This window comes from Cololabis saira, chromosome 23 (assembly GCF_033807715.1).
Source record: "Cololabis saira isolate AMF1-May2022 chromosome 23, fColSai1.1, whole genome shotgun sequence".
In the NCBI taxonomy this organism is placed as follows: Eukaryota; Metazoa; Chordata; class Actinopteri; order Beloniformes; family Belonidae; genus Cololabis; species Cololabis saira.
In genome coordinates, this window is record NC_084609.1 from 14,990,333 (window position 1) to 15,567,048 (window position 576,716).

The following is a 576,716-nucleotide window of genomic DNA, read 5'->3' on the forward strand; positions in this document are numbered from 1 at the left end:
CCTAAAGTTTTGAATCCCTGCTTCTCTGACTATGACGTCCTACAAATCCCTCAGATGTGATTGGCTCAGTGTAAAAAGGACTTGGCTTGCGACTATTAGCTGCAGACATGGACCTCTTTTTTTGATACAAATTATGACGGCTGTAGTTGTTGCACAATTATTAATTAAATTGTGAATGTTCTGGACCGATATCTGCACTATTCTTGGAAGAAACGTGACTTTATTGTATTGTATAATTACATGGGAATGCAGTTCTTTCATAGCTGAGTTTTATGAATGTTTGAGAAGATTTGGTAAATCTTTCATGGGCGCAACCCACATACTCAGTCCTCTTGCTCATCCCACAAATGCATGTTCCTTACAAATGTGGCACCATTTAAAAGGGAAATAAACAGGCTTTCCAACGGTATAGAATGTATTGCCAAGAAGCGTTGTTACAACAAATAAATAATAATAATAGATTTCATTTATAAGGGGCCTTTTATACAACTCAAGGTCACTGTACAACATAACAAATTTATCACAGGATAAAATACAAAAAATACACTGAATCTTTAGAAAAACAGGTAAAAGAGCAGTGTCAGTGGTAAACAGTCTGGGAGAGGTGGAGGAACAACGATAAGACTCAGTAGGAACTGTCAGGTGAAGAGAAGAGGCGGATCTGAGGGAGCGGGATGGGATGGTATTAATCTAACACAAATGTCCTTCATTTTTGTACTAAGTTTACGTTATATACAAAAAATAAATCCCCTATGTTATCGACATGGCTCTAAAAACACAATGTTTTTTATAATCCTAATTTTGTCCTCCCAACTCGGTAAAAATTGTTTATTAACGTTTTTCATCCTGGTGAGCTTTTCCGAAGCCTCCTTTACTTGGTGAAAAGTGTCTTTTCTTTACTTTTGCCATACTTTAACACCTTATTCACACATTTGTGTTTTCCCGATCATTAAAAACCACTAAGCCCATTTTTGATTTTCCGTTAACTTCTGATCCTGACATATGTTTTTCTTTTTCCTTTACTTCATAAGGCTGAAATATGCTTCTGCGTCAAACCAACGCAGAGCACACCCCGCAGCCGTGACGCCGTGCTGAATCCTTCGGACTTCTCCGTCACTCCATTTGGTCGCGGTGCAGTACCCCCCGCGACCGCTAGTTAGCGATCTTTTTCTGAATGGTTTATCCAACTTTTTGCGGTCACAGTAAATCAAAGAAATAAGGACAACTATTGTGCAAAAAACCAAAACAAAAAAAATCACACATAAACGAAGAAAAGAGCCCTGGAAGTTCACTACTGCTTCAAACCGGAAACCGGAAATGCTTCGCTTTCAAACGAACCAATCACAGCCCTCTCGGTCTGCGTGTGGTCTACGTCTCCTCGACGCGTAGTTACAATTTTCGGGAGGTGCACGTCAGTGACGCCGCAGGTGACGGCGTGTCATCTGCGTCGACCCAAACCACACGCCGTAGGCACGGCGCCATTTTGACGCAGAAGCATAATTCAGCCTTTACCCACTAGCTGCACTACTGTAAAAATAAAGGAAGAACAAACAAGGGTGTTTAGGCTAGTGGAACTGACCAGTGCTTGTTGCAGTGTTACGGTCAACATAGGTTAATAGAGACATTCTGCTAATAGTCTCAGCAAATGTTGAAGTTTTGATGTTTTTCCACTAAGGTTAGTAAAAGTGAGTAAAAATAACTTTTACTATATCACATCAGTGAACTGCCTGCAAACCATCACTTTGAGGTAAAGTGACAAAAGTGAATGATTGCAGTAAGAAAGCAGACCATTTCCCATCTATTTTCTTACATTTGATCCTGCCAACATACAAAAGTAACATGCATGAGCTACAGCGTAACACTTCTTCACTGCAGCGCTTAACCTACACTTGCAATCTCAGGCTGTCCTGAAATTGTAGCAGGTACAAACTATAAAAGTCTGTGACTCCCCCCTCTGATCTGTACTTCAAAGTACAGACATTCACTGGTATTTCCTGACAAGAGGGAATGCATTGGTCACCATTATCTCGTTCCCAAAAGGCGATGCTTTCATCTTGACTCGGCATCCTCTCTTTATTTCAGCGTCTTTCTCGCTAATACACACATGCAGAAAACACCTACTGAAAGCTTTTCATCTTGTTCTGTCACACCTTCCTCTGCTCACTCTGACCCACATATATTTTACTCCCTGCCAAATTCTTTCACACTCAGCCCTTTTTCAGCATTTACCTCTTTTTGTATCAGCCCCTTAATCCTGTGTTACATTAATGCAAGGAGTCTCACTCATGAGGTTTTTAGTGAATTTTGTTTTTGGATTGCTGAAGTATAAATATGGCCATTTTAAAGGTGAATATTTAGATCTCAGATCGATTTCTTGTAAGAAAAACTAGCAAAGGTTGCACCAAGTGAATACTAATTACGTCAACATTATTTTAAATAATAAATTGTGGGACATTAGTTCAAAAGTTCATGCTTTGGCACAAAACTAAATGTTTGTATATAAACTATAAACTGACATTTTTCTGAATAAATAGCAGAAAGGTCAACTAGTGGAGACATTAGCTGTTAAGAATGCACTTTTTTGGGCATAATCCAAACAAGTTAGTTCTTATAGAACACATCATTTTTAATTTTATGGAGAAAATGAAAATGAACATTTTGTTCTCCACTTTTTTGGGGATTTTTTTGTCCACGTTTATAACATTTTTTTTAAACAACCAGAAAGTTCACTGAGGCTTCAATATCTTGGCAGGTAACCCATGAGATTGCAGAGAGCCCAGTTCAAAAGTTCTCAACAACTTAAAAACATCCCTAGGAAGTCAAATATGCTACAAAAATTTGCCAATTTAAAGTATCTGGCAGTAACAGAAGGAAGTTCCAGTCAAGACATCTGTGTTTCTCGTCCATCCAGAGCCTGCATCTGTTCAGGGTTTGGCATTTCTGCATCTCCATCCCTCTGCTTTTCATTCCACATTGCAATTTTGGTGAAGCACCCAGCATGCCGCAAAAAAACCTGGCAGATCTTTTCTGTGCTACTGTGCTACTGTAGTTTGATGGACATAGAAAATGATTTTCAACATATTGAATGTCCACTTGGTCATCCTTAGTACTTACCAGGTTACTGTGTCCATTTTAGGGTGAACTAGGTTACCTTTGTTATTCACATCCTGGTGGAAGACTTGAACTAAGGGTTTGTTCAACTGATCTCTGGTGGATCATTTGAAGATCATCAAATTAAGTTAAATTAAACTTTATTCATATAGAACGTTTCATAGGACAGTAGCACAGTGCTTTGCATAATAAAATCAACACCAAAATATAAATATATCATACAGATCGAAACATAATCATAAACGTCATAAACATCTTGTTTGACGCTGGGGTGAGGGACGATATCTTGGGGATCTATCCACACCAGGAGCCACCCCACCAATGACGAATGAGGGCGTCATCACGGGGAAACCGCCCAGATCAGGACTGGCCGGTTTCCACACCACAGCCAAGGCTGCAGGGCGGGACCCCCCTGCGACTCTGACCAGGGCCGGACCCCCCGGTGACTCTGACCAGGGCCGGACCCCCCGGTGACTCTGACCAGGGCCGGACCCCACAGCAACGACCCTAACGCCAAGTAGGCATAGTCCCCGGTTTGGAATATCCCCATGGGGAAAAGCACGGGTGTTAACACATTTAAAAGTGAAAACAACATTAAAGGAGCATGAGGCTCCTTTTAAGAAATGAGACTCATTAGCGCCACCCTTCGCCACGACGGCCGTCAGGGGTACTGCAGCCAACAGCGAAGGCGGCACGGGAGAACGGGGAGAACGTGCATGCAGCGTCATGTGACGTCACATCAGCAGGACAGCGCGGGAAATTCGGGACCCGAATTGCAGCACATTTTGCAGCACACAGCCTGTTCAAGGCAAAGGAGAGATACACTAGAGCAGGGGTTCTTAACCTTTCTGACCTTGGGGCCCAATTTTTTCAGTAGAGAGTGGCCCGGGGCCCGTTAAATATTAACACTGTATAGCAGGGGTATTCAACTTTAAGAGGTCCATTTAGAGAAAATTTACTCAAGCGAAGGTCCAGAACATCATAATAAATATATATATATATATATATATATATATATATATATATATATATATATATATATATCAATATAATTACACATGTTTTTTTCTCTTAAAAATAAAATAGATTTTATTTTATTTTTCAAATGCTATCTTATTTTATTTCTCTACCAGCAGTTTGAATTTCCCCTTTTCTTTGTTAATTGTCTCAACACATTTTTATAATAAATTAATATAAACACATCTTAACAATTGAACAGTTTTGCAGTTTCTCTTTCTTCCCCTTAATCTTATGCCCTCACTTTCTGTTGTTCAGTGAGAGAACTGAGCTCTAACTTTTCCTGCCAGGACTTTAAATCTGGGCTGGATGGTGTCAGGTTCTCATGCACATGTGAAGGTGCTCATTGGTGAACCTGGAACGATATTTAGTTTTAATTATGTTCATTGTGGAGAAAACTGCTTCACAGCTGTATGTGGACCCAAACATGTTTAAGATGGTCAGCTTATTTTCTGTGACTTCAGTTCAGACTTGAGTGGATATGTTTGATGAAAAACTTTGTGTTTTGTTTCAGTGGCGTTTTACTTTCGCACTTTGAACGCCACGGTCTCTGAACGTATGAGACACTGTTTTTGTCCCAGTGGGAAGACTGAACCAGGATGAATCTGTCCATTCTGGGTTGAACTTTCCTTTCCACCCGTTACGCTTCTCATCTCTGTAAGAGTCAAGCTAATTACATACTAAGTAACTTACTAAGTTGTTTTATTTACATTAATAAGTTGTCAGGACTGCGCGTGTCGGATTTCATCCGAGCCTGATCAGCTGAGACGGGCAAAGCCCGCAGCTCTCTGGCCGCTGCAGCAGAGTCACTTTCCGATGCTTTTGCGAGCCCAAACAACAGTCCAGTCCAGCAGACACATCTACATGTACAATCCTTCAGCAGTAACGACGGAGCCCGCAAGCCCGAGCGGCACCGACCTCCCCGGCCGCGGGGACGCGCCGGGATAAATGATCACGCCGCGCTCGCTTGCTCTGGGCGCAGACCCAATTAATCGATCCCTGATCCTGGCGGATCTAAACCTACTCTGTGCAAAATGAAGGATTTTCTCTATAAATACACACCATTTCTCTTACTATTACACGTACAGCTAGCTGAGGGTCTTCTTCTCCTCATTTGGTCGGGAGTTGCTATGCAGTCCCACTGCCCTCGCGGCCCACATGTACAAAACTGAATTTTTTTCACGGCCCACTAGATGGCGCTCGCGGCCCAAGTGTGGGCGGCGGCCCTATGGTTAAGAATCACTGCACTAGAGGGCTCATTCTTTTTGGTTTGGAACGCTTCATCTGACATTATTACTAGAAAACTTAAAACGTATATCAATTGTTTTCATAAATCCTGCCTCAATCCTTCCTCATGCTCCTTTAAAACATAAAAGAAGTACATACAATATGTACATAATCAAATAATTAAAAGATTAATATTTAAAATAAGGATAAATAACTAGATAACAATCGACTAAACCAAACTAACAAAATAAATGAATAAACTAAAAAAGAAACTCTTGACCCTCCTTTTAAAAATGTCAACAGTCTCTTCGGCCCTGAGGTTCCTCTGGGGCTGTTCCACAGCTGAGATTCTCTGGTAGCTGTTCCACAGGTGAGATTCTCTGGTGGGCTGTTCCACAGCTGAGATTCTCTGGTAGCTGTTCCACAGGTGAGATTCTCTGGTGGGCTGTTCCACAGGTGAGATTCTCTGGTAGCTGTTCCACAGGTGAGATTCTCTGGTGGGCTGTTCCACAGGTGAGATTCTCTGGTAGCTGTTCCACAGCTGAGATTCTCTGGTAGCTGTTCCACAGGTGAGATTCTCTGGTGGGCTGTTCCACAGGTGAGATTCTCTGGTAGGGCGTTCCACAGGTGAGATCCTCTGGTGGGCTGTTCCACAGGTGAGATTCTCTAGTGGGCTGTTCCACAGCTGAGGACGGTAGTGGTGGAAAGAGGTCTCAACAAAAGTTTTTGTTCTGACTTTATGAACAATTAAAAGCCCGGTACCAGAGGACTCAGGGTCCACGAGGGCTCATGATCTAAAAGCAGATCAGATAAATAAGAAGTCCCAAGACCATTAAGATGTTTATGAACTAATATAAGAACCTTAAAATCAATCCTGAAACGCACAGGGAGCCAACGCAGCAATTTTAAAACTGGTGTAATATGGTCCTGCCCTCTGGTCCTCGTCAGCACACGTGCGGCTTAATTCTGTAGTAGTTGGAAATTTGAAATACTCTTTTTAGGAAGACTAGAGAGCACGGCACTGCAGTAGTCTACTAGAAATAAAAGCATGCATCACCTCTCCGTGCTGACAAGAGAGAGAAATCAGGCAATGTATGATCCAAACAGACTTCCCCCACAAAAGGTAGATCTTTGTCACTTTCTGTTTTCAGCTGTTATTTAAAGAATGAACAGAGCATGAACTAAGGGCAATTGCACAATATTTGATTCTTAAGAGGAATTCTTGATTTGTCAATCATTAAAGTTTGAAATCGATGTTTTTTTTCAGTATAATTTCCTTTAAATGCGTAACTTCTATGCACATTCCAATCATGATGGTTATTTCCACTGTATTTTTTATTTTATTTTTTAGAAGACACTCTATATAGCAGGCAAAAATCTAAGATTTAGCTTTTAAATAAAGCATTGTTTTGCTCCACACACCAACATTTTCCTCACATCCATACAGAGCGTGGCCTCTGAGATATTTTTGTTTTATTCCTGGAATTGAATTTATCAAAAAGTATTGAAAAGTAGCTTCAGAATTTCTAAAATTTCAGGTTATGAAGTGAGATTGAGAATAGCAAGGACATCAGATTTTTGTAGGTGTATTTTTTATTTATTTATTCATTTTTCGCTCTCATGAGAGACTGCTCCTACCAGAATCCTCATGTGTTACACCAATCCTAATCATACATTTTTATAACGTAAATGGGACGACTCTCATTAGTATAAGGTCAGCCTGGTAAAATGGTAATCCCTCCCTATCAACTGCACTATCATAAATTATGGAGAACAGCCATGAAATGGCATTTATGGACGTGGCTATGGCTAAAGCAGCTTTTAGGCATGCTGGTTAGTGAATGAAGCTCTCACGTAGTCTTTAAATTCCCAGAAGAGATGACTCCTGGTTACTGAGAGAGAAGGGGGAGGAGGGATAATAGGCTGCAGGGTTAAAGATTATAACCTCTATTAAATCGTGACTGCATGTCTGTATGATATTGTATGAATACATGTGTGCGTTCCATTCCCATTTATGTCCTTGCGAGTATTAAAATGAACCAGAGCCTGCATTTTAATTGAAGGCTGTGGTTCTTTTTCTACAGATCCATGTATGCTTATTGGGTACAGTGACAGCCTTTGCTTTCACATGTGCAGTGCCAGCTTTAAATCCATAATGTAGCTAAAGACAATGGCGCATGAGGCACTTTTTGTTCAGCCACACCCACCAGGGTCTAATTGTGCTGCAAGGAATGTAAGGGAAAATCAGCAGCTGGGCATGGTTGGACTGTCAGGCCCTGGAAAACGCTGTGGATCTGACAACTTTAATTGGTAGTTGTCGTGTATATCCCTGTCTTCATTAGCAGCCCAAGAGTACCTGCTTCTCCTCCCACACACACGTGTACACTTAGAAGCACCGCTGCTGGTGAAAAGGTCATTAGATGTGCTAGGTTTAATAGCAGATTGTCATCCACATCTGCCTTTGTTCCAGAAACACTTTTGTGTAATAAAAAAAAAAGAGAGGATTGAGAGATATTCATTCACCAAACTGAAATTTTGTACCTATTCACAGCCATCGTAAGTCCATTTTCTCTCTTGCTATGAGCAAGCCATCTCAAATCTTCAGCGGAAGACGTTCAATGTCACTTGTTCATTCACCTCAGTCTGAAAGACCAGCAAAGCAAGCTGAAATTTGAGGTTTTTCATTCAGAAAATCCTAATCCTATTAATTTTTATTGTGCTTAAATTAAAGGTAGTTGGGTTGGATTGCAACATTTGGAAACAATCAGAGAACCACTGATGTATTTATTTCACTGCTAGGGTTGTTGTCCTAATACTTACCTGTACACAGATACAGTGGGGAGAACAAGTATTTGATACACTGCCGATTTTGCAGGTTTTCCCACTTGCAAAGCATGTAGAAGTCTGGAATTTTTTATCATAGGTCCTCTTCAACTGTGAGTGACAGAATCTAAAAAAAAATCCAGAAAATCACATTGTATGATTTTTAAGTAATTAATTTGCATTTTATTGAGTACCTATGATAAAAGTTACAGACTTCTACATGTTTTTCAAGTGGGAAAACCTGCAAAATCGGCAGTGTATCAAATACTTGTTCTCCCCACTGTACATATCAGATTTTGTATGATTTTTTTGTCTTCCATACTGTTGACTTTTTTTTGCTGGAATTCCTTGATTTTTCTGTTTTGTTACCAAGTTCTAGCCAACATACAGTACATATAAGAATAAAGACGCGTCTGGCATTGACAGTGTGAAGTTGAGCCCTGTAAGCTCTGTTTTTGTTGAAGGCAGCCTCTCTAGGTGGCCAGAGAGAAGCTATGCATTATTGAGGAAGGGCTTAGGGGGGTGAGACTGGATTAGTCTGATATTAACCTCCAGAGGAAGAGAGACAGGGAAGAGGATGACATGATGAGGATCACCCTTGGCCATTTAAACTGCTTTAATTAAATCCTCGATGGAGTGGCCACCACTCGAGCTCAGGACAACGAGAAGAGGCAGGTGAGCAAGAAAAAGAAAGGGATGAAAATGAGGGAAGAGAAAATGGACTTGAGAGAAGCTTGGTAAAGAAAGACGATTAAATGGAAGGAAGATGGTGTACATATCGGTGTCCGCCGGCTCGCCTGCGAAACCTCCCACTGTGATGAGGCAGACTAATGAGTTAGCCTTTTGCCATGCTGGTCACACGTGTGCGTGGCTGACAGGGACCGGGGCGAGCTGATAAATCAGCGGCAGAAATGAGATTTATAAAAACCTGATCTCCATCTCGACCTCCTGCCTCGATCCCTGGCCAACCTGTCACCCTGCTATCTTCATCTGCTGAACCCTGAGGGGCCGGCTCCAGATGAATGCTAAATGTTTAAATATGCAAAAGTGGGCTAACACATTACTACTTCTATTAAATTCAGTGATCTGCCTCTGATCTGTTGAAATAAGATAAAGGAAGGTAACGATATGATGAAAACCTGCAAAGAGCAGTGCTCAGTTGGCTCACATGGTGGGTGGGGGTATTCTACGCAACCGGTTGCTTGACTTTGTGGCCGTCATTGATAAGTCTGCTCCGCAGAAACTGGTGCTGCAAAGCTCATAAACTCATAAAGCTCATGAACAGATAACTGTTTTTTTTTTACATTGTCAAATTTGCATTATTACAGTAAGATGTGATGGGTTTCCCTCTCAGCTCTTGTGTATGCAAGAGTATTAGGGCCACTTAAAAAAAATAAAAAGAATTCTGAGAAAAAAGTCAGAATTCTGACTTTAATCTCAGAATTCTGAGAATTCTGACTTTAATCTCAGAATTCTGAGAAAAAAATCAGAATTCTGAGAAAAAAGTCAGAATTCTTTTTATTTTTTTTAAGTGGCCCTAATACTCTTCCGTACTTGTGAAATGTTACGTTGAAAAGAATTTAAGTGACAGCTGTCAAAACAAACTAGTCCCTGAGTTCTGCAGTTTCAGGGAGTGAACTTTGTTCCAGTTCAGACACCTGCTCCACAAAACATGAAATTATTTCAGGGCAACAGATTTGAATTAAATTGAATTTAAACGGTTAATTTGTTCTCCCCAGTAGCAACAGATTTCTTCATGAGCATCAGTCCACCTGGCAGTCTTTGAAAGAAACAGTACATTATAAATGCATTTGAACAAATGAATTGTTACTTGAATTTATGGTTCCTTTCTTTACGTTTTTTAAATCTAAATTGAAATGCACACAGTATGTATGTAGACAATTCAGTCTGAGCTCATATCAAGCACTTATGAAACTCTTCTGTGGGCTTAAATGTAATGTTTCTGTAGTGTGTACACATTGTCTTAGCATTATCAATCAGCAGTAAAGTGTAGCTCATTAAAAGTGCTATTACGGTATTCTAATAAGTGAAGCCACAGCCAAGTGTGAAGACACGCTGGTTTATTATCTCCACTCTGCCTCCCTGGCTCCACCCCTGCACATGAAGATCTGTTTTCTCTGATCCATCCACCAAGCAGTGTGGGTTTTTAATAGGTCTCTGTGTAATAACCAGGTAGAACAAAGCTCAGAAAATAGATGTGGACCTCAAAAAACAGGTGCTCACACTGACACGACACCAACAGAAGATGAACAAAGCCATTAAATGATGAAGCCAATTCAAACAGGCTTCAATTATGTGATGTGATATGAAGTAAATGATAAACTTACCTCAAACTGAACCTAATGTCAGGCAGTAAATGGTTCACAGTTCTAAAACACCTTACGATGATAGTTGTGGAGCAAAATCTATGTGGACTCTTGCAATTCAGGCAAATAAAATAAACAATCGGGAAGCCTTGTAATTTCTTGTTTTAAAAGGGTGACCAAGATGGACATGGTCTTGCAGCCTGAAAAAGATTATCCAGCCTCATGAAAGGCTCCTGGCACATCTGTGAAAGCAGGCTTGTTGTGCACATGGCTTCATTTAAATATCAGAAATCAGATCTATTTCCTTCAAACTGATTCAGAAACACTGCTGAAACACATTCAGTCAGGCTACAAATTTAAATATGACCCCTACTGCACGCACAAATCTATCAGACTTTGAGAGTAATTTACAGACGCTCGTAACATATTTGTGATGGCCTGTATAACATTGATGCAGCACATTTATACACACATTAAACTGCACTCTAACTGATGTCTATCAGTCCAGCAGTTAGCTTGTTTTACCAGTCCTGAAGGACTTTCAAGATGACGCTGAGGATAAATCCTTACAAGGAGGCCTGGAAGCAGCAGGACGCCATCTGTAAGCAGATGGACCGCTCCTTTCTTTTGGCGCAGCCTCTGGCCTCCCTGCTACAGCTGTCTGGCTCTTGTGCCGTATGTGCTGCTGCAGTCCTCGCACACGGGCCCGGGCGCCGCTTTGAGCAACAGGCGGCTGCACACTATTCAGAGCACTGACTAAACACTGACAAACACAAAAAGACTCAGACTCTCTAGATAACACGCGATGATGGATTTAGTGGAGTATACTGTACAGCTTTGTGGATGAGAGTGCCGGGATGTGACCCAGACTGCACATGACACTCTCAAACAGGGGAAATTATGCAAAATCTCCTGCACTCAAACTAAACTGCAGCATAAACAAACATTGTGGATGTCGAGCAGATGTAATGAACCGCAATAGCATTTGAGCTGTTTTCTTTTGTAGCCGAAAATGTTTAAAAGGTGAAGTCTTGGAGATGGTGGGACCAGGGATTTTACATGTTACAGGGTGAGTTGGAGGTGAGCCTATGGAAAGGAAAACAGGAAGAAACCTGTGGTACACCAAACTAAAGAAGCGCGACCGTCTGGCTCAACCAGTTGCCTAAGTGACAAGAACTTCTTGATGAGTCATTACACGTTGTGACTTGGACATTTACTTTGCGTATACATTACTAATGTAAAATGAGACAAATACATATAATAAACTATACTTTGGTGAAGCAGCACTGTCAGATGGTGGTAGATTGTTCGCATGTGGCGGCTTATATTTTGTGAATTATGCATTATTATTACTATTATAGTCACTTACTCAATTAGATCCTCTCAAAGTGGGGCATTTTTTCCTGTGTATTTTATCACACTCTGATGCGACCATGCAACAGGCTGGACCTGTTACGGAAGTACCCCTGCCTTTTGCTCGAAGGGAGCTGGGATAGGCTCCGGCAGAACCTCCGTGACCCTGAATTTGAATGAGCAGGTTCAGATAATTGATGGATTTATGGATGCGGGATGCATTATGGCTGAAAATGTATCAGGAATTTCTACCGTCAACTCTTATCCAATTGGGTATCATTCCATAGAGCAATCAGCAGTGTGTGTGTGAATATTTGTCCTCTCTGATCATAGATATTTGGCATATCGGATATGTCTGACTTGTTCTTCCAACCAGATTCTGTCACTCTTAACACACCTCAGATATAAAAGAATAATTTATTTTTGTCACTTTATCTTGAACCCAAATCAACCATTACCTTTTACAAAACGACCAGGGTGGGGGGACAAAAAATAATTCTGCTGTAATACGTGCTCCAGGCATTATAGCTTCCTTTTTAAGTAATATTATCTTCCACCCAATGTTGAATAAAATTGTGTTTTCATAGAATATTTTGCTGCTTCGAGTTAAACTAAACACGATTTTCAGATGACTAAATAAAACCTGGTCAATAGATGCTGCAGTCCTCTAAGATCTACTTCTGTGAGGCTTGCCTCCGTAAGATACTCTTTCTCATTGATCCCGCCAGTGCTGACACTACTACACTTGCATTTCCCAAGTATCCTGATAAATAAGATTAGAGAACCCTCTCTCTGCACGGCCTTCCCTCCAACTCTTGTTGTTCCAGGGACAGGAAGCCATTAGCACACAAGAGGCTGTGGTTTTCCCCCAAACATGTCTGCGCTCCATGTACTGCATTTACAATCTGCTCAAATTATTGATTTTATTTTCACTGTAGTCCCTAACACCATTTACAACACACTGAGACTGGAGCTGGATACAAGTAGTGAATTTACAAAAGAATCCCACCAGTCTGAAGATCAAATCGTCCACTTCCTGGGTGGAAACAGCAGGATGAAAAGGTCGAGAAGTTGCTTTTTAAATGCAATAGATAACAAAATGTAACAACATTTTGTGCATCTTTTTGGGAGCACACTTTCCTCCCCTTGTCTATACTTGTGACGATTTTTGGCATGTGGCAGCGGGGTGACGGACACTGCAGGGGTTGTGTTTGTAACAGTTAGGTAATGCAGTGCAATTCCAGCTTTTCCTTTCAGATGACTAAATCCCTTCAACTATCAGAAGGTGGCAGGACAGGTATTCGTGTTCCATGTGAGGAATGTAAATTAAGGAATAAGTTGTGCTTTTTCAAAGACCTGCACAGTCATACGTGTTTTCTGCACAGTTGGTATCCTTGTGAAATTTTGTGCAACCAGACGCCGGCATGGAGATGCACAATTCAAACTGGTTTTCGATGGATAGGGGCGGTACCCTCGAGGGCTTTTAATTTCAGTGTGGATCATCTTTCATATCATGGGAATTGCAAATGTCTTTGTTGTCGCTTACTGTATTTACAACACGCTTTTCTCTTGTTTTCTCATCTCAACCCAAGACCTGTATCTACTAAAACATGTGATCATGTCATGATCCATTTGGGTTGGATCTTTTTTTTATCTTCACCCATTAAAAATGTACAGCTTCGTCCCAGAAATATGAGATAACTGAATTCACTTCAGTAAATAAATATTTTGTTGCACAACCTTTTGAAGTAATCACAGCAGTCAAATTATCACTGTTAGTTTCAATGTGATTTCTTTACCTGCAGCCAGGTATTTCAGTCCACTCCTTATCAGGAAACTGCTCCAGCTGTCTCATGTTTGAAGCGTTTCTCCTCCAGACTGTATGTTTCAACTCTTTCCACAGATGTTCAGTAGGATTTAGAATTATTCAGTGTTTTGTTCTCAGCAGTTCTTGGATGTATTTAGTTGTATGTTTTTTGGTCATAATCCTGTTAGAGGACCCGTGACCTGCAACCGAGACCAAGTTTTCTGACAATAGACAGCACATTTTACTCCAGAATGCCTTGATAGTCTTGAGATTTCATTATGTCCTGCACATGTTCGAGAGACCTTATGTCAGACCGAGCTGCCGCCATGTTTTTACCACAGCTATGTTCCATTTTTGCGTCTGTGAATGTAGAGCTGTTGTGGTTTGCCAAAAAGCTGTAGTTTCATCTCATCTATCCAAAGAACATTCTCCCAGAAGCGTTGTCGTTTGTCCAATCTAATTAAGTCCTCTACAGTTGTCTTTTAGCAAGTCCACTTTGGTTCAAACTGTGACGGATAGTGTGATCTGACTTGAATCTACCTTGACTGTAGGATTCACTTTTGATCTCGTTTGAAGTTCTGAGCTCTTTGGTTACCATCCGTTTTATCCATCTATTCAATTTGTCATCAATTTTCCTCTTTCTGCCACATCCAGTGACTGACTACGTCAATAAATAAATATAAGGCTCTTTCATGTGTATTTTCATACTCTAATGAACACCTGTGTAATGTAAGCTTCCGCATTATGCATAAGGACGCATCCACATGTGAACTGTTTAAGCCAAGTATTTGACTCAACTCTTCCAGTTGGCAAATGACTCCTCTACCCCTGAGCCTCCGCGAGCGGAGTATGAGGAGATTTTGTTAGTTCAGTTATGTTCAGAAGCAGAAATTCACAACGAATGGGATCTCAAGGCTCTTTACACAGCAAACAAGTTCAAAACAGTCCAGTCAAAGACAACTGAATTCTGTCCAATTATTTTTTTCAATGCTGTCCATTTCATTGTAATTCTGTTCATCAACCTCATTCCAAAAGTCAGAATTCAAAATTCATATAAATCCCATTCATAAAAAGTAGCTAAGGAAACCAACAGATTGCATCAAATCTGCATCAAATCTTCCAAACGCTGTAATGCCCCAACCTCACCAAGCGTGAGGTGACAATGTAGAGGGAGAAAAAAAAAATCTAATTAACTGGGATATTTAACCCCCGGCAGAGTCACAATGGAGACTATGTTAATTGCAATAATAATGAGACATGCATACAAAAAGACTAAAGAGAACAGGGTGAGCTTCATGCATCATGGGGCATTTCCAAGCAGTCGAGGCAGAAGGCAGCATGACTTAAGGGACCGTTCAGGATGCCTACCCTAACTTTAAAAGCTTTATCAGAAGAGAACGTTTAAAGGTAGAGAGAGTGTCCAGAACGTCCTGATCACTCTCTGGTAGCTGGTTTCATAAGAACAAGCATGAAACATGTAAACTGTGGACTTCTAAAATACTTGAACATATTAAAAATCTGTTGAGAGATTCAAATATCCAGATATCGTTTTCAGCAACTTCAGAGAATGCATGATCGCAATAGCAATAATTTCTTCAAATACTTCAGCTTTTGTTAAAGTAAACAAAAATAATATTCTCAAAAGTGCTAGGGAAAAAAATGAAAAAAGACACTTTTGAGAGGTTTTAAAATTTATCTCTGCTTCATTACTCAAAAAATCCACACCATATTTATTTAAATGATTCCGGTTAACTACAATTCAAAAGCAATCTTTTATTTTTATTGGTCAATACAGAGTAAATTAAAATGTATTATTACTTTCATCGGTTTCAAGTTATTTCACCGACTATAGTGGGTTTTTTTTTAATGGAAGGGTTCCAACAAATTTGTATATGGGCTTTGAGCTAACATAATGAGGACAAGGCCCGATTGTGGTTGGATTTCGTTGCAATGTGGGGTTCAGTCCGTCAACCTTCCGCTGAACACTGAGCCACAGCTGCCCCCCCTTCATACCAAGTACATCAAATGTACAGAAGATGCAGCAACTTTTTTCATTGTCTTTGGAAGTGCAGGGAAATCTAAATGTTCTGGGAAGGGTGAAAAGTGATAATTAAGAAGATTCTTTCAAAGCATATTTCACTGGGGGGGTAGTAAATGTATACTTCTGGAGTTGACTCTTATGAATGCCTCTGTTATTTTTTCAACATTTAACTTCTGTCCTTCCCTCCATCATCAAGCAGAATGATGATCCATCTTCGGCGTCTTTTGTGCAAAACTGTGCAACACATTTATCCAAGAGCTGATACTATTTTCCATTTAGTAATGAATAGTGTGCCCCAGCGTGAGGGCTCTTTGTACCCAATCTGCAGTGACGAACCATATTTCATCAGAGAGGCAGAGAGGTTTTGAGTGTTAATTCCAAAGTCCTGTGTATTTCTCCAACAGTCCCATGTTTTGGAATAGTTCTCACGTATTTTCAGCACTCTGTCAATTATGACTTTGAGTCCTACAGTATGTACTAACTGCGATTACTCGAGTCAACTTTTTCTCTTTTTTTTTCTACATAACTATAACCTTCCAAAGACACTACTATTGTAAGTCCAAGAACCCCAACTAACAAACCACCTAAACCGTATTATCCGAGGCAGCCTCTGTCTGTCACATGACCATCATCCAGCTTGCAGTGACTGCATATGTATTTTCTTTTGAATGTCTTCATATTTTGGTATTTTCTCAGAAACTGAGAAAATACAAATTAATCCGCTTTCCAGGTAAAGGTTGTACAGCTTGACGATTATTGCTGTGGAGGTTGTGGTCACTTATAACCTATGCATGATTACCAACAAAAAAAGATGCTGAGGGTTCATTATTTTTTCCTTATTATCAAAACTGAAATTAAATACACCAGAATGAAATGTGACAATCTCATAGTTGTAACCATTAACAGATCTTTGGAAGTGATCTAATATCTTTTGGAATCAATAAACATGGTACAGTAAGAATATATTTGTAGCAAATGAAAATCCAATCGAATCAGACTGTTTTTATCTAAATTTATCTAATTCCGGCTTTTGTCTGTACCTAGAAAAAACGAGACGGTTATACGCGCCCCCATATATAGACCAACGGAGGGCGAGAGAGAAATTACCAAAGTACCCAGCTGCAGTTGCTGGTACTTTATGATAAACCATAATCAGAGCCAACCAAATCCCTGAGTCCTCCCCCTCCCCTTCTGACAAAACCATTTCTCCGCAACCGTTTGGACCAACTCTCTGAGAATAAAAAGCTCCCAAAGTTTCTAGTCTGAGAACTCAACGCAGTGTGAACACATTAGCTTGAGCTGCAGAGAAGACCACATTTGGCTGTTACCCAGACTGCCGGCCTTTGCTGATTTGGCATCTGCCTTCTGGCGGCTGGATTTTCTGGATTTGGTTTCCAAATTCTGCTGGAGGGAGCTGTTCTGCATATGCTCATGACGTACTCCATCTAACAATTTCTCTAGAGGATTTAAGGGATATCTAATTTTATCTTTTAACTACAAGTTCTTCCTCTTTCAGATATTAACTCTAACAAAATATTCAAGCTCAAAGGAGATTTTTACAGACACTAAAACTACACCCAAACCAAATACAGAAGAAAAAGAAAGCAACATACAACAAAGCACACAGAGAAAGATCGTCTTAGATGGATGAAATGAAGCATAAGTGTCAAATTTCTCCTCTGACTTCCCCAAATCAAAAAGTGGTTTCTGCAAATAAAACACACCATATAACATCTCTCTAGGGTTGAGACTCAGCAGCAATTCATTTATTTCTACTTAGCGTATTTGCAATCATTAGATGTTGATTGGCTCAGCTTACACATAAAAATAACCAAAGTTTGAAGACTGAACTCAAACTTCAGACAATTCTCTCACAATTCAACAGCTTAAAGTCAAGTGAAATCAGTTTGCATTTTCTATTGAACCCCTTCACAATTGCACTATTTATTTGTTTGTTTAATTGTCTAAATGTAACGATTGTTGATGGTTTGTTTTCATTGACATGCTTCTTTTGTACAATTTTGAGTTTTTAATGCTTAATTATAATTCCATCAGTGTGGATAGTGTGTTTGTTACTCAGTGCAGGTATTTCATAATGCGTATGGCATCATATGAAACTGAATGGATGAAAGTTTCCTTTTAGCGCCACAGCGTGTTCTCAAACACTCCTCAAAGCCCCCACCAACCACTAACCTGATTCCCGTCTTTGAAACCGAGAGAGGAACGCGATTGAACTCTTCCCTTTTATTTCCCCCCTCTGCTCGTTTCTCTGTGATTGAATGTGTTTTATCTACCCGTGTGGGGGTGAAGGGGTTTGAGGAAGAATGAGGAGGCAGCGACGGGAGGGTTCTGCTGCACAAGTCGTCGTGATGAAAGGGGTCTTTCACTCCTTTACTCTCCCTGTCTTCCTTCTTTTCAGCTGGTTGAGGCATCTCATCAAATGGCCCTGAATAGTAGACGTGACACTATCTGTCTCTCCTCCACCACCTCCCATCGTACTGGTATCTCACCCACGCATCCTCCTTCTCTCCCTATTTATCTTGATTTCATCCACTATCTACCTGTGTGTGCCGACATCCAGCCACCCTTTCACTTCCTCACAATGCTGCCCAGTGACCACAGACAGGAGACCACAGAAAAGAAAACCCAGTTCAAGTCCAAGGAGCATTGCCTTAAAGCACATTATTTTGAGATTTGTTATACTTGCTGTACAATATACCAGTGAGCGTATGGAGCTTTATGGTGGCTCTATTATTTGATTGCTTTATCCCTCTCTGGGCGGATTTACTGCAAGGCTGAAATACTCCTGTCTTATGCTGTGTTATGCTTTGTTAATAATTTATTTATCTCTCTGTCTGTTCATTTGTACTTTTACACACTTACACACACAACTTACAACCGTAAGTTGTGTGGTTTTTGGTGTTTGTGCTTGGAGTGTTTTTGAGGCCAAAAACAAAATCTTGTTTTGGGCTGCCAAAAATTCCTTGGACCAGCCCCTCCTTTGTGCAGCTGTTACAACAGTCTGTGTTAAACCCACTTGTCACTTAGGGCAGATAACAAAGTGAGAGTCAGCACTGGTACCTGGTTTTGGACTTAAAATGAATCACCACTATGGCCATTGTGGGTTAAAACGGTGAAAAAGATGAGGAGCCAGATTTGGACAAGGGTCACATCTGTCCCAATACTCATATCAAGTTTCACTCAAATTCTTTTTCTCTCTCTGAACCATAACATCTTTGGCTGTTGCTGCAATTGCATTTGAAAGACAGTACAATTGGGTTTGTCAGTAATAAATGACACAGAACTCAAAGAAAAAAATAAGATCCAGCTCTTGCAGAATGTCCACAGAGCACCTCCGTTAGGGTAAAGATTGGTTTGAAACTTTTCCTCATTTTATTACAATAAAGGTCTGATAGCTGTGTTGTCACTCTGATCTTCTTTTTTTAACATAATTCACTGGAACTGGTCTTTAAATATCATTTTTAAAATGTTATAGTTGAAACGAGGCACATTTTGAAGTTGGGTTTTGTTTCTGATCTTATTTTCTCCTTGGAGCTCAGGCAGGTGTAGACCATGCTCCACACACGAGTGTTTCTGCCCCACATGTTTTAGATGTTTACCCTGCTAGAACACACCTGATTCAAAACAATGGATCACATCCGCTTATAGTATCATCAAGGTTCGCATTCAAATTAATGACCCGTTCGTTTGAATCATGTTGGAGCAGGAAAAAATGTGACTAAACAATGACCAAGCCCTTGGTGATTCATTTATTGGTTTATATACTAAAGTTTTGTAACTTTAGGTGTGTTTTGAAACTTTCAAGTGTGACATTTTGATAATTTAATAATCTTTTTCTTTTTAAACCACTCGTGAGAACCAAAGTCAGGATCTGGCTATGATTCCAAGCTCACAATACTCGCATGGTGTCGATAGGCAGGTTACCATTATCAATGCCTCTTTTCCATTTTACAGTTTTCATGTTGACTTGACTCGCCTTGGTCTCAGTTTTCCATTACAGTTCAGTACCACCTCAATGTGGGTGGAGCATTGTTCTCATTCCTTGTTGCTCCATCAAGCACCGTCTGGATGTGGTGGTTGGCCACGAGGCACCGAAGCATGTGGACCTAATCTTTGCACCATGGAGTAGGTTTTCTTGCCATTTTTCACTATACCAAAGTTCAGTTGTAAAGTAAATATCATGGTTGCTGTTGCCAGGTTTTAAAAGTGGTGGGTGTGAAGTGGTTGCGTAACGTTACTTTCTGGCCAATCAGTGGTCTGCGGCCCGGTGATGTTTTATTTTCAGCCCCCTCAGCTCAGTTGTACGACGGAGTATTAGGGCCAAACTAAGACAAAAAAAAATGAAATTACAAGAATAAAGTCATAATATAATGAGAATAAAGTCGTAAAATTACGTGAATAAAGTCATAATGTTGCGAGAATAAAGTCGTAATATTACGAGAATAAAGTCGTAATATTACGAGAATAAAGTCGTAATATTACGAGAATAAAGTCGTAATAGCCTATTACAAGAATAAAGTCGTAATTTATGAGAATAAAGTCGTAATATTACAAGAATAAAGTGGTAATTTATGAGAATAAAGTGGTAATTTATGAGAACTGGAACAGGAAGAGCCTCTTCTCCCTGTGTTAAAATGAGGAATATTGAGCATCTTGTTGTCTTATATTTATATATTATATTATATATTACGACTTTATTCTCGTAATATTAAGACTTTATTATCATATTATTATGACTTTATTCTGGTAATTCTACGACTTTATTCTCATATTATTATGACTTTATTTTCGTAATTTCCATTTTTTTTTGTCTTAGTTTGGCCCTAATACTCCGTCGTACAGTTGGAACCCTGACTAATTAGGTGCGAAAAAAGGAGATGCTAACCAGTACTATCACCTTGTGGAAAACCCTTAAAACAGAGTAGAGTTGAGCGGAGCCGAGCTGAGCTGAGTTGACCCGGGCTAGTGGAAAAGCCCCACAAAGGTCCAAGGTAGTTTTGGCTTCCTTCATTTTGGCAAGTATCTCCATTTTCAGGTACGACCCTGAAGCAAGACTTTTCCGATATCTGTACGGAAATCAAAACAAACTAGGTGTTTCAGCGTCGCCCCAGACAGCTGCTAGATGGAGGTTGGTGTTTGTATTGTGCTTGTTGGCTATGCTGTAATGGCGTTAAGGGTTTTACCTTAGTGGATTTGTGGTTGGTTAACAGCAAAGTGGTGCATTACTTTGCCAGCAACTGGAATGAAGTGGTAGTTTACAGTCAGTGGATCCTGCCAGGACCATCACTGTAATGCAGACACAGTGGCTGAAAGGACAAAGGAGAGGTTCCTGTTACTACATGTAAATTGATTTGAATTATAATGTATTCATCCCCAAATTATAGAGTTGTAATATGGATTGAGAATAAATAAACAGAAAGACCAAACTCATTAAACTGTTGGAAAATTGGAAGTGTAACCCAGAGTTCCTGATAAATACACTAGAGCGTTGAGTTTGTAGCCTGGCAACAACTAACAGCACTTTTACACTAGTAACTACTCGGCTCTACTCATCTCAGCTCAGCTCGACTCAACTTGGCCAAGTTTCTTTTCCATAACAATTCAGCACCTGGAGCAGAAGTAGGCGGGTTGGAACGAAGCTGCTGTGACGTAGTTGATTGTGTATCTAAACGAAGAAGACGACAACACTAAAGATGTAGAGTCTGGAGGAGATGATATATGTGCTGCTGGGTCTGTGGCTTGTGTTCGACATCAAGTTAAAAAATGAGAATGAGAGAAGCTTCAAGCGGCAACGCTTTACATTTTTTTTGGTTCATCTCGGCTCTGCTGAAAAGTCCGTTGGTAGCCGCGAGCAGCTATGAAGTGACAGAACTCCTGGTAGATCTGGTCGTTCCTTATCGCCCGTCTAGATCCCCTTTTAATTCTCTCCTCAGCACCAGGTTTATGAACATCTGCACTTCAGAGTTGGATCACGAAACAAACTTCTGCGCCGCCATTGCCTGTCGAATAAAATGAACAAAAAGCTGCCGTCAGAGTCGCTCTTTCGCTGATGTCACATCCTGACTCAGATGTCTGACTCCAACCCCCCGACCAATCGGTGGCCTGTAGTGTGATGACGTCAGATCCAGCCCGACTTAGCCGCTTAGAACCTCGGCAGAATAGTTACAGAGAAGTATCTACTCGGCACATTAGACCCCTAGTGGGAAAGCGCCAAACCGAGTGGAGTCGAGCCGAGCCCGGATGAGTAAGTACTAGTGGAAAAGTGCCATAAGCTGATGTGTGACGTGCAGTGTTGGGAGGGGAACTATCTCAATAGACGATAAGGGCAGATCCCAACTAACAATTCTGTATCTAGGGTGTGAAATACTCCTTCGCAGTAAAATATTCAGGATGACCTATCCATTCTAAGCAAGGACACCAATTCCTTTTAACTTTAGTCGTGCTTATATCTCTGCTGATGCTTCCTCCCTGTATGAAAACTGGGAAGAAAATTGTTTTTGCAGCTATGTCTTGGTGAAACACACAGTACTTTATTGCTGTTTGTCTTCATCATGACTCCAAGCTCTTCCATTTCTGTACCAGTGATCTCTCATTCTCCATAACAACATAGTGAAGAAATGGTTTATATGTCCTTTGCTTTCCATGTTATTCCTGCTCAATTTAGTCCATGTCTCCTCTTCTGTTCATCTGGTTACCTTTCCCCATCTGTCTCCTTTATGACAACTGTATTTAGTTTTTGTTTGTTTTATTAATTAGTGACCCTTTTAATTCATATAAAAACTAGAAATGTGCATTTCTGTGAACAGAGTGTCTTTGAGAGAGAGGTGAGTTATATGGACTTTCATTGCACGGTCTGCTGTGATCTATCCTTTGCACATCTCTTCTGGCTGCAAAGTAACAAGATTCTGACAGTATAATTCTGAACTACGGTCAGGAGAAAAGTTAAAGCATCTTTACCACCAAGAATAACACTTAAATTATGATCTATTTTCTTGTTTCCTTGAAGAAAGACTTTAAAGCTTTGATATAACTGATTGCACCATAAACTGCCCCCTTGAGGAGCATCAGTCTTGACCATCCTAATGTCTAAAAACCAGCAACAGTTGCCAATAAAAATAGTGCTCGGTCATAAAGACATGTACCTCAGAGTTTGGCAAGATGTATTCTCAAGTTAGTTTTGCATATCTCAGAAAAATACATTTCAACTTGTGAGGGTAAACAGATTTGTCTTATAATTTGCAAACTTTGGCGTAGGACATATTTTGTAATTCTTTGTGTTTTGACAGCATCGTTATGTTTGGGTTATCCATCTTTTTAGATGGATCTAACCAACATCATTGTCTCACAGCAGCAAAAACTGAGGTTAAAGTATTTGTGAGGCAATAAGAATGATGCATTAAACAAAGATGTTCACAGAGACGGATAAAAGATAACCTTTATATCGGGAATAACAAAAACACTGATGATTCTTGCCGGAAATGTGTAGCACAGTAGCATGTTGGCAGCATGTGGAACATTGCTGGCTTCTTGTGTTCTTCGGGGTGAAATTAAGTGAAATCCCACAGATACACATGGTCATAAAAGGTGCAGCTGGACAGGTTGGCGGTGGAATGAAGGGAACCAGCGAAGGCGGGAACAGAAATTAGTGGGGAGTCAAGTTGCAAGGAAAGAAAAAGGTGTTAAAAGCTCTGTGGTAAAGAAAGGGAAAATGCTGTAAATCGGTGGGCAAGAAAAAAAAAGGCTTAGCAGATATGTTTAAAAGGGTGCGCAGGAGATGGATAAGGGGGGTGGTGGAATGAGAGGGTGAGAGATAATGAGAGCGAGAAGGAGAGAGCGAAGGGAATGAGAAGATAGAGACGATTTCCTATTCTGTCAGACGCACTGTGGCTCATTCATTATATTCCCCAGGCAATTACCCAGGCCACCTGCTTTGTCTCTCCCCTCATTGTTTCCATCTCTCTCTCTGTCTCTATCTTTCTTTCTGTCTTTCACTCGATCTCTGTCTGTCATTCTTTCCACTCCTGTGTGATCTTTCCTGTTTTGCCAACTCTTAGCCCGCGCTCTCCTCATTCTTCGGTTTCTCTCCCCACATTGTCTCTATCTTCCTGCTTCTTTGTGTGTCTGCTTGTTTAATGTGAAAAAAAGCTGACAGATTTGTGTGTGTGTGTGTGTGTGTGTGTGTGTGTGTGTGTGTGTGTGTGTGTGTGTGTGTGTGTGTGTGTGTGTGTGTGTGTGTGTGTGTGTGTGTGTGTGTGTGTGTGTGTGTGTGTGTGTGTGTGTGTGTGTGTGTGTGTGTGTGTGTGTGTGTGTGTGATGTTGGGCCAGTTCTAATGAGCTCAGCCTTGCATTTAGCAGGATGCCAGGTCTGGAGTAGCTGCTGCTTTACTCGTCTCAAATGCTTCAATTCCCTGGCTGACTTGTATGGGTTAAACCTCAGACCTGCACAATTTTCTACGCATTTCCTTTTCAGTTTCTTTGTTCTTGAACACAAAACCCCTCCAAAATAGTGTCATTTCAGGAGAAAAATGCATTCAGTTCCGTTGTCTTCAAACCTTTATCGTTCCTATCTTGCTATTGTTTCGAGCTGGGGCTTCTGCTTACACAATTAAACCAAAAAGAGATTTAAAGAAGGAAAAAAGAGCACCATGTACAGAAATTATAACCTTCTGTCTTAAATCTTAAGCTTAAACGTGCATTTTTAAGCTTAAGATTGCACAGCAGCTGTAGGAGCACTTTTATTCCCTTATGTACACAACTTCCTGTTATCACATTCAGATACTTAGGTGAAAAATATTATCAGAGGACTAATTTTACATTTCTTATATGACAAATTCTTAGAATTCAAGGGAACATTTTCTGTTTTTCTCATTTTTTTTTCTTTTATCCCCTAAGTCAGGGGTTCCCAACCTTTTTTGTGCCAAGGACCAGCAGAAGTATAAACAAAAAGCTCAGGGACCGGTTGACAATTTATGTCAATTTTAATAAACATTTTAGAAAAAAACAATGCATTTTAAAATGCAGGCTATCATCAGCGACGTTAGCTGAGGTTGTGGCCTTTAAAACTTGCTTCTGCAAATCTAACTCACGTTTTTTCCTTTCGAAAAAATCCACTGGTTTGTCTTTGAGAGAAGGATGTTTTGTATTTAAGTGTCTTTGAAGCTTGGATGGCTTCATTGCTTCGTTGGCGAGCGTTTCTCCACATAAAATACATAGTGGGTTTGGCGCCTCCAAATCCGTATTTTATATACATAATGTCGTACTTGCGATTAAAGCTTTTGCTTTTCTTTTTGGTAGGATTTTCCACTTGTTCATCACTATTTCTTTTACTCAAACAACCAGTAAAGAAACGGCTCATGGAGGTTTGCTGAGGTCCGCTCATCTCTGCAGCTGACTGAACCTAACCTGCATACAGCACCTGTGCATGGCGCTGTTCAGTCCGGTCAGGTACCAGAACTTATTGTCCGCCAAGCCATGACAGGGCTGCCACTCAAAGAAACACATTTCGACAAGTTTTGGATGAAATTATATGACAAAAAAATGCAAAAATTGTTTTCTTAAATTTAGTATGAGGTTGCTTTAATTATGTGGCAAATGATAATAAACACGAGAAAGATGGTACTTCAATGAAAAATAAATATTTTATTCAACTTTGCTGCTGTCATTCATGCAGGGAGACACCTAAAACATGCTGGATAGGTCTTTCCAGGACCGGAGTTGGAGACCCCTGTATTATGCTCTTATTTATTCATGTAATTATATACAGGTGGAGGTCGGAAAATTTGAATATATTGCAAAACTTCATTCGTAGTAAATTCATCTTAAGGTGAAACAAATATTATTTCCCACTACATGCAAAGTGAGATATTTCAAGCCTTTGTTATAATTTTGGTGATTATGGCTCACAGTTTATGAAACCCCAAATAAAAAATCTCAAAAAATTAGAATATATTATGAAATCATTAAACAATTCAATCATCAAAATTATAACAAATAAAGGATTAACACATATTGCTTTGCCTGTAATGAGACTATGTACTGTAATGTACATGTATTACGTGGTCTGATAACCATATCCCGACGAATATTTAATTCTCTGCGCATTAATTCTGCACCTTCATCAATTGCGTCTTCATCAAAAGGACATGCCGTGTTCGTGACAATGGACTTCTAATATATATACTGACTCTGTTTTTAATGACAGACGGCAGAACTTCGCCAAAACTCGCCTGCTGACTGAATGAATGAGGAAATCAAATGTGCGTGCGGCTCTGAAAGAGGCGGAGACGCAGAGAAACTCGAGGTTCATTGATATAAACCTGGTCCAGGTTAGGTTCAGAGAGTCTGTTACTGCAGTAACTGACCGAGAGCTTAAGGGCCAATCCCAATTCTCCTTCACTCGCCCTTCTTTTCTCCACTCGCACTTCTTTTCTTCCCTAAGCCCTAAAAAAGAAGGGGGAGATTTTAGGGCACTTGAAATCTAGGGCACTTGGCCCAGGTGCCTGTCCCAATTCTCCCCCTACCCCTCGTTTCCATCCCTACCCTGATCAGGAAGCTGAGAGCCAAAAGCTGTTTTAATTTCAGCTGTAGCGCTGTTAATATGCCACTTATATTCCATATAAAAAAATGTGCACAGAAATATTTACAAAAAATTTTCTCTAAAAGGTTTAGGAACCTGTCCATATGTTCTTCATATAGTTTTGTACTTGTGTGGTTTTACTCACTTGGAAATACTTTTAAATTGTCTAATAAAACTTGTTTCACAACAGTTTTCTTTTCTGGGGTTTCTCAAAGTAAGGTAATGTCTCAAATTATAAACTGTACAACAAAATCAATAGTAAAATAAGGATAGTGAGAGAATCCGCAGTAAAAAAGGCTTTATTTGCTATATTCAAATAACATTTTTAAAAAGAAAAAAAGTAAACATTGCACGCAGAACAAAGAAAGGTGCTGTTCCATATAAAAAAATTTGCACAGAAATATGTACAAAAAAAAAATTGCAGTGTATGTGCTGCTACTGCTGATGAGGTGTCTGGTCCACCATTTTCTCTAAAAGGTTCAGGAACCTGTCCATGTGTTCTTCATTCTTTTGACATCTTCTGTCTTCTTTGGCGGCCTCAGCTTGAAGGAAGTCCTGCATAGAGAGTTTCTTTTTTGGGGGGGATCGGGGGGAAAGTGGACCTGATGCCTGAAGCTTCCAGCTTCCTCTTCCAGCTGGTGAGGCAGAGCTTGAGGCCGATGTGCTGGCGTCTTCCAAAGTGTTCTGAGATAAAAAAAAGATGGATACACATGTTGATTACACACATGACTGGACTATCATACACACCCACAACATCATACCAGGTTCATTATCACTGTATAAATAAAAATTACCTCTGTGCTTTCCTCTGAATTTGTCAGAGAGGACACCGGTGAGGATGGAGGGTCGATTATGTTCTGAAAAGAAAATAACAGTTAGATCTTCAGGTACTGTAGTGTTTTATTACTCACAATCAGGAGAACCACCGGTGGTGGCACAAGCTAGCTATAGGAAGAAGGACTGGGGAATAAGATTGTGCTTTTTTTACTGCTAAACTTACCATGAGTATTTGCGAGGGATCTTCATAAGACGCCGACAAACATGGAGGCTGGATTGAAGGTCTGGACCCCAAAACCTCATGCATCTCTTTGTAGAAAGGCTATGAGGCTGCTGTGGCCTCCCCACTGTCTGTCCCGGAGCACACACACACACACACACACACACACACACACACACACACACACACACACACACACACACACACACACACACACACACACACACACACACACACACACACACACAATTTACAGAAGATTATTAATAAATACTTTACATGGATTTTTTTTTTGTTAAGCATCATCTCTTCAGCAGATAATATTACCATAACCATTGCTTACCTTATATTTTTTTTAAGATTTTCCCATTTTTTGCCAATTTGTGCTGTGGTCACCTTCCCCTCCAGTTCCAGCTCTTTGATGAGTTTCCTGTAACAGAAAACAGTGATGAATAGTAGTTATACCATGGTTAAGGACCCCATCACAGATATTCTGCAAGCAGATAGCTAGATCACTCACTCCCACAGTGGTTTAGCAGCATATTTCTTCTTAGTAAAATTCTCCTAGTTGGTAGTCCTAAAGCTTATTAGGTGTCGGACCTGATCCGGAGTCCCTGGAATGAAATGTGATTACTGCAATGCACAAACGTCCTCGTTAAAAAAACAAACAAACAACAAAAAAGTTTGAACTATGATAACAAGGCAGCAAGCGACGTTATTACTTCGTAACCCCCCCCAAATAACGTTGCTGCCTTATAGTAATGTGAAATATACAACAAATTTGTAGAAAATATGAGAGTTAACGAGTAGTTAACAGGACACGGCAATGTTATCTACCCGACTCATCATGAATAGCCACATATTATCTTACGTTAACTCAGAATCAGAATCAGCTTTATTGGCCAGGTTCTAACATTGTCCAACAAGTAATTTGACTCCGGTAATTTCACTCTTTGGTATTAAAAATAAACAATAAACAATGTGGTATTTCTGTGTAGCCTACTGTTAAAACATACAAAAGCACTGTGATTTTTTTAATTCCATGGGACATTATACTTACATTTGTGGGTTCAATATCCTCCTGCTCTTTGCAGTTCGCCATTTGACTCAAAAAAATGAAAAAATGCTTGCTTGCTCAAAATCGAGACGAGTCTGTAAAGCATGTTTTCCTCGGTCGGCGAGCTTTAAATAGACACAGCCTACGGCGTAGCTTACGGAACCTACGGCGTAGCTTACGTAGCTTACGTAACCATATTCCGGCGCGATCTTAGCGAACAACGGACAAAAAAGGGATGATGTACATTCACTGAGTGAATATTATGAAAGTAAAATATCGGTTTGCGCCGAGAAATGTAATCAAAATGCATTTTTATGCAGAAACTAACTCAAAATATTGATTTTACTCCCAAAAAAAACAGAAATGTCCTCCATGTTTTTTTTTTTTGATTCAGTCCGCAAATGACGACGAAAAGCATTCTGGGAAATCTTCATACCCCCTCGCTCGCCAAGTCAGCATCTGAAATCCCTCGATTTGAAGGGGCTATTCTCAGCCCCTAGCCCTCGTTATGCCCCCTCCCCCTAGGTGAAAAGAGGAATTGGGACACCACTACCTTCACGGGAACGCGCAAAAGTTAGGGTTAGGGAAGAAAAGGAGGGCGAGGGGGAGTATTGGGACGCACCCCTAAGTTACCTCTCTTTGTGAAACAGGCTAGAGTTACCTCTTTCTCTGGTTTGAGTTACCTCCCTTTGTGAAACGGAAAACTCAGAGTTTCCCTCATTTCAGGGTTAACAGACTCAGAGTTTTCACTAAACCTGCTTTGTGAAACGGACCCCTGCTCATCATTGATCAGCATCTGCAGTATTGATCAGTGAGCGCAGTCGTCTGGTGCGGGGAGACGCAAAAAAGAAAAAAAAAAAAAAAAAAGCTGCGCTGACACGCGGCTCTGGGCAGAGATTGTATGAGGTGAAGTGAAGTGAGATGCCTCACTCCATTGGGAAAAAACCGTCTGGTGACAATTGCCGACAATTTTGATTATCGCTTTTTGTCGACAACGTCGTTGCAGCCCTAATTATGATCGGAACACAAGCCATTCCACGGCCCGGTAGTAACGGCTCTACGGACCGGTACCGGTCCGGGGACCGGGGGTTGGGAATCACGGCTAAGTATCTATGTAACAGGAAGTTTCTGACTAGTTATTAAATGGAAAGTGCCATTAAATAGTAGAGTAAATGTGTTGCAGCCCACTTTTTTTGTTTTGTTTTAATGATGCTTTGATGATACATCTTTTCTGATTGTGGCAAGGATTGAGACTTCTCAAGAAACCTCAAAATGGGAAGATGCCAAGTAGAATTAAGAAGCAAGTTCATAAAAACAGCTGATTGTATATGTTTTCTATTTGATATCTTTGCATGCTTCTCTTTTTCTGTCTAAATGTGCACACGTAGATTAACCTGAACAATTTAGCACTTAAAAAAATAAAAAATAAACAGAAGAGCACCAGAAAGTGCAGCTGTTTGTTGCAAGGGTGAAGACAAGTGCAGTGCTGCTGCACACCGCAGCCTTTTGACTGCTGTAAGTCCAGCGGAATCTTTTACTTTAACTGCATTCTGTTAAATGATACCCTTGAATAGTCATTTTGGAAATTGAATGTACTATAGTTTAATGTATTTTAGACACATAAATGTTGAATATAATGTGTTACATTCCAAATAATATTCAGATCATTTTTGCTTTTGCTGTCATATCTGCTCGGCTCAAAACACCTTTAAAAAATGTTTTGTTTTGTTTTATTACTTTTTCTGAAAACCCTCAAAAACTCCTTGAATTAAGCACAGTCTTTCTTTCTTTTTTTTTTTCTAACGTAATGCAAAATAAGTTGCACAAATTCTTTCCAAAGAAAGGAATTGGCTTCCTTGGACGTGATGTAGCCAATGTAAAAAGGGGAATTCCTGCCTCACAAAGCTCTTCAATATTGTGCCAATAATCCTCCCCATTTTTTTTCTTTTACTCACTATTCTCCAGTGAAGTCTTGGACAGTGATCTCCCAGAGATTCAACAGATGTGGCCATCCCAGCAGATAACAGCCTTGCGACGGCAGGTAAAGACGTCAGCTTCTTTTTCAGTTAAAAAAATGACTCCTAATGTGGCTGTAGAAATGGACATTAACCTGCCAGAATTGAATGGGTTCTGGACATGTATCACCATCTGTCTTGTAAGACTAATCACAACAGGAATAATTCAATTTTGTCACTTAACATGAAGGAAACTCGTTATGGCTTTTTTTTTTCTGCAACTGGAACAAACTTGGAAATTCTTGATGGACGTAACAGACATTGCTGTCCTCGGTCCTTCAGCCAAACCTTGATCTTTTTCTCGGCCCAGTAAGCCTGTCTTACTGTGGCACCTTGCAAAATTGCACACTCTGTGCACACAACCAGCATGACCACCTCCCTCTGAGCCCACCTGTGCAGTTCTTAAGCATAACACATTAACGCTGTTGGGGACTATTATCCACATCATTCATTATTCTTTACCATGTAAGAAATGTACAGCCAATTTTTAAAGGAAATCAAAAATATCAATTGACGTAATCTAACTGTAACGCTTCTCCGTCATCAGCCCGTGGTGACATCTGTTGTGCTGCTATCCAGTTTATAAACTAGCGATTGTCCTGTTGGTGTGGATTGGGATGTGATGTAGTGGGCTGTCTCAATAAAGGTCAGATGTCGCGTCCCAGCTGCCCGAGGCCCGGCGGGGGTCTGCAGCTGGAACGAGCGGCTTTGGCGGTGGGACTGCCGAGGTGCCATTAGGACACAGTGGGCTCTAGCATTAGACCTCATTACTGCTCCGTGATGGATCGGCCCAGATTACATCCTGGCAAAAAGCACATTTGCCAGCAAAGACAGTAATAACCAGAGATTCTCATCTGCCCTCGCATTCATTCGGTCTCTCTGTGTTGAACAGGAATGTAAACCCACTATTAAATGTTGACAAAGATCACTTCAGCAGGGATATATCATATGAACCTTTTTGTTTGTTTTTAACCACGTATTTAACTCTCACTCTCTTTATATTACAATTTGACTTATTTTATTTTATTTTACAGCAGAAGGGACACACTGACATTAAACACGCTACATGAAGGAACCCTTCATGAATATTTCACTGTGAAATTAGGTGTTGCCTCATTCCAGTGCTCACTTATAAATAAATAAATGTATTTCAACTACAAAAAAAAGCATGAGGGGATATTTCTTTTCCTTCTCTTATCTCTTTCAAATTCTGCCGTTTTGCAGGTGTGTGGTCCAAAAAGATCTGGAAGCAGAAGGAAGGATGACTGCACTCACACTCCTTGGTATGGATTCCTACGTTCATATGTTTTTTCATTAAACTCAATTAATTCATAATACTCCATACTGATAATGCTGTTTGCTGTACATATTAATGCTAGAAATGCTTCTTTTTCCTCCCTTGTTTTGCTCACATTGTGATTCATCCTCAATACAGTTTGTGAATACACACTCAAACACTTGCAAACAGGCCTACAGGCATGCTGCAAACACCCACACACATCCCAGATTTCATAGAAGGGCAGGAATAACTCATTCTTCACATGTCCAATGGGACTGCGCCTGAATGTGTGTAGTGGTCATGTTGTGCATTTGCAGTGTGTTGCTGTGCTCACAGCAGGAACGTAGCGGATCCCAGTTACTCCCAAGCAGTGACCTATGCCGCATGTGTTTTCCTGGACTCAGCCGACTCAGTGGTTTTTTGACCCCGAGCATACAGTAGACTTTATGGGATCAAGGCCCCTGGCTTTGCCGGGCTGCAAGAGGTCCTGGTAGGTGTTCCCGTGCTCGGTGCAGGCAGTGCAAGGGTCAAACCGACAGAAATATAAGTTGTTGAAAAGCTGAGATAGGCTTATTCAAGTAAAATTTCAAATGAGTCTGTCTACAGTACATGGCTGAATAAAGCAGCCAAGTAGCATCTGAATGTATCAGATGCTATGTAGCATCTCTTTTTGCACCAATCTGCAGTGCATGATTCCTGTTATTTCCCAGTTCTGTGTGTCTCTTGTGCCAGTGTGAAAATAAGTGTGCATCTAATGAAGAAAGGCACAAAGTAGGTGTTTTGAAAGTCTTAAAGGCTGAGGTACATTAACTACAAGGACAATATATATGTGAACGTCAAGGATGTTAAACCTTTATGACATTTGAGATTGATTGTTTTTTGTTGGTAGTCATGTCAGATACCCAATTATGCAATCTGTCAGAATAAGGTGTGTTGGCAAACCAAAAAAAATCAGGGAGCTAAAGAAGGCATTTTTTTTTTTTTGTATAAAAGATCCAAACAGAAGCACTGCATGGGCAAGAAAGTTCAATAGAACACTAACAGGCCAGGGAGGAGACTGGCGTAACATGGTCAGAGAGACAGATGCACAGCATGGAGGTGAGCAAACAGGATAATACAACACTAAGACCCCGTCCACACGTAGCCGGATATCTGCTGATATCTGCTAAACCGGAGATATTTTCCTACGTTTTGACCTGTCATCCACACGAAAACGCAAATAAACGAAGGTTTAAAAAAACTCCGGGCAAAGTGAAGATTTTTGAAAACTCCGTTTATGTAGATGCGTGTAGACACACACAACCGGAGTTTTGCGTTTTCGAACGTCACATTATGCGCCAAAACAACAACAAATCTGCTCTGACGTGCGCCTTTTGTTTACTACAGAACTACAGATGATCCAGCATCTGTTTATTAAATAAATGGTCTCTGGTCTTGACCACCGCTTACTGCGTTACACCGACACAGAGGCTACACCGTAGGGTACGCGGCGACGCGCACCCTACGGTGCCCGTGGAGCCGCGGTGCCCTCGGTGCCCGCGGCTCCACGGGGCTCCGCAGGGCTGCAGGGAGCCGCAGATGATGTACAGGTTAGAATGCTTATGAATGTGGTCGAAAACGCAGATCTTCGGTTATGTGTGGATGCTAATTTTTTTATAAACGGAGGGGGGAAATATTCGTTTTTAAAAATACCCGGCTACGTGTGGACGGGGTCTAAGTGCAACAAATGGACTGGCAGGGGACAGAGGAAAGACGAGACAGTTGCAACATGTGCTGATGAGACAAGAAGAGAGACAACGAGGGAGGACCTGACACTATATACATTTTTAAAAACAATAACTCAGGTACTCTGGGACCAATAAGAGTTATGATCCCTGACCTCAGTATGACCTTGTGCCTTTTTACTGTAGAAACCAGAGAAAAACTAATCTGCAGATTCTCACACTGGATCTGACGGAGAAGTGGTCTATTTGAGAAAACTCTCATTTCAAGTGTTTTCTTATTCTCATTTCGCCTCTCCATCACAGTCAACTCGCATTTACCCAAGTTGTGCTGCAGGAATACTTGTTAAATTTAACACTCAAACTTAACACTCTATTCTCATTTCGTCGCGTACGAGAGAGCCAACTCGAGCTACAGTACAGCAGAAGAGGATGATGATAAAGACTAAGAAAGATCAGAGAAATAAATAAATAAAATCCTGAAAAATCAAACATTTGATCACTTTAAAGCAGTTAATTTCCAAATTAAAATCCTCATACAATTTGCACAAGCCTGTAAGAAGGTGCCACTCTACTAATCAGGGCACTGTACTGTAGCTGCTGGCTTACATTCTTCTTTTTATTGTTCTTTCTCTTCATACATTAGTTCAGACCAGCTCCTCGGACAGATGTCCAGCAGGAAATCGGCTGTGAGATGTACTTAATTATTATTCTTTTTTCTGGACTTTACACCTCAGTAGACCCACAAACTGTGGTTTGAAGGGGTCAAGGGGCTGTAGCGCTGGTTTCCTTGACTGGGAATTGCAGCACACTCTCACTTTTACCGGACGATTCTCTCTGCCATCAGAGTTTACTGTGATGGTGAAAGTTCAATTCCATCGCAAAGAGGGAACCAAAACTCTATCATTTGGTATGCTAGCGAGAGCTATCTCCCCAGAATCACAGTGTCAAAATTCAGAGTTGTCAGAAGGTTAATTATCAAATGAGATGAAAGAAAATGTTTTGGAAGTGAGATTGGCCACAACAAAAGTAAATTCTGGATAGGTTTTCCCTCGATACCTGGTCTGGTCTTACAAAACCAATGTTAGGGCGTTGTTTATCCTATTACACCAATAAATCCTAAATGCCTGACAAATTAAAGTTCAGTAGCAATTTCAACATCGTCTTTTGAGATAGCATGGTGATAAGGATTTTAAGGTAAAATTTGTACTTGATATCTTATGGTAGTTTCGTGCTTTAGCATGCTTACGCCTTGTTATAATGAACCAGGTTTTTATTATATCCTATCCCAGGAAAAACATGGACAAACATGATCTTTGCGATGGCTTAATAGCAGAAATGTTTGCTCCTTACTGTAAATTTTTCTTTCAAAATGATCATAATTTAAAGGAGCTTGAGGCAAGAATAAGAAATGAGACTCATTGGCGCCACGACGATCGTCGGGGTTACTGCAGCCAACAGCGAAGCCGGCACGGGAGAACGCGCATGCAGCATCATGTGACGTCACATCCGCAGGACAGTGCGGGAAATTCGGGCCCCGAATTGCAGCATATTTTGCAGCACACAGCCTGTTCAAGGCAATGGAGAGATACACTAGAGGGCTCATTCTTTTTGGTTTGGAACACTTCATCTGACATTATCACTAGAAAAGTTAAAACGTATACGCATTTTTTTTCATAAATCCTGCCTCAATCCTGCCTCATGCTCCTTTGAAACTAACTATTAAAAATAAAATCTAACTAAAAGTAACATTGTTTTTTCTATGTATATTTCTGATTAGGCTCTTTGGTGGACAGAATGCAGCAATAGAGAGCATAGTCTCAAATGTGATATCATTGTGTAATGTTCAGAAATTCAGTCCTGGTAATTTGAAGCCCCCTGCGGCTCTTTGTAGCAAAATGGCAGAATATTGCTTTTAATAGCACTCCCATGGTAACAGGAAATGACTTGATTCAGAGGTAATTATAGAACATAGAGGCTTTAAACATATATGTAAGACCGTCGGGTTTGCAAAATTGTGCCTCATGCAGTTTCACCTGTGATATGCTAAAAGGTCCATGTGGTTTTCAGACATTCAACAGAAAGGAATTGCAGGAAATAACCTGGAGGTGGATAAATATTTATTTGTATTATCCTAAAAATTGCAAAAATCTTTTTTAGCCATTAAACATTAGATTGTTTAAAAATGTGTACTTTCTGTAACCGCTGTGTTTGTTTAACACACCTGTTTAACAATGCCTGTGCATTTGTGAACGGTTTTTGCTCAATTATTAATGACACTTGTCTTCGCTTGTTCATCTGAGGTTACATTCACTTAAATGAGTTTGTTTTTACCAGCATGGTATTAACCATTAATATGTGTGCAGACAAGGTAAAAAAAGAAAAAGAAAAAAAAGAGTTTGTTTTTGAGCTATATTTAAACCATAGAAATTCAAGTTTGTACTTTCATCTACATGACAGAAATAGACTAAATGGGAATTTTTATCCTAAAATACATATAGTTGATTTCAGTGAAGAGTTGAGTACAACAGCTTACTTTCATCAATGTTTATACAATTATTTTTTGTTGTTGCTGTAATTGACAGGTTCCAGTGCTGTAACTGATCTTTACTTCCATCAAAATGAGAAAATGTATAAAAAAAATTGATTTCAACAAAAACATTTCTCCTCAGCAGAACTGATTGAGGATTAGTAACTTATTTCTTAAAGTAATTTAAATATCCGCTCATGGAAAAAAAAAAGCTGTTAATAGAAAGTGGGCTTGCCCGTTGGATGCAGCATCATTTGATGATTTGATTGGAGATCATAGATGGAAATGAAGATGATATTTGGAAACAGGCTCATCAAACAAAGGATTCAATTTAAGCTCAAATCAGACAGAATCAACAAAGATTTGTTGCACTCAAAATGTACTAAGTTATCATTAGTCTTGCAAGAATCTTAAAGGAGCATGAGGCTCCTTTTAAGAAATGACTCTCTAGCGCCACCCTTTGCCACGACGGCCGTCGGGGGTACTGCAGCCAACAGCAAAGCCGGCACGGGAGAACGGGGAGAACGTGCATGCGGCGTCATGTGACGTCACATCCGCAGCCCAGCGCGGGAAATTCGGAGTCCGAATCGCATCACATTTTACAGCACACAGCCTGTTCAAGGCAACGGAGAGATACACTAGAGGGCTCATTCTTTTGGTTTGGAACGCTTCATCTGACATTATTACTAGAAAACTTAAAACGTATACTAATTTTTTTCATCAATCCTGCCTCAATCCTGCCTCATGCTCCTTTAAGTCCCTCAATTTACCAACACATTCATTAGAAAGAATCATAATCAGTTGCTGCTGTTTATGGTACCAGTTAACTTACGTTGCCCAACATGGTGTGAGACACTAAATGTTGAAATCGCTGCTGAACTTTAATTTGTCAGGCATTTGCAGCTTTGCTTTCCGTTGGCTTGTAACTTCAGATCAAGCTGTTGGCTCTGGGCATCTGTAGATCTGGACCACTACCCGCCTGAAGCCTTTATTCATCGAGGCCACTGAAATGCTGCCGGTCCTTTTGGAACACTAACCCAAAGAGTGTGCCTCCTGTTCACAATTAAATTTTTATAGGCAATGATATGGAAAATATGGTGTTTTATGTAACGAGATCACATCTTTTTATAGGCTGTGTCATTAAATCGGTGCTCACATAAGGCCTTCCTCTGCTGGGTAGCTGATAAAGGCAGGACGTTTGCCAACGAAAGAAGAAAAAAAAAGGACCCCTACTCTACTCCCTCTCTGCACACTTACCACCTTCCATCCCAGCACCAACTGCACCACACATGCGCCATGGGTACTTGTTACCATGGTTACCGCTGGCAACTGCGCCGTTATAGGCCCCTGGTAACCCACCACCCACCATAACCACCACCGCCACTACCATCATCTCTCTCCCACTGTCTCTTTATCACATCTTTTTACTCTTTTCTTCCTTTCTAGCTCTTCCCTTTCACTATCTCACCCCCCCTCACTCCCACTGTCCCTCACAGAAGCTCCCCACGCTCCTCTCACTCTCTCTGAGGTGTTTTACTGTGGTTCATTTCAGGAGCTGTTTTCCCCTCAGTCTCATTGGACTCATTAGTGTCTTTTACTGTGGCTCCGTCTGTGCTGAGCACCCAGCAGAGCACCGCACACACACGGGCCTGCGTCCTCGCGTGCGCGTGTGCTTTTGAAACTGCACTTGTCTTGCAGTGTTAGAGCAGGTGCACGCGGATGTGTGTTTTTCCGACTGTTCTCCTCATGCAGGGGCCTGAGCAGCCCATAATTACAGGAGCTTCAGGCTGCTGCTGCCTGTGTTTGATTACAGTGATCAAGGGCCAAGTTATGGAGACTAAAAGTGCCATCGCTAGTGTCACCGCGCTTGTGTGTCTGTGAGTGTGTGGAGAAGCAGGGTAAACCCAGGGACCTTTCGTCAGGGGCTCACAGGAACTGAACTCTGATCTTTGGCGTTGCACCTTCCTTCCCACTGCCTTTGGAAGAGGTTGTTTTTTTGTGTCTGTGATCTAACGTGGTCATGCAAAAAAAAAAAAAAAATGTTTATTCTTTAGAGTGAGTCCATGTAGAAAAACACATTTATGTCAGAAGTTCACATGAAAAATCCGTCTCCATGAAAACTACAAGTATGGCCAGACTTTTGAGTTTTCTACCAGAGCCAGATAAAACCAAGATGACCATAAGTCTGAAATCTGTGCCGGGTTAAAGACAAGTAAGTGCTCAGGTGGCATGGAGACATGTGCGGGCTATTTAGTGAGCGTTATGTGTAAGGTCAGACATTGATTGGAGGTCATTCATAAATGATGCTGCATAATGTAGTACATCCCCTCTGATGGGAGTCACTAGCTCAATAAAACATAAGATCCCCACTTAGGAGATGAAATATTAAAAGAAAAGGAGGCAGAGGGTATAGGAGGCACTTCTCTCAGGGGACTGGCTTGTTTTTTTTTAACTACCAAATTTGTAAGACACTTGTCCTACTAATAAAAGTCAGATTGGCTTACTTTAAAGGAGCAAATGAGGAATGATGGGTAAAAAGCTGTTTCTTATGGAAACTGACTCAATAAACATGCCTACTCTTGTGTTTGGAGTCATTGGCTGACACTGAATGAGCACCAAGCAGTGGTATTGAGATGCAGCATTTTTCTCTGCCCATCCCGTCAAAGATGCCTCCTGAACAGCTGCAGATAGAGCGAGGAGTACACATCTCAGCTATGTTATCACTCCCCATTTTCTTTTGTCGCTGTGACAAAAATTCTAATACAAAAAAGAAAAACGGGGGATGAAAATGCTAAACGAGGGGACTTATTTGCCACCGTTGTCCTGTTGCCTGCTGAGCCGGTGAATGGAGAAAAGAAGCAGGAGAATAGGTTCTGTTCAGGGAGCGTTTCTACACTCCTCTGCTTGTCAGACCCGATACCTCTCTGCCTCTAATAGAGGCACAGGAGAGGACCGGCAGCATCTGCTGTCAAAACCAAATTATCTTCTGTCAACAGAGCAGGAGGGAGAACCGACACTTCATCCAGCCCTGTGGTCAAGCACACACACATTTCACGGGATGGCCATTATGGGTGACATAAGGGAAGGAGACTTGTAATACTTTCTTCACTAATGTGTGCAAGGCATCCATGGGGTCAAAAACGGAAAAAGTCTAAAGCATCTGACTTTAAGGCCTTCATAAGCCTCAAATGCATCTTCAAGAATGAGTAATGTTTCAGTTATTTTTGTTTCTAAAAAGACCAACCAAGTTTCCAGTTTTAAAGTTGTACAGTATATCTGTGGCTCAATTCCTGATGCCAGAATTTTGTTTTGAAATATTCTGATTTCTTTCAGTTTGATAAAAAAAAATAAAAAATCATGAGTATTTCTAGATTCATCTGACCTATGAAAAAGAGAAACAAGGGGTTGTGTTGTCATTGAAGTGTCTGTTTTCTGGTCAGCTTGGTAGAGAGCAGGCGAGAAGGCACTGACATTTGACTTGTTTCAGTTATGCTGGTAAAATTTGATTTAAGTTTTCCAAACATATTTTAAGCATTTATTGTATTAGCCCAGCGTACACTACAGGGCAGCTGGATATTGCTTTGGTACATAAGCTCACAATATGTTTGCGCTGTCCCATAATGCACTGCGATGTCAGCACACAAGCCTTGACAGCAGTTTCGGTTGAACGCAATCTTTTAAGACCACATATTAGAACAATACTATTACCAAGAAAGAGCTCTAGTCTGTCCAACTTTTTGTGTCATGTTCTCTGTAGGGTGACCATTTGGTCACAGAGAAATTCTTAAAAGTTATTTTTAAATGTGTCAGAACACATTTGGAGAAAACATCAGCATTACATCGTATGTTATACTTGTACATACCCACACAGCTCAGTCTCCCCAGGCCATTCAGTTTGTTTTCACAACTGTTTGGCCCCTTGTCCATCTCTCCCTGTAAGTGCATGTGTCACTTCATTCCTCCACTGCATCTATTTTTCATGGAGGTAAATTGCCTGGCACCGTTGTGCGCTGAACTCTGCCTCTGTAATCCACAGAGATGACCTCTAATAATACTGGCCCTCCACCTCTCAAACACATCAGCAGCTCAAAACCTCCACAGCAGCACCGCCTGATCCCATCATTCCAGATATCGCTTGCTTTTTACCTCCAAAGCTCTTTGCTCAGAGATTATTTTCCTTTCCTTTCTGTCGCCTCAAAGAAAAAAAATCTGGAACCCGATTTCCTCCATGATTTTATGGCCGAAGTCATAGTTTCAGCTTGTCCACCTGTCCGTCCATTCGGTTCATGTGACAGGTAGTACTATGGCCTATTTTATCTTATATCTTTATTATATCTTATAAGACATCAAAAACCGTAGATGTGGACAAATCAGCAGCTTGGTCCACATTCAAAAGATTACGAACACTCATGAGTTCAATATTATCAAAGACTCTGGAAGCGTAAGAGAAGAACGTCTACCATTGTTGATTGAAATCTACAATCAGGAGATGGATTCATGAATGGAAACACAGACTTTAAAACACGGTGCAAACCACTGGGAATATTCAACTACAGGTAAACCAGATCAGACTGCCAGAAACGCTCTTAGAAAAGGGTCCCATGTCCTTCGGTCAGATAAGACCGAGATAAGCAAGTATTAGAGTGATTCCTGGAGAAAAGTATGGAGAAGGAAAGAGCAGCTCATGATCTGAAGCATAGCACATCATGTGTGTGTCAAACACAGTCAGTTTTATGGTGTGGGCAGGTACACCTGCCCAAAGGAGAGGATTACTGGTGTTTACTGATGATGACAGAATTAACATGATCAATTCTGTGGTATGAAGCTAATTTCTACAAGACGGATACGGTGCTTCACAGTGCTTGTACATATTTTTTGAAAGCAACTTAAAGGAGCTTGAGGCTCCATTTAAGAAATGAGACTCTCTAGCGCCGCCCTTCACCACGACGGCTGTCAGGGGTACTGCAGCCAACAGCGAAGCCGGCACGGGAGAACGGGGAGAACGTGCATGCAGCGTCATGTGACGTCACATCCGCAGGACAGCGCGGGAAATTTGGGCCCGAATTGCAGCACATTTTGCAGCACACAGCCTGTTCAAGGCAAAGGAGAGATACGCTAGAGGGATAATTCTTTTGGTTTGGAATGCTTCATCTGACATTATTACTAGAAAACTTAAAATGTATACGAATTTTTTTCATAAATTCTGCCTCAATCCGGCCTTAAGCTCCTTTAAGACTAATTGATGTCAAATAAATGCAAAATTTTCTTCAAGGGTCAAGTCAGATGTCTGATCTCAATCCAGTGGAGCATACTGAAGGCAGGACTGACTCAGAACAGTCCACAAACACGCAGCAGGAGGCTGCAATGGAGGCCTGACAAAGAATCTCCTCAGAATTCGGTGATGTCCATGGGCTCCAGACTTCAGGCAGTTGTTGATTTCAAAGATTTTCAGACATATTTTAATGAAGGCTGAAAGTCCACACTTTGATCACATCATGATTGTTTGATTCCAATGCCATTGTGGTGGCGTTTAAAAGCACATCTATAAAAATCATTATCCAAATATCTCTGGACCCTACTATATTTAATGACTGTGTTGAAAGGTCAAAGAGCGACCAAAGTAAAGATTTGTGCTGATTTCACAAATATGTAAAGTATAATAGGATGACATGAAGTGATTGCATATCTTTATATCTGATCATGTTTATATTTTTATATTGCCCATTATTTAACACCGTTACTGGAAGAAAACATTCTCGTTCAGATGCCAATGTTAATATTTCCACCTTGAAGATCTGGTGGTTGTGTAGATCCTCTGTGCTGCTGAGTTGGAATTAAACATCCTCACTTTAGATTTGATCCTTTGTGTGGCAACACATTTTGAGTTAATTTCTTTTATCAAAGCGGTTTTATTGGCTGCAACGTTCCTTGTATGCGAATAAGTACAAGAAATTTAAAGATTTTTTCCCTCAATTAAGCTATGCATGAATACAGCAATACAGCGTGAACAGCACAGCTTAAGAATGTCAAATCAGTTATATTTATACACCCCAACATCACCAGTTAAACATCTGCTCACACCATCTGTACAACATCCACCATTTTCAGACCAACAACAGTGAGGAAGAATTACAGTTGAAGGCTGAAATGGAAATGTGGATGCAGCATCCACCACGAAGGGAGTTGCTCAACTTGGAGACACTACATCTGATTTCTACTTCATTTTTTGTGTTTCTGTTCATCTTTTTTTGTTCTTCTAACCTTGTTCAGTTTTCCCTCATCTGTTTCTCTCTTGTGTTCCCTACCGCTGATCTGTACTGTATTTACAACGTATGATCCTTCCCAGCTACTGCAGGGAGTTGTGCTTCCAGGCTTTCAGGGCTCTGCGTCTCCTGAAAGCCAGAGCTCTGCCGATCCTGGTCCTGTCCTACTTTTGTTTATTTTTAGGAAAGAGCTCTGAAACATCCTCTAGGTGAAGTTATATCCATGTGGTATTATAGCTACACTGTCAATTTACATCAGCAGTTTCTTTGAAGATTACAAACAACAAAAAACTTTACTAATGAGAATGCAAGAACGAATGGTCAAAACAAAACTGACAATTTCTGGATACAGTTATAAGAAATAAATGTTGTGCAAAGAGAAAATGTATAGCATTGTTCAAACAAGCAAAATTAACGGAACAAGTGATCTGGTTTGCTTGCCACTTAAGATCATTTGCTAATCTAAATGCTCTGTGATAATAATGACTTAGATTTCATGAAACTGGCATGAAATTACATGAAAAATGTTTTACTTTACAATGAAATGGATTTTATCCAAAGGTAGGTGGGCCTACTAGGCCAGAAGGAACAAACGCAATACATAACATTATTGTTGTTTCTTTTGGGCGAGTTTCATAGTTACCGATGATATTTAGGTAACATCTGACCCAAAGGATGGATGTCCAAACCAAAGTTAACCCATACCACTGTGAAATATGCCACAACCCCAGCCCAGCGAGTTGCCTTTCAAGAAATAATTATTGACACCATACACACCTCAGGACATGCAGAAAGTCCTCCAACATTTCCAAAGACAAAAACAAAACCACCAGTAACTTAATTCTACAATCCCTGTGGTGATATTTCTTTTTATCTTCTTGAGATTTTCTTCTGCACATTTTCCTGTTAAAACACTCATTTTGGAAATGTTTATTCATGCTGGTTTGAATGGTTTGCTGCCTGAGGGATGTCTGTTGGTGGTTGTGCAACTTTGTAACATCTGTCATGAGAAGTAATCATGCCAGAGAGGAAATTGTTCAAATGTTAGAGCACCTGATTAAGCTTTCCAAATACTAACTCCTGGAATGAGGTGGATTGAAGAGGAGGCATTAAAGATGTAGAGCAGAAGTAATATGTAAAGTAAGATCAATTTTAAGTCATTTCTACTCTTGATCATCATGGGGAATGTGAGACAACTACTACTTTAAAATAGACAAGCTTGCACACCTAATGAGGACACAGAGTCAACATCCAGAGGTTTGTCTTGTCTGTCATGTTGCCGGCTCCCAACATCTCTATTCAGAGTTCAGGGAATACAAACAGAGAGGTAACAGAAGAGGAAGGTCTCTAGTGCTTGATGACCATAGATAGTGTAATTTTAGATATGCTACTCTGAAAGAGCATCTCTCCACCCAGATATTTTACTGGGAGTTTATGTGTGTGATCTGCTGGTACTACACGTGTTGACAGTCGACAGACAACTCAGTTGTTGTTGTATCAGGACACCTTTAGAGTTAAACACATTTTGGAAATGTATTGAAACAAAGACTCTCAGTGTCATTATCCAATAAACTGGATTAAGATTCTTCTAAATGTAAACAAGCAGCTGTGATGCATAAATCTAACTAGGCAGCCTATAAAAATAGTCTCACCAAGTCTCACCAAGAACTGTTGTGTTGGGCCTCCCCATGCTCGCTCCCTGTGCATTTCTGACTCAATGAACAAATATATCTGCATTTTGATTTATTTTTTAATAACAGGTCTGTTGTTTTTGTGCCTTATCATGTTTTGGGTTCAATTTGATAAACTTATCCAGAGAATCCTGGCAAAGTTCTATCATGAAAAGCCACATTAATACCAACTGTTACTTATTTCATCGATGCAGGAAGAACGTACCAACTCTCGTTCTGATATTGCATAATGCAACAGGCCAATACAGCCGAAACCCTTAGTGCATAATCATTTTTACATTGGCATACTGCATACTAATGACAACCATCATACTAGTATGCAGATGTATAGTGCATTAAAGGTGCAGTATGTAGTTTCAAAATCGACTGTATAAAACATTCAGGGTCCAAGATGTAATTGAATCCTTGAAAACAAACCCATAACCTTTTGTTCCCTTTTAAACTGTAAAGTTCTGTTTAATTTCGTTTTACCTTCATCTTTGGGCTCCATCAGTGTTGCTGAATCCATCTAATTAATGGAAGCAGAGACAATTTACTACATTTGAATGCCCACAGCGATATATTCTGTCCAACAAGATTTGCATTGCAATCCTAATGCACCTGTCCCATCTGAAACAGGTTTTAAACTGGTTTGTGTTTTGTTGCTGTCCTCCAGCTCTCCAAGTGCCTTATATTCTCACTCTCCCTTTTTTCCTTCCTCCTTCTGTTAGGATGAAGGCTGTAATCTGAACTACAAAGGAACTTTCCTGTTTGCTGCAATAACATTTTCGAAGGACTTTTTGTACTTGGAGAGGAAACTCCTTCAGGATGAACAGCATGATCTGCCTGCCTCTTTATTTTTTTCTTGTTTGTTTGTTTTTATTTAATCTTTTTTGGTGTCTTCTTCGCTGTGTTCATCTTTGTTGTGTCCTTATTCGCCTCCCTCTTCTGATTTGTTTCCCTCTTCTTCTAAGTTAAAAGCCACTCAGTACCAACAGCACTTCTGACAGGAGCAGCGTATAACATGGTGCACTAGAGGGACAAAACATCAGCTGATAAATTGGCGGGTCACACACACCATCTTGTGACTCTGATGAAGGTGGAAGTAATCGCCTAAACATGTCAGGTATTTAAAAAAACCTAAATATTCTTGTCTGACGAAGAGAATCAACAAATTAAATTGTAAAGCCATGGACAAAATTAATTTTATTAAATCACTCTTAAAATTTGTCGCAAAACTCTAATAATACAGAAACCGATGGACTGGATTTGTCTGTCAGTTTCAAGTTGACATAGACAATAACAGATATGAGATTTTATTAGTGCTGCATTTGTCTGTATGAATCCTAAAAACAGATACATATTTTTTTTTAATGTAACAATCAGGATTATGCTTAAGGGATTTAAGAAAACCAAGCTTGTCATAGAAAACAATCAGCTCCAATTAAATGCTTCTCCCATGTCTCCTGCCCGAGGTTCAGAGTGCCGGAGACCTTTTAATAATGCACTGGCTTACCCACTTCAGTGTAATTTCCACAGATTTCATCACCATACACATCACTTATGAGGTGGTTGTAGAAGAGGAAAACAAAGTGATCAAAAAAGATTTTAAACAATCTCAACACCTAAAGGATATAGCTTTGTGCAAACATTTTTACTACAGAGGAAGCTAAAAGCTGTAAGACACTGACCATAGATCCCAAAATCCCAGCTCTTGCTCTAATGTAATCATTCTTTCTTCTTTAACTGTCATCTCCGTATCTTCAGAAATCATAATAATGAAGTGTGAGACATGATTTAAGGAAATTACTTTAAATAAATATTAATAATTGTTGCAGAGCTGTCTCCCATTTTAATTAACATTTTGGTTACATTCACCTTAAGCTGTTAAGTTTCTTTACCTACAACAAAGTCATGGTCATGAATACCAATATTTTTGACCATAACATCTCTTAAAATGCCATTATGGGTTAGAACATCAGTTAAGCACATATATAATTTAAGTGTGTAAACTTGAATTATTATGTCATGCAAAAAAAATGCAAGTCAGCACCAGTGACAATAAATATGATGAGAAAGGAAGGATGGATTGAGATCTTTGCTCTGTGGAACAGATAATCAGAATTGGGAATGCAGATCTTTAATGGCTGTCAATTAAAAACTAATTAGTGGGTGTAAGCTCAGCTAGATCGTCTATCAGTCCATTTATTATTGCACAGCTGTCTCAAATGCGCACACACTTTCCCACATGCACACACAAATTGTAGACATTGCACTTACTACTTCTTCCAACCAATAACCCCCCCCCCCCACACACACACACACAAACACACACACACACACACACAAACAGCACTTGTGGACATGATAAACACGCACACGCATACCTGCTCAGTCAAGCACACACAAACACAGACAGTAAATACATATGGAGCCCATTCAGCGCCAAACAGCTGTAATAGACACATTCGCTCCTCCATCTCTTTCATTTACAAGGACAGAATTGCCCCTGAATTGATGGCAAATAGTGGAATTTGACTGAAATGTATTTCTATAAATGGCTGTGAACAGATACGACAAATGAAAACACATGACCCGATGGAATTGCCAAAATTCTAATTCTGTGAATGACTTGTACCGTGACAACCAATTAATGGCAAATAGATGTGTACATCTCCGGGGGCATCAATCTAACTTCAAAGCTGTGTGGTTGGTTAAAGCAAGAGCACATGGGAGGTTGTGACTTTGCGGTTCTAACCTTCAATGTACTTGTAAGTTTTAAATTATTCAAAAAGAAAATTTATGTTAAGTAAATGATTTAAATGTACATATAGATGCCTGTGTCAGAAACTTGCAGTTGGACATTCTCTCTACAAGTGTTTTACCAATAAAGATCACACTCTGGTCCAAATTAGTCAATTTAGATAAAAAAAACAAAAGTTTTCATCACAACAATAAGGTGTAGATAGTAAAATATCTTTACAAAATTAACCAAAGATTGTTTGGTCCAAGCACGGTCCACATCTGCAGTTCTTTGGCCTTCACTGACATCATTCCCATGAGACAGCGGGGTCCTCATCAAAGCCAAATACCCACGTGTACCCCCAACTTTTTCTTTTTTCTGTAAGGCTTTGGGCTATCCCTGGCACTTACAACACTGATGCTACCCATGTTAAAGCCACCGTTTGACATTTGGGCAAGATCCAGCCCGCAGAACAAATGCCAAAACCAAAGTTAGGCCTTATTCCTGACCTTTTCGTGCCACTTTTGATCCACATAATGCTTGTCTGTAGTTGTAATTGGGTCATAAGTACCAAAAGAAGTCCAGCTTAGTCCCAAAGGTGTTCTTCAATCTCTGGTGTGCTACCTTTCCCCGTATTCTTTTCTTTTTCTTCCCCCTCCACAGCATGAAGGCACATCTTGTGAAATTGTGCTTCACTGCATGAGAAGATGGTTGCGTGGTGGGACTGTGGGTAAAAAAGTGTGAATTTTTGGGCCAAAACCTGAACAGTTTGAACAATGATTCCATATACTGTAGCTGGGATTGATGTGTCTCAGTCCTAGTCATCAGATACTGCTGTCCAGTGTGTTTTACAGTAGATGATTCCATGCTCCAACACACTTAAATGAATGATTGCATTCTGTCATTGAAGATACTGAGATATGAAGAATATCAAGAAATATTTGCTCCTGTTTTTCCCAAAAGATATGTCTGTAAGTGTAAAAGCCTAAAGGTCTGTCACATTTTTTGTTTCTCCATCTTTTCTCTGTTGAAGACAGGTGCGCTCTCCAAGCATGTCGGACCAGTACCTGTACCCTCTTCTTCTACATCCATAGCTCCGTAATGTGTGCAGAATGTGGTTATTGTCTTGCTGAAAAATGCATTGTTGTCCGGGAAAAGGAGTGGTCTTGAAGGCAGCATATGATGCTCTAAAACATACATGTGCTTTTCTGCATTAATACTTCCATCACAGAACATTTTTTGGGGCCTGAAACAACTTCATACCATCACAGAGCCTGGCATTTGGACTTTTTTGATTACTAATGTCTCTGATCTTTCACATCCAATTAAAAAAATATAAATAGAATGAAATAAATATGTAAACTGGACATGTTTATCAAATGGTTGCACTTTCCATTTCAGCAAATATTGACCCTTTTTTTATTTTTAGCTGGGGCCTCTATTAGCTCAAGGATGTAGTTTTTCTGTCTATCTGATATCTGGAATGTTTCCTTCAGATGAATGCTCAGGATTTCACTAAGACTTGCATGCACAGCCATGCATGGGTGAATGACACTCTCACCCGTAGTGCTGATTGGCTAATCGTTAGTGCTCCTGCTGCCCTTATTGGACTGACTGCCTTAAACTGCTCTTCCATCCTACAAAGCCACATGAAATGTGTCAACTGAAATAGACATATTCAAATGCCTGGTCTTTGGCAATGCTGATAGTAAAAGAGAAATGTCACATTTTGTTCATGTTTTACCATTTTGAAAGCTTGGATTATTGAGAAAGGTGTTTAAGAACAAATAAAAGAGCCATTCACTAGTCAAATAGGAACTCTAAAACACTTTGCTTCCACTCCAAATTGTTTTTCCAGCGACACTGCACTTTGTCATCCGCCTTGTCAACATTTGTCGCTATTGGTGTGTGTACATGTGTGTTCCTGTATGTGTGAGGTGTCTAGACAGAAGAAGCCTAATCTATTTTCCATGTTCCCATCCGGTGTGTTGGAGTCTTTGAATGGCAGATAAACAGAACAGGGCTAAGGCTGAGGCTTCATCAAGAGGATTAAGACTGCAAGTCTTATCTCCAGAGGAGCCTCTCTGCCTCCTTTTTCTCTGTCCTTACCCAACAGACTTTGAGGACTCTTGAGTTCACTCCCAGTTTGCACACTTTACAGTACAAACCGCTGCCATAAGCTCAAAAATCACATAATGCACATTGGGATTCATAAGACGTGTTGTGAGTGCATAACTTGATGCTGTATGAGGATTACAGATGCAGAAAGTCCATTTACAAGTTTATTTATTTATTTATTTTATTGTCAGGCAGGAATAAGCACAGACAACAAATGCAAACAGATTAATTATGAAAAAGGTAAGAAATGGAGCGCATTTGATAAAATAAAACAAAAAAAATACAGGAAGTGAAATGTGTTGTCTCTTGGTGATATAGGGACGCTGCTAGCAAGAGATGGCTACAGAACATTTCAAAAGACAGTATTTGAATCTTAAAGTTGAATATGAAATGTGTATTATCAATTTTAAATGACTAGCACTGGAGACTGTAAGGAGCAAAACAGGGACAAAGAAGGGAAACTTATTTGTTTGTGTTAAATTCAGAAACAGAAAATACTGGATTTAAAAAGGAAATGCATTTAAAAAGAAATTGCATACACAGTGCGTGTACATAAGAATACAGACAAGTTTCTGCTATTGTAAATGGGTTACTAATTTCAGTTGGAAGTTGACCTTGAATTGATGCAGGTACTGTGAAAGAAGACAGATACGTGTTTTTTTCCCCCAAAAGACACTACACCCGAAAGCGGCCGCTGGTACCTTATGCATATGATTATCACAACCCCTAACTTAAAATACCTAATGCCCTGTGCATAGCAAAATCAAAATGTTCACCATTATTTCTAGCCCAAAGGTGACAGGAAGCAATTCCTCGTAAAGCTGTGGATTACTAACTCCAGAGTTGCCCTTCCAAGTATAGGAGCTCAAGTTGGGACTATGGAATGTCATTTCAGCCATTATTGAATGCACTCATTTTATATCAGGGGAGTTGCATTATAAACGTATTTAGTATTGAATCGACAGGATACTTTATCATGATCTTTTGAGTGTTGTTAATCTGATGTTATGCTCTGAGGGAAAGGAAGGATTTTTGATGGATGGATGGATGGATGGATGGATGGATGGATGGATGGATGGATGGATGGATGAGCAAGGAAGCAAGCTTTGCAGAGAGAGAGAGAGATGTTTAGAGACAGCCATGAAGGGTTTGAGGTATTGTTTTTAGCAGCAGCTGAGTTGATGTTGCCACATGCAGCATTGCCTGATGACAAGTCGATTCCACAGATAAAAAATCAGAAAGTCATAGTTTAATATCCAGGTGCAGAGATGCTCCTTCACAGTAACAAATCTGGAGTTACACCGTCTGTTTTTAGCAAGCGCTGCAGTCGCTCCTCCTTTATTCGTACTGTTCTGTCTGTCGTCTCTGATGCCTCTTTAGCCTTTAAGTTATATGGTAAGAGTCAGAGAATATATTCCTTCAGCCATGTGCATTCCCAGTGTTTGACCTGTGTCCTCATCAGCACTAGTTTGCTCTTCCTTCTCTTTTCTTTTTGTTTTAAACCTGTCTTACACCCTGGACACCACCTCTTCATTTCACCTGGATTTGGTTTCTCATTTGGTGGATCATCTACCAATGGAAATGAAAAAAAAACATTTCTATTGCTGCAGGTGCTCTTTAGTGGAGAAGTACCTTTTGAGTAGAAGCGTCCCTGTATTGCATGAGAATGATGCACCTTTCTGGGAACACCTGACCGGGTCACGTGGCCTGACGCAGGTAAAGCTGAGGGTTATTGCTGAGGAGATAGACATTGAACCATCTCTATCGAAATGATTGCTGCAATTATCATAATCACAGCCCTCCTTGTCACTGTCGCCGTCATCCTTCTCCATGCCATCCTCCTCACTGTCAACAGCAGAAAAAGCTGCTGCCTCACTCCCATCAATATTCTCCTCGCATCATCATCATCATCATGATAATCACAACCACCGTCACCATTCCCATTCCTGTTCTCCCTCTTAAAGTCTTTGCCCTGTTGAGTTCCTTTTAAAAAAAAATACATTTTACAAATGAACCAATGCAAGCTCCCCAACCATTGATGTGGACTAGTTCAGTGAAACTCTCTGAGCAGTTTTCCCACGGGCAAACTCACCCCGGTCCAACCCCCCTCTACTGTCAAAATGGTTGAACATCTTCAAAGTTTTATTTTGAAACAGTCAAATAACTTGCCAGCTCAAACAAATATGCTAAATCGGATGTCCATCCATCCTAGGGTTGCCACCTTTCAGAAATAGAAATAAGGGACGTCCTGATTTCAGCAGCGCAGGAGCCAAAAAAAGCCCCTAAACTTCTAAACTGAATAAAAATTTGTTTATTTTATATGAAAAAACAAAATGCTTTGATTTAAAGTTTAAAGTGCTTTAATAGCATTGAACTTGCATGACTGTACAGACAGCCAACCATACTAGCAACTGAAATAGCCTCCTATGCTCTGTATGTCCACATCAGCCCAGATGTATAATATAGCCTACAGGTGAAGAATATGGTGTAAAAGTTAATTTATTTCAATAATTCAACTAGAATATGGTGTAAAAGTGAATTTATTTCAATAATTCAACTAGAATATGGTGTAAAGGTTAATTTATTTCAATAATTCAACTAGAATATGGTGTAAAAGTAAATTTATTTCAATAATTCAACCAGAATATGGTGTAAAAGTAAATTTATTTCAATAATTCAACTAGAATATGGTGTAAAAGTTACTTATTTCAATAATTCAACTAGAATTTGGTGTAAAGGTTAATTTATTTCCATAATTCAACTAGAATATGGTGTTAAAGTTAATGAAAATACGGTACAAATCGCGTCCCGTATTAGTTCAATATGGGACGCAACATTTTTTTCTCAAATAAAGGACAATTCCGTATTTTACGGGACGGGTGGCAACCCTAATCCATCCATTATCTATACCCGCTTTATCCTTTGCAGGGTCACGGGGGTCTGCTGGAGCCAATCCCAGCTATTTTCAGGCGAGAGGCAGGGGTTACACCCTGGACAGGTCGCCAGTCCGTCACAGGGCCACAAATAGAGACAAACAAACCAGACACACTCACACCTTACGGGCGATTTAGAATCATCAATTAACCTAGCATGCATGTTTTTTGGACTGTGGGAGGAAACCGGAGTAACTGGAGGAAACCCACGCAAGCACGGGGAAAACATGCAACTCCGCCTGGGAGTCGAACCGGGGACCTTCTTGCTGTGAGGCAACAGTGCTGTTTGCAGTTTACTTTTTAACCTTTCATACTGATCAGAATGAAAAGCTACATACACGCAGTCCAATTTAGTTCTGCCCGGGAACTCCTTCTCAAATTAAGCTTAATTCTCGTTTGTGTTAGTTGTGGGAGCTGTGTGTGGGAGCTGTTGCGTGTGCTTTGTAGCCGTAAAGCAGCAGCTCTGACGATAATCTCTCGGAGGGGTCGATGTCGTGGTTGTCACGGCGATCTTCCCGGGGTTGATGTTGGCTGACGGCTGGTGTCACCATTGCTTTCCATCACTGGCCCTGTGATGGCTCTCATTTCATTCTGCGCGGGAGTGTGTGTCAGAGTGTGTGCATACACGTGTCGCAGTGATTTGCAGTTGGTGCATAACTTGGCTCGCGTTGACGTGTTGGTTTTATTCCTTATTGGTTTCAAAATCAAAGAAGCCCAAGAAAGGATCTTTAATGCAATCAGCAGTATTATCCTCTCGTTTTATGCTGTTTTTGTCCGTGCAGGATAACATCATCTCATTTTGTTCCTCTTTATACTTGTTCACTGTAGAGCACTTTATCTAGGATCAATAAACATTCAACTTATCTCGTATGTGTTTAATCACAGGCCCTTGCAGCCAGTTCTTCAGTTTATCACAAAATGACAACAGTAGAGCTTATTTTTATTTCTGTTTAGTTAGAAAAAAAAATAATAATGTCCAGCTTCAGCAATGAATGAATGAATGAATGAATAATAAACAGGTTCATGAGTGCAATTTATTTTCTATGATGAGTTTTCTGATTAAATTAGACAAGTTTGTTTCACTCCCAGCGGGTTCATCTGCTTGTGTGTGAATATATATATATGTGTGTGTGTGTGTGTGTGTGTGTGTGTGTGTGTGTGTGTGTGTGTGTGTGTGTGTGTGTGTGTGTGTGTGTGTGCCTCCCCGCCTGTCGATTTGACTTGCCTGCAGATGGCAATGTGTTACATTTCTATAACAATCTCTCCCTCTGTGCAGGAAAAGTGCTGGTGTTTCTCTTCCCGCAGCTCAAGCTGGTGCGCAGCTTTGCCTATGATCGTCACCGCTGCATGGACGGAGGGAGGGAAATGCAAAATTATGCATCCTTTACATTTTAATCACCTGACTTTTTCCCCCCGGTCCCTCACTTAATTTCAATCCCTTTGAATCAATCCAGCGAAGACAGAATAAAATCAGAAGTGAAAAATGATATGTGCAGCTTGTAATAGATTTCAGTGAGGCTTTGTTAAAAGTGGCATGCCATAATGTGAGTGGGGAAAAAACAGAAAGGGAAAATAAACCCCTCAATAAACATCGCTGTCATCCTCGGAGACTGCCTCTCCCCCAGTGCCTTAATTTGTCCCAAGTTGAGTCTCAAAGCTGAAATCGGAGTCTAATTTCGAGCCTATGAGTGTTATGCGGGTTGTCAGCGTCGACAATGATCTGTCATCTCTTCCCCAAGATCATGTAACGTTGCAGAGAGAAACGATGAAAACTGAAGAGGAAGGGAAAGCTGATGGACAGTGACAGAGGGACCATATGGGGTTTATGGTTTTACGTTTCTCTCACAAACGCTTTTCTCAAACGGACTCATGTTGTTTTTATTACTCCTGACAGTGGTAAACAGCTGGTGTGTGTGGTGGTGGTGAGGCGGGGGGGAGGGGGGTAGTCTGGATATCTGTCTGTGGGCTTCTGCCAATGTGTGAGCGTGGAAGTGTCTTTAGATTATGCTTGGGTTTTTCATACCTTGAGTGTGTGTGTGTGTGAGTTTGTGTTAAATCTGAATACATTCCATCACTCTGTTTACAGGGCTGTGCGCCGTTAGATGTGTGTGTAAGAGCTGATGCTACACACTCAGCAGCCATGTCCAATTGAAATAGATTGGAGCCATGGAGGCAGGGTAAATCTGGGCGTGTGTGCAGTCCCACTGTAATCTTAGTACTACACTATCCTCCGTCTGCTTGCTTTCTCTTACTTTTTATACATAATGAGATTGATAGCGTTGTGAGCGCCTGCAGAAAAGTGAAGCACAGACTCAAAGAAAGCTCAAAATTCAGCTTGATTCAAGATATTTGCTCAGTTCGATTGATGTCAGCAAATATGATACAAAGAAGGGACAAAGGAGGGGCAAAGTTGGGCTCTCTCTTCAGGAAGCACATGTTTATCGCGCTGTTTCAGGGCATCTTACCATGTATCTAATCTGTTAGCTCATTGCCGCAATCTCAAGTGACTGCAACTGATTATTTGCAGCACTACAAAGGATATGAGTTCATGTAATGCTTCAATTAAGGAGCAAGGAACATCCCAAAATGAGAGACAGTTAATACTTAGGGAAAGGAAAAAAGTAATGTAAACAAAATTTATCCCAGTTATTGAGCTCAGACTTGAACTCAGCCTCCTTTAGAAAGCTGGAAATGATCCTTTGGTAAGTAAAACAATTTTTTTTTGCTTAACAAATCATCATTCATTTACAATTACTTAGTGGTTCACAACAGGTCCTAAACTGAGATGCTCTGCTGATGAAGATTGATGTTTTTATCTCTTCCAGTGACTGACAGCCTGAAGCTAACCGTCTCCCTCTGCTCCCACCCTTCATCTCTCACTCTTTCCATGTCTTTCTTTCTCTCCATCTGTTTACATCTAGGAGGACAGACATTTCAAGAATAGAAACAGAGCTGCATCTTGAGCGGGGGAAGAACACAGCTGATCTTTATTCATGGCATCATTTGACAACATTATGCAGCAACAGGTAATATCCTGTGACTCTGAACACAGCGTATTTGGGATTTAAATACAATAGAGACGCACAAACTTATTTTTACTGTTGATATTCAAACTGTTGAGGAGAACTCAAGTCATTTTTGATTATATACCACAGGATATTATTACATCTAATTATCGTAATAAAAGGAGTTTCTTCTTCTTCTTCTTTTTCTTCGTCTTCTTCTTCTTTCCTTTCCAAACGCATGACGCAGACTTCCATTTGTCTGTTTTGCGAAGGTAACACTGTCAACATTTGAGCTGCAGGTCCTTTCTTTATGAGTCCTGAGTGATTTAGCCCTGAGCAGCAGAGTGCTCTCTTGGAACAGTCGGAGCCACTCAGCACTCAGTGACATTTGAGTGATGCCTCTAAACCTGGTACATCCAAACATTTCTCTGGTATTCATTTTAACTCTTCACCCAAGAAATTCAACAAACCTTGAAATCCTAACAGACTCATGTTGGTTTTTGAAAACCTTTGATAATGAAAAAAAAAAAAGTAAAAAAAAAGCTTTGATCCAGGGTGCAAACCTTAAAAAAGTCAATATAGTTCAAATAATCTGGGTTAAAATAGGTGCTTGAAAGGGAAAATTAAATTAAATAAGTGACATAAAATATTATACTTATTTACATACATATTTAATTAGGTTTAGCATCTAATTTGAAGGTGCAAATGACTGTTTTCAGTCAATGGCACAACAATCAGGTGCCACGAAGAGCCCTGTTTGAAAGAACAGGAATCTCCCAAAGACGAGGACATTCAGGACCACCGTTATCCTTGACGAGGGCTGTCAACCAACATATGTCACTCAAAAAGCGAGGTGTTGAATTCTCTGTCAGGGGCAATTCTGAAACTAGAATGGTTTCTCCCACTAATGTTGGTGTTCTCCAGTCCACCATTAGAAGAACAGCATTGTCCATGGAGAGCTATTGAAATACATTACTGGCCACCTGCAGTTTGATGGATGTAAAAGGGGCATTTGAAGTTAAAAATGATTTGATAAAATACTGTAGAACCTATTGTAAAGCTTACTTTGATTTGAAATATTGTGTGTGAAATAGGGGTGTTACAATATATCGTGCCACGAAATTTCGCGATACAAAAACGTCACAATACGTGTCGTGGAGGTGACAAACTGTATCGCGATATTGGGTTATTAATATTAATCTATTGTGTTGGCTAGAAATGCGCATCCGACCGCGACCGCGGCCGCGGCCGCGACCGCACCTCGACCCGCGGACAGAAATGTTACTCCGCTCAGAAGAAACTAGTCCCATTTTTGTGGTCCCGTTTTGAGCTTTGAACTTTTACTTATGTAAGGCTGGTGTAGAGTTAAGCCTTACCTTATTAAATTAAACCTTTTTCGGGTCGTGAGTAGGATAAACACGCAGGCAACTTCTGCTGAGCTCCAGTGTACTGTAATGTCCCTCAACAGTGTAGGATTTTAGAACATCAACACAACACCTAGTGCTGTATCACTCCGCCCAATCTAAAACATATTAACAACTACAGATAAACTGACTAGTGTAATTATAGTCCCTGATTTACATCAGAATATAAAGAATATATTTATAAAATAATGAACCCTGAATTACCAAAATAACCTTCTTAACAAAAATTAATCTCCTCTTACACTTATAAGGTGAGCATGAATCAATCTTTTTTATGATGTAAAATTGTATGTATTTATTTACTTTTATTTATTTATTTAATTTTAGTTGTTAAATTAGAAAGAAAAAATTTAATCATACATGAGACAAACTATTCAGTTTGTGGCAAAATATTTATACTGAAGATGCATAATACAAACCTGACATTTACTTTTAGTTCAGTTTGTGGAAAATGGTTGGCCTGGCTTTCTCTTTAAAACTTAAACAGTTATAAAGCATTACAAACTGTAACAATAGGGCAAACACACAGCATTATTTTGCATTTTGTGTCTTTCAAATAAAAGACAATTTTTTCCAGTCATATGTTCCTCATTCAAGGTTGTTAAAAAAATACTATAATATTGTATCGTTATCGTGACCTCAATATGGTGTATCGTACCGTATCGTGAGATTAGTGTATCGTTACACCCCTAGTGTGAAAGGAAGATGAAACAAAAAACTGCATTCCAGCATTACAACATGGGGGTGGTAGTGTCATGGTTTAGTGGGGTTTCCTGCTATCAGGATAGTCGTGATTCTTGTTTTCAAGCTGCTATTAAACTTCATTTGTTAGGATTAAGAAAAGATTGTCATTAGGCCACATTAAGTATGACATTACCCAACTCTCTTTTATAGTGTTGTTCCAACACCTGAACTACAACCTTTACCCATCTCAAATATAGCTCCATATCAAGGTGAGTCCTGTAAAATGTTGGTATCAGATGTGGGTTAACTAACTGACACATTTTTCTCACTCACCACAGATTTTAACAGATTTAATTTTCCTTTACGTGAAACTTAGGGCTTACATTTTCAGCTGAATGGTTCTTGATTGGGGAGTCCTGTTTCTTTGGCTACGATTCTAGACCTAAAGTAGAAAGTGACTGCGTCTTCTCCAGTCATCTTTTATGCTGCGCTGTAGCAGGAAGACAGTATTTACCCATCAGCTAAGGACCCACAGGTCAAGGGTGACACACTCTCGCATCTCTACTGTCCCCTTTGTCTCCAACTTCGTCTCATGGTCATCCGGGTAATGCAAGGCGACCCCACTGGCATTAACCAGACGTGCAGTTCTGCCAGTCTCTCCACATACACAGATACTGAATTAAACAGTATGCATGCTGGCAGTCACACAGAGGAACACAAATGGCAGACGCATTTTTTTTGCACTTTCCAACCTCATGCCATATGAAACATTCATACACACGCCTTCGCATACACCCACACGCACAGAGCGGATGCGTTCTCTTCATATATGCATGATAGAGAGATAAAGCTGAAAGGTCAATACCATTAGACAATCACCTTTTAATGTCACCGAGCCTGGAAAGAGCAACTGGGACCTCCTCATGCTGCCATCAGATCACAGTGTAATCACACGACAGTAGTCCATCCCACAGTTTAGGAGCATTTACTCAATGGAATCCAGGAAGATCTGAAAATGTCTGATGGAAAAGCAAGAAATGTGTTATTGTTCTGTGGATGAAAATACATTTGGATGCACATTGTTGGATTTTATGCGATGAAGCAAGTGGGCTCATGCATAAACACTGAATCCCTCATGAATCTTGGATACATTTGGTTCATATATTGAAGCACAAAGAAATTTGGTTCACATTAAAATGTCAGTTTCAAAGCCTAGCAATCTAGACATACTGCTAGAAAATTTGAATTTATTTTGCAGATATGTATAGTTACCATCTGTTGAGCTCATTAAATTTACCCAAAAGTCTTGGGGAGCCATTTAAATCAGTCTAACCATGTAAAGAGAGTCTCGGGCCGGGTTTAACACAATAACGACAGCACTAAAATCGTTCCTTTGCAAGGAAGACATATTTGTTGTTTTGCTGACAGGCTACGGAAAAAGTTTAATTTACCAGTTAGCTCCACTTAATGCCAAATGGGACTAAGTGAAAACCCACTCGTGGTTGTTGTCTGCCCGTTGATCGCCCTGATAGAGGACCAAGTGAAAGAGGCAAATAAATTAGGACTTTCGGCTCTGCAACTTGAGATTCGAAATGCCTAAGCCAGATGCTGTTCAGCAGTCCAGAATCTTGGCTTTTTTTTTTAAAAAATGGCGAAACCTGTTGAAGTGAAACAGTGCTCAACAACAATAAAGTAAGCTATTCAAGAACATGATCATGTATATCCCACTCACGTTAGCTGTAGCCAGCTGCGTTACATACGGTTTCTCATGTATAATTATAATGTCATCAAACTGAAATTCAGGGTGTTTGTTATTTTTTGATGTTTTATTTTCAGTTATTAGTGATTGCTCCCAGTAATATTCCATCTTGTGATCAGGGGTGGAAAGTAACAAATTACATTTACTCACGTTACTGTAATTGAGTACTTTTTAGGAGTCATATGTATGTCATTTGTTTCTAAGTAGTTTTTGAAATATGTAATTTTTACTTTTACTCGAGTACATTTTGACCCAAGTATTTTACTTTGCTACATTTGAACCCCCTCACGTTACTGAGTACAAAATTTATGGTGAAAAAATTAAATGCGGGCAGAAACCAGCCACAAAAACAACAAAAACCCTTGGCCAAACTTGGAAGACTTATTCGCGTTCAAACGCACAAAAGGCAACAACATTATACTCGAACAAGTGTGGATGTGTACTTTAATATGCCTCGAAGTTGATTAATTTGATTCGTGACTCATCCTTTTTTTTGCATTAAATAACTGAAAGTAACTTTTACTCAAATTACATTTTAAATGAAGTACTTTTGTACTTCTACTCGAGTAAATTTTTAGATGAGTACTTTTACTTTTACTTTGAGTAGGATTTAAGCAAAGTAAAGATACTTTTACTCAATTACAATTTTTCAGTACTTTTTCCACCTCTGCTTGTGATGACAAAGTTATTGGACCATTTCGTCGGACTTCAATTATTTTTACATTGATTATGTTCTTACTGCCACACGGGAACATGCATAAATCTTTCGAAATTACTAGTAGGTTTCCTACATTGTCGAAGATATTTGTTGAATATTTGAACACACTGTAATTCACAAACTCTGCTTGCAAAAATAAAAAACAATCATTCAACTTAATTTGCATTACCGTAGCGTCTCACCACAACGCACTCTCCCGTTGACTTGTTTTCGTCACTCTGAATACATCATGTTGTCTGTTGCTCCGATTGGTTGTAGTGCTTACTCAAAGCAACTGTTGATGTCGCCCCTTGGCTTGGGTGGCCCTATGGATTGTTTTCAGACCCTACATCTTTCCACATATGTTCCTAATCTATCAGGCTATCAGATTCAAGTTAATTTGGAATATATACTTACGTTCAGGAAGCGTTTGTTTACTTTTCCCATCCTCACTATTGACAAAAATCTGCCAAAGTAATTTTAGACCACTGTCCCATTCATTACATCTCAACTATCGTTTTATGGCACTACGTCGCGCATTAACAACACAATGAAGCTAGCTCACAGAGCAGCAGTGGACATCATAGATGCAAGATCGTAATTACAAATGGGTAAATAAGAGTGATCAAACAAGAGAACAAACAAAAGTAAGTCTTTGACAGTCTCACCAAAGCCATTTAACTTCCTCACCTATAGGGGAACCTACTGGGCTAAAAACTGCAAAAAGTCATTTGAGCTGCCTTAATCTTTTCTTCTCTGCCAAGAGCAGGAGTGAATATTTTTGTTTGTTTGTTTTTCCTTTTTTTCTGAGATGCAAGAAGCCAAGAAAAATCATAATAGTAATTCATGCAGGAAAATAGATCTAATGTTTGTGGGTACATCTCACAAATATCACAGGTATGAAGTAAGTTAAATTTCCCCCCACTTTGTTGGTCTGAAGAATACAAATGTAGTGTTAAAATGGCTTTAGAAAACCATGTGAAATACATCCCTCATCCTGAGCAGTCTCCAACAGAGCTCAGTTACAGGCAGTATTATAAGATAAACACCTTTTATTTCTTAAAAAATAAAATAAGGAAATCAGAAAGATTGTAAAAAATGTAATGAGCCAAGCTAACACCTGACACCCTGATGCATTTTGATCAGGGAAAGTTGATAGGTTGATGAAAAACCAGCTTAAATTCCTGATTCACCTGCACACTTACTCTACACTTAAACTAGAATTTAAGCAATGCAGCACTTTCTTACATGAAGCAAATCTCGGGTGACTTAACAACATTTGTTAAAAAATATAGCATCATGCATACTTGGGTTAGTGTTGCTCATGTTAGGATTTGGAGCTGGTCCAATTTGAATCTGAGGTCAGTTCTTGGTTCGTCCAAACCAAATTAGTCTGTTTTCAGTGCTGTTCCAGTCAGTCAGAGGTTACTGAATACAATTACAGTTTAGGAGATTTCTTCATATTTCCTGAATCCTGAATATGAATAAATACTGCATGAATACAAAATGTGATATTTAAAAAAATAAAATAAAATCTATTTGAGATTTTAAAACAATCCTGTCAGGGCTGCGTTTGTCCACTTAACCGCTCCAGATAGTGTCGTTTGTTTCCCAATATCACTCTGTAGATGAAGCCCGTTTTAATGCCGTTTCCTGGCAGCCTGTGTGTTGTTGTGGATGATTGGCTAGCCCTCTGAATGGCCCTGATTGGCTGATGTCAAAATGAATTTTCTGAGGCTAATCCCTCTAAAGTGCACAAGCCAATACACAACCTTAGAAACATCCTCACACACACGCGTACAAACAGACACAGTCGCATCAGACACAAAACGCACTCGCAAACACAGGTGTTTTCTCTGTACGCCCGCCACATTGTCTGAATGTTAATTACATGCAGAAGGCATCTGGGCCCGTCCATTGCTAATCCTCTTTTAATTATATGTGTCCTCACAACGACACAAGGTTTACAATGGTGATTACATCCGTATTAGACATAGTGCAAAATAGGTACGGGACGTCAAGGGATGTGGCAATCATGGTAAAGCAAATAAGAGTTCTTGTTTGTCCGTTGCACAACACGGGCCGCGGGGCTATAGATGATGTTTTGTTCGTGTATACATGTATTTTCTTTATGTGCTTTTGTTTAAACCTTAATGAATACAGGTAGGTGCATTTAACTCATAAAATAATTTATATATTTTAATGAGTGGCATAAGTGATGACAGAAGTGCTGTTTCAATTTGTTTTTTTTAACCTCCCATTTACTACGCCTTAAAATACTGTGTCGTCTTTACAAACATTTCAGAGTGAGGAATGGCTTTGTGCTTTTCTTAGACCCGGGGTATTTAGCCCAGCGTTGTGGCTTAGTGGTTAGCACTAGTACCTCACAGCAATAAGGTTCCTGGTTCGCCTCCTGGGCCCAGTCTTTCCGTGTGGAGTTTGCATGTTCTGCTTGTGCTTGTGTGGGTTTTTTCCGGGTAGTTCCTCCTCCCAGAGTCTGAAAACATGTATGTTAGGTTGATTGATGATTATAAATTTCCTGTAGGTGTGTGTGTGGTTGTTTGTCTATGTATGTGGTCCTGCGATGGACTGGCGACCTGTCCAGGGTGTTCCCCTGCCTTTGCCTGTAATGAGCTGGGATAGGCTCCAGCAGACCCCCAGGACCCTGTACAGGATTAAGTGGGCATAGAAAATAGAATACATGGATGGGCGATATAACCTCCCTCAGCTTTAGTGATTCCCCTGTAATTGGACGCACCCCTCTTTTGCCCCTCTTTTTAAGAAAGGAGCACAAGGTTCCCATTACAGGGAAATCACACACCTCAGCCTCCCTGGTAGGTTCTGTGCTTGGGTGCTGGAGAAGAAAGTCTGGTGGTTAGATGAACTTCAAATTCAGGAAAATCATGGTTCACTAGACCTGGAATCTTGAAGTCATTTGGCTGGTTATATTACATTATTGATTGGTGAAAGAGACGCAAAAATTTACCGGATCTGACAGAGTCACACTACAACCACACTTCATTCAGACACATGAGAAATTACATAGCCATTCTCAAAACACAGTTGATTATTTAAAAATGGCACGAGAGAGGAAGCGCACAGTGTAAGCAATCTGTTACTGTTTGTTCCGAACACAGATAAATAAAGTAATAAAAAATAACATTGAAAAAGGACTAATTAGCATTACATCCTACCATGGACGTAGCATCATATCCTACCATGGAGGTAGCATGCCATCCTCCTGAGAGAGTTGAAGGTTACTAAAAAGGTTTTTTGCCATAAAAGAATAGCTCCCAGCTTGTATTTTGGTATAAAGCGTTGTCTGCTCTCTCCCTTGCTTCACGGATTTCCCCTTCAAGATATGCTTTCTCAAGGTAACCTCACCTGATATCTTGCTCTATAATTGGCTGGTAGCTTGAATAGGGATTCCCCCAGTGCCTTCAGATACTTGGGTTGTTTAATATGCAGCCATCAGGCAATGGCTTAGGGCCAGTCCCAATACACCCCCTACCCCTACTTTTCAGCCCTACCCCTAAATTTTGCACGTTCCCGTGAGGGTAGTGGTGTCCCAATTCCTCTTTGCATCTAGGGCTAGTGGGCATATCGAGGGCTAGGGAGTATGAATCTACCCCTTCACAGCTAGGGATTTCAGATGCTGACTCGCTGACCGAGGGCTAGAGAAATTTCCCAGAATGCTTTACGTCATCATTTGCAGACTGAATCAAACAAAAAAACATGGCGGACATTTCTTATTTTTTAGTGAATAAAATCAATATTTTGAGTTAGTTTCTGCATAAAAAATGCGTTTTGATTACATTTCTAGCGAGAAATATATATTTTACTTTCATAATATTCATGAATGTACATAATCACTCGCTTGCCCGTTGATGTGAAGTCTTTTCAGATTTCGCCAGAATAAAGGCTGATTTATGGTTCCGCGTTACACCAACGCATAGCCTACGGCGTAGGTTCCGCGGCGATGCGCGCCGTACGGTGTGTGTCACCGCGGAACCTACGCCGTAGGCTCTGCGTCGATTTAACGCGGAACCATAAATCGCCGGCGTTATTTGGATAAACTTCTTCTTAACGGTTACTTTTACGCCTGAAAAAATATTAAAACTTAATAAAGTGGCATATTAACAGCGCTACAGCGGAAATTAAAACAGCTTCTAGCTTGCTTTTAGCTCTCGGCTTCCTGATATGGTGTGACGTATGTGCAAACGTAACTACGCAGTCGCTTACGCACCCGAACATAAACCACGCAGTGACGTAGCAAGTGGTGTCCCAATCGCTAGGGAAGATTACAAAGGCCCTACGCCTGTGGCTTCATTTTTAGGGTGAAGTGGTAGTGGGTGAGGGCTAGTGGTAGAAAGTAGGGAGTGTATTGGGATTGGCCCTTAGTCTTTGACCAGTCTTTGAGTTGTTCCAACATAAGGATCTAGTGCGAACTCCCAAACACCTGCTGATTTGACACCAATGTGTCGGTGAGTTCTGCAACTGACAAACTGGGCTTAAAATCGATGAGTCTGAATCAGCCTCGACATCTTCACTTTTTTGTCACTCTAGTCAGTCAAACTGACTGTTGTATGTTTTGCTTCTGACATCACCATAGAACAAGCTGCAACAACTAAATTGTTTTCAGTGGCTATTTCTCTATGCAGCATCAGAAAACTTGTCACCATCCAGATAATGGGAAGCTAAACTGAAGAATAATATAGGCACATTGCACAGGTGATTTTGGCAATTTACCAAGGTCTACCCTAGTTGCTGTGTAAAAGGGTGAATTTGGTAATATTTGTATAACCTCTTGCATGAGGAGATTTGGGGTAAAAGGCTTCTTTTTTAGCGTGTGGTAATATGGAGAAAAATACAGGAATATGACCAAGAGTCTGCTCAGGCTCACATGCTGGATTTGTCACCAAACAGGCAACATCAGTTCAGATAACGCGCCTGTGACAGCAGCCGCGTGTACTCATTTGTTTAACAATTTTGCATTCATTCTGTTCTCGTCCTGACAGTGCACTGTATCAAGTATAGGAGTGTCAGCAGGTCATAAAAAAGCAATACTTTAAAGAACAGCATTATTCAGCAGGTTGCGGCATCTCCTTGTCGAGCAAGAATGAAAATGTACTGTATAAACGTATATGAATAAAACAACACATTACACAACTGTGCCATACACAGTTCCTGTAGCATACACTGAACAGCTGATATTGATCATTTGGGCGGGTTATGACATTTCTTTTAAGATGCTCTTTGACATACTTTACAATAAGGTTTTGACCGTGTGTGTGTGTTGTTAAGTTTTTGATTACTGGATTCCCCACCTCAACGATACTCTTAGTTTTAGCCTGAATAAATGTTCATTTACAGTCTAAACTTGGGTCCTCCATCAAACACGACAAGCAGACAAACTGTGGGTTTCTTCAGTCAGTTTTTTATTGTGAAAACAGTGTGTTTCGCGTGTAGACAATAGGCAGTGGACCCAGGCCATTTCCCTTTTCACTTCTTAAATGTGTTTCCAGAATTGCAGATAGTTTGGAACAAAGGAAGAGACAATAAAACTTAAGTCTGATTTTGACATCAGTAAGAGTGGTTGCAGTTCATTGTTGATGAGCTGAGAGATGCATAAAACTAACTTCATGCATCTAGAATCATGCAGTAGATCGGCGCATATTGTTTATGATCAACTTTACAGTATCCACTCAGGTCTAGATTCAGCAGGGCCACGTGTCGTCTATGCATATCTGGCTTTCAGTTACTACAACAACTCTCCAAATTCTCTGCTGTCCACCCACTCGTGGGCTGTGCAGCGTTCTGCTGGATTTCACAAATGTGCTGCACATGCTGAAAAAAGAGCTGAAGAAATTTCTCAGACTTCCGTCATTGCTATGCATCCCATCAAATATAGACTCAGTGTTGGCTCTGCTCAACAATGTGCAGTCAACGCTTTGCCAGTGTGAGCCATTGAGGAATGTTCCCAATGCTGGCAAGCTGCTGTGGACCGAACATCTGCTGCTCGCCTCCTTTTAATCAGAACAATGCTCAGAAAAGGAAAACAAATGAGGAAATGGCTAAGCATATAGCTGCTCTGTTAGACTTATGAGCTATTAAATATCTTGAGGCAGAAGAAATTACAGAACACAAAGAAATCCAGGAGACCCATACACATCCCAGGTCTTGTACTCTGTTTGCTACTTTCAGCAGGATAACGTCGATATTTGTGAACCGATATTTGTGAACACACACTTGCACACCTCCTCTGATTTAAAACATTCAAAGAGAGCTCCTCTCAATATGTAGGAGGACGCCATGAATAAAACACCCATTTGACCCTTGTTGCAATAAAGCCAGTCTTTGTTGGGCCTCACAGGACCCTCTTTATCCCTCCTCCGTCCGTCTTTTCCCTCTATTCCCTCTGTTCCCTGTCTTCCCTCTCTTTTAGATGAAATCTTGCCCTTTTGTTTTCTCCTCCATCTTGTCATGGCAGGGTTTTCATGTAATATTCATGAGGTTCAGTGGGTTTTTCTCCGGGAGACATGTAGTGGACAGCACAGTGGCACCCACGTTGCAGCATCGACCTTAGAACCCAAGCAAAATTGACCTCTGACCTCAGGCCGAGCCGTCCAGCATCTTCAGTGCTGCACGTTAATCACATGGACACACGTGTTCTCCAAAATAAAGGATTTGGAGGCCCAATTTAGTCATTATCTGGAAATGTGGAATGTAGCGGTGCAGTTATGCACAGGGTGGAGCTTGTGTGTGTGTGTCTGTGTGTGTGTGGGACAGACTGTTGAAGTCGACACTTTGCAGTAGATGCCTGTGAAGATTGCCTCTGGCCTCAGCATTTGTATTCCACCACAGGACAATGGCCTCCTTTTTAGTGTGGTATGTGTGCTGTTGAAGCGCAGTGTGTGTGTGTGTGTGTGTGTGTGTGTGTGTGTGTGTGTGTGTGTGTGTGTGTGTGTGTGTGTGTGTGTGTGTGTGTGTGTGTGTGTGTGTGTGTGTGTGTGTGATAGAATAGGCTGGTATGTGAGTATGTCTGTCTCTGAGAAGGCTGCACACAGATTCACTTCGCCTCTGCTGAATCTGTTCTCACACAAGGAAACAGTGGGATCATATGACTCTCAGCACACACGCAGTGTCAAACCAGGGTTACAGACTGATAACAAATCACATGACAGACATTCAGTATTTTTCACTTCTGATATAAAGATGTAGTTGTTTGTCAACTTTAAAGGGTAATAGCAATGTTTTGGCGTGGTATTTAAGCTCATTTACTGAATTTAACTAGACCTACAAATCAAAGCAATTGTTAGTTTTAGTTCAGTTTCATATATTTTACCTCCGTTTTCTCTACTCTAAGCCTGATTTATGATTCTACATGGCAGCTACATATGTAGTCTTTAATGGCGCTTTTAAACTAGTACCTATTCAGCGCGACTCGACTCGTCACGGCTCGTCTCGCCTCCACTCGCCTCATGCTTGTTGGTTTTTAAACACCCAGATGAGAAGTAGGCGGGTTGGAGCGAAGCTGCTGTGACGTATTTGATTGTGTGATCTAAACGGAGAAGACAACAACACTAAAGAAGTAGAACATGGAGGAGATGATATATATATGCTGCTTGGTCTGTGACTTGTGTTCGATATCAAGTTGAAAAATGAGAGTGAAAGAATCTTCAAGCGGCGACGCTTTTTTAAAAGTTTTGTTTGTGTCGGCACTGCTGAGAAATCAGCTGGGAGCCGCGAGTGACCGAGCGCCTGGTAGATCTTGTCGTTCCTTATCCCCCATCTAGATCCCTTTTTAATTCTCTCCTCCGCCACCAGGTTTATGAACATCTGCACCTCAGAGTTGGATCACCAAACAGACTTTTGCGCTCCCATTGCCTGTCGAATAAAATGAAGAGCCGCCGAGTCGCTCTTTCGCTGATTCCCGCTTCCTGATTCAGACGTCTGACGGCCCCGCCCCCCGACCAATCGGTGACGTGTAGTGTGATGACGTCAGATCCAGGGCCGACTCAGCCGCTTAGAACCTCGGCAGAATAGATACAGAAAAAGTATCTACTCTGCATGCCGCCACCCGCCTCCACCCGTAGTGTAAAAGCGCAAAACCGGGGGCGTGGCGAGTAGAGTCGCACTGAGTAGGTACTAGTGTAAAAGAGCCATAAGTGGGACTTGGGCTGTAGTTGAGTAGTTTCTTTTCTTTTCTTTTCTTTTTTTTAATTTTATTTAATTTTTATAGGTTATATATGATATGATATTGTGAGGAAGGGACAGGACTAAATAAGCGTTCTGCTTCCTCCTGTTCCCTCTCGAACACATTGTTTTGCTGTGTGTTTTATTTTTGAATGAAACTGTTAAATTGTTTTGCCTTTTTTATATTTTGATGCTTTTAACTTGATGGGGTTTTGTTGTGTTCCAGACAAAGCCAACAACAACAACAATAAACAAAAAAAAAACTTGTTCTTGTGTTGCGCTGTAATTACACCATCAAACACTAGGAGGCCGTGTGGGTTCCTCTCTTCAGCGCCGTAGCTTCCAGCGCTGAGATTACTTTAGTTTACTTCCTATATGTAGTTCAGATGTAGCAAATGAAGCATATCGCATGCGAGTTGTGGCTCATAATTGTTAAGCAACAGTGTTTTTTTTAACTGCATCAATCTTTTTGCGTAGCTTGAAAATGAAGTGGTAGCAGTGGAAAACGCGCAGACGGAATTGCAGTGCAAACAAGCGGACCAGTCACGCTTATCGTGGTCAACATCAACCTGACACATAGTTACATGTCTGAGGAAGGTTATGATGTAGGCTTCACAGCAGACATACGTTGTTGGTTTAACATAAAGCATAAATCATCAATTACTCATCCCCCTGATCTTTCCATCTGACAAAGCTGCAGGAGCTGTCTGCTTTCTCCATGTGCTTAAACTGTAACATTAACCTAAGACGTTAAATGTAATCGCCTGTAATTGCACCAGCCTCCATCATAATGCAGACACATTTAGTACACATTCAGTATTCAGCCTGCACTCACTATATATGTTTTCTTGTTTCCAGAGTTCTCCCAATTGAGGAATAGTCTCATATTCAAGTCCCGTGGTTGGTATTCACAAAGACACTCAACACAGGGGCTGAAAGAGGTCACTGCAAAATAGCATTTTGCGAGACTACCGACACAGCAATACACACATGCTGTCATAGTGGTCATGACACCATCAGTCACTTAGGTTTTCCCAAACCTAAGTGGGACTGGACTGGTTAACACCATCACCTCAGCACAAACAGGTTCCTGTCTTCACTGGAGGTGCTCACTTAACTGAAGGATCTCAGTTGAAAAAACAGACCCAAAATTAAAATTGGACTCATTCAAAGACTCATAGAACTTCCTATGAATGCAGTTAATAAAACTAGATCTAAACCCGCTCGTTAGAAGGAGGATATGGGACCTGATGTTGCATTCGACCACCAGCCAGTCTATTGTCCTCAAAGAGGGACTTGAAGCAATTGATGAAGTGAAATTTGGAAACATACTGTCTAATATTAATGTCAATATTGAATACATCACAATAAAAACTGCAATCCCCCCCCACCCCCACCCCCTCGATTGACAAATGTGCATTTCAATTAATGCGGTGCACTAATTTTGTTTAATTGACAAGAGGGTAGACAGATAATCACCATGGATTTGATAAAATAAACTAAAATGTAATGAGATGATAAAGTGTAAAGTGATAGATAGAATGTGGGTTTATTTGTTAGTTGAAGGCCACGCCAACTGGGAAAGGCTTATGTGTCAAAAGAAGGTGCACTGTATTTTATGATGTTTTATGATGATGAATCCACAGCAGGTACTGTAATTGAGATGTGCACTAGTATTGACATGAACATCTTTGTTTATTTTTTCTGATTTACTGAAGAACTACCACCACACAGTTTTTGGCTATACCTTTTTATTTATTCTGAGTGTGACGATAACCCTGCGACACAGTTACTGTAGTAAAAGCCAAAAACGAGTCATACGAATTCAGCAGAGGTAGATTTCACTGAGATCCTTCAAATAAATCTCCTCTGCTTTCAGTGCAAAAGTAAAGTTGAAGAAGTTGGTTCTCAAACTTTTTTTTTCTTATGTTGAAAGAGAATGGATATACAGTATAAAAGGTTGAGTAATTTAAAATTGGTCAAAACCATTCATTAAAGTGATGTACTTTGTACTACACTATGGCATTTGTGGACAACTTCTGGTTTTAGAAAGTGGAAATAAATAACTTTGTGACCGCTGGGGTTGCACATTGCATCATAGAATACAGAACGTGTGGTAGACAAACTGTGCATGTGGTTGTGCGCTGGAAAATTGCTGTGTAGACTTTTAATCTCAGTGGCACTAATGCCTCTGTATTTGATAATGAAATCTTTCTGTGCTCAGTAATACTTGACATGCAGCCTGCCTTAATCATACGTGAAGAGGCAGGTAGACCATCTTAATGAACATTATCTTTAGTTTGACTGGAATTTTACCGTCGACTATTGTTACAAATGCCATCTGTGATGATTTGTAGGGTTTTTCTGTGAAAGACATCCATATCCATAAAAGGGAAAGAAAAATCAAACTTATGTTAAATATTGTTGATTTGAAGCCTCGGGAAATACATTTGAAAAACAGCACAACTTAATTCTGACCTCAGGAACTGTTTATACATCAGCACCAATATTAAAATACACCCACATAGCTGTTAAACCACAGACCAAATCTGTACAACAAACACCAGACAATCAGACATTCTTCATCAAACCTCGCCTGAGGAGTAGCGTGGCCTCACCCTTCAGCTCATCAGCAGAGACGAGGAGGAAGGAGAGGATGTGACCAGTGCTTGTGTATATCTGTATCAGTGCTGCTGTCTCAGTCCATCTGTCTCCACCTATCTGTTTTTATTCTTCAGCCCACACTACCAGCTAAACTTGAACAATTTAAATTCTATCAGGGCGCCCATACATCTGTCACTGCCTTATCTGTGGATAATGGAAAGATTTAGTGGCATTGAGAATTTTATAGAGTTGACTCCCCTCTGATATACTCTATTGCCACTTTTACTCTGTTCCTCTGGCTCCCATATATCATCTCTCAACACCCACACAAAATGCATACCGCTCACACATTGAGGCACGTATAGCGCATATACATATGAGCGAACATGCATACCATCCCCCTCTGAATCCCTCTCTGCATTTTTTTCTGTCATGCAGGATTCTTGGCTCTCCGGAGGGTTTGTTTGGTGGCTTATATCAGGTCTCTCCAACCCATTTCACTCTCTTGCTTCACTTCTCTTCATCGTCTTAGTCCTCTCTCCTCTCTCCATTGCAATTGCCTGCACGTGCCACTAGCCGGGCACAGCAGGATTCCAGGCAGCCCTGGGTTTCGCCCGACTCACTTTTGCACTCTGGCGTGACACCGCAAGCCCAGCATGATGTATGCATTTATGCGTGTGTGTGTGTGTGTGTGTGTGTGTGTGTGTGTGTGTGTGTGTGTGTGTGTGTGTGTGTGTGTGTGTGTGTGTGTGTGTGTGTGTGTGTGTGTGTGTGTGTGTGTGTGTGTGTGTGTGTGTGTGTGTGTGTGTGTGTGTGTGTGTGTGTGTGTGTGTGTGTTCATGTGCATATACGCAAAGTTACTTTATGCTATTGCTTTTATGACTGATTCAAAGACTGCCCACGTTGGCACATTTTCATTTTAAAACATAATACTTTTGTTTTAACACTTAGTATCTGCAGAAGTCCAGTGTGGGTTCAACCTGCAGCAAGGTTATATCCAGCAGGTTCTCTTGACCTACACGGGCAGGAAGTGGCTTAAGGAGGCACATTAGTCACAGTCCTTTTCCCTTTGTCCTTTTTCCTCAATCTATGTCTGTTTCTGTCTCTGCCACTCTATCTCTCTCATAGACTATACAAGGAACAGGACAAATCCACTCATAGGTGACTTCACAGATGTTTTATACCATTTTTCAGAGCCCTGGCCGATGCCTTAATAAGTCAACCTGATTCAACCCAACCCCTTTCCCAAAATGGAAAAATTGAAAAATGGGGGGAACAAACAGACCTTGCAACTGGTTGAAGTCCACCTTAACTCAGTTACTGCAGGCTAACTATTTTTGGTTGATTTCGCTCGTACTACCCTATGGTGCTAATGTTGCTTTACATTCATTCTGACTGAACCTTTCCATCTGTCTTTGTTTCGGATATAGCTACCCAAATAACTTCTGAACAGTGATACAGTGTTCATTTGACCAGGAGCCTGACGGCAGAGGCTAGCTGCAGTTCAACTAGCTGCTGTCTGGCTAGAGAACTACATGGCACAACTGGCGGCAAAGGTGCCTCAAACAGTAGGTGTTCAAGCTGCTTGCAGAAGGGGCTACCAACTATCTGGCTGGCTGTTAACTAGCTTTTAGCCAGAGGATGGCTGTCTGCTCCAGCTCAGGCACATTTGCTTCCAGACCAGACCAGTAAATGTTAACTTTTGAAATAAAAGAAATTAAAAAAAAACAGAAACAGCCACCTACCTTAAACTTAAAGGGGGCCTATTATGGCATCTAATACCTATTTTAAACGGGCCTTGAATGTCTTAAAAACAAGCTTTTGATTTTTTTTGCTAAATAAATTAGAAATTCAGCCTCTGAGCCATGTCTTTATCTTCCCAGTCTCTAACCTCATTATCTATGCAGGATTCTGAGTGGGCGGGGAGGCTATGATAATGAGGCTCTGTGCTGATTGGCTGCCTGAATGACGCGATACACTGCTAGGAAAAAATGGCGGAAGCTCCGGCCGGCGGAGTTAGTTGTGGGCGTGGTTGCTTTCCTCCTTCTCTGAGTTGGCAGGCTGAGGGGAGACCACTTTATATATGTTAAAGCAAGAGAAAACGTGTTTTTCATAATAGATCCCCTTTAAGTAGCAGTTATTTTGCTATCTTCAACCAAATACTTTCCTTGGGCTCTATAGAACATGTAGAGCTTGGGGACTGATGCCAGAATGTGTTGAATTATGATGACTCTTGTTGTGAGGCCACAAACCAAAACGAAGCAAAAAGACCCTGCAGAACCGTATTGTCCAGATTTTCTGACCGGTTATGAAGTGACGATGGTGTGACTACAGCAAAAAGCCAACCCAGTCTTAATAGTTTAGTTTTGATATTGAACTGCTTAATTGAATTTGAGTTGCCAAGAAGTTGTACAAAAATTTCACCTCTGCACATGTATCTTTAAATAAACTGGAAGTAATGTATTGTTGGTGTAAAGTAAAGTTGAGGTTATGGCATATTTAGGGATATATGTTGGTGTTTTAGTGCTCACAAGGGCAGTGGACAAGAGTAAAACCTGAATACAAGACGAGTCACACATGCTATCCAACATAGAGAAGAGGTAGGATGGTGGAGAATAAGATAAATAACCCTGTTGTGTTCACTTCATTAACACGGATAGACAGCATGCTCTACTGGCGTCAGCAAAACAATAATTTCTAGAGAAATTGTGCTCATTTCGCTTGAAAGACCTATGGCAAGGAGTGCTGAGAGTGCTCTGGACCATAATGCATATGATGCCTCATCACCTGTGTGAGTTCATTAGACATACGCTGTTAAGTGCCAAGTACTTCAGTTGAAAGTTTTAAAACATTTTTTTTTTTGGTCATAAGCTTTAAATTCAATCTTTAGTCAAAGTGTCATAATTCTAAAGCCTTAGAAATATTTCAACCATTAAGAAGCACTTAAACTGTCTACTGAAACAAAGAACACCTACTCAGACCTTTTAACTGAAAAATTAACAAAAATGGGCCATAATAGTGAATGAGAAAGGAGTTTAGGCTCACATCTATACATCTATACTACACCAACATTGGTCTAAGTCATATGAATCCTAACATTTACCTGCTCTGCTTGTTGCAACTTTAACTATTCAAAGGCCTCATCTGTGTTTTTTGCCTCCACCCCACCCCCCAGTCTGCTATCCAGCTTTGCTCATCCCTGCCTGGAGAACCCTTAAACCCAGGTGAAGAGCACATTGTTTTCACCTGTCTCTCCTCCTACACACACTGACAGCACGGCGACCCAGGCAGCAGTTTGTTTACTCTGATAGAGCTCTGTTTTTCGGCTCATTATTCTCACCTCCTCTCTTCCCTCTCTCTATCGGACTCGACACAGACATGACAATGACGGTTGTATAACAGTTCATGTGCAAATTAATGCTCATCTCCAAAGCGAAAAGGTCTTTCTCTGTGTGTGTGTGTGTGTGTGTGTGTGTGTGTGCGCGTGTGTGTGTGTGTGCGCGTGTGCGTGTGCGTGTGCGTGTGCGCGCGCGTGTGTGTGTGTGTGTGTAAAAGTGAGGGAAAAGCAGAAAGGATTCAGTTTTTATGAGGCCATTGTTGTTGGATGGTACTGGAGTATACTGTATTGGGATTTAAAGGTCTACTCTAATACTCCTAATTAATCTGTAAATGTAAGATATTTAATGCACGATTAAAATGTAATAGTTTAAAAGGAACCTATTATGGCATCTAATACCTATTTGAAACAGGCCTTGAATGTCTTAAAAACAAGCGTTTGATTGTTTTTGCTAAATAAATTAGAAATTCAGCCTCTGAGCCATGTCTTTATCTTCCCATTCTCTAACCTCATTATATATGCGGGATTCTGAGTGGGCGGGGCTATGATAATGAGGCTCTGTGCTGATTGGCTGCCTGAATGACGCGAAACACCGCTACGAAAAAATGGCGGAAGCTCCGGCCGACGGAGTTGTTGTTGTTGTTCCGGCCAGAGTTATTTGTGGGCGTGGTTTCACACATTGGAGGCCAACCTATGCAAATTGCGTTTTGGTTACGTAACGAAAGGGAGCAGAATCTGAACGGCTCGTAGAAGCCACACTGGATGGATCATCGGCTGTACAGACACTTCAGAATTCGGTTGCTTTCCTCCTTCTCTGAGTTGGCAGGCTGAGGGGAGACCACTTTATAATATTTATAAAGAACCCAGCTTTTTTCAAACGTCACGATTTATTTTCATAAGATTACAGCTAATGATGTTCTTATATAAAAATACCAAGTAAATATGCCAGTCCGTCCCGTCATTTGTGTTGCCATGCTTTTATAAAAAAAAACATAGTTCAGTGGTTCAGTAGTTCAGTGGGTTGAGCGGGCGTACCATACACAGAAGCTGTTGTCCTCAGGTTTGAATCCTGGTCTGTCGCTCTTTACTGCGTGCCCCCTCCTCTCTCTTTTTTTAACTTCTTCTTTCTAATCCATTATGTGGCAGACGTGACCATGACGTACCGGATAGAATCTGTTGTCTTTCATTTGAAAGACAGAGAATCGATGCTGCGCCCTATCATGTCCCAAAGTGTCCCTGGGTATGGCATTGAACCCCCTTATTTCCCCAGCCACTCTGCTGGTCATAAGCCTGGATGGATGGGTAGAGCTGTATCAGGAAGAGTGTCCAGGAGAAAACCTGTGCCTAATCAATATGTGCACCGAATGATCTGCTACAACAAAAGGCAAAACAAAGGCAAAAGAACAGTCATGTCCCTCTACTTTAAACCAGGAATTCTGAATGAAATGTAACAAAAAACTTCACAAATGAAGAACGGTACCAGTAACAATAAAGGACATGTGAATGTATAACACCATGCAGATACAGTATTCTAAGTATAAGCCCCGAAGTCCAACTTACTTCCAGTCTCTGAGTGTGAGCGCACTTGAGCAATAATCTCTTTCTTGCCTGTGGCTTCAGTTTAATCTTTTAGTTTTTGTAATCTCAGGCCTTGCTAAGTATCTGTTTCCTCTGGCCTGCAGGGTCAATAGGCAGTCACACACGTACTCTTACACACAAAGATGGATACATATACATATGTGTTGGCATATGCAGTCATGTTAAAGACCTCCAGGATTGACTTAGTGTGTTAGAATCTGAACTCAACTGTGATTAAAAGTCTTATTCAGGAGGTGAGGATGTCATCAGAAAGTCTATCCCTTCCTTAAATGCCATCACATCTTAGTGGAGCTCTGTCTTGCCCTTTGCTTCACCAAGATGGCTTTAAAAGACAGATTTAAAAGCACTTGTATGGAACTGATTAACCATTAACGGAAAACAGACATGTCTTTCAGTTGAATTTATTCTTAAGAAGAAAAAAAGTCTCCTTTTTCACTCCGTAGGCTTGAAAGCATTTACCGTTTGTGCAGCAAGAGTATAAAGGTAGGGCTGGGCGATATGGCCTTTTATTAATATCTCGATATTTTTAGGCCACGATACACAATATATATCTCGATATTTTGCCTTAGCCTTGAATTAACACTTTGATGCCTACAATCACACCAGTATGATGATTCTATATGTCTACATTAAAACATTCTTGTTCATACTGCATTAATATATGCTCATTTAAACTTTCATGCAAAAAGGGGGAATAAGTCAAATTTACCAAAACTGTTTTATTTATTTATTAAACAGTTACTAAGCAGTGAGTGGCACAAACATAAAAAGTGTCATTTCAAAACAAAAAGTGCATGTTGCATCTCTCTGACTCCCCGTCTGAAGGACATCTGCTAAGAACATCTTCTGGTCCTGCTTTTACCTGCTTTTATCTGCTTTTACCTGCTTTTACCTGGATGAGCTGCTGTCGAGCAGGAGGGGCCCCTTAGAGCACCTTTATATTAAGACTAATTGTAGGTGTAGGGACTGCAATGTTTCATTCTCTCCTCCTTTAATTTGCATCACTTTCACTTACTTTTAGAAATATTACGTCATATAGTCTTTTTTGACTTTGTTTCAATGATAGTGAATAATTTCATGTGGCCACATTTAAGCTTAACACTAGGTGACGTTTCTCAGCTCTGGAAGAGAAAGGCTCGGCTCCGCGCGGACACGTGTCACACTGAGCGGCTCTTCGGCTCTCCGGAGAGCCGTGCGCATCGTTCGAGGAGAAAACATCCCCTCCCATCTGTACTGAAACGTCCCAGTTTGCTTTGAAAAGAGTCCGTAGCACGTAGCAACCGCGCGGATGAACTCACGGCGCAAACAGGCTGAGTTTGGGAAAGTTAGGTGGAACTGACCGATGGTCCCGGACAGCAGTGCCGACACCAGCAGCTGGTCGTATGACGATGCACGCACGACAGCACGTGACTGACGTATGTAACTAGGTGCGCTTGTTTATCTCTCTGAGAAGGAGAGACGAAACGAGAGAGTGAGAAAAGCCTGTAATTTAATGCCTGCAGCTAAAAGCAAATGCGTGACAATGTATACTTGAATATTCACGATATAGTCATTTTGTACATCGCACAGAGTAGAAGCCGAGATACATCGAGTATACTCAATATATCGCCCAGCCCTACATAAAGGTAATGGATGTAGCAACTGGGTTTGTGAAGCCAATATGAAAATACCTTAAAGGGCAAGGTGTCCGGCTCCACAATTTCTGACTCCTCTGTGACTTACGTTGGAGGACAAAAGGAAATGGAATGCAGACAAAAAAAAATACTACTCTAAAAGAATGCAACTTTTTCCTCCCTCACAGTTTGTTTTAATTATATTTGCTAAATTTACTTCCATTGATAATTGTTTTGTAATGAAAACATGGACGTTTGCAGGAGTGATTGGCCTGATTAACACGTGTGGGAGTCAAGTTATTTAAGGGAGATGAGCAAAGCGGTTTATTCACCAATGAACTCAAGTTGCACATTGTTCTGATTCATAACTTAGTTTTGATCATTTTTCATCAGTCTTGGCAGTATGTTTGTGCACACACTTTGGCTGCTTGTTAGCTTGTTTTAACCAGTTTTCTCTTTACTATGGTTTGTTCTTTAGTTAACTGAAGATAAAAACTGTGTATGGGTGTCAGATTTTTTAAGGTACATTAATGTTTAATTTCCTAATAAAAAAATTATGATTTAGTCCAAATTACTGCTTCTCTTCACACCAAGGTACTATTCGTATCATCAGATGATCATTTATTTCATAATTTCATCATTCTTGGCTCTGAAAATTCAAAATGATTGCAACTAAATATCATATTTGAGGCTTTAAAGTGAAAGTTTGAAGAACAAAAAGGCAGCACAGTGGCTGTGATGGCCTAGATGTCTAAAACCACAAAGACACAGTCAGAATAATGAAAAGAGGTAAAAGGAAAAGTGGAGCGTAGCTAAAAATATGTCATCTATTTAGAATAACAAAGTTTCTAGTTGTACTTCATTTTTTTTTTTAAAGCGTTAACTCATATAAAACTATGATCTATGTTGCTATTAGATAAAAATACAAAACTAATTAAAAACACTTTTCACAGCTTATGAATTGTAAAAGGTTTCCCCCAAATCCACTTTCACCTACCCTTTGGTTTATTGGTCTCATGATGATCAGGAGTGAAATAATATTTGAATAATCTTTGTTGTTCGTCTCAAAATGATAAATGATTGGACCTACCACATTTTAACACATTGTAAGTAGTCTTTGCAAAGTCAGACAATTTGAACAGGGGGTTTCATGAACAGTGTTTGTTGATTATTACAAATTCAGATGGGAAGCAGTGTCCGCGATAAACAGGACTCTTGTGGTGGGGAGAAAGTTGAGCCAAAAGGCAAGATGCTATTTTCACAAGTCCATCTACGTTCCATCCCTCACCTATGGTCACGAATTGTGGTTTGTTGCCAAAAGAACAAGATCAGAGATACAAGCAGCTGAAATAAATGTCCTCCTTCGTCATTTGGCTGGACTCTTCCTTAGAGATGGGGTGAGGAGTTCAGTCATCTTGTGTGAACTCAGAGTAGAGTCGCTGCTCCTCCACATCGAGAGAGAACCATTTAATTGAGGTTGTTCAGGCCTCTGGTGAGGATGCCTCCTGGACACCTCCCCAGGGAGGGGTTTTGGGCATTTCCAACCAGGATGAGGGCGCGGGAAGCCCCAAGACATGGTGGAGAGATCATTCCTCTGGTCTGGGAACACCTTGCTTTCCCTGGAGGACCTCATGGACATGGCTGTTGAGATGGATGGATGGATGGATGGATGGATGGATGGATGGATGGATGGATGGATGGATGGATGGATGGATGGATGGATGGATGGATGGATGGATGGATGGATGGATGGATGAATGGATGGATGGATGGAAATTCAACCTTTTTTACAAGTTTATTTTTGACAAGCACCAAAATGTGACTTTTATGAGCTAAATATAAAGATGACATTATGGTAGACAGGAAAATCTTTTGAGGTTTAAATCAAAGCCCCAAGACTATTAGCTCAATGGACTTTTTTAATTATAAAGTTGTACTGCTGACAGTATGTTACTATGAAATGCCTTCAAATTCACCTCTAAATTTATATAAACATGTTAAGTTTAATCATGACCTTCATTTGGTGCCTTTTTTCAAGCATAGGTTTATTATATGTTCAAAATAGCAAGAATGTAAAGCCTGTTTTTATTTTCTAGCATGTAATAAAATCCTAACCTAACTTTCCTGCACAGCATATTGGCTGCCTGCATCTGGAACCTTTCACCTGAACCGATTCTAATGTGACATTTTAATCAGATCCACACAAGTGTGCTTGAATGTGTTCATCATCATTATTAATATTGTAATGATGTATTTTAGCAATGAGTTTCTGTGTTTCATAATTGCTGCTTGGCAGAGGCCGTTCCACTCTGCCAAGAACATAATTCAGGACAAAACACTTTCCCTTTTTTTTTTTTTTTTTTTTTTGAAAATGGTACAATGTAAAAGGATGAATATTGGCACAGGAAATCAGCTATTGACAGGTTTACTCCTGAAACACTGGGAAAGGAAAATTGCTTTCAGACTAACTATTGATATTGGTTGAATGTAAGCTTCAGGCTTGCTTCCTGGACATGCGTGGTAATATCTGGAGTTTGAACACACTGTCGTGTGTTGGAGGGGCCTGGGGTCTTTAACAGGCACCGGCATGGCCATAAGTCATTTCTGTCAGACAAGAGGAAAATCAAAACCCTCTGTCACAGCGAGATAGTTGGCTCAATGAAAAGGTCTCTGCAGCACAGACGCTCTGACTCGCTGTCACACAGACATCCATGAACTTGCACAACTTCTTCCCTCCTTTATTGTCTCTCATTGTCAGTTGTGCCCGCTTTCCTGTGCATGTGAACCCGTGGCAGCATGTGTGCACCTTCACATTTGTTGACCGCGGGAGAGGTGTTTGTGCACTCGTGCAGCTTTCGGGTTTTGTGTTCGTCTCTCCCCTCCACCAGTTCAGCACTAATGAGGCAGGTGACAGTGTCTGTCTGAACGGTGGAACAGGACGTCAGCAGGCCTACAGACTACCGCCTGGCTCTGCATGACAACGTGGTGGGAAGGGCAATGGTGAGCGGAACAAAGAGGGGAAGGAATGTGGGAGAAAGAAAGGGATTTATGTTGCACAGAGAAAGTGTCGCTTCATAGTTTGACCAGCATGAGCTGCAGAACGCCACAATCAGATTTCTGGAGTTGACATACTCTTGCTGGCTTAGTTACATACAAGTTATTTCTTGCCAATGAATCCGGAGAAGGGTACTGGAAAGTTGGGAAATTCTTCCAGAGTAAAGTTTTGCATTCGGTCACATCACTTTTTCCTGAACACTCAAAACTTGAACACTGGTTTCTTCCCAGAAATTCAACTGCTCAAACCTGACGTTAATGTGGCATTTCAATAACTAGTGAACAACTTGAATGTCATGTTGCAGCTTGAATGAATATCCACATGTGTCTTTACTCGTGATCAAATCTCAATTCTCTGCTCTATATGGAAACACTTACTTCATATCTGTGTGCAACCACTAAATACCAAAAGGACGCATTTGTTCAGCCTTGCAAACCATCATTTGCCAACATTCAGATGGCTCATAACTGGTCTCAACCAATTGCAGGCAATAACAATTGCAGGCAATAACAATCACATACATGCCAAATATGCTGATTTTATGATGAAATCAACAACCAACTTCCAATCTGGGTTAAGGAGGCTGACACAACCTCCACCTTTAAAACTAAACTTAAAACTTTTCTGTCCTATAGTTAGTGTTTAGCAAATCTAGCTGGTGTTGGTAAATCTTTAGGTAGTGTAAACTGTAGTGCGTTAGAGTCAGTAGTCATAGCTGCAGCTATAGAACAAAACTATATTAGTTAGTCTCAAACATAGCTTCGCGGTAGATATGCTGCTATAGGCTTATGCTGCAGGGGGCACTGACATGATCCACTGGGCTGTGCCTCTCACCCTTCTTCTCTCCTCTTCCCTTCCTCTCTTCTCCATTTCCAGTTTTATTTATTATAAGTATCTCATAGCTATCATTTTTGTCCATCGCTCCTGTAGTTTCTTGTGCTGGACCCCCTTTTTTCTCTTCTTTCTCTTTTGTACATGGTGCAGCATCCTCTGCTGGTGGCGAACAGCATCTCTGAATGCACAACACCGGAACCTGCAGCGTGGGAGTGAGGGGGGCAGGGTAACGGCCCGGTCAGGCGGGGGAGAGATTTGTCCGTCAAGACTCCTCTCCCTGGCCCTGCCCCTTCTCAACCTTTCCCCGACCCTGCACCTAACCTGAGGGCTTGTTGATTGGGCCGGAGCTTCGGGAGCTGCGTGCTGGCCTGCGGTCCCCACCCCCGGTCATCCCGTTGCTGCTTCCACCTGCCTGCTGTGCTGTTGCCGTCCCCGACCCCCCAGTCTGGCCCTCGGCAGGAGGGCCCCCCCTTATGATCCAGGTCCTGCTCAAGGTTTCTTCCCTCCTAAAGGGGAGTTTTTCCTTGCCACTGTTCGGCTTAAGGCTTTTCTCCCACTATGGGAGTTTTTACCTGCCATTGTTTATGTAATAATTGCTCGGGGGTCATGTTCTGGGTCTCTGGAAAGCGTCTGGAGACATATTTTGTTGTATTAGACGCTATATAAATAAAATTGAATTGAATTGAATTGAATGGTTTTGTCATGAATTGAGGCTCATTTCCACCTTTTTAATATAATTTTTTTGTAATTCAAAATTGACCAAATCGTTATATCGATAATCTAAATATAATCAAATCACGATACCTAACGGTTCACAGCCTTGGAGTTAACCGGACAAAACACACTTTTTTACCGCCTTTTCGTGGCAACGTTGAAAGGGTTGCTAAATGCCTCTCTCTGTGTTTATTATGTTACCATGTGTACTGGGTCCCAAGCTAAAGCATGAAATATTAGTTAAAGTATGTGAGCAGAATGTTTTTATTAACTAAAAATGAAGGAGAAGCTTCCTCTGGCAGATGCTGAACATTTCTTTTGAGGAGCATTAACATTTTTGGTGGTAACTCAAAATTAGATCTCATTACGTGTTTAAAGAAATGTCAACTCAAAAATTAATTTGCTTTACTACGTTTTTTTTTTTTTTTTTGATAAGCTGTCAACCATTATGAATATACTTACTCTCCCCATGAGGGTGTAGGGGATATAGAGAACCTTTAAACAGCTTTTGGTTTATCATTAAGTGATAAGTCTTTCCTAAATCAGTGTTAACTGTATTTTGTTGGACAAAAATGTATTAATGTTATCTCAAAACTCATAAAGATGAACATCCAATAAATTGGACTTGGCTGGAGCTGGAAATGGGACGTAAAAAAGCAGAATAAAGGAATAACTGGATAGATTGGCCGTAGTTTGATATCGTGGGGTTGTACAGGGTGGATATTGATGATGTTCTGTCTTATCTGTAAAAAGACAGATTTTCGTGCTGGAATGTTTTCTGGCTGACATTTGGTGTGCGCACATATACACACAATTTATCCACAAGTCTGGTTGTTCACAATATGTGTTGGGTATCATCATTTTCCTCATATCTATAAATATCAAGTTGTTTTCTTCCTCCCAGCTTCCTTCCTCTCTTCTCTCCCTCCACCTCTGTTTACTCTTTTTCTGGGTCACCTGCTCAGCTCAGCCCCTGATTGAGATATCGGAGCTGAGTTTAATGGACAGGAGGCACATGTGCAAAGAAATACACACATAAACACATACTTTCTCAGATATTGTACTAGTGGATCCAATTCCTTGCTGAATGGATTGCTACACTGCGTAAAAGATGACTTAAATATTATAAGGGGTATGTTCACAGATTGCCACCTCTCTACGTCCAAATGACAGCTATCTGAGCACACTTAAACATAATTTTCCACTGTCAATCAAAGAATGGGGGTTCCTTGTTTACTGAAGAGTTTCAGGCGAGTTTGAAAGATAAGAGCATAAATGCTGCCAATTTTCACAAGCTTTAACATTTCCTTTTTTTCTCAGTTGTTTCTTATAGTTGGGGGTTTGTAGTTTGTGTTAAAGGCAGCAAGTAACACATATGAGATGTGCTGTATATTCAATGAAATTGCATTTATTGCAGATTTTCCTTCTGCATTTGTCCACTTTCATGCTTTTATTAGCACACATTAAAGGTATCTCCTGGTGGTTGTAAAAACACTCTGCAAAAGTGCATTCTTCAGTGCTTTTTCAGTTGAAGTATCGAGTTGTGGGTTTTGTCAGGAGATGATTAAACAAAACCTTTAATCATATGATTTAGAGCCTAATATATCTTTCCCTTTTGCATCAAATGAAGTCTCAGCAGTAGAGCCTTTGTTTCGCTTGCAGGCCGGATTCTAAAGGTCTTGTTGATCTGTGTTCTAGCTGCGATGTGGGAGCCGGGGTTGATCAAATACTCTCGCCTTTGTATTTCAGCCAGTTTTGGAAGTATCTCAGAAGACGGTCCCTGCTAAAATTACGTGCCCCATCTATTTTTGATTGAAATCGAGTCGAGCTCCAGAGACTCAATGAGCCAAGCAGGAAGTCGAACAAAGGACACGCCAAGAGAGTCTGTATTATTTCAAAATAAAGCAGCCAAAGCACGCCACTGATCGTAAAGTGGCTGGAAAAAGTATATAAACCCCTAAAATGTAACTAGTTTTCTGATTTAACTTGACAAACAATGTGATCTTATCCTCACGTAACAGTAGGTCACAAAAATAGACAAGCACTGTATTAATCATAGAATATAAATCTATTGCTTCTCTAGTCTTTACTGAACACTCACATTAAAAAACCATGTGGGAAGAAAAAGAAAGTAAACCTCTAGATGAATTACTTCAACAAAAACTAAGTTGATAATTTGCACGTTTTATCCAATTTAACCAATTTGGTCCGGCTGTGTAGTTTAAAACTACTTTGATAAGACAAACATAGATTTTTAGCTGTTTATAAGAACCATCTGCTGGTGTGAGCCATGCTTCGCAAAAATATCTCTGCAAAGGGGTACAAAGTCATTCAAAAATGTTTAGGCCTCCTGCCGTTCACAGTTTGACAGTTTAGTAATGTGGCAACTCTTCCTAAAAGTGGATGCACAGTCAAAATGACTGAAGGTTCAACGCAGAGTCTTCAGTGAAGAAGAGAAGAATGCGTGAAAGGCTTTAATATGTCACTGGAACCGGCTAGCATCTCTGTTTGAGTTTACCATTCATAAGCCCCTGCTTAGACAGGATGTCCATGACAGAACATTGCAGAGGAAACCACTGCTATCCAAAATAATAGCAGAATTAAAGCTGCAAGCAGCGATGAATGGGCCCTCGTGCGTGCAATTTGCACCAATTAAGGTCAAGGACTCAACACTAAGTCCGATGACACCACCCACGACTCTTTATGTCAAACCATTCAAAAGTTATGGCAGAAAATAGGAACTATCAAATATCGACCAATCAGAAAAAGGGGTGGGGCTAATTTTCACCAATTATGGTCAAGGACTCAAAACCGAGTCCGATGACACCACCCACAAGTCTTTATGTCAAACCATTCAAAAGTTATTGCAGAAAATAGGGACAACCAATCAGAAGAAGGGGCGGGGCTAATTCAGGCCAATGAAGGTCAAGGACTCAATACCGAGTCCGATGACACCACCCACGAGTCTTTATGTCAAACCATTCAAAAGTTATGGCAGAGAAAGGTTTTCTAGAGGGCGCTGTTGAGCCATTTTGCCACGCCCATTAATGCAAACCATTAAATATCAAATTTTTCGCCAGGCCTGGCGTGCATGCACAATTTGGTCGTCAGAAGAAAGAACAAAGAATAAAAATTCCTACAGATACAATAGGGCCTTCGCACTGTAAGTGCTCGGGCCCTAAAAATAATCCCTCTGCTCCTAAAGTTTTTTAAAGAGCCACTCGGAAAGCCACAAAAGTGTAAAACTGATAGAGAAGTTTAATTGTTTCAGAAGATTACTCTGCACTGTCTATGGTGAAACACAGGCATTACTTACCAAAGTCAAAACATCATCCCAGCATGGATACATGCTGGGGTGAGCACTGTGGTTCGCTGGGTCTTGGGTCATTGTCTCAGGGTTACCACCATTTGCCAACACTGAGGGAAAAATTAACCCCCTAATATCTACTAAGCTGGCTAAAGTTTAGAAAAAGTGAGGTGAAGCAGCCGGACAAATACCCAAACCAGTGAAGGAAATGTACCTGTAAATGTGTCTCAAGTGAGCAGTTATGTAAAGAGGAACGGTCATAAAGTCCTCTTAAACGTGGTGTAGATTTGATTCAGGGGTACATAAAGAACTGTCTTGGAGTCAGTGCTGGAATAGGAGGTTCAACCAGCTGTTGATTTAAAAGGTTCATCATTTTTTTCCCCCTCCAGCACTGTGAATACGTAATGGCTGTGTTCAGTAAAAACATAGGAAATAATAATTGCTCTTCATCATGACAACATTGTGTCTATTATTTGTTTTGGGTGAAGATTAGATCACATTTCATGGGAAATGTATCCAGATAACCAGTTAATTGCATTGAGTTCACACACTTTTTCTTGCTACTGCATTGCATATTATGGCATGAGCATGTCCAGCAGCACCAGGTTTCTATAAAAACCAACCAGTTAGAGGATTTTCACCATTCAGTCTCCCACTCATCACCTCTAGCACCAGAAAAACAGAGTTTTGGGTCCACTTTGGTTGGTCACTCCCTCTAATCATCTACGATCTGAAGACCCTATACATGACTAGAGCTGGGTATCATCACTGACCACCCGATACGATACGATTCCGATACACTAGGTCCCAAGTCGATGCGATTTCCGATACGATTCGATACAATTCGATATTGATATTCTAGTTACAATACCAATTTTGCTTTGCACGGTGGCGCAGCTGGTAGTGCAGCCATCTCACAGCAAGAAGGTCCTGGGTTAAATTCCCGCCGGAGATGCTGTGGGCGCTGACTGCATGTTAAAGTTCCCCCATGACTTCTGACTTCATGACCTTTCTGTGTGGAGTTTGCATGTTCTCCCCGTGTTCCCTTGGGTAGCTATAGTGAGCTACCCTCACAAAAACCTGCCACAGTCCTGGGCTATACATGCCCCCTCTGGCCAGCCGGATCGGGTGGGTAGGATCTGGCCGGAATAACGTGATCCTTCAACGCGCTACGTCCGGCCGGAGAAGCCCCACCCTGTCTGGTGAAAAGAAGCGGCCTGCTCACTCCTCAAGTAAGGAAGCTCAGTGCAGGGCCTCCCGGGGTTGGTAGAGGGGGCAATGCCCAGGACTGACTTAGGTAGGAGCACTGGGGGATAAAATGGGGGGAAAAAATCATGATTAAAAAATATATATATATATTTTTTTTTAAATCGATACTTGGATTAATGTATCGATAATCGTTCCTACACATGTATATCGATAAAATATCGATATATCGATATTTTTAACCCACCCCTATACATGACTACATTGGATTTTAAATAAAACAGTGAAGATGTGATCAAAATGTAGACTTCCAGTGTTGTGGATTCACAAAAATATTATCAACGAAGAATTAAGGACATGTTGAGCCTCCATTTTCAGGTTCTTAAAGATAAATTGAAAATTGAAAATAACGTAACTGATCAAATAACTTTGCCAGTTCCGTTTTTCCTTCAAGACAAATTAAGCAGATAAAAGGTCCAGAGTCCATAGGGGTAATTTGCTGGCATTTAGCATTTCTGATAGAGTGGGTTCCTAGCAAAGCATCTGCTGGGAAGAAACTCCGAATTGGGAGATGTCCATGGGCTCCAGAGCTCAAAGGATTTCCATCCAAATATTAAAAAAATTATGGACATATTTGCAATTCTGTTCCTTCATCCAAATAGTTGAAAATGGACATGCAGTATTTTGCTTAAAATGGCTGTAAATGGTAAATGCTGTATTTTTGGAAGCCTCTTAAAACTGAAAGTCTACCTTTTGATCATGTCATGATTATTTCATGTCAGATTTATCCTGTTGATGTATAAAGGTAAAAATGATAAAAATGCTGTTCCAGCTACATTTAGACCTAATTTTATACACCTAATTATCTCGGAAAACAATGCCTATGTCCAATATAAATATTTGTCATCATTTGTGCAACCATATATGAGGAAATGATGAATCAAATATAAGGTTCCTTCAAAATGTAAAAACATTGAAATTCCTTCTAGTAATTTTTTGACCCTCGCAGGGACTTGGGACCTGTCAAGGATGTACCCCACCGCTCACCTGGTGACAGCTGGGATCATTTCCAGCTCCCCTCATCCTCACCCCGACCCTTCATTTTTCCAATGCAAAACGGGATACAGCACATTTAAAAAAACAGAAGGATGGATTTACTGTTTTTGATACATAATGGAGCACTGTTTTTTTTGTTGTTTTTTGAAGTAGCTGAAAAACCTGGACAATGAAGTGGAAAGCTTTCACATAGGATTATTCCTGTCCCTCCAGAGGTGTGAAGTAAAAGGCTTGAAGGCTCTCTGATCACAAGATAAAGGCAGAACAACAGAATTAGCACTTCAAACAATAATGCACTGGTAAAAACAAGGGGAAAAAAACAAACAACCAACCAAAAAAATTGGAATACACACTTCATATCCATCTGGGTCAGTCTAAATGCTGCATGCAGAATTGGTGCCATTTTGATGGAAGATTAGCCTGGATGGGGGTAGAGATGGAGGACAAACAACCACTTGTGGTGCTGTGCATGTGTTTACCCACTTGATTGCTTGTCTTCTAGATGTAAAGGGTAAGACGTGTGAGATCAGTTTTTCCTATTTTTCCCCCCTCCACTTAAAATCTAATAGGAATTGAATTATGGTACTTTTCCACTAGTACCTACTCAGCGCGCCTCTACTCGCCACGCCCCCGTCTTGCGCTTTTCCACTAGGGGCCGAGGCGGGTGGAGGCGTGCAGAGTAGATACTTGTTCTGTATCTATTCTGCCGAGGTTCTGAGCGTGCTGAGTCGGCCCTGTATCTGACGTCATCACCATACACACCACCGATTGGTCGGGGGGCGGGGCCGTCAGACATTTGAATCAGGAAGCGGGAATCAGCACGAGAACGACTCACGGCTCAGGGTGATTTTATTCAACAAGCAATGGCAGTGCAAATGTCTGTTTGGTGATCCAACTCTGAGGTGCAGATGTTCATAAACCTGGTGGCTGAGGAGAGAATTAAAAAGGGATGTAGACTGGCGATAAGGAACGACCAGATCTACCAGGCGCTTGGTCACTTCTCAGCCGCTCGCAGCTCTCAGCTGATTTCTCATCAGTGCCGAGACAATCAAACAAAAAAAAAGCGTCGCCGCTTGAAGCTTCTTTTATTCTCATTTTTTAACTTGATATGGAACACAAGCCACAGACCCAGCAGCACATTTATCATCTCCTCCAGGTTCTACATCTTTAGTGTTGTTGTCTTCTCCGTTTAGATCACACAATCAAATACGTCACAGCAGCTTTGCTCCAACTCGCCTACTTACTTCCTCTTTTGTGTTGTGCAATCAAGTACGTCACAGCAGCTTCACCCTAACCCGCCCACTTCTCACCACTTGTCACCTGGGTGTTTAAAAACAAACGAGGACGAGGCGAGTGGAGGCGGGAGGAGGCGAGTCGAGTCAGGGCGCGCTGAGTAGGTACTAGTGGAAAAGTGCCATTAGAGGGCACCACCACCGAAGGTAACATTAGCTGTAGCTGCTGTAAAACCAGGCTCAGCCAGATTCAGTCACAGTCAGTGTTGTGCAAGTTCATACTTCTGATGAACTAGTTCAAAGTTCAGTTCACATAGTTTAAAAATGAACAGTTCACGTTCATAGTTCACTATTTTCATTTTGAACTACCGTATTTTCGCGACCATATGGCGCACTGTGTGGAAAGGCGCACCCTCAGTTTTGTGTGTCATTTTTGGTTTTAAAACACACATACGGCGCACCGACCCAAAAGGCGCCGTCTCTGTAGACGGAGCTGCACACACGCGCGCTGCAGAACACACACGCGCTAAAAACAGAGCAGAAGCAAAACTTAGTTTGATATTTTATTTCACTTTTCACATCAATCAAACCCTTCAAAGGTTCATATTCTGTTTCTGCATTAAAGAATTAAAAAAAAACACCGGGGCGCTGGACATAAACCTGTCTCAGCCACCCGATCATCTCCTCATCCATCCAGCCCTTTTCATTTCACTCTGGCTGGAAAAGTCTGTTTAGGCAACGCCTTTCTTTTAAAAATCACCATCGGCGGCAGTTTCTGTCCATCAGCGTGGCAGCCAAGCACAAGACTAAATAAACTTTTCATACCCCGTTGTGCTGCGGATCCCGACCGCGGGCGGTCCCGGGTCCCCGGTCCCGCTCCGCTCCGCTCCGTCCCCCCCCCCCGCGCTGGACCGGGTCCGCTCCCCGTCTGCTCCCTCGCGCTGGACCGGGTCCCGGTCCCGGTCCGCCCCCCCCGCCCCGCGCTGGTCCCGCGTGCCGGGACCGCCGCGCTGGTCCTCCTCCGCTCCGCCGCGCTGGACCCGCTCACACACGCGCTGTCGGGGAGCCGGTACCGGGGTTTGTATCCGACACGAGCTCCGCTGATTCAGCTGCGCCAGTCCGAATTTCCAGACCTGGAATCAGCTTCTTGATCATCATCCCTTCATCCAGCCCCCCCTTTTCATTCGTCCTTATAATGACTCCGGCTGGAAACGTCTTATGCAAAGTTTTTCTTTTAAAAATCCCCATAGGTTTCTGTCCATCAGCTGCGCCAGTCCAGCACCACATACATGAGAATCTGTGTGTGTCGCGCCGCGAATACACACCCGCGCATGTCGGGATCCGGTACCGGGTTTGTAACCGACAGATTTGGCTGCAAATCTCGGAGTGTGAAGCTGATCTGACCTGAGACAGACCCCAGAAATCTCTGCTCGCAAAGCGGGCAGGAACCAGGTCGATCGGACCGCTTTGGGAACCAGGAAGTCGGCTGCAGCAGCGCGCATCACGAGGCTTTAACCTTTAACGTGTGCTTATTTAAATAGAGCGGAGCAAAACTTAGTTTGATTGTATTTTATTTCACTTTACACATCAAGCAAATCCTTAAAAGTATTTATCATCTGTTTACGCATTAAACAGCTCAGTGGAGTCTCATTCACGTCGCAACTCACGGGGGCTTCACCCGCCCCCTTCTCCCTTTACCGTTCTCATGGTGGCCGGCCTCACATTACCGTAATTCAGGTAATAGACACGGCGCACCGTTTCTTAAGGCGCCCGGCACATTTAAAAAAAAAAAAAAAAAAAAATGTGCGCCTTATGGTCGCGAAAATACGGTAGTTCAAATTCAGTTCATTTCAATATTTTTAGGTGAGAAGTACGAATGAAACGCGCCCCCCACCGTATACCAGTGGTCTTCAGCCCTGGTCCTCAGGACCCCCTGTCCTGCATGTTTTAGATATTTCCCCTCAGAACCCTAATATAAATGACTGTCATTAACAGACTTGTGCAGACCTGGATGACAAGCTGATGATGATCATTAATTAGAATCAGGTGTGATGACGCAAGGAAACATGTAAAACATGCAGGGCAGGGTTGGAGACCCCTGCTGAATACAATCATGTATTGTCCTAGTGGCGTTTCAACTTTATTCAGAGGCTGTAAATCTCCAACATTGTAGTGCATTATCAATTTGTCTACCTGTTACTGGGAAATCAGACCTCTTGGTCTTTCTGGGAACTTTTTTGATCGTTAACGACTCGCAGATATTTTCTCCCACTGGGCGGATGACATGACGTTTCAAATTTGAAGTTGACGAGGCAGACGCTAGGACTTGTTTTCTCAGCGCAGGTGGACATAATTTGCACAGAAAGGTTAGTTTCCTACCGTCAGACTCTTTGGGAGACGATGTGTAAAATTCCCGCAGATAATGATAAGCGGATCATCATCTGACGGCTCGCTGACGCTGCGTCTGCAGCGTCTCTCTTCACCCGTCAAGGCTGATTTATGGTTCCGTGTTAAATCGACGGCGAAGACTACGGCGTAACGCCCGCGGCAACGCGAACCATACGGTCCGCACTCCGCGTACGTAGGTGTAACGCGGAACCATAAATCAGCCTACATTCGTAAAGACTGCACCGGGCTCGTCGAGCATTTTAAATGTGCGCGCCGCCCGCTGGTGAAATAAGAAGGATTATTCCGTAATAATTGGACCTAAACAATGAAGCTCACATAATCTGAACAGATCAAATTCCAGTTCATGATCTGCAGAATGAACAAGTTCACGTTCAAGTTCTTTATGTGTAAATATGTTGCGTTCAGTTCAACGTTCTCACAGAAATGAACGTGTTCAATGAACGCGTTCATGCACAACACTGGTCACAGTATAGTGAAGAGAATGTAGTGAAGGTTGTGTTATTGATTACCTCAAAAAAGACAATAAAATTGAAAGGTATACGTGAGATCTTTAAAGTTCAAAACTTCTCAAAACCTTTAAATGAATGGCTTTAGCCCAAGTGCCAACAATCTTACTTCCACATTTACACTAACCTGGAAGTGACAAAGATTCCAGTTCCTCAAATGACCATTAGAGCCTGGTACCAAAAAGTTGGTCTGTCTTCATTGGCTCCTATGTTAAAATGTACAGCTCGACAGCAAATAAAACATATTTACACCTTGGCTTAGCCATTATCACTTCCTCATCAATCACCATCACGCTACAAAGCAAAGCACTCAGAAATTCGTACTAAGCCAGCATCGGCTAAACGCAGGAGAAAATCCTAAAGAGATCCTGAAGAGTGATCCTTAAAGGATAATTCTTTCTTCAGACTTTTGTCGATCCCCTGATGCATCACCTGACAGTAGCAAGAAGCCACCAATTTGGTTTATAGTAGGGCTAAACATTTTGATTACAGTCTTAAACTTTAGTTTTTTCATTAGTCTGAATTTAAGCTCTTTCTCTTTTTGTTTTGATTCGTTGAAATAGCATATTTTCTGTGTATTTTATTCTGTGCTTAGTTCACGCAAGGTTTTACTTTGTTGATTGCCACAAACTAAGGTTTAGAGGATCCCCCTGTAAGTGTAGAGGTTAAGTTGCTTTTCTAACACTAAGTTTCACTATTGTTTGATATCTTATCCACTCAAACAACCACTCTATATCCACTTTAGCTCTGTAAGTTACTTTCATCATTGGTATGGAAGTACTCTCTTCGCTAATGATGCTCCCTAACTGTTTTAAGATAAAGTTTTGCTTGTTCCCACACACAGTGATCATACCACTACCTCTCAACTGCTGCAAGAACTGAACTATATAAGCTGCTGTTTTAATTCCCTTAATTAATCAACTGCTATTGTGGTTTTCCTGGTGAGCCTGAACTTCATTTGTTGCTTCAAGGGTCATAATTCCAGCCATTAAATGTGTTATTAACGATATGACTACACTTGCCATAGTTGTCACAGATATTGCAGAAGGCATCAATGGTCATAAAAATACTTCTCTTGGAAGTAGAGGAAATACTCGGGTTCTAGCTTGGTTTGGCCCTTACACAAACAACAACATGTTGGCGTTTGTAAATGGCAATCCATTGAGAGATGACATAGTCTTTTGGTGTTGCACAGACTCTTTTGTTGGGTGTGCTGCAAGAGTGGTATGACTGGGTGGGCTCTGAAGTACAAAGAGCATATGGATAAAAGGGAAAAAATACAAGAAACTGTTCAAGTTTTGTGGATGAAATATTCAATGCAGGCATTCTTTCCAGAGTCTTAAATATAACTGAAATGCTACTTCTAAAATGAGTGCCTAACAATGCATTTTAAAAGGTTATGCAAGTTCTGTCAAGTCATTGTCACATGTTTTTCTATCTCCCCTTAGGGCAAGTCTAGGAACGCACCTAACATTTGACATCCTCTCAGTGACACACTACACCTGTTCCAGCTTTTTCATTGTACTTAATTATCCCATATCATGATGACAGCTTGTCATCCTTCACTTTAGAAGGAATTGGCCATAAAAGGTACAGAGGGTGAGATGTGACTTCCAGCAATGGGCACATTTATTGCACAGTCACAGGCAAGAGTGGTTGCACGGACAGTCCCAGGTCCGACTGAAGTCAGGAAATCGTGATTAATGACCAGCCGCTGAGCCAACGCTCAGAACAACTGCCCTATCACAAATTTATACACACACAACTCAGAAAAAGTATCAGCCAGAGAAACAGAGATGATCAACAGCCATTCAAGGGCAGGAGGGTGGAGGTAGAGATGTGTAGATAGGGATGTATTTAGTTCTGTGGCTTTGATTTAGTTCAAACTAAAATGTCTCGCAGTTGACATGGAGCACCATTATACTTTGAATAGAAGATAAAATTGGGAGTACAGGGAAGACTACGAATTGCGCAATAACTTAAACTATATTATTTAGCTATTAGGTTTTAAAACTGGCCCAAATTATTTGACAACAAGAAAACATTGATAATAATTTCGTCAATTAAATATATGTGATTTATTTAACTTGTGTGATGAATAAACGTTGCTGCTTACAAGACTATAGAAAATAAACAAATTTAGGTCAGGTTAAAACCCCTACAGTATATGACCATCCTGTCGTTGCAGATAGGCTTTCACAGATTTTTGCTGATCAAAATTTTAAACAGATTTTGAAAGTAGAAAACAAGAGCTTTCTGAGGGTGTACCATATGCTAGTTATTACAGTGCAGCTTTGATTTGTGGTGAGTTTTGGAGGGCGATTTCTGAGATATTTTTGTCTCAGAAAAACATGTCAAGCATGTTTTTGGTCACAAATGTACATTTTTTGTCTGTCTCTATAACATACTGCAGAATTCTGCCCCAATGTGCTAACAAAGGCACGTGTCGACAAAAATATATTTTTAAACTTTTATATTGACTGATGTTTTAATAATGTGTTGATGCATGCATTTACTGTAAATATGGTGGAGACAGAGTGGACTTAAATCAATAACATATTTCTGCCTCTCCATCAGAAAGCGTCCCTCCTGAGCTTTTAGCTTAATTCTCAGCAAAGCCTTACTTGATTATAAGCTGATTCGTATAGTTATGGGGGGTGGGTGGGGTCGGGGATCAATAGAGTTGCCTTTGATTGGGTTGTAACTTAGGTGGAACTTCATTAAAAACAGCATACATGATACCTAAATCCACCCAAATCACGTTTGGGTCTTTAGTCCTGTTCAGTAAAGTGACTTCTGGTCCTGTAGTCTTTTCCATACATGTTATATGGTGAAGTAATACATGACATAATCGAATGTTATGCTTTTGGCACAGTCAATAACAAAGTACTAGTTTCGTTTTTTGTTTTGTTGATTTTTAGTGTCCAAACAGGCTGTTGAATGGTTTAAAATTATTTATCAGGCAGATCTCAGTGCGTTCAGGTAGAAAGCATCACTTCCAGCTACCACCGTGTCAGTAAAGGTGTTCCTCAGGGCTCTATGCTGGAAACATTTTGGTTCATTTTATATACTAACAACATAGACTGATAGGTATCTCGTCATGAATCTATTTTTTATGCTGATGACACTTAGATGATCGTGGTGCGGTGTGGTTTTTGCGAAGATATAGAGGGAGTTGTGTTGCAGTGGTCCAGGGAAAAGCTCCAGTTATCTCCATTTAGGTCACCAGGTCTTTTTATGGACTAGCAACTGTGACCAGAACAACATAGAAGGCTGCAACTGTCGCATGATTAACTGTAGTGGTGTAAAGTTTTGTGTATTGTGTGCTGCTGGAAAGGAACCCTTAGTAGCCAGAGTTCTGCTACAGTGATGCAATTTTTTTGTATCACATATTCAACAACTGATAAAATAAAACTTGAGTTGAAGTTGGGTTTTGTCTTTTTAATCAATTCTAGCCTTTCCTTTGAAGACAAAAAACAGACATGCCTCTGATAATTTTATATCTGTGATGGACTTTGGTGATGCGATTTATATTTATGACTCTTTACAATGTCTTCATATACTGAGCACAGTCTGCCATAGAGCTCTGAAGTACATTGCAAATCTTACAAGTCTTAATTACCACTGTACGTTGTATGCCCAGGTTAGATGGTCTGCTTTTTATCTTCCTCCACTGGCGTTATTCATTTGCAAAGCTATTCTTTGTGTTATCCTACTAACAGAACCACATTCTTCAAAAAGTTCTGGAAGTTACTGTCTTTGCTCCCAAGACTTATTATTTTAACTGTATATACAGCCTAGACTGAAACGCAGAGAAAAAAATCATTATAATATGCTGCTCCCTATTCTTGGCCATCAAACCTACTTGAACCTTGAAGATCTGGACTTACTGTACTAAACAAATTCAAGAGTTGTTTGTTGTTGTTTTTCCCTCCTTGGTTAAATAAAGGTCATTAAATAAAAAATTTTATTCTCGATCACTGGGCTTTTCTCAGGAATGTTGTGTGGTACCACCGTCCCTATTCGCAAGTCAGTCCTAGTCCAGACTGTTGAGTAGTTGTATGTTTCTTGCGACGTTGCACGTTAAGTGTGGCCATCCTCACCACAAAACTGTGCAACATTCGCTTCATCCCAATGTCACCAGAGCTGTTATTTTCAGTAACAAATCACTGTGTTTCTAAAAAGTTTATGGTGTTTTGTGGCTGATTAGGGGGTAACGCGAGAAAACACTTGTATTTATTATTTCAGAGGTCACAGAGCAGTGACGTTTGTTGTTGTGTGTCTGAGTGTGCACCGGTCAAAGCTGAAGTGGTGTGTGGAGATTGGGAGTGTGTTGGTTATGGCATCTTGTTACAGAGGTCTGCCGCAGTCACTCAAGTAGCATACACCAGTGTTAAGAGCCTCTTTACCGTTGTTCAATCGTCCAATCACACTGATGCTGTCCTCCTTAGCTTACTGATTTTGCCTAATCAGAAGTGTGCTTGCCTAATCACAAGTGTGTGTGTGTGTGTGTGTGTGTGTTTGTTTTTTAGTCTAACAAGTGTTTTGTTTTGCTGTTGCCATTCTTTTTCCTTTCATTTCTTTAATTACATTCATTGCAGCCCAGGAATCTTTCATAATGATCTCAGTTTTGCTGTCCCTTAACTTCTCTGTCGGGAAATATGATAGTTTTCCCCTATACAGTATACTCCCAAACTGAAGAAAACTACTTGTCTGAACGCACCACATGGGTGAACACCATGAATTCATCTCCAAGCTGGCAGAGTTTTGCCTCCGAGCCCCCAAACCTTTGTCACCAAGTTTGAAAATCCTCACGTCTGCGATAAAGGCAAATGAAAAGAGGTAATATAAAAAATCAACATAATGATGTGCATAATCACAACGCTGGCACTATGTTTCCAGCCCGGGTTCATAACGGCGATATGAGCTTGGAGTTTATTGCATTAATCATGTAAACGTTGCTCTTGTGATTAAAGCAGAACTGTTGTTTATTGCTTGTAATTGTATTCGGGTCGGGCTACGCTCCCAGGAATACCATGCGCAGCATTAATATTTGATGAACTGACTCTGGATCAGGCATTGGGAGCTGGTTCCCCTTTTATGTTGTTCTGGGCCTGTGGTATTGGAGCTGACCTTAGAGCATCCCTCATTTCGCTCCACAGCACTTCACCAGAGTGTATTTGAATATACACATGCCAAAATTGTTAGCTAACACTATTCTCTTCATTTTTTGCTCTATTTTTATCAGCAAATCCAATATGGGGCATGAAAGCATATGCGTGCATTTGAAAAAAGAAAAAGAAATACCAACCATGTGATTGCACAAGCAAATGTGGGGGTAGGATGTAAAGTGTTGAGAGAACAGAGGATGAGGCAGTTGTTTTTTTTCTTTTTTATTCTGAAAGCTCTTTCAACTAGGATTTTTATCATGTGATACTGCTGGGCATTAAAAGCTGAGTAGAGGATGGAAAGACAGAGCAGAGCCCTTCTTTGAAGGAAGAGACGCATGCTGTCTTTACGTCTTTCTCATGACCTCACTTACCAAAGAGGTGACAGGCCAGAACTTAAAACAATGTGGGGTTTTTCCCCTGTTCTTTATATCTCTCAGCCCCTCTCTCCTTTGGACTTTAAATGCAGTGCAAGCTTTTCTCTTTTCTTTTTTTTTCTCCCACTGTGTTAGAAATGCTGTTGAGGGAATATAAAAACCTCAGATAGATCCCTCTGAGTGTTTTGAGGAAATAAACTTAAAAAGGTTTGGATGGATCACTGCAGCAGAGGGTCTTCCTCCTTTTTCTTTGATGTAACATCAGATTTAGCCTGCACTGGAGTGGCAAAAGCTTTGTTGAGAAGATTTAAATGCTCGGTAAACACATGTAGAGGCTTAAGGAAAACTCCCTCCAGATGATTTGGCTGTGCACGCATCCGTGGAAATTTGACGGACCCCTATGAAATAAGTACACAAAAGCAGCCGGACAGAAACGAACTGCAGTGCCGCTGACTTATTCATATGCCACGTTGTTTACACAAGTCTCTGTTGACATGCACAGCATGCGAGTCAAGTCTGAAGAAAAAGCAGAAAAATGCTGCTTATGCAATCTGTCATTGTGGGGAGTATTGAAGGATTGGTGATGCAATTATGCAGCGCTTGCAGGACGTGAAAGCTGAGCTGGTGTTTTTTCTCCATGGAGTTCTGACCTGGAGGTTTGTAGCAGCTTAGCTTTGGACTCCGTCCTCCTCCTCCTCTCCCTCCAAGCCTCCCTTCTCTTGTTTTTCCTGATGTGTGCCACGCCTGAAGCTCCAGAAAGCCTCCCTCTCATCATTTTGTGTAGCCACATGACTGCTCCGGGAATCAGACCACTGATGACATGGACTAATTTATTTTATTTTTATTTTTTTCACACAGTTTCTATGGTTAATTCATTGTGATTATACAGATTATTTAATTATACATATAATATCACTTTAATTTATTTCAGTATTATTATTTAGAAAATGAAAGCTTTGTAAAATGTAGTTTGATATGTGCATTCACTAAATGTTTATACGCACTTGATTGCACATTTTTATACAGCTAAGTCTTTCCTTTTTTCTTTTTTTTGTTGAAAAAAAGAGGTTTCCACACTTCTGGCACAGGTGCCCCAGAGGGCACCATTCAAGTCTCAAAACAAGGGAAACAAAACCCCTGCACACTGCTCTTGTTCAGCATCACAGTTTATCGATCCCACTATAGTTCCAGCCTTCCTTGGCCTTCAAGAGCCCGTCATGTTTACTGTTAAAAGTGCTGTTAACAAAGGAAAGGGAAACGAGACTAATATGCTTTTTTGTGCATGCTTTTTGTGTGTTTTATCATTCTTTTGATTTTCTAATCTGTACCCACACACAGCTATTTAAGAGCCAAGAAAACCTCTTCTTTTTTTCTATCTCCTCATAATAGCGTTGCATTTATCTAAATGTGGGTTCCTTATGCTTTTCCAACTGTTAAACGTGTTTTGTAAGTACTGTACAAAGGACAGTTTATTGATTAGAAGGGCTCTTGAAGCTCTCCTCCAAGACCAATATCCTGTTTCAAAGTTTCATACAGTAATGCAGGCCCGCCACTAAATTTAATCTTCTTCTATTCTACAATAACTGGCTCTCCAACAAATGTAATCACAAACAGCCAAGTGGTTTTTGTGTAGACATGAAGATTAACTCAAACAAACCAGCAACACTGGCACATAATGTATCTCTACACCTGCTCTCTGTGTTATATCCACTGATATGAATTTATATTATTTTTTCATTATTAAAAAGCCAAAAAAAAAGTCAGTACTTTTTTTAACTGGTGTATCGGTCTTCATTCTATGTTGATCCAGGTCCGACATAAAAGGAGGCTTCTTCATTGTCGTAACCCATAACCTTTCACATCTTTCAAGTTTGTCACTCCAAGGTTGTCTGAGGCAAATAATCAAATAATCGATGCAGAAGAATATCAGCACCAGTCCTAATGGTGCATCTTTGATAAATATTGTATCTGTGTTTCATAAAAAATACTGTTGCAGGGCAGGAGGAGAAAAAGAGAGATTGAGAGCAGGCAGGGTTTACGCATGGAGCCTGCTCATAAAATTCCTTAACAATGAGAAACAGATGATTTTGTTATTTAAATTATAGCATCAGTGAGAGTGTGCATGTGTGTGTTTTCCCCAAAACTTTATTGCTTACACATTTGGATGAGCAAATCTGCCATCGGATGTTCTTTGACAGCGATGACGATACTCTGAGGTTTTCCTCGTCGCCCAAAGCCCTCCCTTGCACACTCCTTTCTCTAATCCATCTTCCTTCTCCTCAGGCCTGCAGCGGGTTGCACAGAGGTGAGTGTGTGTGGGACGGCGTTGGAGTGGGACCGACAGGGAGGAAACCATTCTCGCTGGCTAGTAAAACCAGCTCACAGTTGTCAAGAGTAGTGTCGGATGTTATGAAACTATATCTTGGCAGGCTGTTTTCTCTCCCGCCCACTGCCTAGAAGGAAGAAATCAGTCTACAAACTACACAACTAGAGATGATGATATCCCTGGCTCTGTTAAATGCCATTAGATTAGTTAAAAGTGTTTTTTTTTTTCAGCTCCATTCTTCTTCAATACTTCAGTACCAGCTGGCGATAGTTTTCTTCTCAAGTTATGATCATTTTTTCTGCAAGCTTATTAAAAAAAGAAGAAAATACTAAAAAGAATGCCAAGAGCCATCACATGATGATTATTAACCTTATTTATCATTTTCATAACATTTTTTTTATTGTACAACTTAGTAACTGAGGTCATACAGCTACAGGGAAAATACATCATCATGATCGAATTGGTTTATTTCTTTGATTTGGTACGAATGTGAATCACCACACTGAGTCAGTGAACAAGGATCATTTGCTGGGTTTGTTTGCACACAGAGAAAAAGGTGGGAAGGGGGAAGTTTTAGATTGGATTTTTCCTAATTTTGGACTTGAGGTCCACCGCCCTGCATGTTTTAGATGTTTCCCTAATTTATTATGATTTGATGGATTAGGTTTGTTGAAGCCCATGTAGACGAGGTTCAGGGAACACTGTTTTTTTTTCTGAACTAATTCTCATAATGTTACATTCAAGGCTCAGCTGGTGGAGTTGGATCTTCCAGGGCTGCATGTCAAAGGATGCTAGACCAAGACACATAAATCCATGTTAGCTCTGATATGCTCACTGTTGTGTGATTGTAGAGGAAAAACACTGCATACTGTATGAAGTGCATGAATATGCATGTTTGAGTGTGTGAGTGAGTAAATGGGTCAGTGGGAAAAGCATAATGTATAATATGCTTTCATCCAAAGCAGACAAATTCATCGTATCAAAGAGGTTTGGTGACAAAGTTTCATAGATTTGCTTTTATAGGATCTTTTGTTCTGGTCTCTGTACAGCTCTAGCAAAAAAGGGACCATGTAACACCCCTGTACAAGGACTGGCCAAAACAACATAACTGTAAGATGACTGTAGATGACAGTTATTGGTATTCATGGGCACATGAACTGACAGCCAATGACCAAAGTGCCTTGCTCAGCTGAACCACTTTTTCTTTTTTTTTCTTTTATGCTTTTCTTTTGGAGTTCTGTGAAATGAATACATTGTAAAAACAGAACATTAGAAGGGGTAGGACTAGAAAAGTTTTTTGAAACTTTATCCTACACCCTTTCAAACAGGAAATATTTATTTACATATAGATTTGTCTTTTTAATTTGCTTTGTTTTGCTTATGGTTTTCTTTGTTTTTCTTTTAGTTTTTTTTTCGGTATATACATTTTATGTATTCTGATTATTTTGTTTTTGAATATTTTTTTTTTTTGCTGTTTGAATAAATAATTAAATGAAATGAATGAAATGAAATGAAAATTGGTTGAATTTCTATCACGTTGGCTTGATAAAAAAGATGATCTTAATGCCTCTACAAACCTGAACTAAACATGGAAGAGTGCATCAGTTATAAAGCCCAGGATTTATTGAGCCAATGTGAAACAGCTGGCCCTTGTATCATTTAAGCATCCCTCTCTTCAATGCAAAGCAAACAGCAGAAAAAGCCCATACAGCCTTGTCCCCATAACCTTCAGAGAGACCTTCAAAGGGTCTGGTCCAAATGTGTCTGTTCACACTACCTGATCTCACTTTGAAATGGTGGCTGATTGGCGGTAAGTCGATGGCTTAGTGCATTTTCTTTTAACTTTAGGGTTTGTGATCTGATCCTGAACTCATCCTGTCAACATGTTAAAGCCTTTTTTTTAAAGTTAATATGTTGAATCCCACGTAATTGAACCTAGGCATATCAAACCCTCACATTGCAGCTGATGGAGAGCAGATAAATGACAGGCAAAAAATAATAATAAATTAAAGCACTTTGTTCAGTGAAGTGAGTTTAAGTGCAGTCAATTTATCATTTATATCATACGGCACGATGTCTGTTAATGCACTCTACAACCTCAGATCTTTGAGACTGTTGATGTCATTTAGTTAATTCTAGGGTGGCAGTACCTGAATTAATAGTGAGCATGTTTAGTCTGAGAGCAGACGGACATGAGAGCAGTTTCCACTTTCAACTTTAAGTATATATATATGTGTGTGTGTGTGTGTGTGTGTGTGTGTATGTGTGTGTGCCCATAAATATCATTCTATCACTCGCCTCCAGGATGATGTATGAGCCTTTATCTTGCGCCTGTACCATCTTGAACTAGAAATAACATAATTCACTCTCCTGCACACACACACACACACACACGCATATATATATATATATATATATATATATATATATATATATATATATATATATATATATATATATATATATATACATTCATCTCTGACCCCCCACCTCTCACACAAGTAACCTGCAGACTGAGGCAGACATGTTTCATCAAGCCAGTGAACAACATACCGACCTGGCCTTGGCCAGCCCCACGGCAGCCTGGGAAATGAAGTGTGCTGCCTCTCAGAGACCTTTGCACCAGCAGGAAACCGAGAACCAGTGTGCAATGCTGCTGTTTAAGAATGTAATATAAACCATTGGCTGGAACATAAACATTTGTATACGTTTAGAGGTAAAGATCGAAGAGTTGTAGTAATATAGTGGACGGGAGGCAGGTGCGGGTAGAGCCCACATTCACTTTAAAAAGAAGGGTAGTTATTGATGACATGGCCCCTGAGGCAAAGGTCCACAGATGGGGTTCGAGATTGTTTCTTCTTGGGTCAGATCTACAGGGCTTTAATTGACTGTTCTAGCCAACTTTCAACCTTTTTGTATAAATGACCGCAGCACCTGAGACAGAGATTCCCCCATCAGCTATTGTTTAGCAAAGGGATTCTCTGGACTGATTTATGTTGTTGGATCAATAAGAAGGCAACGAGGGGGAAAAATACATTTGTAGCCACAGACATGATATCTGTGTTGTTCTTTTGTATTTGTTTTATTCCATTTATAGCGTGTTGTGTGCTCTTTGTCAGGACAACTATGGGATTCTTTTTTTTAATAAACGGGCATTAGCCTTTGAATAACAATAGTTGGCTGGAAATATGGCAAGAAATATGTGAAAACTTTGGTCATGTGCTGTTGTTGGGTTTTCTTTTGTTGTTTTTTTTTTTTTGCTTTAATTTGCCATGAAATGTGATCTGATCTCATTGATCTCAATACTTCGCAAAAACAGTGTGGTTAAGCTGTATTGAAGAAACCCATTAAAGATTCACATAACTGTTGGAAAAGTATGTGAACCATAATTACTCCCACAAAAGCTAATTGGAGTCAGTAGTGTCGCTTGGAGCCCAATTAATGAAATTTGTTTGGAGATGTGGTTTAGAGTTGTTTTGATATGGCAAACATTTTAAATTAGCAATATATAGGAACCATACCTCCCAGACAGGAGATCTCTGAATACATACAGTCAAGAGTGGTTGATCTGTATAAGGCAGGAAAGGGATATGAAGTAAATTAAAAATGTTTAGCCATCTATCAGTTCACAGTAGGGCAAATTGTGTTTAATTGGAGACAGTTTAGTCCTGTAGATACTCTTTTTAGAAGTGTGCAGTCAGCCAAGATAACTTCAAAGGCACAGCGCAGGATCCTTACTGAGATGAAGAGGAACCCATGGGTATCAGCTAAAAGCTTGAAGACATTACTGGAACTGCGAAACATCTCTGTTCACGAGTCATTACACAGGCAGGCTGTCCAACCACAGAAGAAGAAACACCTGCTCTCCAAACGGCAAACAATGCACCAGGCCTGAAGTTTAAGCAAAAAGTACCTCTGTAGACTACTACGCAAAAAAGTCAAAAAATGAATTCCAAGAGTAAAAAATGGTGGAGGGAGCATCATGATATGGGCCAGTTTTATTGGCCTGGACCATCTGCCTTCATGATGTGGAAAATGTATCCCCAAGTTTATATAGGTGTATGGTATCAATGTTACATGATCCCTTTTTGCTTATGCACCCCCCCGTGAGTGAGGGATTTCCACAGCGGAGTTTTGTACCCCGCACACAGTTTTACCAGGATGCTTTATGCCGAGTTATTTTCCTGATGCAATCCCTGAAGCACAGGAGGAGCAAGCAAACCTTACACAGTCTGGAACTGAGGCAACACTGCCAACCACCAAGCCACATGAGCCGTCTCTTGAACCACTAACTGACTAGTGATCTGGCTGTGCAGCTACATTAATCAGGGACAAAGTACTCAAGAGTGTCAGTGACTGAAATTCAGAATTCCACTGCAAATCTGAGAAACTCAAGGAAAGGGAAAAAAAACCCTTCAAGTGGTGCCAGACAGAAGCAATATCTCACTAAAAAGGTGATACATAGGTCTGCTGGGAGTTTGTCAAAAGGTACCTGAATGACCTCGAGTATTTATCCTTCATTTTTATACAGGTGCTTCCACCGCAAAGTGGCGTGAAATCAGTAGCCAGACTCTTCTCCTCCATTGTTCCCCGATGTTGAAACGACCTACCAAACTCTGTCCAACCTAGCTTTGTTCATATATATATATATATATATATATATATATATATATATATATATATATATATATATATATATATACATATATGACCAGCACTAGAACTGTTGTTCTCTGAGATATAAGTCACTTTGGATAAAAGCGTCTGCTAAATGACAGTAGTAGTAGTAGTAGTAGGTCACACCAGACAGCTAAGTTGTCAGTCAAAGGGCCAGATACAGATGAAAATAACTACTGATAACTGATTAAAAACCAACATTCAAACTTTCACGCACGTCGTCAGAGAAAACCCATCCAAGCACTGGGAGAACAGGCAAACTCCACACAGAAAGGGCCCAGCTGGGACTTGTATTGGGAACTTTCTAGCTTTGAGGCACCAGTTGTGCCAAGTTTTAAAATATTACAAGATCATTTATGGGACCATGGAATGGTGACTCATATAGGATGTTAAGGAAAGCTATGGCCTCACTGATACATCCTTATACATAGTGAAGAAAGCATCATGCTGAGGGTATGTTTTACTGAAACAGCAGCTGGGAGACTATAGACAGAATAGATGGAAATATTCAGGCGATCCTGAGTAATAATAACATTTTCCAGAGTCCTCCGGATCTACACGCAGCTCGGTTTTCTAAAAGTACTGGCATTGGTATCTGTCTTGAAAATCCCTATGTTAAAGCTGATTTAGACGCTGTGTGGTTTATACTGTATTTTATTCATGATATGAGTGAAATCAGTGTGGTGGATAAAGCTTTTTAAGCAATTCAAACAGAGAAAAGAGATGGAGAGGAAATATCACAAACTGCATGCAACAGACATGCTGGGATAGAGAAGGGTTAGAAAAAGTGGGAGTGAGAGATAATAAATACAGAGGAGGAAATGAGAGGGAATAAATATACAGGATTTATACAGGAAGCAATAAGGTCACCTTTCTATGGTATAGACACCCAAGAATAACACTACTTCCTGGTAAGGTGCTCCCAAAACTTGAATAACCCCTTTGCAGATGTAAGAAAGTACATTATTTAGCATAGAAAGGAATGACATTTGATAAATAAAGCAACACTTAAAGCATTGGTTCTGATCTGTTTCTGTTATTTTCACAATGGATTTCAATAGCAGCCAAATCTTAGAAGTTTTGTGAACTGAATGTTGATGAAAGCACTTAAAAAGAGGAGAGAAGATGCCACAAGTGCAGTTTTTCACCTTTAAATAAAGACTTCAGTCAATTTGACAATCAATTATGCAGAGAAGTGCTGCAAATACAAAAGGCCATAAATCACAGTTCTTTTAGGTAGTGTAGAAATGCCAAGGCCAATGACTATGAAATGTGTAGAGATAAGGTGCAAAACTAATAACATCCTTAAAATGTTATGGCTTATGGGATTTGCTGTCCTGTCTTGTTGATTTATCTTAGTCTTACATTTCTTGTATTGTTGCGTTTTTTAAAGGAGACATATGATGCCCTTTTTCATATGTTGACCATTTCCTTTCTTTTTTTATCTTGTCTGCGCTCATATTAATGGTTAATACCATGCTGGTAAAAACCTACGGCATATATATATATATATATATATATATGTGCATTGTTACTATATTTAATATTTATACATATTAGTTTTTTATTTTATTTTTTATTTTTTATTTTTTTTTTGGGGGGGGGGGGTGACATCTGGTTTAGCAGCGGATGTCACCCCCCGCCCCACATGTCGAGCACTGGAGATCTGCATCAAAAAAACACAAACGAAACACGAAACCGACACAGAACCGACCAAAACACGAGCAGCAATTGACCCAAATCTCGACATCCAATCACAGTCTGAGCTAAGCTACCGCAACTAACTAACCCCAAAAACTACAGAGCAAGCATGCAGGTGAACAAGCCAATGTGTATGTCTATGTTGACCATTTCCTGAAGTCTCAAAAAATGTCCTAGACATGTTTTGGTCAAAATGTCTCTGTGATGCAGTCCAACAGCTCTCTTTTTATATATACTTAACACCTGCTTGTATAGCAGATAGTATCCTCCATATGCAGGTTTCATCTCTCCAGCAATAATTCTTGCAGGTTTTGCTGCTTTCTTCCATGGCAAATGCAGAATTTGATTTTGGATGGAGTTACATGGGGTAATCATTTTTCTGATCTGGGTCTGTGATATCACAGAACCCTGAGAAATTGAACAGCTCACAGCCATAAATGACCCTAAACAAAGTCACATAGGTGTTTTATGTCTGATTTTTTAAATTTGTGGTTGTTACAGATGCCCATAATATGATATCAGGTGCAGGAAATGTCCCCTTTAAGCACTGGTTTTATGTTGAGTATGTATTTACTTTCTATTCCATTTTATTTGCAAACTGTTTCTTGTGCATCTTGTCCTCTGGTAACAGATCTGGGTGCAGACAGACGAGATTAACACCCAGAGTTCACTACTAAAGCGCCATGCTGTTATAATACAAGCAGAATAGGATTTGTCATTGTGTTGCTGACATAAGGAAGATCTCCCACGAAAATGATGTCTGGATTACAGCACATGTCGCTCTAAAGCCTGGTTTTAATGCGGCCTGGTTTTAATGCAGTTACCCAGGCCACGTGCAGTCAGAGATGCAGAATTTTGGACCGCGTTGAAGAAAAGCTGCACAGTTTTCAAATCGGATTTGTCAGACTACAGGGGAGTTTTCCACTTCAGTCCAAGGCCGTTATTTGTAACAGTTCTACGGTCTCTCTTAGGGGTTCTGGACCAACTCAAAATTGGTGCTAGCGCTGGTTCTTGACCAATACTGAAGAAGAACTGGCCTGCTTTTCTACGTCGCCGAAGCAGAAAATCCATAAAACGATGCTGATCCTGGTTATGGAAATCTTGTTTGGAGTCTGGAATTGACTTATTGCAACTTTCCTCTATTAGCATCAACAGTGTTTACAGTTTAGGATGAAAGTAAGTAATTTTAGAGTCACATGTTTTCTGTAAAGTTGACGTATTTTGATTGCATTGTTGAATCAATAAGAATACATCCAGAATTTCCCTGTGATATATATATATATATATATATATATTTTAAATCTCGTATGTAGCGGTTGCATTGTTTTGATTGGTTACAATAATTACACGCCCCCCAGCCATGACGTTGTGGTTCTTGCATCCAGCCCAGCCAGGGGTCAACGTAGCACTAGTTTTCTTGAGTATGTGGTAAAGCTTCTACTTGGATTTGTGGCTGCAGTGATGAACTGTGTGACTCTGTGAACGAATGCGTTGTTATCCGGGTGATGGATTTTAGCTATAAAAACCTGGTTATCAGTCTTTTTGATGGAGATGTGATGGGACTTATAATATCTTAATAATATGATCAAAGTCAAATTCCTTGTAGTTTTGCTTTGGGAAACTTTGCTTTTAAATAGTTGATGGTACATCCTATTCCTTTTAAAAACTGACGTGTAGAAAATAAATCAAACTAGTTTGGATATTTTCAGTGTTTTTATTTCATTTTCATACTTCGCTCAACCTTTCTAGGCATTTAGTACACCTGTCTCACCTCTAAAATAAATAGGTTGCAAAAAATTAGAGAGTAAATATTTTTAGAAAGTTATTAGATTAAGCGATCTATGTCTTTGAACAATAGTTTGTTTTTAGTTCTCTAAGGGCCCGATTTACTAAAGGTTTGCGTGTGTAAAAACGTGTGCAAACTTGACAGCACCCGCAAACCAAAGTGCCAGCTGATCTACTAACAGCGTGCAAAGAGGACTGCGTCTCTCAAATGCGCAAAATAGCACACGCAATTCATTTAGTACTTTTGCCTTGATGAATAATCAATATGGGGCGTACCCGCCAGAAATCGCTAAATACTGGGAGGGGAAAATGCAAATTGGTCCATTTACCACGCGCAATGAGATTTACCAAGCCTGAAAGTTTTTGCGTGGATTGTGATTGCGTCTGTATTTAATACGTTCGAAAGGAAGGTGCTAATCTCCACATGCAAAAGGAGAAATATTTAATTTGAATGTTAAATCGAGTATTATTCAGCAAAAGGTTGCCACAGGAGGCACATTCATTTTTTTATTTGTCATAATAAATAAATCACGTGTTTTCATGGAGAAAAAAGTGTTTCTCATTGTGCGTCTATACTTGTTCTGCAGTCATACCCCGGTGTTGTGCCGTATTCAGCACCCCTGCCGTGAAAAGCACCCCCTCGTCTGACAAAAATGATATTCTCATTCCGTGTTCTGTTCATGTTCTGTTGTCCATGTTCTGTTTAGCGTCCAGTTTTGTGTTAATGATTCATGTTTAAATGCGCTCATGGATTCGGGTAAAAAAAAAAAATCGGGTGAATGGTTATTGATGTCATTAATTAATAGCCTGCTTACTGTGTTGTCTTCCATAATATTTGTAAATATATATAATATAAACTGTGTGTATATATATATATATAGAGTGTGTATATATAAATATATTGAAGTGTCAGTGTGTTGTTTTTTTTCTTGGTCTACTTATCATTGAATATACGAGGGGGTGCTTTTCACGGGGTACTGAATACAACAATTTGCCTCTTCCACTAATATCTCTATAACTCCAACTCGTCAAATTTCATTTTGCGCTTGCAACTATATCCTGCTTTCCATCCACTCTCCATGGCGCAAAGTTTGCGCCGCAAACCGTAAGACACGCAACACCTCATTTAAATACTGAGGTTTGCACCTGTTATCAATTGCGCACGCAATCTTAGTTGATCACCCGCAAAACACACAACAACAGCACGCGCAAACTTTTTCAGTGCACACGCAATTTAGTACTCTTTATTTAGGATCTTAGTAAATCGGGCCCTAAGAGTTATATTTTTAGCTAAACAGACTATAAGCCATGTGTGGGAAATATTCTTGTAGGGAAGTAACATTTTGAAATACTTTTTGCTCTCCGTCAAATCTGTCATGACCTTTACATCTCTTGTAACTTTTGTGAAATAAGTGACGTGACCCAACTCTCAAAAAAACTTTACATTTGTTTATTTAGTGGAGTTTTTCTACAACAGTCTATTTCTCCCTCCACTCCAACGCTCTTGTCTTTTTATTTTTTCAAATTCCTCCTCCTCCTACCATCCCCACAAGCTCACCCCTTGGCCCCTGCTCTCCCCTCCATAACCTGCCTTCTTTCCCTCTCAGGTGATGATTACCTATCGATCACCAGTTCACACAATCATTTGCTCAGTGTTCTAATTGCATTTTCTATCTGTGTGGGCTACACGGAGCAGGGATCGATCATCAGCTAATAAGAGATGTTGTTGGGGGGGGTAGATGAAGCCAGGAGCCGATGTTCTGAAATGAGGCTACTGTATCTGAGCTGTAACCCTCCTGCTCCATTAAATGTTCTCGCTACCTTCATTCCCGCATCTTGGGTTCATTTTGACCCACGCAGTATTGACCCTTAGTCAGATTTGTCAATATTCACAAACACGCACAAGGCAGACAATCTATCAAAGTTCCAGCATGCTTCTTTTTTTTGTATTAAATTGTGCTGCTAGCATCTTTAACAATTAGAAATGTTGTTTTTTTTGCATGTGTGTGGACACAAAAATGAGCACGATGATAAACTAAGATGTCACTGCACAAGCGCTGCCATTTTTCACTGAATTCAATATAGACAACAATAAGGAACACAATTGATACAATGAAGCGTAAATCAAGCTTTAGTCTTCCCACTCTAATCATTGAAGTGAGTTTTCTGGAGGTTTGTATGAAATTCTCCAGCTAATAGCTCTTACACGCCTAACTGACGAAAATTGGCGCCGCCAGTATAGACAGCAGCTACTCATCTACTCCCATAATTAGACGCTTGGAATATGAGTTTGTGCAAAAAGGGAAGTTAATGTGAGCAAGGGGATCCTGTCGGTGAAGAGTTTGCCAAGAATGAGACAATAGTGAACCGAACACCTCTGCTCACATAGTCGAATCCTCCATCAGAGAGAAACTGAGACATTTTGTGTTAATATTTGAAGATATGCACTTGATTTGCCTGACGAAGACAGCCTAATTTTCAGCTTCAATGTTTCTTCACAGCCAATTTAAACAATAAAAGTGACTCACCAACAGCTCTACTTTAGGTAACTGCAAACGTTTGCTAAACTCTTTTAAGTGTGCTAATTAAATTACAAAGCTATTATATTTAATAATGAAACAGAACTACTTCCACTTATTTGGTTTGCACTGTCTGCCTTATCCTGTCATTTTTTTCTCTTCTGCCCTTCACTCTCTTTTTCACTCTTTTTTCCTCTCTGACTGCTGCTCTCACTGAGCGAGTGGGCTGCATATTGATTTTTTTGTGTTGAACTTATGTGCGTGCCTCTCTCTCTCTCTCTCTCTCTCTCTCTCTCTCTCTCTCTCTCTCTCTCTCTCTCTCTATCTCTCTCTCTCTCTCTCCCTCTCCCCCTGTCTCTCTCTCTTTCACCCCCACAGACACAAACTGACGAAAGAAGTTGATTAGGAGCGGCTCTAAATATATCCTCCACCTCCACCTCCTCTTCTTCCTCTTCCTCTTTTTTTTCTCTCTAAAACCCACTCGCTCTCCACCAACCGTTTTCTTTCTTACGATCCGCTCGGACATTTCGGTGCCAAGCACTTTCTCTTCCTCTTGCCATTTCCTTTCCACTCGCTCTGAGCACATCATTTGTCAACCTTCCCAAAAAAAGAAAATCAAGACACAGGGATGTCTTCCAAGTTTGGCTGTAAATCAAAACAGTATTTGACAAATTCAGAAAGGATCTGTGAAATTCTTTGTGTGGAGCTGGGTCTATTTTCTGAATCTTTGGGGAACGAACTTGAAATGTTTTCTTTAGCGTGTTTGTATAGATAGAAGTCAATGGAACCACGTCTGCCAACACAAACTCTGCAGTTACATACATTCTCACTTGCTGCTATATTTCTTTTGTGCATGAGTCACTTCACCTGAATAAACCCAGCACACCTACGTGTACCAGCAAGAAAACACACAAGCTAACAATTGCAAAATATAGACGGAACATAACACTTATGTCGGACTCTTGAATTGTCAGAGCGTTCTCTGCAAATAAATGTCCATGAAATTTCAAGAGCAGCTGGTCTGTTTTTGTTCTGATTACATGTTTCAACAAAGAAAAAAAACATAACTTAGTTGAATTCTGCTATTTTTATTTCAACTTACAGCTATGATCAAGTAAATCATTTGCTGATGCTTAATAAATCTTTCCTGACAAACTTTTGAAATACTAAGAACTGAAAAAGAAAAACTTTTTGTTATTCTTCTTTTTAGTGTATGTGAACACATTTGCATGTTCAAAGTGTTGTTTGTTGACATACAATTATACTCAAAGTGAGTTTTCTACATAATAAATGTATTTATTAATTTGTTCATTATCAAAGGTGCAGTATGTGGGATTTAGTGACATCTAATGGCAAAGTTGCGGATTGCAAACACCTGAATCCACCCTATTAAAAAAAAGTGCAAATTAATGGCATCCTGTATGCTCATCGTAGTACAACAAAGTCTCAAAAACTAATACTCATGTTTTGCTGGTATGTCCACTGATGGACTCACAAACATGGCACAAACATTAAAAAAAAATCTGAGTATCTCCAAGACTCCAAAGTCCAAAGTGGGGGAAAAGACAAGAAAAAAACTTCCGAGTTGGGATGCAGCAGTCTCTCTGGTCTAAATGGAGATTAGCTGAGATGGTGTTTGAGATAGAAGCGATCCAGATGGGAGAAGGAGCTTCTGTTGATTCTGCATCTATGTCGGCTGTCCTGGAGGTAAACACAACACATGAAGGCCGTCTGCAATTTAGCCCACTGATTGCAGCGTGGGACAAACAAACAAACGAGCTCACTGGGCGGCTCTCCTGGGTGTGTGTGTGCCACTTTGCGTCCCGATTTAAATCTCATTTGCCTTTCCCTGATTTTCCTGAGCGCAGTGGCTGATGTGGAGCCGAGCAGCCAACCGCTCGGCACATTGTTTGAAAGGGGAGAGATTCTCATAAACGGAGCATTTTTCAGACAATGAGTATGTGGGCGTATGGCTTTAGGCATATTTGACAGGATCAAATGACTTACACAGAAAAGAAAATTCTGTCGTTTATGAAATAATCCCCCTATACTTATTTCATCCACATCCTCTTCTCTGCTTATTTTTTTCTTTTCCTCTCATCTCCAGCACCCCTTTTAAATGGATTGAGGTAAAATGGGAATCTGTATTCAGTGGGTGGTTTTAAGATACACTGACTTTGTTTAGATTTGAAATGCACATCACATATGCATGATGACATAAACCTCAAGGCCTGTCCTCAGATCTGCCTTATTTTGTCAAATAAAGAGGCTGGTGGAAATACAAGGTGTTTATCATGCTGATATTGTTTGGCTCCGTCTGTGTACGTGCGGTTTCGTAACACTGGATACAACAGTGTACATGTGAATGCCTTTATGTGTACTACTGCGTATCTGCCAATGAGAGACTGGGGCTTTTTAATTGTTAATAATGGGATCAGTTATTTTAAGCAAGCATGGGCAGTTCAAGGTATGAGTTAACACACAATCTGCGGAATTACATCATCTGCATAGATTGTTCACAAACCTAATGTAAATCAGTGTGTCCTCACATTTCTCACCCTTTCGCATTTCACCAATCTCCACATTTTTTTGTGTTTTCTGTATTCTGAAAGTGCCTTCCATTGATGGTAATAATCATGACAAGGGAACTTTCTCAGCTGCATATTTATTGTTGTGGCCAAGTTGCCGAAATCCTGATCTTAGAAATAAAAATTATTTTTGTATGCTCAGTGAGAAATAACAAGAAAAATTGAAAGCACCCGTCACAGGCCTCAAGAGCATCTTCAAAAAATGCCACAACTTGCCTGTAGGCACTTTTCAATATTTCTGTAACAAACAATTGTCAGTATTCATAAAGAAGTACACATTCATTCACCATAATATTCACTTTTGGGGTTGGTACCCACCAATACAAGTATAATATTTTTTCTCAGTTGAGCACACCAGTTTTGGGATATTTGTTCAAAAATTGTTCCAAAAAAGTTCTACTTCACTTTTTAAGTTAAAATGCTGATCTTTTACAAATGTAATGCTTGTTGATGTGGCATACTGCTTAAGGGATTTCTGCTTGTAATTTGACATTTAACAATGGGAAACTTAACTCACGGGAGCAGCTGTCTGAGTTTTCCAAACACCAAGTATTAACCAGAATAAAAATGAGTTTAAGGTTGTAGCTCCAGAGAAAAACCTTTTTAAATGGTGTATTTAAAGCATATGGTCCCTTGATTGGGATGAGGAACGTGTGATCTTGTCTCTAATAAAATGTACAAGCTTGGAGCACTCGTGAAGAGATGGCAGGACTATTGGGAGTCAGGTGTTACCGTCTGTGCTTCACCGGAGCTTACAGGTGGACATGTTTTAGTGCCGGAGGAGATGCAGAGACATTTTACATTACATTCAGTTAGGAAAACATTTGCACCTCCCATCTGCCTATGAAATCACATTACGTTGACGTTATCGTGCTTGTATCAGATGAACCAGACTTGGCAGACTTTATCTGGATAAGTTACATGTTTGAATAGAACAGCTGATTCGCTGGAGGTTTTCTTTTTATACTCTTTCACGACGAGTGTTTGCAGCTTCCCTCTGTCCAAACAAAACACAGCAATTTCTTAAAAACTCCTTTTTGCCGACCTCCCATCAGCTTTAACCAGATAAGTATTTCCCAGTCGTGTCCCACACTGTCAAGCTCTTGTTACTCTTACGTGTTTGGACAACTCATTTACACTTTGGTGGTACAATCTGCTTTCTTGTCAGGACTGTTTGACATCGCACTAGTCTTTGACACAATTTTTCTTTGTTCGCGATGCAGTATCGCGGCTGAATGTAACACTGTCCTGCGTGTGTGTAGTGAAAGAACCTCTACAATGCTTAATATATCCTCCCCTTTTTATTTATTATACATATTGAATCTTTCTGCTTGCATTTCTTTCTATTCATCTTCCTCTTTCATTCATCACGTACCATTCCAAAGAGTTGCACAAACCAGGTACTGGAAGTACGCCCGGCAAACATTTTTTATGACAACTGGATGGAAACGCAGTCGGTTTATATTTGTTGCCCAAATCTAACCACAGATGGAACGTGGTTTGGACGTAAACATCGCTCTCTGGAAGCAAACACTTCCAGGCTCTTCCAGAGAGCCCAGCATCTACTTCATCCAGAACCACCTGTGAAATACATAATTGCTGATTATGTTTGTGTCAGCAATCCATCATTGTCAAATTATGTTTAGATTCCCGGTTGTGTGGGGGATCACCACAAACGCAGGCTCCGCAAATAGTTGAAAAGGGCACGTTGTCTGTAATGATTTTAAACATCCTCACATTCTTGAAGATGACTTATATTTATAAACAGTGTCAGATCCATACCTCCAAACATCAGTAGAAGAACTATTAATTCAAGTTCATGGAACAGTTTATTTTGCTCTGAAAAGAATAGTTCTCCCATCTTTTTAAATCATTACATTTTTTCAAAGATTAGTTTTTTTGGGGGTCTTTTTTGTTGTTGACTGAATAGCCAAACCCTTTAATTTCAGTGGCAATGAATGCAATTCTAATTGGGGAATCGTGATAATCTGGAATCAGAGATTCAAATCAAGCTCAGCAGAAAAAAATCCGGGAAATAATGAATAATATCAATAAGAAAATTGGGATAACAGTTAAATGTGAGTACAGCAAGATGAGAGAATCCTTTTAAAAAGTAACTATCTGTAAAACTTTCATTTTCCACTGCACATTTTGTCAGGGGTATCAATACACATTCTATTGGGGCTCACAGTGCTAATGGCTAATGGTTGTGGCTCATCAGTACAAATCTGCTTTTCACTGCGCATCGTTTCACAGCGGAGCTGCAGGTTTATTTCTGGCAGTCAGTTCACGTTCAGTGTTGAGCTTAGATATGAGCTTTGTTTTCAGAGAAGGTTCCACAGAAATTCAATCTTCCACAATTAGGAGCTGGCGAAAGGAAGCGAAATACTGATGCCCCAAATGTGTCGTGAAAATAAAAAAATTCTAAATTTAGAGCGTAAAGTAAGTATATAAAAGAAAAGGTTGTAGCTTGAACTCGCAGTCCCCACTCAACTCCTCTGATCTAAGAAAGTGAAATATGGCAGCATTTACACTATTCCTCCTGATGACCACTTCTGATTTATGGCCTGAATCGGATTTTGTTATTTGGGGAGTTGCTTATCTTTTAAATTCAGCCCACAAGAACTTTGCTCTGGCAAGAGCAGCATGAAAGGTAGATCGTTTTGGGTCCTGACCTGGAAAAAGTTAGGAATCGGAGAAAAGATAACAATAACAGTTTATTTTTCTCAAAGAACGCATGTAAATTGAACAGCAGTAATAGTAGAAAATATTACCTAAGGCGTTGCTTTCCGAAGCGTTCTTGTTGGGTCGTCAAAGGATTAGGAATATTTGTAAGTGGATAATGAATAGGAGAAAAAAGCCTGTCTGCTTGTGTTTATGTCATTTGCTAGCATTGCATCTTCGAGGACGTACAAGTCGCATAAACAGCGAAAATTCCATATGTTTGTTTAATTTAAAACATCTGATTCATATTAAATTTCCACATATGAAAGAGTCCTAAAACCAATGTGACAATAATGTACATATGGACACGGGAAAAAGAGTCAGAAGTGCTTCACTTGTGATGCAGCGGTTCCTTTATAGTTATTTTGCTTGCCAGTAGCACGTAAAAATAAAATAGCAAAAACCACCCTTGTAGACACGAATCATCATGTTCAACAAATTCACATTTTGCCGTGAGGTAGAGTTTGATAATCACTGAATAGATTACAGCCATGCAAAGAGCCACACTGTTTCATGTGTCTGTGTGTTTGGTTGTGTGCACACACTTGTGCGAGCATTAGTTTCTATATGAGTACTGGAGACAGAAATAGAGACAGATGAAGAAGAGAGAGAGATGCTGTCACCGATCTTCATCCTCCGCCTCTTCCTCTCCTGTGAAGCAGATGTCCAATTGAGTCTATTTAAAGCCGGAGCAGTATTGCTGCTGATGCTGAGAGCGCTGGGCTGTAATACTGCATTACTCCTATGTCTTAGTCAACCACATGAACTTGCTTTTTCTGCTCTTGAAATTACCTCTGAGCTCATCATTACTGTAGAAAAACCTCGCAACCTCAATTTTTTAACATTTCTTTTTCTTCTTCTTGGTGCTTTAATTTTAAATTATAGATCTTGTGGTCTTCTGGGTATTGAAAATGATCAAACTGGATTATGTCTCATATTTGAAGCCCAAACAAACTATCCAAAATTGAACTGCAGCCGTTTCCTGTCAACAGGACTTATCAGAGTAATACTGTAACCCTGAAAATAACAAACTGCTGATATTGTAGCCACAGTGGCCATAACAAACACTTTCAGTTGCGCTCTGTTCTGCTATCCTAGACAATTATCTGAAACAGATGCAGCTCTGACACTTCTTCTTTTTTTTTTCCACTGGGCCCCATCATTTTTTTTTTCCTCTAAAAGAGCAAATAGATAAAAGCTCAGAAAAGGTGGGACTTGGCTATTGCCTTGTCATTCTTCGCCAGGGATGACGCATCTGCTGCCATGTCAAGGGGAGGGGAGGAGAAAAATGAAAAAAAAAAAAAAAAAAAAAAAAGCAGTTATCAACAGGATGTGGTGGTGTCAGACAGGAAGTCAGCACTGACAGGGGTTTGCTGGGAGAGATGTTCTGCAGGGCTGATGATGCCTCCAACTTAGTTGCGACACATTTCATAGACTAGATCTCTCAATTTCGACATGTGGAAGCACAAGGAAACTTTGCAATAGCACAAACCAACTCTATTTCAGTCTTTACAGTCATGTTAGTATGTTATTATATATTTTACTTTGATTTGCCCCATCAAAATACACTGAAACATATTATTTTTCAATGTAAAACCCGTCGTAAGACAGTTTTTTATCAAAACAAGCGTCTTTAATTGATACTTTTGTGCCTCTTGACGCGTGTCAGTACTAAAGGAAGGTATCAGAAGTATTTTTTCCGGTGTATTTTCAAACGGAGGACGGGTGGAAGGTGTGTGCATGTGGAGTTGATCCTCTCTACTGTAGTTGTGGCTGTGCTTGTGAAAGCGGAGCGGAGGCAGCGCGGAGACGCGTCTGCTGATCGCAGCTCTGTGCAGGAGGGCGGGGAGAGAGAGAGACCTCGGAACAGAGAGAGAGAGAGAGGGGGAGAGAAGTGTGACAGCGCTCATCACCCACTCAACAACCAGGACGGCTTGCATCCGAGCGATCGCTGTCATTCGCAGACGGAGTTTACAGCCTTTTGCGCCGCTTTTTCTTTCGAGCTTTTTTCCCCGCTGCGCCCCCTCCCTCTCCCGGTGCTGCCAGCCAGTCGACATGGTTTCTATAATTTCAGACCTGGACCCTCTGAAAAGCTGGAACGTGTTAAGGTAAGCTGCACGGGGGTGATAGCGGGGAGGGGGGTGATGTTTTGGTGGAGAGAGAGAGAGAGGGAGGGATAAAACTAGAGGAAAACTAGGGTGGGACCCGGCACGGAGCGGGAGGTCGCCGCGGTCGCGGCGCAAGGCGCTGCGCATTTTACGCACGCTTTGCGCCGTTTGGTTAGGACCCGCTGCGAGAGAAAAACAGCACTCTTTCCACTTTCTGAGCTCCTCTTCCTTTTTCTCGTTTGCTCTGCCGAGAGGTCTGGCGCTTGCACCCTCTCTCACTCAAGCCTAAATTATGGTTCCGCGTTAAATCGACGCAGAGCCTACGCCGTAGGGTTTCGGCGTAGGCTACGGCGTATGGTGTGCGTCGCCGCGTACCCTACGCCGTAGCTCTGCGTCGGTGTAACGCGGAACCATAAATCAGCCCTCATGTGCGCTGCCAGAGAGGAAAAAAAAGTCCGCCCCTCCAGGAATTTATCTTGAAACATTTACTCGTGGCTGATTGCCTGCTCCAGCGCGCACTTAGAGAACATTACATTTTATCATTGCAGCTCTGCTCCAGCAACACCAGCTTTTGTTTTTTTTTTACTTGGATCAGGACTCATCAAGATGAAACTGATAAAATTTGGATTCTCTAAGTCTCAAATGAGGTCAAAGATTAAACTTCCCAGGCTTTCTCGTCTCCTCTCCCATTTTTATTTATTCATTTTTTTTTCGACAAACAGCTTTTAGACTTATAGGCAGGACATCAGGGTCCACCTGCAAATCACTATGAATACATTCACTGTCATTAAGCATCTCCACTGAAAAAGCCTATGAATTTAAAAAGGTGGAATTTAAAAGGCCTTGTCCCTGAATATTTCAGCCATTTGATAAATAAGTCATTATTCCCTCGACAGACTTGTCAGGGATTATCGCAAATTCTATTTTAGAAAAGGAAGAGAGCAGACAGAACCCCGAAGACCCTCAAATTATTCTTTTAATGCTTCCTCTTCCCTCTTTTATCATCTCTATCCCCCCACTGCCCTCCATCCCACCATCATTATCCACAGATCCAAAATAGAAAATAAGTGGAGGAATGTCGAGCAGGCATATTTCAGTGCAGAAGTGATGGACACAAAAAAAGGGGGAGGCGGGGGGGCTTAAATTATGTCATTTCCAAACAGACAGTGATGACCATTCAGAGTGTGAAATAGGCCATGTTGCTGAGACACACACACACACACACACACACACACACACACACACACACACACACACACACACACACACACACACACACACACACACACAGCTAATACGCAGCCAACGTAGAGACTTTCTCAGTGGACACAATCTATTTGCCTAATGGGGACAGGTCTCTTGGTAGCATGAAGCATGTCACTTTTGGCTTATTTTAGCACAGATAACTGATTAATAATTCAAACATCTGCCTCAAAGCAGCCATGCTTGCTGCAACAGGTGAAGAGGCAAAAGGTCAGCGAGGGGCTGGTGGTTTAATTATAAAAATAGGAGTTTAATTCAGCTGTCAGCTTTCAAAAGCAGAGTGGGATAAGGAATGGAAGAAGGGTGAGAAAAAACGAAGTGAGGCACAAGAGCACGGGGATACAGAAGTATTAACTTCCCTTTCTGTTTCTTGTCTCTTTACTTTATCAAACCTTTGTTCTCTCTGATTAGACACGGGGGCCGCTGTCCCCTTCTAGAGACAGTGCTTCTTAATAAAGATGAATAAAGACCCGCTCAGCGCCGGCCCGCGACTCTCTTGGGGTCGCGGTCACACACTCAGACGAGCATTGTTTTCTCCCTAATGAGCCTCACCTCTATCGCACTCACACACACACACGCACGCTCTCTTGGAGACTCGGTAACATGGCTGTCACAATTCAGGGTTTTTTTTATTGTTATCACGTCTCATCTGAACAAAAGGAAGCCATAAGGAGCACCAACGCTTAATTTGTTACATGTAATAATGTGGCTTGAAGCTACATTTATTGTGCATGAGTGATAGCAGTGATAGATGCATGACATTAGAGTAGGTAAATGACAAGTTATCACACATTGTGCAATAAATGTGTTTTAGCACAATTAACTGATCAACTGATCTATGGAATTGGATTGCATTTAAATGCAATGCAGAGTGAAATATGATGCAAATCACAAATGTCTGCAGGCGCAGGTGTTGAAGCAAGTGCTGTCTGATCATCAGCAGGGTGTGTCTGTCTCTGTGCATTCACAATCTCTTCTGTTTCAGTCTGCAAACACACACATGTAAACACACACTCGCGTTCCAGACGGAGCTCTGCGCATCAGCGTTCAAAATCTGCCCGTGCCTCTTGCGGTGCAAAGCACATATCTGAAGTGCAGCTCAGTTATTCTGTAATGAGGAACAGCATGCATACAGCCTCCAGCTGGAGGATGAGGTTTGGATTCCACCGATTTGTTCTTTTACCGTCGTGGTAAAAAATGGGAACTTAATGATAAATATTTAGGAGAGAAATCGGCCAAACTAAAGGTCAAGTTTGGGGGCAGGGAGGCATTTTCAGCGTAAAAGCATCTAGGCCGTGTTGCTCCGCGGCTCCGTCTCCCTGCTCCGTCCCTTCAAGGTCCGTTTTCACCGTCACCCAGTCATCTGAATCCTTCCACTCGCTCCATCGTCCAGCTCAAGTGCTCTTGGAGCTCGGCGGGAGGACAGTGAAAAGGGGGCTTCACCTTTGACCGTGCGGTGTTGGTTTTAATTAATCCACTTAAAGAGTTTGTCTGCTTGCATTATGTGTCGTGTTATATCCCACCAGACCGCGAGGAGACTCGCAAATCCATCTGCCTAATTACCAAGACCACTGTTTGAATCTTTAAATCCCCTCTGATAGTGTGTGCAAGTGTGGCATAAGAGTGTGTGTGTGGCATTTAATCTGGAAGTCAGACCTTTCCACCATTCAGGATTACGCTGCGTTTAACTAAAGGGTACCAACGGAAACGTCTCCTAAAGGCAGCTACTGATATTTTCAGACTGAAGCGGCAGGTATTTGGAGATTTGTGTTGGCATCTAAGCGTTTAGCCCCGAGCTGGTCTTTTTATGATGAAGACGTGGTACAATGATGCTTTATTTTTTATTGAGGCACCATTCACCGTGGCTCACCTGGAGCTCCAATTAATACTTATAAATGTTGACAAACCCCTCTCATTTTTATTTCATAATTTTTTTGTAGGCAGCCTTAGGTGACATTTTTCCCTACGCTATTCTGCTCGCATTGGTTTCCTGCACGCTGTGATTATCGATTGGCGCTGAATCGGTCATGTTATGTCCTGATAAGGTAGTTTTACAGCTTTCGGATCGGCTCACGAAAACCTCAGATGGTAAAGTTGTGGCTCCTTATTACACCAGGTTGATGCTCGAAAGGGTAGACGCTTTCACGCAGAATGTAGTCGTCACCTTTGGCTCATAAGACAAAAAGTGGATTTTCAAAGTGGGGTTTAAATCAGTAGCCCCATCCAAGCGTCGCGTCGAGGACGAGAGGGCAGGCGCAGAATTTATTCTCCGCTTCACCAAGATGCCACTCAAACCTTTGTGGCGGCGGAGAACAATGCAGCTTTCAGCGTCTTGTGTGACGGAGGCGGACAAGGCGGGCAGAGGGAGACAGAAAGGGAGGGCTGAGTTCCTACAAACTCCCTGGAATCAGAAAGAGATAATTACATGGCTGAGATGAAAGTGCGTCATAAAGCACAAGAGACAGAGGGAAGAAGACGGAGGGAAGCAGGGAAGAGTCGCACTTTTAAGTAGAGAGGAGGAAAGAGGAAGAAGAGACTTCCTGGAAGAATTTAGTTTTTCTTCTTCCACGGTTGAATATCATGTATTTTATCTTCAAATATGAAGTCACAGAGAGAAATGTTGCAAAGTTGGTTCGATAATTTCTCCCGCTCCGCATCCGCCTTTACTTCTCATCTACTTGAAGCTTTTTGGGTAAAATATGAAAATCTTTTGATGAAATATGAGTGTGATGGTAGATTTAATTGTATACTGGTATAAAGAATGTAAGAAACATTACCTTTCATAAAGTTTGGCTGTGAGAAAATAAAAATGTAACTGTACTAAATGCCAAATAGCAGGAAGACTTGACATTTTAGAAGCTGTGTGTGTTATCTTTTACTTTCACTGAAGTGGTTTCTTCAGATCCAAAAAACCTTTGTGGTTCTTTTTTCCTTTTCTTTTCTTTTAATTTCAACAACAAAACTATAAAGGTAGAGCGAATAAAACAGACAAGTTTTAAAACGTTTATGTAAATGTTTTAAAGTTCCTTCAGTATCCCCTCTTCCCACCAAAATCCCAACACCTTACTGCTGCTCTGCTTTACCAGAATGTTTCGGTCGCAATGCTGAATTTCTCACAGTGTTTTTAGAAAAGTGTGCACAGGTTACAGTGTGTGTGCCCGTGTGTGTGTGCCCCCGTGTGTGTGTGTGTGTGTGTGTGTGTGTGTGTTTGTGTGTGTGTGTGTGTGTGTGTGTGTCTTTGTTCCTGTCCTGTCCTCTGCATTTGTAGATGTTTCTGTATTGTTTGATTCCTTCCAAAAGTAAGATTACCTCCCACAGGCTTCTGGATCAGAGGAGACACACACACACACACGCAGACACAGTGTCCTCTGTGAGTCTCTTTAATGTTATTTTTGAGTAAAACAAGTGTTTTCGCCTGTCATGGCACATGCTAGAGGTACTTTTTTTTTTTTTTACCCCTTTTATGCCCTCCCCCATCCCCACCCCCACCCCTCCCCGAACCAGCCTAGATCAGCTTAGTGAAGAGCAGCCGCAGGGATTCGTAACACAGCCGTAACACACACCTCAGCCTGCCATGCTCATGTTGTGAGGGCACAGATCTGCGCGGAGGCATGGAAATGCTTACATTCTGGGGTGAAAACCTGATTTAATGCTTATGAACAGGGATAGGATGATGAATGTAAATCAATATGATGTCCTCTGGAGGGAATGGGACGACGATTGTGAGCGCGCGCCTTTCCACAGACGCCGTGTAATCAGTGTGCACGAGTTAATGTGCATGTTCAAATCAAATATGTGAAATGAAAACCTCAGATGTTTTGCTTCTTGCATATTTTTGTTTTGTTTTTGACCTTGTTTTTTGTCGTGTTCAGTTCTTCATCCCATTTTATTGTCTATTTTGTGTTTTTGTGTGTGTGTTTTTTTTTATCGCCTTTGTTTTCTCTTTATTTGGATCCCTTGAACCTCGCTCTTCCTTTGACATCTCTCTTTCTATACTGTCATTCTTTCTGTTTGTTTTTAGATTATTTATTTTTTGTCTTTCCTTCCTTTTCGATCACAGCTGTAACTGATCACGGCAGCCTATACATTGGTGTCTGCACACACACTGACACACGCACACACGCACACGCACTTAACACCAGCGGCCCAAAGTGACAAATCTGTTTAATAATGCACCACCTGGAGCACGGCGTTCTCTCTTTCACCAGCCCCCCTCGCGCTCACATCCACACATAAACACACACGCTCGCTCTAATCATTCCCTCTGGCTGTACTTTAGTGCTGTACTTTGTTATAGTCTTATTCTCACAGGTACGGCTGCCGTGTGCACAGCGGCTGCCGGGCCCATAAAGAAGCTTTAAACCCGTGTGAGTGTTTCCCCCCAGTGACATACAACCGTCTTTGTGCCGCATGGCTTAAGAGACAGAGGAAGTGTGGAGCAGACTCTCTCCTCCACCCCTTTTTTTTCTGACATCCCTTCTTTTTTTCTTCAGCTTCACAATCCACTGCAGATTTCTCCTGCGTACTTCCACTTTGGGGTTGTCTGCTCCCGGAGTTTTTCCTTCCCTCGCGGTGATCGTCGACGTGCGTATTATTACTTGAGGGAGGAAGAGGATGGCAATGGGGAAAAAAGAGAGAGAATGACAAAGGAAGGCGGACTTGAGTTGCTTGAATAAGTGAACACTTTTTTTTTTTTTGTGTTTTTTCTTCCGATCAAAATGAGCTGGAGCTTTGAGCACGGAGGCTGGAGGATGGAGAAGTAGAGGGGTCAGCGGAGGAAAGACAAACATAGGCACTCTGCCCAGTGGAAATAAAAAGATTAATTGATTCGAAAAAAAGGAAACCTTTTGAGTGTTTGTATGACTGATAGACGCTCAGCGTGAAGCCAAAAGAGAGAAAAGGGTTGAAAAAAAAAAAGACTGACCAATCATAGTGAGAGCTTGCTTTCAAGTACTTGAGAGAACCTCCTTTTTTCCCCCCAATCATTGTAAAAAAAGTTAAGGATAGTTACACATAGACTAATAAATATACCGTATCAGCATCATGTGAGACGTCTGAACTAATAAAATGGTCGGATTATAGACCTCAAAAGAGAACTTCACATTCCACATCCTAAATTTAGCTTTTACTGAATGAGGTCTGATATGAAAAAGGTCGCCCTCAAAAGATGCTGAATGCCGTCGCAGAAAAAAAAAAGAAAAAGATTACTTGGAGCAGCTTCATCCCAGAAAATATCTGCTTTCACACAAGTGCTCGCACTGCGGGGAGAGAAAAAATACATAGAGGATGAGAGGGAGAGCTAATGAATTATGTGTGGCCTGTGAATGGGGAGAGGTGGGTCTATGCTCCGGCGCTCCCTTCTTCCTCCCTCCCTCCTTCTCTCCTTGGGTTATGGAAGTGTCATGCTGAAAGTGTTGCCATGCAGATGGTGACCCAGCAGTGTTGGAAAAAGGGAGGGAACAAAAGAGGGAATTGAAAACAGAGGAAGCCAAAAAGGAAAAAAAAAAAACAAAACAAATGAAAAACAAGTCATGATGGGTGTTTTTTCTTTTTATTTTTTTTATTTTTGAGGGACTGTCTGGACCGAACAGAGCAGGCAGTAAAGCTGATTGACTGCAGGAGCTTGACAGGCATCTTTAATCAACAGAAACGGTTTAGTTTATGAAGGAACACCAGCTGCCAAATTTGTCCGAACATATTGTTGAACAGTCATCCAATCATGATGGAGGCAGACGACCCTTTGTTCTCCTCTTTTATTGCAAAACATAATGGTTTCCACTTAAAGGTGAATTGTCGGAGGGTGATGGTGGTGGGAGGTCCGGGTGAAAATTACCTCAGGTATGAAACAGCAACCAGGAAGAGAGGAAAACCATGGGATGAATTAGATACTGGATTTACACAAGAATCACATGCAGCGTACTCCATTAAGTAGATGTCACTCTCTCACCCTCTCTTTCACACACACACACACACACACACACACACACACACACACACACACACACACACACACACACACACACACACACACACACACACACACACACACACACACACACACACACACACACACACACACACACAGTGTTGAAAATGGAGCAGTGCTGCAGGGTGGAGTCCTTATAGCAGGAATATGGCATGATGTAATAACCCAAGCGGATTCTCTCCAGACTCTGAGCTGTCATGTACGTGTGAAGTACAGGAAAACCCCCTTTACCACTACTGCTGCTAATATCCTGAAGATATATCCTTTTTTTGTTGAAATTGTGAAATATAATAGAATATCAAAGACACAAAAAAAATCATAAACAAAAGTAATGTATTACTTAATAAATAACTGTGTAGTTATTAACTTACTGTGTTGTTTCATCCTCATACAAACCGCTTTGCCTTATTTCCAAGCATGGACAAACCCAACTCAGGCTTCATAGTATAATTTTTTACTGCAATTTAGGTTCTTGTACTTAACTTTTAAGGAGACTGTATGGATTATTAATTTGGATGCAAACTACAGCTTCACCACTAGATGTCGCTTTATCCTACACATTGATTCTTCAAGGCCAGATATAGGATTTTTGTCTCCGAGTACCCACAGACCTCTGAATTAGTCTCAGTTATGTCTGCGCAGGGTTCCCCACGGATGCAGAGGTCTGTGTGTATCCCAATATTTCATTCTTTGTACAGCAGCCAAGGTAGACATCCTTAAAGGTGGCTACACACTGTGATCTTTTGCTCTGCCAGATGAAAGATGACCAACATGGAAGAGATGTGCTCTCATTTCTCTTTGGTTGCGTCTAAAAAAAATAAAATGAGAGTATACGCCAGCCACGGAGAGAAAAGTTCAAAGACTGCAGGATGATCCTCCTGCATTGTGACTGCTGCAAATACCTTTGTCCTTTCCAGAAAAAAAGTACCTTCTAAGTCCTAAAGAGTCCTTCCATACTGTCTGAGACCTGAACTGGGATGCTGCTTGATTGTTATCCTTCACTCAAGCATATGGTTGAAGTAGAACCATTGACTTGTCATAAAAGATTGATGCACTGTCGTCTATGGGTCTTCAACCTGCACTGTTGATAACATCCAGCAGGAGGCGACTCCTCCAGTCAGAGGCTTTGATCTATTGCCTCAGGAAACATTTAATTACTTTATGGTCATTCCTGAAGTTAATGTCACTTGTGGGCTAATCTAAAGAAAAATCAATAATAAATCAGATACTGTCATGGGGTAGGGGTAGTTGTTATAGCATGGCATTGTTTTACTGCACACTACATGCATGCTTTCATCCATTTATTTTGCACCAGATTCATCCCTTTCAGGACTGGAGCTTGCCATTCGGCAAGAGGTGGGACACACTCTGAACAGGTCACCTGTTACCATATGGCTTTAAGTGGCCCAAAATTCAATAGTTCAAACTAGGGCTGTTCGATTTTGCCCAAAAATAAAATCTCAATTTTTTTCTCTCAAAATCCGATTTTCGATTACGATTACGATTATTTTGTGAATTGACAAAAGGCAAAGAAATGATTTCAAATATGCTGTTTTTTTATTGAACATTTGCCCCATTGGGCTTTAAGTGCAAACTTTGCTCTTATTAAACCAAAAATGAATGAATAAAGTGCAAAACTCTGTAAAATAAGTTGAAAAAAAGTTTAAAAAAATTTAAAATATAAAGTTTTATCTCTGAAAAAAAAATCAGCAAATCAGCACTTGCAAACATACAGTAAGTTATATTTCCAATTAAATAAAACAAGACATTTTCTAATTAAACTAAACTGGGTCTTTGCATGCTAAATAATAATGCAACCCATGAAGGAGGTAGAGGTGTGTAATGTCAGTCATTACATTTGCTATTCACATTTGCAAGTTTTTTGCAAGGAACACGAGCCGGTCTATCTGGCTTGAGGGATGCCCGGTGGCATGTTACAACACCCCCTCCTACACTAAAGAGCCTCTCCCATGGGGCACTTGTCGCAGGTATTGAGAGGTATTTCCATCAATCATTAATATGGTATCAATCATTAATATGTGTGCAGACAAGGTTAAAAAAAAAAAATAATAAATAAAAAAAAGGGAAAAATCGATTTTACGATTTTCACGTTTTAACATCGTTCTAATTACATAATCGCGATTACGATTTAAAATCGATTAATCGAACAGCCCTAGTTCAAACCATAGACCACAAACCGGAGGGTGATGTCACAGTGACCACGTGCGTCTGTGTGTTATGACCCATATCACATCAAATATCTCACCTTTTGGACATGCTTCCTTTTGATGAGCCCTAATTCAGGGACTGCTCCTTCCTTTTGTTGTAGCTTCTTCATTCATGCATCACTGTTTTTTTTTGTGGCCTCCAGCCGTTGAGTACCATGCTCTCATGCTCATACAAACTTTCGTAATTTTTTACTTTGTTTATCGAAAAGTGCATAACTTCTGCCCGTAGAGTCCATGTAGTTGGTTCTTGCAGAGGTCCTGGAACATAAATGTATCAATCTCCTGCTGTGAAGGAGGCTAGAGTGCTTTGAATGTAACATTTCAAGTTGTACTAGCTGCTTAGAAGTTTTACTTCTCCATGCACTTTCATCACTGGAAATTTTAACTTTTCAAAACTTGCGGTTGGATTTCCAAGAAGTTGATGACCTCCAAAAGATTCCTTTCCAAAAAAGGAAGTGACAAAGCAACGTTCTGTTACAAAATGTTGCAGTGTTGCACATTTTGTTGGAGCTTTATTCTAACTGAATACTGTATTACATCACATCATTATTCCTGGCATTTGTGTCTAATGCACCTTAAAGATTAATTACAGTTTAGCCCCGTTGACTGTGTTTTTACAGACGTGGGGAGATAATAGAAATGCCTTACAGGTACAAACTGCAGGCTTCAAAATAACCCTAACCACAGAATTGAAGCTGAATGTCTCTGACAACCTCAATAAAGATATGCCCAAATGCTTCAGCTTTACTGTCAGGGCTGTATTAGATTACTTTATTTTACTATAACATGTTCTTATTTATTCCATCACTTGTATTTCTCAGTGAAAAAGCCCCTTTTTAAGCCAACAATGGCCAGGTTCGGAGGGACAGAACGGGGAATGAGGCTTAGAAATGTGCAGAAATAGAGAAGGCAGTGGACTTCGAAGAGACTGCTTTCTTAATGTTTTCCAAATTTTTTGAAGGGGGAGCTAGTTCAAACATCCAATTATATGCTATTTTATCATAATATGTTCCCTTTTTAGTCGTGTTGTTTTCATGGTGACTGGTGGACCCACAAAGAATTAGCCATTTTGTTGCATCAGAATTAATAGGAAAATGAGAACGAGACGAGACACCCGTTATTATCGCTGCGGTATCATCATTGCTGGATATTCTCTGGTTCATTTGAATGTTCAATGGGCTGCGCGTTATGAAGACCTCCATTGTGTTTTTAGAGTTAGAGTAGTTATGGACATTTAAATGCAAGCTCAGTATGCCAAAACCTTTTATTTCTTTATATTATTTATTTTGTTGGTTAGTGCCAGGGAGGTTGTATTAGTAAACATTAGTTCTCTTGAGGTTTACCTTATTTTTAACCATAAACATCCTCAAAACTAAGCACCAACACTTTTCTGCCTATTTCATTTGTCTTCAATTTATCTCTTCTTTTTTTTTTCCAATTGTAAGAATGCAATGCCACTAATTTAAACAAAGCCGTACGAATATTTTGTATGCTTCCATTTGACATAATCCCGGTGTCTGTTGCCGTGGTTACACTCTCTTAACGGGCCATTGATGTGACAGAAAGTATTAAAAGCACTGCTGACTCCCGGCAAAACTTTAAACATGTTTCTGTGTCTCTCCTCTCCTCCCTTTCTCCCGCGTCTGCTACAGTCGTGTTTTCTTTGTGTGTCAGAGAGCACTTGTCTGTGGCACTTTGTCCTTCAGAGGATTAAACTGACAGCGGCTTATTTTTGGATTCCAGCAGATACCGATGGACATTTTGAATTGCTGCTCTCTATCTTAAATTGAAATGGTTTTTCACGTGCATTCACGGTCCTTTTTTTAAAAAATGTCTACACCTAAACCTTTCATTGAAAGCAGTAGAAGTGATACACTTGTCTTAAAGGGGACCTATTATGAAAAACACGTTTTCTCTTGCTTTAACATGTATAAAGTGGTCTCCCCTCAGCCTGCCAACTCAGAGAATGAAAGCAACCAAATTCTGCAGTGTCTGTACAGCCGCCCGGATGATCCGTCCAGTGTCATGTGACTTCTACGAGCCGTTCAGGTTCTGCTCCCGTCGTTACGTAACGAAAATGCAATTTGCATCGGTTGGCCTCCGATGCGTGAAACAACGCCCACAACTAACTCTGGCCGGAACAACAACGATAACAACTCCGCCAGCCGGACCTTCCACCATTTTTTCGTAGCGGTGTATCGCGTCATTCAGGCAGCCAATCAGCACATGCCTCATTATCATAGCCCCGCCCACTCAGAATCCCGCATAGATAATGAGGTTAGAGACTGGGATGATAAAGACATGGCTCAGAGGCTGAATTTCTAATTTATTTAGCAAAAACAATTAAAAGCTTGTTTTTGAGACATTCAAGGCCTGTTTAAAATAGGTATTAGATGCCATAATAGGTCCCCTTTACGTGTTTGGTCAAAAGTAGAATTGGTCTCCGGTCAGCGTCTGTTAATCAAGTCAGGACTATTAGTCTTTCTGTTATATGTTCTTGTCATAAATGTTAAACTTCCTCGCAATTAGCTCCACCACAGCAACATCTTATCCTATTACCATGATGCAGTCCTTTAGAGGATGCTGCTTATTTGGATGAGATGTTTTTTAGGCCTTGGGTCCTTTCCCCTCGTTCGCTGACAGTCCCTGGTGCACCGCCACATTAAAGTGAGGCCGACGCACGAACGTATGGCCAGCTATTAAATGGCAATCACACACAGAGGAGCTGCTTTATAGATGAGCACATTTCTGCTTAATAGCTCTCGGAGAAGAGTCGTCCAAATATGACATTTCAAATGAGAGGCCTCTGAGCTCCAGCGTCTATTAAAATCTTTGCTGAAATCTTTCCATTTGTCAGTCTTTATGCGATGTGTGCCAGAATAAAATTTGGATTGTAACCTGAAATTCTCAGCATAGTTATGTGATCATGAGCTGAACTGAGCGTCAGGGGTGCTCGGCTTCCTCTAATAGTGTCACGCACAGTTAACTCGCTGGTACATCGCAGTGGCGGATGTCTGCAGCATCTTAACCCAACAGCAGAGCTGGAATCTGGGGAAACCTCGTCAGCGCTGTGTCCTACCTAGGGTTATTGGAACTTTTCGCCCCCTAACGGCGGCTTGAGGGAGGAGTTAACGCCATCAGTGGGTCACATGCTTGGCCCTGGGAGTCCCTCTCCACACAGAGCCATTAATTTCAAGTGTTACTCATATCCTTGGCCCCTTACTTTCCATCTTCCAGCTCCCTCACCTCCTTCCAACCTCACCTTTGCGCGCCCAGCCCAATCTCTGTGTTCCTCTGGCTCATTTTGAGCTGTAATTGGACAGGAGTCCCGGGGGATGTTCGTCAGCACGCCTCGGTGCCTGGTGTGCCGTCTCCTGAGTAGAAACGCACAGGGCCGTGGTCGATAAGCAGTGCTCACCGTCGGTCCAACAATCCCTACTCTGATAACTTTCAATGGGCAGAATGACCAGGTCCCATAAGAGTCCAAAACAGCCACACAGAACCACACTAACACTTAACCTGCCCTTTGCCTTTTACCAAAGGTACACGCATGCAAAAGACAAGCGCAAGAAACTGTTATATGATTGGCAGAGCTGACTTATTTTTATCTCCGTGTCCTACTAATCTGGAGAATTTTTCTTGAAATGAGCCTGCCACTTTAAACAAGATTAACGTCGTATAGTTCATGTGTGTGCAAACAAAGGATGTAATTGGAGGATAAATCTCTCGTAAATACTACTTTGTAGGATAGTTAAATTAAATAAGTTTAAATCCCCACCAAATGTCCAAAAATAACAGAAATGAATGCGCTCATCTGAAAAATGGCACCAGAGAATCGCCATTTCTCACTTTTGCTGTAGAATTTGACTTCCTGTTGAATCTTCTGAGATGCATTCCTCACTATATCACATGGGTGATGTACTTGAGCTGCTTTCGGGCTGATAATCTGTCACATGATCTGTCTCATCAGAGGCACAGGAGCATTTAGAGCTGAGAACACAGAGGCTGGATAACACCCTAAAAGCTTCCCGTTCTGGTCTTATTGCCTACAGCTCAATCCCAACTATCTCACATCTCTCCTTATCTCCTCTCCTTTATTACTCAAACTTAACGGGCACTTGACAGTTGAGAAAAATGCCCCAAATTGTATCTGGCGTGAGAGCTGTTGGCTGCCAGTGCACACCTGCAGCTCCCCCCAGAGGCTGTCCCGGATACGTTGGGAAAATGCTTCAGTGGGTGTGATTTTCCTGAGTTTTGGTGCAATTACCAAGTTCTTCCTTTTGTCTCTGATGGTCGTTCGATGCTTTCAAGCCGTGGGGCGGTCTCAAAACATTCAGTTTTATGTAATCGTGCTCACAGCTGACCTGTTCCCACGGTAGCTCTGCAACAATTACAGCTGAATGCCCAACGTGTGTGTATGTGTGTGTGTGTTTGAAGAGAAGGCCATCAGACAAAGTGAGTGTTGAAGCTGTGGCAGCCTTCACGCACCAAGAGGATGAAAGCGGCAGCTCCGTTAATAATTGAAACGGTACTTAACGACAGGAGCTCTGCCCCTCGCAAGACAGCTTTTAATAACCAGGAAGGCTTCGTATTTCCAGTTCTCCTCTTTTACAATTTCGTCCTCCCAATCGCAGTCATCACCACCGCCGCCACCTCCTGTCTTTTTCTCTAGAAGATTTTCGCAGATCTATTCAGCTGCAAAGGAACGCTGCTGAAGAATAATCTGTCTTCCTTTTAAAAACATAGCTGAGGAAAAGGTGTGTGTGTGTGTGTGTTAGGAATGGGTGATATTTTACCGTTCACGATAAACCGTCAAAAAAATTCCCCACGGTAAGAATTTGTCATCTCGTGGTAAAAACGATAAATTCCCGTTGATGACGTTTTTGTGTAAAGATGATTTATGGTTCTGCGTTAAATCCACGCACAACGTACGTGAAGGAAGGAAGGAAGGAAGGAAGGAAGGAAGGAAGGAAGGAAGGAAGGAAGGAAGGAAGGAAGGAAGGAAGGAAGGAAGGAAGGAAGGAAGGAAGGAAGGAAGGAAGGAAGGAAGGAAGGAAGGAAGGAAGGAAGGAAGGAAGGAAGGAAGGAAGGAAGGAGCCTGAAAGAAAGAAAGAAAGAAAGAAAGAAAGAAAGAAAGAAAGAAATGAGCCAGAAAGAAAGAAAGAAATGAGCCAGAAAGAAAGAAAGAAATGAGCCTGGAAGAAAGAAAGAAAGAAAGAAAGAAAGAAAGAAAGAAAGAAAGAAAGAAAGAAAGAAAGAAAGAAAGAAAGAAAGAAAGAAAGAAAGAAAGAAAGAAAGAAAGAAAGAAAGAAAGAAAGAAAGAAAGAAAGAAAGAAAGAGAAAAGGATAAATTCCCTTTGATGACGTTTTTGTGTAACAAACATGGTGGATCTGAGAGCGAGATAGATTTATAGTTACAAAGGTGGAGTTGAATTGGTATTTTTTTTATCGTCATTTTTATCCTTATCGGGATAAATGCCAGAAATTATCGTGATACATTTTTTAGTCCATACCGCCCATCCCTAGTGTGTGTGTGTGTGTGTATTTACAGCAAAACAGCAGGCAGCATTGTGATGGAATAGATAACATACCATCCCTGTTGGTAAAGAAGTCTATTTATTACATTTTCCTCAGTCTCCCAGCTATTCCTGCCATCTAGTTGAGAGATGTGTATTTGTTTATGGAAGTGCTTCATCTCTACTCTTAATGTGCTCACCGCTCACCCTCATTAATTCGCTTGATGGTCTTTGATTTGCCGGGCATCACTAAGTCGCATTAAGAAATGTATTTCTCAGCTCTTACTTAACGATGCTTCCAGAACCAACGCAATTAAATGCACATTTAAATGCTTGCGGTTTCCTTCTAAATTCATGAGCAGACACAGTTGCTTGATTAGTGCCTCACAGAAAATTAAGCAACTAGGGAAAGGTGAGCGCGAGTGTTTTTGGCAGAATGGAGGCATCTCTTTTTTTTCTTTTGAAAGCACAGTACTCCTCCGGTTAGGAAAAAGTATTTGAAGTTACATTTTATCTGGAAAACGAATCGTTCTCCAAATCGCTCATCACTTTTAAGACATCCCTAAAGATGCTTATGAGCAAACAAGATGATCAGCTAAGGCCACAAAAACATAATTTTAATCTTTTTTTTCGGCCCACCAAAAGTCGTTCTGTTTGAAAACATTATCAGGCCAGTCACTTTTCTGTTTTAGATCTGTGAGGAACTCAACCCGTTTGTCTTTGTTGTGTTGTCCAGACCAGGATACTTCAGCCGGTCACTGAAATCACTGAAATCAGTGTGTTTTTGTCCTTTAATTTTGATTTTCTTTTTAGTCTTCCTGTGAGTTACCTTTCTTCCTGGCATATGAAAAAAAAACAAACCGAAACTTTGTCCCAATCTACTTTTTATTATCGTGAAATGACTTTAAAAGTAGTGATGCACCGAAATGAAAATTTGTGGCGGAAACCGAAACCGAAAATAATAATAAACACTTGGCCGAATACCGAACAATACCGAACATGGTTCTTCAGCAGTTTTTCCATTTATTTTGCCAATTTTTTCACCATTGCATAAATCAAATACATTTGATTTAGGCATGCTTTTCAAAGAAAAAAATCTTTTACAAAATTACAAGGTAGAAAATATTTATTGAACATAAAAAAATGAAAATTTTTTAATTTCCCAGCATTATGTTGTTTTGGTTCCACCTCCTGGTGAATGTTAGGTAAAATTCTTATGGGGTTATTTTTTGGTTGGCCAACGATTTATGTAGTGCGCAACGTTACGGGACGGAGCGACCAGTCTATTTCCTTATTTTACAACGCCGTTATTAATTGTTCGTTTTTTTCCCCACTTATTCCACCAAACACCGAAAGTGTTTTTTTTGCTATTTTCGGCCAAACAATTTCGGTTACCGAACAATCGGTGCATCACTATTTAAAAGTAAGTAAAAATATCCTGTCCTGTAAAAATAATTCTCCTGTTGTATACATGTATGTAAATATTGTTAGACCAACTTATTCTGTTCACTTTGTCTCACGATGGCATTTTTCTCCCCTCAGTTTATCCTCACTCATCTCATTTGCATGTATCCATACCTCCTGAGCTCCGGAGCTGAATGAGCCTAATTGAATAGTTGATCACATATTAATCTAATTAGTCTGGTTCAGTCGTGGTCATTGTGCGGCTGAATTCATTTCTTCTGTCTTGTTATTGTGTTCTCTCAGGCCGGAGGCTGTCATTGGCCCCAGATGGTTTACCATAGCTCGCGCAGCTGATGTAACTGGGAGCTTCTCCTTTTGTTTCAGGATCAGACCTCCATATTGGTCTCTGATCACAGCTGTGGCAGAGACACACAAAGAGGGCAGAAACAAGGGGATCAAGAGGGTGTGTGGAGAAAAAAAAATGTTAGGTAGAAAAAGGAAGAAAGAATGAGGCAGTGAAAGATAGGGCCATTACTGTTGAGGGTGATCATCACCACAGCCGAGTTTTTCCATGAAAAGGCAACAAGTGGAGCCTAATGGGAAATATGCAGATTAATGCAAATGTATGTTAGATGGGTCGCCCAAAGGCCCACTGGGAGATTAAAGCTCTTCGGGATGGAGAGGGCTGTGGAGGAGACGAGTGTTATGAGCTTAATGCAGAAATATTACAGGGAGAAACCAGTCCTGGACCCGTTTTAGGCCTTGTTGGTCAAATTCACAGCCAGTGATCTCAGTCGTACATTCATACACTGGTCTGTCACCGCTTTGATAGCTGGTGAAGTGATCCACGATGGGCTTCTTTTTTTTACTTTGATCTCTGTGAAGATGGAATTCTAGTTTCTCCGCGTGTTTTCCTACAGTTTCAGATGGGGTTTCTCCACACAAGACCCCTCAAGGGCTTCCATCAGTACATGGATTTGATGGATGAGATCCCAGGGTCTCTATTTCACACCCTCGCAGGCTCCAAGTGACTCTGACAAAAAGAGAGAGCGAGACGGAGAGGAGAGGCAGATTCAGTCAGGACTTTACCCTCTAGCTCTTCACCATTCATGCTTCACTTCTGCGTTTGATCCTCGCCAGTCTTTCAACCTGCGTCTGCAGCTGCTCAGGCCGAACTGTTGCTGTGAGAGTTACAGCTGTTGAGCAAGAGAGTAGAATGAGAGGAGCTTACCCAGAGTTACATAAATAACCCTGCATGCTCTGGAAATCCAGAAACAAGCTCATTTTTATTGACCGTGCCATGACTTGACTGCAGAGTGGATCACTTCTTTGGCTGGACTCCTCAATGACCAGTCCAATGTAAAAGTCTTAGCACAATAGAAGTAAACTGTGACTGACTGGTCCTGCCAAGAATGATTTTTACATCCTACCTTCTTAATTCTACCCTTGACTTTATAAGCAGCCTTTAAACTAACACGTGGGGCAAGAAAATCATATTATAAACATTTCAAAGGACATAATGATTAATTCCTATCAAAGTGAAACAAAGGATGTTTTGCAATTTCTGTCTGTACCCATAGGTGTGGAGGTTAAGTTGTTTTTATAACTGACCAGAAAGTCCTCTCTTATATGGCCAGTGTCTCATTTTCTCTTGATCATCTTGGCCACTGTGGTTTATGTGAAAAGGCCGGATCCAATCTGGACGTGTTGGACGCGTTTGGAGTTTGATGGGCATCAAACACGACTTTAAATTGAATGAAAGTTGGCTGAGAGCCATGACATTATTCAGATCTGATGTATATGGCTGAACTCTTTCTCCTTTAAAAGGAGAAATATGCACGCATACCTGTGAAAGTGAGAGAATCCGTAGGTTTTCAGCAACGCGATTCATCCAACTGTCAGTCAACGTTACACAAACATGCTTGGACACTTAAAACAGACTTTTAATGAGAGAGCAACGTTTAAAAACCCAGAATCAAATGTAATCTGAACGAAATCAGATAAAGTCTAATTTAAATCTCTTGAGGTGCTAAACTGAAGAAGCATTTTCTGACCAATATGCAACAGCTGTCAATGCGCCCGACATGTGCTTTTTCAGTTTGCACTGAGCACTGCTTCATTTGTTCAAATGAATGACTCCCTCGTGATTCTCAAACCAGAGGAACGAATAACCAGTTTTTCATTTCTGACTGTGATTACAGCTTTGTTTTTTTAAGCCCTGGTGGTACGCACCAGCAGGATGATGTGGTTAGCTCGGACAGCCGGCGCAACAGGCAGTCGAGTTTTTATATTTGTTTCAAGTCGATAATGACTTGGTGTTCTCTAATTAAAAGGAACTTTGATGGCAGTATGACTCGCATAAGCATTTCTTTGATAATAACTGGGAGGTCATGTTTTACAGCGAAACCACACATGGACTCCAAATTGCAAATTATTGATTCTAGAAAGGATATTTTCTGATATGTTATGGCCCGGTGGGGGTTTCTGGTGTCCCGGCAGACCTGCATATAATTGAAAAGGAAACACTGGTCTAAATATAATAAATGTATAGAAATGTGCATTGTGAAAAAACGGATCGATTTCTTGACTCAGACATTCTTTGCACCACTAGAAACCATATTTCTGCCACCGTATTTTTAATGCTGAGTCTTAAAGTTTACACTTATGTCATACTTTGGCATCAAGAATAAAATAACTTGTACCGCTGGTCTTGCTTCACATAATCATCCCACCTAAAACTCCCTCCCAAGTCCACTTGGCTGAACCATTTTTGAACATCTGTGAGATTTCAACTGTCTGGCCGCCTGCCATTTTCAGATACAATGTTGTAACTAAAAGCACTGTATATGCCATCCATATACATGGCCTCACGGTGTAAAAACGGCCCTGCAGCGGCAGGTGTTGAGGCTCGAATGTTCACATCCGTCCACTCGTGTCTGGCTGCATCATAAATCTACAATTTACTGTTAAACATACCAGCCTTGCTCTAAGAACGCCTATAAATCAGCAGACTGATGTTTCCAACCTCGTGAAAGGCTCTCACATGCTCCGGTCAGACTTTCACTTTTTTTTTTTTTTTTAAACAACCATCGACTGTTTTGGTCTTCAGAGCTTAATCAAGTATATTTTCAATACAAGGGGCAAGAGCATGACGTGCTCGGGTTATCACGGGTCATTTGCAGCTTCTTTAGTATCTTTGTTTTGACCCCCATTAGAGCTGAGCCACAAATATGCTCTGTTTAATCCTTGTCTCAGGTTGTTTTTTTTTTAGCCTGACAGTTGCAAGCTAAATCATTTTCACTGGGAAAGTTATGCAGGTCTGTATTCATTGGTCTTCCTGTTGTTTGCATGGCCAACAGACACAGTGAGACAGTCAGCACAGCTGGACTGAAGTGTAAATTCCCTTTATGCCTCGCTGTAGATTACCAGTCTTTTCCGAGCTTTCTGAAAAGGCTTTAGGTTTGGGTCTGTGTTGTATTCTGGGACTTTATTGGATGTTCTTGAATTTAGGAAATGACTTTGTTGGAAATCTTGGCTTCGACATTCTCTACCTTTACTCTTTCTGTCACGCTCTGCTTTTCTTTCATTGCACAAAAGCTGCTCAGGGTTGAAGTGAAACAAGATACAGACAGACGTACATGAGACTAATGTGATTCTCGTGTATCATCAGGCTCTTGTTTTCAACTTGCATAACCGCAGTAATCCCCTCTGACATCACGGGATTTAATTTTTTACTACTTTTGAGGCATGTTGTCATCAATGTGAGTGTTTTGCGATGTGTCTGCTGTTTCCATGGAAGAAAAGCAAATAGTGCTGATAAAGCCAGAAGGCCAGGCTAATGGACATGATGAAGACTATTGCTTTATAACCAAGAACGGCTGTATTTTTAAGGAAAAGTCAGAGCATGACTTAAATAATAATTTGCAGAGCTGATGGTGAGAAGAATGATCAAGCAGACAAGAGGTTCTTCACGTTGAGTGTGTGTTTCTGCCTATATGTGGGTGTGATGAAGGCTGACATCCCCTGGGCTTCAGACCACTCTGTGCTCTTGCAGTGCAGCACTTTCTCACCACTTTTCTCCACTTCCCTCCCTCCATCCATCCTTTTATCCCCACACTCCTCCTTTTCTTCTTCTTCTTCTGCTCTGCCTTTAGTACATTTATTGCCTTGTTAGGTGACCAGCTGTAATCAATCCAGGAGTCTTAAGTGGTTTGGATGGAAGTGTAATTCTATCATGATTGAAATAAGGTTTTTAACCCTGTAATGCGTTTTGCTTCGGCCCTCTCCTCAGCCCATTTATCTGTTAACCTGCTGTGGATATAGCTGCCTTTTCTCATGAAGACTCGTCGCCGTTGAATTTAAATGTGCGATCGGAGAGCCTGAATGTTTTATAATAGTTTTTTTGTCATTGTACAAGAGAAGATGTTTCTGCTTAGGGTGGAGACAGTTTCATTCATTTATTCATTCATTTATTCTTTTTCAATAACACACTTACAAAAGTCTCTAAAATCTTTATTTTTACGGAGTACGTTATCATTTATAATCTTTCTTAAACATTCAGGTACTACATTACTTCTTACTTCTTACGGGGAATGGGGGGGTCAAGGGGGATTGTTTTTTTCTCTTTTTAATGTAAAACACTTTATGTTGCATTTTATCTGCATGAAAGGTGCTATATAAGTAAATAAAGTTTGTTTAAGTTCTTAAGTTTTCCACAATCATACCCAATTCATTAAGTTAACTAAAGACATATTTGAAAGGGCCAGTTTTAACTTTTGAGTGCATTAAATACACAATAACTTTCCTTCAGTCTTAACGTTGTCTAGATTGTTATGTTATATCATTTTCTTTACGTCTTTGCTGCAAGTATGTTGTCAAATTCAGGACACGGCTGTCTTCTTTTTAGTTTTTGGGAACACGACTTGATCTGGAAAGCATAACAAAGTCAAACTGCACCCAGACAGAAAAGATGAAAACACATTTATTGGAATAAATTGATAGCTTTTGTGCTTTTGTGCATTACTAGTTACAGCACAAATGGACATCTGTAAGAATGTCACTGGCTACGGTTAAATTATGGGTAATTCAAATGACATTTTTATGTCTTTATGTTTGCAATTATTCCCTCAGAAACTCATCTTTCCCTCTTAATTTAGCCAAGTTCAGTACCAGAAGATATCTGTGCTCTTTTATGAAAATGTGCACCTCTAACGCATTAAAGACCTCTGGATGGTTCGTATCAGCTCTAATGCTTTCATCTGGCAAATTCTTGTGTTTTGCCACTATTTCCCCTCCTTTGGTTCTGCCAGTTCTGTTTTTTTTTTCATCTGCAATTGCAAAATTCCCAAACCTATATCGTGTACTCTTCTTCTGGGTGTTTTTTTCGGTTTCAGTCGACTTTTCTCAGAGAAAACAGCGGTCAGATCAGAAAAAAAACGTCTGTCTTTGTTTTGAGGCAACTGCAAGCAACAGAAGAACGCTGGCATGGTAAAATAAGCTCTTACAAAGTAAGATTCCAGCATGGAAAATCCCACTTTAGCAAAATTAAGCCCTTCAAAATTAAAGTCCTAATGTAATTTAGTATAGGTCATTCCAGGATCATTGAGTGTTCTTTGAATTCCAGGCTCTGATTCATTAATGTCTCTATCATGTTAGTGAATCAGCTAAAACTAATTATATTTACTTTATATCCTTCTAGATGGCTTAATTTGTAATATAACCAAATGTATCTATTGGTTTATATTTAATTTTAATAGTCTTAATTGAGAAGAATAATTAAAAAGTTTGAAAATTAAATATAGTACAGTGCAAAGTATCTGTATGCAAAAGAAAAGTAGAAAAAGAAATTGCAATTCCACACCAATGCTCCAGTAAAATACAAAAGCTCCTTTCAGCTCGAATTTCTTTGAACTTCTTTCTTAAAATTCTGCAAGTCTTTGACACCTCACCAAATCTGCACACTGCCTTTACAACATCTGCACTTATAGTTCAATACAGACTATTAATCCACTCTCATTCTCCCTTATATTCAGATTTTGCTACGTTTCACCCACTGGGTTGCAGCCAGTGTGGTATCGATTCAATGATTTTGACTAGTACGTATAGGAGGGAGAGATGCTTAAGAAGAAAAGCTATGCAATTTTTCAAGTCATTAAACGGGTATAGCAACGACAGCCGCGGCCTGCCAAAAAGCAAATCACAAATACCAATATTTGCAGGTGACTTGACAGACAAACAAGCTCAAACTCGCTTATAATAAGCAGACCTGACAACTGCGCCCTCCACTCAGATCTCGTTATCTAACTCTACACTTTCTCCAACATGCGAAATTGAGCAAGCCCACTAGAGACACTCTCAGAAAGGCTGGAGAGGGACTTGTCCACCGAGTGGGGCTAATTATGCAAATCCCTCCCCCATCCTCACTGGACAGGGTCAGAGCTGTGATGATTAAGGAGCAACGGAGTGACAGCAGAAGGGGAGAGAGAGAGAGAGAATCTGGTGCGGGGGTGTGAGGTTTTTCAGAAAAAGTCCTCTTTTCACATAACGCATGCACAAATGGATATAACTGTGCTTTTTTTTGGCCCCTTCCTCAGTCGACTGGTGCTCTTGCCTTTCTGGGATGTGTTCAGCAGGGGGAAGAATCAAGCCCCTTATCTCTCAGCAGTCAACACTTCCCGTTTCCACAGCGACACGCTGCTGCATAGCTGCAGAATCTGGGCTGTATCCGTAGCGACCCTGGAACCCTGACAGGCCCTAATCTAAAGTCACTGGCCGCAGCAGGACAGATCCTGTTCTCTCTCTCTGCGCCTGTGATATTGTACTTCTGCCTTAATCTGGAACAAAAAGCCTCGACAGAGGAGGGAAAAAAGAGCAAATTCCATCAAAGTGGAGACATTCGCTGCATGTTCAGATGGAAAGTTAAGAACTCCAGTGATTTATACTGAAAACAAGATCAATGTGAACATTTCCTTATGAGTCACTAAACCATACAGAGACGGTTTTTAGGGAAAAGGTTTATTGCAAATGATGTCTGACAATAATAATAAGTCAAAATGACAAAGTGTGAGTTATTTTCTTCATGTGATCGAGAAACTGCATTGACCTCCTCTTTTTGAGGACAGCATTGTGTGCTTTCTGAACATGCGAGACATAATTTGAGAGGAATGAAATAAGCCACGTATGTAAGGCTCGAGCACTGCCCTTGCAAAGCTTACATGTACAGTGTTCCTTGTCTTTGAGATGTAGGTAAATAACCAGTCAGTGAATCAAATGATTCAAAGGAATGAAAGCTGAAACAAAAGTTTATAAGAGTGAGAGTCACGATCATTCAATTTGAACTAAAAAAGCCTTTCACATGAGAGACAAAAGGTATTCAGCAGCCAAGAACAGAAATGTTGTTGTCTTTTGTTCAAGCATTTGTTATTAAAATAACCTGGATGACTGAGAATGCTCCTTAGACATGTTGAGAAAACCTTGTGGCTGTTGTTGGCTGGAACTTAATTTAGAATTGGACATTAAAAGGTCTCTTCTCTTTGTTCAGGGTTTGCTCATAGTGGCGTAACAAGAGGTCTGGACGCTTGTACAAACATATCCTTCAAATACCACTTCATTGTGATGCTTTAAGCATATTACAAGGTAGGATTTCCTTAGGTTTCCGAGGGAAAAGATTCCTTCCTTGCAAATTACCCCAGCTGAGTCATGCCACTGTGCCAATTCACAACATTTTAAACACGAAGCAAGTCTTGACCTGCTCATCACTTTTGAATTGACTCCCCTGCGACTTCTCCTTCTTCCTCAAGATGAAATTCTGCTAGAAAGATTTATATTCAGTGAAGGAGACCCGGAATATGTTTTGAATGCTCATCTGCAAGTGGTCAGAACGGGACTCGCAGAGAGCGTCCCCGGCATGATAAGAGTGGAGGGGGTGGTGTAACACTTCATAACTTTGAAGGGTATGCAGGCCAGCTTCGAATCAGGGTCTTCATTTCACGGGTGAAGCGTCAGAACTTTCTGATTGCACCTCACAGAGTTGTTGTTTGCTAACAATCACACGTGGTGTTCCAGGCCTCGGGGCTAAAGAAGATCCATAGAAAGTCACTTTTTTAAAGTTACTTGTTGCAATAGTTACGGGATTGCTTGTCAAGTCTTTATAGAGCGCAAGCTCCCGGCTCAGAAATGGCATGTTCTCTTAAAGTGCCGCTAAAAAGTAATTTGAGTGGTAGCTGAAGGCAATAATTTGCCATAACCGCTAAGATAACTTTGGCCCCTGTGGTTACAAAAGTGCCAATCTCTCCCCCTAAACCTCATTATTCTTGTCATTCAGGGGATAAACGTAGCCTGTAAAGCTGCACAACTCCAAAGTTTTGAGAAGTTGAACCACAAGTTGTGGTTCAACATGTGTTAGCAGATGTGTGGAATTGTTCCTAATAACAGCTCCGTGATTCTTGAGGGCATTTGCGCCTCATTTAACCAGTGTGTAATGTGTTTTCCGTACAGCTAAGTCATGCAGCGCCTGAGTACATCAGTAAATGTTCTCTGAGTTAGCGTTGTTAGCTAGCAGCTGCTGAAACCAGACCTCCTCTCTGAAACCATCTGAGCCCGGAGAGAGCAGAAACTCTGCCAAAATGAAAGCAAGCCCAGTTCTTCTTTCTTCTCTCTCTCCATTTTCTTACTCTTCCCCCCCCCCCTCCCCATCCTGCTTTTTCCCCATCCCCATTCCCCAAGCATAAGCAATTCACAGTTAATTCAATTTTCCCTCAGCTCGGCTCACATGGGACAGCATTGGAATTCCGGTTTGTCGTGATAAAATGATTACACGGCATTGTGTTTCTCCGGGCGCCTCCCAGCGCATTTATTAGAATCTGTCAGTGTCGATGTAGATCGGCCAGCCAAAGTGCCCATCTCCACCGCTCCTCTTCACCACTTCACTTCCCCTTCCCTCCCCGAAACTGGTTATTCCTTATGAAATACGTCGCTCCTGGCAGACGCATAATCAGATTACATCCGCTAGATTAAAAATATATTGAATTCACCCACCCCTCCTCTCCTCTACTCTCCTCTCCTCTTCTCCTATTCTTAAACCTTCTTTCACCACTCTTCGCCTCTTGTTCTTCCTTTGATTTTTTTTTTTTTTAACTCCCATTTTCTTTGCTATCAACTGCCCTTCACAGGCGATCATTTCTTTTTCCACTTACTTTGTCATCGCGGGTTTGACTAATGTCAGTTCCGTCAGAATGAGAGAGGACAGTTGCATCGTCCTTCTCTGGGGAGACGGATGAAATCATCATGATTGATATATTTTATCATTACTATAAAAATATTCTAAGCTATCAAACATGTTGCACCATGGTCATAGTCCCAAAACCAGACGTGATTATAATCCTCAAATGGAGCATAGTGTTCTTGGTTTTACTAAACAAGACTGGTTTTGTGATTCATACGTATTTGCTAGTAAAAATAAGATATAATGCAACAAGACTGGATTTTAAGGATGCATGTAAATGTTGCAAATGTCAACATACCATCTAATAGTTATTTACGTATGCGTAACTTCTTTTTTTCAATATTTCTTATTGGCCAACATATGTGTTGATGCACTTATGACTAGGGCTGGGCGATTTTGGACAAAAATAAAATCCCGATTTTTTTTCTCTGAAAACCCGATTTTCGATTTCGATTTTTTTGGTAAAACTACAAAAGACAATGGAATAAATTGTTTCAAATATTTTATCTTTATTTTTAAAGAAAAATAGCAAACAAATTTCCCTATTGGGAATGAAGTGCAATTGAAAGATACTGTAAATCCTCCTTGAGTTTAGTAAAGTGACAACATTTACAATTTTCTTGACCAAACAAGCTCTGTCTGTAATGCAGCCAGCTGCAAAAAAGGAAAATCGATTTTCCGATTTTCCTTTTTTAACATCGATTTTGATTAATAAATCCGATTTAGATTTAAAATCGATTAATCGCACAGCCCTACTTATGACTCACTAACCAGGTCCCAAAGAACTTGAATATGATCGAGTGTAAAAGAGGAGGACGATATATTTTTGGAGGTGATAATTTCTCATGAGTGGGGTTGGAGATCATTTGGGATGCTGATGGCCTTCACTTCTTTGATTTCTCCCATCTGTGATTAATAAAGTATTTTTGAAGTTACTTGAATTGAGTTGATGGAGTATATCATTGTAGTCGCTCATTTTTCCATAAGTAGATATTTTAGGAGCCACCTGCGAAACAAACTGCAAACACCGGTCAGTCTAACGTGTCGGACGAATCCTGCAGGCAACTACAGAAGTAGGCGCTTTAGAAGTCATATTTTAAAAATCCTTTTTGCATTTTCACATTTACGTGTTGGTGGGTAAAGAAGATAAAGTTATATGTCAGTCCCTCATCTTAAATCATGCACACAAAGCAAAATGGAATAAGAATAAGGCTCCGTCCCAGCTTCAGTGCGTAGCTGAACCCCCCCCTCTGTCTCCTATCTGGATAATATTACAGCTTATTATTTTTCATATTTCCCCACCTCCCTTTGCCCATACCGACCTGTCACTCAAGCTGTCATGCGTGATTTGGAACTGTCACTCATTCCCAGGGTTTTCGGGTGCATGTGTGTGGATGAGTGTGACAGTGTGAGTGTGTGTGTTTAGGGGTGTCCGATGGCTTGTTTACTGAGATGTGGCTGGAGGTGTCTGAAGCCCCCAACCCCGTCACCGCTCTCTCTTTATTCTGACTGAAAGCCCTGCTCTGTGCCATCGGCAGACCCCCGTGGATGTGAGGGCTTTGGCCGGCTTGTGCCAGGTGGGATGTGGCTAATGACCATCTCAGGATGCCACTGTCAATTTTGGGTTTTGGGTTTAGCATATGTGTAGTGCGTGCGAGTGTTTACGTGTGTGTGTGTGTACTCTCTACATCCTCCCAGCCAACCAATTACTGTCCTGAGGAGTCGGCAGCTGTCGCCACCGTCGTCTTGTGTTTCACTGCCATCACTCTCCCTCCACCTCCTCCCGCGTCGTCCCTCCTCACAGTTGACAACGAGGAGTCAGAGGGGAGACTCAGCCCCGGGTCCCGCTCCCTTGGGGAGTCACCACATTGCTGTGGGACTCACACACACACACACACACACACACACACACTGAGCAGAACACACTTGTCTCCTCTGTCGCTTCCTATCTATCATTATGCCACTGCATCCTTCACTTCATCCCGCAGCTTTCACTTCGGGCATTTGATGCACATTCACATGAAGACACACACTCTCATCTAATCCTAATGTCCCTTCTATGTTTGTCATTTCCTGTTCCCCAGATGGGACCTGCTCCGTTGGGTTTAGCCTGTGTAGAAGTGCAGAAGTGACACTTGAGCCTTATAAATTTTTCCTAAAATCCTTTAGCTTTTCTGCCACGATCACGGTGGCATTTTCTGTGTGTGTGTGTGTGTGTGTGTGTGTGTGTGTGTGTGTGTGTTTGTGTGTGTTTGTGTGTGTGTGTGTTGCCACCTGCGTGCCATCCCTCCACTGTGCTCCACTATCTTTCTCCCGCCTATCTCTTCCTTTATCTGCGACTGTAACACAAACCAGCTTGGCCTTATCTTAGCTCACACACGCTCCTGCACACACTATTTCTCACTCTCCTGCTCGCTTCTACATATAAACGCCCATACACACACGTACCACGAGAGCTTACACATGCTATCAGTCTCAATCCGTGAGTGGATATGCCAGCTATTTCACTTAACCATGCAGGGCGAGGATGTTTGCGGTCGGGGGGGGGGAAACAGGAGTTTGGAAGAGGCTCGGAATATTTCACTTCAGCTGTGAATGCTGTGTATAGATAAGACCGCCTCACTCTGAGTGTGTAACCATTTGTATATATGTGCACATAAGTGTGTTTCAGTCTTGTTCTTGTAGAGATTTATCTCTGACACACTCGTTAATCACAGAATTCATTAGTCACCAAGTCTCTAATTGTTTACTTTCCCCTGCGGCGGTACTACACAAGGTTGTTGGCCCTCCCTGTTACAATTTTGGAAGAACATAATAGTAAATTAATTTTCCAGGTAGCTCCGATTCGATTAGTCATTTCTGAGTACACTCTATTAGCCAGGAAATTGTGCATTTGGAAGTTGGAAAGGAGAGTGTAGGTTTGATCTTGTGGCTTACCTGGGTAGGGGGAAAAAAGTCAAATTAGCAGAGATGGGAGCCTTTAAGAGACCTGGATGAGCCTCAGGGATGAGTCGAAGAAAAAATACTCTGTTCTGCTCTGAGTGGATTGAATGTAATCTGAAGCACATGAAAACATAATTGACAAAAAATAAATGTACTAATTGCTGAGTACACTTCAAGTTATTCAACTAAAACAATACAAATCAGACAAACAGAACTGTAGATATTAAACCCCAACAGTAGCTATAAAGGGACATTATAACAAATCAATGTTTTTATGTACAAAAGACGCTTTTTGGCTCAGCTGCTGCCTCATTTGCATGTCTTTATTATTACTGTTTCATTAACAAGCATAATTCTGCTACAAGTAACCTCTGTTGCTCATGAATCTAAAGGCTAAGGGCCAATCCCAATTCTCCTTCACTCGCCCTTCTTTTCTCCACTCGCCCTTCTTTTCTTCCCTAAGCCCTAAAAAAGAAGGGGGAGATTTTAGGGCACTTGAGATCTAGGGCACTTGGCCCAGGTGCCTGTCCCATTTCTCCCCCTACCCCTCGTTTCCATCCCTAGCCTGATCAGGAAGCTGAGAGCCAAAAGCTGTTTTAATTTCAGCTGTAGCTCTGTTAATATGGCACTTATATTCCATATAAAAAAATGTGCACAGAAATATTTACAAAAAAAAAAGTTTGCAGTGCATGTGCTGCTACTGCTGATGAGGTGTCCTGTCCACCATTTTCTCTAAAAGGTTTAGGAACCTGTCCATGTGTTCTTCATATAGTTTTGTACTTGTGTGGTTTTACTCACTTGGAAATACTTTTAAATTGTCTAATAAAACTTGTTACACAACAGTTTTCTCTTCTGGGGTTTCTCAAAGTAAGGTAATGTCTCAAATTATAAACTGTACAACAAGATCAATAGTAAAATAAGGATAGTGAGAGAATCTGCAGTAAAAAAGGCTTTATTTGCTATATTCAAATAACATTTTTAAAAGAAAAAAAGTAAAAATTGCACACAGAACAAAGAAAGGTGCTGTTCCATATAAAAAAATTTGCACAGAAATATGTACAAAAAAAATTTGCAGTGTATGTGCTGCTACTGCTGATGAGGTGTCTGGTCCACCATTTTCTCTAAAAGGTTCAGGATCCTGTCCATGTGTTCTTCATTCTTTTGACATCTTCTGTCTTCTTTGGCGGCCTCAGCTTGAAGGAATTCCTGCATAGAGAGTTTCTTTTTTTGGGGGGATCGGGGGGAAAGTGGACCTGATGCCTGAAGCTTCCAGCTTCCTCTTCCAGCTGGTGAGGCAGAGCTTGAGGCCGATGTGCTGGCGTCTTCCAAAGTGTTCTGAGATAAAAAAGATGGATACACATGTTGATTACACACATGACTGGACTATCATACACACCCACAACATCATACCAGGTTAATTATCACTGTATAAATAAAAATTACCTCTGTGCTTTCCTCTGAATTTGTCAGAGAGGACACCGGTGAGGATGGAGGGTCGATTATGTTCTGAAAAGAAAATAACAGTTAGAGAACCACCGGTCGTAGCACAAGCTAGCTATAGGAAGAAGGACTGGGGAATAAGATTGTGCTTTTTTACTGCTAAACTTACCATGAGTATTTGCGTGGGATCTTCATAAGACGCCAACAAACAGGGAGGCTGGATTGAAGGTCTGGACCCCAAAACCTCATGCATCTCTTTGTAGAAAGGCCATGAGGCTGCTGTGGCCTCCCCACTGTCTGTCCTGGAGCGCACGCACACACACACACACACACACACACACACACACACACACACACACACACACACACACACACACACACACACACACACACACACACACACACACACACACACACACACACACACACACAATTTACAGAAGATTATTAATAAATACTTTACATGGATTTTATTTTGTTTGTTTGTTGCTTACCTTATATTTTTTTTAAGATTTTCCCATTTTTTGCCAATTTGTGCTGTGGTCTCCTTCCCCTCCAGTTCCAGCTCTTTGATGAGTTTCCTGTAACAGAAAACAGTGATGAATAGTAGTTATACCATGGTTAAGGACCCCATCACAGATATTCTGCAAGCAGATAGCTAGATCACTCACTCCCACAGTGGTTTAGCAGCATATTTCTTCTTTGTAAAATTCTCCTCGTTGGTAGCCCTAAAGCTTATTAGGTGTCGGACCTGATCCGGAGTCCCTGGAATGAAATGTGATTACTGCAATGCACAAACGTCCTCATAAAAAAAAACAAACAAACAACAACAAAAAAAAGTTTGAACTATGATAACAAGGCAGCAAGCGACGTTATTACTTCATAACCCCCCCCCCCCCCCCCCCAAATAACGTTGCTGCCTTATAGTAATGTGAAATATACAACAAATTTGTAGAAAATATGAGAGTTAACGAGTAGTTAACAGGACACGGCAATGTTATCTACCCGACTCGTCATCAACAGCCACATATTATCTTACGTTAACTCAGAATCAGAATCAGCTTTATTGGCCAGGTTCGAACATTGTCCAACAAGTAATTTGACTCCGGTAATTTCACTCTTTGGTATTAAAAATAAACAATAAACAATGTGGTATTTCTGTGTACTGTTCAAACTGTTAAAACATACAAAAGCACTGTGATTTTTTTAATTCCATGGGACATTATTGTGGGTTCAATATCCTCCTGCTCTTTGCGGTTCGCCATTTGACTCAAAAAAATGAAAAAATGCTTGCTTGCTCAAAATCGAGACGAGTCTGTAAAGGATGTTTTCCTCGGTCGGCGAGCTTTAAATAGACGCAGCCTACGGCTTGGCTTACGGAACCTACGGCGTAGCTTACGTAGCTTACGTAACCATATTCCGGCGCGATCTTAGCGAACAACGGACAAAAAAGGGATGATGTACATTCACTGAGTGAATATTATGAAAGTAAAATATCGGTTTGCGCCGAGAAATGTAATCAAAATGCATTTTTATGCAGAAACTAACTCAAAATATTGATTTTACTCCCAAAAAAACCAGAAATGTCCTCCATGTTTTTTTTTTTTGATTCAGTCCGCAAATGACGACGAAAAGCATTCTGGGAAATCTTCATACCCCCTCGCTCGCCAAGTCAGCATCTGAAATCCCTCGATTTTAAGGGGCTATTCTCAGCCCCTAGCCCTCGTTATGCCCCCTCCCCCTTGGTGAAAAGAGGAATTGGGACACCACTACCTTCACGGGAACGCGCAAAAGTTAGGGTTAGGGAAGAAAAGGAGGGCGAGGGGGAGTATTGGGACGCACCCTTAGTCAGATATGTAGTGGCTGGTTTCAGTGTGCAGTTATCGATACGGTTGACCCGGGACACAATACGTGAGGGGGTTAGCACACTCAGGCATTTCCGGCCTCACGTCAACAACTGAGAAGAAGAGTTGAAATAAGTTTACAAGGCTTTCAGAAAATAAAGGAGAGATTTAGAGGACATTTGCGGTGCATGGGATTTTATCTTGTGGAGAGAAAAAAAACTGAATTTGACAGATTTAGTTGTTTCCGTTAAGAAGACCTGGAAGAGTGCAATGAGTCACCAAATACGTAAATACATCAGGGATGTCAATCAGTGGCATTTTTGAGAAACTCACATCTGTTCCATTGATCATCTTCCTGCTGACTTCCCTCACGATCCTGCGCTGCTCATTGTCGGATTGGGTTTCATCCCAATCGTCCAGGTCTTGATACCTCTGGTCTGCAGCTGCAGTGAAATCCAACAACTCTCGCCAAACCCCCCCCCAAGTCAATAAAGTCATGATTCTCCTCCTCAAATTTCGACATACTTTTCAAACAACATCAACTCAGTCTGGTTTTGATAAAGAAGTGCTCAAGAAGAAGTCAGCTGTTAACTGAATAGCAACACATCTAGCTGTTTATCTAATTTTAATGCACATAAAACAACAAAATTCACAGGAGAGGAAGGCAAAGCTGTGCCAGTGAAAGCTTAAATATTAAACTATCATTAAAGGAGCTGGCACAATTAAATAAACAAGGCTTTACATCATGTTAAATTATTCATGGTTTCCGTAATGCAGATTTTACTTATGTCAGAAGAGACTACAGTGGACATTTTTGGCCATAACAACCGTGATCTGCGCACCTTTCAGTCTCTGACTTGATCAGGACTTCCTACGTAAAGTAAAGTTTTCAAACAATGATCTCAAACACAGTCTACAAGAGATTGTCTGGACAAGGAAAAGCTTCAAGGTCCAAAAGCATAAAACCTTTGATTTTTTTTTTATCAGTCATGACCGTGCATGTACAGTCATGTAGAGTGTGGCCCTGTCGTGACAGGGGCTGAGCTACACATGGATGAGCTAACACATGGCAATCCGTGCTTCAAGGTGCACTAACACTAGCACACATGAGTGTGTCCACGTCTTTCAAAAAACTGAAATACAGATGCAATAGATCATATCACAAGTGAACTTACTGAAACTATGCATTATAGATCAACACAATCTCTCTCTCTCTCTCTCTCTCACTCTCACACACACTTCCTCCTCATTTGAATGAGTCTCCACGCACGCTCACGCGCCACATCGCAAATGATGGGATTTAAACATCAACAGTATGAAATATTCATGTGTCAGTGCCAGCCGCTCGAGCAGAACTAACACCAAGGGGGATTTGCCTTCAGATCTGAGGATACTACTGCATTCATCCCTCTCTTTCTCCAACTCTGTGCGACTCCTCCTCTTCTCTCCGTTGTGTTGCAGCCTTCTGAAATGTTGTCACAGTTTTTTTTTGTACCAGTATATACCAGTGTGTTGTTGGAGTTTCTGTGATATCACTTTTCCAAAATAAAATCCTTTCATGTCTTTGACGAGGGGCACGGCGAAGTACTGCACGTTTCTGTCCTCAGTGGGCCGGGAGGGTCAAGACGACGGACTGAGTCGGCAGCCCAATGTTTCCCTTTCCGCATGGCTCTGTCCCCTCTATTCAGCACAATTCCACTTCAGTGCTAAATGGTCCTCACTTAAATATCACTTTTTAACCTCGTCTCAGCTCTTCAAAGCCACTTTACCAGTTTACTGGCTGAGTAACAGCTGTTGCATCACAAAACGTACTCGTGCCCTGCAAAATCATTTACCAACAGAAAACAGAGCAAGTAGTATTTTGGCATGTTATTTTATTAATGAGAGGCAGCATCTTTGAGGCAGCTGGAGAGGAATTGGTGGAAAATTGTAACACATGGATGCATGAGAGAGTTTGAGACTAACAAGTTGAAGGAGAGACATTAAACTGTATCAATAAATGAATGAATGAATAAAGGAATACAAAACCAACAATAAAAAGAGAAATGATGCTCTCACAAACACAAGTAAGTAAAGTCGGGGTCATCGACAGGACTTAAAGCTTCTTCTAACAGACTGTTAAAGCAGAAAGTCATGCAAAATTAAATTTCCACTTCAGTTTACTTAATATCATCAGGGTGGTTTCTCCTCCTGTCCCCTGGGTTCTGGCTCCATTTCTTACAAGCAAACAATTAATTAAAAGCAAACATTAGCTGTGGCCTCCAGTGCTGAAACAATGCATTTTGGGAAAAACAAGTCGCCACAAACAGCAGTTTGAGCTATTGTGGGTATTTGGATATCTTATAATGGTTTTTTTGAAGTAATTTTAATCCGCTCAGCAGTCATGATACACGGGTCATTTATAAGAGACAGAGATAAATGCCAGATGGCCCGGTGAGTTTCTCAATGTAATGTTATTTCTGCAATTTTGGGATGATGTTCAACTAGTGAGCAACGATGCTTAAGAGTAAACCAATAAAGTATGAGTTAAAAAGAGGGAGGATACCACATTTGATAAAATGAGGGAAGGCTGTGATTGCTTAATTTTGGATGGTTTTTATTGCTTCTAAATTAGGTTTATAACCAACAGTCTAGAAAAACAGCACCATTAGGGCTTTAACTTTTTTTGTTTTTTTAAAATGAAGTTACAGTGCTAACTTCTTGGGTGGAAAATTACATCACAGGCACATACATTAGAAATGTTATTGAGCTTATGTAACCTGCGCCAGAATTTCATCAGTTCCCAGTTTGCCAAGTAGCATTTTATTCCTGCAGTGTGTTCCTTAAAATGCCAGTGAAAAAAAGTTTTATGCTAAATTCTATGTTATTGTTGATTCATTTGCGTAAAACTCTGCAGATGGATTATGTTGTTACGATACAGATAATGTGCCGATCTGATAAACTGACTGTATAAATGCTACTGAGAGAATAAATCTACAAGGGAATTTGAATTAAAAAGGAAAAAATGTGCACAGAAACTTGGGGTATAAAATTTCTGCAAGGTCTACGGTAGAAAAGTTTTGCAGGACTCCTAGATTGCTTAGTGAAAGCATGTGTGATTGAGTATACTGAAATACAAAGACTGCCGATCGGGAGGGGGGGACCCGGGAGTCAGATATGGGTCCAGTGGTCATCGTTTCTCCTGAGATTCATCCCCTTTTCCATTTAAAAGATGTGATTACACCGCAACAATGTACGCACACACTTTTACACACGCTCTGCTGGCAGTGGTGATCGAATTTAGGAGGTTAGAAGGGAAGGGAAAAAGAGATGGAGGGAACAAAGGAGGGAGCAAAAGGGTAAAAAGCAGCCATGTAAGATGCAAAGAAAGAAAGAGTGAGAACGCTCTCTCCCTCTCTCTCTCTATCTCTCTCTCTCTCTCTCTCTCTCTCTCTCTCTCTCTCTCTCTCTCTCTCTCTCTCTCTCGTTTGTCATTCTGTCTGTGCTATATGCAGATGAGGAGCTAATATGATATCTCTGCTGAGCGGATGGATGTTTAAAGTGATATGGCAACCCAGGGGAGGCTTGCTGTACGCCGCCTGCCAGAGCTGGAATGTGTGTTTGTGCATTTGGATGTGGTAGTTTGCATGTTTCAATATCAAAAACCTGTATCTAAATCATAGGGGCAACCAAACTTCTTTTCATTTGGTTGTGCATTGAGTTAGCTATTATCAGTCACCAATACATCTAATGCCAGTGCAAAGATAACTGGTAAAAAAAGATTTTCTTCCAAATGTGTTATATTTGCAAAACTTTATTGCAGGTTGCACATTTTTGTTTGTCCAAATCTTTTGTAAACTTTTATATAAAGTCATATTTTTAGCCACAAAAGTAGCCAACTCAATGATATATCATTTAGGATTTAAAAGGATTTCTTTGCAAGTTCAAGCTATCCACAGTGAGAAACCCATTCCAGTTGTTTGAATACAGACCAGACTTTGTTTACTGGGAAAGTCTGGTTTGTTTGGGGAGGTGTGAATGCGCAATCCAAGTCCGATTTGGGTCAAAGAAGTATTTTCTGTGGACTCCGATCTGCATACAAACGTTGGTCTTCGCCCAGTTCAAGTGAACAAAATGTAGGAAGTGGTCCTTGTGGGTAAACAAAACCTAAACAATTGTGTGTTTGTAGCATTATTTCCAGGTGAAATGTTTCGTAATCAGACGTAGAAGAAGGACAAGGTAAAGGCTCTGATAGAAGTATGGCACATTAATCAAAGGGTTTGGTTTACCGGACTTTTAAGAGCAAGCTAAAAACTCAGCTCTTTTAACAGCAAGCTAAAGACTCTTCAAGGAGCATTTCTGAATTTAGTTAACTTCTGCTCATCAGAATGCATTTGAAGATTTGTCCAGCTCTTTGTATAACTCAGTACTGAGAAAGCTGCATGCACTTATGCCAAAATGATATTATGATGGGGATTTTTAAGACCTAGTTTTTCTGAATAAAAGGTGTGTTATGTTTTGTGAGAAGGGAACAAAAATAAGTAAAAATGAAAGCTGCAAGCAGCGATGAACGGGCCCTCGCGTGTGCAATTTGTACCAATTAAGGTCAAGGACTCAAAACTAAGTCTGATGACACCACCCACGACTCTCTATGTCAAACCATTCAAAAGTTATAGCAGAAAACAGGGACAACCAATCAGAAGAAGGGGCGGGGCTAACTCAGGCCATTGAAGGTCAAGGACTCAATACCGAGTCTGATGACACCACCCACGACTCTCTATGTCAAACCATTCAAAAGTTATGGCAGATAAAAGTATTCTAGGGGGCGCTGTTGAGCCGTTAGGCCACGCCCATTAATGCAAACCATGAAATATCAAATTTATCGCCAGGCCTGGCTTGCGTGCAAAATTTGGTGACTTTTGGGGCACGTTTAGGGGGGCAAAAAGGCCCTCATTTCCTCGGAAAAAAAAAAAAAAAAACAAGAAAGGAAAAGGAAAAGAATTCCTACAGATACAATAGGGCCTTCGCACTGTAAGTGCCCGGGCCCTAAAAACAGCACTAGCATGGCAGAACCTGTGTCCAACTGGACTCAGTGCAGTCTGACCAACACTTATCCATGCTGGACCCTCCTATGTGATTTCTTGCTTGTGGTGTTCTCTTGTAAGTCGCTTTGGATAAAAGCGTCTGCTAAATGACAGTAGTAGTAGTAAAAAGTCCTTTGTTTCTATCTTATGAAAACCCACAGAAATCTGCAAAAAAGCTTCCAATCATTGATGTTTTTCATTAAATTATATAATGCTTATTTAGTAACTGGCTTGTTTATAACACACATTTCCCAAACTACTCCAGATGTCTGCAGATGGTTAGTGTTGTCCAACCCAAAAACAACTTCAAACTTAAAGTCAATATTCTCTGATTTGAAATAGAAAGATCAACATAATTTTGCACTTAAGATGCTATTACTAATGAATTTTAGGATGCATCTCCATTTTCATTCATGTTGACATTTCAAAAAGATCAACCCAATTTTCTGATTCCAAAGTAAATGTGCAGTTGGGGCCACCAGTCAGTTCGCTCGGGTTAGCACAAGTCTTTCCAAAAGTAATAAGCACAGTGATGTATTTTTAGTATTACCATTGGGTCGCCTGACAACCAGCGAAAGATGCTGCATCTAGGGCAGACTGTCTATGGCGGTGGACATAACCAATGAGGAGATGCTTTGGATTGCAATACCACTTTAAACCATAAAGAGCTGGTTCCAAAGATCTGGTTGTAACAGATTCCTTCTTATTAGCTACTAACCCTGTAAAGCCTGTAGTCGCTATGGTGCCACTAGGTAGAATCACTCCTTTTGAGCGGAGTGGTGGTGTTATTTTTGAAATAATAGTCCAATCAGGTTTCAAATATCGCCCTGCTACAGCTCTGTCAAAAAGTGATCATTACTGGCTCCAAAGCCCTCAAATCAACTAGCTCAAGTCATTTATTTTCTGCACTATTAATACTACAGCTTGTTTAGATGTTTTGAAGTCGACTCTGAAATGTATATCAATGGCTTGTTATGCTTTCACACAGTTTGTGGAGATCAATATTCAATCAAACTGCTTAATACGCACATGGAAGATCAATGAGGGTTGTCAGCTAGTATGAGATTTTTAAGATCATCTTGACAAATTATAGCTTAAAACACACATCAATAAGTGTGTTAGATTCTGCATATCTGGCTGTGCATTTGTTCATACTGTCATGGTTGTAATAAGGAATGGGACTGACAGGGAAGCGTACCGGGGAGAGGCCTGGACTGATCGGATTCTCTACAGACTTCATTAGTTAAAACAAAGCCAGTTGTCCATTCGGGCTCTTTCGCAGCCTAATTGATATTGATTTACTGATTTGCTCAAGGGTGATTTAAAAGTATGTTTGGTGTTATCGTCACAGTTACTTTTCCTCTTCTCATTTACTGGGTTTGTCTCTGAAGGCATAAGCCTCAGTAACAGAACAGCAAACAAACAGTATAATTTGAATTATTATAAGCAATGAAAAGTATGGTACTCTCCGCAAAATCTCCATTAACAATCATTTCCCCTACTTTCTTTTTTTCATCAGTATCGCATTATTTTTTGACATAATTGAGAGAAATTGAGCGAAATTATTCTTTTTTCTACCTAATTTCCCGCCGTGATTCGAGCTTGTCAGGGCAACAAATGAGCGAGGGTTATCTTTTCGTTGTGGGCTACGATAGATCGTCACCATCTTATAACTGCATAATCATAGTTATCATAAATGGTTAGTGGCTGACTAAGTGAAGCATTCAGATCAATGGCGCTGGGTTAGTGTTAGAATGAAGGAGGCCTTTTATCATTTTGATGGATGGCACGCCTGTCTTTAATGTGACATGTTGTGATCATATCAATTTGTCCTCAGCTCTCATCGACATCACTTTATTGCCTATCTGTCTCTCACAGTCCATCAACCTCCAACTGTAAATTCAGACCTGAAATGGCAGCGTGCCACAACGCTCCATAAACCAACCATTTCTCACCCTCTGTTTCTTTTCTTCCACCATTCCTCTTTCTCTGTCTGCTCTTTTCCCCCTTCCACTTAATTATCACTCCATTTTGATACCTCTCTCCTTCTCTATACCGTCTTTCTCCCTCAGATCCTTGACAGGCGTCAACACAGCCTTAACGAAAAGAGTGAAGGAATCAGACTGGGATTAAAATGTAATATCAGACTATTAAAGAGATTAGTGTTTGACATTTCACCGTCTGAGTCCCCACCCCCCAATCTGATGAACAGCCATTCATGATATTGATTTGTTCCAGGATTCTTTTATCGGTTCACATTCACATGGGGAGCAACAGATCTGATACCATGGCCTTTTATTAGACACCTTGTCACCGCAGCCTCGGTGCCAAATAACAGCAAAACAACAGGAATAATTGTACAAGAAACAAAGTTTATTTGAATCTTTAGTTTTTTAAGAGCAGTATGAAGTCACACCTGATTTCAGTCTTCAAGTGGACAAAAGTGAGGTCTTGTCATTGAACTTGCTAATGAAAGCCTCCAATCGAGTACAGTTGCCACAAGAGTCTCAATTATTTCCAATTATGGCAAACCATAATTTCAGCTCAGTTATGCTTCACTTATGCTGTCCGTCAAGGCTAACAGGGTAGCGGGACTTGATTGAGATTTCCCATTAGTCTCTGCAAACACCATAATGACCCAAGCACCACAGACTTGCAGTAAAACATTTCTTAAATACCTTTCTATTCAGACACTTTCCCATCCACTCCTTTTCTCTCTCTAACTCCCCTTAACTAATTATTAATCGGCCTAGGGCTGGGCGATTTTGGACAAAAATAAAATCCCGATTTTTTTCTCTGAAAACCCGATTTTCGATTTCGATTTTTTCGGTAAAACTACAAAAGACAATGGAATAAATTGTTTCAAATATTTTATCTTTATTTTTAAAGAAAAATAGCAAACAAATTTCCCCTATTGGGAATGAAGTGCAATTGAAAGATACTGTAAATCCTCCTTGAGTTTAGTAAAGTGACAACATTTACAATTTTCTTGACCAAACAAAGATGACGGGCTCTGTCTGTAATGCAGCCAGCTGCAAAAAAGGAAAATCGATTTTCTGATTTTCCTTTTTTTAACATCGATTGTGATTAATAAATCCGATTTAGATTTAAAATCGATTAATCGCACAGCCCTAAATCGGCCTTTTAATAACTCCACTGATGCATCATCACAAATCTGTGATCAACTGAATGCTGCAGCTAGTGACTCTGTACTGTACCTGGACCGGGGGTCGGTGGGTGGGAAGGAGCTCCGTGTGTTTTGTTGATGTTTTGCTTCAAACATCAACAGACATGACGTCATTTCATAATCCCTCACCGTGCCTTTGATAACGACTTATTAGTTCTTCAGAACTGGGGGGAGAATTAGCTCCAACTACCCCGAGTAATATATAAACTCCCCTGACGTTCACATGTTGGATTTGTTTGCACGGCTATGGGCTCGTTGGGGTTCTTAACCCTAATACAAGCAGGAGTTTAATAACTTGGAAGACGTTGAATTGGATTCGCAAAAATTGGATACTTTAAAGCAGTGGTCCCCAACCTTTTCTGCACCGCGGACCGGTTTAATGTCTGACAATATTTTCACGGCCCAATCTAACGGTGTAGTTGATCAAAACTAAATAAAATGACAAGATTGGCATTAAAAACTGTGGTACTTTCTCTATAGTAATCTCTATAGTAATAATAATAATGAGTAATAATAATAATAAAACATAATTTTCGAAAAAATAAAATAAAATAATGGAAATTGTAAATTACCTTTTAATATGAGTATTTCTATAAATGTGTTTTTATGTTTTTATGTCTCACTAACGTTATTTAAAGCCAGGCTTTTATTTTATTTATTAAGGAGACCGATATTTAGTGCTTTTATTTTGAAGGCGTCTCGCCGGGACCTTGTAAACATCCGGTGCTTCGGACTTTAATGGTAAAAGTTTAACAGCAAAAGAAAGTGTGTCTGCAAGACTAAACTAGTGTCGGGAATGCTAAAGTGGTGCCCAACTGACACAAAAAGCACCTGGCTGATAAGGATTTGTTTTCTTTGCTAATTTTATGCCGTATTTATGTCCAGCTTGAGTTTGGCTGCCATGGTTATTCATGTATTGTGGTTAACGGTAGGCCTGATTTATGGTTCCGAGTTAAATCGACGGCGCACCCTACGCCGTAGGCCCTGCGTAGTTGTAACGCGGAACCATAAATCAGCCTGTAGCTGTTATTACCGAGCGACGGAGCAGCTGCGTCAGTCTGTATTTAAGTTAGATGAAACTTATATGAATGTAGAAAGACTAACTCTATTTTATTTTATTCCTTTATAGCTCTTACTGTGCGTTTGCAGTGTATTTATTGTACATCCAAGGAATAAAAAAATCGTGAACCATCAGTTTGAGAGTCATCCATCATCAGGGGATGCTACAGAAATTATTTTTTCTCCTTGTACGGCCCGGTACCAGATGACCCACGGCCCGGTACCGGGCCGGGGCCCGGGTGTTGGGGACCACTGCTTTAAAGAACTTATTCTGCTAATATAAAATAATTGCATAAAACATTGATTGATAGATGGTTAATTCAACATTACCACACTGTTCTCACAGCCACAGCTTCATCATCCGTCTGCTGTGCCAGCTTTATCCCGTTCAGCATCACAGGGGGTTGGACCCCTTTGCAATGTTTGTTTCCAAAACTTAAAGCCCAAACAGAAATGTAATTTTTATTTTTATCTTCCCCTGCTGACTCCTAAGAAATATCTTCCCCTCATTGGTGGTAGAATATTGAAGCACCGCTTTGGTTTTTCTACTATAACAGAGGAAGTCATAAAAAGACTGGAATAAAGATATTAAAATTTCTTATTATGTGAAGTTCTGACAGGTCTGACAGACATGACTGGGTGTGACAGACTTGCATCTGACTCATTTCTTTTATAGATTCAAGCTGTCTTTACAGGTTTTATTTTATACACCAGATACAGATCAAGACACTGTCAATCCCACAGTTTAAAGCTAAAAGGTTTTAGAAGGGAACGCTGGCAGGAGACAGAACCTGCTGTCTGCTTCGAACCTCTTCTGAGAGTCATCGTTGTGGCTTCCTGGAGGTTTCTGCTATGAGCAGAACTTGTAAAGAAAAAGAAAAACTTTACCATTTGATCAACATATTAATGTTTGTGGTCTTCATCACAGTCATCCTCAAGTCAACACTTGCGGATCAAATATTAAAGTTGTTCTACATCTTCTGCTGGAGTTTTTACTTTTTTAAAGACTTAAATGGACAGACAAAAAAAAAAGCAGTATGTTATGTACTTGACTTGAAACCAATTGCTGTCCTCAGCTTTATCGTGTTCGATTGTGTCCGAATATCTTTGCAGAGACTCCTGTTCTTAACCTGCAGGACTACCGATCAGTGGGATTGTTCAACATCGGCTGTTAGGCTGCATTTTCTTCATCTGTCCCTACATCTCTAATCTAATTTCTGCTTCCATCCTTGAACCTTTGTCCTCCTATCATCTCCTCATTGCACCACCCTATCATCCGAGCATCCGCTTCTCCAATGAAAACCTTAATGCATCTTAATTTAACTGCTATTAAAACACACATGCACCCCCTCCCTTTTTTATTGTCTCTCCTTCCCCCTTCCTCTCACGGCACACACACTGAGACTCGTGCAGAGTTTATTCTGTTCTGAGCCGTGACAGGTCAGGGAGGCTTCCATTGGTAATGCGTGACGTGTGCCTCCATAACACCGGCTTCATTTGCATGTGTGAGGAAGTCTGTGCTAATGGAGCTGATCTCATGTGCTGTTATTAAACGGGGAAAGAGACAAGGAGGTTGAGGGTAGTGGTGTTATTAAAATAGGAGGGAGGGGGGGCTATAAAATCAGGGGAGGGCTTTTCTCCATCATGATGGATGATTCAGAAGTCCCTCCTTCCCTGACTTTAGGCTTTTGTACAATTTTCCGTGGCCTCATTGATGCAGCTACTGTACACGCACGCACACACACACACACACACACACACCGATCGTGTACTGCATGCGTGTGTGTGCTGAAGTGTGCAGCCTGTGTGCCTTTTGAATATCACGGAGTAAATGAGGCCTAACACACTAGTGCCACTTCTCCCTTTGTTCACCCTTTACCACACAGGTCGTTTCTCTCGCTGCATTTAAATGTCCTCAATATGTCACATGCATGCATGAACGCGTGCATCCCTACGAACACACACTCACACACACACACGCACTTATCCACAGTCACACACAACAAATGAAGTCCACTGGGACACTTGGTTCAGACCTTTTCTAATAGCACAGCTTCACTGCTTCGTCTTGCGCTGTAATGGCCGTTTCCCAGCATCCCTTTAGTCTGTCCGTTGCCCACGCCAAAAGCAGCAGTACAGTAGCGTTCGTTAACCAGTGGGAACATTTAGTTTCTTTGATTTGTACATTTATGGTTTATCCCGCCACCCTTCTAATAAATGCTGGAAGTACATGTATTGGACGCTGTATTTTTCACACATATTCTTTTTTTGTTACAGGCCGAAAGTTCAACCATGTTCAGAGGCAGAACTGATAGACTTAATGCAATAAAAGAGCCATTGATGCAATTTTACTCTAACGACCCTGAAAATGTGTGAGCATAGAGGTTCAGTGTGCAGGATGTTGTTACCACCGGTGACCAACCGAACAACCTTCCCATGACTCGAACCACGGTGGCCTTAAAGACCACAAAACATCTTCATCTTTTAGACATAAAAAGAAAGACAACTATTCTCATGATATACTAACAAAAAGAAATATGTTTATCATATCAGCTTCAAAGACTCTGTCCTCTGGTTCAACCTCAACACAGTTGTTTGCTTCAGTTGTCAAGGCCATCTTTGCAGACGCCATCTTCTGACACTGTCTGGAAAAAAAGTGAGACGTATTTAAACTGGAATTTTTTAAACAGACAAAAATGTCCTTAATTATAGAAGAAATACAGCATCCTCTCAGAAGTCACTGCACCTCTGAGTGTAGAAATCTGTATATATGTGCTTTGCATTGTAGCATCTATGTAAGTACATACTGAATGTCTCTTTATTTCTGCTGTGAACCCATATAATCCCTTTTAACTACAGTAATTTGACTTTGCTCAACGTGGAGAACACAAACCTATTTGAAGACATTATTTAAACCTACAATTTTATACGTCATATGCCTTTTACAAACCAGAAATCCTTTTGATCTTCCACGTTTTCACACACAAGCAGAGTCCGTGTCGTTATTAATGGCTGAGTCACTCTGAGTTGAGTCTGTCCGACGCCCCAGCGTACACCGTGAATGCAGCATCAGTCAGAGGATGATTAATGAAACGGCAGCTTGTTGGTGTCCCTTCTTCTCCCTTCAGCAGTTTGGCAGAACCCTCTACTAGGCTCATCTTCCAATGGGAGAGTATAGATCCATCTGGAGGTGGGCCAGCAGCCTGCGTCTGACATCATCCTAATACCTGGCACAGGCTGCCCAAGTGACACAGGCTGTTTTTCACACATATGTATTGTACACACACACACACACACACACGCACACGCACACGCACACGCACACGCACACGCACGCACACACACACACACACACACACATGCCCTCACACACCTGCGATGAAGATTGAGATGAAGAGGAAGCCTTGGGAAGTTGTGAAAGTGAAGTGTGGGAATGTATTTATCGATGCTTAAAGATGTGTGTTGGGGCGCATTGATTGGTCGGGGATTCTGGATGCAGTTTGTAAAGTGGGTTGTGTACATGTGAAACACACGGCGGCAGGTGAGAAGGAGAGAAGTGTTAAACCAGGAAGCGTTAGAACGTCACAGATGGGCTGCTAAGAGGAGGAGGAGGAGGAGGGGGATGCAGGGGAGAAGGAAAGCATCAGCTAGAAGCGCTCGTGGGAGTTTTACAATATTGAAATATTAAGTTTAGGCCTGAAGCAGTACATCAAACTACCAAACGGCAACAAAAATCAGAATGACATCTGATTAAATGATACATTGTTGCACAATTCCTTTTCTGTAAATGGACTAGTTTTAGACTGTTTGTCAGATCAAGCAAGTTAAAGGGTTCGTATCCCTGAAATAGTCCCAAATGTGCCCGTTTGTTTTATAAAATCCCCCTTGGTTATCTCAGGAAACCACTTCCACGCGTCCAGCTGCATGCAATAAACCAAACAAGTACATTTTGAAGATGAAAACATGACGTGAGCAGCGGGGCTCTGCTGGGAGAGAGCATGTGGCCCACGGCAGGCGGATGCGTGTCATGTAGTGTGAACAACACTTCAGTTTGTCAGCACGGAAGTGCAGACGGAGATGCTACCAGCATCACTGCTGATTCTGATTTTAGTCTTTAAAAACCTTCAATTGTGGCTTTTTTTTAATGTTAATTTCAGTCTCTTTTAAAGTTTGAATTGATGCAATCACGGACTGATGATTCGTACGTGTGAACCATCAAGCCGTCACCTTGTCAGAACATAGTCGTAGTCATATTCAAAAACTGTTACTGTATATATATTTTTTTTTATTTAGCCAAAACTGGCACAAAATAATATATTTCTATGTTATATACTGGAGCTGAGTCCCAGCTACTGAGTGGTGAATTCAGACGTGGTGTAAATCAGATAATCACCCTCTAAAAATGCGGCTGAGTGACGGTGAACTCTCTGATTTCCATCTGTAAACTAATTTCTCCTCACAACCTGGTTTCATCTGCGATGGATAATAGATTAACAGCAGGCCCATAAGGGTTTAACATGACATCTTGTGTGTTTCGTTACTTGATAGAAGCATCCATGTCACTTTCAATATTCCTTTGTGTGTCCTTATAAATAAGAGAGAAACAGAGGACAGAATCTCTTGAAACTCCCTAATTTGAGAGCTTGTAGTAGTTCAGCTCCTCCCTGGCAGTTGGTGTGTAGTCTCCCTTCACGTCGCACCGGTGGAGACAGTTTAAATGTGTGCGTGTGTGTTTGTGTCACATCTTCTGACGATAACGGTGTCTGGAGTACGCCTGCAGCACTTTGCGGGTCCTGCCACCTGCTCTTTCTTTGCGGCGGCCCTGGCACCATCGCCCACGGAGCCCCCGCCCCAACGCTTCAGCTTCGTTTTACATCTCTGCCAGGCGGCCAGTGGCTTGAGGCCTGCAGGAGTTTGTGCGTGGGTTCACACACGCCGCCAAAAATGTGTCTGTCACCAAGCATAAGTCTGGCTGGTTTCCACCTGGACGCAGTTGTCCCATCTGTTTCCGTCCCAGTGATCAATTCTGACTCGAATCTTGCCGGCTCGACTTTTGCAGACCATCAAGGGGGTCATTGATACTCCACAAATCCAACTTAAAAGGCTTGTAGTTTTCAACAAAACCACCCCCAGCTCTCAAAAGAGAGTTTTTCTCTGTTTTTTTTTCAATTTATTAAGCAGCTCTGTGGCAGAGCAGCTTACAAGATTCTTGCCCGAGTTAGTCAGAATAATGGAAAATGCCAAAGGGGTGAGACATTGAGGGGGACTAAAACGGTCACTTGTACAAGCATAAAGCGTCCACAGTAATTGAGACACTTAAAGGGCTTTTCATCTGACATTGTCCATTGTAAGAGTGCAAGTTTCTGAACTATCTTGTTTCTCATAACACGCAGATCTACAAGTCCATGATGTTATTAATTTATTTTTGCTGTTAATGAGAGGTTGAGACTTTTGGTTTTTGTAACATTATAGAACTATTACATGCTTGTAAACTCGAGTTGGACCTGAATAACGTCGCTGGACATTGGGTTTACAGGTTGGGTCTTCTTATTTTGCTTTCTCAATCAGCGAGTTGCAGCAGCGTTTTTCTCACTCGGCCATCTCCTGCAGCGACGCTTCAATTCATTTCAGCTGTTAAGGGGATGACGGCATGCTGGAGACCTCGGATGTGTCCAACACTTTTAAATTTGAATGTCAAGTTGGCAAATGAACTCCTTCCACTTCGCATTTATTCCAAGGAAAGTAATACATTCCACGCTCCTTAGTTTATCTCGAAAGGCTGATATATACTCCACAAGAACAAGGCAGCAAGATTGAGAAGAATAAAGTTTGTTTAGTCCAGGACATTTCATACTTGACGAGAAACTCAAGTGCAGAACTCCTGGAGGTCCTCACAGGCCCTCAAAGGAGACAATGAATGGCTGATATGTTATGCTGATATGCTGAAACAAGCCACATCTCTGAAAAACAAGTTTAAAAAACCCCAGAAACATGTGACTCCAGATATTTTAAAATAAGTTCTCAAAAAACAAACCCAAAGTCGCATAGAATGGGGATTGGCAATCCTGCACATGCGCTTTTTGGTGACAAAAACAGCGACCACACTATGATCATGACTAGGGTTGCAAAATTTCTAGAAAATTTCCGGTAAATTTTCGGAAACTTTCCGGAAACTTTCCATGGGAAGTTAAGCTGGGGAATGTTGGAAATATTCCAAATTGGAAACTTTCCATGGGAATTATGGGAATTATGGGAATTTATGGGAATTATTGGGAATTTATGGGAATTCATGGGAATTAACTGGAAATTGGGGGTAATTTAAACAAACTGTATCATATCCAAACATAAATGTAAATATTTATTTTGTCATAAGCAGATATCCATGCAAGATAATACAAAAACATGACATTTCAACAGATTTATTTGAGTAGAACTTTAGTTTTTATTCTTGTATGAACAATTATTTTAATTAACAACAAAAACATGAATGTTGAGTAAATACTAACTCACTCCACTCCCCCACCCAATCAAAAAGTAAAATGACCCCAATCCCCCCCCCCCAAAAAAAAGTCCAATTCAAAATGTTAAATGAAAGGAGCCCCACTCCCTCCAAAAAAGTCCCATTCAACATGTAAAACAAAAGCCTCTTCCCTCGAGCTTATATAGTCCGTGGGCTCAAATGTGTGGCTTCAATAGTCTTGTGCTTTGAGCTCAAATGTGTGGCCTCCAGGCTTCAAGAAATCACCTGTGCATGTGATGGAGGAATGCACAGTGCATGTAGGGGGTGTGGCCTCAATAGCCCTGCAGTAAGCAATGTGCTGTGTGCATGTGATTGAGGAGTGTACTTGCATTAAATCTGGTTGTTTTAGCCAAGACTATGCTACAATATATTTCCCCCAACTATATTTAAGTTCCCTGTTAAGGGCCAACCTTCAATTCTGTAAATTTCTTATTTATTCCCGTTAATTCCCGTTAATTCCCATATATTCCCGTTAATTCCCATGGAAAGTTTCCAACTTTGAAAATTCCCGGAATTTTGCAACCCTAATCATGACAGATTTTAACTGATGGAAGAGGAGGAGGAGGAGTTGTTGTGGTTGTTTTTGTTGTTGTTTGGTACCAGCGGACAGGCGATGATGACATCTGTTTCTCTGCATTAACCACGCCCACCTTACGTTTCCGACCATAACAGTTTTCGCACACCATATGAGAAAAAAGTTCTGCACAGATGATGTGTCGAGAACAAGCCGTAAGAACTCCGAAACCAGGGCTGTGAGTGAAAAACAAAAAGGCTTTTGTTCTTGCCCCCTCGAGAACGAGAACACATTTCTCAGTTCTTGTGCAGTTCGTATCAGCCTTACCTCTTTGCTCTTTCTGTCGAGAGATCAAGGTAACTGACTCCAAATTCCCTGTTTGAGTATGAAAACCAGGTGAATGAAGCTGATTCTGTTTCTGATCCGATCTAGACTGTGATCAAGGGCACGAGCCTCCCTCATTCGGTGATGTGAACTTTTATCACCTAGTCATACGACTCAAAGCCCAAAAACCTGATATGGGGGAAAAAAACGTTGCTGAAAACTTTTGTTTATAACAGTATTACCTGAGAGTCAGAATTAGTATCCGTCCCCAATAAGTTTGCCACTTAATCTCGGGACTTGTCTGTGGTGTTCCCACGGAGCCAGCAGGAACAACGGGGTTTGACTGACAGGTCAACCCTGGGAACAGCAGAGCAAAAACAAAGCCTGCTAATGAGCGCTGTGTACCAAATGCACTGTAGAGTTAAACTTTCAAAAGCAGATTTCACATTTTTGGGATGAAAAACAAAAACTTCTTTTAGACTTATTTTCGATACTTCTCTATTTTGTTTTAAATATGTACGTATGTGACCTAGGGCTGGGCGATATGGACCAAAAGTCATATCTCGATATTTTCTAGCTGAATGGCGATACTCGATATATATCGATATTTTTTCTGTGACATAGTTGGGGTTTCCCCCAAAGCATTATAGCATAGCATCTCTGTTAGCTTCATTTTTTCTGAGGCAAACCCTTAAAAAGTTTTTACATACAATGCCTCGTGCCAAATGTCACACAGGTACCTTTATTAACAGGTCTGCACAATATCAAAATGTATAAAACAAATGAAATAAAAATAAACTGCCTGCATATATAGAATAAAAATGCTTCTTGAAAAAAATAAAACAAATATCCCTTTCCTGCATAACAATTAAATTAAAATACACTGTGCAATTAATACAATGTAGACCGTAACAGGCAGACTTTTCCACTGAGGTTGACAGTTGTGCAAATAACAAAACATTTGTGCAAATCTCAAATAAAACATTCAAGTCAATTTGTCACAAAATAAGCTATATCAAAATCATAAAAAAAGAAAAAAAAAGCTATATAAACGTTATTGTCTCGTACCATATCGCGTTTGAAAATATATCGATATATATTAAAATCTCGATATATCGCCCAGCCCTAATGTGACCTCTGTGCTCTGTATTTATAAGATCTTTTAGTTGCTTGACTGTGCCTTTAGTGTCATCGTTCGCCAATTTATGTCACTGCACTTAAATTTTATTAGTCTTCTGAGCCGACGGAGTTCTTCTGGGATTCTTAAGCGTGTTTTAACATCCAGCTACAATATGTGAGTTCATAGTGAGTGAAAATGTTTTGAGTGTGTTGCATATATGTATGTTGAGATGAAATTGTGAGTTTTTCGTGTGTGTAGTAGCTTAGTTGTGTTGTATCTGCATGTTTTTGTGTGTCCGGTGTGTAAACCTCTAAGTGCAAGCGGAGTGTGTTTGATGTTCCATTTACCCTTTTTCATAATTCATGGCGTTGGGAAAATGGACTGAAGCGGGGGTGGCTATTGTGTGTGTGTGTGTGTGGCAGGGTAACAGGAAGATCGTTCTGTGGTTTCGTGGAGATGAAACAGACAAGAGTGAGTCTTTGAAATGCAAAAAGTAGCGATGGCAGTGATTGGCCACTGTGTTGAGGAGGAGCTAAGGGTTTTTTCGCAGCATTTCATCATAATACACACTTGCGCCTGCCACCCTTTTCACCCTCAATCCCACCTCCCATCCTAAACACAGACACACACACACACACACACACACACACACACACACACACACACACACACACACACACACACACACACACACACACACACACACACACACACTCATTTGTTGTTTTATTTACCTCTGTGAAATAAAACCCCAGCTAATTTGGTGCAGCTCTGAGCTCTGGAGACTTGTGTGTGCCTCTTTGTGTGTGTCTTCATCGCGCTGAGTGTAATGCTGGCTCGCACACTCACAGTGTCTAGTGACGGGGCCTGGGGACCAATTTATTTACATGCAGTGGAAGAGGAACAGAGAATTGGAGGAAGGGATAAAACAAAATGGGAAGTGGAAAGACAGAGGAAACAGTAGGTAATTATGGAGAAAACCCAGTGGAGCAAACAAGTTTCTCTAGTGTTCCCAAGGACAGACAGGACCGGTTTACTATTAAGATGACTCAATGTGTGTGTTTGTGTGTTTTGTTTGTCGGTTTCATATGTGATTTCAAGAAGTGCTGCCTTCATCTCAGCCCAACTGTTTCACTTTCAAAGTTAAAAAGTAGATTCAAATTAAAAATCTCTGCAGTGCTGTATACTCAGTTTGGAAACAGGCAGCAGTCAACGCTCCGGATACAAACGGTGCGATTACATTCATAGGAACCGTAAGGCACTCTGCAATGTTTTAGCAATCCTTTCAGAACCACACTGTGTAACATGAGCCTTAGAAACCTGGAGACAGCACTATCTTTCTAAGTAGATGGTAATATGCTCTGAATATCTGACAACAATGCACAGCTGCAATTTCTTCCATTTTTCTCTCTTACATTCTCCTCGGAGCGGTTCTGATTACAGCTAGTGCTATCGTGTAAACAAGGCCATTGCTGACAAATCTACTACATTTTCGTCCTCGCTGGAAAGCAAAATATGCTGTTTTGTACATTTTACCCTTATTTATTCCCGCTGAGCTTGTTTTCGTGTCGTTGCAAAAGTTTACATTTCATATGTCACTCAACCTGCACCTGCCTTTGGCCGTTTTAAAGACTTCAGCTGGAGTGTCAGGCTATCTTTGGCCACAGAAACAGTAACCCAACTTCAGTAGTCTTCTTTTCGCCTCTCTCCCATCGCTCTGCCTTGATGTCCTGTATCGGTCATGTCACATCTGGAGCAGTCCAAAATGGAGCAACATTAGATATTCTGCACTAGCCTTTACCCATGTTTTTGACACGTGAAAGAAAAAAACTAAGTTATTATAGTGAGTGGCTGGTCTCAAGATGCTACCAAAATGAAGGAACTAGGGGTGGGCAAAAGTATCGATATGGCAATATATCGCGATACTTTTCCAGCCGATTCAATATCGATATTCAAAATTTGAATATCGATTTTTTTTTTAATTTTTAATTTTTTTTTTTTTTTTTTTATTTTTTTTTTATCCCCGATCTTTTTCCCATTATATCACCCAGTGCTCCTACCTAAGTGACAGTCCTGGGCATTGCCACTCTCTACCAACCCTGGGAGGGCCCTGCACTGAGCTCAGGTTTTATTTCACGTTTTATTTCATTTTATAATTTATTTTTTATATAACACAATTGCCTGTACTTAAAAAATGAAAAATAATGGACAGAGGTTTATTTATTTATGGATTTATATCTATACTGACTGATCACTGTGCCTGTCCTTGGTTTTAGTACCCATCTTTCTTGTGTTTATTATCATTTGCCACATAATTAAAGCAACCTCATACTAAATTTAATGTTAATTTCATATGATGTAAATAATATGAAAAACATATACAAATATGTTGTAACTTTAGCTTGTATAGTTATAATAAAACATTGTTTTGACTCAGTTTGTCCCATGAATTGTCACTATAATCTGATGAACGTGCAACTCGGATTTTAAGATCCATCACTATCATCTGATGTACATATATACAACTTGGATTTTAAGATGTGTAATGCATTTTTAAATTTTTCGGTGAACTATGTAGAATATAATAATCGGGATATCGCATAATCGGGATATCGCAATGTGTATCGTATCGTGGCTCAAGTATCGTGATGCGTATCGTATCGTGAGGTCCTTCCCAATACCCACCCCTAGAAGGAACACCATTCTTTTTAAAGATATTTCTTCATTTCATCCTTTAATCACGTGAAGAACATTGCTTCAGTTCAAAAGAAAAAACAAACTTACACTGGTAACTGCAAGACGCTTGGCGTATGTTTTGCATTGTTTGCATACTCACCATTATCCTCATGGAAGGTGGCACCGCCATCACAGCAGGCGGATTTCCATTACACTTCTCCGCAACAGAAAAGCGAAACTCTGAATTTGCAATAAAGATACCCCTGCGGGGGGTCGGCGTTTCCATTAAACGGTGTTTTCCTCTTTTAGAGCATAAATCTCCTCATTCTCTCTCCACATCTCCGTAACTCTCCCTATCTCTTCCAGTGATACTTCTCTTGGAAACAAAGAGAAAGAAAATCTCGACTTTACAAAGATGGACAAAAACAGCTTTAGTTTTGGACAAATTATTGTGTGCGCCGCTGCCACTTTTGCCAAACTATGATGAACAGATGAAGAAGGCAGCAGACGATCATTCAAATGATTACTCTGAGGCAAAGTCCTTATGTAATGCTGTAAAGCATGATGATAAGTAGTGTTATATCACAACTACATTGTACTCATGAGGGCAAAAACAGCTGGAAACTAGATTGTGATGACTTTAGATTGACGGTCTATGTCATATCCAGCACTGCCAGAGACGAGCAACTGAGCAGAAAGCGTTTCCATGACACTTTTGCAATAAAATGGATAATCAGGTCGTCTGAAAAACCTTTTTTTTTTAAATTAGAGGCGTTTCCATTAAAGATCTTTCTTTTGCGATATTTACATTTTGCACAACTCCAGGGGGTAATGGCAACGTGACAAATAAGTATTCCAGATTAGCATTTAAAGGCGATCACTCAAGCAACTTTCATGATCATTTGCAGTGACCCTTTCAGTTCTCAAAGGCTTGAATCAAGGCACGTGGATTTCTTTTCTTGAATCTACCATCACTTAGATCTTTTCTTCTGAGCGCAAACGATGCAAAATGTGCTTTCATATCTTCTGTAGGCGCACTCAAATTGATTATTTTTATTCCTGTCCCTTAAGAAAATGTTTCTGTCTTCTTGTCTTGCAGGCAGGACGCTAGTGACCTCTCTGGAGCGATACAAAGGTACTGAAAGTCTTTATTATTATTTTGCTTTTATTTTCCTCTTTACTGTTAACTTATTTTCTTCCCTTTGTGCTAGAGCTTGGCAATAAGGCCTAAAACTATACCTCTTATTTTCAGACAGAACGCACTACATGCTACAGACCTCGGTGTCTTCTATGACTCTTTAGTGTTACAGTTCAATAATAGTACTGTTGAACACTAAGTATTGTATTCTTTATAATACATTCAAGTCCTATTATTTACTAAAAACAAATATTTAACACCACAATAAGTCAGAACGACACAAATAACGTTCCTATAAATTAAAGTCAAGGTAAGCAACAGTAGAAAGGTTCTAACATTGAGCATCTTCTCACCATCCGCTCATCATGTTGAGTTTTTTTATTGTTGTCATTATCCTTTTTTTTTTTTGTTTTTAAAAGCCACTTTCTGTTTGTGCACGTGTGCGGCTCACAGCCAGGCTGCTGCTGGCATTGACACTGAGGAGAAGTGGATACACAGACAGCACAGATTACACTACATATAAAGGGTCTAGTCTGGCTTCATGCCATGTTTGAAAAGAAAAACAGACATGAATTAAAAAGCCTGCTTACTGCCCAATCTTACTTTGGCCTCGTCTGCAATGTGTGGCATGTTGCCTCCAGACTTCAGGGCAAACACAACCCTGAGGTAGTGTTGCAGATTCTGGGGGTCGGGGTCGGGGGGGGGGGGTCTGTTAAGGACAGGACAATTGGAAACAGAAAACTAAAAGGAACTTAAAAAAAAGGAGGGGGAAATTGGAGAAGAGAGATGTGACGCGCCTCAGATCTATGGCCACCGAGGGTCATTAAACCCAGGCCTTCAGCGACAGAGCGACAGATCAAGCAAAGGGAGGGGAGGATAAGGTTTAAATGAGGGCCAATCTTAAAATAGCAGCACCTATTTCTCATCCGAGACATAGTGAACAGGAAAAGGATGAATATCCTGCACAGAAAACCATCAATGAGACGGGAACAGGACGGGAAATGAGTAGGAGCAACATTTCTTTGATTTGATCGCTCAATGTTTATGTTGAGCTTATAATACAGACTTTGTTTACTGTTGCAAGAATGTTATATACGATTACAAGCATAATTAATCAGCACACAAATGCTTTAATGATAAGATGCATCATTAAAGAAGGAATCCATAATGTATGTGCAGGTGGGGTTGTATAACTTTTACTAGAATGAGCAATGCCTCGTAAAAAAAAAAAAAAAGGGGGGGAAAAGGGATGTTTTAGGGATAATATGGGAGTGTGGTCATTTGAAATCAGTTTTTCTTCCTACAGTATGGGGGTAGGGGGAATGATGAGATGTTTCCCGTGATGGATTACCTATCTCCAGCCAGTTTTAAATCTGCGTGAGCTGTTTTTTATTCAGCGGTGAAATGAACTGAGTCGAATGCCTCCCTGGAAAGTAAGAAATCCATTTAAAAACTTGTGGTTTATTTGGAAAATGCTCAACAGTAATGTAAAGAATATGCAACTTTAATGGAGCGAATCATGCTTGGCCACTGATGTCGTCTTTTTAAGTAACTCAGCGGGCAGAAAGATTCTACACGTAACTCCCGCTTTCCATTTCTCAATGTGTTTTTTAATCAATTCAAGCTGTAAATATGTGTGTACTTTGGAAGAAACAAAAGGAATGGTCACTTCATAAAATGAGAAAAAGGTTGCGTAATGTTCCCCCAGCAGATCGGGATTATGCTGATTTATTAATAAACAGCGAATGGTATCAGTTAAAACCCAGAGCTGAGGGTATTCATAGACGAATCCAACACAGACGCTGGTGGATGAGGGGAAGAAAAAAAAACACGTGAGCAAAAGAAAGAGATGCAGACGGTGGCTTTGAGTAATTAGTCAAAACACTTTGCTTTTGTTTTTCTCTCTGATTGGAGAAAGTAGGCGAGGCTGCGACTGTCATGAGCTCACTCACACACACACACGGACGCCGTGAGTGACGCGCTAATCTGCCACGCAGCTGCATCGTTCCAGAGTGCGTGTTGACTTCCTCTCCGCCTTCATTGCCGCTGACCCCCCCCCCCCCCCCCCCCAAAAAAAAAAAAAAAATGCAATCCACAGCACACACAAAAGAAAAACCGGGTGTATAATTTGATCCTGTGCGCTCTTCTCCTCTAATGAAGCTCTCTGGTGGTTTGACTGACACCCGGCTCGTTATTTAAGTGCCTGTTTGGGGCTGGAAGGAAGAAGAGGAGTGAGGCGTGAGGGGGAGAAACAAAGGATGGGTAGGAAGAGAAGGGAGAAGTGCAAGCAAGGGAGCTGAAAGAGGGGTAGGAATTGTGAGGAAGGGGATAGATAAAAGCATGATGGGAAACAGCAAAAAATGAGGAGAGGGTCATGAGTGTCGCAGGGAGCGAGTGAATGAGGGGTGTAAAAACATCGGAGAAGAAGACAGTTGGGGAGGAGGAAGAGCTGATGCCGGAAACAGGGGTGAGGACGGGTGTGAAGGGAGTGCGTGGGTGAGTGTGTCTAATTGCAGGTCTTTGTCCTGATGATGTTCTTTGAAGGCGCACAGCTGATAATTACCAGCGTGACTCCTCAGATGCCTTTCAGATTCGGTCATTATGAGCTGCAAACCTGCTATTGGCTCTGACATGACCTCCTGAGCTGAGGAGGACAACACATGCACCCGTGCACACATGTGCACACACTGTACACATACTGTTGTAAACAAGCGTTGATTAGAGTGTGAATAGCTCCAGCTCACGAGTGGAAAACACACAGCAGCTCTCTGAAGGCCTCACGTTCCTCCTCGGTATGAAGGCTGCAGGTGTTTGTGCGTGTGTGTGTGCGTGTGTGTTTGTGTGTGTGTGTGTGTGTGTGTGTGTGTGTGTGTGTGTGTGTGTGTATACAGAACCAGAGCCACACAGATAGCAGAGACTGTAATTACAGGGATTCACACAATGTGGCGTCCCGGTACGCTGCATCCGTTATTGCCTCCCTGGTTGCCACATGACAACAGCGGTCCCTCGCTACAGTGGCTGCCTGATGCGGCTTCTCTGGCCCCGCCTCCCCTCGGTATTCCCATATCTGAATATTTATGAAGCCGGAACTGGCTCTTTTGCAGTCAGAAAACTGCAGCTTTGTCAATGGCGGTGACGGTTAAAGGGTCCTTCCAGGGCTTTAGTTTATCCCCCTGTGGGAAAACTGTCCGAGATGAACCGCGGCATATTTGAAAAACTGTTCTGGTCATTTGTTTATTTAATCTTTTGGTGCAAAAATATATACAGTAACAGAATTTGACAGAGTTCATTCATATTCCCAGTTGGGATAAGGATGCGGATTTTCATGCAGTATAAAAAAAGTGGTGTGATCTGACAGTTCTATGGATTGCTAAACCTTCTTGGTGTAAAAACTGCCGCCGGTGCAGCACGTCAAAAAACCCCGGAGCCCTGCTGAATGAAACTTCAAACATACATGCATTTCATCACGTTTCTGCAGTCGTATCTCGCCTTGCAGATGGTACCAATTGTACTTGGATCAGTTTTCTAAAACGTCAAGATTCCTTTTTTGATCCTGTGATCAGAACTTTGACAAAAGAAAAATCAGCTTGAGTTCCCTTTACTCACTTTTTCGTGTTTTAAGCAAACCAGATGTTGATGTTGTCGATAGGAGGCTAGAACCAGCTTTGAAGAGGGGGGCGGGTCAAACCAGAACCAGAGTCTGCATCTGCATAAAAAAAAGAGAGATTATTTATTATTTTATTATGCTGCTTTATTTCCTTCTCCGGTCTCACATTCAAAGTGTTCCAGACGTCCTGGATTTCTTTTGCACTGACGTCGTTAGAGCAGGACAAGCGGGATTGAAATTCTCCTCGGGTTTTAGATCGTGGGAGGCTGTGCCGGAGTCATGCTCACTCTTCATCCATTTTTCAACCAAACACATGAATTATGAAGAGGCGCTAATGACGGAGAGGCGCTGAGCGAGTGAGGGGGACGCAGCGTGTGAGAGACCAAGATGGACTTTTTTGTGTCTCTCCTTTCTTCCTTCACTTCCTCATAATTTATTTTCCTGTTCTAAAGACACTTTTTTCTTCTTTATGAGTGACAGGAGTTCGGTGTGTGTAACTATATCTTTCTCTCTCTCACACACACACACACACACACACACACACACACACACACACACACACACACACACACACACACACAATAGGTGGCAGGTGAACACGCGGCGGCCCAGGAGGGACTCACGTCTGTGCGTGCGATCCAGACCACTGACCTGGAACACATCGCGCACCGAGAGAATTAAAACTACACACACTTTATTACCACTGTGTTTTTCATTAGCACGTAATGAAAAATGAAAATCATTTTTGTAATACTGTCAGTTCAAGCTCGTCACTTTTTTTCTCCCAATTATAATTACTATTTTTATTTCTTATCATTATATGTTTTATCGCATCAAAGTAAACGCAAGATATTCAGGATAATGAATGTATTGTTTCTGCTTCAAACATATTTTCACATTATACGAATAATGCTTCAGTCTGGTTGTGTCTGAGGTTTGCAGGAGAGGGTATCTTTGTGCTGATTTTGTATTTTTTTTTAAATTATTGGACTGCGTTAATCGTTTAGTGTCTGTTATTGTTAGGGAATCGAGTTCTGATTGCGTGTTTGCCATCGTTATCAACTTTCTGCACGACAGAAAACGTTGCCGCCGCAGTAATGAACCATTTTGAGCCGTTTGCACGATGACCGTTCTGGTTTTCATGAAGAAACACTTGTTTTTGTTCCTTAAATCACTTCTCCAAGCAAAGTCGTTGGCTCATTAAAGTGATTGCGATGTTGGAGACGTCCTCCATATTTGCCATCGCCTTGTTTTGCAGTTGCATCAGCTCGTTTGCTCGGGCACATATGCACGCCTCTGTGTGTGTGTGTGTGCGTGTGTGTGCGTGTGTGTGTGTGTGTGTGTGAGAGATGTTGGGGGAACTCAGTGTGACGTTTCCTTTTTTTTTTTTCCCCCCTCGTCTTTTTTTGAGAGGCTCCAGATGGCTGAGAGACAGGTGAGCCAATTAGCAAGTCTCACCGCACGGCAACATCATCACACCGACGGAGCACGACAGCCAAACACACACCCACTGCACTCGGCGCCACTCCGCCGTAGTGTTAACATTACCGCCATGATGTCCTGATGTGTCTCTCACTTCCATCAATACAGCATCATGAGCTTGTTGATTTTTGCAGTACAAAACAATGATGAGAAATGTTCCTCTGATTTCATCCCATTATCGCGTCCCGTGACATACTGCACCGTGTCTATAGCGCGGCCCATAATGCATGTTTTATTCGACCCAGAAAACGGGCATAATAGGCAGACGTGAATTGATTTGCTATTCATTTATTTTTCAAGGGGCCAAAAATATTTCAGCGAGCCACGCTGATGTTCATTATAATTCTAATGAAGCCCAAATATCCGCCACAAAAGAGGAGAGAGCAGCGAGAAGATTGCGAGTCAAAACACAACAACAACCTTTATCTTGCTTTCCTTCTTTGTCCCCCCTCTTTCAATCCCTCTCCTTTTCCCCATGTCATCTGCTGTGCTCTCTTTCAGACGTAGAAAACTCAGTTTGCTGTTAATTAGCCGTCAGCTGCTGTGGAAAACAGTCACACTTGACACTGAGTACTCCTCCTCCACCAGCGTGCATGCGTGCATCATATGGACACACACGTGCAGGCCATGATGCAACACACACACACACACACACACACTTGCTTATTATATTGGTGGCTTCTGTGTATTCTAGTATTTTTTTCTTTTATTTAAGCAGTAATTGAGCAGCCATGACGGCTGCTTTCCCACCTAATGGAAGGGGACAAATTAATCCGCCTGTGCTAATGTTTGCAAATGGAAACAGGAACACTCCTGCCACCTCCATGTTCACCCAACACGTCTGCAGTGAGTCAAGGTGTCAGGTTGAGGGGGATTTCAAGTTTAGTCAGCTCTCATGCTGGATGGGATGCAGCTGTTTTTGATTTAGAAGATATTTTTCTAAGTAAGCGAGGATTTCACAACTTAAAAGGATCCAGTCTTGCGTTTTAAAGGTTTATCATCACTGATATGGAAAGGGTAAATATTCCAGTGATTCCCACACCTTGTATGTGGTTCTTAAGTTTGAAGAAAGCAGGAAATTGATTTGGTGTTAAATACCAGAAGTTTAATCAGGATCAGAACTGCGTGAGAAAATTAGTACTTCTTCATAGTCAGAGAAGATTTAGTCATTCTTCCTCTAAAGATCTTGAATATGAATAAATAATGCAAGTACAGTTATTTCACTGAGGTAATGCAACATCAATATGAGACAATTTGCCTTCAGAGATCAATACAAAAACAGAGCTGAGCTTATTCTTCATACACACCCAAAATAAACAACTCCACAAATATAATCTCATGAAACAATACGAACAACAAGTACAGATGAGTTAATTACTACTCTATCATAAAATAATAAAATTGCTTTAAATAAAACCTTTTAACTATTTTGTATGTGAATTAATTCAGTTCTTTTAATTTAGTACTTACTTTAACGAATATTTGCTCTTCATTATTTATTTGTGACTGTACTGATATAGAATAAAACAGGTTTGAACAGCTGTCCACTGTAGTGACCATGATGCATGATGCATCGCTCTGACCAACACCATCCTTTGCAGTGGACTCGGGTGGTAAAGGTCCGAAAGGGTACAAAAACTTTAACCCAAACGTTGTTTTTTCCAAAGCTGGAGGTCAGATTTTTGTGCAACTGAGAAATTGTCAGGTTTGAATGAATTAAGACTCGTCAAAACAAAATTTAATGTCTTACCCAATGTAACATTTGAGTCCCTCTCTGCTGTGCTGTAACATGAAACACATAATCTAGTATTGTCATTAAAGTTATTCAAAATAACCCAGATTTGACTCATTTTGTCATTTCTGCTTGTTGTCATGGTGGCAGATGAAAAATAACACTAGTTTTTCTCCATCAAGAACAATAAGGGTAGCTCTTTATGTTGTTAATTTGTGAGTCTGACCTGTTTTCTCCGCCCTTCACTCGCTCACAGAGACTCGATACCCCCTCGTGACTGTATGAGATCCACCTGGTAGTATTTTCTTTTGCACTGCACAGCAGAAACACAAAAACTCAATAAAATGAAATGCCTTAAGGCCCTGGTCTTCATGTTCAGGTGGACCCATAAAGACCGCTGTCAGTGAGTCTCAACCACACACTTTATTTGAAGTTCTTACTGTTGTGACTTTTGCTTTTATAGAGCGTTTCGAGACACAGCATTTGGGCATCAGTGTGACGTTTCAAAACGCCTACAGTGCCCGCTGATTGATGGAATGCATTCTTCTCCTGAAGGAAACAATAAAAGGAAAATAATAATAAGTATGGCCTGTGGCAAAAACTAAATTGTAGCATTGTACACACAAATATTTGCCCTTGATGTGAAAGCGTTCAATTACAGAGTAGTGGCTCGCAACAAAAATATAGTCAGATGAAAGAATTGTCTGCAAAGACACAGTCCCTACTTATTTAGGGTCAGTTAAAAGATGCCAATTTTATGTAAAAGTGTACATTAAACACAGATGTTATTCAGAATATGACTATGAAGGCGTGTGGAGCTGCTCCCTGCATAATTGGACTATCTGTTCGTGTTTATCGTCGTATATGATGCTTCTTAGACTAAAACGGGGTGAGAGGCTGGGTGAATGTCATCCTATTTTCCAATCTTAATAGCCCATGATCCTGCAGTGGCTCTGCCTCCTAAGCCTCTTCCTGTAGATGACCTCCAGGGAAGATTGTGTTGCCGCTGCCTGAGTACAGAGGAGTTGATTACGTGGCGGCGTCAGGGCTTTGTTCTAAGCATATGCCTGTCCTTGGCTTTGGAGAGAGTGAGAGGGAGGAAAAAAAAGAGAGAGATGAATAAGAAGCAGAAGAAAGGGAGTTTTATCTCTCCCACTGGGTGTTGCATCCTTTTATTCCAGATTGTCTTGGTGACCTTCTGGCCCCGCTGGGTTCATCCCGACCCTCCGCTGCATCGCTTGTTTACTGTCCCATAATGACATTGTCAATGGCGACAATACGTCCGCTTATCGCGAGGTGTCTGCCGTTACAATGGATGAATGGCAGCGTAATGGAAAGGCGAATTTGTCCCGTTGTCATCTGTGAGTCTTTGGAGGCACTCTCCTACTTGGGCGCGTGTGCCGGTGAAAGATAAGATTAATACTTCATATCGCAGGACTGATTGTGGAATCTTGTATCTAATGTAATTTTTATTTCTTAAACCTCCTTCTTTTCTTTTCTCTTCTCTTCATCCTTCAAAATGCAGAGTCAAGCATTTTTTTCTATCTCTCTTTGGGTGGGGGGGGGGTTGTCCTAAATAATTTATCTGTGTTTTTGGTGCATTCCCCCCGCCTGTACTTAGAGGAAGAGTGGAGAGAAGTGGGATGGAGACAAACAGGAGGAAATGCAGATGAGTGGGGTTTTTTTTTCTTGAAAAGGATGAACGTGAGCAGAATAGAGCAGAGAGTAAGAAAAAAGGAGCGAAGGATGTTGGGAAGGAGGCAGAGGGGTGGAGTGAGTGAACCCTCACCAGCTCTTGGCTGTTGGGGGACCTTAGAGGAGCCTGCAGACTTTGGTAATCCCTCTTTTATTAATGTGAAGCCAAGCTCAGCAGAATGGAGGCTCACAGACATAACAGAGCTGCTCACAACAGACTGTGTTTAGGCCTCACTGTCTGCCTCTTCCATGCAGATCTGCTTTTCTGGCTTGACCGGCCAAGTCCCACCCTTTCCATTTGCCAGGCTAGTAAACCATCAGCCAATTAAAACGCCGTTAATGCTGGCCTCAGTTCAACTCCAGTGCAGCGCACCTCCACTCGACGAGAGGAGCTCTCCAGTCTTTTGATCCCGCCCTGGTCCTGGCCTTGGTTTTCTTGGCACCAAATGCATCCTGTGTCCTTGCTGTTACCGTGCCCTGCATGTTACCATGACAACCACCCACCCCCCCCCCCCCCCCCGCATCACTCAGTGCCCCCCATGTAGCCAATGGGCATTGACCTTTTGCTGTCGGAGCGTATTAGGGAGCAGGAGACATAAAGTGAGGGAGAGAGATGGGAGAGGAGCGAGGGAGAGAGGAGCAGGCGCTCGGCAGAAACAACTAACACAAATAGGTCATTAAATTGTAAACACAATTTAAGAGAGACGGAGGCTGCTCGGTTTGAGCTGTGGCCTCAAGTTACTGCAGCGTCAGCGCCAGAGTGTGAGCTTCCTGTGAATGACAAAAACAAGATGCTCGTCTTCAGAAGGCATGTTGTCACAACTCAGGGGGGAGACGGAGGGGCTCGCAAGTAATAAAATGTAAAAGGACTGCTTTGAAATAGGATTGTCTGAGATATTGCGAGGTGGGACCCTGTGCAGGACACCACTTTCCTTCCTAGTAACCTCTGCAGCCTTAAAAAATGTAAACACATACAAGACGCCAGCGGACAGAGATGGACACAGGCCTTCAGAGAGGTTAAAGGTTAGAACTGGATGGAAATGTCCAATGTAGAATTAAGCCTGGTTTTAAACCTTTTGTTGTCAGTCACTGTGGAGGCTCTGTTTCCCTGCTATAAAAGTTCATACATATCTATATCTATTTTAGGGCTGTTCGATTAATCGATTTTAAATCGTAATCGCGATTATGTAATTAGAACGATGTTAAAACGTGAAAATCGTAAAATCGATTTTTCACTTTTTTTTTTTTTTTTTTTACCTTGTCTGCACACATATTAATGATTGATACCATATTAATGATTGATGGAAATACCTCTCAATACCTGCGACAAGTGCCCCATCGGAGAGGCTCTTTAGTGTAGGAGGGGGCGTTGTAACATGCCACCGGGTAGACCGGCTCGTGTTCCTTGCAAAAAACTTGCAAATGTGAATAGCAAATGTAATGACTGACATTACACACCTCTACCTCCTTCATGGGTTGCATTATTATTTAGCATGCAAAGACCCAGTTTAGTTTAATTAGAAAATGTCTTGTTTTATTTAATTGGAAATATAACTTACTGTATGTTTGCAAGTGCTGATTTGCTGATTTTTTTTCTTCCAGAGATAAAACTTTATATTTTATTATATTTTTTAAAACTTTTTTTCAACTTATTTTACAGAGTTTTGCACTTTATTCATTCATTTTTGGTTTAATAAGAGCAAAGTTTCCACTTAAAGCCCAATGGGGCAAATGTTCAATAAAAAAACAGTATATTTGAAATCATTTCTTTGCCTTTTGTCAATTCACAAAATAATCGTAATCGTAATCGAAAATCGGATTTTGAGAGAAAAAAAATCGAAATTTTATTTTTGGGCAAAATCGAACAGCCCTAATCTATTTATACATAGATAGATATAGATATACTGTGAGAGAGTGCCATATTCTTTTTCATACTAGTGAACACAGTTCGTCATCTATCCCTCTCCAACAGTAGCTGGATCATATAGACTCTTTTCATGTGCTGGGTAGCTCTTCAACAGCCATTTTCAACATACAAGGTTCTGATCAGCATCCGCCAGCCGACATTTTGTCAGGACTTTGAGGTTGGAGGGGTGATGGGTAAAGGGCGTGTTCACACTTGACAGGTTTGGTTCTATTAACAGACTGTAGTGAGGTATTTCTGTTGGCGTGGATCACTTGAAGGAGTGAACGCTTTCATCCGATCATTGGTGCACACCAAAGCAGTGGAGCGAGAACCCCCTGAACCCCTGAAAAGGGAGCCTTTTTTTTCCTTTTCTTTTTTTTTTTTTTTACTTTAAGCTTATCTTGAACTTCTAAACTTTGGGGTGATGTTGCTCATTAAAGTTTGGCACACAGGGCTCCAGACTGCGACCAAATGCTCGCATTTTGCGACCAAAATTTGAGTATGTGCGACTGAATTTCATGTCCACTCGCACACGTGCGACCATTAAATTTGCCAGTTTTTTTTTTTTTTTTTTTTTTTACACGTTAAACGTGGAAGGGGTGCGTCAATGAACCCGCATATTTGCAGGCTAATGAGTGTGAAAGGGAATGAGTCGGGGGATCTATTTATTTATTTTTTTTTTTTCGTTTAATTTCACCAGCTCAAAGCAGGTATTACGCCCGGACCACATTTAATGCGACACCGCCGCCGCGGCGCGCACATAGTTAGAAGAAAGAGGTGGCGGGTATGTTTGGTTTTAGTAACATCATGCTCAGGCAATGAGTCTGCAATGGCCCAGACGGGAGACACATGTAGCTCAGTGCTTAACTTTTATTTTTAATCCACTCTATATTCTTCTGGTTGTTCTCCGATACGTTCCCCGCCTGAATTATGGTTCCGCCTTAAATCGACGCGTAGGCTCTGCGTTGTTGTAACGCGGAACCATAAATCAGCCTTCACCCGGTAAAGAAAAAAAAAAAAAAAGAAAATGTGCTCCAATACAGCAGGTCTCATCATTTTATTTTGAACACTGCCAAAACTCTAACTTAAAACGTAACTAGAACTTAAAATTTGCTTGACACAAATGAAAGTTAAATTTTAACACGTGGGAAAAACACCTAACCTTTTAGTGATGTGTGTTATCAGGTGTAATGGCATTTTTAGGTTAGAAATAAGAATATTTCTTGGTAAGATCCTTAGTTATTTGAGTGAAGGCAGTGAATTTGGTCAACTGGTGTAAGTTCAGGGTTTTAGTAAAGACACAAGTAGGGAAATGTTATTGGCCAGTACCCCCAATATTTGTACATTTGTTAAGTACTGTGTTTAACAGTTAAATTCATGGCTGAAAGGTTACTAAGCACTTTGTTACCAAGCACTTTTTTATCATGTGAATGTATGTTTTTTTAATATATAATGACAGCAATGGTGCTGTCAGTTTACTTTATGTTGCGGCATCTTTAAAAGTGCACAATAAAATGTAACACTGCATGTGAAACAGCACATTGTGGTAATTCATGAATCTATTATGAAATACGTATTACTAATACACTGAAATGTAGTAGAAATAAAAAAATGTGGTTAGCGTGTCGATAAACGATGTGCGCTCCTAAAATTTCTGATTGTGCCCCTAAAAATTTTCAGTTAGGGGCTACTGTGCTCCTAGTGAAAAAAGTTAGTCTGGAGCCCTGGCACAGGTGTCAGTCACCTGTTTCTTCCTTTGTAAGTGCAGTAAGTAATATAATAAAAAAAAAATCTAATCCTACTGTTGCACTTCCAGCATCTAAATTTGTTAAGGTGTGGCCTTATTTATTTGCTTTAAATTAAACATATTTTATTATGAAGGGAGGGGAAAAAAACACATCTTCATGTATTGAGAAGTATTTGTTAGTGGGAAGTTTGGGGTCACCACAGCGGTGTATCACATCACGTTAAAGTCAACATTTGGGTTTGGTTTTGTGGTCTCTACAGCAACTTATGAATCCAAAGGTTTTTGGACTCTGAAGATAACTTGCTTCCAGTTTCTTTGTCTATTTTTCTTAGCTTTTAAATTGCCAGTATGTTACCTTATGTAACCTCACAGCCAGACAATGTTCAGATTTCAGACAAAACGTGTCCCTCTGTTGCGTCAAGGCTCAGTAAAGCCTTGACTTAAATTTTTCATCTATACATCCAAAGTTTTCGATTGTTTCCAGAAGTTATTTGCAGTCTTGGGTGTCATAACCGCAGTTATTTGTTTGAGCAATTGATGTACATTTGCTCTGTCTGATCTGAGGGTAAGAGCTGAATAAATGTCACTGCAAATGCAATTCTTTGATCTGCGATCATCCTCCATTCTTGTCTTCAGACACAACAAACACTGGCAAAGTTCCTGTTGTGTAAAAGCATCTTAGACCGCCCTCTGTGTTCAAAACTCACAGCAAGGGATGCCTACCAAACACCCTAGGTGTCGAGTTGTTCATGAGGTGGGTTTACGGGTGAGCGAATACATCAGAGATCACCGCATACGGCATGCTCACATGTGTTTGAAAAGATTTTTGTCATATGGCACAGTGGAGGTGTTGAAGTAATTGGAGTGCGTAAGCGATGGTTCACTTTAACATTCAAGATTCTATGATCAGTAGCTGCGGCAACTGCTGGAATTGTAGAAAACAAATGAGATTTTTTTTGTCTGTGTTCCCCACGTATCAGTGTTTGTCCCCATTGCCAGCCTGCCGTCGGTTTTGGCTGATAGAGAACGTGATGAAAGGCCAATCGGATTTGAATGAGGTGGAAATAGGTAATTAAGTTAAAACTTTTGCAAAAAAGGCTCTTCTGCATTTTAATGCCGATGGCCCGTCCACTTCAGATGATTTAGGTTTTCAATTGCTGTTGTTTTTCGGTGAAATGCAGGTGTTTTGTGAAGACAGACGATTTTGCCCTATATGCCAAACACTCTAATGAAACGCACGCACGATCCATAATTTTAACTATCCTCCACCTGCCAGCCAGTCACGCGCACAAACACAAAGAGGCATAGGCATGGTACCCACACACATACACACAATATGCACTAATGAAGCTGTTCTCCACTCCTCTCTTTTTCGTTCCTGGCTCAGTGAAACATGCATAAATCATAATAAACAGAGATGAATTTTTAATCAGCAGCTCTCTGCCTGCATCTTCAGCCCCCAGCCTCCTATGGGGAGGGAAGGCTGTGATGTGCCAGGTATATAGGAGTCTGATCCGGTAGCGGCTCCGTCGGGAGGTCTGCCCACTGAGGCGTGCCGGTCTGAGCTGACTCTTACAGGGTACGATCTCCCAGAGTGGGTCATTTCTCTGGAGATTAGACCGGCCCGGCAGAAACTTTCTGTGAGTAGCTGCAGTAGGGTTAGGACACCAGAGGAAGAGGAGGCTTGACTGACATTCAGGTATTATCTTCAAGCCTGCTATGTGTGTGTGCAGCACTCTCGTTTCCCAGAAAGAACGAATTCAGGCTTTTTCTCACACAAGCTTTTTTCTCTGGAGAATAAACAGCTTTGGCCCAGTCTGCCGCCCTACATTTCTTGGGCGTAAAAGAAACAGCATGGGTGCGTGACTAAAGATGCTACTTTTAATTGGCATCATCTGGTTTTACCAGGTATTTGCCAACAAAAATCTAATATATTTTGTCAAAAAGAGGCTCTGGGAGTACAAGAATTTATTATTTACTCAGGAGCCAAAGTGAGACATTTTCGAGAGGCTCAGATCGTCTGCAAAGTGTTAAGTACGTTTTCTCCTTGCCAACATGTTTTTCTGTGGAGAATATACAGACCTGCTTCCAACATCTGATTGATCTACGCGTAATAGAGGTAAGAATGAGACGCCAAGTTTGTCAGATGAAGCTAAAAGTCATTCAAAACACTCATCAGTTGAGTTTTCTGGCTTTACCTGAATTGTAAGTACCAATTTCGGGTATTTTATAAGCCATTTAATGACAAATGTACCTGCAGATTCTGCCCGAGTCCGGAGACGTGTGATTGTCTTGTATTGATGTTATTCATTCTCCATCTTAATGAACTGTGAACATCCAGAGCATCACCGACTTGATGTTGATCTTCCCACTGGCAGAGTACAACTTTAAACCAGATTTATTCACCTCATAAAAACTTCATGAAAAAACAGCTACACTGAGTAACGGTTGGGGTTTTTTTTTCTTCTGCTCCGCTGTGGCTGCATGTCTGCAGTCTGGGCCCACGATTACCGCACCAAAAGCACAGACATAATGTGCGATAAATGTGAATAGTAGGCATTGTTGGCACGGGTGAATGGGGCCATGCCCGGCGGCCATGCGGGGAGGCCAGAGCCGGACCAGGGCCGGGCTGCTCCAGAACTGTAGTATTAGTCTCAAACAGGCCCGCAACATAACAACACGGGGCTGAGCTGTCACAGGGGATTACTCCGGTAGAGCAAGCCAGCAGGGTCTCCACCGCTCTGCCGCTCTGACAGAGAGTGTGGAGGGCTGTGGGGTGCAGGGGGGGCTGGTGGTGTGGAGAGAGAGAGAGAGAGGGATGGGGAGAGGGGCAGCGCTCGTTTCTGCGTGAGAGAAAAGGGAACGACGGCAGACGCTGAGAGGAACAAGGCAGGAGACGGAGAAGCAAAGAGACACCGCCTGTTGTTGAAAACGACTTGTACAGGAGGAGAACAAAAAATAAATAAAAAGGAAGAAGCTAGAAGTGTAGAAGAGGAGACGGTGCAGCTCGCAGCACGATAAGGTGCATTTTTTAACATGTTGGAGCACTCGTCCGAGCTTGGCTTTGTGGGGAGAGTGTGTGTTGATGCCGTGTGCTGCCCTCCTCCTGCAGCAGCCGGTGCTGGATCCATGAGAGCCGAGGAGCTGCTGCTGAGGTACACACACACACACACACACACGCACACACGCACGCAAACACACACACACACGCACACGCACACACACACACACACACCTCTGAACACACACTCAAATGTCGCCTCCATGCATTGTTGCACTCCATACTAAAGGTGAGGCATACTGCTTGGTGACTTTAGTGTCTGCTAGTTTTTGATCATAATGGTGGGAAGAATCAACTAAACAAGGTGTGGATGCTGTCTTATTCTTATTCTTATTCATTTTCGGGGATTAGATGTCAACCAGGTCTAACTGCAACAGCGGCCACGAGGACACTCGGCCTCAGTGGTGCTGTGGGCAGGAGATCTCTCACTGCTGTCCTGCAACTGTTTGCTCAGCCAAGCGTAACGTGGAGTGCTCTCACTTCTGTTTTTATCTCTGTCTCTCTGTGTGTTCCCCCTTGACTCAGCCCTCCTTCTGCTGTGTTAGCAGCATTGTGTCCGGGACAAGCAGTTTCAGGCTGAATTATTAGGAAACAGAGACGGGCTGCCACGCAGCGCCATTACCAGCCGCTCAGTGTCATTCACCTTTGACTTCATTCACATTCCTGTTGTTTTTTTTTATGTACACTCTATATCATACGGTTATTGTGTTTGCCTTTCAACTAATTTACATTTTTTTGCATTTTTCCACCCACATAGTCATGAATATGTAGGAATTATAGTCCTTCTTTTTTTCCCCTTGATCTGCCAAGAGCTTTAGCATCTCGTCGTGTCTATGTTCATTCTCACGCTTCTGCTAAAAAATGTCTCATCATAAAGTTTAAAAATCTCCAAAGACACATTTTCAGCCATACCCTAACTGAATGGAATTTGCACAGTGACAATATTTATCACCAATGGGGCAGAAACCTTTACAAAAGGATTTGTGGTCTGGCCTTGCTTCTTATTGGGAAGAAAGATTTAAATGGGAATTGATGGGAGGGTCTGAGCATTAAGACCAAAGGAACCCACTCAGCCGAAGCAGGATTTGACATTTTCCAAGCCTGAATTTGTCTTTATTTCCTTCGTTATTTATTCAGGTCTGCGCATGTATTAAACACAAATGGGGGGGATGATGGCTGAGCAGGGGGTGATGGATAAATGCATGCTCTTCTTCATGTTTAACTGTTTGGGGGAAAATAAGGAGAAATGAGAAAGGGAGCAGTCCCAGAGGGGTGATGAGGAGCAGTGATGGGAAGGGGAGGGAAAATAAAAACAGCTAACAATACCCACCTAGCTGTTCTCTCTTTCTCCTTTATTCATAATGAGTTCCAGCATTTCATAATGCCTTTTTTTTTAAACATCCCATTACTGATAAATTTAACGGTGAAACCCACCAGTCACACCTCAGCCGAACCCCCCTCCTGTTGCATGAAAGATTAGAAACAAGCTTGTGCTGCGTACCTGATCATGGAAAACAGTCGTGCTGAGGTTGACTTGTTTTCCAACGAGTCAACATATTTCATTGATGTTTGCAGGTAGTAATTTATTGCACCATAATTTACTGACTGAATCAGTGAATGCTTCATTGGGTGACAAATGAAACCGCTTTTGAGGCATGCACTTCATTTGCAATTTTCCTGATGAAAAATGGGACTTTATGCATCAAGCGGGTTCTCGGAGCAAGAGGCAAGGCTGGAAACCCGACAGCCTCGGCCTGCAAAGCAGCTGGGCTTCAGGTCGGTGTGGGCATTGGAGGATAAATGTATTTTATCTGGAGAACAAATCTTCAAATTCAGGAAAATTTGGCCCCCAAGAACAGGGGATATGAAATGAAGAAATTAACTGCACAGCTGGAAGATATTACATCAGTACTGAGAAGGTTTCAGACATTTCTGCCGACTTTTACAATGTAGTTTGACAGTTTTAGAACGATTGACACTGAACATGCAGGCAAGGAAATCAATGGGTTACTAAATTGCTAAAATGTTCCCCAAAAAAGCCATGTTTTGGAGTGGCCAAGAAGCCACGGGACTCAAATCCAGTTAATCTGATATGAAGTACTACAATGCAATATAACACCATACCATATGATACGATAAAATAAAACAGCAGGAACTGTGGATATGCATAAACTCTCTCAAGACTTCCTCTTCTCATCTGCAGAAATACTCCAGTAACTCTGCAGCTGTGGGGTGTGTTAGTCGTGAACAGGAACCAAACACACTTATTTAACTGCTTTATACCATGGAGTAGGAACAGTCACCTCTGCTTAACAGTAAGGGGGTGACTCTTGGTGTTTAAAAGAACAAGGAAAAATCCACACTATCTCTTCATCCCTGGAAGAAGATGTAGAGGTTGTGGAGGACTACAGATGTTTATGGCACAGTTACAGGAGCGTTTAGTCTTATTTTCTTCAGTTCAGTTCAATGCTGAATGATTCGTAAACACTTATTGAGGAACATTCAAGGTATTGTAAAGCTATAAGACTCTTTACAAAGCTTGAAGTAAATTCCGTGGCTGAAATGACTTGTTAAACCACATTATGTTGTTTTAACCAAATCGCCTTGCACACACTGAATCTTATGGTCAATTTTACAATCCCATACAGGTGTAGATTGAAAATAAAGACATGCAAAAAAAAAAGGAAGGCATAAAAAAAGCTTCGGAGTCCAAACCAGGAAAGTCAACTTGGATGTGTTAACTTAGGTTTCCCCCCCTCTTTACTTCAGAAACAAAACCTTTGCTGTTTGATAAGACAGCAATACCCAGTTATTATAACCAGGCTCCTAATTTAATTGACATTTAATAAATCTCATCAGGATAAGGATTTAATAAAGCCTTAAGGTAGAGGCTTATGTAAGTGTAAAATGACAGCGTTTTACTGTGGTTAATTAGTTGGTTGAAGAGGAGACTGTTAAAAGCAAATGCTGCACTATCGCTGTCTCACAAAGACTTCAAATAAGATATTAAATCTAATGCCTTCATAATGTTTATTCATACTTTGAAGTCCTTTAAAATTGGCCTTGGTTTATGAAAAGCACTCTGTAATTAAAGCCAATGAAAATCAACACTGGTGTGTTACTGTCCCTCGATTTTCCTGTCTTTTTTTAAGTCTTTGAAACAATGTACAGATGGCTTCTAATATCTTGGACTTGGCTTCAAGTTTTTAAAGGTTTACAAACTTCTTCAGGGAGTTGTGAAACATGTGGATGCTGAATGTGGAGGGTCTATTGAGGAGATACTTCTGAGTTTTTCATCAAATTCAATGGATGCAGAGTTTCTTGAGCTTATAGGTCAGTTTCTAGGAGTCTGCTATAGTGATTTTGTCTCTAATACGCTTTCAAATGTAGTACTTCATAGTTAGGGCTCCATTTCACATCTTATTCCCAATTCAGGAATAAGATCGGAGCTGAAATGAGTTGTCACCTAGGGTGGCTCGACTCTCCTTGAGACACAGGTGATGAAGTTTGGTCATCTAAGGGACTTGTAGTATAACAGCTGCTCCTCCACATTGAGAAGAGCCAATTGATGTGGTTTGGGCATCTGCTTAGGAGGCCTCCTAGATGCTTCTCTGGGGAGGCATTTTGGTGTTATCCAACCACGAGGCAGCCTCGAGGCATACCCAGGACACGCTGGAGAAATTATATCACTGAGCTGGGATGGGAATACTTCAGTATCATCTTGGGAGGGCTAGAGTAGGGACAGGAAGGTCTGGGCCTCTCTGCTTAGGTTGCTGTCCTCACATCTCAAACCTATTTAAGTGAAGGTTAATGAGGGGATGTATGGGTACGTTTTTCTAAGTTGATATTAGCCTCTTCATGCCCCACCCCTCTCTTTCCCTGTTCCTTCTCCCTTTCTTTTGCATGTTGTAGTAGTTAAACCAACTGTTCCCTCCCTCTCTCCGCACACAGTGTGCCAATCTAATGGTGTGGAAGATATTAGATTGCTATTAGAGATATGGCCGTTGGTTTAGCCTCTCAGTCCAATTTCCCCACATGGGTAAAGGCAATGGGTATTAAACCACCCTCTGTCGCTTCCTTCCCTCTCTACCTGCTTCATCTTTCTAGCCTTCTTGAATCTGCTAAACCAACCGTTGAAGCCGGGGCACACCTCGTCTCCACTGCAAAAATTTAATCTGCCTTTGTACCTTTTTTCAGTCAAAGTGTCAGGCGGGGCTGCTCTCAACACGACTCTAATACAATGCATGGACAGACACGTACAGGAAGTGAGGACGTGACAGGGCGCCCCGGCAAATACTCCAGTGGGCGCACACGTGCGCCAAATGCGCCAGATCAATACTCGCAATCACATAGGTGACAATGGGTGCAGGGTTATTGGCCCCTGAATCACACCCTGCTATCATCACCTTCGTAAAATTGCACAATCAAGGCAAGGAGCAGGTGGGTGGGGAGTTTTGAAGAGCGGCATATGTGAAAGACTAGGGAGGGAACGGAGCACATGAAAAGTGTGAATATGCGGGAACGTGAAATGTGTGAATATGTGCGTGAAATGAATTGAAATGGGTGTGAAAGTGCATCCACTTGCAGCCGGGCGCGCACACACGCACCTTTGTGTCTTTGAACGTGCGTCTGCATGTGTGCACACAAGTGTATCCCCTCCGTGTGCAGCAGATGTGCTGTATTCATCCATTTCTCTAAGTGTGTGCTTGTGTGTAACAGCGCCGGGGAGGGTGCACGCCGTACTTCTGCACGGCGGTGTGTGTTAGGTGTGTATGTGTGTCAGTTGTTACCGGAGTGACACCACCCTCGTCTCCCTCCTGCAGCCCCAGAGGATCAGTGGAGCTGCACCAGTTTCAAATGAAAATAAATGAGAGGCAGTGACCGCTACTGCCTGGGTCCCACTTTAATGAGGAAAAGGAGCAGAGGGGGAGGGAGGGGGAGGACAGAGGTGGAGGAGGGTGGGGCAAAGGCAGGGTGAGAAATTGAAGAGAGGGGGAAAGATTGGTCCAAGTTGGCAACGTCTGGACCAAGAGAGATGAATGGAAAAGAGAAGGAGAGGGGGGATCGTGATGAATGGATGGCCTCTCTCTGTCACCAGCGCGATGGCCAATTACAGTTGGACCACGCTCTGCTGCACTGCAGGTGGAGCGGACACTGTTTTGAGTGACCCAAGAATATCTCTCCATTTTCCATTTGCATTGAGAGAGAGCACTGTTACAAGTCGGAGCATTATTATGGAACTCAGTAGGTCATTTAATGTCACACACCTTTATAGGTCTTGACTCAACTCCAGTTTTTTTTTTTTTCCCTTGTCTGGTGAAAATGCACATTTCTAAGGAATAAAGGCCTTCCATTATTCTCAGGATTCTTAAACAATTCAAAGAGTAATGAAATACAGCGCTTTAAGACTTTCACCGCTTCAAACACAGTTGCTGCTGCACATCAATCTGGAAAGTGTTAAAAGGTCATTTTCAAACAATTTGAGTCCATCATTTACAAGTGGAAAACATTTGAGACAGTTGTCAGGTTTGCGATGGCTAGATGTCCCACCGAGTTCACCCTGAGGCTGTGCCATGTTCAGAAAACTTACCAAAGAAAGAAAAAAGAGCTACATGTCCAACTCTGCAGGCCTCAGTTAGTGTAGTTGTAACAGTATGGCTAGGTGGAGGGGGGATGGTTGCCATCGACCTGGTATGGGTATGAAGAAAACAATCTTAAAGTGTAGGGGTGTAACAATATATCGTGCCACGAAATTTCGCGATACAAAAACGTCACAATACGTGTCGTGGAGGTGACAAAGTGTATCGCGATATTGGGTTATTAATATTAATCTATTGTGTTGACTAGAAACGCGCATCCGACCGCGAACGCGGCCGCGACCGCACCTCGACCCGCGGACCAAAATCTTACTCCGCTCAGAAGAAACTAGTCCCGTTTTGCGGTCCCGTTTTGAGCTCTGAACTTTTACTTATGTAAGTCTGGTGTAGAGTTAAGTCTTACCTTATTGAATTAAACCTTTTTGGGGTGGTGAGTAGGATAAACACCCGGGCAACTTCTGCTAAGTTCCAGTGTACTTTAATGTCCGCTCAACAGCGTAGGATTTTAGAACATCAACACAGCACCTAGTGCTGTATCACTCCGCCCAATCTAAAACATACTAAGCACTACTAACTGACTAGTGTCATTAAAGTCCCTGATTTACATCAGAATATAAAGAATATATTTATAAAATAATAAACCCTGATTTACCAAAATAAACTTCTTAACAAAAATAAATCTCCTCTTACACTTATAAGGTGAGCATGAATCAATATTTTTTATGATGTAAAATTGTATGTATTTATTTACTTTTATTTATTTATTTAATTTTAGTTGTTAAATTAGAAAGAAAAAAGTCAAATCATACATGAGAGAAACTATTCAGTTTGTGGCAAAATATTTTTACTGGTATGAAACTGAAGATGCATAATACAAACCTGACATTTACTTTTAGTTCAGTTTGTGGAAAATGGTTGGCCTGGCTTTCTCTTTAAAACTTAAACAGTTATAAAGCATTACAAACTGTGACAATAGGGCAAACACACAGCATTGTTTTGTATTTTGTGTCTTTCAAATAAAAGACAATTTTTTCCAGTCATATGTTCCTCATTCAAGGTTGTTAAAAAAATACTGCTTTAATATCGTATCGTTATCGTGACCTCAATATGGTGTATCGTACCGTATCGTGAGATTAGTGTATCGTTACACCCCTACTAAAGTGGTACCAAGTGCTTTATCAAAGCAGCTACTGCAGCTGTGTCTACAGTACACCCCTCTGCAACTCTTGTTATTGTCACAAGAGCAGATCTGCAGTTACTAACTCAGGACAGAACAATCTTTTTATAGTCTGCTTAAATCTGTTCTGTAATGATGCCACAGACTGTGAGTCACTTCACAGCTGTAGCTTTAGCAGGAGACAGATATTGACCATTATGCATTGCAGCGTGATGGTAAAACAGATGAATGCCACATAGTTGTCGACGAGTTTCCTCCGAACACTTGTGGCTTGGCTTTGCTTTGCAGAGTGGAGCAGGTTGAGGTCTTTTCCTGTTAATAACCGCTCAAATAAATAGCCAACAGCTAACCTGTTTTATGTTTGAATATCGCGTGACAGCGAGCGATGACAGGCTGAAAATAGTGAGGTTTGGAAATAGTAGCAGCCTAAAAAGATAAGTGCAGGTTTAGTGGAGATCTGAGGTCAGTCCAAAGAAAACTAGTGAGCTAACAGGAAGCAGTAAATCTGACTGAGATGATGCAAATAAAAGACTAACGTCAGTATGATTTAGTGATTCTGTTCACTGGGTTTGCCCCTGATCCAATGACAGTTACACAACATAGGATCGATAAATCATCATAACCTTTCATAACCATTCAGCTCTTACACTTAGTTTAACTGCCATGCCTTTGTTTTGGTTCAATAGAGAGCAGTATCGATGTTAGTAAAGAGTATTATTGGTGCCAACATGGTCCGCTCCAACAGTAGCTCTGCTGCATAAAACCTTAAACCTGAAAGATGGTGTACTTTCTTTTTCACAAGACTGTACTTCAAAGCTTCGCGCTGTTGAAACTCGACTCGATGAGATCTTTAGAAACATTAAAGGGTTTACCCAAAAGACCTCTGTGTTTGCTGAGAGCCGTGAGATGTGTTTCTACACCAGTGCCGCTGAGCGCCGTCCACTACGGTCTCGCACAGATGATTAAAACTAGCAGACAGGAGCGCAGCAGAGCCGGGAGGCCTCTTCAGGGACGGAGGACATCGAGTGATTGTGTGTGTGCATGTGAGTGTAAAGAGGGAGCGTTAGAATCAGACTGACCCGCACATGTCATGCCGGGACCGCCGGTGCAGGCGTTAGCATGTGAGGGTCACTGAGCAGGTCGGAAGGTATTTGCTCGACAGTGCTGGACTTGATCTCAGTGTCCTGTCATGCACCTTGGTGGGAGCGCAGGTCTGTGTGTGTCCCGATCTTTGTTCTCACTCGTCCCCGGGTCAAATTTGATGGTGAACACATCAGCTATGAACTGTTTGCTGCCATTATAATAACTCATATGTTCATCTTTCATCAATCTCAAGTTAAAAGCACCAGATCTTCTTTAATCACCTGATTTATGTCTGTTCACGTTGTCCCAAATAATCTCTCCTATTTATCCGCACAGCCATGTCATAAGAGGGAGATGTCTCTCATTTATGTCTCTATATTTAATTTCCTGAATCATATTCTACTCTGTTATTTTAGATAAGTGCCTTTGGGACATACTATTAAGGAATATTTATTTCCCGTAAGATATGCTATATATATATACTACTGTACAGTAACCTTGTTTACTCTGGAAATTACAATATGTACTAAAGCGAGTCTGACTAATTCAGATAATGTCACAGTTCTGTAAATAAAAGGCTTTTCATTTAAATGTGCTGCCGGACAGTTTGGTCAGAATTCAATTTGTTATTCGGGGAAAAGATCCAGTTAAATTAGTGGGAAGCACCCGGCTGATACATCAGTGCAGCCACAGAGCGTTTGACTTGCTGTGTTTTGTCAGATCATGTGCAAAACAGGTCAGTGAGCATTTCTGTTGGAGGCTGCAGCCCCACAGGTAGAGCCCTGTTAACTGGAACACAATGTCCTAACCAGAGTCCAGCAAGGGCCCGTTGCAAACTCAGGGAGAGACATGATGAGTGATGGAGGAGGCAGGCGAAAGCATGAAAATGGAGGAGAGGAGGGGAAAATATGGGAATGAGATGTGAAGATTGAACCGTGAGTGGCAGCGGGAGTGATGGAGGGAGTGTTAGAAAGAGATGTCAAGCAATATCCACCCACTCTGTCTCTATTTTTATTTGGTTCTGCAGTCTCACAGAACGGGAAAGGACTGGAGAGACTATAGATTGGGATGCCTCGGTCTTCCTTTGGTTTAAGAAGTGGTTCATCAGCAAACATGTATGGAGAGTAGAGGAGGTAGAGTGATCTGAGCGGCGAGGATGAACGGCAGCAGTCAGGGTCTGTCTGGTTCGGGCTCCTCACATGTCCACTTAGGCTCAAACACAGCTGCTTGCTTTTCTGAATTATTCATGAAGCCCTCATTAAATATTCACGTGTGAAAAGGCAGCAGCATCAGCTACCCACAATCCTCTCTTCTGTGATACAAGCAGGAAGCAAAAGCGGGCCGAGACAATAGTTTGTAAAACATAGTTCGGCCTTTTTTTCTAATTTACCATCGTTTTTGGCCCAGTCTCATGTTCGTCCCGGTAAACCTCATCTTCTCCTCTTCTCCTCCTCCTCACCTGCCCTCTTCTCTTCCCTTTTTCGATGTGATCGATTTATATTGTTCCAGCAGCTGAGTCCCCCCCCCCACTAGCCAACCCAGCCACCCAAACCCCAGCCTGAGGTGAAAGAGACGAAGCGGGGAGAAAAAAATGAAAGGAAGGACTAGACAGACAGAAGAGGCGGGAGAGGGAAAAAAAAAGCAACGGAGGTGGCAGAACCTTGCCATGAGCAGGATCTAGGAGAACATGGGGCCCGAGGGGGAGGAGATGTAGCGATAGCAGAGGCAAAGGGTTAACGCGGAACAAAGGAGAAATGGCTACAGAGGGGAAAAACGAGGGACAGGACTGTGTAAGCCGGCGAAATACAGGTCCAGGGAGGATTTTGAGATGTCAGCTGTGATATGTAGAAGAAAGTCTTGAGTTTATAGTATGCTTAATTGATTCTGTCTTTTTCTTACCTGTACAAGGGACAGAGGGCACAGATCTTCCACAACAGACCCAGTGCATAATAATTTATTTCAATCAGACTAACCAACATATAGGGCTGCACGATTAATCGTTAAAAAATTGCGATCTTTTTGGATGTTTATTGTTTTTATGTTCAATGTCAGCTGTTACAAAGTTGATGCCAGTCTTTTATCAGGCACCATCATATTTTTTGTAACGTTTACCTTTTGTATCGGCAGCTTCTTAATAGCAGCAAAAGGCAATGGGGGGTTCATCCCAGCCAGAGGAATAATTTGTTGCCTCAGAACTAAAGGATCTGTTACAAGTCCCCTTTCTGAAAGGGTGTTCAACTCAGGGAGGAACAAATATTGTTCAAAATTGTTATTATTGTTTAAATTATTCAAAGGTTTGTGTAAAGAAGACAAGAGATGTTTATTGTTATTATATTTTTGTTCAGCTGTTGCAAAGTTAAAGTAATAAGTGCAATAAATTTTATATTGGAAAAAAATCGTGAGAGAATCGTGATCTCAATTCTAAGCAAAAAAATCGTGATTCTCATTTTGTCCAGAATCATGCAGCCCTACCAACATACACATCAGTCAAAAACCAAGATTTGGCATCTGCAACACAACCTGCATGTTAAAAACAACAATAAACAGTCACCATTTCATCCCAGAAATGCTGTAGGTTTCACATGAGTACACTGAAAATGGATTGTGATCGTGTTTCATTACTCAGTGGAAGGAACAGCTTGTTGTTTGTTGAAGAGGATGGAAGGATTTGTTTAGAATTGGCAGCAAACGAGGAGATTTGATTGCGTGATTGTTTACCAGATGCAGACGTGAGCGTGTGCACCAGTCTACTCCCCTCAAACCTGATGCACTTTCACCGCAGCAGCTGAAACTCCTACACAAATGACACATGCGGTGTCATTCTATACCTCCCATAATCCCTGTGTTGGCATTAAAACCAGATTTGAATTTGTCCTATGGTCTTTGGGATAGCACAGCTAAAAAGTGGGTTTGTGTTTGAATGCTCAAATATCAGTCTGGGAGTCATTTCACTAAGCATTTGACAGTTGCTACCAATTTAAAGACTACTTTTTCAGGATGGAAACAAATTTTGCATTAAAAATTAAACATATACAGCTTTATCGATTTGTGGAAGCACACTTAGCAATGCTTTCCCAGGACTGAATTTATTTGCTTCATGAGCACAGTGTCAACAGTACTCATTTGAGTGTTTTTTTTTCTTCCTGGAGAATGATTTCAATGAAATGTATTGGGAGAGGGATTTGTGGACTATCCAACATAAGAGAGACACTGTTTTTTGACGGTTAAATGGCTGTTTTAGATTAAATTGGCTGTGAGCACCACAGAACGACCTCCTAGGTGGAACACTGTGAAGAAATAGAAGTACACATTCTGTTATTGTTGACAACTGCGATGCTTTTGTCGTCTGAAACAGCTTTCATGAGTACCAATTCAAGCCTGAACATGAAGGCCAGAGATTGTGATGCAGCAGTTGGTTATATAATGTCCTGTTCAGCCCTGTTCAGTGTTCTGGGAAGGGTCAAGTGCGGTGAAACAGGCAGCGTCGTCCGCACTCCTGGGAGCCTGCGAGCCCTAAGGCACTGATGTAGCATCAGCGTTTCCCATCCATACTCTGTCCTGGGTCCTTGCAAGTAAACATGCAAGCAGACCCCCCCCCCTCCCCCAGCAAGATGCGAGCCAAGTCCCGCCCACGCCATGCACTTACCCTACCGTACATGTTTCATACTGAACACTTTTTTTTTTTTTTTTTGCATTGACCCAGATACTCATATTCTTCCCAAGAGAGCCGCCTTTCTTGGTAAAAGAGAGGCTCATTATTCTATCATAGTGCTTCCCCTCTTTTTCTTATGGAGGAGGAAGGAAGTGGGGCAACCTGGTAGTCGTGCTGCACAGGGGTGCATTCATGCCCACTCTGCCTCTACGGGGAAGCACACTGGATCCACGCAATTATCACAGCGTAAAATAGTCAGCAAGTGCGCAGCACATTATGGGCAGGTTCATTATTACAAAGCTATCCCCTTGTGTAATTGCAGCGCTCCAGATTTGGTCAACTCATTTGAGTGTAAATCACCTGACTGGCCATGCTTTTATTAAGACACCACCGCTTTCATGCAGTGAATCTTGATAGCGCAATGAAGCATGAGTAACATTGCAACAGTCATAATTATCTTTTTAGAAGCTATTAAGCTAGCAATTGATTTGTTGACAGATTCTTATATTGTACATGCAGCTCAAGTGCTGCCATAATGTGTGTGCTCGATGAGCTTAAGCTACTGTCAAGAGGGTCAGGCTGGAAATAGCTGAGTTTAAAATAAAAACGCTGGCCAGCACTGGTGTGGGATCATTCTTCTATCTGTGAGAGAGCAAAATGGGATCTTAATGGCAGAGAAAAGTAGTATTCTAGTGAATTAAGATTCTTCTGTCTTTTTTCGCCCAGAAAAGTAGCTGCTGATTGAAAGAAATTGGATATTTTGCATTAATTTGAATAATGCTTCGCTTTACTGGGAGGTTTATTTTATATTTGCACATATCTGATGTTGTGAGAAGGTCTGTTTCAAGGCAGACTAAGGTGTGCCCTTAATCCTAACTAAATGAGGGGCCTGACCCTAACCAATAGTGAGTAAATGTTTGGTGGATCTCTGAGTCTAACCTGGCTGTGGGACTTGTTGTGAGTCTCCCTGAGACTAGAGGCACCTGTGACCCCTACTTGCTTCTCACGTGGTGACAACTGGGATGATCCCAGCATGACAAAGCAGATGTAAAAAAAAGATAAATACATGAAAGTATCCGACTGTCCTTGCAGAGGCAGTTTAAGAGTCTGCATTATCTTAATTAGCGGATTAAAGCAACACAGCATGGCTTTTTCACCTTAAAATTCACGGGCTGGCAGGTTCATCTGGGCAGAGAAACCAAAGAGGACCAGGTCAGATTAAAGGAGGAAACAAAAAGTGAAAGTGACCAGATGAAAGTAAAGGCTGAAATATGCTTCTGCGTCACACCAACGCAGAGCACACGCCGCAGCCGTGACGCCGTATTGAACCCTTCTGACTTCTCCGTCTCTCCGTTTGGTCGCGGTGCAGTACCCCCCGCGGCCACTAGTTAGCGATCTTTTTCTGAATGGTTTATCCGACTTTTTCCGGTCACAGTAAATCAAAGAGATAAGGACAACTATTGTGCAAAAAACAAAAACAAAAAAAAATCACATATAAACGAAGAAAAGAGCCCTGGAAGTTCACTACTGCTTCAAACCGGAAACCGGAAATGCTTCGCTTTCAAACGAACCAATCACAGCCCTCTCGGTCTGCGTGTGGACGGCGTCTCCTCGACGCGTAGTTACAATTTTCAGGAGGTGCACGTCAGAGACGGCGCAGGTGACGGCGTGTCCTCTGCGTCGATCCAAACCACACGCCGTAGGCACGGCGCCATTTTGACGCAGAAGCATAATTCAGCCTTAAGTCTTGGACTAATTTTTGTGGTTCTAGATTTTGTGAAGTAGATAGTTAGGAAGCTTTTTTTTTTTTTAGTGCTAATGGATGAAGTGCTTAGGTACTTATGCCTGGTAAGCAGGTATTTTGGTGGGTTTTTTTATTTTAGTTTTCATTGTTTCAGTGCTTGCACATACTTAAATCACAGTATGGCAACAAACTTTCAGAAGATGCGTGTTTATTTGTATAGATAGGGTATTTAGGCTTTATTGCAGCTCACTGTGTTTGTGTTGAAAGCTTGGATTTCACTTCCTGTTCTTTAAAAGGCTTCTTCTTAAGTCCTCTCTGTTGTTGATATATACACTTTGTTCTCTTACCAGTTATACTGGGCATCAACTGGTGAATAAATCTACATGTATTACGATCAGCAACTGGGGCTCAGCTCCACTTTTTTTGTTGTTTTATTTTTGCTTTTTGTTAATGAGATATCCATCTAGTACCTTTTCATCTCCTAAAATTGACAAAAGAAGACAAATGATAAAAAAAACAAATGTCAAAGGAAATGAATCAATAGATCTCATGATTTCCCTTAAGATAGAATAATAATAAAAAAAAGATAGGTACCTAATTCTTGCAACCATAAAACCCTGTTTTGTGATAGTTTATATATTGCAGACAGCTTGATGCTTGTTTCTAAAAGAAAAAAGATGAAAAAATACCTAACTGATCAACTTTTTTTAAAGTAAATATCTTTTTTTGAAGGCCAAGAGTCTGTCTTTCACCCTACAATTGTAATTGTTAACATCAAAGCTAAGCGATTTATAGTGTAACCTGGATATTTTAAATATAATATATAAAGTGGTCTCCCCTCAGCCTGCCAACTCAGAGAAGGAGGAAAGCAACCAAATTCTGCAGTGTCTGTACAGCCACCCGGATGAACCGTTCAGTCTGATGTGGATCTACGAGCCGTTCAGATTCTGCTGATTTTCGTTACGTAACCAAAATGCAAACCACGCCCACAACTAAACACCGTGTCCTAACTGCATGTGAGCGTCCCACTATCGCGTTGCACTGCGTGACATCGGACGCTCTCTGTCCATCTCCCTCCAGCCAGCTGCCACTTTATTGAGGTTTTTGTAGTGAAATGAGGAGGAATCATAGAGATAACTTCTCATTTCAACTAACTGGATCAGCCGTTCCTCATCCACGACCGTTTCCTACAGCGCTTTCAACCGGCTTTCAATGTGAGCGAGAGGAAGAAAATTAGAAGCAGGGCATCTGACAAATGTTCAGCTCAAAACGGCGCGCTGCGCTGCGTCGCTCGCGGCCAGTTAGGACAGTCCAATAGAAAATAAAGCAATGGAATTGATTTGGTCGCTGACGCTCGCTCGCATCGCATGCAGTTAGGACACGGTTTAATAGTGTACGCAGCCGGCTGCTCTTCTGCCCAGAGCGATGCTTTGTGCCCTCCCCTGCTACACGTCATTCAGGCAGCCAATCAGCACAGAGCCTCATTATCATAGCCCCGCCCACTCAGAATCTTGCATAGATAATGAGGTTAGAGAATGGGAAGATAAAGACATTCCTCAGTGGCTGAATTTCTAATTTATTTAGAAAAAAAACAATCAAAAGATGGTTTTTAAGACATTCAAGGCTTGTTTAAAATAGATATTAGGCTACATGCCATAATAGGTCCCCTTTAACGCTGGCGATGATGGATTTGGAGGCTTCTGATGAAGAAAAATCTTCACCAATGATATTCCAATCACGCGCTATTCTTATAAATATGCACAAGCTTAAGACATCAGTGTCGGAAGATGCAGTGAGAAGCCTGGTGTTGGGCTGAGGAGACCTAACAGTTAAAGATCAGCTGCAGCGCCTCCACCACCACCACGCCTCCTGCTCGGCACCTGGCTGTTCTCCCCGACAGTCCTCCAGTCACGCTGTTGCGGAGCGCATTTTCCGACTGGACGGGGAGGGGAGAGAAAAACCTGCGAAAAGAAAAGGCGCTTGAAAAAAGGGGAGCGAATGGGAGAGGGACGGAGCAGAATGTGACAGCTGCTGGAAGCGGACAGAGTGTGTGCGGCTGGCTACACTGCCTTCGGAGGAGGCCTCGGCTCTTTTTGCACCTGTCCCTCTCCGTCTCCGCGGCCAGCCGCAGTTTTAGGACGAGAGCGACGCTCCTTTATTTTATTAGGGAGGCGCGCAGCGGCGGAGGCGCACACACACTCCGACACACACACACACACACACACGCAGCACCGGCAGGCAGGCAGGCAGGCAACATGACTTCATCCTACAATCTGGATTTTCTGCCCGATATGATGGTGGAGAGCCGCCTGCTCGTTCCCGGAGACAGAATGTAAGTTGCAAGAGATGTGTGTTTTTTCTGGGCTTCTCACTGTCCTGAAAAGCAGCTGTCCGATGTGGAAACGTTGCTCCGCTGCTTCATGTGTGACTGGAATCGGGGTCAAAATCCCCCCAATAACAGCCGGGATGACTGTATCTCTGCGTGATTGTGTTAACTTGCGCTTTGTTTTTTGTTTAATATCCGTCGATAAATTGTGGCAGGAGCGCACGGAGCCTCTTATCAGCTCCACAGACAGGATGGTGATGAATGAAACGCCATTATGGGGGGAAATTAATGCCCCAGCCGTGAATATAAACATTGTCTTTATGAAGCTGTATCATTTGCTGCAGCTCGTAAAAATGTTCTCTTAAAAACATTTAGAGCATCGGCTTCCCTATCCGAGTCCGTGGAAAACAGGAGGGGAAGTTGCTGCCGCCCATCGGGGTTTGTGCGGGTCTGGAGCGGCGGTTCGGGACCAGATCAGAGCGCACAGACGCGCGCACAAAACACAGGCTGAAACCCCCCAGAATCCGTCTCTGTCTGTCTTTTCTAGGTTGTAAATGGAAGAATAAGCGCAGGGGGAGGAAAACAGGAGTGATCACATTGACAGAAGACCCATTTAACTCCACTAGAGGCGTGTTCGCGCCCATACCGCGCGTTATTCTTCTCACTTTAGAAACCGGGGTGCAACAGAAATGATCTGCAGAATAAACTGGCTGTTACAGAGGAGAAGCTGATGAAGAACGCCGCGGAATGCGTGCATGACTGCTATCCCGTGTGTTTCAATTATTGGGTTTGCTGTAATTCAGTTAAACTCTGGAATTCCTACAGCAGGGACAAAGGGAAGGTTTCATCCCAACATCTTCTCTTTTTTTTTTTTCTTCAGCTCATGTCCCACTTATGTCCTCTCTGCTCACAGCTCCCATTTGTTGATGGATCATGTTCCTTTATTCCCAGCAGAGAAAACGTCCACTGCTGCAGTTCTTCTTTTCATTTTCTCATGGTCTCTCCCTCGTCTTGTAGTCATCATATCCTATTTTCCAGGGTTACACCTAAGTTCAGGTGGCTCATCATGTGAGAGAATAAAATCTCAATGAAACTTGGTGTAGCATACGACTGGAATCTTGTAGTTTTAAATTGTAAATCCGACTCGATGTGGATGTAATGGAATTATGGAGGTATGAATAAGTAATGTCTAAGTCATTATATGTGTGATATAGTGGAGCTGCAGGAACCATGATTTTCATTTTTTAAATCAATTTTTATGGATTGTGCTTATGGTATAACAGTCAGCCAAAGACATGTGTTTGTGGTCTTTTGGACAGGTTAAGTAAATGAATTACAATAACTTATAATAGGGAACTGTAAGGGCATTTCTGATGACCTTTACTGTGGTGGATCCTCAGATCGGAAAAATCATCATATCATTGGTGGAACAATCAAGACATGAAATGTCATATCTTTATTCAGATTTATATATTAGACGATTTAATGCAATCTTAGCTCTCAAAATGTAACATTTGTAATAGAGGAAAGAACTTTTGGGGGATTACTTATGACAATTTGAAGTTTTAATGTCGTCACACAACAACAGCTATTGTTCTGTTTCACTCTACAAAGCCAACAATGTTAGAGAAGATTATAAAAAATGGTAGTGGGTTCATTTGTTTATAATGTTAGATTTCACCAAACTCTGCAAAATTCTCGAGTAACATCGGGTCAGGACTTTACCACTCACCACCCAACCCTTTGACTTTTCATGTAGTCTATTACCCTGATGCTCTTGTGACTAGATGGCTTTCTCATTAATCAGTGTCATTGGTTCTCACGGCAGGGGTGTATGAGGAAGCCATCACGCTTCCAGCCGCCCTTCTCTTCCTCCCTGCGATGTGTTTTGCATCACCAGTTGCGGCTGTATCTGCCCCGGAGTGAAGGCTCGGTGAATAATATGTGTCGCTGGAATTAGACAGGCCTATCTGTGCCCTCTTACCCAGCCGCCGAGGAGGCGGACAGGTTGAACCAGATAGCACTTATGGAGATGACACTTTGTATTTACGTGAACACGCCTCTCGAGCACGGCTGTTTAGCTTGAGAGAGGTGCTCGTGGTAATCTTTTGACTTTGTTGTTTGTGTCATTGTGTTTAACGGCCCTGTTTTCCTGAGTCAGAGATGTAAGAATTTGCATCCATGCAAGCTTCTTAAGTTATCGCCACCCATTGCGCTTCAGAAATCGCTTCTCTTCCCAATCCCTCACATGCCTCTCAGGTTTGGAATCGTCTCCATTCTTTCCTGGTCTTCCTCATTGGTATTGACTCCTCCTGACAACATCAGACTTGACAAATATTAGCGGAGATCATTCCCTATGGGGGGTAACAGTCGAACGTCTCTATTGAGCAATAGGCTTGGGCACATGAAAGGGGGTAAAGCTGGGAGCTTTATGGACCTAGACCTCTGACCTTCCACTCTTACTGCAATGAGCAGGGATCTTTGGGAAATATGTGACCCTCCCACCCACCCACTTACTTTGACTTTGTTTTTTCAAGCCCCTTCTGTTGTTCCGCTGTAAGGTTTGTCAGTAGGTTAAGTCTTTGAAAACAATCATATAGCTTTTATCTCAAATTTCCTCAATATGTGTTCTTGTTTGTATTCCTGTGGACAGTGAGGGCCAAACTGCTGTTCCAAGTCAAAGTCTGCATCCAGACAAGTACGCTCAGACTCCCCAGATGTGTTCTTGCTCCACATCTTTTATTAAGGATGTATCCAATTGAGACTTGTGTAGATTGCAAAGTGTCCCAGAATGCATTTTGTTTGAACAAGCGCAATAATGGCTGAGGAGAAAGCTGACATCAGTAAGTTGCAACTTCAGGATAGTACTACTGTTGCTGTGCAACAGAATGTAGGTGAAAGCTATTTTCATAAGGGAACGTAGGTCTTTTAGCTTCAAATTTGGAGTTCATGTATCAAGATGGTGCCAATTTGAACATTTTCTCCAAGGTTTCTGGAGATGTGTAGGCCTGTTAGCCGAACCGTGAAGTAAACTACTGTTTCCAATCAGTCAAAGATCAAACTGTATCCTCCTTCCTGACTTAAAATTCCCCAGTAAGAACTAACATGTACACAAGTCCAAACTTAACGTATGGTATTGACAAAGAGCTCAAAGCAACAGTATGAAAAACTAGGAGGGAGATAAATTGTTTTTGAGGTGGCACACTCTTGGAAAATGTATCCATTTCTACGGACAATACAAATGTATAGCTCACTCTAAATTTTCTTTACCCGCCCACTTATCCCTTCTCTTCCCCTTGCTGACCCCCTTTCCGAGCATGAAAGGACACAAATCATGAACCCAACAGCTGAAAGGGTCCTGTAACAGGCAACATAGGGTTCTCATGAGAAATGTTTGTGTATCTGTGCGTTGAGGGGGTGGGATGGAAAGCTCTCCGGCTTTAAATGGAAGGATCAGAGACGCCTTCTCTCGTCTAGCTGGGGAAAAAAAAAAAAAAATCATCACTTCTAATGCTTATTTTAATTAATTCCATCAAAATTTGACCATTGTTATGCAGACCTCAATCCAAATGTCACATTAAAGGGGAAAATGCATTAGGTTGATCATGAGAAATACACATTCTCTGGTGTGCATCAGGGAAAAAAGATCTCATTGGATGGATATTTGCACATTTTTCCAATCAGCATCACTGCAGAGCTTTAAGAAGTTTTATTCTCAATTTAAAAAAAATAGGAATTGCAAAAATGCTAATAATCAAAAGAGTTGTGCACAAGTATCTCAACAGTAAAATCAGTTTTTTCTAGTTTGAAAAACATGCATGCTTTTCTTGAAAGATGAATAAAAACATTCAAATTAAATCTATATGTTTCACAAAAAAGGCTCAAAAAATATATAAAGGGAATTAAAGACAGAAATCCTACTACGTTCTGGTGGGTCTGATTGGAATCTATAAAGCCTTAGCAAATATTCGATTCGGCGTGGATCGATTGCGGATTAAATGTCTAGCCAAACAAAAATTGCATCTCAACCATTATACAGAAGGTAGATAACGCCCTGTGGCGAATCGTGGCTCATTCAGATGATCAGACTGATACAGCAGACCCGTCTTAGACGTGAAAAAGAAGTGAAGAGAGATCGGGGAGGGACGCAGAGTGAAAACTGACATTGGAGCACTGGGAAGGGAGACATACGGGGACAAAGGCGTGAAAGAAGGGAGAGGAGTGATTGCTCGACAGCTTAAAACGCAGACTGGACAGATGTCTGGTTGGATGTGACTTGTGACTTATCTGATGTGGAGATTAAGGAAGAATTAGACGAAAGACGAGATTCTGTAGTGGGTTTTGTGGGTTTTTTTAAATAGAGAAACAATGAAAAAGTGCATAAGCACCAGAGGAAGGACCCTTGTGTTATTTTTCATGATGATTTTGTTCATAATGTTGTAATTTAGTTGGGAAACATACACTATGTGTGATATATGATGTGATTGAGTCGTCTTTACGCATCAGCAGCTGCAACATGGTTTTATGCTGCTTTTATTTCTTGGTGTGTGTGTGTATGTGGTGTGTTTATATGTGTGGTGTCATAATGATGAATGTCTTTTCTCTGCCGGGGCTCAGGAGCAGTTGTCTATGGCTGACACCACTGTGTGTAGGTGGTGATGTATCACAACGGCGTGCCTGAGGTCTCCGTGTTGATGTGTGTAAGGCAGGGGTGTGGTTGCGTATGATAGGGGCCCATGCAGAGGATTGATGGGGTCACCGAGCTTCCTTAGATGTCGTAATTGTGAGTGTATCAGCCTGGGATGTATTTTCGCCTCCCATGTCTTTGATTGTTCTCTCTTTGTAAACGAGCATCCAAAAGTGCACAGTTCAAAGATCAGATCACAAGGTCACAAAGGTTTTTTTGTTGTTGGTTTTTTACGTAAGCATTCTTCACCTAATTCACTTTATTTAAATAGCATCACTTTAAAGTCAAGGGATGAATAGTACAACTTGAAAGTTAACCTTTTATTAGTATATAGTTTTTGAATATTACTTTTTTTTTCTACTTTGCAAGCGTGTTTATTTGCAAGTGGAGATATTATCAGTTTTACTTAAAAATCCATAACAAGTGTTCAGTTACTTTCTTCGAGCCACTATTTAGCAAATGACTGCATATACAGACATAGCCTCTGAGTGAGGAAAGTGATTAAAATGTAAAAATAAAATAATGTGCACTCTTTCAAAAGACCAGCAGAGGAGCATTGTCTGCAAAACAGAATATGCATTTTAGCAAAGTTGTCCCAACACTGTTTTTAGTGTTTCGAAGCAAGAGAATATTCATTTTACAACAATAAAGGAGTACATAAAGAAAGGACTAATTACTGTATACAGTTCTCATCTTAATTAAACACAATGTTCTGCTACAAATTATTATATTTTATTTTGGCATTTGCTGAATTTGGCTTCCTAAAAGTGTATTTCAGACCAGTCATCCAATCCAACATTCAGTAGTGGGCCCCCTGGCAAGCTGTTTATGAATGGTTTAGTGAACATGGCAAAGAGCTGAAGGTGTTTATTTGGTCCCCCAAACTGTCCAGACAGCAATCTGATGGGACATGATGGTGTCTGTGGGAAGTCGTTCTGAACAACCCAGACCCCACCCCACAATGCACAGGGCCAAAAGCTTCTCAGCCTCACATCCAAGCCCCCCAGGACAGACTCTGATGTTCTGTCCCACCCTGGTTGGTCTGAGCAGGTGGCCATGATGTTGCAGCTGGAATAAAGTCGTTTTCAATCTGGTATTTTATAACATGAACAGTTCAAACTCACACTCAAGAGACCCTGAGCAGAGATGGCTATCTAAAAGTGATGCGACTGTTGATCTAAGCTGACCGATCATCTTTCTTCATCTCGTGTATGCAGCTTCTGCTAGCTGCTGAGCTGCTCATCATTGTTTCATTGCAGAACCATTAAAGGACTAAGTTTCCTCAACAAAACGCTGATCACTCTTGTCCATCACCAGCGTTGCATTGTCTCATGATGTCCTTCTTGTCTCTTTTATTGAATATTTTTTTCCACATCAGATCCCTTTTCTGATAAATTAGGTTTGCTCTGAATTGCTTAGATGCATTCGAGTTAGCTCGTCTCTGATTCGATTGCTGTACATTATGTGAGTGTGTATTACACACACACATCACACTCAGCTACACACTTTACTTTATGAATTGAGCTGTGCAAAAGAGTACTTTGTGTGTGTAATTGTATCTGTAAATAAGGCTGAGTTCAGTGTGTGTGTGTGTGTGTGTGTGTGTGTGTGTGTGTGTGTGTGTGTGTGTGTGTGTGTGTGTGTGTGTGATCTCTGAGTGGAGTGCTTCTTCGCTGGACCTTGAAAACGAATGAAGCATGGCTTTTCAGTGCTGCAACAACACATTTCCACCCACGTAAAAGGCGCATAATACACAACACATGACATGCACAGAGAAACGCAGGCAAACACGCAGTCACCATGTTGTTTACATCTTTTCATTTGGGCTGTAGAGCCATGTAGGGAAATTAAGAACTTGAGTGACTGAGAAAACACGATGATCTCTTCTTCTTCTTCGCTGGGTATATGTGAAGCTCTCCTTTGCACCATCTCCTCTCTCTATTTTCCTCAGTAATTTGCTCCCTTTCTTTGTCTCATTGTCAATAGTCAACCATTGCATTTGGACTGTGCAGCGGCATTACTCTCCTTGCCAGAGGGAAAGCTTACCTCATGCATGTCTCTGCGGATTTCTCTACCCCTTCTCTCCCCCCATCCCTTGCTTTATCCCTCTTTGGCCTGTATCTTCCTCTTTTTCTCCCTGCACTCCCACTCTCTCCTTCCCTCTCCATTCAAGCGTGCTAAATGCTTTACCTCTGTCAACTCTTGAGTCTGAGAGGAGCTCATTATTGTGGAGAAGGAGACGAATTTGGGATTAGGAGGAACATTCGTGGACTGAGGCTCTTGTTCAGCTAAAAGAGCCATCAGAATACAGAGAGGATAGACTTACCTGCATTAGTTGGCAATATTATTCATTAATCACTGGCAGTGAAGGTTTTTAACTGCATTCTTTCTTTTTTTAAATAATTTCTTTGCACATAACATTTATTGCAATGAACAGTTTGATTTTAAATGGAGAGACAGAGAGACTCAGTTTTTACATGACATATTTTCTGAAAGCAGTTACAGGAAGGGTAAAAAGCAATTTTGTCATTTTTTTGTGGGATCGGAAGCATTAATTGTAGGTAGTTGTAATTTTAAGGGGCCATTATGCTTCTAATAAGGTACTTATTGGAGTTTCAATCAGTATTTCAAATACCCTGAGACCTGCTGCTGCTGGCCAATTGGGGTTAATTGCATTAAAGAATTAAAAAACCTTTCTAAACCTAAAATTACAATCATTGTGGATCATTTGCGCCATGCTTTTTTATGTAACCACAAAAGAGTTTTTTCTTGTGTGCAAACAAGCAGCACTCTATGAATGCTCTGAGGACAAATAACAAAGCTATCATCTTGCGTCATTAAGAGAAACATGCAAAAGAAATCAGACACAGAGAAACATAAGCTGTGTGTTGCCACAAGGAAGCCCCAGAGGCAGGAATTTGGCCCCCTTTTCCAACCTTTTCTCATAGATATTTATAATTGTGACTTGTTAACTCAGCATTACAGGTGAAAAGACTTGAGGTACACATTGTACGATCATACCGAGGAAAGTAGCAAGCTTCTGCCTAAGACTCCAGACTTATATTTTCCTAACCCTAACATAATAGACTTTGTGCCTCAACCTAAACAAATTACAACTGAAAACCAAAGGCAGAATGCCCTCAAATCACAAAAAAACTGGTCAATGGAAAAATGTTTACACTTGGGGAAGAAAGTAGGCGTCATAAATAAAGTCTTGTTTTAGTTCCTTAATGCTGCTGAACCCGTTTTTGCCAAAGCGGGTAGTTTGATCTATGTGACACAGATCAAAGCCTGTAGTGTGAGCCCATGACCACAAGTATGGAAAAAAAAGCAACTTTCTAATGTGATGTGATTTCAGCACATAACATGCCAACACCACATGATGTTAAAGAGGTCGAGGGTATTTCTGTCAGACCTGCACTTGATGTAGAAATCTATTTCCTGCTCCCATTTAGAGATGTTCTGACCCATAAAGAGGACAGTCATTGGTAGAAGGCTGCTGCAGATGGAGCTGCCGGGCAGGAGATAAAAGGGAAGAGCAAAGTGGAGTTTTTTTGGATTTGATGAAAGAGGATATGCATTTGGTTGATGTGACAGAAGGAGATGCAGAAGACAGGCTGAGATGGCGACGACTGATTCACTGTGGTGACCTCTAAATGAAAAGCAGAGGGAAGACAATTAAGAGATGGACTCTTGAATGTTCAGACAAGCTACCGTCTATATAATAACTCAGAATACAGACAACGAGGCGGCACACTCTGGTTTCTTAATTCCTGCTGTTAAAGTGCCACCGATCACCTCTGGCGTTGAAGCATCTTTTCTTATGCAGTCTGCACACAGTGGCCTTTTACATACATTTGCTGGGCTGGTTAGCTTGCATGAGTGCAACTGTTGGACCACGTGAGAGCCAGCCCAGTGACATTAGACGGTACTGAAACTTCAAGGGCCTGATCACATGGCATTCAAAGCTCACGGAAAGGTCAGTACCACCTGCTCTCGGTGTGTAGATCATCTCCTGCAGTACAAACATGTCCTCATACCCAAACACTCCTTGCTTTTAAAAGAGAGCGTCCTCTTCTGATTTTGTTGAACTCTTTGATGCTTACTGGTTCTTAGCAGCAGGTAAGATGGACCAACCTCCATTGTGAAGGCTTTAAAAGTGTGAAATTTGAACAGAAAACAGGATAATCTTCAAGATCAGTGTGAATCATTGTTGTGCGTTGTGCCAAAACCTGACAAAAGGAAGGATTTGCCCTAAAAATGATTCAGTATTAACATATCTTCGAATGCTGGTAGGTAATTGCCATCACCTTGTAACTGGAGGAGAATTTGCAGACTCTTGGGCCTCACTTATTTATCCTTATGCTCATGTATGACAGGAACATCTTTAAGATGCCATATTTCCCATTAATGGCCCATTCCCACCAAACAATCTAGACATCCAACAGGAATCAACAGGGGCCATTTGTCACTGATTTGGCTATTCTGGTCCTCTAATGACTTCTTATTGTCGGCTCCGCTGTTTTTAAAGAACTCTTTTGAGTGCAGTGAAGCCTGTTTTAGTCTGTTTATAGTGAGCCGCCCATCCTCTCAGGAGGTGTTTGTTTAACCTGGATTAAGCGCAGTTGTGCATTCAGATGGTGTAGATTCTGTTTTTCTGGCTTTTTAGGTGTGGCAAACCAAAATTCAGGCACATTGTCTCTTTGCCTATGAAATATTCAAGAACAAGATGTAAAAAAAATACTATTAAGACAGTCCATTAGCCTGTGTGAACCTCTGGCCTGACCCTATAATTGAATCTAACAAACATCCAGCCATGCATGGGGGATTAATCAAAGTTTTCCGCCCCAAACTGTAAGGTACATCCCAGCCTCAACAACGGAGTGCAAACTGTGGTCCCTCCACATAAATCTATCTCATCTCCTCTTCTAGTCTGACTCTCTTCATTTCCATCTCCCCCATCTGTTTTGTATGGGCTCTGCAAAACATGCACGTGAGCACACATACGCACACTGAAAAGCACACGTATCCATTCACAGTTGCAGAGCTGTCAGGTCTAACCTTGACTCTGGCAGAGAATGAATTGTAATGCAAAGAGGAGGGCGGGGGGGGGGGCACAAACAGGATGTCAGAGAGCTGCTGCTCGTCTCAGCCCAACCTGTCTCTTTCTTCCCCCGTGGAGTCCAACTCTGCACAATCTCTCTTTTACAGGTCCTTTCTTTTCCCCTCCCCTCTCTTCTCCTGACTAGACCACAATAGTAACAGCCCCTCTCCTTTTTTCTCCCGTTACCAAGCAATTTCCAACAGTGTTAGAGCAAAATACAGTTTTGGGAAATTACTCACTTTCATTTAATAATATCAGCATAGACAGCAGAGGCATTGATATTTCCCTGGAAGATCTTGGGCTTTATGCCACTCCTAGCAGGTCATTTGAATGGCATCAAATGGGAATTGGCAACAGCAACATATTTTTGTAAGTGACAGGTAGTTTTCATGATGCATATGACTAACTGTTAGAGAATTCTTGGCCTCTTTCAGGCTAAAACAGGAATCCCCTAACTGTTATGTTTTTTTTATCTATTGCATGTTCCAGGGGTTTCATGCCCCAATGTTAAACCAACAGGGAGTGTTCACAGGCTTGTTGTGCCAAGCAGAACACCCAGATTATGAGTGATAAAGCTGATTTATGCTTCTCCATCAACACAAAGGAAATGCCATTACCCTGGTACTAGGGCTGTTCGATTTTGCCCAAAAATAAAATCTCGATTTTTTTCTCTCAAAATCCGATTTTCGATTACGATTACGATTATTTTGTGAATTGACAAAAGGCAAAGAAACGATTTCAAATATGCTGTTTTTTTATTGAACATTTGCCCCATTGGGCTTTAAGTGCAAACTTTGCTCTTATTAAACCAAAGATGAATGAATAAAGTGCAAAACTCTGTAAAATAAGTTGAAAAAAAGTTTTAAAAAATATAATTAAATATAAAGTTTTATCTCTGAAAAAAAAATCAGCAAATCAGCACTTGCAAACATACAGTAAGTTATATTTCCAATTAAATAAAAAGACATTTTCTAATTAAACTAAACTGGGTCTTTGCATGCTAAATAATAATGCAACCCATGAAGGAGGTAGAGGTGTGTAATGTCAGTCATTACATTTGCTATTCACATTTGCACATTTTTGCAAGGAACACGAGCCGGTTTAAAAAAAGTGAAACGATTTTCACGTTTTAACATCGTTCTAATTACATAATCGCGATTACGATTTAAAATCGATTAATCAAACAGCCCTACCTGGTACCATAATTTCCCTTTCAAAGTTCGGCTCAGTAGACAAAATAAAATATGACGAAGCACGTCAAGCTGGAGCTACCACCTACGAGCCAAGCATAGTACAGTTAACGCGACTCAGGTTGGTGCTGGCGGACTCAGGCAAAGCACTATTTTGGAGAGTGCTATTTGCCGACCTTGTGGATGAAACCAGATCCCCCAAAATTACTAAAGCTCTTGCAAAATGGGTGGCAACTAACTGCAGTCCTGTGAGCATCGTAGAAGACTGGGGTCTTAAAGACGTACCGTGCTACAGTTGGCATGTTCTGACCCGTCTTATACATTGCTGTCGAGAGGGACCATAGTTGCACGCATACACAGCCTGTACAACACGGAGAAAGCTGCCAAACTGGAACTGCTGCAAAGTGCAAACGCGGTCTCATTAACCAGCGATCACTGGACGTCAGTGAGTTATCAAAATTATTAGTTACTGCACACTATATTGACTCTGATTGGACTTTGCACTCATTTGCCTTAACGCTTCATGTTTTTTGACTGCTTTTGTCATTTGGGACATTGCCCACACCGCTTTTATGTTCAGGAGAATTGTTACATTCTTTATTACAACAATTTGAAAGATGGTTTTTGGACCATTTTGTATGTGTAAGCAAAGTGTTAGTGTTAATCTCACTTAATTACTGGGCTGTAAGGATAGGGGTTTTTAGTCAGGTACTAGGAGGAATTGTGTCATGATGACAGATCCACACTTTTTTCTGTTGTTTAAAGGAAATAATAAACAAATACAAATCTTAAAGTCAAGTTCATAGTAACTTTTTTTTGCAATAATTTGATTCCCAATCAAGATACACCGGTAAGAATTGTGTTACATTTTTAATATGAACTTTAAAACAGTTCTAAAGGCAAAATAATAGAATTGTAATCATGTGAAAACATAAGATTAATCGCGATTAACTATAGTAATTTAGCGATTAATCGCTCACTGTTCATCATTTTGGAGTCTGATGTGAAAAACAAATGCAGTCACCTACACAAAGAAATAGAAGAGTGGTAGCACACAGCAAGGTGATCAATGGGAGTATTATTGGGAGGGGTGATCAGAGTTACTGTTATTGTGTTTCAGAGAGCCAAAGGGAGACAGAGTTTGGGGGCTGAGGGGAGCTTGACGGGTTTATTGAGAAGCGTGATGTAGTGCACCGCCCTGGGACTATTAGATGTAGTTAGTGAGGGCAGGGAAAGAAAGGGGGAATGGAGTGAAATAGAGCAGGGTTAGTGATGGTGAATGGATGGGAGTGGAGGAAGTGTGCCTCAGAGGACAATGGAGAGGGAGGAGATGGAGGCAGGAAGTGATGATTGTGCAGAGGTGGGAATAAATGTGTAGGTTATCTGTTGATGTTTGTCTACAGTGTCCTGAGGGCATGTGCAGTCATAACAGTGATCTAATCTGTACCACTGGAAAGCACACACACACTCACACACTCGCACTCAGTGCCCATGCCACCAATCATCCATTTAAACCGTCATCTATCTGCCCTTCATCTATTCCCTCCATTCAGCCCACATTTCCACTTTTTAATTTATCCTCCCCTTTATAACACAGAATTCCTTCCATCCTTCAGTCCACGCTTCGACTCCTACACCTCGGTGCAATCCAATTGGCCTCATCTCCGTCCCCGCTTCACCCCCAGTCCCACACCCCACACCCCGCCCCTCCTGCCCATTTCACTTCAGCTGCCTTAGGGCTCAATGGACTTTTTTAGAGGCAGAAATTGTTGCCAAGCATTTCAGGTGGAATCTGCCGAGTGCTGATACTTTGTGCTGATATTCAATATCTTTCAAATTGGCCAATTTCATGGTTAAAAAAACATATTTAGAATATATCAAAGACTGTGCAGAGCAGGCCAGGTTTTTGCTTCGGTGTTTGGGGTTGGGCATGCAAGGCTGACGGTGCTATCCTTTTTAATTGCACTTCTAAGAGGCCTTTAAGTTTGGACTTCTTTTAAAAAAATCTAATTTATTACAATAGTTAAGCAGTACCTGAAAAGATCGCTGTTGTTGTCTTCAGGTTGTTTTAGTTTTTTTGTGTGTTTCACCAAGTACACATCAAATTGGGAGACTGAGTTTATGATTCATCTTTCCCTTTGTTTCAAAGTGGACTGCATGTAAAAAGGATGGATGTAAGCCACCACATCTGAGAAATAATGAATAAGTATGTGCTGTTAAGTGCAAGCCACTGGCCTAAATAAACTAAAAAAAAAAAAAAGTTGCAGCTTTTCTTATGAAATTCTAAGTGTTCTTCTCCTACAATTCCTGCTGTTGCATTAGTTAGTTTGATTCCTTTTGACAAGTGTGCTAGTGGTTCTTTCGAAAATAAAATCTATTATTAAGTAAGTACTTGTGCCCAACGAAGTTTCAAGCATCTCTGAAGCTGCATCCTGCTGCCAAACCTATAGCTTAAAAGCTGTTCACTAAGCAATGACAGATAAGTTTAATGGCGTTGCTGATTAGTATGCAAAAGGTGTTAGAGGCAACAATTAAACATAATGGGCAATGATGCACAGCCTCTCAGCTGTGAAAGGGTTTGGAGGAATGGTTACATCATTGGTGCGCACCCTCATATGCATCTGTGCACAGCTGTCACTCTGAACTAACTAGACGCGCAGTAATGTCTGGTTACTTTAGGCTTTGCTGTGAAAGAAAATGAGATTAACTCATAAGTAAAATGATTATAATAGTAATTCTATGTCAGTGTAGAAGAGAATACACCTGTGTCTTTTATATTCTTGCCAATTCAAATGATTGATTAACTCATCACTCGTTTGTTTTTAACCACATGAATGTGAACGCAGCATCGCAGACATTGATTTCAAACATGAATGTTACCTTAATCTGCTAAAAAATGTCATGATTTGTCTGTAATTGATGGATTTACCCATGTGGCTTTGCAGGCCTTGCTTGTTTGCCTCATGCGTGCATGCATGCATGGTCGTATGTATGTGATCGTTAACCGTGCTGGAGAAGGGCATAAGTGTATGGAGGAGTAACTGTACTGTATGTAATGAGACCATCCCTGCAGCCTGGAGAAATGATGTAGGCGTGAGTGGTAGAAAGATCATGCTGAATTTTATTCTGTTTATTTATATATTTATTGGGTTTTTTTTTATTTAGTTTTTTTTCACAGCTGTTTGCCTTTTTTTGCATACACCTCAGGGAGAATGTGGTCCACTTCCCATGTTTAGATAAATGTTTGAGTAAACAGGCAGGGACAAAAGAGCAGTGGAGCATGTAGAAACCAATACAGACTACTCTATTTACCTTTTCCCCCTCCTGTATTCAGAACAAGCATGGCTAAACTACGCTGGAGGATTGAGTTTAGCATTTTCAGCTCTTTTTTTTTAGCCTAGTCGTGTGTGTGTCCTGGCCACCGGTGGACATACATCAGTCATTTGTCACAATTCAGCGTCTGAAAGCGGTAAGGGCATCACTTGATGACGATAATGACCTGCTAAAATCGACAGGCACTTCTCACTCTGCTCCACAACCAAGTGAGTTTTATCCGAAGGGGCTCCGAAAACGGTGCTCCTCTTCCTTCAAAGACCACCACTTTAGGCGAGGGATCTGTAATTTGCCACTGAGAAGCTGAAACCTGAGGTGTCCATTGAGCCTATGGTTCCTCCTGGCCTGAGTCTTTTCAACAGCGAAAAGAGGACATGTCGGAGAATAAAAAAGCAACCCCATCCTACTGATAAAACACAAACATCTGGTGCACTTTATCTGCACTGTGATGGATGTTGTAATACATGCATGTGCATGGATGTGTGAGCTAAGCATGCCCATGAGCATCGTTGTTCATCCACGCGCGCAGGCACGTCCAACAGGGTCTCTCTGTATTCTGTAATAACTTGCCCTCAAGGCCTCTCAATCCCTACGGGAAGTGAAGAATGGAGGGAGGATGATACTGCTGTTAACGTGGCTTCATTCCCCCAAACTGCCGCTAATCAGACGGGCAGGATGGCTTTGGCAGAGGGGGAAAAAAAAACGAATGCACCACTGGAAAGACATTAACTCGAGCTGGAAAAGAACCTTAACGGAGCTTCGTGGCAATCTCCACTGCTTGGCTCATTTCCCTCAACACAGATCTATTTTACAGTGTCCCAGACCATTTCCCACTCGGGATGCTCGGCGTGTGTGATCTCTCTGCATGTTTGCATGCGCATGTGATCAAGTCCCCACTTCAGTGAGCCTAATTTGTATAATTGAAAACAGTCATCTGATGAGCAGTTCAGAGATACGACACACAGGAGCGTCACTAAGATGCCACGCAGTGATACATGAGTTAACACCTTGGCTAGTTTAGTGCCAGGGCTGCGGTGTTATGAAGCACTTCAAGTCCCTTCAGATGAATTATTTAGTTGTTTAATTATAAACTATTACAACCCCTAGATGGTTGTATTTGGCTATAAAATCTCATTTTTTTCTGATGAATTTTCATGCTTAGAAAGTTTTATAACTGTTGGAGTTTTGAAAGCCTTTAAAACTTGGATGGATATAAAATTAAAAAAACATAAAAGCTTCTTGCTGTAAAACAGCGCTGTCTAGTTTTCTTATTTGTCTCTGCTTTTGAAGTGCAGTTTTCACTCATCCGCAGAAAAACTATGTCCGATATCTCATTTTTGAACAAAAGTATTATTTGTTCTCTGTCAGCCGCAATGATTTAAGCCCGACTTATCATCCAACCCGCTCCCGGTTATCAAAGCTGCCGCCTGATAAGAGTGCCAAACCTATTTTTCGACTAAACGTGCAGACGTCGCTGTAATTCTCACACTTTTATTGCTGTGCTTTGACGGGGTAATCTGTCAGCGGAATCGCCGATTCAGAGGCAGCAATACTGTGGTCCTCAAGCTGAGCAATTGAGCAAAGCACTACATCCCACCAGAGCGGAGAGTTTGATTCCCCTCCTGGGCCACCTTGGATTAAAACATCTGAGCCTGCTGTTTTGGAAAGCTCTGCTGAAAGAAAAAAAAAAGAGCAGATGCACTGTAGCAGAGGTGATCATAACATGCAATCATTTCCATCATTTGCACTCTGCAGCAGACTGAAAGTTTGTGTTGTTGCAGGTAGTCATCTCCTAGCTGGTGTTCTCAGCTCCATCCTTAATGTTTAAAATGGTGTAGTTTTTTTCATCTTTTATCTCAAATGCTTTAAAGGTATCAGCAAATGTCCAATTTAAGATTTTACTTTTATTTTCTTTTAAAGATGTTGTGAGGTCTTTCTCATTGATTGAAGTGGCATGTATCTCCAATGTTTGTTGCACATTTTTTATCACTTGTTACTGTGTAGAGACAGTACAAGAGCATATTTATTTATACCGCAATGTCTCCACAATCCAATGCAATTATACACAATTACACATACTCAAATGATAATGATCCAGTGACTGAAGTGTCTGCTATTACAAGAGAAAAATCATCCAAGTACATTTGAAACTGTGTCTCTCAAGCAGCCATTACAGACAGATTACACATGAGTCACCATCTGGGAGGTTTATAAACCATAAATCCAAGGCTATTTGAAAAATGGCCAGGCCTTTGTATGTATACAGCGTGTTTTGTGTGGGAGTGTGCAGCCTCTGGGCACATTGTGATGCCGTTTTGGACGGCTGCCCTCATTCTGATGTCCCCATCGACTTCCTGGCCTACATGGCCGAACACAGGCCTGTTTTCCACTGCAGGTCGATGCAGACGCAGTGCTGAGGGGACAGCCTGAGGCTTTACACGCAAACACTTCCACACGCTCACACCCAGATGCTTGCACTTAAACACTTACAAGCATGGAAATACAATAGTTTCCCCATGGGCAGCGCTTGTTCCTAAAAAGACTTCCGGAGTAGACGAGGGACTGATTCCTCCAGGAGGTTGTGATGCTTTGAGTTTTAATGGCATATCTAATACGGTTGTATTTTTCGGGGGGTCGGGGGGTGTAGCTATTCAGGCCGAAGCTGATGTTATTCAATGATAATCCATCCAAAGACAATATTTAATGGATTTATTCAGCCTTGTAAGTTGGTAGTACAAATGCCTGCAAAGCAACATTAAAATGACAACACAACCTGTAGGGTTTGTTTGGGAAAGGGGTAACGAGCTGCTTTGCAGAGGACGGCAGGTGCAGATGCTACAATGGATTCAAGAAAAAAAAATTAAATAAAAAGAGCAGCGGCGCCACCCGCCTCTATTGTCGAGCCATATGTTCAGTACATTTCCAAAACAATCATTGCTTTGCAAATAATCACTGATGTTGCTACTTTCCAGGGAAGCTTTGGAGGTACGAGGAGGCAACACTACAACATGGAGCAAGAAATAAGAAACTGTTGCTTTGAAACTGTGAAATGATGTACTCGCCATGTGATGCCGTGTAATCCGATGCAGATTGCCCAGTCATGGTGGCATCACTGTTCCCTTTATGATCACAGTCCATTTATAACCGCTGTGATGGCTTGTGGGTGCTTAGCAAAGTTTCTGGAGCCACTATCATTGAAAAAGAGGGTGGAGCTAGCTGGAGAGAAACACCTATGGGAAATTATGGAGTTTCTGAAAGCTTCCCCTCGTGGTTTTCAGCGGTATTGCACGTTCAGACACCTCGATAGTTTTGTATCTCAGACCCAGTGGGTACATCTGTTTCTTATATAAGCCTGTCATCAACGCTGTCGGACCTCCCCTTGGTTGCACTAGCCTCAATAACTTCACTGTGACATAACAAGCTAGCTCGTGACTTGAAATTTTTCTTCTAGAGAAAATTGAAAAAATTGAAAACAGCTCACTCAGACTGGACAAAACACTCCTGTATTTATAAACTGAACTCGGTGTATAAAACGGGTGAATTGCCACTTCAAAAACACATACAGTGAACCAGAGGGTGATTACGTGCTACTCCGAAGATACATTTTTGAAGCATTAGTTCAGTAGTTGAATTATCGACGTCCACATCCCATTTTTTTTTTTAAAAGCTCTGCGGTCCAAGCCCCAGAGGAATAAAATGCAGACTGATGGAGATTAAAGAGCTACCTTTTCTTCCTCTTTCCTCCTGTGTTCGTTGCCTCTCCACACTCTCTTCTACCTCTTTCCGATCCCTCTTCACCCTAACAGCCAAAGTAGTTATTACTAAATAAAGTACCGCAGTTGCTCGCAGGGAGGTTCCTGGCTTTCTCTCTGTGTACTATAAAAGTGCTTGAGCATGCTGTTGGCGTGAAGGCTCCCATGTGTATTTCAGAAGCTGCTGTCGCTTCTCTAAAGTTCAAGCAATTACATTCTCCAAATGGTTGCCATTTGCCGCACAGTCTCTGGTTGTGTATGCGCCTGTTTGCCTCCACTGGCATCTGTGTTTGTTTATTGGATGCGTGTCTTTCTGTACCTTCTGCATAAAGATTCAAAGCCAAGTAAAAGCAAATAGAACTGCTGAATATTTAAGTGAAACTTGTTTTCTTTTACGGGTATCACATTGAATTAATATGCAAATTTACATCGGATAAGGTCAGACGACAGTGAGATTTTTAGTGAATGAGTGCAGCTTTGAAATGATTATACTATTAGGACTGTAACTTCTCATCATGTGTGTGTTGAGTAAATAATTCATGTTGACTCTGCATGTTTATTTGCGTACTTCCGCTACAGTTATCGCCCGAAATAGAAAAGCTGCAAATCCTGGTATTTTAGAGGAACCGGGGTAACATTAAACTGGGATCTGAAGTCAGGTTTTAAATGCAGTATTACAACTGTGGTCAGTGTTCTGTGGGCAGTCAGAGTGATGTGTTTGGCATGCTGCAGCAGATGTGTACATGACCGGAATGTGTCCGAGCAGCAGGTCTGTGTCAGGCGGGTGTAGAGTAACAGACCAGTGTTGCACCAATACGTGCTGTTAAAGGCCAGCACAGATAATTTTGGACTGAACCTGCCAATAGGCAGTATTTCAGTTTAATGTCCTGGCCACGGATATCTGAAAAAATGACATGTAAACGGTGTCAGAGATGGACAGATGGTTATGGGACGGTGCAGCGAGGAAGACTTGTGACAGTGAAACTCCGGTGGTGGTGACATAGCAGATTTAACTTGCATGAGTCAAGTGTTTTCCTTTCAGTAAATGGATTCAGTTTAAGGAGATATGCTGACTCCAAGGACAAAAATTGAACTTTATGTTGCTTTTTGCCGCTGCTGATCAAGATTAAAGCAGACTCATTGAAGCTGAGCTATTTTATTTTTTTTAAATGTAGATATTAATGCGTGTCAAGTGAAAGGACTGAGAACTGATAGGGTTTCTTTCATACTCTTTTTATCAGGAGCTTCCAGGAGCTACAGCCTAATTTCAACCAAGTTATTTGCGTTTCAACAGCCAGACTCTTGGCTGGGAAATCTGGGGCTCCTTTGCTGCTCTTGAACCAAGTCTTTTTATTTTAACATCAAAGGCATTAACTGAGTATGGTGGCCAAAAAAAGGGCAGCTAAAACTTTATGACTGCGATTTCAATCATTAGAATCAGAGCTGGTTAGGCATCCGGTCTGCCTTATCCAGAGAGGAACAAATGAAGTCTGAGCTTTCATAAAGCTGCAAAATCAAGTCAGTATTGTCAAGCCGGCGCAATATCTGTTTGACTCATTGTCACTGCTGTTCAGTGTCTTCATATCACCACTTCTAAATGCTGCTGTATTTTGGTTTTAAATACTGCGGTTTTGTGTAAAGCCTGCAATGTCTCTGAAATACTCAGAAGGCAATTTTTGGCATTAACGCATGCAGTTACACAGTATTATCGACAAGTATTCAATATAAGTTCCAGGGGCCTCATTTAAAATGGACTGCGTAGGATTCATACTAAAAGTGCACGTACGCTCAAAAGCCGAAAATGCCGGGCGCAAAAAAAAATCCGGATCAATTAAACCATGTGCACGCAGATTTGCACGCAACGTTCCTTTATGAATCACAGACCTGCGCAGCTGAATCCGCCTCTAATCCCGCCCCCTACACGCCCATAAATGCATATGGATCAACCTACTGAGCATGCGCAGTGGCTTCCTGCAGCCTGTTTGGCGTCAGAATCATGGATTAAAACGGTCAGAATGAATGAGAAGTAGCAGCCACCGTGACACTGAGTTTCACGGAGACAGAGATGTTGTAGATGATGTGGAGGACAGGAAAACCACATTATTTGGTGGTCACAGTAAAAGTTAGAATAACTATATAAATAGTATACAATAAAATAAAGCGAGTGAGTGGCAGCATGCCGTTGCTGCGCTAAACGCCGTGAGTTCCCCGGCGCAACAGGGGGACACACGTCCCCCCGCCTTTTCAAAATCATGTTTTTTTTCCCCTTACTTTTTACAGTTTAAAAACTAACGGTAGGCTCAGCCTTAAATTGCAAATTATCAAGACACTGTATGAAAGCGATACGAGAACGGCCCTGCAGCCCCGCTTCACCCCCCCCCCTCCTCCTCTCCCGTCTCCCCTCAGAGCTGCTCAGGGCGGGTTTATGGTTCTGCGTTACACCAACGCAGAGCCTACGGCGTAGCTGCGCGTCGACGCGTACCCTACGCCGTAGGCTCTGCGTCGTTTTAACGCGGGACCCTAATTTAGGCACCATACACCTGCACGTAAAGGTTTCACGCGCGCGTAAAACTCATATATGAAAAAAAAATCTGTGTCCCTTTAGGGGCTCCGTGGGGCTCCCTAAACGCAGCCCCTCATTTGTTCTGTCCTAAAGTGGGTGAAGAAGAGGCTGCAGCTCCAGCAGCACCAGAGTCCTGACTGACTGAGCTTCACACACAGAGGACACGATCAGCGCTATTTTATTATTTTATTATTTTATTATTTTAAGTCTGATATATGTTGTGATGTGTGATGACATTATTAAGAGTATGACATGAATCTGGCTTCATTTCACCACCTCAATCCCTGCGTCGCCAGTTCCCCGTGTCTTAAGTAAATTCTTACGGGAGGGTCGGGGTTGCCGTAAAGATACGCAGATTTTTCGGTTAGTTTTTTCTTTTTAGATCCGAGGATTTGCGTAGAAGGCGGCTTCCGCAACTTTCAGGCGCTTTTTCTGCGCAAGCAAGCTTTATAGATGAGGCCCCAGGTCTGTTTTTTAAGATGATGCAAGTAAAGATAATAGATGGAGATTTGGTTAAGGTTGGTAAGTGTATATTGTCAACTTATTTTGTATTTTTTTGTAATATTATTATTTTAATTCCAAGTTCACTTCAGTTGTGATTCTTGCTGTTTTTTATATAATGTACCAACCAGAGTTAAATTAGGTTTATATATTTTAGTGAGGATATTTTGTTGCATCTCACGACATTAATAATATTTCTTGTTGCGTGAAGTGTTGTATCACAAACCAGCCTGTAGGAGGAGCAATACATCCAGTCCTTTCTGTTTGCCAGAAAACCACTAAAAGACGAAGAACGACAGCCCGTACAACAGTCAACCAAGGTTTTTCTCCTTAGTGACTTTGTTGCTCTATTTAGCGAGCAGTAAGGCCCCCAAAGCACCTATTTTTTGCAAAAAAAGCTACTAGTTACTAGGGCTGGGCGATATGGACCAAAAGTCATATCTCGATATTTTCTAGCTGAATGGCGATACTCCATATATATCGATATTTTTTCTGTGACATAATTGGGGTTTCCCCCAAAGCATTATAGCATAGCATCTCTGTTAGCTTCATTTTTTCTGAGGCAAACCCTTAAAAAAAAACGTCAGTTTTAATACAAAGCCACGTGCCAAATGTCACACAGGTACCTTTGTTAACAGAGGTCTGCACAATATCAAAATGTATAAAACAAATGAAATAAAAATAAACTGCCTGCATATATAGAATAAAAATGCTTCTTGAATAAAATAAAACATATATCCCTTTCCTGCATAACAATTAAATTAAAATACACTGTGCAATTAATACAATGTAGACAGTAACAGGCAGACTTTTCCACTGAGGTTGACAGTTGTGCAAATAACAAAACATTTGTGCAAATCTCAAATAAAACATGTAAACAAATATTGCATCTCTTGAACGGGAGAAAATCGCAAATCTCGCAAATCTCAAATAATTACAACAAGCCAACTACTGTACATTTTACAGATTTTGTGCCAGGAAAACTAACCTGTCAACACTGTCTGGTTTCAGCACACAAAGGTACTTTTTTGCCAGCACGAGGGGTCAGCGTTGATGTACAGTCAATTTGTCACAAAATAAGCTATATCGATATAAACGATATTGTCTCGTACCATATCGCGTTTGAAAATATATCGATATATATATTAAAATCTCGATATATCACCCAGCCCTGCTAGTTACAAATCTAGCAACTTTTTTTTCAGTTTTCATTGAAGACTTTTGGAGAGTCTAACATGAAAGCACACATGGTTCTCACTCTTCTCAGTGAGCAGTGGGTGCTGCCGCTGGCACTTCCCATGTACCAGAGCCCCCTCGCGTGGCCTAGACCCCCGGCAGCTGCTCCCACTGCAGCCCGAGCTGGAGACCATCACCTCCTACCCACATCCAAGCTGCACATGAGTTGTACATCTTCAAAGCCTCACGATTTTATATATATATATATATATATATATATATATATATATATATATATATATATATATATTATTATATATATATTATATATATATTATTATAACTAACATAGATATTAAGATAATTATTTTGTAGTGCTGCATATTTTTAATTGTGACATTAAAAAAAAATCTTACAAAAAAAAGTTATTTTGTAGTTGTTAACATATTGTGTGTTTTTTGTGTTGTTTTTTTTTTATGTTTGTCATGACTTTATTTCTCTCTTCTACAACATCCATTACACTTGCATACTTATGTAAAATCATGCAAATGTGGTGATGCCGTCATTTAGCCACTTTAACGACTTTTAGGAGTTTGCAACGCTGCAGCCAGCACGGTGTCGGAGTCTGATTTCTTTGCATTCTGCATTGGGAGAGCTGTATATTGTTTTGTATTTTATACAATTGTTTTAACTTTGAACTTTTATTCAAGGTAATGGAAAAATATCATATCGTCTCTCCTGGATATAATATCGTGTATCATATCATCTATTGAGTGGAGTGTATTGTCACACCCCTAATATCTCTATATATATATATATATATATATATATATATATATATATATATATATATATATATATATACTTCAACAGGCATGATAACCCTTTAAATGTATTTGTGTATATCTTTTCTGCTGATAGAAAATGTATGACACCACTTTTACTGAGGTTTGAATCTCTCTGCCGGACACACAGAGATGGAAGTGATATTGATTTTTGTTTGACGGACTGTGTGCGTGGCAGCAAACAATTGAATTTCATAAAATGTCGTTTTTGTCAGATGCTGTTTCTGTCTGTTTGGAGAGTTTTCTAGTTAGCACTCAGGGTTGAGTTCAGCGTGGCCTGGGATGCTCTGGTTGAGCTGACATGGGCTTTGGAGGAAACAGAGATGGATATGCAGGGCCTGTTAAGTTCAAGGGTTTGTGTTACGTGTGTGTGCGTGGCTGTTTATGTGTGTGTGGTGTGTCAGTGAGCAGAATAGGCTGCCATAGCTGCCATAGGCCTGACAGGATGACAGCTGTCACCAAAGAAATGGGGAGAAGAGGAGGAGGGAAGGAAGGATGCTGCCTCAAGGGGACACACACTCTTTCACTCTCAGACAAGGCTTGGCCCGGTGTGTGTGTGTGTGTGTGTGTGTGTGTGTGTGTGTGTGTGTGTGTGTGTGTGTGTGTGTGTGTGTGTGTGTGTGTGTGTGTGTGTGGCCATGTTTGTTGGTGCGTCAGAGGATGGCTGCAGCCTGACTGTAATTGGTTTGTGTTTCAATAATGTACACACTTATCTTCACATCAGCAATTACAGAATGTGTATTGAAAAGCAACAATGGGGTAGCGATAGTATGCGTCTGCAAGTTGTGTGTGTGTGTGTGTGTGTGTGTGTATAAATGCCTCCCCAGTGTACGTGAGCATGTTCCATGTGCTGAGTTTACTGTGCTTCATTAGTTTATATTGTAAAATCAATGTTACCCATTGCGAACTGCTTGTGTTCTGGTACTCTGCAGAACGCTGGTGTGTTTGTATGTGTGTGTGTGTGTGTGTGTGTCCGGTAATAGTGACCCTGAGTGTCTGACATGTGGGGAGGAGCCCTTTAAGTGACCTGGAAGGCAGACCCATCCATCAGCTCTTTCTCCTCTCAATCCTTTCACTTTGCTGTTGTCTTTTTTCCCCACCTTTTCTCTCTCTCTACACTGTAGGGCTATTACAGCAATCACAGCTCTTAAAGCTGCAGCGAAGACCTCTCTGTTGGCGGGTGACCGTGTGTGTTTGTGAGCGTTGCTAGGATGCTTATTCCCCCCTTTGTAGCAGCATGAGGTTGTGTGTATTTAACCCAGACTGGCTGCACCCGCTAAGCTTCATGGTTGGAGAGGAGAGTGACCCGGAGTGAAAGAGGAGAGGACATAAAAGTGAAAGCAGAGAAAGCTGAATACAAAGGGAAGGTTGTTAAATACAAACTGGTCGAATGGGTACCTTATCTGGGCCTAGTTACTCATCTTTTTCTTTGCTCATTATTGCAGCGGCACAATATTTGCAGTCCAAAATTCTAATTAATTGATTAACACCTACATTATTTATTCATAGGGATATATATATTGACAAATCACTGATATAATGCCTTCTGTGTTGAAATCTGAGCATCTCACTGTATAAAACTGGTCATTTTACGATGTATAACTGAATACTGTAAAACTGCTTCTTGGAGAAGAACATAGAGCCAGGATGAAAAGCAACTTCTCACTGAAGAGTTCAAGTGTTGCACCCTCGAGCGAACTAATAGGTGTAGGGGATGTTGTCGGTGGCTGGCTCTGTTCACCTGCAGGTGCCCCCGACAGTAATGTGACTTCTTACTGACACGTACACTTTAACACCACTGCGGTAAGGTGTTAACCCACTGGAGCAAGAAAAAAAAACAACTTGTGAACGCAGAACCTGGTAACGTGGATAAAATCAACTTTTCTTTTCAGATTGTGGGAACCTCAGTTTGGTGAGCTAGTCATAGATGGAATAGACCATCTGTTTAATAAAATGGATTCTAATGTATTTTGCACAAAACTACAGTTCCTGGAAAGAAACATAGCCAGGAGAAGCCTGTAACAGGCCTCAATTACTGCCGCATCTGTTACCATGGTTACCAGCATGGATGTCAACCTCCTGTGGAAGAGGGAGTCTAGAGACAGGCTGAAGCACAGCAGAGAGGGAGGGAAGGGGTTTGTAAGTTCATTTTGAAAAGCAGTGGCCTCCTTAAAGGAGCTTTAGGCCGGATTGTGGCAAGATTTATGAAAAAAATCCGTATACATTTTAAGTTTTCTAGTAATAATGTCAGATGAAGCGTTCCAAACCCAAAAGAATGAGCCCTCTAGTGTATCTCTCCTTTGCCTTGAACAGGCTGTGTGCTGCAAAATGTGCTGCAATTCGGTCCCGAATTTCCTGCGCTGGGCTGCGGATGTGACGTCACATGACGCTGCATGCACGTTCTCCCCGTTCTCCCGTGCCGGCTTCACTGTTGGCTGCAGTACCCCCAACGGCCGTCGTGGTGAAGGGTGGCGCTAGAGAGTCTCATTTCTTAAATGGAGCCTCAAGCTCCTTTAAAGCAGCACAGAGGAACTTTTAGTGCCCATTTTAGCACTTTGGCCCCCCCTATAGGTGATAGAGGTTAAACCACTTTTACGTTTTCAGTGCTGATTTAAAAGGTATAATTTGTTCAAATTGTCTTTAAATGGTGTCTGTATTATTTTAATTGTGTACATATATTTGTACAAGTTTGTCCATAACCAAAAGATTACATGGCCAAAGTATAAAAAGGATTTTATTTGAAGACAAATCCTGAAGCTTTTATGTAGACGGTGAATAACGAAGCCACTCCCAGGACAGCAGCTGCAGGGGTTTTTCCAGGATATAAGGACAATTTCTCCTCTGCAGCTGGACATCTTACATTCAAATAAGACTTATTTAGATGCAATACCTGAAGCAAAACCGTTGGCACTCAAGTATTCAGCCACTAATTTAATATCAGAGGATCAGCCTCAAAAACCGGTCACGTCACGCTTCTTATTTATTCAGCTTGGATTTCCAGCTCAACTGTAGCTGCAGATATTAAACTTCGTGTCAAAATCTTTTGAAAAACACAGTGTAAATAACTTGTTAAAGTATTTTTAAAGGAAATGTGCGTTTGCACATTTTCAAGACACAGTCATGTTGACCTCTGATCATGTTAATGTTCAGACTGATCAAAGCAACAGTAATCATCAAGAAGTGGACATTTAATTACGTGAATTATCATGTTTTATTTGTGGGTGAGGAATGCCGGTATTCCTTTCTGAAATAACAAATGTCTGCAACCTCCAACCTTCTTGAAATTGGAAAAATTGTCAAGGAAGAGGATACGTATATGTCAATGAAGTATCTCTGTGTACCATTCTGCTGAGGAAAGAGGGTCTTATTTTAAACAGAACTGTATATTTAAGGTTAATATTGCCTTTCATATTCATTTTGGCTGCATATTTATTTATTTCCAACTTTGAAAATCCGTGAAAGTGCAATTCCATTTTGATAATTTGATCACAAAGACGGAGATTCTAGTTAGAAATGTTGATTATGCGTCTGACTTCAACATGAACCAGTGAGGTTTGGTCACATGACCTGAGATGTTTTTACCCAGCATCTGTTCCTGGAGGCACCAATCACAACCAGGGTCATGTTTCCCTCTCACACCGTGTTGCTTCCTGCAAAGAGGTGAGGCTCTTTAGAGGGAGAAGGGTTAAAAAGAGATGATTAAACAAGGCCTTGTATTGTGTGTCTGTCTATGCACAACTGTTTTTATGTGTGCACGTGTATCTGTGGGGTGAATGGGGGTCCGCATCCAGGCGGCAAGGTAATGAGTGAAGCCACAGTGTTGGTGGACCTCTAGCCTCTGCAGTGGAGGGGGAGGGGGGTTGCTTGAGTGGAATACAGAAAGGATGCTGTTTCTTCCGCTGATGGCCCTGTTGGTTATGGATGAAACGGCCGCAGCCTCTTTTAAAGGCATCCCAGCTACTCACTCTGGGAAGCTGGATGTATTTCTCTCATCAGCATACTGGTTGTGGTCTTGATTTCAGGTGCATCATCAAGAATTCACATACGCCTTCATTCCTAAAGGCGAAACGAAAATGTTAATGTTTTTGTTTATGGTTTAAAAACAGATGGTTTTAGAGCATCTGCAAACTTTCCCAATAAAATCAACTTTATATCCAGCACAGAGGAGTACAACCATTTCACTGTCGATAAGTGCAAATCTGCAGATGATTATCTCCAGAATCAGGACGTAACTTAGCATCAAACTTAAGGAACCCTTCCAGAGTTGCTCAATTTGCTGTTCAGAAATGTCTTGCGTGTTTTCTTTTAACCCTTTATGCTGCCCCTTAATTCAGCCTTCTTTTTGAGTTGCTCAAGTTTGCTTGAATTAAATTTAAAAATACATTGATATTGATCATCTTTTTATTATATATTTTGCATGACTTAAATGAATCATAATAAGATCACGTGAAGCCCATTCCGGGGCTTTGAATATTGGACAATACTGAATACTGATCTGATACCGATCTGATTTTTTAATGTTTCAGAATAGTATCAGAATATCTACTCAATAAAACAATCCAGGAATGAATCCACATATATGTACTGTACAATGAAAAATCATTGTTTTTTTTACATTTGAACATACTAGCGGTCCAAACGCTGACAGCCTGTACTTCCTTCAGCTGATTGGAAATACGATAATGACTCATACTGTTTGGAGAGAGCAGTTTCTGAGATGTATTTTCAACCTGAGAAATTGTACCAGCAACTTAAACCTTAAGTTATTTCCAATCAATCATTTCCAGCAGTATAACCTGCGGTCAACTTATTGTTGTCAACTTAAATGATGTGTCTTGATAACAGATTCTTAATGATTGAGAATTTACCACGTAATTAAGAACACACTTGAATTGGAGTTGCACAGTATCCACATGCAGAATATCAGTATCGCAAAAACAACAAGATCAGATGGTCATCTATATGGAGAGTGGTGGTGTTGCTGTTGTTGAGTGCAGTATCTTTTCTTTTATTTCTTTGTTTAATAAAACCACGTTTCTGGACGAGAAGAAGTACATTTAAAACGTTTTAGTTTTTGCAAAAACTTACTACTAACTTTACTATCGGGGTAAAATATTGGTTTATATATCGTCGTATCGTCATCGGCATATATATCCCCTATCGTGTGGTTTCCTAACACCGTGCAGCTCTGCTGTGTGTCACCACGGATCAGCCTGCAGAACAAAAACAAGCATTCATTCACTTTGTTGCCAGTAAGTCTGGAGTGTCACTTTCAGCATTAGTCCTGATAGCAGTGAAACTTCTCAACAGAGCAATCATCCTGTCTGCTGTTGTTCAGTCGTTCATTCGTGCAATAATAAAAGTCATCAGATGTGTTGCTCTAGATTTAAAGAAAAAAGAAAAAAGAAGTTCATGTAGACGTGTTGTTCATATTTATACACCTTCAGGAAAACAACACAGCTTTTAGAGGAAATTATTTGAATTTCAGGAAAATGTTACAAAGAAAATGCATCTTTTGCTACTTGTCCGTCCCACTCCAGGTCACTCAGTGTCATTATTCAGTATTTACGTCGACAAAGGTCCAACAGGAAATTTGCGTTTGCGTAAGTGGCGGAACCCAGGGGACCCCGTGTGAGGAGAGAAAGTGGTGCTATTTACTCCCTTGCCTGTTCTGATCTCTTTCCTCTTGACATTAGCAGGAGAAAATGACATGCTTTTAGTGATGGCTGCTCGTATAAGAGGGTTACCTCTGTCATTTAGACTTAAGAGCTGGTGGTAGCTGACAGGAGCCTTAGATCTCAAGAATAACCTGGTTTAGAAGATGAGCAGGAGGGGGGTGGGGGTGTTGGAGGTTCTGGCTTTGCTGCCTTCTCTTGAAAACGGAGAGGATATACCTCTGACTGTTTGGCATTTTAAGAAGAACAGAGCGACTTATTTTGGATTTCCTTTCCGGGTGCACGCATGAGTACATCCGTTTCTCTATATTGTTGAAGCCTAAGCAAAGGCTCACCAGTTTGTCATTGATTTGTATTTTTTTTAAATGTTCTTTTCGTGGCCCCAAAACTAACACTGATGGCCCATTAAAAACTCACTATCCAGAAATGTTTCATGGGTGATGTCAACAAACACCAAGGACTTTCTAAACTGTAATGGTCTTAAAAAACAACATGTTTTTCTTCACAAATTGATTCAAGACTTTCTTAGGGTGAGCTTTCGCACAATTCCTATAAACATACAGATGAGGATTGTTTTTGGTTTTTGATTCATCACATTCAGCAGCGTCTTAACTCAACCCTCGAATTCAACATCTCCATCCTCCTTTATCTCTCCTTTTGTTCCATGTGTCTGGGAGGAACACACCACTTCAATCAATCCCAGCCCTAATTAGGCCCTGCCTCCCCTCACCCAGCATAATGATGGCACAGCCACATAAAACGCTTCCTTTGGTTGTTTTCCTCCACTTCAAAAGCTGTCTCCCTGCAGAATACCCCACCATGATTTAGTGGCAGGTCTTTAGGTTTGTTTGTCCTCTGTTTTGTTTCGTCATTAAAGTTGTCAAACCCAGTTTGGATCAAAGCGGCTTCAGGAGCGGCACAAATTAACCTCCTAAATATTAGTGGTGACACCTTGTTAATGGGATCTATGGTTTCAAGGGGAGAGGAGCTAACAGGAGCTTTTCTGTCTTGGACATGGTCGTATATTTTGCAGGATGTGGGTCCCGTTTATATGTTATGCTGAGTTGTGGTTTCGGTCAGCAGAGGGATGTAAGGCACTTGGCAGCGACAGTCGTAATTAGGGGTGCTGGCTGGGCGCTGCAAGACGTTTTGCAGGTTGTCAGGCGGTGGGTGGGGTGTTGAAATGTGATTGACAATGAGTGGGTGCGGCGGTGGGCATTGTGGCGAGTGTGGCTGGCGGAGATTGGCAGTCGGCTCTGTGTAACCGCTTTACTGACTGGCAGACATTATAGCCTTTTGTGGTTCTCTGAGGTGCTTTCACACATCTATGGGCCGTTTGTGTGCGTGTGCATGTGCATGTGCGTGTGCGTGTGCACGCGCGTGTGTGTGTGTGTGTGTGAGATTCTGAGAGCCCCGAAAATCTTTAAGCAGACGCACAGATGTTCTGCAGCACTTGCTCTCTCACGGTTGTTTTTCCCCACTCACGAGTGTGTTTACTCAGAGACTGAACCAAAACCTCTCACGAGTCATTCTCCGGTGCGAGAGAGCAAACTCGCCATAGACATACACTCAAGACACAGCCTAATGAGAGAAGTGCTGGCCTTACAGGGGTTTTGTTTTAATGAGGAGGCCATGGCTCCGTCTCACCTCTGCCAGTAAACAGCAGTGATCACAACAACCGACTGAACTCTCGCTGTACCACGTGTGAAAGTAACTTTGCTAACTATGCTGAGAGGTTGTCTTGTATCCCACATTTGTCAGACTCAGGGAGCTTGTTAGTATTATTGTCAAATTTCATCATGAACACACATACCCGCAGGCACAGAAGCGCACACAGATGCTCACAGCTAAATCAAATCTCCGCTGGCCAGACTGATGTTGAAGGCTTTTAACGCAGCTGTCATTGGCTGGTCTTAACACCGTCATGAGCTCTCTTTTAAGACTTGTGCCTGGACACACGGAGCTTTGGGGAGTGTGTGTTTTTGTGAAAGGTAAGCAGGAGGGAGCAGTGACACTGCATTTAGCATTAGCCTCTTTTGCCATCACTACCACACGGCTGTCAGCCTGCGCTTAGCTTAGCGTCTTCATCTGCAGGGGATTAGCATGCAGCACTCGCCGGCACCACAAGCCGAGCCTCCCTCCCTGATTAGGAGTGATGCATTTGAAGCCTCCACAGAGAAAGAGGACGGCACACACTCCGCCGCTCGGCATATCAGCTCATTGTATTAAGCTGTGTGAGTGCAGGATGTTAAGCAGATGTTTGGTGAATGCAGCTTAGCCAAGAGTAGGCTTATTTTATGCCCCCACATAGAGAAAAGAAACGTTCAGGCTGCAGCGCTTGTTTAGTATTGTTTTGTTTAAGGTTCACGTAACTACGGAAACATACCTGAATTACATTACACCAGTTCAGTAGCTTTCAAATGAGACCACTTGTTTTATAGGAAAGCTGTCTCTAGCAATAAGATCAGCTCCTTGTGTTGGTGCTGGAGAAGTTTCGGCTCTTGCTGCACATAGTGTGGAAATAAGAACCCCCCCCCCAACCTCAACAACCATATGTTAATGCAGGTCTTATTTTGCTGCTAAAAACAGATATGATTTAATTTTTGGAAACCTTTTGTACAACCTCCATTTATCTAAGTCCTGCTTTACGTTTGTGTATATCCGTGTGTGTTGTTCCCGATGATATTTCGACACATGTCATAGCCCGGGTCAAACCACCAATCATGCCACTGGAAGACAACTACCGTTTTTTTTTAATAAAAGATGATCTTTTAATGTGAAGTCTAGCTTTTAATAACCCCCTAACAAAATTACAACTCTGCAAAGCTAACTAGTATTTTTCAATACCTAAGATCCCACAACAATTTATTCAGAAGGTGTAACGCTGACCCTCCCCTCTGTACAAGTTGATGTAAAATGTTAAACACTTCTCTTGGGGCTATATATCTTGAAATGTTGTATTTCTGTTAATCTGTTAATCATCCATCAGGAAAAAAAGGACTGAAATCAAAACTCTTTGATGGAGAAATAGATGAAAATAATAATCGACATTGATGTATACGCTTTAATCTCAAAAGCTTTATTACATGATTGGGTTCATTTAAACACTCATTCTTAAATGTCTTTTTATCTTGAATAAAAGGAAAGGTAGCTTGTTTTATAGGTAGTAAACACAAATCTTCCTTGTCGAAATGCGCTGTCAGTCTGGGCCTGATGTTTATCTAATTAAAGATCCCTCACATGAAAATGTCACCGCTTGCGTTCATCCTGCAGCGCTCTTGTTTCAGATTTAGCTCGTAGCCCTGCCCTTCATGGGTTTTAAAAACCCACGGGACAAACCCGATCATGCTGGTTCTGAGCATTCCGTTATGGAAATGGGTGTTTAGTCTGTCTCGGACCTCCAGGGAGCATCAGAGGTATCACAGAAATCTGTTCAGGCCTCGGTGAAGAGTGTGGTGCAACAAGTCCCCTGGGTGCTCATTATGGGAAATAGTGCGCTATGAAACAAGCCAAAACTCTGCTCACACATACCAACCAGATGTAGAATAAGTTTTCTCCATAGTTCAGCCACATAACTGATGACAGTACGAAGTCAAGAGGTCAGGTTTTCAACACACCTAAACTTAGGTACACTTGAGGCAGGGAACAAAGTTTGAAAGGGAATCAAGGGTTTGTGTCATGTCAAATTATGTTTGTCATTCCCTGTTTTCAACAGATTCAGTTTTTTTTTATTCAAACTTCTTAAGCTGTATTTCATTTGTATAACATAAAATCATAACTGCTGTATCATCACACCAAACACCATCAATTATCTGTTGATTGTGTCTCTACTCGAGTATAAATGTGTAAATTTTGTGACACGATGAGGTAAAAGTCTGCACTTAACCTGTCAAGTTCTATGTGAAATGAGGCACAAAAAAGGAGCGTGACAGGCCAAGTTTCAAATTGTGGTTTAAATAGAGGAGTCTGTGTATATAAGAGCCTTAAAAGCAGTCGTGAAAGAGGTCATTATATTATTGACTTTTTATGAGCGGACTGAAGAGCTACCTTTAAAAAAAAAAAAAAATCCTTTTATGAAATAAACCCTGTTAAATTATTCTTACCTTATTCCAGCGAGAAGAACAAGAAATTGTCATAAATTGGAATCACCTCCACTCACTGGAAACACATTAAAAAAGTACTGCCGGGCACATTTTTGACTGAATTCTTAAAAATGTTAACAAAACAGCCCATCATAACTGGTTTTTGGGAGTTTCTGCCGAATAGTAGGCAGTTAAATAAAGTTACAGACTTTAGCAGAGTAGTTTGCAGAGCGGAAATCCCACGAGGTGAAGCCACAGATCCGTTGCTAATGTAGAGTAGCACAACTACTTTAGTAATTGGCAAATGTTGGATATAAACCAAACTACTTTCACACACCACTAATGATTATCTGTTTGGAATAACTTCTCTGACCAATTATCACCAGCCATGCAGCAACCACAGTAAGATTTGGTCACTGACATTTTGATAAGAAACAAGTGTCCTTCGCTTTATCACGAGCAAAATTACCCCATGCTCTCTACTACACTTGCAGGTATTACATTTTAAATTCACATTGTAATTGCAGTTGGCCATATATCGCTTTGTGCACCGGATGCTTGTGTATGGGATAGCAGCTATATTTGTCTTACGCAAAAATAAAAGGCAGGAAGGAGAGTGCTGTTTAGAAGAAAAAAGAGAGGGGATTGGAGGCTTGAGGGTGCAACCCTGTGACTGCAAGTCACAAAATAAGAATTCACATTTATGTGACTTTTCTCAGGTGGAAATTGCTGCTGAAGAACAAATATTTTTTGCTTGTCTTCTTGGTCAGGTCATTTTGCCGACAGATAGCTGGCTGATTGCTGATTTTGACTTTTAGATGTCAGTAATTATGATACAATGCTACATTCAAATCCTTTCAGGAAGCGTTAAGGAGCAGCTCAGTTCTGATACACAATCCACACACCCAAAGAGACTGATTTTTCTCACATTGTCCTTCGTAATGGAGATGGTGAGCCCTTCTTTTCTCCATCAGCATGTCAACACTGCAGTGTTGTGTGGAAAAACAATTCACTTATAAAGGGACAGATACCTGTATGTATGCCAACAAGGCCTGATGTTAATCACTGACCTCTAATGTTTTTCCAAACAAGCTGCAGTTTGAGTAAAATTTGACATGAATGAGATGAATCTCCGGGAAAACCAGACTGAAGTCTAAGAGAAAGGCAAAAGACAGACGCACAGATGGAGAGTGGGATGAACATTTGCACGACAGAGAAAATGAAACAAGGTGAGAGAAAGAGAGGCGGGTGGCAGACGCCTCCTCCGGCACCTTAGGGTGGCGTTTTCAGTCTCCGTGTTCGCGTGTAGGTGTGTGCGTCGCCGATGAGTAATGGCCACTGACGTGCATGTCTCTCTTGTCTCGTCCTCCATCCGTTTCATCATTACATGCCATCAATCTCCCTCTCTCAGTCTCCCTGTCAGCTCCCTCTGCTCCCCTTCTCTTTCTCTGTCTGTCTCTTTTTCCACTAGCTTACACGGCAAAGTCCTCGGGGTGTTTAACTCCTTGCCGCCACTTCCTCTCCTCCGTCTTCACTCCGTGGCGAAGCGTCACTCTGTTTCTCACCTGAGCCCCAGTTTAATTTCACTGTGAGAGCAGCGCTCACGCACCCGCGCACACGCCCTCAATCATTCTCTCACCCGACATGTTCTCACACTCTCAACAAACAGGGATTTGCATGTGCACACTCACAAGGAGCTCTCAAGAGTAATGGTGTTTAGTGTAATTTACCTTACCGCCATTGTAGCCTCTGCTTTCTCAATAGGAATCATTACAGCGATTACATAATGGGGGTAATTTTTCTTCTGCAGTATACAGCGCTGTGATGGCAGTACAAAGTGTTTCAGAGGAAGGAAAAAACCCTGTTAGCTGTAGCTGAGAAGTAAATTGGTCCGGTGAAGTCTGGCTAAATCAGCACCTGTTAGCCTCTCTCTCAACTCTTCAAATCCATGCCTATTACTCTTAACAAACCAGAATGGATCCAGTGTATTGATCTGTTGGCAAGGGAATGCTCTCTTTGTTCACCCACACACAAGGAAAAGGCCATGCACACGTCGGCGCCGGTGCTGAAATTCTTACACAAGTGGAGGAAGTGGCCAAATAGGCCCGTCAGTACTAATACATTACAACTTATGTATCCTGCCTCGCAGATGAGGCGGCTTTGTATGAAGACGTAAGGCAGTAGTTGAGGCGTTTAAGGTTAAAGGAAAAAGGAGAAGGAAAAAAAACCTTTCTAAAAAAAATACTCATGTAGTTTTAAAGTTCCCAGGTTAAAAGAGTATTCAACCAAAGCATAAACATTTCTAAAAGATTCATTTTTTTTCCTGTTTTTTAAAATTTATTTTGGGCGATATATCGAGATTTTAATATATATCGATATATTTTCAAACGCGATATGGTACGAGACAATATCGTTTATATCGATTTAAATTTTTTTTTTTTTTTTTTTTGATTTTGATATAGCTTATTTTGTGACAAATTGACTTGAATATTTTATTTGAGATTTGCACAAATGTTTTGTTATTTGCACAACTGTCAACCTCAGTGGAAAAGTCTGCCTGTTACTGTCTACATTGTATTAATTGTACAGTGTATTTTAATTTAATTGTTATGTAGGAAAGGGATATTTGTTTTATTTTATTCAAGAAGCATTTTTATTCTATATATGCAGGCAGTTTATTTTTATTTCATTTGTTTTATACATTTTGATATTGTGCAGATCTCTGTTAATAAAGGTACCTGTGTGACATTTGGCACGAGGCTTTGTATTAAAACTGATAGTTTTTTTAAGGGTTTGCCTCAGAAAAAAATGAAGCTAACAGAGATGCTATGCTATAATGCTTTGGGGGAAACCCCAATTATGTCACAGAAAAAATATCGATATATATCGAGTATCGCCATTCAGCTAGAAAAATATCGAGATATGACTTTTGGTCCATATCGCCCAGCCCTAATTCAGGTTTTAAATTAAAAGTCTGCTACGTTCAAGTTATGTTACAAAAATGTTAGTGTTGTTCAGCTGTTTTGACCCAATATGAGTTGGGAGATGGATGGATGCTTGTGCAGCAGAAAGGCCCTCTCCCTCTCTGCTGTGCTTAACCTCCGCCTCCCAAGCCCCGCCCTCTCCTTGCACACGCTAGGCTGGTAACCTTGGCAACTGTAAAGCAGTAGAGATTGACAGCAGTTAGAAGCTCCTCATTGCTCTCATTGATTGTTTTTACTGAGAACCAGTGAATATTTGCAAATGACACTGGAAACACTGCGAAGAGCTGGAGGATGCAGAAGATCTTTTTTTGATTATTATGTTTTACTCTTTATGTAGAACTACTTTTAGTCCATTTATAGGGTTCAGCTATAAATGTCAACAGTATAAGTTCAGTTGCAACATGTGATACATTTTCCTGTATTTTTTTTTTCATGATGACTAAATGTCAAGACTCGGAAACCTTTCCCTTCATCAAAGAACAAAATGATTGTTTAAATACGAAAATGTCTGCTCTATGAAAGGAATCCAATTAGCTTGCTTCAAACGTGTGCAGAGAAAAAAGAAAAGCTATCCCCCAGATTTTTGTTTGTAGTTTCATAAGTGAATTAAACTTGCTAAAAATGCGTTATGAAATTTGAGTCTTTTCACGGTCACTTAAAACTCGGAAAGTCTTCCAACGGGCTCCTGATGTAAGCAAGAATTCAATTTGCAGATTTAAAAGGGCGCAACACAAAAGTAATTCAAGGATTATAACAAATTAATGTTACCACGGAGCACGGCAAAGTTATAATATCAGTTCTGAAATGAGTAATAAATAATGTTTAATACTGCCAGGTTTGGTTATGAGGGAGTAATTGACTCTCCTCTGTGGTGCTCGGAGGTCATTACCTCCCCAGTGATGATTCATGTGTTCTCTAATTGCTCTGACATCATCCATGTTGGATACTCACCGTATCTCTTTAACACACACACTCATGGCTTTCTGTCTTGGCTCAGCAGCAGACGAGGCTGCCAATATTGTATTTACATTAAGTGTGGATAACCTGATAGACCCTGGGAAGATGTTCCCTCCAGCATCGGTGCAGCTGCACAGGTGTCTGACCTTGACTCCTCACCCAGCATGCCTTTCCATAGGCCATTAATTAGAGCAGGATCCTGCTAATTAACACACAGCTATACACACACACACACACACACACATTCTTACACACTCCTCTTCCCCCTTGCACTCTGCTCTATTCACGTTTGAGTTCCATTTAATGTGCCCTGTTTGATTTGCCCTACTAAAGTAATGAGTTTGGAAAGCAGACAGAAATTCTGGAGTGTGTTTTGGAGGAGCCGCGGGATAATTTGAAGTCCTGGGGCTGCGAGTGGAACTCATCTCGCTTGCTTACACCCACATTTGAGCGTGCACAAGCGTGGAAACGCACACTTGTAAGCACAACTGTGCACAGACATCTGTCTCGTCGAGTTACGTGTGTGTTTTTTACAGCAGTGACAGGTTTCACGCATTTTAGAAGTTCTTCCGTGGAGCCAAGCGAAACAAAATCCTGAGAAATCTGAGAAAAAGACACATTTTCCTTCTAAAACCGTTCCTTTCAGTTTTGCTCTGACATGTAACACACATTTGTTAGTTTAGAGTGAATCATCGTGTCTCCTAGGAGGACTTTTGTTTTGAAAGGACTCCATTTTTCAGGGCAAGTACAAGTCATGCAGTATACACCTATGAAGTTTAAATAAACTCGACAGCCTTGTAGGATTTTTAAATCTGGTGCAAGGACATTCCTGTTTGAGTTTGGCCGGCGCTGGTTTTGCCGGGGATGAAGAGGAAAATTGTAGCTCAACCAGAAGAAGAATTTATTTTACTTCAAACATATAAAGGAGTTGTAGATTAAAAAAAACAACTAACAAATAAGTATACATGGAAATATAAAAATACATATGTCAAAAAGGTCAAATTCAAATCCATTCAAGATTAAACGAGAATACTACCAAATGAACGAATGAAAAGACTAATCTGTTGTGGTAGTGCTAAATGTGCGAACTGAAGGCAAGTCCAGGGAATGATGTCCATTTAAGCTCTGCACATTAAAATTAGAAGTGTGTGTGAAGTTTCCAATCACAGATCAGGTTTAAAATAAATCCAGTTAAGTTTAGCTCAAGTCAAAGGTTCTTTGAACTTGAGGTCAAACCTCTTCGCCGTTTCTCCCATCTCCTGAAACAAATCCCAGCGAGTCTGATTTAACATTCAAAACTATCACTCCCTTCAAAGGTAAGATTTAAGTCGTTACAAAGGTTATGAGGCTTCAGATTTCATGTATGATTAGTTTCAACACATCCAGTTTTAGTTTGACGAGCACAACACTTTCACATTTAACCCTCTACGGATAAAAGAGAAGTCAACTGCTAAACAACCCCAAAACACAGTATTTAGACAGGATTAACAAATAAAAACAGCTCAGCCATTGCTGTTTATCGTGTAAAAGCTGCTTATTCAGACCAGATAAACGATAAAGACAGTGTCTTCAGAATTAAGAGATAAAGAAGAGTGCACTAGATTAAACCTAATAAAACAGAGCAGCGTTTATACCACACAGCCAAATCCTGTTTTCTAAACAATAGCAGCTGTGACTATGAAGTTCACAAATTGCACCGCCGCATTTCCACGTCTCTTCCGTGCCAAAATAAAGTTGGCAGTTGCATTACGAGCACTTAGGAGCTGGATCGGCACTGATGCAGGCTTTCCTCATGTGGTTCACATCCACTCAGTCTGCGGGATACTTTCAACTCCAGGCTGCCCCGTTTAGATGCTGCGCAAAACGGCACGAACCTGAGCTTTAAGTGAAAAGTTAAGTGATAGCAAATGATTTATTTGACGACTCTGGATTCCAGCCAGAAGGAGGTGGAGTTTCAAAGGGGGAATAGAGTGCAGATGAGCATTCCTGCTCCTCCTCCTGGCCCTCCTATCAGCATTCAAATCTCATCCTGAACCAGCACAACTCGCCTGTGTCTGGTCGCCTGCAGGAAAAGAGAGATAGACAAACAAGGATGAAGTGAGGAAAAGTAGATGATGGGTGAGGGTGGAGTGGCGGGGTGAAGCGGCGGCGGCGGCGGCGGGATGGAAGGAGGGAGACAGTGAGAGATGGTTCATTAAACATTTAGAGGGATGGAGAGTAGACAGGCCTCTCCATTTCTCTTCTCTTGCTGTTCAGGAGATTGAATGTAGGTCTGGCTGTGCACCAAAATACACCACTGTTTGTCTATTTTTGTGTGTGTTCATTCTCTGTCACACTGCAGTCCCTGCTTGTCCCCACAGGTCTAAATAATGGCTTGGAAATGAAACAGCACAACCCTAAATATGGCAACCTCAGTCATGCTGTAACGCTGCGCTTAATCCCTGTATCGCAGCACTCACACACGTACGCCAGCTAAGACAAACAGCCAGAGTAATGCAGTTCCAGGTCTAGCCAAAGTAAACTTAGTCAGGCTTACCTGCTGTGTGTCTGCCTCACCATATGAACTGGAGTGTATTTATACTCGTACACACCTCTGTGTATTGTCCCATTTACCTCGGTTCCCACTCATGCATTCTAATGGCCCTAGAGAACCGGGGAGTCTTTACTGTCTGCTATTAGTGAACAGCACAGATCAATGGGCTTCAGGACTGCAGCGCTAGCCTGTTAGCGCGTCCCCATTCAGAGCCAGTGAGCCGTGGCTAACGCCGCAGCCGGGGTGTTTGTGGGTATGAAGTCTCCAAAGCAGGGGAGGCGCACCTGTATCCCCGCTCCGCTTGTGCAGATGTAAAGCTGAGCTCTAAGGCCAGAGAGGAGCAAGAGAAAGTTATACAAAGGAGGCTTTGATGTGCCAGACTGAGTCCAGCAAGAGGGCGTTAAAAGGCTGATGGGCTTGCATTTATTTGTCAGCTTATGAGATATTTGTTTCCGAGGTTGCAGCTGCCTCCGCTACAAAAACGATCAAAGAAAACTGACAGATTTGGTAGTTTCCCACCCGATAATTCAGAGACACCATTGAGAAACTATTAATTGGAGTTAATGAAAATGAAGTGGATCCGGGGATCAGTGCCAGATCTTCCCGAAGGCGGTACAGGCATTTGCCTAGAGGGCGCTGCTATAGCAAGTCAGAATCTCTGCAGCACCTCCAAGTAATTTCATTTGCATCAAAATGAAAAGAGAAAAGGTGTTAGATGCCCAGTATTTATTCTGGATAGACACTGAACAAATATGTCATGACCTAAACTGTGTTTCCGTACTGATAAAAGGAAAACTAGTATATAAAAAACATCATGATACACAAGATGACGCCACAAAGGCCACAACATTTTGAGGAACCTTCACATTTTCAATATCATAACTCATTGTACAAAGAAATTAAAAGAATTGATTTTTTTATGGTATTTTTCTTATTCTCTTAATGTCTTATGATGTTAATGCACATTTTCAGGGCCAGATCCTTCACAGATTTGCAGATAAATACTGGATTTGGGGGGTTTTAGCATGGGAACCTCTCTCAAGTTATGTATAAAGCTTCTTTTTAATGCCAGAGATTTGTCTTCATCTGTTAGGTAAATGTTGTTTACCTTCTAATTGTGGAAAATTGTAACACCTCATAACATGCTGGATATTGAAATGTCACATAGGCATCCATCTGATATAATTAGGTCTGTGTTATTGGTTGCTGTTGTTGTGGTTGTACAAGAAAGCAAATGATAAATTAATAGAAGATGGCATTATATTTGACTTCTCCTCCCATCGGCGCTGAAGATGCTTTATTGTCTTCTGATTTTACAGAAGCTTTTCGAGGCTGATGTGGATGCAGTTCTCAGGGAAACATCGGTGTGAAACCAAAAGCAGATTTATTGGATTCTAAACATCGTCGGTGTCAAGTTGCATTTAAAAAAAACTCTCACGTCTGGCCCCCAGAAAGTCGTATCAGTCAAACCTTTTGTGTTGATTTGACAGTGTTTGCATCAGGGATCTCGCAGATACGCCGAGCGGCACGCACGCACACACAGACGTGTGCACACATGTGAATAATTAGACCATCCCTCTCCCTTTCTCCCCTCCTTCAGCATATGTCAGCATATGGCTTCCTCCGCAGAGAGACTGTTGAACAGACTGATCAAGGTTTGATTTTGCCCTGGAGATGCTGACCAGGGATGGAGGGCATGAAGGAATGGAGACAAGGAAGGAAATCGGGGATGCAGCATCGGCAGGGCTCTCCTTCCAAACAGCTGTCAGCCTGAACTCACTCCTCCTGCAGACCGGCCCGCGCTGTGGCCTTGGTTGTTCCTGTCAGACTCCCGCACCCTCCGCCGCGCGCACACACACGTGTGCATGCGACCAAACATACGAGCATATTGAGCCATCTGTTCCGCGTTAATTGGTATGCTTGACAATGTTTTTCCAACCCATAAAACCTAATGAAAATGAACACCCCACCCATCCTAATATCCCTTAATGCCATCACCCGCTTTCTTCCCCACCCTCCTGCAGTCCAACCCACCAACATTATTATAGACGAAATTACACTAGTGGGCATTAACAGCACTCTTCAAGAGATATTTTCTGTCCAGGAGGCAGGTGCAGAGATTGGAGCAATCCTGCTGTTCTCGGTGGAAATCACACAGCCATATGTGACCTGGGGCTTCCCCCACCCTCCAAAAAGTCGCTTAAAAAGTGTGACTTGATTCATCTTGTGGAGTTTATGTATTGAGCATGCACATCTCCAACTTTCAAACGATTTCCTTGTTAATATTGACGACACGCCAATGGAAATGCACAATTAAAGGAGGTAGAGAATTTTGTCGAGCCCGTAGGTATCCTGGAATGTCTTTTGTAAGCGTGAACCATACTGAATGAAGATATTAGATCTGACGTTAATAAGACACTGACCTGAGAAACCTGACGTTTGGCTGCCGGAACAAAACTGTAAACTTGAAATGAATATCCCATTGTTTGTTTTGTTTGTGACTTTTTATAGCTGAGTCGATACTTCTTTGGAGAAGACATAAAAAGTCCTTGCAGAAGTTCCATCTGATTGAAGACGTAACTTGGAGGTTAAAGGGTCAAAAGTGAGGTCTGAATTATCCCTTTTGGCGCTTTACTTACTTGTCAATGTAAGTAAGGACTTTTGACGAGACCTGAGGCCTCTTTTCGCACGTATTCGACAACACATTTCCTAAATGGATTTTGACTTAAAACAACATTTTCACTACAAATTTTCATCAAATTCAAGGCTCAATTTGGACTTGTCCAGATGGCTTTAAAACAGAAGTTCTGCCCCGCGTTTTTGACATTCTGGAGTTGACAGTTTCTTTGGGTTCATTAACATGTTTTTGTTGTATTTCTTTGTTCAAAATACCACAGATAAACTACAAAAGCTCTGTTTTCAAACACGTCTTAAGCAGCTGCTTTCTGGGAAGCTATGACAGGCCCAGAATTCTGGTGTGGTTCTGTGATGTCACAGTGTCATACAATTCTGAACAGGCTATTTTCAGGAGTAGTCAACTCCAAAGTGATGGGGTAGTGTCTTGTTGTGGTTTGTGAAATACTCATCACCTCAGATATCCAAATATCTCTATGTGTACTGTATATCCGCAACATCCTGAATATTCTTATTTTAACCTAAAGGTCCTGTAAGGCCTGAAAGAGTCATGGAAAGCAAGAAAACAAGGAATAGGAGGTAAAATGAAATGGACCGAATATCAGTCTGCACCACTCAAAGCTGTTTGTGTGTATTTGTGTGAGGAGCTACACTCACAAGTGTGTTGTTCCTGGGGACGAAACAGCCATGCTGCGTTTTTGTGTTTTGATTTTAAAGAGAGCCCGTGGCCAAACACACTCGGTGTGAACCGCCATGAAATGATCTACCAGGCAAATTACAGTGCAAACAAGAGCTTACAGAAGTGCGCTTGCAGAGAAAGGTAACTTCTCAGCATCACTGGCCTTTTCTCCTGTTGGTCCACACACACACACACACACACACACACACACACACACGCACACACACTGAACACATTGCCCTCCCATGCAGCCACTAAATAGGTTACCTCTGGCTATCTGTCTCCACCGGGTTCAACTCTTCTTATTCGCTTTGGCTCCCAGCGTTCTCTCCATAACCGCCATCACAACAGTTATTCCTTCCCCTCTAAGTTTGAGTGGTATGTATGTGCTGAGAGCAGCAATGATTGGTGATTAAAGTGTCACAGGTAGATTCTACCAGCTTTCTCCACACAGGAGAGTACTAACAGGTGCATGGATGTTTTTGGTAGAATATTGTGCATATTTATATATATATTCATATTGTAATTGCAGCTTTTCCAAATGTTTATGAGGTAATATACCGGTTTGTGTGACCTTTGTACTGAAATCTGCGTAGTAGTTGGGCGCAATTGTGCTGAAGCCGGTTCAGCAAATGCACGTGTGTTGTTAAACCAGCCTATGTTTTGTCACTGCCAAAGTGTCTGCCTCCATTGCCCTTATCACACCACTTTTTTAATGTCTCCACCCTGTGGTTTTCTGCTCAGTTGTCCCCTTTAGAGATGTCACGACCAGTGTGCATGAGCACACCGCAGGGATTTATTGTTCAAGCCAAGAGCAGTAATGGAGGTGTGACATGTTGCACTGACACACACACAAAAAAGAACGCCTAGGTGACTTATTTTCACCTGGATCTTCAATCCAGATTTGTTGATTTTGAACTGGTAATAATCTGATGATACCCCCTTGCACGCCCCCAAACGGGCAGCTCTTTCTTATTGTATGATCAGCATTGTTGGCCGTTTTTTGTGGGGAAGCATTAGTTAAATGGGCCATCATCCCCATCGGCGAGTCAGATGATGACTTTTGGCAGAACGCAGCCACAACGCAATGCCAAACAATCACAGCCACTGCCATTTCATCACATGGCCGCGCACGCAGACTTACACCACAAACAAGCTGTTTCTCATTAAGACCGCAAACACGAGAGATCGAGAGAGAGGAGCGGAAGGTGACAAAGGGAGGAGAGGCATGGCGCTGAAAGGCTTTTTCCAAAGATAGATGAGAGCGTTGACAAAAAACAGACGGGTAACATCCCACGAATCCAACGAAGAGTCATGGGTGAGAGTGTGTGTGCCTTCACAGAGCTGTCATCTAAAGAATCACCCACCTACTCAACACCCAATGCCCCAAGCTACCCTCATCCCATGGCCCTTCGACACTGCTGTTCCCATAGCAACAAGACGAGGGGAGGAGGCGAGGGGGGTTGAAGAAGAGGGGAAGTGTGCTAAAGATTAGGGGGAAATTTTGCTGCTGCCTGGATTTGACCAATCTGGTGTTGAGGCTTTAAGAAGCCCTAATTCCTTTTCCCTTCTTTCCCTCTATCATGTGCACAAATGCGTGCGCGCACGCACACACACTCACACACACACAGAAACTCCTCGTCATGCTGATGTGAGCTAGAAAGCATAATTTGAGGGAGATAATTCCAGGAAATGCACAGTCAAGTTGAAGAGCAGGACCAAAAAAGAAGCAGGTTTTACAAACTACAGACATTAAAAACAGCAAAATATTACATTCAGGCCGCATTTTAATAATTAAATATATACTAATTTGAATTAGTGTCTGTGTAAATATAATCAATCAGATCAAATCAATTTTTGACTAAACATTCAACCATGAAAAATACAGCTATAAAAGCTTTATCTCCAGAACTAAAGATGTATGCAACTTCTCTGTCCCTCTTTACCTGGACGATTCCTAAACCTAAACAGCTGTTTTCCTGGACCGAGTTAGTCGTCAAAAAATGTGGAAAATAAATTGCAGTAGATTAGATTTGAAAAAAAAAAAGATAATAACGTTAATAATAATAGTCTCAAACCCTTGAAGTCCATCAGAAAACAAGAATAACTTGAAAACAAGTATTTTAGGTAATAAAAACTGTGCAGTCAGACTTAACATGGACATCAAACTCACATCAGACCTCCAGATGTTTTTGGTTTAGAAAAAGTATCAAATATCTTAAAGGAATTCCATGATTTTTCTCACAGTGACTTTTTCCCTGCTGATACCAATGAACAATAGCAGAGGCTGCAGGCCAAGTTCTCTGATTATTGTACACATTAGAGTACTTTGAAGTGTTAAATTAAGTTCTTTGTTCTAAATGTTATGCATCTTATATAATTAGGCACTAGTATCTATTTTTACTGCATTCATTATTGAGACCAAATGTTAACCAGGAAGAACAGAGCAATTAACCTTTTCAAAATAAAGGCATTAGCTTTAATCTTTGATAGGCTCAGAGCTCTGGTCCAGTATTTTTGCTGGCTCACCTCATCCCTCATACATTCTCTTGTGCTTGCCCGTTTCTTATGTAAGCTTGTGACTAACGTTTCTTTTGCATGCGTTTGTGCTGGAAAAACAATAAAACCAAAAACAATGGTTTTTATTTGCAGGTTTTCAGCTGCAAGGGTGACATGACAAACTTGCTGGCAGTTTTATAAAAGTTTGGTCCAGCTGGTCCTCGTCTTTTCTTCTTGCCGTGTCCAGAGCAGCACTGTTTGTCAAGGATCGCAAACTCATGGGTTGTTGTTGCACAGCTGGAATTCCTCTCACCATAAGACAAATAGAGATTTTCCAAGTATGAAATCAACAAGTCCCACTGATTGCAGAAAGCATTTTTCCTCCACAGTCATCAGTTTTAAGGAAGTCTGGCTCGGATTGTAAATAAACCAACATGTTCTGGACGAATATGACAGAAAGACTATGCCAGTGATTAGGTCATGCAGCAGAGTGCCATGGACTGAGGTGATCCAGGCTGTGTTGCATCGCTGCTTAGCATCATTCAAGTAGTAATGTCAGGCTCTCGGTGGCAAAACCAACACGTTTGCATGCGTGCAGATGGCATTTGAAGTGGCATTGTCACAAGATACTAACTCACTGCCAGAAAGAACATGTTTCCTTAATTAAAGCATATTTGAAAATAGATTTTCTTTTTCCATGTGAGAATATTTTCATTTCTATCTTCAGCAGAAGTTATTGGATTGAGTCGGGCAGTTTGTTCATGAGGAAAATTACAGTTGACTGAAATAAACCCATGTACTTGTACTTCAAGTTGTAAAAACTCAATATTTGTATTTAAGCTCTCCACAGATCCAGATTTATTGATTTTGCTGTCTAGATCAAACTGGCATATCTGCATTACCGAGGACACGTTTGTTTTTTCTTAAAGGGGACCTATTATGAAAAACACGTTTTTTTTTTTGCTTTAACATATATAAAGTGGTCTCCCCTCAGCCTGCCAACTCAGAGAAGAAGGAAAGCAACCAAATTCTGCAGTGTCTGTACAGCCGCCCGGATGAGCCATCCAGTGTGATGTGGCTTCTACGAGCCGTTCAGATTCTGCTCCCGTTGTTACGTAACGACGGGAGCGATTTACATCGGTTGGTCTCCGATGCGTGAAACCACGCCCACAACTAACTCTGGCCGGAACAACAACAATAACTCCGCCGGCCGGAGCTTCCGACATTTTTTCGTAGCGGTTTATCGCATCATTCAGGCAGCCAATCAGCACAGAGCCTCATTATCATAGCCTCCCCGCCCACTCAGAATCCTGCATAGAGAATGAGGTTAGAGAATGGGAAGATAAAGACATGGCTCAGAGGCTGAATTTCTAATTTATTTAGCAAAAACAATCAAAAGCTTGTTTTTAAGACATTCAAGGCCTGTTTAAAATAGGTATTAGATGCCATAATAGGTCCCCTTTAAAATGCCCATATCAAGCTCGTTTCAACATTCTTTAAAAGTTGTTTTTTTTGTTGTTGGTTACTACAATATGTGAAAAGCCTCTTCATCCTCTGACTGAAAAGGTCTGTTTTGGTTCCTGTCTCTTTAAGACAGCCCTCTGAAATGTCCCAGTCAGCTGAGGTTGGTCACCTTGATGGTTCAGAGAAGTCGATTTTCAGCCATCTATGAAATTTTTTGTGTGTGCCAAGCAAGCAGCTGGGAACGCCGGCTTATCCAAATGAGTTTCACGTTGATGTCATTAACTTTGAGAACAGAGGTCTTTACTGTTAACAGCCATTTTTAAAGCAGTCTCTCTTTTTTTAGAGGAACCCTTTCCTATTATGTACAACTTTGTAGAACTTTTATTGTGCAAGTGTATGACACATTGAAGAAACATGGCGTTCCAAAGGAGCAAAAGAAACATGAAAAAATATCCTGGAGTAGTACTTTCTTCTCTTAATCACGATTTAGATGTGCAAAATAAGGCACAAATAGAGTGAAGCGCAGTTTTATTTACACTTCTTTGCTCAGCTCCACTGTAAGTGAGACTCGCTGTAAATGGATCTCCTCCCCCACATGTGACGGCATTCTTCACCTTGTTGTATCTCACGGCTCCTGGGAAGACATGAAAGTCTGCATGCAGCATGCATGCCAGTAGGTGACATGAAGACTAATGCGTAGCTCAAGTGTCTTTTCACAACGTAAATAACTTGCACATACAGACAGAGAACAAACATTAAGATATGGAATAAACTTATTTTGAAAGGGTCTCATTCATCAGTAAGATGCTGTTGGAGGAAAAAAACTCCAGTTTCAACGGAGATGCAGAAAGGTTACCCACATACTTGTTTAACAGGTTTTTTTTTGGTTCTCAGCTGTGATATATTTAAACGTTGTTTAATTTTGTTAAATGTTTAAGTTTTTGCATGAAATTGGTTTGTAGTTTTCTTCTTTTTCTCAGCTGACACTGAAGAACTTGGGACATTTTTTCCACATTGATAAAAAGCTGAAAAGATTTCTTATATTAGGAAATGATGGTGAAGAACATAAACTATGACTCTACAAAGAGAAATCATGCCTTTTAATTCTAGACTGTTTTCTCGTTCTCTGCAAAGGTTTTCCATTGTTATTCCGCGTATATATAAGTCAAGTATCCATATCAAGACTGCTAGATTTTGCACATATCACACCACGCACAGGGCTGCCTGCTGCATCTAACAAGGCTTCGGTTCTTAGAGAACAGTCTGGGCTTTCTTCATTTTCTTTCTTTTTTTTTTGAGGAACATATGAGACACGCGAAACGAGCAAAATGAGACGCATCTCGCTGTGTGTGTGAGCGCCGGAGTGCGCGTGAGTCTCTCCTCTCATTAGCGGGCGGCAGCGTGCGGCAGCTCGTTAGCGCAGAGCTAGCTGAGCGTCGGGGCACCGGTGCAGCTTCATTAAGCAACTGTGACATTTATCTGATCGTTTCCCTGCGACGCATTTACTGCCACGTCTCCATGGCGACGGCAAATTCATACATACACACGCATAAAGGCAATCAAACTGCCTCGCACAGACCCAGGCCTTTCAGCCGGTCACAGTTATTCATGGATACTGGCTCCATCAAAGCTGCCCTCCCTCCACCCTGCAGCACAGGAATATTGATAATGAATGTATGAAATGTGCTTTATACTCTGTGCCAGAGCTGCACCTAATGTGGGTGGAATACTGTTTATTGGTAAGTTCAAGTGAATCACAGGCAATATCACACTCCCTCGTTTGGCTCGTACAGGGCCCCTGGGAGGCAGTTTACCTCGCTCTAAGTCAGTTAATGCAGTCACTACAGACCGCCACTCATTTAGTTTGAATCACTAATCTGCTCGCAATGTCGATGACAAAATCAGTTACACACAGGGATTCTGGGGGGGAAATAACATGCCCCCTGTGCTGTGTGTACTTTAGTGAAGTTGCTAATCTTGTTCATGGTTTGATACAGCAGCAGAAAACATTCAGGTCCGTGAAATGAATTGTGTACGAGTGTGTTTCTGGATGCCTGCTCGCGCATCTCATCGGTGCGTGTTGCGTGAGTGTGCAGTGGTGTGTAATAACCCTGTTCAGGACTGCCGTGTGCATTTCAGCTACCGTGTTGATCAGAAAAGCATGTTTTACTTCAATGTGTTCCTCGTGATTTATTGGTTTTCATGGCTGCATTTTAAAGAACTTGTTGTGTTAAAGTGTTTAAAGAATATGTTGTTGTTGTTTTTTTAGTCCTCCCTAACATTCACTGCTGAATACAAATGTTTTGTACATGAAAAAAAGTTTGCAACGTTATAAAGTCCAAAGTCCAAACCAAAGGGATTTTTTGTGTCTCTCCCACAGGAGACAATGAACATATGCCCCTGTTTTAGTTCAGAATTTCTTTCCAAAACTCATCTACATCACCACAAAACACATTTTCAGAATGCCAGTGGCTCAAGGAAACAATGAGCAGCTGAGTCCGAGTGCAGTTTTTGATGAATCAGTCAGACCGTCAGGAGGGAGTTTAAAAACTGCTTCAGAAATGCACAATTAGAAATAACTTATTTTTTATTTGTATGTTTCACAAGCAAGTAAAGGTCAACTGACTCTAAGAAAAGCTGCAATAATATTATGACTCTGTAAATAAGACTATAAATGAGCATAATAGGAGTAGTATATATATATATATATATATATATATATATATATATATATATATATATATATATATATATATATATATATATATATATATGTATATATATATATATATATAATGCTTTGGGTACTGCGTTAGAGGTCTTGTCATATTAAAAAGTGACCATTTCTAATTGTCCTAAGATGTAAAGCTACGTAAATGTAGAGTAAAATAGTTCAATACTGTACAAAAACAGTCTGAGAAGAAAAAAAGTCTGAACTCTCCTCCTGAATTCATTTCATGCTTGTTGTTGTTGTGCTTCCCAGTGTATTTGAAGCCTTTGATGTACATGCAATCTTTAAATTTCAAACATAAAGCCAGACCAAACATCTGCTTATAAAATATAAACCCCCTACAGAACCTTTACAGAGCTTTCACCCCCTAAATAAATGGTGAAAAACTGGGTTTCGAATCAAACAGATATATGGGTAAATAAATAACATCACTCTATGTTTATGAAATCATTCTACACCCCTGCCCAAAGTGTTTTTTTCAGTATCATGAAACTGTATAGTGATGTTGCTGTCCATGTTTGTGTGTGTGGTAGTATTTTAGCCTCAGTAAGTGTGTTACGGTGTGTGTTTGGCTGACCCTGGTCACTGCGCTCCCTTGGGTGGGAACTGATGTTTCTCACTCTGCTTGTCAACGAGATTAGTTCCCCTGTGGGACCGTTACACACCCCACGAACATCCTGCCAGCGAGAAAAATGGCGTGGCGGCTCGGCCCCTCTGCGAACTCAAGCGCGCGCGTGTCAGGGTGTGCATGTGAATGCAGGGTTTTCTGGTGCGTGTTTGCATGTGCAGCAACAGCGGGGTTAAAGGAGTCAGCGAGGATGTGTGTTTTAGAGCAGAAACAGAAGGGAGAAGCAGCAGGGGGATCAATGCAGCCATCCTGAACTGGAGCCCATGTGGGTATGAATGTATGATGTACGTACACGCGCGTGTGCCTGCTCTCTGAGGGAACACATGCTGAGATCTGAGCTGTGCTTACTCTTGGACCCGGCTCATCTGCATCCATCTCCCCTACACTTTTACCTGCTCGGCTTGTGCCCCCCCCTCCCGTCTCTCCCCCGCTGTCAGATGTTGATCATTCTTGGCTCGCCGCCTTTCGGACTCCAGCTGTGAGTGAGGCCATCAGAGGGGATAGCAGGCAGTAAATGTAGTCCTCGTGGCTTGTTCCTGCCAGGGCTTCGCTTCCATCATCCATCAAGGCGGAGTTGGTTTTTGGGATTACTTCCACCTTTAAAAATGCATTATTTTTTATTAATTTTATGTTTTTTTTGTATGGCAGTGATACAGCTGAGGACACTTTGAGATCGGTCTCATAATGTCTATAGATGGTCTTGATACAAATCATCGGGAAAACTGCAGCGGTTATTCCGGCGAGGAAGCGCACTTCTGTGAAGCCCCTTTGGCACATACACGCACTGACTATGATTATCATTAGCTTTTACAGGCTCCCTGCTGCCCTGCTTTGTAGGTGGTCACCATCAACCATTGGAAAACTCACATCTGTCACCTACGAGGGACAAATCAGCAAAAATACTTGGCTATGCAAAGGTTTACGCAGCAGAATATACCGTTCAGTAGCACAAGGAAGTAAGTTCTACAGGGAAGAACTGGTCATAGCAGTGAACAGATTGTGATAAAAAAGGAATAGTTGATAGTATAGACACTAGGGATGGGTGATATTTTACCGTTCACGATAAACCGTCAATAAAATTCCCCACGGTAAGAATTTGCCATCTCACGGTAAAAACGATAAATTGAGGAAATGAGAGAGAGAGAGAGAGAAAGAAAGAAAGAAAGAAAGAAAGAAAGAAAGAAAGAAAGAAAGAAAGAAAGAAAGAAAGAAAGAAAGAAAGAAAGAAAGAAAGAAAGAAAGAAAGAAAGAAAGAAAGAAAGAAAGAAAGAAAGAAAGATAGATAGATAGATAGATAGATAGATAGATAGATAGATAGATAGATAGATAGATAGATAGATAGATAGATAGATAGATAGATAGATAGATAGATAGATAGATAGATAGATAGATAGATAGATAGATAGATAGATAGATAGATAGATAGATACGACTATCGTTATTGGGATAAATGCCAGAAAGAAAGAAAGAAAGAAAGAAAGAAATAAAGAAAGAAAGAAAGAAAGAAAGGACTATCGTTATTGGGATAAATGCCAGAAAGAAAGAAAGAGAAAGAAAGATTCCCGTTGATGACACTTTTTGTATTGGTATTTTTTTTTATCGTTATTGGGATAAATGCCAGAAATTATCGTGATAAAATTTTTTGTCCATACCGCCCATCCCTAATAGACACCATATTCATACAAAGAGTGTTACTGGAAAGCGCCAAGAGACAGCTGTTGTAATAGACGCTATATAAATAAAATTGATTTGAATTGAAAATTGAATTGGAAGACGACATGACAACACAAAATACACCGACAGTATGTTCTTAAATGACAGGTTGTGCTGGGAAACTTGAAGAGAGACAGAATACTCGACTCCATAATCTGTCCTTTCAGTGTGGCTTCTTTTAAGGAAAAAAAAAGGACGATATTTGTCCAAAAGTAATGTGAATACAGCGAGGTTACCAGGTGGATGGATGATAGGTGGCTCATAAGGAACAGTTCTAGTGCAGAAATGGAGGTCCGACCATCTATTGGCCGTTCCCTCTTTATGCTGTAGAGTGGAGGCTGGAACCTTTCCCAGACGCGAGGCAGGAGATTTACAGTTCAGCTCAGGGATAAGAAAGAGCCGGGGAGCCACCCAACCGCTCACACTCTCAATTTAAAACTACCAACCTCCCATGCCTGTTTCTCAGAGAACCTACGTTAGGAAATGTCCTGCACGCTCAAACCATTCTTCATGTGAAGTGAAAACACTAACATTAGTGTAACCCTTAATTCTTGACTCATGTTTTACATATTAATTCAAATTATTCAAGATCCCTACAGTCGTTAAACTAAGCTAGACTGGCCGCATCCAGAAAGAAATGTTTTCATATTGATTTTTCTTACCTCCCTGCTAGAGATTATCATCGTAGCATTGTTCTTTCTTGCCATAATGTTGAATAATTACATTTTAAGAGACGAGGTGCATGATTGAAGGGTTACCTATCATAAAGTTTTATGGTCAGTAAGGAGCAGCTTTAGTTTGCTTGATCAAGCCTGCTGTCTAATGTGAACGTGAGGTCTGGGAATAAAAGCTCTCAGCAGCTGCTTTAAAGACATTTCCAGACACTTTTCTCACAGTGTGGTTGCACACACACTCACACACACACTCACACACACACACATACTTCCACACACACACTCTTGAGTGTTGATCAGCCTTCAGTCTCAGCCCTGTGCTGCAGGGAGACCAGAGTGATGGAAGCAATACTTAAGCCATTAAGGCAAACAATTGGCTCAAATTGAGAGGGAGAGAGAGAGGGGGGAAAAAGTAGGGGAAGAAGAGGAAAACGGGGAGGGTGATGGAGAGGCTGTGGCAGGAGTGGATCCACTCAATGACTTAATCCAAGCCACAGGCCACTCACCTGCTGAGCTTCATACACTTGTGCAAACATGTGTGCACACTGAAGCTCAGGCTGCCTCCGGCAACACCTCGTCAGTCTTGGCCACAAGGACGCTCATTCCTTTATAGTAAGGAGAGTCACCTACATCCAACCACCTCGGGAAAAGACAGCGCTTGCAATCTGCACAAGACACCTCTGTAAGCTCCGGTACGCCTTCCAGCCTCCAGCGTGAAGCTGCTCATTGTCTTAGCAGGGGGAGTGAATGGTGCAGGGAGCACAGGGCGGTCAGTGTCCCGGACGAGGAAGGCGATCCTCTGACACCAGCTATTGTATCGTCTCTCCGTGGACTTGCTCATTCCCCGCAAGCCTCACACAAACAGCCAACAATGAGGGATTGTCTCCATGTATTCCCCTTCTTTCTGCTCCTCTGTTGCCGCACATACACCAGCGAGAGGTGTGTGTGTCTCAGAGGGCGAAGGCATGGTGTGTTGTCGCCTGAGCCCAGCGACCACTGAGGCTCGTCCACTGTAGCCACCTTCGCTGTTTATTCCTTGGAACATCAGTCTGCGACTGAGGCAGCGACTTTTCACCGCCCTTCCCTCCCTACCTCCCTTGTTTCCTTTACCCCCCATCGACCACCGCCCTTGGGGGCTCCCTCGACGCCCAGGCCCATGTGATTTATCGGACAGCTCAGCGAGGAGTGGTTATTGCCCTGAGGACTGTTAGCACTGGTTTGCCTCGTTGACTCCTTCTGCAGATCTGGCGTTTCATTTGACATGTCCTTTAAGTCCTTTAAAGAATTGGGCGTTTCTGCTGAGCGCCTTGGCTCATTCTGCAAGAGATGGATGGCCCGCGTTCAAAGGTCTGGATGTTCTTACCCTCCCTCGCAGTTTTCCCCTTAACTGTCAACCCCCTCCCTCCATCCTTCCTTCCCTCGCTCTCTATTTTTCTCTTGCTGAGCTTTATAATGTTGTATTAGTGTTGTCAGCTAACCAAGCCTGGGATTTGGCTTTGTTTTTGCCTCTTAAGATAATGCTATTCCTCCCTCCTGCCGAGAATAACGAAAGAGAAAGTAGAGCAATAAAGTAGAACAGCCATTGACTTTGGTTTCATCAAATTGGTTCGGAGCCATTTCAAATAGACCACAGGCAAAGATATTCGTGTGTGTTTGTCCTCATAACATAGGCACGCCTTGCCTCGTGCATATTTGGGTCTCACATCCATCAGGCCTTACTTCCAAAACCCTTTTCGTCTTCTCTCAGCCATAAACGGAGTCAAGCTCGAGTTACTGCTCAAATTGAGTGGCCCAATCAGGAAGATGAGTGTTATTGCAGTAAAGAAGTGTAAAATGCTCCATTTCATATGTACTCCATATGTAGCAATATAAGCGGACTGATCGGCGTGTAAGCATCTGTGTCCTGTTAGAGTTTTGAGGTTTACAGTACTGGTTCTGCAACCTAATCCCTTTCACAAAAGCTCACATTAACATGCTCCACGCAGCTTATCCAGCACTCTGTCATGAATGCAAACCTGCGCCAACGTTCAGTCATGCTGCACGGCAGCCTGCGGCCGCGCATACGTTCGCGAGGCATCACCGCCTCTCGCCACTGTTAGGGTATTTTTTTTGGTTGTCACCTTTGTTGTTATGTAAATTAAAACAGCCTGGATAGAAAAACTGGTAAATAATAATAAAAACCACTATCAAGTATCCAGATTTAAGCTTTCTAAAGATATCCTTTTTCTCATCATTATTATTGAATATCCTGGTGATTTTGGTTATATGGTCCTACTTTGAGATACCAACAATGATCTCAGTCCACATCCAACTCCTGGGGCTTTTTCAGAACAAGTAAAGAAGCATCATAAATGTTCATATTTGAATTGTATATTTATAAATCGCTTTAATCCTGTGTGGTTGTAATTTAACCCCTGAAGAGGCACAAATTAAAGAAACGTCAGAGTTTGAAAGTTTGTAATGGTGTCATGTCCAGAGAAACATGATTCCGGTGTTCCCTGATATTAACAGACCGGGATCCTCCAGCTACATTTCTTTGTCGTAGGGGGGGTGTTGCTGTGCATGAACAGTGGGGGTTTTCCTTCAGTCCTTGACATTTCTCCTCCTGTTTTTCCAACAGCAACGGTACAGCTGGAAAAATGAATGGGGCACTGGAGCATTCGGACCAGCCAGATCCGGATGCCATCAAGATGTTCGTGGGGCAGATCCCGCGCTCTTGGTCAGAGAAGGAGCTGAAGGAGCTGTTTGAGCCGTACGGAGCCGTTTACCAGATCAACATCCTCCGAGACCGCAGCCAGAACCCTCCACAGAGCAAAGGTACTGTGGCGTACGCAGTCACTGGACGTCTGTCTGTCCTTTCATTTCTTTTTCCTTCTTTACTTTCCTACCTGCACAATTGTGATTCTTGTCCTTCATCCATCTAATCTTGTTTTCCTCTTACTTCCATCCTTTCCATAATTATACCTGCATATCTTCATGTGTGCATAAATATCTTAATATGTATTCTCTCCTTTATTTTTCATCCTGTCATTTCTTCCTTGCACTTTTATTTATTCCCTTTCTTCTTCTGTTCGGCCTGAAGCCAAAACGGTATGCATGGCAACACTGTTTTGTTGCTGTACTGTACATCAACATCCTCTTTCAGTTTCAAGCTTGAACCTATCTCAATATCATTTTAAGAAAAAAGAAGAAGTAAACCATCTGCTCTTTACCGGGTCTTAAAATTGAGCTGATACAACCTTAGATGAATCATCGCTACATCTTTACTTTTTGTATCAGCCTTTCTTTTGCAGAATTGCTGGTGATCTCCCTGAACCAGTTTCAGACAAGCTTCAGCTTTCAGACATATATTTTTGGACTCTTGAACAGTTTGGTGTCGCTGCAAAAGAGAAGTGAAGAGAAGAGAAAGTGAAACCTCACTTTTGTGTAGTCATCAGACTACTTTCCTACTTTTAAGAAATATGTTTTACCCTTTAGCTGTTTTTCGGTAATATTAGAGAATTTTAGTAGATTTAGGAACATCACGCTTATTTCCAAAGGGGATGTTTTTGCAGTTTTTACCAAGTTTAGATTTAGCATCAACTAATTACAGCATATCAGTATCCACAGATATGTTTGTTTTTTGGTTGTTTTTTTTACCAAACATGGCACAATGCATTATGGCCAAATATCTCAAGTTTAGTCCTGTCTGTACAAAAGTCTTGTGGTTTCCTCAGGTGTCACAAAGCAAAGCTAAGCCATCCCCTGGAGTTTTTCCCCTGGTAACCCTCTCAAACACGCCATACTTCTTCACCTTTTTGCATTACTGTTCAGCCATGAACTCTAACATATGACATTGTTAATTCGGTTATGCAGAGCGTGAGATGTACCTCTCGGGGTTTTGCGGCTTTTTTCTAAACGGTGAGCTGTCTGATCTCAGCGTGAACTTGCTGAGACAGAAATTCCTAGAAAGATTGGCAACTGTCCTGAATCTTTTCCACTCATGAAAGATGGTTCTCACTGCAGAATGTTGGACTCTGCAACATTAGTTTCTCGAAGAGAAATTTCCTTCTCGGCATTGTGTTAGTACATGCGTAGATGATCCAGACTAGGTACATAGATAGGAAAATAACACAAATTGATTCATCCAGATGCCCACAAAGAAAACACAACCCCACTTTTACCCTCGCAGGGATGTACAGCCGCTTAGCTGACTGTTCCACCTCAGCTAAGTAATCGCTGAACAACTGATATATGTGTAAAATTACACAAGCAAACATACATTTCATGCACCATTTGAAGACAAAGATTCACACTGCCAGACTTACACAGTCAATTGTGCGAGAGTGCGTGATTTACAGCTATTTTCTACAATTTGCCTTTTTTTTTCTTTTTTTTATCCTTTGATGAATTCATCAAGTGTGAAAGCAAACAATAGAGACAGCAGCAACCAACTGGCAGACAATAGTGTTGCCATATTAACAGGCATCAACCGGAGTGGGCGCTGATGACACTCCTGATGAGACATGGAGAGTGGGAGGAAAGTAAAGAGAGGGAACGAGAGGATGACAGGAAGGCAGACGTGATGCTTCCATCCCGCTATGAAGCACATTTTCAAGTTTGAAAGTGTCTCTTGAAACAAAATATGAATCAGGGAGGATGAAGTGTTGGAAAGACATTAAACACTTCTGGAACTGAATCAAGAAGCCCTTATTTGTGTGCAGGCTCATCTTATAATACTTCCTGGGGATGTTTTATTGTTGCAACAAATGCTAATGAATTCCAAAAGTCAATAAATTCTTTATAATAGATATACAATATCTAGAGATGCACCAGTTTCTGCTTTCTTAAAGGCGGATTTTGGCTGATTACAATTATCCTTTTTGACAATGAAACATAGCAAAGTCTGCAGGCTGATATGATACATTTTCATTTTGCTTTAAATCTTCTGCTGAAATGTCTTAATTTGCAGATGTTGTATTCAATGTTTTGAATTAGCAGAAATCGACAGAAGAAATGAAGCGCAGATATTTTAAAAGTCAATTTTGCAAAGGTGTTTTGAAGGAAAGAAATGTGGTAAATTTGCTACAGAATATCTGTTGTCAAGCACAGAGCTGTGTTGGTCGTGCTTTGGGCTAGTTTTACGTGGAATCAGGCGCGTTCTTAATTGCCTTTTAAATCTGGATCAATATGTAAAAGAGAAGATGACTTCTGTAACAATTAAATCTGGATCAATATGTAAAAGAGAAGATGACTTCTGTAACAAGGTCAAAGCTCTTATACTCATGTATTGGTGACCACAAAAAGTGAAAACTAAGGGTTCCCTGAACTTAACATGATGGAAAATCTTTAAATAGACTACAAAAGACCATCTCTCAGAACTAAGCTAAGTTGGCTGGTTGAGTCTTACAAATAAATGACCAAACAAGTAGTGAAAGCAGCTTGTTTGGCCAGAAAAAGTGTTTACGAGTTGTGATTCTTGCCAAAGCACTGACCATGCAGAGAGGTGCCTAAAATATTCATCCTCAATTTTCCGCCTTTTGGAAATCAGGTCATCTTTCCCTTGCTTAAGCCTTAAACATACTTTTCTCTTTCCTCTTCTGTTCTTTGGCATTACATGGAGCCAGCATTTCTCTGATATTTATTCCAGGATTTTATTCTTCCTCTGTTCTTCTGTTTGGATCTTGTTTATATTAAAGCTTTTCCCAGAGGAGAGCACAACCTAATTTTGATATGCAGAGTGATGAATTCAGAGCACTATGGCGTATTTCGAAACAGTATTTAATTTTCGGTACATAATAAATTTGACGATCACCTTTACGGCACCTTTACCTCGACGTTCCTCTGATTACGTTCAGATTTGGCCCTCTCTGTCTTCCTTCCGCCCTGATTGTGAGTTATATGAGCTCATGAAAACCCTGAGACCGTGCTCTTTCAAGATTCAAATCAACTCATCTCTGTACACCGACGCACTTGTCATGCACTTTGTGATTTTGTGTTCTTAGCCTTGAGACGACTCCCCTCTGCACCGGTCTCCGCTCCCTCTTCTTTTTTCCTCTGCGGTCTCCGAGGGCGGGGCTGCCTCCTCCGTTGCCTTCAGCTCCCTCACATCTTTACTCCATCTTCCCTTCTCCATGAAATGAGTTGTTTTTATGGTTGATGAGCCAAAAGTATCACTCATCGTTGGATAAAAGAAACACAGCTATCGGGCATGCCTTTCATTTTTCTACTTTAAAATGACAGTCCTCATCTTTTTTTTTAGTGCACGCGCCCCTTCGCTGCTGCAAGGTGGAGTGTTTTAAGAGGAAATTCAGCGTTTGATTGGGCTTTTTCTTCCCTTGTTATGCACTTTTGTTTTGCTCATAGTTAATAGTTAGCAAGGCTTCCTGGCCTCATGTGCACCCGCTCAGGTTCGATGGCCCCCTCGCTGGCTTCTTTGTAGAAATTTCCCCGACGTCAGGGAAACTGGCCTTCTCCTCCCTCGATGTGTTTATTTTAAATTAGCCCCAATGTTGTTTTGAAAGATCTTGGCCATTTGAGGCAAATGAGCCCATTCTGATGTCCCAGAAGTGACCCAGAAGCTTTTTCTTTTTTTTTTTTAAGTGGCTGCTTGGACTCGGAGAAGCTTGTTAGTCACACCAAGACAAAGTTTCACAGATACAGCTGAGAGCCAGGATGACTTCAGCAACTTTTTTTCCCACCCTGCTTTCGATTTTGTTTTTTTTAACCCTCTAGTTGATGCTTCAGCAAGTTGCATAAAAGCAAACAAGCAAAAAATCTAAATTAATACAAATTAATGATGAAACCATTATAAAAATTAACATACAACAGATGCATAATAACTCATAGTTGCTTTTGGGGTAAGAACATTGAAAAATAAATATGTGGTACGTCGGTCTGCTGTACAGGATGAGCATAAGACACTTCTCTTGTTTTATTGTCAAAAAAGTCATTATTTTGCTGATCAATGAAAGTCCAAAATCATAATTATTATTATCTTTACACTGATTAAACTCCGATATAACTCTGCACTGTTGCATCGTTTAATATTCACAGCCTGCTGCTCCAGCGAGGCACACATAATGCCGACCATCCGGGAAAGCTGCGAGTTTTCAAGCATTAGAGGAAACCCGAGGGCTCGGTTTGTAATTTAGGAGGTCCCGGAACACGGAGAGGGTCTGCTTCAGCCAATTAACCTTCGTCTGGTTCTGCTTTTCTTTCGCTCTCAATGCGACACACGAGACCTTTGCAGGGAAACACAGGCTGACCGGAGTTAACCAGCGCTGATCCTGCAGTTTGTACACAAAATACAAGATGAATGACGGGCAGCAGCTAAACTCCTCGTCCTCGGATGGAGTCAGAAACACACACTTGAGCCTCCCATGTGGTTTCTGTTCACAGCCACCAGTGTAACTGTGAACGCTGAGCTCCCACCTTCACGTTGACAGAATTGTTCGAGGGGTTTTTATGCATGAAACAGGAAGCTTGAATCGGTGATTTGGAGATTGTGTACAGATTCATAGTAAATGAATACAGTTATGTCTTAAGTGAGTACACTTTAAGTGTGTTGAACAGCTGATCAGAGCGGCGCTTTGCTGAGACGAGCGATCATTAAGGTGTAGGTGTGTCGGCAGGGAGAGGAAACCTTGCTGGTGTTCAGGCCTCATCTCTTCATGCTTATTTACATCTATTGACATAAAGGCATTTTATCGTGGTGACATTTGAAATGAATGAGTCTGTGGGCTAAATAAAGCGGTCTTTGATCATGTTTATGGGCGTGTTTTGGGAAGGGATTGATTCATCTGAGGTAGAAATGTTCAGCCAAGCCATATGTGTCGACTGTTTGATTTAAATGATCCCGTCAGACAGGTGCCGAACATTGTTATTTAAGATTAACTACATTGATTACCTCTGTGCGTTTTCCAGATCAATTTGCCAGCCTCTGCTGACTTGGCTAATCTTAACACTAAAAGTAATTTTCTAGCTATTAGTGTCATAAAACAAAATAAGCTTCCAAAAATACACATTGAAAAGACTTTAACTGTTCTTTCTAAGCCTGTTTAGATTAGTTTGAAGTCATAATTAAAAGTGAGCTTGGTTTCTGTCAGTAATTTACCAGTTTTGTGCTTCTTCATGACAAACATATACAACTTGTGTCCAGATTTGCAGAATCCCTTTTGCAGTTTGACCCAGGTGTGTGAATTTATGCTGCGTATGCATGTGTTTGTGCTGACTAAGGTGGTCTAGGGAATATCGCTGCACTACTGTTGGTTTAATGTGTTTGGAGTTAATGACCAGATGACTGCATGGGCAGGAGGGGGGGCAAGGGGGCAGACTGGGTGAGAAATAGAGCAATTTGCCATTTTGTGCTGAAAGACAGACAGAGATGGAGGGTGAGATAAAGAGAGAATGAAACAAGGAGAGCCAGAGGGGTAAACAGAAAATGGTCCTATTGCTGAAACACAACTGTAACACAACCGTGACGGGTTTGTGGCGCTGTGCGTCTGTGTTCTGGCCAGGGATGCGCTGTTTCTTTTATTTAATGAGACCACGTAGGCCACATGACCTGCAGAGACATGCAGAAGCACAATAACTTTAATGTCTTAATTACGTAAGTAACCTACAATAACTTATTTCAGCTTCAGAAGTATTTGGACAGTTACAGAGTTTTTACATTTACACACCAGCACCATGAATTTAAAATAAAACAGTCAAGATGTGAACAAAGTATAGACTCTCAGCTTTAAAATAAGAGGTTTTTTTAAAATATATCATTTACCATTTGAGGATTTTAGCCCTTTGTAGTGAAATATCTCATTTAAGAGTAAGGGGTGTAAATATATGGAATGCACTTGATGAAAAATTGAAGATGTGCCAGTCGATTCATGCATTCAAACGTTTGTTTAAGTTTAATGTGTTTGAAAAATATGGGGGATCGAGTAGATGATACTATTACGGAATTATGTTCGTGATTGTGTAAACAATATGATTTTTTTGTATGATGTTTTGTATGTTGCGATCTGAATAAGTTGATCATGTGAGAAGGGTAGGCGTAAATAAGCAATAGCTTCAGCCTATTCCTTTTTGGGTTAGGTCTCTTTATTATGTGAACTAATGTTTTCTGTTGGTGTCTACATTCTGAATGACCTGGCCGAAATAAATATATTTTCATTCATTCATTCATTCATTCATTCATTCATTCATTCATTCATTCATTAATTCATTCATTCATTCATTTATCAGGGTCCCAAAAGTATTTGGACAATTGACTGAATGGAAGTTAACTGGAGAAATATTTCTCATTCCTTTGTTTCTTAATAAAACAGATAAAAAGTCTGGAGTTGATATGAGGTGCTGAGTTGATGTAAAGGAGGATATCACGAGGCTGGGGAAAAATAAGGACATAAAGCTGGAGGAGAGGGGGCGAAGAGTTTAGGGGAGGTCAAATCTACAGTTGGAAACGTTGCCAAAAAGAAGAAAAGCACTGATACCATCGAAAAGTCTCGAAGACCACAGAAACAACTCTTTTGTTGGTGGAGAAAAGTCCCTTCAAATGTCAATAGAAGTCAAGAATACTCAGGAGAAGGTAGATGCATCAACAGTCGTGAGTGTAAATAGAGAGGGTTTACAAAGAAGTGAAGATAAACTTGTATTTTATCTGTATGTGGGTTTCTTGCTTTGAAATGCTGCTGGATCCAAGCGTATCCATTGGCAAAAATCCAAAAGTTGTAATTTTTGACGACTCAAAATGAAGCAGGAATCCTGACACGGTATTCCACAGTTCAGAGTTTTGATAGAAGCTTTATGAACTGGCCGTATTTCTGAATTATTTTCCGCATTTTTGACATTAGAATAAACTTTGTGATAGTGATATTTTACTGGCCTCAAATAAAAAACATTTTAAGATGAAGCAACTTTACAGCAGGCCACGTTTAAAAGAAAAGGCATCAACTCTGTTGACTCAGTTTTGGGTGGTTGCAGGAGCAGATTACGTGATTATATCGTCAATAAATGTGTTAACGCACAATCTTCTGCTGCTTTCGACACAGAGTTGGGATTCCTCCTGAACATTAAAAATCCCCATCCTTCTTTTTTTCCAGCCGCCGCTGCAGTTGACAGAGTTGTCTCCGTTTAGGAGCTCTTCCAAACAACCCAGTGAGATCACGTCTCTCTGCACCCACATCTCCGTTAAGATGATTATTCACAGAAAAGAAAGTCCGTAATTAGCTCCATCATGTAAACCTTCTTAAAGACAAAATGTCCAGTAAGTAAACAGAGAGGCAATTTCTTTTCCAGATATTTCAAATAGATCGTTTTATCTCCCCCATATCCTGAAATGTCATCTTGACAGTAAAAGGAAGATAACACACAAATCCGGTGAATACTTTGGGCATAATTTCAAGCCTGGAGATAAACACATGTGGGCAGATTACAGCCTCTGATTTTCGATCACTGCTCAAATCAAAATCTCCCTGCCTGCGCTTCTCTGATGCCGCATCCAGGGACTCACAGCCGTCCAATGGCAGACATCCGCTTCGCAAGCCAACTGTCTCTTCCCGCTCGGCTATGGCAACGCTGAGCGAACACTCTTCCGTCCAAGACAATTATCTGCTCTAATGGATTCAGTTGAGATGGGGCCGACCTGAGACGGGGGACTGATTTATTTCATTCTTTCCTAAAGCAGAGCGGGCAATTATATTGCCTTAACTAGACGTTAGCTTTTTCTTTTTTTTTTTTTAGTCGGCTACCCAGGCCCAATTAGAGAGCAGCTGCAGGTGGATTTTAATGGGAGATTTGTGTATGTGTGCGTGAATTCTCAGCTCATGTGTGTGTTTTCTTACCCGTTTATACTTTTGCATGCCTCAGCAACAGGGAGAGAAGCTGTGGCTATGAGCAAAGTTGCAGAGCTGGACTCTTTTTTTTTTTTTTTTTTTTTTCCTCCACCATCCCCTTCAAGCAACTCGGGGTCATCCAGAAAATGGCTTTGATTTTCAGAAAAGTGCACTTGTTTCTTCAACAAGAGAGGGAGTGAAGGAAGAGAATTTGGAAGGTGGGTAATGTTGGTGTTTTTCCACCAAAGGAACCACTGGATTGTTTAGATTTATGAACCGCTGCAAGCTGGACCGACTCCCACATTAACAGGATTAGAACGCCAGCCAAAAGCCCGTCAGTTAGGCAGCATTGTTTGAAGCCACCCAGTCATCCTTTCTGTTTTTGTTTTCTCATATTAATTCTGTAAATCCTTTCTTCTTTGGACTGTCAAATTCTAAATGTGCTCTCTGTCGTTTTCTGTCCATCTCTGCCGTCACTCAGCGGCTCTGTGACGCGCACAAATTACACACATTAAGGGGCATTTTTAAAGCTGCAGAGAGAGAGAGAGAGAGATGGCGGGTGACGGGAGGTGGAGGATGTATCCCATCGCTGCCAGAGGCTTGTGTGAGCAGTAATTGCTGTAGTTAATATGGGTCAGCGATTGAGTGGAACCCCAGGGGTCAAGAGGAATGTGGAAGTGAGCGAGAAGGAAGTGGAGTGATTGAGGAAGGAAAGAGTGAATCACTCTCTGTAAGCACCCGGCCTCGGGTGGAAGGGCTATGGGTGAAGCTCTGTGATAGACCCTCAGACTGCTTCTTTCTCCCCTTTTTAATAACCATACTCCCATTCTGCCGGACTATAGAAACGCTGCTTCTCTTCATTCACCCTGACCTCCATCGGCTCGTTTCCGTCATGCTTCCATCTGTACTGATTCAAGAGGTTGCATTTGTGCACCGTAAAGAGCCACAGCTGCAAATCTACAGGTTTGACACTGGTTTTGCTTCACTTGCTATTCAGATCACATCTAAAGCCCCATCAGTGACATCTGAAATGTGCAGGTACCGTATGTATGCAGGTGAATTTGAAGTCGGAGAAGATGATAAAGGTCTATTGTGGATGTTCTCAAAAAGCTCTTAAGGTCCATCCTCACATTTGACTAACTTACTTATCCTGACAAGGTGCCCAGGCTGCAAAACAAGCCCATATAATCACCCCACAATACCGTTCTTGGCATTAAGTATGAGGTGCTGTGTATTATGTGCCAAACGTTTCCACTTTGAACTTGTTTTTCTCCAAAACGAAGTTGCCTCAGAAGTCTTGCGGTTCAGATGTAACCTTGCAAATCTAAGATGAATCCAGGTTCTTTCTACAGGGGGGGTTTCTCCAGACAACCCTTCCAAACAACCCATACTTGTGTAGTCCTTTTCAATTGTGTTCAATTGTGCTGAAATTTAACCAAAAAAAAACATGCTTCCATTAAAAGAGCTACATGGCAGTCTGACATATACTCTAGATCAGGGGTCGGCAACCTGCGGCTCTAGAGCCACATGCGGCTCTTTAGCGCCGCCCTAGTGGCTCCTGGAGCTTTCAAAAAAATGTTTGACCTTTTTTTTTCCTTTTTTTCTTGTTTTTTTCTCTTTTTTTTCCTTTTTTTCTCTTTTTTTCTTCTTTTTTCCTTTCCTTTTTAATCTCGACATTTAGACTTTTTTCTCGACATTTCAACTTTTTTCTCGAAATTTTGACTTTTCTGAACATTTTGACTTTTTTCTCGAAATTTTGACTTTTTTCCCAACATTTTGACTTTTTTCTCAACATTTAGACTTTTTTCTCAAAATTCTACTTCAACATTAATCTCGACATTTCGACTTTTTTCTCGAAATTTTGACTTTTTCTCAACATTTCAAATTTTTTCTCGACATTTCACCTTTCGCCATTTGCCTTCATTCTAAGGCTGATACAAGACTTTTCCTTTTTTGCGGCTCCAGACATATTTGTTTTTTGTGTTTTTGGTCCAATATGGCTCTTTCAACATTTTGGGTTGCCGACCCCTGCTCTAGATCTTCTTTGCAATTTTTCTCAGCATTGCTCTGAACTTTGGGTGAGCTTGATAGCACATCCACCCCTGGGAAAAGTGGGGACCATCTTGAAAATGTTACACCTATGAATAATCTTTTCCACTGTTGAATGATGGATGGTAATGGCCTCATAACCCATCCCAGGCTGGTGTGCAGCAAAACCTGCGTCTCTTGCTGATGTCTTTCCTGCTTGTATCAACACAAACCGCAACTCTCCAAACCACAAAATTGATGAAACCTCTGCTTTAATAGAGGCTGTTCAGTTAAACGCTTTTGATTTGTAGCAATTGGGTGAGACATCCCTTCTTAATTCCTATGGAAGCAGGAACATCCATCTATGCCTACTTATTCCTATCCGGGGTCACAGGGGTCTGCTTGACCCTATCCCAGATCTCTTTGGGCAAAAGGCAAGGGGACACCCTGGAGAGGTCCTTTTGTATCATAAAGATAATGTGTCGCATTGTCTGCATGAAGCAAGAATAAAAAGTCTCAGTAAGGTACTATCCTTTCTCAGAGTCCAAAATCGGGAGCTGGGTTTCAGAATCATGGCGTTTTGAAGACTCATGCCAGGTCTTCTCAGCAATCGGCACACTACACAGTGGCACAGGGGCACACGGGGCTCTTTATCTGTTCCGCCACTGTAGAAGGTCACCCGGAGCCCGGGGCGGGGGGTCTTTGTTGAGCTTTTTTCAGAGGTGTAAAGGTGACTATGAGAGCACCTTATTGTGTCACACTGTTGACACATTATTTGGGATTCATGTCCATTCTTCCCCGCGCTTTCTGCTTCACTTGCGCACACAAGGCACTATTAGATTTCTTCCTCTCACTTGGAGTTTATGTGTGCCTTCAAGAGTCCCTCTTCAGCAACACAAGAAGAGTGGATTTCCTCGCTCTGAGCCCTCTCTGCCTCCAAGTAAATGTTTGTGCTTCAAGAAATTGATTGAAAAAGTATTCATGCCTGTCTGCAGCAGTCTTGCACACGTTAAAGGTTACCATGCAGGTACGTCTGCACGTAAATAAGAAGTAAACACACAGACACTCTTAAGGTATATATGTGCTCTCATAGGCTGGCTGTTGTTTTTATATGTGTGTGTTAGCTGCAAGTGTGGTGACTCTTAAATAGGTGGAACTGGAGCACTGCAGGGAATGTCTCTGTGTAGATGTGTGTGAGTGTGTGAGGTCCACTCCTCTGCTCTTTGATCCTCATCTTGACAGTCCACCACCTGGGACAATCCGCCACATGCCTCGAGGCTCCCAGACCTCGGCTACACCACGGGAATCACAACACACACATCAGCTAGTGCAGCCTCAGCAGCCAACGCTTCCCCCGCACGTTATATGCCGCGAGAATCGCTAATGCTAACACCAAACGCTAACCCTCCCGTATACATATATATGGAAAATGCCACCAGAATCCTAATACAGAGTGTGTGGCAACCAGCTAACCCTTATACACCGGAATTGGAATTGCAAATCCCACACAAGGGGCCAAAGCTTGAACACAGGTGCAATTGGAATTATAATGGAATTATAATGTACAATCCTGAGCCAATGCTAAAAAGCTCCCCCTTGAGAAGCATTCACTCTGTACCAAGCATGCAGGAAATAAACAATTAGAAGTTAACATGCTTCACATGGCAGTCATGATGCCAGCTGAAGTACACTTGCATGCTTTGTGCAGGTGGAGGTATATTTTAGGGCCAAACCTTGTTATTGTGGGGTTAAATTGCATGTTGCATGATGGGAGGGAATTTGCAGATTTTGTATTTCATGAAAAAAAAAGTCAATGAGAGGTGTAATTTGGAGCCCTAGTGGTCATCTCTGGGATTACTACTTAAGGTGCATCAACTTTGATTTTAAATATTTTGTGCAATTGTATTCATCAGGACTGGGATAGTAATACAACTGTTTAACTGCATTTTGCCCACTCATTCACTTATATAAATCGGTCCTAGATGTGTGTTATTCCACTTTTCTTTTGTAATAAAAGTGCAAAAACTGCAGAGAAAAATAAACATCTATATAATTCAATTATTCAAAGATGTAAACAAAGTGTTTCCTGTGAACGGAATGAATAAAGTAGAGCATGACGTTTTTTTGTTTTTTTAAATATCCCTTCAGAATGATGCCAGTAGTGTCCTGCGATACAGATGTTGGGTCAAATTGGTTTATACCTAAACACATGTGGACAAGGCATGTTGCTCCATCAGTTTTCACTTTTTTTTTGGTCTTTTATTTTGTTTTGTTAAAGGGTTAATCCTTCTTTTGATAATTAAACGCAAGACTTAGGAAGAGAGGTTTAATGATCAAAAGATCTTCTCTTTTGGCTTGAGGATTTATTTTTTCTCCCACAGAATTTAATTATAAAGACATCCACTTAAGTAATCTTTTGATTATGAATGCTGTACAATGGGCTTTGATTTGAACTCGAAAGCACCTTTCACTCCAAATATTTGATTCACTTTAATCTTAAACTAATGGAAATTCCTTATATGTCAACTGATTTGAGCATAAATCGGACATGTACCTCTTGTTCCTCCTCACCAAGTGGAGCTTTTATCATAACGATGCCAAATAAAAGTGAAAGCAAAGCCGATAAAGATCTGCAATACGTGGGAGCCATCATTTCAACTAAAAGTTTTGCCCCATCAGTTCCCACATGAACTAAATTGTATAATTTCTACCCAGCGATAGTCTGTCAGTCATGACTAATTTCCCCTCTTATCTCCCTACTTTCAACCAGTAAAAGCTGGTGCGCGTCTCTTGGTGGTAAATTGATACTGATGGTTGAAGCGGCGGGCTCAGGGTTTAGTGAAGTGACACGCCGAGCCTCTCACGCTGGGGGTCAGAGAAGAAAACACTAAGCTGAGTGTTATCCCTGCTAATACACAGGCACTGCACCATCCGAATCGCAACACCAATCACGTCGCCGGCGCTAGGCTAAGGGCCAACTATTCAACAGACCTGGCACCCAGAGGACATCGCAGGAATTCAGCTCCCAGCCTCATCAAAGGGACTCTGGGATTCAGTTGCTAAACCTGCTCCAGATGCTCACTGTTGGATTTCACTAAGATGCACTGCAGGGCAAGTGTCGGAGGGGCTGACGGCTGTGATACGGGCAACAAAAACCACCAACAGTCCACCTCGTTCGCGCTCATTTGATTTGTGTCATAAAGACAATGGGGAGGACAACAAAGCAGATGTAAACAATGGCGCTCTCTGCTCATCTCTGGACAAATAAAAGCACGGCTAAATTAACAGATGGGGAAACTGGAGGCAGCAGATCCAAACGTGTGAACATGCTGTAATTGGAGGAAAACGTGCAGGCCAGAGCCGGGGCTCACCTGTAGCTGGCCCATGCTAATCAAGCCGCCTCTTTCAACATGTTCAACATTTTCAAAACACGTGGTACAATATGACGCACATTTGAAAGCATTCTTCCCCCTGAAATAGTTTTTAGACGGATGTAAGAATCATGTCACAAGAACATGAACAAGAAACAAGAATCCCCACTAAGAAAAGCTTTCACAAAAACCCTGTGTTTGACCTAAATCGGGTAACAGCCGCTGCAGGCATGAGGTAAAGAGAAGCTTGTTGTCTGGCCTAAATATCCTCCTGCTGGTATTTTTATTTATTTATTTATTTAGGGTTTTTTTTTTATTGTGCAGGTCTGTTTCAGCCCCACTAGAGGCAAAGTCTCCGCTTGGACACACTTTCCCTCAGCTCAAGTCATCAAGCACTGAAAAAAAATAAATAAAAGAATCCAAAGGCGCTCGCCTCATCTCCACTTGGATGTTTTTGTCCTTAACATTCTCTCAGCGTCTGCCAGTGTCGACAGGTGATGCCAGGCAGATGAATAGAGAAAATGCTCTTTGTTGCTCCTCATGCTCATCCCTCCCCTGTCTGTTTCTCTCTTTCTCCCCAGGCTGCTGTTTTGTCACGTTTTACACAAGGAAAGCTGCCCTTGAAGCCCAGAATGCACTGCATAACATAAAGACCTTAACAGGGGTGAGTGCGTGTCCTCGATTCTCCACTTTCTCTTCTAATCACACACTCCCAGCAGCGCCCTGAGGCTGCCTCGCCTCAGCCTCGCCTCAGCCTGTGTGTGTCTGTGTGAGCGCGCTGCTGTGTTACCTTGGTGTGTTGCGCCGCTGCCACAGTGCATTTGCAAGCGCAAGTGACCGATAGTGTGAGCAGGTGAGCAACTGACTGTCAGAGTCAGTTTGTGCGAGAAACCATTGAATTGATGGGTAAAGGAGCACAAGTTGAAGCTAATTTGTGGCGTTTTTACTTCTTCTAAATAAATTGTTCAATCTTCAAACCAAAAATTAGTGTTGTTATTCCCAAACCCCCTTGAACCTCACAGAGGGGGTTTCCTACTTGACATTATCAAAGCTTGATTTGCAGAACAGACATGTTGTGTTGTATTTCAGGCGACAGGTGTGGCTAAAAACCCCGACCAAAGCTGGTTTTACTTTTGAGCCATGCAAAAGACTAGATTAACCCAACTGAAAAGCCATTGGAGCTGCACCGCTGCCCAGGCCAGAAACTGATCTGCTCTGTGCCTGATGAGCCAGGCATAAATAACAGGCTTGCTCCAGCAAATAACAAGCAAACAATAGTTGTTTGCTCGTTTTGTTTTCTTGAACTTCACTAATAAGTGTTGACACGTCAGTCATCTGGATTTATTGAGCTGTTTTACTGGACATTTACTGGACTACAAAAGCAGTAAGTCACAAGAAGCCTCTGAAAGTATCGTCCATCAACACGCTTCCCAGCTCCAGTCAAGAGCCCTTAAAACCAATTGAATGTGGTTAATTATGGCAACATGCTGCCACCAGCAGTTAAATACTGTACTTGCATAGTTAATTGTTCGCTTTCAGGGTGTGAAATTATACCTTCTTTGATTGTTTTCAGTGTATCAATCAGTTGTAATCACTCCCATAGAGTGGCACCCTTCTCCTAGAAAGGTTTGGGATGGAGATCTCTGCAAAGAGGCGCAAGCCTTTGATGCACCACACTACACTAGAGTGCACAGAGTTAAAGTATATGTGACACAAAAACAAGGATTTTATGGCCAGTAAAAAAGAAAAGAAAATGCTTGGCTGGTATATTTTTCCACTCACCAGTTCTCAACTTGGCCTCTGAGTTTATTTCAGATACTGCTCTCTTGGATCTATTTCTGCTTCCGTGATTATGTCTGACAATAAAGGAGTGTGTCGGCGCTTCATTCTTCAATATTGTTCCCTCCTGTGGCCCAGGAGAGCAATAGAGGAAGTGAGCTGGAGCTCGCGCGCACTCTCGCACGTGTAGCCCTGGGTGGATATTTAGAGGCCTTCAGATCGCTTCTACTCAAGTTATTGGCTGCGTCCCTGCCTCTCTCCTTGGCTGTGGCAGCTAACTGGAATCATCTCAGATGAGCACCTGCGCTGTCTCACTTCTGTCAGTTGGATCAGTGGATGGCCCTCCTGGGTAGGACGTGGTGCATGCTACGAATCCCTCATGAGCCGTACGCGGGAATTGGAGTCAAGCTGGTTGTTTTGCACAGAGTCGCAGTGTTAATTGCTGGTGGAATAAGCATGTTATATTTGGTCTGTTTTCCTGTGCTGTGAGAGTTAGTCATTTATCCCTCATTGGAGGTGTGAAGCAGCTCATATTGCAGGAGTTTTAGGATTACAGGAACATGAAATCGCCTTCATTTACACTGTAACATCCTTTTTCTCTCGATCCTGTCTGGTTCTCCCTCCTCCTCATGCTCGTCTCTCCTGCAGCATCGAGGCCTGTCATGTTTGAACATTTTTGATGTCACCTGCCAGTAAAGTGTGGTGTCAGTTTGCTTCTAGAGGTGGAAAAGCTTAGTCAGAAGTTGTCCCACTTTTCACATGAAACAAGATAAATGGACCTTAACAAATTCCTTTTTCCTCCCTGCATCCCCTAACATTCATATGAAACATTGTGAGGAAACTAACCTGGTTTAGTGTCATTTTTAAGATTTTGGAAGATGTATTACTACATTGCGCTATTTTATTTTCTATTGTATTGGTGTGCCATATTCAATATCAGCTAGAAAGCTGATCTTTGACTTTGAAATTAAAATAAAATAAAAAAATACCACCTTAGGTCTTAACTAAGGCTGCATGATTCTAGAAAATATGAGAATCACAATTTTTTTGCTTAGAATTGAGATTGCGATTCTCAGGGAGGTTTTTTTTTTTCACAGATTTAAATGTTTATTTTAATGTCACAATGCAAACCCTAGTCCTTTATCCCAATTATCGGCCGGTTGAGTGCCATTGAATGATGATTTTGTTAATTACATTCATTACAATAACATATATTTGAGATTTCCTGTTCTAATTTAATTTGTGCTTGTTTTTACTACCATAGTGATGATGTCTTTGTTACTTTTCATATTAGCCCTTTACAGGGCAAGTGATATTGTCACATTGGTAGAACTACAGTCTATGGTTATTACACAAAAAAAGTTAGAATGTTAATATTAGGTCCTTCAATATTCTCCAATAACCCCCCCAGAGTTTAATCTTGAAATTATTAGTATTTTATTGACTGCCGTATAAAGGGTTAAGGAACTTAAATGCATATTTCTTTACAATCAAATAATAAAAAAGGTTTTTACGTGTAAAACAGGTTACTATTAAAAAGGAGATCCTGTGTCTCAATGGGACACTTTTTAGTATGAATAAATAATTAATTATTATTCAATAGCACTGTGCCAGTACAGCTGGCTTCGCACATGTGCAATTTGCAGGACGTGGAGGGGTGAAAATCCCCAGCTCTGGCTCTGACTGAGCTTGAAGCGACTGCTGCGTGAGCTAAAGGCTGCCTTGAGAGGACTGGTAGAGCGTCCCACGGCAGCACCAGCTGCTCACTGAGAAACAAGTGAAAACGATTCATGCTTTGACACCAATCTTCCACGAGACCTGAAAAAGTGGGTAGATTTGTCGCCAGAGACGTCTGAAAACTCACTAAATCTAGCACCAAAGTTGCTAAGTTGACTGCTGCAGTAGCGGCAGCCGTGCCCCACTCATAGGTTGAGGGAAAAGGCAACAACTATGTAGTCCTCGGGTGCGTTGAAGAGAATGTGTTAATTATTGCCAAATAATTACCATTACGTGCCTTTAGAAATAGATTTACTTTTAAATTTACACAAACTTCTGTACCAGCAGGTCTAACACAAAAAGAGACTAAAGGAATTAGCTTGTTCAGCTAGTTCAATCTGAACCAACACCAAAGCTAGTTTTTTCTCAGCAATAATGATACATTTAGGTATTATTATAACCAATCGTCAGGGAACAGCAAACATCCCACAACAAACTACGGGACAGCATATGGACGTAAATCCTTAGTGATAAAGGTTGGGATGGATGATGAGATTCGTTTGAATCTTTCAGAGCTTTAGCAAAGTTACAATAACCTTCCTCGACTGTTGGCTAGTTAGCAGCAACAACCGGCGGGTTTTTCTCCTCCTCTATCCCGGGGTGGAAACAGGAGAGTTGCTGCTTGTAGCGTGACCACTGTATGTAATCCTGGTTTTACACGCCGTACCAATGGAGTAGGTTTTGTCAACGCCCTTTCCATCCACATATTCATAAAAGCCCAAATGCTTCCAAATGTTTGCTTTTCAACCTGATGAGTGATTCTCACACTCAGTAACCATATCCATGGAGTTAGCTGCCGCCATCCTGGTGCCTTTGTTGGTTTACTGTGTTCCCCTTGACATAGATCTCATGTAAAGTTTAGGGGTTTTATGAATTAATTTGGTGAAAATTAAGTTGAAATGTGGCGAGTTGCTATTTACTCATTATTATAACTTAAACAAATAAACTGTTTTTGACATGTAGGACAGTATGTCTGGAGCCTTGTGAGGGACCGGAGCGGCCTCCCCTCGTAAAAGGGGATAAGGCAAACTGAACCTGGGTGATGAGGTGGAAAGGAGAACACGCAGAGCGTGGAATGCCAAAATAAAGGCTTTTTATTTTATGTAAAAAAGCACAAAGACATAAAAATGGAGGGCAAAAAGCAAAGTTCAAAAATGGCACATTGAGCTTAGCCTCACATCAAGCTACCTCCACTCAGCAGACCTCTTTTCTGGTATGCAGCCGCTGTTTATGAATCCAGGCAGGGTGGAGAGGTTGATCGGGCACAGGTGTGCCACAATCAGCAGAACCAGGCCCACCTGTATGCTGCTCCCCTGCAGACCACGCCCAATCCTCCACCCTGCCACACACATATTAAAAAAGTCCGGTGACGGTGAGAAGGGGAGGGGTTGCTCACTTTCTCACAAGCCTGAAATACTAACCAGGACAAAACAAGGCCACGAAACACGTGTTGTGTGCCTATAGTGATTGTTGCTGATTGCAGCAAAACAGCAAACAAATTAAAACAAGAGCAAACTTCGATAAGCAAAGCTGTGAGGATGTGTGTAGTGCAGGAAATGTTAGTCTCAAGTGAACTTTGTTTGAATGTGGCAGGAAGGTACACTAAAACAACTGTCCGCTGAGGGACAGACACCACTGGTCAGCAGCACAGTGGCGCTACAAAAGTAATTAAAACTGTATGCCAGCGCTGATTTCCCCGTATTACCTGACTGATGCAGTTTTAAATGAAATATGGAAGCAGATGAAGAGGAGCAGTGAGCAGCAGGTCAATCTCAAACAAATACGATTAAAACAATGACTCATCGCTGCCGTAATGACAGGAAATGTAGTTGTTTGTGCAGGGGTTACTCATATTTTCTCTTTAAACTGGCGTAAAATAACACAAGGCCTATTAAGGTGCAGACTGATTTTTTTTTTTAAAGATGAGTATGGAGAATTAATTGCTTATTGAAATACATGAAGACAAAAGGAGAGCATGCAGGAAGAGGGGGGAATCGAGCCAGAGGTTAGCAAAGGTGAGATGGAGATGGACTGGGAAAAGGGAAAAGGTGGAGTAGAGCACTCTTGCACGCTCGAAGGCAAAGCAATAAATGGGCCGCCGTTAAAAACCAATACCTGCTTATTAACTTCCCTGCTCTCGTGGCTTGTAAAAGCCAGTGGAACAATGTTTGTATTGGCACTCTTCCCCTCACTCGCTCTACCTCTCCCTCCAAACCCAAGGCTTTAACAAGGAGAGATGCAATCGGAGTGGAAAGCTGGATGGGGGCCCAAACCGCAGAAAAGGACACTGGTGCTGGCGGTGCCGAGTCACTGCCACGTTGGTTTCAGGCAGAAACCTTTGAGTGACTGCAATATTTTTTTTCTTTTTCTGAGGACGGAGGTGTGCTGTTTACGTGAATACCCCCACCACCCCTCTCTCTTTCTCTCTGAACCACTCTCAGAGGGATATTGGGGGAGAACACAGCAAAGCCTTGAGGTTTAGGCTCTCATTCTGAGGTAAAACACAACAAAGAAGAAAGAAATCAGTAAACAGCATCTCTGCTTGTTGCTTTGGCTGCCAGCCCTCCATCTCTCCACGTAACTCGATCACCGTCCTACAGATTTGTCGGTCATCAGACAGAACATGTGCACCAAGTGTCCTAATATGGGACTTTAGGAGGTGGCTATTTATGTCAGCAGATCACGTGAGCTCAGATCCTACAATTCCCCTAAAAATCATCACAAGTAAGTAAGCGTGTTTAGGCTTCACAAACTAATAGCTTCATCTTAAGAGTATTTATATCTAAGACCATTTTGTCTGTTAGGATTTGGATGAAATGCTGTTTCAGTGGCAGTGCAGTCAATCCTCAGAACCTAGTATTTTCTGAAAATAATGCTACAAATGGGCTCCTTGCTCGTACAATACCTTCATCTTTTTAGACAATGTAATTGCAGGTCTTCATGAATCCAAACACTCTTGCTTTCAGAGTCAATAAAAGAGCCTTCAGTTTGACTCATCCACCTCTAATAGAAATGCAGCTAGGCAGCGGTGCACCTAAATCCGCAGATGAATGAATCTATAAAATGTAAAAGGCTGAAAAAATGAAAATAGTTTTCTTTGTGGCATACGCACACATGTCCTTTCAGCGAACAGATAAGACTAAACTGTTTCTTAACAGCAGCTTTGGTGAAGTTGTTTCTAATGAAGCTAATGAAGCTTGAGGTGGGTGGAAACAAAGTGTGTGTTCGTGTGTGTGTGTGCGTGCGTGTGTGTGTGTGTGCTTACATGTGCACGCGTTGCCTGGAGAGCCATGTGTTCATCTCTCCAACTCTAATAGCACTACTGAGGTCTAAATATGTTCTTTTTTTCTAATCCACACAGACACACACACACACGCAACTCCTAATATTACCCATCTATCGTTGGAAAACATGCCCTGCACCCCCGGAGCGACTTAAAGCCATAAGACCCAACCCCTGCTGCACAGACTGATTCAGCCTCCTGCATGGCTCTGACACGCACGCTACACTTTTATGTACACACTAGAATATTCCTCGGCTATGGCTGTGTTTATTGCATTGAACTTTTTTTTTCTCTCTCTCTCTCCTTTCACTTTTTCTTTTAATTCGCCCCCTCCTGATCCATTCTAATGCACACGCTGCGATGAACACACACTACAACAACACTCATCGAGTTTAAAGCCTGTCAGCCTGCCTGTCAGACAAGGCTGTTTCAGATTTTCCACTAAATTGAACTCTTTCATTAGCGGCTGACAGATGTCTAAATGCCCGTTGTCCCCCCTCCAGCCACCCACCCAACCCGGGACGCCCATTGAGAGAGGGCCCTCAGGCCGCTTGTTCTCTATCTGAAGCTGGGCTGGAGGGAGGAGAGAGGCAGGGAGGCAGAGATGGAAGAAAGGAAGGGAGGGGTTGGAGCTAATGTAGGACGTGTCCTCTAGAGCGCCCTCCAGTTTGGAGAAGTTCAGTCCTTTATCCTTGCTTTTCTTTCTTGTCTTACTCTCTTTCTGCCCTTTCTACGTCCCTTTCCTTCTTTTTTCCTGTTGAATCTCTCCTTCCAGTTTTTTTTTTCCGTCCCTGTCTCACTTTTGCTTTGTGAAAATGGATGAAAAGCCCTTTGATTTACAGTCTCTCTCAAGGATATTTTATTCTGACAGTAAGACAGAGGGAGGGGCGGATGGGTGGGTGGAAAACGATGCTGATTAAGGCATTGGGTGGGGTGATGATGAAGAGTGCGGGGGAGTGAGGGGGAGCAGGGTGGTCATGGGGGAGGAGTGACTTGATCCCTCAAGTCCCATCCTCCACGTGGGCTGATCAGAGCTTTTGTTGAGCGCCAAGCTTGATAAGAAGCGTGGGGCTCATTAAAAGCTGCCATCGCATCAAGACCCCCCACACGCACACACTCCCACACACACACACACACATACTCTCACACACACACACACACACACACATGGGTCCCCATTTCCCTTACCTTTCTGCTTGCAAGATAATTAGCAACACTCTGTTGCCAGAGTACTGGCCCAAGGTTGTGTGTGTTCGCACAACCCAAAAGGCGCATAAAAGACTTCATCAAAGTACTGTAAGCGTGATCTCGAGCAAGGTTACGGTTTAAAAGCAGCAATTTACTATTTAAGACATAAGCCATTTAATCAGTTGTTTATTTATTTTTTTCCAAGTTACTGGACAGAGCCGCAAATAGAAGCACAGACTGTAAGTGATAACGCGCATTATCATTTCCAGTGATGTGAGAAATCATATTCTTTCATGCAGAAGCCCCTGAGGTCTTGACACCCCAACTGCTCCAGTCTTTGAAGGCAACTCATGCTGGATTATAAATGATGGCAGACTCTGAGTGCTTTCACGCTGAATCTCTGAGTATTTACTCAGACTGTCACTTTTTCACGAAATTAAGTTCAAACCAATTTGAAATGACACGCAATTAGTCAAATTGAGCAATCTCAACCCCTCATCAACCCCCGTCTAACATCACTTCCAACAATTAAGTTTGTGTCTGTTTATGATCCAACACATAAAAGAACTTAAAAAAGAATCAACATTCGGTAAACTCACGATTGTTAACTTTAGCGTGTTTTTCATTATTATTTTACTTAGGAAAATATTGCCAAGATCTGGTGTCCTAAAGGGGAGAAGCCCAAGCAGCCAGTCATGCAGATAGGTTGTAAATGTGCCTCCTGTTTTACTAAACTTATTTGAAAGGCAAATACATTTAATGCCCAATCTGCCTGTATTAAATATTCATTAGACTCAATGATGCTCAAGTTTCCGCTGGCAGATTTTACATTTGATGATTTTCCAAAGAAGAAGATTTACATGATACGAATAAACGAAGGCAGGACCCTGTGTATGATCCACAGTGACAAACGTTTATAGAAACAGAACTGACCAGCAGGAGCTTGTTTTAGTTTTTTCCCCCTCTTCTTCAACCTTTATTAAAGGGGACCTATTATGAAATACACGTTTTTTCTTGCTTTAACATATATAAAGTGGTCTCCCCTCAGCCTGCCAACTCAGAGAAGGAGTAAAGCAACCAAAGTCTGCAGGGTCTGTACAGCCGTCCGGAGGATCCTTCCAGTGTCATGTGACTTTTACGAGCCGTTCAGATTTGCGCATTTTCATTACGTCACCAAAATGCAAACCACGCCTCGGTCTCCTCCGCTGCATGAAACCACGCCCACAACTAACTCCGCCAGCCAGAGCTTCCGCCATTGTTCCGAAGCGGTGGCTGTTTGAACAACGAAGGACAGTAAAAATTAGGTTTTGCATCGACACTTACCCTCATAAAAGGATCAGTACCAACAGTACGGACCCGGCAACTGCACACGAGTCAGCGGTAAGTGACGTTAATTTTTTATGTTTTTTATATTCGTCTACAAGTATGATCTTTGCAAGTATTTAGCTTAGCTCCGGTGTTACGGAGCTCTATTAGTACCGTAATACATTTTTCTTCTGTTTATGGTTTCAGATCTTCCAAGCAATGCACCTGGAGCTGTTCAACGACACCTTCAGAAGACGCACGGTCCTTCCTTGAGCCAGCAATAGTGCATAAATGTTATATATATACAACTTATGTTTTATTTTTTTTTACAATAAAGTTGCCATTTATGAAAATTCAGTGTTGTGATTTCTTTACAGTTAACATGATTCATTTGTCTTGTAACATAAGAAATGAAATGATGAGGAATCGGAGTAAATAACTGTGGTGAATTAGTGTGAAGACGAGGTGACCCGGTCAGGTAACTAAAGGCTGATTTATGGTTCCGCGTTACACCAACGCAGAGCCTACGGCGTAGGGTACACGTCGATTTAACGCAGAACCGTAATTCAGGCTTAAGATCCGTTTACACCGTGTAACTGCATGCGAACATCCGACTATCGCATCGAGCTGCGTGACATCGGACGCTCTCTGTCCACACTGAAACTGTTAAACTCGCGGCCAGTTAGGACAGTCCAATACAAAAAAAATAAAGCAAATGGAATTGATTTTGTCACTGAAGCTCGCTCGCATCGCATTGGACATGCTTTAATAGTGTGCGCAGCCGACTGCTCTTCAGCCCGGAGAGAGGCTTTGTGCCCTCCCCTGCTACACGTCATTCAGACAGCCAATCAGCACAGAGCCTCATTATCATAGCCTCCACTCCCCTCAGGATCCTGCATAGAGAAGGAGGTTAGAAGCGTTAAAAATAGAGACATGGCCCACAGGCTGAATTTCTGATTTATGTAGAAAAAACAAGCTTTAGATTGTTTTTAAGACATTCAAAGCCTGTTTAAAATATACATTAAAAGCCATAATAGGTCTCCTTTAAGTGACCAAAGTACCAAACACACCAAGGTCATGTTTTGAGACCTGTCTTATGACCCATTAGCTATTTGCGGTGTTGTATTTCTCTGTGATAATGTATCGCTCTGCTGACATTTTACTTTTCTTGGCATTCTTCTCTTGTTATTTATGGGCGTTTAAGCTTTTCGGGGGCGGGGTGGAAATCAGCAAACGACAGCATGCTGGTGTGACAACTAACAAAAGTAGCAATTAGTTCAAAATGAATGCACACACTAGGTGGACTGTAGCATAAGAATCAGCCAACACAGCAGCTTCTTGTCAAGTTAGGGTGATGTTAGTTTGTCTCTCAATGTAACTACCGTGAAATAAATGGTAAATTATGGAGCTGAGATGACTGATCGGGTGGTGATCACCAATCTCATCGGATTACTGAGAAGTCTGAATCTTTTACTGGCGCGTCTGACACAGTCAGCCGGTTTTTAATGTAGCTATTTTTCTCTGGGAGTGCAGAAAATCCCCAAATCAGCAATTTGTTACCCTTTAAGGTGAAAAATTAAATAATATAATTTTTGGGATAACAAAGTTAAGAGGGCATCAACATACTAATTATTCCCAATACAATGAAACTAACAAAGGCTAAAGAATATTAGCTAGTGGACACATCTAATGCTGTCCTTTACTTGTTAATTTGTTGATTATAGTTCTTAAAAGAAAATCTGAATCGTTTGGTCAAACATTTGAAATTTTGAAATTAGAATCGGACATTTCAAATCTTTGAATTTAGCATTCTGGGTGTTTACATAACACCTGGTGAAATGTGCATAAGAACCAATAGTGCACTAAGCATGTTTATTATAGGGACCATGGGTAGGTTGCCCAAAACTTTCAGTCTCTCCACTGGCTGAAGTGTCTTCTCCCAAAGTATTGAGCCGACACTGACACTTCATGTACACAGCTTGTAGGCTGGTGTGAGTTGTCTGTTCAGGTGCATGTTTATTACACATATCGCTGATCCATCGCAACATGCAGCCCCTTCTCACACTGACTGATACACCAGCTGATTCACAACGCAACCTAAGAAGACTTCGGTAGCTCGCGCAGATGAACTCTTGTAAAACCAGACCGCCGTAATCGCCCGAGGAGATGGGAAGCAGTTACTGGAGGTGTTAAGCCCAAAACAGTGGAAATACAGCGGTGTCGGATTTTACATTTATCATGTAGTAAGCCGTGTGTCATCAAACATTCATGTGTTATAGCCCGGAGGATATTATGCAACAAGCTGAAAGGTTAAACCTCGGACAAGTGGTTTATAAAAAGGCTGAGCGGAGACAGCTGACCAGTAAGCAGCTATTAGCGGGGCACACTCCAGTGCTTTAAATGTGTGCGAAAGTCCTCATCTGTAAATCCAGCTCGCCTCCTCACAGATCATTTAAGTCCAGAAAAAAACATCAGTGGCTCATTCATTGGAAACGCCTCACACACACACACACACACATGCACACACACGGCCATTCCCACAGCACTGTCATTATGGAGGCTCATTATCGAAATCAATTCAATTAAAGGCTGTAATTGCTGTAGTGAAACCCAAATGCTATCGCAAACAGAGCTGAAGCATGGCAAACCTCATCGATGCGCCCAACACCAATGCGCACGTGTGTGTGTGTGTGTGTGTGTGCATGTTCGTTATTTAACGAAAGAAATATTAATCGCTTGTTTCAAATTAACTTCCCTAACCCCCCTTTTCTCTGCAAGTTGGTGGCAGCGTTTAAGCATATTGATTTGTGGGGGGGAGGTGAGGGAGGCTGTAAATGTCGGCTAACTGTGTTAAACACTTAGAGTAGTTAGTGAGGAGCGGCGACACAGCATAGCTAATGCCAAATCCCTCAATCCCGCTCGCACACACGTGCTGGGTTAATTGTTTACCGAGCTAAATGAAGGGGGGGTAATGTAGGCTAACTGTACTGCTAGCATGAGGGATAATGTAAAGGACAATCTGATTTATACTTGTTTGTTGTGCAAAGAAGGAAATGAGCATGAAAGTCAGTCTTTGCCTGAGTGAAGGTGTCGGCAAGGCCACGTTTAGGTAGCTTTTATAGTTGTATATTCTTGACAGTGTTGTGGATAACATTGAAAAAAGGATGTAAATCAGTTGAACTGGCAGATTAAAAGTATATAAAAAGAAAGGAAATTCCCTGTAAAGCCTCTGGTTTTGGTTGGTGGTTATTAATCCATAACCAGGATCAGAAGGACCAAGCTGAATGGGGTCATCATAATGGTGTGAAAACTCCATGCAAGATGGTCAAAGTAGGCCATGCCTATCAAAATGCACCCCAATGTTAAGCTTACTATTCAGTCTGCAGCCTGCCTTTCTCTCGTCCTTCCAGCTGACACTCAATATTTCACACACAGATTAGAGTTTTTGACCCGGTGAAATGTTCCTCAGTATTGCAACAAACATCACAATGACGGCAGGTAACTTTATGAGCAGGTGAAAGAATGCAAGTGAACTGTAAAATGCGCTTAAACACTCCAAGAAAAATGCAGCTGTCTCCATCATAGCCAAGATAAAAATAAAAGCTAATCTTATATCGTAGTTGCACTCATACAGTCGTCTATCAAATCCTTCAGATTCCGCTGAAAAACCCTCACCTCGGTTTCCATCCCACATAAAGATCTCATCCATTTTTAATGTCTTTCTTTGTCACTGTTTTCTTATCTTCTGGAAGAATGTTGTTGCACAATTTTACTCTCATCTGTAATTACCCATCATTCCATGCATTTTCACTTTTGAACTTCAAATAATCTTCTAATCCTCATTAAACCTTAATTTGGAACAGCACATGTAACATGTATGGTTTAACGAATCACGTGCTTGCCTGTAAATGCTGTTATTTATTACAACACTATCAAGAGGCACCAGTTTTTAAAAGACTAAGGCCGTAAACATTAGAAGTTAAAGGCTAACAACAAAAATTGTTTGAGAATATTGATTAAATTGTGCTTATAGACACCATCACCTAACTCAACCCAAAAAGCCAAGAAAGCGTGGCAGCGAATCAAGTCTTTCTAAATGGATTTGGTTTAGTATCAACATCTGGGTCTCTTTGAAGCTTTGATGACTGCCAAAAACAGCCGCTCACTTCAATCCACAGACACATATGCAGCAGATATTGTTAATCTAATTTAAAATTAATCAAAATCGAAAAACCTTGATTTCTCATGGTGGAGGAGGAGAAATTGGTCCTTGGGGTGACTCACGAGCAACAGGACTGCGCACAATAATTGCCTTTTATGAGATGCGCCGCAAATGAAAAGCAGCAAAAACAACAGTCAAATCTGATAACCGATGGCTGTAACAGATGGATTCTTCTCTTCATGTCTGAAAATTAGGGAACACAAACTAAACGTTTGGGTTTCGGTCTGGTGGTATCCTGATGCACTCCAGATGACTTCACAACATCAACCGTCCTCATTTTTAATGTGTTAACTCAACGAAAAAGAGACTGAAACCAAATCTAAAATAATTCTATGTTATTAGACGTTTTTTCCTTGTTCAAGGTCCTATATTGTGCCATTTTGATCCGTGCTCTTATTGATGAAGCACCACAATAGACTCAAAAAGTCTGACCTGTTTCGTTTGCACCATAAATCTTCTATTTCTCTGTGAGCACCGTGTTTGGCCTCCCTGCCCGTCTGCTTCCCTTCACTCTGTTATCAGTTACCCTACTGAACCAACTGGAGATGTTACTGCCAGTCACGAACCACGGCAAGTCGGCAACAGAGACAGTTGGAGGATGTTTCTTTTTTAACTCAAAGGGGGGCAATGCTGACCCCCATATGAAGGTAGATGCTTGTTCTGTGTTGATCTTGGAGTTTAGAGGACCAGTCTGCTTGGGAAGAGAAAAAAAAAACATCACACAAGTTAAAGGAGCTTGAGGCCGGATTGTGGCAGAATTTATGAATTTAAGTTTTCTAGTAATAATGTCAGATGAAGCGTTCCAAACCCAAAAGAATGAGCCCTCTAGTGTATCTCTCCGTTGCCTTGAACAGGCTGTGTGCTGCAAAATGTGCTGCAATTCGGGCCCAAATTTCCTGCGCTGGGCTGCGGATCTGACGTCACATGACGCTGCATGCACGTTCTCCCCGTTCTCCCGTGCCGGCTTCGCTGTTGGCTGCAGTACCCCCAACGGCCGTCGTGGTGAAGGGTGGCGCTAGAGAGTCTCATTTCTTAAATGCGCCTTTAACAGTTTCCCTGTTCTTTCAAAGCTGTTATTTTGAACAGATAACCAGACAGGCTGAAAACGGGGTATATCACAGTATCATTCAAATGTGGCCATTTGGAAGTCAGGAAAAGCATAATATGGAACCTTTTGAATGTGTTGTGTCAAGAAAGAAAATCTTGAGAAAGATGGCCAGTACATTAAAAACAGATACGTATGTGTTTTGACATGAATTAGTAGATGAAGATCTCATGTCCATGCTGCATTTCCAAACCATTTGACCTTTCAGTTTGCAGGAGCTCAATTAAGAACATCATGATAAAAACAAACCTCTCTCTCGTCTTAACTAACTAAATCTGTTGATTGGATATTCATCAAAGCTCAGTTAACATCCTGAACAGCGGAGTTGAGAGTAAAATCAGTCCAGGATGTTTACAGCCAGCTGGACTGAAACCGTGTTCTGGCCGTGCCCCACAGTTTCTGACCCAGGTTTTGACCCAGAAGTGAGTAACGGCAGAGAATCATGCATCATCTCATTTGTACAGAATGACATGGTAGCCGTTTGCTGCCAACTGCTGTAAATTGTTTGTCAGTTGTTTAGGTTGGTGGCACAAGAGAGCTCAGTGTGAGAAGTCCAGCAGCAGAACACTGAAGGGAACAATTGTTGTAGCGGAGTTGGGATATTTGTGCTTGAGAGGAGGACAATAGTGAAACTAAATAACCCAGTCGAACTATAACCATATGTCAACTTTGCTGCTTGAAAGCGTACTATGTGTCACGTTTCCTGGAAATTAATATTATGAGAAATTATCTAGCTAAAGATATACAAATCTGTAGGAAGATAACCGTGATATTTTGATTTGTTGATTGTGTTTGTCACAGTTTATTTATACTACCAACAATTAGAAAAAAATAACTTTTTGCACATGTTGTTTTTGATACTCCAAAAAAATCAGGTTTTAAATGATGTAGAAGCAAATCTAACTGTAAGAACTTTAACCATGTAGTTAGGAATAAAACTGGATTTTTTGGACCAATATTTATTTAGTTTAGGTTTGTGCTCAGAATGCAAGATATGCAAAATAACATGTTTTTGGATCTAAAACCACAGTATGCAGGTAGAAAAGTAAATGTTTCTTAAATAAATTTCAACATGTGATGACTAAAAGATATTGATTATTCATCATATTTGCTGTACTTTAATGTGCTCATGCACACAAAATGTAGATGTAGAAATTTGAACATCTGAATGTGTATTTGGATTTTTTATTTTTTATTTTTTTTATTCCTGGAAAAAAATCATGACATAAAGAAGCAAATGTGTTTTGTTTTTTTTAGGTTTTTTTTTTTTTTTTTTACTGCAAACGAAAGTTTCAATTAGTGTTTTTCTAAAGATTTCTGTTGTTCAGTCATCGGTGATGATCACTGTCTGGAGGTCATGCGAGCGATTTTACGCCTTCGTGGGTGTTTTTTTTCTGCAACACACTTTGCCGTGTGTCTGTGTTTGTGTGTGTATGTGTGTGTGTCGGTGTGGATGTGAGTGTGCGTATGTTCTCGGTCACCGATATTGAATCCCGACTGTGAGGGCCATCTGTCTGACTTTGACCCAGCAGCTCACCGTCACACCTTCAGCTTGGAGGGAGGGGAAGGAGCGCGTGCTCGCCTCCTGCCTTAGCGAGATACGCTCTTCAGTCGAACGAGTTCAGAGCCTGTTACCATACGCGTAACCGTGCACTCCTCCATTTCTGGCAGACGGTCCCTGATCTTGTGAACTTGACTGTTGGGTTGAAGGTGCCAGCTGCTGGCAAAGGATGGACGCGTGCGCAGTAGCATAGTCTTCATGCACCCACGTCTCGCACGGCGCACACTCGTGCTATTCCCAGCCTGAACCTGCAGTTAGTCGTCTGGCTCCAGGACTAGTCGACCCCTAACCTTTTTAACCACCGGTGCATTGCTGGAAGACGTTGGCAAGTGAGAGGAGGTGGCGCGGGGATAGCGGTTACCCAGGAGCAGCAGTTAACATTTAGGAAGTGTCGAGTTTCCTGCACTTGCTGCACTCCCAGGGACTACTTAACAGTCAGCCTAGGGGTGGGACAAGGGCCATAAGAGCGCCTGAATGCAGACCAGGTCACTGGGACTCTCAGGCTGCTGGATGACATTTCATCAGCTAGTCCGCCAGATAGACACCTCGCCTCAGCCAGGAGGAGGGGAGTGATTAAAGAGCCTGTCCTCTAACTGAAAGGTCATAAAATCCATCCTGGCTGCCCACTGCACTCTGATCCCTCTGACGGGATGCAGACCTTATGTTTCACTCATCCGGTTTTCACTGACAGAAATATATTTAGGTAGCTGGATGAGTTAATCTCTCTTAACCACAAATTTGACTTGTAATGCCTCTTTGACAAATGAAACCCCAGTTGCTCAATATTTTCATGCTCTTGCAGGCAGTGACTGTCATCGAGCGAGCAACCCCGTCACGTGCCCGTCCGCCGGTGCTCTGTGCACTTACAACTTTCTTAGGAGGAGAATGTGGAACAAGCAGCTTTTAATGTACATAACCTGCAGGATGAGTTGGGATCACTTCAGCCACACAGCAGCTCCCGGAGGGAACCTCATGACAAATTTGTGACCCCTTCATCGTGTTTATGTGCCAACAAGTGAACAAACTACACCATTAAAGGATGATATATTTTTCTTTCTTTTTTAAAATACTCTGATAACTGACTTCAGTTCATCTGAACGCGTTCTTTCAGTTTTCTGTGCAGTTCAGTGAGATACGAGCACTGCCCGTAGGGATGATTTTCCTAAATGAAAGCTCATAGCCTAATTTGGTCCAATCATCCATCACTGTGAAATTTGGTGGTAGATTCTATCAACTGTAGCTAATTAACAATAATTAAAACTGAAGTCTCTTTTTAGTGATTTTTTCTCTCTGCAAGATGGTTTGTGAGTAAAGCTAATCTCCCCCACCAGTGATTGTGTTTGTGAGTCAGCATGGTGGCCGGCCTTGATTACGGCACCTTAAATATAGGACAGTGCCCGGTATACTTTTATCAAATCAATATCAGGTAATTGGAGAGAAATCAGGTGTGAAGGTTATTCTACAGCTGTTATTTCATTTTTGAGGGTCTGGAGAACAAGCACCCACCAGTGGGTTGTTTATTACAAAAATATTCAGGTACTTTTTCAAATCAATACCACTGTCCTTTGTTTTGTTAGTTGGTCAAAAACCTTAATGGTGGAAATTGTTGTTGTCCCGGATGCAAAGACAGCTCAGACTCACTGAGGACTGTGCCTCATTTGCAGGATCAGAGTTCTGAGTTTGGACGTCCGTGAATTGCTTGTTGGGACAGATGCTACTAAGTATTCACAGAGGAATTACTCGTCATAACTTGAAATATTCTCTGAGGTCTGAATAAAATGTCTGTGAATTGCTTCGGTTAAAATACTAGAGAGATGAAGTGCCTTTTTTAACTTCACAGTAAATTGTTTTAGGGGTGGAGCCTTTTTCTTGATCAGGGTTTTTATTTAAATTTTTTTATCATTTGGAGTGAGTTAACTTTGCTCGGGCTATACAAATGCATTTGGGTAGTACTAGTACTAATCTAAATAGTAGTAGTAGTACTGGTCCAGGTTGTTGAAACACCACAATGATCAGCTGTTGAAAAAACAAGCCTTAATTTCTCACATATATGTGCACATTTGTGTACCTGTGGCTTCTCTCTTTCCATTTCTTTTAGTTTTCAGAAGCCAATGTAAAAAACTGTTGCACATATAATAGTGATTAATAATCTTTATTGGTCGGTATATATCTTACAATATATCGTACAAAACGACATTATTCTCTGCTTTTAACCCATCATTAATAAGATTAAGCAATGAGTTGCCTTTTCTTTTTTTCCCGGCACCCAGGGAGCAATTAGGGTTAAGAGCTTTGCACATGAGCCCAAAGTGGTTCACCTTGGTTGAAAAAAAAAAAGTACATCTTAGGGTTATGAAGTGTTTCTGTGACGCAGACTATCCAAAACTCCTACTGCACGTTACAAACGTCCCTGGCTCACTAAGAGACAGAAGACTAAAATGTGGTGCGGTCATGGGAGAAAACTCCAGATGTAATACTTTAGACTCAACATCCTGCTGGCCTTTGGGGGGGGGGAAATGTGTAAGAAGTCAGTGTTCATTAATTATGAAGAACGTATGGATTTTAAATGTGGAATATGAAACTTCCAATGTGAGATTCATTCAGGTTTTTGAAATGATTTAATTCAGTTAGTACTGAAAACCACTACAGATTGTGTCCCCAAGTACAATAGCCTTGTCCAGGAACTACTAGTACTGCTAAGTGAAGCTATTTATGGCCTGCTAATAATAACATTGCTTTGCATTGAATCCAGAGCAGCTGCTATTCAGCCATGTGGTTTTAAAGGGGATGTTGGCTCAGCAGCTCATTATTACCAGTGGGAGTGGGGACTTTCAGGTTGCACATTAATATGGAAATTAAATCTTAATCGATTTTTAAAGGTATATGCATTAAAAATGTATTTTATAGCAGCAGATAGTATGACTTTGTCAGTCAAAAAATGCACTGCAAATTAAGTAATAAGGCAATGCAAGTGCTTAAAAATGACTGAACAAACAGTTGGTCACCCTCTACTTCCTGTGCGCCGCAGATGCATTAAAAGCAGATAAGCCCCCTGAAGCTCAGGCAAACTTTTACCCTGTTCTAATCAAACATTGGGAAATTCATATTCAGTTCAACTTTGTGCTAATAACTGTACAGCTGCCTAGTAAAGCAGTCAGCTCATTTTTCTTATTTTCTAAATCATGTTATTAATTTTCATGCGGTGGCTTAGCATGGCTTATGAAAACCACTTCAATTAAGGATTTCCCGGAGAAACATACTCACTTCTTGGCTGGGAAAGAGGCTGGAAAGACACGAGGAAGACCGGACGTAGGACGAGGCAGGTAAACAGGAAGCGGTCTTCCTGCCTACGGATGAGACGCATGCGTCCATAAACGCCAGCGCAGCATCAAGGTGGCACACATGGCCGTACGGCAGGAAGTTTTTGGTCTCCTTTTCGGTGTTTTTACGAGTCTGCGCGCAGCGAGGACTTAGTAGTTTTGTCTGACTCCTGCTGAGCGCATAATGAATGGCAGACTGCGGCTGCAGGCCTGCCAGGCATGAAGATGCAGCACTGTGGAATTGTGGGGTAGTGGAGGAGAGTTTTGCTTTGCTGGTCCCAGCGGGGGCTTGCCAAGATCAAACATGTCGACAGCGCCGCCACCCGCCGGGCGTTCTGGGCAGACAGACCTGAGGAGGAGACGCCTGAAAGCCAGACGGGCTTTTTTTTTTTTAATACGTATATACAGTACCTGTGCTGCAATCAAGCGCACTTGTGTTTCCGTATGCGCGGTGGGGTTTGTGCGTGTCTGCGTGGCAGCCTTTGGCAGGGTTTTTTTTGGGAGGGAATGACAGCGGCACGGTGGAAGCTGTCATACCTTTTGTTGTTTTGTTTTTTTGTTTTCTTGCCTTTAGAGGACAGACTTTGAAATGGATTAACGAAAACTGACTTGATGTGAGTTGGAGGTTTGCTTTGACACGACTCTGCTCCTTTTGATGTGAGTTCAACCCACACCGAGCGCACACACAGAAGCCCCTTCCATGTCCCTGCATCTGTCCTTGTGTTAGCGATACTGTACCCAGGCTCCAGCCTGAAGGGCTGCTAACTTTTCCTTTCTTTGCAGTGATTGCAACCCTTTTTTAACCCTCCTTTTTTCACCTACTTCCATTCTACTTTGTTCTCTTTAGGTAATGAAGCATCATGTCACTGTTTTCCCCCCTTTCTTTCTTCGGCTATGCTCCTTTGGCTTTTGCTCTGCTTCTATTTGAGGGTTACCATCTTACCGTCTTACACTTTATTCTGTCTTGCTGGGTTTTTTTTCTCCTTTTTTGGCTTTGTTCTTCCATTTTGTTCTTCCCTCATCAGGTTTTGGAACTAATCAATGGATTAAATGTGTCTGTGTATGAGCGTGCACATCACGGAAAGGCCTGCGAGGAAAGAAAAAAATAAAAAATCAGAGTGAGGATGATAAGGGAGAGAGCAAGGAGGGGGGGTTGGGATAAAGGTGTGTGATAGAATTGGAAGATCAAAGCCCTCTGTCACAGCGTGACTGAGCCCAGGGGCGTAATGGGTAAGACAGGGCACATACACACTCCTACGGACGCACACACACCCACAGATACACTCGTTCACGGCTGGTATTTGACTCTGAGTGTGATTGATACCAGGCTAGATTTGGAGAATCACTGTCATTCGTCTCTCAGCAGATCAAACAGCCACATAATCTCCCATAAAGGAAAGAGAGATGGAGGGAATAAAAAGGGACAGGGGAGGAGGGCGAGAGGTGACAAAGCCTTCTCATCTCTGAAGTGTTTTCTTGTTTTCTGTAAAAGAAGACTCCCCACCTTAAACACACATCTGTCATTCAGCTCCATTAAACTGCTTCTTCAGGCACAACAGGGAAATAAACAAGATCTATAAAAGCAAAGTCTAAATACCGCAATTATACCTGTTTATACATGATACAAATACAAAAACTGTATCTTAATATCATATGCTTGAATAAGAGAATAAAAACTCATACCTTGCTATTTTGCATCTGAAACAGCTAGGCTGCAGTAATGTAGTAGTAATGCAATATGAAGCTCTTAAATTGACCTTTTTTGTTGTTTTTTTAATATATGCTCTGAAAAAGAGTTTTGTACGTAAAGTTGGATGATTATATCCAAAATAACCCTTTAACTAACCAACACTGTGACGCGTGGCGGGAATCATTTGCTGGATTTTGTGTTGCATTCAGTCAAATCTCGTCCATAACTGCACCTGCACGAGTTGGAAGTCGTTCCTCCAGGTCCTTTTTGTTGCTTTGGAATTTTAATTAGCATCCAAGCAACAAAAGGTTGCTTGTTATCCCAAAGACAGGGATGCTAGGTCAGCTCCTGTGTTGAGATGGTCTGTGTGCCTCAAATGCAACACTTACGAGTGATTACACCCATCTTTTATATCCTGTGTACGTTTAGGACACATGTCGTTTAACTTGATCGACGTTGGCTTTCAACGAACACTATCACAAACGTTTTCAAACGCTTTGGCATCTTCCTGGTCTTTTAAGTGAGAAAAACCTCCAGGCGTCCACCTCCCCTGCAAAAGTGAGATCAGCAGAGTAGTTTTCCTTCACTGGGGTTAAAACATGTGTTGCTGTTTCACTCGAAACCCAACTTGAGAAGAATCAAAATATTGACAATTAAGAGCAGAGAAAAATATGCTTATACGGCAGCAGATTTATTCTGGCCAAATGTTTCAAAAATCATGAGTTTTTCTTTCCTGCCAGGCTTTCATCGTTTTGTTCTCCTGCTGGATTTCAAACTAAATCTGACTGGATTTTTCAGATTTTAACCAACTGAATAACAATTTAAAACCAACAGAGAAGAAAACTGCTACTCTATTCTGGTTAGTTTCCATCATCCATCGTGGGTCTTCACCTCCTTTGAGAGATGGAGTAATGTTTGTGCACTAATGTTTCAAATGCAGCAGCAACATCTTGAACATTTGTTTTGTATGATATTTTCATCTCAGGAAGTGTCATTGTTATCATTAAATTAAGTGAGTGGCTCTGCTTCACAGGAAACTGGTTTCCCTTCATGTTTTATGTTAGCTACTGTGCATTTTTAATTGTTTTAGCAAACCTCTTTGGCTGCTCTGCCACCATTGTCTGCACATGATTTGGTTTTAGAGCTCACAATCCATATGGAAAGCGCAAAGCAGTTGGTTGCAATCACATTTCTCATTAAAACATGTTCAGCCGAAGCTTTCTGGAGCGCTCGCAGGTCTGACTGTGTTTATGCGCGTGTAAAATCAATACTGAATGTTTTTTTTTTTCCCTTTTGTCTCTGCAGATGCACCACCCTATTCAGATGAAACCTGCAGACAGTGAGAAATCTAATGGTGAGTGGCTTGACACACAAGCACGGGGGCATCAATATCACGCACGCATGCATCAACAACCTTTATGAATTTGCTTGGTAATAGCTATCTCACCCGTGTGTTTGCTCACTGCTCGGCTCACTCAGGAGGAAGAGACTGAGCAGCAAATGTAGGCGGGAGAACAGAAAGTCTGATGTGGAGTGGGAAATGTTGATATTTATATATATATATTTTCCCCTTGTATGTGGGATGAATTATTAAAAGGCTTCTGAAGGAGGTCAGTCGGAGTTGAATCGTTTTACCCTTGTGCTGAACCAGTGTCTGTCCCCCTGTGGCTGCTCGCTCATGCAAACCCCCCGTATGCACTTTCCCTCACACAAACACAAGCACCCTGTCCTCACATCAGTCCACTTCCACACTACATATTGCAGATCCAGTTCTGAATTGATTTCCAATGCCGAGTGTCTTCCTCCATCCCCTTCACTCTAACAAGCCAGCTGCAGGACAGGACCCTCCACAGGAACTAGCAGGGGTTCTTTAAATCATGCATCTGTCCTTATTCTTACCTTGTTTTCATTGTGTTCATGCGTGATAAAAAATGTGTCAGGCTTTTACTACGACTTCATCGCTTTCCTTGCCACGTTCACACGAGCCTACCTCACATGCTGATTCTCACCACGGTGATCTGTACTGAGAGTGGGGAGCAGGTGGAAGGAAACCTGGAGGGGTGGAGATATGAACTACTAGACAGTGGAATGAAGGTCAGTCGCAGAAAGACAGATGCACGTCTGGAAAGGGAAGGGAAGAAATAGATGGGTGAGGATGCGAGGAGTCGAAGTGAATGGGGTGCAGGAGTTTAAATTGTTAGGCTCAGATGTGCAGAGCTCGGGGAGTGTGGAAACAAGGTGAGGAAGAGAGTGCAGCCGGGGTTGAATGGGTGGAGAGGAGGGAGAGGAAAGGGAAAGGTCGGGAGAAGCAGCCTTTCTTGAAGAAGTTCTGAAGATTTTCCTTGGCGAAGGAGAAAAAGGGAAGAGAAAAGAGATTTCTGGATGTGGTGGTGGTTGATGTGTTAGAAGGAGATGCAGAAGACAGCGCAAGGTGGAAACAGATGGAAGCCAAAGGGAAAAGCACAAATTAAAAATAAACTCAAAAATGTATAATTTCATTGAAGCTTAGAAGTTATGCACGAAACATGAGGAGAAAAGAATTTGCATTAAACTGAGAAAATCTCTTAATTAAAAGTTTGTAAAAGGGCCTTGGTAGAGATGGTGTCATTTACAGAGGCCACTACCCTCGTCCCCCTCTCTCTATACCCATTTCCTGACCACTTACCCTGAATAAAGGCCATTTGTGACAAAAAAAATCAAAATTACTTAAAAAAAACAAACATCTGAAGGTTTTATTCTGTCTTCAAACGCATTCATCTTTCTTCTTTCAGTCTCTTCTGTTTTTAATGGTTAAATTGCAATGTGACACCAAAAACATCCTTTTTTTTGTTCATCATGTAGTGACCCCCCCCCCCCAATTAAGATTATCTGATTAAATCATAGAGATGAAGACATGTCAGTATTTTTTTTTTTTTTTAAATCATAAAGAGTGAAAAGTGAATGAGCCTCGTTAACAGTTTGGGAGATGAGACCAGGTTTAGTTCTTTTTCTGAAGTTCGGGAGTTCAGAATTCTCTCAGACCTTGTGTCTCCCCAGACAGAGATTCAGTGGTTTGCAGGAGTTCTCACAGGACGTCAGCGAAAGGTGCGACTCTTGTTTCGAATAATCAGGAAGTTCATTTGACGACTCCAAATGAGTTTTGGGTTTAACATTTTAAAGCTGCGCTGCTGCCAAAAATGCAATTTTCACTATTATCACTATTATCATTTGTCTTTTTTAAACAGTGATCAAACACCTTCTGCATGCAGAACCGAAGGGATGCATGTGTCCCGCCCAACATGAAGCTCAGAGGGGTGTGGATCTCATGATTGAGGACACTCGTTATTCAGTGCGGAGTTAAACCAAACAACACTGGATCAAAAGTTCAAATCATGGTGAAAAGATAATGTGATCAAAGCTGTGATTCAGAGGGAAAGGTCCACAGCCACCGTGGGGAATCTGACGGTGTCTGTTTTAGGTTCCGCTCAGTTCCTCAGCCTTGGTGGTCACCCAAATGCTACAAAACTCAAAGTTCCCCAGTTGTTGCTGCAGGGTTTAGGTTTCCTCTGTTGTTGAGGGTCTGCGATGTCCAAACATATAAGTATGTCGGAACCAGAGGTTTTTTTTCATAGGATGCGTAGCAGGATGTCGGTATGAAACCTAAACTGAGGCCACATTCACTTCCTCACAGTAAATGCAACCTTTACCATTTTATTTTAAGTAAGGCTACAGCAAATGGGCTGTTAAGCTTTTTTATTACCTTGTATCTATCTTGGCTGTTCCATGGGCTTCATTGATGGCTATTGCCCTGCAAGATGCCCACTTCCTGCTCTGAGAAACACCCAGTTCAGCGCGCCGCACGAGAGCACTTAAACATTCAGAGCTGATGAGAATTTACCTCCTACCTCGTGAGCCACAGTCACTTCAGATGCAGCTCTGCCCGTCTCCTTGATAAGATCATCCAGGAGGTTTTTCCGCATCCTTTTACTGCCGAGCCTCCTGTTGCTAATCAGATACACCATAAATGATTTCATTTTAGGGGTTCAAAAGATTCAAAATGACATTTAATCAAGTTTAATGACTATCTTTACAGGAACAGATGTATGATTACCCTGGGTGGATAATCAAGACACTTCAATTTGGACTTTCTGAACCCATTGTGCAAAAGTAGGGAGATCATTGGCAGATAACTGAAAGTTTTGGCAAATTAAACTTGAATTATTTTCATGGCTGAGTGGCAAAATATGAGTTTCCGCAATTTGAACGAGCTGACCCTTAAAGCTGAGTAATTGAGCAGAATATGAAAATGGATAGTAGGAAACCAAGCCTGTGTGAGCCAGCCGCTTTAATCTAGTAGCAGGATTAGAGAGATTTAAGGCTCTTTTTTTTTCTTTTCTTTTTTCTAAAGACTTTTGCAACCACCCTGCAGGGGCTTGTCCATAACTCAACTTCACTGAGGTTCACTTCGGCATGCCCACTTGACGATTGTCATAATAAGCCGCCCGCTGACTAACTATATTCTGCAGGGTAGGACGATAAAATGACAGCAACCAGGAGAGCAGGGGAGGAATCCTTATAAAAAGCCATCATCCGCTCCACTGAAATATGGCAAAATGTGACTTTATAAGACATAACTGTCAGGGAGGAGATGGTGGAACTTAATAAAGCAGCCACTGCTCACAGCCAGAATGGTGAAATATAGAGCGGGCCACGCGATACATATCCATCCACTTAACAGTAATGACCTTTAATAAACCCAGCGTTAGATTTGCTTTAACAGTGACGAATGGCTGCTCAGAGGTTTATTAGTTTAGTCAGTGGAGGCGATGGAAGGAGAGGAAAAGACGGAGAGGTGTACTGTATAACAGAGAGATAATGTTTTTTTTACTTCTTCCTCCTCGCCCTTAAGCCTTTGTGATTCTTATTCTGGTGTCTCTTAATGTGTTCAAGCTCAGAATAAAGCCAGCTCTGCTCCAATTTATCCCAGAATGCAAAGCCGACTCCAGATCATCCCAGAGTCTTATCACACACTCTCCCGCCTGCCCAGAGAAAAAACACAGAAACAGTCCGTTGCAACGATATCTCCCCTCTTTCCTCTCTATCGACATAGAGTAAATTAATTACATTGCTGTTAGACTTGTGGTAATCATTCTCTGGAGTGATATACACACACATGCACGCACACACACACGCACACTGTGTACAAAGGAGTTAAAGCTGTTTGAAACAGCACTTATCTTGGCAGCATATCCCGACGGTTTGTTTTTTAAACACACAAACAATTCAAACAGCAAAATAAACAAGTGCACTATTGATTTCCCAGAGTGCAACCGACCGCTTATCTCTTTCGCCTCGTGGTAAGAGCTGACAGTTTCCTCATTAAAAATGAATTGGATTAGCATTACAGCGAATGTGGTGGGAACATGTAAACACACACACACACACTCACACACACACACACACGCACAGCCGAGCGTTTCTCGCCGGTACCTGCAGTCGGCTCTCATTCCTTCAGACTGCAGCGGACAGGCAAGGGATTGTGTCAGTGGAGAAAGAGCGGAACCCATGAGGGAGGAAGAAGAGGAGAGTAGAAGGGAGGAAGAGGGTGAGAGAAGACAAGCTGGAGAGTCTCAGCAAGCAGTCGGTGTTGAAGTGATAATGAGACATTGATCAGAGCCTCGCAGATGGCATGATGAAATCCATGAACTCTGTCTTCATATCTCTCCTTCTGTCTCTTTTCTTTCTTTCTGTCATTCTTTGATTTCTTTTTCTTTTGATTGCCACGCTCTTTCCTCTTACTTTTCCACATTTATTGGTGTTGTTTTCATTTTTTCACTCCGTAGTCAAACAAATCACTTTTTTCTCCCAATCTTTCACTTGCACGGGGTAGAAAAATGTGTTCAGATGCTTATTTAAGTATTTTAACGAATTTTATGACATAAAGTCTTCACCTTTTTGTCGTCTGGATGATAAATATACAGGACTGTCTCAGAAAATTAGAATATTGTGATAAAGTCCTTTATTTTCTGTAATGCAAAAATGTCATACATTCTGGATTCATTACAAATCAACTGAAATATTGCAAGCCTTTTATTATTTTAATATTGCTGATCATGGCTTACAACTTAAGAAAACTCAAATATCCTATCTCAAAAAATTTAAATATTCTGGGAATCTTAATCTTAAACTGTAAGCCATAATCAGCTATATTAAAATAATACAAAATAAAACATTTTTGTTTTTTTAATTGCATTACGGAAAATAAAGAGCTTTATTACAATATTCTAATTTTCTGAGACCGTCCTGTAAACCCTAGCAGGAGTTCAGTAAAGTAGAACTGCACATCTTGAGCTAATCAGCTCTGCAAACATGTAGTCAAACTTGTGATTTTACGGTTGTTGCATCAGGTCTTTGTTGTCATGTTTCTAAAATGCTTCTAAAGCCTCCAACCCGAAGCTGAAGGGACTCGGGGAGAAATACTGGACTGTATTTGAATACGCTGCACACAGCAGAGCTGTTAAAGTGTTTGTCTTCTTTTTGCAGCTGTTGAAGACAGGAAGTTGTTCATCGGCATGGTGTCGAAGAAATGCAACGAGAACGACATCCGGGTCATGTTCTCTGCTTTCGGACAGATCGAGGAGTGTCGGATCCTCCGGGGGCCCGACGGGCTCAGCAGAGGTACCAGTTGCTCTGAATCACTTCCATCCTGACTTAAACGCTCCTCGTGTGGATACTGCCTGCCTGAACGGCCTCAAGCAGCTGCAGTTCATTGTCGTGGAATGAACCAAACTCAAAATATTCAGCTTTGCGGCTGAAGTTGGCTGGTTGAAAAATGGACTCTGAGCCAATGTTTTGTTTCTAACTGATAATAATCAGATCGATTCGTCATTATTAAAACACACTGAAATACTTGAATAACTTTGACTGTTGTTCTGCTCGTCTAAAAGTATTTTACTCAGAAACAGAGGCTTACTTTGGATGTTTTCAGGCATTTGGGTTTTTAAAATAACCCTGCTTTTTTTGGGAATGCGTTTAATCTCGGCGCTTTGCAGCGGATCCCCGATGCCACCTTAACCCAGTCGCAACATGACACTTTGTAATGGATGTACAGGGTTTAGAAAAGAGTGTCATGTTTTTAGGTTCAAGCTCAATTTCCTCCGAAAACGTAAATTTCTTGTTTGCTGTAGGAAAAGAAGCGCTGCGCCTAAGGCAAGACTAAATGGAAAATTAAATAAACAAATAAAAAGCCAATTTGCACAAGCAGTACGTGGAAAAACTAAGTACAACCCATGTTTCAGTAGCAAGAACTTGTTTGAATGACTTGTTTATCTGTCTTTCACATTGCATCAATAATCCAGGCCAGGTTTAGACTTCAGCAGGGTTTCTTTTTCAGACATTTTGTTGTACATCTGCTGAAGTGTTTGGATACAGTTTAGCCCAGTTTTCAGCCTCACATTTGACTCTAGTGTCCAATATGCTCACTTTGGTTTTCTCCAAATGTGGTGTCATGCGGTGTAGCCACGGAGCTCCACTTTTGGTCTCATCTGTCAGAAGGACATTGTTCCACAAGTCTTGTGGTTTGTTGAAGGCTTTCTTCCAACAATCTCTCTGAATAAGGCATGCTTCAACAATCTTGTTCAGAAAGGGCACAAAACCAGTCCGGTGGAGGTCGGGATGACAGCACCAATTAAAACAATTCAATTGAATCTCAAGCATTCAGGTATTTACTGTTTCAAAAGCCTCGCTTGATTCATCAGATGAAGCATTGTTGTGTTTAACTATCTTGAGGGGCTGGATTATGTAGATGTATTTGTACTTTGAAAACAGCAAATAAAATCTTCAACAAACCTCCTTTGATATGCAACTCACTTTATCAGGAGGTGTATATACGGGAATCAAACTGAAGCTAAAAAAACAAGTAAATCGATGCATCTCTAGTCTTTTTCTAGTCGTACTCTCCTGGATAGTCTGGACTTGGGGTGTACTTGCAGGAACATTCAATCTGGCCACATTGGGAAATGTCTTGAAGGTTTTCCACTTGTAAATAATCTTTCTCAATTTAAAATGATGGACTCCAGATTGTTTGGAAATAGCCTTATAACTCTTCCCAGATTGATTCGGTAGCAGCAGCTGCAAGATCACTGCTGATGTCATTCCTTCCTGGCATTGCATTAACCCACATGATTGCTCCTGACCATCAGTTGCCAAAACTTGTGCTTTTATGGAGATGCTTGCACTTGCTGATAATCAGTTAGTCAATGGATGTGATTCGCAGCGCCTGGCTGGTACTTGCTGTCATAATTCTTAGGGAAGCAACAAGGGGGTACTTTGTTTTCCACACACAGCCTCTTTAGCATTTGGCTTAGTCTTTATCTTATGGGATAAGATCATATGTGTTGTTATATTAACCTTATTTAAGACCGGATAGTATTTTTTTTTATATGCCGATACATAAAACCTACAGCTGAGGGCCTGCGTTCAGTAGGATGAGTCAGGGATGTCACACGGTGGGCGTCAGGAACAAAAACAAAAACTCAAGGGTGAGCAACTTGTACGTCATATTTACTCATCAGAAATTGTATCAGATCCAGTTTCAACCAGCTGCTTCTTTGAAAACATTCAAGATATCCTTCAAAAGACCCATGGACAGAAGTAAATGCAAATGAACTGGAGCGACGACTCAAGGCTTTTGTGGCCACTGTGAATACATGCTTCTTCCTTTTCGCTCTACACACCCCCCCACCCACCCCCTTCTTTTTTTCTCCCCTACCTATTCTCTCAGATCACCCCTTACCCTATCCTCCTCTTTACCTCTTGTCCACCATTCACGGCCTTCACCTTCCCGTTTCACCTCTCTGTAAGCCACACGAAAGCTCTTTACTTCCATCTTCAGGCTGAGCACATTTTTAATCCCACTGTCTGTTTTGCTGCATTTTCTTTATGAAATTAGTGATGATATTTCACTTGTCAGAAGTCATTTATCCAGACCATATCATCTATTTTTTGTGATTTATTATTTTAAGAAAAAAAATTACGTCAGCATTCCCGAGTGTCCATAATAATAAAAATAATAATAATAATAATAATCTATAGAACCTATTTCATTTTCAAATGTGAAATCAAGCCGTGACAGATGTTTGATTTAAATAGAGGATTTAAATAGAGGCATTGAGTGCCAGGTTTTGTTACTCAGCGGCTTGTTAATTTAGCTCTTCAAAAACACATCAGTTTGTACTAAAACCTATTGAGGTTTGGAGCCCAGCCAACATTAGCAGAATTTCAAGCAAACTGCGGTCATTACTGAAATCTCTCCATAGCACCTTGTGATATCAGTTATTGTGTTCTCCTCTTGGAGGGAGAGAAACTTGAGCAGTGATTTGGCCATTCTGACACTTACCAGGAGGTTGTTCCAAAGTCACAGAGCCATAATAGCCAATCACTTGATCCTGACTCCATGTGTGGCGGCATCTCGAACTGTAAGCCGGGTAGGAAAAGAAAAAAATAAAGAGCGGGCTTGAATAAGCAGTCAAATGATTAAATTCTTGTAATTGGCACGCCTCCGAGACAGAGCTGGTTTTAAATCCAAGGATGGACCTACTAGCAAGCTGTCAAATAAATTCGATTTGGCACCACTCGGGTTTTAGCAGCATGCTCTCAGACATCCTGGGTTCAGGATCCAAAATTGAGGAGAAAGCCCTCTAAACATGCAAAAAGTCAAAGTTATTTGGTCTCATAAAATTGATGCTTTGAATCTGTCAAGTCTGGCTGTCCATGAACCAACCAACTCATCCATCAATCCAGCTTCAGCTGCTGTTCTTCTATAAATAGCTACTGTAATAACATACTGTATGGCCACCTTCCATCATCAGCCATTCCTTTTCACCAGCACCCATACACCGCTCATCTTCCCAACTGATTTCTACTATCTTCCCTATACTCCCTACCCTCCTCCCTTCTCCCCTTTGTGGTTTCAGTGTGCTGAGGAGATAGAGGAACTTTTGCAGATCCCTGTCTTCCTCTTCCTCCTCCTCCTGTCATACAAGCTGTTGCTGTCATTGTTACACCGGATCCGTGTTGATCTGTTGGTCACATCTCTTTCTTTACTGTGCTTGTCAGACGTTATGGATGTGTTATTGTTGACTTGAGTATTATTTTCTCAATGTGGCTTCTCTATTTTTCTATTCAAGGTTGTCTCTACCCAGAATCCAGTTTTTGCTTCGAAACCAAACTACTCAAACTCCCATGCTCCCCAGCTTTTACAAACAGCACCACCCTCCCTGGCTCTGAATTCACCCTGGCTGTCCTACAATCTTCTCTTGCATCAATTTGTCTTCCTTTTCTCAGACATCGTACATCGGTGTCCTTCCCTCCCTTCCCTGGTTCTGTCTCCCATCCCTTTTCCGCTCCTCTATTTTGTCCTCATGAATATTTCAGGCGTGATGGCCAACTCCTTCTTTCTGTAGAGCTCATAAAAAAACACTTAGCAGTTCATGCAGGGCATGGAGGAAATGCTTGTAGTCCAGCTTGGTCCTACCCGATAAACACCTCTAATCAGGATGGAATCGATGAGTCCTTTAAGGTTTTCAGCGGGGGAAGCAATTCCCAGAGGTCCTCAGTCCCACCTAACTTTGCTACAGAAGTTCTTTTAAACTAGAGTATCAATCAGTGGAGTTCTCTGGTATCCAGCTATTAATAAAATATGGATCACACCACCAGTGGATGGCTGGGCCTGGGGAGCTACCCTACTTTCATTAAAGGACTGTGTGGATCTCCACTGACGACAGAATGCCGCCCGTGAGGTATTTTTAGCGATCTAGCTACGTCCCAGCTCTGCAATGTGGGAAAACCAGAAATGCACCAAACAGCCAAAAAAGATTAAATTTATATATATATATATATATATATATATATATATATATATATATATATATATATATATATATATATATATATATATTCATTAATGAATCAGGAGCTGAGGAATCCTTAATTTAGAAGCTTTAGGGTCAAGGTGCCAGCCAGTGACATCATAGCGTACCAGTTTTATAAATAGACTCAGGACCTATCAGGATAAGTTTAGGGGAGTAACCCAAATGTATGATCCCTCCAGAACTGATCTAGTTCTGAGGAGAGACTTCTCTGCAGAAGATTGAGCAACTTGAATCGAAGCAGTTAAATGACAGATTGTCGCTTGTCTAAAATAGACAGTCCCTTGAATCAATTGAAAATGACCCCTTTTCAAACGTCCCCTCTGCAGCACTGCATTTAGCACAGCTGCTTGAAACTAAAAAGAACATGTCAAAGTGTTTACTCGTGCTGCAGGATCTGACAGCCCCCATTCGCTCTTTCTTACCTTTGTGCCTCTTTAATATTAAGTCAGCAAGACAGTTTAACATGAATCGTGATTAAACTCTGACATTCCAGTGGGCAAGGGCGTAAGGAGGGGGTGTTACAGGATCAAAGGCAAGTCTGAGCAACTAAAAGGAATAATAATTTCCAAATGTACGTGCCGCAGGTGTTGGTTTTAAAAACCAGACCACTCAAATATAATTCCTTTAACTGTAAAGTTGAGACAGAAACTTTTTTTTAAATGCAAAACTCCTAAAGTGTTTTGCAATAAATGCAAATACCCAAAAGAAGTAATATATTAAACTTAAAATAAACCTTCAGTATTGTGGTTTTGGCTTCCATATCATTTTTTTTTTAGCTGAAACAGCAAGTTCATATCAAAGGAAACTCCCTACTGAGTCTAAGACAGCTCAGCGAAGACAAAAACAAGTCTGCGGTGACTTTTCTGTGAGCTGCCTTTTTAACCTCAACAAGTTCTTTTAAAACATATATGTTTTGTGTTTTTGCCCTCTGTTGGCCACTATATCTTTTGATATTCTCAAAAGGCCTAAGTGATTTTGAAGTTATCAGTCTGTAGCCTGAAAGAAACACAATTGAACCAGTCATTGCTATATACTGGTCATAAAGGCAGGTTTTGATAGTCAACAATGGTTCTATTTGTGCACTAGGTCCACAGGTATCTGATTGGTTGAAAGTAAGAAAGAAAGTTCAGTAAAAACAAACATGGTTCCTGTGGCTATACCTGGAGCTGCTATCTGTCACTGGTCATGGTTTTTCTTTGACTACTTCTGAGTACTTGCCCGCCTCTTCTGCAGGGCGGGGCTCACGAGGCAGAGCTGAAGCACAGCAGAGAGGAAGGTTAATACAAGTCCACTTTCTTTCCAAGGAAATCTTCAATTACTTTGAAAAGAGGTCTTGACATCGGTTAGTGCTAATGTAGACATAATCATTAGCCTCAACTTTTTCCCTAAGAGGATTTAATAGAAGCAAATACTAGTTTTGCACAGTGAGGCAATATTTCATATTTTTCCTACGGGGATTAATAAAGAATTGACCTGAATAGGAGATGTTTTCTTCTAATCTAAAATATTAAGAATTGAAAAGCCATTTGCCACACTTTAAAGACCCAACGGCTGGGATTAGTGGCCCTCTAGTGTCTAAAACTGCAACCCACAGAAAATCCTCTCATACTTCCAAAAGTAGAGTGGCTGTGAAACATGCAAAAGTGTTTTCTTTTCAGGGCAATGGTAGTAACAGCAGAGCAACATGAGCTTGGGGATTTTAATTACTCATTCTAAGACGGATCAACCTCAATGTTAAATAGAAATGCATGATTGTGCCAGGGCTGTAGAGATAACTTGCCTCTAAAATATATATACATATATATATATATATATAAAACTTAGGTATAAAATATCTGTAGTTTATATAAGCAGAAATAAACCTTCCATTCATCACCTTCCGCCTCGTTCTATCACTGCAACAGCCAGCTTGTCATAGAGGTGGAAGAGGACAATGATTGCATCTATTCCTCGACACATCTGTTCTTCCTCTCCGCTGCATTATCCATCCTTACAATTTCCTTTCTTTCCCCCCTCTGCCCTTTCATCCCATCCACACAGCCAGGGAGAGTCTATCTGATGACCCAGGCGTTAAGTTGTTTCCTCCGTAGCCAAGTCAGCCAGCCGAACCTGAACATGTGTGTCTGTGTTTGTATGTACAAGCATGTTTTGTAATGGGTTCAGGCCTGGCTGCGCTAACATGGCTCGGTGAGTTTGTTAGCATATTATTAGCCTGGGGTGTTGATGAAGCACTTCTCACATTATCTCCTCTAATCACTCCCTAACCAGCCAGACAAATACAACCTTGCATCCCTTCTTAGCCACAAAACAACTAATAACAAACTCCACCAAAACGGCCTCTGGCTACGTCCAGTCTTGATCGTCTAAAATCACTGTCAGTCACGGAGGAGGTCGACTACACCTCCTCTCATCTCCTTTTGCTTCCTCATCTCACTGTGGATTGAATTAATATGATTTTCCATCTGATTCCTGTCTTCCTGGGCCCCTGCAGTTATATTGTCTGTCCCTACTGCTGCTACATCTCCTTCTGTTTGACAAGGAGAGAAAGAGGGCACCTATTCAACCCCACAATACAAAATGACTAGGCCAAATTAATTCAAATTGCTTTTGTGCAAATTTAAACTGCTTTACATTGTTGAATGGAAAGAGAGGAGAGAATTCAGGTAGGACTAATCTGGCCACCGTGAGGAAGAGGAGGAGATGTGGAGCGAGGAAGGCGTCTTTACGCCTGTGACGGTTATTGTGGTCGTCTCCGATGTCCTGTGGTGAATGTGGATGGGTCAGGCTGGCTGGACGGGGTCGGGCTGTGGTTGTCATGACACTGTGCTCATTTTCCAGCTGTTGTTTCCACAGCGACTGAGAACACTGTTGTCCGCCTGTGAGATGTTCTCTGTATCAATCTCTGTTTTGGGTTGTTTTTCTTTTCTTTTCTTTTTTTTTTTATAACAACGACATGTCCAACCCTTTTGTCTTGTTTTTGTTTTTTCTTGTCTTCCCCTCCTCCTCCTGCCCCTCTGCCTCCCCCCTTCCTCCCTTCCACTGTCCTTCCATCCCTGCCTTGTCTCCTCCTCCCTCTCTCCTTACAGGATGTGCGTTTGTTACGTTCTCCACCAGAGCCATGGCACAGAATGCAATCAAAGCCATGCACCAGTCTCAGACTATGGAGGTACGGTACCCTTACCCTTTATTCAACTGTTGATTCTGTGAATGTGCTTGCAAAGACACGCCTACCTTGTGACTTGCACCTTGTTCAGTTGGACTCATTTGCTTAAGCTCAACCAAACCGAAGTGCATACCTACACAGTTTCTTTGTTTTTGTAAAATTTCTAAAAAAGGGACAAAGATATGACCCATCCATGGAATTATAAATCAATTAGCTTGTCCAAACTGGACTGTAAAACATCAGCAAGTGTGTGGGTTTTACAAAACAAGGCATACTTAACAATATACATCCTGACCAAGTGAAGACTGGAACCTCTTTAGATGACATACAGTATGATAGTTGGTAATAAAGCTGCTGTATCGATTAACGCTATCAATGGTGTTTTCTCGTTCGTGGTTACATTTTGGGTTTGACCGAAGTTTGAATAGCATTTTAAACCATTTAAATTCCACTATATAGAATATTAAAGGTATAGTAAGTAGTTTCTGGAGGACGTTTGTAAACATTTGAAAAAATTGGGGAAATTGCTCCTCCTTTTAAGTATTTTCTGAGAAAACACGCTCCATCATAAATGCACATTTCTAAAGCAAATTAAACTGCACAGTACAAGCCCTCCCCCTATTGGTGATTCGTTGAATCAACGTTTGTTATGGTTTGGGGTTCCGGCTGCCCCACTCTGTTTGTTTCCATTTCTTTTACCACGTACTCGCAGGATGTGCGGCCAGCAGATGGTGAGGAGGTATTCACTAAATATTACAAACAGTGTTCTGAGTTACTCTGACTTTAATACAGCAACAATCAATCCCTTGCCTTGTATAGATATATGGAGGTGAGTTGCCAGGCTCTCTGTGTCTGTGCATCTTGTGTTTTTCCTGCTTTTGAACTCCTTGTTTTGAAATTCGTCTGGTTGTGTTTGGTCATGCACTGCTCTTTTGCGGTGAGAAAAATCCAAGGGTTTCCTCCACGGAATAACTGACCGTCTTTGTTGAAAATCTCCCACTAAGAGAGGGATCAGATGAGTCCATATAGATTGGGTTTCACTTTATGGGATCTTGGATGGGCTAGGTTTCACGCTTTTGCAACATCCAGTGGGGCTGTTAGGTTGCATAGTTCACATTTAGATGGAGAACAAAAGGCTGCAGTGATGACTCGCCTATATTGTCCTTTTTTTTCCCCCCTTTCTCACAGAAACCATCACGTTTGATCGCTGAGCTCCTTATTTCCTATAAATTATGGTTGCATTTCCATCCAGGAGTTTCTATTTCTTTTTTTAAATGTATAAACTACAAAACATTTGAAAACCACTGCACCTTTACACTTTGGAGGGGTGAAAAGCGTTATTGATTAGTGCAGTGGAAGCAATGAATAAATGATGGAACCGCATTAAAGCTTGTTCCCAGAGCTCTTACAAGAGCACAAAGTTGTAATTGTACTAGTTTGAACATCTCTATTTCCACTGTCCATAGCTTTTTCTATGTACCTTGTTTCCCCTCATATTTATTTATTCATTCTTTATTTACTTCTTGTAACATTTCTCATTTGTTTTTGTTAACATCATCTTGCCACGCCCTCTTCATCTGCAGTTCTGGTCAGAGACTTGGCTGCCATGTACCGTTAACCAAGCCTCTTTAATCACCTAACAGCAAGGTGTACTTATTATATTATAATTCTCTTAAAATCCAGTTAAAGTTAGTGATTCTTTTGGATGGAATTCCAGATATTGAGTTTCAGTGTTGATTGGTGAATGAATACAACAGTGAAGGTACATGATCAGTGACAGAAATTAAAAGCTAAAGCTGCACTAACACGATATGAATGCATGAAGTATGCAACTTCATATTTCTAAGAACACTGTAATAGCTTTGTCACTTAATTATCGTTTTTTTATGCACAAAGAGAGAGAAAGAAAACAAAAAAGCAACAATTCAGGAGCAGTCTGCCTTTAGTTTCAGCTAACAACTGGTTTGTGTGAATACCCAGCGAAATCCTTTTCATTCAAAATGAGCCGCATGGGCTTTAAACGTGCTTCATCCAAGCATTTGTCGTTTCTAAGAACGTGTAGGTCCTTTTAAAGCAAATCAAATCAATGATGGAATTGATGAGGCAGGTTAATTGGAGGATCAGATGCTAAAGATGTCAATTCAATTATGCAGTTTATCCTTAAATCGTGATTCAGGGAGTTTTTTTCAATCTTAGCAGGGTGGATTTAGAGGGAAATAGGAAAAGTCAATGGATATTAACTTCCAGTTTGTGTTTAGTCACCATGATTATTATCCTATTTTGACATGAACAAATAAAGTCTAGTATACAAACAAGTATATCCATGCCAAATACAAAAATGTTCTACTTTTATAGCGTAATCATGCTGTTTTTAAAATTGTGTTGCACTGTTATCAGCACTGTTCAGATAAGTGTTTTAGGTTACAACAGTGTAATTTAATTGATTCATTCTGGGCCACGTCTTACTGGTTTAGTCAAACATGCTCTTTAAAGTAGTGTATGCGTGCATCTTTCACAATAAAAGCCCCAAGTAAAATAAAATAACAATTAGATTAAATTTGATACGACACAGTGGAAATAATAAAAAGTAATACGCAGTTTGTTTGTAATTTGCTTTATCCAACTTCCTGGCACGCAGTGCAGCCCCTCGATGAAACCCACCCTCAAAATTAAAGATTATCAACATACTTGAGTCAAATAAAAGAATGCTGCATTTCTGTAATGTTTCTGGTTTCCGTCAGCACATCGGAGTTTAATGTTCCCATAGGAAGGAAATGACTTCACATCTTATTCTCATAACAACGAGAACAAGACATAAAAGTCTGCTTCTAATAAATGCCTGGTTTCCAAAAATCATTTGCAATGCCGAGTGGGCAGTGTTGTGAATTTGTACACTATTGCGTAATCAAGTTGAATTTAGAGAATACAACAAAAACTGAGCCTTTTTCTGGGTTTATCATTCAGATGGAGGTACAATACCTAATAAATGCAACAATTGTTCTATCTGATCTTAAAAATCTCCACATCCATCGAGTCTGAGCAGAAATTCTCGCTGGACTTCAGGTGAAATCTACTCCCTCGCCATCCCATTTTTTGTGCTCGCAATTTTTCAAGCCAGGCTAAACTTTGGCAAAGTATCAAAGCTGTCACAGTGAGCCCGCACCCTTGACACGTCAGCTGCAATTGGCAGGTGGTGTTGCAGACCTCATCAGCTGCACAGGGACCCCAGCGGTGACATAATGGGGACCTTGTCGCGGCTCCTTTGTGCTCCTCCGGTTTTGGGGTGCCCTCGTCAACACCGTCAGGTCGGTGACACAGCAAGATGACAGGGCTGTTATTGGGAGAGAATTACACAGTATAAGATGAGGGAGAATCAGAGTAAAGGGACAAAAAGTGGTAATAACAGACCGTGTTAGAGAGAAAGCAACGAGTGGTGTTCACCCCCATGGCCCCCTCATTAGAACTGATCATGATAATCATGGCGGCTATTGAAGAGCTGTGACCCTGACATGGATAGAGAACATGCTCCTCCATAGGAGGGGGTGGGGCGGGGGTTCTGGGGGTATTGTCACACCTCAAATATCATTGAAGTGTTGATTTATGTGGCCGAGCAGCAGCAGCAATCGCGTCTGTCTTTTCTGAGCAGAAGCAGTGACGCTCCACTGACAGCGTTCGTATTAGGCTAGAATTATACTCGCTCTGAGCAGTCGGGTGCCAGGATGGGCCTGGTGAACACTGCCAATGTCCCCTTTCTTTTATCCTGCACACAGGAACCTTAAACCATAACACAAAGATATTGCAGTGGACAATGGCAAAATACCTTCATTTCCATTTGAAAACAAGCTGTCTTGCCTTAGGCAGACCTAAATTGCCGCATCCGTTTGTTAATGCTCCTCAGTTTTGCAATTTAAAAGTAATTACTTTGGGTGCGAATGAGGGAATGAGGTCTGGTAAATAGACTTTGGTTATTGTCTTGGCTCTATTGCACCCCACAGTCTTAGATAGAGCAGTGTGTGTGTGTGTGTGTGTGTGTGTGTGTGTGTGTGTGTGTGTGTGTGTGTGTGTGTGTGTGTGTGTGTGTGTGTGTGTGTGTGTGTGTGTGTGTGTGTGTGTGTGTGTGTGTGTGTGTGCGTGCGTGTGCGTGCGTGTGCGTGTGCGTGATGTTTGTGTGTGCAGTGGTCGTCACGTACACATGTCACGAGGTAGAAGGGAGGCAGCCCCGCCGCTCCTTTCATTGATGGCCCTGTCACTGTCATATCCATTCTCATTACGCCCTGACATTCAGGTACACAGTGGCACGTCTGCACGTGGACACACACGCATATCTCACACGAACACACAAGCACGCTGAATGTCAGGCAGTAATGAAAGCGGATATGAGCAAGACAGGTAATCCACTCTCACACCTCTAAAGACACACAAAGAGGAAGAGGGTCCGCTTTATTGTGTTCAGTTTGTGTTCATTTGTGCTTTACATTATTCGCTCCACATATAACGATTCATTTAGTGCTCCGTTTCCACCCTTTGTTTTTTCTAATCCACATGACATAAGAGGTACACTTGCACATTATCCTGCCCTCAACATAAATACAGAAGCATCCAAGCACGTTTAGAGAAGAACTTGAGAAGAGAGGAAGCAAAGCCACGTCTGCTTAAATAGTAAACAAACACATCTGTCGGCTGCAGCCAAAGGAGGAGACTGACAGAGAAAAGTACTATAGGATTATTTTCAGTGTAGGGGGGCATATACAGCAGTTTTTGTTGGGGGGGGGGTTGCAAAATCAATCAATCAATCAATCATGCATTTGTTTGATCACGTCTGAAACTGTCATCAGCTATCTGCAAACAGTCCTGATTCAAATACATGTATCATTATAAATATTCATTTTCTGCGTAGTGTCACATCAATGATAATAGCAACATTTTTCCAAGGGGTGAAACATCCCTGCAGAGCTTCAGGGAACCTTTGTGGGGCAGAAAACATCCCGTAGCAGGAGAGGTACCTCGATGGGATGATAGGATCTGCCTGGCAGAGGGTCTCTGCTGATCTGGATCTCTGGATCTCTCACGTGAACAAAACTCATTTGAACCTTTTGGACCAGAAACATTTTCAACAAGTACATTTGATGAAGTTGCAGATTAAAGAAAAAATGATAGCGTCCTTGTTGGTGTATTACACTAATGAAAAGGTCCAGTGGGGGGGTTTCTTTTCATCATAATCGCTACCACCGCAGTGTATGTTAAAGACAGCAAACAAACCCAGGTTTACCTTACTTCTTTTTCCCTTTTTTCTTTTGCTGACTTCTTCTTTTTTCGTCTGCTTTCATGCCGTTGGACATTTGCAAACAGCAAAATATGCACATCATCGCCATCTGGTGGTCAGCAGTGTTATTTGTTGGTTCAAAGTTTCCTGCGATACGCTACAGCGTAATGAAGACGTGCTAGCTGAGGGAGCTGAGGAGGTTCCTGACTGGCAGTTTTACCCAGAACCCCCGCTAATGGAAGCACAGCTAATTAAACACACAGTTCAGTTATATATCTAAGTTAAGTAGAAACTGTGTTTAGATAATGCAAAAAAAAAAAAAAAAAAACAATACTACCATACCATACGGGACGTGCCACCATTTCATACCTTGCACATCCACTTGTCCATCCGTGTTGTTCTGCGTGATGTCAGTTGTGTCATATCAGTCCACGAACTACTGATTTGAAAAAAAAAAATCAAAAAATTGTTTCAGTTTGGCTCCATTACATACAAAGCTGGTTTCAAGAGATAAATTCTTTACTTCCCTTCAACTTTACCGAGGGACTCTGACCTAATTTGCTGGAAGATTTTAGGGCTGGACCCAGAAATGCAATTTATCAGATACCTTCATATGGGTTTAGGCGTCGGTTGAATATATTCCATCTCAGCTCCGCCTGACGTCTCTCAGTCACAGCATGGATCATCATGCTTGCGTCACCTCTTTAAAGTGACTTTGTCAGAGATTTGAGGGCTTTTCGGTTCCCTTAAATTACTTTTTTAAAGCACCCAGCCAGAAATCTGGCAATGTTTTGGAAAAACTTGGTATATACTAGAGAAATTATGGATATAAAAGGGGAAAGAGTTGATTGAAGTTGAAACAGTATTGAGAAGTAATAATGAGAACATAAAGAAAACTGATTGATGGACTTGTTAGTTGAAGGAACAATTGATAAAACTCAACTTAAAGATTTTAATTTGGTGATAAAAGCTTTCTGTTGGCCATGAGAGTCTGGATAGGGTCCCAACAGACAAACAGATGGAACTTTAACTGTGTGTGAGTGAAAAAAGAGCTGTTTGTGCAGCAATCTCCATCCTTGTAATACGTTTATACAAGTGCAATACTGATGTGACAGCAACTACTGAAAATAGAATAAAAACGAGGCGATTTCATGCTCCCTGCTTTCACAGAACTGGATCAGTACTTATATATTTATAATACGCTAGGCAAGTGTTGGAAGCAGACGCCGTAAAAACTCTTCGTTTTGAGTTAATTAACAGTAGTTTGGTCGAAACCAGTAGTCAATTCATACAGTTATGACAAGGTGGCATTGCTGGATAGAGATGCCTGTACAGACAGTCCTTTTCCTTGTTTTTGCTCTTAAAAGGTTAAAAATGACGCCAGCTTGTCTGTAAGGATCACTAACGTGGAATTACATTTTTGATTCTTGTCAGAGGCTTAAAATTCTGCCAAAATTTTCCATTTTCCTGTGAACACATATTCAATTCTATCGCAAAGCTGTTTGGGATAACATTGTTTTGATCCCTAAAGGAAGTTTAAACTCCTCTCAATCTAATAATGGGTTGTTTTAACTCTGGAACATGCAAATACAGCCCAGACTTAAAAACATGAAAACTCCTGAGCCTCCTGCATTCCCGCTAGCAGAGGAAGATAAGAAGGTTTGACATTTAACGGCTATGTGAGTAGTAAATAAATGAGATGGAGAAGGTTCAGAACTCACAAACGCTCTTGAAAGCAATGAGGGATCGATTTTTTGAGTAAACGGGCCGGAGCTTATGTGTTCAGTTTGCATAGCTTTTTGGGAAAGATGTGACGGGCCGGCTGATTCTCTCTTCACGGATGTCTCTGGGAGCTGACTTCAGGGCGTGGATATGGGTTTATTAGCAGAGTGAACTCACGGCTGAATTTGAAGATTCAGTCACAGACAAAAGTTCCACTTGGTCAGCAGAAGATCAAATAACAGTTTCGAGAGGCGATGTACATGTTGCAATTACTGAATTATACATTTGGATGCAACAATGACAGCAGGTGCTTCTTTCTGTAGCTGATGTATCATTTATAAACGACTGGCTGTCAAACCGTCGCCCCACGCAGACCTATGTGTCACTCACAGGTGTAGCGTGCTATCAGCCCATCAAACGTAAAACAAACGGGAAGTTTATATGTTTTGAAGACTTTCAAAAGAATCCATCAAGGTCACATAAACCCCACTCCACCTGTGAGATGACTAATGCACTGAAATCACATTTCAGCACCTTTGATGATCCAAACGATGGAATACGTTTTGTAAAGATGCGTTACTAAGAGTGACATATTTGTGCAGAGATATTAAAAATGACACAAAGCAAACACAAATAACATTTTTAAAAGCAATGTTTTTCCCTGTAAAAATAGCTCACGATGGGAATGTTTCCTAAAGACACAGTGCACTTTAGTATTTATTTTTAAGAGGTGAAAACTGTGAAACGTTGGAGGCTGACTGACTGCAGCTGAAACGTCTTTTCAGAAACAGTAGTAAAAGTAAATAAATACTCCACTACAATTATAATTGAAATATTAAACATATAGAAAAATTTAATTTGATGAAGTATTTATTTTACCTTAGAAAGCCACATCCAGCGCTTGAGGTCTCACATTCCTCCAGTCGGCCAAAACTTGCCAAAATAACTCCTTCTCCTGGTCATCTATTGTGACAACTACGTTTCGCTTTAGCTAATTATAACTACCTTTTTTTCATCAAAAATGATGCCTCGTTTGTTGCATTGCAAGAGCTGCTTACTTCTAATGAATTCAGTTGGATCGTGCTTGTTAATTATGTGTCGCCCCCTGCTGTTTATTTTCAAAGGTGTCCAATTTCGAACAATTCGGACAGCTTTCAAAGATGGTTTTACACAACATAAGCTGTGATTAGACCCAGCAGCCAGTTATTTATTTTTTTTCTGCTTCTTCTAATTTTTCCAAACTCCCTCCTACAGAAAATGTAAAAATGTGGATGATTTTTTATTTTTTTTTTGTATGAAGTCATGTTACATCTATTAAAGCAACAGAAAGAGACTGTTTTTAGTCATTTCCATGAATGGAGCAGATGAGCCGTCGCTACTGGCAATAATGTGAATGCTGTCAACAATATGGTTTGATTTCATGTAAAACCAAAAATAGAATTAATATATTAGTGTGAAAACTTCAGAATGATCTAACTGGGATCTTTCTGTTTTGACAGAGATGCGTTTTTCTCTTAACTAAGGCTCATTAACACAAAAGACACACCATGGTTTACATGAATGTTCAAGCAGTTTTTGATCTGTAATGAATTATTAGCAAATCCCCTGAGGTAAAAACCAAAACCCACCAATTCCCTCCACGTTCAAACTGATAACTTGAAAAGCTCCAGAGCACAGCCCAGTTTTCAGGGATAAGTAGCAGCGTCAAGCATAGAGACCTATGGCCCTCTTTCTTCTCCCAGAGCAGGGCTCTTATTCTGGGTTGCATTTCCCCCCACTCATTGGATGTCAGCTGGAGTGATGAGATATTTAGCAGACAAGGAATAGGGAGCTGGTGTCTCAAGGGGAATCGGCAGCACCGATGAGGCCGCAGCCTAACCCTCTCCCTTCAATTGCATTTCTCTCATCGTCTCTTCTTTATCTGGCGGCGGTCGGAATAAAGAGGGAAAATGACTGGTGGAAAGAGAGTAAATGTGGCCAAGTCGCTGTCAGACAGAAGACATGCTCATCCAGCTGATAGAGTCCAGCGCCGACACACAAAAGAGGACAGGCGCACTGTAAAAATGTGAGATGTTACCTCTTCTGACCAACAGGGCTGCTTTAAAATTGGACAGAAAGTGAGTTAGTAGCTGTTTCATTGCTTCTCTGGGTAATGTTTTCTTAGAAAAATGATCAGCACCAGAGTACCAGTACGTCACATTACCACATAGGGACGATCAGCTGTGCGCACTCGTACTGCTAGTGGTTGGTTCAGTATCGGCCCAGGAGTTTTACAAGATCACAATGCAGAGGGAAAACAAACTTCACACAGAAACGAGCCAGTCGAGACCTGAACTGTAAACTTTCCTGCTGTGAAGCAGCACTACTAACCACCGATGCTGGACACGCTGGGAGAAGCAAATAGAGCAGCGGTTCAAAGGTGTGACTGTAGTCCCTCCATGTGCCGGCAGAAAGTTGTCTCTGGATGACGATGTCCATTCTTGCACCAAACACTGAGCCCTTCTCATGACTTCTAATGAAGTTTATATATCCTCCTGTTATATAACACTGGATGTTTTATAATAAGCAGTACTCGAGTTGTAAAAGAAAATCAGGGGGATGGTGGATTTTATCATATGGGGACAGATAATTTGTGCTGATTACAAATAATATAATATATTACAAATAATAGCAGTGACCAAAACAGCTGCAGAAATACTGCAGGAATGACATAGCAGCAGTTAAATGCAGCCTTCTGTAAGCTTTAAATATCCACTGGGCTTACATCAAATACATCAAAACACAAAAATAAAAAACAGTTTTCTGAACTTATCAATATGACTCTGTCCTTCACAGGATAAGTAACATGGATCACTGCAAAAACTCAAAATCTGAACAAGAATATTTGTCTTATTTCTAGTTGAAATGTCTCGTTTTAGTAAAAAAAAAATCTCATTACACTTAAAACAAGACTCATCACTGGAAAAAACAACAATTTTCACCTGTTTCAAGTAGGTTTTCACTTAAAATAAGTAGAAAAATCTGCCAGTGGAACAAGATTTTTTTTGCTTGTAATGAGAAGATAAATCTTGTTCCACTGGCAGATTTTCCTACTTATTTCAAGTGAAAATTTACTTGAAACAGGTGAAAATTGTCAAATAAGTTATTTTTCTGGTGTTATTTTTCTGGTGATGACTCTAAATGTTGAAATAGCAGTAAAACCACATTCATTGATGAAATGACATAAGGCATGGAAAGGGGGGATGGCAGTTTTACAGGGGGGGTGATTTTGACCGTTTTTATTTCAGGGGGGATGCCATCCCCCCTCATCCCCCCTCAACTCGAGTACTGATAATAAGCTATAATTTTTCTTCTCCTTTGTATCTTGATTACGTTTTCTCCGAGCTATTTACTGTTAAAACTGATTTTTTTGGGAGGCTTGTCTGGTCTGGATGATGTTCTGCTTCAAGGTTTTCTCTGGACATTTGGGACATTTTTAACATTTGTTATGGGAAACCATGACAGCGGAAGGCCGTTTACGTGTGGGAGCAGCTGATTGAACTTTCCAAACACAAGTTGTTGACATAAATACGACCCCCCAAGCAGACGAGTTGAAGAGGGGAGCTTTTTTTGAACCACGTTTACACCGGCTCATCGTGAGGAGGGAGAGATAGATGATGCCGAAGCGCTGAGAGAGAAGATGGCTGAAACTTTGGCTGCAGGAGTGTTTTCTGGTCTCTGGGTCCTCTCTACGGGGATTCTGGGCGATGCAGGCAGAGGAAAGACTTCAGGCAGAGGGGTGGTTGCAGAACCTTTTAGCAACAGATGTTGTAACCCTGGATATGTTCCTGTGAAGGAGCAGCTCTGAACCCCGGATATCCAACTGTTTCCCTCCACAGTTTGAGCACAGTGGTTACCAGGCAACAAATGCTCCATTCATGATAACCTCTGGAGATTTCCACCAGAGACGTTCAATAAACGAGACAGCCCACTACGGTTCGGTTTCCTGTATCTGTGTCACGTGACTGCCACGCCCCTTTAGGAGACCGGAAGTAGGTCCTGAGTCTATTGAGTCGTATGGGAAAAGTGAACGTGAGCACAGCTTATTACCAATTCATTTGCCCCATAGTAACCTAAGTAAATATGGGACCCATTTTTCAAAAGCCACAAACCTTCTGAACATTCTGACACCAAAATGGAAATTTTCAGACCGACAGATTAGGAGAAAATGAACTTTGTTTGAGACCTGTCTCTGTCTGAACAACACACTCTCGCGAGATTTGGCTCTCATCGTTTTCCCATCGGATAAAATGAAGTTTAAAACTAAAATAAAACTTGCTTATTTGCTTAATAATACTGTTATTTTTATTATTTAAGTCTTTTTGGAAGAAAGTTGTACTGTATCTAGTGTTGTATGTTCCAAAACGATGTGGGGAGAGGGGTGGCCACGCCCACTTAGGAGACATGAAGTGTATACCATTTCATACCATTGCCAGTAACGGTAATGCGCTATCTTCTGTATAGAGGATCTTTGTTTCCACTAAGCATTTGTTCCGACGCTCCTGTTTGTAAGTTTGTTTGTATGTTTTTGTCCCCCCCCCTTACTTCAATCTAGGTGGGACCATTTATTAACGTGGCTCCTGATGTCAGCAACCTTTTGTTTTGATCTCACGTTGACAAGCAATTATAGCCAGGCCCGCCGCACTTTCCCGTAGTTTAATGACGAACTTTACATATTTGTCCGTTTTAAGACTGTTGTGTCAGTATTTGGATTTAAATTTAACAGTAGTTAGAGTTTATGTCTTATGACTTGACGTATTAGAAAACAGTTGGACAGATTCACATTCGTTCATGGTGCATCACCAAATCTTATTATAATTGCTTATTATAAAAGCTGAAATGAAAACTAATGCAGTTGTACGGATTTGAGAGCTGGGTTCATTAAAGGCACGTTCGGCTCCCGAACGGACATTTTCACCCACACTCCTGACTGCACGTCTCAACTCATAACGTGAGCCATCTGAAAAGTAGCCAAATCCCTTCTCTCCTTCACCGAGAGCGGATGCCGCCTCAAACTAAACGTTTCAATCAAAAGGTTTTTATCCTCCGGTGGCAGATTGCCTTTGTTTTCCGACGGATTTGCCCCTAGTTAAGCTTTGATTGCACAGCGCGAGTAATGGTGTGTTGCGATAGATTATCACTTTCAGCCTCACTGTAACTTTCATCAGGAGGGTTGTGTGTTTTTATCTGCTTTGATTTTGTGTGTGTGTGTGTGTGCACATAATGTCCAATACGTTAGTAACTTCACCTTTATTTGTTCATATCGCATCTCTCTCTCTCTCTCCCTCTCTCTCACTCACACAGACACACACACACAGCTCTCAAGCACAGAACATCAGAGAATCAGATACAATTCTTGTAATTGTCCACATCTCTAAATCTTCCTCTTGCCCTCATCTCCTGGTTATCCCAATCACTCTTTTTTTTTTCTCACTCATTTAGACCCTCGCACCAACTCAAACACGCACACTTACACGTACACACCAAGTCTCTTCGTATGAGCTGATGAAATAGTTGGAAAAGTCGGGAAATCTGTGTCTGGTGAAAGCGTTTTGGACTCAGAGATAACTGAGCCCTTTTGGGGGAAAGAAGAAAGCCCCACTGGCTTTAGAGTCAGGTTTCCTGTGTGACTGTGTGCGTGTCCTGTGTCCCTGAGTGTGCGTGCGTGCGTGTGTGTGTGTGTGTGTGTGTGTGTGTTAGTGAATGAGGGAGAATTTTACAGTAGTTTTTTTATTATTAAATGAGAAATTTTCAGAAGACAGAAGTGTTTTGATTTTTTTTGTAGGCGTGTTTTTGTAAACTCGTGTGTGTGTGTGTGTGTGTGTGTGTGTGTGTGTGTGTGTGTGTGTGTGTGTGTGTGTGTGTGTGTGTGTGTGTGTGTGTGTGTGTGTGTGTGTGTGTGTGTGTGTGTGTGTGTGTGTGTGTGTGCAGGTGTGTTGTCCTTTTTTCTTAAAAACCTTTGTCTGCTCATCTTTTTTATGCACCAAGCGCATTAATTACTCTCCTGTCTGGAAGCGTTTTCTACCTTTTCACCTTGCACTGCAATTATGACAAGTTTGTGTGTCCTTAATCCCATTTTTCTTCTCTTCCAATTTCTTTTCTTACCTTCACTTTTTCTTTCCGTCCTTTTTACCAATGTCTCATCTTCCTTTGCCATTTCCTCTTGATCTTGTATCCTCTCTATTTCATTCTTCTTATTTTCATCCCTTTTCTGCTATCGCCACATTATTTTTTACATTTTCTCTCTTCCTCTCTTCCCCTTCCTCACCTCTTTCTTTTCTGGTTTTCTCTTTGGTATTCCGTTCTCTTTCTATCCTTCACCTGCTTTGCTTTCTTGTTTTGTCCTTCTTTCTGGGATCACTCTCCTTTCTTCTATTCTTCCCTCTTCATTTATTCCCTCCCCTCATTTCTTCTCCTCTTGTATCTTTTTCTCCCCGACAGGGCTGCTCGTCTCCCATCGTGGTGAAGTTCGCCGACACGCAGAAGGACAAGGAGCAGCGGCGTCTGCAGCAGCAGCTGGCGCAGCAGATGCAGCAGCTCAACAGTGCGACCACCTGGGGGAGCCTCACGGGGCTGGGCGGCCTCACTCCACAGTATCTGGCTGTAAGGGCCGCCGCCGTGTCGCCCACCTCCACCATCACCTCCTGTTGCGCCCCTTACTGCAGCCCTGTGGCCAACGCAGCCACAGTCAGTGCCCCAGCCGAACAGAAAAGTCAAAACCTGCTCCTCTGGCTGGCCCTCAGCCTTCTCCTCCATTCCTCCTTATGTTCTGTAATTCCCTCTTTAACCCCACCATTGTTTCATCCTGTCATCTTCTGATTTTTGTACAGTGAAGCCTGGGAAGGAGCGAAGCCTGTTTTGGATTTAGGGCTGACAGGAGATTATTTTTCCTCCAAAATATAAAAAAAAAATTCCACATCACAGTGAATATAAACGGACCATTTGCTTTTGGAACTGTATAATATTCCAGTCAATGTAGATACAACTTTTATTCCTAATTCATCAGGGTTTTGGTGGTACTGTGACGTCCCAGTCAGAACAAAAAGTGAAATCAATTTACAGAAAGGACATCATGCTTTACTGATCAAGACTTTGAACTAGCAAAAGCGACCCCTAAGGTGGTTCAGAAAATGTTTACTGCAGCAATAAATGCATTTTTATAAGATGACATGGCAAAACCACTGGATTGCATCCAGATATCATCAAATATAACCAGGTTACAACTGTGTCTTGCTTGTTAATGATCAAGGACACAGAAATACTAGAGGAATGATAAAGTAACGTGTAAACACTAGTTGTGGGGATATATTTTTAGGGATTGGTGCTTGAACCTTAATGGATTTCTATAAGCTGCTACTTGTTGTCAGCGGTCCAATAATGGTCTGAAAAAGCAACAGTAAAACATGGAGCTCTGAGGAAAAAAGAATTAGACTTTGATTGCAATTTCCAAAATGCTTTTCTTCTCTTCATCCCTTGTTTTCATCTAACCCTTTGATCCTGACATTCTGTTTACATCCTGCGGTACAAATATACTACAGAACATCAAGTACTCTCTACAAAAAACCACAGCACTCAGTTATATTTCTATCCTGATGAGTCTGCACATCTGCAGATGTTTCAATGCATTAAATCCCTTCACATCATTCTACTGATTTACAGCACAAAGTATATATTAGATGATTAGAGACTTGACTATGACCAAAAAAGGTTATTTTGTTTTAGTTTTTTTTGTTTTTTAGATTGATAAGATGAGGAATGCAAACCACCAGCTTGTCTGTAGCGTGTAGCACCAGATCTTAGTTTCACAGAACATTAGGAAACACCATTCACACTCAGTTACACTGTTATCTTTGGACATGCAGGATTTACAATCGTTTTCATGAATATTTGTTTTAAAAAGCACCAGGAATACTTAGAAGCTCCTGCAAATGTTTCAAATGTCTCATTCTCCTCCCCTTCCTCTCACTCTCACATTTTTTTTACCGGATTTCTCCCTCTAGAAAGCTTTGGTTCTTCATACATGAATCATCTCTGTTTTGCTTCTAAACCCAAACATCCTCTTAAATGCACATCTCAAAGATCTCCGTTGGAAACTGTTGTCAAACTTCCTCCCCTAACTCTATATTGACTTACTTGGGGGAGGAAGTTTGAAAAAAAGTAAAAAGTATTTTTTTTATCTGTTTCTTAGATTTTTCTGCTCTTTCAGTTGTCTTTCTCAGTTGTTTGAAGAGATTAAGCTCTCTTCTAGAGGAAAAATAAATCTCAAACAATAGAAACAAGATGTTAATTTGCTGTTAATTCCAGTCTTTTATCGACTGAGTTTTTGACAGCATCAGTATTCCTCTTTTGTTTTGGAATCTAATTAGTCGGCTAGATTAGAGCTTTCATGCATATGATGTCTGGGTGAATCACAGCTGAATGCAACCAGATCGAACTTTATTAGAAGTTAATTTGCGTAATGCACAATGCTTAATAGAAAGCTTGACATGCTGCAGAATCCAGTATCCACCCAGCTCACCGTCTCTTCTCTCTCTTTTGTCTTTCTCCTCCTGTTTCCCCCTCCAGTTGCTCCAGCAGGCGACCTCCTCTGGTAACCTAGGAGCCTTCAGCGGGATCCAGCAGATGGCCGGTGAGTCAAAAATCAGCCGGTAGACCCGTTTTGAAACCACAATCTACCACGGCAGTGGTCTCTTTGTTGCGCCTCTTTTGTATTCTTTTTTTTCCGTTTTTTTCAACGGACTTCTAAAAGAGGACTAAAGAGCATAACAGATGAACTCGCGTGGTGAAGTAAAGAGAGCCCGTTGCCCTGAAGATTTATTAACTGCTGCTAAGATTTGTCTTGATCTTTTAATGAGGCCAGACAAGAGTTGTGCCCAGGGCATGTAACAGTAGCACCGAGGCTTTGTCAAGGATGGATGAATCACAAGAATGGAGGAAAGAAAAGGAAAATGGAGCGCAAAAAATGGTTAAAAGTGGTGCATGTCTTGCACTGCGGGCTGGTGCCATCTACTGCTGTTCTCCGCCATGTGTCATCCACACTCTGTGTTTCTCTTTTTTTCTTTTTTCTTTCTAAAGAGAATCTGCAGAATCAAAGCAAAATTAAGCTTTTTGTACTGATTTTAAAGCTGAAGGAGAGAAAATTCATAGAGGATATGCAAGCTGGTGGAGTTGACCTGTGGTGAAAGTTAATGTAAGGAGCGGAGACCGCTGCAGTGGAAATCCAGATTGTAATATCCCACTTCTGTATTAATCTCAGCCTTGAGCATGCCGAGTGGTTCTCCTATTAAATTTTGAACAAGATAAAATCTGTGTCTTTAAGAAATATAATTTTTAGAGCTTTAAATTGAGGTTACGTAAGACTTAAAGGGACTCGGAGATAGTCGCTCTCATCGTCTCTTTTCTTCTCCTCTCTTTTCATTTTACACCTCCGTTCCTCCCCATCACTCTCCTCCCTCTTTATTTTAAGCGTTTTTTCCTCAGTTACTCTCCCACCTTCCGCCCTCTTCCATCACACTTTCTTCACCCCACCTTTACACCTCCCTCCAGCCTCATTTGCTCTTCATCCTCAGCTTTTGTCTACGAGGTCTCAGTTTTTAACTGTACGCTGTTCAGTCACGCTGGAAACACGGGTAAAAGAAATCGCTGGAGCCTGATGGTAGTTTGTACCCTCCATTTTTTTTCAGTCATGTTCCTTCCTTTGAGCTGCAGTGCCACACAGTTTCGCTGTGGCTGTTTTCAATGTTTTGGCGTCTTCTCCGCTGAGCCAAAGCCCATATTTTCCTTCCGAATGTTCACTCGCTCTGACAAACGGGCTCTGGGGTTTGGAACCGAGGGAGAAGGAACGGTGTCTGAATCGAGAGATCTGTTGGTCGTCCATCTGCGCTCGTGAGAAAGAGGGAGTTAGCATTAGTGATTGGCAGGAGATGTGAGACAGCTGAATGACATCTGGTCCCAGTCTTTAACACGACGAGCTGCAGAGCTGAGAGGCTTCAATTACACCAATGAGCATTCAATTAGCTGCAGCCAACGCCAGCCTGGTGCAGCATGCAGTCCTCGCACACATGTATGTGCATCCTTGCACACATATGTGCGCATGGACGCTCACGTACCATCTGCACAACCCAGATACTCCAACTGTGATGTGGGAAATGGGATGTGTTTGTCTCACAGTATCGGTGTAGTTTGGTCTACACTTTATTCTTCTCTAACGGTTATTTTTCTCACGCTTTCTTCTTTTCTCCTTATAACAGTTTTTAAAATCATATATTCATCATGGGAGATGGCCTTTACAAATGCTACTAAAGAAAGGGTGTAGAGCTGCTCTGAGGAAGAGGTTGCACGAAAAGAAAGAGAGAAAGAACTGGTGGGGAGTTGTCTTTGTCAGTCGAGAAAAAAAATAGGCAAGAAAAGGGGTAGAATTGGAGAAATGAGGACAGAAGGGGTGGAGATTGGAAAGAAAGAAGAGAAGTGGAAAAACATGCGGGAAAGGAGGAATGGGAGAAAAAGGAGAGATAAGGCAGAGCATGCTGGGAAGGACGGATAAAAAGAAAAAGAAAAATGATGGACAACTAGCAAAGTAAGGAAAAAGAAAATGCTCAGCAGAAGTATGAACAGTTTTAACAAGTCAGATGAAACTAGAAGAGAGTATAAATGAGAGGAGTAAACTAGGAAAGGAGTAAAAGGGGGGATCATTTGGAGAAACAGGAGAGAAAAAACTATGGTGCATGTGAAAAATATAAAAGACTAGAAAATGAAATTGAGGAGGGAGATAAAAAGGCACAAACTGAAAATGGAGATGCAGCCAGGAACAGAGAGACTAGAAATGGGAAAGAGAAGGGACCAACAATGAGATGACAGATGAGAGGAAAAAGAAAAGACACCATAAGATACAGCGCGATGGCCCTACAATGAAAGTCTATTTTTATTGTTTACACAGAGCAATGCTGCCTCTGAGCCAGGCTCCAAACCTTTAGAGAGAGAAATGAATCTAATAACAATCTTACTATAAAGAGGTATGAATGACAGCCTTCTCTCAAGTCTACATACCCTGCTGCATTTTCTGCCTTTATACAGGCATATATATATATATATATATATATATATATATATATATATATATATATATATATATATATATATATGTACATATGTATAAAAGAAACTGTCTGAATTAGCGCAATCTTTAAGCATGTGTTAGCAGAATGTGATCGAGTGATGGCTGTTTTTATTCCCGCCTTGCGCAGAAATAGAAATCCATTTTAGCTTTTGATGAATGACAGAAAATTGGAGAAAATCGCTCTGAAAACAAGATTGGTTTTGGCTGCGGCGTGCTCCTGAGTAGCACAGACGAGTAAAGAAGGCACACACGAGCAGACACGAACGTGCATGCTCGTTTCTGCAAGCACATGCACACACACGGACACACGCATTGTTTTCCCACCCTGCAAGTCTTGTTCTGAACAGTCACATAGACTCTCTGGCTGCAGCGCCGCAAAAATCTCAGAACAACAGCAGCTTGTTCTGTCTTTTTTTTTTTTTCTTCTTCGTTTTTAATACATTAAATTTACCAATCAGAAGTGTGAATCCAAGTGAAGAATCCAGCCATCTGTTGTCAATGGCTGTATTCAGTTTGGTTGTCTGAGTGTGGAACCTCAAACCATTCACAGATGGGTCTTCTTCATGGTGTCTTGTTTGTGTCTTTTTGTATGTGTGTGTGAGAGAGTGTGTATTCCCATGGTACTGTATATACACTTAGACTGTATATACGACACATACACCTCACATCGACCACCCTTTCAACTTTAACAAGCTCATGAGTCAGAGGAAGCCTCTCTGTGGTAAGACCATTATATGTACACACTTATAAACACACACGTGTCCAGGAAGTGAGGTACGAGGTTGAATTGGACTAAGACAGTGTTTTATAGCCTCTGGTTCAGTATATTTGAGGTCTGGGCTGTTGGTCATTAGTTAGGCTGAAGTACCGGCCCGTACGCCGATGTCAGAGAGAAAATTAACAGCGAGAAGAGTTCGGCCTGCAGGAGTCATCAAATACAATGACGTCTCAATGGATCAGATGTAAAGTTTGGATTATTCAAAATCATGACTGGAGCCCAGCGTACATATACACACTGAAGGGTGTTCATATCTTAAAGCACTATCTCTTTCAAGCGGCAAGTGTTATATTTTTATTCATATAAAGGTTTAATTTAGAGCGCCCTTATCGTTTCAGTGTAATTTGTATAACAAAGTGATTTTGAAATAAACCTCCCTCCCGGGGAATGGGATCTGGTGGTTTTCTAGAAATGCGGTCAAATATTTATAACTATGTTTTAGTTATTGAAGATTTGTATAGAATTAAGACTATTATTTTACATACATTATATAATATATGTACTTATAATGAGCCGTTTATTTCAGCATATTCCCGATGGCAGACACATTTGATCTTTATCATTACGCTACCTTTGGAAAATATGATGTGGTGACAGCACATATGGAACAGATGTTACCCGAATGTGAGAAGTCAAATTTGACGTGAATTAGTGTTGTGAGGGTCAAGCGCATAGAAAATGTAAAAAAAAAAAAAAAAAAAAAAGAAAAGTAAACTGATAACTATCTGTCGCATGTGTGGTTAGTTTATACACCCACACTCACCGTCAGCCATGTCTGGGCTTAGTCCAGCATGGAGAAATCAGGCTGCCTCCATCTCAGTCGGTTGCAATCTGCAGATTTACAGGTAGATGGCAGCACATCATAAACACTGGAACTAAGTCATGTTTAAGGATTCATTCCTGACAGTCAAGTTCTTTTTAAATAAGCTGGTTGTGTCTCTTGAAATACTTAATTTTAAGGCAAAGTTGCACAATGCACTCACAGTAGATGGGTAAAATTGAATATGTGCTTCATGTTGATACGACAGGTTTATTCTACGGTATCAATAACACGCGGCTTAGAATTCCTCATTAATCTAATCAAATTAATGACTTTTACAATATTTTTTAGCAGTAGACCCATTTGACTGTTACACACTGCTACTTATATGCAAAAGATTAGTTGAACAATATTTTGAGTTCATTTTCACAATAGGGAACTATACATTCCTATAGTTTTTTATTCTTAGCCCAACAGTCATCTTCTAACTATTCATAAAAATCTTAAATGTCAGATCTTAAAATCTTAATCATCCTCAAAAATCTGATCTCTGAGTCTGGCTCCAGTTATGATCCAATAATGTCAAAATGAAGGTCTTCATAACCTTTAAGACTTTGATTTATAAAAGCCGAAATTAGACATGCAAAGAAGGAATTCATAGTTTAATTCAATATGCTTGGAAAGCCCACAGATCTAAGTGAGGTTAGTGTCGCCCTGTAGTTTCCAAGGCCTCTGCACTGTGCTGTTCAAACAGAGAATATATGAGTTGACCTAAATCACTTTAATTCTGCCTTCAGAGCAGCGCTGCCTTGGAGAAAAGCACCAAGCCTTAAGACCAGAACAGCTGCTTTCACTGATTTAGACACACTTGGGACTTATTAGCAAAATCAGTTGCTGTAATGTTTACCTTCACACTCTACAGATTCTTTCCTTTTGCTAATATTTTCTAGCTGTCTAAAAAAATAAGCAGGAAAACAGTGAATGGATTATTTCCAGGTATAAAAGTAAAGGGGAATCCAAGCGCTTCACTGGTACTCCTGTTTACCTCTGGACACCGAGCTTCAGTTCTGTCCTCTGGTGCACTGTCCCGGTCCAGCCAGGCCATCCAGCCGCTCCCCAGGTTTGACACCACCCTCTCTGGCTCCTCTCTCCAGGTATGAGTGCTCTGCAGTTGCAGAACCTGGCCACTTTAGCGGCAGCAGCGGCGGCGGCCCAAAACTCAGCCAGCCCCTCCTCCGCAAACCCCCTGTCCTCCAACGCCGCCTCCCTGGGAGCGTTGGCCAGCCCAGGTAACCCCGCAGCCACTCAGATTGGGGGGGGGTCCGACGCCGTGTGTTGGGGGTGCCCAGCGCCTGCCTCCGGTCTCCTCCACCATTACCATTACCAATGTCGTCACCCCATCAAACAGCCATGGTTGCCGAAACATCTTCATTACCCCGATCATCGGTGTCGTCGGCCTCCTCCCCGACACATTCCTCTGGTGTGTGAATCCACCGTCTCTTCACTCCTCCATCTCAATGGCAAGACCATGTTGTTGTCGATGTGCCGCCTCCCACTTCTTGAACACCTCACCATCTCATCGTGTGTCCCCATGCCCGCCCCGTGATCCACGCGCTGCAGATGTGTGTGCATGTATGTGCGACTTGTGCTTAAACGTTTCCCGCAGGTTCAAGTTGCGTGCACTTTTGTGTTGGATTTTTCCGTGGTTTTCTTTGTTCGTGCCTCAACTCAGCGGCTCTAGAGACCGTGTAGAGCAGCAGAGTCGTTGTTTCCCAGAGGACGGGGTCTGTCTGCGTGGTTATTTTTCTGTGCTTGTTGAAAACACGGGGTTGACTGAACCTGGCTCGGGTTAAATATCACCACCTTTTAGATTTCCTCTCTGCCATTCCTCCTCACGTTGCTCCATCCCATCTCCCTCGTCCTCCTCCTTTTCCTGTGTTCTTCCTCGTTGCCCTCATCTCCCGTTGCTGCCCTCCTTTTGACAAGCTCTCCTGTTTCTGCTCCATCATCCGCACCCCCCCCACCACCACCACCATGTCGACTCGTCCTCGCTCCAGCAGCACACTCCCAGCAGAGCATGAATATGAAAAACACCTTTCCCCTCCACACCCTCAGCCGCCACTCTTCCTCCTTTAACACTGTTCCATCCCACTTAGAATGCCCGTTCTTGTCTTGTCTCTCCTCCTTGCCTCGTTCGTTCTCTCCATATTCCCCCTCTCTTTTATCGCAGCCTCTTCCTCTCTTTCTGACTGTAAATGTCAGTCCAGCCTTGAATGGTACACACTCATCTGAGTGTGAATGAGTGGTGCTGTACTGCATGTGTCAGTGAAACTGAAAACGTCACGCCGGTCTGATAAACGTGGACGGCTCTGCATGGAGACAGGCCGGAGTCTTTGTTTTGCACCATGTGCTGACATAATGCTCCCTTTGCCAAACCATCTCTTAATATATTCAGCGGCAATCCTGCTTTGTTGGCAATGCTTTGATGAGATGAAGGGTAAATGAATAGATTCAATCTTTGTTGTGTTTTCATCTCTATATATATATATATTTCAATATTTTTTTTTATATTGACAGCTTCGTGCACTGCATTTCCCACCACCTCACTCATCACCACTGACACCATAGTTTGTTAGCTGCACATCCGTGTGTGTTCAAGTGTGTGTGTGAGAGAAAGAGAGTTCGTGTCCACTGTGTTGGATTCATTTGTTTGTTGTTTTCAGTGACAATATGTCTAAATTGTGTTTGAAGACAGGTGATTTAACCTTATTGTATGAAAGAAAGAAAAAGAAATGATTCAAAATGACAAAAAAAAAGCCCAGATGAGAATTTGTTTGCGCTTGTCACTGCATATGTCTCTTTTTTATTTAAAAAAATAGCTATTGTTGTTTATTTTTAATGAAACATGCAGAATTCTGCTTTCATCTTCATCTACTTTTGCTCAAAAGGGTTGTAAGGTCGAGGCACCACAGCTTGTTTATTAAAGGTGCTACTTGTAATATTTTTAAGCATCAACATACAATCAAATCAAGTGAGATGCAGCATCATAAATTCTATTTAGAGCGCTGGCAATGACGGGGGAATTGGTTTCCTCTGTATCTGTTTCCCTTGAACCCTGGGTGCCTTTTTGTCAAAGAAATGTCCAGCTTTCATCGGTCACACTGACTCAACTAAGAAGATAAACGTTCAAAAAACCTTTAACTGTGTTTGCATTGGAGGAACGGTGGTTATTTTCTGCATATCTCTCTGGGCAGAGAGAAGCATACAACTCAACTCTTGCAGCATTAAAAGACATGGCTGGGCTATCGCTCCATGACAGTCCACGCAGGACCAAAACGTCCATGTTACTCCTCCTCGCTCTAATTCGACCAGGCTTCATTACTGGACTGCTTTGTTTCAATGAAAAATCAAAATGTTTGACTATTTTTCAGGTGGCTGCTGTCAAGGACTGGCTAAAGGCTATAATCCATGAAGCACACTTTGATGCAGTTGTCCATTACAGAAACCAACCCACAGCCCCTCAAGTGAATTACTTAGCCGCCATGGCCACAATTGGTCATGGCCACTTGACCCAAGCAATTTCAGATAAGCTGTCAAAGCTTCACTTTAGCTTCAGCCTCAAAACACTTAAGTCATGTCTGATAGTGTATGCACAATACATAGTTCTCCTAACTAGATACAAATTTGGGATAATTGAAGACGTTTTTATTTTATTTATTATATATATAGTTTTATTTTACTTTCGTGTAGGCTGTCTACAGTTTAATGTTGAGAGTTTACTGATGCTAAATTGCTACATGTAGCACCTGTCAAGCTGGCCGAAAGCCTCCACCTCCTCTGCTAAATGTTTGTGTAACACATCCCATTTTATTGTCTCTTCTGCTTTTCTGCTTAACCTCCATCTTTACCTGTGTTTTTCTCCTTTTACCCTCTCCCTCCCTCCCTCCCTCCCTCCACCCCCCGCCCCGGTCCCCCAGCAGCAGGCACCACAGCCAACTCCAACGCCGGAGCAATGAATTCTCTGACCTCTCTGGGCACCCTGCAGGGCCTGGCAGGCGCAACTGTGGGCCTGAACAACATAAATGCACTAGCAGGTAGCATCAACAGTGAGTATTCACCCTGCCATCAGCCACTCCACCTCCACCAACGACCATCCACACCCAGCAGCAGCGTCGCCACCACCGCCTGTGAGTCTGAGCAGAGAGACACAGTCACAACTACCAGACAAGGCGCTCCATTTCAGTTTGACATCTCTAGGAAAGTTTGAGAAATGATTACTACATTTGTTCAACTTTGCCATCAGTAGATATTTTGAAACAATGTACAGTATATTACAGTAACACCAATCCAGTTTAAGCAGTGTTTGGTTCCTTCTGTTGTCTCTCTGCACCTCAGTTTGACTTGAAATTGTTAATAATAATAGACATTTCATCCATTTATCCATCCATCTATCCATACACCCATCTGCTTCCTGGTTGTGGGTTGTGCTTGCTGTAAGCGTGCTTGTGTGCTGTCGTGGCAGAGTTGGCGAGCCCCTCACCAACTCACACGACCGTCAATGTCTGACCTGGTTGTAGTTGCGTGGTTTGGTGTGCTTTTGTTGTTCTGTTATTTTATGACTGCTAAAGACTAAATATTCGTTTTTTTTAATCTAAAATTACTTCTTGGACCTTTATGTTTTTTTAAAATTCGATGATTTCAGCTTTCATTATACAATTGTTCTATTTTATTGCCAAATAATCACAAAACCTTTCAATTTCCTGACAAAACTAATGTATTATTAGGATGATGTTGGAATGGTGTCATTGTTGTGACTGTTTTTGGGGCCAAAATCAGGCAGAATATTACATTTTAATCAGTGAAAAATACAAGAGTAACATTTTGTGTCCAAAAATACCTAACAAAAAATCAGACAAAATTGTCAGAATCCTTTCTCCGGTGTTTCTGTATGACAGATAAGAGCAGATAAAATGACCAAAGCTCTGCTAGATTCATGATTACACAAAAAAATTTACAGGTCAGCTACAAGAAAAAAGTTTAACTCTTTACTTATTATCAGCCTTCCTGGAGCTTGTGGTCAGATCCGGAGCACATGTGTGTGTTCCTCGACACATGTGCACTGTATCGACTGCACCGTCTGTCCTGCGTGCTGGCATCTGTCAAGCTGTGTGTGTGTGTGTGTGTGTGTGTGTGTGTGTGTGTGTGTGTGTGTGTGTGTGTGTGTGTGTGTGTGTGTGTGTGTGTGTGTGTGTGTGTGTGTGTGTGTGTGTGTGTGTGTGTGTGTGTGTGTGTGTGTGTGTGTGTGTGTGTCCTGCCTCTGACCTCCGAGGAGACGGGGCTGGGATCTTAATCAGAGCTGTTATGACAGCAGAGATCTTGTACTGTCGGCCTCTTCCACCACATTATTCTCCTCTGACCTTTACCGCTCCTCTGCTGGAGAAGCTGTATCCGCCGTGTAAATCACACACGCGTTCACTCCGGCGCACACAGGTACAGAAACTCAGGACATGTGCGCACACATGTTCGTCATTTCAGACGAAACGGGTCGCTTATGCATCCCATTTTGTCCCTGCTCACCCTGCGCTCCTCTTAGTGCCCGCTCCCTGTCCTCCCACCCACCGCCACCGACCGCCCTCATTTAGACACATCTCGGCCTTAATTGAATTGCAAAGGTCACCGGTGCAATTATTCCGGAATAAATGAGTGACCTATAATCCAGAGCGCTGCAGTGATAATTTATTTCGCTGCGTCTGACGGTGAGACGACAGGACGCCTTCTCAGCCCCCTCCTCGGACAAGTCCCCCCCCCCCTCCTCCCCACTGTGATATTAAGGTGTTACAAGCAGCTAATGAGTGTTACCGCTGCGTTCACTTCACTTTTTAAAGTCAACCACCAAGCTTTTCACGAGTGTGAAAGAGAGGCGCTGCGGCCTGGAAACGCAGCGATAATCACGGCAGATAGCTAATTACCATCTGACTTGTCCGTCCGGAAAGCTAAAATGCAAAAATGACACTTTGTCTGCATCTTAACATGTTTGTGCTCGAGAGAAAATGTAGATTCTCGTGCAGTAAGCAAATCTCACGTTATGTCTTCAAGTAATTCCAGCTCTTAAATGTTCTAACCGTTTAATCATAACAAGTCTCAAGACCGGCATTTTAAATATTAATCTGTACAAGGATTGTATATTAAGAGTGGGCACGACAGATATCAAAGGCATCTACATGTAGAAATGCCTTAATCAACTATTATTAAATCAATAAACAGCTGCTGAAACAAAAACATTTGTGCAGTATTTCCTTAAATATAGAACATAATGAACAAATTAAGTGGATATTATTGTTATACTCTCATATTCAGTTCAGGGGTCTTTTTTTATTTCTTTGTAAGAGATTGAATAGAAAAGGATGCTGGTGAATGTGGCTTTAGAAGACAGAAGTCAGCCAAAACCAATAAATGCAGCATTTTTGTTTAACAAATATTGAACTACATGACTTCATTTCTCTCTTTTTAACCGACTTGATTTATTTTAGTATCCATTTTATAGCCATATTTACTCACATTGCCAGCAAGTTTATTTATGTTCTGTTGGACACAAATATCATTCCAGACTCTGCAAGTTTTAGTCATTACACTGCAAAAACAGCCCCTCAAAATAAGCATGATATTCAGTAAATCTAAATGTTCATATTTTACGCAAAACTTTGTCCATGGGGTGCGAAACCTTTTCTTGACTGGAACTCTAAAAACTACCAAAACAGTAAAAAAACAATTTGCAGTGTATTATAGCTTCACATCAACCCTATAATGAACATGATTCTCAGAGACCTTTGTAGCATCCTCTTAATCAAAAAGGGAAAAAAGTTTCATACAAACCAAAAAAACTATTTAAAAAAAAAGAAAGAAAGAAAGAAAAATACATACATTTAAGTTAGGTTCTTATGATGATAAGAAAATTATTATTAAAATTTGAAGTGTTTTTGATTCCAATATATAATTACCGGTAACACAATTTATATCTAATCTTATTAACACAAATGAGAAATTTTTGCCATTTGTCATTGACATTTTTTGATTGTTTGTGTTATTTCATATGTCAGGCTTTAAAGGGTAAAAAAAACGTGATGCATTTTAAGAACCAAAAATCAATTTTTGTCTTCAAATCAGCCATTTAAAGAGTAGCCTTTTAGTGAAAGCCAACAGTAAAGATAAAAGATTAAAGTCCTCCACGATTTTTGCCTGTCACACAGTGTGTTGTCCCACAAACTTTGTGGGTTTTGTTATTTATATGGCGTCCACTGTGTTTTCGTGTGTGTGCATGCAGCGCTGTGTGCTTTTTACTCTTAGATTCCTGCGCAGCTCTGGCTGTCATCAGCTACACTCATACGACTCTCTGATCTGTGTAAATTAAAATTTTGTGTGTCCTGTGATGTGTTGCCCGTGGTCTTTTGTTGACGTGGTATTGATGTGTCCTTTGTGGTGTTTGTCACGACATATGTACTGTCTCTGTTATTGTCGGAGTGTGTATTTGTGTGTGTATGTGTGGTTATAAACACAACCTTCAATGGGAGCGCTAATGAGTAAGTGCATTCTTCTTTCTTTATTGTTGGGTTTTATGTAAAGTTGCTCAAATGCTCTCAGGTATGGCGGCTCTAAACGGAGGCCTGGGCGGCGCAGGGCTCACCAACGGGACTGCAGGCACTATGGACGCGCTGACGCAGGCTTACTCAGGGATCCAGCAGTATGCCGCTGCAGCGCTGCCCACCCTCTACAGCCAGTCTCTGCTGCAGCAGCAAGGGGCTGCCGGCAGCCAGAAGGAGGGTCAGTAGCCTGGGCTTGTGTGTCTGCACATCAGTGCTGCTCAGCAAGAGATGGATTTTTTTCCTCCCCAAAAGAAACTTTTATCAGCCTCTCCTGCAGGATTCACATGTTAGACTAGAATTTAAGTTCAGAGTGAACGCTTAAAGCTAGCATCAAGGTTACAAAATGCATCCACAGTAGTGTAATATCTAGATAAAATGTTATGTTTCTGGCAATTGTTTAGAAAATGGATCTCGTAATAGGAAGTAGAAGCCACCGGCTGGTATGCAGTATGCAAAATGTATAAATAAACTCAAATTCAGGGAAACTTTAAAGATTCATTTAGATTTTTACAAAACATTGTAACATGGTGCCAGAAAAAATAGGTTTTAACAAATTCAAGTTTTTTCATTATTTAGATGCCAAATTGTTTAAATTAGACTGTTTTTCTTTGTTAGTTTTAAATATTATGAATAAATATGCTGGAGGGGTGGGGTGTTAACATATACAACCAAAAATTAAAAGCGTCTTTTATATTTCATATTCTATGGTCATTAAAATGTCCCTTTTGAAAAAGAAAAGGAAAGAAAAACGTTGCCAGCCTAGACAGAATGGTTAATTCAGTTTTAGTTTTAAGTTAAAATATTTTTTTAAATTTGCTGAATGGAAACTGTTACAATGGTCAATGCTGCGGAAAGAAATAATCCTGGAGTTAAATTTGCCCAAAAGCCACAGACGACAAAGCTCAATACAAACCAGATGATGAAATATCTAGTAAAACAAACAGAGCAGCGTGCTGTTTGTTTATGCACCTCTCATCTCTGTTTCCCGCCTAGATGAATTTGTAAAGAAACTGTCTTTCTTTGACAGTCCATCCAAGAGTTCAAAGCTCTGCAGAGAAACTGAGACTTGCCAAATATCGTGCTCCCTCGTAGCTCCATTTATCTGTAAAATTCATAGTAAATGATTCTCAGAGGTCTGACCTGTTACAAATATCGGGCTTCATTTCAATTATATGTACGCTGTGTGAAGGGAGGAGTGTGAATGTGCAACCTGTGGCCCCTCTTAAAAGAGACGACATGCGGCCGACGGCATGAATAAACAAAAAATAGTAAATCAGAATGGCGAACTTATTTTATTCATGCAGAGCCAAAATATCATCATTAAATACAACCGAAAGCTTTCATCTTTGTTGAATTTTCATTTTGTTTAAAAGGAGAAGCAGACCCAAGGTCACGGGACATTGTACTAAGCAGTCTGCTTGAGCGCCGTTCCTATGACGACAGCACTGCAGTGCCCGTCTCCACAGTGCAGTGCTCCCTCTCTTGCAGTTGTGCAAAAGAAAAGCCATTCTGACTTGATATCTGCTCTGCATTACCATCCCGCCAGGTCCTGAAGGCGCCAACCTCTTCATCTACCACCTGCCCCAGGAGTTTGGAGACCAGGACATACTGCAGATGTTCATGCCTTTCGGAAACGTCGTCTCAGCCAAAGTCTTCATCGACAAACAGACAAACCTTAGCAAGTGCTTCGGTATGGCGCCATTGCAGGCAGCGGCGTGAGCTTCCCGACTGGGAAACGCTCACAAAAGCTTGCATCTCTCTATTTGTCTTGACTGAATGTGTCTGAGAGGCTCTAGATTAAAAGATACCGTCCATGAAGGTGAAAGATCAATGGCGTTACCATAGTTCCTTTGATAAATACATACAGGGATCCACTTAAAAGATGAGACTTTTAAAATTGTTGACCGTGAAATCGACACAAACAAATAAACGCTGAGCTCTAAAACCAGCCAGGTGCTTGAATGCCATTATAACGTGCTCATTTGAAATTAAAAATGTAGATTTTTACCAGTTTTATTTAATCAGTTAAATGAAATAATCATGCTGTTTTAAATTATACAAAATTAAGCATTTGTCAGAGTGAGGGAATTTTATCCTGCAATTCATTTAGAACCTACGTATTAGTCAGGTCTGGTGTTGTATGTGGTATACGTGCACATCTTTCATAACAAAATGCCCTGATGAGAACAGGAGCATCTCTATCCGGGTGAATCCAGAAAGCATTTAAATTTTTCTATGATACGAGAACCAGTGACTGTGGAGTAACAGCTCAGTGTAATTACTCTGAGCACCTTGTTTCCACAAAGGCTCATTATTTTGCTTTACAATACAGATTATTCTTCCTAATGTTCAGCGCTGGGAAATGCATTTCTACTTTGATAGATGAAAACAAACTACAGCAATGATAAAAGCTAATTTCAGCAGTTTTCCATTCTGTTTATAGAACATGTGCATAATGACATAACAATGTTACAAATGCAAAGGGATTCACTAATTATTGAAATTCTAATGTATTCAAAGCACACTAGTTTTGTACATGTGTAGATAAAGAAATGCATGGATCAGCTTCATGCAAAAACACATGTAGTGTCTGGTGCAGACTTTCAAACCATTAAATTAAGACAGTAGAGAATAGTCAAATTATGCTACTAACAGAATTGAAAATAAGGGTAAAGGAAATGATCAAAGTAAACGAGCCAAATGTTCACCAAACACAACAAACAGGTTTGCATTAAGTTAAGAGTGAAACTTTATTGCAAGTGAAATGCAGTTTGCTTATTATTTTTTTTATATAAAGAGCTTTAATCTTTCCATCATGGCATGACTATTTTATTTGAGCGGTCTCTAAATAAATAAAAGCACTTCATCATTCATTTTCCTTGATTTTTATTTTCCTCTTTTATTGCCCTAGTTTTTTTTCCTTTTAAATGCATTTCTATCACATTCATATATTTTATACATTTTTCCAAATCTTTCCCCTCGTAGTTGCTTAAATTCTTGCCCCAATTCAGTCTTGCTGCCACATCTTTTTCCCCAAAAGATCAATAAAAACTTAAAGATTGAAATTTCAATCACATATGTACTTGCAATAAAATTACCTTCTTGAGTGCAATACCTGTCAAATCAAAAGAAAAAACTTTATTGCAAATTTATAATCCTACGCCGTGCTACGTGAGTACATACCAAGTACACAAAAGGAACTAGCAGAGCTAAATGCCATGTCCATGTTATTTATTAGTTATAGGAATTATTAGTTTTGGACTTCAGTCAACTCAACTTCACTCAATACTTGATCTTTGAAAAATAATTCAGTCAGATTCATTCAATAATTCAGTCAGAATTAGTAAAAGGCATATATGCCTCAAAGTATTTATGATACCTTAATATAAAGTTAATTTGTGAACACGAAAATGTTTATCTTGTGTTTATTTAATGTTTATCATTAATCTGGCAATAAATTAATCAGTAAAGGTTCTTCTAATTTACTCTGAAGTAAAAATATCTCTTCATATTTCTCCATCACAACTCTTTGACTCCATCTTCTTAATCTTCAATTACAAATATATATATATATATATATATATATATATATATATATATATATATATATATATATATCAAAATTACGGCTCTGTTCAGGTTTCTTTATTGTATTTTATGGCGATATAACAGAGCTGATATAAATGCTCCTACGGTAGTCACAAATAGGCCAGAACAGCAGGTGATTTGATGCACATCCCAGACATGTAGGAGCAGAGAGAAACTGAAACGAATCAAACCCTGTTCCTGAAAAGCAGAGCGCAAAAACATGACTATTGCTTGTCAGGATGACGAGTAGCAGACGGAATGTGAGGGTGGATGAGAAGCAGTGAGACAAGCGTTTACTGTCAGTTTAAATTGTAAATATTACATCGGGAAGTGAAGTGTGCGCAGGGAGGGCTTTTTGGAAGACGGCAGAAATCTTAAACACAACACACTCCATTAAAATGAGTCCGAGAGCCTTCGAAAATCAGACTGAGAGGCATCGACGGTGTGATGTGATGTACAGGTCCCTGTGCCGTATTCTAGCATCAGCTCAGCAAATGTTTCAGGAAATACAGGATATTTGAAACAAATACCAAATATGTTGGCTATGTTTCTTCTAAAGTCCTTTTCTACTCATTTATTTTCCCGTATGGTTATCCGATCGTTGAAGATGTACCAAGAAATATTTAACTGTGGGTAAAAGCTGTCTACATACAGCATGAAAACTTTTATTCTTGTATTTTTGTAATGATGCATACAAAGCTTTACACCCGTTTATCCATAACTTTGACGTGTCCGTGGTGTCGACTGTCCCTGCAGGCTTCGTCAGCTACGACAATCCAGTGTCGGCACAGGCAGCCATCCAGGCCATGAACGGCTTCCAGATCGGCATGAAGCGGCTGAAGGTGCAACTGAAGCGCTCCAAGAACGACAGCAAACCGTACTGATCTTAGCACTAGGGTCTATCTGCTCCCCCTGTTAGCACTGCTAGGGTAAGTCTCCCTCCCCACAAAAATAACAAAACTTGATTTAAAAAAGAAAAAGAAACCGAGCCACGACTTCTTTACACAGGGACTCGGGGAGGGTCGGGTTGAAGGGAGGGACGTGGGAAGGAGGGGAGACGACCTACAACCACCCTGAGGGAAACACGTCAATGTTTTGGTTTCTTTTGTTGGTTTTTTTAATATCTTTCTTGAAGATTTTTATGTTGGCTTTCAAGTATTATTTATTACGTTTTTTGACACACATAAACACTTCCATTACCACCATTATTTTGTGCAATTTTTTTCTTTTTTTCATTTTTTTAATGATGGAAGGTAGTAGCTATCATAGGTAGCGTTTTTTTTTTTTTTGGCAAGTTTTTTTTTTTCCTCTTTCTCAGTAATTATTTATACACTTTTGAGGACTCGTGACAGTCAGAACAAAGATGAAGTAAAAGGAGCCATGAATTTTTTTGAAATATTATGTTTCCTTTCCCCCTCTCTCTTTGTGAAGCCGAGGCCTGGCTGAGAGTTTGTTTCTTTTTCTTTTTTTTCTTTTTTTTTTCCTTTCCCAACACCGATATGCACACACGTCCTTTGACCTCCGCGGTGTTGGTTGCAGGCCGCCGCTGCTTCTCCAAAACTCCTCTACGCCTGCTGGCAACCCGGGAGCAAAGGCTACGAAACGTTAGTGGCCTCGTTACAGAAAAATCAGCCTGCGGTAGAGTGTATCTCCCATACAGTTACACACTACCTCCAGAAAAAGAAGACAACAAACACACATTCCAGCTACATCTTATAATTTGTGATTTTTTTTTTTTCTTTCCAGAACTAAAAAAAAAAAAACAAAAAAAAAACCTACTACTTTCGGGGTCAGATCACATTGGTCTCTGTTCTGAAAGAGATACAACAGCGTATAGAAAATTTTAAAACACCATCCAGAATTTGATGAAGGCTATAATGATACTACTAATAGAAGAGTTTATGGGTTGCGGGGGTTAACTGAAAATACTTGACGTTTGTTTGAAAGATTTAAAAAAAAATAATAATTCAAAGTGCAGAATGCCACAGGCCTGTAAATTTTATTTGTAAAAAAGCAGTTCTATTTTTATACAACATTTTTACTGCCTCAGAAGAAGAAAACAGGATTTTATTTATTGCCTATCATTAAGTTATTGGACTCCTTCTAAGTATACAGTATTATTAAAGTAGACCCTTGTGGAGAAGTCTTGTGGAGTGGGATTCTCCTGTGGTTGTTTTTTTTTTTTGTTGTTGTTGTTTTTTTTATTTTTTTCGAGTGCAAAAACACCTTCCGCCGCCATTGGAACCGTAACGCCCCTCCCTCATTGATTTAATCAAACACACTTCTATGTGTTGTTCATCTATTTACCCGTGCATCATCCATCCCTCCTCCCCGCTCTCCATCCGTAGTCAGACTACTTCTTCACTTGTCCAGGTCTAACTTTTTTCGTTGCATTTTTCACATTTTTTTCTTTCACGTGTTTCCGTTTTTTGTTTTTCCGTTTGTTTGTTCGTAACTCCCCTACCCCCACCCTTCCAAAGATGTATAAAGTTTTAAAACAAAACAAAACCTTAAGACTCCTCCCCTTTCCTTCCCTCCAAAAGAAAAAAAAAATGTCTCCCAAATGACCACATCCATCTGGGAGCGGATGGATAAGCTTTGGGTGCTCTTGTTTTCTGTGTACGTGTGATCGTGTGCTGTTGCCTGTTAGTGTAGACCTATAACATTGATATCATTTTATAGTATAAAAAGAAACACAAAATCAAAGCTAAAAAAAAATGCTATTAAAATCAGTGTGTGTGGTGTTCCTGTTTCCACTTTGCATTGTTGTTTGTTGTGTGTTGTTGTTCGTTGTTGTTTCTTCTGATATATTTTTTTATAAGAAAATGCTGTTGTGGTGTGGTGCTCAAGCTCTCCGTGTGTAACTCTCTCCTCTCCCCTGTTTTTTTCTTTCCCCCTTTTAGAACAACACATCTCCATGCCTGTTAGCTCATCGTTTGCCTAGCATGTCTCCGTGGCGTCCAAAAAAACAAAAAAAAACTTCAAACAAAACAAAAATCCAAACCCAAAAAAAAGTGTCATCGTCCTCCTCTTCCTCCCCCGTCATTATTTTTTCTGATGTCTTTTCCGAGCTCACCTGATCATAACCTGGTTCTTCTCCTCCGCCGCCTACTGACCTTTTGAACTTTTAGGTTTTTTTGGACTTTTATGACTTTTTCTTTCTTTTTTTGTGTTGTTTTGTTGATTTTTTTTGCATGTGACCTCATTTGAAACTGTTTTCTGGAAGGATTTCTGGGCACAGAGGGAGATGAATAGGGAGGCGTGGGTAAGAAAATTAATGTGAAAAAGATATAAAGCTGCATTCATAAGAAAAACAAAAAAAAGACTTGAGATTTTTATGGAAAAACAAGTGTTCTTTTTGGAGAAAAAAAACAACAACAATCTGTGGCAAAGTGATTTCCATTCAGTATGTTTTCTTGCATTTTTTTCCTCTTTTTTTGTCAGTTTTTTTTTTCTTTTTCATTTATAGTAAACTTGAAAGTTCACTACAGGAATTGGCGCGCCATCCTGCTTCTGGTTGTGGATAAAAAAAAATTTAAAGAACAGGGCCAGAAGCAGTCCGCGCCAGTTTCTCTGAGAAATAAGACTACTTCCGAACAGTTTTGAATAAAAAACTGATCAATATTAGACTCTCTCAGAGCTCTCTAATGGTTTTTACATTTTTCAGGCAGTGTAAAGTTTTTTGATAAGGCCATTTTAAGTGGCTCTGTTTCTCATTCAAAGTCTATATATAGAACCACTTTTTTCTAGAGTAGTTTAAAGGTAAAAATAAAAAAAGACATTTGCCCTATTTGGGGGGGAGAAATGCTACCTACTTGTGTCACCTTTTGCTGAACTGACTCACAGATAGACAATCCGTGGTTTAAATGCACATGATGAAATGACCTATATTTTCTACTGTTTAAATGTATAGAGGAAAAAAAAATACGAAGATACCTGTAACCCGCGTTAACGTCGGTGCTTCTCGTGAGTTTAGTTGTGGTTTCATCACAAGTCTAACGGTCTTAAATGTCTCATGTTTTTCAAGAGAAGACTAAAAAAATCAGTTTACTTGAACAATAGACAAAGCCTTTCATATTACTATAACAGTTACTTGTTTTTTTTTTTCCTTAGTTTTTTTAATTTTCTTTTTTTAAGGAGTCCCAATTTGCTAAATTTCTTGTTGGTTAATTAGCTATATAAAATTCCTAAATATATATATATATAAATATAAATATATCTATATATATAATGTCAGCTTGTGAAGCATCAATGTCATTATAATTTTATTTCTTTCGTGGGAAACAATATTTAGATGTGTTTTGTTGTTCAGCAAAATGTCTTATAAAGAAAAAAAAGACAAGATCAGTGGAGTTTAGTGCCAAATTCTGAAGGTACTTCCTGCCTAGCGCGTCAGTGTATTTCTTGTGAAATTATTTGATAACATGGGTATTTTATTATAAGTGTTTTGTATGGAACCCTCATATTTAAAATATAGATTTAAAAAAGAGTTTGTTAACTTGCTATTCTGTGGTCTTGTTGCCTGAAAATGTCATGTTTGCTTTTTTCTTTGTAAAGATGTAAAAAAAACAAAAAAAAGTGCCCATGTGTCATATATATAGTATATATATATAAATATATATCTATACACACACACGAACACGGACACACACATACACTCTCGTGCAGACCTCACAGTTTACTTTGTTATTGTGCATGAGAGCCCCTGAGTGTGAAAGTCTCTTCAGCAACCGCTACAACCCGCCGGCGTGCGTGCACACACACACACACACACACACACACACACACACACACACACACACGCACACAATTCACACTCGGATACTTTTAGCCATTGTACAGCCGTTTCATTCATCAAAGCCTTACCACTAATCTTTGCACTCTTGTTCTATTTCTATTAGTATCTCGCACGCACAAACACAAACGTCAGACTTCGGCATGTGTTGTTATTTGGGGGGGTTTTTGTTTTGTTTTTGTTTTTTTTTTCTCCATCCTGCTCCACAGCTGAAAGAGGAAAAATTAAAAAAATGGAGGTGAGAGTCCTACGCAAAGCCTTATTTCTCCAAATCCTCTCCTTATCCCTTTTTTGTTCGGTTTAAAACAGCTCAGCGTCGCTGCCGTTTGTTTCTGACTGCGAGGATCATTACTGTTGTGTACACGGGCGTTTGCTTTCATGATGTAAGCACAGGGCAAGACTAGCTCACTCAGCCTCGATCTTTTAAGGAAAAAGCACACGTCGTCGTCGTCGGACAGTCAGAGGACGCAGGCGGGACGGTCTGGATTTTTCGCAGCTGAACTTATCTCTTTTTCTCGTGTTTTTTGTTTCTCTTTTTTTTCTAAATGAGTGGTTGTCAGACTTCTCCGTGTGTAAGTCTTGTGTTGTAGTGGGCCAAAATCACGTGTAGATGCCAAAGTGTGTTTCCGACTCTCTCATAGTCGAGCCGTTTACATGGCACACTGTTGTCAAGTCTATCCAACTGCCCCCCGCTCCCACTCCCTGAAAGCCTAGTTTACGGTCTGCAAAAAAAAAATTATTAAAAAAAAAGAAGAAAAAAAAAAAGAGGCAGCATTATTTTCTACAGAAGCTCACCAGTCGCCTTAACCAGGGAGCATCGTACCAGTATTCCAAGACGAGAAGATGTTGTCAGTCAGTGATGTGTGCCAACTCTGGGTTCCCTTTTGTCTCCAGTGAACCTCCCTCTTGTCTGGGTTTCACTTTTCCATCAGCTCATCCACTCGGCCACACCAGAAAGACGGGGGGGAATGAAAGGTTTGAAGGATGCCGCTCTGCTTCTTGTTTCTCGGTTGTTGTCTCCCAGCTTAACGAGTGTTATCAGGAGCAGGGAGATGCCTTATTGGAATAGTGACAGGGGAAATAAAGCATCTCTGGGCTGGAGAGGATGAGGAGAGCACATCCGCTGGTCCTCACTGGCAAAATAACAGCCAGAGCTGAGCTGAAGGTAATACAGCTTTCGTGATATCCTCTCAAAGACCAAAACCCAAGCTTTATCTGATCTCATGGAGGGAGGCAAGCAGACTTTATTTGGGGTTTTTTGTACGCACATGAGCCAAAAACAGCCATAACTACCTGTGTGGCAGCTGGAGAGTCCCACTGACTGACCAGCGCGTGTGCAGGGGGTTTTGGATCGGAGAGCTACAGCTGCACATTTCACACCCTCACCTCACTCCAGCACATTTCTTTACGTTTGGAGGCGCAACACATTCTGTCGTTCAAATCAACGCGCACCGCCAGCTTGCCTGTGTTATCGCAAAACATTTCACCTGTCCCCAATATCACGTCGCCAATTGCCAAATTGCACCGACTTGCACACAGCCCGACGTTGCACAGTCTCACGTGAAGCATCTCGTCTTTGTGTTAATGTCGAAGCACAAGAGGGTCGTGGAGGCAGAGTTTCTGTGGAGCGGCTCACCTCAGGGGCTGTCATCGCCGATGCTCGTTGTAATCTTTCTATCTTGTCACTGTTCACTTCTCTGTTCTCCTTCTCTCTTAATTATCTAAGTGCTATTTATCAAAATAATGAAATTTGAAAGGAAAAAAAAAAATCTAACTTGTCGTTTCTTTGCATTATGGCTTTTGTCAAGTTTTTTGAGGAAAGAAACGTTTTGTGTGTTTTTCTCTTTCTGTGGCGTAAAAAAGAGCTTGTTGTCCGTAGAAATGATCCGATTTTTGTTGTTGCTGTTGTTGCTTTTGTTTCTTTTAACTCTCAGAAAGGTTTTCAGTAGTTTCAAAGTTATTGTCTTGAGAGAAGCCAAAGTCAATGCATTTCAGTGGATCCTGTAAGCGTGATGTATGTTTGTTTGACAACACTTCGAAATCTGTCACTGGATGGGATTTAAAAAGTACAAAAAATGCAGGCTTTCCTATTTCTACAACTGATTGTACTTATGCATTTTGTACCAGTGGAACTTTTTATACTGGAGATTAAAGGATACAACAAAAAAAAATCTTAGAAAAAACCCTGTCTGGCCTGGTGGTGTGGCCTGACCCTGACTGGTCCCCGAGTTTGATTTCTAGCTGGCATCAAGAAAGTTGGCTTTTGATATAAGATTTTCTAGAAGATCTTTGGCTTTATTTCTTTCACTTCTTTTTCCTCACTTGAGTGTTGTTGTTTCTTTCATTTTTTCGTTCTTTAGTTCTTTTATTTTTCCTTAAAAAACCAGAGAGTAGGTGAGTGTCAGACTTTTCCTCTTTTTTTTGCCTTATAAATAGTTCTAGTCAGTTTGTCTATACAACAGCGGTAAGTTTCATTTCACTTCTGTATTGTGCCGTCTACACGATAAGACAATTATAGAAAAAGAAGGAATAGAAATATTTAGTCACCTTCAGTGGATTAATGTATTAGTTTCATAAAGATATCAACTAATTAGAAACTTTTTGCTTTTAGCTGTTTAGATTTTTCCGGTTTCTCTGTCCTTCTCTGTGAACTAACTGTGTAGCTGAAGCAGTCAGAATTATTTTTGTAAACGTATGTTCTTGTGTGATGCAGTTTTTTGCTTCTGTCTCCTATATTAAACCATTTTTCCTAATACGCGTCTCTCTCTGTGTTGTTATGTTACAGTGGCTGTCTGATGTTGTACTGTTTCACGACCTCCTCCTGCCATTCTCTGGATTTTCTCTCTTTCTCTGCCTCTCTCTCTCTCCCCCTCTGCCTCTCTCTCTCTCTCTCTCTCTTATTCTATCTTTTCCTCTCGTGTTCATCTCTTTTTTTGTTTTGTTTTGTTTTGACCACATAGTAAAAGTTGATTCCATCCCCAATGACAACTCACTATGCTGTTCTCACTAAACATAGTAAATATACATCGAGGTGTTTGCATGTATATTACTGTGTAGCCCAAGTTGCTGCGCGACAGTCAATAAATTCAAGTCATCAACCAAAAGGGTCCTGTAATTCCAGATTTTACAGGAGATGAACAGTAAAAAGCACATAAGCTGGATGTTAAAAAAAAAAAAAATTGAAACCCCTTTTTCTTTTCTTTTTTTAAACTTGGAAAAATTTGACATTTTGGGAAATACGGATCTCAGTCTTGATTGTTTGACTTGTGGGATGTTTTTGTTGCATGATTGTTGAACGTAATAGGAAACTATGAAACAAAAAAAAACATCAACACGCATGTTCAAGTGAAACGGTAAAAAAATCTTTAGCTACGACGGTTGGCATACTCCATCGCAGCTACAGACTGTAACGGATGATGATGATGTCACTGTGACATCATCGATAGGTTTGAGCTGGGGCTTTAAGTAAAGTTTGCTGTTGTATGAGAAGTTGTTTCTTTTTGAAACGTACTGTAGTCAGTTGAAGCCTTTCAGATCTTTTTAGAGTCAGCCTCTAGTGGTTAATACTGTTACGGTTCTTTATTATTGCTTATGTGGTTTCATGTCTTTTAGTAAACCAGCCAAACCTCCTTGCAGACTCAGCGCCTGCTCCTTCATTCATTTTGTAATGGGAGGTTACTAAACTTTTTTAGATACAACTTTGCAACATTTTGCAGTTTTCACCAGGACTAGGCCTTCAGACAACATCCAAAACTCATTACAGCACATTTTATAATTAAAAAATGATACCTCCCTATATTGAGGACTCACTTAAGGCAAGAATCCCTTAAAGGTTTTCCTTTGTCAAGTTAAGGAATTTACTACATTGAAATATTACACAATTACACAATTTTCATGATTTCTGGTGAAACATTGTTACACATTGTTATAATTTTGGTGCAGAAAATGTGAAAATATACATTTAAGCCCCTCCCTCTCTGCTGTGCTTTGTCAGTGCTTTAAAAAAAACTGGATAAGTGAAACCCTGACGATTAAATCAGGCTAGTAACCATAGCAACTAAAAGTGGATATAATTGACACCGGTCGGAGACTCTTTCTGATTTTCATACAGGAACATCTGATTTTTGCAGTAGCATTCCTAGCAGTCCGAAGTCAGAAGAGCCAGACAAATATGAATAGAGTCTACTTTTATTCAAGTTCCAGATATCTGCTTGGAGCTGTTTTGTGTTTGCAGCCTGTGAAGTCTGAATGCAAGAGAAGAGGTTCAGAGATCAGAAAGCCACTGCTCTTGGCCCTATCCCACCATAAATGTGCAAAAACAAATGTGTAAATGTATGAGCATTACTGCTCAGGTCAGTGGCTTTTGTTCAACTCAGTCAAACTGGAGTTTTCATTTATGTTGCTCTCTATGCTTGAACAACTTATTTCCCAAAATGCTCGATAATACTCCAAGTGTGATCCTTTTTGCATTTATAAAACATCTTTACTCACTGTCATCCAGCTGAGGACTTTCCAAATGTGTACAGATGTGCTCTTGTGACGGGACTGGTCGTCGGTACGATGGCAGGCTCTGATCTAACCTTTTATTGGCTTCTGTGAACATTCTGTAACGAGGAATCGGCCCACGCTGTCCTCCTCCCCGTGCTGTGCGCTGTCCTGGGCGAGACCTGTCCACTGTATGTCCACTCTGTGTCCAGTCCACTCCCGTAATGTCTCACCGTCACAACTGCATCCCCAATAGAGAGAGAGAAAGAGAGAGAGGAAAGAGAAGTCAAAGGTCAAAGGTTTCACCTTACTTTCACAGATACTAAAGAGGTTGAATGAAATGTGTTTGGGATTTTTTGCTTTTGTTTTGTATTTACTCCACTTACTGAGAGGTGTTTAGCACTGAAGTTCTTGAGAAATTGGAGGAGCTGGCTGCTTGTGAAAATTTAAAAAATGGGAGTGCAAGATTTGTCCAATAAATCAATCTGCAGATCCCTTCAAAGCAGTTCTTTAAGCGAAGCTCTGCAGTTTTTATCTTTAAATCCTCACATTGCAAATATTCACCTTGCTCTTGTGTTACGTGCTCTTTGGCACATTATGGCAGCTAATCCTTTCATCACTGCACCAGTCCACCAAGAATGATATTAAATATTGATTGTGAGGTCCAGAAGTCATACAATAAACTAGGCTGAGTCTATGGATCCTCCCGTAGATGGATATCACACCTCTATTACTGGCAACATGAGGCCTGTAATTGTAAACCGGCTGCAGCTCAGAATTTTTATTTCCTCTACGACTTTAGCTTTTACTCTTCTGGGTTTTTACCCCATGTCATACCACCACTTTCAAATCCAGAAGATGGGAAGTGTTTTACTGTCACAGTTGGTGGGCCCGCTGCAGGAAAGGTGAGTCTCTGCAGAGGAAATGCTGCATCACCTGAGATCCCGGACGCATGAGGTTGCAGGTAGGATCGACACATTCAGGCCATCACCTAAATAAACACAACATGTGGATGTTTAAACGCCAACTTCTCCACATTTACTATTATTCAAGTCCCGACGATTTCTAGGATGGATCGTACTTTTTTTATTCATTTGAAAAAAAAAACATAAAAAGTGCTTTGGCCAGTATTTGAGTCGCTTAAGAACTCCAGACAATAATCGACAAAAGTGCACACGACGCATAAAGAAACAAATAGTTTCAGTGATAATAGATACAGATATCTATCTGAAAGGGAGCCTTTGTGTGAGGTTGTTGAGTAAATGCGTCCAGGTAACCCTCCCAGTCACCACAGACCTCCTACCTCCCCCTTTAATATGCTGCCATTTCTAAAAAATCTTTACAACACCCGTCATGAAGCCTTTTAGCTGCTCTGACTGAATAACGCATGAATAAACCCTGTGATCAATAGAAGGCTACATTTATATTGTGTAAAGGGAGCAGACAGATGTGATAACTGGATCAATGCGGAGAACATATTGTTTGCAAATGAAAACAGACGAGTCGCAGCTCGTGCACGGTGTGTGCGGTGTTGCTCTGCCTCGGCAAGAAACAGCAGGTGAACCAAGGCCCAGGATGAGCCCGGTGGCACCGCCGGCTACAGGAAATGTCCCCGAGCTGATATTTGATTTGATTAACTGCCAACGTTGCTCCAGAGCCAGCAGGTTGGGGAGTCTTGGTGTTTCTGATGGAGGGTCAGGGGTCAAAGGAGGTTTGCTGCAGATCTTCATGTTAAACACAGATTTCATCACTGAGCTCAACCAAGAAAGTTGGTTGGTTTTCTGTGATTCAAAATAAAAACGAGAGGGGGAGTAACTCACCATTTATTAACACAATCCAAAATAACAGCTTCAAATAGTGCAAATTAGTTCTCATTTTTCTGCACAAACACCCACAAGATGGGTTAAAAGAAGATCTGTTAACACCCTCTATTTTTTCCTGATCAGAATTAATTAAAACTAACTCCCTACTGTTGAATCGTCTGGTATTTATCGCTCCTATTTCTGTCCATCTGTTCCTTGGACATTCACTGGAGCAGCTTAGTCTATAATTATGAAAAGATATAAATGGGAAAAAAACTGAAACAAAGAAGTAGTTTGACTGAATAAATCCGTTCTAATTTGTGAGTTCAGGATTCAGACTCAGGTTGAACAATAATTTGGTTTTTATGATGTATTTATAGAAAGTCAAAGTTAACATCTGTCTCACCAAATGTTTTCTTGTTTTTTGTTGTTTTTTTTTAATATAAAAAAATGCTTGTTAAATGAAACAAATATCGAATGGTTTTGAGTGTCTCCCACAAACCACTTATGTGCAGAATGTTATATAAAAACTGGAGAAAATGAGAGGAAATTCAGCATAAGTACATCATCGTTTGTACTTTTTTTCAGGGAAGGAATTACGTCATCATTTATATCTATTTTGACTTTCAAAAAGCAACAGAAAATAGTTCTCTTAAATGTGAAACTTCCCTTTGAATCCCGTGTGCCGCGGTGAAAATAAGACTGACGTCCCAAATAAAGGCCCTCTTTGGTATGCAGGTAATTAAATTATAGTATTGATCAAAGGAAAGCCTGGAAGAGCGTTTCTTCTTTCTTTCACATATTTCCTCCTCCATTTCCTTTGCATTCCTTTGAAGAACCAAAGTGACTCACCTCCTTTGTTAGACAAAATATTCACTGATTGTTATGCTTATGCAATGCTTAAGCTTGTTGGCAGCGCGTTGAAGAAGCATAGAAATACGGAAAAACACGGTTACTGGAAGACGTGGATGAGCGGGAGGTGCGACCCTGAATAAATGATGCGATGCTGCCATCTGGTGGCCAAAGATATTATCTCAGGATAGATCCTCTCTGTTACTGTACTTACAATAGCACCTTTTAGTCTCTTAAAATACACCTTTTCTCCTGTGCACCAACACAGTTCCGTCTCCATGTGTCAATACTGGATTATGTTGAATACTTTATAGTTCAATGTTTTTATTAATATTGTTCTAACACAAATTAGAAGGTATATACATTTAAAAAATAAAAAAACAGGCCAGTTGAAGGTGTGGCAGAAAGAGAAATGTGGGTACAATCTCACGATCGACTGGAAATTGCTATCCATTAGTCAACAACCACACTAATGTCATAATACACACATCATAAGCAGGTAACATGGGTGAAGTAGTTTTCTTGATAGATGACATGGATGGAAATTCACGGATAACAGTTCAACGATGCTTCTACGCCTCTGTCTGTAGTCTCGTCCTGCGTGTAATCTGAAATCCACGTACAGATGGAATATGGAATATATTCCTGCAGCCATCTTTAGGTGGAACACTAACGCTACATTACTGATATTTCTTACATGCTTTTGTCAGCATTGCAAACACTTCCAATGTATTTGTCAGTGACCTCACATTCCCCAAGGGAAGAAATGCTTCAAACACTCCCATCCTTTAGGTCTGAAAGTGAGCGGGTCAGATTGGCAGGGTACTGTGACATCACAGACTCAGATCCCAGTTTTTTTCCACATCCTTCAACAACTCTGCATCATTAACCAGCTGTGATGAATAGAGATGTAGAGACATGGTTGAAAGGGGAGCGTTTGTACCATATCCCTGTTCGACCACAGTACCGGTACGTCAGACCTTTCATAAAAACCTCAGGAAATTACATCAGCTTTTGATAAATAAATAACATCCATCTGTTGCTCCCTTGTGTGCCATGATTGCTGTGCAAAATTTAATATTGCACTATTATACAGATTTTCCTTAAAGATAAAATCCTAAGTAAACATCACAAAGAATAAAAGTCACACCAACTTTGTGTATTGTGTTTTACTTTTTTGCGGGAACATCAACCAACTCCATGAGGGTTTTTGAATGAATGAATTAATACTTTATTACAGACTCAAAAGGTTCCAAATATAATACATAAAAATTACAGGTCACATATTAAAATACATGCAAACATCTGTTCCAATGTTTCCATATTCCAGATGTGTACCTTCTATCACTCCGTTTGATGTTAGTGAGTGCAGTTATTAGACAATTTTCTGACTCATGGAGTTGACACATAAATTTAAACATAAAATTCCTCAGCAGAGCATGGAAGGTGGGGACATAACAATTAACAAATAAAGTGCTTGCACTTGTCCATCTTGGAAGCTTAAGGAGGATCCTGAATGCATCATTATATGCTACCTGCAACTTCTTTAACTTGGCGGTGGTATAATTACACCAAAGGTGAGCTGTGTAAAGAGGTGTACAATAGGCTCTAAATAGATTTACTTTAACATCAGCTTTGCACATATTGAATCTACGGGCAAGTATATTGGCCTGAGCATAGAAATTACAGCACTGACTGATGTCACAAAGATCCTCATTTATGATGTGACCCAAATACCGTACTCTCTTAACAACATCTAAGGGGCGGTCAGACAGTAAGAATGGGGGAAACTTTTGTTTCTGATACTCCTTGGCTTTAACAATCACTCATCCAGAGGTGGACAGAGTACTCGACCCCAGTACTTGAGTAAGAGTACAAATACTAGTGGTCAAAATTTACTCCGTTACAAGTAAAAGTAGCTCAGTCAAAATATTACTCGAGTAAGAGTAGAAAAGTACTTGCTTTTAAAGGTACTTAAGTATCCAAAAGTAAATGCTTTTAAATTTACTTTAAGTAAGAGTAAGAGTAAGAGTAAATTTCTTATTTTCCACATCAGTAAATTACTATATTTTTTATAAATTAATTTAAGGATCTTTTAACTCTTGTTTCTGAGAATTCGATGTTGAGTTGTTGAAAGCAGAGAGGTAGTTATGCTTTGGCAGACACAATAAACATTTGAAAATAAATGTCTGTGGTTTGTCTGTGCCCTCGTTTTTTACTCGGTCGAACTCAAACATTGAGTTAAGATACGGCCAAGAATTTTGTGAAAGTCCCTGCTCCGAGTCCGGCTCATTATCAGACTCAGACGACTCAGCGGATTGTGTTTCTTCTCCTGACGCAGGCGTAGCCGTTGTTGCGGCTCTGTCTTGACTTGTTGCGGCTCTGTCTTGACAAATGCAGGCTACTTTGGCGGTATCGTTTTGAGGAGGCTTGACGTATTTCCACTTTACGTACATCCCAGTGTCATGTGCTGAGTATGCAATGTATAATGTTCTGGAGATGAAATGTGTCTTTATAAACATGCCGAAATAAACGAAAAAATAAAAATAAATAAATCCCAGTGGAGAGCGTGCACTGTGATAGGTCTCCTCCTTTGACAAAAACAGCTTGTGTCCAATAGGATTTTAGGGAAGAAGAAAAAATAGCAGACCTGAAAGTAACGAGTACTTTTCAACCTTCCTAGAAATTTACTCGAGTAAAAGTAAAAATATTTGTGTTGGAAATGTATTCAAGTAAGAGTAATAAGTACCAAAGAAATCTAATACTCAAGTAAAGTACAAATCCTCTAGATATGTACTTAAGTACACAATGTAATTTTTAATTAAAGATCTTTTTAGAAAAATCACACCTGTTCATCTATTAAATCGTCTTTCCACAGTCCATCCTGTCCAACCCCTGGACTTACTGTAGCCTAACGTTAAATCGACGCAGAGCCTACGGCGTAGGGTCTGCGTTGGTGTAACGCGGAACCATAAATCAGCCTTAACAAGGTAAGTGTTCCAGGGCTCCTTCTCTGCAGCTTGATAATACAATAAAGTATAAAGTATTGCTGCTGCTGCTTCCTCCCAGTAAGCCATGAAGTCGGATAAGACGGGTATTGATTGATCAGACCGCACATGCATTAAAACTGGCTCCCCGGGTTCTGTTGTCCTCGTTTAGCGTCTGATTCCCTGCGAGGTGAAGCGCGTCCCTGACAAATGACGGACGTGTCCAATAAGTGACCGCAGCAGAGGTAAATGAATGAATCAGTCCGGACTGGGATCGAATCAGACATCGTGGAGGAAATCAATACTGAGCCGGAGAATAACGTGTTTGAGTTGTTCGTCACTCTAGTTCAATTCTGCTTATTTTAATATGTCAGTGTTGTTCTTTTTAGGGTTTTATATATAATATAAAATGCTTTAAGGGGAAATTAATGGGAAAAAATTATCAAATGAACAGTTGTTTTAAAAAAAAGCCCACACACTGCAAAAACTCAAAATCTCATTAGAATTAAAACAAGAGACATTACCAGAAGAATAACTTGTTATTTGACAATTTTCACCTGTTTCAAGTAAATTTTCACTTGAAATAAGTAGAAAAATCTGCCAGTGTGACAATATTTACATTACAAACAAAACAATCTTGTTCCACTGGCAGATTTTTCTACTTATTTTAAGTGAAAATCTACTTGAAACAGGTGAAAATTGTTGTTTTTTCCAGTGATGAGTCTTGTTTTAAGTGTAATGAGATTTTTTTTTTTACTAAAAATGAGACATTTTAACTAGAAATAAGACAAATATTCTTGTTAAGATTTTGAGTTTTTGCAGTGCAATCAATTCATAATCATCAATTAACCTGACACACGTGTCATGGAGAACATGTAAAGTTCTGCGGGAGATGAGCCAGGAAACATGTTGCTATGAGGCAACCGTGCTAAACACAAGTTTGACTTTTTTTTTTTTTTAAAAGAGAAAGATTAAAAAGAAGAAAAAATTTGAGGAAAAGATGTATTTTTTTTTGCTGTCGTCTTGTTATTCCACTAGTGGCCAGTAGGTGGAGTTGACGCGCACCATTGTTTGTGAATAAAAAAGTCTAGAAAACCTAACTTTATATTAAAAATTCACAGGCAGCGATTAAATACATGGACCAGATAAAATAACATCATTTTGGGCAAATCTCTGAACTGTAACTATTCAGCTATACGTTATCAAATTTAATCTCCTTTAAATTGTGGAAAATACCATATTTTCCCGTATTTTTTTTTTTTTTTCCTTTAAAAATATCTAAAAAAAGCCACCTTTGGGTCTCAGGTTTAAAACAGCTGGACCGTTACGAAAACAAAAAAAGGAATGCGCAGTTCCAGTCACTCGAGGGAAATTTACTTTTTTGCTGTGCAAAGACAAAATACTTGTCAACATTCACAGAGACAGTCTGAGCCATCACTTGCCCTCAGACTTGAAATGAGAATGTTGAACAAAACATCAGCAGTTACTTCTCAGGATCCCCTCCAAAATAAGAAACAAATATGTGTTGGTTAGAGTAAATGTAGTTACTGATTTACTGGTGAAAACAGGTTGTAAAGAGGCCTCCTCTTCCTCCCCTACTACTCCCTGGGCGTGGGTTTGTTGATCCAGTTGGTCCCCTGCTGCCCCAGCACACCACAGCTCTGTAGTCCACACCACAGACGTGTGGGAGGTTTCAAACATCCCACCACACACATCCAAAGGTCTGAGCCTCCTCAGAAACGTCTTTGTCTTGTGAACAGCTTCAGTATTGTTGGTTCTTGTCCGACTGAAGTTGACCGTCTCGTTAGTCGTGGTGACAACTGGATGATTTCCGCTTCTACAACGACGTCTCAGGAGGTAAGAATGGAGACGAGGCAGTCCCCTGTGTGCTCCTGTGTCAATTGCCACATCAGGCTGAAAGCTGCTCCTGTCTGACAGGAAGTGAACAACCCAGGACACATCTTGACAGGTATCTTAAGAAGCTTCTCACTCAGGAAAAGAAATTAAAAGTTAAAAGCGTGCAGCACTGGGTAATGATGAAAGTTGCCTGTGATGAAGACCAAGAGGAATGTGATTTTAACTTACTGATCTATCAGGGCGATGCTTTAGGATTGCCACCTACTTCCTCTGTCTGGGGTTTGAACAACAGGACGCTGTTATGGGATGACTTTTAATTCAGAGTCAACATCAGCCAGAATCAGCACCAGCAGGCCAGACCTTTTAAGGAAATCAGAAAACTGAAATTGGTTCACCTCTAATTAAAATGGTCTCCAAATAGTTGCAAAGTCATGAGAAACAGGATGTCAGAGATGCTGGAGGCGTGTCCACCAGGGGTCCGGACTGATGGATGTAAAGATGCTGCGGGCCTGTACACACTTTACTCAGAAAACAAGTCTTTGAACAAGACTGCAATTATCCATTTTTGAGTCAAAGTCGTTTTCCTCACTTTGACAACTGAGAACCAAGCATAACTCCTTTTCTTACCTCAAAGACTCACGGAGCTCTGATTTCAGTCCTGCTGTAGCAATCCTGAACATTACACCTGATTTTCTCCAAATACGTTCCGTTCATACATGTAATGTTTCTAGATTGGTCATTTGAGGACCGGACTAAAGATCCCGGTTGACCCCGTCCTCTGTTAACTAAAGTGTCCCTGCGTGCCACATTTGAAAGTATCAGGTGTTGTACCAGTAGGCAGTCAGTCCTCTGCAGTCAATAATATGCTCTGCCAGGGGCGTTCGAGAGCTGCGCTCTATAAACAGTGTGCTCTCTAAAATAAATAGTGCAGCCCCTTATACCCAGCCCTCATTATACACTGTGGGTGTGTGGCGGGCTCCTCCGGAGCCTGGGAGCTGCTGCAACAGGAGTGAAACTAAAAAAAAAATAGAAATACAAAAAGCAGATTGAAACTAGCTCAACTTTCTCTTTTCTGTTCTGCTGTTCGGGCCCTTTAGGGATCATGATATTATTTTTTCTTCTTTATTTCATGTCCATCTTCAGTGAAATGCAACTTCTCAGACAGAAGAAAGACATTCCCTTTGCGTGCGAGTACTCAGTATGCTGAGAGCGTTCCATCACATGCTGCCAAATGTCACAGGTGATATTTTAGATAGAAATAATTAAACTGAATGTAGCGTAATCATGTAGATGTAACACATAACGGCATGTAGGATCTGTAATTTTATCTGCATTGTTGCCATGTAAACATCCGCACCTCAGCTCCTGCGAGGGTATAATGAGAAGAAAATGTTCCCAAACACACCTCGCTGACTGTGCACACACCTGAACGCACTCATCAGCGATGCTGAGAGGAGAATTAATACTCTATCAAGTTATACTTCCAAATTATGCACACTTGGGTAGGAAGTATGTGGATTTGGATAGTTGTATATACAGGTTGTCCTTTGTACGCAGTATTATTCATAGTGTTACGCTGTGTCATTTTAGCTTTTCATACATGCTGCTCTGACACCAGTAGGCATCAATAAAATAAATCTATTTGTCTATCTAATATGAAAGTGGAAGCTTAGAGAAATAAAGTGTGATGAGGAAATAGTTAACCCAAAGCTTTCACATAGGATTTGTTTTATGTTGATTTATCTGCGTTTCATAGATTATGCTTGAGCATTTTGTCAAAAGGTTTTACTGTCTAGTTAGTAAATGAACTGGTATGATTTTTCAAATTAAAACTCATTAAAAATGTAAAAAGAAATCATTTTTATTTAGCCATTTACTTAGTTTTTAGATGAACCACATGAGTGAAATTAAACAGACATGTTTTGGTTTTTAACATGATATGTTGTTGTAATTTATCATAAAAGTTGCATTTTGCTCAAGGCAAGGCAAGTTTATTTGTACAGCACAGGGGTAGACAACCCTGGTCATAGAGAGCTGCAACCCTGCATGTTTTAGATGTTTCTCTGCTTCATCACACCCTGATACAAAGGACTGTGTCATTAACAGCCTTGTGCAGAACTGGATGAGAAGCTGATGATGACCGTTAATTAGAATCAGGTGTGATGATGCAAGGAGACATCTAAAACATGCAGGGTTGCAGCTCTCTAGGACCATGGTTGCAGACTCCTGTTATAGCACAATTCAACAAGGTAATTCAAAGTGCTTTACATCAACATTAAAAGCGGCAAGACACAATTAAAAAGTAAATAACACTTGACACTTGAAGTGCCCTCTTCCTCCCACATTTTATGGTAAAAAAGGGAAATTTACTATGGTTATAAAGACCATAGATTTACATCAACGTAAGCAACCAACTAAGAGTACGGTAACACCACAGAGAGACATGAGTCTACAAACGTCATACAACACTGATGCTCCAATTAGAATCAGGATCACATGCCAATGTAACGCCACATGTTAGTTAACTATCATCATTTCCATCATACAGTATATGGCCTGTCTGAGGACTACATGCAAAACTAGTACAGCATATGACTAAACAATCAAACAGGCCTACTGAATGAGCTGATGTGAAGTTAGGGAACAGCACACTAATAAAATAGCAATGTATAGGCTGTTAGATGTAAGGTTGTTAAGTTGTTAAGGCACTCACTCAAATGCAATTCTTTTTATTTTATTTTATCATTATTTTCATGTATTTGTATTAGATCATTGGGTTCTGCTGTACCTGTTTGCTTCTCTTGCTCCAGCAAATATATAGAGAAAATAACAAAATATGACATATATGGTCCAGTAAGTCATTTGATTTGGTGCCCCCTCATTGGCTGGGGCCCCTGGGTGCTCGCCCGGTTCAGTATATGGATAATCCGGCCTAGCAGGTAAGTATTTAATTTAAGAGTACGCTTCAGTAAACAGTCGTGTTTTTAACCCTGATTCAAAGGAGCTGACAGTTTGAGCAGACCTCAGGTCTAAAGTGACACAATGAATTAATAAACACACGGAAATAAGTGAAATAAATTGAAGGGGGAAAAAAATATAAGATTTCAATATCACCATCACTAAATCTGCCAATTACCACCTAAAAAACATTGCTAAAATTAAGGGGATTCTGTCTAAACAAGACATGGAAAAACTTATTCATGCATTCATTTTCAGTAGGTTTGATCATTGCAATGGCATCTTTACAGGCCTTAACAAGAAATCTATCAGGCAGCTGCAGCTGATCCAGAACGCTGCCGCCAGAGTCCTTACAAACACCAGGAAACTGGACCACATTACACCGGTCATGAAATCACTACACTGGCTTCCAGTGAGTCAAAGGATAGAGTTTAAAATCTTACTGCTGGTCTACAAAGCACTGAATGGTCTTGGACCAAAATACATGGTTGATCTGTGAGTTCCTATGAAGCTCCCAGACCCCTGAGGTTCATCTGGATCTGGTTTGTTGTGGTTCCAGAACCAGAACCAAGCAAGGTGAGGCAGCGTTCAGTTATTCTGCTCCTCACCGGTGGAACAAACTTCCTGTAGACCTGAGGTCTGCTCCAACTGTAGATCCTTTAAAGGGGACCTATTATGGCATCTAATACCTATTTTAAACAGGCCTTGAATGTCTTAAAAACAAGCTTTTGATTGTTTTTTTACATAAATTAGAAATTCAGCCTCTGGGCCATGTCTTTATCTTTACCGCGATACACCGCTATGAAAAAATGGTGGAAGCTCCGGACGGCGGAGTTAAGGCTGATTTATGGTTCCGCGTTACATCAACGCAGAGCCTACGGGGCAGGGTACGCAGCGACGCGCCCCGTAGCCTACGCCGTAGGCTCTGCGTCGATTTAACACGGAACCATAATTCAGGCTTTATGCGATGCGAGCGTCAGCGACAAAATCAATTCTATTGCTTTATTATTTTTTGCTAAATAAATTAGAAATTCAGTCTCTGAGCCACGTCTTTATCTTCCCATTCTCTAACCTCATTATCTATGTGGGATTCTGAGTGGGCGGGGAGGCTATGATAATGAGGCTCTGTGCTGATTGGCTGCTTGAATGATGCGATACACCGCTACGAAAAAAATGGCGGAACCTCAGGGCTAAAAACATTACTGTTTACTGAAGTGTACTCTTAAATTAAATACTTACCAACTGTAGGCTACTCTACTGCCCTTACTTTTTAACAACTTGTGCTTTTTTATTTTACCTCTTTTCTTATAATTTTATTTCATTTATTTGGTATTTAAGCATACTCTTAAATTAAATACTCTCTGAAAACCGCAAATGAGATGTGTACCTGCGGTACTCTACTGCAGTGGTTCTCAAATGGGGGTATGTGGTACCCCTGGGGGTATGTGAAGGCACTACAGGGGGTACGTGAGATTTTAAAATATACATATATTCAAAAATTTGCATCCATGCAAAAATCCTTTAAAAATAAATATTTCATAAATAATTGAGGAAAATATAAGTCTAAATTCATAAAATGAACTTTATCTTCAGGAGTAGGCTATTCAACTTATTATCCTAAAACCGCAGAGTCTCCCTCACACCAGGATGGTTCCACCTAACCTGTCAAATGCCACCTGGCTTCACCTGTCAATCACTTGGACCAACGATGGAGTCGTGGTTGAAGCGTAGCAGCAATATTTTTATGTTTAATAAATCAGTTACTGATGGCACAGTGCTCTGTTTTAGGTCTTTTTTTTACAACCAAAAGTGCTTTGCACTGGTTAGGGGGTACTTGGCTGAAAAAATATCAGAATCAGAATCAGAAAGGGGGTTTATTGCCAAGTTTGTCAACACACACAAGGAATTTGTTGTGGTGATTGGTGCAATACAGTAAAAAAAAATAAAAAATAAAAAATAAAAATATCAAAGCAAACAAATATATATGGAGATAAACTAAGAGATAGAATAAAGTAAATGTATAACAGAAATAAACAGAAATGTACAATATGAGGATTAAAAAGTGCCGGATATGAATCTTTACAAAAAGTGACGTAGGATGACAGATAACAGATAAAATGTATAAACAAAAATGAACAGTATAGACAGAAATGTACAATATGGGGGTTTTAAAGTGTCGGATGTGAGTCTGTACAAATGTTACGGGGTTGGAATATTATTTTTTTATTTATATTTGGAATATTTCACAGGGGGTACATCACTGAAAAAAGGTTGAGGACCACTGCTCTACTGCCCTTAGTTTTCAGCAAGTTGTGATTTGTATTATTTTATCTTCTTTTCTCATCATTTTATCTCATTGTATTTGTTATTGACTGTTTAATTGTGTCTTGCCTCTTTTAATGCCGATGTAAAGCACTTTGAATCACCTTGTGTTGAATTGTGCTATACAAATAAACTTGCCGTGCCTCAATAGTTTAATGAGCACTGTTTAATGAGCCCCGGAGCGCAGGTGGAGCGGAAGGAGCTGTGCAGGGACCGGGCAGGTCAGCAGCGCTGCGGGGCAGCAGATACTGTACCTGCCCGCACTCTACCAGCTCCGGACTTCCTGCTCCGGGACCAGGACCTGCCCCTCCGGTGTGACCGCGGCTCTACCTGCCGCGGTGTGAAGCAGGGGGACCCGCCACCTCGGGATAAAAGGTGAGTTTGGGGAGTTGTTGGCTGGTACGGAGCACCGGGGAACCGGAGCTCCACCGGGGCGGAGGGAACTTGACAGCCGGCCGGACCGCGTCTCCGAGCGGGGAGGAGGCGGCGCCGCTGCGGGCTGGTGACGGCGGACCGGTGACCGTCAAAGTGGAGCGGAAACGGGGGACTTTGTCGAGCCTCTGTTTGAAGTTGTTTAGGGTGTTTTGTGTTTACAGAAAAACAAGACAAGGGGTTTAAATATCGAAACTTTGTGCTTATTTGTATTCATCGAGGCCTACCTAGCAAAACCCCCGCTGTAGAGCGGGCAGAGGTGTGGATAGGCGCTTCCGGTTTCACATTACAAAATAAAACTTCATCATTTGTCATATCTGCATGTATGAATGTATGTATATGTATATGTGTATATAATAATAATAATAATAATAATAATTCATTTTATTTAACGGCGCCTTTCATGTCACCCAAGGTCACCTTACAGAATAAAAACAAAACAATACAATAATGGAAATACAATAATAATAAAGTAGAAATTATAATACATACACACATACACAATACATACAATCAAGGAGCAACAGTACAGATACCAGAACAGTATGGTGGGAGGTAGTGTGTGGTGACCGGTCAAAGTGAATGGGCAAGTTTAAACAGGTGAGTCTTGAGTTGTGTTTTGAATGTGGTGATGGAGTCTATTTGTCTTATGTATGGGGGGAGGGAGTTCCAGAGTCTGGGTGCCGTACAACTGAAAGCTCGGGCACCCATGCTGCTAAGGTGTGAGGTGGGAGTGAAAAGAAGTCCAGCAGAGGTTGAGCGGAGGGTACGGGAGGGGGTGTATTCTTTCAGTAGGTCACAGAGGTAGGTGGGGGCTAGGTTATGAAGGGCTTTGTGGGTGAGGAGGAGGTTTTTATAAATGATACGGTATTGGACTGGGAGCCAGTGGAGTTGGATAAGAACGGGGGTGATGTGGTCAGATGACTTGATGCGGGTGATGATCCGGGCGGCCGAGTTCTGAATGAGTTGTAGTTTGTTGGTGAGTTTGGTTGGGAGGCCAGTGAGGAGAGCATTACAGTAATCGATACGGGATGTGACGAATGAGTGGACCAGAATTTCGGTGCTGGATTGGGACAGTGCTGGACGAAGTCTGGAGATGTTGCGGAGGTGGAAGAATGCAGTCCGGGTGATGTTGTGGATGTGAGGTGCAAATGAGAGTGTATTGTCCAGAATGACGCCGAGGCTCTTGACGTGGGGGGAAAAGGGTACCGGGAAGCCGTCGATGATGATGGGAGGGGCGGGAGAGGGTTGTGACTTGGTGAGGGTGGATTTGGAGCCGATGAGAAGAGCCTCAGTTTTATTGCCGTTGAGTTTTAGGAAGTTATTGCTCATCCAGGTATTAATGTCGTGTAGGCAGGTGGTGAGGGAAGCGGGAGGAATGGCAGCGGTGGGGTTGGAGGAGATATATATCTGAGTGTCATCGGCGTAAGTGTGAAAATGGACCCCATGGTGACGGAGAATTGAACCTAGGGGTAGGAGGTAGATGGTGAAGAGAAGTGGACCCAGTACTGACCCCTGGGGGACACCCATTGTGACACCCGTGCATCCGGATTTATGGTTCTGTAGTTGGACAAACTGTTGACGGTCAGTGAGGTAAGATGAAAGCCAGGAGAGTGCAACACCAGTGATCCCAATGCCAGCCAGGCGGTCCAGGAGTATTGGGTGAGAAATGGTGTCGAAGGCTGCGCTGAGGTCCAGGAGGATGAGGATGGTGAGTAGGCCGGAGTCAGCTGCACGGAGGAGGTCGTTAGTGATTTTAACCAGGGCTGTTTCAGTGCTATGATTGGGGCGGAAACCGGATTGGAAGGGTTCGTGGAGTTTATTTGAATTTAGGTGGGACTGTAATTGTGCTGCTACCACCTTTTCCAGAGTTTTGGAGATGAAGGGAAGGTTGGAGATGGGCCTGTAGTGATTGAGGTCAGATGGGTCTGCACCTGGTTTTTTTAGGGTGGGTGTGATGGCAGCTAGTTTGAGGATTGGGGGAACGGTTCCAGTGGTGAGGGAAGAATTAATTATTTTGGTAATCATGGGGGAAATGGATGGCAGACATACTTTGACAAGCAGGGTGGGGAGGGGATCGAGCTGACAGGTGGTGGTTTTGGCTTTACGAATTAGTTCTGAGATGGTGTGTTCTGATACCGGAGTGAAATTGGTGAGAGGACTGGAGAGGGGTTGGTTGGTGGTGGTTATCCATGGTGGGTCATTTGTGGAAGAGCGTGTTGAGGCCAGTTGATGGTGAATTATGTTGATTTTGGAGCTGAAGAAGTCCAGGAAGGCGGTGCACTGGTCAGTGGAGATGTCTGGAGGGAGGGTTTTTGGAGGCTGAAGTAAGCGGTTGACGGTTGAAAAAAGGACTCTATTGTTTCCTGTGACAGAATTAATGAGGTTGGAGTAATATGATGATTTGGCGGTATTAAGTGCATTTTTGTAGAGCTGAAGGTGATCGGAGTACATTTGGATGTGCACAGTGAGTCCGGTCCTTTTGCAGAGTCGCTCCAGTTGACGGCCTGTGGATTTGAGCTGGTGGAGGTCAGGGGTGAACCAGGGGGCAGAGTGGGTAAATGAAACTGAGCGGGTTTTAAGTGGAGCCAGGGCAGTGAGAGAGGAGGAGAGACAGTTATTGTAGTGTTGTACCAGATCGGCAGGGGAGGAGGATGAGGGGGGATTGGGGAAGGAGCTGATAAGGGTAGAGAGATCTGTGGGGTTGATGTGTTTGATGTTTCTGAAGGAGATGATCCGTTGTTCTTTGACTTTGTGCAAATGGGTGTGGATGTCATAAAGAATGGCTTTGTGGTCCGAGATGGGGAAGTCCATGATAGTGAGGTTGGCGAGAGTTATGTCTGTGCAGCAGATTAAATCGAGAATGTGACCTTTGCTATGTGTTGCGAGGTTGACGTGTTGTGTGATACCAAGGCAGTTTAGAAGTGATGTGAAGTCGTTTGCTAGGGTGCAGGATGGGTCGTCAATATGAATGTTGAAATCGCCATGGAGGATAACAGTAGGGGACATTGTGCATACAGATGTTAACAGTGACGAGAATTCAGTAAGGAAAACAGCGGAGGGTTTTGGTGGTCTGTAGATGGTAATGATGATGATGGGTTTGGGTCCAGAGAGTTTTACAGCTAGGCATTCAAAGGAGGAGTGTTGGGGGACAGTGAGAGCAGTGACTTTTATGTTTTTACGGTAGATGAGAGCCAGCCCCCCCCCCCTTCCAGTGGCGCGGGGTTTACTAAAAAAGGAAAAGCCAGGTGGGGTGGTTGCATTTAACTGAGTGAAATCATTCGGCTGTTGCCACGTCTCTGTGAGGCAGAAAATGTCCAGAGTTTTGTCGGTGATGAGATCAGAGATGAGAAGGGCCTTATTGGTTAGTGATCTGATATTAAGAAGACAGAGTTTGAGACAGGTGAGTGGTATATATGCAGCTGCTTTGGGCAGGGGAGAGAGTACACTGTGATTGACAGGATTGATATGGCGGTCTGTGCGGGGAGGGGGGCGTGGCTCCTTGAAGGTCACATGGAAACGGAGGGGTCTGACAGTTATAATGGTATCGATTGGGCGACCGACAGCAGGGGGTGTAATAACAGCAGGGGCCTGTAGGAGGAGCGATTCACAGATGGCAATGGATGTAGTGACAGCAGGGGCCTGTAGGAGGAGCGATTCAGAGATGGCAATGGATGTAGTGACAGCAGGGGCCTGTAGGGGGAGTGATTCACCGAGGGAGGGGGGAGAAGAAGAAGGCACTGGTGGCACGGGGGAGTGGGCGTGGCATGTAAATAGTCATGCATGAGTGTCCTGTATATATATGGACACACCTTCTCATTCAAACAAATGGGGAAGTGTGTCCAAACTTTTGGTCTGGACTGTGTGTGTGTGTGTGTGTGTGTGTGTGTGTGTGTATATATATATATATATATATATATATATATATATATATATATATATATTACATATACACACACACACACACACATAGTACAGAGCAAAAGTTTAGACACATTTCCCCATTTGTTTGAATGAGAAGGTGTGTGTGGTTGTGTGTGTATATGTATATATATAAATGGGGAAGTGTGTGTGTGTGTGTGTGTGTGTGTGTGTGTGTGTGTGTGTGTGTGTGTGTGTGTGTGTGTGTGTGTGTGTGTGTGTGTGTGTGTGTGTGTGTGTGTGTGTGTGTGTGTGTGTGTGTGTGTGTGTGTGTACAGTATATAGTATAGTACCCATGTAATAAAGTGACTGGTGTGAGTTTGTATTGTGTGTATGGACATACTCGGTGCCATGCTGTGGACAATTATACAATTTAACTGAAGAAGTCCAAGTAAAGTATTACTTGGTTACTTTGAATGATTTGTCATTGTGCATACGTCTCAATTTTAGTGACCTATTATGGCATTTATTGTATATTTTAAAAAGGCCTTGAATGTCTTAAAAATAGGCTTTTGATTGTTTTTTCTACATAAATTAGAAATTCAGCGTCTGGGCCATGTCTTTATTTTTACCGCTTCTAACCTCCTTCTCTATGAGGGATTCTGAGTGGGCGGGAAGGCTATGATAATGAGGCTCTGTGCTGATTGGCTGCCTGACACGATGACGCGAATGACGCGATACACCGCTATGAAAAAATGGTGGACGCTCCTGCCGGCGGAGTTAAGGCTGATTTATGGTTCCGCGTTACATCAACGCAGAGCCTACGGCGTAGGGTACGCAGCGACGCGCCCCGTAGCCTACGGCGTAGGCTCTGCGTCAATTTAACACGGAACCATAATTCAGGCTTTATGCGATGCAAGCGTCAATTCCATTGCTTTATTTTCTATTGGACTGTCCTAACTGGCCGCAGCGACGCAGCGCGATGTGGCGTGCCGTTTTGAGCTGAACATTTGTCGGACGCCCTGCTTCTATTTTCTTCCTGTCGCTCGCGTTGAAAGTCGGTTGAAAGCTCTGTAGGAAAAGGTCACAGATGGGGAACAGCTGATCCAGTTAGTTGAAATGAGAAGTTATCTCTATGATACCTCCTCATTTCACTACAAAAACCTCAATAAAGTGGCAGCTGGCTGGAAGGAGATGGACAGAAAGCGTCCGATGTCACGCAGTGCGATGCGATAGTCGGACGCTCGCATGCAGTTACACGGTTTTATAGTTGTGGGCGTTGTTTGCATTTTGGTTACGTAACGAAAATGCGCCGAATCTGAACGGCTCGTAGAAGTCACATGAAACTGGATGGCTTATCCGGGCGGCTGTACAGACACTAGAGTTGTCCCGATCCGATCACGTGATCGGAAATCGGGGCCGATCACGTGATTGCAGACTCGATCCGGACTCGGACGTTATGAGCCGATCAGGAATCGGATATATATATATCAGGGTTTCCGTTGTCCGGTAATTGCCGGACTTTGTCCGGTAAAATATGCCGAAGTCTGGTATTTTATAATCTCTCCGGTCAAAATGTCCGGTGAAAATACTTACTGGCGCCGACATCCACGTGTGCGTTGATTTATGGTTCCGCGTCGCACCGACGCAGAGCCTACAGCGGCAGCCATTGGTTAGTTTTTTCTTTTTAGATCCGAGGCTTTGCGTAGATGGTGGCTTCCGCAACCTTCAGGCGCTTTTTCTGCGCAAGCAAGCTTTATAGATGAGCCTAGGACTGAAGCGGAGCTGCGGCGCCGACATTATGGTTCCGCGTCGCGGTGACGCGGGACCATAAATCAACGTGGAGTAGTGGGCTCGGAGCGGCAGCCATACACCGCATGCGCGCAGAGCACGCCTGTTTGTTTTGAAGCTGAAGCAGCCCTATGCTAAAAAAAAAAAAAGAAAAAGAAAAGAATTTTTTTTTATACTGACGTAAGAATGTTCAAGCTGCCTACCTCCTATGCGCTCAGTTTACAGTACACATGTTAAAATATAATAAAAGGGTCATCCTGCATAATTTTCTTTTTCTCTTCTTCATTTTTTATTGTTTTATAAAAGTATCGGATCGGGACTCGGTATCGGCAAGTCCTCAAAATCAAAGGACTCGGACTCGGACTCGGGGGCAAAAAAACCTGATCGGGACATCCCTAACAGACACTGCAGAATTTGGTTGCTTTCCTCCTTCTCTGAGTTGGCAGGCTGAGGGGAGACCACTTTATATATGTTAAAGCAAGAGAAAACGTGTTTTTCATAATAGGTCCCCTTTAAAAGGCAAACTTGTCTTTCAGTAGGAATTAGGTGATGATGTTCGGTTGACTGGATTACACATTGTTTATAATTTGGCTCTGTTTTTTTGTTTATAGTTATCTATGTTCATTCATGGTTGTAGTGAAGGTAGAAATATATCAACAACCTCATTGGTGTTGACAAACTTCAAGCCTAATTGATGGTGGGCAAAAAAGGGTGTATTTGATATAAAATACAATTTATGGAAGAGTTCTTCAAAATTGTCGTGGTACTAGTTATAAAAGCTAATCCTCATAAATTGTTTTCTGGATGAATTCCTTTTAATTTTTTCAGTAGGTCTTTTCATTTACCCATCTAGTTCTTTTTTTTAATTTTATTTTGAAAGCGGTTCAGTCCGGGCTTAGTTCGGCTGATGGTTGTTGGCTTTACACGAGTGAAACCCCACCGGGCTGCCTCCCGCAACGGAATCGATGCGAGCGAAGGACCAATCACAGCCCTCCATTGTCTGAGGCAGCGGGCTCCAGGGCTTCTGATTGGCTGTAGCGATCTGCCAATCATTTTGATGAGCTCGCAACTGCTGCTGTGTTTCTACACCAGCGTTAAAATGAATCGAGGTCCGCAGTTGTTAACCCGGTAAAACGACAAGACCATTTGGACCTAAACGGCGTGCGCTTGGATGCAATTTTGTTCATGGGGATGTGTTTTGTAAAGTTGGACACTGAGTGATATTTCCTACCGTAGGAGAAAGGGATAGAGTTACCTTTTGCGGAGAGGTACGTAAAGTTCGTAAGTGTCGTATGAAAACCGGATATAAAGCAAACTTCTTATAAAATAAAAGCACCAGAACTGTTAATTACGCTGTTGTAGTCTGACAAAGTACTAGCCTTGTATATTATGTATCGGTGAAGATTAACTGTTTAAATTGTGGAAACAATCTTAAGCTTGCTGTAAAATGAAAACGAGGGAATAAACTGTTAAATCTCAAAAGCTTGTGCAACTTCACAGATGTTAAGAAGGCTTCAAATTTTATTTTGAAAGCTGTAATGAGAAAGTGTTGCGTCAATGCTGTCATCTTGACCGTGGTGTGACCCTATCCTTCCTATCCCACTTCAGGATAATGCGGCTTAAAGTAGTCAGGAGCTTTACAGTTTGAAAACACAAGGCATATATATGTTCAGCTGGGACTAAAATAGCCTTAAGACCTAAAATGTTATTAGAGGCTGTCTTCCCTGCTAGATGGCTGTGGTAATTCAAGTACAGGGTGACTAACTCCAAGTATGAAATAAAAACAACAGAAATGAGACAAAAATCAAATGAAGAAATACTGTTCTTCTCCAGGACATGTCTTTGGATTGTTTTAATCTTTAGGGAAAGTCTAAATCTATCTTTTGCTGTGCTTCCCCCCCAGTGATAACCTTTAGTGGATAGTGTCTGGCTCCGCTGATATGAACTGCATGTCTGGATGTGTCTGCGTCCAACTATTTGCTTTATCAGCTTTTATTTAGTCATTGTGCCACTGTTGTTTTCTTGGATGACCCCTTTCCCAACTCTGATGCAAAATACAGATAGAAAAGTGGGATCAACCTTCCTGTGAAAGGCAAGTCACACTATTACTACTACTACTACTACTACTAGAGGACCGTCAGTCCTGCAACTAATCCATGTAAACAACAACATAAAAGCAATAAATGCTGACACTGCTGAGCTTAAATGTCAGGAGAAAGATTAATTTGCAACAGACAAGAAGACCAGAACGTTTTACTTTACTTTTACTTTTACTTTTTACTTTTCTTCTTTGATTAACATCCTCTAAATGAATTAGACGGCTTCATTTTAAAGACTTACAGTTAATTAGGAAGTAGATTTCATCATGCTCATCAAGGTGTAATTTTTCTGTTTTAATTTGTTTATACACTGTGTCCAGTTTTGCAATTTTGAACCAAAAGTGTTTGAGATAATGGGATAAATGTGTGTGGTGTAGGGATGGGTGATATTTTACCGTTCACGATAAACCGTCAATAAAATTCCCCACGGTAAGAATTTGCCATCTCACGGTAAAAACGATAAATTGAGGAAATGAGAAAGAAAGAAAGAAAGAAAGAAAGAAAGAAAGAAAGAAAGAAAGAAAGAAAGAAAGAAAGAAAGAAAGAAAGAAAGAAAGAAAGAAAGAAAGAAAGAAAGAAAGAAAGAAAGCATTTATCCAAATAACGATAGTCTTTTCTTTCTTTCCTTCTTTCCTTCTATCTTTCTTTTTGGCATTTATCCCAATAACGATAGTCGTTTCTTTCTTTCTTTCTTTCTTTCTTTCTTTCTTTCTTTCTTTCTTTCTTTCTTTCTTTCTTTCTTTCTTTCTTTCTTTCTTTCGTTATTGGGATAAATGCCAGAAAGAAAGAAACGACTATCGTTATTTGGATAAATGCCAGAAAGAAGGAAAGAAACAAAGAAAGAAAGAAAGATTCCCGTTGATGACACTTTTTGTATTGGTATTTTTTTTATCGTTATTGGGATAAATGCCAGAAATTATCGTGATACATTTTTTTGTCCATACCACCCATCCCTAGTGTGGTGTGACTTTTATCGTAAACATAGCGATTAAACTTATGGAATGAGATTCCACAGACTGGGACACTATTCCTTGAACTCTGTCTCGTTTTTCTGGTCTGCTGATGCCTTGACACTCATAAAAAATTCACGGGGATCAGGAGTATGAGCGGCTGGGGGAGTATCACAGACACTCTGTAAAAGTCCAGCGTTGCTGCTTTTTTTAGGTTAAAGGTCTGATTGGTCTCATTGCCACTCTGTTTCCAGTGCACCATTATCAACACTTGACCTTTTCACACAGAACCTCCTGCTGACTTTTATACCGTGTGGCATTTTAGAGACCCATTGAGTGTGAAGGTCTCTACTAATAATAAACGGTCTTTTCAACTATTATTTGATATAATCAGAACTCGCAATGTAACACTTGGATACTCACAGCTGAAACATTAAAGGTCTATTGTGGTTTTAAATGATTTGGGATGGAACAATATTTAGTTTGATCGGTGGATTAAAATCCCCAAATACTCTAGTATGGCAGTGGTGTTAAAGATGACTATGAGCTATAAAATTATCTTTGTGTTTGACAAGCTGGGACCAGGAAAGACCTTGGTTGGTTTAACTAGTTCATAACTGTTGCAGAACTATTTTGTGATTTTTAACAAGTTAAATTGCATCAGCTTTTGGCTCTACTCAGAGTTTCATTTTTAATACCGTATTTTCTGGACTATAAGCCGCTACTTTTTTCATAGGTTTTCAACCGTGCAGCTTATACAAAGCTTCAATTCTGTGGACTTGTCTTCCACCGCTCGGGGCGCTCAAACAGATAAATAAATAAATACCGGTTATTTTCTCTTGGTTCTGTCCCGTTTTAATCAGCAAAGTTGCTGCCGTGTTAAAAGACACTGTTAGGAAAGGATCTATTTAGGTACAAACATGTACATCATTTACAGTTCAAAATCCTTCTGTAGATGTAGTAAATATCTAACAACATAAATATCTGGGGCTTGCATATCTTTTTTTTTTTTTTTTAAATAGAGCAGATGCGGCTTGTATATCTTTTTTTAATTTTTTAAAAAATAGAGCGGATGCGGCTTATATGCAGGTGCGGCTTATAGTCCAGAAAATACTGTATTTATATTATTTTGTTGTTGTACTTAAGAATCTGTTTATGACCGAATGAAACTGCTGGTGTCAGTCAGAGTTGGTTTCACTTCGGACCCTTGGTTGACTCCCGATCAAACACCAGCTGTTTGAAGCTCCCGCTAGTGCAGATCATTTCTCAGAGCCCCCAGATGGATGTGGAGCAAAAAAGAAAAATAGATGAACCCATTTCAAGCTGGGAATTGGTTTTATTCAGTGCTTTTTGTGACCATGGAAAGTGTGCATCCAAGATTGAGGACCAAGGCTCCAGCGCTCTGCAGTAGGAAGGCAGTTTTGTTGTTGTTTTGTCTTTTTTTTTAAACAGATTGCATCTCATTTCCCCTGTGTTGTCGTCAGTCTTGTATATCTTTTTCCATGCTGACAGAAACAATGATGACTTTTTTTTGGGGGGGTGGGTATTTTTGTTTTCCAGTTACTAAAACAACAACTGGATACGGAAGCTCCTAGTGGAAGCAAGAAATGAGAGAAATAATAACCTCAAGTACGCAGAGATACTTTGATTTCAAGTCTGTGTTGGTGCTTTTTCTTTTTTTAGACAGTAGACTTCGCAAAGCTTCTGATAATCGTGATATGATCATCATATTAGCTCCTGCATCTGATTATAAGCTAGGGTTACAACTTAAGCAGAATGTGAGTCCTGCGATTTAACTAGTTTTCCAGCAGCTCTTCTTGTGGCTGTTTAAAAATTAAATCAGCTGCCTTATCAGGTATCGTACTGGCTCAAAAGTGGAAAAAGAAAAAAAAGGAGTATTGAATTACCCTTTTAACCTTGAATAAATTAAAATTTTAACTATCAGTGTTTCTAACCAATACTGAAAGGATATTAATCTATTAGTTTCCTATTGCTTAAAGAAAAAGAAAAACATCCTAAAAGATGTCTTGACACTAGTTTTGGATCAGTGACAGGAAAAATATTGAAAAACCTCGGACCCGTGAGGTCAAAACCTCCACTAAGTTGTTCTCAGTCTTCTGTTCTCTCTCTCTCTGTGCTGCAGTGTTTACAGAGCCTCAGCAGAAACTATTTAATTACTCTGTCAGTGTGTTACTGTTAAAATCCTGGCGTGTTATTAGCTACATTGTCAGTTGGTTCCTCAAACTCGAGCAGGTTTCGGCTATCTGAGTGTCTCACATGGCGTCAGAGCTCAACTCGTTTTCTGTCTCTCAGCCACACGCTGAAGTCCTAGCTGTGTTCATCCTCTGCGTGGGAGTGATCCCAGCAGTCCTTGAACAAACAGATCCTGTCAATAGGTTATAAACAGATCAGCAGAAAACAAAAGAAGGATTGAGAGGAAAAAAGAAGAGAGCATTACAAATGAAAGGCAGTAAATGGAGATAAAGCAAAGGTAGGATGCAGGGGTCAGAAGTACAGGACAACAGGATCCAAAGAGACTTGCTTTACTACTGTAAATGTCTGAAGCTGCATGTCTGTTGTGTTTTTAAAATCTGGTTTTATTTGTTTAGTTTGTGCACAACACTTTTTCAAATTAGGTCTTGATCTCAAGATATACTGTAAATACAAGTTCGATCTCACAAGCGGCAAAATACAATTGGAACAAATTAAAAGAAATGACAGAAATCAGAATATTGGTTTGAATTTCATGAACGGGCCCAGGTTTTATGACCAAAAACAGTCCTGCGGTGGACTTTACTTTATTTCCAGGTGATGTCACATACAGTATTTATTCATGTTCTTCCTGGTAGTTTAGGAAGGTAAACTTCAACCTGCTGTCCTTGGTGGTTAATCCGACTGTGCACCAGGGTGATATAACCTGCAATAGAGTATCTTTAGTTTATTCATTAACATACCTGTACCACATCTCGCTTGTTTAAACGACACAGGTCTTCAAAACAAATATTACAGGGAAGTCAGTGTGTTAACAAAGTTTAAACTGTTCCTTTTGAATTATCACTTATTGGCTTATGCAAGTTCTGAGCTGGTGCAATTAAATTTTATATGGCTTTAAAGACACTTTTCATCAAAAGCCGGCTGATACGGTGAAGTAGGCAGCTCACCACATACCAGATGTAGTTAACACACATGGGATTTCTGCATTTCGTCACTGCTGTCGAGGCCTTGGCACAGATCTGTGGCTGCCGCCCGTCTTTGTTGGCTACTGGTCTCTATTGGCTCAGTCCACTGCTCTTTTAATACCCGACTTCAGAGCAGCAACACACCACCAGATGCTGACTCTACTGCTGGCCGGGGCTGGTGCATGTGTCGGAGAGAGAGAGGGAGAGACCACTGCATTGGCTCCTGACTCTGCATCAAATGTAACCAACCTGATGTCGGACGAACGTAGCCATGTGTGGCCAATATAGAGTTACTGAAAATTGTGCACTAAATCGGCAGCCAGCTGCTCGTTTTCTGTTGTGATGCTCAGATGTCAATTTGGCCTGTGTTCATGTCGGTGGGTGGTTGATTCGGTTCAGATAGGTTTAATCAGTACAAAGCTGCATTGGTTACTCTTTAACAGATCATAGCAGCAATCAGACGTCCCTTGCAGCTGCTGACTCCCCGAGTCTCGACACAACAAAAGAGCTCTTGTTTATCAAGGGGCATTGTGGTTTAACAAATGCAGATTTTTGAATAGATTTGCACTTTAAATCTCTAGTGTGGCTCCTTCTTTCATTTTCTAATCAATTTTACTCAAGAATTGACTAGTTAGTGATCCAATCCACATTGTAATGCATGGAGTAAAGCAGAATTGGATGGATCTAGTAGATTACTTTGTAGTAAAAGCTTTTTATGACTTATCTAGTGTGTTTCTATATTAGCTTTACACCAATCATACCTCCAAAGAGTTAATTGTAATTATTTTAGAACAATGAATAAGAATATCACGACCAACACAACTTCCTTAACAATGAAATGTTTCTGTCCGAAGTGTCTTCTGATTGGTCAAATTGATATAAGCTTTCCTTGAAGGATGGGGGCGGCTCATCAAGGTGTGCAACGTCTGTTGCCATCAGGATGGGACAAGACCTCAAAGGGGCAAATGAAACTAAAACAAGCAAAACTTTGACAGAGTTTGGAAATCCATCAGTAGATATTTGCACCCTGCGTATGAAAGTCGTCAACTGTAGGAACGGCACAGTAGGGTTTGCACATTGACATTTCTCTTTTGGACGCCTGTAACTGGAAACTGCTCATTGCATCCTTGCTACCAAATACACATTTCTTCCAAGCTATTGTGGAAACAAACAAAACACAGAAGCTGACAGATCCTTCCTTGGTGTTTCGATTGCGGAGTCCATATATGAGATCAATTTTACAGTATGTCAATTACATTCGGGTTTTCCCTTGGCTGGACAGGTGACATGAAGATCCATGTCTGAAAGCTGCCTTTAGTCCATGGTTCAATCTCACCAGTCAAGGCAATCATAGCATGGTTCATTAAAGTCTCAAATAAACTCCCACACCAGAGTTGGCAACACTTGGATACACTCTCTTGATTTTGTAAAGAAATGCATCTCTTTTACACCTCTTTGAGCTTAAGGTGATGTCATGCAAGTCAATATTGCAGTTCTACAGACCAGACCCATACCATGATGTTTCATTCATCTTCTGAGTCTTAAGGCTGAATTATGCTTCTGCGTCAAAATGACGCCGTGCCTACGGCGTGTGGTTTGGATCGACGCAGAGGACACGCCGTCACCTGCGCCGTCACTGACGTGCACCTCCTGAAAATTGTAACTATGCGTCGAGGAGACGCAGACCACACGCAGACCGAGAGGGCTGTGATTGGTTCGTTTGAAAGCGAAGCGTTTCCGGTTTGAATCAGTAGTGAACTTCCAGGGCTCTTTTCTTCGTTTATATGTGATTTTTTTTGTTTTTGTTTTTTGCACAATAGTTGTCCTTATCTCTTTGATTTACTGTGACCGGAAAAAGTCGGATAAACCATTCAGAAAAAGATCGCTAACTAGTGGCCGCGGGGGGTACTGCACCGCGACCAAATGAAGAGACGGAGAAGTCAGAAGGGTTCAGCACGGCGTCACGGCTGCGGCGTGTGCTCTGCGTTGGTGTGACGCAGAAGCATATTTCAGCCTTTAGTCTGGAAAGCTGTCTTCCTTTGTCTAAATAAAAAAAACTTCCTTAAAAGTGCTGAATTCTTAACATTGATGAAAACAAGCTTGCTTGCATCACAAAGAAGTTTCTCAGTATCATTTCTTCTCTTTTAAACTGATTTCCACCCTACTGAGATAGTTTGGATGTCATAAATAGATCAGCAGCATCCTGATTAAGACGCTGCTCCAGGAGGTGGAGCTCTGCCGAGGCGTTGATTGCCGAGACCTGTGACAGGTCACCTACATTCCCGCACCGTGGCAGACGTTCTGACCTCAGAGTTTGGTTCAGCTTCTCCCAACAGACCTCAGGTCTCCCGTGACAATGTGTTTGATTAGCTGCGTGTGCTGCAGCTTCGTTCAGAGCCCAGCTTCGCCCTCTGCTCGCTGGTGTTTCCGGTCAGGGGCAGATGTGAACATATGGTGCATCTAATCCCAGGTCACAACCTTAAAGCTAAGACTGTCAGCCTTTTGAGATCTCACTTCTTCTCCGTCACTCTGAAATGACAAATAGATTGGCTGTTAAGGAAAAGTGTTTTGAAGTTGGAGTACATTTTATAAACAAGGTTTTTGCACGTACAATTACCATTGGATGTTCAAAATGTTGTGAAATGAAGTGGTGGTTGGTATTTTGAAAAGACTGGAAACATGCTAGAAATGGGGTAAAAAAGAAACGCATCTTGCTGTTCTCAGAATTATTGCTGATAATTCAGTTGAAATGCATTTTGTTGCAATTATTTGTTACTTGTTGAAAACATCAAACTGGTGAACTGTTTCGTGACATTGTAAAGATGAAATGATGAATCCACTGTCTTAAAATGAAAAACCACTGGATTCTTATATCAAGATGTTTAATTTTTTCACTTGAAAGGCTATAGTTGCATCCCTCCTACACGTGAACCCTGCAGAATAGTTTTAGAAGCTAGATAGTAAATACAATTTTGATGGTGATGGACAGCTCGGGGCCCGTAGGGCAGCATCAGCTCTTTCCATCTTTTCTTTGCATAAATCTCAGCTTGGTCTGCGTGTTTGAGATTCCCTCTGCTGCTAAAGCGTTCTGCTGACCTGTGCTGATTTCCTCGCTGCCCTGGATGATATTAGATCCTCCACATCTGCAGTACTTTTGCTCATGGTGGATGGGAGGAGTGGGTGGCGGACTTAATTTCTACACCAGATGCATCATTTCTCTCTCCACAGCCTGCAGGCATCTAGAAGGTGATCAAATTACCCATTATTACTGCGTCCTATCATCAGATTACTGTAATTTTGCCAAGCGATCAGGTCGATATGGGTGGATAGATTCTCACAAACACAAAACTTGCCATTTCCATCACAGCAAAATGTTTGTGTCTAGACTCGTGCAATTAATTGACCACATTTGCATAAATACGACGCTTGGAAGCGCCGCCTTAGTAACACGACTTTGTCTCTTATCCATTCCTTTGGCATTGAACAGCTGAGGAGGATGATGAACAAAATGTCAAACTTTGTGATCTTAGATGTTTTTGTTTTTGTCTTCAGCACTAATCCTTTGATTGTCACAAGTTTGTGTTTTGACTGTGGTAACTTTTACCAAGGACTGTAAACTATTGGGAGTATGATGACTTATCCTCATTTCCTCCTACAATTAGCTCCCAGAGTACAGGGGGGATTCAACACGCCCCTGGGGGGAGGCTGCACTACTTTTGAGATGAGATGGAGCTTTTTGGGCGGGGCTTTCTCTTGTCAACTTCCTGTTTCTCTTACTTCCTTTTTTCTGTCTCAGTCAGAACCCCGTGTTTAAGGCTCAGGTGTTTCACAGAAGTATACATTAGTGTAAAACACGGTTTTACATGTGACTGCGCTCTGATAGCGGGCTAATCATTGAGTGCTTTTCTTTGGTGTCCTCTTCAGGTCATGAGTGCCTCTACGAAAGACACAGTGGAGAATAACCTCACCTGTCCAAAGCCCCGCCCGACCTGGGCTTCGTCCTGCCCCCCACTCCTGCACATCCACCATGAGTAAGTAAAAGTTTTACTAATTTATTGAAAGCTGGCTTTTCATGAGCATTTATAAACAGTTTGTGTTCGCTTGAACCGAGTCTAATATTGACATTAAAGTTTCATTGACGGTTTCATTGTAGACCATTGTAGTGTGTGTGTGTGGTGAAGAATAAATGTAGGGGCTTCTACAACCCCGCAATCTCTCAAATCATGCACATAGTACCTTGTGTGACCCCCGTCTACCATGATGACAGAAACATATGGCACAGAAGAGCTGCAGCCCTTGCTGTTTCATCCCTCATCAATCACACCGCAGAAGCGTGAAGCGTGATGGGGGGGCCAATGTTGCAGGATGAGCACTCCATCAGCTTCATCTACAAGTGTGTGCGTGTAAAATTATAAATACTCTGTGTGTGTTCTGCTATCAGCTCAGGCGTTGCGCTGCAGTGTATCAACGTGACTGTAATGTTCTTGGCACGTTGTCTTGTATGTATGATTTTTGTCTCGAACGAGGAGCTGAAATGTTGGTTCCTGTCTTCTGTTGTGGTCATGAGATGCTAGTGGGATGAATGCTGAAGAATCTTTGTGCCAACCCAAAGTAAATACACAGTAGTTTAATGTAGCATCTAATATTTATCTCAGCAAAACCAAAATTCCAGAAATTGCTTCTTTTTTATCAGTTTATCAGTCGGTATTCAGTGTGCTGGACGGTAGAAAAGAAAAGTCTGTTTTTGAATCCTTCAGATATTTATTTGCTCTTTGATATCGAGCCACTGCATTCTTCAGCTGTACTTTGCAGGTTTTCTGGTCTTCTTGGCCGATACCCCATTGAGCAGATAAGGACGGGGCCAGGATTGGGTGTGAGTTACCAGGGAAACCCTGCACTTATTAAGCGTTTACTTGAAGGCATTTGGATTAAGCAGATGCTGCTAAAGAGGGAGTGTTGAGAGGTATAACCCGATTACTGTTTTTCCTTTTGCACGCTCTGCCAACCAAATACAGGCACGTGTGTGTGTGTGTGTGTGTGTGTGTGTGTGTGTGTGTGTGTGTGTGTGTGTGTGTGTGTGTGTGTGTGTGTGTGTGTGTGTGTGTGTGTGTGTGTGTGTGTGTGTGTGTGTGTGTGTGTGTGTGTGTGTGTGTGTGTGTGTGTGTGTGTGTGTGTGTGTGTGTGTGTGTGTGTGTGTGTGTGTCCTAAAGGCATGCATGCTTAAATACAAACAATTTATGACCTTTGACTCTAAAAACTCTTAATCGTGTCAAAAAAATCCCCCATGAAACCGATTTTTCTAGTGGGTTACAAATGGATGCAGGAATCAAACTTGACCATGAAGTCATCAGACTTCCTTCAACTATTAACACAACTTTTATGATGACTAAACGGTCCCTGTCAGGTACGAATGAGGTCACTGGAGGGAAATGCAACAGAGGAACAAACTGGGTGTGTGTGGATTCTTTTCTGTTTTGTTTTTTTTTTTGTTGCCTTTACGGCACACGAACGTGGCGCTAAGCAGCGGGAGCTCTTTGGGAAAGGCTTCTGTGTGTTTCATTATTTATCTCAACCTTTTGATAGTGACTCTCTCCTGGAGATGGTTGACGATGTTGATATCCTGAACTAATTACCCTAATTACCCCCCCTACAACACGCACAACTGAGACAGTTAAAGAGCTGCTGGCCTGGCGCAGGGCGGGGTTACCTTCCTCTGAGTCTCCTAATAAGGATGGATGACTCACTTTGGATGCGCTTCCCCCCTTTTCTTTTTTTTTTTCATTGGAAAAAGACAAAAACAGGGTCAGGACATGAGGATCATCATGTCCACTGTTCAACTGCTGCAAATGCTCTCATTTGCGTCAGCCTCACTGCCGATAGAGCGCCCCCACATGGTGGGGTTCAGGACGTTCAGCTAACAAGTTTCTGACTGCATGAGACTGCACCTCAAAGTCTGTATGTTGTTGAGCAGAATTTCCACAAGATTTGGTGATATGTGATTTCCAGCATATCGTCTGCAACGCCACGTTGGAGCCGGTTGCAAACGTTCCACGTGCTGAGGCTGGCAGCTGTGGGGCAAACTATGTTCTTGTCAGGACTTGTCAGCAAAGCTGCTGTTAAGTCAAGTTTTCCTTGACCATGAAGGGAGTTGTACATTTAATATACGACCAGATTTTTTTATTCATTTTTCAGTGCTTTCACCAATTCCTCAACTGTTTCTGTGCATTTTGTTACTTTAAAGTTACACCAAGTAACATGTGTTCAGTAGAAGAGATGAGAGAGACACAACCATAGTGTATCCTGCAATTTAGTTTTTTTCTTTTTGCCTTTTTCCTGGTCCTCCTCCTCGTGATTGTCATCCACAAGAGTCTGAAACAAAACGCTGGCTATTTTGGTAGCAATCTTACCGTTTTGATTATTGGCATTGTAATAGGAGATCTTCAATCTTCTCTAGAAGTTTTTAAAGCTTGGTCAGTTGATTGTGGGGTATTGACTTTGTTCGTCTTTTTAAAAACTTGACTGAACAACGCACAGGACGCTGGTTATTCTTTTCACTGTCCAGATGTTTAGAAATCTTTTTCCCTTTTAAGATCTGCACCAAAAAGTTGTTCTCTGGAGAACAGTTTTTTTTGCCCCTGCTGTTTTTTTCAACTCCTCATGGAAACTCACCTGATCCCCACATGGTGAAAGGAGAAATACTTTTCCATCCTGAGAGAGAGGTTTCTAAAGGTTTACAATTTTCTGATTTTTAAAAAGCATTCTGATGTGATCATCTAGAGCTGGTCTATTGTTTACATGAAGACTTTTTACTTTGGACTAAACTTTGACTTAAAGTGCTTCATGTAAACTGTTGAGATCTGATCACTTTGACCACATGTGTACTGGCACACTGATGGATACATTCCTTTAAACAGCACATTTTTTATGAGCCACGTTTCTAGATCAGCTCTTGTGAGCTTTAGTGACAAGGTTTCTGCTAGGCTTTCTTTTCTAGCTGGTTCATTATCTTCTTTCTCTGCAGTGACTGCAGCAGAAAAGCTTTGGGTCCATCATGTAGCTCTCACAAGCTGGATTTCACACCTTTTTTAAACCTTGGTGTTTAAAGCTGAAGCGTTTAAACTTAAACTGCAGTTTAAAACAATAAAGTGGCATTTTACTTTCAAATAATGTTAAACGATGCTCAGAATGAAGTTAGTTCAAGCAGTGTATGGTTTACAGTGTCTGTTTAGAATTCAGCAGACTGGTTCAGAATGAAAATGGCAGCGTTAAAAAGCCTTAGTCTTTAGTCAGCCGTCGTCCACTCACACACAAGTGTAACAAATAAAATGTTGTGCATTTAACACTCTTCATCTCCCTCGTCTCACATTTGTGGCCCAATGTATGTTTGTCAAAATAGAGCTCTTTATGTGAGTTGGGAAGATCTGAAACATTTGAATGGCTCTTCAGGTTAATCAATGTACTTCAGGATTTTGCAGAATCATTCATTTGCCGACTGATGTACAACTTGTTTTTGTACTTGGTGTTACTAACCTAACTATTTGGATATAGACACACGTGATGACACGTTCAATAACCAGGCGTGATCTAATGAAGTGAGATGCACTATTTATTCGGCCAGTTGCAGCTTTTAAGTCTGACCCGCCAGTTCAGCTTTTCACCAATTCCGACTTTCCTGTAATCACCCGCATACAGTAGGATGATCAATCACTGGAAGATAATAGAGGCCACAGGCTGTGTGCAGGCTCTCTTGATTTGAGCCTTTTGCTAGTTTGTCATTATTGAGCATGCTCAGCAATGTGGTGCTCTTTGCAGAAATGGATTAAGTTTGTTGTCCCAAATATTGAATGAACGGGTTTTGTCAGTGGTATACATATGATGCATTTACCTACTAGGAAAATAAACTGTTCTTTGGTGTTTTGTTCAGTTGTGACCAGTGATCAGCCGATAGTTAATTGCGAGCGGTGAAAAGTTGAAGCAGCTCGTGTGGAAGGTCTAAAAGACTCAAAAGACCAGAAATCATTAACCAAAGTGCTGTTATTAGAAAATAACCTGTCACACAGAAAGAAAGGTAGGCTCTTAATTAAAAAACTTAATTAAATTCCGATGGAGACGTGGAGAGATTGTGTTTTGGTCAAACTGTTATGATCAGCAAGGGGCAAAATATTGTTTTGAAAGCACCAAAGGATCCTCTTTTATTACTTACTACTTCCACATTTGTGCTGCTACACAATTCAGTTAATTCTCTGGGTAAAACTTTATTAGATATCTGTGATCATCTGCTCTGCCCAGACAAGACAAGCACACGCACCTTCAGGCTGCTGTGATGCAACAATCAGTAATATTTATGAACGCCAGTAGCTGTTTGCCTCAGCAGCACGACAAAGTCGTCATATCAGGTAATAATAACACGCCGCGGTTCTGTCTGCAGTAAAAACACCTGCCAGTCCTTCCCCCACACACCAACACTGTTGTAGGAGAGGGACCCAGAGAGGAGGGATACCGCTGAAAGAAGAGGACATTAGGAGGCACACGAGCCTTGTAATGGTTTCATCAGCGCTGTACACACTCGCTTACGTTAAAAGGACGATAATGGCTCCACGAAGCATCAGACAGGCAAGGACTCTGACACCATTAGTCTAGTTTGTCATAAATTAACATAAACAAGCCTTGGTTAACCTAGTACACGTATTGTAGTAAAGTTTTTTTATTTTTTTTATTTAACCTTTATTTATCCAGGAATAATCCCATTGATATTAAAATCTCTTTTGCAAGGGGGTCCTGCCCAAGAAGGCAGCACAATAGGTCCACATCAGTTACACATTGAACAACATTGAACAACATCAACAAAAGAGACATAAAAAACAGCTAAAACAGTTTGGCAATCACATCACTACAGTATAATCACTCAATGTTTGATAAAAGAACATGTGCATTCAGTAGTCAGATAGACCTTGATCCTAGCTTTAAAATCTAGCAAACTTGGGAGATGATCCAATTTAAGATGACTCTGTAATTTATACCAGGACGAGGGTGCAAATGCTTTGAAGGCCCTTTCCCCAAAAACAGTCCGCGTACGAGGAATAGTATACATTATCAATCTATCGTGCCTGAGACTACAGCTTTTGGTGTTGACTTTGTGAACCAAGAGAGAACACAAATAAGGGGGCAAGTCACACAAGATGGCTTTATAAAAAAGACAATACCAGTGTTCCCATCTACGATTATACAAAGAAGACCAGCCAACCTTCTCGTAAAGACTACAGTGATGAATACGAAAACCTAAATCTGTTACACATCTTAATGCTGCATGATACACCGTTAAATCCGTTAAAGTTAAATCTTTCAATCTTTCAATCTTTATTTTGATGGTTTTACAGTAGAAAAGTCAAAATATTCAGTGGCACAGAATATACATTACATGCTTGTGCATAATTACGGTCTCCTCTGACCTCGCAAGTAGGTTTGTAGGACAGTAGGAGTATGTGGCACAGACGGTTGTCTCCGGCACCTACACACACACACACACTCGCCCACACACCTTCATGTCTCTCTATCAGAAGAAGACTGATGTCATTGGGAGGTGTGCAGAGCGCACAGCGTGTCTGGGCGTGGTGCTCTATAATTATCTTCTGAAAGCCTCATCTGGTCTCCATCTGCTGGACCTGGGCACAGTTGGCTCCACTTTACGCTGTAACGAACAGTCAAACCGGGTCTTTAACGCTCCAGCCTCCTGCCAAGCATGCAACCTTGATTAAAAGCTTGTCGAACATGCAGGTTCTTTTTATAACAGAAATGGGGTTTGGTTTATTGTAGGTTCACATGTCAACATCTGCAGGCTGCTCAGCAGATTTAGTTTGTCTTTGCACCCTTTTGGGAAGCCAGAGTGCTGCTTAACGTGGCCTGTCAGTTTTGTTGGGTAGGTGTCGGCTAACGGCACTGATGTGCCGCTGCAGCGGCGGTTGTTCTGCGGCTCAGACTCTGCTACTCCAAATAAGACATTGTGTCTTAAGAAAGCACTGGGTCCCCTGTGGCCGGTTGGCTCTGATAGCTAGTCGTGTATCTTGTTGCGCAACGAAAAGTACAGCAGCATTTGTTGTTGTATTGGTCGTGTCTCAATTTGGGATTGCTCCTTCCTGTTTACCAGAGCTCGTCCTCTGTTTGCATGCCTTCTGCTGATAACCCCGCATTTCTGACAGCACTTGAAGGCAGTGTTCGTTCTTATTTATTTATGTATAATTTCTGTGTTAAACTCTTAAGTCCTGACATTATGACATGTCTTGCTAGATCCAGATATTTGCAAGCCTCTCTGCCAAAAGAATAACAGAAAAGCTTGTTGCTAGAGAGGACGGTATGTGTTTGTTGGGAAAGCGCCGCAGGAAAGAGGGTTGTTTCAGTTTATTGCAGTTCCGCTGGTCCGACAGGTTTATCAGCCAACCGCACTTCCTGCACTTCAGCTTCTTGTCACCTGGATCATGCTGTGAATTTGAACTTGAACGGAGATTAGGTATTAAGTTAAATCAAGATTTTACGCCCAGGTGACAGGCTGTTTTCATTAATTGTGGCGTGTCAGATCCACATCTAAAGTCTCCTACAGAGAGGAAGTGAACATTACCACTGCAGGCATTTGAACACTGGATTCTCACGGTAGCAGGTTAATGCTCATCAAGCTTTTTATAAAATCCCAGCGCTACTTCTAGTGGGTTTTATAACGGCAGTTCTACACTTCTCTTTTCTTGTTCAAACAGAATCCAACTTTATTTTTCCAGCTGCTTTGTCAGCGTGACCCAGACCCCATTAAATCAGAATCTGACATGTACGACGGTTACCACTAAGCATCAAATTGATTAAATCTCTTTGAGAGGTGCCTCCCATTCTCCTCTGAAGCTACTTCGCTCAGCTTTTATGGTAGCTGCTGTGAACAGTAGAAATATGAGGATGGGGGGGTGGGACAACTACTTTTATGGTATTTCTTTCCAAATATTTCCGTCTTTATCTGAAAGCTGATTGTATTCAAAAAGAAAAGTCCTTTTGAAGTGCATCTGCTGATGGCAAAGCAGATTGATTTCCAATTTTCGTTCAGTCATTTAACAATCTAGGGACATGATCCAGAAATTCTAAGATCTTAGATCTATTTGACCAGAAATCTTAAAAAAAAAAAAAAAAAAAAGCCACAAAGTCAGTGTGTTGGGGTATTTTCTCTCCTCTTTTCCAGTGTGCTGATTTTCTGAGACCACGTGTGCTTCAAGTAAACGAACGGGTGCTTGATGTAACATGATAACTTGTGTACAAGCGACAATCCTTTTACATAAGAAATCAAGCATTCAAGCTCGATTGACACTGAAGTAAAGTGAGGAGATGGGGAGATGAGGGCAGGGCATGGTGTAGCTCGGCTGCTCTGGGCTTGGAAGGGAAACCTGAATTGGTCAGTTTTCTGTCACTTATAGCCTGCTTTCTTTATAAATATATATATTCTCGAAACCAAAACATGCTTTTTTCACTGACTCCATCTTTTATTTGCAGCCCCTACCAGTGGTTTTCTCTGTGACACTGAATGTCGGTGACTTTGTTGTTTTAACTGTGATGTGATTTCGTTTGCTTGTGGGAATGCCGCTCTTCCACCCTCCCTCTCTCTGTGCTTTCCTCTGGTTGGTGAGTGATACTCAGATGTCATGTGGTGACAAAGGTGCTTCATTTTTTTGAGGGGGGGGGGGGGGGGGGGGGGTTGGCAAAGGCAGGGGACTTACAGGAAGGAAGCTTTGATGAAATACGATTACATCTCTCAGTAAACAGGCGAGCAAGAGGAAATGGATCCACTGACCCTCTCCTTTGGGCATCGGCGTGTACTTGCTAAGGCCACGGAGAGAAATATGATGAGTAATAGTACTTCACAAAACATACTTTAGACCTGTGTTTGGTTTAGATGGTACCGTCTTTTAAGAATTGGCCTTTTCTTGTCTGGTGTTTATGAAACGGCTGGACAGATGGTCAACTAAACTGTATCAGTTGTGCTCAGGGCTGTTCTCCTCTTTATAACTTAATTTATTTTCTTTCCTTCTCAGTATTTGTGGCAGTAGTATGGCCTTTTTTACTTGGGTGCTTCACCTGCTTCTTCTTTGCCACGTCTGCAAAGGCAGACTAAGAAAATATTTGATTTTTCAAGGTGCTCAAAAAAGGAAATTAGTTTTGAAAGGCCAAAGCCTAGTCATGCTTGTGGAATCCCTTAAAATCACCAAAATCAAACCAAGTTTGATCTTGCATTTGTTGGTGTTTGCAAAAACAGAACTGATCATTTTCGGTTTTGTGTGTTTTAGATGAGAGCTATAGTTTGTTCTCATAAAGGGAAATGGATGTGACACCTTCCTGCAAAGGAAAGGACCTCCATAAGGGTGTTTTTTAACTTGTCATCTCACTCTTGTTTTATTTTTCTGAGCTTCCAAAAGTTAAACCTAAAAGTTTGGTCCATGAATAGTCAGGAAAACCATTTCCCGCTTCCTGGTTAGTTTTGTTAAAATCCGGCAGACACTAAGGGCCAGTCCCAATACACCCCCTAGCTCTACTTTTCAGCCCTACCCCAAAACTTTGCGCGTTCCCGTGAGGTTAGTAGTGTCCCAATTCCTCTTTGCATGTAGGGCTAGTGGGCATATCAAGGGCTAGGGGTATCAATCTAGCCCTACAGAGCGAGGGATTTCAGATGCTGACTTCGCGACCTAGGGCCAGAAAAATTTCCCAGAATGCTTTACGTCATTATTTGCAGACTGAATCAAACAAAAAAACATGGCAGACATTTCTAATTTTTAGTGAATAAAATCAATATTTTGAGTTAGTTTCTGCATAAAAATGTGTTTTGATTACATTTCAAGCGAGAAATATATATTTTACTTTCATAATATTCACTTAGTGAATGTACATAATCATTCGCCTGGTCATTGTTGCGTTGTATCTTCAGATCTCGCCAGAGTAAAGGCTGATTTATGGTTCCGCGTTACACCAATGCAGAGCCTACGGCGTAGGCTACGCCGTAGGCTCTGCATCGATTTAACGCGGAACCATAAATCGCCGACGGCTCTTCTCATCCCCGAAAACATCGGAGCAAATTTCTTAACAGGCGTTATTTGGATAAACTGAGCCCAGGTTGGGGATCTTAACGGTTACTTTTACGCCTGGAAAAAATCTTAAAACTTAATAAAGTGGCATATTAACAGCGTTACAGCGGAAATTAAAACAGCTTTTAGCTCTCGGCTTCCTGATATGGTGTGACGTATGTGCAAACGTAACTACGCAGTCGCTTACGTACCTGAACGTAAACCACACAGTGACGTAGCAAGTGGTGTCCCAATGGGACACCACTTGGAAGATTACAAGGGCCCTACGCCTGTGGCTTCATTTTTAGGGCTAGTGTTAGAAAGCAGGGTGAACATTGGGATTGGCCCTAAAACAAAGAAAGAAATCCTCCAAATATTCTGATTTTAATTAGCTGTAGTTCCCTTCAGTTGTTTTTCTTCAACAATTAAAAATAATCCTTTTTAATAGGCTCATTGTTTCAGGTCTTTCTCTTTATCTTTATGAATTACTAATTATATGTTTTATGGAGCATAGCATCAAGCAGTAATTCTGGCTCGTCCATGTTGCTGTCGATCTTTCTCCTTCTGCACACCTCTTCAGCATATAACTGTTAAATTCCAGATGATGCTGAAAGGCCTTCTCTGCTCGCACAGCAGTGAACATTTAACTGTCTGTCTGTCTTGGACGACTCGGTAGTCAGGTGGAGTTTGTTTCTTTGTTCATCTTCTTAAGCAAATCACAGCTGATAGCACTGACGACAACACCTAAAAGTACCAGTAATTTAATAAACCTTCTTGGGCAAATAATTCGTGAAGTAGATGCTAAAACTGAGCAGACTCCTGCAGTAGAAATTGTAAAATGTCTCAAAATCTCCATCCGTAATAGGTAAGTTTTTCTTTAATAAGACAAAATTGAATTTCATCTATTTTTTTGTAACCTTTTTTTAAAATATGCTTACTTTTTTTTCGTGATTTTTAGGTGAGTGTTTTAAGAAGTGGATTTAGGTTTTGTTGAATGGATTTTTGTACTAGTTTGCACACCTTTTTCATTTGTATTCCTACCACTGGCTGCAGCTTAGACGTGCTGCCAGAGGCGGTCCATATCATCTCATGGTTGTGGGAGAACCATTTCCATCTGTTTCTCTGCTGCCAGGCAGCTCCCCAGAAATATTAGGCCTTGGGATTTCAAATTGCAGTGCCCTGTAGTTGCTCTTTCTTGATGTTCTTGACAGATATTTTCTGAGGACCCTGGATGTAAGCCTCACTGGCCTAGCAGCAATAGATAAGGGATGGAAAGAGCGATGGAGGAAATTACATTATCAAGCCATAAGAGTAAAGGATTTGACTTTCATGAGGAATACAGAGACCCATGAATTGCTGCCACTTCAGAGAGAGATTCTTCCAAATATTCTGCTGAACCATCTAAGTGCCAGAATTTCCAGAAACTTCTTTTTGTTGAGCTTGCGAGCATTTAAAGATGACACAGAGGGACTTTTGAGATAATTGCTGCACATTTTAAACAAGATAATTGCACCAGATTACAACCCACTCTCTGTCTTTTGGCTCTCTCCTTCAGAGACGCTAAGAAAATGGGTTTTGTCTCCACAAGCTTCTCGTGGACTCACTATATTTAGTTGCCATGGTGAACCGGGGCCCTCCCGCTCAGGAAGTTTAGTCCATCAATACTTAATATGTGTACAGTGAAGAAAGCTTTTTGAACTTTTGACGTATGTTTCTGCTCTCTGGAGACGTGTTGAGAGTTGACCCAGATTTCACTCTTCTGCAGTTCACGTTGTTGTCCTCGAGCCATTTTGTTGAATTTGATTTTGATTGATTTCCTTGTTTTGAAAAAAACAGCGCACTTCCCGCTAGCGCTGTCTTAATAGTGTGTAAAATGATACAAATTCATTCAGTTAATCTTTGTTGTTTTGTCAGGGACATTTTTGGCATGCTTTTAGGAATGAAAATAATTCACTTCATTTTTTAAGATGTGCACTGTAAACAGAAGTTTATTGGCCACAGTTGTGAGCGCTAGGAATTACATGATTCCAATCCTGATTCTTGAGATCACAGTTTTATTTGAAGTCAGTTCAATCATCCAGTTTCACTGCTGTTTGTTGTTGAACCCAGCAGTAGGTATTCAGCCAGCGCATGAAGCTTTCGCCGAGGGCCAACAAGATTTCGGCTTTTCAGAGGACTGCATGCAAGCTTTTTTACCCCCAGAGTCTGTGCATTGATTGAAATCTCTAAATCCTTCACTCTGCCGGAGCCTGGAGCTCTACAGATGGAACAGAACATTCTGCTAAAAATCAGTTTCCCAGCACAATGGTATTGCCCCAAACAGTTGTAGTAATTTTTTAAAACAAACTTGAGTTCATGACTCCTCTTGATGTGGTTTGTTTCAACCACCGTGAACAATGTAGTCGCTCTCAGGTGTTGACAATGGGAGAGACCCCCAAATGGAGGTGGTCTCTTTTCAAATCATGTAACGAACTCTGGTGCTGTCCTCCCGGTGAGAAAGCACAAAGAACAGGAGCAAGAGCCTGTGATTATAATTTCTTCTTTATTGAACACTTTTATTTACTAATATCTAGTTTGGTAATCAGCGCATATTATTATATTTGTTCATTATTGTGACTTAGATGGAGATCCCTACGATACAACAACAAAAAACAGACCACGCTCGGTCACTCAACTGATTGTTCCGAGCATCTAGTAGTAAATAACAACAGGAAGTTTTAATTGCGGTAAGTATGTGTGGCACAGTACTAATCTAATTCAGCAAACAGAGCACCACATATATAATGTGATTCTGTGGCTAACACTGGATCATGTCTGAATATTGCATTTCAGGGCTTTGGTCCAGTAACAGAATACGTCTCTAGATGAGGAAACAACAGTTTGCTCGCCTCCACAGTTCATTATCCTGCAGGCTGCAGGTGGGAGGCACTTTCCAAATGATCTGGAAGGTCAGAATTTTCGAGCTTCCAGTGTTATATTTCTGCTGAAACATGCAAACACAACCTGTAGAAAAACATGCACACGCAACCTGTAGAAAAAGCCACCACACAAAACCATGAGACATGAAGTCATTGCAGTGTTTCCACATCAGCTGTCGATGACTGTAAGAGTATCTCATCAGCTTTCAAGAAACCACATTTGCAGCATAATTTTGACCATGTGACCATGACCACACTACACACAATCATTTACACTCATCAGCAGCACAACCGCTTTCTTCACTCAGAAACAAACATCTCACCGCCTGTCAAACCATGATAAATGACACACACCCTATCTACCAATGCCAAGCGTGATACACCCGAGCAGCTGCGTGATGTATGAATGAACACATGATTACAAGTGTGTATGTGGTGGCTGATGCGTCGTAAATCTTTGGCTGCCTCTCTTTACATACATCTAACCCCTGCTCTTTCCCACCTACAGTCCTCTGCAGTTTCACACTAAATTACACATAAATGAATGCATTTACACACATCTCCCAGATGTAGTTGCTCCATAGACTTGGAGGTGAACATCTCGGATGATCTGCAGATGGTTGGGTCCTGAAGATCTGGAAGAGGTGACGTCTTAGGGGGTATTGATTTTAGAGTCAAAGCCATTATTAAGCTGATTTATTGAGTTCTTTTGAGTGTTTTTCTTTAACTCGGTAGCATTTGTGCCTTTTGCATTTCACAGTACTTTGAGATCTTATGATCATTCAAGATGGTGCAGAACACATCTAGTACTACTTCCCTGTAACCTGGGTAACTATTTCTGAACAGATCTATTCTATTTTCTAATCAAAGGAGGATTTGTGGAGAAGTTGTCTTTAAACAAAATTGACTTTATGATATGGCAGTCAAGACACGGTGAGTGGGGGTTTTATGTCGACTTTCTCTCGAATGTGATTAGATGTCTGGGTTTTATGGATTTATTTTTCAATAATGACTTTCATAGGTTGTTGTAAGACAATATTGACATTGAATGGAATCCAGCCACTCTTGACAAGCACGCACTAATTAAATTATTTGACAAAAAGTTGCAGTTTGTGGAATCAAAATTCAACAAATGAGCATACATGCAATTGGGGAGGTTTGGTGCCTCACATTGCAATTTTCATTCATTAAAGAGGAGTTTCAAGAAGGAGCTGCAGAAAGCTGCATGAACTCAGAACTCCATTTTTGATGCGGTAGTAGTCAGACAATATTTGGTCCAACTAAAGTGAAGCTGCTGAGGTAGAATAAAAAGGTATAATAGCAATTACATCATTGGTCCAGGAGGTAAATGCATCTGACTTCTTAAAAGCATATCCCCTTTGAGTGAACTGACTGCTTACAAATCTTGGTTTGCTTTTTATGGAGCAACGAAAGCCGAACAAACCACACGGAAAAGTCTAGCAAATTAAACTGAACCGTTGTGGTTCAGCGTTGACAAGATGCACCATCGTCTGCCAAACTTTTTGGGAAATATGTTGTCGTCAACATGATTTTGATTTGCATGGATGCATGTAATAATAAACTTTGATTACCTGCAGTCAAATATTGATTTATACAAACGATAATTCTGTCTGTAAGAGAGCTTTCATTTATAATTTGAGGGTTAATTGAGATCTAGTTTCATTGCACATTTGTATGGACATATGAGGAACAATGGTATAAAAACAAGGTCAGGTGCTGCTGGAAAATGTAATGACACAGCATGTAACTAGCCATGAAGGACACTGGAACTCTGGCTGGAGTCTGATTGGTGAAAAAAGCTGCAGACTTAAAGCAGGAAACGACATAGGGCAAGCAAACAGGAAGTGTCCGAGGCGGAGCTGTGATGTTGTTCCAGTGTACTTTTTTCCCATCTGTTACCATTCACTCTCTCGCTGCAGCATGACGCCAAATCCGAGAGAGATGACTTGGGAAGGAAAGGAAGTAAGGAAGTCTGAGATAGGAGGGCATACGGGGTGATTTTACAGGGCATACAATAGGTGCCTATCGTTGATGGATAGTACATACTCAGTTTTTGTGTTGTCAGAGTAAAAATGCTGCTTGGAAACATTGCTTGACACTGGACTACTTTTGTCAAGTGGACAGAAACATGTCTCCAGTGGGACAATGCTGCTACATGTCTATTGGAGGAGTAAGTAGGCATTTATTTGTAGTTCAGTAATCTTACTCCATTCCTGCCACCCAACATCATTTAAAGCCCTTTCGAACATCTTAAAGGGAAAGTTCGGTTTTTTACAACCTGGACCTTATTTCTGGCATTTTTTATGGTTGTATACTCACCCAGAAAGGTTTGGTGTCATTTGGAGTCCTTCGGAAGATATTAGGAGTTTTTTGCGAGCCGCTTCTCCATATAACGGTAGCGCATGGGGCACCGCGGGACACAGACGATGCAGCGTCTAAATAACACATGATTGCCGCGAAACTCTTCATTTCTTTTATGAATCACTAGATCTGCTTCCAGGACCTGTTGTCTACATCCGGGGTTCTCTGTGTAACGAGGAAATCAGTTTGTAAACAAGACCTCTGAACTCATGACGTCATCTCTGTGCGCTCACTCTGTCCTCCGTTCAGTGAGCTCTTCAGCCGTATACTCTGGCTCAAAACGGTAAGGACGTCCATCATATTCAAAGTTGTCGTCCACAACCTCAGAATTTGACAAATATTCAGACATGTTTCAAATAACTAACAGTAAACTAACAGTAGCGAACTCCAGCTGTACACGGAGCTGTGTCTGTGATGCTCGCACAGAGATGACGTCATGAGTTCAGAGGTCTTGTTTACAAACTGATTTCCTCGTTACACAGAGAACCCCGGATGTAGACAACAGGTCCTGGAAGCAGATCTAGTGATTCATAAAAGAAATGAAGAGTTTCGCGGCAATCATGTGTTATTTAGACGCTGCATCGTCTGTGTCCCGCTGTGCCCTCATGCGCTACCGTTATATAGAGAAGCGGCTCGCAAAAAACTCCTAATATCTTCCGAAGGACTCCAAATGACACCAAACCTTTCTGGGTGAGTATACAACCATAAAAAATGCCAGAAATAAGGTCCAGGTTGTAAAAAACCGAACTTTCCCTTTAACAATAACTTGCTGGTACTTCCACCATCTACATCTGCTGGTCTATCCGTACAAACAAGTAACCATGGAGCTGAGTTTCAGTATGTACTAATTTATGTGAGTTAAGTGAGGAGTGGGTTCATACTGTCACTGACGGTATTGTCTCGTTGGTATTCAGCAGCAGGACTCTTAGGAGCCATGACGCACTGAAGTGCAGCAGGCAGTATTAATCAATGTGCCCAGCAATCATCACCCAGTGCAATTCAATCAGTCCTCCCAGAATGTTGCCATTAGGAAGGCAGAGGCAGGCATGTGTCGACATTGTTACGCCTGCATGATTTGTTTGCGCGGCGGCCCATTTGCTGGACGCGGCCGACCCAAAACAAAACCTTTTAGCGAGGCAGAGTGGGAAGGGCAGGCAGATAAGAGAGCCGTTTGAATGTGAGAAATGCCCAGAAACATTTCCGCCACGTTACTTCTGCGCATAAGAGAATTACAGTGGAGTTATCTTTGTCATTTTTCTGTGGAAGTAGCTGAAGAGGAGACAAAAGGTGGCATCACGTTGACAAACAGCCTTTCATTGCAGGCAGAAAAAAATGTCAATTCTCTTTACAAGTGTAGCCAGCTCTTTTTTGAGAAATGGTGACCTCAAAGCGTGTTTCTTAGTTTTCAGAAAAAGAAATGAATAAAACATGAATACATCTTATCACAAAATGTGGTTGTTCAATCTACCAAAGTTGCATGTCTATCTACGCTTTTTAGTCTTTTTATAAAACAGCTGGGAAGAAATATCTACAGATCTGCAGATAAATTGTACAGCACCACTTCACATCAACAGTCATCTCAGTCCACAGAGAACGTAAACAAGTTTACTTAAGCCCAGTTATACAATCATCACAGTCATTTCAATTAATTTATACTTAAAATAATTTTAATTAGGTTTTTATGTGGTCTACACTTAGGGGGACAATGGTAGCTAGTTCAGTTCACACAAGACGGCTATGAAACCCAACAGATGGCATCAAATCTTCACTTTGATCCGACCCTGTGATTGACAGCTTCTCAGTCCCCAGGTTGAATGAAAAGGCTGTTGAAAAGACAAGCTCTTATCTGGCCTCTCAAATAAATAGATCTTTCAAAAGGCGCTTTTCTATTACCCTGAGATTTTCGCAAAACCCAAATATATGGAAAAAGAAAACCTGTAATGGAAAAGGCTCCAAGGCTTCAAAATATCTCCCAAATGTCACAAAAACCTTTTTACACTTTCACAAGGTGGGTTTTTCAGGCATTTTGAGAATCCAGTTTATTGCAAAAGTGTAATGGAAATGCTTTTTGCATTTTTGTCAATCTTCTCCAAAGCAGAGATCTTCTTTTTCATTGTTTTGAAAAAGAATCCTTGAAGATACGGACAGAGAAAAAGAAGAGTTACACTACAGAGAAAAATCACAGTTCAATGGAAACACCGAAATGTAAGTACGTACAATATAAAGTAAGGCATTTCCAAATGCAGGACTCCAGTAGTGCAACACTAGCCTGTAGCGCACACTGGGTTTCATGTGCAGGAAGCCAATATTTGCTGAAATAAAGATTATAGATTTGGAGACATGATAAAAGGTAGGCCACTTGATTCAAATGAGCCACAAAGGTTGTAATGGACTGTAGTAGGGCTGATCGATTAATCGATTTTAAATCGTAATCGCGATTATGTAATTAGAACGATGTTAAAACGTGAAACTCGTAAAATCGATTTTTCACTTTTTTTGTTTTTTTTGTTTTTTTATTTATTTATTTTTTTACCTTGTCTGCACACATATAAAACTTTATATTTTATTATATTTTTTAAAACTTTTTTTCAACTTATTTTACAGAGTTTTGCACTTTATTCATTAATTTTTGGTTTAATAAGAGCAAAGTTTGCCCAATGGAGCAAATGTTCAATAAAAAAACAGCTTATTTGAAATCATTTCTTTGCCTTTTGTCAATTCACAAAATAATCGTAATCGAAAATCGGATTTTGAGAAAAAAAAATCGAGATTTTATTTTTGGGCAAAATCGAACAGCCCTAGACTGTAGTAATTGACAAGTGGCAACAGCAGAAAAAGCTTCATGTGCATGTACTGCTGCAGCCCCACAACAACCTGCTGCGATGGTAGCTGCAGGCTGTGAGTGACTTCACACGGTTGTTTTGATGCATGTAATGCATTTCCAGTCTCTTTTGTGTTGCTGATTTTCGTTGGATGTAGGCGTGGGTAAAAGCCTGCACACTCTAAAAGGTGGTCGCGGTTGATTCTGTAAAAGGCCAGACGTTCACCTCATTTTAGCGAGGTCACAGCCTAGCAACAGTGGGTCTGAGGCATAGCAACAGCAGCTGCAGAGTCAGTCAAGCTACGCAGTAATTAGACTTTCTGACTCAATGCCAGAGGGTACAAACACAGACACACTTCATCACACGAGCATCATGTAGCACATTGCACTTGTTTGTACTGCTGTGTATCAGAATGTGTGTCATTAGAGTAAAAATCGAAAAGGCGCGTGCTTTTTAGGACAGAAAGCATGTGGTTCATCTGAACTGAGTGTTTTATAGAGACTCCATTAGCGTAAAAGATGAAGCCATTTACCTGTGTTTTTTCTCTGCTGCCTCTCTTACCGGCATGCTGCACTGTCCTTCGATGGGAGCGCTGTGTGTGTGTGTGTGTGTGTGTGTGTGTGTTTGTGCGTACATCGCCCACGTGGCAGTTAGCAGCAGTGGTGTAGTCTGTTCTTTTACCTTGAAGTTGTGTGAAATATCACATGAGGTCACTTTTGGATGACTTGTCATCTTGTACAGATACAATAAAGATAAAGGAGGAAATGATCTATGGTTGGAGCTGCAGAGGAGGCTTATTTTATTGTATATTTTCAATTGTTGAGACATTTTTCGGTAGCATTATTTCCATTTTTTAGGTTGTTTTCTTTTTTTGTCACTTTGTGTTTATTAGATTTTCAGTTTTTTTTTTTTTTTTACAACTGCACATTTTTACCAGATCACAAAAATTATCTGTATATTCACCGTGCAACAAACAAACAAATAAAAAAAAAAAGTAGAAAAACAAACATAAACTTGTGGGTTAGGACATTAATAATCTATCCAAAAAAAAAGAAAAGAGGAAGAAAAAAAAAGAGGTCCGCATCCTTATGCTTTCTGTAGAAAAAATGTCCACTTTTGCCATCTCTTCTCAGATAGCCCTTCCCTCAGACTCAGGATATGGGTCAGTCTTTCCATCGTCCATATTTCTTTAATAATATCCAGCCACTGTTTAAAAGTAGGCTCTAGTGATGGTTTTCCTAGCAGCTGTAAGGAGCGTCTTAACCAACCAGTGATCCTCTGCCTGCACTACCGTTGCAATATTACACAAGTATAAGATAGTACATGTTAATGGAATCTCATATCCAAGTACCTTTGTCAAAACTGAATGTACATCTTTCCAGAAAAATTTCAATTTTTCACAGTTCTTTTAGGTTGTTTTCAAACATTTGTTACTAATTACGTTGTAAGATTTCTTTTTTCTCAGTTGTCTGTTAATAAATGTTTTCACTCAAGCCGTGTGACCAGGGTTGGTACTGTCATTGGCAAGATGAGATGGGCGGAGTATCACTTTTCCATGACAACCAGCCTGAACAACAACTGTTTTTTGACACTGGCGTGAACATTTTAATTTCTAAATTGTTTATTTGTGGCACTCAGGCAGATTATATGGTTTGTAAATGAAACACTACTGCGACTGGAAATCGTTTTGTCCATGACTGCTGGCGAGATGTTCTTTTGCCATGTTTATGTGCACCTTCACATCCCACAAAGCGCTGCCCAGCAGACGAGGGCAGCCTCTTTACATCAAACATGTGGAGTTCACCCCACTGTTGGGTTGGATTGAGGTTGTGAAGCTTTTACACCACAAACTAACGGCATTAGTTTTCTGATACCCATACAAGACTAGCCACCTCTGTGCTGCACAGAGTTAATCTTTGCTGGTAAACCAGACAATGGTAGAACTTGGCTACAAATATTCGCTGAACATCTGCTGAAGCTCTGGATCCTAGAAAATGGTATTTGTTGTAGCCCTACATAAATGTTCTTCCTCATCGCAAAAATCGGTCCATCACCACATTCCCACATGCAGGAGATAAAAGTGACTATGACCTGCCTTCGACGGATCTCTGATTTTCTGGGGTATAAACACAAGGGAGTATCCTGAATGTCAGGAACCCACATCTTCACAAGATGACCAGCTTTATTCACTTGATGACCGGAGCAAGCAGTCCTAAGATTTGGTGCTAAACTGGTGTGACAATAAACTGGTTGAACAAGTGTTGTAACAACACTTAGTTGGGGGAAATGGCTTTTACCCAAATCGTGGTGGGGATTGAATTACATCAAGAGGAGTGTACTTATTTTGAGAATATGATGCAGCTAGAGAAATAAAACTAGAGGACGTGGAGTGTTGGTGCTGATTAGAGATGCAGTAATGGCCAGATGGAAAGGAGAAGAGTGACAAAAACTGGAGAGATGACAGGAAGAAGAATGTATTTGGATCTAACGGGCCTAATTTTATTTGTGATTTACTGAAAACCTACTTGAACAACCTTTTTTGTGACATTAACGATCACATTGAGGGAATGATTACAAGGAGAATGGCGGTTTGAGTGTGTGACAGGGCGTAACCTCTGGATGGCAGCGTGACTGATGCTGGTGGGTGCAAATCATCACTGTTCATGAACACATGCCCTTTTTCCCTTTTACATTCTGCTCATGTTTCACACTTTCACAGTAGACATACAGGAGAGGGGGGGTGCTGATACGGAGAGGGATACAATGAGGAGGGGGAGAGTGGAGAGGAGTGCTGGGAAGCAGAGAAAGGGAGGGACAGAGATGCTGTGGGTGAGTGGAGGCGCTCATTAATTTGAATTTAGAGGATGGGAAGAGAGCAGTGCGAACGAAGCAGCCAGCTATTGCAGGACGAGTGATGACAGGGTGATGGTGAAGAAAGGGATGGTTGAGCGGACAAAAGAAAGGGGGATCTGAAAAGGAGGGAGTTGGGCAGTAGAGTGGCATCATCCCTGTGCATCTACTGATCTGCACCAACCAGGTGGTTTGTGTGGTGGAGCCGCAGGGGAAGAAACGGTCAGGGAAAAAAAGAGGAAAAAGGGAAAAAGAGAAGACTGCTTTTCCTACTGCCAGTGTGAGGACTGTGTGCTCCAGCTGAGCGACACAACACAGGCATCACACGCAGGATGAGCACATTCAATTGGAGCCTGTGCTGCCACCGAACATCCACTGCTACTTTCACTCACTGCCAGGAGTTAAGTTGAGGGCTCGGCTGTGTCATGTGGATCTGAGGGGAGCGCTGAAAGCAGGTGAAGCTTCATACCCTGTTTTTGTGTTTGCTGCCGCCGTACGTCCGTGTTCAGAGACTGGTGCTATCAGCTGGTCATCAGCCTGTTTTGAAATCTGGATGAAAAACTGTTACTGAAGTCCTGGAGCAGCAGACACCAAACCAGCAGCAAGGACCACATTCTGGGACAGAAACATCCTTCTTTGCTCTTTGCCTTTTTTTTTAATAACCCAAGATTCCCCGCCAACAAGCCTTGGAGTCATGCTGTGTGTCAGGAGACAAGTCCCCAGGTGGAGCTGAGGAGGTATGAGGTTGTGGGGGGTGAGAGCTGCCACGGCCATGTGGCACCTCCGACAGCCTCCTCTCACACCTCCCTTTGAGAATGCAGGTTTTCCAGATAGTTAAGGAGCTTGTGTCGCCGTCGAGACACAGGACAGCAGCCAGATTTGGAGGTGTGTATATTCTTTTATCCACTATTTTAACTGCAACAAAACTAGGGATGGGCGGTATGGACTAAAAAATGTATCACGATAATTTCTGGCATTTATCCCTATAACGATAAAAATGACGATAAAAAAAATACCAATTCAACTCCATCTTTTCAACTATAAATCTATCTCGCTCTCAGATCCACCATGTTTGTTACACAAAAACGTCAACGGGAATTTTTCTTTCTTTCTTTCTTTCTTTCTTTCTTTCTTTCTTTCTTTCTTTCTTTCTTTCTTTCTTTCTTTCTTTCTTTCTTTCTTTCTTTCTTTCTTTCTTTCTTTCTTTCTTTCTTTCTTTCTTTCTTTCTTTCTTTCTTTCTTTCTTTCAGGCTAATTTCCCTTCCTTCCTTCTTTCCTCCTGCTCTCTCCTTCCTTCCTTCCTTCCTTCCTTCCTTCCTTCCTTCCTTCCTTCCTTCCTTCCTTCCTTCCTTCCTTCCTTCCTTCCTTCTTTCCTCCTGCTCTCTCCTTCCTTCCTTCCTTCCTTCTTTTTTCCCTTCCTTCCTTCTTTCCTCCTGCTCTCTCCTTCCTTCCTTCCTTCCTTCTTTTTTCCCTTCCTTCCTTCTTTCCTCCTGCTCTCTCCTTCCTTCCTTCCTTCCTTCCTTCCTTCACGTACGTTGTGCGTGGATTTAACACAGAACCATAAATCAGCCTTACACAAAAACGTCATCAACGGGAATTTATCGTTTTTACCGCGAGATGACAAATTCTTATCGTGAGGAATTTTTTTGACGGTATATCGTGAACGGTAAAATATCGCCCATTCCTAAACACAACTATCAATGTATGTTTTTCTGTAGAGGGAGACAACCTACACTGCACATACTTGTCTCATAGCTGCTAAATCATTGATTCATAGATACAAAATCTACAAGTACTGTATGTCTGGGGGAAGGTGTGACGAGCTCCTTGGAAGGATAGACTAATATGAGGCGTGTATGAAAACTGAGGATCAGGTCATCATTTTACCCCATTTGAAACAAATAACTATAGGATCAACTCAATTTTACGGTGAATGTATCAGCCCCCGGTGGTAGCTGACCTGCAGTGTTCACGGTATCGATACACGTTGACTGAAGTTGCATACGTTATTATGGTTACAATCTGTCAGGATTCAGTTTTGTGAAGTTAATGCTTTTAGTGGTATGTTATAAAGAAAGTTAACATCTAAACAGATATTTATTGGGCCAATGTGCCAATGGTGGATTTTCCTACGTCCATTTCACAGCAAGAGATTCTGTGTTGGAGATGCTCCGCAACAGCTGGATGTGTGTCGGATCTGCATCTCCTGACATCATAGCTAAAACTATTTCCCTCTGCAGTAGTAAAATCAAGGTCTGAACAAGGCCCAATATTCCCAAACTGCTCATCTCCAATCAAAAGGGAACAGTCCGCCACTTTCCCATAGATGACCATGATGTCAGATTTTATAAGCACCGGCTGGACTCTTAAATTTTCAGGTCATGTTGCTCACTTTTTTTTTAAATATCTGGTTGTGCAAAGCAGTATAAACCAAATATTGGTTCAACTTTAATTCCTTTAGCTCTAAGAATATAGGCTGATCAGAATAAGGCCGATCAGTCCTGGAAAATACAAAGTTTTTAAATCAAGATTTGCTTCATATGTTGAAAGTGACGCTGCACAAGTTAATTGTTTTGGAGTGAATGCCGTTGTGGATAAGGTTAAACTTTTAGCTGTGTCATGTGTCATTTGTTAGAATGGGAGGGATGTTCCCCTGGAGCTATCCCTGTAATAGCTTTGTTGTTGTGGGACATGAGTGTACACTTGTGTGTGTCTTGCAAAGGCATTTCTCGGGTGTGCAATGAATAATGAAGTGTGCTGCTCGGGGAAATGGAATCGCTGTGATCTTTAACCCCTTGTCTTGTCTTCTGATTGGATCACTCTTTATGTGATCCACCATCTCCGCTATCGCCAGAAAAGAAGCGTTTATATTGTTGCAGCTGCACGTTTTTACTCACACAAGTAGGCATCAGCTTGCTGACTTCTTGCTTTAGTGCTCTTTAAATAAAAACAGAACCTCATTATTGCCACAGGGGGAATTAGCATAAATCTAATGAGGAGATGACAGGCAGGTCTCGCCTGAAATCTGTGGTAATTTTCAACATTGATGATTATTTATGATGACAATTTCTGAGCACTTGGATTTCATTAATTCATATTTCTATGTCTGCGTGCTAATTTGGCTTGAATGTCTCTGTGAAAATGGATTTTCAACTGCTACCTTTCATCCAGACTGATTTATCAGAAAATGCTTTATTCTCGTAGAAAAAACGAGGCGAGTCCCTTGGCTTCATAAAGCAGACCATTACCTCCAGTTCCGAATCCCAGCACTCTGAAGTGCTCTGCGGTACAGACCCACGTATATTACCTCCTTCGTAAATGAGAGGAATTCATTTTAATAGCTTTTACGCAGGTAGGGAAAGCCTCCTGCCATCTGGCTTTTATAGCAGCTTTAATTTATAAACTGCTGGCCTCGCCGTGGTACTACGTTTTGTGTGTGCGTTGGTGGTCCACACAGCTTTGCAGACGCTACCTGTTGCAGCCTTCTGTTGTTACTCATTGATCTGAAAGAACCTCTTTGTGACGGAGAGTGCAAAGACAATTACATTTTTTAAAGATGATTAAAGTTGTCAAGACCAGTCATTAGGATGCTTCCCACCCAGTTGTTCAGTAAATTTAGTCGTTTTAAATTTTTTTCCAATTTATTTTACATCTAAACTGTGTATCAACCCCTCTTTCGGTTAGAGTGTGTAAACAAGGCTGTGGAGTGTTGGCTGAAGTTGTTGTGATCTTGTGGCTCATCTGCTCTTGCTGATGCGCTTGTAAAAAGTAATTTAGCTGGATATTTTTAGCAGAAAATAGTTCCTGTGTCTGTAAATGCTGACTTGGATACCACTTTACGGCTGAAACATGTTGCAGACGTGTCCAGCTCCAGTGGATTTACGCTTCACAGCTTCACATAACATGACAATTATACTTGTGCAGTGTTGTGTTTGCACCACCCTGTTATCACATCGTCACACACTAGTTGGGGGTGTGGGTTCTTGTTTGCACCCTCCAGGTCGCAGTGCTGATCTTCCTTTTGTTTGTACCTTCATGAACCTCAGACACAACAACCGAAACAGTTAAACTCATGTCGGTGGAGCTGATAATCAGCAGTAAAGCAGAAAGGTAGTAGAAAAGGAGTACCAGGAATTGAAATGCTAACAGCTGGACCAGTTGTCGACCGGTTATATAGGCCCTGTTCAAACCCTGCGTTGAAATGCATCCTAAGAAATCAGATTCCAGGTGCCCAGCGCATGTGTTGATGTGTAGTATTAACATGTGTCTCTAATGCGTCTTGAATCATCGGATCTGACCATCTCAATATACATGCAAATGAAAACTGATGTTTTTTTCACTTGCAAACATCAACTAATTTGGTGCCAAGTTATTTTGGTGTACCTTTCAGAGGGAAAAAAAGCCAGAAACAACAAACAAAAAGGAGCAAGACAAAGAAAGACAAAGAAAGTCCACTCAAAAGTTTTTATTCCTCCCCAAAACTCACCACAAACATGAGGACTTTATTGCAGTCATTCATGCGCTAAATCAAATGAGTCATGGCCTAACCCTAGTGACATTGGTTTAGTAGGTGGTCTCTGAATCCATCCTAGGACACTATCATGTTCAAACTAAATGGAGAATGTGGACATATGCCTTCTTCAAATATGTCCTGAGTGACTGGAGTGGAATGTGTTCAGACCTCGCATTAGCATTGGGCGCCTGTGATTGGATTTCCTTGGACGCATTTTAATGCAAGGTCTGAAAAGAGTCCTTGTAAATTTCTCAGGAGTTGCTGGTGAGGCTGTGGTGTAGGGTTCCCAACCATGGTTTCAGTTCAACACAGTAGCATAAGCTAGCCATTAAGACTTAAAATGCATGGCAACAGTTCTTTAAATGCTGCAGTTTCATCATATCATTTTTAAATGACTGAAAATGTGTGGCTCTGTTCCTCTTCCGCTTTCCAGTTCAACTCTGCAACTATCATTTAGTGTTCAACTTCTGCAGAGGGCCGCAACAAGGAGTGCTATACTTTTGATGCACCCATCTTTGCTGCATCTGCATTGGAAAAATTCCCATAAGCCTTCACCTTGACATCAACAGGTACAAATGTGCTGCCATAAATCAAGTATAACCCAATGAGCACACTTAGAAAACAACCTTTTAAATCACACACAGTTAGGCTTGTAGCTTGGGTTCGTAAATCATTGTTGTGATTTTTGGCCAGAGGACAAAATCATATTAATCTTCAAGTGTTATGAGACTTCAGGAAAATAACATGTTAACTATTTTTGAACAGAAATGTTGTCAGTGCCATTGCTTCCTTTTTATTAAATTGGAAATTCCTCATCTGATTGTTTATGGGATTTAACTTTGGGGTCTATTTTGTCAATCCCAGGAAAATTTAGACTGGCTTTGAAAGCCAACAAATTTGTTATAGGAACATTTGGAACTATTCTCACTTGGCATTTGGCTCCCGTCTTTTATCTCCATCCATCTGCCCTGCTGATGAGTTGGAATGATGCAGGCATCCAACAGATACAAGACGAGCCCACGTGCATGAAATCACACGCTCGCTGCAGTGCCTTGAAGGTGTTGCGCCAATGGCTGGCTGCACGGTGCGAGCAGATGTTGTCGAGATCTCGCGCTGAGTAATGTGATAACATATTTGCTGGTATTTTAATCAGTTCACTTGCAGCTTTGCAGTGCATTTGCTGCAAATTGTGATTCAAATCACAACAATGAATCTCATTAAGTTATACCTTACCCAGTACAACATTACAACCAGAGAAGCCCCGTCTCATGTTGTACCCTTGTGACTGATTAAACGGAGCAGTTTGCGCTGCAATATACAGTCATCGTAATTAGAGTTCATCAGGCAGTCGGCGTTTCTATTGTTTGGGTTTTTTCTTCCCAGCAGTCATTTTAACAAATCGCTGCAGAAAAAAACCTGCATTAATCATGGCCAAATTCTCTCAACACAGGATGGCACAACATAACCCTAGTTGGTAGTTAAGATCACATCCTAGTCACATCTCAGTGATTATGGCACCGTTGTATTATAATTCACAAATTAAAACAAAGCAGCATGATGCGGCAAGTACACACTGGTGCCAACACGATGAAAAATAACAAATGAAACGAAACCAAATTCTGCTGAAAAGTTTTCCTATTTTGAAAACTTGAAAGCTGGATTTCTGTGTGTCTTACAGCTGAGATATAAGTAATAAATATTTTCATTTTCATAACGGATGCATGGATTCCTTTTTATCCCTCCCAAGACTGGAGGGACTGTTGAAGTGTCATGAATGTTGTGGGTGTGGATGACAGTAGATCTGATTGTGTGTGTAGGTGTAAAAATATGTTCAGAATCAGAGCTTGCATCTCAATTTGAACTTGTCCAAGGGCGTGTCTGATGATAATAAATGGTACAGCACATGACTATCGAGTGCAGTCTCGTTTCTGAACAGTCGCTGGGCTGGCTTACTGTGACCCTTGCTCTGGAGATGAACTGTCATTCTGTTCAACGGAAGCCCTCAATTACTTCTGTTTGTCGTTTCACTGTAGTAGAAGTATTCATTACCTCAATATGTTGGAATTTACCTCCTGTATCCACGTTTGTGTGATTCATTCACACAGAACCAAGTCATGTTTAGGCATAATTTTGCAGTTCTCTCAGGATATGAGTGAAGTCAGTAAAACACAAGCTGGTAAGCTTGGAGATACTGCAGAATGTTTTAAATAATGCTTTCAAAGCACATAGTTTTATTTTCTGCTGCAGCCTTTATTAATTTCAACTCCAGATAAACAAAAAAATTGGCATGAAACAAAAATGCTCCAAACCACTGAGGCGCCACTTCATGTAGGAAATGAGCCCATCGTTGTTTCAGTGTGGATGTAGCTCCCTCTTGTAGATAATGACAGAAGAAATTAAATTTCTCGTTAGTATTGAGTTAATATGCAGGGATGCAAACTTGTTGCTTTTTGGGGAATGTCTCTTTCTTCACATCAGTGTGGATGGATGCGGATGATGGATGGGTGGATGATGAATGTTCTTAATGAATCCTGCAGCACATTTTTGTCCCTCTCACTCAAGTGAGTTGTGAAACGCTGGAGTGAATACCAGCGATGTCAGTAGAACTGAGTGGGAACTTGCCACACATTTGCAGTTCACTTCAGACTTCACAGCGGGAGATTCTCCATGGCTGAAAATAGTCTGGATGGGTGTCTAGATGAAGCATCCAGGACGTGGAATGTAATGGAAAAGCAAACTGTAGATTTTTGTATCATTCAGATGGCACTGAAAAGATGATGCATTTACAGACTTGTGAAAGAAAAAATAATAATTTACTGAAAAAGGAACCCTGGAAAACACTTGGTGATGATTTTCTACTGTTGACAACACGGGTATTAAAAACATTGATGTACACCTGAGCTCAAAATACAAAAGGCCAAGCGGAAAACACTCCACGTCTGCATTATGAGATCTTTTTGTGATCCGTTTCATGACACTGGAAGACCTCCTGCAAGCCAAACCCACATTTGGACGTCTGATCTCGGCTTCATGTCCATGTCAAGTCTGACCGCTCAGTTTTCATTGCAATTATATATCTGTTTTTATTTTAAAAGTACAAGTGTGGATCTAAAAACTGTAGTAGCAAAAGTCCTGACCTGGTTACTCCACAAACTGTTTAGTTTTTTCTGCCTACGGTGCTATCATGTGTCCACATTGTGAGCTTCTAGGATGCCGCTGTGGGAAAACTTGTGGCTTCTGTTTCAGTGAAGCATAAAGGTAGCTGAGACTGTTCACCATCTTCACCGCATGAATTATTAACTACAGATTATTTTGCTTGTGTGCAGTTTTTGTTCTAACCTGCTCACAGTGAAACTTTAATCCTCCACCTCTTAAAGATATCAATGACTTAATATTGCAGGCTACACAACCCAATAAACATGGACTTGGATATGCACATACACACTTATTGTCTTGACACACAGCGGCCACCACCTCATCCTGAAGCCATGTGGCAAGTGTTTTGTATATATAAGATTTAGATATATTTATATTGTCACTTCCTGTGATCGGGTCAAGATCAAACCCTGCAGGGCCTTGCCTTCTGTGAATGTGACGTGTCTTCTGGGAGGTTCTGCGGTCTCACTGAACGTTGTCAGGATTTTCCTGCAGCAGCACTTATCTTCGCAGGAGGAGGGCAGTTTGGATTCCTAACAAACCTAAAGCAAAGCTCTGCTGCTGCTGCGTCGGCTGTACTGCAGCCTCTAGCTGGTCAGCACCATTCACACCTCAGTGTCTCGCTGCATTATTCAACCAGTCCGATAGTCTTTCTTTCCTTTTTCCATTCCATTTCTTTCCTGCTGGGAAGTGAGTCAGACGGGAAAATGCAGCAGTCACCTAATGAAATACCTTTTTGCATACTGACTTGTGAATCATCCATAGACATGGCAAGTGTGCATTAATGTTGGGACAGGATAGCAGCCGGCTAATTGCCTATCTGTCCTCCTTAAAGGGCAAAGCTTCTGCACCCCCTCATACGGCTACTGTCACCTTGCATGGCAGAACAGAGTTTATTCTTAAAAAGCTGTTTCCTCCTGTGGCCTTGTCTGAACATTTTCTGAGCTCGTTTTTACTGCTTGTGTCAGCTTTAGCAAACTGTATTGATTCCTGCTTGCTGCTTCACATCTCAACTCATTAAATTATGTATCAAATGACTGTGTAGCCCATTAAACATTACTGAGATTCAGTTGATGTTTTGGAAGTGTGCTAATATAATGGAGCTCTTCCACCGACTGCAGCTAGCTCTCTGCAAACAAAACCTCTGCAACAGAAGCACTTTCAGTCGACTTTAAAATCAGCACGTGAACAAGACTGTTTAAACCAATCAGCCGCAGCATTACAACTACCTTCCTCGTGTTCATTTTACGTCTGTACTGCCGATTATAAATCTTCCACACATTCTCTATGGGGTGCAGGTCAGTACTTGTTCTATCTTCGTTCTCCTCTTCTTGTCCAACAGCACCGACACAACTCCAGACTTGTTTTTTTATGAGTTGTTGCTGGTAAGGAAACCAATTAATCTGACCACAATGCACACCGTCATTGTGTTTTGATAAATTCCAGATGTTTTCCAAGCCCAGGGAGTACTTTTTTGTTCAAGCTTAATATGATGGTTCTTAATTGGGCAATGAAGTTTCCACCTTTGCCCTTTTATGGCCTGATTCAAGCAAATTTACTTGATTTGATGCGCTGCTGAAGGATGGACCTGCAAAACTCTCACATCCCTCAGAGTTGTCAGGGTGTGAAATTGTGAAAGTGTGAAAACGATTGAGACCAAATTGTTTTTGTTGAACCAGGCTTTAAGTTTGTTTATTTCTGCTCTAAAAGTTGGATATTCAAACATAGGAGATTGACTCGCTTTTTTTGAGCCGGCCTCTAGTGGACAGTCGAGGAGCTGCAATGAATCTTAGCTCCGCATAAGACTCAAATACTCCTTTTCCAACAAACCAGTTCCAAAGCTGGTTCTGGGCCAGTACTGGTGTTGGTTCACAACTCGCCAACTAGCCATTAAGATTAAAAGAAAACTCCCCATCAGGCCTCTACATTGGTGTAATACGCCAACAAGCCCGGAACCTACTCCTTGGTCCATCTATCGTTTTTATTTTGTAACCCCAGTACTTGAGTAAGAGTACAAATACTACTGGTCAAAATTTACTCCGTTACAAGTAAAAGTAGCTCAGTCAAAATATTACTCGAGTAAGAGTAGAAAAGTACTTGCTTTTAAAGGTACTTAAGTATCCAAAAGTAAATGCTTTTAAATTTACTTTAAGTAAAAGTAAGAGTAATAGTAAGAATACATTTCAAAGCAGAGAGGTAGTTCTGCTTCGGCAGACACAATAAACATTTGAAAATAAATGTCTGTGGTTTGTCTGTGCCCTCGTTTTTTACTCGGTCGAACTCAAACATTGAGTTAAGATACGGCCAAGGATTTTGTGAAAGTCCCTGCTCCGAGTCCGGCTCATTATCAGACTCAGACGACTCAGCGGATTGTCTTTCTTCTCCTAGCCATTTTTTGCGGCTCTGTCTTGACAAACGCAGGCTACTTTGGCGGTATCGTTTTGAGGAGGCTTGACGTATTTCCGCTTTACGTACATCCCAGTGGAGAGCGTGCACTGTGATAGGTCTCCTCCTTTGACAAAAACAGCTTGTGTCCAATAGGATTTTAGGGAAGAAGAAAAAAGAGCAGACCTGAAAGTAACGAGTACTTTTCAGCCTTCCTAGAAATTTACTTGAGTAAAAGTAAAAATATTTGTCTTGGAAATGTATTCAAGTAAGAGTAATAAGTACCAAAGAAATCGAATACTCAAGTAAAGTACAAATCCTCTGGATATGTACTTAAGTACAGTACTCAAGTAAATTTACTCCGTTACTGTCCACCACTGGTAATCTACAACTTCATCAAAAGTACTCGCAGCAAAATGTTTCTGGTCCAATAGTTTCAAATGATTTATCTTCAAGTGAGAGTGCTGAGATTACGAGGGTCTAATTAGGAGATTAGACCCTCCACCAGGGAGAAAAATCATGAGGAAAAATATGTTTAATGAGACATAGAGCTTAAGTTATTTAAAAATCCACAGGACATAAAACACACATTAGTTGAACTTGTATTCTTGTTAGTCCTCAGGTGTAATCGCTGCCTGTTTTTTAAAAGAGCTGTTAATGTGCAGAGTTGTTTTTCTGGTGCCATCCGCCCTGACTTGTCCCATCCTGTTAATGACAAACAGGTAACTGCCATGATGGCTGGCGTGGTTCCAGTAGGATGTGCAGATACCAGCTTTGTCGGATCAGGCTGGTCTCTGGGCTGAATTTAACAGATTTGTTTGCAGATTTTCAAAGTCAAGTGCACAGCTGTGTCATGTGTGCATGGGTGTTTGTGTCTGGCCGTGGCACCGAAAACCAAAGATGCTGGAGATTAAACACATTTACTGCCCGCATCCAGATCTTTTTCACAGCTATACAATTCGAGTCCTTTCTTTGTTCAGAAATGTGCGGTCAGGTTTCACTTCTCCTTCCCTGTTTGTGATCAGGGAACCACACGGCTTTGATTTCCAGAGGCTGTGTGAACACTTCAAACCACAGAAGCACATTTATCATCTGCACATGTTGACTGTGGGAGCAGGAAAGCTAATTAAGTCAGCTCGGTAGGATACAGGCTTTTAAATGGGCCCCAGTCTGCTGTTTATATGGGGTTTAAATATTGGGGTCAGTCATTCTGAGAGGATAATAATACCTGCTGTAGAAACCTCAGATATCGCTCCAAGTTTAGTACTGGTGTATGGCAGTAGCAGTGTGTGTAGGTGTGTGTGCAGGCTGTTTTCATGTCAGAGGAAAAAAAGGAACTGAGTTTAAACTCTCTAAACAGTGAGGAAGTTACACTTGGGGCCCCAGAGGAACAGTGACTGGATTCACTTTCTGTGACGTCTGTCAGACCTTCACACCTCCCAATCTACTAAAGAGAACATGTTTAACTCTTAAACCAAAAATGCATCTTAGTGTTTGAGGAGCAAATAATCTAGCTGTTGTAATGAAAATGTTCCTCTGTCAGCTGTGTTGTTTTGATAATGAAATGTGTTGTTGATGAGACGGTATCTGACAGCATTATGCTTTTTTTTGTGAACTTTTTAAAATTCCCTGTTGGCATCATGTTGGAGCAGCTGACTTTGTGGCATGAAACCATCCAAATGAAATCAGCCAGAGAAAATATGTGCGCCTTGGCACTCAAAGACGTCAGCCTTCACAATCACCTCCGAGAGATAGACTTCCAGAAAATGGAGATGACTGCTGAAAGCAGTAAACCCCCGCCCTGTTTCTCTTTTTGACGTGACCCTGCAGCTTCGGAGGCGATAACAGCACTTGAGCTTCTCCGCTCGTCCTTCGCTTACACAGATATTTCCTGTTGCGATGCAGCAGTGATAAAGACAACATGACGAGATTACTTTTTTTCCCTTCTTGTCAACTTTCTCCCCCTGTTGCTCATTCCCGTCCTCCCGACTCCACCCAGCCTCCCTCTTGTATTTGATAGACCACATCACAAGACGCTTCATCGCGTCCATTTCATAATGAAGTTTTAATGGAGGCTGTTTATCATGAAACTATCATCAACTCCCCCCTCTCTCTTTTCCTCCCATCATTCCTCCTCTTGAAAGAAGTTTGAGTGGAACACCACTCTTGCTGAAGATGAGCACTTCTTGAATGCATTTCTTTTTTCTTCTAGTGACATGACAGAAAGCATCTCTAAAACTCTTCTCTGTTGCCTGCAAACAGCCGTTCCCTCTGTCCCTTCTGTCTCCTCGTCTGGGATGTGCTGAATGGAGCTTGTTGTCATTTTGTATGGGAGGGGAATGTTGTGAGTGGGAATGACTCGCTCCTGAAGTCAGATTTCTTTCTCTCCGTCTGCACCGGGGCTCCTGCAACAAACGGGAGCATTGTGACAGCAGCTTCTCTGATCTCACTTCTCTCTCGCCGTGCTCATGTTTCCTCCCTTTGTGCCGCTGCGGAGCCGTGCGTCGTAGCAGTGACGGGATGAGGTAGCTCAGGTTGTCTTTTAATGTTACTGCCCTGGGCTGAACTGTGACCGATGCGGACCAAGGCTCGCCTGGAGGACCCAGTGGATGGCTGGAAAAGAGGTGAAAGCCGAGATGCTTCAGTCCCAGTGCAGATTTACTGTTTTACTTTTGCAAAACAAGTGATGCAGTTTGTTTGTTTACTTAATACTCTGGTATGTGATGGGAAGGTCTTGCTTGGCTTTAAATGGTTTGTATGTGCACTGCTTTTAAACTGGGTTTTTTGTGTATATTTCTGTTAGATCTGTTTCACATCTGCATTGATACTTTTTAAGGCATCGTGTGTAGATTCAAAATTAACTTTAAGGCTACGAAGATAAGTAAACTAAGCTTATCTGACCAGTACAGTAAGTGCATCATGATCACATAACGATAAGTCACTAGGAAGTATGTAGTCGCTGTGTCGGTCTCTGAGTGTTGAATACACAAAAATAGCAATTAGTGAAGCCTGTCAGCTAAACATAACCTGAAGTGGAGCAACAACCATATGTAATTTAGCTAAAAATGACAAGATACAAAAAAAAACGACAAAAAAGCAGGTGGAGGAGGCCCCATCTTTTGTGGGTTAATTGTTACTGTATTCAGTCGATTTATAATTTTTTGGAATCGAATCTGAATTTGACAAAATTCATAATTGGCAGGTCAAACCTTAGGAAAAAATGGAACTTGTACTTACTGACTCTCTGGAAGTCATTGGTTGGATTTTCACTTTTTTTTCATTACGACCATTTCATTACATAATATTTAATTTAAGTGTGGTCATGGATTCTCTATGGACCTGCTTTCACATGTTAAAATGTACAACATACATAGTAACATGATAGCATGTAATTTTGTGTTTTGTAGCTTTGTGCACAAACACTGAATGATGTCACCCACAGGACAATGTGCAAGTGCTGAAACCATTGCAGACACTTGACACCAAACTATTATGATGATGTAACGCTTTGCTACTAAATATGATGCTATGGTGTCAGGAATCGACTGTTTGCTAAGAATAGGTCATGCCACACTATAAAATGTATTTAAGACTCCCTTTGATAGACGTTTAGAAACATCTGTTGAAAACTTCAGCCTCCTGAAGCCTGAGTTTTTCTGAAAAGCCATTCCAGGCCTTTACACGTTCCTCTTTTTTTACATAACCTTGCCTCTCCGGTCTACATCAGCATTAAAAAGTAGAAGACAGAAACATGCTTTGGAAAATGTTGAACAGGTAAACTCTTTGTGTGTGAGTCGGTCTTGGCATCAGGGTGACGAGAGAGTGTGATTGTTGGAGACATGCAGCGGTTGTGGGTGAGTGCGGTTCACTTGGGAAACAGATTGGCAGGCGGCTGAAGGTTGGTTGTGAAGCACATTAATAAAACATGAGTTGCTGTAAAGTGTCTGCAGTTGCCTCTTTGGCTGTTTGCTGTGTAGACAGTAACATTTCTGGGTCTGTGTGTTGATGGTTGCACTGCTGTGTTAACGTCTTCTTCCTCACTTCTTATTTAAAGGTGCTACATGTTGCAGATCCATGTCAAAGAGAAGCGTGTAACGTTGCCTGAGGGTGGGGTTGCCACCAGTGTAGCATCATGTCATATTTATTTATAAATAAGATCTGCCAAGGGATATTTTATAGGTATGGAGGATGGCTCGTAAAAGTCACATGGATTATGAATATCTTGCAGGAGTTGAGGATGACGATGAACTGATGAAGGTGTTTAGTCTCAGAGTGCTCTTGTTCCCTTTTAAATATTTATTTACTTTTTTTGTTGTTTTACTTGAGAACATCGGTGTGATTATGTATGGTGAGCCACCTCAACCAAAAAAATAGACAACTAAACTATTATTCATGTTTTCCTGTATCCACAACATACTCTGTAAAAGCTAAAGCAGCAAATGTAACTTTTTTTTCACTAGTTGACATTGATAATACACACAAACATGTTTCATTTGCAACGTCTTTGCAACCAGGTTTCCTTTTTTTCTTTTTTCTCAGCTCTTTGATTAGAAATCACGTAATTTTGTATTATTTTTTTTTTAACAATATCTTTATTGTTTTTTCATTTACAAACAGAATATTATAATAAAGGACATTTCACATCTAGTTCTGACTTAACAGTTTTAACCCCCCCATCCCATCCCACATCCCTTCTCTCTTTACATATTTCTTGTTATACAATCCAAAGTTGGTACCTAATAACAGTACCAAATAACAACACAGTCCAGTGGTACTTCTAGGAAATTAAAGATATACATAACCTAAACAAAATAATCAAAAATTACCCTTTTCCTGTCATCCTTCAGATTCCTTCTTAGGTATCCTGCCCTGCATTGTCCTCCCGTAGAAGCGCCCCTATGTCTCCTTTTTTAATAAATTGATCAAATGGTTTCCAGATTTCTTCATACATCCCAAGTTTATTTTTTAGTGTATAAGTTATTTTCTCCATTGACCTACATTGTGCCATTGCCTTGAACCACGCACCAATTGTAGGAGCATCCGTTTTCTTCCAATTGAGAGCGATGATCTAATTTTTTTATTATTTACTTATGCCAAGACACCTAGCATGTGAGGGTACGTTGGCAAAGCTGTAATGTTGACCATATAACTATATGTTTCAGAAAGATTTTTAAAAGGTTAACATCTGACAGCCTCTCACAAATAGACGATAAGCAAGAGTTTTGAACAGATTTGGGATCTCGTGGGGTGGCTATTCACATGACTAGAAGCAGATTCCTTTGTTGATGGCAGTTTTAATGTGACTGAAACATGTGTATGCCATGTTGTAAGGAAGCTAAACAACTTTCTAAACTAGTAGCACTAAAATGGTTAAAAAAATATTAACATGTCCTTAACATGTCCTAAAATATAATTTTTGTTAACATCAGGTATATCTTTTAAGCACCTTCTTAAAACTTGAGTGGTTTCTGAAAACAAATGTATCACTGCTCACTAAAGACTTGACAACCTCTGAGGAAAATGTATGAAATAAGCATAAATTAGAGGTGTAAATGGAAGTATTACTAAAGATGACGTACATGTATGTTAAATAAACATTTACAACACTTGTACAAAACATATTGCCTAGATTTTTCAGAAAGCAGGACTTTTTCCTTTCAGACTGCTGTGGTTTTTTTCCCCCATTTCTTTCAGATTGCTTAGAAAAATCAATCCTCAAGTCCTACAAAAACCTCTTGGAAAGGGTCTGAAAAAATGAAGTGTGCTTTGAGTGCAGTGGCAATTGTGTCTGTTTTAAATGTCAGGTTGCTACATATTTTCAAAAGGCTGAGCTGTAAAAAAACTGAAAACATCTAGAGTTCATATGTCTACAGGTAAACGTCTACCTGCAGGGTTAAACTGTGTTAAACGGTTTAAGTGCATTTTTCAAATTCCACGTAATGTAAGATGTGAAAGTATCTAACATTTCCATCTAAACGTAACATCATAAGGCAGCTGTGTGTGGAGTTGAGTGTCTGGATGTGATTGTTTTGTCAAATGAGTTGTGACTGTATTGTGTCCAAAGCTGCAGAAACACCAGACCTCAATCAAGTGAAGTCTGGGAGCTGCAACAGAAGACGGGAAATAATTTCTTCTCCAGTCAGCCGCTGCGCTGCTATTACTGCTTCATAATTAGTTCTGTTTGTGTGCAGATGGAGTCTGTAAGAGGAGATGGTTGGGAGAAAAGACTTACAGTTGAGGAGCAATCGACAAAAAGAATAAAAGTTGGTAATTACAGCAGCTGGAAAAGGAAACGATGAGGACAAATTAATCCGGGCATGTCATCATTGTCGGTGTTCGTCAGCAACAGCAAGCTGTTAAAAAGCTGCAGCACTAAAAACTTGTTTTCATTTCATGTCCTTGTCATCATTGTTCCATTAACATGTCTGCGAATTCAGTGACGGATTTTGTTTAATTTGGTTCTCTGTTAACACGGAAATCGGGTGAGAATATGGAAATCCCAGTGAGATTTACGGTCTCTCAGATGGAAGAAAAAAGAAAGTAAAACGCAGCGTGAACTTCTTGGCCAAGAGCTGGAAAACCCTGGAGGGGAAATGACACCTGACATCACAAATTGTCCGTTTACCACCGTGTGTTCAGGTGACTGGTCTTGCCGTGTGATGTGAACGCAGCGTAAAGAGCAGGACTGAAGGGCAGAGGGGGGGCGGCCTCCGCACTGACGGACAGGGACATTTTAATCGCAGCAGGGCGGGGACGGGTGGCTGGAGCCGGCCTCGCCGCTGGGGACTGACTGGCAGCTCCGGGAGGAGTGCTGGAAGGTCAGCTCAGCGGGACGACGGCAGCAAGGTTACCTCGCAAAAGGAGAAATCAGCCGTAAGATCCTGCCAGGTTCTGACTGTCACAGCTTTGTTCAGCTCTGTTAATCACAGATAGATGCTGCCATTAGTGTGAGGTAAACATTTCGAGTATCATCTTTAAAAATAGATTCCAAATGTCAAAAGTCATGGTTTAAACTTAAAGGGGACCTATTATGAAAAATAAATTTTTTTCTTGCTTTAACATATATAAAGTGGTCTCCCCTCAGCCTGCCAACTCAGAGAAGGAGGAAAGCAACCAAATTCTGCAGTGTCTGTACAGCCGCCCGGATGAGCCGTCCAGTCTGATGTGACTTCTACGAGCCGCTCAGATTCTGCTCCTGTCGTGACGTCACGACAGGAGCAGAGGTTTGGCCTCCGATGCGTGAAACCACGTCCACAACTATAAAACCGTGTAACTGCATGCGAGCGTCCGACTATCGTATCGCACTGCGTGACATCGGACGCTCTCTGTCCATCTCCCTCCAGCCAGCTGCCACTTTATTGAGGTTTTTGTAGTGAAATGAGGAGGTATCATAGAGATAACTTCTCATTTCAACTAACTGGATCAGCCGTTCCTCATCCGTGACCGTTTCCTACAGCGCTTTTAACCGGCTTTCAACATGAGCAACAGGAAGAAAATAGAAGCAGGGCGTCCGACAAATGTTCAGCTCAAAACGGCGCGCTGCGTCGCTGCGTCGCTGCGTCGCTGTGGCCAGTTAGGACAGTCCAATAGAAAATAAAGCAATGGAATTGATTTTGTCGCTGACGCTCGCTCGCATCGCATGCATGACACGGTGTAAAGGCTGATTTATGGTTCCGCGTTACGTCGATTTAACACAGAACCATAATTCAGGCTTAACTCCGCCGGCTGGCGCTTCCACCATTTTTTTTCGTAGCGGTGTATCGCGTCATTCAGGCAGCCAATCAGCACAGAGCCTCATTATCATAGCCTCCTCACCCACTCAGAATCCCTCATAGATAATGAGGTTAGAGAATGTGAAGATAAAGACATGGCCCAGAGGCTGAATTTCTAATTTATATAGAAAAAAACAATCAAAAGCTTGTTTTTAAGACATTCAAGGCCTGTTTAAAATAAACATTAAATGCCATAATAGGTCCCCTTTAACTGTGGTATTGGATCTATTTACGTATTTAAGTTGTTGTGTTGTGACCGGTTCTACACTGGAAAAAGCTTTTGTGACTCTGACACAAGAACAGAAATAATAAGTATTAAAAAAAAAACACACATTTTAAAAGCTTAGATTTAATTTTGCCACCAAAGTTTATTTCTAATTTGAAGCGACTGCAGTCGATGCCAGTCACGGGTCACGAGGTGATGCCTATACGAAGAAGCTGATTGTTCTGAAACAGCCTCAGAGGATTATCGTCCATTATGATTGCCTTTTCACAGAGCTTTAGCGCCTCGTTTAGTTTATTGTGAAACTTTGCTGTCATATTTAATTTATGACAAATGAGTAACAACAAAATCCAAGAGGACAAACACAATATATTCCAATCACATAAACATTAGACCTGAAGACTGTAAATATGGGCTTAGAAGAAAAAAGCTTCAATGATTTCTCCAAGACAAAAGTCAAAGCTACAGTATTACGGTAAATGTTAAAATAAAATTGCCCGGTCAACAAGTCTCTAAATGGATGATGGATTGTAATTTGTGGTCCAGACCGTTTCCCCAGGACTCCCTTAAACAGTCAAGAAATAGTCATTTAATACAATTTAAACTACAGAAGCAAGGGTCCAATGTCTTGAATGTTTTGAAATACAATGGCGATTTGAGCACTCAAAAAACAATTAAAGAGTAAGTGAAAACATTCAAGACTCATGTCAGTTACTGTGCACGCTACAGGAGGTGTGATTGGTTCTTGAAGCAGATCTAGGTTCCAGTTTTGTTGTTCAGTATGTCCTGTTTGTTTACAGCTCTATGACGTTAAATATCTTGATTTGAGGACAAAACAAGACAGTTAATGATAGCATCATTGCCCTTTGGACAACAACGGTTGATAGTTTTGGACTAATGGAGGTTTCTGTGTAAGCCTGGCACTTTTAATTATTGCAAAAATATTTTGAATTCATCATTTAAATAGTGGCTGTAGATGTAGGTTGTTATGTCTTTTAAATGTAGACCCAGTTACAGAGGGAAAAATCTACCGAGGTTAAAAATGATAATGCTCGAGTAAACACAAAGTAGTAGTCACAGATCTTCAGGATCTTTCTGATTTAGTCTTTTTAAGTTATCCAATATCTTTGCTCCTCCTTTGCAACTCTTCAGCCACGTCTTCAAAGGAAAAGCAGATGAAACATGTTATTTTTCAGCCCTGTATTTATTCCCAACCACGACTAAGTGTTTGTCGTTTTCTCGCTGGACAGAAGCCTGAATTGCTGTAATGTCAGTAAAGGTTACGGTTGCTCAGCATGAAACTACTCATACTCCAAGAAGATGTCTGTCATTTACTCCCATTTACTCCAGCTACACAAACAGCGACGTACAAGTGTAAACGCCAACTACTTTATAGTCAAAACGCGTTTCTAGCAGGCACCAACCTCCTCTGTAGATAAAATCAGAGCACATGGAAAGCTGTGTCATAACAGAAAAATTAGCAAAAGATTTCATTCAATATCTGGTTACCTAACCGCAGTTAATCGAATTAAATTTCCTCTGCCATCCGGAAAAGTCTTCTTTTGTCAGCTGTTGATGTTTAATGTATTTCAAAGCCACTAAGAAGAACCCTGTAAATTCAAACTCTTCTGTAAAACTTCATGGAGCTGCCCAAGCTAACCAAGCGCTCCCAAACCAGCCACAAGTAAAACCAAGGCTTTGTCACGGCCATCAGTGTGATCCTCCAAGCATGAAAATGCCTCTAACTGCATTTAACTAAACTCTGGCCACTATGGAATACTAATATGGCGGTAAAGGACTCTGAATTGAGGCTGCACTTAGGTCCAAATAAAAGACTGAATCCCATTTCCTCCCCATTCTCTCACTATGGGAACCACAGGGCCTCCTGGCATGGAATTCCCTGGAGGAGGGAGAAAAAGGGAAAAAAGTTACTGTATTTGTTTATTTGTCCCCAGACGGTTTTCTCCTGCTGTGCGAGCTCTCGGCAGGCCACAGCAACATGGCTTTTACTGGAACTGGCTATCCTGTCATAAAAATGCTGGCCAGCTCAATGAGAAGCGTGTTTGTTCGGAGCGCTGCAGAGTTCAAGTTTAGCCTTTCCTCCCGCTGAACCCCGGAGACTCTCAGAGGAAGTCGGAGAATGACTGGAGTCAAATAAAAGGCTGAAAAAGTGACCAAAGGAAAGGAATCATAACTGTTACACAACAAGAGCTTCAGAAGTCTGAGATAAAAGCTGTTTGTAGTTGATCCTGCAGCTGATATCAGTGTTTCTAGAGAGGAAGAAATATGCTTTTTTTTTTCGTGCCAAAGGCAAAGGAAATTTTCTCCATTCGGGATACGTTTGCTCTTTTCTTGCTGACATTTTTTTGTGGAAATATACACAGACTTGCTTGTTTCTGCCTCACAGCAGCGACTGTGATGCTTTTTGATAACATTGTGACTTTGTCGCTAAATTATCGCTAAAGTATTCAGGATAAGCTCAGCTTGGTTTTTTTGCCGTTGCTGTAATCACTGCTACATCAAAGTCCTGCTCTGTGTGGCAGATACTGAACGTCTTTCAGCAAGAGGATTAGCTTTGGGCTGGAGTTGGCTTCTTGGTTCAGTACCAGTTTCACAAGACAGCTAAGCTTTGTTGTAGGAAAGCAAACACCCCCAAGCTAAGCGTTTGTATTACACATGACCATACTGAGCAGTTTTTAAACAACATAAAACGCCCCTTCAGATGGCGCGACGAGGTATGAAATCAGCTTATCAAATCACTCTGTAGTTCCTCCTTCTCATACCAGCTTATGAAATCCTGAGCTTCACAGATGTTGCTTTGGTGGGCTCGATTTTCATATTCACCTTCAGCCAATCACCTTACTCTGGCCTCATCTGGGCCGAACGGCTCAGGGTTCTTCAACAAATCCTTGTACAGCTGGATCACAGGTGGACGGATCCCCTCATGTGGAGAAGGGTCCTACTCTGAAAAAGGAGATAAAAGACACTATAAAAATAGTTGCAGTATATAAACTAGCACCTGTCAGTTTTGTCAAAGCTGGCATGTACACATGGAAACTTCTGTATAAGACCTAGGAAGAGATTCCAAAAGCACCTATGTACAATAAAACCTGATGCCGCATTGGAATTCAGTTTTCCTAAAAGCATTTAGTTGGAATTTTCTTTCCTCTGTAGGATCCATCCTTTAAGTTGCATTTAAAACTGTTCAAAGATAAGAAGTAAGATAATGATGATGTGAAGAAATCTTCTTGGTTTGTAGCAGGTGCAGCACTTTCATCCACAAACTGGTGGTTTAGCAGTAAATTTGGTTCATACTTCTCACATTACTTTCTGCCTGTTTCGCTGTTGGTTTGATTTATCACATTGGAATATTAGTGTGAGCTAAACTGGGAAAATGCTTTAATTGATTTGCATGCAATATAGTTAGTTAATATTTATTTCGGTCAATCACAAGCATAAAAATCAACAAGCAAAATAACAAACATCCACAGGTTTGTCCCTGGTCAACATTGTGATTATTTTGACCGAAAAGGTCTGGGCTTGAAGCATAAAGCTTATCTTCCCCACCTTTTAACATAATAGAATATGCAAAAATAACAAATGAAGTATGATGAGGTATGGTAATATATGAATATAATATGAACTCAATAGTGGTTGTTCAAAATAATCCATATGTAGGATCACTTGAAACATAAATTGAAGATATTTGTACGCTTCAGTTTAACTCACCTTATCTGTAAAACCATCTAGAAACATTGTAGAGCAGAAAGATATGGTTCACTTCCATCGAGCCACGGTCGTTATTCTCCAGTATGTTGTCTGAAAGATCTGATTGGTTTGTTTTGACAGAGTTGACCTGAACTGATATTACTGTACACTCGTCAGCTTTAAGGAGCATGTAAATATTTCCTCCCCTCAGGTGTTTTTATGGTCAAGGGTTGTCCTGCTGGCTCTCAGCCAGCTTCTCGCTGCTCCTCTCTGATTTATGATCTTCCTCCATTTCTACGTGCTGCAGATCAGATTCCACGTAAACACAACATGACCTCCACTTCATAACGCGGCTGAGCCAGGAAACGCGTGCATTAGCTGTGTATAAACTGTTGTTGGAAGTTCTGATTTACAGCCCCGAGGGACGTGGAGAAGTGAGAGGTGTTTTTGCGTGTTATCAGTGTGTGTAGCAGCGGCCGAGAACACACCGGCCCTCCAACACAGTGGCCAGCAAGTTCAGCAAACACTGACAACCTTTCAGAGCTCCAGTGACGTCCGTCTTCATGGCAACGCGCGCGTTGTTCTTGCAGGGTGAGGTCACGCCGGCTCGCTGCTGTTCCCCCACCGCTGGCAGGGTCGTGCGTTTCAGAAGTGTGCATGTGTGTGTTCTTGGCACGCTTAGTGAGAGCTGCAATAACACAAAGCACGTCGGTGATGTTAGAATAATCCGATGTGTGCACAGAGGCAGCAACAGCTGTAACGAGAGAGGAAACCGTTTCAGGAGTGGGGGGTTTCAGCCGGACCAGCTCACGTGTAAACATCCACAGAGGATTCTTCCTCTGCCTTCTTTGAATAAATGAATAGAAATAAAAGCTGAAACTTTCATTCTAAGTTGCTCTGTTGATCTTTTTGATCAAGTTTGTATTGCAACTTTCAAACCTGGTTTCATCTCGGCTCCTTTTCCCCTCCCTCTCTTTGCCCTCCAGCGTCTGATACCGAGCAGGATGCGGCAGCGAAACTGGACAGGGAGCGGGCCGACATCGTCGCCAAATATGACAAGGTAAGAGCCCTCTTTGTTCAGCAGCAAACGGACCGAAGCCACATTCCAGTCACTCACTCGGGCCGAGACTTTCCCAGACTTCACAACACCGTGGTCAGTCCCTCCATAAATCACTGCCTTATTGCCCGTGAAACACAATAATAACAGCATGCAGTAAACGGGATCTGCTGCGTTTCACAAGGCTGTGATTACCCTGTAAAAGCCACATTTCTGATGCTTTATTCTCAGCTAAACATCAGAAACGGCCCGCGTAAATGGAAAGATAAATAATGCATTAAAAGAAACCCACTTTGATGACTGTTGGCAGTGAACATGTCTTGTGTATCACACATTAACTTTGCAGAAAGGCCAGAAAACAAAAACAGTCCAGTGTGTAGGTTTAATCAACGAGGGAGGAGAAACACAGAACTGATTATTCATTAACATAAATTACCAGGTTAAAGTGGTAGCGTGTGCTGGGAGCGATTTTTAGTGATTAAATTGCAGAGTAGGCTGCCACAAAAACATTTTTACACTAGATTATGTCCCTTGAAAGTAAACTTTAATGTGACATTAGAGATTATTTGATTTGTTTTTCTTTAGCTTTTAAAAATTGGCAGTAATCCAAAGAAAATGAAACACTTTTCAAGGTTTTTATATACAGTACAGACCAAAAGTTTGGACAAATTTCCTACTTTGTTTGAATGAGAAGGTGTGTCCAGACTTTTGGTCTGTACTGTGTGTATATATATGTCTGTGTGTGTGTATATGTATATATATATATATATATATATATATCTATCCGATGAGAAGTATTTTACTACAAAAGCAGTTGTACGCCTGACTATTACACCGACAGGGACTGTAATAACGTTGTGTTCAACTAGATATCATTTAATATGGAGTTGGTCCAGTAGCTGCAGCTGTAACGTCTTCTGCTCTCCTTGAAAGGCTTTCCTCGTGATTTTATAGTGTTTCTGTGGAGATTGTGTGAAATCACTGTAATTTATCAGGTCAGGCACTGATGTTGGATGACCTGGGTCACAGTCTGCGGTCCAGTTTATCTCATGAATGTGCTTGACTGGGTTGAGATCGGGGCTCTGCGTGGGCCAATCAAATTCTTCCACACAGTCGTGTTGGAAGACAAGGACGGTTGACACAAAGCTGGATGGATAGCGTTGTCCTAGATGTCCTGGTGTGCCGAAGCATTAAGACTGCCCGTCACTGCAGATAAGGAGCCGAGTCCAAACCCTGAAAAGCAAATTTCCCTGTTGGCGCAGGGGGGTCAGGCAGGTAACACTCTCCAACCATCTCGCTTCCAAATGGAGAGGTGTGATTTGTCGCTCCACAGAGCACGTTTCCACTGCGCCGCTCACCAGCGTCTTTGTGCTGTACATCACTCAGCTCAACGCTTACCGTTGGACTTTGGTGATATGAGACTTGTAAGCTGATGTTCAGCCATGGAAACGAGTTCCATGAAGCTCCGCCGCACGATAAAGCCGTTGGACGTTTGAAATATGTCGCATTCTTATTTTGAATGTTTATTAAGAAATGCCAATACCATGTTGGAATACGCCTCAAGATGGTTTCTGACGAACAAGCTTTCCTTGAATATAAATAAATCAAATTATATTCTTTTTAGCAAATGTTTTTTATTGCAACATTGTTTGGGGCGCTTCTTATTCCTCGTACCTCAACCAATTATTTCTAGTTCAGAAAAGATTCTTGAGAATGATTTCATTTTCTTCTCATCAAGCACCTTCTGCACCCTTATTTAGCAAATTTAAATTATTATCAATTTTTTCTATTAACAAGTTTCAAACATGCCTGTTTATGTTTAAGTTCATTCATTTCAAACAAGACATTCCAGGCACTTTTCATATTTTTTTTCTGTTATCATCAGATATTCATTCTTATTCAGTTAGAGGTGGGAAGAACTTTCATTTACCTCTTTGTCGTACCTCCAGTCACCAATCCTTCAAATTCCATGGCCCTCAACTCTGGAACTGTTTAGATAGATCTCTTAAAGGTATTGTGACATCATTTTTAACATGCTTTTAACACTATTAAAAGTCTTGGCCAACATCCCTCAAATGTGTCTAAAAGAGTGTAACAAGAAAAACTTCACTCTAGTTCTCTTTTCCTGGCTTTTTATTACAGTGTTTTTTTGCGCCGTGAAAAATGCTTCCTTTCCCCCCTTTCCTGTCAATCATTGCTCCGCTCCTCCTCCAAACCTCCTCCTCCTCCAGCCATACGCTCACAGCGGCGTCGGAGCGACAGGCGAAGCATGCACGGAAAAGCAGGAGGGCGAACCACAGCAAACAATCATAAAAATAAAGGCATGCAAGCAGCACTGTCCCCTTATCTTAAGTCCAGTCAGTGGCCGCGGGTCTTCTTAGCAGTTTTCCTCCGGTGATTAGAACAAAAGAGGCTCTAAACAACTCTGTGTTAAGCCTCATTTATGGTTCCGCGTTAAATCGACGCAGAGCCTACGCCGTGGGTTCAGCGTATGGTGCGCGTCGCCGCGTAACCTTACGCCGTAGTCTCTGCGTCGGTGTAACGCGGAACCATAAATCAGCCTTTATGGTGCGCTGGAGAGGAGAGGAGGCAGGGAGCTGGGTGGAGGGGGCGGTGATTTAGCGGATCGTTACGTAACGATCCGCCACCAAACCACATGCGCCGTTTTTGCATAGTTATGCGGAAAATCCCAGAAAGCACACAATACACTGAATGTTAAAAGTTCGTTGTTTTTTGGGTGTAATTGATGTCAAGACACCCAACAAAACACAAAAAATCAAGAAAAATGTGTTTTTCATGTCACAATCCCTTTAAGTTAGCGTCATCCTTAAAAATGTTTAGGACCAACTTAATGGGGTATCTTTTATATAGACAAAATTAACAGGCTATTCGTACTAAAATGAAATTGCCATTTCATGGATATTTTGGTTTGGGTGTTTATTGTATTTTTCTTTGTTTCTTTTACCTTTTCTTTTCCTTTCTATTCTTTTTCTATTGATTGATTTGTTTTGGTGATTTTGTATTGAGGGGGAGGATTTTTTATAAGCCCTTCGGGCTTCTTTTCCTCTCCTGCACAAATTATTTGTCCTTGTATGATAAAAAAATTTACTGTTGTCATTGTGCAAATAAATAAATAAATAAAAAGAAGATACATCTTGAAAAAAAAAAAAAAAAAGCTTCCAGCTTTAAGAACACGTGCGGCTGAGTAGTTGCTGTCCCAAAAACCAAAGCAGTTATTTTTACCAAAAATTGTAGCTTATTTAATGTATGATGTTATTTTATTAAAAGACTGTGCAGTAACCCTCCATGATGTCTCCTGTGTGTGCGTGTGCACGTGTGTGTTACTGTGGGAATGCTGATGTCGGCTTCACAGCTGGGTTGGTTCAGCAGGACCAGCCCACTCTGGTCTGTTTGTAAATGAGTCTTTTTAATTTAGTCCGGCCGGCCACATCATCACCCCGCCTCATTAAGAGTGAAGAGGCCGTGGAGAGAGAACATGATGGAGGTGTGTGTGTGTGTGTGTGTGTGTGTGTGGTGTGTGGTGTGTGGTGTGTGTGTGTGTGTGTGTGTGTGTGTGTGTGTGTGTGTGTGTGTGTGTGTGTGTGTGTGTGTGTGTGTGTGTGTGTGTGTGTGTGTGTGTGTGTGTGTGTGTGTGTGTGTGTGTGTGTGTGTGTGTGTGTGTTTGACCAAGCAGAATCCCAATTGGAGGCAAATCGATGTTATTGTTGCTGTCGGTGATGGGAGGAGTTAAGTAGTTACCACGGTGACCACATACACACACTTCCCAGCTGTTAGTCTCGTTGATATGAAATTTGGTTTGAACATCCTTGAACGTGATCACGTTGAGATCTAATACTTTTTATAACCAAATAAGAGCTGTTTTTAGTCCTTAGCATAGACAAAAAAGAAAAGATGAACAAAGTCGCGGTGACATCACCTCGTTGGTTTGTGACCTGCTGCTTTGACGCCTCGAGCTCGTCTTGGAACCACAACACTTGCTCCTGAGCAATCCTGCATTCACTTGTGATCTAGATTACAATCCAATCTAAAACACATTTTAACCAGGCAGACACATGGCCACTGTGTGACCCTCACAGGGTGATGTTTGAAGCTGAAATAATTACCTCCTGGTGGGTCTGCTGGGGTGTGTGTGTTATTTATGCAAGGGGTGAGTTTCTGCTGAGGGAGGACCGACGACGCTGGGTGGGCTCAGAGGGAGGAGAAGCATTTTTAGAATTTCACCACAACATCTGGTCATCAGACCGACCTGGGAAGCCACAGCAGCCTTTTGTGAGATGTTCAGGATCATACACAGATACATGGACAAATCTGTGGGTACCCTCCATCTAAAACCACCCAAGGACGGCTAAGAACAAACATTAGGCTATTCTGAGCTGCTTTTACGAGCCATGATCTGAATCCTATTGAACATCTATGGAAAGAGCTGGAAAGGTGCAGTCTGGAGGAGAAAACCCTCTAACCAGACACATCTGGAGCAGTTAGCTCATGAATGGACCTAAATACCTGTCTAAGGTGCACAAGTCATCAGAGAGTCATCAGATTGCAGCAATTGCCACAAAAAGTTGTGAAGTTGAGAATACCAACTAATTTGTAAAGGACAGTTCCATTAGTATAGTTTTTAAAATGATTCCGTTGAACCACAATTGAAAAGAAATATCCTCCTTCGTCACTGTTCAGTAAATTATTGTTAATTATTTTTGTCAAGTTATTTCAGTGACCATTATGGGTTTCTCCTCTTCAGTAGATGGGTACCAACTAATTTGTTCCTGAGAAGTAGAAATGTCATTCCATCCCCACCAGTCATGTGTTCAAGTTGAAAGATGGTATTTAAATATACAGGACTGTCTCAGAAAATTAGAATATTGTGATTTTCTGTAATGCAATTACAAAAACAAAAATGTCATACATTCTGGATTCATTACAAATCAAATGAAATATTGCAAGCCTTTTATTATTTTAATATTGCTGATCATGGCTTACAGCTTAAGAAAACTCAAATATCCTATCTCCAAAAATTAGAATATTCTGGGAATCTTAATCTTAAACTGTAAGCCATAATCAGCAATATTAAAATAATAAAAGGCTTGCAATATTTCAGTTGATTTGTAAATAATCCAGAATGTATGACATTTTTGTTTTTTTAATTGCATTACAGAAAATAAAGAACTTTATCACAATATTCAAATTTTCCGAGTATTTTCTGAGTACTTTCTGTCCTGTATGTTGAATGTCAAAGTCCAGTTTATTCCTTATGCAAAGGACAGACCTACAAAACTCAGGCATCAGCTCAGTCGTCAGTTCTTTCCTTGCTAGCTGTTTTTTAACTTGGTAAACGGCATCCTTTCATCTCTACTCTCCCAGACAGAATTTCAGGCGGTGTTTGGTTTGGATCTTACCCTGCCGGGTAATCTTCCACTTTTTCTTGACTACTGCAGTGCTTTTCTAGTGTTTCTCCCTGCATGAACTGTGAAACTCTAATAAACAGACAGGGATGGGGCCCATCATCAACAGAAACAGGGCATGTGTCACTTCACTACTCGTTTACCTCCAGTGACTACCCGTAGCTGCTTAAATCCAATTTGAGTGACGGATGCTGCCTGCAGGGGGACTGCAGAGCCTGCACTCACATTCCTCATCACTTCAGGACCAAATACTCCTCTGAAAACAGCTTCTGCTACTGCCATCCCCACGCTCAAGTCTGTCTCCATCCAAACTGTTATCTGTGGTTCTACGTGGGCAAGAATCAGCCCTTTCTACCTTACAGAATCCAATAAAGTCTTCAGAACAACTCTGAACATTTCCAACGTTCTTCTCCTCCATCTTTTTGAATGGGTTTAGACACAGCATTCAAGCCTCATTTACAGAGCTCCACTGTTCTTCCTTACTTCTAAGTCGCCCATTTTGATCGAAAGCTATAAATAAACACTGCTGGTGCACATTTTAATGCTGCAATAGCTTCAAGAAGGAAATGGGGCATCAATTGCTGTTTTAAATGAATTGTGCTTGCAATTGCACTGGCATTATTAAATAAATAAGCAGCAAATGAAATTGTCAGCCAAATAATTTTATGGTCCAATGTTGATCCAGTTTCTTGATCGATGTCGTCATAAAACCTACTTGCTTCATTGGATTGTTGCTGGTGTCTTCAGATAAAGTGAGATTAACTCATGTGAGACCTCGTCAGTCATGTGAATGGGTTTTTAAATGTTTGACGCCTGTTATACGACTGTACAGAGCTGAGGTCTGTGTCCGGCTGATGTTTCATCTCCACGTGAACTCAGGACAGGCGTTCAGCTCCAAAGAGGTGGTAGAGAAGTAGACCGATAAAATGCTCAGCTTAAATCCTCCGCTTATACATTTGATATTTTGAATTACAGTCATCCCTCCCTATCCCCACAATTTGTCCTACTGTATTTATTGTATTTTTTTCATAATCATTTTTCATTTTCTCCTCATTCAAATCCAATTACTCGTGGGGCGGTGCCGATTTCCGCAATTTGAAAACTTGTATAATAATTGTAAAAAAAATAAAGGTTACTACTGTACTTCATCACGGGTTGTTTTTGGAACGTAACCCCCGCGAAAAACGAGACATCACTGACTCAAACAGATACGATACAAATGCAGCACCGGTACGTTTTTATACATTCAAAAGAAAGTACGGTCTCCAAAGTTTGAAAGATTAACTTCTCAGGATTTAATTAGAAAACGAAAGATAGAGGTCTTTTCCAAGTCTAAAAATCCGGTGAATAGAACCTCAGATTAACGGCGACACATATTATAATGTGGAATTATTTATTAACACAAACGAAGCCAAAATGTGAAAAGCTAGTCGCACACTTACCGCTTATAGTAAAGAGAGCATTAATTATGTGCCTTTAATCACATGTACACGATTGATTTATCATCAACAAGCATAACAGCTGAAATGTTGGTAGTTTGCTTGTCCGGAGCATTCAGACCTGCAGCTTCTTTCCAATATTACAACATGGAATGTTTTGTTTTTAAAAAAATAAAGAAAAAGAACAAAATTCCAGCAAGAAAAACAGTTTAAAAAGAACATGTCACCACAGCTTAGACTTGCACAGTTGCATGTAAACAAACCACAAGGTTTCTGCAATAATGTCCCTTAGACAGACGAGCCCGAGGCAGAGATGATGGGCACCTGAAAAAATGCCTTGTACCACCTGTCAATCATGGTGATTGCATGGTAATGATCTTGCTTTGCAACAGCAGGACTGGGGCACCGTGCCCTCATTTAGTGTGCATTTAGTGTGCGTACTGGAGTATTCTGGAGTCAACTGAAACATGGTGAAGATGTACGCAGTTCCCCTGAGGGGCAGCTGGGACAGGCGTGTAAAGCTATTTTGGGTGTTTTGCTGATGGTGGAGATGGGAGACTGAAAAAACGACTACAACTTCCTACAAATAATCAAATGTTCTTTGTCATGCAACTTAAACGGACACTTTAATATGAAAACCGTCCCTGGTGTTGCTTTTTAAGGGCTTGTTCATAAATAAATGGCTGCAAACATCAACCAGCTGAACCAATGTTGTGAAAAGGAGCGAGCCAGAACTCCCCCACAGCGCTGCGAAGAAAATCATAACACAAAACAGTGACTTCCTGAATTTCTTTCAGTTAAAATTGCTTCTACAAGCTATTGAATCATGGGTTGTATTTAATTTCTGCATTTGTGGCTTAGTTGTTCTTATAGGATAAATATCCACATGGTGTAGTATGTCATGTGTTGGTTATGTGGTATTGTAGTCACCTCCCGAGGACCAGGTGTGTCAATAAATGATTTGAAATGTATATTTTCCACATCACTGTATACTGTTGCTATTTTGTCCTTCATCCTTCCAGCATCTTTCTTTGATATTCTCCCTTTTCTTTGTCAAAACACCCACTCCCACATTTCATCTGGGGGTTTTCTATTACACTGGTATTCGAGGGGGAATTCATGGCCAGACATTTTTTTATTTTTTCTTTCCCGATGGCTGGAGGTCAGACGGTGACGCAGGTGATTGTCTGACTGTTCATTTCACACCTCATAATCGCTGCGTTTCCTGGTCGCTGAAAAAAGCCACGCCAACGGCAGCAAAGTCACAGCTCAACCTTGTAATCTCCCCGGCAATCAAAACACGGCTCTCCCCCTCCAAGGAACGTGGGTGGCATGTAATCGGGAGCCCAATTAGAGGCTCGTCATCAGATACACAATGAGATAAATTACATGTCTTCCTTGGTGGCATCATTAAATCATCAAACATTAGAGTTTAGTGTGTCTTTTTACCCTTACTCACCTAAAAGGAGACAGAAATGGCAGGACCACTTTGGATTTATCACATGACTGGTGTCTAAGCACTGCAACAGGGGATCCTTAAGTATTTATTTTCTTCTCTGTTTGCTTCTCTTGGTTTCAGGGAAAAGAGGCCACCGTGGAGCCCTGGGAGGACACCAGTTACCACTTGTACAAAGTCATCGACCGCTTTGGCTTCGTACAGTAAGCTCTCACTCTAAGCAGCATCACCTCTATAAGTAGGTTAGAAACCTCCACAGTAGCCGAGCCACTGGACCGCAACAGAGGAGACGGGACTGAGCGTGAGCTGTGCAGCTCATGTCAGTGCGCCTGTGGCTCTGGACAGTCTTAAACATCACTGTTGGTGTTATATATAGGCTGACACATGCAGGCAGGAAACAGCCGGGTTCGCCATAATCATAGAGCATCAGCGTTAGCGATCCAGGGGTGCGATCCACATCGTATTGTGGGCTGTGTGAGATGGAGGGAGAGACGGGCAGAAGAAAGGGAAGGATCTGGGTAACAAGATCGTTTCTGACAGGGACAGAAGTGTCCTGAGGTTGAGGTCACTGACTGGGCAGGAGGAGGATAAGGGACGAGGCTTCTCACTGGACAGACTGGTGCCAGAAGAGCCTCGTCTCTGCAGTTTGTCCACTTAAAAAAGGCTCAACGGGAGTTACTGTCTCCTTGCTTGTTCTCAGACTCAGCTTTCGTTTCTCATCAGTCGAGAGTGATTCACTCTCAAATGAGAACAGGAGTACAACCTTGTGCAATCACAGTCACATAAAAGTCAAATGATTCAGGTTGCATCATCTCCTTATAATTGTATCATTTCAACGTTAGAGTATTTTATTTTCTAAGCTTCCAAGTTCTTGACGCAATATGGATGTTGTGACTCACCGATGCATCTAGTTACAACCAGTACTGGAGTTGAGGGGGTATGAGGGGGGATGGCATCCCCCCTGAAATAAAAACAGTAAAAATCATCCCCCCTGTAAAACTGCCATCCCCCCTTTCCATCCCTTATGTAATTTCATCAATGAATGTGGTTTTACTGCTATTTCAACATTTAGAGTCATCACCAGAAAAATAACACCATAAAAATAACTTATTTGACAATTTTCACCTGTTTCAAGTAAATTTTCACTTGAAATAAGTAGAAAAATCTGCCAGTGGGACAAGATTTATCTTCTTATTACAAGCAAAAAAAGATTTTTCTACTTATTTCAAGTGAAAATCTACTTGAAACAGGTGAAAATTGTTGTTTTTTTCCAGTGATGAGTCCTGTTTTAAGTGTAATAAGATTTTTTACTGAAATGAGAAATTTTAACTAGAAATAAGAAAAATATTCTTGTTAAGATTTTGAGTTTTTGCAGTGATCCATTTCACTTATCCTGTGAAGGACAGAGTCATATTGATAAGTTCAGAAAACTGTTTTTTATTGTTGTGTTTTGATGTATTTGATGTAAGCCCAGTAGATATTTAAAGCTTACAGAAGGCTGCATTTAACTGCTGCTATGTCATTCCTGCAGGTGTTTTGGTCAGTGCTATTATTTGTAATATATTATATTATTTGTAATGAGCACAAATTATCTGTCCCCATATGATAAAATCCACCATCCCCCCTGATTTTTTTTTTACAACTCGAGTACTGGTTACAACCCCGATCAGGAGGTCGTAGTACCACTAATGAGGGCTGCGGTAGCGATCCTCCTCAAATCACCACGTGGACAGTTTATGACGTGTCTTGATGTGGACAAGCAGAACGTACTTCAGTTTTTGTACTGGGCTTATCATGGAAACCTTGTTTAATAGATAAGACAATAGTCAAGTACACTTGTTAAAAACAAGCTTGCAGCTTGTGTTTCAACCCTACAGTAGAGATTCAGACAAGAAGAGGAGCCTGATGAATATCCGTATCACTGCAGAGGCACAGTCCCAGTGGTAAAGCACGGAGGAGTGAGTATGATAAAGGGCTGAATGAGAAGGGAAGGATTCAAGATGTCACCATTAATCCCTGTGGATGAAAAAAAGATATATTTATATATGTTTAAGGACAACAATTGAAAGCTTACTACAAAAATCAGTGAAATAGTGAAAGCCGTAACAGAAGCTGAGCAACACTGCCCTCTAGCAGAGATCAGCTGACCATCACGAGCTGCTTCTTTAAAAAAAATGTTAAAAATTCAAGTCATTTCAGTTATTTGTGTGTGAATGTTCAAAACAACACTGAGGAGTATTTTCCTGTTAAAGGGTTTTAATTTTATTTAAATCCCAATCACATCTAAGCGATTTCATCTAGCTTCTGCCCAGCTTCTCTCCCTCCTGTCAGCAAAAACCACCCAAGTGAACTTGGGATGGCCGTTCAGGTCGTTGGTCTCTGTCACACATCAACAACGATGAAATTATTTGGGCCTTCTGAGATAGAAATTGCTAAAATCCCTTATGGATTGTTTAAAGAGCTGATGTATATTCCTGCAGATAGAAACGCCTTTGGAGAAGAAGCCGTGACTGAATATCAGCTGGTTCCACTTGGACAGAACTTGATTGAGACTGATGTGAAAAGAATGATTACAATATTCAAAAATGACGCCTGGATGGTTCTCTCCTTCCCTTGTGAATAATAATCTAAGCTAATTTTCAGTGCGTACACTACCTTCGTGCCTTGTTTCTCCCTCGTGACTACTAGTTTATTACAGCCAGGTAACTACAGTCATTAGTTTTCCATCTTATTCGCTTGGTATTTGGATAGAAACACAGTATAATGAACAAAACATCTCAGCATTGTTGCAGCAATGCTAAAATCCTGTCCTCAGCAAATTTATTATTGAATTTACAAAAGATAATAATTATTATTGAAAATTAATTAGTTTGAGCTTTCTAAATTTACAATGAAGCAACTATTCTGTAACAATACAACTTTAAATCATATTTAATTGAGATTGGACTGTAAAAAATTGGTGGAAGAGCAGTTAGTCAATAACAACAGGGGGGGGTTCTACCAAAGAGGATTAAGATCACCAACGGTGACATGAAAGAGTGGCACTTACAGGGGCAGGAAGAAAAGACAAGACAGTGATGGGTGCAGTTTGGTGACTGTGTGATGTGTTGTAGTGTCATGAATGAATGAGAGACCCGGTATCACTCACCCTTGTTTCATCTAACGCTGTTTCTGGAACTAGATTATTTTCTTCTGAGACATGTTGATCTTACACTTAAGCAGGTTCACCAGAACTTTGACTTGTGATCATAACAATAGATAAATAAACTGGAGGTTAAAATGTATGTTTCCTAATTGTTGTCTGTCATTCGTCTCCTCTTTGCAGTGAGGATGAACTTCCATCCTATGACTCGTCAGAGGAGAAGGTTGGTAACTTTGCTTCTCTTTACCTTCATCTCCAGCTCTTGATCATTTTTGTTTGACTATTTTATCCTTTTTGTTTCAATGCACAAGAAAAAAAGAAAGAAAAAACAACTTCAGGTTTATATTAAATAGTAGGAGCGCCACCAAAAATAATAAATCTGTGTAAGAATAATAAATGACAACCTCCAGAGAAGACAAATAAAAAAAAGGTAATTAAATGTGAAAATATACAGACGAATTACAAAATCTGAAATAAAAGTTAAATATATTTTAATTTATTTTTGATTGTTTATTGTTGTATAAACTTTATATTTGTTTTATGCATTTCCACTTAATATACTGCTCTCAATCATCCTTCCATGTAAATTTTCTTTGCTATTTTTACTTTTACTATTATTTTTTCCCTGTTTGACTTATTTCTAGAGCTTTTTCTCTGAGCCGATAAGATTCGGGTATCAGTCGACTGCTTCCCCCTTTTTTTTTTATAAACTGTTTGTAATGAGAATACTCTTTATATTTGAAACTTCACCATAAACACACACAGCTCACGAACGCGTAACCTGATGTTACATGAACTGTGCTGTGCTCTCTAAAAGTTAATGCAAAATAAAAAGAGTGAAAGGTGGTGGGCGGGTGTGAGAGATGTGGCCCCATGATGGCATGATGGAGTATAAAAGTCCTGAACCTGCTCTGGTGAGACCCGTCCCGTACAGCAAACTCCCGTTAGTTGCAACATTCACCCCTTCCGACCAGAGGCCGACTTCACACTGTCAGGCTGGTTCAGCAGCTTAAATAAAGGCTTTAAACTTTGGAACAGATCGAGTGATGATGGACAGTGCTTCATTTCTTTTTCACATACTTGGGCTCTCTCCATCTCACATAACATCATATGGCATTTTGCTGCAGTTGTTTGACGACTCCTCAGCTTTACCACCATCGTCTCAAAGTTGCATCACACCTCTCATTTCTCTCTTCACTCGTCCTACTTTTTGAAAAGACTATTCTTATATTTGGGTCAGTACAGTAAATGTAATGGGTGTAATATCTCGTTTATGACTGTACAATGAAAGAACACAGCTTTTCCAGGTTCCTTGTGACCATGGAAACAAAACTACTGCACTAGTTAAAAAAAATCAACTATTTGTATTTTAATTTATTATTTAATTTTCAATTTCTCCTGAACCAAAACAAAAAGATGATCAGATAAACCGGACTGCTAAAAGATCAGATCATCTGAACTGTGCACCAGGGCAGGACGAAGCTCACACTGCTACAGTTCCCATCAGCCACTGCTGGTGGCTGAAGGAGCTTCCACGGCTCCGGAGCAATGACCTGTACAGAACCAATTATTGATCATGCTGCGTGATCAAACTGTGATGTGGCATATTGTCTACAACTTTCAAAAGCAGAACTGCACCAGACCTTCGTGTTCTGCTCCCAATAATTATGATCAATTCTGCAGATGAAGCGACGGCATGTCCTCAGATCTTCCAGGAGCTTTAAATAGAACTCTTTTCAATCAGAGGCCATTAACTGTCAGTTTTGGAGACTTCTGTAGATGTTGTTCTTCAGATTTTGCCTAAAAATAGAAACTGCTTTGTGTTCTTTTCTTTCTGTTGTTTTAAATCCTCCTCCATACAAGTATGGAGCCATTTAAGTGCCTCGGGGGTTGTTTGCTTGTTGAGTGTGTTGACACATTAAATGTACCATTTGAGAGAAACAAAAACAACTTTTATACCTCGAGCTTACCTCAGAGCTCAGCATTTAAATACAACTCGAGAAGGAACAATGTAGGAGGATTTTTCTCTTCTTGTTTGTTTGAAATTGAATTTCTTCTCTAGAATTTAAGTAAAACAAAAAGGGGTTTGGATGTAATGTTGAAATTCAAGTCATAATCCCAAAGCAGAAAGCGACAGTTCTGCTCATGTACGAGTCTTTAATTACAGCACCTGATAAAGAACAATCCCCTGCATGTTGGTCCTGGGTTCGTGTGTCGGGTTGTTCTGAGCGGGGCTTCCTCCAGACCGCAGCGCAGACACACAGAAGCTGCTAGCGGGGAAGTTATTAATGTGTCACTTCTCATTTCCACAGCAAAAACACACAGAGATGGAGCGGACCACCAAGTGGGTGAAGATGTTGAAGAACTGGGAGAAGTACAAGAGAGACGACAAGGTGATCCTCTTTTTGTCACATTTTCATGTTCACAAACCTGCCGTCCAGAAACGTTCAGCCTCTTCTGTGTTTCCTTCCTCACTCCCGCTGTTAAAGTTCAGCTGGCCTTAATGTAATTTGCTAAAAACGGTCTTCCCAGTTTTCCTGGAACAGCTTTCTGCTGCAGGAACAGTGACCGCTGTTGTCTGCAGTATAATCTGCGGCCCTCGACCTGCTGAACAAGGGTCCAAATGTGGAGCAGAAATTGAGCCAAACAAGCCTGAAAGGCTTGAAGCAGCTGATAACTGCAGTTATCTGAAGAGCAGAAACATTTGCTGAGCTGCAGCGCAGCCCTCGGATCTCCCCGGTGTGTTCACTTCGCTTTGCAGAACAATGATGCTCTTTTTTTTTTTTTTTTTAATTAAACTCCCCACCCTCAATTTCAGTGTCAGTCTCGACGGAGCTCGTTCGCATCTGTTTCTGCCTTTTGCTGCAGTCTGCAGCTGAGCAACAGACTCGTCACCTTCTCTGTCTTTATCCCACAAGGACAGTTGGAGGGAAGGGGGGGGTTATTATCGCGGCTGTCTTCATTAGTGCCTCCTCTGGTCCAGGTTCTTTCTCTGCTGACGCCTGGAGTGTTTCATCTCATCCTTCATTTGGATGTTTGGTTTCAGCTGTGTATTTTAGCTTTTAAATGTGGGGGGAAAAAAAACAAGACAAGAGCACATTTGCACTCATACTGCAGCTTTGCCTCGCTATTATACCAAAGAAAGGGATGCAGGGGCGCATCAGCCTGTCCCTCTTTCACATCACTCTCATCTCCTCTGTTTCTTTTTTCCCCTAAGCTTCGGGATGATTCTCCTCTTTTTGTCAGTCGGCAGTGTGCTGTCAAGCTCAGCAAGGGAACGGGTCACGCTTCATCTCTTATTTTGTTTCCTTGCTTGCCAGCTGCAGAAAACATTTAGCCTGCAGTAAAAAAAAAGTACAAGACAGCAGATTTAAAGCAGTCATAAGCCCCCCGTCCTCGTGCCTCACATGATAACTGGCTAGAGGTTGTTGTGTTTAAAATTATAGTCATAAAGTTAGTGTGTAAATCTTGCATACATGATGCTGAAGACACAGGAAGTTCTGAGGCCTCTGCAACACACATTTATGCTCTAATATCGGACAAGTCCCAGCGGTTGATCGGAGGAAATCCCTACATATGTAGCAGCTGGTGACAAGTGAATATGAAACATTATTTAAACCCAAAGTATCCCTTTGAAATGAGAAAGGCGACCTTTTGTAGCCTGATCAGTGGATGTCGAGATGCTTTTATAACACAGTTAGAATCCAGTCGCCCCTAATTGAATTTATTTGACGTAATTAAGAGAGCAAGAAATAGTCTCTCGGGGCTTTCCAGGCAGAGCATAACCACAGTGGCATAGGTCACTTAGGCAAAACAAAGACTTGGTTTGAGGCTTAAAGTCTTGATTCTTGATTTTCAGCAAAACGTTAAGCGCCTAAAAAGGTTAAGTCATACATGAATTCATTAATAAAAACCGTCTGGGAATGTAGAGGAAGCATGGAGGGCTGTATGAGCTTTTTTATGAATGAGGAAATAAAACAAAAAAGCATGATAAAACACTGCAACCGAGACAAGGTTAAAGAGGTGATATAAGTGGACCATTAGTCCAACAAAGGCTGTCGGTGACGTCTCATCAGAGCCTAATTACAGGGCTGTTTGAACAGCAACTAGTGAGTCCCAGGTGTGGTGGTTGGAGGCTGGATGCTTCACACACACACACACCTACACACACACACACACAGCCAAATATCATCAATTCTGAGATGACACACGTAATCCTTCGACTTCTAGCATGAAAACATGGCAGCCGCACACATGCAGTAGATCAGTGGAAGACAACCTGGCGATGTGGGAAGGTTACAGACGAGGCTTGATTTATGATCCTCGCACGTCTGTAAATCAGTCCTGACTCTGCTCGACCTGCTGTTTCTCGCACGCTTCTTCCATTCTTCCCTTCTCTGCACCAAGTCTTGTTGGGCGGCGCTCTAATTCTCTGCATTTGATTAGTCATATTCCCCATCTTTACCTTTTAGTGAATCATTTTGTTGCCCGTTTCCTTTAAAACCCACAATCATTAAATTGTACTCGCGTCAGTCTCTCAGAGTCCAGGCCTTGGTCAGTCCCTTGACGGTAGCGCTGAGTGGATGCAGCAGGTCTTGTGGTACCACTTTGTCCCACTAGAGCAGGTGTCAGCAACCCGCGGCTCTAGAGCCGCATGCGGCTCTTTAGCGCCGCCCTATTGGCTCCTGGAGCTTTTTCAAAAATGTTTGACCTTTTTTTTCCTTTTTTCTTCTTTTTCTTTCTTTTTTTTCTCCTTTCTTCTTTTTTTATTCTTTTTTTTCTTTTTTCTTCCTTATTCCTTTCCTTTTTAATCTCGACATATCAACTTTGTTCTCGAAATTTTGACTTTTTTCTCGACATTTTTCACGAAGTTTTGACTATTTCCTCGATATTTCGACTTTTTTCTAGACATTTCAACTTTTTTCTCAACATTTCAACTTTTTTCTCGAAATATTGACTTTTTTCTCGACATTTCGACTATTATCTTGACATTTCGACTTTTTTCTCAAAATTTAGACTTTTTTTCTCAACATTTCGACCTTTTTCTCGAAATGCATAATATAAAAAAAAATCTTCCCCCAGTTATAACTAATATAGTTACATGCAGCATGTGCTGCCTTCATTCTAAGGCTTATACAAGACTTTTTATTTTTTGCGGTTCCAGACATATTTGTTTTTTGTGTTTTTGGTCCAATATGGCTCTTTCAACATTTTGGGTTGCCGACCCCTGTTCTAGAGGTACACTTGGTTGTGTTACATCCCAAATGCTGGTACACAAACATTCTCGTAATATGCAGCGGCATTATTGTTATAGTTGGGCTTAAAACTTGAGTTGGTACCAGTTATGGCCTGGATGATTTTCAAACAAGGTGTGTGGAGCTTGTTTTAACATCACTGCACTGGTATGTGGTTAAGCTTTGTCCTGTGTGGTTTCTGGTACATGTATCCACCTTCATTATTTAAAAGTAAAGTAACACAACTGAGTAAGCCTTAATGACTTGGGGCTAACACCGACTTTCCTCCCAAAACCTCAAACATCCTGAGATTGGCATCAGTACACTTGTTTTTAAAACTACTCCGTACCTGAGCCAGTCGAAAGTTCTTCTGCAGCCTCGGGATGTTTTGATGCAGCTTGACCTCGTCTCTTTCCTTCGTGCGTGATGTCGGCGGCCCGGCGGCACTCCGTACACCTACTCGTTTTACAGTCCGCTCACTTACAATAACTTGTGCAACTGTTCCACCTGGCTGCGGTTTAATACCCGAGGACAGACAATTCACTGCTGCATTTACTTTTGCTGTTCCAGCAGTTAAGGCTTAAGACTTTATCTTCCCCACTGCAGTCTTGCTGATCCCCCCCCCCCTCCTCTTTGTGGACACTAATGAGCTGCCCTGCATGCAGACTGCTCTTTCCATCCCAGTCACCACACAATCTCTCCTGGGGTTCCTGCAGCCAGATGGTCCAGGTTCACCTTCCCAAGCCTTCTTGTCGTGGAGAGTGCAGCACTCAGGATGACACTGCTTACATCTCTGACGTTTGACTTTATGGTCTGCAAGAACAGACAAAGTTGTTCATTTTGCCCAGAGTTGATCCGTGTTACGACATTACAGCACAGCTTTTCTGTCCATGTTAGTTGAGGCTGCTTCTCTGGAGACACTTGTGTTGCTCCTTGAGTCTTCAAAAGTTGTGGTTTATGACTTGGAAGACATCTTACAATACTGTTACAGGTATCATAACTTAAATGTAACCCTAACTCACAGAGTTTAGTTCATTTCAAGGATTTTAACTTGGAGATCCACATGAGGACTGGTGTTGCGTTGAAGGAATAATTACTGACATCTGCTGGTTATGTGGGGGGTGGCATCTATTCCAGTCATGGAAGTGCAACCAAATATGTCTGAATTGAAGCAACTTCAGACTGAAGACTCGTGTTTTTCATCAGTGATTTCCATCTTGGAAAACCCCTGCAGTTCATTCTTGTTTTCTGCATCACCTCCTTATGTTTTCATTTCTTTGAGGATAATTTTCATCCATCTGTTGCATTACATCATTCAGATTATTTGTACAACCATACAGAACTAAGCAAGTTCAGTCCAGTGAAATAGTTAAACCTGTTATGTAATACTGAGTGATATGAAATGTAGGCTAGTTATAATCCATATTTTTTTCTAATGTGAAACCCCGAGCCATGCTGTCATGTTCTGTACACCACTCTTCTTTTTCCTGCCTTTTATTCCACTAGTTGAACTGAAAACTGAGGGACAGCAAAACAAATAGTTCACTTAATACATTTAGCGTAACCGTTTATGTCATTGGAACATAGTTTTTAATATAATGAAATTGATTGTTACAGATCTGTTATTGTATCAGACTGCAACTTTAACTCCTACTCCAAAAGCCATAGTATGCCATGTATTTACTGGAAACAGATTAAATATGTTATGAACATCCAAAAAACACACTTCAAGTCTGCGTCAAACCACATATACAAGAAGTTCCAACGTGATCACAGCAGGATTTCCCAAATGTCTCAATCTGAACGGTCCAGTTACCGACACAGTCTCTGGCGTCATTTGTGATGGCATAAACTTTTAATACATCCACCAGAGTGGTATTTGTGAGGGGCTCAAAATGCAAAAATGACTTGGTTTGCTTTTCTGGGCCATGGTTTGGACAGTGAACATCATAACAGCAGAAAACTGGATGGAATGAAGCGGTATGCAGCATCTGTGTTGGGCGCTTTCTTTCTTGGAGTGAGATGAATAACTGTGCATCTCTTTGAAGGCCGGTTCAACAATGACTCCCTGCTGCTCTTTTCGTTCCAGATGGTCAGGAGGGTCTACAAGGGCATTCCACTGAAGCTCCGAGGGGAAGTGTGGTGCCTGCTGCTCGATATTCCCAAATTAAAAGAAGATAAGAAAGATTTATATGAGGTAAAGAGCCAGGAGCTCATGACTCAACATTTCACAGCGGGGCACTTCACCACTTTCTAAAATCTCTGCATCTCAGCGGTGTTCATCACAGCACAAGGCTGTAATGAAGATTCATAAAGATTCAGGAGCAAGTACCTTGGTTTTATTTGATATTTAGGCACTTCGGCGTTGCGAGAAGGATGAGAGTTTGGAGGCTTAATTGGGTTTGTGCAGAGCAGCACAGTTTGTTTCTGCACACCGAATAAAAACTTTTTCCATTTGTTCTGCACTGAGATGAACTTTGGATCTCATTACAAAGTTCAGCCGGTGAGATCAATATATCACTGCCTTCAGCTGTGCTGAGTTTAGACACAAAACAAACAATGCCGATATTAAATTTAAAGAAAAACAAAACTGCTACTGGTGTTCTGCAGGATGCACTTTATTTATAAAAACAGTTTCACTTTAGACGAGCCACTTCAGAGGAACAGCAGATCCAGGAGGATCTGACATCAGATAAAGATGGAGAGCTGGACGATCTCATCTGGCTCTGTGATGTCACAGTATCCTATAAATCTCAATGACTCACTGACTTAAACAAATTAAGAACTAGGTAACCTCAAAAGTGTTTTTGATTTAGATGTGAATCAAATAAATCCTCTCAAGAAAAGTAGTAGTATTTTGTTTCATAATCTGTCCCCTTTAAGAAGCAGCATTTCTCACCATAAAGTGAATGTGTCATATTCTAGCTTCTAATTGTGGGATGTAAACTGTCATTTGTGCTTGTTAAAAATAATTTGTTGCTGAGAAGTAAAACGTAGCACTAATGTGCTTGTATGTTTACTCTCATTTTGTTCTGTGCTGGTTTAGAAGCTGAAGATCCGAGCCAGAGCACACTCTCCCGACATCCGCCAGATTGATCTGGACGTAAACAGAACCTACAGGGACCACATCATGTTCATGACTCGCTATGATGTCAAGTAAGTTCCTCCATACTGTGTGCAACCTTTATGAATACTTTAGAGCTCTTTGAGGGGCAGCTACCAAGACAAAGCTGGGTAAAAAAAAACAAAAAACAACCAAGTGAATTTCCTTATTCAGAAAGATTTTGTTGAAAATAAGAGTTGAATCACAACTTCTAAAATGTCCACAAAGTGTGTTTTTTCTTTATTGGTATCTTCAATTTAAAAAATAAACAAACTTGATTACTAAATTGGAATGAACACGATCTTCAAAATTCAGCTTCCCCAAATGTTATGATAAAAGAAATCAAGAGATACCAAGATCAGGGTTTGGCTGGAATCTGACTGACTACACAATATTCAACAGAGCACTCCTGTACCGACGTTTGTCCAACTTGTGCAGGATTCATCACTTGACGGCCTCTCTGGTCATGAATAAATACAGATAGACTTGTATCCACATCGGAGTTAGCCCTTCATGGAGGATGAACCTGAGACGACTGACTTCACCAAACCTTCACCTCTCACTGTTGGACGTGTTATCTAAGTAAAGAGAGAAAAACAAAGAGCAGAAACAGTGTGAGGAGGTGGATGACAGTTAGAGTAACAGAAATTTATCAGGTTACTCTCTTTTTAAAACTTTTGTCAGAATAAAAATGAGAAACCATATTTACTCTACTATTCCTTATCACCTGCAGACATTTAAAGTCCAATTTCCATTTGTGACCACATGCTAATATAACTTTAACAGTAGCTTTGACTTGTGCTTTTACCTTTTGAAATGTATATTTACAAGACTTGTGCCTGCTTTCACCCTTTTCAAATGTTTTTTTTTCTCCCTATACTACCTCCCCCAGCTAAGAAATGCAGTTTAGTCCTAAATGCACACTTAACTGTGTTTAAGTTTCTGCCACAATTGCTTACAGGAAGTCAAAGATTCAGTATATATAAGCTGTTAAAATGCTGAACCAAGCTTTAAATGATGATTGTGACACTAAACTACGACTATTTCAGGCAGTTTGTGTAAACTGGTGTGTTTTCTCAGGCAGCAGGCGCTATTCCACGTCCTCGCAGCCTACTCCATCTACAACACGGTGAGTTAGTCTGCTTGTCTTTCTTTTTAAGACTTTAGAAATGAAGTATCGTATTTTACGGACCATTAGGCGCTCCGGATTATAAGGCGCATGATAAAACGTATATAAAGCGAAACAAAAAACAGTTAGTCTAACTTTATTCAACTCATTCACAATAACTCAGAATATTGTTCAGTTGTAACTAATACAGAAAAATACTAACATTTTAAATCTTCTTCCACGAATCCTCAAATAAAAAGTGGAGGAGGTAAGGTCCAACATTTGATTATGATATAGATTTGAAAATGGGGTTTGCGCTAAAAACCTAATGTTGGTTTGAAGTTTAATTATAGTAAGGTAACATTGACAAGATGTTGGATGATGGTTCCTTGCCAGCACGTTGTCTGACGTTGCAACCCGTATCCAACCAAAGACCGACTTTAATACCACGACCCGGTGTCAGCTGGGAAGGGTCCGACAATCAATCAAGTGGAGCGGCTTCATCGCTTACTAGTAAACATTTTGACAGATTTTTAAGCACAGCGTACCACATAAAATTGGTTTGAGGTCAGTAAGCACAAGAATTCATACATAAAGCGCACTGAGGATTTTTGAGAAAATTCTAGGTTTTAAGTGCTCCTTATAGTGCAGAAAATACAGTATTAAAGAAGCAAAATCTGTCTTCTTTTTTTTTTTTTTAATCTATGAGGACAATATAACTCTTAAAGAGCTAAAAACATAAAATTATAAGCTATAAATTGACTCTTTCTACTCAAAACACCAGACTCGACCTACTGTATTAGTCAGCCTTTCTGTTCAAACTCTTTAGCCTGTACTGGCCTATTTGGATTTGGCCTATTAAATGTTTACTTTGGGAAACCAAAGTAAACATTTTGATTAATTTATTAAAATAATTTAACATTGTATTTCACAATAAATAAGCAATTCAGAAATCACCATTTGTTTATGTAGAATCTGCACTATCATTTAAAATATGTAGATCTACAAGTATTTGGCAAGAATAATAGTCTTAAGTTTGGACAGTTGTCTTTTGGGGGAAATTGTCGATCCCTGCTGCTGTATGGAATTCAAAGCCACCAGTAATGTAAAAAATGTGTATATGGTCTGTTTAGTTCCCTAATTCAGGTTGAAATGCTCACTGTTCCTTGAACCACAATTATCACTGCTGTACTGTACAGTTTGTTCTGACAAGTGTGTGTTTGTAGGAGGTGGGCTACTGCCAGGGCATGAGCCAGATCACAGCTCTACTGCTGATCTACATGAATGAAGAGGATGCCTTCTGGGCTCTGGTCAGACTACTGTCTGGACAGAAGCACGCCATGCACGGTAACTTCAGTCATATGTTGCATTTTCACAGCCAAACCCTTACAGTCCCACTGCATGAACCTCCGTCATCATCTCATGTTGAGTTGGACAAAAGTTCAAAGTATTAACATAAACAATTACTACTTTGCCTGAACGTTGAAAACCAGTTAACAAGATCATTAACACAAGGTTTAACTAGTAACTCTTCTATTGGACATGGGAAGATTATGTGTACATTTTACTGATAATTTTTTTTTTTCTTTTAAATGTGATACATTTCCCTACAGCTGCAAACAGTTATCTCTTCATGGTTATATGATTCACATTTACTCAAAAGGACCCAGCCTATGATATTCAAATGGTTCTTATTGCTGCTTTTATACAATATTTAAGACTCACAAGATTGTTCCAATCAAGCAAATGATGTAAAACAAGCTAAGTCCATGTGGAGAGTTGAGTTCACCACACTTTTGAATTTGTCCTTCACATGCACAACTTTTAAAGTTATGAAGTTGATCCCACTCTGACAATCACTATTTTAGTTTGGAAAGATTTCACTGCAAAAGAATAACAGTGGATCATCTGCACCTTCAGGGTTTTTCGTCCCTGGTTTCCCAAAGCTGATGCGTTTCCAAGAGCACCATGACCGCATCCTCAAAAAGATGATACCCAAACTGAAACAACACCTGGTGAGACACTGTTGCTCATAATGTCAGGAAAGACTTCCCTTTCCTTGACATATTCACTTTATTGACACAGTATTCAGAATCAAGCCAGCGGCTGTCCTCAACAACAACAGTCTGACTCCATTCACTGACTGAAGTGTCTGTGTGGTTTGTGCTGCAGGACAACCAGGAGGTGTTTACAAGCCTGTACACCATGAAGTGGTTCTTCCAGTGCTTCCTGGACAGAGTAAGTACACCGACGGGAATCTCTTTGGGAAAGCCGTTTCATTCTTGACTTGGTCTCTACAAATGTTGTCTGACAAGTAAGCTCTGACATTTCTTCCTGTTAAAAAGTCTTGCCCTTTTCAACATCAGACCACAAAGAATTTGAGACTAAGGTGTCAGGGAAGTCTTGACAGACAGGAAGATTACAGTTGGGGCAGATTTGCCCACATTCTACTGAAGGACACCCTGTGAAAACACATTAAAAGGAATGAATTTCTTACAGTTGAAAATCTTGAACTGAGGGCAGTCGGGCTGTTGTGATCTGATCTGTTCATCCCTCATGTGGGTTTGTGGAAAGTATTGTTTACCTGGTCCATATCTGAGATGTTTAGGCTACATGGATCAAGGCACAAATGATTGTATAACTTCCTGGGGAAGAGATGCAAGGCTACAATGTAAGTGAGGGCTATAACTTTGTTTTTTAGGAAGATTTTTTTCTTTCTACCCCTCAAAGCGTCTGTAGTCATTGTCCGGGGTGTGAGTGGCCCATACCCTTAAAAGGGGACCTATTATGGCATCTAATACTTATTTTAAACAGGCCTTGAATGTCTTAAAAACAAGCTTTTGATTGTTTTTGCTAAATAAATTAGAAATTCTGCCTCTGAGCCATGTCTTTATCTTCCCATTCTCTAAACTCATTATCTATGTGGGATTCTGAGTGGGCGGGGCTATGATAATGAGGCTCTGTGCTGATTGGCTGCCTGAATGACGCGATACACCGCTACGAAAAATGGCGGAAGCTCCGGCCGGCGGAGTTAGTTGTGGGTGTGGTTTCACGCATCGGAGGCCAACCTATGTAAATCGCATTTTCGTTACGTAACAACGGGAGCAGAATCTGAACGGGTCGTAGATCCACATCACACTGGACGGCTCATCCGGGCGGCTGTACAGACACTGCAGAATTTGGTTGCTTTCCTCCTTCTCTGAGTTGGCAGGCTGAGGGGAGACCACTTTATATATGTTAAAGCAAGAGAAAACATGTTTTTCATAATAGATTCCCTTTAAGCTACAGGCAGAGTCTTGACTTGTGTGCCTTTTTGATTTTTTTTTTTTTTTTTATCCTGTGGGCCATCATCGGCTATGGCAAAGTAGCTACTAGGGATGCAAATTATCGATTATTTCATTAATTGACAGTTGATAACCTTGTCGATCGATCATCGATTAGTTGATAAGCGGCGTTTTTCCCCCATCTGAGATACAAACATAATTTTTTTTGCTTATATAAAATACAAATTACATTTTAATGTATTCCTTAATCAAATATTTATTTGATACAAAAGTAACAAAAAGACATTTTTGTACCACAAGGAATATAATATAAAGTGCACTTCAAGGCTATTAGTAGTAGCAGCAGCCATAATAGTGTCATTTGTGTCAAGCAAATTTTAAGTTCTAGTTACGTTTTAAGTTAGAGTTTTGGCAGTGTAAAATTATCAGACCTGCTGTATTGGAGCACATTTTCTTTTAGTTAAAACTGTAGCGGGGACAGATGTTTAGAGAAACCTATGTATGTACCGGGTGAAGGCTGATTTATGGTTCTGCGTTACAACGACGCAGAGCCTACGCCGTAGGCTACGGCGTAGGCTCTGAGTCGATTTAAGGCGAGGCGGAACCATAATTCAGGCTTTAGGGGAGCATCGGAGAACAACCAGAAGAATATAGAGTGGATTAAAAATAAAAGTTAAGCACAGAGCTACATGTGTCTCCCGTCTGGGCCATTGCAGACTCATTGCCTGAGCATGATATTACTAAAACCAAACATTATCCGCCGTCTCTTTCTTCTGTGCGCGCCGCGGCGGCAGCGTGTTGTGTCGCATTAAATGTGGTCCGGGCGTAATACCAGCTGGTGAAATTAAACGAAAAAAATAAATAAATAGATTAATTGTAATCGTTAATTTTAATCGGGTAATTTCATAACAGCAATTAATCGAAAATCGATTAATTATTAACATCCCTAGTAGCTACGAGCTTCTCGCTATAAATGCCCAGCCCGTCCAAACTTAGACAGCCTAGGCATGCTATTCGTTAGCCTCTCCAATCTGTATGCATGTCAGGGACGGTAGGCGGTCCAATGAGCTGTTCAGTTACTGTGCAGGCCTGTCAGTAATCAAACTTTGGATTGGATAAAGCCTCCTGCGACAACGATGTAGACACCGCCGGTTGCGCAATAGTCTTAATTTTTGCCCTTCGCACCCTAAGTGGTAACAGGCTTACTTTAGTTCTGTTGGGCAGTTGGGAGAAGAGCGGGACCTCTGACCCAGCAGCAGTTGGCAGGTCGTCCCAGCGTCATGGACAGTGTCAGGAGCGGAACAAGTAACCAGGAGCATAAACCTGTATGAGGGTGATTTTAAATTTGATTGAAGCTGGCTCTGGTTCACAACGCAAGGCTGGAGATAACTTTGTTAGAGAAGGGAGTGATCTGAAGCAGAATCTTTAATGTCAACTCATCGTTTAGAACAACAAATGTCACAAACAATCAGATCTTTGATGTCAGTGGTAAATGTTCATTTCTAATTACAAAGTACTAAAAGAAATCCTGGAGGCAGTATAGCTTGCATGATCTGCCTATTGACTCGCTGTAGCCCACCAAAGAACAATGGAAGGGGGTAGATGAACAGCATCACTGTCCCAAAACCTGCTTACTAGAGACCACATGTCATTTCATGGCAGCACTATTGCAAGGCAAGTTAATGATATGAAAGGACAAAAAAAACCTGTTTGTTGCTTCCCTATTTTATCCTTGCTATATAAATTAAGTTAAACACTGCTAATGAAAGCTATTTTGAGAATGACAAGTATAATTTTCACAAAGTCTGCTGACTCTGTTATGATGGCAATTTGCATAGAATAACAATTCCTTTATCCGTTTCAGTGGACAAATGTTTTTGTTACAACAGCAGCAAGAGAAAAAGTACCAAAATAGTAGTAACAATATAAACACTATAAATAATATGCACATTTGGAAATATGTTAGGTTAAAATTATTATTGAACATGAATAATTTTATCTCACATAAAGGGTTGAACTGTTAAGTCTTACTGAGTGATGTCTGACAGCTGCAGGAAGGAAGGAAGGACACTGGATAGCGTTCCTTCACACTGAAGGACTCTGCAGTGACAGCTTAGCCGTCATCCTCCTCTCTCTCCCACCGAGTGGAGGGGGAGGACAGAGCTGGCCATGTTGCTGCCCCAGCAGAACCTTCCATAAAAGATGGCTGATGCCACCACAGTGTCATAGAATTAATCCAGGAGACTATGACTATAAAAATCTATCAATGGAGTTCAGATTCACCATCAAAGCATAATAAGCTAAATTGGTCTTCCTATTTTAGCTCACTAGAACAGAACATATTAGTGCAATTAGATAATTAATACATGCAGACAAAAGTGCAACACGGCTGTTGCAGCAAAGGAAAGAGCTGACGGAGAAAACTGCAGAGCAATGAAAGTGGAGGCAAATAAAATATCTAACGACTGTTTCGTGTGAATGCTTTATGTATCTTTGTTCTCAATATTCATGTTCATGTTGGCGCAATCCTGGTGGCAAAAAAAACTTGAAACGGTTGAACATGACGTTCGCTAAAACATATTTTAAATGTAACGTGGTTGTATTCACAATATAAATTTCAGAAGATTGAATCATCCAAGCTAGGAGATATAAGCGCATCCAGTCACTGATAAAGGGAAATTTCTTTACTCGCTCAAGTCTGAGGAGGAAACTAATTATTTTGAGCAATTAATGTTATCAACTTTTAAATCACGTTAATTAGGCAACTTGATTACTTTGTGGCTTCTGGAAAAATATGTGTGTGTGAGCTGACAGGAAAAAGGGCACGGGGGGCTTATGAGTCAGTCACTTTTGTCTTGGTTCTGCATCATTCACTTTCTAATGATCAGTATCCACATCGTTATTAATCCACGTCGATATTAATAAAACTGACATTTACAAGTAAATATCAGCTCAAAGACTTCTGGAGGATGGCCTTGTGTTGAAAAGGTGAGCGCTACCACCAGTCCTGCGTCATGCCAACAGTAAACATCCCCAGACCATTCGTGTGTAGAGTTACTACTCAGCCAAGAACAGTTTCGTGACAAACTGCCTTTTCCAGCATGATGGAGCACCTTGCTATAAGGCAAAAGTGATAAATGGCTCAAGAAACAAAACATTAGACTTTAATCCCATTGAGAACTTGTGGTCGGTTCTCAAGAGGCGGGCAGACAAACAAAAACCCACAAATTCTGACAAACTTGATTATGCAAGAATGGGCTGCCCATCAGTCAGGATGTGGCCCAGATGTTAACTGACAGCACGCCAGAGTGCGGTGCACAAAAAACATCGTAGACAGCATACACCACTTTCTGCGCTCGCGGTCGGATGTTCAAAAAGTGATTTGAATGTGAAAAGTTGCGGTCACGTTGGCACGACTTGTCTATTTTCCTCAGCAGCGGAGTATCAGATTGAGATGCTTCATGTTTTAAATATAAGTTTATGTTGTTCACAATGTTATACTTATGAAAGAGGTGATTGTGAACATCCACAACGCCAACTATAAGACTCAATACACATGTACATTGAGCTTAATCCGTTAGTATATAATACGCATGACAGTAAAACGGAACGAGGAGCCGTTTTTCGTTATGGTGTTGATTCTTAAAATACAAACAAGAAAAAAATAGTAATGACTGAGGCACTAATGCTAAATATTAACATTCACAAACCCTTATGAACATAATAAAACCACAACTCTTCATGGAACACAACACAAATAGTTACAACATGCTAAATATAAATTTTTGGCCAATCACACGAAACATATCTGCTCAAGAAGCCAATTTAAATGAAGAGCAATAATGGTGAAGGGTACAATTCATTATTTTTTTAATAAAAATCAAGTTGCATGGAAAAAAATATTACATTTTTCTTTTTAGAGTCTGCATAGGTTACTTGCTATCAGGGGACAATTTCAGCTGCAGAAAGACAACATCATTGTACATTGAATTATTAGTTTATATATCAGGTTTGACTGTGCATTTTCCTAATATTGAGTAGCCTTAATGTGCATAAAATAACAAGAATAAAGATTTACAGCCAGCTTCTTCTTTTTCGGGCTTTAGTTGACTTTTGCCACTAATCAATCCACAAGAAACACCGTGTAAACAAAAAAATGAGCCTTTAACCTTTTGTTCTGTTTGTGTTCAGACTCCCTTCACCCTCACCCTCAGAATCTGGGACATCTACATCTTAGAGGGGGAACGACTGCTGCCTGCCATGTCCTACACTATCCTCAAATTGCACAAAAGTAAGATTGTTCGCCACAGTTTGTTACCAGTACATGCCCATTTTTTTTCCAAAAGATTTGGATAAAAATATTGCACTTGTGTGCGACTTACAGAGCACCTGCTGAAGTTGTCCATGGAGGACTTGGTGGAGTTCCTGCAGGTGTCTTTGGCCAAAAACTTCTACTTCGAGGATGACACTGTGATTGAGCAGCTACAGGCATCCATGACGGAGCTTAGGAGAGCAAAGCTGGACCTGCCGTCACCAGGTACTGCAAACAGCGAGATGTATACAAATTTAATAAAACCAACTTAAAAAAAAAAAAAGAAAAGAAGAAAAAGCAGGTGACTTTTTGTGTGTGTGTGTGTGTGTGTGTGATTCTTGATCAAAATGGTGATTACAAGTGGTTACAAGTCTAACAACCACAGACACCATAAATGCAACGGAAGATCTTTGACCCATCTAAAAATGACTTGCAAAGGTTTATTTCCTGCTCCATATAACTTAATAAAAAACTATCCCTGCCAACATGTGCTAAAATAGATCATCCCTATTGACACGGCCTTCTGTTGTCTTTAAGCTTGAAGTAGTGTATTTTTCCAGTGTTGCGCTGTCTCGTCATTAATCTGCCTTTTCTCCCTCTCCTTTCAAACAATGTTAGCCAACAACAACAAAAGTGTGGCCGTGAGTGGTGGCCACATTCCTTCCTACAACAGTAACCGGTGGGCTATCCTGACTGGTTTTTTTTCCCGTCTATGTCTCAGTCCATCTTGTCCCCAAGTCAGTCAATTTGTCTTGTGTGTTGTTCGTCTGTCAAACAGAACGTGGATTTTTCCTTTCACAAGCTTTTATTCCCCGCATATTATATTTGATCATTCAACCCCCTTTACTATAATTTTTGTAGTAAAATTTTTGCCATGGTAAAATTGGTGATGATGATGTGCCCTCTGGTGCCAACGGCACTCAATGATATGTCATTTTGAGGCCAACTATTACTATTGGTCAAAAAGTAGAGTATTTAGCTAAACATAGCTAAAGAGTATTTTTATGGCTATCTATAACCAATTTCAGTCCCTTATTCAAATCAGCCAGTCCTCCTAGGAGTGGATGTCCCAGCAAGAGCTACATCTCAAACCCTACAGGCCTCAGTTGACATGTTTACGTTTAAAGTTTATGACAATACAGTTAGAAAAAGAGTAAATATGTTGTCAGAGTTGCTCGGAGAAAGCCTCTGATATAGGTTTGTGAAAAACCATCTGAAAACAACAAAACCTCTGGAACAATGTCCTTTGAACAAAGAATCTAAGGGTGAAATGTGAGGACATGTTTGACAGGAAAAGCTTCGCTCAATTTGGGTCATGAAGCAGGACAACGCTCCCAAACACATCAATAAATTGGGAGAATGTTGCAATGGCCCTGTAGAAGTGCGCTTCTTAAATTTTAAATCATGTTTTTTTTGTTCCAGACCCCACACTACAGTAAGTGTTCATATTTCTGTAGTTTGATGACAGTAAACAACTTCTACACAACTCAAAGCTTTTATTAGACAGAGCTGCAAAGAAGTACCCCCTTTGATTAAAATGTGCATTCAGTAGATTAACTGTTTAAAAAAATAAAAATAAAAAGACTCCCGATATTGAATGTTCACATGGTTACAGAGTGTAAATAATGCAACGAATTCAATGTATAATATGTAATCGTCCTGCAATGGCAGCACTAATACGCAGAAGCTATACAGCAAGATACATGGATCAACAGCAGACTTTAAAAGCCATTACTTAAAATGGAAGCATGAAGAACAGACTGAAATGATAAAATTCAACTACATGTACAATTTAGCCACCTGTACTCTAGAAAAATGACCAAAAACAATGGATAATCTCAACATGGACAATTTGTGGCTACAGTGGCGAGTTGTCCTGCTGGATAACTTGTTAAGAGCTTCCAGCTCCTTCGTGATCTCCATTTCCCCCTGGAGTCCAACATCAGCATCACCTTCTCTGTCTGCACATGTTCTTATCAGCTGTACTACTTGTCTGTTTTTCTTGCAAAGCAGTAACTTTATACATTGTTCACTACTTGAATACAGTACTGGTTGTAGAGGAGCATCCATTGCAGGTAGTTTAAATCAACATTTTTCTGTGGTTTGACTGCTGTCGCATAGAGGTTCCAGAGCATTTTTCTTAATGGAAAAAAAAAAAAGGTCATTAATCAATAACTACCTCTGTATGATCTTTGAAGCCTGGGTCTACAGCTGTAGCTAAGTACTTTTTAATGAAATGGAGTAAAACTAATAATTTCAGAGACCACTCAACTCAGCATCCTAAACTGAGTCCCATGGTGGGAATTAATTTCACACCATATTTGATACCTTTTCTGTCTGTCCGTGGATGTAATTTTGTTGTAATGAATGTAATTCTCCTTTATTTTTTTACCTCTCTATGGCAGTTGTTGCATGAATACATGTCCCTGTTGTGACTCCTCATCTGATGTGAATCAGCACCACACGGTGTATTTACTCATCACTTTTCATTTTGTTTCTTGATCATATTTTAATGCATATTCACAATTCTGACCCTGCAGGTAAAGAGGCAGAGTTTCCCAAGAAGATTCTGGGGCAGCTTCCTCCTGAGCCGGCAGCAGCGGCGAACCATATGGGCAATGGTCAAAGCCACACCGAGCCAGTGGAGCCTCCGAGGAACTCCAGTCCTCTGCCCGACCGCCAGCGGGACAGTCGGCCCCCGAGCCGGTCACGCCGGGACTCGCTTGACAGACCAATCCGTCACCACAAAGTGGACAACAAAAGGGATGCCCACTCCAGGGGATCAAGTGATAGCCATGGTGAGCAGCAAAAGCAATCTTTCACACCGGAGAAAGAAGCAGCGCCACCAGCCTCCACCACAAGACTACAGATCCCTACGGAGGACAGAGGGAAGACTCAGAGCCATGCTACCGCCAACCACAACTCCAACGCAGCTTCCAGCTCCCACAAAGAAATCACTCCTCGTTGGTTCAAGCCCTCAGAGACAAAGCTGGAAGCTGCCAAGGCGGCAGCCGCACGTGAGGTTAAGCTGAGTCGTAGCACATCACCAGTTCCTTCCAGTCCAGATTGCAACGCTACCTTCCAGCGCCGGCCAGGGTCCAGGGGATTCATCCCCGGATCTGATCGAGGCTCCAACGCCTCCCAGTATGATAATGTACCAGGGCTACCTGAGCAGGACTTTGAGATCCTAGAGCTTGAGAGACCTCCGTCCAGAATGAGGACCCCTCGCAGTGAAACGCCGTTCAATGTTTCAGCACAACATCAGGGCAACCCCAGCTGTGGGTCGAGCCTGGCTGGGAGCGTCGTCTCCGTCACATCAGGGCTCAGAATGTCCAAACACAGTTTTGCACCTCAATTTTCCCACAACAGTCCACCAGGGCTCCCAGCCAGCAGCTCCGTCGGCCAGAACCGATACCACACACCTCCCCAACAGAACTCTCCAGGAAGAACTACTGAGATTCTCATCCCCCATCCAGCTTACAGCATGAAATTAGACCATAGAGAGGATGATAGACTCTATGCTCCGCCTTCCGGCATGGTGTACGGGGAAATAGCTTATGCAACCACCCAACGACAACCCAATAATATCTCCCCTGAGAAAGCTCTTTTGAATAACTCCTTTGCCACCTATCGCAGAAATCAGCCATCCGGCTCCACCCGCAACCTTGGGAACAACAGATCTCCCCCGGATGACTCTCTGCACCTAGAAAGCCAAGGCAGCTCCACCCCAATCTACCGGCAACAACTCACAGCAACTTCCCACGTCTATACTAAGATGGACCACCGGTTTGAGGGCCACCAGAGAGGGGAGGCGAATCAGCACTACCTTTCGGAGGGCAGGCCTCGTTGGCCTGTCGATGGACTCCAGTGGAAGCCAGAGGAAGAGCTGCCCCCTCAGTCCCCGGGTGGGATGCCCCGCTCACCCAGTTTCCAGCGAGCCCAAATGTCTCCTGTTCAGGAGTTCATTTTCCCCACCAACCCAGACAACCTGCCACACTACAGGACACAACCCCAAGAACAGCCGACAGTCATGCGGCAACAGCTCCCTCAGCTGTTTGGAGGACCACACTACAGGCACGCACAGGAGGCGTTTGCCTTGCAGGAGTCCATGCTGCTGTGATGCGAAGATACAGACATTTCTAGACACTGTAAAAGACTGAGGTGTAGTCACAGACACTGTGGTAAAGATGACTAATAGTCCTAAGTCTGTTAGAAACTTGGACTTGTTTCTGCTCTGCTGTTCTTTACTTGTGAAGTACTGACCTAGTGACTGTCACACTGCATCGTAATGCTGCGGGATGTGCCAGCCACCAATGTTTTTACTGATTGCATTAAAAAGAGACAAAAAAAAACAAAAAAAAAAAACTGACTGAAGATTTAATTTTATTTTTGAATGTAAATCGTTAACAGAGGTGACAGTATATTATATATCTTTTAGAGTCTCATATGTACAGTGGAATTTTTTGTTAATATTCTGAGATATCAGGGGTTCACCGGGGAAGGAAAAGTCTTATTTTACTTTCCATCTTTTTATTTTATATATTATCACTTACTCCCAGGTATTTTACATTACAGATTAACTCTATATGCTTGTGAATGTTATTTTCAAAGAGAACTTATGTCCAATTATAAAATTAGAGATTAGTATTGAAAGGGTTACTGTAAATTTTAACTTCTATTTTGAAGAACCTCCATGGTGAAGAGAGTTGTTTTACAATTTTAGTAAACTGAGTTTTTGTTACGGTCCGGTTTCAGTGATCACTGCTGTCCATATTTACTAATGTGAAATGCATTTCTCTCTTGGAGTTTAAATACAGTACTTTGTTATGAATGCATAAATTAAGGCCAAAGTAGATGTGATTACATCCCTAGAGAGATCATTTGTTAGGGCTTATGTAAGAAACTTTATGACAGCGGGTGTCCTAGGTTGCTATGTAACAATTTAACATGTTTCTAATTGTTGTAACATAGTTACTACATCTCAAACAGCCCCAAGATTGATGAAAATTAGTTACACTTTTCTATTTTTCATTATGTTTTATTAACACTGGCGTGTCGACTACTTTTTAAGCTGCTGGCACTTAAGCTGGTATAGAGTAATGTGGCACACATTTCAACAATTAACTTTTCCATTTCTATTCCTTATACTCGGGTTTTCGGATACTCTCAAATAGTTATGAAGTCATGTTCATTACATTCCTTGTGTTATTTTTGTTGTTGAACAACTTAACTGCAGAACATTCTGACATTTTGCTTAATAAAATACAGTGGGGTGAAAATCCATCTCTGGAGCCGTCTTTACTTGTGCTGTAATTCTGAGTTGGGTTTTTTTTCTTTTCTTTTAATAATAATTATTAATAATGGGCTCATTCTAAATTAATTAATTTGGTTTTTAGGAGCAAAGATACACTGTATGGACAAACTGTATTTGGCCACACCGGATAGTTTTTAAGTTCAAGCATTTCAGAATATTTAATCATCCACTACAAAGTGTTTGTTCTTAAATTGCAACAAATACGTTGCACATCCTAAAAGGAAATTGGTCTGGACGACAAGTGACATTGATTATTCTCATTGCACTGATACAACAAAGACAGCTACGCCCGTGTTGTGAGAAAGCTGCACGGGCAACCATCACTTAAAAAAACCCTCTGCCCCAATAGGAGCTGAATGACTGATGAGATTTATATGAAAATTGGCACAGTACAGTTTAAAATCATCAAAAAGAGCACACAACTAGTATTACAACAGATGAGAGGAAGGAGAAGAAACAACCTGATAGGGAATACATGGGTTGTGTAATAGATTCTCTGCAAGGTAAACATCCACTAGGACCTTGAAATGTTTCATAACATTGTTTTCGTCCCACATAAACAGTATTTCAGGAATGAGGAAGACAGGTCTGAAACACATACGAATTTGGTTTCGTCTGCAGGAATCTACAAGCTAAGAATGATTACTGAATTGATGGCTGCATTTTCACATTTTTTACAGTTTGTCCATCCACATTAGACTGCAACAGTTCTGTGTAAAGAATATACCAGGTTAATATTTTTCTGCTCTTGAGGGCCAAATCTCTAAAGCAATGTGAATGAAAAAAAGGTTTAACATTTTGAAATTAAAACATTAACATGGTCATAGTATATATTATATCCACTCAAGCTTGTACTATGCAGGGGTGTACAGATATTTTGAACACAACTTCTTCACTGCCTATTACTCAGTCAATAATAAGAATGGTGCTCCAAATTTATCTGGGGGAAATATAATGAAAAGATGAGTACACCGACTTGTTTTTGCTCTTGGTGTCAAGCCAAACTATGGAGGACCAAAACAGACACAATTAAAAATAAAAGCAGAAATATATATATTTTTTGTTTTTCCTTATATATGCATTTGTTGTTTTTACATTTCCTTGTCTCTACTTTTTACTTTACCTTATGCATTCCTTCCTCATTACGCAAATAAGATAAGATAAGATATGCTTTTATTAGTCCCACAGCGGGGAAATTCGCATTCAAATGAGGAAGGCTGCCCATCCAGGGGCCTGTACTACGAAGCAAGTTCAACATATCCAGGATATCTTTTCCTTATCCAGATTCACTAACCCGGACAATTGCAATCACGCTAAGCGGTCACACGACGGCGGTTATCAACTCGGTATATCAACCCAGGTTTCTCCAATCTGGATATGAGCGCGTGCACATAAAAGGGGCGGTGTTTTCAGCGCATGACCAATCGCAAGCATGGAGAAGTCCGCTGTCAGAGCCGCTTATTTCAGTAGCGAAGAGCAAACAATAATTTTACGGAAATATGATGAGTATAGGAATATTATACAGGCAAAAAGCAACACAGTTGCAGCTGCAAAATGCAGGAAAGACAGCTGGCAAAAGATCGCTGACTGTATAAATGCGTAAATTCATAGGGATATAAACATCACTGCCCCATCATTAGGGCATAAGTAGATCTGACTATAATTACAGTTGTCTATTCTGTTAAATGCATGTGTTGCTTAGATGTATTCGTATGGCGTGTATGACAATTGTAGCCTCATTCCTTCAGCTGCAACCCCAGCGGAGTGAAACGCACATGGGAGCAAATAAAAAATAAATATAAAAACATAATTCAAAGCGGTAAGTAGGCTCACTTTCATATCTTAGAAGTACAACAAGTACAAGGCTTTAGTGTTTCTATCACTCTCTGTTTTAGGATGATATCAGTATACAAAAGCACAATGAAATAGCATTGACATTACTTGCAGCAAACAGAAAAAAAAATGACAAGAAGAAGATCGGAGGGATCCTCTCACGATCCACGCACCGAGCTCCACTGGATTCTCTTCGAAAGGGCATGTCATTTTCCAAGAGAGCTGATTGGTCAGTGGGCGGTGCTTTTATACCCGGCGATCTGTGTCTCGAACATAACCTGCTCCGGACCAGGTTAGCTGTTCAGCATAAGTTACCATGGCGATGTACCCCGGTAAGAAGTGAACCACCGTCGTAGTCCTGAAAACCCAGGGTTAAACCTGAAGTTACCTCGCTAACCCCAAATCCCGCTTCGTAGTACAGGCCCCTGGTCCTGCTCATCTCCTATTGGTCAATAAACATGAAGGAGTAAGATCGGGCCAAAATTAACACAATTGTGACGGTTTTGCACAAATTTGCAAAGGAAACTGTTAGCATAAAGCCTCAAACATAAAATGTGACAATTACATGGCAACACCTTTCTCCAGAGCATTTTGTAAAAAGGAAACTATTACTTTAGAAGAGCCTGAAATGATAGCAAAATTTAATGTAGTATATTTCCTTACAAAAAGTTCAAGAGACACACAGCTGTTAACCAAAACCAAAAATAAGGTGTGTCCCTAATTTAAAATAAATAGTTCGAGGCAATAGTAGAATAAAAAGTTTAGAATAAAAAGTGTTTATATGGAGCCTTGGATAGGATCCCAAGTCCCCATCATCAACACTAAATGATATTAGAAAGTAGAAGCATTCATGAACAGCAGCAAGTCAGCCACAAAGCAGAAGACTATGTAAAATCAGAGTGGAGTCAACTTATAAGGTGCATGGTGTTTAAAAGTTGCCAACACTGATGATCCATATCATCCATACTTATAAAATCTGTGCGGCAGGAGCTTCATGGAATTGGTTTTCCATGGCAGAATAGCTGCATACAAGCTTCATATTACACAATCCAATGGCAACTGACATTTGCAGTGATGTAACTAACGTTTGCATAGAATAACCAACGTTTGCAGTGATGTAACTAACGTTTGCATAGAATAACCAACGTTTGCAGTGATGTAACTAACGTTTGCATAGAATAACCAACGTTTGCAGTGATGTAACTAACGTTTGCATAGAATAACCAACGTTTGCAGTGATGTAACTAACGTTTGCATAGAATAACCAACGTTTGCAGTGATGTAACTAACGTTTGCACTGACAACTAACGTTTGCATAGAATAACCAACGTTTGCAGTGATGTAACTAACGTTTGCACGGACAACTAACGTTTGCATAGAATAACCAACGTTTGCATAAAATAACCGACTTTTGCACTGACAACTAACGTTTGCATAGAATAACCAACGTTTGCAGTGAGTAACTGACGTTTGCATAGAATAACCGACGTTTGCAGTGAGTAACTAACGTTTGCATAGAATAACCGACGTTTGCAGTGATGTAACTAACGTTTGCATAGAATAACCGACGTTTGCAGTGATGTAACTAACGTTCGCACTGACGTAACTAACGTTTGCATAGAATAATCAACGTTTGCAGTGAGTAACAGTAGCAAGTCAGCCACAAAGCAGAAGACTATGTAAAATCAGAGTGGAGTCAACTTATAAGGTGCATGGTGTGTAAAAGTTGCCAACACTGATGATCCATAGCTGAAGACTTCCAAATCTTCTACCAACATTAATGCAAGCATAAAATCTGTGCGGCAGGAGCTTCATGGAATTGGTTTTCCATGGCAGAATAGCTGCATACAAGCTTCACATTACACAATCCAATGACAACTGACGTTTGCAGCGATGTAACTAACGTTTGCACTGACAACTAACGTTTGCATAGAATAACAAACGTTTGCAGTGATGTAACTAACGTTTGCACTGACAACTAACGTTTGCATAGAATAACAAACGTTTGCAGCGATGTAACTAACGTTTGCACTGACAACTAACGTTTGCATAGAATAACCAACGTTTGCAGTGATGTAACTAACGTTTGCACGGACAACTAACGTTTGCATAGAATAACCAACGTTTGCAGTGAGTAACTAACGTTTGCAGTGATGTAACTAACGTTTGCACTGACGTAACTAACGTTTGCACTGACGTAACTAACGTTTGCATAGAATAACCAACGTTTGCAGTGATGTAACTAATGTTTGCAGTGATGTAACTAACGTTTGCATAGAATAACCGACATTTGCAGTGATGCAACTAACGTTTGCATAGAATAACCGACATTTGCAGTGATGCAACTAACGTTTGCATAGAATAACCGACATTTGCAGTGATGTAACTAACGTTTGCATAGAATAACCGACATTTGCAATGATGTAACTAACGTTTGCATAGAATAACCGACATTTGCAATGATGCAACTGACGTTTGCATAGAATAACCGACATTTGCAGTGATGCAACTAACGTTTGCATAGAATAACCGACATTTGCAGTGATGTAACTAACGTTTGCATAGAATAACCGACATTTGCAGTGATGTAACTAACGTTTGCATAGAATAACCGACATTTGCAATGATGTAACTAACGTTTGCATAGAATAACCGACATTTGCAATGATGTAACTGACGTTTGCATAGAATAACCGACGTTTGCAGTGATGTAACTAACGTTTGCATAGAATAACCGACATTTGCAATGATGTAACTAACGTTTGCATAGAATAACCGACATTTGCAATGATGTAACTAACGTTTGCATAGAATAACCGACATTTGCAGTGATGCAACTAACGTTTGCATAGAATAACCGACATTTGCAGTGAGTAACTGACGTTTGCACAGACGCAACTGACGTTTGCACAGACGCAACTGACGTTTGCACAGACGCAACTGACGTTTGCACAGACGCAACTGACGTTTGCACAGACGCAACTGACGTTTGCACAGACGCAACTGACGTTTGCACAGACGCAACTGACGTTTGCACAGACGCAACTGACGTTTGCATAGAGTAACAGACCTCTGTTGAAAGAAAATCGATTTTCCGATTCTAAATCGATTCTCATATTAATTCCTAAAGATCGATTATTTTTCTATCATTAGATTTTCGCCAGGTGAACTTTAATCCCAGTAGTCACGTCATTTAATTCACACATGCGCATGGTTTGAAACTATCATACAATGAACATGGCGTCGAAGAGCTGCGGTAGCGTTAAAGCGCTGGTTTTTAAAACTCCCGAACTAAATGAAGTTTTCTTTGGAGAAAATGTTGAAAGAGAGGTCACTAAAAGCCGTGGACACTGCACGCTTCTCTGCCCCGCCCGCCCTCGCTGCCCTCGCGAACAAAAACAAACATGTCGAAGCGGCCGCCTGAGAAACCAGCGCAGAAACTACAGAACCACAGTTTACTCCGTACAGACAGCAGGACATTCTGACATTCGAATTGATACCCAGCCCTACTTAAAACCACCAACTTTCACAGCCAATTAATTGGGTATGCTTTTCTCAAATAGGGCTGATTAATAAATATATAACTACATAAAATTATATTGTATACCATCAAAGGAAAGTGACCAATATTCACTAACTCCACCCTTTTATTTGATAAATTGCTGTTTTTCTTTTTATTACATTCAATCGGCTCAGAAATAAGTCACAAAATAAGGGAAGTGAATTTATCTGTAAAATATATTTTTTTAAAGAACCTGGGAAATAAATGAGGCGTGTCAGAAAGCAGAAGAAGCAAAGGCAATCGATGCGACAGCCGGACAGCCAGGTCGACAACTCCTCAAGGCTCAAACCACCAAATAATCTAAATTTGTCACACGTTCTCATTTTGTGCAAACTGTCTTAACATTTCAGATAGTGCAGTCTGGATTCTCAATGCCAAAATAAAAGGATAAGATGTTCAACCTACAAGGTTAAAAGCCTGAACTTGAGAGTCCTGTGTTTGTTTTTAAGTGAGAAAGAAATCATGTGCTTCACTGTGCATTTCTTTGAGCCTGTTGATGACCTCTGACCTCTGATACTTTACTCTTCTTCACTTCTCCATCTGTTTACCCTCATCAGTCACCATCATCATCTCTACTACCTTGAAAAATTAATGCAAATCACATGCTGATCAAAATCTGAACTGGCATAATAGTGGTGAGAAAAGACTGTTTTAATGACAACAGCACCGAACTAGCAGGGAACGACCCACATCTATCCTAACTTACACGTTGACATCTTCATACCTACAACTGGAATTTCCTACATATAGAGGTTCAACATTTGAAAGAAATGTCAGGCCTCGACAAGCCTAATTTTAAACCTAATGTGTCATTTTTACCAGGAAAAACTGTAGAAAGATTGATATCTGACTTTAGTCAGAACAATTATTTTACTTATTTTAAAATGAAAAACAACAGTTCATACAAAATCTAATTTTGTTACAAGAAAGCATTATACATTCATAATTGTAATAAATCCAGCTTTATTTTCATGTGACATTAGAAATTTTATTATAAGAGAAATTATTGGAGATCAGCCAAACAAAAGTTACTTGAAACTTTCGGGCACCTTTAAGACCTAATGGTTATCAAGGATAAATAACTGTCACGCTTCTATATAATTAATATAAATGATGTCTACAGACCTGCAAATAAATGAGTTATAACAAAAGATTAAGTTGTTCAGTAGGAGCTAGTTTTCTGTTCCTCTGCAGGCTACCACACTGTGCATCTGTCGGGGTAAATTATTTGAAGAAGCTTCAGAGACGGCCTGTGGAGAGCTTTGCCAGATGAGGAAACTGTGGCGAACAACAAAATCCTGCTTCTGATGTCTGCAAACACTATTGTCAGAGGGGTGAAGATTTGCAAAAACACGATGACAAATCCAAACTAAGAGGAGCTAAAAGTGATGTTATTGATGCAACAGGATGTTGCTTTGAACCCACAAATCTTATTAATGTCCTGTCAGTCCACAGCTGGAAATAATAAAGTATTGAAGGGGAAATAAGCCCTGTATAGTTATGTAGAATACATCCGACTGCTCCTTTTAAGCACTAATCAAAGTGTTAATATTTGTCTTACAGCAGCATGTTGCATTGGTCTCGCTGTAATAACAACCTCTTCACAAACCCACACAAGAAAAAAACAACAAAACATTTACTTGAAGCACATGTTGCTGCTGCTGCAACCAAGAAAAGATCGTAGATTGAGAGAAGCAATTGTAACTAAAGAGATTGATTTAACAACTAGTAAAACAAGAATACTTAATAAGTAAGCAAGGTTTATGTTTATTGACAAGTGTAACGACAAAACATTACATTTAAACCATGTCATGTAAAAACTGAAATGACCACATTACTCTCAGTATTAACAGAAAATTCATGGTACACTACATTTGTAGTTTGGTAGATTCAGCCTTCTACAAGTTTTTTACTCAGATTTACTCGAAAGCGCCATCATATGGCCCTTAGATGAAACTACAACTTAAAATACTACAGTTGAATTGTGCTCCAACGTACATGAAACACAATTTATCCAATCAGGAATTAGTTTAAAACTTTAATATTTATTAAAAATATTGATGAAGTGTAATCCCCTTGGCAATAATTTAATAAAAAAAAACAGGTAACTTGGTTCATATTTTTTAATCTTCATTCAATGTTCGTTGCAAACATCCTCATTTCAGTGGGAGGATGAGGATTTTACAACAATGGTCTGATATCACTACTCTTATACTGACACACAAACTATAAATCATCATATAATCTTGTTTTAACACCTTGTCTTCCGCTAATGCTTAACATTAGTAACTGCAGTGAATATACAAAAAACAGACATATGTTAATCTAAATGAATAATTGTAATTAAAAAAAAAGGCAGGCAAGCACATTCAACGCAGAGAGTCTATGAACAAAATCTCTCTATGAACAGTCCCTTTTGATTGTGACTGAGAGAAAGAAAGATCCGACACCTAAAAACAAAGCTTTGAATATTAATCCTCTGTTGAAGCTTTGGAGCCCATTAAAGTGGTATTTGAGGATAAACCCAGTATAATTATCCAATTTCAGAAAGTCTTTTCTGAACCACTACAAAAAGATACTTCAGAAACAGTTTTGTTTCTTTTCCTTCAGAAATTGTGTTGTGCTATAATGTTCAAGAACCAGAAAATCTGACTAGCCAATTAAGAAGACTTTCACCACCCAGAACTTGTGGACCGGAAAAGAAATGGAAACACCTTCTACGTCCTCCTCACTTGAACACTTGTCTTCTTATCCACAATACAACTAAGCAACTCAATACCACATTGGCCAACACGCTGTGTTGTCTTGGTCACATAAAATACATCGGTCCCAGTTAAAAGCAGTTTTTCATGCAACTTGGCTACAAAGGAATCAAACGTACTCCGGTGTCTACAAAACAGCAGATCTGAACACCACTAAACTTCAAGAAACAAAATGAACACTTACATACATATGATGTCAAAGGATTAGTGTTGTCATCAAATGACCAGTGATTTCACTACCTAAGTTTTGGCCAAGACCATAGAGGCTTAGAACAATGTCTCTACTTTGTTACAGCTGTAGTCAAGGGGTTATCAAGTGGCATGTCTCTGCTTGGGATCTTGAGAACCAACATTTTAAAATCTCCTTTAGTCCAGTAGTTTTCTCTGACATCACAGTGGTCGAGATCACCTTTAAACCAACCTGTTACTCTGCATTCCTGTGAGGATACCAAGGTGCTCTTGCAAATACTAAATAAATCCTGCATGGTCTCAACTAATCAAACTCACAAGCCAGATTTGTAGGCTTAAGTAGGCTACAAGTTTCTTTAAACTGAAAATCAACATAAAAACAATGAAAGATTAGTGTAAATTTGAATAAAATAAAATGTAGACAGGGTGTACTTTTGGGGAAGTGATTTAAGATTCAATTCATTATTATTATTATTATTATTATTATTATTATAATAAACTACTAGATAGTGAGTGATCACCAATATTACCCAATATAAGCAAGTGCAGACATCTCTTCACAGGAGAAACGGAAGACACGTTTAAACCAAATAAACACAAAAGAAAGTCACTCGGTAAAGAAAAAAATACAAATCAACATGAAAGCAAAACAAAACACAGAGACAGTCAGCAGCAACAGAGAAAAAGCTAAACGTTTTAGTTCGGAAACAAACAAACACTGTGAAGTAAAATACAATGTACGCCAAGGACGAAATATCAATCAGAGAACCGCTAAGAAACAACTAAATTACCTTCTACTAACAAATAAACACCAAATAAAGACAAAACTCACCAGCTGGTTTTGAGTCTTGAGCCAACAGCAGGTGTTAATGGAACTAATGAGCACTTTGTATGTGTAAGTTTGTATGGGGAAATATTTAGAAATCAGAACAAAAATCATATATGAATGTAAAATTATAGCTAAGACTTTCCACTTTTTTGATTATGCGCGTGAAAAATAATACCTAGGTGTTTTTCTGCTGGGCAAGAAAAGAAGAAAACCTGTTGGAACCACAATGGCGACCGGATGTGACGTCACTGCTCCAGATGCGCCTTTAGTAAATTAGATGTTAATGATAACAAAACTTCACATTATGCAATTTCACGTTGAATTATAACATATAAAGAGTATAACTAAAATAAAAAACAAAACAAAAAGCACAACACATTATAACCAGCCAGAGGGGATGAAAGCCAAAACATTTACATACATTTATGGTTTTTATTGCTTTTGAATTAGTAGAAAAGTTAATAGAGTCCAGATACTGATTTAATTCACAATGAAAAGTTAAAAAAAAGAGGGTTTTTTGCGTGAGAATTTGGATTTGTGGATGTGGAATTTTGCAAGGATAATCAACAAATTAATAATAAATGTTTCTTTTGGCTTTGTTCTAATTGTTACATTGTCAAAAACACCAAACAACACATCCTTCCAAAATAATTTAAAATCAGTTTCAATTCTTTCAGACACAAAATGACACATATCACTCCAAAAAGTTTGAACAATGGGGCACAGCCAGAATAAGTGAGTCATCGTTTCAGAATTTGCAGAGCAAAAAGTACAGTTTGAGTCGATATTTCTTTTGAATCTTTTTACAATGTGATCATTTGTAGGATAGAATTTATGAATTAACTTAAATGAAATTTCTTTAACTTTGTTTGTCACCAGGTATTGGTTTGCAAATGTTAAATAAAAAAAAAAAATACAAAAAAAATTTGATGTTAATATATCGTCATATTCACCTGATGAAAAATACCTAATTCATCTTGTTATCCTTTACAGTTAAGAAGAAAAGAAAAAAAATACCTAATTAAAAACTGAAAAGCCAATTTATGACTATTAACTTGCTCCAATACTACCCAATTTCTTATTTTGAGCAAAAAAAAACAAAAAAACAAACACTTGACTTGATAAAACAGACTTGATGACGATCTGAAGATGCTGTGTTCTCTCTCCAAGAAATCCAGAAATCTAAAAGTAAATTTACCGTCTACCTATTTATAAAATACCGTTGCCACATAACGGAGATATTGGGATGACTGTATGAATGATTGTATGTCTGTATTGTAATGTCTACTGTTTTCATATTCCCAACGGGAAGTTACATTGCACTGTAAATTTCATTTTTTCATGAACTTTGGGCCCCCTCCCAAAAGCTTTCAATAGCTTACTTTGGGGGACCCATTCATACAGGCCAAAGGACCATTATAGATGCCTGATTGGTCTCAATTGTATACGTTTATTTGAATGGCTATGTATGAATAAACTAAACTTGAAACTTGAATATGATCACGGAACATTCTCTATGAAACATCCATGCAGATACATCGTTACAAAAATAAATAAATAAATAAAAAAAAAGATTTCACCAACCACCAACAGCCCTAAAAAAATAAAAAATAAATTCTTCAAGTTATATCAATGGAAAAATTCAACATATAGGTCAGCTCAGCCAGGTCTGAAATTTCACAGGAAAAATGGAGGACTCATTTAAAATTTAGCATTATTTTATGACAAAAAAAATCTGTCAAATTACATATGATTTATATACAATCTGCGGCACAATTTCACAGTAAAACCACTTGAAAACTATGGGCACTGAAGTCATCTTTAACCTTAACTTCTGTACAACGTTTCCAACTAATAATTAGATGCTTTTCTTAAGCTTAATCACTGGACTCACTATCCATGCACTCCGTGAAGTATATATAGATACATGAAGATTTTCATTGGAAGTCATTTGCTGTACAATTTGAAAATCCATTCCACATCACGCAAATACAGTGTAGTATTCTTACGGTCGTTAAGTCTATCATGTGATCTGCAGCTTTGAAGGCACTCAATGGTGGAGCTTTTCTTCTTAGCAAAATAAGAAATTATCAGAGAAGATGAAGTCATATATTAAATGCAGATGAGTTTGTTCATTACTAACAAACATTTTACTAGCAGCATGGTTCATCGATTAACAAAAACATTGTGATAATTGCTCCACACCAATGACCATGTGTCCTGGTAAAGATAACAGGAAACAGGCATCTCCAATAGTGAATCAGTCGTGGGCTTTTTCTGCTTTTTGACTCCACACTGGTTTTCGCTTTTCTATAAAGGCCTGGATCCCCTCCTGCCCATCTCTCAGAGCCAGGTTGTCCACCATCACCTTGGAAGCAGTGGCATAAGCTGCATCTCTGCCTTGAGCCATTTGTCTTTGACAGAAAAGAAATGCAAAGTGGTCAATGAAATAAGTTGAAAATGACAAATGTAATAATCTTTTTTTTTTTTACTCAAGATTGACAAATAAAAATCAGATATCACTTTTGAATTGTGGTTCAACAGAGAAAAAAAACCTTTAAAATGACCATCAAAAGTGTGAAAAATGGACATTCAGCACGTTGTAAATTCTTCTCACCTTTGGAAAGTGGCTTTGCCAAGAGCTACTACTGGCCGGCTGGCCTGGCACACTCTCTGGGCGATGGCTAACGTCTCCTCCTCCAACCGTGCCTCCGGCACCACCTTACTAATCAGTCCATGCAGTAGAGCATCATGGGCTGAAATGGGAGTTCCTGTGAACAACATCTCCATGGCAACCTCGTTTAAAAGGAAGAAGAAAGTATTTCATTAGAGCTGGAGAGTGAAGTTTCTTGATTTTACATGATGACATTACAAAACATTTAGTTTGCTCGAGAATATTGGTTTATTTCCAGTAATACACAATTAGTTATCAGATGTTGTTTCCTGAGTTTTGCAGAAGTATCACCCTACTTTTTAATTTATTTATCAATCATCACTGTGGATGTCTTCTGATAATGACAAATCAATTAAAAATAATTCTTACAAGAAAGAAACCTTTAAGGTGGGGAAAAAAAGAAAAAGACGCATTTCTTTTGAGTACCTTCCTTGGCACAGCTCTGCCGATGGCCACCGCTGGAGTTGAGCAGAACAGACCCACGTTGACACCTGGAGTGGCAAAGGTGGACTTCTCTGTTGCCACAACAATATCACAACTGGCAACAAGTTGGCAACCAGCCGCCGTGGCGACACCATTTACCATAGCCATCACTGGAACAGGTATGTCTTGAATCAGAGTCATCACCTGAAGCACAAGAGCTTGTGTGTTCATAATCATTCCAGATAAATAATAAATAAAGAGTTGAAAGAAAATCTAAATCATGTCACGTTATTAGGCTGCCAGTTGAATCTTGTTTATTGAAAGAAACAACATAGCTCCTGAGATAAAGCTCTCACTGATTCATGAAGTACCAACTACTTTATGATGATCCTTTTTCAAATAAAGACAGTAAGAAAATAGGCTTTATAATTTCCAGATTCAGGGTGAGGGGAAGAGAACAGAACAAACATCAGAACCAACCTCTGAACAGGTCTGAAACACCTTTGTGTGATACTCGCGGCCCTGAGCTGACGTCAGCTCTTTCAGATCATGACCCGATGAAAACACTGGACCTTTGGCTGTAACACACGTTACAAGGTTGAACAGGTAATTCCTCTTTACATCACAAACACACACACATGCGCGTGCGCACACACACAATAAAAAACAAACACTGACCCGATATGATAATAACTCTTAAATCGTTGCTGTCGACATCAGTCACAATGTTCTTTTTGAGTGATTCCAGCATAGACAAAGATAGAGCATTCCTCTTCTTGGGATTGTTTAATATGATTCTCCTAGGGGTAAAAAGAGGAGTCATAAGCTACATGACATGCATTACAGATGTACATTTCTTATAAATAAGACTTTGTAGTCATCCAAATGCAGCAAAATATTGCTGCATTTTTTTCATGAAGGACAGCTATTCTCCAAGATTTTTCGGCAAGTTGTTTTGGATACATGACAGCATAAAATTCAAATAAAATGCATAAGAGTCACTTTTTAATTCCACTGCTGAACTTAAAAGAGACAGTTTAGGCAACAACAAAAAAATCCAACAACTCCTCCATTTAATTTGGGGCCAAATTAAATGGAATCTCCAATGAGATTAAAAGTGTACTGTGACATCACAGACCAATATCATAATTCAATAATCTATTTCTGCAAAACTTCAGTTTGATATTAGGCTGTATTTACTAAACCTCTTCAATGGGCAGAAAAAAACTGTTACACAGATTCTAACTGCACAAACTCCACTGTGTGAAAAATACACAGTTGGTTTTCCGATTCCAGAAAAACTTCCCTGGTGGATCCACCTTTAATACCCACTTCTTTTACCAACTGATATGCAGATTTTGGGTTCTTCCTGTCACTGGTATGGTTTCTTAAATGTACTGGTACAATCCAATACACCCACCCCCTCTAAAAGTTTGTAACTGGCATCAAATTCTCCATTTGCATAAAAACCATCCTTAACTTCACAGAGTTGTGTACACAAGAAGCTCTCAATGAAACCATGCAATGACTAAATTTAACATTATATGACGTCAAAGTCAGATTTTCTGTTATTCAGCTCTCCAAAAAAGTAAAATCTGGCACCTTTTATTACTTTATTATAACTTTTGTAATGTATTCTAATGTAAAACCCCGTTAGGAATTAGAATTAAGAGTTTATTTCCGTCAAGTCTCAAAGAGGTTTGAGGGGAAAAAAACAACAAACAAACAAAACATTTGTACTTTAACCCTAGATAGGTAAAGGCAATCTAAATGTATTTTTTACGTCTTGTTTTGCAATTTAATCCAGGTAAATGCATCATATTAAAAAAAAAACTAAATATTGTCTATGACTCTCATCATGAAGAAGTAGAGTTAAAAAATTAAAATTTAGGACAACATATTTTTTCCTCCACTGGAATATTAGATCTATATGTTGGCAAATTTATATAACAAAGTGATTTTCACAGCAATAACATGTATGCCGAATTCTCTTTTAGACTCTGACATATACGACGAAGTACTCTGCATACCTCTAAAGAGATTTGTGCTCATTTGTGTCTTCATTCTAACCAAAAGTTGTCTGTTTCTGCACGAAGGTTTGTGTGATGGACGGACCTATTTAAGTGCAGCACCTGATTCCGTTGCTCTGCTCCTGCAGCGTCAGGGGCTCGGGCTGGTTCTGGGAGCAAAGCCGAGCCGCGGGCAGCAGAGACGTTTTCCTGCTGAGCTGAAACACACCGACAACTCTGGACTGCAGCAGGACACGAGCCATGTTGCAGCGTTGTAGTGTTACAGTGTTGCAGTGTTGTAGTGTTGCAGTGTTGCAGTGTGTTGTCAGTGTGACTTTCCCACGCTCATATCCGGGTCGAGGAGTAAGGTCACGTGACACGCAGAGAGAGGTAGTTTAAACCAGAATTAAACCAGAAATGTATTAACAAGGCTGGAAAAGAGCAAACAAAAACGAACAAACTATAGATAATTCTATCAAGTTCCTCCAGTGTGGTTCCCCAGAGTGACCACACTTGAAGTGCCCCCTTCCTCCCACATTTTACGGTAAAAAAGGGGAAATTACTATGGTTATAAAGACCATAGATTGTGAAGTACATGCTCAACACTCATACTACAAATAAAAGTGAGACAAGCAACCAACTAAGAGTAACACCACAAATAGACATGAGTCTACAAACGCCACTACACTGATGCTCCAATTAGAATCAGGATCACATGCCAATGCAACACCACATGTTAACTATCATCATTTCCATCATATACAGGACTGTCTCAGAAAATTAGAATATTGTGATTTTCTGTAATGCAATTACAAAAACAAAAATATCATACTTTCTGGATTCATTTCAAATCAACTGAAATATTGCAAGCCTTTTATTATTGTAATATTTGTGATCATGGCTTACAGTTTAAGAAAACTCAAATATCCTATCTCAAAAAATTTGAATATTCTGGGAATCTTAATCTTAAACTGTAAACCATAATCAGTAATATTAAAATAATAAAAGGCTTGCAATATTTCAGTTGATTTGTAATGAATCCAGAATGTATGACATTTTTGTTTTTTTAATTGCATTACAGAAAATAAAGAACTTTATCACAATATTCTAATTTTCTGAGACAGTCTTGTATGGCCTGTCTGAGGACTACATGCAAAACTATTATAGCATATGACTAAACAATCAAACAGGCCTACTGAATGAGCTGATGTGAAGGTAGGGAACAGCACTCTCACTCTAACGCAATTATTTTTATTTGATTATTATTATTTTCATGTATTTTTATTAGATCATTGGTTTCTGCTGTACCTGTTTGCTTCTCTTCCAGCAAATATATAGAGAAAACAACAAAATATGACATATATGGTCCAGTTAGTCATTTGGTTTGGCACTCGCCCGGTTCAGTTTATGGATAATCCAGCCTAGCCTCTGGTAGGGAAACCAAGTCTTTCCCGAGCTTTCCTATGGAATTTACAGTATCTCTCTAGGGATCAACCCTGAGGTCTCAAGTTGTATGAAAAGTGCCATTCAGATTAAGTTTGATTGAGTGATTCCAATGGCACATGTCCAAAACACCTCCCTAGGAGGGCATCTTAAAGTCTCCCTCAACGGATACCGAGACCATCTCTGCTGGTTTCCTCTGGTTTTAGTTGGCAGTTCCGCTTGAAGTAGCAGCTCAGAGAGATGGGGGCTGTGACCTCAGTCCTGGAGATGGCTCTCATCCCAGCTTCTCCACATAGGCTACCATCCCAGTGCCTACTGGAGGGTTGTGTTTGATGAAGTCTACACGACCGACTCACTGTAGTCCTAAACCAACTGAATAAACACTGCCCAAAGCCCTGCCTGCACCTTGAAATCAGAAAGCAAAGCCATCTGTGAACCAAACACCTACTTCATATTTAGAGGAACATTTATTCGGTTCATAAAATAACCATTTTGATACTGTAATTTTGATAATGTAATGTCAGATCTACAAACTGATATAATTGGAGGCTAAAAGAAAGATTAGTATAAAAATAGCTGTAAAACCCTGTTGTATCAACCTTTTTTTCAAAAACCATTTAAATGTTGTCGTTGAACAAATTACTCTTGTCATATCAAATACACTATACAACCTCTGAATGGATGATGGATTAAAATAATGACTTTTTGAGATTTTATTTTGGCTCTGGCAGAGAAAATCATTTTCTTTTCATTCGACTCTCACATGACTTGCTCTAGTCAACTATCCTGCACACTAGCACGTCTCCAGATTTCCTGGCATATCTGAACTTGATTAATACTCAGTATGCAGCAGCTTCCGGAGATAAATAAAGGTTGAATTGATGTTGTAGTGACGTAAATGTCTTAGACATGTCATTATTTGAGTTATAATGAAATTGAAATCATATTTATATGAAGTGGGCCCATTTAATCTCAAAAAGCACAAGAGTGCAACAGTGACACATCCAACAGATGATAGTACAGCGATGACATTCATCATCATTCTTTGTAGATAAACCATAACTTTAATGAACAAAAGAACATTAAGTGAGCTGCACATCTCCCACAAGCAGTAAAAAGAAAATAACCAGATGTTTAATGATGCACACACATTTAGAAGTGACAGAAATGAGAGGAAATACCAGTTACGCTCAGTAATATCAAAGGCAATGATAGCAAGATAAGGAAGTTTGGTTTTCCCTCACAACTAACAGTTTGTGCTATAAAAACTTTCACTGATAAATAACAGGAAGCTACATGGACCACTTGAACAGGGTACCAATCTGTTAGAAGCGCTGCCATGTATGATTATCTCTCTTGCTAATGTTTTACTGTGCAAATTGAGGGTTGCGGTATTTAAAGTGCTGTATGTTATTAAGACTTTTGGGGACATAAATAATCGGTTTAAAAAATCTAGTTTGTGAGTTTTGTGAAAATGGGTCGGTTTAACAGCTAAAGGAAAAAAAAGCGCAACATCAACAGTAACTATGTCGAACCATGAGTCGAGATAAGATGGGGAAAAGAAAGAGTCCCATGAGAGTAAGTGGCAGGGCCACCGTCCTCCGCCCCAGCAGGAGCAGCAGGCCAGTCAGCAGGAGGCAGGCCTCATGTCAGGTGACGGCATTCAGGTTGTGGCCGCCGTCGGACGGGGTGAAGAACTGGACTTTGGGTGAAGCGATCCCCGAGTTGTTCCTGCGCAGGCTCCCGCTGCTCCCACCTCCTTTCCGCATGGAGTTGTTTCGTCGCATGGAGTTTCGCTTCCTCAGGGAGTTCTGGTGTGACAGCTCGCTCTTCTGAAGGGTCTGGATTAAGATGGACGGCTTCTCGTCCAGCTCCCTCGCGCTGTAGCGCGGCGTTGCCACCTTCAAGTACAACCAAGTGCACAAGTATTACTTTTTTTTTTTTTCTCTCATTTGCTGAATAAAACTAGTCCGTTTTGTTGAGCTCTCACCTTTACTGTGTTGCCAAATTTGGAGTAGTCCACCGAGTAGACGCCCTCCTCCTCTGTAACTATGGGAACAAACCGGTGACCCCACTGGATTTCCTCAGATACGTAGGAGGTCCGAGCCTGCGTGGTGATCCCTGTTGTCTCCACAACCCCCTCCAAGATGACAATCACCTCCAGGTCGCTGCACTGCAGCTCCATGGCTGACAGGTCATACAGCGGGCTGAGGGCAGACAGCAGAGTCACAGCTGAAAAACCTTGTGGTGCAGGTTTATGTTCGTCCAGCAGATGGATGCACTGAGCAGCAAATGCTGAATATTCTTCTACCAATCATGAGTATTTTGAGAAACTGAAGCTAAAACACCTCCTTGGTTCATAGAATAGAATAGAATAGAATAGAATAGAATAGAATAGAATAGAATAGAATAGAATAGAAAAGAAAGCCTTTATTGTCATTATAATGATATAATGAGATTAGGCAGCAGCTCCATAAAAGTGCACACATGTAAAGACTATGTAAAAAACAAAATAAGAAACAGGAAATATAAATATATATTAGGGCTGGGCGATATGGACCAAAAGTCATATCTCGATATTTTCATAGCTGAATGGCGATACTCGATATATATTGATATTTTTTCTGTGCCATAATTGGGGTTTCCCCCAAAGCATTATAGCATAGCATCTCTGTTAGCTTCATTTTTTCTGAGGCAAACCCTTAAAAAAACAGTTTTAATACAAAGCCTCGTGCCAAATGTCACACAGGTTCCTTTATTAACAGAGGTCTGCACAATATCAAAATGTATAAAACAAATGAAATAAAAATAAACTGCCTGCATATATAGAATAAAAATGCTTCTTGAATAAAATAAAAAAAATATCCCTTTCCTGCATAACAATTAAATTCAAATACACTCTGCCATTAATACAATGTAGACAGTAACAGGCAGACTTTTCCACTGAGGTTGACAGTGCAAATCTCAAATAAAACATTCAACTCAATCTGTCACAAAATAAGCTACCGGTATATCAAAATCATTAAAAAAAAAATAAAAACATTTTTTTTTTAATCGATATAAACGATATTGTACCGTATAGCGTACCATATCGCGTTTGAAAATATATCGATATATATTAAAATCTCGATATATCGCCCAGCCCTAATATATATATATATATATATATATATATATATATATACACTATGAAAATGAATGAATGAGAGAATATTGCACATAAATGAGTAAAAAAATGTTGCACATGAATGGATGAAAGGATATTGCGCAGTATAAGGTAGCTGATGGATCAGATGATCCATCAATATTTAAGTTTTTTCTAAGGGCTTTTGTCGGCTCTTAGGCTCTAAAATTCATTTTGAGGATCTTTGATGATCATAAATGTGTTCTAGAGTTTTCTTGTCAGGACACATTTTATTTATATTTATAAAAGAAGAAATTAATGAAGAAAACACTAATTTCAAAGAGAAGACCACTTCCATAAAACTGTAACATAAAGGAGTTACAAAGGCTTTATCTGCTGCTACTATAACTGCAAGTTCAAGCTCAGCTTTGGACAGCGGAAGAAATAGAAGCATAAATGCTCAAACCTCCACCAGAAACTACTTGAGTATCATTTCTCTGAACCTGTTTTTGTCGATGGTATGGCAGATGATGAGCGGCGCGAGCAGGAACAGACTGTTGCTGGCCACGGCGCTCTCCGTCTGGACGTCGATCTGGTGGATGGGGATCACCTCGCCCTCGGGGGTGGTCGTCTTCCTCACCACCTGCACGCGATGTGTACGTCTGAATAATGAGCAGCTTCAGTTTGCAAGCAGCTTGGGCAAATTGCAATCCCTTTTTGAATAAATGTCTTCTGCATTGACATGAATATATAGAAATCATTTAAACATAAACGATTATGTGGGTTAAAACACAGTCACGCCTCTACCTATAATCCACGTTAACAAATGTTCTTGAGAAACATTGTATTACTATGTATTAAAAGCAACTGTTTCAATAATTTGTACCCCTGTAAAGGTTAAAAGCAAATTTACATTCTGTGCTATACTAATTCCTATAAAATTAAACTAAAATATTGAACCCATGTGCGAATCACAGCCTACATTTGTGGCACACCCTTCCCTGAGAGGAAGTTACTGAATGAATGAATGAATGAATGAATGAATGAATGAATGAATGAATGAATGAATGAATGAATGAATGAATGAATGAATTAATTAATGAATTAATGAATTAATGTATTTATCTATCTTGTTTATTCCTTTTGATGTAGGCACTAAGGGCCAAATCCACAAAAGGATTGCGCGGCTTTTGCGGCCGCTAAACCGGTGCAAATGAGACAAAAAGAGAGCGTCCAATTCACAAAGCACCCGCAAAGGGCGAATTGCTCCACAAACTGCGCTGCCAAGCAAATAGTGGCAGTCTGCGCCAGTGCCATTTGCATGCATGCAAATTAGGTAATATTGATATTACGGCGCGAAATTGCCCCCTTTCTATGCAAATAAGCCTCATTGCAAAAAGCGTCTAATTCAGCCCCTTTCATGGACCAATCTGTGTACTGAAATATGGAGAACACTGGAAACAGCTCCGCTCGACTCAGACAAGTGCAAATTTCACTCAGCTCCAAAACTTTATGGGCGTGTTTGCTCCGGTATATCATTAGAGCAAAATCTTTTGTGAATAGGACCTTAAAGCGGGGCAAATTGCGGGCGCTAATGCAGCGCAATTCACAGCGCTATTTGCGGGCGCAATCTATTCTTTGTGGATTTACCCCTAAGTGTATTACTTAAAGTTAGTTTAATGACATCTTATGCTAGGCATAATTGGCATATGGCATTACTATAATGACTGATAATTCATTTTTCTTATTATTCATATAATGACTGGATATTTTTTGTATAAAAACCAAATCAGTAAAAAAAAAATAATTTAGCTTTAGCTAATACTAACTTAGTATCTACAATTCAGTCAATCCCGTTTATTACCGTAGTTTGTTAACTTTTCTAAAAGGTTTTTCCAAGAGTCTATATAAAGAAAAAGTATTTATTCAGTTTTGATTTTTCATTTTTTGAATGTTTGTTAGGTTACAAAGAATATTTATCATATTTCATGAAATCCTGTTCAATGCTAGTTGGAAGTAACAGAATAAGGGATTTTTTTTTCTTTCTCAAAAGTAGGTATTTTTTAACAGAAGTTATCTTTACTCTGTGGGCACTTAAAAAAGTTACCAGATATCCATCTGTAAAACAGATAGCGATTACAAAAAAAAAACAAAAGCAGAAGCAACAGCAAAGACTCTGAGACTAAAAGTTGAGGCTGGTCATTTGCAAACTCTTCAGTTGAAAACAACTAAGGATGGAGAAACACCTGTAAGCGGACAGTGGCTCCTATAATCATGCTCTTCCTCAGATCTCCGATACGAATCATGAAGCACAGGTGGTTGTTCCTCACAGCGATCACAGCGTGACGGCTGAAGATCAGAGTCTCTGCCCGACGGTTCGACTGAGCCGTCTTCATAAAGATACAACCTGACGACAAGATAACGTACAAAATTCAATACAATCAACAGTTTTTACTTGTCTACAATATTATAACTATATTTTCTCATCTAACATGCACAGAGGTTCATAGATTAAGTGTAGAATGACTTTTGCTGAGTCTGTGTATGAGATGCACAAGAAACTGGATTTGAGAGTCTTGTTAAACCGAGGTCGAGATCCTCTGTCTCATGTAAGATCGACCAGAATTTCCTTATAAGGTCATGGTCTCCTGGTAACTGTTTCCCTCCAGGAATTTGACCAATCAGAATAAAGAGAGTTATAGCTCTGGTCATGATTACCTCCAGCAACTAAATGTATGTCCTCATACACTGAAAAAAGGGTTTGTTTTTTATTCCTAATTCACACCTTTTAAAAATGGGCTGAAGCCTGTAAACGGTACCATAATGGAGACATTTTCAATCTTCTACATCCCTTAGAACCGGTGCGTAGTCTTGGCCTTACCCAACATGACGGCATTGATGATGAGTCCCACGATGTTCTGCATGATGAGTACGGTGATGGCAGTGGGACACTGCTCCGTTATCATGCGTCCCCCGAAGCCGATGGTCACCTGGACCTCGATGGAGAACAGGAAGGCTGAGGTGAAGGACCTGAGGGGAGGAAGGACAGTTCTCAGGTCACTTCTCATTGAATCAGAGCAGTTTCATTCTTGCTTATAACTTCCTGTAGCCAAAACAGGCTCCTTGGGCATCTGCTAGTCATTGTTACCCCTCTGTCACTGTCATGTTCAGTTTACTGCTGCCCTGATTGTAGTTGCTCCAGAGGTTCCCAGTCTCAGGGTTGCCCCCCCTTCAAGAGTCTCAGTGGTCCTGAGGAAAAGGGATGTGGGCTGTCCTATTGCCTTTTTTTATTTTAAAGGGGACCTATTATGAAAAACACCTATACACTAGGGCTGCACGATTCTGGACAAAATGAGAATCACGATTTTTTTGCTTAGAATTGAGATCACGATTCTCTCACGATTTTTTTCCAATATAAAATTTATTGCACTTATTACTTTAACTTTGCAACAGCTGAACAAAAATATAATAACAATAAACATCTCTTGTCTTCTTTACACAAACCTTTGAATAATTTAAACAATAATAACAATTTTGAACAATATTTGTTCCTCCCTGAGTTGAACACCCTTTCAGAAAGGGGACTTGTAACAGATCCTGTAGTTCTGAGGCAACAAATTATTTCTCTGGCTGGGATGAACCCCCCATTGCCTTTTGCTGCTATTAAGAAGCTGCCGATACAAAAGGTAAACGTTACAAAAAATATGATGGTGCCTGATAAAAGACTGGCATCAACTTTGTAACAGCTGACATTGAACATAAAAACAATAAACATCCAAAAAAAAAATTAAATCGTCGTCATTTGGAAATGAGATTGCGTTCAAGCATGAATCGAGATCGCGATTTTTTAATGATTAATCGTGCAGCCCTACTATACACATATATAAATATATAAAGTGGTCTCCCCTCAGCCTGCCAACTCAGAGAAGGAGGAAAGCAACCAAATTCTGCAGTGTCTGTACAGCCGCCTGGATGAGCCGTCCAGTCTGTTGTGGATCTACGAGCCGTTCAGATTCTGCTCCTGTCGTTACGTAACCAAAATGCAAACCACGTCCACACCTAAACACCGTGTCATAACTGCATGCGAGCGTCCGACTATCGCGTCGCACTGCGTGACATCGGACGCTCTCTGTCCATCTCCCTCCAGCAGCTGCCACTTTATTGAGGTTTTTGTAGTGAAATGAGGAGGAATCATAGAGATAACTTCTCATTTCAACTAACTGGATCAGCCGTTCCTCATCCACGACTGTTTCCTAAAGCGCTTTCAAGCGGCTTTCAACGCGAGCGACAGGAAGAAAATAGAAGCAGGGCGTCCGACAAATGTTCAGCTCAAAATAGCGCACCGCAGCGCGCCACGTCATGGTGCGTCGCTGCGGCCAGTTAGGACAGTCCAATAGAAAATAAAGCAATGGAATTGATTTTGTCGCTGACGCTCACTCGCATCGCATGCAGTTAGGACACGGTTTAATAGTGTACGCAGCCGGCTGCTCTCCTGCCCAGAGCGATGCTTTGTGCCCTCCCCTGCTACACGTCATTCAGGCAGCCAATCAGCACAGAGCCTCATCATCATAACCTCCCCGCCCACTCAGAATCCTGCATAGTTAATGAGGTTAGAGAATGGGAATATAAAGACATTCCTCAGAGGATGAATTTCTAATTTATTTAGAAAAAACAATCAAAAGCTTGTTTTTAAGACATTCAAGGCCTGTTTAAAATAGATATTACATGCCATAATAGGTCCCCTTTAATGTAGTCGAGTAAATATCTCACGTCTCCTGGGGAGTGGGAAAAGAAAAGTAGTCTCAAGATGTGCATGGGGGTTATAAAAGGAACAAATTAGATGGGAAAAGTAAAAAGAAGAAAGAAGGAGGCGCCAACATAGTTTATTTTGGGTACATCAAAATGAAAAGACTACTTGCTACCGTCCTCTTCCTCACTGGGGTTTCAAATGGATGGCTGAACAATAAAAAATGCAAACAAGTCACTTCAAACGGGTTTATCATGAAAGTATTTCCAGAAAGACTTTTTAAGGGGGTTTCTTACTTGACCGCAGTGACGCAGTCGGTGCCGTTGCTGCGCTCCGGGTCCAGGTCTCCGTGCGCGAACGCCACCAGCCACCAGCTCATGGCGAACAGCAGCCAGCTGCTCACGAACGTGGTGGTGAAGATGACCAGCGTGAAGCGCCACTTCAGGTCCACCAGCGTGGTGAACACGTCCTGCAGGAAGCGGCCCTGCTCGCGGATGTTCTTGTGCGCCAGGTTGCAGGAGCCGTTCTTGGCGATGAAGCGGGCTTTGTTGACGCGGTCCCGGAACACCGGCTTGCGGGGCATGCGGGAGGCGAGCCCCGGCAGACCGAACTCCTCCGGGATGATGCTTTTCCTGGCCAGCATCTTCCGCTTCTCGGTGGTGAAAGTTGCTTCTTGAAAAAAACGCGACTTCGGTGCGTTTTTACGCGCAGAAAATGCGACTTCGGTGCGTTTTTACGCACAGAAACGTCGCCAAACAGCTGGAAAAGGCCAAAGACGCGCGTACAGCTGTTTCCCCCCCCCCTGTCTAGTTTTTTTCCCCCTCTTTCTGTTTCGGTGTGGGGATCGGAGTGAGCGCCGCCTTTGCTCCTCTGAGGACTGGGACGGTCTCCCAGCTCATGTTGACGTAGTCCCACTTCCAGCTCCAGCTCCGCAGCCCTGCAGGCTGCCGCCTTCAGCACGCAGCCCTGACGCTCGGGAAACAAGCTTTACGCGTGACGGAAACTGCTTTAAAAGCATCCCTGCTTAAAAAAGCTAATTCTATTATCTTTCAGTTTTTATGGAAAAACAAAACCCATTATATTAAAAGATCTCAATTAGTTAAATAGTATGAGAATGGTGGCATTAAAGCTTCAGATGTTGAATCAATGGTTGGAACTCTTAAGATTAAATGGTTGAAAACATATTTGTCACAGCCATGTGGTTCCATATTCCCAGATCCTTGTTTGAAAGAACAGGAGGGCTCGAATTCCTTCTAAAATGTGATTTTGAACTATACACAAGGTTCCCATTACGCTATCTATAGATAACTTGAAGTCGAATGTATCTGACATAATAAATAAATAATAAAAGTTATTCTCATGGGTAAATATCATATTCATTGTAGTAAGTGGAGGAATAGCAAACCCTCCTTTGATTGGTTTTTAAATTATTTTAAATTATTCTTCTCATCTCTAAGAAAAATAGACTCCAACAAAATGTCTAAAAAGATTTGTGACGATATATCTTGTTTTCTGCTTTTTTGATGCATGCCTCAATCCTTGCTCCTCTTTTTGGCACTTTTGTTTGCCTGATTTTAAATACTGTGATACTTTTATAGTTTGCACTTTATAAAAACCCCTGTTTGTCTTTTATTTCAATATATAGTTAATTGTTTTTTCTATATAGCTTTGACAGCATCTCATATTATGTCTACTAAATATACTATCATCCTTACAAGAAGATGTTTAATTACTGTTCTATGTTGTTTTATTGTGTTCAATAAAGAAGAAGAAAAAAGCATCCCCGCTCTTTTTGCATAAGTTTAAAAGTCTTAAACTTAAACGAGCTTTCACTAAGTTCACTGACTTTTATTTCCTGAAGGGATGTTTTTAAGATAATAATAATAATAAAAAAAAGCACACCACGAGAGCACACATGATTACTTTTTAGTATTTTAGGACTATTTGATGTCTATTTCAGCTGCTAGTCCCTAACTTCATCATTTCCCCTCGGTTTTTTGGTATTTTTGTATAGACACGGGAAGTTTAGTCAAGTGTGTGAAAGCCGTGCAAAAAAGGCAACCAAGACCAAGTGGCTGGTTAAACCAGTTTCATTCATCAGCTGAAGTAATTTTCCTGGAAATCTTCAAACCTTGTACAACTTACTTGGCATCATGTCAGTTTTTAACTAATTTCCTGCCTTTTGGTTCCTTCACAACTTCTTTAACCTTTTCTTTTCTGTAATGGATGGGCATGGACCCAAAATGGGAGTTTTATTTGGGCCCAACCACATAAGCAAACCCAAGTGGGCCAAAATTTTACATCCTATCGAGGCTCCATTTTTCAGTCCATTTGCAACTGTCACCTGGGAATTCATCAGTGTGCTACGATTTCATACATTTTTGACACAGATTTATTTTCTCAATTATGCAGCTATACTTATTTGACACTTTAGTACTCATTTGATATGTCTTAATACTTTCATATTTGTTTTCTGGCATTTGGGTGTATTGTGTGCCACTCTCTTTATACTTGTTGCTGTAACACAGTATATTTTCCCCATCATGGGACTAAAAATGACCACAAAACACAGTTATTCAAAGTAAAACAGCAAATGGAAATAAAACTACAAAAGGTGAAGACAAACTTAATCCGTTCCCATCCTAAAACGTGTGTTTTGGATCGAGGTGTGTACTCTCTGACAGCTCAAAAAATAAGTATAGGCTTTTTTATTCATGAAGGATACTCTTACAACACTTAAATAATGTGTTTTTATATTCACCAGTTCATTTATTATTTCTTGTAATTTAAACTGTGGCCACTAGGGGGCGACATTTACAACTTGTTCCATGTCAGCCAGCATGTTGTAGGTTTTGTGCTCCAGGTTTAAAGACAAGAAGTCTCATGTCTCTCAAAACGGTTTTAATACGATTAAAAGTGTAAAAAAAAAAAAAAGAAAAAATAATAGGCACACATTTACTACAGATGTGTTTAAAACTGTCAGTTATTCAGGCAGCTTACGGCATGTACATAATCGCAGAGTAGAAAAATTCATACAAAACAGACCTGTACCTGTGAAAACAATTTAAAATGCTTTGATTTACAGTCAGATGTGAATTAAAAAGTTTTTTGCACAGATCCGAGGATGTAGGCATGACACCCGCTCTGTTACACTCAGGTTTGAGTTCGTTCAAAACATCCAAGTAGACAGTTTGTGAATAGAAAGTCTGAGAAAACTGTGAAGCGTGGAAACACACTTCGTCACCACTGAAACACTCCCTAAATTACAATGATCTGCATTTATGTACTTTAACAGAGCAAAATAAATGAATCTGCTCTCCCGGTGTACTGAGGCAGTGACGCTGCTCTGAAGACGACCTCTGATGTAAAAAAAAGCTGTCAGCAGTGAGAAGGTTCGAGTTTGTGAAACCACAATACACAAGGTTCCTACATTTCACACACATACACACAAATCAAATTAAACACAACCTGTAGCTGAAAAGTACTAGTAGCCAACACAAAAAAGTCATCTGGATGTGGATCAAAGAACAGGGAGCGTGTACCGTCATCAACTAAAAAAAAAAACCAAGAGGATAACTTGAGGAAGATGAAGAGGTTGAAACAAACGACTGGACAACAGTTGTCCAATAAAACACAACAAACCGCTGTGTAGGTGTGGAGACAGGAACAATGGAAAACTGAAGGGATGAGTTCTTGAGATGAAACATCTGAGAGTAAAATAATATCTGACATAATCTGCTTGGCAATCAGTGAACAGTACAGTCCTTTAAAATCTCAATAGGTACGTCAGTGTAGTCAGTAAAAAACAATATAAAAAGGGACAACAGCACCACTCCCAGAGAGATGCAACGAGGGATTCTGGAGAAAAATGCTTCTTCAGACAGTCTGTATACATGTATATACACACAAACCGTATAAATATTCATCATTCATACATTGTCACATGAAAAAAATGACATTACAGTTAACAGAGTGAAAGAGAACAATTATGAAATATTATATAGAATACAGGTCTCCTCAAATATATACGGTGCAATGTATTTTCCTTATCGGAAAAAAAAAGAGCATGACTTATGACATCATTGCACAAAATTTCCATCAGACAGAGCGGATATGAAAGTAAACTTTTGGTGACGTTGACTTTATTTTCTCTGTTTTTCCCAACTGCGATCCTTCATGGACTAGAAGTCCATACGTCCATGACACATGTTAGAAACACATTATTTGAAAATAGTAAAAAAAATATTGCTCAAATACTAATCGTTCACTTCAGATGTTGCAGTTTGATTCACTTTTAAAGGCAGGGTAAGCAATTTTAAAGAATCACCTACCCTTCCTTTAATATTGACAATAATGAGTCTGAACTTATGAATTTTTTTGAATTCCTCCTCACTGGCTTGAGAAACAGAAATAGAATAGATAAACAAACAATAAGACAATCGCTGTAAGTTTAAAACATCTCTAGATACCGGGAGCTTGTGTTTGGTGTCTGTTGTCCCTGACGATAATAATAAATTCAGCAAAGCATGAATGCAGACAGACAGCAGGTTCAGCGACTGTAGGTTGAGCCGCGACACCCGACAGTGTTTGTACTAATGTTGGTGTAGAAATACAACTGATAGAGCAGAGGGAAGGTGGGAAAAAAGGCCAGAAACAAACCTGTTTGACAAGATTATTCACGTATTTTAAAAAGTCAGAATGCAGGTTATTCAACAGGAACAGATCTATTCACCATGTTTGTCTGAAGATTTTTAGTACATTTAATTTGTCATTTATTTATGGTTCTACTAGGTAAGATTAAATCAGATTACATGGTGAATCAATGAATTTAAGGATTAAGAAATATACTGCAAGTACAATTTGGTTTGCCAAATTAGCCACAAAAAAAGTTCTATGATAAATAAATGAAATGAAACATGAATAAAGGGATAAAAAATTTGTCATTTGAGGAATAATTACTGCTTTTAATTTCTTTCTCTTTTGACTCAGAAGCCCACAGCAGTAAAATGAAATCAAATATGGCAATACAATTATGACAGGCTGAGAGATAGAAAAATAAACTGTTATGTTGCAGCTTATTAGCTAGGTTTGATGCAACACATATGGCACAGAATGATGAATATGAGAGATTATTTTAGTTGATTTTGAACATTTATATAAATATAGACTGATATGACGGGCTCAGATTTAAAAATCAGAACTAATTTAATGAATCTACATGGTCATGACAAAATATTGCACAAAAGCAAGAGGCCAATTACAACAAACATAAAGCACACAACATACTTTAATTAAGCTGTGACAGTGCTAACCACTAAGCCCATCTATAATATTGCCTTGTTAGTTTTAAATGTTAAAATTTTAGCAGCGTTCTTTCTACTCCAGATTCACTTTTGTGCCAATGTGTCTGGAAGTCCCTAATAGGATTTTTAAGAAAAAACGAGGGAAAAAGTAGTTTTTGGTAGGATGGATGAAGATTGATAAAAATTATGAAACCATTTCTACTCCAGGCCATTATTGAGACATTTTTAGATATTACTACTGTGCTGAAGTTCAATTCAATTCAAGTTAGAAAACTTTATTTGTCCCCAAGGGATCCTTTAAACGGTGCAGTAGGTCATGAAAAACACACACAAAAGTTGGAGAGGAAGCTGTGGGGCTGCTGATAAAGAGTCATTGCACATTTTTAAGTGTTCTGCATTCATTTCAGGTTTATTTCTGCCTTATTTACATCAAAGTTTGTTGCTCCAAATATCTTTTAATCATTCTACCGTCATGAGTTTGATTGGATCGTCAAAAATGTTCATCTAAATAATTTTTTTCCTGTTGATTTATGACACGACCGATAGTAAGAAGAGATTTTTTGGTGGTAATTATTGGTAGGACGGTCACCAATTCATATTAAAAAATAAAATAAAATAAAATTGGAGGCATCAAAAATGTCAATAAATCCACTCAGAACTCCTGACGTCATGTCAGCCTCACGTCTCTTCTATCAGTTTTACCTCCGCAGCAGGACTGAAGTGCATAACACACCGATAATAAGATTTGAAATATTTCACAGTGAAAGAAACCTGCACAAAGGTCTGTACAAAAACAATAAAGAAAAGCCAACATGTAAAACTATTTTCCTTCCTTATTGTTGCATAATATTTGTGTTAGCGAGTATAAACCGATACAGGTGGTATATTATTTAAAAAGGTAAACAAATGTTTTTACATATTTAAAGACTCCTGTCAGTATAAAAAAAACGTATAAGCTCTCCTGAGCCTGAAAAAACCAAAACCTTAATTTCTTCAGTTTTCCCAGCCCCATGAAGGTAAACTGGGATACAATCATTTTCAAAATGATTGCAAAAGACGACATTTCTCTTATTGTCACAAATCCCATGGAAGGACTTCAGTCAGTGATACATAAATCGATCAAACTTCAAAAAGCATCTCTAATACTATACAGTTATGGGAAAAAGAAAGTACACCTGTAACATACCAGAAACGATATTTATATAAAACAAAAAGTAAGCCAAGCTGCAGAGGAAGTGTGAAAATACTTGCTGCCAATCAAATATACTCGATCAATTGATCAGCAGCAGCTGTGAGCACCTTTATGAAACTGAATTTCTGAGTTTAGCCTTCTACAGTGAGAAAGATTATTGACACGTGCAAAACAGTTGGCAGTCTGCACTGAACTGATTGAAATCTGAACGCTGAGGACGGTTCTGAAAACTACTGAATCAGGGGATATTGTTTGATTTTCACACACTGCTTCTGCACTTCAGCTTATTTCTTATTAAAAAAGTAATGATATGGTTTTAACACATCAAGTATTGTTGTCCATCTGAGGCTGTATTTACTTAAATTAAGTCCTGGCAAGGACCAGATGACTCTTCTAATTACAATCTTGGCTGTACAAACTTTTTCAGACTTTAAATCAATAAGATCAAATTAATTCACATGATATTATTTTAATTTTCGGATTAAGTCCACATGTGGGCGGCATGTTGACTCAATACTGGTTATATTGTTTGTGTGTTGCCAAAGTTATGTAGAAAGCGATTTTTGGTCCATCATGGGATTTACTGACAATAAGAATCTATCAAATATGGCTAATGTCCTTTCTTCCAGCCGCAATACATTAGATGATATGTGTTTTTGAGATTAAAACTAATATGCCAAGAAAATCAAAAGGACAGCAATGAATAGGGCATAGTTAAATGTAATAACAGAAGGTTGTATCTTCACAGAAAGCAGCTCCTGATCTAAGCGGGGAAAAGCTGAGGCAGGAAAGGGAAAAAAAGAAATTTTACCCAAGTTCAGACTTTTATTCTGAAAGTTTACAAATAACTCAGAGCAAGCTGGAACATTTAACTTTTCCAGAAGCTCAAAATGAATGAATGAATGAATGATTTAAATTTTTATTTATGTATAAAAGTAACTGGTATCAACTTTTATACATCCAAATGTATAAAAGTTTTAATTAAATGTCTGAGCGTTTCCCGAAGTAGCCAGGCTTTGGACGTAGTCTGAAACTCGTCCCAAGTGATTCGCAGCAGAACCTGATCCTCAATGTGCTTTTTAAAAACACTGAGCTCCAGACATGACATTTTGTCGTGATTTCAAAAGAGTCAGTTCAAACTGGATGTCACTAATATCAGACATGACTGCATTTCAAATCCCACAATGTTTATATAAATAAAGCATTGAGTTGAAGGTGGATTTCAGACACAGTGATGCTCCTTTTGAGAAATATTTGTATTATTTTTGCTGTGAATCTGAGTTCTGCACTTTTTTGCTTATAAGCAGTATAAATGCGACTTAAGAATTTTTTGTGTATTTGCTTTTGCTTGAGTCCTGTCGATGTGGATCGCATGTTTGATTATAAACGGTGTGTACGGGTGTCATATGATGACACTGATGGCATAAGACAAACAACTGTTCAGAAACACCCTCATCATCTTTTTCGGTGTAGTTTTTGTGTTTGTCCTCTTCACTAAGAAATGATTCAAAGTTTACCAAAAAAAACGAGAGTTCATCACCGAACAGAACAGTCAGCCAGCTGTTGTGAGTCTACATATCGGCTTTGACGAATGAAGCAAACATCCCATCCTCCTGCTCCAAAAGAGTCTCAGGTTTGTCGTACTCCAGGATGTTTCCTCGCTTCATCACAATGACCAGATCGGCTGTCAGGATGGTGTGGACACGGTGCTGCAGACACAACGACACAAACACAATTACACTCTGCAGACGTGCCATAATTTCAACGTTGCACGATGAACCACTGCACAAAACATCGTCGGAGCTGGTGAAACTGACACCGGATCTCTGAGCTCCTGAGACCAGCTGATCTGGACTAAAACTGCACCAAATTTAGAGATACAAAGTGTTTGTTGAAGGGTAAATAAAATTTAATAATTCTTAATCTGAAACAGCTAAAATAATGAATTATCTTTGACCAGAGTCTAATAGTTACATCCTTTTAGTTCCCTATACTTTAACTTAGGATACAAGCACATTTGCTTAATTGCAGACAGAAGCTGTACTGGGTTTAACGTATATGAGCTGCTTATGAGAGCATGCAGTAGTTTATTTGGTACCAACCAGAAAGGCTCCAGCAGACCCAGACTCTGACTCCAGCTCTGACTCTGACTTCCCGTCCGATAGACGGGAATAGAAGGGGAAAAAAAAAGCAGAAAAAGTCGGAAGAACTGACGGAGGACCGAAAGAGATTGGGGCAGAGCCAAAGCGGTGAGAGCTGATCCGGGTCTACTTGTGAGTCCTCACTAGCACACTGAAGAGGCTCTCCTGCTGCGCTAGCAGGTTGGGACCTGAGTCACTTTCCACCAAGATTCCCGAGGAGAAGACCAGCACCTGCTCAGCGTCCAAGATAGACGACACACGGTGCTGGTGGAGGGATGGAGGGATGCAGAGGAGGATGGGAGAGTAGATAAAGGAGAGGGTTAACAGCAGAGACGGAGGGAGGAAGACAGAGAGGAGAGGGAAGAAACAACCACGGACAGAAAAAAGGCAGAAAAAGGGAAGCTAATAAGTAAAAGAAGTGACAACGAGGACTGACTTGTATCAAATGCATGTGAGGAACTAAATGTGTTATATTCTGCAGGAAAAACGTATTAGTTTGCACTGGGAAAAGATGGAAAAGTCTGCAGAAGGATAATATTTAATGAGAGACATACCTGGAGCTATCAGCGCCAATCCTCAAATGAGAACTTTTGTGTCTATTTACAAAAACCAAAGTCACGCGAGGGCAGCCAGAGAGACTTACCGCGATCGTAACAACCGTTCTGTCTGCAAACGCCGTCATCACAACCTTCTGGAGGATGTTTTCCTGCAGGGAGGCACACAGAAGATTGAGCTATGGGATGTTGCACATCAACAGATTTGATAAAAACATTAAAAAAAATAATCATACATTACATTTATTTCTTGCACATTGACAGCAATATCTTTTTTTATTATTTAATATATTTTGAATGATATAGTTATTTTTTAAGTTATTGCACCTTGCACTGAATACAAACCCTTACCTGCCTTTATAATGTACATTTTTGTGGTGATAATTTAATTACCTTGAACTGTGCAGGAATTTCTTTTTAATTTAAACCTTGAAACTAAGAAATTAAATAATAATAAAGAGACACTTGTCTCTGCTGTGTCTATTTATCCAGAGCTCTGTGATGCGGCGCAGTAACAACAAAGAGAGAAAAAGCCACTTGTGGGAGCTGGCCACAGAGTTCTGCTGGTGATAATACTGATAAATGTGATGAAGTCAAAGCTGAAACAGGATTACATTGAAAATAACCAGCAGTCTGTCTCGCAGTTGACACTGGAGCAGAAAAAGACACTCTATAGAACAAATTAATTCATTTGAACATCTGAACTTGCTCTGAGGTGGAACTGGCAGAAAGTCTTCGAGAGTATCTGGTCATCACTTTTTTTTTCCTTTGAGAAAAACACCTAGTTGGTATTTGCCTTAAGTCCCATTGATAACTTTGTACTACGTCAAATGACACACAAAGACCCACCGTGGCCATGTCTATAGATGCTGTGGCTTCGTCCATGATGAGGATGCTGCTCTTTCTGACAAAGGCTCTGGCCAAACAGAAGAGCTGCCTCTGCCCAACGCTGAAGTTCTCTCCCCCCTCCGTCACCGCCGCGTCTAAACATCAACACATAAAGGGTCACAGACGGGACCTTTTACGCTAAATGCTAAATCACTTTAAAACTGACTTCTGCGGCAACAAAACACATTTCATCTTAAGGAGATGTCATTAATTAGAGTACCGAGTCCTCCGGGCAGAGCTTTCACCATGTTCTTCAGCTGAGCGATCTCTAGCGCCTCCCACAGGCGATCATCAGTGCACTTCCTCTCCGGATCCAGATTAAACCTGCAACACAAACGACAGATCAGCTGATGTGTGTAAAGTGCATCAATAGGAGGAGTCGCACAGTAGCGTACACTTGACCACACAGATTGTAGGCTGTAGTCACCTTAACTATAAAGTTATCTATCATACATGATTATTTTTATCTGATAACTTGGAAAATAGATATTTGTTGATATATTTTAGTTGTGAAAGCAACCTTAGTAGGTATAACATCATGAATATGTTTTTTTCTAACCACAGAGAGTCTAAATGTACTATAGTAGTGTAATTATGCCCATGTGTAGTCCAGAAGCACTCCTTTCAATCATGTTCTTACACTTCTGTTCATAGCAGCTGGTGCAATAAATGTAAAGAGTATCAAATGCAGCATGTTGGAAAAGATTATTTTATTCTGATATGAGTGTGTGAAATCACAGAGCCCTGCAAGTCTGAAACACTCACTAAATGCTAGATTTATTACTTACTGTAGGGAGCCTTAAATAAAGGCACAGGGTTGTGTCTGGTTAAAGCTTGTGATTCGGTAATCTAGTGGGGCACCAAAATATGTTCTCAAGCCCAGGTATTATGATTATCCGTTGGATATCACAAGGCAATAAGAGGAAAGCTCTGGCGTGGAGTCAGACCTCTTATCAACTTCGGCTGAACAGTTGTGTTTAGGAAGCAGTAGAAACATGTTCTTCTCAAATGATCAGTTGCCCCAGCAGCTCTAAATTGTGTACAATTTTGGTGATTGTCCCTCCAGCAGTCAGTAAAACCACCCAGGTTCCCCTGAAGCTGCTCAGTGCAGCGCTGCAGCTCCTGCAGGAGCCTAACCTCTAACTCCTGTCCGTGTTCCAGGATATCGTCAGTCCACAAACTTTCAATATTTGCTGCACCTCATCTCCTCATCCATATGTCCAGTCTGAATAGGTTAATATCTGCTAACCGCTTCCTCCACAGCTTTTTGGTTGCCTGGCGACCATGTAATGATAACGATGTCCTACATGGATGCGCCCTTCTTTCCTGGGGTGCACCCCGACTCCAGTGGCGACTGCGGCACATATCGCATCTCATCTGAAATGCCATGCAAACAAACAACTACTTTGTTTTTGTTACAATCTGTATGATGAAATATAGTATTGAGAAAACGACTTCAGCAACCATTAGCCAACATCGGTAACTCACCAGAAGATTTCCTCACAGCACAAATTAGTCTCTGATAAACATGATTTCCCATTATCTTTGTTCTTCCCTGGTCTCTTTGAAGCCTTTCAGGCTCATAATTAAAATGTTAAAATAAGGCTGAACTCTGTCATGTTCATTTACAGTTTTGATATTTTCTGCAACCCAGTTCAGCTTTTCTCGTTGTAAATGTCATTCTAGGATTAATAGACGTACTTTTTCAGAAACGCAGTTCCTGATACACATTCCTGCTCTGTGAATTCATGGGCTTACAGCCATATTTTAACTATTCAAATTGTCACCGATAAATTTATATAAACCATAAATATGACCAACAATATATCTTCAGTGACCCTAAGACTCTCAGAGGTCTTTTCATGTAAGCTGCAACTGAACAAGTGCTTTTTGGGCAAATTCTCTGACTAAATATAAATATCTTTACTAAGATGAATGCCATGTCATATTTTTAGATCTCTTTATTAGGAGTAAAATAAGGAACTGTTTGGCTTCATATTCTCTGGCTGCAGCCTTGAAGGTTAGAAGACAATGTTTGAAGATACAAAGAATATAAAAAAATTTTTTGCAGATCATCTACCTACTAACTTTGCAATAAAAAATAAAGGTGTCAGAAGGGTGCTTGCATTGCTTTTGTTTCTGTGTAAGATTCAATACAACCATCAATTCATCAATTTCTTGATCATTTTCAAGGTTAAATCCAACAATCAAGCATTAAACAGCGTCAAAATGAGTCAAACTGTGTCAAACTGTGTCAGAACAAAAACCAACATCTAAGAAAACAGTGTGAAGCAGTCACTGCCGACCATTCACCTACGGCTCACGTTCACATAAACAAGCGTCACTGGAAACACACGATTATCTCAAACGGCATATCTGTCCAAACAAACAGCACATGCTCTTTGTCTTTTATAACAAACACAGAGTCAGTGTTATTATCTGGTAACACAAACACGGAGGTTGTGAGTGTGTGTGAAAGAGGGAGAAGACACGGGGTCCTTCATCTCTCCGTTGACCTCCTCGGTATGTGACGTCCGTGACAAAAGTCAGATTAGCTCCAAACCAGAGTTCCCACTGTGTCTTCAGCCACTCATCCCACAGCTGGGACTGTGTCGTTATGTGACAAACATCTTTCAGGAAAAATCACTCCCAACACTTGAGTTAACAGGACTTTTCTCTTGTGTAACTATTTAGATACTGCTTCAGTTAAGGCTTTTCTTCAGATATATATCAATTTATAAAACTATATTCAAACCCTTATAAAGATATCAGTTTTTCACTGTTGCATTAATTACCTTTTTTGACTTTGGTGATTCAATACTAGATTTTCCAGATGAGCGTGATAAATCAAACAGTGACACCACAGAACTGAAGATTTGGTGTAACTTGTCAAGCTCTGTATTTGTGGTGTGTATTGACCATATCCTCACATATCCGGAGTAATTAAAATAAAAGAAAACTTTCTCAGTACAACAATTACTGCCTCTGGATGTCCTTCTGTTGGCTGTGTTTCCAGCCATGTTTCTCACAGAGTTCACCTGCATTTTTAGCCCATGCACCATATGAGGTCATCTTCATTTGTTATTTTGTTTTTAGTTTATTCTACACCAGTATAATTTAACCTCTGGGAATTCATTGTCTTTGATTCAATGAAAATAATTTACAACTCTTGAGCGAGTGTTATATGTAACATAAAAAAAAAAAACACTCGATAAAACCTTCAACAGGAATTTATAGTGAAAATAATGGTTTAGGATGTACATGCAGAAGGTTTGTGTGTCTGTGTTTGTGTACCTTATTGACCCACTAAACAACACCGGATCCTGAAGGATGATGGAGAGCCGAGACCTGAGCGTTTGCAGAGGAAGTTTACAGATGTCAATCCCGTCAATGATGATCTTCCCTGCAGAGTGAACATCACAACCCGAGTGTTAGCGCAGCGCTCCACATGAGAGATGTTAGCATGACCCAGTTAAACCAACACAAGTCCAAAAGATTTAATCCAGAGACTGTTTTTGCATTACTTCAGTAAACATTGGCTGCAACTACAGTGGTATCAGACACAACCCCAGTGGTACTCGCACTCTTTCTATATTTAGTTTTCTGCTGTTGAAAGTGAAGACTATTCTGTAGATTCTGCACCTTGTTCAAGACATGCCTCCAACCTCGTTCAGACCTTGAATTAAAATATCTACTTGAAAATCTAGTAACTAAAGGCCAACGCGAACACAAGCTGTCAACACATTCAATGACGGATTAAGATCCGATCAGTTAAAATGCATCTGAAGACTGTCTGGGACATCTGGGATGCATTCAGGGACCGCCTCCTAAACCTGCATCATCGACTCATTTATGTGTGAATGACTGCAATAAAGCTGTTTGTTTGTGTTTGTGGCAGATTTTCTTCTTCTACTATATACATCCTGATTTGAGTTGTAGATATCTTTTGCTGAATAAAGTTATTTCTGGCTTCTGCTTTGTTTTAATTTGTTTTTCAGAGTTCATGGCCTCTGCTCCCACAGGACAGGACCAGTACTTAGATATTTGTGGCAATTGTTAAAGGGGAGGCCATGAACCCTACTCCTCACACATGTGTTGACAGTATTTACTGTGATCAGCCGTATATACTGTGATACAGTATTTATGATAAGGTGGGAGTGACTAGATGGAGATTAATGTACAAACTCCTTTTTTATACACTTTTTATAGACATACAGAGCTAAAATTACTTAGATTTGTCAGTAGGGATCTTATCCACATCATCACTTAAGCCAAGATTGTACAATTTTGGTCCTTGAAGTCGCTGCCCTGCATGTTTTAGGTGTTTCCCTGCTTTAACACACCTGGTGCAAATTAATTTGTACAAAGAGAAGCATCTATTGAGGATGAACATTTCAAAACTGCAGAGAATAACTGGTGTTTACCAAGAGCTTTTATGAGGCACATAATTAAGTGTCTTACTGTCTCACTATGATTTTAAGTAGAATTTTGTGTCAATTTGTAAGGTCTTTAAAACCGCTTGTACTTCCACACGAAGAAGCATTTTGGACTTCTTCCAAAAGTTAGAGTATAATTTAAGGGCTCGTGAAATCAACAGTACGTAGTGCACTTGAGTCAGAGAAGCTGCTGCACCAATTTTATTTCATTGCTTTATAAGGAAATGTTGCTGACACAATGGTTTTAATTTACAACCGCATGAATTGACAGTGCGTCTGCCTTTGAGTGTGGAAAATGTGACTGCGTGCTCTCATCTGAGTCTGAACAATCAGTCCGGGAGCATCCATCAGCCGTTAGAGTAAAAACAGAATGAGACAATTACTACTTGCTTTCAGAGTGCAATAAATTTAAAAAAAGACAGCTTTAAGACTTTAGCACCGCCTTGTTGAAGAAATACAGCTGAGGGCGTGGAAATGAATACAGGAAAATGGGTCATGTCGTTCATTATGTCCTTATTCTAATCTTCTGACACAAGAATCCACTTCAGCTCCTCTAAGAAAGTAAATGACACACATGAAGAACAAAGGACCTTCAATTTCTCACGCAAAGGGACCTGCGGGAATGTTTAAAAAAGGCAAAGTGAGACATTTTCTCCAATGTAAACACACACCACAAAGGGAAGCTGGATGAGATGACACAGAGCATATTTCAAAGATCAAGTACATTATATACTTCTCTTAAGGAGTGCTGTAGTTTATACAAAAACCACTATGAGGTCTATTTTTGTTTCAACCACTAAACAACCTTTAATACTTTTAATACCACAACCTTTCATGACATAAAATGCAGGATCTCCATGAGTACTGGACTGTAGCTTTGTGTAGGAAGTAGGAATGGGCGATATTTTACCGTTCACGATATACCGTCAAAAAAATTCCCTACTGTAAGAATTTGTCATCTCGCAGTAAAAACGACAAATTCTCGTTGATGACGTTTTTGTGTGAAGCCTTATTTATGGTTCTGCGTTAAATCGACGCAGAGCCTACAGCGTAACCTATGGCGTAACCTACAGCGTAGGCTCTGCATCGATTTAACGCAGAACCATAAATCAGCCTTAACAAACATGGCGGAAAGCGGATCTGACAGCGAGGAGCTCGTTTTTTTTGTTATCTGGAACTGGTTTGGATTTAAAAAGAGTGACGAGGAGCAAACATCATCTATTATATGCAGAGTCTGAAAAAAAACAGTGAGTGCAAAGGGTGGCTTTTATTTATTTGTTCTGTTTCTTTATTTATTAGGTTGTATCTTTTTTTCTACTTTGTGATTTTATAAGCTAATAAAACTTGAAGGACAATGGTACTTTTGCTGTTTGCACTGTTATCCCACTGTTTAAGCCGATACAGTTTGAATAAATGTTGAATCTGTTCTTACATTTCAAACTTGTTTCATTTGAGTCATTACAGTTTTGCAGTACAGGTGTACTAATTTAATTGGTTTTTATTAATTCAATTTAATTGGTGTAGTTTAGTAGCATTTAGTATTCTTTTAGAGCAGTGTTTAAGGGGCTCCAAAGTTAAAAAGGTGGAGTTCAATTGGTATTTTCTCTATCGTCATTTCTATCGTTATCGGGATAAGTGCCAGAAATTATCGTGATAAATTTTTTAGTCCAATACTGCCCATCCCTAGTAGGAAGAAACCCAAAACAAACTTGACAGTATATAATCTCTGAATTAAGTTTTTGCACAAGATTTGTCATTATAAAAATATATTGACCATGTGTCTAACTTCCGAAGACTGATGCTCTCACACAGGACACAATCGCTGCCCAGCAGTAAACAAACGGCTCTCTCACTCACTGGCAGGCATGAACGTCACTGGCGGTCCTGCTTCATTTCACTCTCTCTGTTGAAAAGATGACCACAGGCCAGGGACCTCGGCTGCGTGGTGGCACTTTAAATTGAATGACGACAAGACAAACACTGCCAAATATGTGGGTGTGATGTAGCCTGCCGCGGTGGAACAAGGAGGGAAAAATCACCTCAATGCTGCATGTGATGTAATGGCTATGTACCTGCAATATACCTGGAAGATTTAGTGCCCTCTTCTAATCGCATATTGATTGTTTTACTTTGGAAAAATAATTACAAAAAACAATCAAGCCTCAGCTGTTGGACGGATGGCGTCACATTGGTGTCTTCTGTACATGTTGGTATACAGAAGACTTTGTGGTTGCCATAGTGACTGAAAGGAGACCCAGAGTTGAAACACAGCCCCAAATTATGACCCCTCCACTGCTGTGTTTGACAGCAAGGTGTTTCTGATTCAATGCAGCATTTGGTGTATGTCTGACACGGTTCTGGGCCTTAATGCCAAACAGTTTAACTTTGGTCTCATCCAATCCATTTTCCCAGAAGTCTTCAGATCCACCTTTGCTAATTTCAGCCATGCTTCCATGTTCTTTTATAACGAAAGAGGCTTTTATTCTATCAACCCGTTCAAATGCACCATGCTAATTTAGTCTTCTTGAAACTATCTGATATGAACACGTTCAGTTAGTGTCTGACATGAAATGGTCTGGCTTAATGGGATGTTCACTCCTGGGAAAATTGGCAACTGTCTTGATTGATTATTAAGAAATGAATTAGAAATTTTCTTCATTATCCAAACTGATTAGAGGAAATGCCCGAAAGGAAAAAGAAAAAAACAAAACAGTTGACCAGTTGTAATCTGAGGATCAAGGGCTACTTAAAGCAACAATCTTCAACAAACCTTCCAAACAGTCAGGAGATTATCTAAAGAAGCGTTCCCTTTATGAACCAGCAAGATAAATAAAGATGACTAGAAACCAAACATGAAACAAAGATGAAAGAAGTGGAAAGAACAGAGTGGTCTCCTTCTGTGTGACAGGACACAGACCCACCTTCAAAAATGTCCACCATGTTGAAAAATGCCAACGACAGAGAGGACTTCCCACTGCCCGTGCGACCGCAGATTCCCACCTAACAGAGGACAAACGGAGATCGTCAGTGACCTGCTTGACACCACCGTGAGACAAAAGACACTGTGGTGGTAACGAGCGGCAGCTGCATGCTGCATGTGGGTGGCAACAACGTGCTAGCTCACAGTTTCAGACGCGTAGCTGCGAATTCAGAGAAAAAGTCCACGTTAAAAACAAATCCACAGTAATCCTAATAGGCTGAAACGATCTAGACTGTACTTGTTTATTTCTTTTTAAGAAACGTACTGCTGTGATAACGCAGGTTTAAATGAGGTTCTGGATGCTTCTGAGGCTTTGGGGTTACAAAACACAGAACATCTAGCTTTTTCAAAGACACATTGCTCTTCAGATATTTTTATGGACAGAGTTAAATGTTGAGTATAACTGGATGCAGGAAACGTTAGGAGCTTTTGTCATGATAGCTGGTGGAGAGTAATTCTGAAAACACAAAGCAATTTACTTCTTCCTGGAAAGAAAAACAGGCATCGGTCTATTGGAGGATGGCGCAGTGGATCAGTGCGACCTGATCCAGGTACTTTAGGACAACTGCGCCTCATATTTTACATGTTTTATTGTTCTCAGTATGAGACTTGTACCATTAAGCCCATGTACTGAGGAAACAGTCCTCATGCAGCGGTCGCAGGTTCGAGTCCCGGCCTGCGGCCCTGTGCTGCATGTCGTCTGCATTTTCTCTGTCTACACTTCAAATAAAGGCCACTAGAGCCATAAAATCTTTTAAAAAAATAAATAAAAAAATCATAGGGTCGTTTTTTCTAAAGCATACATCTTTTTAGTTGGCTTCCTTTAATCCTAGGCTCGGTCAGAAGCAAAACACTGTTTAGCGTCAACCCTTTAGCTTGACACAGAACGCCATAACATACATATAAAACACTGAGAGTTATTAAGATAAAATGTAAGAGGCTGTTTTTTTTTCCTGTCCTGCTGGGTCTCGGGAGCCTTTCCCTCCACTACACTTTCACACATCCCTTCTCTTTTATTGCAGTCCAATAAGAGTCCCCTTGCTCCTTCCAGCAGTGTGTGAATTACCAGCTACTGTGTAGAGCAACTGCTCCAGCAAAAGCAGCAAATCCACATCTTTGGCCTTACACGTTACATAACAGTCATTTGGCCATGGTTCAACAAACCCCCAGGGAGCAGTTGCATGGATGTGATGCAGCTGGACTGATGGCACATCCACTCAGTTTTCATGGATTCATTCTCCTTTACGTGACATTTATCTCAGCTACGTGGGAGATGTTGTACTAATATTACATTATGAGTTCAAAGCATATTCATTATTCTGTGTTTCCACCCATTCAAGCACATAAGCGTCCTTTCCACCCTCGGTCAGCTCTGCTGACGGCATCGTGTTAATCACCTTCTGGCCGGGGTCGATGTACGCGTTGACGTGTTTGAGCACTGGCTTGAGCATCGGATCGTAGCGCACACACAGGTCCTGGATCTTTATCTCACCGTTCTGGGGCCAGTTCTCAGGGACTTGAGTGGTGTCTGAAAGTAAGAAACAATTTATTTCTCTCTGATTTGAACCCTGACTTACTCTCAAGTAGGGCTGGTGATATGACCAAAATAAATGAAAAAAAGTGAAATGACTATAATGTCTACAGGTGAAGCTCATGGGCAGGCTGGGTAAGGCAGAGACAATACATGAAAAACGATTGCCTACACTCACAGGGCTTTATCAGAGGTTAACTTTCTGAAAATATACCCAACAGAACTGGTCAAAAACAGAGCCAGTTTGGTCAAAAAGACAAGAAGTCTTTTTAAATATGAGTTTCAATTTCATTTAAAAGAAGATTTTATTATTTTTAGGGAACTCATGTAGGCTCCAATTTCCAATATGGGCAAATAAATGGGCAAACCACAAGAAGTATTTACATATTTCCCCCCCAGGTTTCTCTTAAGAACTGAATATTGCACTACGGCAGTGTGTCATTGATTGAAAGCGATGCTCAATGATGGCTGTAAAATCAGGTTAACACACAAAGCTACAAAGGACATCAAGGAAGAGAACATTTAAGTGACAACAAAGTAATAATTGAAGAGAAAACAAACCGCTCAAAGGAAAATATTGCACATAAAAGTGACTTAAATTACATGCCATTGTAACAAAAAGATTGCTGGAACTAAAACTTAAAATGCCAGCTTGGATTGCTTTATTTGCTAATAAGCATGAATTAATGTGTGCAAACTGAGGCTGACCAGACTGCTACTAGCTCTGCCAGCACTGTTGACACGGTTGACATTTTGACCTAAAGAAAGAACAAAGAGCCTTTTTTCCACTGACAGCAAGCATCCTTTTAGATTGGTCCTCCCGGGCTTTGAAGGATTTTCTACTTTTATCAGTTTGCTGGAAGCTTCCATGATGTCAGAGAGAAAGAATTAGATTGGGTTATTTATTGTAGCGTACAATTTAGATGAGAAGCCAACAATAAAAATGATGGAAAAGCTATCTTTTGCTATATTTTCATTGTTTTAGGAGAATATTTTCATTCCTTCATGTTCTTTCTATCCATTCGTCTGTCTCGGGTCGACCGAGGAGTGCAGTATTAACATTACTGCACTCCTCTGTCCTGATAAAACGCCGCCTGGCTGTAACAAATGTGGGTTTGGTTAGATTTGATTAAGAATTGGTTTCGATAGCTGTCATCTACACAGATTGAATATCAGCTATATCAAGAAAAGTCTCCATGTTCGGTCATTTTCTCCGCCAGGAAGAAATTCCAGCAGCATTTGTATTTCGCCATGGCAACGGCACATCCCATAAATCTGAAACACAGACATGTGTGTGAGCCCCTTCACACACACATAAACAAAGAAGTACTATACAGTTACCACCAAGGTTTTGTTGATAATTACATCAAGTCGTTCTGTTCCACTTCTTTGTCAAACAAACCCACAAACACAGATCTGGTGAGCACAGAACTATGACGCTTAATTGTGTGAACAGAGACTCTTAATCCATCCATATGCTGTTATAGTGCAGATTTTTAGTACATCTTTAATGCTTGTTTTTTGTCATCATGGTCAGCTGCACATTAATCATGTTGTTGTTCATAAAACAACTTTCTGAGATCTCCCTGATCTCCCTTATTCCTGCGGTGCCCAGCTGCTTTATGATCCAGGTCCTGGTCCAGGTTTCTTCCCTCCTAAAGAGGAATTTGTCTTTGCCACTGTTTGGTTTAAGGCTTTTCTCCCACTAGGGGACTTTTTTACCTGCCACTGTTTATGTTATGTTTATGTAATAATTGCTCGGGGGTCACTTCTGGGTCTCTGGAAATATCCTAGAGACAACATGTGTTGTAATAGACGCTATATAAATAAGATTTAACTGAATTGAATTGGCGTATGATTATTAGACTGATAAAACGTTACCCATGGAGCCCTCGTAGTTTTCGGACTCTGTGCCGAGGAAGCTGTTGACCTTTTTCACCGCTGCCATCTGGACCTCCAGGTCTGCCAAGTTCCTCACAACCCAGTTCAGGTAGTTGGTAACCTGCATAAAGGAAAACCAAAAACAAGTGTCTAAGTGGCTGCACAGTTATAAATCTATCAGATAGGAGGTATCTCAAATGTGACTGTCGTTGATTTTTTTTAAAACATGGATAAACATGATAAGAAAACAGCAGAAAACAGCTCAGAATGACTTGATAATGACAATAGTCCTCCGTAGAGACCCCAGCTCACAACCTACGGGACCCACAGGATCTCCTGGAGGCCCGTGTCCGTGCTTCTACGCATCAGAGCACCACAGGGACAGCAGCACAACTTTAATATCGAGTTGTAATATCGTGGTTAATCGATGCACACACATGGGTGTAGAACATCCCAACGGAGCACAGACTCAAGTGGAAACTCACAGTGAGAGCGTACGTGAGGCCGAGGCCCACCAGACCTCCAGTGTCGTAGCGTAAACTCCATATTGATGCGACGGCTGCAGTCAGCACAATCACCGCTCCAAGGTAGTCCTGCACAAGAAGTAAGGTTGCCTTAGTAAGTCATGCAGTGCAAGAAAATGTATGTGAACCTCTTGAAACCCGCTTTTTTTCTGTATTGAGTTGCAGTAAAATGTGATTTGATCTTCATCTAAGTCACAGTAAAATAACAGTCTTTGAAACTATCATTTGACTCATGGCACATTCAGAGCTAATAGCTGTTCTAACCTCGTCTAGCCATCAAGGAAATCAATCTCAAAGCTGCCTCTCACCGTTCGGACCTCCAGCCAACGGTTAGCAGCAGACAGAAACAGGTAGGCTGTGTTGTTAGTGTCCGTCAGCTCCAACATGCGCTGTTTAAATCGTGCTTCATGTCTGAAAAACATATTTAGTGGCACATAAGACACTGAAAACATAAATTATTAGATAGATTGGTTCCTCAGCTTGATTGGTGGTGGATCTTCCCAAACACTCGTCCTCGTTCACTGGCTCAAAACTAAACTGGTCAACCTAAAACCTGCTTTCAGATACAATAAGCTAACTGTCGATAAGTGCAAAACAAAGATTAAATGGAAAAATAAATGAAAAAAGTAAGAAAATAAGATTGCTGATGGTATCCAGATGCATTTTAAGGGTTTTTCTGCCAGTGAAACCAGACAGTTTGGACAGTCATGATAAGGGGAACCAACCCCTGACTGCCAAGAATTTGTCCCACATCTTATTCAACGTTTCTGTTTGTGTGTGTGTGCTTGTGTGTGTGTGTCTCAACATTTGTATATTTGTGCTTGTGTGTAAGGAAGAGAAGGGAAGTCCTCAGGGAAGAGAGGAGAAAAAAGCGTGAGAGCTGTTTTTTGTCGGATTACAGCAACGATGGGAAACGGGGTGAAGACAGAAATACAAGCACAGACTTCTGCTAATTGTACCAATACAACTACAGCTGGAACACGAGCTGGAAGCGATGCCCCGGTCACTGCACTGCTACGAGCACTCGCTCCGTAACGGCCTCTGTAATTGTGACGCTGACGCTGCTTTAGTTTGCCTCTCAATCATCTGTGCGTTTGAGGAAAAATAAGTCACCACCAGGAAGCAGGAACACAGAGACCAATTCATTATTGGGTTTTGGCTATATGTATCTTATTATAAATGTTTGGGTCCACATGTGGGGGCAACAGACAAAGCTTGAATAAGGAATTTACTGCTTACAGACTCTATTAACCGTATTTGAGGTGTTTCTCCTCAGCTTCATAATGAGCGTCTGTGAAAAGGCTGAGAATAATCTCAGTGGGATTTTTGCTTTGTTACAGATGCTGACAAGCTGCTTCACTGTTGCAGAAAAAAGTGTAGCTTCTGTTAAGGCAGTAAATAGATCTTCTCAACATTTTCTCAACGCTTTTGGGGTTTAGTGGATAACCTGAGACGGTAAAGCCGGGTTAGCTTGTTTGTACCTGAACGCTCTTATCGTCGTGAGACCTTCTGCCGTCTCAGAGAAGTGGCAGAGCAGAGGAAGTTGAGTGGAGTCATCGAGATCCTGGAGGTCCCTGAGAAGGTCAAACACAATTCTTATCAACATAATAAAGAAAACACATTAATTACACATTTCCCAGATAACTGCCTCCCTACCTCCATCCCACTTCCACGTTTGCCTGATATTTTTACTTACATATGGATTTTCTGCAGGAGAGCTGTGCTTCTCTGGGTATTGCTAATAATCTGACAACTCAGTTCCTGCAGTTCTCACCTAGTTTTAATCTCCTCTTTACTCTGAACGTTTATATTTCCTGTTTCCTGAAAAACTGGATGTAAATAAACTCCCCGTTCCAGTCGAATGCAAAGATAATAAATAAGGTTCAACAAATAAGCCGTGGACTCACTTGGAGGCGACCCGGAAATACTTCTGAATGAAGTAGAAGGCCACCGCCAGGGGAATCAAGGCGATCAGAAAAGCAGGAGTGATGGACGCTATGACCCCGATGGCTGACAAACAGAGCAGCGTGGATCTCGTCAGAGACTCCAGCGTTGGAGGAATGTGCTAGGAGAAAAGGAAACGATTGAGTGATTTCAATTTTTTTTTCAAAAGACGAAAAAATAATCTCAAGTAGAGAAGAATTATTTGGATAATGTGTTGCGATGGCATCTCAATCAAAATATCCTGCATTTTTGTATTTACCTGGTCAATGATGTTGGTATCGGCCGAGAATCTGTTAAGTATCTGCCCCAAAGGAGTGACATCAAAGAACCTGAAGACGTCATAATAAAAAGGACTAATTAAAGTCCAGAGAGAATATCTGATCTCTCCTACCTTCCTGAAAAATAAATGACTGACGGGGAGAGGGTGATGTAATGTTTGAAGCGGTTAGATCCCTGTGTGGACAATAGTGAGACATATTCACATGAATGGCATTAATGATGAACAAATGTACCACTTCTATCCCCAAACATGAATGCGGGACACAGGGAGCCCTAATAAGCTGTTGGTACTGTATACTGGTGTAGGTAAATGACTGCACTTCAAAGTAAAAAAAGGAAATAACTGATTTATATTTCTCATCAATTCTTCTATGTCTGGTCTCCAGAAGCATCACAGGGACAAATCCCCAAAAGGAACCTAGTTGTGGTGTTGTGAAACCCTGAGATACTTCTAGATCTTTGCAAAATGATTCAAGTTCAAGTCCAAACTCGGATGCTTTAACAAGGGATTTGGGCTCTAATCTAATGAATCCTCATTTATTAGGCTTTATGGAGATAATAATGATGATGAAACATAATTTAGCCCTCCTGAAGGTGGAAAAATGGAGAGGAAGCAGGATTTTAAGGGCAAACCTGGTGGTGAACAGGCATCAACAGGCCTCTTCCTCCATAAACAGACTTATGAACTAGATGAATAAACCGTTCAGAGGGATGAAAAAGAAGCTCCAAGGGGAGAAATGGCAGAAATGACAGTGTCAAATGGAAATCATGTACCGAGACCAATACTTTTTCCAGGGCTCTGTCTCTGCAGATGCTGATACGCAGACTGTTAACCATAAAAGATTTCTCAGGATGGCAGATTGTTGGGTTGATGGGGAAGACGACTGCTGTGGAGTGCAAACGCACCACAGGGAAACAAACTAATGATGGTGCTGCAGAGCTCCAACGGGTCCATTCATCTCATAGACCTTCTAACAAAGTGACTCTTCTTAATGGATCAAAGTTTGTGAAAGTTTTAAAATTGTAGTTTCCTACTGATTCTTCACATAGCGCTGGTTACTTTTAAAGTTTTATCCCCACCTGACAAAATTATCTGTCATTTCAAGCCTTGTATCTCATAAGAATATGAGATACATGCTTTTATGCTTTTCTTTTAGAAGTTTTGTGAAATGAAGAAATTGTAAAAACAGAACATTAGAAGGGGTAGGACTAGAAAAGTTTTTTGAAACTTCATCCTACACCCTTTCAGACAGGAAATATTTATCTACATATAGATTTGTCTCTTTAATTTGCTTTGTTTTGCTTATGTTTTTTTTTTTGTTTTTTTCAGTATGTATTCTGATTATTTTTTTTTGTTTTTGTTTTAACCTGTTTGAATAAATAATTAAATGAAAAAAATGAAATGAATAACTGTAACTGCAAAGAGCTGTTCTAACAATCATTAGTGCAAGTTATTTAAATAAACAGGTATACTAATCCTTCAGCTGTGCTTCCACAGATGTATAAAAGTCTGACTTTTGACTAGAAAGAAGGTAACTACCATTGTACGTGACGTAATAAACAAAAATAAAACAATAAAATAAAGTACTTATATTATTTTCGTAGGGACTAATGAGGAAAATAAATTTTTTGTACACAGGCCAGCACCGGTCACTAAATATCTGAAATCTCTCAAACCGTTTGCACAATCATGCATGTTGGTGTATAAATGTACCTAATGGGAGCGTGGATGATCTTGTTCAGCAGGTTGTGGTGCAGATTGGTGGCTGCAGAAAGTCCCAGAAACTCCACGGTGAGAGAGGTGATGAGGCATAAAGTGATCCCAGCCGCACACAGAGTGATGAACACGGGCAGATAGTGAGAGTCGTCCTGCGAGTACCACACAGGGAATGAATACCAGCTGCAACGCTTCAACACACCTAAAGTGCCATCTGCATCAGACACTTGGCTGTCATCATAATTACATGATTGTAATATTTTAGTGCAGGGATTCAAGGATTTTCACTGTACTTTAAATGCAAATAATGCACACACTGTACAGCTGTTTGAGAAACATCCTACCCCAGCGGTACGCATCGTGACGTTGCTAGTTCCGTTAGTCGCGTCTGGTCCTGCTCCTGTGCTCTGATTGGTTTTGGAGGACGTCCAGACGGCCAACCAGTAATCAATAGCAACAATGACAGAGTGTTTAAGGAGTTTGGAGGAAATCATCAGGAAGACCATCAAGAAGCCTCCAGACGACAGGTAACACCAGCACACCTGACGGGACAAAAGCCACTGTTATTGAACTCAAATTCAGACATTTGCATGTTAAAACAGGCTATAAAACAGTTTCAAACATTTTAAGCGAAATAATGGTTCTCGGACACAGTGGCGCACCTGTGTTTTAAATTCAAGAAAAAGCCAACCATGCCCTAACTATTACATCATAACCAGACGTTCGACAAGGAATAATGAGGAGAAGAAGTTAGTTATTTACAGGATGAAGATGTCAACATCGGGACTCGAAGAATTTATTATTATACATGAATTAGTACACAGTAAAGGTGGAGTGTAACCATCATGGCACCAGTTCTATAACAAGGAAAAAGATGAAATGCAGTAGTAGTTGTTATGGTCTTGCTTTTAGGGACACTAGTCCCCTGAAAAGACACAAAAATCAACAAACCAACGGTGAACTCAAACAACTTTGTAGGCTGGTGATTTCCTTTATAAAAGACTGTGCTGTTAACACCCGGTTTATTGAAAGATTCATGGGAAGTAGCTGCTTTCTGTTAGAAACAGTTCTGATCATTAACTAATTCCCCTTCCAGGATTAATAACGTTTTTTTTTTTAATCCACAGCAAATGTGAGGTGATGAATACGTCACCTTCCAGGGAATCTTTGACCGTCTGTTGGTGGTTGTGGAGAAATTGTCATCCTCTTCTTCCTCCTCTTCTTCCTCTGTCAGTAAAATAATATTTTCAACAGGGTCATTTAAGGAAAACAATATCACTTATTAATTTCTTTAATGGATAAAACAGTCAGCGTAAAGGAGGAGGGATTGCAGAGTTTAACAACAGATGCTCTTATTGTGGAGGAGCATATTTAAACCCCGGTTATTAATCTTCTGTCTGTGTTTTTATCCATTATGTTGTTGCTGCGAGCAACAAAAATGACTCTCTGCTACAATCAAACTTTCAAACTGTTTCTCTATTCATTTTCATATATTTAAATATTTTATCTCTAATGTTTCCTCAATACTTGGTATTGCAACAATATAACATTATGGAATTACTGTGTTTTAAGTTTCATAATTTATCATTCAATTCTACTTAAAATACATTGCTACAGTTGGGTAATAGTTACTCTTTTAACCTCCAAAACATTCCATTTATAAATGGTGTAATATGTGGCCTTAAAGGGAAAATTATGTAAAAAACACATTGGCTAAAATTAGAAGTAGAAGATTGGAAAGAGTGGAGCAGACATTTCCAAACAAGCATGGAGACGGAGTGTGTTACCTTCATCCTCATCATCTATTTGGTTCTTCGCCTCTCTGGAGTAGAAGGCTCTCCTCAGCGTCTTCCTTTCAAGCAACGTTAGACTGTCCTGTTGTATGTCCTACCATGTAACAGATAAAATAAAGTTTTTACTGTCTGTGTTATTCAGCAGATGAGTCACCGATTTCAAATAAACTGAAGAATAGTTATGTTAATGTACGGGTTCTGTCACAGAAGTGACTCTACAATCTCCAGATGTGGAAGAAATTTTGTTGATTGTATCTTGGTTTGAAACCTCATCAGGTTACCTTCTCCAGCCCCTGGTCCTGTCTGTTCATCAGAGTTTTCCAGTGATCGTAAAGCTCGATATCATGAGTTTGAATGTCCTTCAGGGTTCCCTCTCTGAGCACAGATCCATCTTTCATCGCTATGATCTGGGCAAAAAATTAAAAAATATTTGGATCACTATGATAGAACCCACTGCAGAGGTTCTGCACAACATCAACGTCAACTGGGTTTTCAGATTAAAAGCCTTACCCAGTCTGCGTGTATGAGATACTGTAATTTGTGGGTGACGAGGACCACGGTTCGTTTATCATCCTGCAGGAACTTAAGGATTCCCTCCTGCATCAGGTGATCACTGAGGTGAATGTCCAGCGCTGAGAAGGGATCGTCCTGGGAGATTGTACAAAAAGTATAAATACAAATGAGGCAGCGTATTTACGCTGACAGAACCTCATCCTGTCAGATAAAAGTCTGGCTTTCTCAGCCTGAGATTGATCTGAGGACCCGAGTGCCCCTGGATCAAACTCCATTTTGGTATAAAACTAGTCCTATTGGGATTTCCTGCAGTAACATGGTGAAAATGTAGGGGGACTGACAGAAGTGGATAGTAATTTTGAACTTAGTCCTCCTGTCACAGATGTCTCAGTCACATGGCGGTGCAATTTACAACAGATTCGCAAATGGCCAATGTTACACTGATTCTGCCATCATTGACAGCACAAGAAAATCAGCTCTCAAGTTTTAGCTTTGCCGTGGTTGTGAATGTAGTTGAGAGGAAGATGAGCTTCAGGGCACATCGAGCTTCAGGTCGAGGGGAGAAACTTCTCTACATGTGTTAGTTTTTCTGAAACATGAAAGAGGGGCAGCAGTTTTTCCAAGAACCTGCTGGATTTCTTTCTGAATTACAGTTTTTCACAATTGTTTAAACACATTTATTGGAACATCAGACACAATGTGCACAACCTGAAACTCATGTTTCAGGTGGCTGAACCAATCCTGCTGAACTCCAAGCACATTTACTGCTCTAGACTCAAATTCCCATTCCATACCACACATTTCTCACAACACTACACACAATTCCCAATATCCTGCACACTCTTCCTGAATTCCCTCTCTTGCTGTTCACACAGAACACACAGTCAATCACATTTCTAAACTCCAAAGGCTGTTGTGCAATATGCAATCAGCAATTTGCCATTGAATTCATATTCATTGATGAAGCAGGGTTCAACCTTGTAAAAAGAAGGCGCTGAGGGAGGAATATCATCGGCCAGCGTGCCATCACAGAGGTCCCTGGCCAACGTGGAGGGAACATAACAATGTGTGCTGCCATCAATCACCACAGCGTCCTCCATCACCATGCCACCCTTGGCCCCTACAACACTGCACTTCTTCTAGCATTCCTGGACCAGCTCTACAACATCATTGTCCAGCCAGACCAGATGGAGGACACAGAGGTGGTCAGGTTCGTTGTTATCTGGGACAATGTCAGTTTCCACCGGGCTGCTCTGGTCCGTGATGGTTCAGGGTCCATCCAGAAGTTGATGTCCTATATCTCCCTCCATACTCTCCCTTCCTCAACCCAATTGAGGAGTTTTTCTCTGCCTGGAGATGGAAAGTATACGAGAGAAATCCTCAGACACGGATCCCACAACTGCAGGCCATGGAGGACGCATGTGGCGATGTCACTGCTGAGGCCTGTCAAGGCTTCATGCAGCATTGTAGGAGATTCTTCCCCTGCTGCTTGGCCAGGGAGAACATCTCCTGCGACGTGGACGAGGTCCTGTGGCCAGCCAGGGATGAAAGGCAGGATGCAGCCTAATACTTTTGTTCTGTTTCTATTTTCTGGGCTGTGATGTCCAGTGGACTGCACATTTTGAGTCCAAATACTGTAAAATATTATTTGTTGTTACAGTAAAGAATTGTGTGTTGTTTTCTATTTGAGTAGCCTATACATAAGAATACTATATGGTGATATATTACATCCAACAGCTGAAGGTGAAACACTGAACATACAAATGCATGATTCTACTGAGGCTTCATATAGTGTTTTCCATTCATACTATAGTGTCTTCCATTCTGCACATCAGTGTTCAGTGGGTGCTTAGAAATGTCTACTCAAATGATGTATGTGTTTGGCATTTGAGAAGGAAATACCATTTAGCGAAGAGTTAACACTGTTTTGAGGGTAGAGTGTGCTTTTGCAAGAGAAGTGTAGGATTTTGCATTTTGTGTGTGAGTTTTGTAATTTGTGTTTAGAGTTTTGAGAAAGTGAGGTAGTCTATCAGGAAATGTATTTAAACAATTGTGAAAAACTGTAAAGGTTTTCAAGTGAAGATTTTTTTTTCATCTCCTTTCGGTATGATCTCGTGACAGAACTACAAAATCTAGTTAAATAGCTTTTTTTAAGCGAAGGTCACAAATTATCCCACTGGTTTGCAGACATCCGAGTTTATATCATGACAGGGTGTGGATTATTTAAATTTTCCCTGTGGGACATAAAACATCATTGGATGATTATTTGAAGTCTTCCATGAAGGAGTATGACATCTACAGTATAATCCACTCCTAAATTCCTACCATATCCTGGTTAATATACAGTTTAAGAAAACATGCACTCCTTGTTATATATGACATTTTGACTTATTGACTCTAATAGACTGTTGTAGACATTACAAAGTGTCAGTTGGGTATAAAAGAATGCCAGTGATACCTTTTAACGTGAAATGTATGCTCGATAAATAATTAAACCTTTGCGTAGCAGGAGGAAATTAAACTATTGAATTCAGAAAGATAAACAGATGACAGCAGAGCAGAGAAATACAAAGTAAAAAACAGACCTGGTTCCTCCAGACAGCTCATGTTAAACTGCATGACACACCAGCCATAAAGAAAACAAGTCATCTATCTAATTCAGCAGTATTCTGGCAGACTAAAGTAGAAAGAAAATTACAAATCTTACACAAAACATAACTCAAGGGACACTGTAAATAAAAGGGTGCGTAAAGATCTAACAGGTCCTTCGTTCCTGTCTGGAAGTGACTCAAAACCTTTCAGAAATGTGCAGCATCGCTACTTCTCAGATGACTAATCACATCCAAACAAACCATCACTCTTTGTGATCAACACGATGGAGGATGTCACTTCAGCCGTAGCAAGCAAGAGCAAGATAGGACACATATTTACAGTAATAGCTTCCATTTGAGGGTGTAATATGTAGAAAGTGCACCCCAAAAAAAACAAACTAAATGGATTAAATTGTTCTGATGGCAAGTTAAACACATAGATCTGCTGTGTTGATGACTGAGGTACTGAAAACACTGACTGTCGTGCTTTGTAATACTTCTTTGTCACCTTCACGCAGGTCACTTAGTCCCACTAGAGGTGATATACATCAATGTAGCCGTCGGTCTACCTTTGTACATTCAAATGAATAACGGGAACTAACACTGGCTGAGGGCGGGCTCTACTTCCACAGCAGTCCTACTAGATAGACCATTTAAAGATAAATATAGATAAGCCACAGCTAAAGCTGAACATCAAGGACAACAAAAGTGCCTCACCCATTAAAAACCCACACATCTGAAGAATCAATAAAGAAGAAAAAGAGGAAAAAAGGGTTATATTGATACTGCTTTCCTCCTAAAAAGATAAAACTTTCTGCAAAAAAGAATGAAATATGATGCAGAATGCTGCTTGTAGATTGGTAGGTGGGCTAAACTAATGTTACTAGTCTATGGCATTGGTTCGCTAAAGCCAAAATGCTAATTGTTGCACAATTCATGTCATACATGTGGATTTTCTCTGTTGTTTCTTTCTGCACATAATTTCAGAAAATGTTATGTATATGGTGCTGAAGACCCCAGTAGCCATATCTCATAATAATGCACTCATGATTGACTGTCTTTTTCAGGGCATGAAGCTTATCTGTTTCAACTGCCAGGAATCTCACATTCCCAACAAAGATCAAGGGGATAAACAGTCTAAAATATATTGCTCTCTCTCTCGAAAATCTTCCTACACAGGATCTTCTTCAATTTGCCAGATTGGGTCCCTCATTTAGGGAATTAACTGTGCTTTTGAAAGCTTGATCAGGTCCTATTTTAAAACAACTCTCCTGTTGTCATGGTTATGCATCATAACATAAAACTACAAAGTGCCAGAATTACCAGTCGAAATCCAAGTGTTTCAAAATTCCTCATTTTTTTAACTTAATGAAACAAATGTTAGACATGTTCTTAGAGTTCTGGATCAAGATGTAGCATCTCAGCGCAGCAGCATCGTCTCATACTTTTAGTATTTTTAAGACATTTAGCTTACCAAAAAGACGATATTGGTGTTCTGGTACAGAGCTCTGGCCACGCAGATTCTTTGTCTCTGACCTCCACTCAGATTGATGCCCTAAATCAGCAAAGCAACAGAGAACATTGATCACTATACTGACCGATTACGCCTCCTAGAAGAACAGCTGAGGTCAATAAACTCGTCGGTTGTCATAATAACTGATATAGATGCATACCCTCTCTCCAATCTCGGTTTGGTCTCCAAAAGGCAGCAAGTCGATGTCTGGCTGAAGAGAGCAGGCATCAATCACTGCTTTGTACCTGTGGGACACAAGGTAAACACCGCCATCAGAGGTCAGGGAAAGACAGAATCACTGAAGGCGTTTTAAAAGATGAACACTGAGGGGTGTCTGAACAACCAGGTCAAGACTTTGTCTGCATTTGCTTGTTCACACATGGACTAGATGGCGGGAGATTACTCTAGATGGTGAAAAAAACTGATGTGATGAATGTTGGATAAAATATTCCCTGCAGAGATCTAACATGAAGAACATGAAGATATTTACTTAATAATAAATAATAATAATAATCCGTAAAATAGCTGTTTTTGTAGTCGTGCAAATGCTACTTGGATTTGGACATAACTACAATTCAATTCAATTTCAGTTCAGCTTTATTTATATAGCATAGAATCACGACAAATGTAATCTCAAGGAACTGTAAAAACACAGTTCAACTCATTTCAAAGTAGCCCAATTAATACAAAACCAAACAAATAACAATAATTATTATTGCTTTGCTAAGGAAACCAACAGATGGCATCAAACTTTTCTGCAATACAATCCCCATCCTGAGCAAGCACCAGGCGACTGTGGGAAGGAAAAACTCCCCTTTCAGAGGAGGAAACCACTGGCGGCACCAGGAAGACCATTTGCCTCGACCGGTCGGGGGTTGAGAGGAGAGAAGAGACAACACAATATCACTAAACAATAAAAAGAAACCAAAAGCTTTACCTTTGTTTGCTGAAGGGGCTGCCGAAGGTGATGTTTTCCTCCACAGTGGCGTTGAGCAGCCAGGACTTCTGGGCGGCGTAGGCCACAGAGTTTCTGTTCTTACTGCATCATGGGAAACAGAGGTAAACAGGTAGCAGGTGAGAACTCCAGATCTTGTATTCATAAAGCTTTAGAGAGCAGGAACACCGATCTGTTATCACTGACAAGTTGCATAACATGACTCTTCAAAGTAGGATGATGATGATATTTTACTATTAATTCAAGCTAAATAATCAGAGAAATTTCTGTTTTTTAGAAATACATTTGTAATTAAATGTTTTCATTATTAAGTACATCACCATTATTTGAGATTAGTGAATCGCAATTTAATGTGTACACATATATAACTAGTTACACAGCTTTAACCATCAGAATAAGAATTTATTTACTGTATAATTACAAATCAAATATTATATATTGAATAATTCATGAACTCTATCTCAGCAAACAAACTTTGGATATCTCTTCACACAAATTGCAGTTTGTTATCGTAGGCTTGTCACAAAACCTGATTTTTTAAATGTAATTTAAGAAAACTGTGCCTGCCTGCAGCACAGCTGATAACAGGTCAATGTTCCTGTTCTAATCAGCTTTATGAACGTCGTACCAAAGCATGACAGAGGGAGGAGGAGGTGCAGAATTGCATGTAGAAAAAAAATGGTCAAGCTTCACTGCAACACAAAAAAAACTAATCGTCAGATACAGTATGTTGGGTAAATTTGGATGATGGATCAGGTTATTGATGAACTGCAAATGATCAACAACAAACACTAGATATAGCAACACAAACACAAACAAAACATCAACCAGGACAACAACTGCTGTAAAACTCTGCTGGGAGTTTGCTGAGAATACTTAAAGACACCAATAAAAATAGTTTGGACATTATTTTAAGAGTACAAACTGCTTGTTTTTTTAATTGTACTTTATTCAGACATACTTGTGGACTGCTTCGTTTTCTTTGGAAAACACTGAATAACTTTCTGACTTTAATTTGTGGCTGAGATTTCTCATGTTTTCCAAAGCTTATAATCCATAAAACACAACTGTTTTGTCTTCTATTTTGTTTGATCACATCCAGAATATAATTTTAGATATTGCAAGAAGACTGAATATAATCTGTGGAAGAATATCTGCACATCCGCTAGTCATTAGCAGGGCAAGTTTGTTTATATGAGGTGGGGCAACAACTCCCAGCACACAAAGCACAAACCACTCCAGATCAGACACATAATACTAATGGCATCCTTGATGGGAAAACAGCAATGTGATGAGAAGATAGTACGCTCTGAAGGCTGCAGTTGCTCCTGAACACACACATAATATATAATATAATATGTTTTAAAGAGACAACAGACCCTGGACGTCGTCCACCATTCTGCTCCAACCGTCGAGTTACTTTGCTCTCAAAACTTTGTCTCAACGATTCTTAATCTGCACTGTAAAAACTCATTTTTAAGAAAACAGAAAAGCCTTGTTTCATGGAAATTGAAGGACTACTTTCGATTATTTTGCTAGTTTTAATAATTCTAGTCAAGAAAATTTTTTGCACCCTATTGGTAAAGATGTTTTTGCTCAAAATAAGACAATTTTGACTCAATTCATGGATTATTAATTATTTCTGGAGGTGCTGTGTGCCTAACATGACAGTGATGACTATATTAACATACATCCAAAAGATGTAAGCAACAAAATGTTTAAACTAGATGATTAGAAAAACCTATTATGTAGTACTTTACAGTACCATAAATAATCTACATATTTCATGAGGTGTGGAAACTGTTACCAGCCTGGCTATAGTACACAATTCCATTCAATTCAACTCCACTTTATTGATATGGCGTATTTTTCAGAGACCCAGAACATGATCCCCGAGCAAATATTAAATATTAAGTGTCTCATGCAGGGCTACTTAAAGGGTTCAATTTTACTTTAATACCTGAATTTCTCTTTTCCCCGTTGTTTATTAAAAACTAATTTACAAAAGTTTAGCGCATATGTTTGTGTTCATGAGCAACAAAGCATGGAAAACACCATGGAGGCCATCTTTGAGTGGTTTTCAAAACAGTACTATCTTATGACAAGAACAGATGAAGTTAAAACTGATGAGGAAAAACAGTAGACCAGAAGAAGAGCGTGTACCTCCCGATGTCTTCGTCAGACTCCTCTGTCTCTGACCAACTGTCAAAGTCAGTTTGTTAGAATTAACATAATGTCATCAGAGGTGTGTATATCTGTGTGTGTGAATGGAAACATGCGGCCAAAGAAGATAAAATACTGACATAAAAAGACAAAGACAGAGACGAGCAGCAAGATGTCACGCGGTGTGAAAAGAGGAGCAAACATAAAAAAAGAAGTGGAATGTTTTCATGTCAAACCCCAGACGGTGAAGACATGATGTTAGCCCGCCAACTGTTTATCGAATTAACCTTCCCACCCTAAAAAAAACAAAGTGTTGTAGTCATTGTCTGTGATAATTAGGTTTCGTGACTTCTTCGACAATGATGTCTCCTATTCTTTGCACTTGAGGGCTTTCAAGGAGAAAGTATCATCAGAAAACCTTTTAAGAAAGAGCCTGCAAGCACAGAATCAACTTCAGAATCAAGCCAGATCCGACAAAGGTCTAACTTAAACATCCAAACATGCACTCAACGAGCCGCTGAATATGGTCATCTGGCTTTCCAGTGAGACAGTTTTCATTACTGTCATAATGTAGAACTGCCTTTGTAGCATAAACACCATGCAAAAGTGTTTACAGTGAGTATAATAAACGGACTGGTTATACACCGTCTCAGCTCCAGGTGCGCTAAGACAGCATTCAAAAGTAATGGATTCATTTCATTACTTATCATGAATGAACAGATATGTGCCATTAATCCCTTGTTTACCCCAGTTCTTGACTCAAAAGTTCCCTGAACACCTTTAGGATTAAATTAAATGCTGAGTCAATGCAGTTGCTAAATAAATACAGTTCATTAGAATCAAAGCACATTCTTATACACAACATCCACAGTGGTCCTTGTTTCTGATTTGGTTGAGCAATGTGTCAGAACATGTCAAACTGGCTGCACTCATTATTTGAAAAAAAAATGAACCCAGATCACATTGAAAGAGTCTGGTGATGCAAAAAAAAGCTTTAATAGATTAACCTAAATGAAGCCCCATCTAGAGTCAGTGTTGATGAACGCTTCAGAGAGAAGCCACCAGAAAGAAAAAGGGAGGAAGAAAGTACCTTATATTCCCCTCGTGGACCATCTCACATTCAGGCAGGCTGATGTGGCATGAAGGCAAGAGGTAAAGCAAAAGACACACACTCAAATCACAAGCAAAGACCCAAACATGCAAACAAAGTTAAGTGTGCAGAATTGCAAATTTTGTCAGCAGCCTGACAATTTGCATGTGAAAAAGTGTGCAGAAACATTCTAGTCATAATTTCAGATCTAAGAAAGCAAAAGCACACCTATCTGACATGACTTCACAGTGTCAATACACCCTGCAAAAAACTTAGATACGGCAACAGCTCTCATAAGCTCTCATAAATGATCAGTTGTGGAGTGGGGTCTTTGTGGTTTGGACTTGCTTTTCACAGCTTTTAACCATCAGACCTCATCAGATTGGAATTTGGGGAGTTTGGAGGCAGGGTGACCACCTCAAACTCTATGTCATGATCTTTGAGCCCTTCCTATAATGTTTTGTGAGGCCCACTAGGGGAGGCTGCTACTGTCGGGGTGTGCTTATACCATGTGGAAGGTTGCTCAATTTATCTGTGAAGATGTCTGAATGCTGCAGCGGGTCAAACACTACTGAAACACTACAGGATACTGAAACACTACAGGATACAAACTGGCATTTATGCCTCTCATGCGAGTGCTTGTGGATTTAATAAAAAGTCTGATGTTTCACTGACAGCCTTCCATCAAGTATTCCAGCCTAAAAATAAAGCTCTTGATACTAACTATGACAAAAATATTGGATGGTGTAAGAAGACTCTTAGAGTTAAGATAAGGATATTCATTTTTCCAAGAAAAATCTTCAAAGTTCATTTATATTGTACATAAATCACTGTATCCTGACAGAGAGCTACAATCGTTTAAGTCTGGGCACTGGGATCCGTCAGACTAAGATTAACACAAGACTGAGCACCAGTATAACTTCTCTTGATTGAGGAGTCAGTTTTACTGATGACATGATTCAATAACCATCACTTGGTAATGTGTGAATTAGTAGATAAGGAAACTGACATTGTTACAGATAATGTTGTAGATTTTTTTTCACAATAAAAGCATATTTTTGACAAATCTCCATCCACAGATCCCAGCTACTGTACAGGAGATAATGTATGTATGTTTTTCATCATTAAACTACACATTTTAACTGGAAGGTGAAAGTACACAGATGGCTAATAACCATCAACCCCTCTAAGAGTCAGTATGTTCCCATCAGTGTTTCTCTGTGCACAAAAATAAAGATTCACATTTAGACCAGTATAATTATTAATTTTCCCTCATCTTTCATTATCTATCATATTGCAAAGTGAACAGCAGTTGAAGTGAGATGTAGAAAATAAAATCTGTAAAAACCACAAAGTGTGTGTTGTTTTTATATTTACCTACAACTGCTACCAACTGATTCTTCAATAAAAAATAACACTCATTAAAAACAATATTTTAATTTTCAGAGCACGTAAAAAACTTGGAAGACAACTTTCCGAAAACATCCGGAAGAAAATAATAAAAGTATAAATTAATTGGATAAAAATGTACCTTTAATTCACTGCTCAATATGGGCTTGGTTCATTATCAGAAAGTTATGGAGGTTGTTAAGTCCATTAATACCTGATAAAAGTCACCTCACAGTTTATTAATCTATCATTATCAAGGTCACTTTTGAAAGAAAAAAAGTTGAACACCTTTAATCTCGATTAGATAAACGTTTGTCATGCAGATCTGGTTATAGTGTGGGATAAAACAAAAGATGATCATTAAAGGTAAAAATCTACTCTTTACAACCCTAAATTGGTTCTGGTTTTGAAAAATCAAAAAATTAATATATATGACATTTGATACTCTATATATTCTTTTCATAATTTTGATAAAGAGGACCTACTTGCTCCAGTAGACCATTCCATCAACTGCTTGCATCTCACCGAGCATGGCCAGCAGCAGGGAGGACTTCCCACAACCCACCTGACCTACAATCATTGTCAGCTGACCTGAGACACAAATGGAAGAGGGAAGCTGTCACTAATGAAACATATTGAACATTAGCTAATATCCACAGGCCTTTGAATAAGCCATTAAATCAACTCTCAAATTCAGAAATGCATTTATTATTCTGTATTAACTCACAAAAGGTAAAAAAAAAAAAAAAATTCTAAATGTTATTTGATGACATGATCTTCACAAATAGGCAGAACAGCAAAAAAAATAAAAAAATACAACCAGATCTGGAGAACTGACCGGCAGCTCTGCATACGTATGATAACATTTTGGTTTAATTGAAGCTGAAGGGAAAGGAAGCTGGTCAAGAGCCACACTACATGCAACCTGAGTCCAGCTAAAATGAAAGACAAGCTTCCACCGTGTTCCACAGGTGTATTACAAGCTTTCCCCTGGAGGAGTAGGAAAAACATGCAAACCATGTTGACATGTATTGCTCCAGCTGACATACTAAATCTCTTCAATCTGTTTTATTTATAGAAGATGCGTTCGAGTGAAATCGCACTTCCACTTCGGCAAAACAACAAAATCCTGTTTGTCTTAGTGGTAATATGGTTAAGGCAGCAAGTAAGTCATCCAAGTGGGTGAGATATTACACGGCTCATCTGTTGGCAGCCTCTGCAACATGACCCAGCCATCCAGACACTTGGTATTTCCATGACAAGCATGCAGCGTGGCTGCAGCCTGCATGCTTCATTCAGTCGGAGCTTCATCATTGAGCTAGTGACTTATATTTGTCAAACTTTATTTCATTCATGTAAAGCATCCCCCAATGAAATACAGAAAAAAGTGATCTTCCAATGAGAACATAAAGACAAGAATTTCCTGTTGAGTGCACTCTGCCATTTGGCAACACCGCAGCATTACTTGCAGTAAAACCTGTTTACAGTTGTAAAAGCTAAACTGGGGGGAAGTCGTGCGTCTCTATACAGCAGGTGCAGTAGAATCCATGTTTGTCTCAGTGGAGAGATGACTAACACAGATGCACAATTAAAACCATCCCAACTCGATTTTTTATTTAATTTCTATGATGTTTTGTTTTCAAGAAAAGAAAGACTTCTATCCTGTTCGTCTGTTCGTTCCAACCAACAAAATTCTGATTAGCAATATACAGATGAAAATGTATTTTTAATGTGATCAATCAGTTTGACTACGAAGTAAGTAGTTTGTTTGCCCGTAATTCACTAGGAGTGTGAAAGAGTTGGGACTTTGATTGAAATGAATGGACAGCCGGTTAACTAAACACATTCATTGTGTGTCTACAGCTCCAGCTTACGTTTTGAAGATTAAAGCCGTAAAGCATCACATACAGTCATTCCTTAAATATGTCTACAATTCAACAAAGTGATATCAGAATTGAGCTGCACTTCCTGCAGAAAACATGAGATCAAACAGCTGCAATAAAAGCTCAGCTAAAGGTGGTGTTGTGTCAAGGGTGCTTGATTATGGGAAAAAAATATGAATCAAGATTATTTTAGTCAGCACAGAAATAACAACTCTTTGAAATTATTATCCAATGACTTTCAAAGCTTGCGTACATTGGTTCGTGATCGTTCCAAGTTAAACTGCAAATCCATTTAAGATGTGTTTAATCATACATATACTTATTATGATGATGAGTATATGACAAGTCAACCTTTATTTGAGAAAATGTGGTACAATTGCTGCAGTAAACACAACTGAACAGTGAAACTGCACTTGGCATTACATACAATGAAAATATATTTCTCTGAAGCAATTAGAGTAGAAATTCTGTTGGCATAATTATTCAAAGTAATTTAATAATTATGGACATATACACCAACCACTTTGCTGAATTTGTTTGCTAATTGTACAAGTTACTAACTGAACAAAGCTTAGATTTGTTGAGGTGTTCAATAAGAGACAACACATTTACTCAAACAGTTTTCCTTTCCGGAGACCCATAATACTGTAGGTATAGATGATGAATAAATAGAGGGATTTTGCCTTTATTTATCTGGAAAGATCAACTTCTTCATGCAGTTCTTTTGGATTTAGCTTCAATAAATGCCATTTTCTGGTTTTAACATTGACTGGTTTGGATTCTAGGCTATTTATAGTGATAAAATGTTAGATCTACCTGTGGGGATGCGGATGTTGATGTCCGACAGAGTCAGTAGGTTGTTTCCCCAGGTGAAGGCGCCATTGCTCACCTGGACAAAAATAAGAGGGAAGGAAAAAGAGTGAAAATAGTCAAACAGCTAGCGTTAGTGATTTATTCATGCTGTGCAGCACGCGTACGTGCGGTTTCCTTGTTATGTGTTGACCCTCCAGAAGAAAGCACACGACCCAAATGTGTCCTGTGACCCAGAGTTTATAAACCCCAATAGTCAGTTCATGGCAGTGACCACTGTAGAGATAGCGGCTTCACACATGAAGGAAGTCATGCTGTACTCATATTATGACGGAAACCAAGCCAAATTCTCATCTCTCAACATTTCTGGGCCGTTTGCTTCAGTCAAAACTGACAAATAAAACACTGTTGTATCAGTGGATCTGGAGCGGATGTCTTTATCAAATCCACAGAGCTTTCATTCCCATAAGGAAACCCTCTGCAATTACCTTTGATTTATGTTACAGTTTTATCCACTAAAAAGAAACTTCATAAATCTGGACTTACATCACTCTACTCCTGATGTGCTCACTTTAGATCTTTCAAAGCTCGTGTGCTAAATGTGAAGTGTTTGAAGGTTCAAAACTGATCGGATGACATTAGTAATGGGAATCTCAAATACTTCAAATGGAGAGAACTCGAGCAGTTAATTAGAAAAGTGAACTCTGACTTCCGCAAGTCAATGAAAGAGTAAAAAAAAAACAAAGGAACCATTAAATCAACTTCTTTATCTCAGCTGACAACTGTGAGGAGGAAACAACTCTTAACTTTGATTACTGCCCATTACTATCAGATCAGAGTATTCTCAGTTTTTTAAATTTCAAATATTTGATCAAAAACATGGACAGAAAGTTTGAATTTTATTGGCTAACCTAAATTACATCTGAGAAATAGTGATTTACATTAGGATAACCTTTAAGCTTTGATTATGGTCCACATAGAAGTTCTTGAGTCATATTTCAGTTGATTACCCCAGTAGGAGACTGAAAAGTGACATTACAAACATTTTCAGTAATGCCAGCTTTTATAACTAAATATGTGGTTTATAAATAACAGCTTCAACCACAAAACAAGAACAGTGAACAGCAGCAGAAAACAAAATGTTTAATTGATGTCAGAAAAATTCATATTATTGCATTAGTGCAACTACTCCAACTGCAGGGTTTTTTAACATTGTATGGCCTTTCAGGTATCTTTTGTCAGTGCCTAAAAACAGCAGTCAATGAGCCACTTCTAAAAAAGAACAACCAGACAGGTCACTTATAGGCTATAGGCCCGTATAAACCCCCCCTTTCTTAGTAAAAAAAGTAGTAAAAGCTGTTTTTCAACAATTGCATAAACTCCAAACATTAAATGACTGTTTTGATGTCTTCCAGTCAGGTTTCTGACCACATCACAGTACTGAGACAGCTCCCTAATGACATCTGCTCCAATATGGATAGTGGCAACATTTCAGTCTTGGTCTTACTGGATATCAGTGCTGTATTCGACACGGTTGACCATAACATTCAAAATTAATTCAATTCAAAATACTTTATTAATCCCCGAAGGGAAATTGATAGACCGGTTGAAGAACTGGGTGGGAGTTTCTGGCACAGCACTTGCCTGATTGGAATCCTATCTAAAAGACAGCGATTATTTTATGTCTTTATGTAACTCAGCGTTAACAGAAATAACACGTGGAGTTCCTCAAGTTTCAATTCTGGGGTCTCTGCTGTTTAACATCTATATGCTCCCACTTGCTCAAATTATGAAAAGAACAAAATGTTTTATTGTACCTACGCAGATGACACACAAATCTATATAACCATCTCACCATGAGATTATAATCCAATTCAAACATTGATCAAATTAAAGAATGGAGTTGCCAGGATTTTCTCCAGTGAAATGAAAACAACAAGAAATAAGAGTGTTGGGAGCCAAGGAAGAAAGATTAAAAGTCAGCACTCAGCTTCAAACAGTAAAACGACGAACAAAGAGCCAAGCTAGAAATCTGGGAGTGGCGCTGGACTCAGATCTGAATTTTAACGTCATCAAGACAGTAGTGAAGTCAGGCTATTGTCACCTAAATAACATAGAGGATTAAAGGACTGATGTCTCAGCAAGAGACCGCCGCAGTTAGTTCAGAATGCTGCTGCCCGAGTACTCACTAAGACCAAGAGAATTGACCATATAACTCCAGTTCTTAGATCTTTACACTGGCTTCCTGTCTGGCACAGAATAGATGTTAAAATCCTGCTGTTGGTTTATAAATATCTGAATGTTCTCGGACCAAAATACATCTCTGATCTCCTGGTCCATATGAACCAACCAGAACCCTTAGATCGTCATGGCTTACTTTCTGTACCCAGAGTTATAACCAAACACGGTGAGGCAGCTTTCAGCTTTTATGCAGCTCACCTGTGGAACAAACCCCCAGAATGCACCAGGGCTTCTGAAACTCTCAGTTGCTTTAAATCAAGGTGGAAAACCTTTTTATTTACTGAATTTCAGTAATCCACCATAATGCACTGCAACCTTTATTTTTTGCATCTCATTTGTTTAATTATTTTTAAACGATATCTGTCTGTCTTTAAATACCACTTTTAAACTCTTTTACTTTTAAATGCATTTAAAAAAAATGTATGTACAGTAAAGCACTTTGAATTGTCTTGTACATGAAATGTGCTATACAAATATATGTGCCTTGCTTTGCCTTACTTTTAAAATACATTTAACCATCTTGGTCTGAATGACATTGAACTAATCCAAACTTCTCATATTCAGACTAACATGACCAGATACTGCGGATGAATTTTGAGCCAATTCTTGCACGTAAACACTCCATGTGAGGGGAATGGCCTATGCACCCTGCACATGCTCCAGAGTTCGGCTGGGGGTCTGAGACAGGGGTAAAAAGAGAGAATAATAATGACAGATAAAAAAAAAAATCTCTGCATTGGCTTTGAGCAATGCAAAGAAGAAAATACAAAACTAAAGCGAACAGGATGTGCAAAAAGCAGAAAGCAGTAAGTTGGTCCTATTCACTGTTTGTTTGCAGTTTTTTATAATTTGCTGCCATCCGCTAATCCAAAAATATGCTGTGTCTGTTGTTTTTGTGTGTGGAGTAATAAGTAGGCGGGAAACGCACACTGCCTGTGAGTTGAATGCTTGTCACTTGTCGGTAAAGTGAATCCGTTCACGTGTATCTATTTTGGGTCAAAGTAAGGAGCCCAGCTATGGCCCTAACTCGACTAAAACGTGCATATACATTTACTGAATGTAACAAACCTTAGGATCTAATTGCAGCTCTGCACCCCTGCTTCCTCCTACGACTCAAGTTTACATTCCTCCCATCTGCTGCATTTATTGGTTTATATTTCATGTTTATTTTATCTGACAATCCCCTGAAGCTTTTCCTCCACAGTTCCTCATGTCACTTATCCCTGAAAGGCATCTCGAGATATGAACACCTTTGTTTCTTTGATGGGAAATACGAAACGCTCAAGAAGAGCTTTCTTAAATCTTTTCTTGTTTCATACGCTTCAAAAAAACTACATCAAGACAAGTTTTATGAAGAATTCAACTTCCCTTACTGTCACGTCACAACTTGTCCCCAAATAAACAGAAACATTATTAAATTGTGAAAGCGTCAGAAGTGTAAACATAGGTTGGACATCACGGAGTTACTGTAAGTCTCAGGTCTGAAGGATTTTTTGTTTTCCACAGCAGAATGGAAAAAAATGGAAATCTTAGTCGGATATCACAGGGAAGGAGGAGGGAGGACCGGAAGAGGAGATAAGATATGGAAAACAGGGAGTGAAATAATAATAATCACATTGTATATGGGTTCTCACTGGGGATCAGAGCTGGATAATCTAAAAAAGATCACTAATACATCATGTACTAATCTACAGGAAATGGTCTTAAAGCTGTAAACACAAGTGAAGACGAAAATGTAACATTTTTTGCGTAAATTAAAAATAAAATGAAAGCAAGACTTATCAGAATGTGAGTGATGTTTTCTAAATTGGAAAATAAAACCTGTGGCCCCTGGGGCGGGTTGGGTGGGCGCCCCCGACCCGCCCCAGGGATCGCAGGGGGGGCTCCCGTTGTGGGGTAGGGATGACTATGTGGCTGGCGGGGGATGGTGGGGAGCGTCTGCGCTGGCTTTTGCGTGTTGCTGTGGGGGGCCCGGGTACTAGTGTTGGTGAGGTGCCTCGTCTGGGCCAATCGGGACGGGGGACTTCCTGGTTCTGTTCTTGTTCTCACGGGGGGTGTTGGGTGAAGGGTTGGTGGGGGGACTGGACCTGTAATCCCCATTCGTTTGAATGAGAAGGTGTGTCCAAACTTTTGGTCTGTACTGTATGTGTATATGTATGCTTTAATGCGTGTATAAATATCTGAGTAAGAATGCTTTTAATGAATAAGATTGTACACGGGTGAATATAAATCCACATCATAAATAATGTATACTTTTATGTATGGGTGAATACAGGGACTCGGGGTAAACAGTGTATATATACAGTGAGATATAACTGCACATGGCAATAATAACTCTTACTGTTCATGTAACTTCTAAATATGTCAAGATTTTTTATATCTAATAAAGAGGGTCCATCTGAAAGAATCATATTGAGTTTAAGGTGTAGGATTTCTGTTTTTTACTTCTTGTTGCTCCTTTTCGAACATGTCAAGACTGCTGCTGCTACCAAAAAAAAGTGTCTTGCATTCATCGTTTAAATGTTCAAGCATGTCTGTTACCTTACACTATCGCGTTCAAAATAAAGACTTTGAATTGAATTGAAATTGAAATCCTTAAATTAAAATGTGACAAAAACATGATTTATTTAATGAATACTACTCTATATCTGCAACTTTACTACAGAGTTACTACAGAGTTGTGTTCAGTGTGTCAAACGATACTATTCTCCAGTACAGAGTCACGTCCATAAAGACATAATTTCAGCAGTGTGGTGTGTGAGTCTGCACGGAGCCCTGACGTCAGTCTGGCTCTCTGACACCTCCGGCATGAGCTGGAACGCTGACTGCTCGGCGTTAAGCTGAGCAAAGGCCATCCCAAAGGAGAGGAGGACGTCAAAGCGGCGTAGGGGAACTATGACATTTGGGATTCTGTGATGCAAACTAATGATGATATCTTTTTTTTAAATGAATTGCAGTGATAAGCTAATATAATACAATACTTAACAAGTCAACGTGGAATGTGTTTAGTGTAGGAAAATAAGGGCATGTTCAGCTCTAATTAGCAGCCGGCTGCCTCGATGGTAGCGTCACTCCACAGGGATGAGAGGGGAAGAGGAGCCTTCACAGAGGGGCTGAGAAACCTCGAGACACACTCACAAGGCCCTTTAAGGGCCAACGAATTCTCGTGTGAATGCTACACTTCCTGAGAAGACACACTCGCACACACAAAGACATGTCACATGTATGCTCCACGCGACCCACGATGAACAAACATTCACGATGTGACACATCTGCTAATTTACAGCTTAAGGCCATTTGTTGATATAATTCTAATTGCAATTTCTTCTGTTCTTTATCGTCCATTTTTAATGTTGATTGGTAATTATACATTTTATTACTTTATAATACAAAAACATGTATTCTTAATTGCCACTGTCGGTTTACTCTATTGTCATTCTGTTGTGTCAAATAAAATAGACGTTTACATGTTCATCAATTCCAATAACTGATTTTTCTTTAAGCTCCATTTTTCCTTATCTTTGACCTTTTACCTCTTTTTTTGTAAGTCCTGTGATTCATTATATTTCTTCTCTGTTTAGTTATTCCCCAACTTATGAACTTTGACCCTGACCTTTACAGCCACATCCTCCGTCTCCGTGGGTCTCATCTGCCGCCTGCTCGGCTGCTCGTAGTGGTCCATCTGGTAGCGCATTGGCTGCTTCCTGTTGATGGCTTTGGTCTTGAGAGGGATGTCAAAAGGACACGGGATCAATATGGGAGTGAGAAGAAAAAAACAATGAGATTTTAAGATAGTATTTCATAATAAACAGTCAAAATCTCTGGGAGCTTCAGTTCCAGGGGGGGAGAAGATGCAACTCTTGTAATTTCAGTTCCATTTTGCTGATATGAGGTTTTGTTGATATCGACACATAACTTGCTTTGTCCTTTATGTAAAGCTATTTTATTAAAATGATATATACTGTAGTTATGCCTCTCCACAAATCTCCGGAGTGAGCCTAACTGACTTCAGAAATAAAATGCTAACTATCAGAGCTTGGTGAATTTAAGGCTTTTTGCAACATTTACTGATGTTGGACATGGACTCAGTCGTCCGCTAAAGTGAGGAAAGGTTTAATACAAGGTTGTATCCTCTGAGGACTATAAATCTTTATGCAGCTACTGCATGTGTTATGGTTTGGGGTTTCAGTTTACCTGTTTGGTTAAGTCTGGTTTTCTTCTACGATATAACCTGCTGTTTTCGTGTTTTACTTTTAATTCAGATTTTCAGCATATATAGATTGTGTTTAGCTAGATTTTATTTGATTGGTCAAATTAGACTCAGAACACATCATAAATGCATCTCAATCTGAATGGTCTGGTTGCTGAAACGGGATTTGAAATGTGCGTGTATTTTTATCCATTAGTTCCTCTTAGTTAACATCTAACCTACCTGAGAAGGAAGCTGCCTGAAATAAAGTTGCGCACAAAAGCATCCTCCGACTCTGGCACTTTCTTGTGACTTGCAGAAAATTAGCATCGAGGCTTCACGTAAGCATTTGAGACAGCGATGAAGCCAGTTTAACATCCTCCATTTTGGTTTGTTTACATCAGGTCTATATGTGCAGGTTACCATAGCAACCATGTGGATTAGAAAACGTCAGCGAGGAAACGAGTCTGACCACTTGGGCTAAATAATGTGATGAGTAATGAGTAATGAGAATAATGAGTCGCTAAGATGTGATTCTGATCAGATGTGATAAAAACGGCTCAGACTGGACTTCCTTGGTTCTCCTCTCTCCTGACTGATAAGACACGTGTTTCGTCAGGTCCTGTGAGTATATATATATATATATATATATATATATATATATATATATATATATATATATATATATATATATATATATATATATATATACACACACAGTGCCTTGCGAAAGTATTTGGCCCCCTTGAACTTTGTGACCTTTTGCCACATTTTAGGCTTCAAACATAAAGATAGAAAATTGCAATTTGTTGTGAAGAATCAACAACAAGTGGGATACAATCATGAAGTGGAATGAAGTGTATTGGATATTTCAAACTTTTTTAACAAATAAAAAACTGAAAAAGTGGCCGTGCAAAATTATTCACCCCCTTTACTTTCAGTGCAGCAAACTCTGTCCAGAAGTTCAGTGAGGATCTCTGAATGATCCAGTCTTGACCTAAATGACTAATGATGATAAATGGAATCCACCAGTGTGTAATCACGTCTCCGTATAAATGCACCTGCACCGTGATCGTCTCAGAGGTCGTTTAAAGCGCAGAGAGCATCATGAAGAACAAGGAACACACCAGGCAGGTCCGAGATACTGTTGTGGAGAAGTTTAAAGCTGGATTTGGATACAAAATATTTCCCAAGCTTTTAAACATCCCAAGGAGCACTGTGCAAAGGAATAATATTGAAATGGAAGGAGTATCAGACCACTGCAAATCTACCAAGACCTGGCCGTCCCTCTACACTTCCAGCTCATACAAGGAGAAGACTGATCAGAGATGCAGCTAAGAGGCCCATGATCACTCTGGATGAACTGCAGAGCTCTACAGCTGAGGTGGGATACTCTGTCCATACGACAACAATCAGTCGTATACTGCACAATTCTGGCCTTTATGGAAGAGTGGCAAGAAGAAAGCCATTTCTTAAAGATATCCATACAAAGTGTCGTTTAAAGTTTGCCACAAGCCACCTGGGAGACACACCAAACATGTGGAAGAAGCTGCTCTGGTCAGATCAGACCAAAATCGAACTTTTTGGCAACAATGCAAGACGTTATGTTTGCCGTAAAAGCAACACAGCTCATCACCCTCAACACACCATCCCCACTGTCAAACATGGTGGTGGCAGCATCATGGTTTGGGCCTGCTTTTCTTCAGCAGGGACAGGGAAGATGGTTACAATTGATGGGAAGATGGATGGAGCCAAATACAGGACCATTCTGGAAGAAAACCTGATGCAAAAGACCTGAGACTGGGACGGAGATTTGTCTTCCAACAAGACAATGATCCAAAATATAAAGCAAAATCAACAATGGAATGGTTCACAAAAAACATATCCAGGTGTTAGAATGGCCAAGTCAAAGTCCAGACCTGAATCCAATCGAGAATTTGTGGAAAGAACTGAAAACTGCTGTTCACAAACACTCTCCATCCAACCTCACTGAGCTCGAGCTGTTTTGCAAGGAGGAATGGGCAAAAAGTTCAGTCTCTCGATGTGCAAAACTGATAGAGACAAACCCCAAGTGACTTAGAACTGTAATCGCAGCAAAAGGTGGCGCTACAAAGTATTAACTTAAGGGGGGTGAATAATTTTGCAAACCCAATTTTTCAGATAGAGGGCAGAAAAAAATAGGGCAGATAAAAAGACAGGTAACAAGTTTTTACTGCTTTACAAATTAAATTTGGGTATTCGGGGGGGTTTTCAGGTTTTACCATAACATGTAAAAAAAAAATTGTTTTTATCTGCTTTCTTATTTACCTATCTATCAAAAACAACAAAGAGGGAGGGAGGATATTATGTTTTACACACATCTCAGCACTAAAAGTTACGAAAGCAGTTACGAATCATTGATTTTCAGACAAAACACAAATGTTTGACTATAAAACATAAGACTGACTGCTACATTTGCTGTCAGTTCTGTTCATTGATCTGGTATCAGTAGCACTCACCATGCCCAGGTGTTTTTTTCCGGCGTCCAACGATACTGATATGTCCCCATTTCTCCAGCTGTCGTCTCCAATTTCATCACTCTGGAGAAACTCTCCAAGCTTCTGGACACTGTAAGACACACGAGTCCATGAGAAGTTAAGATTCAAATACCGACAATCTCTCAGGAGTTTCCTGTTTCTCTTCTCTGCAGCCAGCTTTCATTCAGATTCCTTGTATGAGATTTACCACTGTAACCAAGTCCAGTTTGACTTCCTAAGTCCCCATCCCTCTTGTCCTCACCAGTACCAGTGACAGCAGTCAGGGCAACTCACCTGATGAGAGCTTTCACAGCAAATCTGACGACAGTGGAGAGCAGGAAGAGAGGGGTGACCAGAATATGAAACAAGGCCAGAGCCGCGAAGGCCTGCGAGGGTGTAAGGCCTTCTGTATTGGTGAAGTGATGCGTCACAAATGTCTACAAGAAAGGATTTTACACTTTAATATCTTAATATTTCTCACATTTGGCAAAACATTTGGCAAAAGGTGTAAAATGCATGTATGACTAAAAACATTGAAAAACACCTTACCGCAAGAACGGCAGCGATGGGAATAGCAGCGTTCATGAAAACTGCACACAGAAAAAAAAACAGCTCTTAAATTCCACAGCAGAGGGAGGTTACTATTTGAAGCTCGGTGGCTCAAAGCTCGACGCCATCGAGATTGTTGATGACCGAATTCCAATATGTTGTATTTTTGTTTGTATTTTTTGTACCTTGTCACTCGTTAATTTAATTTTTTTCCCTAAAACTGCTCCACATGGATAGTCAGTCAACTAATTTTCCATGATCTGATCATCTATGACCACCTCCCTCAGTTTATCAGATCATTCTAGGGCAGGAGTTCTAAACATGATGCCAAAATAATGCTATATATTCCAAAAACATTAGTTACAAATAACCTACATAACAAACACATGATTCATCCTATGACCAAAAAGAGGTTAATGCTTTTGCAGATCCTATCAATCCGATTCAAGATAAAAATAAGTACAGAGCGCAGCTCAGGATGCAGCAAATCAATGCTACTGATCAATGACAGATGCTTTACAGCACCTAGCAACTAAACAAGGGTCCTGTTCCCTCTATGGAACAGTGTGTCAAACTTTGAATTCTTGCATAATAACTAGAGTGCCATATGTAGGAGAGTGGTGGCAGCCTGCAGAATAGATTAAACAGATTTTAATAGTTGATTCAGTTCACAGCTTGAGATAACATTGATATGAGGTGAAACCGTGTCAACGGGTTGTTTGTGCGACTCTCACAGTGAATGTGAGATTTGGGTAAAAACTTTGTTTTTAGACTATATATATATATATATATATATATATATATATATATATATATATATATATATATATATATATATATATATATATATATACATATATATATATATATATATAGAGAGAGAGAGTAACTGATGCTTGCAGCGACGTCACTGACGTTTGCATAGAGTAACTGACGTTTGCATAGAGTAACTAACGTTTGCATAGAGTAACTGATGTTTGCATAGAGTAACTGATGTTTGCATAGAGTAACTGATGTTTGCATAGACTAACTGATGTTTGCATAGAGTAACTGACGTTTGCATAGAGTAACTAACGTTTGCATAGAGTAACTGATGTTTGCATAGAGTACCTGACGTTTGCATAGAGTAACTGACGTAACGTTTGCATAGAGTAACTGATGTTTGCATAGAGGAACTGATGTGATGTTTGCATAGAGGAACTGATGTGACGTTTGCATAGAGTAACTGATGTTTGCTTAGAGTAACTGACGTAACGTTTGCATAGAGTAACTGACGTAACGTTTGCATAGAGTAACTGATGTTTGCATAGAGGAACTGATGTGACGTTTGCATAGAGTAACTGATGTTTGCTTAGAGTAACTGACGTAACGTTTGCATAGAGTAACTGACGTAACGTTTGCATAGAGTAACTGATGTTTGCATAGAGTAACTGACGTAACGTTTGTATAGAGTAACTGATGTTTGCATAGAGTAACTGACGTTTGCATAGAGTAACTGACGTAACGTTTGCATAGAGTAACTGACATAACGTTTGCATAGAGTAACTGACGTTTGCATAGAGTAACTGACGTAACGTTTGCATAGAGTAACTGACATAACGTTTGCATAGAGTAACTGACGTAACGTTTGCATAGAGTAACTGATGTTTGCATAGAGTAACTGACGTTTGCATAGAGTAACTGACGTAACGTTTGCATAGAGTAACTGACGTAACGTTTGCATAGAGTAACTGACATAACGTTTGCATAAAGTAACTGACGTAACGTTTGCATAGAGTAACTGATGTTTGCATAGAGTAACTGACATAACGTTTGCATAAAGTAACTGATGTAACGTTTGCATAGAGTAACTGACATAACGTTTGCATAGAGTAACTGATGTTTGCATAGAGTAACTGATGTTTGCATAGAGTAACTGATGTTTGCATAGAGTAACTGACGTAACGTTTGCATAGAGTAACTGACGTAACGTTTGCATAGAGTAACTGACGTAACGTTTGCATAGAGTAACTGATGTTTGCATAGAGTAACTGACGTAACGTTTGCATAGAGTAACTGACATTTGCATAGAGTAACTGACGTTTGCATAGAGTAACTGATGTTTGCATAGAGTAACTGATGTTTGCATAGAGTAACTGATGTTTGCATAGAGTAACTGACGTAACGTTTGCATAGAGTAACTGACATAACGTTTGCATAGAGTAACTGATGTAACGTTTGCATAGAGTAACTGATGTTTGCATAGAGTAACTGATGTTTGCATAGAGTAACTGACGTAACGTTTGCATAGAGTAACTGACGTAACGTTTGCATAGAGTAACTGATGTTTGCATAGAGTAACTGACGTAACGTTTGCATAGAGTAACTGACATTTGCATAGAGTAACTGACGTTTGCATAGAGTAACTGATGTTTGCATAGAGTAACTGACGTAACGTTTGCATAGAGTAACTGACGTAACGTTTGCATAGAGTAACTGACGTAACGTTTGCATAGAGTAACTGATGTTTGCATAGAGTAACTGACGTAACGTTTGCATAGAGTAACTGACATTTGCATAGAGTAACTGACGTTTGCATAGAGTAACTGATGTTTGCAGCGACATAACTGACGTTTGCATAGATGTAACTGACGTTGATCAACATTAAGCTTCACCCTTATGAGACTTATGAAACACCAAGTCCAGATCAGCAGGAGAGGAACGATGAGATGACGACACTTGTGGCTGCATCATGCAAAGATAAACTTTTTTATCTTTCTGACAGGGCAAAACCTTTGGGGCTTCAATGAAAACTCTGGTTACATTTACCGTTACCATGGCAACTCTGATTGTCACTTTCAAAACGTTAACATGTAGTCACTGAAATCTAACTTTTGAGTGCCTGATCAGATGCTTTTAACTCAATATTCAGGTCCAGAGGTAATTTTAGAAAATAACCGAATACAGCCGCAAATATTTTGAAAAACCAAGCACAGTTCCTTCTGCAGCATAGTTTTTGGATCATGCAACCCTTGTTCTGCATTCAACCAAATCACAACACATCTTCAGCAGACAAAGTCCTGCTTTGAACATCTTGCGATTAAACAAGGAAGAACTAACTCTTTGGTCAGAAATTCTCAAACTTTAAACTACGGACGTATCCAGAGCGTGATGTCAGACAAACAACCTAAATGAAAGGCAACCTCTCGCCCACCTCGACCAAGAACCACCACACCCCAAAGAAATAAGAGCTTCATCTTACTGGACAGCGATGTGTAGATGGCAAATGTCTTGAGACTGGTGAGTTCTTTGCCTCTGGTCTCCAGCACACTGTCACAGAAGATATTCTCCCAGGCATACAGCTTCAGCATCTTTATGCCCTTTAAGATCTCCGTCGTCTTTTTCAGCCGATCTGTGGAGTGTTCCTGAAAACCACAACACCATTTAGTAGTTAGCAATTACAGTTACTGAATGCAACATTTATTTTAAGAAAAGGTCAGTTGAACATATTTAAAAATAATAATAATAATAATGTACTGCTTACCAGTGTGCTTTTCTGTGTCTCTGCCAGTTTTGTGGCTATGAGATACTGAACTGGAGCCAGCAGAACTATGACAGCCGCTCCTACAAAAGCACTAAAGCCCAATAAGTACTGGAGAAGGATCACCCCCATCACGATCTGCCAAGACGAGAGAAGACTTGACTGATACATGTCATTATTAGTATAGTAAGTGTATAAATCCTACACTTGAAGTCCTATTTAAAGCTATAATTAGCTATTAAAGGCATAGTTTAGATTAGGCAATCTGAGGTTTAAACTGCACCATCAATAAATTTGAGAAGTTGAACATTTTCCTTGATTTTGGTCGCAGCTTGTTGTTAAGGGGTGATGGCGGGTCCCGAAGCCGGACCAGCTGGGAACCCCTGGTTTCGATTACCTGCACGGGCATAGCCCACAGGTTAGGGCAGAGGAAAAGGAACCACATCAGCTGGTTGGTCTCTATGGCCACCAGGTTGTTGATCTGCCCCAGTGTCATTTCCCCCATGGACATGTTGGAGGTGGACAGGCGCAGGATTTTGTTGTAAATCATCGCCTGGTTCATTCAAAAAACAAGACAATGCTTCATGTTATCATGATGTGATTACATTCTTGTCCTGGTATCAGTTCATAGTCAGCCCATAACATACTGCTGTCTTATATGTAAAATTAAACCCTTAGCAGTTAAAAAAAAAAGAAAAAAAAGCCATTGACTTTACACAAACATGGCTGTACTTCTTTATCGTCAAACTGAATAAGTCTAATATCTGAGAGAGCAAAATCAACATTTTAAAATTCCCATTTAAAATCATTAAAAACCAGAAAAAATAGGAATATAAATCGTTTCTGACACTTTATTTTGTTAACACTTGCCTGCTGTTTCTAAAACGCCACCATTGTCACAATATTTATGCACTAATCCCTTGAGATGGTCATTTTCCCAAATCAACTTTTTTGGATCACTGTCCAGTCACTGTTTTAAACTTATGACGAGACAACATATCTAGTGTGGCTGAAATATGAAGGAAACTGGGAGGTAAAGTGATCCTGGTATAGGTTTTCAGGTAAGATTAATGGCAAGTTTAAGCCCCATTTTCTGAAATGCCAACTGATTAATACCCCTGTGCAACTCATACAAATAAATGTATGAGTTACATGTACTTAACTTAATGATGCAGAAATATTCCCTGGATGTTTTGATTAAAACCATTAACTTCACTTCTAAAGATTTATAACATCCCACTGATGCTCTCATTTCTTGCCACACAACGTGCAAATAAACCTCTTTATGCTGTAATTATTAACCTGCTGTTCCTTCACCGTTTCAAATAAACTGCTGTCACATCAGGTGAATGATATCCAAACAGTATTTTCCATGATGCTTCCTCACCAGCAGAGCTCCCCGCAGGTTGATGCCCGTTTCTATGGTGACATAGTACGAGGCCTGCAGGAAGGTCCTCTGGAGGATTAAAGCCAAGAAGAGCAGAACAGCCAGGACTGAGCTGTTCTGCAGAAGCTCCGTTGTAGACATGAAGTAGACTCCTAAATGCTTTTCCTACAAATACACACAAAAAAAAACATTACATGCGGCAATCCAGGTACAAACATTTAAATCCTGCAGATTTTTCATTTGATTGCTGCAGCAGGAGCTCCTAATCTGTTGGTGCATCAGCAAACACATATCTTGATCTTTGCATTGATGGAGAATAAAAGCATGCATTTAATTAAAGAAAAAAAAAAACAACAACTTTAGCAGAAAGTACTTATCAGAATTACTTCCTTCCTTCACAAAATGTGTTTTTATATCAGCTGGGAGTGTTCACGTATACTGATAAGCATGGACTTGTTAAAGGTCATTTAGAAATAACAGTCACGTTTCCATAACCCCCAGATACATCGCAAAGTCTCTAATTTAAAAACAAACAGTCAAATATCGCAAAAACCCTTTTATGCTTCCACAATGGTTTTTCCAGACGTGTCGATAGTGCAGTTTATGGCAAAAGTGAAACGTTTGTACATCATTTGCTCGTCTCTGGCAGCGCTGGATGAGACGTAGCCGGTCAATCTAAAGCCATCAAAATCTAGTTTCCAGCTGTTTTTGCACTCATTAGTACGATATAGTTGTGATATAACACTACTTAATCATCATGGAATTACTGTATTACATAAGGGCATTTGTCTCTGAATAATCATGAATGATAATGTGCTACTTTCATCTTCTATTTTCTGTTTTCAGCGGTAGCAGCATTCGCAAGAATTTGTCCAAAACTAAGCACGTTTTGTCCATCTTTTGCAAAGTCAAGATCTCCTTTTTCATTGTTTTCGCAGACGAGCTACAGAGTTGTAGATATACGACGCTAAAACTCGAAAGTTAAGCTCAGACGAAGAAAAAAAACACCATTCAATGGAAACCCCAGACCCCTGCAGCGCTTCCTTTATCACAAATCCAGAGTTTCACTTTTCTTTTGTGACAAAGTGCAATGGAAACTATTATAGGCCGACTATAACCGATTTAAGTTAATGTCGCACGAAAGAAGACTATCAAACCTTATTGGACTATTACACTGAGGCATTCATCATACCGCGGTAGCTTTCACTTTCAGGGCATTTGTAGGAAACTGCACAATCCAGATGAGTAAAAACCTTTTCAGGGAGCTATTAATAAATAAAAGGAGTCTAAAGCTCATCTGTCTGAAAATGATTAAATGTCAGTAGTCAAACTGTCAGGCAAAGAACTGTATTCTAATCAGAAACACCTGCAATTGATAGTTGTGTTGTCCTTAAATGGTTCCCAATGACTTTCCAGACATTTTTAAATTCATATTATGATTTAATATATGTATATATATATATATATATATATTCTCTCTCTCTCTCTCTCTCTCTCTCTCTCTCTCTCTCTCTCTCTCTCTCTCTCTCTCTCTCTCTCTCTCTCTCTCTCTATATATATATATATATATATATATATATATATATATATAGACAAAGCTGTCCATGTAGCACACATTCATATACACACACGCACTGTAAATGGTGTATTTATGGATAAAGTAATCTAAAACTACAGATTTGTACAGACAAACAAAGTTTGGTATTATAAAATCCTCAGTGCGATGAATCGCAGTCCTTCTCTTTGCATCAAAGCGACACAGAGAGTGTGACGTGAGTGTGAGATTTCCCACATGACTCAGAAGTGCAGTCCTGTTCTGCTCTCTATCTCCACTGCCCATTACACCCACTTAGACCGGTAGACATGGACCTGACAACAGCTCGCGCTCAACGTCAACTCTATCAACATCCAGCCAAATGGATGAGATGAAAACACGGCGTCATTAGAAAAGCATCTGTTCTGCCTCTCCTGTGGGCTTCCACTGCTCAATGACCTTTGGAGAAGCCTGGCATGAGTTTAAGAGGGGTTGATATGAATGAGTTCTGCCAGGAGATCCTCCTTTGCCAAATGGACTGTGTGTAAACGTGTCTGCTCTCTCTCTATCTGCTTCATATACTTCATTACGCTGTCATATGGAGACGGTTTGTTTTTAATAACTGTGGAGGAATAGTAGCAAATTTGATCCAGCTTATGTGATTAAAAAAAAAAAAGAACTAATGCAGATTGTAATAATCAATGCTGAGGAATTATGGGATACATTAGGTTATATGGATTATTCATCCCCTGCTGACAAGAAAAAAATAGAATCCGCCAGAAGAAATCTCCATCATATTTAATGAAGTATGTACGACAGACCAAGTCAAAGTACCACAGCCTTTGTAGTAAGATAGCTCAAATTTTAAGGAGATATATTCTTATTAACAGGTCTTTCTTTGTTTTAGACCAGGAGTCGGCAACCCAAAATGTTGAAAGAGCCATATTGGACCAAAAACACAAAAAACAAATATGTCTGGAGCCGCAAAAAATGAAAAGTCTTTTATAAGCCTTAGAATGAAGGCAACACATGCTGCATGTTTCTATATTAGTTATAACTGGGGGAGTTTTTTTTTCATTATACACTTCGAGAAAAAAGTTTAAATGTCGAGAAAAAAGTTTAAATGTCGAGAAAAAAGTTTAAATGTCGAGAAAAAAGTTTAAATGTCAAGAAAAAAGTCAAAATGTCAAAAAAAAGTCGAAATGTCGAGAAAAGTCAAAATTTTGAGAAAAAAGTAAAAATGTCACGATTAAAAAGGAAAGGAAAAAGGAAGAAAAAAAGGAAAAAAAGAAGAAAAAAAGAAGAAAAAAAAAGGAAAAAAAAGGTCAAACATGTTTGAAAAAGCTCCAGGGAGCCACTAGGGCGGCGCTAAAGAGGTGGCTCTAGAGCCGTGGGTTGCCGACCCCTGTTTTAGACCATATATACAGGTGCCTGAGGTTATCATTATGGTGTTTTGATGAAAGCATGCCACAAAAATTCATCAAGACCTCAGAAAATTGTTTACAAAAAAAAGTGAGTCTCCCTTTTAAAACATATATTTACAGCTCCATCAATATCCACCAGTTTTCAGGGGACTGACCAGAGTTAACTTAAAAGAGTTTATAGTTTTTATCTTCATCTCGTTTTCCAGTTTGTTTGATTATTTCAGCTAAGTTTCAGTTAGTTCAACAAGCGCATCAGTAATTTTATTTTATTTTTTTAATTGGTTAGTTGTAGTTTAGTTTACAGTAGTTTTCGTTAACTATAATAACTCTGGGATGGATTAGGCAACTCAAGTCCAACCCTCTCTTGAAACTCAATTGAAATCACATCTGAGGCAACCTTCCTGTCCAGTATGAATACATCAAACTGATCCATTTGAACTTTTATTAAAGGAGATAAAATACTGTTTTACCTGAAACATACAACTAGCCGCTGCTCTGGGTCAGCTCTCTAAAATTACTCCCTTGCTTCTATATTATTTATATTATTATTTATTATTGCTTTTGTCAGTTTTTAGCTCTTTCTGTTTCTGGTTTAGTTGAAAGGTACCAACAAACTTGTCCATGTGTGAGAAAAAAATTAACAAAGTGAGATTTACGTGTGTGAGCCTTGTGTAATGTAATTCAAGCACTGTCTCATTATTACATTACAGACATATTATCCTATCAGACACATCTTCCCACACACTCTCAAACACGCAGTCACACACTTCCTAGTGGTGACACGGTGACTGCAACCAACGCCCCGGTGACATCGGACTGGGACTGAGTCATCAGTTGGTTAACTGGTCCACCCGTAACACAACATGCGAATGATGATGTCTCACTAATCTGCACTTAACTTCTAATACAATCATCTTATCTGAACACTTAACGAGACGTTTGCATCAGTGACGGCTTTAGTAACATCAGCAGTCCCAAACTTCGGTTCAAGTTTCAGACATGATTTCTCTGAAGGGAACATTTGACGACGTTAAACTTGTCACGCTGCCATTTCAGTTCAACAAAGGATGTTTGAATGTGGTGCTTCTATCTTCTACTCCACCACCTACACACATGCTTCGATTTGTAGGTACACACCGGTGCGAAAATGCTGTTTTTTTCACTTTTTAGGCTTTACATACCAGGACATAATGAAAGCAATCTCATCCTTAGAAAATCAGTAAATGAGGGAAATACAGTCGCAGCAGTAACAACAATACACCACAGAGGTGTCATTGCATCTCTAAAAAAACTAAACGAACCAAAAAAAAAAGGTAAGCAGCATAAAATAAAGTATTCCCCTATAATTCAAGAGCTTGTAGTACTATCCTTAGCAGCAACAACTTAAAGTAATTAAACTGGGAATTCCAAATGCCTTTGATCGGGTAATTGCAAAACCTCAATCATTTTTCTTTTCCAGCCAATCTGATGTACATTTGCTTGCGTGTGTTTTTTCATGAACCAATTTCAGCCCAGTTTTAGCTGTTGGTACGATGCCTTCACATTTGACTCCGGAATCCTTTGATCGATTGAGACATTCAGGTCCTGGGGTCCCTATTATTATGCTTCCTCCACCGTGCACAGTTGCCATGAGGGATTTGTGCATTCATCCGTAAGTCTTACCAAAAAACTGAGCCACAAATAGGTGTTTAAAACAAAGGCGATATCCAGATGATTTAAGATTCACATCATGATCGTGTAGCTAAACCATCAAAATAAAGCAACCTAACAGAGTTGCTTGAGCTCATTAGAGTGTGGTGGTGAGCAGGCCTTGAAAAATATGTAAATTCTTTGGAGAAAACAGTCTGAAACAAATACAGCTAAGGACCTCATTTTGCTTCTGAACGGTCTGAAATGACATAATGAGCTGAGTCCTTTCTCTACCTTAGAGCCTGCGTGCAAGAGAAACAAAATAGATTACAAAAGCATACAGACACACCCACCTTATTACTGTCTCCTGATGCAACATCATCCTTTTTGTTCATGTACTCCACTATGCCAGAGATGCAGAGCGGACCAGCGAAGCCAAGCAGGTCTGCCAAGTACCGGAAGGTGCTACTGAGGAGGATGGGACGGCCAAACGCTCGATACATGGAGCGCCAGATTGATGGCGCTCGCTCCGGGTCTTCAGCTGTCTTTAAGGAGAGGGATCAATGAAGTGCTTGTTTATTTTTGGATAGCTTAAAACAAGGTAAACATCCATTAATAAAGCTGTAAAACTGCTTTCCATCAGTTTTGGGCCTCCATCTGCTCACCCTCTGATCCTCATAGGCATCTTTGAGCCGCAGGTAGTTGGTGAGGGCCCTCATCGCGATGGGCAGCTTGCCAATCTTCTTGAGCTCTATTGGCCGCTTATGGGCTCCCATGATGAGAGGATTCATCCACCAATATGTTGCCTAAAAATGTGCCAAGTATTTGCTCCATTTTCTGTGATTTGCAGACAAGTTTTGCTCCAGGAACACACGTTTAGACTTGCAGTTGGAAAACCTACCTTAGAGAGGAGGTTGACAAACGGCTGCAGAAAGCGAACCCCTAAATCCTGCAAATCTTCAGGTGGCTTCACCTTCTGAGGGTTGGCAAAGAATACGTATTTCTACAAGAGCACAAAGAGCAAAACAATGTCAATGATGTCACATTGAGAACCTTGAGTACCAACAGGATTCTTCTTGTTTTGCTTTAGGTTTCACTGATTTCAAATGAAACGAGGCAACAAACCCTGACTCGGATGACATTTATCTCCACAGCCATCAGAAGTCCGTACAGGATGACTAGCAGAGCCGTGATGCAGAACCTCAGATGTTGTGGTCCAACACTGAACTCTGCAAACTTCCACAGCTTAATGGACTTTGTGATGAAGCCCAACACCCAGTAGATGAAAAGGACTGTAAGAGAAGACACAGGGCTGTTGTTTCAGTTCAAATACTTATTGAATATGCTATTTTTAAACAATTCCAAAGAGGGGAAACTGTAAAACTCTTCGTTGAGTCAATTTAAAGGTATCACGGGTAAAATCCCATCATCAGCATCACTTCTGTTACCTTCCTGAAAATGCTTGAAAGCTGAGGGCCATTTCCATTTTCACTTGTTCATTCATTTTTAACATATGGTACAAACTCCAGCTTTCCAAGACACAGAGTACACAGTTTTCCTAACCTAAAAGAGCTACAATTCAAAGTCTTCAGGATAAACAAAGACTATAGATGAACAAAAAAAGAGTAGGGACAATCATCTTACCAAGCAGCAGTTTGGGGAAGTTGGATGTTTCTATGTTGTGGTAGTAAACCACGGATGTAGTGGCTGCGATGAAACCCATGAATGCTGGCATAAAGAGATGAAGGTGGTTGCTATCCATCACACTACACCCAATCCCAAACACAACACATGTTTAAAAAAAACTGATAAACAAAATCATTTTCACAAGTATTATCTATTCAAAGAAAGACAATACGGACAATAGAAATCAGATTTATATTTTTGAATAAAAGAATATGTCTCTGAAGACTCACTTGTTGGAGACGATGCCCTCCGCAAACTCACACACGTGGACAAACAGCAGCAAGAAGGTGAGGATCCATCTCATGTTGTGGCCGGGGAAATGAAGCCACGTGTTATGGTGGATCTGCACCTTTGAGCTCTGACTGCCCCATCCTGGCAGAAAAACACAAAACAATGTTATACAGGAAGCGAATCTCAGCCCGTTGGGGAAAAAAAGGCAACGTTTTTTTCAAGCCCTGTTGTTTCACACCCTTTCACATACATCTTCAAAGTGATGGCAATGAACTGCATCCATGTCCAGGCAGTTTTACAAAAGCATTACACCCTTCAAATTCAGAAATGTATTGAAAACACAAATGTCAGATTTATTAAGGCCAAAAACTGTTTCCACTGTAACCTGCCAGCTGTCTGGCACAAAGCGTGTGTAATAGCTGGTTAAACCCATTTGTGATTAAAGCAGGTAATTCACAGGAAATTAGTGAGCATGTGGGAGAAAAAGTGGGGGAATGTGCAAATAACATTAAGCTTCTTTACGTTATGACATCTTACATTCGGAGAACTCCTCACCTCCTCCTACTACTACTATGTTCCTAGTCTCTTCATCTTGGCCTTGAAAGCCAGTATAGGTAAAAATGATGTCCTTTAAGTTTTTCAGTCTCGTTTTAAATCTATTTACAGCCTGAATTTGCACTGCTGAAGGTTTTTAATGGCACCCTCCTGGCTACGCATCTGTCAGGATTCAGGAACCTGAACCTTGTTCTTCAGACTTCACAGCCACCTACAACACAGTGCATCATAATATTTTAATAACTCGTTATGAGCATTGTGTCAGCATTCCTGGCAGCGCTTTGGAGGGCCTGGCTCAGATCATTTTTTTGTGTTGCTCAAAACGATTTCTAAACACCATTACTGTTAGGAGTCCTCCTCCTCTGGCTGGGAGAGCCAGCAGCACAGGTGCTGCTGATCAGCCATCTACCTCAGCTGCCACTAATCACCAGCCCAGGCTTAAAAGAAGACCTGGACCTTCACTCAGTGCTTGATTGTACTGAACCCATGCGGTAACTAAATCAGGCCCTTCGAGAAACTTTCTCTAGCTTTTTTCAGCCCTCGAGTTTGAACCTTTGTGTCGTGCTTACATTAATCCCTCTTTGTTTTTTGTCCCAAGGCTTTTTTGTTCCTGTGTCTACGTTGCCTCCCTGGACCCCTCCTCGACGCCTCTGTTCCCCTCGCAGCCATTCTCGTGGATCTCCGTGACCCCCCCCCAGCTGCCAACTCACGACTGACCCTGGTCTCCTGGACCCCCAACCATCACTCCCCCGTTTCCTCTGCCTTCCCCTCCGGATCAACCCCTGAGTCAGTTTTTTCCCCTTCACCTTAATAAACAGCCATCTGGCTCTTTATTTCAATTGTTTGGTCTCCTGCCTGTTTGTGGTTGGCTACTCGGGTTCACCTCAGGTTTTGGGGTTGGACCCTACAGAACAATCAAGCCAAATATGAACCCTAGCCAACCCAGACAGGCGGGTGCCCCACCCGCCACTATGCCCAAGCTCCCTGACCCCGAGACCCTCCAAATCAGAGTCCGCGAGCATGATGCCCAGCTAGCAGGCCTTAACAACCAGCTCACCCAGGCCTTCACCCTGGTCACAGGGGAGGTTTCAACTCTCCAGACCACCTCCCACACCAACGCTGCTGCCCTGGTGACCATTGGCGCTCAGCTCGCTTCCCTGACCGAGGTCGTCTCCCGGCTTAGCGGCCCTTCTGCAGCCCCTCAGCCCAGCCCCTTGGTCTCATCTGTTCATAACCCTCCTGAACCTAGCACAGAGCCCAAACTCCCATGTCCCAAGAGTTATTCTGGAAATTTTGCCCAGTGCAAGGGGTTTCTCGGTCAGTGCCAACTCCTGTTTACCCACCGGCCCTCACGTTATGGGTCCGACGAGGCCCGGATCGCCCTGATCATATCCCTCCTCTCGGACAAAGCCCTCAGCTGGGCCATTGCAGCCGTTGGCCAGGATGGGTCCCTCTCCAAGGACTATGAGAGATTCCTTGCAGAGTTCAGACTGGTGTTTGATCACCCGGCGGACGGGGCGGACGCGGCCAGCCGGCTACACACCCTCCAGCAGGGGACTCGCTCTGTCGCCGACTACACCCTGGACTTTCGGGTGATTGCCGCAGACAGTGGGTGGGGTGACCTGGCTCTCCGGAGCGCGTACCGGAGAGGTCTGAGTGACGCAATAAAGGATCTGATCGTCGGAAGAGACCCACCCACTACCCTCAACGCTCTGGTCACCCTTGCTCTGCAGATGGATGCACGCCTGAGAGAGAGACGCCAGGAACATGCTCAACGCTCAGGGGCCACACCCAGAGCATACACAGCCTGTTCCCCTATTAACCCCGATGGTGGTGGAAGTTACCCATCGGGCCCCACATTCCCTCTCTCACCTAAACCATCATCCGGAGGAGCCTCTGATGAACCCCTGAAGGTGGCCAGGCCACGCCTCCGGCCTGAGGAACGAGAGGAGCGTATGCGGGGTCGACTCTGTCTCTATTGTGGGAAGAAGGGGCACTTCATCAGAGCCTGCCCTGCCTGCCCAAAAATACCTGGCTCACTAGCTAAGGGGATCCTGGTGAGCAAGACCACACTACCCCAACCCAAGAACCATCTTTTCCCTGCCACTCTTTCTTGGGGCACTGAGTCACTCTCGGTTAGCGCACTGGTGGATTCAGGGGCGGACGAGTGTTTGATAGACATCTCCTTAGCCCGTCAAGCTGGTATCCCACTCGTTCCCCTTGACTCCACCTGCACCGTCCAAGCCTTAGATGGCCACTCTCTAGGTAAGGTTACGCACTGCACTGCTCCTCTCACATTGACGCTTTCTGGGAATCATGTGGAGGACTGGCCTACCCCTACTGACAAGACCCAACTCCGGCGCTTCTTGGGGTTTGCCAATTTTTATAGACGGTTTGTCCCAGGGTTCAGTCGGGTCGCTGCCCCTCTCACTGCGCTCACCTCCACCCTTCGTCCTTTTTGCTGGACCCCTGAGGCAGAGTCAGCGTTTAGGACACTGAAGGGCCTATTTACTAAGGCGCCTGTGCTCTCCCATCCTGACCCTTCACGCCAGTTCATTGTGGAGGTGGATGCGTCGGACACAGGGATTGGAGCCGTTCTCTCCCAGCGGTCGGAGGAGGATCAGAAGATCCACCCATGCGCATACCTCTCCCGGCGATTCTCCCCAGCAGAGAGGAACTATGACGTGGGTAATCGGGAGCTTCTAGCAGTTCATGCTGCACTGGAGGAATGGCGGCATTGGCTGGAGGGGGCAAAGGAACCTTTTATTGTATGGTCTGACCACAAGAACCTAACCTACGTGAGGACCGCCAAGAGACTTAACCCCCGACAAGCTCGCTGGGCGCTCTTCTTCAGTCGTTTCAATTTCACCCTCACCTTCCACCCAAGCTCATCTCCATCGTTGCCAGCGCATCTGGAGGACTGCACGAAGGGCCATGCTACGGGCTAACGAGCGGTCTCGGCGGACTGCCGATCGACGGAGGAGGCCAGCACCAGACTACAGGCCGGGTCAACAGGTGTACTTGTTGTCCCAGGACTTGCCACTTCCTGCCACCTCCCGGAAGATGGGACCCCGCTATGTTGGCCCATATACCATTGACCGCATCATCAACCCCATGACGGTACGCCTCCACCTTCCAGCTTCACTCAAGGTTCACCCCGTGTTTCATGTGTCACGTCTCAAACCCGTAGTCTCCAGCGTTCTCTCTGCCCCAGTTCCCCTTCCCCCCCCACCACGGGTCCTGGAAGGGGGTGACCTGGTCTGGGATGTTAAGGAGCTCCTTGCTGTCCGTCGTCGGGGCCGGGGCTATCAATACCTGGTGGACTGGGTAGGGTACGGCCCCGAGCACCGCACCTGGGTCCCTCGCTCATACCTGGCGGACCCCGCCCTCCTGAAGGACTTCTATCGAGCCCACCCGGATGCCATCGGACGGTCGCCCGGTGTCTCCCGTAGGAGGGGGGGTCCTGTTAGGAGTCCTCCTCCTCTGGCTGGGAGAGCCAGCAGCACAGGTGCTGCTGATCAGCCATCTACCTCAGCTGCCACTAATCACCAGCCCAGGCTTAAAAGAAGACCTGGACCTTCACTCAGTGCTTGATTGTACTGAACCCATGCGGTAACTAAATCAGGCCCTTCGAGAAACTTTCTCTAGCTTTTTTCAGCCCTCGAGTTTGAACCTTTGTGTCGTGCTTACATTAATCCCTCTTTGTTTTTTGTCCCAAGGCTTTTTTGTTCCTGTGTCTACGTTGCCTCCCTGGACCCCTCCTCGACGCCTCTGTTCCCCTCGCAGCCATTCTCGTGGATCTCCGTGACCCCCCCCCAGCTGCCAACTCACGACTGACCCTGGTCTCCTGGACCCCCAACCATCACTCCCCCGTTTCCTCTGCCTTCCCCTCCGGATCAACCCCTGAGTCAGTTTTTTCCCCTTCACCTTAATAAACAGCCATCTGGCTCTTTATTTCAATTGTTTGGTCTCCTGCCTGTTTGTGGTTGGCTACTCGGGTTCACCTCAGGTTTTGGGGTTGGACCCTACAATTACTATAAACACTCTCTGTCAGTCAATGGGTATATATATATATATATATATATATATATATATATATATATATATATATATATATGCAATTTATCAAGCAATTATTTTATTTGATAAACTAAAATCCATCAAATACTTTATTTAAGAATGGAAATCAATTTGAACAATTAATCAAAAACCAAAACATTTGTAAGGAGACCAATTGACACATGCTTTAACCACTGAATCTCTAAATTAAACCAAAATCAGCTCACTTTGTGCTGATTATGTTTGTTTCTGCTCTTAAGTAAATGGAACAGAGGCATTTTTTAGCTCAGCGTACAGAGATCACAAAAACTAGAAGCAGGAAGCATCAATTAGTCTGTCCTTGGGGAGGAGGCTAAGGGCTTTTGGTCAAAGCCATTCCCACACACAGACACACACACACAAACACACACACAAACACACACTTCAGATAACTAATGGTGCTTTAAAGTTATTTTTTGCAAAATTAGACAAAAAAAGCAAAGAACAAAATAACCCAGAAACACTTTTGTCCACATTTTGCATCCTTTCTGTTCCTTTATTCTGCACATGATTTCCTTGGGTCTTTTTTTCTTTACATTATCTCCTTTCTTTTTTCAATGTTTCTTATTTTGAATTCTTCTTTTCATCATTCAATAACATAAAAGAAAAATAGTAGAAGAGCAAAAGGGTACAAACTATTTTTTTTCTACATAAATCATAACTTAACCTAAATATTGAGCTTTGTTTTTTGTATATAAAGTGCGGACCAAAAGTTTGGACACACATTCTCATTCAAACAATGGGGGAAGTGTGCCCAAACTTTTTGTCTGTACTGTATATTTAAACTCTGTTTTACTGTTTTCTTTCTGTAATAATCACCAAAGCTTCACTGGATCACTGACCTGCAGTTTTAATCTAAACTGAACTCTTTAAAGCTGCTTAAACTCCTCACTGGTGACAACAAATACTCCGTCTGAGAAGGTGTGCGTGGGCTTAAATACTTGTTCATCTATATTCGAGAGGATCTGAGTTGGTATCATGCCAGAGATTTGACCCTGGGTCAAGTATTCCACTCTGTGTGAGAGAGAATCTTGACCAAGAGTCAAATTCCTCGTATGTACAAGAATAATTTACCAATTCAGACTGAATGTAAATATAGGTGGGTGGGTGTATACTTGTACAGATAACTTTATGAGTTTCAGATGATCAGAGTTGGGATGTTTTTGATCTTTTTTCCACAAGCCTTCAAAGTGAAGATTGTATTTCTGGTGGGTGGTAAGAATGTCATGTCCTCACAAGGATGGGGAACAAAACAGGAGTGTTTTAGTGAGACAGAGAAATGGGAAGAGATCATTTCACCATCACATCTGCTTTGCTCCAGATTGCATGTAATGTTGTAGGAGCAACAGCTTTTACAGTAACACAGGCCAGTACACACTCAACACAGGCCAGTACACACTCTACATACTAGTATTCCCGTCCATTCTATCTTACCACTTTCCTCAAAAGAAATATCCTCACTTACTTGTTTGGCTTTGTGACAATTTGTGACAATTCAAACTGACAGAATTTTCAAACCAGTAATGCACGTTTCTGTATTTATAAAGATCAAACTGACAGGCACAGACAACCAAAGTTAAACTGGTGTCATGGTTTAGAGTTTCTGTGTTACGGTTTTGATTTCTCCTTCTGTTTTTCTTGGATTTCCTCATTTTTATACTCTGATGTCTGGTTTTATTCTGAAAGTCCATCTGGTTTCTGAAGTTTCAGTTTGACTTTCCTTGTTCACATCTCTCTTGATTGATTGCACCTGTGTCTTGTCAGCCCTGACTTGGAATCGGATTCAGCAGGATAATTTGTTCGTAATTAATCTGGTGTTATGTTACATCTTTATTATCCGCTCCTCACTTCCTCTCTCACACAGACACGCTCCTCGCCGCCCTGCAAGCTCGTTTCTTATCCGCTGTTGTCACATGTGCTGAGTACGGTAATCTTTGCAAGAAATACGCAATGTAAACACACACACACCGACACTGTACGATGATTTGGTTTTGGGTATATCGCAGCATCGCAGCATTTGGGTCCACGACTTGTATCGGGACTGTAGCTACTAACAACCATGCATACCTGCTGTGGCCGATTCACCACTTAACCTAACATAACATGTTTTTGGACTTTGAAGCTGGAGTAGAAAACTCACTCGAGCTCAGAAAGAACATTCAAACTCAAAGGTTTGCCTTGCTGGGATTCAAACCAGAAACCTTTTTCTTGTGAGGCAACATTATGGGTTTTCCTTTCTGCTCTGAATTCATGCCAGGAGTTAATATTCTGTTTATTTATTTTATGACCTCATCTGCCTGCCTTATCAAATCTGAATTTCAGTCCTCCAGTTTTGACATCAACGTAATGTTTTTTTTTTTGTGCTGGATCAGCTAAAGACAATGCTACTCATATTTTATCTGTACAAATCTATTTAAATGATGCTATAAAATACGTTACACGATGACAGAGGAACTTTACACAGTCATGGAGTTCAAGCAAGCAGTGGGCAGAAATTAGCACATTCAGTCCCCCAACCATCCCATAAAAACACTTTCCTTACACAAGTCGCATGTAAGACAAGAAAAAAAGACCCTCAGACTTTATTGCTGTCACATTTTTTCGGGTGAAGCACAGACACTACATTGTAATAAACCTATTCAATTGTTTTTCCAAAGTCCACCTAGCACCTCTAAATATTTACTCATGAAAAACGTTGCCCTTCAGAATAGTTTCAGCACTGGAACCAAAACTTTTTAGAAGAAAGACGAAGAGAAAGAATCCACTTTTGGAGAAGAATGTGGTTTAAGCTTCGGCCATGTATGGAGGGAGAGGAAGCCTCGCAAGCAGCTGAAAAGTTGGGATAAATATCTGCAACTCACATAAATGTCAGATGAAACTTTAAGTGTGCTGGATAAATAGTGTTGCGTAAATAATTTAGATAAGAATGTTTGTATCTCCAGTTGTCAACAAGTGACAAATATATCCCTGTATTTGTGCAAATGATGCAGTTAAATTCATATCACTTGTTTGAATTCTGGGTCTCTGGAAAGTGTCTACAGACAACTTTTGTTGTATTAGACGCTATACAAATAAAATTGAATTGAATTGTTTTGTTATGACTGTTGTATTCCCTACCAATGAAGAGGATGGGGAAGGTGATGAAAAGCAGGAAGACATGAGGAACCAGGTTGAGAGCATCCACGAAACAGCCATTGTTCAGCACGCCATTCTCCACGCTGTAGGCGTTAATGTTCCTGTTGTTGCCACAAAACGATAAGCCCATTCCACCATCCAGCGGCTCCATGCGAGCCTGGACCAAACCTGTGAACACAGACACTCAGATGAAGCCATACACAGAACTCATCACTTTTCCAAAAGGCAAAAATAAGCTCATTTTAACTATGCAATTGTATGTTTTTACTAAGAGGAGAAAATGTGAAGGCTTGTGTCAGACATGTTTACACCACGTCACAAGTTCAAGTGCAACACTCGTACAGAAACAGCCTCAAGTGAGAGAGCTATTTCAGGAGCTCTGTCCTGTAGATTATTGAGGCTGACTGTTTAATAAAATACTTAATACTAAAAGACTAATTTAAAAAAAAGAGCTAGTAAAGTTGGAAGCTGTAAAAGTAAAATGACCTAATCTCTTTATGCATTCACGAATAGAGCAGTTGATACTTTAGCATTGAAAGTAATTATTCTTTGAAACCTCAAAATAAAGTGCTCTAACAGCTGTATGGCGTTTTTGGTTTTTCTTATCTATGTAATTAGCCTTACGGAAGTTTCTAACTCAACAAGTTACTGGCTACCAACTTAAGACGTGTGAAAAAACATAAAGCTGGTATTTTGTTTGAGACCAACCAGATCTGAATGTGTTGTGCAAATTTGCAAGCTACTGGGATGGATGGATGGATAGATGGATGGATCAATGGAAGGAAGGAAGGAAGGAAGGAAGGAAGGAAGGAAGGAAGGAAGGAAGGAAGGAAGGAAGGAAGGAAGGAAGGAAGGAAGGAAGGAAGGAAGGAAGGAAGGAAGGAAGGAAGGAAGGAAGGAAGGAAGGAAAACTCAAACATATCACTGCCATGGTTCTCACTAGCATTGACTGAGAAATTCTTCAAACAGAAAGTAGCCTACAACAGAACAAAATTATTTAAAGCCACTCTACGTAGCAACACCACTTCCAATCACATGGGGGCAGCAGATCACAAGAAAGAACCCATGTCAGCCTCTGGTATAAGATATAATGAATTACATCTCTAACAGGACAAAATGGTATTACAAGGCATCTTAGCCCCACCCAGTTCAGTAACACAATTATTGTCCGTTTCTTTTTCGTCGCCATAGCAGATCTGTATGTCGCCCGACCGCCAACCATCTTACTTCTGCATTGAGTCTAATGCGGAGTTAAATTTCGTTGCAGGTCTTCGACTGACTGATAGAGGCCGACTCCAGAACAAGTCAATACAACCTGGTTAAAAATAACTATTTTGGTCTCAATCGTTTGATTTTGCAACCATGACAACTCTAGGGGAAAGCACGGTGGCTTAGTGGTTACACTGTTGCCTCACAGCAAGAAGGTTCATGGTTCGACTCCCTGGCCCTGTAATTGTCTGGGATAGGCTCCAGCAGACCCGCGTGACCCTGCAAAGGATACAGCAGGTATAGATAATGAATATATGGATGGATGGACGGACAACTCTAGGAGGGGTGACATTTTTTTGGTACCACGCCAGGAGAGTTAATATCAAGTAGTTTTTCTTTCTCATATAATTGAACAGCAGTTGGCTCAGCCAATCGCTACCGGTTATGACTTCCTCATTCGGAATCGTCACGCTACCGCGCCAAGCGAAGCAACCACTCATTTGTATTAACCCAGCGTCAGCTAAACGTGTCGGTCATTTTTGGATTTTGCCCTTGAGTCAACATGTTCGATATACATGTTACATATAATTTATATGTGTTACGAAGAATATCCCGCTGCAAACGTCTCACGGCAGCTCTACAGATTTTTCAGCGTGGTGCGGCTGAAGGAGCTGGAAGCAAAGCTAACTTTGATTGACATGCGGCGGGCGTGTCTCTGTCAGCTTGCTGAGCAACATGGATGCATCCTATACGAAGAAAAACGGCCTTCAGAACCGGTCCTGAGAAACCAATGGGTCACGTGACCCAGTGCTTCGTCCATTGTTATTTACGGTCTATGATAATCCCCATGTGGTCAGAATTGCCTTTTGCCCAAAAGATGGCTCGGACAGAATCTAGAAAAACTCCATGAACATGAAGATGAAGAAGTGGGGAGGGAGGGAGGGATGGATGGATGGATGGAAGGATGGATGGATGGATGATTGGATGGATGGATTGAAGGATGGGTGGATGGATGGATATGTGGATGGATGGATGGATGGATGGATGGATGGATGGATGGATGGATGGATGGATGGATGGATGGATGGATGGATGGATGGATGATTGGATAGATGGAGAGGATGGATGGATGGATGGAAGGATGGAGGGAGGGAGGGAGGGAGGGAGGGAGGGAGGGATGGATGGATGGAAGGATGGAAGGATTGAAGGATGGGTGGATGGATGGATGGATGGATGGATGGATGGATGGATGGATGGATGGATGGATGGATGGATGGATGGATGGATGGATTGGATGGATGGATTTAATTTCAACAGTCATACTTGCAATTTCTGCCTGTTATTTTCACAGTCATATATAATATTGTCTGCTGATTATTAATTACAATTTTTAAATTAAATACAATTTAGAAATCGACAATATTAAAAACAACAGGTAAACAGATAAACAAGGTAAAGCTCAAATGTGAACATTCGAGTGGGTTGTTAAAAAAAAGCTCAACCTAATTTAGCTGGATTTACATTTTTACAATATTTAAAGTTTGCACGACTCGTAAAAGCTGAAGCACACACTAGTAACGTACACATGTTTGTTTAAATTTAGCTTGATAAGAAAGAGCATATTAATAACTTTCAAAACCAAAGTCTTACCTCGAAATAAACAATCCTCACTGACGAGGTTTCATTTCCAAAAGCTGGGTTTTAAAATGGAAAACAAGACAGCAGACAGAGGAAAGGGAAAACAGGAAGAGAATTAAAAAATTATGAGAGTTGGAATGTAAAAAGTTGATTATTTTTAGCCTCGAAAGTCAAGAGCATCAGCTGCTCCACTCAGCGCTGCCTGTCTCTGCACAGCAAACGGTTTCACGCAATACGGCATACAGCCTCCGGTGCCTGATTTCAAAATAAAAGATAATCTAAAACATTTAAAATGAAATGACAAAAAAAAGACAAAAATAAAAGATATACAAAATGAATTTGATTCATTGAGCAGTATTATAACCAATGTTTTGTAATCGTGGATAAATTACAGGCATATCAATAAAAAAGACTACAGACTTAAGTGTGTGGATATACATAGAGAAAGGAAAACCTACATTCCATCTAGAAACGAATACTTTTCAGTCACCATTAAATTCAAATATACGAGATGAAATCTACAACCATTTCTCCAATTTATGCAAAATATAACAATTCCCGCTTATTTGTTAACTAAAACAATTTTTTTGTTATTTGGACAATATAAGTAATTCAAAAGTTGTAAGAAAGAAATAAATCATCACTATTTTCTATTCATTCAGAGTAGAATTGCATAAATTGTTCCTGCAACGGTGTGGCTTTTGTTGACCTGTCTATTGAAAAGCATTCTTGGTGTCTTTGTTTTTTTTCTTTGTATGTCTTTTTTAATAAACTGTATTATGTTGCTGGTCAAATTTCCGAACGTTTATATCAATGTTACAGTTTACATTATTAGACCATGCTATACCCCAATTTCCTTTTTATTAACTTATTTATTCATTTTTTGTTAACTTCAACATACAATCTGAAATCCTTATATTTAGTCAGTCTTTAATATAATTTGCTTCACATCAGTGTTTGCAATTCAATTCCTCCAAAAATTAGATTCTCCTCTGTCGCGCTAATGTTGTTTTATTTTGAATGCGTCAATTTCGAAAGTTCCGGCAGTGGTCTATGTAACTTTAGTAAACTTGATGCAACGTTGACTCGTGTCAGGTTTCCAAACTAGTACAGGTTTGGCGGTGAGAAGGAGCTTATTATAGGTCCCTTTAACTGTCAGCTGACGTAAGGGTTGCAAAAAGTTTATAAACTCGGTACTTAAGTATTAAAACGGCATCTGGTCACGGGTTTGCTGCAGTCGTCTAATGGCTCAACAAGAATATTAAGATGTCATAACTGCATCTAACCCAAGCAAGACATGTAATACATGTTTTTTTTATTTACATTTATCCTTTGCATTTTGAGTGAATGCATGCAGCAGCAGAGTTGCATGAAATCATGATCAAAATCGGGAGACTGCAGGATTTACACGTAAAGCTGCTGTGCATGCGGAGGAGGATGGGACCTTGGAAGAGGGCACTGAGGTGTACTCAACCAAACAGTGTCGATGCAAGCTGCTGAATACTGAAAACATCAGGATATATCAAACAAAACATCAAATCAAATCGAAGACAGTGATAAAATGTTTTTTCCAGCGTCTTACAATGCGAGTCAGTCACCCCACTCTCCAAAAATACCATTCAGAAAATAAACATTTTAGCGTTTCTGATTATAGAGACAAATATTGACATAGGTAAAGGCTCACTTCGGGTTTTTCTAACCGGGGCGGATTTATTCTTAAATTCGGCATATAGATCAAAAATAAAATTTAACGCCTTACCCCTATAAATGAGTAAACTTTTTTGAACTGTCCACTAATTATACTGTCTTGCTTACCTGAGACAGCAGCACATCTGATTGTAAAATCAGTGTAGTTTTCAGCTTTCTATGTGTCCTTGATTGTTTTATTTTGCGCCGAATGTAAGATTACTATACTATAGGTTCAAATATAATATTGAACATAGTTTTAAACCCTACATATTCAATGAAAAGAAGAAATGCTTTGAATTGTATAATAATTGAATGAAGTCTGGTGTGCTTTACATGAATAGAACCTCTCGTCTTGCACTATGGTGAAGATGCAGCAGCCTGAACGTAAGGACAGAAAAAGAAAAGCGTGCCCCAACACTCACCCAGACTCTGACGCAGATTTTGGGTCAAAGCGTCTTTCCCGGAATTTCCTTAATCCTTGCGCTTTTTTTCAATGTTGTGGTTTATGCTGAAGCAAAGGTGACAGGAAACGCATTCACATGACAATTACTCCCACAGCGCTGAAACGCTATTACGGTGCTCAAGCAGCACGAAGGACACACGCACTCTCGCTCAGAATGGCTGGATGTTTTACGATGGCATTCATAGTTCTGGGGGAAAAAATAGGTCAAATTAAAGCCGAATAAGCACAACGGAGCCTAGTTATATTTATTTTATTTTTTTTTTTTAAGCCTGTATAGTGGCTTTAAATGAACCGCGCTGATAAATCACCAGCAGGTGCACCTCCTTTGAGAGGGAAGGTTAGATGGTGACCTGAAATACGCAACACAAAGGAAACAGACATGTGCGCATTTTAATTTGGTGTGAATAAGGGATAGGGATCTTAGACAGCGATGTAAGAAATAATAGGGAGCCTCAGGTTGAACAGATTTTGAATGGTAGCCAATAACAATTATTTTCTTGTCGATTTATCTATCGATTATTCTTTCAATTAATTGATTAATCTAACAATTATTTTGTTTAGATTAATAATACATTTTGACTATTCTCACGATTTTACTTTTGAAAAAATAAAATGTCATATATAGACCAAAACAAAAGGTTGTATTGGGGTGAATTCAGAACAATCTCCATAAATACATAACTTATTCAAATACCAAAAAGTGCAAACACTGTTTACATCGTTTTGTGTAAAAGTCCACAATTCTAACATAAATTCTACCCAATGTTGTAAGTCTGAATTGTTTAGTGGTGACTTACATGTGAAAGCTATAAAATAACAAATTACATTTAATGCCGCTTATGTAATGTAATGTAAAGTCTGATCACAGCAATTAAAATGTTGTGGTTGATATGAACCTACGTTTGGAAAAAGAGATGGAACAATAGAACATCTGGAAAGCTGTTAAAATTAGTAGTTCTGCTTTAATGAAACATTTCTTGATCTTCAAGGGAAGTTGAACTTAAAATCTGTGTGGTGGGCTGCAGTGACCCCTAGTGGCACAAATAGCACATTACCACAAACTAACCCAAAGACCAGTGTTAAATTTGTAATTTCTGGGTCTATGTAGTAACATTGAATTAATTCAACCTGTGGTGTCTGTGGATATACAACGGGAAAAGGTTTCTGGGCACAGCATTATATGTTTGAGGCACATAATACGCTAAAATGATATGATAATAAATGCCAAGTTTCTTGTTCAGTGATAGGACCATACAAAGAAGTCATACTTACATCACGTTTTTTTATCCATCCAGTCAGTTTGGTGATCATGGCAACCAAGAGAAGGACCAAGAAAACAGATGGGAACAAATCATCCTGCTACTTTACTTTGTGCAATGTCCACACCTGTTTTTGGGTGAAAACTGCCTATTTAATTTAAATGACAGTCAATCAAAACTCTTGGGGTGTTTGCTCATATAACAGTGTTAAATAAGACTGTAGCTAGTGTAGTGGTTTGTCCATTTGGCCTGCTATCAAAGTGAACAAGCAATGCCACCCAGTGGTCAAATGTGTTCATATCCTGACACTTTTAATTACCTTCTTCAGTCTCCAGGTAATGTATGTCAAAAACTGTCATTCAAATGAAGACACCATAATTGTTTACTACAACTTAAAATTGATTGCATTTATATATTTGATGAAGTGATTACCACAGGTGACATCATGGCTGGTTAGGTTTCACAGTCCGTCAAGTTCACCCTCTCTGTAGTTTGTCCAAAGCCAGGAATCTCTCTTTTTATTGTCCTGCTCTCTTTCTTGCATGCTCTCTCTCTCTCTACATTCTCTACATCTATCTACATTTATTCTTTTTAAACTTTGATGGACAAAAGGCTATGCAGCACCTCTTGTGTTTCCAGCTTTCTGCCAGAAGTTTTACAGCATCTGTTTTCACCAAAGCTGGGGGCAAAGTCGTGCTGAGATGGGATGCGTACCATAGAGCATTTTCCAATGACCCATCTATTTTGATGTCATTGGCCAAGTAGCATGGAGCTATTCAAATCATTCTTCAGATTAACTTGGTACTTTAAGTACCTAAACTTAGTCTCTTGCCTACACCTAAACTTAGACTTTGGTGCATAAATCTAAACATAAGGGAATTATAGCTGATTGTTAAAGTAGCCAAAAGTGCTGTATTTGGTTGCCTCCTTGTCTCTGACCACAATAGTACCATTTAAAAAAAAACAACTACTTTCATAGAGTCAATACATTTTTTTCCCAAATGTCATTTGTGGTGTCCTTATTACTCCTTCTGATCAGTGTACTCATCACTCTAATCATTGTGGGATGGCCAAATGCTGACCTTTAAAAAACACCCAAAGTCATGGATGACATCACAAAGACGACGTACATTTCTTTCACACAGTCTATACCTCAATTACTTTTTCTATCTTTATGGTTCCTCAGTTCAGTGGCCCCCTGACATTAAATTCTGTGTTGGTGGGATAAATGCTACTGACCTTAATAACCTACTTTATTAGATGGATTGCAGATAAAGTGCACAAACACTTAAATTCCTGGTATTAATGTCACATCCATGATTCTGCCACCAGCTGGTCAAACCTCCACTGTGTCTCAAACCTTCTTCATCCTTGTAGTTTAGTATGTTTAGTGTGGCCTCAATGAATTAAAAGCAATAAAAGGGGTCAGGGTCAGGTATTTTACACATGTATATGTGTACTAGCATAGTAATATACATGCATGTAGATAATCAGAAATGCAGAGATAGCTGGCTGAGAGGGTCTATGCACCTGATTAGGAAGCACTCAGAATTATTTTTGGAAACATCTGACTGATAGGTGACCCTTGGTTAAAAGTAGAAGAAACCGAAGAGATTATGCATTTAATCTCTCCGGGGAACACTTCCAAAGTCTCCATGAGCAGCGACTTTGCTCTGCCCCTCAACGCTCCAGCCGAGCTGTGATGATGCCGTCTCAGGGCCTCCGGGGAGCAGAGATGATGATCCTAATAAGGATGGAGCTGACACCTTAACTCAGATATAACCTACTATCAACGTCTTCGTTCATCTGGGAGATTCCAAGCCGGACTTGACCCACAATTCTGTTGGGACCACCATGATTATTGTCAGCTTCTGATTTCTTGATGCCGACACCCACTGGGGAACCATGGAAGATCTGGATGTGTTCAAGTAAGGCGGATGATGGGAACTTGGACTACACACAGAACATGCTCTTCAACATCATCATCATGCAGCCATCTGCATCATCATCCTTCTCCTTTATGGACTGTACATGCACATTGGATGCATTACAATGAAGATTTTAACTGGTATATCATCATCATCATCATCATCATCATCATCATCATCATCATCATCAATCATCTTCATCATCACCATTTCTCTTTGGCTTGCTGCTTTATCAATTACACACATCAGTGTGTAAAACAGAGGGACCTGTTTTGGAAGTATTGTTAGACTTATAAACTTGTAAGACAAGAACCTGAATGGAGATTCCTCTTCTTCCTCTTGATCATCAGTCTGAAGATCACCATCCTCCTCCTTGAATCTGGAATTTGCCTTGATACCTCATTCAAGATTGGATCTTCAACAGGATCAAATCCAGGATGAAGCGATCTCTTCAGACCTCTTTACATGGCATCCCATAACAAGATCTGCCCAGAAACAAAGGATTGATATGAACAATGCAACAAGCAGCGGGAATAAGATACAAGCTTTGTGTTTAATTACAGAGGGAGATGATTCATAAGTAATCATTCTGAACATAACTAACAAACTGAAAGAACTGAGTACACTGGAAGTCCAGTTAAGACTGACAACTGGGTCAGAAAGAATCAAAAAGTGTAGGAATAACCACTGGAAAGCTAACGTGGCCAAGAAGATTTGGCTCAGCAGAATGAAGATCAAATGCAGAACTCAAGAAAATAAGGCATGATGTGGATGAAAATAGAGACGGAAAAGATAATGTAACATTTATCTACTATCTGAAGCTGCCTTCTGTCTTTGTTTGGTGGCGCATTCTGAGTTATTGCTATGAACCGATGATGACCACACCATAATATTGGGTCTCAGTTATATCAGAGAACAAAAATACATTTGTAAGCAAGTTGGTTTTTTCTACATTTTCTCACAAACCGACCAAATGATTGTAACTCTTGTCCCAGTGAGGGGTCGGTTCCCAACCTCAAGGGTTGGTAACCAACGGTCTTCAGACCTCTTGTCTTGCTGGGACTTGTTGAATAAAAGGTTACAGATCTTGGATAAAGAGCCTGGGACTTCATTTGCTGCTGTCTCCCAGCTGAGAGGCCACAGCCCAACCAGAGGGAGGGCAGAGGTGGAACGATGAATGTGAAAGAGCGGGCATGTGGGATGATTTGTCAACAAGGAGTCATAAGTTGTGTCCGTGTGTGTGTGTACAGAGTGAGGGACAGTGTGAGGAGATTCCCATCCAAGAGTGTTTCCCAAGAAACTGTGAAGGGAAGAGGCTGACCTCTGTCCCCTCCACCCACACAGACGCACACTTAACAATCATTTCCTGGAGAACAACTCTTACCATAACCTAGGAAAAGCTTCACAAGTTTTAAAAGTCAATGATTTGTATTCAATTCTCCCCACATACACACATAAAAAAAAGATGCAGGTCTTCAAATTGGGATCGTTTTAGTTGCGTCCCAGCAAGTGTGCTAAAATCAAACGCAAAGCATGCAACAGCTCAGACTTTAATTTCCCTGCGGACCTTACAAACACTCCCCCTCAACCCCTCTTCCTCTGATTCTACATGCACAGGCACACACTTGCACAGAGACGGGGGGAAAAAACAGATGTTTGACTGTCGCCTTCGACCCTCGTATCACCAGAGGAGGAAGTAACGCATCACAGGACGACCTGCAGGAAGACGGATGATGGGGAGAACGTAGAGATTAAAGCTTGTGTGAAATAAATACATTTAGCAGCTGCTGTATGACAGCAGGCTTCTGGTTGACTTCCGTACACACTACAGTCCAAGCAATACATCGGTATTTCAAATAAAATTATAAGTGATTAAGATGTGCGTCTATTTTCTTTCCTGTGTTTATATATCTTGCATCTGTGTCATGTTTGCCTGTTAAAGGTTTCGTCCGCAGCGTGAGAAAGCTTCCTGCTGAGAGAGGACCAGCGTGGCCTCCCTCAGCAGGAAGTGGAACCATTCTCCGCTTCAGGACACAAGTTTGAACCCCTGCGAGGATGCCAGGATGCCGTCTGTAGCCTTTAACAGGACATTAAAGGTATCTTTAAGCCAAACCCTACCACAGAGCATCCCTCTGCTTAATAGCCTCTGAGGGGAACTGACAGAGCTCATATATCACGAAATTATTACTATTTTCTGAAAGAAAAGTAATAATATTGCTCTTAACGATACAGAGTTTCCAATGAAATGTCCTCATTCCCCTCATCGAATCTTTTCCAGAAAGTCTTTGCTGTGCTTGAGCTTAACACAGTGCTGACAGCGACATCACAAAAACAAAGCATCAATAGAATTTCACTATTAGCAATTTATAAATGTTGTACGAGAGAATCATCCTGAGAACAACTAAATGACCAAAGAAAAATATGAACTCTGTCACCGAAATAATTTCATATTTATCCATTCTCTTTTAACCACCAGCGTTACCATGCCAACAGATGGAACAACAGCTCTATCAAAAGGCTTACCAGAAATATCTCTTTCTAAAAATGTCTGAATTTTCTGGAGTAGATAGTTATGAAAGCAAAGAATTGTGGGGGGAAACAGATTCTGTTTTGCAAAGACAGTTTTTCCACATATTGCTACTTTTTTTGTGTGAAACAAATAATTACTTTAGTAATACTCAAAATTAAACAAAAAAAAAATTTAAAAGTAGCTGATTTCCAAAAACTGTATTAAGCTGTCAAACTTCTACTTGTCTGAAAATCCTAAAAAAGAATCCTATTAATCCTTTTTAATAAAGTCTTAATATGGAGCCAGTTAAAATGTAACTATAACTTTCAATATGAGTCTGAGAGGAAGTTGCTTATGAATAAAGGTAAACATCAATTTTCTTGTGAGTAGTAAAATATATTCAAAGGCAAGGACTTGGACTCAAAAAAGATAAAAATTGCAAGCTGCCGGTGCATATTAAATGTCTGCAGACCATCCCACTTCTTTATGCATGCACTAGTCAAGATGAAGCCTCCAGGGTTTCATAAGTTTGCACAAAACTATTTGCTGGTGTATATTTATGCAAAGTGGCTTCCAACAACCCTCCAAAATCAGTTTGTTCGGATTTTCTGATTTTTATAGACCTGGGGCCTCATTTATAAAGCTTGCTTGCGCACAAAACAGGGCTGAAAAATGCGCAAGCCACCTTCTACGCAAAGGTTGGGATTTAAAAAGAAAAAACTAACCGAAAAATCTGCGTATCCCTACGCCAACCCTGACCCTCCCGTAGGAACATACTTAAGACATGGGGAACTGGCGACCCAGGCGGTGAGGTGGTGAAATGAAGCCAGATTCATGTCATACTCTTAATAATGTCATCACATATCACAACATATATCAGACTTATAATATAATATCACTGATCGTGTCAGTCAGGACTTTGGTGCTGGAGCAGCAGTGCCAGGACACGCCGGGAACCTCCTCTTCACCCACCGCTTCCAACCGTAGAGTGACTGAGGGCAGAACAAATGAGGGGCTCCGTAGAGCGTTTAGGGGCTCTACGGAGCCCCTAAAGGGACACTGATTTTTTTATATATATAATGAGTTTTACGCGCGCGTGAAACTTTTACGTGCGGGTGTAAGCCTAAATTATGGTTCCGCGTTAAAACGACGCAGAGCCTACGCTGTAGGGTACGCCTCGACGCACACCTACGCCGTAGGCTCTGCGTTGGTGTAATGCGGAAACCATAAATCAGCCTTGAGCAGCACTGAGGGGAGAGGGGAGGGGAGGGGAGCAGGGCTGCGGGGCTCCGTGCCGTTCTCGCATCGTCTTCGCAGAGTGTCTTGATGATTTGCAATTACAGGCTGAGCCTACCGCTAGTTTTTAAACTGTAAAAAGTGGGGGGGACAAAAACATGATTTTGAAAAGTGGGGGGGACATGTCCCCCCTGTTGCGCCGGGGCACTCACGGCGTTTAGCGCAGCAACGGCGTGCTGCCACTCACTCGCTTTATTTTATACTATTTATATACTTTTTCTACTTTTACTGTGACCACCAAATAATGTTGTTTTCCTGTCCTCCACCTCATCCACAACATCTGATGAAATTTAGTGGCAGGGTGGCTCGACACGTTTCATTCATCCTGACGCACAGGTAAGCAGTAAGCCACTGCGCATGCTCAGCAGGCTCATTCATATGCAAATACTACTTTGCATTGCCCATATATGGTAAAAAGTGGGCGTGTAGAGGGCGGGATATGAGGCGAATTCAGCTGCGCAACCTTCCAGCTGGACTGTGATTTATAAAGCGAACATTGCTTGCAAGTGTGCGTGCACTCGGTTTTATAAATCCAGATTTTTTTTTTGCGCCCGCCATTTTCGGCTTTTGGCTTTACGTGCACTTTTAGTGTGGATCCTACGCACTCTTTTATAAATGAGGCCCCTAGATCATCCACAAACCTCCTATCTGAATCAGGATGCACTTTAAAATTTCACTGAAAACATCAACAAAAGGACTTGCAAAATATACACCATATTTAACCAGACTTTGTAGTTTCACTGATGGATCTTTGAGAACACATTTGACTTGCTGTCATGGTTCAGGGGTGTCTGTAGGGTTGGGTTTTTTTTGCGTGTTTTACTTGGTTCTTTGGTTTTGGTCTCGTATTTGTGATCTGTTTCCTGTTTTATTTTGAAAGTCTGTGCCTTGTTTGTTTCTTTCTTTTTTGACTTCCCATGAGCCCATGATCCTGATTGTTTGCCCCTGCGTCTCATCAGTCTCAGCCCTGCCTCCATTTGTCTTTCCCTTCCTGCCTGCTGGGCCGCACGTCTGTTTGCCTGTCTGCATTCATTTCCGTCATCATTTGGCTTTTCGTTGTTTTCTGTTAAAGGTTCTTTTCTTTAATGTATTCATTTCTGGATTCCTGCTTAAGCATTTAATAGTAGATTTGAAAGGTCACCCTTTAGGGACCTTGGATAGTTGAACCAAAAGTGTACTCAATATTTGAGACTAATTTGGCACACAATTTAGCCCATAAAGTGCTTGCCAGATGTGACCAGATGTGACAGATCAGGATCCAGGTTGAACATAAATAGCAAAAGAAAATTACCATTCGGAGGCTGTCGGGTGGATACTGGATGAATTTTATCAATGCTGTCAAAACCAGACAGGCACACCATCAAAATAACAGAAAACATATTCCCAAAAGTGACTTTCACCTTGCAGAACATTCTGGTTTTCTCATAACAAGTAGGAAATAAATTGATGTACATGAGGGCACTTTACAAATATTTTCTGAGGTTCCTACAAGAATGAAACGTGGTGGTGTAAACAGTTTCCAATTAGTGTAACAGTTACACATGCACACACTGATTGGTCTGTGCTGCCACCTTTAGGGGACTTGCTAATGGCTATTTTAGACTCCCTGACCTGCATTTTGCATCAACAAATTAAACTTCCAGCTGAGCTCAGCCAGGAGACAACGGTGCACCACTCTCATTATTCTCTCTCTGACACATGAAGGTTATCAGACCGACAGCAGAGATATCAGGCATCGGGAAACACTGATTGCACATTCAAAACTTGTTTTTATTGGATTGTTCCACACCAAGAAGCCCGTTATGCAACAGCAGTCAGCCGTTAAAGACCAAAATGAAAAGGCACCAATCTGAACTCAACGTGATTCCTGCAGATGAAAGGAAATTAGTCTCTTTTTTTTTCTCCCTTTTTTCCAATCAGGATCACAAACAGAAGGAGACAGGAGTAGAGCTGTGTAGAGAGGAAGAGGAAAGGAAAACCAAAAAAACCCTATATATTTGTGAGATGGTAATTTACACAATTAACTCTCATGAAACATCAAGTCATATTTTGGTTTCTCTCACTGGTTCATCACTGCTTCATGATGCTCGAAGCCAAATATCCAATATGCTTATATTTCAAAATGTATCTGCAATGAAGCTCGAAATATTCATTGTGTTAGACACCACACACGCCTGTAATCCCCTTTTTTCCTATGCAAGACCTAAAGCTTAACCAGTTGTGCACATGCCAAAACCACAAACTTCTATAAGCAGCTAGAGAGAACATAATCATCTTTCTCTGTCTCTGCGAGTTTTGAGAAAACAATTAAGGAAGTTCAGCACCTAAATAGACCATACTTGTATGCATAGATTGCCCAGTTTTATTTTTATCCAAGATTAGGAGTGGAATATAAATGTGACAGTTTAGCCGGGCTCCTTTTTAGTAGCCTTCAGTTTCCACAAGGGGGCGATATTGCTTCAACGTAGATATAAGGAAACCAAGCAGGCAGATCGTCCCTTTAACTTTCCTATGCCGTCTTTTTTTTTGTTTTTGTTTCCTTAGATGTGATCCCTGGGTGCTGCAGTGCCTGTCAGTTAACATCGCAGCTGTGTGTGTATTTACTTTAAATATGAGATCAGCTCAGATGGGAAGCGCACACATTCCATCCAAGGACAGATGCTGCACGTTTATAGGAGGAACAATCAAATTTTGATGAGCTCGACATCGAGCGAATGAGCATCATGACATGAGAACAATTTGGGGATTTTAGCAACAGCTGTCGAATTAAATACGGAGTTGCAAAGAAAAGACATCAATCCACATGCTGAATTTCTCCAGACACTTGGAAGCACACTGCCATCAATGTTTGAGAGGACTGTTATATAAATGCAGTCACATCCCATTGAAATATTCCCTTTTGTACTTAAAATTAATGCAAAGATAATTAAGATACTGATAAAAGGGGTCAGCTTTAACCCAAGATAAATCAATAATTTAACATGTGTACTGGAACAGGATGTTTGCACACACGCTGGGAATAACCCTGACCATGATTCCAACTTTAAAACATATTTCATCACAAACATTTGGTTAAAGGAGGAATTACTTGTTTTTGACATGGATTTGGCCAAAATAGCCTCCATAAGTCTGAACAGAATTGAATCTGGGAATGGAAAATCGAAGCAGGAAGATCAGTTGAAATACCCCAGATATACAGTAAGAAGCACACATTTCCTTCATCTCTTCACACCTCTGTTAACAGAAGCTGATTTTAAGGGATTTTAATCCGCTCCACTTCCGTAAGGCGTGTCTCTTTATAAATTAGTCCTAGAGATTTGCTCTTCTCACTTTGAAGGTACAGCAAATTACAATGTGATAGGAAGCTCTGTGGAGATTGAGATAGTGAGGTTATAATACTTCTACTCTACTCTTATTTGGGACAGAGATGTCAGAAAACCCTGCAAGTTGTTTCATAACATGTCCCCTTAAATATAGTGTTGTTTTGTTGTGCTGCTCCAAGGCCATGAGCTCAGTTAAACATTCCCAATGAAACAGCCCGTTTTCTTCTGCTTAACTCAAAGCGCAGGTTGAGATGGGAACTCTGTAATAGAATTTGAGAATTAATCCAATACACTGGGAAACACATGAGCGTGTTTCCCATTTTTCAGCTTTGGTCAAAAGCCAGACTCCATTTATACAGACATGCAGTGCTCGGGATCAGTCCGCACCAAGGACGGAGGTGCTCCGGAAGAAGCCATGAGGGTAGCGTGCATCCAGATTAAAACCGAACTGTGAAGGGGTGGACATAGTGCAGCTTCTCAGGAAGCAGTGGAAATGTAATCAGCGACAAAAGCGACGGCAAGCAGAGCAGACAGAAAAACAAGTGCACGTTTGTGTTTAAAATTCTAGCTGTGTTAGAAATCAAGGACTTTTGGAAATGCTCTGTTTTGCCTGAGGCCTTTTCAAACCTCCTCTAGTGGACGGCAATTTAAGTTATGTTAAGTTACGTTGTGTTGTAAAAACCTGCCAGTTAGTTCAAGAATAAATCTACATTTGTAGCCTTGCACACACGTTAGAATAGTTAAGTTTCTTCATTTTACTTTATGCATGCCTTCAAAACGATATGCAGAAACGTTATTTTGGGGAATTTTTACTTCATTATCAATACTGCTCAGATACACCCATATTTTATCCACCAAACCAGGAAATATAAACAGTTTTTACACAGAAATTTTCAGAAAAATGGGCAGATGATTCAATATGCATTCAGTGTACAGCCCAGAGGAACAAGGATATTACACAAAGTGCATGTTATGGAAACTAAGAATGGCAGACAAGGCTCACTAATGGCTATTTGACTTAACACACATCCATTGAGCTAATGTGCTCAATCAATGTGTGAAGAAACATCCTGGAATACTTAGTCATGACACGTACAGTACGAGGATAATGTTCACCAGGGTAACCTGGATGGCAATTAATATTTTTGACTTTGAAGTAATGGTTCTTGGTGGATAAAGGGTAACTTCCCAATTCCAGGTTGGGAGAGTTGCTGCCTCCAGTGGAGGAGTTTAAGGATATCAGGGTCTTTTGGGAAACAATCTTGATCTGGGCTGACTGGTGGACCAATGCAGCATCTGAAGTGATGTTGCCGTGAAAAGAGGTAAAAGGCGAGAATATGGATTTACTGGTTGATCCATTCTCCTTCTTTCACCTACAGTCTTCGGCAAATGACCTCAGAATGAGAATACTAATGCAAACAGCTTCCTTTCAAGAAGTCTGGGATCAAACTAGAAGGATGAAGAGCTTAGTTGTTCATGACAGGAGCCACATTCACATCAAAATAACCAATTTCAGGTGTTTTTTCGCATCTGGTCTGGATGCTGCTTTATAAAGGTACAGCTAACAAGGAGGAAGCCCTATGGGATACGTTGGACATGCTGGAGGGATTGTAGCGATTTTTACATTTTATCACTGTATCCCGGATATTTTCCAGGAATATTTCCTTATCTTTTTGCAGAGTTCATCCAACCAGCCATCGAAGGGCGTAATTTAAAAATAATAATAATAATAATAATAATAATAATAATAATAATAATAATAATAATAATAATAATAATAATAATAATAATAATAATAATAATAATAATAATAATAATAATAATAATAATAATAAAATAATAATAATAATAATAATAATATAGGAATATTATGTTATTTTTCTTCCTGTATGACATGTTTTTGACATGGTTTTGGCCAAAATAGCCAGAATTCATCCAAACAACCACGTGTATCTTTCATTGTACAAATGTGTTCTTTGTCACTCTGTGTTGTTTGAATGTTGTGCCTTCATAATATGTGAACTTTGATGTTAAACAATATAGTGCTGTTGCCAGCTTGCATTCGGTTTTATTCCATTGCTATATGATCTTGTAGGTTCTGGTTAAACACATTAAAAGGGCACAAAGGTTTTAATAATTGTTTAGAGTCTGACTGGAATTGCTATGACATCTGGTACGGTGGTGAGGAACCTTGGAGTTGGATTTGTCTATTTATTCTTTAATTACAGTAGGAAATTAAACTTTAATTGATGCAGAATTTGTTCTTTTATTGGCACATAAAACAGATTTCTTGGGACTGCTTTCTTTTACTTTCTTAATAGTGGCAATATTCCCTCCTGCAGAAAAACTAGTCAATACAATGATTTAGTCAACTTTGTACTACAGCAATTGTCTATTGTCAGAATGTCTCAAGGTTTCTCTGAAAAACATTAATCTGATCCAAAATGCTCTGAGTGATAAGAAGAACTCGTTTTCTTCAATGGTTTCTCGTGAAAGCCATGATAGAATTTAAAAAAACAACTTCTCTTCAAATATAAAGTCCTAAAAGGCTTTATATTTGAAAGTTCCATCTTATGTTGATGTTCTCTTAGTTCCATATCATTAAGCACTTTGCTCTCAGACTGCAGACTTTCTGTATTTGTGGATACAAGAGTGTCCAAACACAGAATAGCAGACAGAGCATTCAGTTATCAAGCTCTTCTCTCATGTAAAAAATTTCCAGTTCGTGTTTTGGATGCAGACACAAGCTGCATTTCCATGACATTTTTGCACTGCAGGGGGTCGGTGTTTCCATTGATGGCTGTTTTTTGAATAAGTGCAATTCTCGTAACTCTCTGCATACCTCGTCCTGCGAGACTTCTCTTCAAAACAACAGAAAAGAAAATCTCAACGTTGAAGAAAATGGACTAAAACATCTTTAGATGAAGGCAGCGGATGAACATTCTCATGATTATTCTGAGGCAAAGCCCTTATGTAATGTATAATGATTAAATAGTGTTACAGGACAGCTACATATTATTAATGAGGCCAAAAACAGCTGGAAACTAGATTTTGATGACTTTAGATTGACCAGCTACGCCACATCCAGCGCTGCCAGAGACGTGGAAATTCCCAAAAAAAGGGTTTCCATTATACTTTTACACATAAGTGTATTATCGAATCGCCTGAAAAACCACCTACTGGAAATGTAAAAAGGTTTTGTTGATATTCAGGAGTTTTTTTTTAATTAGTGCAGTTTCCATTACAGTTTTTTTTTATATTTTTTTAATCTAGGATAATGGAAACGCGCCGACTGACAGGGTTAGAGTGTACCTTTTTGAAAAAGTGCTGCCTCAGGTGATTAGTTCATCTTCTATAGGCCTAAACTCATTAACTTTATGTTTTAAATGTCTTTTTGTGTCATAGCAAGTGTCTTTGGGGAATATATTGGTGTTTTTTGGTGTTTCTTTCCCTCAAACTGATAAAAGCAGATGGCCCCAATGTTGTGTGTGAAACGCTCAGCATGAGTACAGCTTTTTAGGATCCTCGAATATTTGAGGAGAGATTTTTTAAAGACAATTCTTAAATAAACCGTTGTTTGCTAAATATTCATTGTTCAGAAATAGAAATTCATATACAATATAATGCATTCTCTTGCAGAATACATCAGTACGCATTGAGAAAGTTGAGTTGCTTGCTCAGGATTTAGATCCTGTTATTGTGGAAAACCTGTGTAAAACCTTCAAATATCAGATGACCTGAACGGCTTCTACTTCAGGTTTAAAAAGCACATCGCGCCTCTCATTTACACAATAGGACTACGTGGTCTCCCTCATTCCACACCCTCCCATTAAACCCCCTGCCTGCACTAAAGATCTGCAAGGATGTGTGTCGACTCTTTCAAAGGCAGAAGATCACGAAAGCTTCTGGACCTGACGGTGTGCCCCCTCTCTGCCTGAGAGTCAGCTGGCACCAATCTTCACCTGGAATCTTTATCTGGTCTCTGCGGCTCTTTATCCTGCTTCAAACGGTCCACCATCACTGTCAGGTCCAAATGACACTCCTAATCAACTTCTCTACAAAAGAGACATGAATAACACAGAGACATCAGTTCAGTTATGATATACTTGCAAGGAGAGCTGTGCAGCGATCCCGCTATGGAGGTCCCTCCACAAACTCTGGCGGACTACTGCACGCTCCTTTCTTTTTATTGAAGGGGTCATCCCTAGTTACATGAGAGTGACTCAACCTCAGGGGAGGGGTTTGTGGTGTTGGCACTCTCGGCTAATACACTTTCTATAATCTATATGTGTATGTGTGTGGGTGCGGTCTTGTCGGCTGTCTGCAGTAGATTGTTCGCTCTCATATTTCCACTTCTCCATCTGCGTGACCTTTTCCACTTCTCCATCCGCGTGACCTTGGATATACTCAAAAAAGGAAGCGCGTCCACAGCGCTTGCTGTGAGACTTGTTATGCAGAGAGAGAAACGGGATACGCCGGTTTCACAACGCCTGCTGTGAAACCTACTTTCCACTGACACTTTTGTCTCAATAATAGCGCACGATCATTTTGCTCTAAGAAGACATGTCAAAAGGTCACTTTGCGAGCACCGTGACCTTTTCCCTCGTATTAACTTCCCTTTATGAAGTCTGCAGCGCAAGCATTAGTCAATCAGGACCATTCTATTTATTCATATATTTACAGGTTTACTGATAACCTTCATTTATTCCTACAATCACACCCCGTCCCAAGAAGCCCTCCATCACAGGACCCAGTGACTACAGGCCGGTTGCTCTGACATCTGAAGTCCTTTGAGAGTAGTGTTGAGCCAGCTGAGAGACATCAAAGACTCCCTGCCGAACCCTCTGCAGTTTGCCTACCGGGCAAACAGGTCAGTGGATGATACGGTTAATGTGGGTTTACACTAGATCCTGCAGCATCTAGACTCCTCAGGGATGAACGCCAGGATTCTGTTTGTGGATTTCAGCTCATTATTCAACACAGTCATGCTTGAAATCCTCCAGCAAAAGCTCACGCTACTCACTGTTCCCGCCTGCACATGTCAGTGGATCAGCAGTTTTCTGACTGACAGGAGGCAGCAGGTGAGATTGGGGAGTGTCACCTCCAGTATCCGAACCATCAGCAGTGGTGCCTCCCCCAGGGATGTGTCCTTTTCCCCACCGCTCTTATCCCTCTGCACCAACTGCTCCTCAGGGGACCCTTCTATGGAACTCCTGAAGTATGCAGGTGACGTCAGAGTCATTGGACTGATCCAGGACAGGTATGGTGCAGTCAGAACTACCTGCAGCTGAACCCACTCAAGACTGTAGAGATGACCGTGGACTTCAGGAGAAAACCCCCAAACACTCTGTCCCCTCACCATCCTCAACAACAACGCAGACTGTTTCAGGTTCCTGGGATCCACAACTTCCCAGGTTCTGAAGTGGACCACCACACTGTCCGCAAAAGGCACTGTAGAGGTTGTACTCCCTGAGACAGCTCTGGAAGTTTAACTTGCCCCAGGACCTACTGATTACTTTCTTGTCTGCCATCTGCCATGTCTGTCTTGTGCACTTCTCTCACTGTCTGGTTTGGACCAGCCACCAAACAAGACAGGTGCAGACTGCAACAGGCAGTAAGGTCTAAAGAAAAAAATAATCTGGGCCAACCTTCCCTTAATCCAGGACCTGTACCGGTCCAGGCTCAGGAAATGGGAAAGGAACATTTCTGCAGGCCCCTCACACCCTGCACACACAGCTCTCAAAGTGCTCCCGTCTGGTCGGTGCTACAGAGCACTGTGCACCGAAAAACACCCATCACAGAGACTGTTTCTTCTAGGGATGCCCCGATACCATTTTTTTCACACTGAGTACGAGTACGAGTATTTTAATTTGTGTACTTGCCAGAGCATGAGAGCGGAGCTGAGCGTGAGCGAGGAGCGGAGCTGCGAATTTTGAAAGGAGCGCAGAGCGGGAGTTTTTTTTCTAGGATAATTCGGGTGGAGCGGGGCATCATCCCGCTCCAGTTTCGCTCCGTTACCCCTCATATCACGGCCCCGATGCGTGTCCAAACATATCCCACAAACCTCTCCACAAACCACCGCCTGAGTCTGAAGCCCCCGACTTTGGCCAAACTGGTGTTTTTGAAAGTGAACTCAAAAGAACTTTAAGAAAAATGTCCCGATCCAGCTCAGTTAATGCAGGCTTTGATTTAGGCACTTTAAAAGGCATGTTTTGTTCGGTTTTTAGCCTTATTGTTAACTAAGCCTGCAAACAGAACGTTCATTTATGCCATATGCGTTTAATTTGAGTGTTTTGCACCTTGAGATCTTTTATCAAAGTGATGTTTAAAATAAATATTTTATATTCTGAAAATATTGTTGTTCTTCTTTAGTTCTTTTAGACATTGAAAGTATAAAAATAGGAGGAGAACAGTGAATTAAAAATTGTTTCGGGAAAAGTTAATAAACAAAAGTGTATTAAACCAGCTAATTCCTTTAGGTGAAATTATTTTCTTATTTTTTCTTGTCAGTAAATATCTATTTTTTGGAGCGGTGCGTGGAGCGGAGCGGGGTGCAGTGTTACTGGAGCGCTGAGCGGTTATGGGTGGAGCAACGTTTTGCGACTTTGAGGGAGGAGCAGAGCGGTGACAACCTTTGTGAGCGAGGAGCGGAAATTCTCGCCGCTCCACTCCGCTCACATGCTCTGGTACTTGCCGATATCGAGTACTGATACGATACTTCTACCACAAAAATAACTAGGCTAAAAATGCAATGAAAAATGCAATGAATTGGAAGACAGGTTTTATTTGCAACAGATACATTCAATAAAAATAAATAAAATGAGTAGAATAACTATTTTAAACAAAAAATAATCTTTCTGTGTAAATAAAAAGTCTCCACACTGCTACTGTCTTCGCATTAAAGAAAACATCAAACATATATCAGTGAAACATCATATCGCGGCTCGAGTGCGTCGAGAAGACGGCGAAATCCTTCATCTTCTCCAACTGACAGTGGCTGGTCATGCAGCGCTATATAATGGGTTAGAGCCTCCGTTATTTTAACGGCCCGTGGGTTGTCTCTTACTATTGTCTGTGGCTTTTGCAGAACCTGAGCTAATGTTGGCTGTTGTGGTCTTGCAGTAGCATTAGCAAACTCAGAATACTCAGCTTTATGATGCGTCTTGAGATGTTTTATCAAGTTGCTGGTATTAAACGACTCCTTTCCTCCTCTTGACACCTTAGCAGCACATAGCTTGCAGTCTGCCTTGCTTCTGTCATCGTCCCTTATTTTGAAATATGTCCACACTGCTGACGTCCCGCCTGCATTAATTGTCGCTATCTTGCCTGAAATGGCGCTGCCAGTCTCACTCATGGGTATCACTCTCTTCTCACAACCCCCTAGAGTCGCTAACCTACAACAACAATGAAGTGGTATCGGTGTGTGGTGTCGGAGAATTTTTGTGAGTACAAGTACGAGTATATGAGAGTCGTATCAGGGAGTATCGGGGAGTACTGGGGTACCAGTATCGGTATTGGGGCATCCCTAGTTTCTTCCATCAGGCTAACTCTGCTGAACTTTGGAAATGTTGTTAGATATTTGTGCATTATCTTTGCTGTAAATATTGGTTCTGTCATGTCTATATTGTATATACTGTATATATCTTTTGGATTGTGAAGGGAATTATGTTGTATATTGCTTGATAATAAGTGTCACATGAGTACGTGCAAAACAGCTTGTCTAACTAGATTGTAGAACTGGTTGAGATGGCTGCAGGACTGACCCAGGACTGACCTGCTCAGAGGCAGAACTAGACCAGGCGTGTGCAAACAGCAGATGTGAAACTGCTGAGTGAACAACTACCGGTAAACAGAGACAGTGCCTGACTGCAGACGGAGCCGAACAATATAAAAGACTGTAGTGCCTTTGTCATTCATGTGATGTGTACATAATTCACCTGCATAGAGATGTTAGTCACAGCATAACCATACAGTGTTTATTCAGGTTTTAAGATGTGTTTAATGTGTAACGGTCCTTCTAAGTACGGTGACGTTTTTGGAGTCAGTTAGTTCTGTGTGAGAAGCGCGAGCGTCTTAACGTTTGTTGTTCAGTTAACCGGTGGATTTAATAAAGGGACACACGCTTCTGTGTCCGCACCATGAGAAGTTGTCGGCTCATCTATTTTCACAACTTCCACAAGACGTTGCATCCGCAAATGGATCAGATCACTCTGGTATTCACTCCTGATCTGAACTTGTGAGGTGCAAAGCTGCTGCTTTTTTACCTTTAATATTTATTTATTATTGTATTTCTTTTATTGAACATGAGATACAAAGTACATCTAATCAAATTCCTCCTTTATTTTCACAAACTTGGAGAATTTTGTTTCCAGTTAAAGGCCTGACCCGGAAGTTGCGCACGTAACTTCCACCGGAAGTGACGGAAGACTTTATTCGTGCTGGGAGGTTTTTCTTTGTTGAAACTTGTGTTGCAGTTATTGAGATAATCATGTCTTCGGAGAGATCCTTGAGAGATTTCATCAGGCAACGGCTGACTGCCGCCGGCGATGATACGTTTTCCGCTTTCCAGAGCAAGATCGTTGAGTGTGAACAGCAGATCGATAGTCAGCGCAGGATTCTGGACGTCGCACTGAAACCAGATGTGAAGCTGCACAGAATAGGTATGTATGCAAAACCGCTCTGCTTTAACTAAACCATCACACGAATCTATCCTTATCCTCAAACCTGCATACAAAAATAGCAGTGCAGGTGGATGGATGCACGGATGCATGGATGCATTTATGTATATAAAAAAAAAAAAAAAATGCAAAGCTTCCCCATTAGAAAAGTATGCAGTTTGCAGCTTGTCATTACTTTAAGGTTTGTTGTGTCCCAAAAACAAGAACCAACCATCATTTTATTTCATTTTATTTGTTGTTTATATTCTATTTTATTTAATTGTATTCTATTATTATTTCTTATTTTTATTTCCCTTTTTAATTGACTTGTTACTGTTTAATTGTGTCTTGCTTGCTGCTTTTAATGTTGATGAGTTCATCAGCTGAATTAACTTTTTGTTTTGTCAGTGCTGATCATTGCGTCTTTGCTGTCACACTTCTTTTTTTTTACACCACAACTCATTAATTTGTCACATAATACCATATTATTTTCTGAATAGCCATGAAAAATATATAGCATATTCTTTGTAGGACAGCCATTTACCAACTTTCCGAAAATGCAATATAGTATAAACTTTTCTTTAATTTTTTGTTCTTTTGATCATTGAAATTACTTATTAAATCAAGGCAAATTACAAGAATAGATTCAAAATCTGACAGCTGAGACGTGCTGCTGCTGTACCAGCAGGACACTGTTAACATGGAAAGTAAACAATCACAGTAATGTTAACATTTTGTAGGGTTATTTCCCTTAATTTAGAATGACTAAACTCACACTGCTGCCAGACTACACCACCTCCTGGGGAAGCATTGTAATTGCATGATCTGGTTTGTGAATAATTAGTAAACTTTACTGTCATTAACAAAAATTAGGCATTTTAAATATAATAAAATCAACTTCAGCATACAATCACAAGTTAAACCAATACATACTGATGTTTACACGCCAATTATTGCTGATTTGAACCGTGTAATTTTTTCCCCCCTGCTTAATCTTTTGATAATCGATTTTACGCTAATTTAATTTGTGCTCTAAATAGGATACATTGAGTGTGCTATATATGGATTAATAGTTTCCACTACATGTTTAGATACCACTTCAAAATGGCAGCAAAGAAATGTAGTGGATTAGTAGATGCTGGACACTGTTCAATAAAAGAAAGAAGGTTGTGCAACGTAGAAGGGAAATTAATAAATAAATTGTGGAATAATCAAAACAGTTGAAATGGCGAAAACTTTGCTGAGCATGCTCAGTGGTATGAATGCATAAGACTGCAAGAAAGAAAACCGGAAATCTGAATCTGTAAAGAAATTGGGATCAGTGCATGTCTAATATGGATTATATTTAGGTTTAGGCTTAAAAACTACGACCCCCCCCCCCCCTCCATTACATTCATTTTATTGTCGCTTTGTCTATTCAGACTCCCTGAAACATGAAAATGAAGAGGAAGAAGTTCCCTCTGACCAGCAGCTCACCAACCAGGATTCCAGTCTGGATCAGAGTGAGCCCCAACCCCTGCAGATTAAAGAGGAACCAGAGGAACCAGAGGAACCAGAGGAACCAGAGGAACCAGAGGAGCTCTGCACCAGTCAGGATGGACCGCAGCTACCGACCACCACAAAGATAAGCAACACAAAAAGAAAATACCGAAGAAGGAAAGATCAAACAATCGACACAGATTTAAAGCCGTATTTATGCAAAATGTGCGGTACACATCTTGCAAGTAAGTCTGGTCTGAAGTACCACATGCGGATCCACACGGGCGAGAAGCCATATCATTGTAAGACATGTGACAAACGCTTCAGTAAGCGTACCAACTTCCTTCTCCACATGAGGATCCACACAGGTGAGAAGCCATATCATTGTAAAACATGTGGCAAGAGAGTTACTGACCCATCAGCTTTCAAAAGACATTTGTCGACCCACACTGATGAGAAGCGTCATTCTTGTGAAATATGTGGTAAAAGTTTCAAACATACCAATTCCTTGCTGTGCCACGTGAGATATCACACAGGTGATCGCCCTTACCCATGTGACCTTTGTGGGAATCGTTTTGTCAGTTCATCTAAGCTACAACGGCATGTCAAAACTCACAACAAACCACGTGTACGGGAAAAGATTTATTTTCGCGCGTCGTTGACGGGTCTTATGGGAGATGATACAAGCGAGAAGGCAGACTGAAGGGTTTTTCATTTCACTTTCTGTTTTTTTTTTTTTTCTTTCTGTTTTTAAAAGTCACATGAGATGTCAACGCAGGCGAAAAGTTTAGTTGTGAAACTAAATTTCCGCTCATGCAAAAGTTAGGAACATCTGTTTCAGTCCTTTTTGGGGGGGGGGTTTGTGTGTAAAAACATAAAAAAGTTAATATGATCCTGCTGGCTCTTGGCGTTGAGAAAATCCCACTCCATAGAAACAACAACATATGAATTTTAACACCATGCTATTATTTATTTATTTAACAAAAAATGAAAGTGAAAAGAAAACCAAACATCATGTGGGTAAAATTAAGTTTATCCAAGAGTCTGTAGTTTATAGAGCCATTTTAAGCAGCAATAACTTGGAACAGTCATTTTCTCTGTGACTTTATGAGTCTCTCACATCAGTTTTGTGAAATTTTGGCCCTTTACCTTGTACAGCATTGCTTCAGTTCATTGAGTTTTTTTTGGCATTCGCTACATGGCTCTCTTAACCTTTAGAACTTGGAGCATTTAGACTTTTTATCTTCAATTTTCCTTCACTCTTGCCTTAATTTTTCCCACTATCATCTTAAAACATATAGAGGTTATAAGAATCTGCAATAAAGTGACTTAAATGCTTTTTCAGCACAGCCTAGGTAATCTAATGATTTTTTTTTCTCTTTGATTTTCACCAGCTAAACGAGCACCTGAGGATAAACGCACACCGAATTTCAAAACTGGGATTTAATTATTTTGATTCAACTCCTTATGCACCGTCAATAAGTTACGTCACAGTTCAAAGTTCTTTTTTTAAATGAACAAAATCACAGAAAACCTGTCTATTTTTTTGTTCTCTTTAATTATTTCTACTTCCTGTTTTAAGGAAATATGCGATATAAGTCTTTTTTATATGAATCTGCTTATCTCTTATATATGCTCTTTAATAAGGGAAAAGTATGTATCTAATTGTTTTGGTATGCAGAGGAGTACCCAGGTGTTATGGCTGTAAAACAACCCCCAATCATGACCCCTCCACTGCCATGCTTGACAACTGTTATAAGGTGTTTCTGCTGAAATGCTGGGTTTGTTTTTGTTTTGTTCTACCCCACTGATTATGGTGCTGGACATTTTAAAGCCAAACAACTCCACTTAGGTCTCATCTGTCCAGAAGACATTCTTCAGGGGATCTTCCAGTTTGCTCAAGTGCAGTTTTGCGATCATCAATCCTACTTGCATGTTCTTTTTAGACAGGAATGTTTTCTACTTAGGAATAACCTTTCTTACTGGGGAACATTGAACTCCAAATTGTTTGGAAATGGCTTTATAAGCCTTTCCACAATGAGCAGTTCCTTGAGACCACTGTTTATGTTATGTTATCTTACCCCCTTGATGCTGAGGGTTACCAAAAGATGTGCATTTATGGAGGTCGGCAAATCTGCTGATGCTCACCTGGCTTCATCTTGGCCTCTTAAATTGAACGTAAGCAGCGGGAAGAAGAGGGAAATAGTATTGCCCATCATCGTTTTGTCTTCATTGTTTAAAATAATCATGATAATAGTAGGGTCAAAAAGATGAATATGTTGTATATTTTGCGATACAAAGGCCCACTTTGGTCAGATGACTTCTATTATGTTATATATATATATACCCCAAAAACAAACAAAAAACAATGATGTAGGAAGAGGTGGTAATAAACTTTGTATATGTATCACAGAAATGTATAAAAAGAATTTAACGTGCCTTGTGTTAGAGGTTTAATATAGGTTCTGATCTACGTTTGAATCAATCTTTAACATTTTTCCTCTGGATGGATGGTGACCATTCTGGAAATGCATACATCGATAGTGTTGCTCAGAAAAATATAATTTTGAAAGACTTGCCTAAAGAGATGTAAAGAATATTGGAATTAAATTGCACCTAAATTGATGAGTGATTATCTCATTCCTTAATATTTGTGAAATAAAGTCTTTAAACAGTTTTTTCAATGAATGTTTTTATGTTGAAAAAAAAAAAAGAACTACTTTTTGTCTTTTTGTATTAGATTATTATTTTTTACCTGTATTTTTTTTCTTTTTAACCAACTCCACGCCTGCTTTATGGACTGCTGATGCTCCATGTAAGATGGAGTTTTTTTTTTTGTTATCTTTTATGTGACTGAATCTTAAAGTTCTTGTTTGAAATTGTGGAATGGACACCGACAGGTTGTTTTGTTTGAAATTCCAAAATTCAGAATAAAGTTGTTTTTGTTACTTTCTTTTGTCTTCTTGCTCATTATTAGGACTGATGTCTGAATATGAACTTTTGAAGTAAGATGTTTTTTTTATTTTATTCTATTTAATTTCTATATCTTAATGAAGTTCTGCAGCGTAGCTGTTCAGATGACGTGCATGACTAAAATCAAAACTCAAGGTTGTCAATCATTTCTGAACCATGCTAAAACACAGCAAAAATAAATTTTTTTTCTTTTTTTTTTAATGTTGCAAATTTGCTGAATTCTCATAATGATCATGTTTGCATGAGTGATGAGTAAATTACCTTTACAGCTCAAGTGAAATTACAGAAGTTAGAAGTAGTTGGTTGCTTCTTCTGCCCCATTATGGTAAGTTCTGCCTCTTATAAGCAACATACGGTACTCTGCATGAACACACACATCAGAACTGGAAACTCCACCTGTGGTGCTATTGAACATGAAAGCCTCTCAGAAATATTGCACTGAAAGTAATATTTTGATTATGATTGTTCATAATATTTCTCAGTTCTCTGTTCATCTGGATCACTCTGCTTTTAGGCATTAAAGAGAGGTGCTCACTGTTTGGTAAAAAAAAAAAAACGGCTTTTAAACTTCATGAGCATAAATGTGGTTGAGCCAATGCTGAGAAAAGAAAAGGTGCATTTAATTCTTCAGTTTCATATGGCGTGCTTTTAGTTTTAATAGGACATTTTATGAAAAAAGACAACTAAATGTCTTTACTTGAAAGCCTATATTCATGTCTCTGAATTAAAAGCTCAAAACACGGCCGTGTCTTTTCTAAAAAGGGTTGATTGGGGCTTAAAATGTGTTATTAAGTAAGCTGTTCAGGTATGCTTTGTACTGGGACATCACACAATAGATCAATAAATAATTATCCAGCCTCCCTTCTCGATTTCAATCCAACGCTTGATATAAGTGCAACCACATGGACAAGGGATAAAGGGATTACTGCAGGAAACCTTTTGTTAAGCACTACCAAACAGAGCTATTCACAAATACCATTTAAAGCTGTACCAAAAAAATCATCTAGGGAAGATGTGTCCTTGTGAGCGCTGTTGTGTGATCCATACCACAGCAACAGCAGCAAGTTCCAAAGCCAGACTCGGTGATGGTCTTGGCTTTTATGACTGTTAGCAAAGGTGATTGCATGCAGGGAAGTACATTGAGATTTTAGAGCAACATCTGCTGCCTTCAATACCACAACAAGATGGTGCTAAACCATGTTCTGCACATATTACAAAGACGTGAGGAAGATGACGGTTGGTATGCTGGACTAGTCTGTTCTGCCTGCAGTCCTGAGTTGTTTCCAATGGAGAAAGTGTAGAAAAAGGTCAAAAAGATAAATTGCCCCAATGATGTCATCATTCTGTTGTAAACCTTAAGAAATATATTTGCAGGAAGAATGGGTAAAAACAAAGCTTGTGACGAGGAATGGCAACATAACAAAGCGGTACCTGCGCTTCACTGTCTCAACTTTACCTTAGATCTGCAGATGGCGTAAAAATCAAAAGTGGATAGGCTAGATGTTTTAAACAAAGCAACATTTGATGATGATAAATATAAAAATATTGGGAATACTGTACCTGGAATGAAATTACATTTTTAAAGTTTTTTTAATTTATTTATGAGGTTGTGCATTTTACACAAAATGTTGATATCATAGCCTTTTAATCACATTAAGAGCAAATTCTCAGAATTGTATACAATATTTGCTCCATTAATAGAGCCTCGCCTCGCCAGACATCACTTCTTTCCTGTTTGATACACATGATTACCTCTTTAATCTGAATACAACTGTATCAATTTTTCATTTCCAAAAATGTTCTCTGAAGGAAGAAACATCCAGTTAAGAATATTTGAATTCATGTTACGGTGAATATGAAGACATCCTGTTTAAAAGGAAACTAATGTTCGTGCCTAGCGGTAATCAGACCTACGAGAGGTTAATAGTAAGTCATTTCCTTGCATTTAACATCCTCAAATTGAGAAGAGAACAAAATTTGGCAATAAGCAGTTACAGACCCGATGTAAGTCCAACCCTGTGTCAGCTCCCGAAATGTTCTTTCAAATAAATTGCAGCTAATTTCAAACCTTCTTTCAAATCTCACTATTTGCCACATCAAACGACACGGCGTGGCCTTTATCGGCATCAATTATTCAGTGCATCGTTTTTTGCAGGTGGAGTCGAGGGACAGCACAAATGTACATACCTGTCACCCGCTGTTTTAAATATGAACAAATCGCCCTCTGTTCAGGAGCGGCGCAGGACCTTGAGACAGACTTGTGGGGATGTTCTGTTTCCACCGACAGAATACTAAACGGGGATTTTAGGTGTGTAAACACGGTTTCACTGCTGGTGGATTAGCATGGAAACAAAACTGGCAACATCTACTAAAAAAACAATCCCTGCAGAGCAATTCAGAGACATGAAGGGGAGCATATCAATACCCACACACGCACACACACACTCAGACACACAGTTCATACACACGCTAACAAAGGCTATATACAGGCCATCAAACCTCTGTCTCACACACACACACACACACACATGCTTGTCTTGCTGGCTGTAATCAGAGTGCAGTGTGTTTTTCTGTGCTGTGTAATTCATCAAAGTGACGGCTGCCAATGAGTCTCAGTCACCCGGACAGCCACAGCTAATCAATCATCAACCTACCTGCTCTTTGTTTCTCAGCCTTCTGCAGTCGCCGCTGCTGTATTTCCAGGAGGGCGATGCATGTACTCTTTGTGTGTGTACGTAAACGGGTGATCGCAGCCCCTTGTTGGGGCTCATACGCTCCCGTCGTAGTTAAAATACTCCTTTTACTGCATGTAAACTGTTTGACAAGTGTTGACCCTCTTTGTTTAACAAACACAACATAGTGGCCACAAACCGGACAGCCCGCTGGCGTACATCACACACAACTCGTGCTCCTCAGCATGAACACAAAGTTGCCTGTTTCATGAGCGTTTCATGTTTTTCCCGTCGGACTGGGCTGGCAGACAGCCTGATAACTAGACGACAGAACAGGAGGCTTTGAGGAAAGATTGACTCCCATGGTCTAATCTATCAGTGACTGTCGGCAATTAAGACTGGCCAGCTGGGAAGTTTACCCAACGCTGCGAGGCCACATGCTGGGTTTGGCTCAGTGGATGCTCAAGGATACAAGGTGGCCTGCAAGATGGGATTGGCACATTCAACCGAACGTTAGGGAGGTTAATATTTCTTCAGTCAGTGTAGAGTACACCATGTGCAGTTTTTCAGAAGAGGCTCCACCTCCTTAAATCCATCTTTAGAGTGTCCCAGGTCTGCTCACCCCACACAGTCAGAGCAAGAAAAAGTATTAAACTGTGACAAGACAAGTGCAAATAGTTTAAAGGAGCCTAGAAGGAAGTACTTGTGTATCTAAACCACACACAACTTTTTTATAAATTTAAGATTTTAGTCCTATGCAGGAACATCTTGGACCTTCTCTAAGAAAACCTTATTAAAACTTCAACACAGAAAACTTGATGGATTTTAGAGAAAAAAAAAACCCTTGGGGATTTATATAAAACTCCTTGTCTGTAGCGAATGAAAGGTTGTTATGTCAGGGGATAGAGTAGGTTATCCTCTGTTGTGAGGGACTTCATATCATCTAAAAAAGGTTAAAAATATTAGAAAAAGATATCCATGCATCCATTGCATAAATGCATCACTTTTCCAGCTGTTAAGGATTTGGGGTAGATGAGGAATATTTAACTCATAGCAACAGCAAAGTCTGGTCTGCAGAAAAACTAGAGATTAAAAGAGGAAAGTTTTTCTATCAGGTTATGTTTAGACATGAACTACTGGCATCCATCACGGCATCAAATGACCTAAAACAGACTCTCACAACAAAATGTGCCAATCATTTTGTCATAATACATAAAAATAATCAGTTTTCAACTTTGCTTTTATTTATTTTTTATTATTATTATTATTACCTTTGACACCAGTGTTTAGGACCATATTTATGTGTATGTCTCTCAATCTGATCGATGTTTTCTTGTTTGTATACATATATTTTTTGCCGTGTTGTTTTTCAGTTAAAACATCTGTTGGGATGAGTAACCCCGACCGCATGTGGGAGCTTTACAAAGAACGAGTATTACCTGGCACTGTGTATGACCCCAAATCCAGACGAGATGAAGAGGAGAGAGAGTTGACATGGAGAGAGAGCAAAACAGAGAGAAAACCATTTCTTTTTCTTGATTGACTTGGATAAGCGTGCATACGTCTGGAAATAAAACAGGTGAGTTTGGTTTTCTAACAAAGACAAAACATGAATATTGGGACTTAAATAATGATCTATTTCAATGAGAAACAATACAGGAAGATATTCCTGACTGCCTCGCCTTACTATCCAGATATTAGAGCGGACAATCAGAAACAGTCTGGAGAAAGATTGGTAAAAATAAAAGAGGAAGGACTGCAGTGCTTGTAAACAACAGATGATGACATTTTTTGAATGTTTTATTATAAAGGACTGTTTTATTATAATTCTGGTTACTAAATGGGTGACTGTAACCTTCTGTCCATGCCTGCAGATGTTTCATGTGACATCATCAGCTCAGTTGTTGCCAGGTTACAAACACACCATCCCGATGCATCCAGTGCAATCAGTGGAGATTTAAACCAGGTCTCTCTCTCTCTCTCTGCTATACTTCCAGCTTTTTTGTCTCATGATCTTTGTTTTTCTATTTCGATAAATTTTTATTATCCATTTTTCCTCAGCGATTTGTGCTGCAACAATATATCTCCCCTTAGGAGACAAATAAAGTGTAATTCAATTCAACTCTATTCAGTTCAAAATCAGAAAATTACTGGAAACTCGAAATTGGCTCATATGTGAACAAGCGCTTTCGGTCTTGAGCTTTGGCACTTATTGAAAAGAATTTTTTTTCATTATCCCTAAAACAGTATCATAAAACCACATCGTATTTATCACCACTAAAAAATGTGAT

General features: G+C 40.8%; 6 protein-coding genes across 43 annotated transcripts; 3 read left to right on the forward strand and 3 right to left on the reverse strand.

Annotated features, from left to right (window-relative positions):
- The first annotated feature begins 116,573 nt into the window (after positions 1-116,573).
- Positions 116,574-343,466, forward strand: celf2 (cugbp, Elav-like family member 2). 30 transcript variants are annotated; one of them, XM_061714674.1, is made up of 15 exons: positions 116,574-116,839; positions 170,249-170,284; positions 256,121-256,317; positions 270,292-270,374; positions 292,245-292,293; positions 297,462-297,596; positions 304,936-305,015; positions 318,478-318,723; positions 320,602-320,665; positions 325,845-325,979; positions 328,668-328,796; positions 332,311-332,508; positions 333,877-334,020; positions 336,675-336,847; positions 338,822-343,466. In XM_061714674.1, the coding sequence occupies exons 1-14, from the start codon at positions 116,787-116,789 to the stop codon at positions 336,800-336,802; spliced, it is 1,677 nt and encodes a 558-aa protein (XP_061570658.1). In that variant the 5' UTR covers positions 116,574-116,786; the 3' UTR covers positions 336,803-336,847; positions 338,822-343,466. The 30 variants fall into 30 exon arrangements, with proteins under 30 accessions (XP_061570658.1, XP_061570659.1, XP_061570655.1 ...); XM_061714675.1 differs by having other exon boundaries at positions 328,668-328,784; XM_061714671.1 differs by having other exon boundaries at positions 116,575-116,839; positions 328,668-328,877; positions 332,329-332,508.
- A 14,729-nt stretch (positions 343,467-358,195) lies between these two features.
- Positions 358,196-450,022, forward strand: usp6nl (USP6 N-terminal like). Of its 4 annotated transcripts, none has more exons than XM_061714167.1 (15): positions 358,196-358,351; positions 374,213-374,319; positions 417,086-417,159; positions 425,598-425,677; positions 428,800-428,839; positions 430,929-431,009; positions 435,940-436,047; positions 436,897-437,006; positions 438,034-438,082; positions 439,288-439,408; positions 439,982-440,076; positions 440,234-440,299; positions 445,537-445,636; positions 445,730-445,882; positions 448,198-450,022. In XM_061714167.1, exons 2-15 carry the CDS (start codon positions 374,316-374,318, stop codon positions 449,775-449,777), a joined length of 2,661 nt encoding a protein of 886 aa, XP_061570151.1. In that variant the 5' UTR covers positions 358,196-358,351; positions 374,213-374,315; the 3' UTR covers positions 449,778-450,022. The 4 variants fall into 4 exon arrangements, with proteins under 4 accessions (XP_061570151.1, XP_061570150.1, XP_061570148.1 ...); XM_061714166.1 differs by lacking the exon at positions 358,196-358,351 and adding an exon at positions 365,121-365,328; XM_061714164.1 differs by lacking the exons at positions 358,196-358,351; positions 374,213-374,319 and adding an exon at positions 394,878-395,227.
- An 11,824-nt stretch (positions 450,023-461,846) lies between these two features.
- On the reverse strand, positions 461,847-465,596 carry echdc3 (enoyl CoA hydratase domain containing 3). Its single transcript, XM_061714225.1, has 6 exons — positions 465,376-465,596; positions 463,922-464,043; positions 463,724-463,821; positions 463,247-463,447; positions 462,764-462,942; positions 461,847-462,560 (listed from the first exon to the last, which is right to left on the reverse strand). Exons 1-6 carry the CDS (start codon positions 465,513-465,515, stop codon positions 462,407-462,409), a joined length of 894 nt encoding a protein of 297 aa, XP_061570209.1. The 5' UTR covers positions 465,516-465,596; the 3' UTR covers positions 461,847-462,406.
- A 1,776-nt stretch (positions 465,597-467,372) lies between these two features.
- kcnj8 (potassium inwardly rectifying channel subfamily J member 8) lies at positions 467,373-475,443 on the reverse strand. Its single transcript, XM_061714224.1, has 6 exons — positions 474,863-475,443; positions 472,701-472,849; positions 472,066-472,226; positions 470,323-470,462; positions 468,686-468,902; positions 467,373-468,596 (listed from the first exon to the last, which is right to left on the reverse strand). The coding sequence occupies exons 1-6, from the start codon at positions 475,207-475,209 to the stop codon at positions 468,345-468,347; spliced, it is 1,266 nt and encodes a 421-aa protein (XP_061570208.1). The 5' UTR covers positions 475,210-475,443; the 3' UTR covers positions 467,373-468,344.
- Positions 475,444-477,450: 2,007 nt separating this feature from the next.
- abcc9 (ATP-binding cassette, sub-family C (CFTR/MRP), member 9) lies at positions 477,451-548,393 on the reverse strand. Of its 5 annotated transcripts, none has more exons than XM_061714981.1 (43): positions 548,289-548,393; positions 546,190-546,233; positions 543,313-543,498; positions 535,542-535,683; positions 535,270-535,391; positions 534,751-534,917; positions 534,527-534,628; positions 534,291-534,431; positions 533,979-534,170; positions 529,039-529,203; positions 528,049-528,204; positions 527,655-527,789; positions 527,373-527,535; positions 524,132-524,172; positions 523,877-524,019; positions 523,565-523,673; positions 520,491-520,598; positions 514,643-514,715; positions 512,429-512,534; positions 510,555-510,593; positions 509,465-509,503; positions 507,284-507,385; positions 506,507-506,591; positions 506,308-506,388; positions 502,240-502,377; positions 502,011-502,136; positions 501,724-501,823; positions 501,090-501,163; positions 500,281-500,478; positions 499,934-500,088; positions 498,200-498,269; positions 497,904-498,061; positions 497,478-497,570; positions 496,305-496,407; positions 495,958-496,065; positions 495,473-495,593; positions 493,458-493,588; positions 492,002-492,080; positions 487,939-488,047; positions 484,865-484,968; positions 484,606-484,739; positions 483,846-483,908; positions 477,451-482,770 (listed from the first exon to the last, which is right to left on the reverse strand). In XM_061714981.1, exons 3-43 carry the CDS (start codon positions 543,479-543,481, stop codon positions 482,633-482,635), a joined length of 4,782 nt encoding a protein of 1,593 aa, XP_061570965.1. In that variant the 5' UTR covers positions 543,482-543,498; positions 546,190-546,233; positions 548,289-548,393; the 3' UTR covers positions 477,451-482,632. The 5 variants fall into 5 exon arrangements, 3 of the variants coding, with proteins under 3 accessions (XP_061570965.1, XP_061570966.1, XP_061570967.1); XR_009770873.1 differs by lacking the exon at positions 548,289-548,393 and adding an exon at positions 483,164-483,466 and having other exon boundaries at positions 482,638-482,770; positions 546,190-546,368; XM_061714982.1 differs by lacking the exons at positions 509,465-509,503; positions 548,289-548,393 and having other exon boundaries at positions 546,190-546,368.
- An 18,674-nt stretch (positions 548,394-567,067) lies between these two features.
- LOC133424324 (zinc finger protein 771-like) lies at positions 567,068-571,733 on the forward strand. Of its 2 annotated transcripts, XM_061714847.1 has the most exons (3): positions 567,068-567,304; positions 568,723-569,148; positions 570,175-571,733. In XM_061714847.1, the coding sequence occupies exons 1-3, from the start codon at positions 567,133-567,135 to the stop codon at positions 570,225-570,227; spliced, it is 651 nt and encodes a 216-aa protein (XP_061570831.1). In that variant the 5' UTR covers positions 567,068-567,132; the 3' UTR covers positions 570,228-571,733. The 2 variants fall into 2 exon arrangements, with proteins under 2 accessions (XP_061570831.1, XP_061570830.1); XM_061714846.1 differs by having other exon boundaries at positions 568,723-571,733.
- The last annotated feature ends 4,983 nt before the right edge of the window (positions 571,734-576,716 follow it).

What these genes read in the sequence shown, in the direction of transcription:
- usp6nl (XM_061714164.1), top strand. Translation starts at nt 395,158, where the DNA reads ATGCAGGTTTTCCAGATAGTTAAGGAGCTTGTGTCGCCGTCGAGACAC. An exon ending in AGTACAAGAGAGACGACAAG is followed by an intron (nt 431,010 to 435,939) that starts GTGATCCTCTTT and finishes TTTTCGTTCCAG; the next exon opens with ATGGTCAGGAGGGTCTACAA. An exon ending in CCTACTCCATCTACAACACG is followed by an intron (nt 438,083 to 439,287) that starts GTGAGTTAGTCT and finishes GTGTGTTTGTAG; the next exon opens with GAGGTGGGCTACTGCCAGGG.
- kcnj8 (XM_061714224.1), bottom strand. Translation starts at nt 475,209, where the DNA reads ATGCTGGCCAGGAAAAGCATCATCCCGGAGGAGTTCGGTCTGCCGGGG. An exon ending in GACTGCGTCACTGCGGTCAA is followed by an intron (nt 472,850 to 474,862) that starts GTAAGAAACCCC and finishes TCCTCCCCTCAG; the next exon opens with GTCCTTCACCTCAGCCTTCC. An exon ending in AATTTGGCAACACAGTAAAG is followed by an intron (nt 468,597 to 468,685) that starts GTGAGAGCTCAA and finishes TTGTACTTGAAG; the next exon opens with GTGGCAACGCCGCGCTACAG.
- abcc9 (XM_061714981.1), bottom strand. Translation starts at nt 543,481, where the DNA reads ATGGAGCCGCTGGATGGTGGAATGGGCTTATCGTTTTGTGGCAACAAC. An exon ending in TGTGGGCTATGCCCGTGCAG is followed by an intron (nt 527,790 to 528,048) that starts GTAATCGAAACC and finishes TCGTCTTGGCAG; the next exon opens with ATCGTGATGGGGGTGATCCT. An exon ending in AAACCGAGATTGGAGAGAGG is followed by an intron (nt 506,389 to 506,506) that starts GTATGCATCTAT and finishes TTGCTGATTTAG; the next exon opens with GGCATCAATCTGAGTGGAGG.
- LOC133424324 (XM_061714846.1), top strand. Translation starts at nt 567,133, where the DNA reads ATGTCTTCGGAGAGATCCTTGAGAGATTTCATCAGGCAACGGCTGACT. An exon ending in TGTGAAGCTGCACAGAATAG is followed by an intron (nt 567,305 to 568,722) that starts GTATGTATGCAA and finishes TTGTCTATTCAG; the next exon opens with ACTCCCTGAAACATGAAAAT.
- echdc3 (XM_061714225.1), bottom strand. Translation starts at nt 465,515, where the DNA reads ATGGCTCGTGTCCTGCTGCAGTCCAGAGTTGTCGGTGTGTTTCAGCTC. An exon ending in GAGCAGAGCAACGGAATCAG is followed by an intron (nt 464,044 to 465,375) that starts GTGCTGCACTTA and finishes TTTTACCCCTAG; the next exon opens with GAGAATCATATTAAACAATC. An exon ending in GCAGAGCTGTGCCAAGGAAG is followed by an intron (nt 462,943 to 463,246) that starts GTACTCAAAAGA and finishes CTTTTAAACGAG; the next exon opens with GTTGCCATGGAGATGTTGTT.
- celf2 (XM_061714671.1), top strand. Translation starts at nt 116,787, where the DNA reads ATGGTTTCTATAATTTCAGACCTGGACCCTCTGAAAAGCTGGAACGTG. An exon ending in CTCTCTGGAGCGATACAAAG is followed by an intron (nt 170,285 to 256,120) that starts GTACTGAAAGTC and finishes TTTTTCCAACAG; the next exon opens with CAACGGTACAGCTGGAAAAA. An exon ending in ACATAAAGACCTTAACAGGG is followed by an intron (nt 270,375 to 292,244) that starts GTGAGTGCGTGT and finishes TTGTCTCTGCAG; the next exon opens with ATGCACCACCCTATTCAGAT.